Raw genomic sequence first — 520677 nt, forward strand, 5'->3', positions numbered from 1 at the left:
TTCCATTCAACTCAGTGATGTGAAAAGCACTGAAATGTTAAAAGTTTAGAAGCTTTATAAAACACATTTAGTGTAATAGTCATTAGTACTGTCAGCTTTGTAATATACAGACTGCCCTTTACAAAGTCGAGGGAACAGAAATAATTCATAGAAGCTGCCAAAAGCAAATGTGCCCCCATGCATCATAAGTAAACCCTTTCACTTCTCCTAAAGGGTGACTCTGGGGGTCCTTTTGCCTGCACGGCTGCTGGAACAGACACCTGGGAGGTCCATAGCATCGTCAGCTTTGGACCTATGGGTTGTATAAAAGACAAGAAACCATCCACCAACCAAACCAACCATGTTTACACGAGTGTCTGCCTTCAGTGACTGGATCAATGACAACATCAAGAAGTTTGTTTATGAAAGTGGTAAAACAACAACACTTTGAATTAAAGATGATAACAGGGTGATTTTCTTCTGCTGCTGTAACTTTTCATTTGGCTTCACCATTCAGTATTTCTCTATAACAGAATCCCATTTAAAAGGTCTTAATTTGATGTTCTGTATACTGATGATGTGAACATTATGTGACAACCTCCCCAGGAAAAAAAAGAAACATTATTAACTGTTGCTACAACATACAGTGTAGAACTGGTGCTGAAATAAACATTTGCAAAACCCCCAAGTTCAATTCTGAAGTGTACATGAAGATTACTCTGATTCTGATCTTTCTAATAATGATAATGTTCATTATAATGTAATTTGTGAGACTTTATTGATTAAATGTTTTATTTACAAAAATGTGTTAATTATACAAATGTATGTATTTGTTTATACACAGACGCATGTTTAAAGGATTTATGAATAATTAGGTTTATTATAAAAAAAAGGTTTGTTTCTGTTACTGTGTGTTGGTTTAAACCTGCTACACACATCATATTCAACCTTCTGTGGAGGTATAATCACCCCCCGAACAAATAAGCTCTATCCTCTTTCATCCGCACACGGATAAACTCTGCAGGACACATTTAAAGTTTTGGGGGGTTTTAGCCCCCTCTGTCACATGACCAGGCAAGTGAGCCAATAGGAGAGCTCAGCTCAGATTTCAGTCTAGGAGGAGAGAGAGGAGCAAAGAGGGAGGAAGAAAAAGAGACTAATCTGTGCTCATGGGCTGGATAGCAGGCAGTTTGCCGGTAGTGACAGCACTTCTATAAACTCTCTCGCTCTCTGGATTAGCTGTTTTTTTTGAGTGGAATGGTGCATTTTAAGGCGAAAGAGGGTCCCAGCAGCGGGAAACACACAGGAGTGTGTCCTGGAACAGAGTGAAGAGAGGAGGAGGGAAGACAGCAGCCAAATTTTCCTTTTCTTCTGTGGGAGAATGGGGGCAGGAGCTATGACCATCTGTGTGAGTAGAAGCTACCACGTCTCAGCTGGCTTTAAGACTTCCCATTCAACCTGTGATTAAGGGCTAAAGAATGCAGAACTGTGTGGAGAGCCTTTTATGTTTCAGGGAGAGACAAATCTACTTTTCCGACAAGCAGCAGGGTCAAAAATTACAAATCAAACCCAAAGCTTCATGTTTTCTGTCCACAGCTGTAATTTTTTTACAGTTGATGATCTAACACCTCAGTAAAGTCACTTTCATAGATTTTCCTTCATGGAAACTGACTTCATGCACATTACAGTGCTTTAACTGTCTGCTTTTTTTAAACTTCTCGCCTTTAGCAGAAGTTTCCTTGCAGCTGTTGCCTGTAGAGCCTGTGGTGCTCATGCTACCAGTTGCTTCTATGGCCACCCACAGAGGGAGAGGGAAAGAGAGAGGCTGAGGGAAAAGAGGAGGAGGAGGGGTGGAGAGGAGGATAGGAAAAAGAGGGCACATGCTTGGGCTTGCTTATTCCCTTCATGAGTATTTGAAAGCTATGGGTAGATGGCACATCCTGTTAGCAGTCATAAAGTTTGATCATTCACTTAAACAGCACAACGTGTTTTTAGAAAAGTCTCTTCCAGACACATGAGAAAATATTTTAATATATTACAGACACTTTTGTTGAAGGAACCCTCATTGTTTAGCTTCAGTCACTTCACAATAGGTTTCTCTTTCACTGTCAGAAGTTGGAGTGAGAAAACATTTTAAAGTTGGGGGAGGGAGGGGATGAAGGTCGTTGGGTGAATCACAGCAGACTATCTTCTTAAACAATAGATGCAATTGGGTGCTAATAGCATGCGTTTCTCTTCATCTGAGACTTGTCATTCACAGAGGGCTTTAAAATTCTTCCCCACAAACTGACTGGAAACACTAGCATTTTAGGGAGGACTCACATGGCGTGCTTAGTTTATGGTTTCTTTGACATCAAACTACTAACAAAAGCATTAGTTTGCATGTGGTAGTACTTGTAACCTGTGTCTGCTGTGGTGTGAAGGTGGGAAATTGCTGCAAATTGGCTATTGTGTTTTATAATGGGATTTAAGTAGGTTGCCGCTGTAGTATTTTGGTACTATAAGCTTATATGATAGTTTTAGGTTGTATGTACTCTAAGAAAGTGTGTGTGTGTGTGTGTGTGTGCATAGAGACAGATTTAGGGGACATCTGTTCAGTAATGACTGTCACAGTCAGACCTAGCTGAGATCAGCTTACTCTTTTAACACCTGCAGCAGTAGCACTATGGGAGCCCAATCTGTGGCACAGAAATGTGCAACCATTGCTACAATTCATATATATATAGAAGATGTTCACTGTTAAAAATGTACCCTAACAATTGTAGGCAGTACACTTCAAATGTACTTAATCAGAGATCAGAGTTTATGGCTGAGCAGTATTAGCATACAGTGTATCACTAATTTTGATGTGAATGTGTGTTGTATGTTGTACTAACTGCCAGAACATGAGGTAAAAATCTTCCTTCATCAGCCATCTTAGCATCATCTGTCAGGTGCATTACAGTCATGACAGTGGCACACATGCCCACCCGTTTTATCTTAACAATCTCAAATGTTATAAACTCAGTGGTACTTCCTTACCCTCCACTTCTTAACATCCTATAGCTTAGTGTGCTGCTGTAGACCTCACTGCAGCTAAGCTACAGCTGAGGTCTCTCATTTCACTTTGTGGGTCAGTTCACTTGTTTGAAGTGAACTCTGGAATGACAACATGTCACATGGTGTAGTTGTAGCTATGGCTACGACAGTAAAACTCACTCTAATTCTGTGTTGCTCAGAAGTACAGGAAGTACTCCTCACCCTGTCTGCTTTTGGTTGGTGCTGGTACTGACTAAACAAAGGCAGACATGCATTACACTGTAGTTAGATGTAGTTAGGCCTACCCTGCTCTGTTGGGTGGAGCCTCATTGAATGAAATGATGCTTCTCCAGGTGATGCAATATGTGTAGTCAGTGTTACTACCCGAAAAAGACAGCAAGTTATTGTGTTCTAGGGCTGCAACTAATGACTATTTCAATAGTCGACTAGCCATCGACTACCTTAATGACTAGTCCATTAGTCATTATGAAGCGCACAAAAAATATGGCTTTGTATCTTTTGTATATTTAATATATTTTGTTTTTAGCATTTTCCTTCCATTAAAAAGATGAAACAAAAAATTAGAAGACGTAACTTTTATTGCTTCCAAGTGCATTTTCTGCATAGCAAATATGAACTAAAAGTTTGCAGTATTGTAGTAAACAACAATAGATTTACAATCAGCAATACTATAAACATTGTTCCATAAATTAAAGTGCATGGCATTTAAAGTTTGCTAAACAAAAATCTCTGGTCCATCAGTGTCAGAATATAACTAAATGAAGGAAAAGGTCATTCACAGTTCATACTGAGGAAAGTCAGCATCTCTACGTGGTCTTGAGTGAGGCTTGCTCTCTTTTGAGAGCAGATGTTACCAGCTGCAGAAAAGATGCGTTCTGCCGGAGTGGATGTTGCAGGAATGCACAGAAGAGACCTTGCAAGCTTTGTCTTTCAAGGCTGTGCGGCAACCATGCTGTGATTGGTCGGAATTTATTGTGGGCGTGATGAATGTGGAGAAGCGCAAGAGCCTCTCCAGGTATATAGGTAGGTGTATAAACAGCGCTGATTCAACAGATTTAGATAAGACCATACTGGTTTGCATGATGAGCAATAAAAGAAAGAAAGAAAGGCAAGTCAGGGTGATTTGTCACCAATAACTCCAGACAGCCATTCACACATACCAGATGGTGACTGTTATTACCATTCTATATACTCCTACATACCCGGGCATAACAGGCTCGTTAACAATGTCTGTATATCTTTGCTATTGTTACTTTTAATGTCGCATCTTCACAGCTCATCACCGGACAGTTTGAAGTATCGCAGGCACATTGGAACACAGTAGATGTGCAAATGTGGTCATAAAGGCACAAACACTGAATCTTTGCTATTGTTACTTTTAATGTCGCATTTTCACAACTCATCGCCGGACATCTCACGCTGTTGCAGGCACCCTCTCTGTATAATGCCCTCTTGCCATGGCACAAGTCCTTGTGGTGTGTTAAAAAACTCAGTAAAGTCTTTCCTTATAGTTTAGTGGGCGGGCCGTATGAGGAGTTCTGCACACACGCGTCTCGCGGAGTATGGTACCTCAGTGCGGAAAAGACCTTTTTTTTGTATCTCTTACCACCCGTGGAGTGCGTTCTCCGCTCTTTGTCTCGCGGAGTATGGATCCAGCTTTAGGCAGGGTTGGAAAACAGCCCTCATTTTCCCTCCACCATGTAAGAGGGTCTTCCATTTTGGGTGTTGCTGGTTCTGCAAAGTATACCTAAACTTCATTTCGGATCATTTGGATCTTTTGCTCTTGCCTGGGTGCTTGTATCCTCATCACTCAAACTGTCCAAGTCAGAGAGAAGGCCACTAAGTTCCGACTTCCCTCCTGAAACATTGAGCTGTCTCTGTTCGGTCTCTGTGTTCTGTTGTGTTAAGTCAGCATCATGAATTTCAATCCCCTTCACTTCTTTGATGGCAAGGACTTCAATCATGCCTTTCACTCATTTGCCATCTTCTGGAACTATATATTTAATTTTTCTAAACCCTGGGTCAATGGCAGCTGCGAGAACAAGTGGGTTGTCTTTCTCTACTGTGTTGAGACTCCCCCACCTTTCTGTAATCCCTTTGTGCACGTTGGCCAGAAAGGTTTTTCCTGAGTTTGCCTCAAAGTTAGTTAATTGCTATACCTTTGCAGCCCTTTAACCAGCTGAGGAAGGCTTGAAGCCGTTACATACTCTTGTCCACTGAGGAAAACTGTAGCACGTTCAAAATGCTGCAACCCTTGCACCAGCTCTTCGAGCAGCACCCACTGATCAGGCTTTAAATCAAAGTAATGTTTTCCCCTGGAGTAACCTCTGGATCTGACAGGGTTGCAGTGACTGGCCAGCGCTGTTCCAGGAGTCTGTCTACAGTATCATGTAATATGTCCTCTTCCATCGTGCACTAACATCCTAGATCAGCTTGTGCTGAGCTGTGTTCATCTGCTCCTGTTTCAACTTCAATTTTGCATTTGCCAGTTCACTTCTCTTGAAGCGTTCAACCAAGCTTCTTGCAGCACCAACGGCTCTGCAGATATTGGACTTTCTCAGAGCACTGTTAACTATGAGCTGCAGTGTGCCCAGCACAACAAACAGAAACCCAAGCATGTTCTTCTTCCAGCAGATGCATTGCTGCAACGATATTGGAACCGTTGTCATGCACTACTGCTTTGACTTTGTATCATCTCCTCTATCCATGCCTTAATGTTTAGAGCAGTATGTCTCTCATTCAGAGGCATGGGGGCCAGGTTAAAAGTCTTCATTTGCCAATCTTGGGTGATTAAATGTCAAGACACACCAAGGTATGAATCTATAGCATTGCTGGTCCATATATCAGCTGTCAGTGTGCGGTGGCTGTTGACTTCTTTTATTATTTCCTTTACCTGTGAAAAGAAAGTGATTTTGTTACAAATAGGCTAGTAGCACAAAAGTGTAGACATTTAACAAATGTACAAGTTTAACAAATAAGTTTACTTTTTGAAATATTAACATTATTGTAGTCGTGTTATTATTTAAATCAGAATTGAATTACCTTACCTAATTACCTAATTTTTGATATAGTTATAAAAACATTACATTTGTCATGATGTTTATGTACACTTTAACCAGACTACACGTATGAAAAGAACCATATTAACGACAATCGTATGTTGGCAGAGCTTAAACTGATATACCAACTTTAATGTGTGTGTGTCTCCTCAAGAACTCGAGATAAAGAGAAATTTGCTTGCCTCGTATTTCTTCTCCATCTTCAGTCAGGGTTAAACTGCTAAATCATCCGTCAACTATGGAAAGCGGCCTCATGTCTTTGACCCTCATGTTTAGAATGGACTCCGTCAGGGCAGTGGCTTGTTGCGGAGTACACGTCCACGGCTCCTGTACTCTTCTTTGCGCTGCATAAATATTAGCATACTACCACTGACACTACTCGGTCAACTAAACGGTCCTTAACACTGACATACAGGGTATATTTCAGCGACTGCATACGGTCAATAGACCGTATGAAATGTTCGTGAATCGCTGAAGTGGACCCATAGTGCGCAAGGCTCAGCTTGCAGTAACTGCATATGACAGCTTTCCTGGATGATACATACATAATGTTCCCAGACTTTGAATAAGCTCTGCTTATTCACTGCTTGTGCTTCAGTGTATGTACCTGGCGACCATGTGCTGTTACTGCATCCAAGGAACTGACACAAAAACTAATGCTAATTTTTTTTTTTTTTTAATTTTTCATGCCAACCGTCTTGGTGATATTCTCCATTTAGTTTAAAACAACGTTATTCAGGTGACAAAATATTAATTAATGTCATCTTAATTCAGAGCTTAAAGAGAACGCAGTAAATGAGAACACGTGGGTTTGTTTACTATCGCCATAGCAACGCTATCTGCTGGATTGGAATTTGTCAGAGAGCTCATTTTTTGAAAGCATACCGGGTCCACAGCAATGTTTTTTGTTACACCTGTTCAAATTCTCCCGCAGAAAATGAATTGGTGGTGAAACATTGTTTAGCAAAGGACTGTCACTAATGACCCGTCGACTACTAAATTGGTTTTTTTGCCATCGACTAATACTCGACTAGTCGTTGCAGCCCTAATGTGTTCTACAATCTGAGCAGCTACACGATGACACACAGAGCATGTGGCACTGTTTGACTTGAAAACAGGTAGGGTGGCTGGCAATTTAACACATCATGACTTTGGCTCTGCTTGAAACACTGCAAATACTGACTTGTATTCTTGAATAGGAGATGCTGTATATTTAAATCCAGGATCTAAATCAGACCTGGGCAAAGTACGGCCCGCGGGCCACATCCGGCCCTTGCGTCTTCAATGCGGCCCGCGGACTCCTACACACAATAGAAAAAAAAAAGAAGGCATCAAAAGTCAGCTGTCAGCACGGCATTACCGGTAACGTCTTTCCAACCCTCCTTGTCTCTTCCACGCTGGTGTACTGCTTCATCCCATCTACTCTTTGGAGAGACACGGTCGCGCTGTGTACACTTTAAAAATGCTGCGCGACTATGCTGAAATGTACGGTAAAGCGAGAAGAAACGCCACAGCGCATTCAGATGTTACCGCGGTGCTGCAGCCGACATCGTCATCTGCTCTTAAAAAGCTCAGACCTTGTCCAACTTTCAGAGCTTTGGGATTGTTTTTAAAATTAGTTTTAACTCTAATGGTTTTCTTCTGTAAAAATATCTTTACATCATCTGTGCTGCTCTGCACTGTGCGGGAGTGTTTTTCAACATACAACCAGCAACACTCAGTGGACCTGGACACACACAGAGGACAGAGGAGAGAGCAGTAAACACACAGACCAGTTCACATCATCAACACCCTCCGCCACACATTGATTCTGAGCCTTTTTTCCGCCAATGCGACTTTATAATATCGCTATCTTTCCATTCATTCAACTCCGCGCAACTCTCTCTCTCCCTCCCGTCCGCGTTCACACACACGTACACACATAAGCGCGGATATGTTCACAGAGAAGACGACCAACGTTCTTGATAATGGAACATCGCACCCTAACTCAGCGCAGACAGAGCTGGTAACGCAGCAAACATTATAGGTGATTTAAGGTGAAACGCGGTTGCGGTTGAGATAAACTACGTCATCAATATCGACAATAGTCAACTCAACTCAACTTTATTTATAGAGCACTTTAAAATCAACCAAGTTGGCCAAAGTGCTGTCCACAAATACAAAAGCATATAAAGCACATGAAGATAAAAAGAACAATAAAAACATAGTAAAAACATAAAACAGTAAAAGTCAACATCTCAGACTGAGTTAAAAGCCAAAGAGAAAAGGTATGTTTTCAAAGAGGATTTAAAAGCTACAAGAGAGTCAGCCTGCCTAATGTGCAGGGGCAGATTGTTCCATAGTTTGGGGGCAGTGACTGCGAAAGCACGATCCCCTCTAGATTTCCTCTTTGTTTGTGGGACTATTAAAAGAGACTGATCTGCCGACCTAAGAGAGCGTGAGGGAGTGTATGGCTGAAGCAGGTCAGACAGATACTGTGGGGCGAGGCCATTAAGACATTTAAAAACAAATAAAAGAATTTTAAAATCAATCCTAAAATGCACTGGGAGCCAATGAATGGAAGCTAAAACCGGAGTGATGTGCTCAAATTTTTTGGTACCTGTTAAAAGACGGGCTGCAGCGTTTTGAATTAATTGCAGACGAGACAGCAGCGTCTGGCTGAGCCCAACATAAAGTGCATTACAGTAGTCAAGTCTACAAGAGATAAAAGCATGGATTAAAATCTCAAAGTGATGTCTTGATAAAAATGGCTTGACTTTGGCTAGTTGTCGTAAATGATAAAAATAGTCACATAGTCACATATAGTCACATATGAATAATAACATCAAAAGCTGTTTTATTAATCAGTTAGTTGCCTTTAGTAGTTCCATATATCTGATTATAGTATTTATGCTGTTAATGTATTTATGTGGTTATATCACATTATTTATTTTAACCTTTATTTTACCAGAAAATGTCATTTTACAAAACAAGAACAGGCTGATATATGAGGTCAGTGTTGACTTCATATAGTGAAATAAAAACCTTCAGCTTCAGATGTTTTTGTATGTTTTTGTGGCCCTTTGCTTTTCTAATGGAAGTCTATGTGGCCCTCGCAAAAAAATAATTGCCCACCCCTGATCTAAATGTAAGAAAAAAATAAAAACCCTGTTGATAGTGACACATGTGGTCATTAAGTGAACTGCAGTCAGCATCCTGTTGATCATGCCTGTGTAAGAGCGAGTTCCTACTCAAGAGTGTTCCTACTCAATACTTAATATGCACTGTTGTATGTTCTGTATACTGTATGATTCTATAGTTTGATATCAGACTACTGTACTCAACTCTGTGGATTAGACTGATTCAAGGTTCACAGTCTGGCCCCAGGCAAGCAGAGCATAGGTAAAGAGATCCGTTACATTATTTATTGTTGGGTAAAATTCATGTGTATATCCTTAACAAGAACATTAGCCAGGTAGCTATTTTAGAGGGTGGATCAGCTTGGTTTAGCCCCATCATAACCTCACTTTAAGCCTAACAGTTTCCTCATGTTAAACCCTTAATGTATGATTTGGATTCTGCCCCTGGAAGGATGCTGTGTCTGACTGCATAAAGACTTTATTAGTGTCTGTATGTTTGTGCATAAACACAAAGATACTCACCACACTTTAATCTATTCTTCTTTCTATCCATTCAAATAAATAGTGATGATAGCTGAACATATATCATCTCCCATTAGGATACTGTGTGTGTGCACAGGTGTGTGCGTCACTCTGACAATGCCTTAAAGGTGTTGCATGGTAACTTGATATTTGTCGTAGCAACACATGCACAGCCAGCCCTCCCCTTCTGATGTCCTTTTAGCTCTTAGCACACATCGTCCTCTAAAAGCATGATACAGTGCCTGCTGGAGGTGTGCATGCGTTGCCTCCATGGAGTCACCCTCACTCCTTCCATGCACACCTTTTAGTCTGTAGAGTGTCTAACCTGATGCTGCCTCCAGTGCTGCTCTCTGTGCTCCAGATAGTCAGTGGCTCACTGCTGCTCTCTTCTCTTCCTGCAGCACAACATGACAGCAGTGAAGGTTAAAGAAGACATGAAGAAGATGGTCCAGATACCTATGCTGAGAACCAGAACAGTGGCAGCCAAGCACACCAAGGTGTTTGGGGCATCCCTGCTTGAGCTGCAAGAGAAGGGCCTGGTGAAGGACGGAGTGCCTCTGGTGGTGCGGAGGATGGTGGAGCACCTCAGTAAGCATGGTGAGACCAAATTTATTAAAAGAGAATAAAGCAGTTTTTGTTTTTTACTGTTTCCACATTGTAATAGTGTTTGACCTGTATGAGTTCCAGGTATGGTAACACTATATATTATCTTTATCTACTTTACCACTGTATGAGCACAAATGATATATTATCTTTTGGGTTTGTGTATTATTGTCTGAACTTACTGTATCTAAGAATATCAAAATTAACAATTACACAAGAAACGTTATCATCATAATCTATGCTCAGCATGTTTACAACAACTTTTTCTTTTGACAGTTACATATATTCTTTCTGACACCTTACAACATTTTAAACAATCTAAACAATTTATAATTTAACGCTGTACAGAAATCAATGTGTGTCTTCAATGGAAGCAAAAAATGCAGGTTAAATAAATAATAAGAATCTATACAACACAAACAACCCACCGTCCTCTTATTGACCTACTTTACCATATTCTGTAGTTCTCTGTTTGACCACTAGATGGCGGTGTGCGAAAGGTGAACTCGGTCTCAAGGACTATACTGACAACAAATGCCTCATTCACAGGATCCATTATACTCAATATAATGCCAGTGGTACAAGAAATATAATACAGTTTTAATAGATTAGTTTATTAGATGTCTGTCTGTCCTAATATCATGTAGGTGGTTTTTTGTTGCGTTAAAATCAAATCAATAGAAAGACGTTGTCGAATGTTTTTATGGAGATATTTTCTACAGTAGAAAGTAGCTCCACATAACTATGAAGATTTGTTGTGCAGTTTAGTCGACTGGAGACGCACACTGTAAAAGATTAGTGAAATATTAATAAAGTAAGTGCTTTAAATGATTTGGTGATTAAGTGGGAAACAGTCTCTAGTTGCGTAGTGATTTCCTCTCAACATTGTGCTCACAACTAAAGAGGTTATTTGCTGGATGTTACCATCTTTGCCGTGTCAACACAGCAGAGGTAAGCAAACATCTGCAAAGCCATTCTTTGTCAATTTTACCTCTAATAGGTTTTTTCATCAACATCCATCTTGTCTGAGGCAGGTACAAGCTGCAGCTAGCTAACAAACACACACACAGCTAACAGTAGCGTTAGCAAGAACGCCTGAAACTTCTGTGGCTAACCCAAGATAAGTTACACTTCAGGAGCAACTAAACATACACGTTTAGTGATGTATACATTAGTCTTAGGGTCATAAGTGTGTGCACGAAATAACTCAGAGGCCTTACCAGTTTAAACTGCAGACTTTGTAGCATGTAGCTAGAACCAGCTTCAAACTGTAGCTAGTGGTGAGCTGGTCAGGTTGGTGGGCTACCTGTTCCAGCTGGCTGGTACACCAGCTCTGAGGTAGTAGATTCAGAAAATTAAAATTAAATATTTTATTACTGAAAAACGATATAGTTAGTGCTGCAAAGAAGAGGTCCCAATAAAACATATACATTTGAATAGGAACTGAAAACTGGTGTGGGGACATGTTTACATCATCCTCTGGTGAAAGTAAACATCTGCATCATACTTTGTTGGGAGTATTCCTTTTTAATGCTTTGAAGTACTTAATGTTGCTCTAAGGATGTTGTGACATTACCAACAAAAACATTACATGATCACTTTTAAGTTTACAAGTAACGTAAGCGACCGTACTGAATAACTGAAGTCCAGCTTGTGTTAACATAACCTAAATGATATTTTTGTGCCTTTCTTCCAGCACTGCATCAGGAGGGTCTGTTCAGAGTCAATGGGAACGTCCGTGCAGTGGAGACCCTGAAACAGCAGCTGGAGAGCGGCAGTGAGGATGTGGACCTTCTCTCTGGATCTGACTGGTGCACTGTGGCCAGCCTGCTCAAACAGTACCTCAGAGATCTGCCAGAGGGTCTGGTAGACTCAGCAGTACAGCAGGCACTGATACAGCACTACCAAGGTAAATCACCAAGGTTTTAAATGTAATGATTTTGTAAATGCTGTTTGCTTATTTATTTTTCTAGAAATAACTGAACAGCTGGAGATTGGGTTCATGTGACACATCTCCACAATAATATTAATACCCAGTGAATATCTAGACCATGATCTGACTGGATGATGAGCAAAGCTATTTTAGATGCTGAAATATACTATTAGCAGTGTGTGTGTGTGTGTGTGTGTGACTGATATGAAAAGGGATGGACCTCATATTTCAGGACATAATCTTGGAGGTCATAAAAGGTAAAGTGAGTCGTTTGGCAGGAGAAGTGTCTGTGCTCACGCTCAGCTCTCTCCCACCGCTGGGTTTAATCTGTTGGATTGGAGAAGAGTGCACACTTTGGCTGCAGTGTTCGTTTTGCTTTCGTTGACCCCATAAATAACGGCCTGATTTTTCAGGGCCTACGGCCAAATGCTGCATTAGAAGGCTGCTCTTGGCTGCTGAATAAAATTATTTTGGTGTACTTTGTGGAATTGTTTTGGCATCTGTGGTAGATTTGACGTGAGTGGAATAGATTCTGATTCATTTGATCTAATGATTAGCTGTAGACTCGGGTTCATAAGTTGGCCATGATATGATGTGTAATGGCTTCAAAGCATGGTTGCATCTCAAGTGAGGCTGTTATCTAAACCAAAGAAGTAGCAATGAGTTTTATATAGTTTTATATTGTGATGGCTGAATGTTTGGGGATGTTTTTGACTTTTTAGGTTTATGTTTACTTATAGGAAAAGAGTGTAGATGACACCCTTGTCTCTTACATACTGATAATTATCACAAAAATAAATGGACATCAAATGTCATGGCTGTATCCACTCATTAGGATTTTAATGGAACATCACATGAGAAGCTGTTTATGCCGGGTATATGTGACAGGTAACTTGGAACTGGAAGAAGTTTCAGAAGTTCATTTTTTTCATGTAGAGAGTTAAGCATGCATGGCCTCTCTCCTAAAGCCATAACTTTAGGAGAGAGTCTCCAGAATATCTTGGAAGACCGTGGAAAGTGGCCAATGTGTTATTGTATAACCATAACTTTGAAACACTAACTAACTAACTAACGATGGAAAAAGTGAAGCGACACCCTGTATCTCCCTTGTTTATTTATTTGGCAATAATGTCCTGAAACATAAACAAACTAGCACTGATGACACAGCCTTGATGGTACACCGTTTTGTACAGAGTGCCACATCCTCTTGCACATTCTTAAACATTAGGTCATGTATGCACAACCAGAACCGGAGCTTTACTCAGCTGAAACAGGAGCAGCTGTGAGCCCCTCTACATACACACATACACACGTATTCACATTCATTCGCATGCATGCACACTTACCCACTCACAACGTTTGCGTCACTCAGTCATTCAGGATCAGTAGTCACATCCGTTTATCCAACACTGACCCAATTATGTACCCCAAGTAATAGCATCAACATATTTTCAGGCTCTTTGCTGTAATGCTCACGTATTGCTAGTCACCACAAATTATGTTCAGATATTTCTGAGGGCAGGTGCTGATGTGCAGAAAATGGAGTTCAAATACAGTGTTTTACAATTTGTGACTTGTTTCAGAGCAGGTCGCATAGCCTGTATCACTCCTCACTTGTCGTTTAGGTGTCATTCTTGACTGAGAAAATAGAATTGAGCAGTGAGACATTTTTAGAAGCCTGTTAGGAATAAAATCCAAGATAACATCTGTTATTCACTCTCAAGTGCTTTTATTCTGGCAAGAAGCAGCAGTCACATACACAGACAGACGTCTCTGAAGGAATGCTCAAGGTCTTCTCTAAGCAGCTTGCATATTTTTTATCTGACAGTCATAACAGTGCCATACACGGTTAATGAAAAATCACAGGAGCAAAGGCATGGTCAAGAGTAATCCCTTTAGGATAAGGTTCAAAGTTTATACATTATACATAAGTACATTATACCTCACATGTATAGGAATTAGGAATCTCCAGGAATCTCCAACAAAGTCACGTGTGAGTTATGACTGAAATTTGTTGGGTCTTAAGAAACTACATAGACTGAAGTATAAAATAATAGCAACCCCCCTTTAATCTGTGCCGTGTGTCTGCAGAGTGTGGTGATGATGGCTCCTGGTCGGACATTAGAGACCTGCTCCAACAGCTGCCAGAGGTCCATCACAGCCTCCTGCGTTACCTCTGCCGTTTCCTCACACTTGTGGAGAGCAACCACAAGGACAACCGCATGACTGCCCCCAACCTGGCCACTGTGTTTGGACCCAGTGTCTTTCAGTGAGTTGATTATTTTTTTATAGCAGGAAAGAAGAACAGTTAACACTTCAATTCACTTACTGAAATGTGCTGTGCAGCTGTGGAGAAACTGATGATTAACAGCAGTAGCAGTAATAGAAAATAGGTATGCACAATGATATTTTTATATATTTTCATCAGAAAACAGCTTTAAAAAAATTGACATTGGCTTAAAGTGAACAACGGAGCAGGTTAAGAGTTAAAACATTACAACAAACATGTATTTGTGTAGACTATAAGAGTAGGCATGTTAATTCAGCTTATACTGGATACCAGCACAATCCTATATCTTAGATTCTTATGACAATAAGAATTCAAACACCACTCAAATAACAAAAATTGGCTTAAGTGTAGTGTAGGCAGTCATTCGTTTCCTGTTTCTATTCAGAATTATTTAAAAGTTAGTAGGAGGAATGAATGTTAATGAACCCGTTTCCACTGTTTGCACAGTTTTCAGTTGTTGTCAGTATGTTTGGCCAGCAGGTGGTGCTGCAGCGTATTTAGAGAGCATGAAGGTTTCAGCATTGAAAGGTCTGCCTGGATACTGGAATCCTGAGCCTGCTCTTAAATGTCCCTTTTAATAAATAGCTTGTTAAGCATTTGTGTTAAAATAGCTGTGTGGTTATTTTTATATATTTTATAGGATGTTTTCCTTTGTTTAAAATTACAACAAAGTGCAGACAAGTGCAAGCAAAAAAACTGAAGTCCTTCTTTATTAGTCATTGGTGTGGTTTGCTCTGTGACCTTGATGTCTTGTTGTTCCTCTGGATAAAGGCTGATTTTATGACTAGCGGCACAGTCTGTTGGTACCATTGCTGCAAAATTAGGCTGGGACTGATCACGTTTCTGATGCTATAAAAATCTAAACATCCATGCTCTGTAACACTGTTCTGCAGCCATACCTGAGTCAGCTTTAGACGTTTTAGCCTGATGCTCAGAAAAAAAATGATGCCTCTCTGCAGCTGCTGAGCTCAGTCTCTGTTCTCACTTTGTCTGTTAACTAATGGCTTGCTGGGCAGTCAGTTTCAAGCCGCACTTCTACCTTTCTCAACCTGTAATGGCACTCTTCTTCAGGCTTGTGACTGGTGGGCATTTTCATTGATACACTGGAAACTTGGGCTCCATGGAAACAAGATAAAATCTCACTGGGAAGAACACTGTACAGGTTACTCTACTGTACAGTGTGTTCTCCTCTGTGAGAGTGTTGTATGTAATTATTCCTACAGCTTGGCCAATAGCTCATATAGATGTACATCTCACACAGCTGTTCAGTAGCATCAGACATTGGACTAAATAGGGACTTGATTACAGTGTAAATGTTTAGCTTTCTTTCTACTGTTTGAAGCATTTGATTGAATTTGAACTGTTTTCATCTTTTGTCATTTTTAGCGTGGCTCCTACTTTTGAAGCACTGAAGGACCAAAATATCTGCAATAAGATCATGGTGAAACTCATCCAGAACTACAGCGACATCTTTGAGAACAGCGCTGACAATGAAGGCTGCACAGAAGAACAGTCCACGCTTATCATTGTCAAGGTGGTGTATACTCACCAGATCTTGGTGTTTATATAAAACAGATCACTGCTGGTGGTCAATACAATGAAGCACAGCTTGTAAGACAGTCAGTCACATGTTGTTCATGATCTTTGAGTTCCTCTCTGACCTCACCTTATGCCCATCCACTTAAAGAAGTGATTGTTTATTAAAACAGGCTTATATAATGTCAGGGTAAAATTGATTTAAGTATTGATCTTATATGACAGCCTAGCAGGAAGGACTCCACAGGTAGCTGCTTTTAAGTCTTTGCTTGTTGATTTTTAGCTGTTGCTGTGATGGATGATGTCTGTATTGATTAGCTGGTTTGTCTGGTCTGCTGGCTTTCTTAGATGCATCTTGTCGAGAGATGATGCAAAAACAAAGTGCTGCATAACACAAGAAGAGTACAGTGTCGTGTCACACACACAGGAAAATCACATCACAAGCAGTTTTTGAAAACCTTGTCTGCAGTTCTACTTTTGGAACGGCATTTTTTTCACCTCAGTATTTCAACATCCACAATGTCTTGATTGTTGATTGATGTGACATTAGCCATCTGATGACCGGGCAGTGACCACAGGAGCTCCCTGTGGATTTGACCCCTCACCTCTACTCTCCTTCTATTTTTAAAGGCATCAAACACCCACATGGCGCAAAAGAAACCCTCTGACAGAGGAACTATTTCACAAATTAAGTGATCACTGCTCTTTTTTATTGAAGTTTAAGAAGCATTTTTCTACTCACAGTAAAATTGAATCTGTAAAGACTGTACAATATAGTCTCAGTTATTATCAAAGCATTTACAGTCACAGATGTGTCTGTGCTGTGTTGTAATTGCCTTTAAGGGCACTGCCACATGAGACCGCGCTGACCATTGGGAAACCCCTTCTTAAGAAAAAGATCTTCGTACACACAAACATGCCCACACACACAGAAACACTAGCGCATACACAGACGCACACATGGCCTGTAGAGGCCTCCTCATGTCCTGACCCTACATGTAATGGCTTTGAACACATGATCACCAATTTTGCCTTTAGCTTTGCTCATAAAATGCTGACGAGCAGGAGGCATGCATGGCGGTGTTTATGTCAGTATATGTGTTTGAGGATGCAGCCTGTTTAAGTCTATTCATGACCCTGTTGTTGGGGGCTCTCAGAAGTAAAGCTGGAAACACTCAGCCAGCCAATAGTTAATACATGGGACATATCATAGGAACTATATGTGAAACTTCTATTTCAACAAGAAGAACCAGAGAACAAAGCTTTGTCGCCTCTATTAGACATGATATGTTGCCTCTTTTGTTCCTCTACTGTATGTAAGATGTGGATTACTAATGCGCCTGTCTCTTTTGTCCTCTTTCTGGTCCCAGGAGGCACACGTGACAGATGCAGACACAAAGAAGTCACCCAGCCATCTCAATGCAAAGACACCCACACCAGCTCCCAGGATGAAAGTGAGTGCTGAGCTTTTCACTAGCAAGCCTGCATGTGTGCGTCTTTGTTTATGCTTTAATGCTCTGCACTGTTACCTGTTATGGAAGCTTTGGTCTGAGTCTGCCCACAGTGAAATGAACTACAGTGTTGTTTATGCCTGACATTCCCAGGTCAAACTTGCATGAACCCTTCAAATTCCCTTACATAGTCCTTTTTAACACCAACCATGTGATCTGTGTGACGTGATTAACGTGGGCATGTTTTGGAAAAGCTGTTTTCTAACAGCAAAGCCATTTCTCTGTGCGTCTGTGTGGGTTTCAGCGAGATTTAAAGATGTTATCAGTGTCAGCTGACTTGTGTATACTGCATGGCATGGAATTACAGGTCACTCAGTGCAAAGAGTGGCAAACTTTTTTATAAGTTTGAACACAACATTACCGAAAGGTTATCACTTGTTTCTTGGATAGAAATGTTTAACAGCAATAACAATAATTTATTTACTTTCTCTGGCCGATAAATATATGAAGCAAGCTACAGAAATGATGAATGACACCACTAGTAAATATACTACATTACTACTACAACACAAAACTGTAGCATCGCCAACACATACAATGCATACACAGATGTAGAAATAACTTTTTTCATTTTGTGAATTTTGTTTACTTAATTGTCCGTCATTGGTAAACTATTTATTGCCTTTTAGGTGTATGTGATCTTGGTACTGTTGTGTGGTTTTAGCAATGTACATAATTATTCAAATATTTTATTTTAATCCATACATTTTACTACTTTTTTGTCAGATCCTAGACCTAAATTCACCAGGAAATGCAGAACCTTTGAACAGATCTTCCTCTAACACTCCAAAGCCAAAGCCAAGGAAGAAGGTAAGGTTTGTTCCTGTCAGTGTGATTAGTTGTTGGCGGTTTATTACAGTTTACTTTTCACCGTTTCCACTAAACACTTACTTCTTTCTTATCTGCTGCATTGCCTTGGTGCTGATTAGCCTGACTTCATCCCTCAGACAGCCTCTGATGCTGGTGGCCTCACTGCTGTGTCACATGATGTGATTTGATAAAGGCAATCTGGTGCAGGAAACAACAACACACTTATTTGCTGAGAGACAAACAGCAGCTCTGGTATGCTCTGTGCTGTGTTAATACAGATGAGCCCTGTCACAAAAACACATCATTTGGTCATTGATTTTAGGGCTAATAAAGCCTGGAAGTTTACTGTTTGTGTACATGCTTTACAGACTGTGCTCAGGATCATTACTTTGCAGCATTCATTTAAATCAAACTGGTCGCTAGGAGCGCTGCATTGTTAAAGTAGGTTTAGTTTTTTAAGAGCAGTCTTAAACAAAGACCTGCTGCCATACATGGGTCATTCATATCAAGACCGAGTCTGTCATTAAAGAGATAAAAGAAATGCTGACTGATAGTAAGATAACTCCAGTAAGGTAAAGACGTGCTGATGGAGTATGTTTCCTTCCTTCAGCAGTCAGTGGGAAAAAAAATGCAGCAAGTAAAACAGCAAACGTTACGTCAGCAGATTGACTTTATTTGATATAATAAGAAGAGACCTGCAATCAATGTCAAACCACTGGCCATCATTACAAAAGAGAAAACACAAAAGTATGAAGGTTAATTTATAAACTGGATTTACAAAACAAACTTGTCCAATTTAAAAAAAAAAAAAAAAAAAAAAAAACATTCTGGTGTCACAATATTTAGAGAACGTGTGGGTTGTGAAAGATGGGTACATTATTAAATTCAGTGGCTATAGAGAGCAAAAAATCACAGATGTGTGATTCCTGATAGGAATCACACATCCATTTAAAAGATATGTCACAAGTCAAACCACTGGTAACAGCGGTGCAACCATTTTAGTGGTTGCTATTAGCAACAGCATGTCTGACCACTAGTCATGAATTTTTGAAACACTAAGCCCATCAGCTTCTGATGTTAATACGTTTAACTCAGGCAGAAACCAGCAGAGTCATTAAAGTCTCTTTCTTCCCTTAGAAATTGATTTCCATTCACAGGGCATTTATAGGAGGTGTATTGAACTGATCAAGTGAATCATCGTGATAAAAAATCTTAGCTTTTATCACTACAAGTAAAGTCTTAAAGTAAAATTTGGCTTCGGCTCTCTCACTGCTGAAGATAAATATAGTTGAAGATGTATTTTCACCACCAGAGCTGCACCACTTGCTGTAGTCTATAAGTCTATAAATGAAAGTATTCTTCAGTATCAGTTCTGGCCTGGCAGTAATACACACAAATGACACACCCAATCACTTTAATTACCTCTTTATTGTTTGTTTGATTTATGCTGTGTGTGATCAAAGGGGCAGTGTTTATGTCCATGTTTGAGCTTTGGACTGTTGTTACTGGAAAAGTGTTATAAATGTGTAATTTAAATCTTCTGTTGCTTTGGTGAATGTCAGCAACATTTTAGAACATTTTAAACAACCAGATGTCATCAAAAGTTTTTATACTAACAGCTAATATTTAAAAACATCTACTGTAAGAACTGGTATGGATCAGACTGTGATGAAAAACTAGACATCTGAGAAATACACTTTCAGTGAATAGAGACCAGTCACTGCAGATTAATGGAGGTAAAGCACATCAAAGTAAAAGTCCTAAATATTTTATTTGGCTTTCGTTGCGATCTTCTGAGATTTTAGTCCCCAAACCTTCAAATTATAAGTTAATCCACGATTTAGAAACCAGGTCATATCCTCATTCTTTGCCATCTGGCCTATTTCAGTCCTGCTTGCTGTTGCGCTGTTCGAGCTAGGGTTCATGCACAGGCAGAAACCAGAGGCACCGACAGAGAAAAGAGGACGGGTCAGTGGTTAACACTGCTCAGACTGACCTGGAGTTTAATTTTTAGCTCTGTTAGAGGTTCCATGACTGTCTAGTGAGAATTGTAACACTCTAAAAGTAGAGTCAGATTTTCCATTAAACTGTGTTCCGACACGCACAAATGCAGTGAAAGAACCCAGATAAATCTGAATCTGTATTTTGATCATTTAATTTGATAGTTCCACGATGCAGAATGTGGTACTAACTGTTCTATCAATATTTGCATTGATTGGCAAAGTCAACCTTTAGTGCAATACTTATAGTTTAACAGACTTGAGACCATGTGATGCAGCAACAGCTGTGATACCATGATATTCTGTTAGAATGAGAGCTCATTGCAGAGAATTATATACATTTATTAAGTATTCTCTGGGTCAGATTTAACTATATTCTGACCCGATTCATTGTGGAGGGAAAATGTTCCAGCATATTCTGACTAAGACAGCAGCCTCTCACCAGCACTGACGTCTGATATCACCTTTTTTTTGTGCCATCGCTCCTTCTCCATGACGTCTTCTCACAGTGTGATGACAGAGGCCTCCTGTCCTCGTGCTAAAAACAAGCCGATGACCATGCTGATGAGCACATTTTCCCTGCAGCTTTCTGAGAATGACATATGTAGTTAAATCAACCACAAAGCTCAGAGGGGCAAAATCCATGACCAGGTCTGGATAAAGAAGTTTGTGCCACTCATTATGTTGCCAAAGATTCACCCATTAAGTGCACTGCTGAGTGAATGTCTAAATGGAGGCTGCAGCCATAGATTTTCAGAGCATCCCATTAAGTTGGACCCAAAATGGAAATGTTCCACTGATAATTGGTGTAAAGACAAAAGTAAGCCTTTTAATTCAATTGACAGACATTTATCTACAGACAAGCTGCTTTTAGCCTTGGATGTTACCAACTGTTATCAATACTTAAGCCTCTGGTGTCAGACTCATTTTGTGTTCCCTGCAGCCAGCCAGCTATTAGGCTTTAGCGAACAGTAGCAGTGATGCAGGTGCTCTCCATATAGACAAGAACAAAGCTCTTAGATACATTCTTCAGCTTTTCTCTCTCGTTTCCCTGGTGGTGAAAATGCAAAAAGGTACCGTTCACAATGTGGCTGTAATTAGGTTAAGGTTCTATTCCTACACAACAGTTGGCGGTTCTCGCTCTCTATACCCTCTCCGGGTCAGTACGGTAAGACAAACATCAGTCTAACCTTACGGTTTTACAAGCTAACCTCCTTTTTTTCCTTCCCCCCTCCTTTATTGCTCTCTGCCTCACCTCAGATCCTTGAATGCATGTTTTATAGCAACCTGAGCAAAGGCTGAAAGCTCCACTGTGTGTGTCTCTGTGTGTAAAGTTGCATGAGGTTGACTGTAGGAGGAATGCTACCAGTGATCAGTATCATTTACCTCCATTGCTCTCTCATATTTCCCGTCACGGGACTCTGTTTTGTCAAACAGGTGAGGAAGGGAAAGAGTGACAGCATGATTCAAGTCATCCCCCAGCCTCGTCTCTCTTCTGGGGTGTCCCATGCAAGGCCGCTGTCCATACCAATTGTGTTGCCCCTGACCTCAGGGCTGAGGAGTCCCAGCCCAGATGTGATGGAAACGATACCTCACCAAGACACCTCAGACTCTAGCTCCCAGGTTGTCCACCTGGATATCAGCCTCTCTGGCAGCACGGACGGTCTCAGCAGGTCAGTGTGTTTGTGCTCCTGATTTTGAGCGAAATCTTTTTACATTTACAGATTTTTTTTAAATATGTGAAGTATTGTTTGTGAAGCCTAATTTAAAAAAAAAATAATAACAATCGGTATGAAGGTCTAAAAAGAAATTGGAATTCAGTAATCAGCCACACCTGTTGTTTTATGATTTTATTAGGATCACAGTCTCATCTGTGAGCACGATTGTTTATGACTGCTGTAAAATAAAAACCCAAGGTCATACAGCACAAAATTAAAATTCACTGATACATGCCCAATTAAAATTATATAATATCTGTTGTTGTTTTATGGTTCCATCTTGAAGGGGACTCTGTGAACAGTAAATGGGTTATGACCACTGTTTGCATAGATGATGTGCTGTCAGCCGAGGGTAAGGGTGAAGATTCTTGCATGTCTGACAGCGATCACAGACTGGATAGAGCCTGAGCCCTGTGGCAATGTGCCTTCGGCATGCAAACAAGCCTATTATAAGAAGCTGAAACTAGAACCTCTTGGTGTCGAGTGTCCTCAGTCCTGGAATAGCCAGGCTACAGCTGTGGCTGTTGTTAGGGTACCGGCTGCTTTAAATGGGGGCTTTTACAACATACTGCACTTGACCGCACTCTTGCACTGATAATCACTTTTGCTCATTTAAACCGTTTTAACAAACACAAAAACAGTGTGTATGTTTCAATAGTTTTTTAACATGAAGACATAAATATACATAAATGTATAAAGGATTTCTTCCAATAGTAAAACTACTTGATAGGGAATAAAGCATTAAACTTCTGTTAGATGAGAATGATGACACAATTTTTGGCTTCTACTACAGCTTAATGCACACACTGGTGACCTTTAGAAGGACATCAATCATAGTTTAAAACCATGTCAGCACCAGATCCATTAACGCATTACATAAACGTTTAATATGACACACACACAGTCACACATCATATCCATGTAAGTTATTTTTATCACACATAACTGTATGTATTTTTTTAACCATACAATATGTAGTTTGAATTTGTTTTGCTTGTTTATTGGCAATAATTGCCATAATATCATACATTATTAGGTTTTTGATAAAGCAATCTTTTTTTTTTTTAGCATTTGTATTATTATGTGTCCTAACATGGGTATAACATCAGCTCAGCCAACCAGCTGGAACAGAAATGTCCTAGATTAAGCAGCAAATATAACACTTCAAAGGTGGCAATAGCTTTCCTCGCCATGTCAGGGTACCAGTAAATCTTCAGGTGGATTCTCCCCCAGTCCCTGTAATGTTCCTTGCCAAGCCGTATTAGGTGGCTGATCCACAGACAGCATGACAGGGGACCCCAGTAACATGCCTCAGTGATCTGAACTCACTGGTATTTACTAATAGACACATGCAGTATGAGGAAAATAAAACACACTTCAGTGTTCATCTTCAGTTCAAAAACACTTTTCACACTCCATGTTGATTAAGATGATTATGGTGAAAAAAAGTTGTTCTGATTTTGTTACATAAAACCCAAAGCCTATAGATGATCATTTTCCACAGGTGGAAATCTGTGTTTTCATATCTATAGCAGCCCTCATGACCACTTGTCAGCTTGCTCTCACTTTCCATAGCTATGTGTCAGACAAATAGTGCAGCACTCAGAGCAGCACAACAAACCCGGCCAGACCTGTAAGGTGTAACATCTAAACTCAAGAATGTAAAAAGTCTTCGCCATGCAGTTTTGTTTTGTTTTTTTTTGTTTTGTTTTTCATTTGATCGCCTGTATTATTTTTGTATCACATTAAATTTGATCCATGCACAGTCCTTTCCTGGAACTGCCCCCATCCTGAATCTTTCAGGTTGTTCAGCACACTGGAAATCAAATCACCCTTCTCAGGCTTTTCTATTACTGGCTCCACTATTAGATCCACTCTGTGACTGTATCCGAGCATGAGTCTCTCTCTCTCTGTCAAATAAATGAAGTGAGTAATCTCAACTGTACCTTGCTTGCCTTGTTCACATGAGCCAACATATCAGCGTCATGTGAATGTGTTATGATCTTAGCATGGCATAGTGGCACATAAGGGATGCATGCGGGCTTTTGTGTGGCGTTGCCATGGTTCACTAAATCTTGTGATGTAACCATTGGGTTTCTTAGAAGCCCTTTGGAAATAGGTGGGAGTGAGGAACGTTGCAGTGTGGTGTGAGTACAGGTTCCCTGCGGGTACCACAGTATTGTTGGCCGCCTGTCAGGAAGTCTCATCCATCAGCCTGGACAGCTCATATTTGCAGCAATAACCTGCTGGCCGGATCAAACTGGTTTTTTCTGCAAATTTAATGTCTCGTGGTGCCGTTTTATAATTTTCGCATGAGGCAATGTTCCTTAGTTATTCTCAGTCATGTCTTATAATGTGGACAGTCAGCAAGTCAAAAAGATCTGTTTCTTTTTGATGTTGCAACATGTGTTAATGATCTCATGCCTGATGCTGTTACAGCTAGGAGAGCTGACCCTTAACCCATTTTAAAAGACAGATAAATAAATAAATGTTTTATAATTTTATAATTGTGATATTAGTGTTTAACTTTTCAGTAGCTTTTCCATTGTGGTGATTTGCTCATTTTGTCTGGTTATGTTTAGAAAGTGAAGATGTTCATCTTCGGGTCTTCCATAACTCAATATCGAAACCTAATGCTCTGTATTGCTCAGCAATGTCGGTTCTTTGTGTGGGAGATGTGGGAGATATATTTATTTTCTAATATTGGTTTCATGTTCATATCTGAGATTTTTAAGCATTCTTCAGCCAGCATTATTATTGTGGCGTGCTGTAGAGAGATTTTGGAAAAGGCAAGGCAGAACAAGGAGAAAGGAGAGACACTGCCAAAAATACTTGGAGCCAATTGAAGGATTGTTCAAGTGACCAGCATCTGCTCTGCCAGACTACCTTTGTCTACATTTTTAAAAAAAAAAATGTTGAAAAACTGGAGCTTGTCCAGATTGACTAGCTTGTCATTAGTAGTTTTCCGTTCGCCCCGGAGGGATAAGGCCTTTTCCGAGTATGACTACAAAGCTTCTTTTTATCGCCTCAGTAAGGTAGTGGGTAAGCAGGATTTCCGCTTTTGCAATTCATGGCGGCAGTGACGGCACACATTATTTTAATAAGCTTGCCAGACTGTGTAACACCAGTTAAGAACCTGGGTGTGAGGGGTGAAAACATTCAACACCAACGCTCTAGAGGAATTTAGGCTCTAGAGTTCAATCCCACAACTACAGCACGGCTGTTGAAACACATGTAAATTTGCTTTACACTTTGTAATTCAGAAGTCCTTTTGAAGTTCAGCAAACTTTGGCCCATTTTGATTCTTGGATGACTTGAAACCTAAATCCTTTGTTTTGAACATGCTGAGGTGCTGCTTGAATGGCCAAAGTGGTTCACCCTCCCCTCCACACACCTGCCTCTTACCGTAAGCCCCATGCCGGCAGGTCACGTACCAAAACACAGCAGGGTACCAAACATTCAGTCACCTTTTACAAAAACAGCTCTGAGTTACAGAACATCTGAGTGAAAATGTGAACACGTGAAGTGTGCTTTCTCCTTTTAGCATCTCTTTAGCTGTAAATAGGACAAAGTAAATGCAAATTACGCAGCACTGAATTTCAGTAAATAAATACCCTTTACATGAAGGTCATAACAAATGGTTTAGTGAAAATGCAAAAGTGTCCTTCACACTGTTCAAGGTCGAGTGTTGTCAGCAGAACAGCAGGGTATTGTTGCACAGCAGAATTAGTCCCAGTTCTTTTCACATACCATACTATACTATTACCCCAATTACACTTGCTTTGTTTGTTTGTTTGTTTGTTGAAAAATCAAAGTTAACAAATTACCGAATAATAAAATTAAGTTTTTAGCATGATAACCACTGAACTGTCAAACTGTTAAAGTTTTTTTTTCCAAATAAGTTCCAGTTGCTGAATTGAAATGTTCTGTAGATTTGCACCAATGCATTTAGTGAAATAGGTTTAAAACACAACCTAAAACATGCACTTTATTTAGCCACTGAGTGACAAACACCGTCCTGAGCAACTGAAATCTCAAAAGTAGACTGTCAACATTTTTTAACTGGTGCTTCTGTCCTTTCTTCTACATATCTATGTGCTGCTAAGACACATGTTGCCCTCTCAGGTAACCAGCCAAATAATTCCAATAGGGTAGGATTGACTAAAATATTCATTTTTGTCTCCAATTGGATTTATAATTAATGAACTTAACCTGCTGCAAAGCTCACAAAAAGCTGATTCTGGTTCATTTGCATCATAGCAGTTTTATTAGAAAAGACTGCACCATAGTAAATGAAATAACCTTTAAGCCTAATTCAAATCCTCCAACATGTCTTTATTCTTAAAGGTTTGGTTGCAGTGTTTTTCTTCCTGCTTTGACTTTAGCGAAGATAATACAGAACTGAGCTCTGCTTAGGCAAACAACACTGGGAGATTATGAAATTTTCATCCTGTAAGTGCCAGGATATGAAAATGTTAAGCAACTTCAACATTTAGTGCCAGCACCGAGTTCCTCTTTGTGTTGCATAATTCCATCATGTGTCGTTGGCATACATTCAGTGGCAGCAGACAGCCTATATTCTAGAGCAGCACTCATTTCTCTGTTGGTTCATAATAATTACCACTGACAAGTCACAAAGGCACTGATCTGTGCCTATTATTCTGCAGACAAAAGCCAGCCTTATGTGCCTATTTTCAGCCACACTAACATGTAGTGATGAGGAGGGAGGGTGTTTCAGGTTTTTATGCCTTTGTACTTCATATCCACATGCTGCAAACTAATTAACTATGTCTGTTTGCTTTTATATTGCAGCTCCCAAGAAGAAGACAGACCAATATCTCCTTTCTACATGAGGTAGGCCCACTGTGTTTGTGTTACAAAGCTGGCAGAGTGTGTTGAGAGCATGTTGTTTTGAACTGGAGGTGTGGGGGAAGTGGCTGAGTGTGCTGCCTCAGTGCATTATCATCAGAAACAATGGAACCACCGGTTAGAGGGAAAAGCAGAGCTGCATGCACATGCAACAGTTTGCTCAACACAGTTTGGTTATTGTGGCAGAGAGCACATGTTTCAGACGCACCACCTAAGCACAAGGCACATGTGGGTGAAGACACATATTCAGAATGATGTGGTGATTATTAATGTATAACAGCAGGGGCGGATGAAGAGAGTTTTGTCAGTTAGTTCACATTTTAAGTAAACTATGGTTAATCATTTCAGTCATTTTCAAAACTAGTGAGACTTTCCTTTATACCACAGACATCTGAATGTCACCTTACAAGACACCCTCTTTACTCGTCACAAACAAAGCTGGCACATGGCATACTGGAAATTTGTAATCTGAGGTGTATTAGTGTTCCTTGGCAATATAAATCCTAACCATTCTGCCTCTGTACCTTTCACACAGAGAGTTAAATATATCAAAGCAATAAATGTGTTGCACATGCAGGTGATAATCCTGCCTCCAGGTTCGACCTGACCATACCTCTAGATAATCACTTGTTAACCATTAATGATCCTTCTGCCATAATTTCCTATTAGCCTTCAGCGTTATGTACATTAACCTAAAGCAGTTTTTTCAGTATCTGCGGCCAGCTGCCTCTTCAGTTTGGAGCTGTAGGCTATTTATTGTTCACTGAGATGGCAATAGAGCTGACAAGGATCCATGGTTGGCTATTTTGTGTGATCAAGGATTTAAAAAAAAATGAGATGACCCAGAACAAACGACACAAACATACAATACAGTTCAGCTTTAATATGCTCCACTGAAAATGTTCTTAGAACAGGGACACATTCTCTTTGTTGTGAAATATTTCAACACAAATCCTTTATATCCATGATGGTGCATTAATCCAGGCATGGGCATCTGATTGGTCACAGAGTCAGCTATGTACAGTATGTGTAGCACAGTATGTAGAACATACCACCTGTTTTCTGTGGCGTAATCTCCTAATATGTAATTACATAATGTACTTTCAGATTCTTTTCGCATTCAGCCATTTGCACCTCAAATACATCGATGTAAAACAGAACACCATTGATCGCCACTCAGTTCATTTTAAACTGTGAGGGTGACACAGAGGCTGTGCTGTTGGCTTTGTTGAGAAAAATGTAAATATTATGGATCAAAGAGATGTCACAGTGGGGTTATGAGAATAATTAACAGTTTTTAACACACTTGGATGAACCAGAGGTCCCCACTTACTGTTTACATTCACTGCTCATGTTTATCAGTGAATAACTCCATGGCCAGCTTGTACTTTGTCTCACACATCCATACACACTCTGTCTCTCTGCTGAGGTCCGACTGCATTCCTTCAAATACACGCAGACTGTCATGGCTTAACCTTAGCCCAGTCAAAGTGGATCATAGATCAGCATATTTTTACTGTGTGTGTGTGTGTGTGTGTGTCGTTTACAAAGGCTCTGAAAGTCCTGGCCAATATCTGACTGTGGTGTAATACTGGATTACCTGAGCAGACGTCCCTTGGTACACGGTGCTGGGGATTTAACTGGCGTAAGCTTTTGCTGTGTGAAGCTTTGGAGTTGTTTCCTCCACACTTTTTTTATGCCATAAAGAGCGGTTAACTTTAAAACACCACCAACACAGCAGCGGAAACTACACAAGCTTATCATTTACTTCTTACTTTTATTTACAAAGCAGTTGTAGTTAGATGGTCCAGACTTAAGCATATGAACTCAGCAATTTTGAAGCTTTTGTAAAACAAAGACTTGCACTGCTGGCTTTTTAAACACAGACACAGCAGGAAAAAAACAGTATGACGAGTGCAGAAATAAAACCTGTTTAAGTGTTCAGCAGATCTTACAGACCGTCAGTGTTTATTAAGGTATGAAATGTTATTTGGAGTCTGTCAAACAAGCCTGACAGAGAGTCAGCTTTTAGGAAAGAATTTGTGTTTTCATGCAGATCATTGATTTGATATGTATGTAACTGCAGATATTGATTAAATTAATTAGTCTTTTGTCTTCATGCTTCTGGCAATACTTCTCCCACTATCAGAGTGGCTTCAGTTTCAGCACTAAGTTGGCAGATATGTAAATGATTTTTAAAATATGTGTAACTCGGCAGTAGAAAGATCAATGACTTTAAAAGGTGCTCTCTTCTTGTGCATGTATGATTTTAGTTACATAAACCTTAAGGTTCATGTTTGCTCTTTCACAACTGGAGCAGACCTTGACCAAACAACTGTTGATCTTATAAAACTTAGGTAAATAGTATCTGTCACCATTGTAGTGTATCTTAAACAAACAGTAACAAGTTTGTTTGAAGATCAAACACACACAGTTATACAATAACATCAGAAAGGCAGGTAATGACTCCAGAGGTATGTGAGGTCTGTATAGCTCATGTATTCTATTTTAAAACTGGGGCAGTGAACTTGCACAATCCTTCTACTGCGAAATTAGCTGTTTGAATATCCAAATCCAAAATCATTTTATATTTTTAGAGTGACTGTAAGAGAGGATCTTTAACTTGGCTTGTTCACATTCTGGTGGTGATGTTCTCGTTCTCGTTCTGATGCAGTGACTCATCCCTCTGACCGTACACCGTCTTTGGCCGACAGTTCATGACTCAAACATTCTCCATTACACCTCAGGCAACAATCCTGTCTCATGACACAGCCATTTCACACAGTTGCATATGTTAAAACTAAGTCAGTGGAACAAAGTTCTCTTCAGGCACTTAAACTACCCTTCTTATATCTTATGTCCTGTACCAATTAGGGACTGTCTGGACAGATGATAAGATATTTAATAACCAGATATCTCTCACATGTACAGGCAGTGCCACTCAGCTGTTTATTTATTCAGAAGGAAAAACATGGCTAATTTAAATTTGTAGACTGCTGTAGATTAAAATTAGCCATTAGCCTTTGACAAAACATACAAGGAATAGTACTTAATATACATGGAGCAATGTCTCACACCAGCTGTTCCTCTATATTCAAACACGAATAACATTTAATGATGAAAGTTTGCTTTTCTCATGAGAAAACACATGACATCATCAAATATAGCCGTGACCATGTTTTAAGTGCCATAATTAACAGTTAGTTGTATGTGGTCAAAAGTCAAAAATAATGTTTAGCTACTGTTTTAAACCTTTGCAACATCAGCACTAAGACTGAAACACAGAGCACCATGAGCTTGATTTGTTAGAGTGGGCGCTATAAATGTTTGTCGAGGTATCATAAGCATCTTCTCCTCTCATCACGTTCATATAAGGAATGGCCTGTAGCACCAGGAGTCACACTAGAAAGTTCTAAAAAGTCATTTTACAGTCGTAGAGATTAAAATCCCATGTCTGTAGTGTCCTCTTGATGGATGTATGCCTCTGACATTTGCGGGCATTATGGTCTAAGGTTAAATCAACATTGGTAAGCCATTAAACCGTTTTGTGTTGCTTTAACCTGTTGCATTCAGAGCCAGAGTCTATTATTAGGTAGCAGGCTAATATTTTTCCTGCTGTGAGGTAATCGGGCAGTTTAGACTGCTGTTGCTGGAGTTACTTTTGCCCTTCCGTCGACCTTTTTTTTTCTTTTAACTTACACAAATGAAACTGCTCTTGAAGTACAGCTGCTTTTTTATTGGACTCTAAAATTGCTCCCAATAATAATTAGAATTTCTTGAAATCATTAACGTGATAATCAGCACATTCCTTTATTTTTATATGTTTGGTGCCTAGATAAGACAACCAGTGAACAGGTTTCACCTTGGATTGAGAACAGGCTGCCTGTAGCTTTCTCTAACATTTTACAGACTACAAGATAAGTCACTTATAGCTGAAACAAGTACTCAGTTTAACTACCAGTTTAGATATACAGGGTCCATAAACTTTGTGAAAATGTCTTCACAGCTTTGACCAACTGACTGAAGTCACATCTGCCTTTCCTGGAGTATGTGTACGGTACTTCACTCTGTATAATAAGGGTGACCTGAAAAAAAGTCTTCTATAAACAGTGATGTTGACAGTGAAAGCACAGCTTGGCAGTGGGCCACGAACAGCGGGACACTGATAAAGGGAGAGATAATGATCAAGTCATGGTACACTGTGAAGGTGACTCCAGTGTACAATGGCACAGACATCCATTGACATTACATAAGCTGTCACCACAGACAGTAAACTCTGATTTACATTAAAAAAAAACTACAACCAAACCATCATTGAGATTTTAGAGTGATAATGAAATGGATGGTTCTGTTATCATGTGAAATGAAGCCTGTATACATGTTTAGTTGTAGGAACTTTTGATTTCGCGCGATAGAATCAGTGTTCATTCGTTTTTTTCCCTGCAGGTTATGCACCCATTTGCTTTACGGTAGAAAGAAAGATACAGATGAGGTCATACGTCAGGGTAAAGATCTATGACCATAGACTCTGCTGCTGGACTTACTGGTAGCCATAGAAGCCAGCCACTTTGCTCTCAGAGGACCCATTTAAGCTCATCCATGCACATAGATGCCTTGATCTCCCAGGGCCAGGAGCAGAGCCCCGTGGGATTTTCGGCGTTGCTCAGTGACCTGCTGTGACCACTTGTTTATGTCACATTAACCTCCTATGCTTGTTTTTCTTGCAGTAACCATCTCTCCCCTGTCCAATGCAGACCAGATGTAGCAAAGTAAGTGGGCACTCACACTGTTACATGAAATACATGTGGCTGTAGTGATCAATGAGTTTAAAGAACAATACCTCCTAACGTTTCTCATTTTCTCCCTAAAGTATTTTAGACAGGACCATACATGCAGCAGTGGAGCAGCACCTCTTTGGCGTAAACCCTGTGGAGGATTGTGACACAATCACATGTCCTTCAAGCCCGATGGTGACGCTGACTGCGCGACAGAGACGGCGACACCAGAGAGAGCAGCAGGAGGAGGGCCCGAGACACAGAGAAAGAAGCAGGTATACTCTGTTCGCATTTTCAGAAAGCAGGAAGTTGATAGTACCAGCAAAAACATCAGTGTGTTTTCAGTGGCAACACTGCAGGGCAAAATCTTACAGCTTAAATCATCTCCCTAATGTAAGCGATTTTAATATATAATAAATAAATAAAAATGTAATATATATATTTTACATACATAAGTACATTTTTGTGAGAAACGTACACACACTGATATAGTAAGAAACCATCGATTATTTTCTTTTCTTTTGCCGATTGACATGCTGAAAAATCAGAAAACCAGACTGACAAGACACATTTTGAGCCCATATTTTCGGAGATGGGTTGCTCTTGTCATCATGACTCTTTTAATTACTTTTATGATGTCAGTTGAAATATTACATTGGTATATCTTCTGATAATTGCTGGAAACAGCTTGTGAAAATAAATATTTTTTGTGCTTTGGGGTTGACATCAATAATCCTATTATCACTAAAGCCTGAAAACAATGCATCATCTCAGTGAGGCTACTTCCAGTTGGTGTTTTGGTCGTAATCAGCGCTTCATACTATGTGGCTTGCTTGTCCCCTGAGACGTAGCACAGACATAACAACTGGAGTCATCCCAGTAAGAAGCTAATCCTTGTTGATGGAGATCTGGTGGAGTCTGAGAGATCAGTGACAATGGATTAGAGGAGTGTCTTTGTCCAGAGATGGCAGAAAATGTCAGTAAGAGCATCGACAGTAAATAGACAGCAAGTTGAATTACCACAACAGCTAAACAACACATTAGCTCATGGAGAATGTATAAATAAGGCGTCAGGTCATCCTTGGCATTTGGTTTCCTCCAGCATTTCATCTAATGTCAAGGTGGTAAAGACAGAGAGAGTCAGATGGTCGGCAAATGTCTTGTTTCCTCACTCTCTTTTCCTTCTTCGTCTGAGAGCAGAGCTGCATCCATCAGGGCAGACACCAACAAGGAGAACATCCCATCGAGCACTGGCAGCAGCTCAGGCAGCGTGGGGGAGGACACAGGCAGCAGCGTGGACTCACAGGGAGGCCGGAGTGGTCACGCTGAGCGAACCCCGAAACCCAGGAAGTCAAAACGCAACCCGTCTCTTGTGCAGCTTACTGACAACCAGGCTGCCCGCTCAGTGAGTCACTACACCTTTTCTCCTCATCTCTGTTCGTCATTGTGTCATTTTCTCCAGTCTTCCTCATAGTCGTGTTATTATTTCTGCCAAAACCTTAATTGTAGGTCAGCATATGATGTCACAAAAGCTGGTAGCATTTATTTATTTATTTCAGGGAATATGAATGTGACCATAGGCGAAACTGTCAATTTTATGTCCCAGAAAACACGACACATTTCAGGGCTCTCTGCATAGTCAGTAAATCGTCTCCTGATCCACCTGCACCAGTGATAAACGTAGCGTTCATCTCCACTCCCTCTCATCCTTTTTTCTGAGTCACTGCAGTTGCACTTAGGAAGACTACTAAATAAAGGCAAGTTGGAAAATGACAGGAAGCTGAGCAGCTGCTTAATGGTTCCCTGCCATTGTACAGCAGCTTCTAATATGCAGTATGCCACACTAATTGTTACCCACTCCTTTTTTCAGAAGTAGTCCCCATGTAAAGGGCAGTTATGAGTGCAGCTTTTATCCACTGTAATGAAGAAGCAGAGAGCAACTTGCCCTTTTACTGCTGTTATGTGGGTTCTAGAGATCATATTGTTTTTACTGAAATAACTTGCTTCATGTAGTTTATAGTATTTTATGTTGCTAATTTATTTTATTTATTTACCCTATTATTTTGGGTAAAAGTAGTATTTGGAAGTTATTTTCTTACATTTTGTAATCTACATTACTTCAAAAGCTAAGTAACAATTTATTAACTAGTGGTATGTTTTATTTGTCAACTGAGCTGCAGACTCAGACCCAGCAGTGCTATGGCACAGTTCTATAGAAGGCGTATGTGAAATGAGTAAAAGTCACTACGAGGACATGGTGTGAAGCATGGAGCTGTAGTAACAGGATCTCTGTAGACTCCTCTTACCATTCCACAGCATGTAAGCATGTCAAATGATTAGTCACTCTTGGCCTATAATTGATGACTAATATAAAGATAAGCCGCATGGCATGGTGTCGCACTGGCTGACTGATGGAAATAGATTTAGTGACTTTATACACTAACACTCAAGGAAGCGAACCTGAGTCTGACCAACTGGTTTATTTTCTTGACCCTTCATGCCAACCCCTTATGTAACTGTACAGATGACACACGATACCTTGACACACATATGGTACATATGTGATAGCTGGCACAATCGTGATTGGCTGTGCAGGTGGTGTGCTGCGGGGTTGATGCTGATGAGGATCTGTGCCTCGCCTGGTATGAGCAGCTGTCTCTGTGACTGTAAGCTCTTTAGGTCAAGTGTCATTGAGGGTAATCACAACGTTTCTTTACCTGTCTTTTAGATGCTTTATGGAGCATGTTTTGTTTAATTGATCATCACTGACTTTGAAGTGCTAGACACTGCAGCTCCTTCAGTGGCCACTTGAAGCTTCCTCCAAGCTTTATCCATAATGTCTAAGTGTGTGACTGTATATATTTACAGAAACACACAACATTAACACAAAGAGCTGTGAGAGAGGTTTAAAAGTGATAAATTAAATAATCATGGTTTCTCATTAACACAACAGATGCAACTTGTTCCATATAGATATAAATGATCATAAGACTGCTGTTTAATAAAAGTTGGAAATCTGTGTGTGTTTTCACAGTACAAAAAATGTGTTGAGGAAAGACCTGGAGAAATCAACATGGACACATTTCACAAAGGGTGAGCTCTTCCAAAACCTCATCTATAAACACCTGTTGCTTAAATACTGCACTTACATTAGCAAACAACTGGCTGCCACTCACTGCTCTGTCTGTTAAGGGAACCGTCTGGTATGTTGTGGTTTTTATAACTCACACGTTATCTGATAAGAACAAGCATCACAGATATGTGTGTGTGAGAATGTATATCTGTATCTGAGGCATCTGACTTTAAACTGTAAGATAAACTCCATTGGGTTGATTAGTCACACGCTGGTGTTAAAGCTTCTCTGTTTTAAATTTTCCAGGAATGAGAGGTCGAGAAAGGATGGTCTTATGTCTGCTTCACAGGTAGGTTCAATTTCACCGTTCTTTCTTAGTGTAACAGCAACACAGGGGCTCACCTTTAATAAAGGTAATGCAGTGAAGACAGCAGGCAGTCTACAACATACAACATTTACAGTGTCAGTAAATGTGGGAAAGCCCGGGCTTTTACTGCAGGGCACTGACTGGATTTAAATGTGAGACATTTGTAGACCACAAAGGTCAAACCAAGTGATTTGTTCTGGCATAGAGAACATTTTGGTCACAAGCTGTCACGATATGCCGCGCTTGTTAAACATTCCATTTTCTGATTCCACCAAAATACTCGTGGGGTTCCCCATGTTAAATTGCCCCTTTAACAGTATAGCTAGTAGTTACTGATCACATAGAACAGTGCACACTATGTGTTTTGCCCATTGGATTAAAAAATAATTTAGGAGTATAGAAGAATACTACCCACACAAAAACACAGAGAATATAAATATAAAAGGGAACTCACTAAAAATCCCTGAATTCAAAAGGAAAGTCTAAAATGAAAGCATGAACACTTGGAAGGACTCAAATGTTTGTTTTGACCAGTGTGTTACTCATTTGTGACACCAGAACGTAACAACTTTTGCTGAACAGAAACTCGTCTGCACTTCCACATAAATGCAAACCTTTACCTTTTTTACTGTTCCTGTGAAAAGGGATTTTTTCACCGTTTTTTGAGACACACACAGTTGCTCTTGCATTAGCAATTTAAAACATTATAACATTTGATTTTAAGTTAAGTGTTGCTGTGGGTGTGAGCAGAGGGAAACAAGCCGCCACCTCCATCTGCCCATCTCCAGTTTTAATCTGGAGAATCTGGAGTCATGCTGCAGAACCAATATGGTGAATCTTTTGCTAAGACGCGCAGATGGACGTTAGTAGCAGCTCAGGCTGCAGCTCCACACTGTGCTGCTGAGCAGCCATCTGGAGCCGGCATGTTGCAGTTCTCTAAGTGGAGGCTGGTGCAGCAGCCGCTCAGCTGGTTGCTCATGTCCGGGTTATAACATGAGCATCAGTCAGACATGATCATTAGCATCCAGCCTGCTTTTTATCCTCTGTCAGATCAATGAATAGACTGATTCTGTCTACGCTGTTTGGTGACCTCAGAGTTTTCAAACAATGTATTATTCACTGACTACATGTTTGTTTTTGTGTTTCTTGTACCTTGCACTTCCTTTTTACGGACACAACAATTTACATGCAAAATAGTCAGCAGATAGAGAAAAAAAATATTTCAAGACAAACTCACTGTGTCTACACACTGTTCGTAAACACACCGTCAGTGTGTTGCAGTATTGTGTTCCTTATGTCAGTGTGTATGAAGCTTTAGTCTCTGTAAACTGATACTCCTCTGTCAAAACATGTTGTACATACATAAATACAATGAAAGCGACAGTGGGAAGCGAGAGTGTTTTTCACCAGCGCATGTGTGCACAGATGAATTGGGCTGTTTTTTTAAAACACACAACAATGATCACATCATATTCCACATAGCACGCACAATATTAGGGATGTTTTTTTGTTTTTGTTTTTGTTTTACCACTATGCAAGACAGAAGTTATCAGACACACACAAGACAACAGACGGTAATGTTGTCAGTGTGCAAGCAGAAAAGCACACACAATCTAAGCAAAAAATCTTGTAGGATCCAACATGTGTTTGTTTGTACACTCTGTGTGTGTCAACCCCTAAACATGGATTAATCATTGTCTAATATATCCCGCTTGTCTATCCACATACACACATATTCACACTCAGACACACCCACAGCAGCTCTGTCTGTCTCACCCCTCCTTTACGCCAGCTGGACCGCTCATGATGATGTAATCATGGCTCAAGTGAATGGCTGATGTTCCAGGGAACAATGTCTGTGTCTGTGTGTGTATGTGTGAATTTGAGCATGTCAGGATGATGGTGAGCTTTAACATCTGTGCTAGAGCTAACCCATGGTGACTGTCCTTGGAGCATCTTGAACTGATTTGTATTCACTGGTTCCTGCACCTTTTCTGTAAATGGATTAATGACATTTTTGAATGATTGATCAATCTGCTTTAACAATGGGGAACAACTATTAATCAGCAGCTCGTTCATCACTTTAATGAGTCATTTGCATATACAAACACAAAAGTTTGAGTTGCTGCAGAAACTTTTTGGCCCCTTTAGGGTTGATAGTGTAGCTGCATTATATGGTGAGCTGTTGTTGACCTGCTCCCCTCTGAGACTCATAACATTACATAACATTCACCCAGTAGACTCTTCTATTTCACTAATGAGTGCATACTTGATTACATGTCTGCCTTTAGCTGAGCTGGTAACACTTTAAAAGAAAGAACACAAAGTACAGTGGTTTACAACAAATGCTCCCCACCTTCTGATGAATAAACATGTTTTTCTTGCATCAAGGACTTCACAGATCAAATAAGAAGTTACATGTGAGGAGAGTACTGCTCTGTTAAATAACAGCATATTAGGGTGAGACTTGAGACGTCGGTAAATAGCAGAATAGAATAGAAGTCATTTATTCATCAAAAGCTGGGGAATTACTGTTACAGCAGTAATATACAGGCACTCAGCATACTAAACTTGGTTCCTTAAAGGTACAGAAAACAGTATTTACAAGAAGAAAAAGATATAGGATATATGTACAAATAAACAAATATAAGCGTGCATTGAAGAGCTAAACTGTGTGAAAATCTGTCAGTTACAATATTCAGTCAGAGTGTTATCTATGACACAGAGATGAGGAGTTATACAGACTTATGGCATGAGGCAGGAAAGATTTAGTGTAACTGCCCCTAAGACATCAGAGCTGTCTGAGCCTTTTGGAAAAGTCACTCCGTTGTCTGTCTGGTACAGGGAGGAGAGGGTGATCAGGGTTATCCATGATAGCAGTTTGTTCAGCGTCCTCCTCTCCACCACTCCACCACAAATATGATGTTTTTGTAAAGAAAATCATATCAGTCATTTGAGTAACAACATGAGACATGTGAGTAAAGCACAGCGTGATCCTGCCAAACTGATCCGTGTCTGTTTACACCAACCAGAGACACTAAAAAAAACAAACTGGAATAATCATATTCAGAGAACATGTATTAATATTCACTTCCATATGTTATTCTCCTCATACATACACACAGACCTTTCTAATGTGTTTCTCACAGAGTTTTACAGTGTAACAAGGTGAACACATACAATTGTATATTTTGTATTTAATGTGTTTGTCTTTAGTTAAAAGGCATTATAATTTACAATCAAATTCTGAATAGAATGCATTCTTTCACATAAAAGCACCCTAATGTATATAATACATAGATTCTCAGGGATAAAGTGCAGGGATTTGGTTACTGTAGCCACATCACTCGCAGTGTCCTGTTATACAGCTAGTTACTAAAGAAATCAATAACCCAGAAAATGACCTAAAATGAAATTTACTGGATTTCTTGAGTGGATTACTGACATCATCCGTAGTGATTAGAACTGCTTCCATAGCAACAGTTTGTCATACTGATGAGAGCCAAGTATTCAATAAAGCCTTGTTTGTAAATGTAGAAAGCCTCACTTGGAATGAAGTGTTTTGTCTGTTGCAGGATTACTATTTAGCGTTTTAGCTGTTGGATTGTGTGGATGCCTCGTGTTCTGGATGTTGTTTAAAGGATCATATGTGTGCATGGGTCTGTGATACTGAATGTTGACTGACTGAGTACAGTATGTACTTGTCCACGGTGGGAGGTTTCTGGAAAACAGTGAGGGTAAGTGCTACTGAGGGAAAATTTCTCCTGATAGGTGGTGTTCATGTTCTCATAAGGCTGCAGTGCCACTCTGTATCCTCTTTGTGGTTCACACCACATCCGAGTTCTTTCCCATGAAACAGCTGAGGAGATTTGATAACTCCCTGTTTTTGGCCCTATGCCCACCACAGCACCAAAACACACGTAAACACCTGAGACTAATTATGCTGCTCTGCCATAATCTCTAATAATTCAGCCAACAACAACAACAACTCTTTAATGAAGAAAAACCAAAACAAGGCCTGTTGTAACCAGATTCAAGCGCACCCCTTCCTGTAAGCTGTCTGTGGCACTTATGAGGTCTAGTAGCAGTGTGTCTTGATCTGTTTTCCCTAAAAATAGCTTGGTCCCACGCCCAGGCAGAGGAAATGGGACCCCATGGGCTTAGCAATAAGTGATCCATGGACACGTTCTAAATGCATGACCAGCTGAGTGTGTTTCCCAAATTATTTACAAAGCACCAGAATTCCATGACTGCCATCATGGAAATGCAATGCCTGTGACATTTATAGAAAGAAGTGGGTAAAATGTGAAGTAAATGGGGGCTGGTGCTTTCATGTAGAGTCCCTGTCTTCAGCTGAAGTCAGATAGAAATAGGAAAAAAAAAATCACCCAGTCAGCCTACGTGTGCTGGCTCACAATCTGTCTGTTTTTTTTTTTTTTTTTTTGTCCTCACCTCCTACTTCCCCCGCCCTCCCTCTCTCTAACCCTCCTCCACCCCTCCCTCCTGCTCTTGCTGCTGTGAAACAAACAAGTCTAGAGCTGCGCTCGGGTGGGGAATATATGTATGTCAGGCAAGAGAGAAAGCAAAGAGAACTACTCTAGAGAGAAAATAAGAGAGGGAGGGAGGGAGGGAAGGGAGGGGTGAGGGATTCCTGTGGGTTAAAGAAAAGGCGGAGCAAAGCCACTCCTGCTCTCTCACACACAGCTAAAGACAGATGGGCGGATGTTTTGGCCAGCTAAGTCAGCCAATCACAAGTCGGGAACAACCCCCTCTGTTAGGGCAGGGCCAGACTGAGGGAGTGTGTGGCTCAACTTAAAGAGTGTGTTCACAGGCTGGTCGTTGTTGTTGAGCGCTCTTTTCTTTTCTCTCATGGTTGTGCAGACGTTAAGGATGAAGATCCAGGAGTCGCCCGTCACTTGTGACACGGGGAGGGTCGGCGGCGGAGAGGTGCGTGGCTCGGACCCAGACTGTGAGAAGACGAGCTGTGAGGACGTGCCCCGTCTGGACCTGACAGCACTGACCGAGGACAACAACTGGGGAGGTAAGGCTGCAGGCCCAGCTGCTGTTGAATAGATTTCTGTTTAGAATAAATGTTGAATCTTGTTGTGACTATCTACAACCCCATGCTCAATGTTCTCCACCCAGTTTTGCACATGGGTGTATGGGTAGCAGCTGCACACCTTCTGCTGCCTCCTCTGCTCCGCCTCCCCCTTCTGATGCAGCTCTTGCTTCCTCTCCTGCAGAATTTAATTGCAAAAGATCCTCTTACGATCTGTAGCCACCTAGAGCGACTCACAAGATGTTGTTATCATCTCAACCACTGATTTTATTGCTCCACCCGTGTTTTATTTAAAGAATAAATTTTTTTTTTTTTTACTTAATTTATGTGGTGGAACTGTTTGGAGGCTTTGCTGCAAGCCAGCTGCAATGTTCAGTCAGAATCAATGTTTAAAGAAGAGGTCGAATTGTGATAACAGTGTACCAATCAGCTGGCTGTAGGAACTTGGCAAGCATTTGGAGAGCTGATTGATCCTGTTTGAAAGATCCAGGCTTGTGCTCCATTTAAAAACTCACCCGTGTCGGCTCTGTCACTCCAGGAATATTGATGTTGATGTCTGTGTGCTGTCTGTGTCGACTGTGCACAGGATCACTTCTGAATGCAGCTAATGAAGTATGGCTTCCTAATTTATTGATGATGACTCTTCAAGTTTCATTACTAAGCTGCATTATTCATATGCTGTAATATCACCTTTTCTTGAGTTTATTATAATGGCAGTGACGCTGATTGTTTTGTTAGGATGTTGCAACACATCCGAGCTGGGCGGAGGTTTTTGTACTGAACAGTGAAAACCTTTTAGCTGAACTGCAATGATGACCAACAGGTTCATTTTGTACATTTAAATGTACTGTAATGTAGTTAAAGGGCATGTTGCAGCATGTCTTGACATGTTTTCACTGCAGTGGTTTGTCTCCACTCCCGCCACCACCACCCCTGTGTTTCCTGTTTGAAGCGAGAATCGGAGCAAAATTGTTCCATGCAATAAATCTGTCAGCCTCATGGCTGGAGCAGTGTTGATGATGATTGCATGTTTGTGGAGCTCCCTAGTGGCCAAACTTTATACACAAAAATCACAGAGCTCTGTGAGAGATGGTTGTTGCTGTGCAGCATTCTCTGCATGCTCACAGTCACGTATGAAATAATGACACATTCAGTTGAGTGTGTATGTCGCAGTTTGATGCTTGTTGTTAAATATTTGTGTTGAGGAGGATAACTCTTCTGGTTTTGGCCTCATCTTGTTATTTTTTTTACTCTTGGCTGCTTCCTCAACCTCCTTCTTGAACATTCTGTCCTGAATATATAACTGAGCTCATGGCAGCAAAGACACCACAGGGAGTCTGGATGATTGGCTGTGACAGGCCACTCAAACACACAGGAGTGTGAGATCAAGCAGGGCTTGCCATAGCACGAACTGCAACTGTGTACAGTACATGCATTGTGCAGAGTTTCCTTCTGTGTAGCTGGCACAGTTATTCCTCAGCAAGGAGAGCCAAAGAGGGATTTATACTGTGGCACACACGCGCTGAGCTGAATAATCACTTAATAGAACAGTATAAGGGTTGTAAGCATGCAGTACAGAAGGAGTAATACTGTACCCATAGGCATGTGGGTGGGTGAGTGCATTAGGCAGAAGCGTGTGAGACCTTTGTCCCAGTACAGTTTGTGCCAATGCCTGTCATGGTGACCTGATATTTGGTGCTGCTCTGTCCTTGCCTGTCTGCCAGCAGTGGTGGAAAGATAGCAGCAGACATTCCAAATAGAAGAGACATACTTCTCAACCTCATGTCTGGCTAAGTTAATTAAAGTGTAGACATATGGTGTGTTATTTTGACAACAAAAATATGCTTTCTGCTCCAAGTTTTCATTCCTTCATCTTGTCTTTCTCCTTTTCTTTTCTCCTCCTTCCTCTGTTCCTCCAGATTCCCCGTTTTTTAACCCCCCTTTCCTTGATTTCAAAAGTATTTTCCATTCAAGTTGTTGTGATGGTAAGTCTACATCACTGTCAGTACTGACTTCTTGTCTGTGAATAACGTACGTCAGTGAGAAAGAAAGAAAGGCTGTCTGAATGACCTTTTCCACTGCATGGCAACATGCTTGAATGGTCTGGAACAGTGTGGCAGACCCTCACAAACACACACAACAACCTTTAGTGAAATGGCACACTGGCGTTTTTTTTGTTTCATTAGTCCAGTTAATCCTGAACCATCAGCAAGCAGTTGATTTAAAGGATTAATTTCAAATGCCATGGAGCCTTACTGACCAGCCATGGTCCTAAGCTAGATAATAAGCCTTAAAGGAAGACACTGGGTGTGATTGAGAGGTTAACCTGCTGCTGGGAGCGAGCTCTGACATGCTGGAGAGGTACTACTTGATGAACTGCACGTACCTAGAAGTAAAGGAGGACCCCCGGGACTCCAAAGCTGGAATTTGAGCTAAAACGCTTCTCGTACATCTGAACTCACCCCAGCTAAGAAAAATATGCATGTGCAGTTTTAGACTGGGCCTGAATATTTTCACGGTTGTACACTGACACCTTGGATGTTTACACTGACAGCTGGTTTCCTTCAGAGCTTGTTTTTTCTCCTCACATCTATTCTGCTCGGTATATTTCCAGCCTCCTTATGACACCTGATGTGACCAGTTTCCATGAAGTCAACATCATAACTCCGTCTGTGTCTCGTGCACACGTGCTTGGACAGACACAGTTTTTACCGCCTGCCGTGCAGAGCGTAAACTAAAACACAAATTCATCACAGTACCTCTCCACAGAGGGGTCGTGCCCTGACATTATCCCACAGAGAGGGGCTTTATTAATAGCCCGAGGATTGTCAGGGGTATCTGCATAGCTATTTTAACCAGACATAATTATTGCCAGAGTGGAGACTGTAACTGGGGGATGAACAGAGAGAGAGAGAGAGAGAGAGAGAGAGAGAGTGTCACAACATCTGTGACTGTGAAGCCCCAAAGGAAGTCTTTTTCCCAGCAGTGTTAGAGGGAGTATCTTTATTATACCCAGTGCAGAGAAAAGTCTTGCAAACAAACTCTTTGCATTTCCCACATCATCTTGTATATTACTTGCTCTTTGCCTTAGGAAAACAAACATGCCACAACAGGAGATTAATGGAGTTAACAAACCGAGCTACACTGATTAGTCCAAACAGTCGATTAAGGGCCAATCAGTGATGAGAGGATTTTGCTCCTTTTCTTTTGTCCTGAGAGAAATTGAAAATGTGATAGTAATCAGCTTTTTTACATAAAGAGAACTAATTAGGCATGGATAAATGGTGAATTACTCTAACCCACCTGTGTGAGTTATTTTGTGGCTGCAAAGGTCTTGATCAGCATCAGTATGTGTTCTCTGCTGGCCAGCGCTTACAGCATTGCCACACTAACTGACTAATCCTTCTTTGTTTGCATTGCCTCTTATGTCTTGAACAATCAGTGTCTCATTGTAATATCTCTGTTGTTGTGTCACTCAGAGCCAGTTCCAGCGTATTCACTGCAGAGGGAGAGCATGGACCGCGAAGAAGCTCGGCTGTCCCCTCACGCAGGAGGACGCCTGATCCGCCAGCTGCTGGAGGAGGACAGCGACCCCATGGTGTCCCCTCGCTTCTATGCCTATGGACAGTGCCAGCAATACCTGGACGACACAGAAGTGCCTCCATCTCCGCCAAACGCACACTCATTTGTCAGGTGAGCAGACAGCGGTGGGACCGTATTGCACTGTGGACATATGTAGCCAGGCTGTGGTAACAACTTTATTTGTCCTTATAGTCGCAGGCGGAGTTCATCTCTCGGCTCCTGTGATGATGAAAAAGAGGAGCTGACATCTGCCCAGCTCACAAAGAGGATCCATGTCCTGAAGAAGAAGATCCACAGGTTCGAGGAAAGGTTTGAAGAGGAGCGAAAATACAGGGTAAATACAGACAAACTCATATCCTACATGTCATGCAGACTCAAAACACACTTTGACAAACCACAAACAAGGTTATTGACTGTTCAAAGGGAGTGTATTCTGCCCTATAAAAAGAGCTGCTCACGTGAAGAGTAATAGAAAGATGCAGCTGCTTCATGTTGTAAAAACTGTCTTCATGTTTTATTGCTGTTTATTTCCTGCAGCCTTCCCACAGTGATAAAGTTGCAAACCCAGAAGTGCTGAGATGGGTAAATGAGCTGGCCAAGCTACGCAAAGAGCTAAAAGGTAAAACACAGAAATGAAAAGATTAGCGAGATAATTCCAGCTAAAATGAGTCACACTCATGTATTTTCTTGTCTCTGTCTGAACAGAACATAAGCTGATGAAGTCTGAGGAAGACCTGCCTCCTCAGACCCGTCAGCGCAGCAACACACTGCCCAAAAGCTTCGGCTCTCAGCTGGAAAAGAAACCTCAGCAGGAGAAGGTGCCAAAGCCGCCTGTGGAAAGTACCCTGGAGACCATTTCGAAGAAGCTGCAGGAGAAGAGGGAGGAGGTGAACCGCCCCGAGGACATCAAGGTAAACACAACAAAAGAATGAAATATGAGACAAACACCAGCAAACCGATGAATAAGTTGTGTTGCAACAGTGAGCGACCTGAGGTCACTTATAAAATGTGTTGACTTACTTCCTGTCCCCCTTCCCCCGACAGGATATGACTCGAGAGCAGATTGGAGCAGAGAAGGTTGCCCTGCAGAAAGCTCTTCTCTACTACGAAAGCATACACGGCCGACCAGTAAGTCCTCCACCGCCTCCACAAGTCAAGTAAACAAACACAGGCTTACAGATTCACACAGCCTCCATCTCATATATCAGATCTCCTGCCAGCCATGTTAGCCCAAACAGAGAAAATCTTGTTTACCACATCATTGTGACCTAAAATGCAAGTGAAGAGTGAATAATGTCTGCAGTGAGTGTGTGTGTGTCTTGTTAGCCTCAGAGTGTGTGCTTGTTATAAGTGTATTTCTGGAGATTTGAAATGCCAACATTTGTAGCAATAAAAGGGCAACTCAGCTTTGTTTGATGTTCGTTCACATATCAGGAAGTGCTGCCGACCTTTCTGTCCCCTCGTTTCTCTTCACATCATGTGACTCATGTTTAATGACCTCTAAGGGGCGGCCTGCAGAGTCGTAATGGGGCAAAGTGGGTTAGCTGTCATTTTGCTTTATGTTAGTACTGTAGCAAAGGGCCGCAGAGAACGTCACAAAGTAGTTACGACTGTTCTAACAGGATGCCTTTGATTCCTCAGGTGACCAAGAACGAGAGGCAGATCATGAAGCCGCTGTACGATAGATACCGGCTGGTGAAGCAGATCCTGTGCAGAGCCTCCACCATCCCTGTCATAGTAAGTGTCACATCTTAACCTCCTCACAGCTGCCCGGTTTAAAAGCCAACAAGGCAGATCACCCCACTGTCAAACTGTCTGCAGACACTTAATCCCGGCTCATGCTGGCTTTAGTGCCTGCTGTGGGAACAAGTGGCAGCCGTGCCACAGACGAGTGATCCACCTTTCTGGGCTCTAAGTGCAGCGTCTGGCCAATCTGTGGATCCGCCCTACACTCATTAAAAAAGACAGGCTGAGGTCACACTGAAAAAACATTCAGCTTTAATAAAATGCGAGGATTAGTTCGCTCTGTACACTTCATTATGTAAGATATGATCTGCCTCATGGACACACAGGACACCCATTATGTAAGACTCTACCTCCAATCCTCATCATGCAAATTGGGTCTTGTGTCATCAAATTTACAGAGGCGAAAATATCATAAATATTTCAGATTTTGAAATGAATTTGATGCGGCGTTTCTTTTTTGTGGCCGTGCTGTGAACACGTCTCAGGGTGGTTAACTCCTCCTCCTTCTTAACCGTCACCACAGGGGTCTCCCTCCAGCAAGCGCAGAGGTCCCCTCCTTCAGCCCATTATCGAGGGTGAAACTGCACTTTTCTTCGATGATATCAAGGTGAAGAGCTGCTGCTGCTTCAGTAATCAGAGAACCAGCTCCCCACCTCCTCCTCCTCCTCCTCCCCCCACCCAACCCACCCCACCACACCCCACCACCACCACCCGCCTCCTCCCCTCTTCCTCCTGCCAGCCCTGCTACCCCATTATTTACTACTCTGTACCCTCTCATGATCGCTGACTGGTGATTTGGCAGCTGCCTGTTTTCTGCCGCCAGCATCTGTAGAAAGCATCTGTAGAAGTGTTGAATCAGTAGCGTCTGATGCTGGAATCATTGTGATTTGTGATGCAAATGTGTGACACAGGCTCAAATGCTGAATTTATTTAACCCATAAGGTTGAATCAGTTTATCTTCTGAGATCTGACTACAGGTGTGTAGAAAGCATCTTTCATGTGCGTGTAAAGTTACGAGGACTCATACATCGCATTAAGCCTGCCTCCATTAACTCCATCTTTATATACTAATGGGTGTAGAATGTGAATCAAGGACCATCAACGCATCTGATTGGTCAACTAACACATGCACGATCCTCCTGCACTACAGTGTTCCAGCCCGGAGGCCGAGTGGAGCGGTCTCAGTTCTAATGTCGTTCACAGCATGACGCTGTCCCCCCCTTTTTTCTGCACGCTCTCACCCCTCTCTCTCTCTCTCTCTCTGTCTTTGCAGGAGGAGGAGGACGGCTCGGAGGACGATGGAGACTCAAAGACTCAGTTCACCATGACCGTCAGACCTGACCTCAGCGTGTTGGGTTTCCTGGACCACATGGATGAAGAAGTGGACGGTTTCATCTCACCCGTGGATGAACTTTCACCGTCCAAGAACACGACAGACATGAGGCTGTCCAACCTGCACTCAGCCACCACGTAAGTCCTAAAAAACAATAGGTCTGTTGTAGGGTACAGTAAGAAGATACTGCACTACATTTAAGAGGCAAGCATTCAGGTTATCAACCAATGCTTTGCAGTATTGAAACAAATTGGCATCCAAGTATAATAAGAGGCAATTATTAGTAGTGGCTACACAGTAATAAAAAATAAAGATTATACTTGTTTTTCTTGCACCTTCTTAATCACAATAATGTTTATATATTTCTACTTTGTCACAGTCAGGAACTTGTCGTGCAGCTGCAGGAGACAAGAGAGGAGAAGAAGAGAATCCGCAAGAACTTAAAAGAGTTCGAGGACCAGTTCTTCAGACAGAACGGGAGGTAAGAAGGAGAAGAGAGGCAGTATAATTATCTCACATGATGTATCCTGTTCTGTTTGTTTAATATGTGCTGTCTCGCTTCCACAGGAATGTGCAGAAGGAGGACCGCTCACCGCTGGCAGTGGAGTACAACGAATACAAGCATGTCAAAGCCAAACTGCGGCTGCTGGAAGTCCTCATCAGCAAAAGAGACTCCGCTAAGTTCATATGAGACACACAACACTGAAGGACTGAAGGTGCTTCATCTCCAGTGATACAAACACATCTCAGAAAAAGATTTTCCTTCCTCTTTGTCACCCGTGCTGCTCTGGAAACGGCTCACCTGACTGTAGGGCACAGTGGAGGGGTTCACCTTGGGCGCCCGCAGAGAGCCGCCGACCCACGACTGATCAGAGCGACACACAGTCTCCTGCTTCAACCTGACAACTTCAGGGACGTTCCGCCACACAAGACGCACAAATAAACTGAATCACACCTGTATTTCTAATAATTTATTTCTATCCTTGTGAATGTTTTTATTGTAACAGAAAAGTTATTTTCTCACGCTAAACTGTAGAAGTCTTAAAAGAAACCCTAATAATTAAAAAAAAACATAGAAAATGATTGCTATTTTCAAGAAGGATGAAGATTTTTCGTGTATTTTTCTAAGGGAGATGTTACTATTTGTATCGGCTTAACAGTATTCACAATGAATAGCTTTCTCTATTTCAGTTCTGACCATCGTATATTGTCTGAAATGATCTTGTGTTGCTTCTGTAGAAGTTAAATTGAGTACTTGCTCACTAAAAGAAGTTTTCTCATTCACTACAACCCAAAGACAGCGAACCAAAATCAGATTCATTAACAGCTTGTTTTTTGTGACCACTGGTACTTTAGCGCTTGACTGTACACAGTATGCAACAACATGCCTCCCTTTTTCGCACATTTACTTCATGTCAAATAAGCTATTGTGGTCTTTGAGTCACTGGTATGTGTTAGCTCACGCTGATAAACACGGAGAAGGCCATTGGTCGCGGTGTGTGTGTTTCCTTCTCCTTTGGTCTTCTGTAAATATGGATCATTGTGTATGTTTACATTTCTGTGAGCGAGTACTTTCTCTCCTTTCTTTCTCCAAAGTGGATGATGATCAGTGTGAATTTTGTTTTTACTGAATGTAAACACTGGCCAGGCTTAATGAATTTTGAGTGTGTACATTTTAGTACATAAATTGTATTTTGTACATAACATGAATGAAATCATATTTTTACTGACATTGTTGGGCTCCGTGTTTTTTTTTTCTTTGTCTGAGGACGTTCACTCAGTCATCACAACACAGTCACACTGTGTTTATGGCAACTTTTATACAAGCTACAAGCATGAAAAAAACAGGCTTAATTAATAATCACAGAGAACCACAAAAATATAAAACATGAATTATAAAACATGTAATAAAATAGTTCAAAATAAATATTTATTAGAATTAAGTTTAAGTTTAGCTAACATAATTAATATAGTTAGAGTAACTCATTTTAAATAGATATAATAATAATGAATAACCTTTAAATATACAAACAAAAGATAAATGATGACACTGAAACCCTTAATGTTTCACCTATGATAATATTTCATTTATTACTAATTAATGGATGCAATGGTGGGGTAGAATTTGGTACAAGTTAAAGATCAAAGATATTTGAGGTTATTTGCTTAATTTCATTAAAATGTAATAAAATATTAGTAAGTGCTGTGACCGTACAGTCCTGTAGCTGTTCTGGAGGCTTCAGTCATTCTACAGGATCTTCTAAGCAGATAATTGACTTGTTTTACGTCTGCTTCTAAGAAGATCACCAATGAACTTTTATTGCCATCACTTCAACTTCAATGTGATCGTAATAAAAGCTATTCTTTTTACCCCCTCTAGGCTTCCTGTCGAATCAATAGCTTGAACTCTATACTTTTAGTGTCTCATACAACACACACTGCTGCAGTCAAACAGTCTAAACAATATCAATGAATCATCGGACAAACTGCTCTGATATGTAATCACAAATCAAGCAGAAATTCTGACTTATAATTGCATTTTATTTAAAACCTTGGCTGGAACAGAGAGCTGTGTGTAGATATCAGATGAAAAAAAAAATCACATTTTCTATAGCACATTAAAAGGTGCAGTAAAGTCAAGGGCTGCTCATATCGTTGCATAGGACTAAACTCTGCAGGAGAAATCAGCCTTAATCAGACAAATGTTGACTGAACATGTGGGACCTGTGTGTTCATACATGCAGTACAGAACCAAGCAATAAGATGTCCTAAGAAACATGTCAGAGGAGTCCAGCGCTGAAGACTTTTCTCTCTGTCTGATCCAGAGCTGTCAGTACGTTACTGGGCTGCTTCAGTTTGTTATTGCTGAATGGATTTGTCAAGTCATTTTTACTGTCGCTAACACCACCATCATGTATGAAGAATAGAAAAAATAGATATATATGCAAGACCATTTCACACATTTCACACCGGTGCACGACCTCATTACACATCATTTTGGATTCTGCAGGAATAAATACAGTATGAGGGCAAGTTTATCATCAAATGACTATATATGCAGAGAGTTTAATAAGTCAACTGCCCACACTTAAGAATATGCACTTATTCAAATATCACAATTTGATTATCAATTACAATAATTACTTTGAAAGTCTGTATATATAGTTTTCAATGACATTTTGAGACAAATGTTACTCACTCTTTGGTGGATTGGACCGTCCTCACACATAGCAACAGGTTAGCTAGCTCAGCCTGGCAAAACAGAAAAACTCCAAATATGCAATTTGTTTTACAAAAAGCACCCATGTAACCTGTGATGTTTTAAGCTTTGCAGGTACAGGAGCCTGAGCTGAGCTGAGGCTGCTAGTCATGGCCTCACAGACTCAGAGGACAGCCGGTTCAATCCACCTTCCAGAGGAGTAACTGTATATCCAAAAACTGTTAAGTGTCAATCCGGTTTTTCCTTCCACGCAACAACATGCACACAGACAACATCCAGTAAAAATCATCTCTAACCGTCAGCTTAGCGTCCGTACAGTAGGTTCTGCTGTCGAAGGCAACACTGTTGAATGCAGGTTCAAGACAAAGCCAGCTGCTCTGTGATCCGCAGCTGAACAGGAATAAGTAATTTGCAAATAATAATCAGCATGTTTCACCCTGCTGCCTCCCGCCTGCCAGACAGTCTTCATTCATCCTTTTTAGAACCAGGCAGGGAGGACGTACTGGTGTCCAGATTTAAAAGGATCAGCGGGGCAAACACTCCTCCCAACATCAGGGCTAAAGATTATATTCAAAGTGCTATTTACATACATATACAGCTTTGTATTGTCAAAAATAATCACTCTATTTAATAAATTAAAAGTAACAAAAACCATTATATTGGCTCAAGGTATATTTTACTTCTTTAAAAGTGAAAAATAGAATTTAAGGAATATAAAATACAGTTTTGCAAAAAAAAGACAAAAATAAAACAATGCAAACACCCAAAAGTCAGATTCTCAACCCTCCCTGGTCCCTGTTCCAAACTCTAAGTGATTCCTGGTCATCATGCAAATTTCAGTCCTGTCTTTCCTGTGCTGTGATACATTTTATATATCAGCTGTTTAAATGGCCCCAAAAGGTTGAGAAACTTTACCCAAAGCAATAAAAACAATAATACTCTGCATTCACATACACAAAGACCTTTCAGATTCAAGAAGCCTAACAATCTCGTAACAGCGTATAAAGAGAGTGACCTTCCTGTGTCCCACTTCCATTGCTTTGACACTCACATGGGGTGTATTGCGTTAAATCTCCTCTGGGAATCCCCTCAGACCAGGCTGAAGCCCTCGTACTGCTCCACAGCCTGAGTGAGGCGGCGGCGCAGGATCTCTTTGGTCTGGTAGCGGGGCATGTCCAGCAGGTTGTAGCAGGTGTGGGCCACGGGCAGGTAGTGCTCCTCTGCTGTGGTGGACTGGATGACAATACGCAAGCTCTCCATGCCGTGGATGGGAATGCGGTCGCTACCCGTCAGGAATACTGCAGGCAGGAGACACAAAAGCCACTGCTGAAACAACTGAGATCTTATCTTAGTGCCCAAAATCCCAAGAAAAAAACAACTAATGTCTCTATCCTGTCTGAGACACAAGATATAAACCTCCGATTACAATCTTTTAGCTGGAAAAAATAAAAAATAAAAAATTTCCCAGAGGAGCTGTATTTCTTGAGTACACCCATGGTGCTGTAGACTTTCAGACAGCAGACGCTGGCAGGATTTACACAAAAAACCTTTTTTTTTTTAATTATCTAAAAAAATTAAATGTAAAGTTACATTTTATGTTGCTGTGAATTATTTTAAAACATTAGCTGTAACCACAGAGACCACATCCCAAAAACACAAAACAAAAGTGTGAACACGTGTGATACGCACAATGACCTCTGATGGACCAGGCGTGACCAGACTGACACAAAACACTGTCATATTTCCATTTAGTTATCATGGAAGGAACAAAGACTTGATTTCTGTAGGTAGTTGATTTTCAGTAGGCAGGTTATCAGGTAGAAACAACCAATGGGAATGTTGTGAGCATATACAGTATTTGAATGTAAAGCGAGGCACTGAGATTATCAGGTGTGTGTCATCAGCCAAGCTGCTAATGAACAGCAGTGTGAACAGAGCCGTGTTTTCTTGCTGAGTGAATATGCAAATTCAGTCTGTGCACCAGGTGAATAAGAAAACGGAGTGGTACTGTTTAAAAACACATGAAACTATTTATATTGATTTCATTTTGCTAAAGTTGAAGTTTTGACCTAACGTTGTTTCATGGAGACTGCTGCTGTAGACATACAGACCTGAAGAGGTGACTGCATCACACACACTGAAACATCATTATTAATGAAATGTTCTGACCCTAGTAAGACAGAGAACAGGAACAGTAATACATGATCTGTAAAATGTATAACAATTAGACTGTCGTGCAGAGGGAGCAAAGAGGCAATTAAACGCTTACATAAGAACTGCTTCTTCTTCTCCAGGGGGAACTCGTGGAAAACCTCCCAGAACAGTCTGACTGTTGGATGAGTGGCTGTATACTCCCCTTTGTAAACAGCATTCTGCAAAGATAGGAGAGATGATTAAAAGCTTTTTCCTATTGTGTCATCTATAAACCACTTCTTGTCATTCACTCATAGGAACTCTTTAGAGCCTGATAAACTGACGTCCAGAGTCCATCTCCACATGCAGGTGAAACTAAGAACAGTTCAATCTGTGCCAATCTTTCATAGAAATTTAAACTACCCACAACATTCCACTGAATACAACCACAGTAATAATAACAAAAATGATTTATTTTAAGGGCAAAGGTCAAAAGGCCGTTGTTGGTGAGACAGCTCAGCTCAGAGCTTTAATTGTTGTACGGCTGTGAACAATAATAGTGTGTAAACCCGAAAAAGGAAAGTGGATGGTGACCATGGTTTCGGGAGTTTAGTGGAAACACACCTGCCTGAAGTGCAAAGAAAAAGCTGCCATCCTAAAGGAAAATAATCTCAAGCATGATTACTCGACTAAACACAGAGAACAGAAGGATCAGAGAGACGAGAGGAAAAATGAGGCACACAGCTACAGAGAAGGCTAACATCTTAGCAACATATTTCTTCATACAGTCAGCTTCGTGGTGAGCACCAATGATAGTGAGTGATAGGTGCAACTTCATCGTGTTTAGGGCTAGGTCAGGTCACATTCCTCTCCACCTTCTCTCAGGGGTCTGCTGCACTTACTGCCGTGTTTCAAACAGAGCAAATGTCCTAGGCTTGAAAGTCGCCTCAGTGAGGCCTATGAGAGTTACAAAACCGCACATTCCTCAGAGGGCTGAGCAAGAAGCACTGACAGGCCTGCAGAAGTCATGAGTCACATATGCTGTCCTTTTTGTCCTGTGTGTTGGCACAGTGAGACATGATCTTTGTCACATCCACAAATATGCCAGGGAACTAACTTTTCAGATGTCTGAATCCAACTATGAGTTTTTCTTGAGTTTGCAAAACTGCACAGCTGAGAGAGACCACGCTGACCACGAGCAGGAAGTGGTTTGTGAGAGAGCACCCAGAAAATTAAAAAAAAAGTGTACACAGTGTACAGTAAGTCAGAACTGGCTCCATGTTCAGAGCTTCAAACCACACACTGACCTTCTCCATCTCCTCCCAGTTGTAGTTATTGTTGCCAACCACCATGGCCATCAGCTCGGACGGCTGGAACAGCAATAGGATCTCTCCTCCACACACCTTCAGGAAACCAGAGGAGAAGGCCGAGTACTGCTCGCTCACTGAGTCAGAGAACACGTAGCGCAGGTAGGCCTCCACAAACTCCTTCCTGAAACACACACATTCAGATTGTTAATTTATTCTGTTCCACAGCTGCATCCTGACAATCACTGTAAGACTGTAAACACTGGCTTCCTCCCTCATTGTGTCTGTGTTTATGCTTTATTTGTGTCCAGCACTATTAAATGTTTTTCAGTCAATTTCAGTTCTATTTATACAGCATCTCTTACAATCAAAATGGTCTCTAAATCTAATATTAGTTCATCAACCCATTCAGCCATCTGAAATTGTTCACATGAGGTCCTAATGCACAAGTTGCTTAGGTGGATGAAATCGATAATCTCTTCAGCAGAGCTCCATCCACCTCTGAGGGCCTCATAACGCTCTGTTTACCTGCAACACCACAGTTTATTTACACTACAGCCGACAGGAGAGGTGAAGCACAGAAAAGGTCCTCAAAATACTAAAGAAAAGACTGTTATTTGAAACAGTGACATTATGCTGCTTTGAATAATAGCTTCATAACAAACATTTATATCATTCTTGTATTGTGTAGGGGAAATGTGCAGCTTCATTTTCATGAACAATCTGAGCATCAGAGTACAGAGGAAACCCACAACCACACACAAACCATCTTTGGAAGGAAAATGATTACACTGTTAAATGTTTAAATTCACATGAAAGAGGCAGCAGTGTTTTAGAGCTGAACTGACTAATGTGATCTAAACACAAACTGCACTACAGGCGAGGGACACCAGCAGGAGCTCTGTGTGACATCATTGTGTTTACACAATCTCTCCACAGACACACAAATAAACATCTGCCAAAGTACTCAGAACTTGTGCTGCTTCCTTCTTCACTCCAGAAACACACACAAACAAGCGTGCGCACGCACACAAAATCTATTCAGGTCATCACTGATCTGTCAGGGATCCCACAAACTGTTATCCTGGCTGGGCATCCTAATTCTCTCCTCTAGTCTACACAAAGACCTTTTTTTTGTTTAAAAATAATGACTGTATATTTCTAGTGCTGCCTCAAAAAGGAATATCCTCATTATAAGGAGGCAAGATGCTCTTAAAATATTATTTATTGAGTTTTACTAAGCTAACAGATGGAGACAAACTCCACACCTTAAGAAAAAAAGGATTCTGTCCACAGACCCACAGAGGTCACACAGGCCTGCAGCACCAGCACAAAGCCCGGAATCACCTGTCTTAAGAGTTAACCCTCACTCTTACTAACTGCTGTAGGGACGTCTGTGGGGCCGATTCACACCACAGCCACCGCAACGTGTTCCATCATATCTGTTATTACAGTTTAATATCTGAGTGTTGAAGGGATTTTGCACAACAACTTGGGTCACTGCTGCTCTCGCCATCTGTTGAGCACCAGCAGCCAGACATGTTAACACCGCCCATCCCGCAGCTCTCTTGAGGACTCCCACACATAACACTGTAATCAGTGCCACTGGTACAAGGACGACATTAAGCGGAGTGAGGCTGAGCAATAACAAAGAGTGTTGTCAACGCACATCATGGCCTTCAGTTTAAACAATAGGACACGAGCTGCCAGCTGCACAGGAACATGATAATCTCAACAAATACATGAAAAAACCCCACAGTCTTCTGTTTGTCTTTCAGAGAGTGCAGAACATTAAAACAAAACAAAATGATTTTAAACACATCATCGAGTGAGGCAGGTCATTCCTACAAAAATACTCTTTTCTTAAAAAGCGTTGTATATTTAGTTAGTTGAGCTGCCCAACCTGTTGTTTTTATCCACAGCAACGCTCTCTCCTCCAGGAATCAGCTCCTTAACTTCTGTCATCCCGTAATTCTCCCTGGTGATCTGAGATGTGAACACAATGCACAAGTGTTAGCTCCATGTTTTCTAGAATGGAAAAAGCAGCTGTGGCCTATTTATTCACTTAAAACATAAAGGTCTTTGCACACAAGCCTGTATGAGACTCTGTGACCTGTGTTTAAAGACTTTGATGACTCATAACTAAAACTGAAAAAATGACATTACTGTAGACAACAGGTATAATTTAGAGAACAAATTAGAGATGAAAAGTTGCACTCACAGCAAAGGTGAGAAGAAATGTCTCCTCCACATCACCTCCTTCATAGTCTAGAAGCTGCTGCAGACTCCTGCAGGAAAAAAGAAGCGCTGTTTTAAAAAAAAGTGATTATGAATCTATCAGTCTATCAAAAAGTGAACGTCTGTAGCTTTAGATTTTAGAAAAAGGTAGTGAGGAAATAGCTCTGCATCTTTACATTCAGTCACTTATTTTCATGCTGGATATTTACCACCAAACACAGGAAACATGGAGAGAAGGCAAACAGTGAGGCAAAGGAAATGCTAATTAGTTAAAGAGGATGTGTTCTGACTGACCCCAGCTACTTAGCTAAGGTCACAGAACAAAGGATGCTCGAGTCAGTGTAATTTCTTGTCTGTGTATAATTGCTGCATTTTGTCTGTTGTTCCTGAGTGTTTAAAAAATACAACAAACAAATAAATTACTATTCTAAGTCATGGTGTCCTTTAACATTGTGTGGTCTCAGTAGCAGACAGGATGTGCAGCCTCACTTCCAGGAGATCTGTGATTGTATTTAGAGGCTAATCTGAAAATCAATAGTCAACTGGAGACAATTAGCGCTGCAGAAAACGCTGTCTGTTCCTGCTCTAAATTCAACGAAGGGGCAGTCAATTTCACTGCTCCCTAAAAACAACACTGCTTATGTAAGCCCACCAAGAAACAACTGGTACATATTTGAGAACAGCAGGGGGGGAAGTGAGGAGTCTTCCAGGCTCTGTTGCTTTCTCACACTAACAACTCATGTAGATATGATCAGACAGATTGTGTGGAACAATTAAAGATTTCCACTATGTTAAGGAAAAAGCTGCTGTCAGCCCAGCAGGACTCATAGTTTACCTGCCCTCAGTGGGCGAGAGCTCCGTGAAGTCCTCCAGTGTGGGTAATACATCAAGCAGTTTCTTGTAGAGGGCCAGGGGGAAGTGGAGGTCCACCACTGTGGAGTTATAGATGGCCAGACCGCAGATGATCCCGATCAGGTGGAACCAGTTCTGCTCCACAAAACACTGGAGATACATATAGGAGAACTTCTTAGCTGTCACTGCATATTACAATGAGGCACAGTTCTCTGTACTGTTGGCACAATAAACTTTAGTCTGTGCGAGAGAGGAACTTTTGTCCTCTTCTGTTACGTTTTCACAGCAGAGACCCTGGTGTATTGATTTGTAATGATAGATAATAGATAGATAATAATAGACCCTTGTATGTGACCCTTGATTTAAACACACATTTAAACCAATTAATCATCGCACATGTGGCCTCTTAGTTAGTGTTAGTGCCTCTCTTAGAGGCATTTACCTTGACATCTATGTGCAACAAAGAAGACCTAAATAAATCCACCACAAAGAAAAACAGACTGTCTGCAGCTGCAGTTGTGTCTACAAGGATCTACATTTTGTTTCAATTTGAAGCTCATATGCTAAAGTTCAACTAACAACTACACAATTTTTTTTTTGTCAAACTGTTTCTGTTCATAAAGCAAGATGAAGTCATACTGTTTAATGATCACTTACTTTGTCTGAGAACCACAGCAGGTTGGACTCTTTATAAGGAGTGAACATCCCATACACAGGATCCATCAGCTCCTTCAGGAGCAGCAGGAAGAACTCTTTAGTTACTCCGCCTGCATCCACTGCCTCCTCGCCATCAAAGATCACCTGCAGTGAGTGAGAAGCATATGATCAGAGCGACAAATATCACAAAAGCAGAGCAGACATATTTTCTTTGAACTCTCATTCTCACCTTTAGTGGTTTTTTGAGGTCCACGTCAGAGTACATGGTGAGCTCACGCAGTGTGTCACTCACTAAATGGTTCCTGCGCACGTGGAGCACCAGGTATGGGTTCCTAGCTAGGTGGGGTTCAAGTGTGAGCAGCATGAAGACGTTGTGTAGGTTTGCACCACTAACTGCCATCTTGGTAGAGATGGGAAAGACACACATATTAAAGCAAATGAATCATATTATTATTTCATATTGCATAAAAACATCAGCAGTCAAAACTACATTCCTGTGAGCAGCCGGTACCTGCATTTGCAGTTCAGCATCTGTTTGCAGCATGGTTGTCTTGGCTTTGGCGTTCAGAATGAACGGGTAGGCACATAGGGTCACTGAGGAAAAGTCACTCTGCAGTAACGGCAGAAACAACGACGACATTAAAGGTTGGGTAGGAGATTTGATTCTGATGCACTTTTTGTTAAATTAATGTAACTTCTCTTTACAATCCAATAGCAACCAATTAGTTCAGCAGTTTCACATTAAAACGAAGAATATGAATCATCTGTGAAGCTATAAAACGCTAAAAACATCAGCCAATCCTGCAGGTGGACCCTGCGCAGAGTATTGGCTGGTTGTCACTCTCCTTCTGCTCTGCGCGTGGCAGAGAGGTACGTGCATGATGGCCATGGTCACAGACTGCAGCTCGTCTTCAGGTAATGTGATTGGGAGGCGTGGCTTCGGGGTGAGCTCCGAGAGAAAAGGGGCGTGTGTTTACTTTCGAAATCTGGCTGAATCTCACTGAGTTTTAAAAATCTCCTACCCTACCTTTAAAATGAATCAAATAAATGTGGTATGCTTAATATTCAAAGGATTGAAGTTGAATCAGTTAAATGTGTACCTGTGAAGGGGAGGATCCCATTTTCTAAAAAAAAAATAGAGAGAGAAAAGTCATTTAACCCAACATAAAATGACAATTAACAGAATGAAAATACTGCCTCACAGTTGTCTGTTCCAACTCCATATGATAGGCATGGAGAAGACATTTAATAAAACAGCGGTCAATCAAAGCTCCCCTAGCAGCAGAGCGCCTGTGCCTACTAGACTACTACCTACTACTTATGGTCAAAAACATGTTTTGTAAGGTCATAGTGAAGCTTGTAAAAGCTTGTTTATGAATGGACACTATGACTGCACTGACGTGCATATCCCACATGTCCTAATCCAAAGAGGCTATCTTCAACACATAAGTGTGTAAATACCAAGAACTGACAGAGACACACCTGCCCTGGACAATTATTTATGAATAAAGCGAACACTCATCTTAAATCAAGAGTAACACTGTCAGTACTCACAGTCTCTGCTTTACTCAGAAACCATTTGAGGTAGTCTTCCTGGATATCCACCAGGCTGGTGATGTCTGGGATGTAGAAGCGGTTGTACTCCACGTGGTGGGCCTTTAAGTTTACCTGTTAACACAGAACAAACAGCCTCAGCTCCAGGAAACGTCGCAGTTTACAGGGGGCCACAGAATACCGAGAAGCATCTGAGCAGGACAAACAGTTCCTCCTCAGATTGTAGTGAAGGAACAAAGGTTCTTTACGAAGGCAGCAGGTGATCTTTGTGCATACCTTGTGGAGTTTGTCCAGCAGCCTCAACGTAGCCAGAAAATAGTTCTCATAAAAGACAGGCCCAAGCAGCGTCTTGCCCTCCGTCAGCATGAACACAACAATGCTCTTGTACATGTTGACCATTCTGGTGAACACGTTGCCGTCCACAAAACACCACCAGTTATCTGCAGCACAGAAGAGAAAAATATATATTTTGCCTCGCCTAAATTTAACATACTGACATTTCACACTCAATGGAAGATTTCATGTTTTGTTCTGAAGTGGTGTGTCTTCATTTGCCGTTATGAAAAGAGGCTTATTGTAGAGGTCAACTTAAGAGGCCAGGCTAACACACTGGCATATATTTGGCATATAGATTGAGTTAAGACTCCATCTACCTCCCATTTGCCAAGATGGTGACAGCCAGAGCCTCACGCACTGAGCTTCAAAGCCGCTCATCATAACATACAACAGTTTATCCACCTTTTATTTATAGCCTCTGGCTCTGTGTCATTGGGTCCCAAAGGCCATTTTAAATGGAAACATTGCAAAGAAAATCAAGTGTGCGTGTGTGCATGCAAATATGATACCCAATACTTTGCTGGGGTTGGCATCTAGCCGCAGAATGGCCATTGCCAGGGGTATAGTGAGGCGGATGTAGTTCTTGGAGTCCTGCAGCGCTGGGTACTCAGACAAAATGAGGTAGATCCTCATGGCCTCGACATCAGGAGGAGAGCGCTGCAGCTGAGGGATCAACAGGCTCTCAAAACTCTTGCTGGCCTACACACAGAAAGAGGACAGGTTTTAAACTGCTACAGAGAAAAGTATTCGAGTGATTGACTGTTTTATCGTATGTTGGAAAGCATAAAATAGTCAGCAATGAAGCAGAGAAATTTATGAGATTATTATTCTCCAATTTCAAAACAACTTTGTCCCAGCACAAGAAAAATATCAGGCACTAAATTTTTGGGAGAGGCTTTAAGTGGTTGAGAAAATGGCCTCAGTGTGCACACACAGATTACAATTCAGTCTGGATTTATTTAAACAGAACCAAAACCTAACATTACTGAGGCACCGTTAAAGGTTACGATTCAGCCCTGCATTTTCTGCCATCTGTGGCAGAACTTGATGTACTTTCAAAACACACACGACTTACACATATGAAAGATATTCATGGTTACAAATAGCTCCCAAAGCGACTATGAATGTAGGAGTTGGAGATTTAGATATGAAGTGAATGTGAAGTGCATGCTAGATTTCTCACAGTAGCTTTTTAACTCCTGAGTACTTTCTGAGAATCTTAAGTCATTTTTATTTATCTATTATATAGATAGTGTAGTAGTGTAATTCCTGCAGCACCACATGTACATGAAACTGGATTTAGAAGTAACGTCTGAATGATACCCTACTCAAGAAGAAAGTAGTAAAAATGTTCATCTTGAGGAGATAAAGACTTCAGTAAAGAAATTTGAATGCACATACATGCATGAACTCTCAGTACCTTGTCCAGAAGTTCAGAAAAGGCCGGTTTGCTGAGAGTCTCAAACAGCATCCTGACAGAGTTGAGATCAATGCCCGGGATCTTTGGGTTGGTTTTGAAGTGGGTATCATCACTGAGGGGAAAAACACGTAGGTGTCAGTGATCAACAACAGAGCAAAAATAGGATACAGCTCAGATTCAGGGACTTGGTGGTAAAGCCGAGGTGTAAAAGGCACATGCTTAGGATTAAAGTTGAATCTTTTCCAGCCTGTCATTTGGCTAGTCAGCTGTGAGTCAAGTACAGTGAAAGGTGCTGCAGGCATGTGTGCTAATTCGGTGGCTAGGTGCTCATACATAGCCTAAAGGTATTTAAGTCAATCCCTAAGCTGCCTATGAGTACTAACTGGTAAACACACACACAGCATCATCTCAGTGAGAGGAACTATTTACAGAGTAAGCCTTCACATTCTTATAGTGCAGGGTTTATTTAGTCATTACACACACACATCAGATCTGATCCTTTGGAGACTGTTTGGCAAACAGAGAACAATGATGCAGATAATGCAGTCATAATGCTGCAATATAGAGAACTGTGAGTCAGAGCGTTGACCTGCTAAGTACTCCCTCAGCAGTGCCACATATCACACAGTTATTTTTTGTTTTTTCACTTAAAAATGAAGATAAACATATCCATATAACATCCATGATAGGCCATCCATGAGAGTGGATGTCTGCAATCAGTCAAGGAGACACTGTTTTTAACACGTGAAACATTCAGACAGCCCTGCTGACCTTCATGGCTCATTCCCAGGACACCATAAGTATCTGCTGAGTATGGTGCGCTGAAATGCCATGAAATCCAGGTTGATGTAGCTGCACAGATTGCAGCTAACACACAGATAGCTTGTTTCTCAGCCCTGACATCTCCTATAATGTGACGTACATTGAGTGAGATGTATATGACATGCAGAGTAAATGGATGCTGGGAGGTCAGAGATGAATTCCCAGGAGTTCCCAGGAGTCCTGTATTCTCACATGATTTTTCTTAACCATTTTATTATGTGTTTATTATATGTCTGAAAGGCAAGACAGCTACACTACAATGACACAGCAATGATAAATATCCTACTGATCAGCTCTGAACATTTTTTGTTTCTTGTGCAGGCTCGTTGGAGAGTTGGAGAGTGGGGCAAATCAGCAGCGTGTTGCCTTCTGATGTGGAGGATGACTGCAGTTTGTGCCATCTGTCACCTGCCTGAACCAAATCCAAAGATCATGCGCTGTGCCCTTTTTGGCAGAACACAGTGGAGGCGCAGTATATGTGCACCTCCACTCTAAAATTACTCAGTACTTCTATTTCCTGACTATCATTACAAGCTGCCCTGATGTGAACCTGTACATAAAATAATAAAATGTAAGTGCGCTTTAGAGAGTGAGGTTTTAGTGCTGTGAGGTGCTTTGTCAATGACGTTCGTACCTTTGGTCCAAGAAGCTGGCGTTCCAACAGGCTGTCGAGGAGAGGTGAATTATGATGTCACTGTGAATAAAAATTAAAGTAAATTATAACTCTTCACTTGTTTATGTTATATTTGAATATGTTTCAGATCATATGTTTTTAGTGTTGACTTACTTTGTGACACTGGCATCTGTGTTGTACATCAGTTTTAACCTCCATGAATTTAACATTTCATGAGTGATCGGGGAGAGGCATTTACTGATGTTAATCATTCTGAAGTCCTCTGGAGGGACAGAACTCTGCAGGGACAGACAGAGGCCACGCTGTCACAAACATGGAGGATTGTTTGCACCAGCACTTCCACTGTGTGTGGCACAGTTCAGTCTGGGTTGTGTCTACTTCCTCAGTGAAGATAAAATAAATAGGCTCCGCCTGAGGTCTAAATATTTTGAAAGGGTGTGTGTCTGGGACTGAATGCATTACATCTTTATCAAGAGTACATTCCTGACAATTTGTTTGAAATTTGCTCCAGACAAATGCTCCGTGTACAGTGTAGCTCTCATATATGAAGCGGTGAAAGCTTTGTCATTAATGCCCCCCTGTGGTGAAACACCAGATCAGATCAGAACAGTTTGACATTTGTTAAAATAAATAAAATTTAAAAAGTCACATACCTGCTCATTTGTGTACAATAAGAAACTATGGTCTCCTCCACAAGTGATGTTTATCACTGAATATTGTTTGGATTCTAATAAAACAAGAAGAAAAGCAGTGAATTTTTTGCTTATCTATAATTGTTAAATGTGTATCTTTACTTCACATTATAAAGCCACTGTAGATGCTATTATAAGGGAGATGTATGGTAACTCCAATACAATCTGGTTTGTGTAGTAACTATCCTCCTCACAGGTTGTTTTGCCAACAGTATGCACACACTTATTTATAGACCACCCACATCAGAACTGTTACAGAACCAGTAAAACAGGAGAGCCCAGCTGGCCACTGCTGTGTGACTCTAAAGCACTCTAAATGTGTGGTCATTGTTAATGTTACAACACAATGTTCCCCTTTTAAATGATGCTAGTTGATAGCATAAACATACAGTAGTTACAGTCCATTCATTATCATTTCTCTCTGCATCGATACGTCATAAATGTTTTTAAAAAGGCATTTCAGTCATAGTCACCAAGCAGCCAGTCTTCAGCTCACCTCTTCTATGGAAATTTCCAGTCAGGAAACTTGTCTTGACAGGAAATGGGCTTCTGGCATCTCCCAGTATTCCTGTTCCCAGCTGGCCATGGCTGTTACAACCAAATGCATACACCATGCCAGAGGAAGGCACAAACGCCAACGTGTGGTGTCTGAGGAAAAGAAAAATCAAGATTTAGCATGCAGAGGGACAAATAAACCTCTTCAAACAGTCCAATCTGTTACAATCATGTGACAAGTTACAACTTTTGTCTTAATTCCAGCTGTGACTTGTGATCCATTTGTTGACAGAGGTGTGTAATTATAAATAATCAAGAGGACAGGAAATAATAAAAAAGCAAACAGCCCTGACTGGATAAAACAAAGGGTGACATTAAGGGTGTTAAAGTAAACTTCTAACAACATAGCACCATCTCTGAACAAACACAGCGCTGACAGTATTCACAAGGTTTGAGCTCAAATATGTTGTTTAAGGGTAAAGAAGTGCACCTAATACAAAAACATAGGATCAAAACAGACCATACCTGCCACAGGTGATCTGAGACACCTCAGTTCCCATGAGCTCCAGCACTCGTCTTGGTAAAAGTTCATTATTGGTAGAGCCATGACCGAGCTGACCCCACGAACCATCACCAAACGTAAACAAGCCGCCATCCTGCCAGAAAGAAAACATTGGATTGTGGAAGAGAAGTTAAATACACAATACATACTGGTACATGCAGATTTCAGATTAGAAAAGGGTTGTGGCTAGAAGAGCTATTTTCTTTGGTAAAATGATTTACCAAGAATAAGATGGCTGAAGTGTAAAACTTTGCTGAGCACATGTTAATCTGTTCAGGACAGTTTTCATACCTTTGTGAGGGCCGCTGTGTGCTCATCTCCACAGCTGATGTAAACAACCTTTTGAGATCTCAAGAATTTGATGTGGCACGGGACAGCACGATCTAAGGAGGGAAAAAAGGAACAGCCCAACAGAGATGATTCCTTTTCCATCACTGCCACGAGCTACTGGTAACTTAAAGAACATTTTTCCAGACGTTAAGCTAAAATCATTTTCTTACTTCTCACTGTTACTTACTTCTCTGTAAATTTCCCATATCTGACCACTTGCAGAAAAAAACCCACTTCTCTATTCTTTTATCTCTTTCAGCTGTCTGTGTACCCATTCTCTGCATCTACGGTACCTTGTTTATCATTGAGACCCAGTTGTCCAGCTCTGTTTTTGCCCCATCCAAATACTGCTCCAGACAAAGAGAGTGCAAAACTGTGGTCTCCCCCAGTGGTTATTTGTGCCAGAGGAATTCCTGCCAGAGACTTCAGAGGATGAGGGAAAAGCTTGCTGGGTTCTCCTTTCCCCAGCCCGAGCTGGCCGCTGGTATTCAGGCCCCACGTGAACAGCTGGCCATCTAAGTGGGAAGGAACACACAGAATTCACACATCGACTACTGTACTGTATTACTGGGCGTGGCAGATCAAATTTCTTCTAAAACAAAAACACTGAATCTTAAACTGCCCACAATGCAAAAGTACTTTTCAGTGTGCTATTCAGACTGTCTTCTCATGAGAATAGAATAGAAATAATTTATTCATCCCAAGCTGGAAAATTTAGTGCGTGCACTTTGGTACAGGCCTGCATCAGAGTGAGTCACCTTGATTTGTTTTGTTTTTGTTTTTTTGTTCCATCAACTTAACCCAGACATCACAGCATTCCACAGAAATAAAAAACAATCAAACATGAGTGGGGATGTTTGGAAAAAAAAAACCCACACAGCCTGCCTGCCACTTGATCTGGTTGGGCTCAGATAATGCATTGTGTGTGAAAACATGATTCATGAACACTGCTGCTGTGTTATGAAGAGATTGTCTTTCACACCTCTAGAAAGTGCGATGCAGTGCTGGTTTCCACACATTACTTGGGAGATGTGATGGTCACACAGTCTTTTCACCAACCTAAGAAAAACATAAAACATAAAAAAAACATTTATTTACAAAGGAAAAAATACATATAACCACATTTGTCTCTAGTGTGTTAAAAACCTGAGATTAACTATGTTTTGGATTTAATAAATAATCTCGATTAGCTTCAAATACAATATAGATAAATATATGGATCTTATACTTGTGTATGTGAGGAAACCTAAAAATATCCCAGAACAGACCTGATCTGCAGGGAAGAGTGAATGTTCCTAAATTATTAATACAAAGAGTCCTAGCTCATTAAAAAAGAAGAAGTATGCAATTCCTTTTCTCCATATTTGGATATGTTTAAAGAGATATTTATTACTGATAGCATTCATTTTAAGCTTCCTCTAATGTTGTTACCTTGTTTAAAGTTGCAAAATATATATGTAACAAAATAAACTATTCTAGAACATTTAGAATTTAGATTTTTTATGGATTGTTTTATTACACTACTGTCTATTTAATTTAATAAAGTTGACGCAGACCTTTTGTGTTTGCAGCCCTTGCTGGATGTCCACGTGTATCACATAAACTTCCACACTTAAAGGCACTCTTTCCTACTTGTAAATAAGTGTTTTTGTTTTTTTTTATTTCTTCTGTGGTGCACTGCACATTCACCTTGGGATTCGAACAGCTGCCTCTATGGTCCCCAGGCCAAGCTGCCCCCCTTCACCTGCTCCCCATGCAAACACTTGACCTTGCTCATTCACTGCCATCGAATGGGCCCGACCACATGATAACATTGTTATCTTCTGCGTATCCAGGGCATCTACCAGCTCTGTGAAAGGAAGATAGATCCAGTGAGCATGCAGGAGCAGTACCACTATGACAAAAAAATGATGAGAACGTACCTTATGTACAGCACTGATTTGAGAGTTGGGACATTTGCATATGCAGTGTCAGGCCACTTTGCATTTAGTAACCCTTACTTGGGCTTTGTTTCTCATTGAAAATTCAACATTTTGTTACCCACTATACCAGCTACAGACAATATACCACTTTCATTCTCTCATCTGCTCTAGTAGATGCCATTTATAGTGCCGTCATGGACCCAAACCATGTAAGGCACTTAGCACTGGTACTCTATCGCATCAACCTTTTCCAAACAGGCGTCTCTTGTATGTAACACAATAATACAAGTGATTCAGCTGCAGGGAACTTATGGTATGACACAACGATTCAAAAACAGAAAATTAAGGAGAATTATCATATGTAAAAGAAATGACAAGCAAATGATCCCAAACTGTAGGTTGAAAGTCATGTCTTGCTAAGTGTATTAACATTTGTTGTTAAACAATAAAGGTTGAATATGTTCATTTTTACATTTTACATATTACATAAGCAACATACATTTTTGTAGGCCTACTAATATACTGCCTATAGTCAGGTATACATTCCTGATGAAGACCTGCCAGCCAAATCATCGCTCATATTTACTCAAGGTCTTGTAAGTCTTGCATTGTTTTCATTGTTGCACCCACATGTCTAAACAATATAACGCAGACCCACCGCTGTCTGCCTGCAATCGCTACGCTTTTCACACAATGTGCATATACTAAAATATCAACATTTAGGACAAATTTACCCAATGCTGTGGCTACATATAAAACTTACATCATATAATGAAATGTATGATATTATCTCTGTCTACTGTATGATCTTCAGCGGTGTGGCTTAAATAAGAGATGTTAAAACACAGCAGCGACTGGACACAGGTTGAAATCTGGAGTTTTCTTACACTTCAGTCAGTATGTTGAAAACCATTTGATACTGACATGTTGTCATTTCTATTTTTAAACTCCACAGCAAACCAGCGTTATTAGCTCCTTCCCTTAATTCAATCTCAGGATTGTTCGACCACCAGAGAAGAGAGGCCAGCACAGCAATCGACAAATCTACAACAAGATGTTTGAGATTTGAACAACGAAAGTAAAACTAATTCACAGCACTGACGTTTTGCAGAAACAAATGCTGATTTGTGGCCTAATGCCACAATTTAACAAAGCTAAACATACCTAAGCATCTTTGCAATGTTCCATAATTACCAGAAGTTAATTAGGCAGATGTCATTGGATATGGGGTTCACACTGATAGCTTACCTGGGGATGTCCCTGCTTTGTTGTGGCCCAGCTGTCCACAGCTGTTAGATCCACATGTGTACACACTACCATCATGCAGCAGGAACAGCGAATGTTGCCCTCCACAGGCAACCTCTTTCAGTCCTCTGCCACTAAACACATGAGAGTTTCTTGGCTCAAACACAGGGTTCCTCTCCACACCAATACCCAGCTGCCCATCCTTGGCATTTCCCCAACACAGCATGTTGGTGAAGGAAGAGGAAATGAGGACCAATCTGAAGAGGCAGAGACAGTGACGGCCAGATGGAGGAAGACAATACTGTTCAAGCCTGAGAGCAGTCCCGCTTTCTCCTCTTCATGTAAATTCCAACCCTGGCAGAGACAAAACCACCATAATTATGTCATCTTTCTTGATTAGCACTGCACGCTGATCACTGTGTTCCATGTGTAATATCTGACAATGTTTTACGAATGAAGAATGGCTTTATAGGTAGGTGTGAGAATGATGTAAGCACTATGACAGAAGAACAGGCAGTGTGTTTAAATAAACCCTGTCAGTGTAATCCTGGATTAACAGCTTCAAGCAGTCCCGCCTCAATGTTCATCCACTCCCAGTACATACACATGACATACTAATAAAACATCTCTAGCTTCTATAGCTTCAAGAAAGAATTGTTAGAGCTGAGGCATATAATATATTATATATTATAAAATCAATCAATTAGTTACCAGACAAAAAATATTTTTTTAGTCCAACCCAACAATAAATTAAACAGTTTTCTGAGAAGGACATACACATCCTGATTACTTTCAGCAATTATTTCTACAGTTTTCATGAAATTTAATTATTTTCTTTAGTTATGTGATGTGCATTCACTATTATTTTCTATGTATTTATTTCGAATATATTCGAAATATTTCGATAATAACGTGTTTATAATCTGTAGATTGTGATCTTTAACAAACTGTGAAATCTGAATTAGCCTAATATGAAGGTTCACCTAGAAGCCAACTTTAGCTGTATCAGGAGTGTAAACGGTCCTGTCATCTCAGGACCAGCGGGCTAATGTAACGCAAGGTTACATCTCTCACACCTTGGCTGTGTGGACATTATAAACAAAGTCTGTAGCTGCATCTACATCTGTACTAGCCAAAGGAACTGATGACCCAACCAAGCAATTATAGTTAATGGCTAACTAACCTTAGCAGGCGAAAGCAACGCTCATGTCAAACTAATGGCTAAAAACAGAAATCGCTAGTTAACCATAGTCTACAGTATACGTAACATGTTTTTGCTGTATAGCTGGTTTGTGCAAAATCAAAATAGAGTCTTTACCTTGACAGATGCATTGTGAAATTGGGCGTCTGCTTTCGTTTCAGCAGCTCAGAAAACAAACGAGGAAGTGGCACAGCTTCTTCTTCTTCTTCTTCTTCGTCTCATGAAATGTACGGCAGACTACATACAGCGATGCTGCCCTCTACAGGTCAGCAGTAAAACTCTCTCTCTATAGCTCTGGCGTTAAACCATCAGCGCAGTACGAAGGAAAGAGTTAACTAAAGCTCTTGTGACAGTAACGCTTAATGAGTCTTCTCATTGCTGCATTTTACTTCTACATGTGTATTTTCCAGGATTATGCCAAACACTGCCAGACCATAACAACGACGATTGCATTATTGCAGAGATAGACCAGTTTCTCTCAATTGTCCCTTGGTGCTTTATGGTCAAAGTAGGACACTCTTAAATTGGATGTTACACACATATTTTTCTTGAGGACTATAGTCATCTCGTCGCTGCAGACTCTGGATATGTAAAACAGCACAGGGCAATATTACAGTGCCAGGATTGAGTTCAACTCCCAGACCTTAAATTCCAGTAAGTTACAAGAATTCAGTCCTCAAAATACCTAAGTAGTGCAGCAGCCATACAGAAGGAATGACGATGAAGCATGGATAAAATGACGTCTGTCAAAACTGTGAAATTCCCCATGCTGCACTTTCCAAGCATCAACATGACAATCCTGCTCTGACTGGCTGCTGGAAGCCAAAGTTGCCACTTAATGATTGGTGCACAAGGCTGCCATTAATCCCAACATCGACCAATCATGGGCGCCGCTCATGGGGCGTCAATGGAGGGGTAAACTTTTCCAGCATGCCGATTGGCGCAGTGACGTCGAGGACCTTTTTGATAACACTGACAACCAGACGAGGGCGGCGGTTTACATTCAGTCAATTCAGTCAAGCTACTCTTTCTCACCTCTAGAAGACAGCGAGTATAAGAACAAACCTGAAAGACTTGAGGTATGATATTTAGCTAGTGCACTGTTAAGAGAAGAGTGGAGTATTGACTACATATTTGGACGAAGAGCGAACTTCTTGCTGCGGCTTGCAAACCAGATAGCTCGTCAGCTAAAGGTAGCTATCGTGATGCCGTTAGCTAGGTAATGCTAACACGATAAGCTGTTTACCTTTATTGCTACTTCATGCGAGGGGTGTTTTTCATTATTGCACTAGTTTATTCATATGAGTATGTTCATATTCTTTTAAAAGAGGCGACACAAGCTTTGCTTTTAATGTATTTGGATAGCGCCATCTTCTTAGCGCACATAGCTACGATAGTTGCATCATTCTTCAGCCTTAATGTCATCTGTCGTTTTGCAGGTACAATATTAACGTTTCTGCGACGTGCTGAAATGTTAGGATGTAAAGAAGAGTGTACATTTTTAGCCACGGCCAGTTAACAAACACAAACTGTGCCGTTATGAGTTTAGTTTTAATTTCATCCACCTTAATACTTATTTTAATTGGCTTAAATATTAGTTGAACATAGTTATATGGTAACAGCTTTGTAACACTCGCTGTGAATACCCCAGGATGTTATGTTTATATTGAGCCAAGAATAGAAAGGTTCATGGAGATAAAGATGTATTCAAAACATTAGTATCCACAGATAATACTGTCCTACTATGAATGATATTGGTGTCAGATTCAGAAATGCTTTAACCTGTGAATATTTGGCATACTATAGTTTACTACTGATTAGTGTATATTTAATGGATTTCCATAAGATACTTTTATTCGCTCACATTTGCACACAACAACTGTCTTAGCTCAAAGTCAAAGGTCTTGTATAAACATACATAAGCCAATCATATATTTAAATAACATGACAATAACACCAGTAAATCTGTTCAAAGAGCAATATATGTGTTTTCTAAGGAATAGTAAGATTAAGAGTTACATGATTAATTCCCTTAGGGAAATTAGGTTGTAGTAGCAGCAGCGTATTTTAAAGATAGACAATACATACAGTATATAAATTAGGCTTGTGCAAAATCGTATCGTGTGCAATTAATCGTCAGAAAAACTCACCGATTAATATTTGGTTAGTGTGCGACGTACTCACCATCACCTGCAGGCGCACACATGTGAGCCCACAATAACAATAATGGCGGAAGGCAGTGGTATTCAAGTAAATGATGCGGAGCAGCACGTTCCTAACAGAGGTTCAACGTCTGTCACCGTAAGCCGGAGTACGAAGAAAGCGCAGGAGGCCACATCGCCGGCTACAGCTGTGGTATTTAGTGCCGTGATGCATACGCGACATGCATTAGGTGGGAAGCGTGGAGCTTTGGTTGTTACCATAGTAACCGGATGTTTGCTCGTATTAAAAGAATGAACTCCGACTGGAGAAGCTGCCTCCCGATCTTTATTTAAGGACTCCACAGCAAGATAGGAAAACAATAAAGTCTCCTCCAGCAGATATTGGAAATAATTCCACTCAGCCGAGAATCCGCGATACGTTTAGTCACTGTGCTCCTTACAACCAAAGTAAGTGCTGGAAGAACGTAGGTTGATCAATACATATTTCAAACATGGCTGGTTTGTGCCTAATCACTACTTACCAGCTTTAACATGTTCGAATGAAGTAGTTAACTTGACTGATGATTTGTCAGTATCATTTTAGAACAATGTGGCGGTTTAGAGTCAAAAACATGTAAGTGCAATTGTCATCAATTAATCGTCAAATCAATCATTATTGGCTAAATGCCACAGTCAACCATGATTAAATTTTTTTGCCAATATCGCCCAACCCTAATATAAATGTTTTTCTGCATATTTTATGTTTATTTGGCTTAGGCACAGAAAACAAATTTAAATGTACATCTCAGTGTGTGATCTAAAAAGTGTTTTTGTTTTTTTGTGTTTTTAACAGCACTCCTCTTCATCTGCATCCAGTGCTTCCTCTGTGTTTGTGCTGTCAGGGGGATGTCATTAGCCTGCCTTGTGCACCTGGCAAGGTGCAGTGGTCCAAATGTGGTTCGTAGCGGTCTCTTTCGGATGACCCCTTCATTTCAGCACGACTGTCATCTCCAGTTTCCAGACATCCGCAGACACCTCTACAGCCCTTCAGACAAACGACACAGCAACACACGTTTTGATGCAGACAGCAGTGGCCGTCCCACTACTTGGGATTCATTTGGTATCTGGGATAATCGTATTGATGAGCCTATCCTGCTGCCTCCCAGCATTCGATATGGCAAGCCCATTCCCAAAGTTAGCCTATCAAAAGTAGGCTGTGCCTCACTCATTGGTCAACGCAAAGACAATGAAGATCGCTTCCAGGTCTCTCAGATAACCGACAACATACTCTACTTTGCTGTGTTTGATGGGCATGGTGGACCAGAAGCAGCTGACTTTTGTGAAAAATACATGCAGAAATTCATCTTGTAAGGAAAAAAGATCATTTATCAATATCAGTTGTTCTACTTGAAATTTATTCAGTGTTTTTAATATAAAATGTGACATTTTTGGGGATTTTTCTTTTGTTCTTGTTTCAGGGACCTTGTGGCAGAAGAAGAAAATCTGGAGTTAGTTTTAACAAAAGCCTTCCTTGAAGTTGACAAAGCTCTTGTAAAGCACTTACACTTCTATCCAAATGGTAGGTTCTTTCATGTTACTTTCACATTTGACTGTTTTTACACTTGAGCATATGTAATGGCACTTTTTTCTCTCTTCAAACCTAATTTACTTATCCTACTCAGGCTGTGAAGCCTTGACCTGAGCACTTCTGGTTAGAGGTCTGTCATTTAACCCCAAGTTACTTAATAACTTTTAACCGATAAACAAGTTACAGGTAGAGCAATCACTAGTGCTTCACTGCTGCCAGCACAGCATCAACACATACAGACAGGCAACAAATTAAAGGAAAAAGCTAAACAAATAATGAATGAAGATCTTTTCATACAACAGCATCTTATGCTGTGTTCGTCAGATCATAATCCTGCATAAGATCTTTTATTATTGTGTTACTTTAGACCGGATCGTTTTAGTGCTAATCCACCACTACTAGATTATGTCCATTGCCTTTAAACACTGGCTGCTGTAGAGACCTTTGGCAAACCACCAAAGCTTCATGTTGTTTTTCCTTTAATTTGTTACCCATCTGTTTCTACTTTTGCAGTTTATAAAGTATATTGTTTAGTACAAACGGTAAAATTGTAATTAAGGGTAATTTGAGCATCCCATGAAACAATTATAAAAAATAATATAAAAACTTATAGTCCATTATTGTCTGACTAAATCATGTTTACATGTTTTCCCTAGTTATGTGGAATCTTCAAACTAGCTCAACTCGTTAAGGTTAACTGTTGATATAAAAGCTAGTGTTCCTGTTATATGGCCATGCAATGGCCATTTGTGTGTGAAATGTCCCAATATGCCTGTATGTGTGTGTGCATGTTATCTACGGCAGCTGCTGACCCAGCTAAGAGCTGGAGGCCCTTGGCACCAATGTGGATGACGAGAGGCTAGATATTGAAGGAGAGTCCAGCGGGTCCTATATCCTGGACTACTGGAAGGTTCCCTATCTTTCTCTCACTCCTCTCTCTCTTTCTCTCTCTTTTCTCTTCTTACCAAGTGTATGCAACGCTTCTTGTGAGACAATGCTTCAGTTTAACAAGTTGTATGAGATGTGTGTTGTCAGTGACAGATCTTGTCCATGAGATGCAGCATGTTTCATTTTTATAATAGGCTAAATATTGATTTCAAAGACTTCCCCTCCCCCCTCAGAACCCCAAGCAGTTACAAGATGTTGTTCACTCCTGTCATATAGTCCAGACAGCCCCTTTTTACTGCAATATAAAGTTCTGCACATCCATGGAACATCACAGAAGTAGGAAAAGGTCAAACATGACTATATAGCACCGTTTTTCAGATAGAAATAATAAAAAGATGGAAAAAATATTTCACTTTAATTTTAAATAAAAATCTGTATTATGTTTATTTCTTTCAATGGATAATAGCTAGAATGCAGGCACATATATGTCATTCCTCAAAGAACTAAAGCATCTGCTGCTCAAATGTTCTTTGCCATACTCAATAAATGAATATATATACACCAGACACTGTTAAGTGTTGTGTACCAGAATATTTCTTGGTTCCGCTTTTCACTTAACTGCTGTAAACATTGCTCTGGACCTCAACTCTATGCTGTTCCACAGTTCAACTGCATGTGCGACTGCCTCCTCTACTGTTTACTGTGTAATCTGTAGTTCGCTGTAAGTCTACTATGACTTCCCACCCATGTTTTTATGTTGCAGTGTATGGATGTGTGAATGTGAGACACACCATGTGGTTGTTGTGAACAGTGACTTTATGTGTGGCTCATCATAGCTTGTTCCAGCTCTGATGTTTGTTTTTATGTCTCTGTAGTACCCGGGATGAATGCAGGAACCACAGCCACAGTGGCCCTACTGAGAGACGGCATTGAGCTGGTGGTCGCAAGTGTGGGTGACAGCCGCGCCATGCTGTGCCGCAAGGGCAAGGCCCTCAGACTCACTGTTGACCACACTCCTGAGAGGAAGGATGAAAAAGAGAGGTACATATCATGATGTTGTGAATAATGCAAAGTTTGAAAACACACAGAAACACTAATTTCTTTCAGAAGAAGAATCTCTTTTCAGCAGTTATTTACAAATTTGGGTTCAAAACTTCTTGACCTGAACTCAGATTTCTTTTCGTTTGCACCTGCCTCAAGGATAAAGAAGAGTGGAGGGTTTATTACATGGAATAGTCTGGGACAACCAAATGTCAATGGCAGGTTAGCAATGACACGCAGCATTGGAGACTTTGATCTGAAGAACATGGGAGTCATCGCCGAGCCTGAGACCAAAAGAGTATCGGTAGGTTTGTAAATGAATTACAACAAAAAATGTGTTTCAATAAAAACCAACATTTTCATGGCAGTGTTTAAGGGATGGTACAGTGGAAAAAAACTGCTTAATGGAAAATAATATTTTTCAAAATTTCTGGATCTATTCTATTTTATTTTTCGTTTAATAATCCATATCATCCAAAACATCATCCATAGTAATCTAAATAAAAGTTACAAGTCTGTAAGACACTGTTTTATTATGTCTTTCTACTGCTTTCTTACTGGTTTTAAAATCTTAGTAATCTTAGTATTGCTTATTGTTTCCTCAGTTGCACCATGCGCATGACTCCTTCCTGGCCCTGACTACAGATGGCGTTAACTTCATTATGAACAGCCAGGAGATTTGCAATGTTATCAACCAGTGTAATGACCCCAAAGAGGCCGCTCAGAGAATATCTGATCAGGTAACGCATGCATGCTCAACGTTTAACACCTACACCCACAGTGTGTGTGAAGGAAGAGAGCTTTGACTGGCTGTTGTTTATGCCGTTTGTTTATTTATTTATTGTTTGTTTATCAATCAGTCAAATTAATTATTATTAATACATTCAAACATTCACACTCACTGTTTCAGTTCTAATCATTCTCTCATAAATGGTAGTTCCCTGCAGAAAGGCAGTGTTAAGCACACAGAGAAAATGAGAATGTTACATTTTTTAAATACAAGTATTAGTATTTTAAATACAAGTTAATACAATGAACATATGAACGTTGTCTTTCTCTTCTCTCTCAGGCTCTTCAGTATGGTTCAGAGGACAACAGCACAATCATTGTGGTGCCATTTGGCGCCTGGGGGAAGGCCAAGAGTTCAGACACAAGTTTCTCCTTCAGCAGAAGCTTTGTGTCCAGTGGTCGGTGGGCGTAGACAGCAGGATTTAAAGGTGTGGTCTGTGGACCTAACTAATGTGTGCAATATATGTGCCCTTGAAGAAATAAAGAGTGGTTGTCCTGAACAATGATATCTAGTAGCTCCAATATGGCATTTACACTAGCCAAATACTTACTAGCCTCTGTAATAAGAGGCACTAAATAATACTGGTGCACTAAATTTAAAAAAAAAAGTCCATCTACAGGTCTATCGAATAGAAGACAATACACCCCATTGATGCTAAAAGATAGTTTAGCAGTTTGATAGTTAAATTTAAGTATATGGCAGGCCAGTAAGACTATTTTTTCAGACAGTCTTGTTTCCAGGTCGCTTTTTATTTGTTTAGCTTTTTATTTTTATTTCCAAGGGTTAACTAGGATACAGTTTTAATATCGCATCAGAATTGGACACAATAATTTGTCACTAATTTGAAACTATTTAATCTCAGTTCGACTAAAATATAAAGGTCATGAGTAAGTAATTGAATAAGTCACTGTCTGGGTCTTAATAATTGTGCACCACTTCCCTACAAAGAGCTACAACACTATTTCTTTGTATAGTAAATACTAGAGCGCCACTGAAAAGCGTTGATGCCCATTTTCACGGTTGGGGTGGGGGTGAGTGAAGCATTTCAGTGGCTGAACTGTAAACATGAGACATTCATGTTTTTGCGATTTAAACATTGTTCAGCTTGTGTGAGTGTTAATATCTGTATAAATTTGAAACAGGTCTTGCTAGTGCAGTAAGAGGTGTTCAGGGTACAGATGTGTACAGTTTATATTTTGTAAATAATAATAATATTTATGTACACCTGGAAAACTGATAGTTCTCTGTTACGTTTGCCTAATATTTCTGCTAAATCTCTGATCAGAATACATGTGTGGAGCGTTGGCCTTGCTGCTTGTTTTGTGTAAATCCACATGATTTTGACTGTAACACAGCTGTAAGAAGTAATTCCTCATTTCCACCATGTCTGTCACTCAGACAGACCAAAGCACACTTAATGCAATGTTAGACACCCGTTCAGCTAAGAGCCATGTATGACAATGTGAATGTTTGCTTAAATGCCCTCCATGACTAAAATATACAATAAACCCCTGTATGGTGTAGGAGTAAATAAGCTGTATACGGTGTCTTGGCTGGCCTAATGTGAGTGGATACATTCTCCAATGTAAAGCAAACTGTAATCATTACATGTACTCTACAGTTTTTGTTCACTGTTAGCGTTATCTTTTGCCTTGTCGTCGTTAAAGCTAAACACATATTTATTAGCATTTTATCTGTGAAAACATTGTTTGTCATACCAGTTTTTCCTTTCTAAATGTTTTCTTCTTCGTTCACATTCTGAATGAAACCTTTATTATAAAGACTTTGAATCTATGTTCTGTAAGTCCTCTTATGCTTTATAGCCCATCTGTATCTTCCACTGTGTGTCCAGTCCAGTATTTTATCATATTATGTTTTACTGCCAATTCAAGCATTGTAGCTGCTGCCGTGTACGTGGGACCTAAATGTGACTGTTTCAACAACATTGTTTTCTGGTCTAAATATGTTGTGACATGGCAATTAAATTGTAAATCAAAAACTTTTGTTGCACCTTTGTGGTGTTCATTGACAAACAGCAGTTGTATAAGTGCAATTTTAGGTTTGGCTACAACAATTGGGGGGAAAAAGTAACAGGCTGGTTGAGAAGTTTGTGTTGTAATGCATGTTTTAACTTTTATATAAACCTCTCTATTCAAGTTGTTTATTAGTGGCCATGTAGAGGGGTTAAATTAGCTTAATTTTCCATATTCCACATTCACTGCTGTTCTCTATAGCATCCAGCTATATTGAGTTTTACCTTTGTTACATGTTGAGGTTTAAGACTGGTAAATGTCTGGTCTGTGTATCACAATGATTATTTACAAATCATGGCCCACTGTGATAAATTACACGACCCGTGGAAGTGGAATTTGTAAGTCAACTCATTTTTATACTGGGGGAAAAGAAGGAAAGACAGGAAAGGGTTAATCCCCTGTGGACTATGGTGGGGTGTAGTTGAGTGTGCGGCTGTGGTGAGGTACCTGTCCCTGCTGTCATGAGCTGATGTTAGTCAGCCTGCCCTGTTTCTCTGCTCACAGTCTGTAGAGCTCCTTGGGAACCAGCAGCCTTCTCATATCCTGATATTCTGGTAAGTCACACAAACAGCGCTTTTATTTACTGTGATTTATGGTGCTGATCATGTCCTGAAAATGTCAGCAACTCCTTAATTCCATTTCTGTAACAGGTCACATGCTTTAGTGGTCACTTGCCTTTATGGGAGAAGTCCAGAGAGGTCCTTTCAAATACAGAATGAAGAGTTATCCACCTGATTTTATGCATTTAGCTGACTCAATTTACGTCTTTAATGACTGACCTTATGTGTCTCATGCGCAGGTTGGGTTTTTGTAATATGCACATTAGTCACACAAACCCTAGTTTGTGTATACAGTAATAGTGACTTTCGGTGGATTTGAAGAAATGTTGGTCATCTGTGCTTATTTAATTTAAACAACAAACAAAAACATTAGGGCACCATGTGCCACAGGGCAATGTCCTCACATTTTAAAATATGTGTAGTAGTTGTAGCAATTTGTGCAGTAAATCTGAAACATGAACCGATATGATCACTGTGAACCTGATGTTACATGAAAGATGGCAGAACAGGATGAAGGATAATATAAAGCACTGAATAATGTTTATACCTCAAGATTTTTTTATTCTTAAAAATTAAATAACTTAGTTTTTTTTTTTAAATGGCATCATAACTTCTCTGACAAAGACCGTAAGCTGTCTGTATTTGATTTCACACCATCCTGAAACCACTTAATATTTATACATGTTCATTTATAGAAAATTGATTCTAGAACAAATTGTTTGTGTGAAACGTCAACAAACTCAAACCTGAACACCACTGAAAGTGCGTTGTTCCTTCTCAGATTGACTTTGTGTGTTCAGTGAAATATCAGCTAGTACCACTGACTGTGTAACAGAAATTATCTAAAGTAATGTAAAGTTTGCTGCTGTGTGTTCCCTTTACACAGTTTATTTTTATTCTTTTATTCATGTTTTATGTGGTGTTGTAACACCCAGCTCTTAATGCGTCTGTCAGCGTGTTTCATTGGTGCCTAACATCCTACTCAACAAGAAGAGACTTATTCCAGTAGTGCATTTCATTATTTTTGGGGTACCTGTTCATCATTTAACAGTCACCACTGCATTTTAAAAGAGAACTGTTTTTTATTTTTATTCCACTATTTTTATTGGATAACAAAAGAGCTCTATATAACTGTAATTCTTATTGTAGACTTATTACTTCTACTTACTAAGTGTTTAAAAACAATGAAATGCTATAATTGTAACTCTGTGTTATGGGAGGCTGGAATCATATCAACATATATTATAAATATATATATTATATATATTGCCATATATTATATTATATTATATTATATTATATTATATTATATTATATTATATTATATTATATTATATTATATTTCTGAGCTACTTTTTTAAGTGCTGTTATTTTTTCTTTTAAGTTTGATTTTTTTTTTTTTGCATTATTTTCACTTATAATGAGTTGTTATGTGTGCACAAATATGATTTTAGAAAACTCACTTATATATGTACACTTATGTATTTCACTCTGTGGTCCCAACAGTGCGGCGGCTGCAGAGGATGATGGAGAGAGCCAATCACATCAACATTGCCATGACAGAGGACACTGGTACAAATGGGATCAAACGGTCAAAGGTTGGCACAGCCATGGATCAGAACAAGCAGCCGCGTGGGTCCACTGTGAGCTTCCACAACATCCAGTACAAAGTGCACCTGAAGAGCGGCATCTTATGCAAAAGGAAGGTCACTCCCAGAGAAATACTGATGGACCTCAAGTGAGTGTTCTAAAACACATACAATGTGTCATTGATCATTTTGGGTTATTTATTTATTTACATGTAAATCCACACGTCACTGTGGCTTACTTACTTAAAATTAAACTGTCAGATATTACAAACAAAAATGTACTTTTATTGGCTCAATATAGACATTCTTACAATCCTTTTGAGTCCCTTAATTTGGGGAGGTCTCGTTAAAGACAGATACTTTAACCCATTTTCTTACCTTATAAAACAGGGCAGCACTGAACAGACTCTTATAATGGCTTCTTTCAATGGTGTTAAATACAACTGACATTTCCCATGGAAGAATGAATCATTTCACACAAGTTTTTGGGCCCTTTCCTGCTGCAGTGTTAATTATATGATATTAAGCATGGTTTCCTGCATATAATCTCTCTGATGCACTAAAGAGCGGTCTGCCAGGGAAACGAATTAAACAGCATCACGTGATCTACCACCAGTCTTTTAATTGTAGTGCTGTTGTGTAACTGTTTTATCTGTCAAAAGGACTTTGTTTCAATCATGGTCATGATATCTGTAATAGATGCAAAACAAGAAGAACATTTAAAGGGCTGTAAGAGTTTGATCAGCTTGTCCAAGAACCACATTAATGCATTCTGTCTCACACCTTCTATTAACACTGTGGTATTGTCTTGTAGCGGGATTATGAGGCCTGGCCTGAACGCTATTCTTGGACCTACTGGAAGTGGAAAATCTTCGTGAGTGCCGCATCAACCTGTGAAAAAAGGAAAAGAACAGAAAGAAATCCGAATTTGATGCATGTAATATATGTTTCTGTTTTCACCGAAGATTCTTGGATATTCTGGCTGCAAGAAAGGATCCTGTGGGTCTCTCGGGGGAAGTTCTTATTGATGGAGCACCGCAGCCTCCAAACTTCAAGTGTCTCTCTGGCTATGTGGTTCAGGTGAGTTTGAGTTGAAGCCCATACTTGTTTTGGACAGAAGTTGCAAACTAAACACTGACACTGTCTTTAAAATGATAACTTGGCACAGATGCTTATTTACACACTGAATAGTTTACTGTACTGTGTGTGTGTGTGTCTGAAGACTGAAGATCATTCTCTTGTTTGGTCTTCACAAGCCCCTGAGATAAATACCTGTAAATGGAGCATTATGATCAACAGCTAGTGACGTGAGGTGTTGTTGATGAGAACAAAGCTAATGTAAGACTGAAACAATGAGCTGAAAGAGATCCAGTAATAAAACCTTTAAATGAAAGTGTGAAACTGCACAGTTGGGCAGGATGTCTCTGACCTCACCCTCCTGTGTCCCTCTTAGGAAGACGTGGTCATGGGCACTCTGACTGTGAGGGAGAATCTACGTTTCTCTGCAGCTCTGCGGCTGCCCAGCTCTGTGCCGCAGAGTGAGAAGGAGGCACGAGTCAACCACCTCATCAAAGAACTGGGCCTCACCAAAGTGGCTGACTCCAAGGTAGCTCTACTCACCTGTCCTCTCAGCCGCTGCCAGTCAGATTCATTTATCTGTCTGTTGGTTTTCTCTCTCTCTCTCTCTCTCTCTCTCTCTCTCTCTCTCTCTCGAGGTGGGCACACAGATGACCAGAGGAATCTCTGGAGGAGAGAGGAAGAGGACAAACATCGGTATGGAGCTGATTATTGATCCTGCAGTTCTCTTCCTGGATGAACCAACCACAGGCCTGGATGCTAGCATGGCCAACTCTGTCCTGCTGTTATTGAAAAGGTCTTTTTCTTAAAGAATATTATATTTTTAAGACTTTTAATTTTCCTATTTTAAGTTCAAATATAGTAACTTGACCATTGCATATATGAAGGTTATGCTATAATTACCACAACTGTTTGACACATCTTAACACATGCTATAACATATCCCACACCATTTCTCTTTGCCTGTTTACTCCACTGGACTTAATACACTAAAATGTAAAGGAAATGTCTGTTTCTAATATCTTTAATTGTATTATTAATTGTTTTCAGAATGGCCAGTCATGGACGAACCATAATCATGTCCATCCACCAACCTCGCTACTCCATCTACAGACTGTTTGACACTCTGACTCTGCTGGTTAGTGGTAAAATGGTGTACCATGGACCAGCGCCAAATGCTTTAGACTACTTCGCCAACATTGGTAATAATGTGCTGTTAAACCTTTACCACTAAATACACCTGTGTCGTTTTCTATGTTTTAACATTGTGCTCTGCGCTCCAGGCTATCCCTGTGAGCCTCACAACAACCCAGCTGACTTTTTTCTGGATGTCATTAATGGAGACTTCACCACCACAACCAAGGTGCACAGCTCTGAAGGTAACAGCATGTAGAAAACTACCCAAAATAACTGGGAATAAGATCTGAGTTACTTCTGCCTCCATATTAGGATGGACTCACACACATCACAAATGTCATGATCATTTAATCTTTGTAGCATTTATCCAGTTGTCAATAGACATATATAAGAATTGATTTAAACTTTGTCATTAAATAATAACCACAAAACCCATTTACCTTGTGTGTGCATGACAGATTTGGACTTTGAGGAGATCAGTAGCTCCCGGCAGAGCATTGAAGAGCGCCTTGTGGAGGAGTACAGGAACAGCAGCTACTCCAGTGACACACGGGCCGAACTGGAACACATCGTGCAGGATAAAGAATGTATATCCCGTCCAAGGTCCCGCACCATCACCTACAACAGCTCCTTTTTCCACCAACTACGATGGGTTCTCAAGAGGACCTTTCAGAACCTCATGCTGAACCCACAGACGTCTGTAGCCCAGGTAAACATCTTCATCAGCCGTTTGAGAAACACATTGACATGGTCTGCTTCTCCTCCTCCTCCTCTCCAGCAGGGGAATTTACTAATAGACCTTTAAAGCTCACTGACAAATATACTGTCTCATTTGCCTAAAGTTGGTGTAAACAGATTTAGAATTTGTTGAAGTAGTTTTCCAGAATCTCCTTTGTTTTAGCTGCTTTAAGCAGTAATTTATCTTCTCCAATCAATGCAGGAAGTCTTAAGGCAGGTATGTCTGTGGTGAGGTGCAAGCCCTGGAGTACAAATCAAGTTATACATATGTAGATAATCTGTAATTGAATTGATTATTTCATTTTAAGTCACAGGTTTGGACAGCATGTTGTACCATTGTCACCTTCTAAAGAACAGGGTGCACGTTCATCTGTGTCATCATAAACAGGATACACAGAGGTCAACCTAACGCTCTCATTAAAGTCTCCTCACTTTAAGAATTATTAACAGCTAATTGGCCCTAAATAAGTCAAAATAATCCTTGGGGGTGGGGGGATCTAGGTGGCGTGGGTGCAGTAATCGGCTTTGGTGACTGTTGTGACCCCACTCTTGCCTCTTTGGGCCAGGATCTGAACTGATATCATATCTGGCCAAAGCCCCTTGGCCCCGGTCTGGGACTCATCACATGATGGCATCATGACCTATCCCTCCACTGCCCCGCTTCCACATGAGGGGCTGAGGGGAATGAGGTGAAAAAACCTTATTGGCTTATCCCTTCACCCTGGGAACCGCTTAGTCCTGTCATAATCTGTAAATTGTTAGGCTTAAAACTTGTGTCGCTTGTCTCTGTCATCTTCCCCCTCCAGCGGTTGAGGAGGAGGAGCACGGCGTTAACTTGACCTCTGATCCTCTGAGAGATGATGAGAACCCCTGCACTGATTTGTCTTTATATTCATCCACACTAACCTCTGGTTTCTGGACTTTCATTCTGTATTATAATAGGGCTTTATAAACATTGTTACAGCCTCTGATCCTACACCTCTTTGTTTGACATGTGCAGCTGGGAGTCAACATTTTCCTCGCTCTCATCGTAGGAGCCATTTTCTTCGGAGTCAAAGACGATCAGAGTGGAATTCAGAACAGGTGACAAGACACACATAACCAGACAACTGCTAGCTGAAGGCTAACGTATTAAAAAGTATTAATGCCACTTTTCTACTAACTTTCAAGAGAGAAAACAGAAAAACTTTTATTTCTATATATTCTAAAGGTTTATTCCTGACAAATGACCCTTCCCAGAGAGCAAAATTGGTGTGGCACAAATCTGGCTCACTTCAACTCTCTTATCTGGCACACTTATGACGTGGAATGACAGCACTCTGTTAATCCACATCGATTTGTCCTTTCTGAGCCACAAGCAGGCCAGACCAATAGCCACATCTCCACCAAAACTGAACCAAATACACTGTAGCTGGCCTAAATCAGGGCCACTACAGACTCACAGGCAGATTACCCAGTGCTTACTGTGCTATATTTGGTTTATCGTAGGTGGGCCACTATTATATTGATAAAGAACAATCTCTGCCAACTGTGCCACCTTCTTACCAAATATGGGCAGCTGTTGGTGTGTGACTTTTGGGCCATGTAGAGAATACAGTGTAAAGAAAAACACATCTTAGCCAATAGAGGCCCACATAAAATTTGGGGATTTTGAGCCACATTTTTTATTTTACATGTGGGCCACTAGAGGCTCACATCCATTTCGTCAGGGCCAGATGAAGGCCACCAGTGCCGTATCAATGCCTGGAGTGGACTACATTCTCTTGCTATCTGGGTTACTTCAACTAATAAAAGGCAACAGTAGGAAATATATTTCACAGTTAGCAATGTTAGCATGTCATGTATAAAGGCAGTTTATGTTTGTACGATATTCCTAATGAGCTGCCACACAGGATAGCAAGATGAAAGAGCCGGCAAACAACACGAGCAAAGCGCCATGCTTTAGGAGGATTTTTCACAATCTGTGTCGTATAAATAAGATTAAGTCAATGACTTTTGACAAAGAGGTGTGAAAAGAGTCATTCCTTCGCAGCTAATCCTCTTACCATACATTATTCGGCACAACCTGGTACTTACAAGTCCAGTCAAGTACAACAGAAACCTCTTTTCTTTCTGTGTTTGCTTCAGTGGAATATAAGGACCTAATGGCATTATGTTCAAGGTCAGTGCATACATGGGCAGCATGGCAGGCTTGTGGCTTAAATGTTTCAAGTTGCCACCCCTCCATCCCCCTCAGTATTAAAGGGTTAAGAAGATCAGAAATAACATAGGAACGACAGAGTGGAAGGATTGTTTTGAACCTGCACCTCAAGCTTTATATTTGTACTCAGATCTGTGTACAAGGCGTGAAAATGTCTATCAGATTAACCGCTGCACTGCTGTTTGGGTAAATTGGGTTCAAGTGAAACTAAAAGTGCTGCAAAGACTGAATGTAAATGTTGTTATGTGTATTCCCCCTCAGGATGGGCGCCCTCTTCTTCATCACTACCAACCAGTGTTTCAGCACTGTGTCTGCAGCTGAGCTCTTCATCATTGAGAGGAAGCTGTTTGTGTGAGTACTGAAAAAGGACTGAGAAGAAGCTAGGAGTAGGTTAACTGAAGCTCAATGTGTTTCTCTTGTGACAGGCATGAGTACATCAGTGGCTACTACAGAGTGTCTGTGTACTTCCTGTCGAAGATCCTGTCTGACATCACACTGCGCACCATCACCTCTGTCATCTTCAGCTGCGTCGTCTATTTTTTGATTGGTAAGTATACACTGAGAGTGAGAGTGAATACTGTTTAAATATTCACTCTCTGTGACACGTGTGTGTGTGTCCATCCGCAGGGCTCAAGTCCACAGTAGCAGCCTTTTTTGTCTTCACACTGACTGTGACTTTGGTGGCGTACACGGCTACAGCCATGACCATGGCTATCTCAGCTGATCAGACCGTCGTGGCTCTCGCCAACATCTTCATGACCATCACCTTTGTCTTCATGATGGTGAGTGACACAAAAAACATGTTGGCACCTTAATAAGTTACAGTCATGCCAGTGCAGCTGTCAGTTGGGGAAAAAAGAGCAGAGACTGAGTTGGTGCTGTTTCCAGATTTTTTCAGGCCTCCTGGTGAACCTGCCCAGCATCATGGACTGGCTGGCTTGGCTGAAGTACTTCAGTATTCCTCGTTATGGTCTTGCAGTAAGTCAACAAATTACATTCCTGACTAAATGTGACAAATGTCAACATTTATATATAGTTCCTAAAAAATGATACTTAATTACATACACTGTTCATAGCACATATGCTATATACACCATTACACCCATTTCTTTTTTTCTTACTAAAGCTCTTACAGATCCAGACTTTTGCTGTGTAGCTATTGACTTACAGCATGCTTAACTTAACAACAACCCATTCTGTCTGTGTAGTGTTCAGGTCACAGAGTGTACTGAAATGCTCTCATACTAAAGATCCTGTACAGAACAGGGTGACCTCTAACTCTCATGTCTTGTTACTAATTGGCCAAAATACACATATTCTAACATACTGGTCACAGTGTAGGATTATGCAAATATGATGTCTTAATAGTTTTTGATATCAAAGCGGTACATAATTATGGTATTGTATAAGGGGTGAACACATGCAAAATGAAAATGGATAGACACACCCCTGCATTTATATTTACTATTAAATATTATATTTACTACACTCAACAAAAATATAAACGCAACACTTTTGTTTTTGCTCCCATGTTTCATGAGATGGACTTGAAGATCTAAACTTCATTCCAGATACACAATATTACCATTCCTCTCAAACATTGTTCACAAATCTGTCTAAATGTGTGATAGTGAGCACTTCTGCTTTGCTGAGATAATCCATCCCACCTCACAGGTGTGCCACATCAAGATGCTGATCTGACATCATGATTAGTGCACAGGTGTACCTTAAACTGCCCACAATAAAAGGCCACCCTGAAATGTGCAGTTTTGTCTCACAGCAAAATGCCACAGATGCCACAAGCATTGAGGGAGCGTGCAATTGGCATGCTGACAGCAGGAATGTCAACCAGATCTGTTGCTCGTGCATTGAATGTTCATTTCTCCACCATAAGCCGTCTCCAAAGGCGTTTCAGAGAATATGGCAGTACATCCAACCGGCCTCACAACCGCAGACCACGAGTAACCACACCAGCCCAGGACCTCCACATCCAGCAGGTTCACCTCCGAGATCGTCTGAGACCAGCCACTCAGACAGCTGCTGAAACAATTGGTTTGCATAACCAAACAATTTCTGCACAAACTGTCAGAAACCGTCTCAGGGAAGCTCAACTGCATGCTCGTCGTCCTCATCGGGGTCTTAACCTGACTCCAGATCGTCGCCGTAACAGACTTGAGTGGGCAAATGCTCACATTCGATGGCGTCTAGCACGTTGGAGAGGTGTTCTCTTCACGGATGAATCTCGGTTTACATTGTTCAGGGCAGATGGCAGACAGCGTGTGTGGCGTCGTGTGGGTGAGCGCTTTGCTGATGTCAATGTTGTGGATCGAGTGGCCCATGGTGGTGGTGGGGTCATGGTATGGGCAGGCATCTGTTATGGACGAAGAACACAGGTGCATTTTATTGATGGCATTTTGAATGCACAGAGATACCGTGATGAAATCCTGAGGCCCATTGTTGTGCCATACATCCATGAACATCACCTCATGTTTCAGCAAGATAATGCACGGCCCCATGTTGCAAGGATCTGTACACAATTCTTGGAAGCTGAAAATGTCCCAGTTCTTGCATGGCCAGCATACTCACCGGACATGTCACCCATTGAACATTTTTGGGATGTGCTTGACCGGCGTATACGACAGCGTGCACCAGTTCCCACTAATATCCAGCAACTTCGCACAGCCATTGAAGAGGAGTGGACCAACATTCCACAGGCCACAATAGACAATCTGATAAACTCTATGCGAAGAAGATGTGTTGCACTGCATGAGGCAAATGGTGGTCACACCAGATACTGACTGGTTCTGAGTCCCCAGACCGCCAATAAAGCAGAAACAAAATGCACATTTCAGGGTGGCCTTTTATTGTGGGCAGTTTGAGGTACACCTGTGCACTAATCATGATGTCAGATCAGCATCTGGATGTGGCACACCTGTGAGGTGGGATGGATTATCTCAGCAAAGCAGAAGTGCTCACTATCACACATTTAGACAGATTTGTGAACAATGTTTGAGAGGAATGGTAATATTGTGTATCTGGAATGAAGTTTAGATCTTCAAGTCCATCTCATGAAACATGGGAGCAAAAACAAAAGTGTTGCGTTTATATTTTTGTTGAGTGTATTTGTACACTTTGTGTTGTTGACACTGCTCTGCTGTGTATCTTCAGGCCTTGAAGATCAATGAGTTTGTGGGTTTGACGTTCTGTGAGGAGGCTGTAATCCAAAACACCAATGTGACAGCTGGGATGACCAACTGCAGCATGCAGACACCAGGCCTGGTGTGAGTAGACCTGTGCTCATGCTTCCATGGTACAACACGTCTCCTTCCTCCTCTGAATAACTTGTTTAAACTTGTCTCACTCCAGATGTACAGGCGAGCAGTATCTGGACTACCTGGGGATTGAGTACACTTCCTGGGGCCTGTGGGAGAATCATTTCGCCTTGACTGTTATGACAATCATGTTCTTCATCATTGCCTACCTGAAGCTCCGCTATATCAAAAAGTTCACTTAGCGTGTAATTCTGCAATTTTCATTTTTGTCTTTGAGAAACCAAGCTGACATGTTCTACACGAAAGCCCTATTAATACACACCTAAGACATTTTGGAAAACACACTTATCTTATCTTATTTCACTGTTATTTGCATAACAAAAAGACTGGAAAATACCTCAATTGGCTCTGTAAAAATGCACAACTTTCCTAAACCTCATCACTCAAATAGACAGTGGGCTGGATAACTAGCAGTTAGCTACTAAATAATCATGCTGAAAAAACTGTTGTTGTTGGTATTCTGTCAGGTAGGCACAGTTTTCTATACTTTTAAAATAAAAGGTTTACTGTGGTTTACAGGTTTAATGTGCAGACATGAAACGATCGATCCTTTATTGACAAAAAGGACAGTAAGGGTATTTCCTTAAATGTCTTTGATTAATGGTGTCTTTAGTTTACAGTTACTGATTTGGATATTTTCATTCGTTTACTTAAACTTGTGTTAGCAAAATGTTTCCATGGTGTTTCAGGAACTAATTGGTGAATGTTTTTTTTCAAGCCAGTCTCCATGATAAAATGTGAGGAAACCATAGATCCTCAATATTTCTGAGCCTAAAATATACATCGTACCAACACTTCCTGAGAGATTAGGAAAACAGATGAAGTTCCATCATGTTATAATAAGTGGATAATGGCAGCTGATGGAAGAATTCTTTTCATGGCATGGCTCATGTTTGCCCTTTATGGCTGTGTAATCTTGTCTCTCTGTGTTACAACATGACATTAATTTCATGGAAATATATCATATTTATGGAGACTGGGTTGATTTTTCACATTACTGAAGCAGATTTTCTCAAGTGAAAATCCTTATCTGTGGTTATTTATGAAAATTTGTTGCATTTTTTAACTATGCCTTTTTCTTTTATAGCCTTGATTATTCAGCTTTTGCACAATTTCTAAATTACACTGAAGTGAGATTCTTTTGATTTTTACCTCAAAACTAATGCTTTGAATTGTTAAGAGTTGTTACAGAATTAGATGTTAAGTCTCTGTGGTTCATTATATTTTGAAATTGCTGGTTAGGGCATATATAAACATTTTCATGCAGCCTTGGTCTTTGCCTTTTTTGTTCTAGTCCCCTAAAACTATCCTTGTCATTTTTATCCCAAAAAATTGATAAGGACATACAATAATTATGGTGGCTTTGGCACTAAAATACATTGTTGGGGAAATAAGTAATTTTGATTTTGACCACACATTTCTTTCTGTTTTATCCAAATAAATATGAATAATTCCGGTGCAACTACAAATCCACTGTATTCTAGGGAAGATGTTGCTCTCATAGTGTCTTTCATATTATATTTAATATGCTGTTTCATGTAAAACAAAAAAACTAGTCTTTGTATTTCATTAAAACTTTATTTGATGCAACAAATTACAAAAATACAAAGATAGAAATAGATTGTAAAAAAGAGTAAGGCACAAGAAAAAAACAATAATGCATGGGTTTCCCATGAACACTAGATGCACTCCAAATCGAAGTTTGTTTCAAGTTACAATATGTATCATAAATTGATAAGCTAATTAATTTGAAGCTTAATTAACATACAGAATATGACAGAATGTGCCATGCTTGTACCTATTGTATGTTAAAACGATGGAAAAATAATCAGCAAAATTAACATTCATCGAGAGCCCTTCTGAGTATTTGTCTAAAAGCTAAGATGTATGGATACAGTGATCAGAAGCAGGTGAGCATCATGTGATATTAAAATCATATGCCAAGTAACACTGAATATGTTTGCAGGCTGGTACATGTATTTAATACTGTGATGTAGTGTAATAGACAGATTAAAGAACACTTTCAGGCGAGAACATTACTCACTTTCAGTGCATTTAAGTATCAGATGTGCATTTGATGATAGCACAAACTGTCCCACATCTTAACTTACTTGCTGCAGTGAATTTTCCAATAGAGTTTATGTCCAGAGTGGAATATTACTCAGCGGGACACGTCTTCACACATGGCTGCTCACGTTTGTGCTCGTGTCGAGGCCGTCGGCAGACAGTGAGGAGGAAGGACGAGGCCGTGGTCCGACAGGAGTGGCCGGCTGCGGGTGGCTGACCTGTGAAACCATATCATCGGACTCCCAGCGTTCAAGTTCCTCCCTCACAAGTCTCTCCATCTGGTCCCTGTGGGCGTCCATGTCCCGTCCCATACGCTCATCCTGACAAACAGAAACAAGTAGCGCACAATAAAAACATGCACACAACAAACAAAGATGTCTGACAACAGCATGAACACATTCAAGGGAAGTGCAGGCTGTACTTTACCCAGCTCTGCTCTACATAGATAACCGTGTTTCTTGTGTTGTTTAAAAAGCACAACATTGACACAATCAGCTTACAAACTCGCATGTTGAACTTCATAATATTCTACAAAAAGGCGCTTCAAAAGACTGCATTCAAAATGAATGTGCAAGACTTTCCAAAATGGACTTCTTCTAACTTAGGCTGCAGTAAAGTTGTAAAAAAAACTTGGCCTTTTCTGGTATGTGATCGTGGACTAGAGCCTCTTTACGTGATTGTGTATGTTGTGCCTCTCACCTCCATGACTCCATCCAGCAGCCTGCCTAGCACATCTCTTCTTTTAAGTTTAGCTCTCTCCATGGCTTCCAGCTTCACAATCACAGCATCTATCTTAGACACTATACTGCCGATCGAGTGCTCCATCCTGTCTACACGTCTTACCAACCTGAAAGAGACAGAACAATAACCATCATGCAATTTTGATTATTCGTGCTCTGCAGGTATCGTGACAATGAATATAATATCCAAATGTAAAGTGTTTTTACACAAACATCAATTTAAGTATTAGCTGTAATAATCTACTACGGTAGAAAAGTGGACACCATTGTTGTCCACTTTTACACTTTTTGTAGTTAGTTTTATGGATTCAGTCTTTCCTGACAGGTACCAGACTGCTTTTATTGATTGTCCAGATTGCTAAAAGACACTAAAAATAAAAAGCTGCATACACTTGAAACTCCTCGTAAGAAACACCCCCTGAGCTGCTGCCACGGCGACGAGAACTGTGACCACTGTCCTCATCATCATCCTCCTCTGAGTCATCCTGGGTACGAGGGAAGCTCCGCCCACTGCTGGGTCGAGTTAGCGAGTTGCGCTCCAGTTCCAAGTCCTCCTAGCATACGAGCAGAAACACACTGAGCATCTGCATTGCATGTGTATTTCTGATCCGTCAGTAAAATCAAAGGCACAGACACAGAACAAACTGTTGGTATCACAACTCACTCTCTCTTTTTCCAGGTCGTCTCTCATTTGCTGGTGTTCATGCTCTGTGAGCTCCTGATCGCCGTCCTGATCGTACTTGGCAAAGATGGCCTGAATCTCTGCATCTGTGTGGCCCTTTCTAAATAAGATAAAAACAGAACACGCTAAAGCAGGATGTATACATTTTATAGTCAGAAACACAAGAAGGCTTTGGTCACCCTTTAAGATCCTGACGGAGTTCATCAAAATTTAGTTTCCCCCCAGCTTGACGCAAACTGTCAGAGATGTCATCTACAGCAGTTTTCTTCAGTCTAAGCTTCAGTAAAGCTTTGTTACATCCCTGTGAGAAGGGAATTAGACACATCAAACTTTATAAACACTTTATGTCAAAAATGTTGTTTGATAACAGGAGAAAAACAGACATTGTGAAGGTGTAAGAATCAGACAGCATGGATCCACCAAATCTAACGTACGGATGCTACAAAGTAGTTTTACCATTTCTTCTAAAAAGATATGATGTTTAAAAAAAAACTTAGCTGTACAAAGAATCACAATATTTCCTGGCACATTTATATCCAAATACGCAAAACTGGGAGTAGTCATTTTTGTTGTGCCAGCTACCACTGATTAAATAAAAATCTTCTTTATAAAAATAAATGACAAATGTAGTACAATACCTTCTTAATGAGGTCAGTCATTTCCATCTCAGACCTCTGCTGAGACATGTCTGCCTTCACTTCCGAGTATGTGTCATTGATGATAGCCAGGAACATGTTCTATGGAAAAAAGAAAGAGAAATATTTTAACATCAACAACAAAAATAAGGCAGCATGACAAGTGAACCTTTTACTCACCATGAGAATAAAGAAGATGAAGAAGACAAATGTTGTAAAGTAGATCGGTCCAAACACTGGGTTTGCCTCCTCAATCTCTGAGAAGTTAAAGTCTCCCAGAATGATGCGGAATTGTGTAAATCTGCACATACAGCAAAACATATTTAACATCATTATTAGTCAGAACTTGTCTCTACTTCGAACTAGTTTCTTGTGCTTTCTTACATGCTGGCCTGGAAAGTGCTGAAGTCGTTGACTTGAGTTCCAAATACCAAGTAGGCCAGCTGAGCATATGCCAGGAAGATGATGAAGAACATGATGGAGAAACCCACAAGGTCCTTGGCACAGCGAGACATGGTGCTGGACAGCTGACTCATGGTCTTATTGAAGTTGATGAACTTAAAGAGCTGTGAGGAAAAGAGAAAATAAGTGTTACTCCACTGCAGTGGTATTGTATAGACTGAAATGTAACGTGTAAAACAATTATACCTTGAGCCAGGAGAAAAAGACAATAACTGCTGCCAGGTTATTAAACTGGACCTGCAGGTTGGCCAACGGCTCAAAGCTGGGATGAGCCCTGTGATTCTCCAACAGGCCTCTGAGCAGATTTCCAACCATGGCTGTTCTGGTTATGTTCATGATTATAGCAACAACACTCAACTGAAAAACACAAAGTCAGTCAGTGAATGGAAACATGTGATCAAACTGAAATTGTTCAAAATGTGACCTTGATACACACCGCAACGATGAGAACATCGAGGCAGTTCCACAGGCTCTTGAAGTAATGCAGGCGGTGGATGCGTATCTCCAACACTTCCTCCACCACGTAGTACAAGATGAACAGACAAAATGCCACTTCACACACGGCCACAAAGTAGTCCCAGCTTGACACATATCTTATCAGCCGCACTGTTTGAAATTGCCAAGAGGTCACCACCCCACCAGTAGCAGGGAACTCCACCAACAACCTGAAAAACATATCACATTATGTTAACTTGTAAAGTGGATATAATGGTAGCTGGGGTGGGCCGGTGCTGCTCATTCTGGACAGACAAAACAAAGTGTGTAGCACATGCACATCCCTTTGCTAAGAATATCAAACTTCTTGAAGTCAGTCTTTGTTGACAGTCATAAGCCAACTTAAGGGGCTGTGCAATATTCAGTCACAGCTGTACTGTACCTGTTCTTGTGATGACTCTTACCTGACGATACAGAAAAGGTTAATGTTCCCGTTATAAACAGAGAAGTCTAGGAAGACCGCTCTAGTGCCTCTGTCCAGCCACAAGTGGTCTTTGAGAAACTGCAGTTGGATGGCTGACTCCTCTTTGGTTCGGGATAAGTCTTGGTAGTATCCTCCGCCTCCATATTTAGACACCTGACCGGAATAACTGCTGCTATTCATCTCGCTCTCTGTAGTATACACCCACCTGGTGGACACCAAGAGATTTATGATGTAAAAAATACACATGTAACTTTTCTGAAAAAGACAGATACATTATTTTTTGTACTTATTTCTAAATCAAATGCTTGGACTTACGCAGTTCCATTCTTAGGGCCAAAGGAGGTGGTGTCCTCATTGGTTGGGGTGTATATGTTGTAGCAGTCCTGGACCTCGTCCCTCAGATCTTCATGGATGGAACAGGACTCATTCCCCACTTTGACCTGCCGAAGCCGTGGCACCCCAAGAAGGAGGTTCTCATAGTAGATGAGACTCTGATTCTCTGGAAGGCCCTTGTTGTTGTACCATACCTCCCAGTACATGCCGCCGAGAAAAGGCCCCTCTGTGAACTACATGTGGACACAGTTTGGGTTATGGGACAAAGGTGGCTGGGCATCAGGAACACTTTAAGAGGCTAATTAGCTATTTGCTAAAAGGATAATTTTACCTGAAACAGCGATTATATTGTTTTTTACCTTCCAGAAGTCCTCCATAGTCGAAAGGCTCCTAAAAGTAGTAGTGTCCCCAGCAGCCAGCGGTGTGTCCAGGAAAAGCTGAGACATGACTTTGGTGTAGTAGTACATATTAGCACTCACCATCCCATAAGTCACTGCAGAATAAGACAACATTACCAGATTAAAACAGCACACTTAAGAGGGAGTGAACGCTTTCTGTATACATAAAGGCGGTCCTGTTCAAATCCACAGAGACCCTGCAAAGATGTGGTGAAACACTAAAATCTAAACACAAAGTAGTTTTGCTTCAACTGTGCATTGCTAGGTCTGGAAAGTGCATTTAATGGTTCAGCTCTGCCTGGCAAAAATGCCCTAATGGTGTCTGCCAGGAAATCATTTCCTGATCCACCCTAAACCACACTTTGGCGTTTTTTATTGCAGCAAATGGAGAGGAGAAAAACTTCCCTGTTACCTCTGTCATCCCACAGTTTTAATTCTTTTTGCCATCCCAAACTGTGGTCCTAAAAAGTGTGCTCTCATTACAATTAAATCCTAGTCACAAATGTTGGAAATCAGCAGCTGCCCAACTCTTTAAGATTCCACTGAGAGTGTGGAAACACTGGTTTGGGTTGGGAAAAAGTGCCACAATTTATTTTGTTTTCTATAACTGACTTGGTTTAGATCATTTCAGTCCAATCCAGAACGACCATATTTGGTACAAGCAGCTACTTTATATTTCTTCTAACCATCCATTGTCTGAGGCTAAACACCACACATCATAATGTCCACCTTAAAATGTTGACAATAATTTGTTTTGCAATATTGAATATTTTTTACACTACATAAGAAATGAACAGTAAATGACACCGTGAGTGATAATTTGTGACAATATTACTGCAAATACAACTTCTGGTCCACAATTCTTAACTGATTTTCTGCCATATTGTTTCTGCACAGTTTACATTCACTACTTGTTTTTGTATATATTCCTGTTCCGTTTTTATCTCAAATGTAACACTGACAAATTTCCGGATGACACACTGAATCTACATTCTGTGAGATGTGTGTGTTAACTTACAGATGCAAATAGTGATGAGGAATGCGACATATGTGAGCATCTCTCTCAGAACGTTTCTGAGGTACCTCTCTCGACTGCTGTCACTGTCCTCCATCAGCTCCGTACCCCACAGAACTGCACAGAAAAAACAATTTGGCATGTAGTAAATGCATATAGAGAGAGATATTTCAGACAAATTTACAGTAGGCAAGTTTGTTTTTTTTTATTTACAACTCTGAACACATTTTTATCAGAAAATTGGATTTTTAAAAAGGATTGTAGTTTTATTTATTTATTCTAGTCGTGTCTTCTACTAAATATATGTTTTTTGTATTTATTTTAATTGATTTTTTTGTTTTTTATATCAAATTTAATAATAGTTTATTGACACCTTCTTGTTTAAAGTCATATAAATTGGATTTTCAAAAGTGAATGTATATATAATTAATAAGAGCATTAAAAATTGTAAGTGTGTTGACACTGTGTATATTTTATAGGTTAATAAAATTAAATACAGTGACTTAAAAATGTAGATTAAGTTTTTAAGTTTTTAAAACAATCCTTTCTGTAGGAAAGTGTTGTGTTTTATAGGACATGAATCATCAATCTAAAGCTTGATCGTGACAGTAAAAGAATAAAAGAATTAAAGAATACCTTACCTCTGATTTTTTGGAGGATCTGCTTCAAACAGCTGGGGTGCTCATGCCTGTCTTGCTGCTGAGCATCTATAGTCGGGGTCGGATAGAGTCCTCCTCGGGGGATGTGGGTGCTGCTGCCCCCGCGGTTGTAGCTGCCCAGGCCGCTGCTGCAGCTGCTGCTGGAGGCCGTGGACACCGACCTCCTCCCGGGACTCGCTTGAGGCCAGTCGGCCTCCATGATCTCGTCTTCGGGTTCAAAGCCCGGGTTATCCCTGCTCCATGCTTGTCTGGACGGTGGGGACGGGGTGCCAATGGCTCCTCCGAGCCCCAGGTCTTGATGCTGGATGTTCTCCATTTCTATCCCCTCACTGGAGTCGAGTCTGTTCGGCGACCTGGCAGCCTGGCTCTGCGGTAGCTGCTGCTGCTGGGGTCTGACTCGGGATGAACTCATGGTCCACTTGGTTTGAAGTTTTATCTCCTTTGGGGCATTTGAATATTAGAAAAACAAAAAAGAAACGTATACAAATCGTTTATAGTGGCTGACGCTTCCCGAGCATCTCGCTTCAGAGATATCGATTCAGCTATTAAAAAAAGCATAAAAACCTCAAGAAGCAGCTTTTAAAGTTACTCAAATGACGACAAACACATTGACAGGCTGTAAAAGTCGCATCAGAACGCTTTTTACTAGTTATCCTCCTCCTCACAGCAGCTGCGGTCCCCAGAATTTCAAAAACTTTCCTTCAGAAAACATCCAGCGAGATCCGACTGTGTCTGAAAAACGATGCCTTCTGTTATAAAGCGATGCCTTTAAAGCGCGTTAAAGTTGTTAGCTAATCAGCTACTTACACTACCAGCGACCAGCGCAGTAAAATGCCGTGTTTATGTGAAGAAGAAGGATAATTTTCCTGTCCCAGGACAGCCATCTTGTTCTTGAACTGTTCCTCCAAAAACTCCTTCTCGGTTGTCCGGGACTCGGGTTACATCAGGAGTCATGGCGTCGCAGCAAAGGATGGAAAACACCTCGGTGCAAAATAAACATCACTCGGTCAAACTGTCCGTTTGATCTAGTTAACATCTTAAAACATTAATTGTTATAAAGTACAACAAACTGTGTAAAGCTGTGTTTTTGATAAGTGGTTACATTTTGCCAAATGTTATTATAATCTCACTTAAAGGACTTTTTTAAAAACATTTTAGACGACTACTAAGCCTCTGATTAAACTTTGCACAATCAAAAAATGAAGTAGAAAGTTATATAAGTACTGCATGTTTGGGTCTGTGGTTGCTTTGACAACCAGGCGCCTGGTGAGGAGGAGCATAGAGGCCACTGATTCATCTCATCCTGACCTCAATATACAAAACCAAGTAAACTACAAGAACTGCTGCAAAAGTATGTTTACTGCAGTAAAATATGTTTCACATGTTCATGTTGTGTCTGTTTGTTTGAGTTATATCCAGCTCCATAATAACAAGCAGCTCTTATGGCATTGTTATTCAGGAGGTTGAAGCAAGGCGCCTGGATTTGTAGTTTTCTTGAAGATGTTTCTCTGCTCATCCAAGCAGCTTCATCAGTTCGGTGGGAAAACGTGGTTTATATGTGGCGGCAGACCTCAGTGGGTGGGTCTGTGTGAAACTTATAAACAATAGCTCTAAATGTTTCCATACTTACCTGTGATGGTCTGACTGTGTCTGGAGTGTCTGGTGGGGCAGGGTGACACCTCATTGTTCTCGCTGTGAGCATGTGACTTGGTGTGAAACTTCCTGGGAATGGATGGAAGCTGCATTGTATGTGGTAGTAAGATGATGATGTCTGAGGCCACCACCTCTGTTAAGGGAAGGTTTTTCCAGCTTAACATAGATGGCTTCCTTGACTCCTCTTTCAAACCATCTGTCCTCTCTGTCTAGGATGTGGACATTGTTGTCCTCAAAGGAGTGTCCTTTCTCTTTGAGGTGGAGGTGAACAGCTGAGGTGGCTCTCCTGTGCTGAGCCATTCTTCTGTGGAGTGGCTGTTTAGTTTCTCCAATGTACAAATCAGATGTTGCTCCTTCTTCTTCCCCTCTGAGCTGGTTGGTACAGTGTGTGCTCGGTGCTGCAGGGTCCTGATGACTCCTAGTTTGTGCTCCAGTGGGTGGTGGGAATCAAACAGCCGGTACTGGTCTGTGTGTGTGAGTTTCCTGTACACTTTCACATTGAGGCTCCTGTCCTCCTCAATGTGGACTGTGCAGTCCAAGAAGGCCAGATTGTTGTCCCTGATGTCCTCCCGAGTGAACTTGATGGTGTCGTCCACAGCGTCGATGTGTTCTGTGAACTGCTCCACTTCATGGGACTTGATTTTGACCCAGGTGTTGGTGGGGGTGGTTCCAGGAAAAGAACTCAGGAACAATATACTTCCTAAATGTTACAAATTTCACATTAAAAGAAACGTTATGTGGTAAGAGACAAGTATTAATTGCTGATGCTGAAGTACGATTTTCCCGATACACACCGTGTACACTAGATGTTTAATTTATATCATAACACACAAAAAAGTCTTGACAGCTTTAACCCACATGCAAGACCGAAGGCTTGTTTGACCACAAGGTGGTGCTTTATAATCAGACATGCTGAGGCCAATGCATCAAAAAATAAACTATTACAATTTCAGCATCCATGTGTAGTTATTTAACCCCCCCCCCCCCCCACACACACACACACACACACATATATCTGAATCAGAATATAATGCAACTAATGCCGTGTGCAGTAAAGTCTTACAGTACAGTACAGGATATAGTATCCAGACAAGGAAAATAATGCTGAGACACTGAGATATCCTTACCTTGCAGAACATAAAACATTTAATGGTAAGTATGCTGCAGTATGAAAGTGAAAGGCCTATGTTTTTGGAGGGGGGGTAACATGAATATGCAAATGTATGCAAATTGCATGAAAATGCAGAGCACAGCACTCAATTACCCCTGTGTTAGTACACAGTCTGTGGTACAAATGGCTTCTCAGCTAAAAAGACAGAAGCTAAAAGTAAATCTACCACCTGATGGTCATTTCCCGCTCTGCGTGTGTGCTGCTTTTTGGATAACATTGAAGAAAAGTTTGTGGGGGGCGTGACTGTTTACCTGACGTCATACGTATGCTGCCTAGTGTAATCACTCCATTGGCTGGGTCGACGTTATGGGGGTTCCCTGCCCCAGATTGCAGGGGTAAAACAATAAATCGAAGCTATCACTTTAAATCTTCAATCTCTGGTACAGCAGAGATCACAAACTGTTAGTGGAGCGTGAGAAATATTACGATATTTCACGTGGGAATACTCTATATTTACAAACAGTTTACTAGCGGGTACACGTAGTTATTTATTACAAACAAGTCTGTCTACATAGATAGGTCTTTAAAAGGTAAGTTAGCCACCTTCCCAGCTAAGTAACTATGAGACAAATGGCAAGCTAACGTTAGCCTATTAGCTAGCCTGATGTTAGCAGCATTGTCTAGTCAAAACCACGACTGTTCGATTACTGGCAGCACGTAAAGTTGTCCGTTAGGTTTGTCGCCGTTGTACAAATAAGTCAAAGTTGCTACCAGATCAGATCAAATCTCGGAAGTACAAACTCGTTTGGCCAAGTATGCTTTCCTTTGTTGTCTTTGAGCTAGCATAGCACTCTACTTGTTTCATTGATAATGGTTCGACAGTTGGTGCAAGTTGTAGGTATTGAATATTTCTTTTAAAGTTTAAGAAAGATTTATATTGACCGGGGTTTGAACCAGTTTTGTACTATACTTATAAAAAGTAAGTTGATAATGTCAAATATGAACCTCAATAGAATCGGGTGGACAGGTTTTGGTGGTGCAGTGTAAATGATATTGCCGGTTCTAACCTCTTGGTTTGGTTTCCCTGTTTGGATTTGATGTTGTCACTTCAAGCACAGTGTTCGTTGGCAGCTTTAAGCGTTGACTTAAAGCATTAGTATGTTTGTCGAAATATAATATTTTCATTAACTGTAAAAGAGGCCACTGGTGAAGGAAAAACGACGACGCCACAAGTTAGCCAGAGCTAGTGTTAGCTAGCTAGCAGCAGTGTCGCAAGCTTTTAGTTGCTTTCCTGTTTGCTGTGCTAACGTTAGCCTTTTAGGGTGACAGCGAAGAGGCAGGCAGATTAATATTTACTTAGATGTTTTTACAGTATAGAAAATTATTTTAGATGACAGTGTAGCCAAACTGTTCCCGAATTATCTTATTATCATTCAGTACTGTATAAATGTGTCACATCAAATTGCCAACGAGCATGCGACAAATGTGAGAGATGGCAAAATGTTGTTAGCATAGACATGAAAGGCCTCGTAGAGAAGGCCACTTATGTACAAAGGGTTACGCAGATGTATGTAACCAATGTCTGTGATCTATAGTGCTAAAACGGGTCTTAACCGTTATAACTTTGTCTTTTCTCTGCTTCTCAATGTGATCGCCTGCTTTAATCGCTTTTATTTTTAACATAACCCGGTTTCCCTCTTTGTTTCATTGGCTGAACGTGATGGCGCAGTTGAATGTTGGTTAGTGTGTTAGCCAGCCAGATGGCTAATTGCAGAACAAATGTTATGTCCGGATGAAACATGGGCCTTACGACACAAAGAAAGTGAAACGTTGTTCTGTTAAAAGGAAACCTATTGTCACTGTTTCTATTTCTTGTAGTTTCTGCTCAAACACATCTAGATTATTTACCTGAGAAACTAAAATGGTGAACCTACTTTAGCTGATTTTGCACTTTCAAAGATCTCCTACACTAATTTGCCAATTTATTATAAATGTCCAAGTTGAACTATTAATGCCAGCTACCTCACACCTGCAACAAATTTACTCCCATTCCTTCAAAATTACCTCAATGGTTATACTATAAACTTTGCAAGTGTGTCTGCGTTGTGTGTGTGTCTGTAGAAATGCATATTAGAGACAGCAGAATTATAACAAAAATCCGGATCTTTCCTTTGTTTCAGCACTTAATATTGTTTACCAAAGAAATGGTGATGGAGAAGCCAAGTCCCCTGCTTGTAGGGCGGGAGTTTGTGAGGCAGTATTACACACTCTTAAACAAGGCACCAGATTTCCTGCACAGGTAACAGCAGAAATGTGATGTTTTAGTCTGGTAGACAATAAATGTGCAGGTAATATTTTTAACTGTTACTGTTGTGCTAATCAGGTTTTATGGGAGAAATTCTTCCTATGTTCATGGAGGACTTGACCCAAATGGGAAGCTGGCAGAAGCAGTGTATGGACAAGCGGTAGGTACATTTGCGGAAAATGAAGATTCCCTTATAAACTGTGCAGTAAAATGCGGTTCAGTATTCACAGTGCTTGTTGAATATTTATGGTTTAAAGTAGTTTTTATATGATTTAATAAATGGAGTGGAGACCAATGCTGACGTGACAATTAAATTTCTTTGTTTTTGTTTCCTCTTCTCTCTCCTTTTTCTTCTTTTTTTTAGGAAATCCACAAAAAGGTCATGTCTCTGCAGTTCAGTGAATGCCACACAAAGATCAGACATGTGGATGCTCATGCCACGCTAAGTGATGGAGTGGTCGTGCAGGTCCTTGGAGAACTCTCAAATAATGGTCAACCAATGAGGAAGTTCATGCAAACCTTTGTGCTTGCTCCAGAGGTGAAAACTCCTTTATTGTAGAATTGTTCAATATCAAGAATCAGTAGTAGCAACAGTAAACAATATTATTTCTGTGATTTATGGTGTAGAAATTAATTGTAAAACAAAACAAATCAATATTAGTTTAACAGATAAGTTTGTGTTAAATTTGCATAGTGGGGGGGTGTAGTCACTCTGAGCCAATCAAATGGCCATGAACAACAGTGCCATGGTTTTCCACAACAAGCAGGATAATGTTGTTTACCCAAGCCACTAACAAAGTCTTGCTAAACACACTCTTACTGCAATCTCTTCATAATAATAAAAGCCGTTGCCAGTTCAAAGAGCTTTTAATGAGAAACATCAACAGTATGATGCTGCCGTTTCTCCGGCACAACAATGGCTAATCTAGGGCTTATGAATAAAACATAAATGTTAAAAATAGATCATGAAAGGTACACCTGTTTATGAATCTTGAACCTTGAAAAGGGATTTATCTTGTGTTTGACAAATGTTCATAGGGTTCTGTGGCAAACAAGTTCTATGTCCACAATGACATCTTCCGATATGAGGACGAGGTTTTTGGTGACTCTGAAGCTGAGCTTGATGAAGGTAAAATGTTCACAGATGTCCCATACACACCGTGATTTCTTTAGATCGTCTTTATTTGTTTTGTTTACTGCAAGTGTGTTGAAGGTTTTCCTTTTCTCACTTAGAATCAGAGGAGGAAGTTGAAGAGGAAGCAGAAGAGAGGCAGCCATCCCCTGAGCCACTTCAAGAAAGCCCCAACAGCACCACTTATTACGAACCTCACCCTGTCACGTATGCAAAAGTGTATCATGACTGAGCCTAGGGGTGTGCCCGATTAATCTATTCATAGATTGATCGCCATGCGACGATTCAGCATCGATTAATAAATGTTCAAACATCGATTATTTTAATAGCCGAACAAAAGAAGCGCTGTGCTAGGTATAACCTAAAAGTAGCTCATGCTGTCCGGACATTTCAGGAGCGGCCGCTAAATTGATGCGCTCGTAGGGTTTAAAAGTTGCAGAGTAGAAGCAGTTTCTACTCAGCAACTAGAACTATGACTGTTTCTACAGTACTGCTGTGCTAAAACGCCCCAGAGGATTCTATCCTGTGGCGCGTCACATTAGTGTGCTATTAGAGATCAACAGGTGTGTTGTGGAATTGGTTTGTCCTGAAAATGATAATTCATTTACTGTGAATAATTTGTCTTTGTTCGCCTATGCCAGTGACCAGTACCCCTTAGAAAAAGTGGGGTTTTTGTGTCAGTGCACGCATCCTCTTGGTCTGGCACCATGATAGCTTAACATAGTCAATGTGTGTGTGCTCATGTGTATATCTGTGTGTCAGTGCATGCACTAGGTTGAACTCTGCCACACGTGATACAGAGAGCAAATTCTAACTGTGCGATGATGTAGAGACAGAAATGACACGCGACATAGGGCTGTTTAGTTTGTTTAATAACAGAATTAAGTTATCGACCTGTTCTATAGGAAAGGTAACTTTAAATTACTTGTTGTAGTCTGGTGCTATATAGAAATGTTACAAGAAATTAAGAAAAATTACAGAAATGTGTGTTAAAGATTTTGATTAAAAGAAGTTTTATATTTTCTAAAGGCAGGGAAAGTCACATTTATGTTGAAAAATGTCAGCTGTGTTGTATAATAATACAGAAAAGATGGTGCTAACTGTATTTTACTATAATTAATGGTATTTACAAATATACATTGCTTTAAAAGTACCTACAGAGTGAGGAAAAAACATCCAATATGAAAAGATTTATCCAGATGCATCGATAATCATTATAATTGCTGAATCGTCGAAACTTAGGACACTGACTCGTAATCGAATCGTGAGGTGCCTTAGATGGCACACCCCTAACGGCCACTAATTACAGTAGGGGTTAGACATTTTAACTTATCTCTGTGAAAGTGACATTTTAATTTGTAATCTGCAGCAATGGAGTAGAGGAGCCCATGGAGGAGCCAGCTGCGGAACCAGAACCAGAGCCTGAACCAGAGCCCAAAGCAGAGGAGATAAAGCCTGAAGCAGATGAAAAGGTTCTGGAAGAAATGGAGGAGAAGGCACCATCACCAGTCCCTGTGGAGTCTCCACCAAACACTCAGGAGCCTCCCAAGGTGATGATGGTTTGGTTCTCAGTAGTTTCATTAAATTAGCTAAACTACTAGTGGCCACATCAATCTGAATTCTCTGAATCTCCCCTTAAGTTCTGTACAGCTTGATGCCAGCCTCTGCTACATGTAAAAATAGTCCATAAAAAGCTGTGCCGCTTTATATCACAGAATAGATGCAGAACATAATGTCTACAGCCCAAGTGATGTATTATTACATTCCCCACAGGCTTTCTCCTGGGCTTTGGTGACCAGTAAAAACCTGCCACCCTCTGGCACCTCCTCTGGAATCTCACCCCATGTTGTCAAAGGTCCAAGTTCACAGGTAAATCACTAATACTTAGTTATAAAGTAAATGTAAACATCAAACACATGCTGTATACAGTATGTTAGAAAAACTCACTCTTAATGGTTGCCTCTGTAGTCCTTCCTAAACCTGTGATTTTAGCGATGGTATTTACTTTCTCATTGAACACCCTCCCTTCATATAGCCCAGAGTTGAAGCCAAACCAGAGGCACAAACGGCACCTCTTCGCCCCAGAGACCAGCGGACTCGCGACAGACCGTCCTTCACTCCACGGGGTCCCCGACCCGGTAAGGCTGACACTAGTCTTCTCCAGGCTAACGGTTCTCCACTTGGTTTATTCTTACATCTGCATGTCTCTGTCACTGTTAGATGGTGCTGTATCTTCAGAGTCACAAACAGGAAAACCGCACTTAAGTTTTGTCAACAAAGGTGAATACAATGGTTTAAATCACATTTTTTTCTTCTTTGACTTCTTAGCAAGAATGCTAGTCAGTTGTCATTTTGATGATTTTCTGATTTGATCTGCAGTACTCCTTGTTCTCACCTGCAGGTGGCAGAGATGCTGAATCTGGTGATGGGGACAGCAGGCGGATTGTCCGGTACCCAGACAGCCACCAGCTCTTTGTTGGCAACCTTCCACATGACATTGATGAGAGCGAGCTCAAAGAGTTCTTTATGAGTATGTTCTTTTTTTCCCCTTTCTTTTTATAATAAAAAGCACTTGTCACTTTTCCCTGTAATCTCCTTCAGAGCGGTTAAAAGGATGTTTCTGTTCTTTCTTCTAACAGCGTATGGAAATGTGGTGGAACTGCGGATCAATACAAAGGGCGTCGGCGGGAAGTTGCCTAACTTTGGCTTTGTGGTATTCGACGACTCTGATCCTGTTCAAAGAATCCTGGGGGCCAAGGTAGAAGGGGCATGTATTGACATTTCATTACCCACTTCATTCATTTGGTGGTGGATTGGTGACACACTTTTCTATAATTAAACTTGCACTGAGTTTCATCAAAGCAACATCAAATTGCTAAATGGGTTGTTTTCTCTTATACTTGTTTGCAACCCTTGTCCTGTCAGTAACAAATTCAAGCTTACTAATGTGAAAATCTATTGCTGCAATAATTTATTCTTATGATACTTGAACACTGCAATTGGAGGTGATAGTACTTGGATACAAATCCAATACGTCATCATTGTTTTTCTTGCATTGACTGTATTTTTGTTCACACAAGGCAGTCTGTCTGATTAAATTCCTTCACTGTCAGGAACCCAGGCTTGTCAGGACAGACTGGAGGGCATGGCACTTTGTTTCCAGTATGTTGGATTTAAATAGGCCGACAAATGTGTAAACCAGTGAATGACATGGGTGGTGAAACGGACAGGGGAAGATGCCATGTCCTACTTCTCCCATAGTGACCTTGTTCTTCTCCCTTTAGCCCATCATGTTCCGGGGTGAGGTGCGTCTGAATGTAGAGGAGAAGAAGACCAGGGCAGTGCGTGAACGGGAGACCCGTGGTGGAGATGAACGCCGGGACATGAGGCGCAACGATCGGGGTCCTGGAGGTTCACGAGGCATTGTGGGAAGTGGAATGATGCGTGAGCGCGACGGGAGGGGACCACCGCCTAGAGGTGGTATGGCCCCCAAACCTGGCACTGGCTCTGGAAGAGGCTCTGGGGGTCAGGGCGAGGGCCGCTTCACCACCCAGCGCCGCTGAGAAGAGCACCACTTGCAGTGTGGAAATAGTATCGTGTTCATCTTCAGTCGTTCTCGTTAACGAAAAGAAATCTTATGTATAAAAGTATATATTTGTTTTTTTTGTTTTTTTTTTGTTCCCTCTTTGCTTTGGAATGTGACACAGCCTGTCAACCATTTGTATGTGAAATAGACAAAAGAAAATAAGCAAACAAAAGAATTCGCTTATTAGTTGTGAGTTGAGCATCCGTTTTGGGTTTCTCAAGAATTCACACACTTTAATTTCTCAGTTCATTAAAAAAAAAAGGCACCAACCAGGAGTAATCTGCCACATTAGGAGGGACTGATGAGACTTGTAACTCCAATAGTACAGCCCATCATTTGGAAAAGAGATTATATGCCTTGAGTAAACAGGGGCGCTGCTTCACGAAATCCTTCTATTGCACATTTTATATGGTAGTTTTCTGCCCGTTACTGTTGGAAAAGAGTGAGATGCAAGATTCGTGCAGTTCCAAGGGAAAGGCTTGCCTTTTTCTTTTTTTCCTTTCGAGAGACCACTGCTTCAGAATTGCATAATGCGCTCATCAAAATGCACTAATGGGTACTTTTGTCATGTTACATTGACATCCATGTTTGGAACGCAGCTGGAGAGACCCGTTTTGTCTCAAAGCGATACGACTTACTGGGGCAGGCCTCGCATACCCACAGCCTGTCAGCTGTGACCAATGTACTCTTCACACGTTTGACCCAAAACTACGCTTCAATTACTGCTGGATGGACAAGATGACAAGCAAATCTACCTTATTTTTTTCCGCATTTATAAAAGTCAAATAAGAAAGCTAAAATCCTGGAGCTCATTTCACCAAATGAGTGGGGGCGGGGGGCAAAGGATAAACAAGAAACAAAGTTGAACAATAGAAGAGTGGCGATAATGATGCCGGCTCATTCTCTCTTCCTTTTTTTTTTTGTTTCCCTGCCAGCTAGACTGCGAACTGGGATGGACAACATCTCTCTCCCTCTTCCCTCCCTTCCTCTGTTAAGTGCGGAGTAACCGAATAAATGTACAGCAAAAATCATAGTTTACTGTATGTTTTGCTTTTCTGTGTATATTTTTTCATTTCTTTGTTGATAAAAAGCATGATGGTGCCTTCTATTTCACCTTTTCCAGTCTTATTAAAGGGTAAAGCGGTTCGAGGCTTGCCGCCTTCTTTACAGAGCTGCTCATTTTGAACTATTGTCTGCTGGGAGCAGATTGCAAAATACTTGCAGTATTCATAAAATTTATGTTTTTCAGGTGCATTTTTTTCCATACTGTGTTACTACCTAAGATGATCTGCTGTGAGTTTTGTACATTTGTGTTCTAACCGTCTGTTCTGGGTTTTGTTGAGACAACTAGGTGCCTCAAGTTTTGTTCAATGTTAAATGGCTAAAGAGGTGCATCTGAAGAACTTCTCCCCCCCCAAAAAAGGGGGATACAACAACAAAGGTACATTAAAGATGGTGACAGTTAAACGTTTGGTCCTTAAGTTAAGCAGTCATGGCTCCACTCGACCATGATACAGTGCGTCTCAGAATATGATTCGGACACTCTTGATCCTTACTTTTCAGTCTGACTGTAGGTTTTTTGTGACTCGTGGCAGCGCTTGGACTGGACTCACAACTTGTCAGACTGTTCTTTTTCTCTGCAACAATTTTGTAATGATATAAATGGGCGGGCTGGCGAAAAGTCCAGCCTGCAGACAAGCAAATAATTGTGCTCACTTTTCTAGCGTTAATGCATTTGTATTTTCATATGCTGATTATTCACTGTGCTTTTTTTTATTATTTTTTTTTTCATTCAAGGCAAGTCGAACCTGAACGCCATACTAGTTGGCTCTTTCTTGTCCACTTTTTTTTACCACTCGGTAGGGAGGGAAGACCTTTAGGTTTCAGCTGGAAAGGAAAACTTGATATTTTTTTTGTTGTTATCTTGCACTGAAATGGGAAGTGAAATGATGATGTAGCATTTTTCTTGACAAATATAATAATGAGGTCTTCCTTGTCTGGTGGCATTGCACTATTTCCAAAATTACTGGGACAATCTCAGTTTAAACACAGCCTCCCTAAATTTCCCATCTGGCAATGAACAATTAGATGGTCATGCTCATCTGATAATGAAGCATGAAGTAATGTTTGCTCTCACAACGCAAATAAAACAAGGTGTGATGTATAGTTGTGGCATATTTAAGGTAAAGCTCCACAGTAATTCTTGGCTACTCTTCCTTGTGGTTGAGTTTAAATATTTTCAGATAGTTTCTTAAACTGGGATGGTTTCCATCAACTTTTCAGCTGGTATTACAGGAAAAGTGAGTGTAAACAGTTTTCATGGGTGCCTCAGCCCCACCAAATGTTTATTTGTCGGGCAATTGCTTAATGTGAGCATTTGACTGCAACTACTTTTTACAGCAATGGTCAATGAAGAGAGTGGTGAAGAAGAGCCATCATGCTTTCAGACCAATCTCATGCTTTTACATGTTGGTGGTAAATTGCAAGCATATAAAATTATAGTTGGTTAATGATTCTCCTTCACTGACATTTCCATCCCTTTCCAAACTCTAAAGGATCCTTTATAAAAGAAATGTAAATTTATTTTCATGTGGTTCAAAGTGCAGTTAGTGGATCCTGTTTGTGAATCATTCCAGTTTTTTTTCTGAATGGATATGAAAGTACCTTCTTGGCTTTAGCAGGTGTGGTAAACAGTTGGCTGCCATCTTCATTTTACTGTGTTTACCCTTTAATTGTTACTAGTACAGGTGGAGAATCTTTTTTTTATAGTTTAGGTTTTTTTCCTTTCCATTTTGAATGTGTTGGACTTAACATACAATAAACTACTGATAACAGCACTGCTCATACCATTTGTCTGGTTTACATGAAAAGCCTAGAAGAGGTTCAGTGTGGAGGTAGGCTGCAGGTACAAAAGTTTCATTTACCTCATACACACAGGCTTGTGGTGTGGCTATGTGGTCAAAGTTTAGAACTAGACCCATAGGAGGTAGTACGCTGAAATACGTTTTTCCCTTTAAATGACCGGTATCAGGAAGTTTTAAATATGTATCCTCTTGTATTGTTGATATTTTTATGTGGTCATGGGCTGACTGGAGACATTTGACATTTGTCAACTTTCACATAAATATTAACGCTTTAAATATTTGTTAATTGTTTCAGCCATTCACCAATTTTCTGCTACTTATCAGAGTCTGTCACAGTCGCTAATCCTATTAGGTAACTCAGAATTACTAAAAAGTGTCAAAAATCAATGCACTCACATGTATCTACAGTTTTTCCTCGTTCCCCCTAAAAGTATGAGTTTGTGAACACTTGAATTTCCTATATTTCTGCATAAAGATGACACAAAACAGCTGATTTCTCACAAGTTCTGACAGTAGACACAGAGAAGCCAATAAAAAATTGAATGTCATTAATTTAGTCAAGAAAAATATACAGTATTACGTATATGTAAATGATAAAAGTATGTGAACCTTTGCTTTCAGTATCATCTGTGTAACCTTATTAGCTGCTGATCAGTTGTCCCCAACTGCTTGAAGGAATTTTAGCCCATTCTCCAGTATAGAGCAGACACAATCTGAGATGTAGGCGGGGTTCCTCACACAGACTGCCTGCTTCAGATCCTTCCTCTACATTTCAATTAGAATAAGGTCAGAACACTTAAGCTGGTTCTTCTTTAACCTCTCCTTTGTGTAATGACCCACTATTTCTTTCTTTAGATTCAGCTGAAAGACAGATGGCCAGACAGTTCCCTTTAGAATTCATGGTTCCATCAATGATTGTAAGTCATCCTGGCTCAGATGCAGCAGACCATGATGCCACCGCCCTGTTTAACACACAGTATATATCCTTACATTAGGCTTGCCATTTAAACCAAATAATTCTACTCCAAAATATCTTGCCAGCTGCACTCTCACTGCCCACATGAGCTTTTAGCAAACCGCAGATGGGCAGCAGTGTTCTTCTTGGAGAGCAGTGATTTCCTCCTTATAGCGCTGCCATGCATGCCGTGGTTGTTCAGTACTCTGCTGCTGGTGGTGGATTCATGAACATAGTGATAAGTAGCCAATGTGTGAGAGGCTTTTAGCTGCTTACAGGTTACTGTGGATTCTTTAGAGACCTCATGTCTTGTTTTTGAAGTGATATTTGTTGATCAACCCTCCTGGGAAAGGTAACAATGGTCTCGAAGTTCCACCTGTTGTACACACTGTTGTTTGTAGGGGCCTTGTAGGGGCCTGCAGCGATGGTTTTCAAACCTTTACCAACAGCTCTTCTGTTGTCAAAAATCTCCTTTGACTGGGCTGTGATACACACGCACTGATACCTCCAATTTACCCAAAACACCTGAAAAGGACTCCAATGTGGCCTTCCAATGAACTGCTTTGCATAGAGCTTTGCATACTTTTGCCGCTCACAGACAGGTAATATTGGATCATTTTCCTGCAAAAAAGAAAATGCAGAAAATAAAGCATTTCATTTGTGTTTTATTGGCTCTCTTTGTCTACCTTTAGGTTCTTAATGTTCAGTTTCATACTTTTTGTTTTTTTTTCCTTTTATTTGTGTTTTACATGAAGTCACATGTGAAAGGTAATTTAATTTAATTGAAATTTGGTTAAGCATGTCATGTATACAAAACACAAACTGACTTGAAGCATAGGCACAGATCCCTCTATGACACATAACCTTTGAATACGAAAGCAGAAATCATTTAGTTGCTTTTGAGTTTTAGTAGTTCACAACATAAAAACACCCCCTGATAAATAATGAATTTAGAAGCTTATATGTAGCAATTAGCCATAAATCCAAAAACATTCAAAACTATTCCAAGTTTCTAAATATACAATAATCCAATAAAAAGTACATTTAAACTTCCACATTGTTCGTTTTCCACATTTGTAGTTTTCTTATGAAGTATGTATAATTAATGTGTTGTGTTCCCCTTTAAATAACTGGCTCAATCGTCTGCTGATCGGCCACGTATCGCCACGTTTGCGCGCATGCGCACTGCTCACATTTCTGTTCCGGGGTAGGTCAGTGTACACAGTGAAAAATTATCATTGTGCACTGTTCTCTTCGGTCCTTCATTTTTTTTATAACACAGAGCACGGATTTTATTTCTGAAGGGAAAGACGTTTTAAATACGACCCCAAGAGGACGTCTGTAAAGATGAACTTCTTCAGAGGAGTGATGGGTGGACAGGCAGCCGGGCCGCAGCCGTCCGGAGCGGAGACGGTAAGTAACAAGCAATGCTAGCTGCGGCTAGCTAACACATCCCCACCGCACAAACGGAGAACACACACATCTCTAAGAAAACGTTTGCATTTATTCCTCGAGTTATTATTTTTTCCTGAAAAATCATCAGAATTACATATTAAGATACCTGGAAGACACCTAAATTGGTGACAATGAGCTCGTGAGAAGGCTAATTAGCTAACGTAGCAAATCTGTCAGCAGTCACCTGCTGTCTTTGGTGCTGCTGCTATGAATGGGCCATTTAACGAAAGGAAACGGACACTGAGGACTCAGCTGTCACTCGTCCAGTCATTATGATTTTTATATCTTATCTTCATAAGAAACCAAACAATATTCATCACGCGTGATTGATCAGCTAAATACTACAGAAACAGGTCTTCACCATTATTCTTATTATTCCACAGGGCTGCTGCTAACGATGTAGTTAGTACAAGATAACGACTATTTAAATGTGTATTACCACATGCGTACAATTAGTGTTTTGGACTCCTGGCACATAGCAAATTATTTACAACCACCTAAACAAATCTTTGTCTAAGGAATTCTTGTTCTGGTTGTGTAGGGAGACAGCTTGTTACTCCTGCAGAATGCACAAAAGAAAGTGTGCGCTTTTCACTTTGTCACTGTTAGATGTTCTCACTATTAGACTGGATTTAAATATAAACCCAAGTACCACACATCTGTACTGAGTATTTAGAGGTTTTACAGTAATGTAGTCAATGCTGTGGCTGTTTTCCAGAGAAAAAATTGATCACTGCTGTCTTTGCTATTTGTTCAAAGCCTGTTTTTCCTCTTGCTGTAGATCTATGTCACTGTTGACACCTATACCTATAATATTTGACACCTGTTGTCATCATGATAAGACGATATTTAGTTTTTCTAGTAGAATTATCCATATTTTTTCCATGTATGAGGCTTCAAGAAAATTGTAAAATGTGCAAACCTTTATGTGGCAGAAGTGTTTTCTGTGCTTTAGTTTCTGTTCATATCTCCACAACTCGTATGTGTTTTGAGAACATCATTGAGAATATCCCTTGCCTTTATGCATTTTGCATCTTACAAAGAATGTATACAGATATCTCAGCCTACAAACGCTGGCCCATATGTGGATATAATAAGAAATAACAATTCTCCATCAACAGATCCAGAAGTTATGTGACCGTGTTGCCTCTTCAACGCTCCTAGAAGATCGCAGAGATGCTGTGCGGGCTCTTAAATCCCTCTCTAAGGTAAAGCATGATGACAAAGCCATTAAAAACATTTGCAGCCGACATAAACATAGGTTCTGATTTAGAGGGTATACGATGTGTATATGATGTAAACTATAATATTCTTAAACTTAGTATTCAAGGACTGTCCACATTAGCTTTAGCCACTGAGGATATTGCACTGGGGTTTATCTGTCTGTAGACACTGTGACACATTAATGTTTTCAAATATTAAGTGCATTGACCTGTTTTTTTTTAATTAATGGGAACTCCTTACCTTTTTTCTATCCTGTGTTTATGTCATGTAAACAAATGTGGAAGTTTGACTTTTTTTCACCTCGCTCTAATAAGAGTGCGATAAACGGTCACAGATAAGTCTTGCTGTTGTTTAATTCTGCAGACTAATCACTAAATTAGACGTCTACCATGTCGCCTTTTAGTTCTGTACATAGACAGTTTTGTTACCAGCTGACCTGTCAACCATGAGTAATGAGTTTTATTAGGTTTGAATGACGGGCTTAGGAGGCACAGGCTTGCACATTATTACATAGCAGGGCCATGGCTGGGCTGACACACACCCAGATAGATCTGTAGACTTTCTGTATGTTATACAAAGATACCTTGCAAAGGGCATAATAGTTTTTCCGTTACATCTAGACTGAAATCTCTTTATTTCATATTTTCACTGTCTAATGTGTTTCATTTTGTAGAAATACCGTATGGAAGTCGGCACACAGGCAATGGATCACTTGATCAACATACTGCAGACTGACAGGTACAGTATATTGATAATGTAAATGAAATTTCAGCTTTTGTTTTTATAAATTGTAGACATTTTAACAGTGTGGGTTGACGGGTAAAAATTGCAACTTCATTAAATTTAGGTTCTTTAAACACTAAAACACCTTTTGCTAATGTTCCAATTTTCTTCTAAATGCAACAGATCTGACTCTGAAATCCTCGGCTATGCTTTGGACACCCTTTACAACATCATCTGCAATGATGAAGAGGAAGAACAAGGTATGATACAACAGTCATAACTGACTTGAATTTGCACGTGTAAATGAGTCAATTGGACAGCAGTCTGTTTGCATTCCCTTCATCTATACACCTGATTATGACTACTTTATATAAAGAATCTCGTGTCTCTCTTCTCTTCCATGTTTAACCCTACAGATGAATCAGAAGGTAAAACTCTTTGTGCATGATTCCAGCCCCTCAACCCCCAGCAGCCCTCACAAGTCATGTCTTTGGATGGGATGTGGGAAAGGAGTACATTAATTTCGCGCACACAAATTGTTAGAATCTGACAAACTATGAGCCTTTATTGTGCTTGTTGTCATGGCATGTTTTATATCAGATCCACTCAGCTGAAGCTGCACTTCTTCAGAGTGTTTGGATGAATGCTAGGTTTTGAGTGAGGCTTATACTTCCTCTTCCCCCTGCCCTCGCAGATGCAGTAACCCCTCTCCCTGTCTCAGGGAAGCATAAGAATGTGTCTATGCCTGGTCAGTACTGAAAACAAGCTCTGTGTTGCTACAGAATAACTAGATGACTAACTTCACTTAAGGCAGTTAAGCACCAGAAAAGCAAGGGAAAGGTTGGGTGGTAACAAAGATGCTTCACTAATATCATCATGGCGCTGTCTGTTAATTTGTCATTCCTCCTTTCTGTCATTGTTTCCCTTACATATTAATATGTAATTATTGTTGTTGTAAATGTGCACTTACACTATGTATATATTGAGTTTAGGCTGCCACTTCACCTATGTTGTAAGACATTTGTTATGTTCATTTATTATTTGTAACAGATCTGTACACACAAACACAAAGAAATGGTCTGACTACAATACCCAGGCTTTATCCCGCTGTCTGTATGCCATTATTACTATGAATTCTTATTAGTGGAGCAAATATGCAAACAAAAAAAGCTCATGAAAGTTTACCCAAACCATTTGGTCCAAAAGCAGTTAGTTATATTTCAGTTCTTTCACATAACACTGACACGTCCAGCTCATCCCAAATTAAATGATTATAACCTTGTATATGGAGTAGAAGTGGTAGTTTGAGTTTACCCTCTAATTTAGTTTTTTGTCTGTCTGTCTGTATCTGTGTGTATTCTTTTTATTTTTCCCACAAAGTTTGTTCACAAGCATCACCCTGAGCATGTTGGTCACAAGTCACCAGTGACTTCACCCCATGAGAAGTTCAGTTTTTATTGTCATTGCTGTGTAACTCGGGTTGATGCTATGAACACACTTCTTTGTTCCCCAGATAAAAAGCTGTTCTTTTGTAGTATATGAATAAGAAACTAATTTCAGCTTTCAATTTCTTTTCGTAGATGAAAATGCTCAGAAGCTGTCGGATGACCTGGGTGCCCAGTTTACAGAAACGTTCATCCAGGACCCGGAGCATATAACGCTGCTTCTCACTCTGTTGGAGGTGCTGAACTGTTTATCAGTTTATTTAGTCTGTGTTACAATATTTGTGTCAACTGCTGCTTGAATTGTTAATGCGTTGGTATGATTTTAGGAGTTTGATTTCCACGTACGCTGGCCTGGGGTGAAGTTGCTCACAGCTCTCCTGAAGAACCAAGGAGTCCAGCTCCAGGGTATCATTCTGGTCAGCCCCATGGGTGAGATTCTTCTCTACATTAAATTAAACATGTTTTGGCATGTCAGCATTTTTAAGCTTTATTTGCATGGACCCTAATGCACCATCATCTTATACAGGTGTGTCCAGATTGATGGATCTTTTAGCTGACTCAAGAGAAGTAATTCGCAATGATGTGAGTATATTTCTCTGCTGTTATGGAATAAACAATGTTTAAAATCCCCTGAAATGATGTTGTATTCAGGTCTTTGTAACATCCTACTTAATCTTTCTGCTACCAACAGGGATTGCTGTTGCTTCAGCAACTAACTAAAGGCAACGCAGCAATTCAGAAAATTGTGGCATTTGAAAACGCATTTGAGCGTCTTTTAGACATCATCACAGAAGAGGGCAGCAGTGATGGAGGTAAAATGTTTAGCGATGCCTATGTCTTATGAAGCACTTATGTTAATGTATTTTCCTGTTCCAAAATATATGAATAAGATTATTTTCCTGTGTGCAGGTATTGTGGTGGAGGATTGTTTGCTGCTGCTGCTCAACTTGTTAAAGAATAACAGCTCCAACCAGAACTTCTTCAAGGAGGGCTCCTACATCCAGAGAATGAAGCCCTGGTTTGAAGTTGGAGATGATAATTCTGGCTGGTCTGCACAGAAAGTCACCAATCTCCACCTCATGCTGCAGGTAACACATGGCAGCAATGCTAGATTGTTGAATGAATGCAATGTCTTCACTAATGTTGAAAAAAAAAAACCAATATGAACTTGTTTCAAATTTTAAACACTGTTTCTCTCCTAGCTGGTGCGTGTGATGGTGTCTCCAGTGAACTCACCCGGAGCTACAGCCAGCTGTCAAAAGTCCATGTACCAGTGTGGCCTGCTTCAGCAACTGTGTACCATTCTCATGGCCACTGGTGTTCCTGCTGACATTCTCACTGAGGTAACTGCAAGAAGACCCAGAAGTAGTCTGGCATTAGGGTTAATGTACCGAAGCCAAAGAAACTCTGCATCGAACATCCAGGGTTCAGCTCTGACTCAAATCTGTCTGCTATTTTTCAGACCATTAACACTGTTTCAGAGGTTATCAGGGGCTCGCAGATCAATCAGGACTATTTTGCTTCGGTCAATGCCCCTTCAAACCCACCAAGGTAAGACATCTCCGGTCAACCTAGATGACAAAACAGCCACAATTATCCGAGAGTAAATCTTATTCTTTGTTTCCCCACAGACCAGCCATCGTAGTGCTGCTCATGTCCATGGTGAATGAAAGACAACCCTTTGTGCTGCGCTGTGCAGTCCTGTATTGCTTCCAGTGTTTCCTCTACAAAAACCAGAAAGGCCAGGGGGAGATCGTGGCTACACTGCTGCCCTCCACGATTGATGGTCTGTTACAATCAATATTTCCAATGATTCAGATGAAAGAGATAAATTGCACTTCATGTGTGTTTTGGTAAGTGGCGTTTTAATAGCTTGCTCTTTCTTCCTCAGCCAATTCAATCTCAGCAGGCCAGCTGCTGTGTGGAGGCCTGTTCTCAGCAGACTCTCTCTCCAATTGGTGCGCTGCTGTGGCATTAGCTCACGCCCTGCAGGACAATCTCAACCAGAAGGAGCAGCTGCTGAGGGTTCAGCTTGCCACGAGCCTAGGCAAGCCTCCTGTCTCCCTGCTGCAGCAGTGCACCAACATCCTGTCCCAGGTAGGACAACAACTGTTAAATGCACGGACATGCTGGGTAGTATAGGTTTAGGTGTAACAACGGGAGTGTTTTTAGGTGGACAAGGGTAAACTCTGAATTGTCAACCACGGTGAAGAAAACAGTGTTACAATATTGTGGTTTTTTTAGGGTGATAAGATCGTCCGGCGGGTGAGTAAAGAGTGTGTGTATGGTGTCTCTGTTTTGAGTGTTTGGGTGGCACCTGTTATGGTTATGTTTGCTTTGGCATTGGTAGTAGGGGTCTCGATGGCCCACTTGTTGGGGATCTTGCTTCCCTTTAACCATTTACTACCCCTTCCTTGTCCCTAACTGAATCCCATGAGTTGTTTCTCATTAAGGTGACACACAGGTGCACTCCTCCTCACATATCCAGGTACTATCCACTAGTGGATTGTGGAGGAAGTACACAAGTGGACACCTGAAACAGGCTGAGCGAAAGGGTCACAAAAATGTTTTTAGTTGTTTAATATTTACTGATATCATCTAACACCTGCTTTAAACTTTGAGCCCTTATCTGTCTGTTCAGGAAGTGTGTGCTGCAGCAGTTTCGGGCCTTTTTCTCTGCGTTTTTCACTGTTGTTTGTCTTGTTCTGTTTTTTTTACATGTACTTGTGTACAAATACAGACTTGCAGATGTTTTTCTCTTTGGGTTCAGGGTTTTTCTGAAATAATAGTTTAGCATAGTTTTAGACTTTATCCAATCTTACCAGTGTTCTCTATTCAAATATCTTTTCAGAGGCTGTGCATGTTTTTTTGTTTCATTGGAGTTTCTGGAAGTCTATGACAGTTAAATAAATTGAGCAAAAAGGCTCCATACTGAATGCAGGTCAGACAAAAAAGCATCTAAACAAACTCAAAAACAACCAAACCCAAACAGAAATGTTATGCAAAGTGTTAACATTGCCCTAATTTTGCCACGAAACCCTTGGATCTTGCTAGTTAACAATGAGACTGCACATATATATGATGTGGATTCATTTCCATCAGTAAGTGATGGATCACCTGAGGAAACTGGGTGAGGAGCTCAGAGGGCGGGCTGTTGTTCAGGCTTCTGAACGAGTTGTTTTTAGTCTTGTCTGTAGATGTACTTCAAGCATGTGTTCCTGGTAGGAGACCGGATTCAGTCACTTGCTCTTTGGCTTGACAAGTCCACCAGCTGGTCGGTTAGGTTGTTTATAATTACCGTATTTTTTTTTTTTTTTGGGGGGGGGGGGGGGGATTTGATGGGTTTCATTCATGAAGATATATAATAGGAGTATTTTGAGTTAAGAAATAAAGGGTGGGTGGTCTTGCAGTACTTTTTTTTTTTTATATATATACCGTATACACGAGTCCATTCCACAGTCACACATGCAGGTACTTGTACGTCCCAGAGGACAGGCCAGTGTTAAATTAACACCTGTGGTCATTTCTTTTCTTTTTTTCCTCCTCATTTTTGCATTCTGTCACAATTGGAGACTAAAGCCGAAAAGGTGATTTTGTAAGTTTTTGTAGTTTGGAATGCTAATGAATTTTTTTACCCATGCCTTCATTGCTCAGACCTCAATTATTACTCATGATCGAGGACTCCTCCTCCTAAAGCATGTTGTGCATTAAGTGTTAATGCACCTGCTGTTCAGCAGCCTTCCGCAATGCTTCAGATGATACAAACTTTATTCACCTTTGCACTTTGGCTATCGCTGTTTTACTTTTTGTTATCATCATCATGCATTTCAACTCCATGAAAATCATGTTTACTTTTCTACAGCTGATTAAGATAAATTAACTTTTGGCTATAGTTAGTTAAATATATCATTTGAAAGCTCTTTCTTATGGAAAAAAAAATCAGGTTGGGTTCTGTTTCTCAAAGCTGTTTTCATGGAAATATACATTTTTTTTTCTTTTTTTGTTTCCTAAAGCATATTTAGCGTGTTCTGCTTTGCATGTGCTGCTGATCACTGGAAATATAGCTTTAGTTGTAATTTCATGGTATTTACTCAAATATTGTAAACTGGTCCCAGAATGTAAAGATGCTTTTTAGAACATTGATATCTTATCACATGATTGCATGTTCTGGTCAGTCTAACATGTTGAAATGTCTGAATGTTTTGGCTTTGACCTGGATTTTTGTTAACATATTAACTTCTAATAGTACTAATGGTTGATGTGATGCAAAGTGCTTTGCATTGATCGATTGTCATCTGAATATCTATTGGAAAACCAAATGCATTATTTTTTTATTCCGATAGTTAAATTAGATTAATTCTAGGAGGTATTACTGTTGACATTTTTTAAGTCACAAACTATAATTTTTAAAAACTTCTTATTATCCTTTGTTACAGTCAACACATGTGAGTTGTTGTTGACTAAGGAATGATATCTTTAATAACCCTGGGTAAATTCGTTCTAAAGTCTTCTTCAGAAGTAGTCTACAGTATTCCACAATTACCATCTGCCTTTGTTACTGTTCCTCCTGTCATTGTTACTCTTCAGATGTTGATGTTTCTGTGATTTGTTTTTTTTTTTTTAATTCTTTAGGGCAGTAAAGTCCAGACCCGAGTAGGACTCCTCATGCTGCTGTGTACATGGATCAGTAACTGTCCCATTGCTGTCACACACTTTCTACACAATCAGGAAAATGTTCCATTTGTATCCTTAAAACAGTTTGAGCCATGTGTTCACCTGACTCTTCATTAGTCCCTCTGCTTCCTTCCATCATACTATACTTTGATTGCAGCTAAATTCAACTACTATTAGTAAAATAGGCTAATAGACTATACAAGTTTTCTGTGGGAACTTTATAATTAATATTAATATAATTAATATTCACCACTTTGAGATTAAAAGGCGTTTGAGTCTGAAGCCTGACTGTTGCTGATGATGATTCCTTGACCCTGCTCCTCCCGCAGCTGACTGCTCAGATCTCAGAGAACCTGGGTGAGGATGAAAGGCTGGTGCAGGGCCTGTGTGCGCTGCTACTCGGCATCTGTATCTATTACAATGATAATTCACTGGAAAACTACACCAAGTAAGTAACACAGAAAACAGGTCAGCACGATAAGACTTTAAAACCCCCGTGTACAGGCTGCTGTCATGCTGAAAAATCTGTCCTCTGCAGAGAAAAGCTAAAGCAGCTGATTGAGAAGCGCATTGGAAAAGAAAACTTTGTTGAGAAGCTGGGGTTCATCACCAAACACGAGCTGTATTCACGGGCAGCTCAGAAGCCGCAGCCCATATTCCCTTCTCCAGAACAGATGCTCTTTGACCATGAGTTCACCAAGCTGGTCAAAGAACTGGAAGGTCAGTCACAGACCTCAGTAATTGGTCAGATTATCCTAACTTTCAATGGATTTTTGATCCATGGATATTGCTCTGTCTGCTGCACACAGGTGTGATTACAAAAGCAGTTCACAAGTCCAGTGAGGAGGAGAAGAAGGAAGAGGAGGTGAAGAAGACGTTAGAGCAACACGACAACATTGTAACGCAGTACAAAGAGCTCATCAGAGAGCAGGTAGATGGACCCAACAAACTGACACGGTACACACAAGTGGGGCCATTTTCACTCTTCGTCTGTATGTGATGTTTTATTTTGTCTGTGATTTTCAGGACGCTCAGATCCAGGAGCTGAAAGAACAGGTAGCATCCATGACATCTCAGAACGAACAGCTGCAGACTACAATCACCCAGCAGCTGTCCCAGATCCAGCAGCACAAAGACCAGTATAACATCCTTAAGCTGAAACTAGGTGGGTTCAACTGTTGATATAGAATTTATTTATTTGTGCTGTGGTGACTACATGCACATTTCAATCCTATGTTAATGTTTTCGTAGTTTGTGACATCACTCCAGCTGTTGTGACAGTGTTTTACTGCTTCATTGCTCAGATATGGATCAACTGTGTTATGGAGCGATGTCCCTAGATAGAGTTTTACAACAGCTTGTATGAGATATCACATGCACAACAGGTTTTGAAGCACTAGTTCATTTTTAACACAGCTGGAAAAGTGACAGTTCTGAAATATGTGACACTTTCTTGCGAGATTTCAGGATTTAATGTGTTGAGTGAGATTTCGACCGGCCATTAAAAAGCAGAAAAACTAATTTGTTGTAAGCAAATCCACACTAAATTCTGGATAAAGCCAGATTAGTGGCTCTTTTTGCTAAAGGTGTCCCATCAATGGCTCTCTACTCTAATTTCAGAAGTCATTTTTTGAATATGAGTCTGACACACTGAATCAGTGTCTACAATGCCATATCTGAGAGTTGTAGCTAGTGGATAAAATGTTATTCTTAACTACATGAATGGCCAAGATTAAACTGAAACCAAGTGCAAACAAAGCATTTACCCGTAAAATGATAAATGATGTGTATGTGCTTGTGTTGTGGTTGTTAATTTAGGTAAGGAGAACCAGAGTCAGTCCAACAGCCAGGGAGACACCTCTCAGGTGAACGGGCTCCAGACAGAAGAGCTTTCCCAGCTCAGAGAGGAGGTGGAGGAGCTCCGCAAGCAACACACACTTCTGCAGACTCAACTCGGTGACAAAGACGCACTTATCAACACCCTGGTTAGTAGATTTTGTGTGTGTGGTTGTTGGTATGTGTCGGCATGATTGAATTCAAATCACAATGACCCTTCAAGTACAACAAGGAAAAAGGAGTGATCTGAAGCTGTTTTGGCAAATGTTGACTCTGATGATGTCTGTGCATCAGTTAATGTCTCGGTCTTACACTTTGTTTAACTTCAGAGGTCTGCACCTGTACAGTCAGCAGAGGCTCCAGCTGGAGGACCAGACCACACAGAACTGCTTCAGGTTGGATAAAAAATACATCTAACATCGCCTCACCTGCCTTTAAATCTTTAATCAAAAGAGTGTTTGTTGTTTTCAAATTTGAATTGTGTGTTTTTATTTTTTAATAAATGTATACTCTGTTTCAGGAGCTGGAGGCTTTAAGAGGTCAAGTTCAGTCCCAGTCAGACGAAATCACCCAGCTAAAAACAGAGAGACAGGACCTGCTCAGAAGAGCTGAAGCTGGGGTAACAAATAATCAGAAAAATATGACATCAGTGTAGCATACATGAATAAGTATTAAATTAATGATCCTCTTTATGCTTTCCCTCAGTCCTCTGACACAGTATCCAGCAGTGATGGTTCATTAGACTCCACCAAGATGGCAGAACTAGAGAGCAGATTGTCTCAGTCGTCTGTGCTGACAGAGAGATTGAAGGTGTGTGAAAATATCTGTGTGTGACTCTAAACACTGTACCTCCATTCTTATTTAAGTGTTTTCCCCCTAAGTTTATCATTTGTTTTGAAGAATCCTAGTATCCATCATCTGCACTTATTATTTTTTCTTATTATTGTCTGTCCCTTCTTCCTCCTCTGTGGCTCAGGAGGAGGCAAAGAGCCTGTCACAAAGGCGGGCGGAGCTGGAGCAGCAGCTGGCTTCAGCCACAAGCACAGTGGCCATTCTGCAGGCAGAGAAGACAAAGCTCCAGGGTGAGGTCCAAGAATCCAAGAAGGAGCAGGACGATTTGCTGATGTTGCTGGCTGACCAGGACCATAAGATCCACAGTCTGAAACAGAGACTCAAAGACCTTGGAGAGACGGTAAGAAAACTAATTATGGTGAAGTGCTTTCCACAGAGAGAAGACACACGTGTCGGTATATTTTGTGAACCATCTGAACATTTATTGATCTGTTTCTCCACAATTTCTGTGGAGAAACAATCAAAACATCTCAGTGGTGAAAACGGCTTCTCGGGCTTCTCATTAGAATCTGTCTGGAGTCCACAGGTTTTGAGCAAACATGTAATGGGGTAGTACAGTAGTTTACAGCAGTATTGCTGCAAGGCCAGTGTTTGCTCTCTTAATTTAGATATTGTGGAAGCAGCAAGAGAGGGCCATGGATTTCCTTTTTGAACTAAAACATTATATTGTTTAATTTGATGGCATTGTGCACTCAGATTTTCCCTGTTGAAACTACAGATTCTGACTTTGTTGTGGGTGCTTTAAGCCAAATTCACCGGGACTGTCCAGCCTTCGCCAAGGAAATACAGACATCATGGGTTGAGATGTCATTTAAAAAGAAATTAATATCCTTAAAAAAATCTCAGATTGAAAGGGACGCTGATGTAGGAGTAGCCAGGACATGACAAATGAGGAGTTGTGATTTTCAGTGCTGTTCAACTGCACTATATCAAGTACAAGGTCAGAAGAGGTTGATTTAGGAGTTGCCTGGACCCAGCATTAGGTAGTGGTCTGTAGTGGTTCATAGTAGTAGACGTAGCAGTGGTTTTCATATTGGATAAGCTACAAAGTCATGTTCTCGATGCTGACCACTCAGCTCTGTTCCATCTGTTTGCCTTAGTTAGACTGTGACCCTTTCCTTACAGGTGGAAGATGAAGATGACCTTGATGCCAGAGACCAGACAGATGATGATGAAGAGGAGGATGATGAAGATGAGGACTAGAGAAAAACACTGAAAGAAGACAGATTGGAATTTTTCTGCCAGCAAAGAAGAAAAGACTTTTCAGAAACGGCTGAGAAACGGAGGAATAGGACTAATGTGGAAGCAGTTTCTCTTCCTAGCTGCTGCGCTGTCTCCATTTTTCTTTACGCCCCTCTTTACATGTTCATGTTAGTTTCTGGACATGTTTTCGTTCAGTTTTTCATGACAGCTAAGAGATTTAAACCTGTCAGTGCATTCATCTCTGCTGCGTTCACCATCAGTTTGCGATGGATTTTACCAGTCTTGTGTTCATGGTCATGTATTGTTATATAGTTTCTAATCACACACAAAAAAGTTTGGAATTTAAAATGTAGCAATCATGCCATAGGTTGTGTCTGTGAGCTTGTCAGGCCTCCTTTCCCCCCTTGCACTGGTGCTCTCACCACTATAATGCACCTGCAGCATGTCACTGTGCTTCGCTGTGAGTCTGTCCGCCTTCACGCCCCATCATCAGTTCAGCGTTACAGCATTTAACACTCACTATAACGACTGCTCTACAATATGCTGCAAAACACTGACAAGACAAAAAACATGTAAAGACAAAAAAATATTTTTGCAACTTTTTGTCCAGTACTGGCATCCAGCTTCTGTATGATATTGTGTAACTTATCAATTTAAGAGCCACATTCAAATGAATAAAGAATCTATCTGTATGCTTGTATGGAGGAATAATTGTAGATATATTAAATTTTACTAAATCCACAATGAGACTTGTGTTTGTATTGTAACAGACCTGCCAACATGTACGCTTTTCTCAAACTCTGAACACAGTTAGTGTAGTTAGTGGAGTTCAGTCTAACTGAGCAACAGTGACAACAGGAGCTCTGGATCACATACAGGTGAGCACCAGTAGCTTTATAAAGCCAAGGTCACCAAAGTGCTTTACAATAAAACACAAAAGAGAATAAAACACAGATTTAAAGGGCAGTAACATGGCCCAGAGCAGTACTGGAAGTCAGCCGTGTAGGTGGTGAAAAAAAGGGAGACAGCACAGTTCCTTGAGGAACCCCAGTGTTGCTGGTCAGGGTGTCAGACACACAGCTCTGCAGTCTCACAAACTGTGGTCAGCCTGTCGGCTAGTCCTCAATCCACGAGACCAGGGGAGCATCCACCTGCATCTTCTCTAACTTAGTCCTCAACAGTCTCAGGTGGATGCTGTTGAAGTCAGAAGAGAAGTCAAAGAACATGACCCCCGCTGTGTAGTTCAGTGTGTTCAGGGCAGAGTATGCCCTCTGCATTATCTTGTAATGCTTGTATTTTAACACATGGGGGCAGAAAACACCTTGAAATAAAGATGTGCACCAAACCTCACACACAAAATACTTAAAATTATAACGTTACAAACATAAGTGTATCACCGCAACTGAAATAATACTGCACAGCTGAATTTATCTGCATGTAAAGAACACCTGGAACATATAGGATCTATGCAGATTCTATGATATATATATATCATACAGTGGGTGTACAACAACAACACATCTGTCACTGTGATGAAGTCATTTCAACAGTCACACTTGCTTCAAGGCCCCCTTCAAGGCAGAACTGATCTGTGGCCTGTGTTGATGCCTGTTTCTGTGCATCGTGATCACTTTCAATGTTAACTGCACATGATACCTTCATTATAGTTTGTCTATACGACCATCTGGTGGTCCTGGTTTGCACGTCAGGAACCATGACAGGATTATTTTGGATATAAAACACTACCAAAGTATGACGCACTGATGTGAATTATACTCAGATACTCCAGCATGAGCAGTTAATGAGAGTTTACCTGATATGTACGTATCTTCTAATCTTAATCTGCAAAGTACCTGCATGCAGAGAAATAACACATACAGCTGAGGACAAGGTGCCTCCCCTCAGACTTTGACTGTTAAACATGGCTGCAGGCCACAGGAGAGATTTGGGGTGAACTGTCCCTTTAAGTAGACCTGAGCTGACTTTGTGCGCTCTGTTTTCCGGTGTTGTTGCACTTTATGGGATTATTTTTATCATCCTTAATTGATACGGTCCTGGATTGCCTCGCCCCTCCCTCATCCTCTCCTGCCTCCTCCTCTCTCGTCGCATCCAGTGCTCGCATCTCTCCCCATCCTCCCCCTCCTCCCCCCTCCTCCACCGGCTCCTGTTTTCTTTTTCCTCCTGCTGGCTGCAGTTTGTGAGGGAGGGAAATGTGCTGTCTGTGAGCTTTTATTTTTTTTAATGGAAGTTTCAAGGTTAAGCCGGGCATCATGACTTTTAAGTGACCACTATGCAACAACAACTGGTGATATAACACGAAAACAGCGAGTCCTGCACCACCACCGCCACCACCACCAGCAGCAGCTTCTCCACCACCGCCGCCGCTGAACCCTCCTCCTCTTCAGGGAAACTACCACCTGCCACCGCCGCCGCCGCCGCACCTCGCCCCATATGACCGTCTCAAAGGTAGGCTCCAGTTTCATTTCGGGCTGCACACTTTGCAGCGTGTGTCCCAGCTGCAGCAGCTCCTGTGACTGTGGTCCGTGTGGAGGTGCTCGGCTGGAGGCTCGGTGGCAGCCACGCGGTCCGCCTGCACGCCCGCAAAGGCTCCACGGAGCTTCATGATGCAGCTGGTGGCACTGACTGGGCACAAGTCCTTGTCCTGTGTAATAATTATCTCTACAACTCTCTTTAAAGAGGTCAGAACTGTGGCTGTGGACCATTAGACTAGGTTTTTGCTCTAGAAAGGGTGACAGGACACTCAGCTTACTCTTATTTTAGCACAGAAAGCTCTGACTTAAGAAGCAGAAACTGTTTAGTTTTCTATATAATATAAATATATGACCTATCAAACCATTTTTCTTCTGAAATCTCTATGTTAATCTCTAAACAAAATGTCTTCATGCATCAGCTCAGGAATCCTGATCATCTGATCAAGAGAACTGTGAACATTTTAGTTCAGCTTTATACTGTGTACCCATATTTCCACAGTAGTTTCACAGGATGCTGTGTCACTTCTGTAACCCTGATCCTAATCATCTAGTGTTTTATTTAAGGGTGTAAAATGACCCACAGAAATGTCAAAATTGTAGATCTAGCTCACAAAATGTGCCCCTAGTGTGAAGCTACGTATTCATGCCAGTGCCATGGTGGCATGGATGTGGTCAGAATATGCTGCACTGTACACGTGCTGTTAATGTCATCCTCATGTCTGCAAACAAACACTCAGAAGCTGACTGTTGTGCTGCTGCTGCTCGGTGGGTGGTTGTTGGGCCACTGGTTCAGCAGATGGTTCAGATCCATTGTTTTCACTCACTTCTGTCTGGATGGACGTAAACAAACTTAAGACAAAAGAGAAAGCAGTTTGTTCGCTCTGTGCTTAATGACCTGGGTCTAATGCTCACCACATGTGGAGCAGTGGGGCACATTTAGGATGGTGTGCCAGTTGGCTCTTCTACTGTGGCAACACTTTGACAGCGTGCAGTGGGATCGGACTGGGAACTCCTCCGTGTTGTTTTATTATTGTACTCTGCCGTCCCAGTGATCATGGTGTGATGGAAAATGCTCTTTTGCTGTTGTCATGTGTCAGCCATGTTTGTCAGACTGAGCTTGTTGTTTGGTGAATACACTGAGTGTTTTTTGAGCTTTTGATGTGTGTTAACTTCTTCCTGTATCTGTGCTAAGTGAACCTAAACACATTGCTTTGCCGGTTGTTTAATGGTAAGAAGCTAAATGAACCCACAGAGTTCAAAATGTGACTCATTCTTAACAACTGTCCACTTGTCTGTTATCAGAGTCATGAATGATCTGCCTGCTGTGATATACTCTGAAATGATCAGCTTATCATTCACAGGCCTGTGGACACTTTTATTGGGGTTGCTGTACGAGGCAGTGATGTGTTGAGTCTAAGTAGAAAGTGTGACATTGTGAGTCATGACTCTTGTTGCCGTGTTGTGTGGAGAAGTGTGATGCCAGCACTAGTAGGCCTATCATCTACCTAATGGGCAAACTGCTGCCAAAATAAACATCAGACTAATGAGTTTGAAACACATCTTCACACACGTGGGGGAAACAAAGACCAGAAATAAACCTCCACTGTTGTATCTGGCTTTGAACTGCGATGCTAAAAAAAAACATGTCTTGACAGCAGCAGATAGAGTTTAACCAGGAGTTGGTGTTTTTTTTTTTTTGAAGATACTGAACTGTCTTTAATTCTTAATCTGTTCTGCACTGTTATGCATCATAAGGTTTCACACAGACTGTCACAGTCTGGCACTGTTACTTGTGCAGTTTTCTACAGAAGAAGCTATCGTTGTTTATCTCTTTCCCATTAAAGGAAGTTGCTGTCTGTTTACCTTGTACTAGATCATATCTCACATATCCATGTCAAAAGGTAACTGGAGGCGAGTTCAGGATTGTGAGATGGCACACTTACTGCTGCTGACAGGTATCAAAGTCCAACCTGCTGTAATAACTGCTGTGAAATGAAGGCGTGCTTTTGAGTAAATACGTCCTTGAACCAGAGTTCAGGCCTGTGTGGCAGAAAATTCCCTTCAGGAAATATGCAGCTGTCGAGCTGCTTTTGCTCAATAATATGAGGGCAAACAGAACGTATAAGCTGTATTTTAGACAAACATCGCACCCCGTACACTACGCCTGATGACGCTTACTCTAATATTTGCTGTTCTCTGCAAATGTCTTCAGCAGAATAAGATGTATGAATCCCTCAAAGTGTCGATGAATAGGTAACTTTATAAGCAAATAAAATGTTCTAGTTCAGCAAATATCAATAGGTGCACTCACAGTGACAGTTTATTGACTCCTGCTCATCATTAATCTGCCAATGAAGATTGTGTACAGTTCTAAACTTCAGTAAAGCTGCGGGCTGACCTTAGAATTGTCTAAACCAAAAGAATATAATCCCCAGAATAATCCAGAACAGAAGAAATGGATTCTTGCAGCTTTGTGTGATTTCAGATGCACAGATTACGTACTGTGTTTGGTGTGTAGAATGTGTCACGTTTGTGGCACTTTGATGGATCATTATGTGTTAATCCACACAGAGGTGAAGAAACCAATTAAAATGTGATAAGTCGTTATGTAACCAGGACTGGGTCAGGCTGAGAGGGCTGTATGTAAAGGGACGAAGACAGGCTGTTATTAGAAATCAGAGCAGTGATCACACGTTACTGTTTCTCTGAGTGCTCTAATGACTGCTAGGCTAGCATGTTTCTGCTAGCCTTTTTGCTAAAAAACACAGCACTTGGAGAAGTTAGAGAAATATTCCCAATAACTAAACTGTGCACCAATATCCGAGGTGCCCAATGAAAGGATCCTATAGATTTATGTAATTCCTGATTGTGCCACCACGATGTTGAAACTGAAGTCGGCCCGACATGATTGGTCAGTATTTGGATACAAACAGGAAGTACAGTTTTCAGTACCAATGTCTTGTCTCTTGCCTATAGATGGTTAGTATTTAGCCCGAAGCACCAGTGTGTTTGTGTTTGAGTGCTGCTAACATGGCAGCATCTGTCCTCGTGTGTGTGCGTGCTGCATTTCTGATTTCCTCACAGTGGATTACGTCACATCCAACTTGTTAGAAACTGCCTGACACTGAATGAGCTCATCTCTGCTGTGTTGCCATCAAACGCATGACTCTGTGCCTGCAGGTTGTTGTGGAGGCGAGCCTGATGTTGCCAATAAATAATGCCTCATACATAACTATACCTTCAGAACAAAGCCCTCAGGGGCCAGTCAGCCACCACCGCTCCCCCTGTGGTTCAGTCTTCATGTAACCAAATGAATCCCTGCCTCCCTGCACAGCAGGGCCGAGCTGCTTCTGTCCTCCGTCAGTTAATCTCCCAATAAAACATCTGGTTCTGCCTCTGTCAGGATCCTTTGACAATATCACCTCAGTAATGTGTTTGTCAGGTTTATATTTATATCTTTTAGCTCTAATCTGAGATCACTGTGGTGTTTTTATTGCTGTTTTTGTAGAATGAAGTTGGGTAATTAAATGTCTGCTTTGTAGCTGTGGTTGAACAGAGACCGCTGTGGCCCAAGTGACAGTTAACAGGATAATGGTAAATACTTAAACATGGTGTGACAGCAGCACACAGAGAAGAGAGTCATGCAGTCATCAAAGTCCCAGCAACATCAGAAAGGTCTGTTATCTGTTCCCTCTGTAGCCAGGTCAGACCAGACCAAGTCAGGCTGCAGCAGCAGCAGAACCCCTGTGTGTATTGAACCAAGTAAAGGTTTAGTCTTTGTGTTGTTTATTACACCGACACTTGATTGAGTGGATTGATCGTTCAGCACTTGTGGATCATCATTTGGTGCTCTATGTGTGCACACCGGCTTTAGGAAACAATCTGCTGGTGGATGTTAAGGATGATTACTGTATTTGTCCTGACAATGGGTTGGAAATCCTAAAATGCTCTTATGTAACTGTAGAATCTGCACGTGACCACAGAACCTCTCTGTTATTGTGCTGAAGACCTCCAGCTCCCCTTAACAAACGGTCGCCTGCTGCTTCTGGTCACTGCAGGGTGGGGCCATTTACACAGGCGGCAATAATGACTTTTTAAACAATGGTTTTAAAGGGCCTGTTTGTCTTTTCAGTCTGAGCTCCTTGTCTCTGCTGTTACGTCACTGTCACTTGGCTCAGCAGTGACAGGCTGCCCTGCACGTTTCTGACATGACAGCTGTCCGACTGTTGGAGGATTATCTGGTGCTGTGCCCACGTGGGGCGAATGGGGAGGGGATTACTCTGATAAATAGAAAGAGAGAAAGGGTGATTCGCACAGTGCTTTTGTGCAACTTTTTCAGGCTGTAGCAAAGTGACACAGTGAAGGAAAAAAACACAGTCCTCTGGTGGGACACCTACACTAGGTTTTAAATGGCATTAAAACCTGCTAAATACAGACAAATTACTACTGTAACCTTTTTCTTGTCTATTTTTTTAACATCACAAACATGAAGTTAACAAAGCAGTCTGAGCTCTGCTTAAAGCTTGGCACTGTAATTTAGAGTCATTTGATAAATGCAGATGAAACCATAAAGTCACTGACAACAGTTTATTGTGTTTATTTTGAACTGGACTGCACCAAACATGACAGTTTGTCTGTGCTGACTATTCACGTAAGTTCTGTCTTTAAAGCTCAATGTCAAGCATGCCCATTAATCAAAATACTTAATTACTTTTTTGTCATTACTAAGTTTAACAACTCATATAAAAAAGCCAAAACTAACAATGCATGCAGCTCTTATGTTCTCAGCTCCAGGCACACTGCTCTGTTCTGACGACAAGTTAACAAATGAATACCAATTTAACAGTATCTAAAGGATGCATGTTGTTTTTACTCTTGTGATGATCAGTCACATGATTTTACTGTTTGGTGACAGTAGTTTGATTCCATGTGTTTCTGCAGTCAGCAGGTCTTAACTGTGAAGCAGATGGGTCAGCAGAGTCTGATTCATTATTCATGAGGCCAAGTGGATGGACTGCCTGTGTCTGTTTGTGTATGTGTGTGTGTGTGTGTGTGTGTGTGTGTCACCATATTGATCCTTGAGGTCTACAGTAGCTCTAATGGTTGTACCTCATGAAAAATGCTGTCAGACCAAATGTTGACTTGCTCTCTGACAGGCTCAGTGGTAACGGACTCAACAAGTGCTCTTCACAGATAGATTTACCAGTTGATTAGAGTAAGTGCTTCAACCCACAGTGTATGGGTGGCGCTGTGTAAAGAGTGTGTATATAATGTACATGTTATTGTTAATTTTAATCACCATCAACTCAGCATTTAACGTGTGACGTGCATATGTTAGTACCCTAACCATCAGCAACCACTGGGGCATGGGAGTGCAAAAAGCTGCACTTCCTCTAATGACCACTCGAGGCTGTCAATTCCACAGAAGAATTAATCATGTTTATAGTAACTTGTACTTGATTGTATGATATTGAGGCTTAAGTTTATACACAATTAAGGGCATGTTTTCTTTACATATGCAGCATATTTCATACATAAAGGCCACTTTTATTCACAGTCTATGATGCATGGTCAGCATGGTATTGTAGCACTATCAGCGTGTTAGCGTTGCCACTGTGAAGATGCAAGCATTTAGCTCTACTTTATGCTAAATGCTAAACAGAACAGATGTGTGGCCACAGACTCTTGTCATAACATAAGTCGATGAGTTTATATTTTAACTAATTTATCAGACGCTTTTAACGTATTCCTGTCTTTGTTTTTTGCTATGAGCTACGCTCTCTGTGCGTCGGCTATCACAACACGCTAATGCAATGAGCTAATGGCTGTGATCTGATTAGCAGCTGCCTCCCTCAGCCGAGTGCACCGCAGCAGGCAGAGGCCCTGAGCCTATGTAAAGGCGAGCTAATCCTCTGGAGTGACCGAAAGTGAAACTCACCTTGGCTACAGTTTCTATGCATAGAGAGCAACGATGGCCTTTAGCTGCCGGGCTCATTGACACTGTATTTATTGAAAAGAGAATCCCTGTAAGCTGTTAGCTCTGAGGGGGCGAGCTCAATTCTCTGCTGAATTATTAATCACCCACAGCCATTTTGTCATTTAATATTTATTCACAAATTCTGTGATTAAAAAGCGCCTCCTGATGTGTGTTCAGATCATCAAATGTTCATCCTCGTGTTTTTTGCCGTTGCATACCCCCCCCCCCCTCCTTGATGCAGAATATTTGATCAGGACCTCTCACTGCAGAGGTTGTATGCATGGCAGCGCTGCTCAGTTGTAATTAATACAAAATAACAAGAAACTCTCCTGAGGCTACGACCTGAGGCACACACACTGCTCTCTGCGCTGCTGTGATCTATACTTATAATTACCTCATATGATGTGGGGGAGGTTTTTTCCTTCTTCCTCCTATTTCACAATAAATCCGTTCCACATACAACTGAAATCTATGTGCCTCCTTTTATTTTTTCAGACATGGAAACATTCAAATTTAGAAAGAAAAGAGGAGAACGACACCAGCAGATTTCTGTAACTATTTACAACTATTGACAGAATATAGTGTGTCTTATCTGATTTTTCTCAGCTTCACATACAGATGTCACAGTCACTGTCTGTTGTATTGTGAATGAATGAACGGAGGTTTGAACTAAAATAGACTGGTATCAAATGACACACACTCTTTCCTAGGAAACTTCCCAAGAAATTACAGATGCCCATCAGTGTTGCTTTGAAACACATGAACCTGTGTGTGTCTGCTTTTCATCTCTGTCTGAACTAAACACAATGAAGACACTTTGTGCATTAGACTGTCTTTGTTGTCTGTCATGTAATCACTACCTGGACCCTTGTAGCTGGTGATTGCTCTGTGTCTTCCTGTATGTCTGTTTGTGATGTTTGTGTGTACACTGTGTGTTTGATAGGTTGCATTCTTCTGGTCTTGAATCATCGTCCTGTATGTGTGAAAATGAGAGCCGCACATAAACGATTCAGTGTACAGCAGATTTGAGTTTACGTGTGATTCTGGATCTTTAAAGTGAATCCAGGCTGCATTGGCTTTACAGAGCCTGATTGGCTGCCAAAGTTGATGTAAGCAGGTGAGTAAAGCTGTGATATCACTGAATGGGAATGGTTTCAAACAGCTGTGTTAAAGCAGATATTGGAATGAATTAGACGAGAAAGAACGAGGTGCGCTGCACTGGCATGCAAACATGTGAGTCATGCAACATTTCAGCCAACTGCAGGTGAGATCACCATCAAACATCAGCAAGCAAGTTTCGAAACAAACAGTGAGCATCTTATCAAATACTTTGTCCCTCTCATCACTTCCTGCCTGCTGATGACATCTCCTGTTGTCCTACACATGCTCCGATGGATCTTAATTCAGCAGGTGGTGACCTCTGACCTGCCCGGCATGTATGCTCACAAGAAGAAACATTCCTCCACACAGTGAATAAAGAATAAAGAATAGCTGAGCTGCTGTGATGGTGAACTGGAGCTGGAAATCCACTCGCAGACACGTTCCTCAGGTTTAGACTAGTGCAGGCAAAGATTCATTATCCAGTGATGTTATCAGTTCTTAGACACACCTCAGGCTGTTGAGACAGGAGCAGATTCTGATCAGATGCTCGATTGTACTGATCGGACTGTATCATGCGTGGATCTTTATGTAATCTTATTCCCACAGTTCAGAGTTTATTTTTAGCTTAGTTTAGTCTTGTAGCGATAGAAAGAGGAAGAGCACAGGTGGGCTGCTGTACTGACTTGTATTTGACTTGTATTATTCAAGACATTCCAGCAACTCCTCAGATTATCAGATAATCTGGGTTGAATATGGAAACTAAGCAAGGTGCTTTGTGAACCACTGACCTAACACCAAACTGATAATAAGGGTCTGATAGTGCTGGGGAGATGCACATTTTCTCCCAAGCAGTGTTAAAAATGCAGTTTTTCCTCAACATAAACTTCACATCAGAACACTAGTAGCTTGTTTGTGCTCCTCATGGGCAGGTGTGGCTCCTGATTTGCATATTAAAACAACAAAACCAGAGCGTAACACAACTTGCAAACTGAATTAAACATTTTTCTGCCATGCTGTGAATGCTCACCGCTCACAGAGAGTGAAGCGTGGCCCTGTCTGCTCCCTGTGTTTGCTCTCTGACGGACTCGTGTAAATGAATCTGTCTTTGATAAAGGATTTTGTGTACACTGGGCTTCAATAGCTCCCCATCACCTATTCAGTTATTGACTGCACCTGGTCAGTTTAGTGTATGTTTGAATGGGACGGCACTACTTGTTCACTTGAGCTTTTATAGTCTAAAGAAACAAAAAAGCCAAGACACAGGATGGCACTGAAAACAGGTGTTTTGCAGCCACAACACAGTCAGACAGCTAATCAGCAATGACAATGTGAAGAAGGTAAAGTCACCGTGTCTTTGTAATGTTAGGGACTCAGGCCTGTTTTCTCACAGGAGCTACCTATTAGGCAGCAACTGTGTGATCTGTGATTAGAGAGCAGGACCGTGCTTTACGCGCTTTGGAAAGAGTCACAAGCTGTACCCTGTCCTTATTGATAACACACACACACACACACACACACACACAATAAGGTGTAATCCAGAGCCAAACGCTAAATGAAAGGTAATACATCAGGCAACATCAGTGGATCCTCTGCCTACTGTGTGTGCCATAAATCAGATAAGACATACTTGGGGACATTGGCTGCTCTCCCGGCTGTCTGTCTCTACTGTTAGACACACCTTTTGGCAGCAGCCCAGTGTTGCAGACACTTGTTTAATACCTATGTTGTTCAACAGCACCAAACGTAAAGCTTTTTTTTTTAACCTGCCATTGTGGTGGTGAGACTCGAGGCCCTGCTCACCTCGAAGATTATTGATGGTCATTGTCCGCTGATGTTTGGGTTCACAGTTTATTGGATGTTTCTGCTGATTGAAAATGATTATTGGGTCATCAAACTGCAGTGTCTGATGCACCGACAGCTTCCCATCCCAACTGCTTAACCAGCGTGTGTGTGTGTGTTCTGTCTCTTATCTCAGAGACACTGTGTGACCGTTGGACTTTAGTGTGTATTTGGGGGAGCTAGATTGATATAACTTTATCAGTGGTGTTGCATGTGGTTACTATACTTTGCTTATCATTTTTTCAATTCCTTTTCTTCACTATATATTACATTATACTTCTTGATGTCAGTCTACTGCCACTGAGCAGGCTGGAACTAACTGTAATGTTGCTGGAAACATAAAAGATAGAGATAAAACTCAGAGTCAAGTAAAAAGTGGGTCTGAACCTTCTTTAAATAGGATACTCAGCAGAACAGGTTTAAATAAATCTGACGGTTTGTGATGCCTCACTACTGCAGGTACAGGAATGTAATCTGAATACTCCACAGCTGGTGTGCAGCAGCTCACGTTTATGCAGTAACAATGATTGATTGTCCTCTCTGTTTGACCGCGTGAAGGCCAGCTGTGTATTGACCTGTTAGCCTAGCTTCTATTGCTAATTCGCTTTTACATAACAGCTCAGTTTGACTTGGGAGTGACGCCATTGCTGTCCAGCTGCAAGCATGTGGAGGGTTGGATGGTCATGGACGTAGTGCTAGAAGCTTGGCGCTCTGCCAGGCTGCAGCCACTCTAATTTTCTGTCCAGGTTTCATCTTCATGCTTTTTACTTGAAGGTTGTTAGTCTGAGGAGTCGGATCACAAAGGACAGACAGTTTGAGTGGGACTGTCAGAGATTATGTGTAAAATATTAGTTTGGTGTCAACACTCACAATCAGGAAAATCAGTGGTTGCAATCTGCAAACAGCTTCTCAGCACGTTTCCCAGCTTCATCGTGTTTTTGTAAATCTTAATTTTCTTCACAGTATGCAAGCGATTAAATGAGAGTGGGGAGTTAATGCAGCGTTTAATGAAAGATGTTTTTAGTTGCAGAAGTTGTGACTTGCTCTGGACTTCAAATTTGGATACCTTTCTTTTATATTTTTTATGCATAGGTTCCCTGGATTAATTGATCATTTACAGAAAAGAATACATTTTTATTTACGCCAGTGCCAAACACTTATGGGTGCCATTTCATCATAGTTTGACTTTAAATCAAATTCTATTCAGTTTGCTACCTGCATGTGCGCTTTGTGCTTACATATCAAGAAGTAACTCCCATTAGCAGTAGTTGGCACTTGTCTATGTTCGTAATTTAAAATACAGTTTTGAATTTTTATCCCGGAGCCCCCTTGATGTTATTTTTTCCATCTTGTATGCCTCATCTTTAAGCTCTCAGACTCTAGTAAAGCACACTGATGAATCTAAAGCACTTAATGTAAATGCGCAACATGTATGTCAAGTAGGCCATTCTATATTGAGCAACAAGATTATCTGCAGTTTTCTTCTCCTCCATAAAGATCTGAGTGAGAAATCCTGATTGAGCAAACACACTGTGGAGGAGTAACGAGAGGGAGCGGCACTCAGGGAAGAGGGAGAGGGAGTGTGATTACCTGCTCTCTCTCTCTCTCTCTCTCTCCTTGCAGTCACCTCCCTCTCGGGGAGTGTACACACTCCTGCACTCACCCACTGCTTGTTCACACACGCACTCGGCTTCATGCTGCACACACACACCCACTGTCTCCTCTGACTGCCTGCCTGTGTTGTACTGTGCACATCAAAGAGGAAGAGCTCGGACAGGACAGTAAGGTTGTGCACGTGCGAGGAAGAACCACTAAAGAAGCATTGATCAATGAGATACAGCAAAACAAGCGACTGAAGGGGAGATTCTTTTTTTCCTTCAACGTGCCTCTCGAGACAGAAAGAGAAAACTTTTTCTCACTGAAGGACCTGCTTCTGCTGCTTCTTCTGCCAGTGACTAGTCCGTCGACAGGGTGAGTGTTGTTGAACTCCCTTATTGCCTCTTCACACCTCCTCTTGCTCAATCGGAACGTCTTTCTCTTCTGTGTTGTGTGTTACATGACCTGCAGTTTGACATTCTGTTATTGATCCTTTACTCTTTACACCTGTGTGTGTGTGTGTCTGCGTTGGGCAGGCTTGAACAAGATGAAACAAAAATCTTCCTACTAGCCTGAATCGTTGCATATTCACTAGCAGACTGGACTCTTTTACTCAATGATCCTACATGGGCTGAAACTTGGACAAGTAGCCTCTCATTCGCTGCCATGAGCGTGGAACTATTTTCTATTTTTTGCTGATGACATAAAAAAAAAGTCAATATGAAATTGAAGCAGTTCCACAACAGTGAAAATGACATCATCATCATGCAACGTCCCAGTCAAGTCATCTTCAACCACAGATGGCTATTTATGGTGGCTTCCACCCTTCAGAACACCAGCATTCACTGAAGTATGCTCCTTGTGGTTTGACTACAGTCTGAGGTCTTTTTTATTAAGCCTGGTATCCTGCTTCTCATGTCAAAGTCTATACACTGTTTTCTCCGAGTGGGATGTGAAACTGAAGTATCGACTAACAAAAAGGTGTGTGCAGCAGTATATATGAGTGTTATCTCACAACACTGTCAGCTTACCGCTTCCTGTTTTGTCTGTGCACCTATGATTTGTATCTTATTGTTTTGCAAATTACATACGGACGTCCTTCAGCAGCTAATGGACTCACAGTGGTGGAGCGGTGTCCACTCTCCAGTGAGGAACTAATGGAAACTCAAGGGCAGAGCTGTGTTAATGGGGAGCACTTCCACTAAAAAGTCTTGATACTACTGAGATGCCGATACTGAGATAACATTTGTTTTAGTTTCTGCACCAGCATTGGACCATGTCACAAATAATATTCTAAGTTCTCTTGTTTTAACCAACATAAATGCAGACTAAATTCAGACATGACTTACTGAAGTTGTGCTAGTTGTCATCACCAGGAAAATCAAATCAGCCTGCTGCAAGGAACAACCAGCATGCATGCTTTAAGTCTGGACAGAGGAGTGATCTGTACAAGAAACTAATCCTAGTTCTGAAAGTGCCAGTTTTGTCCAGTGTGTAGGAATGACTTTCCCGATGACAAACCATGAGGTGGGTCAGGGCAAAGCTTGTCACCATGGTGACAAAGATGGTGGAGAAGCTTGGTGTGTAGATCCAGTCATTTTGCTTGGAACATGCTGAAACCCAAAACCATGATATTTTGTGTAGTTTGGATGTTGAAAAAAAGTAAACATGGGACACATTGGACTTCTGTTGATTGTGTATTGAAGATGTTCGATGAGTTTGAGATGTTAATATAATAAGAAGAGAGACAAAGAGAATGTTTGATTTCTACCTCCTGTCTGTCAGTACTGTGTCTGTAAATACTGAAGTTGTCATTTCCATCCTCGAGTCCTTGTTCTCTGCCCACCAGACTGCTGTATACGTTAATCATTGATTCTCTTTTGTCTCCTTGTGAATTCATACACACATAAAAACGGACGGCACCTCTTTGTGCTGAACTGAAGATATGAATGTGCAAACATGGAGGGCAAAGCTACCTGAACACACATAAAATCCGTGTTTACAGACGTGCCAGGCGGGTTTGTGAGAACTCTTGACAGTCTCTGGATAGTTTCTCCAAGTAAACCCTAATGACACACACACACAAACACATGCAGGCCATATCTTGCCTTATCCTTTCATACTTATTCACATGTGCACTCTATAACACTGAAGGGGCTATTGGATTACCAGTGTGGCTGTTATCCTATTACCAGACAGAGGTTGTTGGCTGTCATCTGTGTATGATATCAGACAGTCTAAACAAAGGGATATGTCTTTCAGACACTCAGATGAACACAATGAATCTGTGTACATGCACGCTGCAATGACATGTGTTCACACCTGTACATTCCTTGTCTTGAATTTCACTCTGAGCGTTTACAAAACATCACATCTACAGTGCAAGCACGCAGGGATTGTGCGTTTTAGGATTATGTTCGGTGTCATATAGGGAGGTCACTGTGGTGGGGATAAGGATTCTTGCAGACAGCCCTGTTGGAAGGATTGATTAATGCATTGATGAGACCCTTAGCAGATGTTGAGCATGAAATGCCTACAGGTCATAGCTGTAAGCGTTTCTCAGGGCCCTTGCTGCTTAAGTAATTGATATGTTGATGCCAATAAGTAAACTGTGAATTGCCCCCCCCCCCTCCCCCAGCTCAGAGTTTTTGCAAGCCAGTGTAGGGAGAGGCTGCTGGTGTTGGTGATTCTGAGTTATGAGGTGCTTAAAAGACAGCCTGTAGGTGAGAAATAGGTGAATATGTACGCAATGCAAGTACAGACACACACAAGACCTCTGCCCGAGCAAACCAGATGTACAATATATCTTTTTTTAAAGTCATATCTGTGTTTTCAGTTTAGTTTTATGACTGTTTTTACAGCCCCCTTAATGCGGTCGCCTCTGTGACTCACTGGTCACGGACTAAAATAAATTTCCCTCTGACACAAACGGCTGCATCTCTTTGTTTTATTTTGTTCAAAGAAGTTCTTGTGACTATTTTCTGCTGTCAGTGAACATGCATGACTGTCCTTTGATCAGCAAGAAGCCAGTGTAAAAATAGCAGGAGTAGTGTTTTCGTCATCACTTCTGTGAGGAGCCAAGACAGGCCGCCCACCACGCAGCCTGCTGTGTACCTGCTGCAAGACACTGCCGAGGGGAAGCTGCCAGTGGCCTGATTACAACCTGCTTTAGATGTGACAAGACGTCTTAGCTGTCGGGCCCTGCAAGCTTCTTCCCCTCTGGTCTTGTAAGCCTCAGCAGTACATGAGTGCTGATTATAGCAGACCAGATGTGCTCCAGTGTGTAATTGCACAAAACTTCCTGAACGTCAGGCCTGTAACGAAAACGAGCACGTACGGGTTCATCCATCCAAAACTTCTGTTAAATACATGGAGCAGGTAGCAGTTAAACCCTCTGTGTGAGCCCGCTCATACCTTTATGGGTGTCAGCCTTATTTGCACTGTGATGTATTAAAGTTACAATGAGGAAGTTACGTTTACTGTTGTTTTGGTAGAGCAGAACAAGCAGTCAGGAGTGGTTATGAAGCAGGCACATACATGATGAATGTGCTGTGGATGGTTTGCTTTGTAACCCAAATAGTTTTAAGTCTTTGTAGTTTGAGTTTACATAACTGGATTACCTTAAATGATCGCTGTGTGAGGTTGAGCAAAAAATACATAATAATAATATATAATATACCATTTGTATAGCACATATTAAGTGTTTATGTCTACTTATGACACCTTCAGGTCTATGTGTTCCATAGTCTGGAAATTGCTTGGTAAAATTTTATACCAATTATGTAATAATAATAATAGTATTACTATTATTAATATTAATATAATAAATCATAATTTAATATTCAGCTGGTTGTGATTTGTTAGCTTACCACTAGATGTGGCTAAATCCCACACAGAGCTCCTTTAAAGCTCTGCTACTATACTCACCTTAAAGTCATGTGACATAGTGTGGCCCTCACTTTCAATGTGTGTGTACTATTGTTGGTTTCTTTGGTACAATACAACCTAACAGGCCTCACAGCCCATGTATAAACAAAAACTGTCTCGTTCACATTCTCTGTGACTTTGTGTGAATAATAAATATTCATTAAATAAAACATTCAGCTGCTGATAAAGGAGGCACACAGTGTCATTAGAAATCGCTATAAAATCATTTTGTCATTGTTGGGACAGGTACTGGTGCACCTGTGTATTGGGTGAGATATCTTTAAAAGCTCAATTTATGGATATTTTAACCATTGCAGTGGCTCACATAGAAAAACATGAAGTCCATGTACAGGGTATGTATTCCTGGATCAAACTGAAACAAGTGCTGTCACGAGCCAATGAAATCTGACAGCTTATTTGACAGATGTTAAATAATTTGAGGACTTCTTTTTGGCTTTCTGTTTTTAGGAGCTGGAAATATCCCCAGAGCTGCTGCTCTCAGAGCATTTACTTATCCAGTGAAATATCGGAGCAGCTACTGAATAGACCGGCACAAAATGTGGTGGGCGTTCATGACTGTAGTGCCACCACAAGGTTCATATTTGTGGTTTCAGTGACGGCTGGTTGGATCTCAGTGAGAGCGGGTACAGATGTTTACTGAAACATGGAGATGGATGTGTGTAAGCATTTTGTATTTATCTGTTTATAAAGAATTTAAACGTTAAAACAGTGGTGGTAAATCTTCTTGTTGCTACTATCCTACTCATTACATGCAAAAATCGAGAACATTGTGCTAAAGAACATTGTTTTCATTGTTTCTATTATCACGTGGCTGTGGGTGGAGGACAGCGTTACAAAGCTGCCTGCATACATACACAGTCTTTTTTTAAATTTGAGGATGTCATGCTCGTCATGGCCCACCAACAAATGCTGAGGCGTCAGTTATGTGAACACAGCTTGCTGAGTGGGCCATCTGGATGTGACTGATGGTGTCTGAGCGGCCTCTTAAACACCTGAAGAGTTAAATGAAGCTCTATGTCAGGTAGGGAAACATTCCAGAGTGACAGCACATGGCGGCCTGTGATGTCCTCAGGGCAGAAGGTGAGAGCTAGAAGAGTCAACTGAGACATGAAGTCATGATCCCCGCCCGTCCATCTCTGTAGTCCTTTCTATGTTTTTTTTCTGTACTAGAGGTTTCCTCCTTGTGTTGATTTAACTTCTTGCTCAGCTCTCCAGCCCCACCTGCATCATGCTGACCATGTATTTATTTAGCCATCATTGTGATGCCATTGTTTTCAGTGACTTTTTATGTGATGTGTGAGTTCTAGGAAAACCTTGTGATGGGTTTATACTCCTTTGTGCCGCTCTGCATTCTCTTTGTGTTTACTGTATGTTATTGTTGGGTCCTCTTTTTTTTGCGTGCTTGTCCGTCAAACCTCCTCCACCCCTAATTCATAAGTAATGACCATGCAGCAGGCAGGCAGAGAGCCAGGCAGAGTAGTAGTGCAGACATGCTGGCTGGCCAGGCCTGGTCCCAGTGGACCAGAGCCACTTATCTCTCACAATAATGACATATTCATCGACTGGCTTAAGGGAAGTGGCTAAAAAGAGACCCAGGATTTGGGAAGTGCTCCCAGTTTTCCTCTGCTTGTACATTAAATGTCATGCACTCGATTGAATGATTGATTAATCTGCAAACACAATTATGACTTTGAATATCATCATTTACAACACAAACAAATGATCTTATATGGAACTGTTCATGTATAAACACACTGGCCCCATCCTTTTCCTAGACCATAAACATGCTTTAGTTTCCACTCCTATTTTTGTGATGCCCACTAGAAATTTAACCAAACAGAGTATTATACTTTAAACTAGCCTCACATCACCTTGTAAATCTCTTTTTAAAATCTAGCAGTAGGCTAAAAATAAAAACGATGATCAAAAAAGATCTTTTCTCCTCCTTTAGGCTTTTCATTCACTTTGACTCACTCCTCGTGGATTAATGATTCTAATTTTAGATTATGTAAATCTGTGGATGCTTTGAATTACTGCTCCTTGTTATAATGATACAAGATGATGACTGCCACTTGTGCTCTCATGTAGCAGTTTAGATTATCATCAGACATGACGACCAAAAATACAGCCAGTAGAAAAATGGATCTGCTTAAAGGTTTGTTCCATGATATGAGGCGTTTCAACATACACTTTGTTTGAATTTCCCCTCGGGGATCAATAAAGTATCTATCAATCTATCTTATTTCTTAATGAAGCGATAAGTTATGTAGCAGGAGTGTCTTCAGTGATTGTTTTACCACATCTCTTCTCTGACACAGGAAAGCAGGATAATTGTCAAATGACAAAAAATATAGGTATAAGTAACAGTGAACAAAAGAGGCACTTGAATACTACCATGTGGAACGCCCGTACAATATGCAATGACATTTGCCTAGTGTTTTTGATCAGGTTTACTTTACCTATAGTCAGTGTACCTTTTTAATGCAGATCAAAGCAACCAGATCTAATGGTAAAACCTGTTATTTTTCCTCACAGCTTACCGAGCTTGCTGCCGCTGTGCGCTGCCAGTTATGGCAACATTGTGATAAAAGTAATCTAATAAGATGTGCTTTCAAACACTGGTTTTCTCCACTTGCCTCTCTGTAACTTTTACCTGACAACCCAGCTGCAGTGTTTTTGAAGAAACACTTAACATTTACAATCCATCACATTTTAATGAACTTGTTAAGAGCTCAGTGCAACAGCCTAGACACACTTTACTTCACTAGGATTTGTAGCGCACCTTTCTTCCAAACAGACTGTCCAAAATGATTCAAATGATGCGTTTAAACATCAGTAGTCAAATGCTGAGTAACATTGTAAACTGCTGCTTATATTAGGCATTGAATAGTGGCATGTTCATTGTATGAACTTCTGATTTGACATATTTGTAGCCTGTGCTCTGCCAGTGATTGGTGTGTGATAGAGACCTTTGCTATGCTTAATGAGTAACATGTTTTGCATGTAAACAAATCATAGATGTCACTGTGTACACACTGCAAACAGGGATTAAGGAGAAGAACCACATAGCCTGCAACCGGACAGTATGTTAGCATAGTCTAAATCAAGTAATCCCCTATGATGCTTTCAACAGTACTGAAATGGATCCCTAATCTACAATACCGTGTATAGTGCAGCCGTGTGTTCTTTTGGGTGAATTGATGTCAAAGCTGTTTTGCTGAATTTATAAACACCACCTATGAAAAGCTCTGTCACTACATCTGTACAGAATGGATGACTCTCCTTCACTGACCTCTGCCTTCCCCTCTCTTCTCTCAGATGACATGGCGCCCTCAGTACCGCAGCTCCAAGTTCCGTCACGTGTTTGGAAAGGCCGCCACCAAGGAGAGCTGCTATGATGGCGTGCCAATCACACGCAGCGTCCAGGACAACAACTTCTGTGCTGTCAACCCACGCTTCCTGGCCGTCATCACAGAGTGTGCTGGGGGAGGGGCCTTCCTGGTGCTGTCTGTCCATCATGTGAGTATCTGCACCTCATGACAGACACGCTGTGTTTTTTTTTTTTTTTTATTTGAGTTCACCTTCAGTTTGTGGGACATTTGAGCTGATTGTTCAGCATCTCTTGTGGCTTCATGCAGAGCACACCTGGAAACGACAGCTCTGCTCTCAGGTTATAAATAGCACAGCACCAGTATCTGAGTATAGGAGGAGACTCCGTTCAGCTCCTTCACTACAGACGTTGCATGTGGTCTTTATTTGAACATTATTCTGTCTTATCTTTCTCACTAACCTCAGATTAAATAAGCTTCATCAAACACTCTCACAGATATTATTTATGTGTATTATCACATCTACTGGTGTGCACGTTGGATTTACAGTTCTTCTGTGTATCTCACTCCAGAGTGATTCATCAAACTGAACACTTCTCTCTGTCTCATCCCTCTCTCCCTCTGTCTGAGTTATCACCATCCTCCTGGCATGGGTCGCATTGCATATGAGCTCAGGAATGACATAACTCATCGTGCGACCCCCCCCCCCCCCCCCCTTCCTTTTACTGCCTTGTGGAGGTGAAACATCAGCACTCCCCACTCCACCGCTTTCACCTCCTACCTTGGTGCGAGTGTGAGTGTGTGGACTCAAAGAAAGACTATTGTTCTGCGGAGAAAGTAGTTAACACACATGAATACAAGTTGCACATCCATGTGTGGTGACATCACTCCCCTGTTACCTGCACAGTAATCCCGCCTGCGGGTATGTTAAATGAAGGTCCTGTTGGTACAAACAGTGTGATTAGCAGTCTTGTCGAGGCAGAAAATTTTAAGTGACTTTTCCCTCGTAACCGGATCATCGAAGAAGTGTGTCATAAACATTTTTGTGTAGTTGTGCTGTCAGTTTGAGTCGTTTGATGTTAGTTAGTGTCATGCACGGCTAAGTTGCTTGAACCTGCCCTAACCTGCACGGATCAACGTGTCCTCTTCAGATCCTCAGAAACTTTGCCTCGCCCTCTGCATCTGGCTGTCTTGACTCTCAAGCTTCACTAATCAATCTGTTTACATTAAAGGTGAACTCCAATCATTTGAAACAAGTCTTGTGGTGTACATGATGAGATGGAAACACATGATTATCTTAGTTTGAGTCTCCTTCTTTGGTCCCAAAGTTTGCAGAGAACTAAACCTGAAATTCATCAGGTGACCAGAAATAAAAGCCAGGTTATTTGCTAATGTGTGCTGTAATCTAACAGGAAACTGTTTGCTTGATAATCTCATGATGTCTTCATGTGCATTTAAGTGGCAAAAAGATTCATTGTTTCTTCTGTGAGATAACAGACCACCACAGTCGTGGTGCTCCCTAATGCTCTCCTTTATGCCCACATACAGAGGTCAGGTCAGCAACAGAGCTTTCATGTGGGCACCTGCTCCACTCAGACTGAACTACATAAAAATAATACATTACAGACACTAAAATGACTTCTGAGGGCATAACCTTAAATATCATTCAGAGGACTTCTTTTAGTGCATTACTATATTTTTACTTATTAATGGAGAGTCACTGCTCTTTAGGATCAATGTTAGCCGTTGCTAGCAGAGACTAGACTCATGACAGAATTTTGTTGTTACATGTTAAACATGGATTTTGTGATTGTGATTTGAGTTGATGTTTTTTGTCTCTTTCCAGTCTTTACACCAAGCTAATATATGACTAGCCAGTGTTTTTGTGTTGTTGCATTTATCCTCTGTGTTTCTGCCTTCGTGTCAGACGGGTAAAATTGACCCTCACCACCCACGAGTATCGGGCCACAGAGGCAACGTACTAGACATCAAATGGAACCCCTTTAATGACTACTGCATCGCCTCCTGCTCCGAGGACGCCACGGTCTGTACACACAAACACACATTTTCAAATGGTTTAAGTGTCGTTATTTTCCTAGCATGTTGCAGCAGGGAGATCATTTTATTACCTCCCTGTGTAGCCTTCAAGAAGAAGTAGAAGTCATTCCTCACATTCCTCAGGTCTGATCTGGCAGACTGACTCACTGCAAATGCCTGCAGACAGAAAAAAAAAGAAAAGTCCTTCCTCTTCTTTGAACTATTTAAATAAATGAATATTTCACATACTGATTTATTTGTGTGTCTGCAGGTGAAAGTGTGGGAAATCCCTCCTCATGGTGTGCTGAAAAACATTACAGTACCATGGAAGGAGCTCCAGGGTCACAGCCGCAGAGTGGGCCTCATTGAATGGCACCCAACTGCTAATAACATCCTCTTCAGTACCGCCTACGACTACCAGGTAACACACACAAACACACACAAGCGCCACTAACTAAACTCAGTGAGTCTTTCATGGAAAGCAAAGGAAACTTGTTCTGTAACTTAAACTGTTTTACAATGCAACCCGACAGGTTGCATTGACCTATAATGTTTTCAAAAAAGCACTCCAAACGTAACAAGCAAAGTCTACCTGTATTTCGGAATACCAGGTCCTGCAGCAGCAGCAGCAGACCCTCATTATGAAGTAGTTGGTCAGGAGCTGAGAAAGTATCGATGCTGCCTGATGGTAGAGCAGCATGCTTGAAGCCCACTTTGATCCAGCTTCTGATCCAAGTCGTTTCTGTGCTCTGTGTGCCATTTTGTTTCTGTGCCCATTACTCTTAATACACTGCATCTGTACACACTCCCTCCTCCCTCTATTCGGTGTGAGAATGTAAACTTGGTGCTCTAAACCTCTGTCTCTTTTCATACAAACAAGTGACGAGTGCAACAGCATAAATTCCTTTGAGATAAGAAAAGTATGCACTGCTCATTTGTGCAACTATAGTGTACCAGTTGCTGTTATAACATGAATGTGTGAACAGCTGGAAAAAGATGTCTTAATTCTTCCCACAAAATGCTCTTCTTGTCATACACGGCAGCTTTGAATGTAGAGCAAAAAAAATGCAAAAACGTATGAAAGATTCATATTTTAATCAGAATCAGAAATAATTTAATAATACCAGGGGGAAATTGCTTGAATTAGACATTTTGTGCCTTTACACATGCAGGTAATGATCTGGAACCTGGACTGTCCAGAGCAAGTGATAAAGAACCCTGTGCGGACCATCAGCCACCACACAGACGTGGTCCTGTCCATGTCATTCAACACAGATGGCAGCCTCTTCGCTACCACCTGCAAGGACAGGAAGGTGCGACTGATGGAGCCACGCTCAGGAAACCTGCTGCAGGTACTGCTGGAGTCTTTTTATTACTTTAGTGGTCTGTAACCACAGAATTATCTGTATCAGGGCATTTATTAAAAACCAATATATCAACCAATAAAATATTCTGAAAATCTAATTCAACAGCACAAACAACATGTAACCAAAGTGTTGAAAGTATTTTCTGCCATAACATTGTTTACACGAAAGGAAACAAAATTCACTACAACATGAAATCTGTGTGAAAATTAAAAAAGAAACTGATTGAGCTTCAGCTCTTCTGTGCAGCAGCTTCACAGCCAGCATGCGTAAGTGGGAGTTCCCGACTCTTTTTACCCTTTCACAGCCCCAGCTCCCAGGCGCTCCTCCAGCACCACACAGCCAAAACTGACACCTTCGGCCTGGTCTGGCCCACAGCATAGCTCCACAGACCTCAGGGTCACCGGCCTGAGACTCACGCCCTTTACAAGCCTGCTCTCCCTTCCTTTGACTGTCAAACATGCTCATAGAGACCTATATATGAGAAACATTACAGCACAGTGCTCTAAACACTGAGCTGTGGTTTGTTAGCAAATCATTTTATATCAGTTGTGCTGCCTTCACTTTACATTCAGGGTATGTCTTGACAGTCAGTGAAACACCTTCTGTAGGCCAGAAGTCAGATGTCTCTGTCTCTCACACATACAGTTCTCATGTATTTGATCTTAATCACTTTCTATATTTTCCATCATGTGACCAGCTTCCTATGTCCTCTTAAAGGAGGATCAGTTAACAATGTTATAATGTATATTTTATCTACAGGAAGCCAACTGCAAGACGCACAAAGCCAGTAAGGTGTTGATCCTGGGAAACATGAAGATGCTTCTCACAGCGGGCACCTCACGCTGGAATGATCGACAGATAGCTCTGTGGGATCAGGTGAGAGACGACAGTGTCCTCTGTAAAGTTGTGTGTAAACAATGTCATTATACAACTGAATAACGCCCAGGTCAAACTGATGATCTGTTTAAATAATGTAGCTCCATGTATGATGCCACAAACACATAAATCAGACTGTAAATGTATAAATAAATATAAACATGAAGGCACACTGTGGGAAGACTGTTTAACACTGCTCTATATATTTCCACTGGACTGTGAGTGCAAAGCTGTTACATGATACATAATGGAATAGTTATTATATAATGGCTCTGCAGATGCTGTTTAACGCCTCTCAGCCTCTGTGTCAAAGACAACTCTGCCATCTAGTGGTGAAAACCTACCAGCTGCACCTCGCAGCAGGTGACTTACAGCATTCTCTGTCAAACTAGAGCTAAAGTCTTTCTCCTTGTGGTTATGTCATCACACAGTACTCACACCTGTTGGTCTGTAGTAATAGTCGGCGTGGCAGGCCGGTGTGTTTTGACGTGTGAGTGTGTGTCGTGGGTGGAGGATTAAGGCAAAGCACGGATTAGGGATTGAGCACTCGTTGGAGAGTGCTTCTTATGTGGCAGTGGATTTAAATGATAGTATTTTGATGTGCTGGGTTTATATGTTATTTATTTATTTATTTTATTTTGTGATGTTTGTGTTTGTGTGTGTGTGTTGGCAGGACGATCTGTCAGTGCCTTTGTTGGAGGAAAACCTGGATGGCTCATCAGGGGTCCTCTTTCCTTTCTATGACCCAGACACACACATGCTGTACCTCGCTGGGAAGGTGTGTGATAGAATTACATCAACATTATACAGATATATCACAGCATGTATACAGAAAATTTAAACAGAAATTAACAAAAATTTGACCTCGTCTAGGGTGATGGAAATATCAGGTACTATGAGATCAGCTCAGAAAAACCATACATCCACTTCTTAACTGAGTACCGCTCGCACATGCCTCAGAAGGGAATGGGTAAGGACACACACACACACACACACGTCTGTTTTAGATGTCATTATCTGTAGCTGATTGTGAAAAAGATGTAGCTGTTGATCTTTGTTTGGAAACTCCACCTGGCTCCCGGTTGTGCTAACTCTCTTTCACCTGTAAGCAAAGCTGCTGTGTGCAAATAAGCCTGTAATATTTGAATAGCCAAACCTGCCTAGTGATGTTGTACATCATCACGATGCACTGAAGCTGACAGACAGACTGATGTGCACTTTAACTCGGATGCAAACTTGTTTTTCAAACTACATGTAAGTGTGGGTGAAGCTTCTCTCATGTCACACTAAAGAGAGCTTTGAAACTCAGGCTGCTGGTGCCAGCCATTTTGACACTGACTCCATTAATGCAGGCTGAAAACTTGTTTATTAAATATAGAGGTGACAATTTTGCCATTTAAAGTCCATGGAGACTTTATTAATTGACTGATTGATTATTTAAAAAGTAACTAGTTAAAATCTCTATATAATGATATTATCACTTTTTTTTACTTTTTTGATTATCTTTGCTGTGTATGGCTGTCAGTATGATCATATAACGGTACATCTGATTGTCACTGTTTATGTGGTCAGCAGATAAGTGCATTAGGGTCTGTGTTGTGTTGTCCCACAGGTGTGATGCCAAAGAGAGGGCTGGATGTGAGCTCCTGTGAGGTTTTCAGGTTCTACAAACTGGTGACAATCAAGAGTCTCATTGAGCCTCTGTCTATGATTGTTCCCCGCAGGGTAAGAGTGCACAGACTCACACAAACACAGGACACCACCCACACCTTTTTTGGTTTTGATAAATGTAACAGACATATTTTTCTTTGGGTGTGAATGTGTGTTGTTTTTGTGTGTTGGCAGTCGGAGTCGTACCAAGAAGACATCTATCCAATGACAGCTGGAAACAGGTCTGCTCTGACGGCAGAGGAGTGGCTCAGCGGCATCGACAAAGGTGCTCTGTTTTTATTTAGTGGACACACAGACATCTATCATGTTTTCTGTGTCAAAATTGCAAAATAAGAGCATTTAGTTTAGAAAGCAGTCCTTCCTAGCCCTTCTTCTGTCTTCTAGGACCAGTGCTGATGTCTCTGAAGCCGGGCAGTCAAATAGCAGATTCCTGTTCAGAGATGAAGGGGCTGAGTAGCTCCCTGGACGCTCGCAGGTCTCAGAGCAGACCAGGCCTGCTACAGCTCGCTTACATTCAGGACAAACTGGAAACCAAAGAGGACGGAGGCTGCACTGACGATGGCAGGAGTCGGACACCCATGAGCAATGGAGAGGACCTCGCACTTTGCTCTCCCCCCCGGACAGAGAATGAGGTGCTGAATGAGTTTGTTGTCACTAATATTTGTTACTATATTTGTGTACTGTTCTTACGCTTGCTGTATTGGTGTTAAGAGTCAAGGATCCCTCAGTTGCCCTAAGAATTTTGTGTGATGTGACGACTTGTCACAAGAGGGCTGGTTAGTTGCATAGAGGAGGGTAGAAGTTTGTTGTTTTTTACACAATTTAGTTAGTGCCTGTAGCTTTTTTCTTAAAATTAAATTGAGACATGTAGAAGAAATTTCACAATTTTAAGCTTAGATTCGGACTCTGTGGCACGTCACATGACACATTCAGAGTCTATCGGGCATTTGACATTCCTTCTGTTTTTACATTTTCTAGCCATGATAAGTAGTTTTCAGGGCAAAGGTTAATGTTAGGAAATGGCCAGTCAGCATGTTTGTTCACTCAAAACTGCAGACTTAAGAGGTGATAGAAACACAGTCTGGCATTTTATCCTTCGTTCATTCCTCCACACTGTTTGTCCACAGCTGCGCCTGAAGTTTCACAAGCAGCAGGAGGAAATCCGACGGCTCAGGGAGCTCCTGAACCAGAGGGACGTTCGCATCAAACAGCTGGAGCTGGAGATCAAGAACATCAAAAACTCCCAGTCGTCTCAGAGCTCACTTTAAGACTTCCCCCTGAGTCACCCTCACCGCCTCACAGGACACACACTTTACTGTACAAACCCATGTTCAGAACACTCTTCATGAACTGGTTCACCTGTTTCCCTCTAATGAGCCCCACATACTCACTGCACAGGGGTGACCGACGTCTCAAATACGTGTTGTCAGTCTGTTGTTTTTGTCACACGGCGCACATATTCTTTGTTCATGTACATACACTTTTAAAGATTCTCTGCACCTTCTGACCTTTCCCTGTTTCTTTTGTACGCTTCACAACTATGCAAAGTTTATTGTAATTTTTAGCTTTTTTTATGCTCTTTGTAGCAGAGCGAGAGATGTCTGTGCCTGTTTTGACTGAATGATGTGGAGCGCTGTCTGCGTGCTGTGTGAAAGTTGTTGCAGGGCAGCAGTAGCCTGTGTGATTGTAAGATAGCGCTGAATTTCCTTTTTTTATGCTCAGTGATTGTTTTGTTTCCCCCAAATTATTTAAACTACTGTAAGACGGAGAGGGCTGCGGTGTTTAATGACAGTGACGATGAACTACATGAATGATCCCAGCCGTGTTCTGCCGTTCCATTAAGCTGCATTTGTTTCTATTCTCTTATTTCTGAATGACTGGAACGTTGGTGGATTCATTTTTGCAGCTCTCCATGTGGAAGCCAATTCTGATGTAACTAATGCCATGTAGCTGTTTTGATCTTAATTGTTTTATATTTATTTTAAAATGCTCTCAAAGAAAAAAAAAAATTTAATCAAGTACTTGAATTGCAGTTGTAATTTGGGCAAATACAGCATGCAATATGTTTAAAACTGACAATCCTGTTTGCATTTTACTGATGTGGAGTCACTGTGAAGACTTTCACTTTTAATGTATTCTCCCATAAAACAGGTTTACTAATACTGGATGTTTTCTAGTGCTTATGCTTTGATGGTGTGACAACCCAGCCACAGGGCAGTATGATTATATAAATGTGTTACACACTGGTAGCCTTTTCCCTTATTACAGTTTTTTTGCATCATCATGTTGATGACTAGATTTTACACAAACATGTTCGGTTTTCAATAAATTTGTTCCATTTTCATCAATATAAGCTTATCATGTATGACCAAACAGAAAAAACAAAGGTTAGAGCCCTGTGTAAATTATCAATAAATTCACGTTATTAGTTTTACACAATTTCAAATAATGAATTGTTTTTTTGTTAAAAATACATGCTGAGCTTGACCAGAGGAAGAGGAGACTGAAGACATTGTGTAATGCTGGTGGGACGGCTCACAGCTAATTATGTTATAGCTGCCAACAGGTCAGTAAAATGTGTGATATGAGTATGATTGAACCCAAAGAATGAATGTTTGAATATCTACACAACACCACCTGAAACCCTCATTAAAAGTGTCCATTATACTACTTAAACTCAACAAGCATGTGACAGCTTAGAACACTGTAAAATAGATGCCACGCCTGTCCAACTGGCTTCTAACAGCTGTGCACCGTGCACACATTTGCACTGAGCAGTCCGCCCTGATGGAAGCTTCTGAAGCTTCTACCACGCTGTCAGACTGATTTTGTTAAAAATGTCAGCTGAGCTTGATTTAGTATTTTTTGGACAAACATTTTTTCTGCAGAAACTAACATGTGAAAATGCCTCTGACCTGCAGTGTAGTATGATCGCAATGTGACCAGTCAGATAAATAGCCCATGTGTGCACTACAATGATCTTCTAGATCAGGTTTTACACACACACACACACACAGTGGCTTTAATACAATTGTTATGTGTGTGTGTGTGTGTGTGTGTGTGTGTGTGCGTGTGCGTGTGCGTGTGTGTGTGTGTGTGTGTGTGTGTGTGTGTGTGTGTGTGTGTGTGAGAGAGACCCTGTTGACCTCTGACAGGACAGTTCTAGCACAGCAGTGCCTGGTCAGTGCAAACTCCAGCCATGGCTGCTGGCTGACAAGTCTCAACACATTCCCAGCATGCACTGCTGTATTTACAGTTAGCCAGTGAAGTTGCTCAAGCGTTTGTGTGTTAACATTTAACTGTCAGAGGTAATAGGTTTTTAACCTCCATTTTGCTTCTTCAAACTGCTTGTCCACTTTCCTTCATAGTTTTAAATGTCTGTGTGGAGACATTTTAGAATGAAACATATTTTGGAGCAGCTGAACTGTCTTCATCAAACAGGCACTTCTTGGTGTGGTTCTTTTTATTTGGACTCATTTATTGAGTAAAACACTGGTTGTGTTGTATATTTTTGTATATTTTACTTTATTCCTCTGAGATTATTTGCTCTGATCTTGTTCTTCTTTCATTTTTTTTCCCACTGGATAAAGTGCTCATGCTTTTGGACTATAAAATGTCATCACATGCAAACATTTGAGATTTGATCTCTCTCTGTTATCAAGTTCTGTACAGCTGCACAGGTCTATTTAAGATTAAGACTATCCCCAGTGCTGCTGGCAGGAGCCAAAACAATTGTTTTTGTTTGATTTAAAGATTTTGTCTATAAATAACTTGCAAAAAGAGGAAAAAACGGGCACACACTCAAATTCCAGTGGGCCAAATCGCTGTACGAGCATAGCCCCCCAGGTTCAGCAGCTCTGCTATGGAGTCAAACAACATAGTCCAACTACAAGTTCCAAGTGATAGCATCAAGGGGCCACTAGAGACCCAAGTCAGACTACCTCTGCTGCACTGTGTTGTAGTACTCCTTTAAATTTGGTGAGCAAAAACACACACTGATGTCCTGAGTGGCAGTGGCTCACACAGAGAATCATTTTAAAGTACAAAGGTAAAGGATAACATGAATGTTTTTCAAAATACAATACAAACATGTCCACTGCTACATTTAAAGTCCTGTGTGTGATAGAAAAAAAACGCACACCATCCTCAGAAGTACAGGTATATGAGGCTGAGTCAGTCAAATACAGTAGAAAGGTTCAAATGTTAGTATTAAATTATCTGTGCGTTATAAAGAGCAGCAGCACATGGTTAGATAAGAATAATCTTTCACCTTCACAGTACTGGGAACAAAAAGCACAATTTCATTCCTCTATGTCAATTTTGGTAAGCCAGAAAAAAAAACAAGGCAGGAAAAGAGAAAAGCACCAAATGTTAACATTTTATTTACAAAGTTGTTTTTTGTCATACAGAAAGTAAAAATGTAGCTACAACCATGATTTGTGCAACAGGCGGCCACACTAAAAACAATGGCTCGCTGGTTGCACAGCTGCTATAGCAATAATTTTATTGGGAAAAAAATTAGGAACAGAAAAAAAAATAAAGACAAAAAAGAGAAATAATAAACCCAACAACAAAAAATAATTCATCCAACAAAATATTAAAAGCACAGACCCAAAAACTAGATACCAGTCCCAAAGTCCTCACACGGGAATACATAAAGAGGGGTCGACAGTGAAATTGTGGAATGCTGAGTGGTGGGCTGCCTGAGAACCTCGGGGGCCGTGGGCGGGGTGAGGTGGAGGGTGTTGGGTGGCTCTCAGTTCTATGTTGAGGGTTTGGGGGTAGGAGGGTGGGGGGAATAAAGGGTGTTGGGGTGGGGAGGGATGAAGGGGGGGCAGCTCCACTCGGCCCACCCATCCGGTACAGTCTTGCCCCATAAAAAGAGCTGGGGAGAGGGAGGGAGGGGGTAGACGTGGATTACAAAGGCGGTGCGAGTCGTAGGAGGGCGGACGTTTGGGTTTGTGGGGGTGTAAGGGTAACTCGGTATGCTCTCGTTTTCAGTTTTGCTCCTAATCGTCGTCTTCGTCGTCATCATCCTCATCTTCATCCTCTGGATCTCGCTTTCTCTTCTCGCCTTTGCCAGTTTCTGCTTCTGGGGGTAAAAAAAACCAAAAAAAAACCCTGTCACGGTAATATCCATCAGCACATCCTCGGTTGTATCGCCGCACAGTTATGAATGGTCAATATCATGTTTTGCTATCCTTAGATATTATAATGTCACATGATTACAAGCTCAAAATAAACAGTGGCAGACATGTTATCTTCCGTCCATGCCCTCTACATTTCTGCAACACACTGCTTCTGAATGCTGTGGTTAACATTTTCCCACAAGGCTGTGCTTCTGTCTTCATGACTTTTACTATAATTTAACAGTAATGTAATTAACTGCTTTAAATTGGACTCTGCTTCATTCTCCACCAAGTGTATTATTGCCGATCACTTGTTTTATATACATGGTTAGAACTGCACCGGCATGTGCACGTTTCACACACTTTATTTTACATTTTTCCCTGATCTAACCATGAGGCAATGAGCTGATATTCTTTGGAATTTTGGAGGAATTCACAAACTCACATGAGTTTACCGTGTTGAAGAAACAGCCTTTAAATACATGAAACTTCTTTTCAAAAGAGATACGTACCATCTTCATCCTCGTCCTCGTCCTCATCTTCTTCATCTACCTCTCCATCGTGACCAAAGTCTTCCTCCTCGGGAAAAGAAAAAAACTGTTAGGAAACGGGATGAATCTAAACTGCTTTAACAACCACAGGGATCTCGCGCTGAGTTTACCTCGTCTTCACCACTGGCTTCCTCATCGTCCTCTTCTCCTTCTGCCTCCTCTTCATCTTCTTCATCCTCCTCTTCCTCATCAAAGTCCTCCTCCTCTCCATCTTCATCTTCCTCCTCCTCTCCCTCTGTAAGGCAATCAGATAAGGATAAAGCCTACATGGACTGATAAAATAATGACACCTTTCACTCTAGAGATGTTAAAGTCTGCAGTTTCTAAATAAACATATATTGCATATTTGTGTGTGCATAGTGCATATTTTTGCATAATGAAACATGTCACCTAGTGCAACAGTGTGACTAACTGATGCGTATTTATCCTTTAAAAGTGACAGACAGAGCTTTAAGTACATGCCAGGCTGTTTTCTCTCTCTGCTTACATTACTCTCTTACAGAAGAAAAACTTGATTCATTCGAGATAGTGAATGTAACTTCATACCTTCATCTTCATCATCGTCTACACCGTCTCCGTCCACCTCTCCATCAGAGTCGGAAGCTTCCCTGTCCTCCATGTCGTAACCGTCCAGGTAGGTGAGCTGTGGCAGCAGCTTGAACACGCTCTCTCTGTAGTCGTTAAGGTTTGTCACTTCACAGTTGAACAGGTCCAAACTCTTCAGGTTGTCCAGCTTTTTCTGTCAATCAAATGCAGCGAGAGTGCAAGGATGAGAGGTTGCTCCCAAAACGCTGTCTCTGGTGTTAACAGTACCTGATCATCTCGTCAATATCTTAGACTTAAAAACATTCCCAACATAAAATGGGACATTTCATCCCTTAAAAAAAATAATAATATAGTTATTAAAATTAAAACATTTTCAGTGCAACTAGAAAGCCACGGCTGTGAGACAAGCAGGCAAGTGTAAATATGTATACAGTTAAATATTTTTAGCATGTGGAGTTATTAATTATCCTTCTATTAGGAAATGACTGTGTGTATGTGCTGCATCTGAATGGCTCAGGCACATCTGGATGCATACCAATGGTTCCAATGTGCTGATGTCTTTCAATTTGTTGCCACTCAGGTTTAGATGTGTGAGGTTGGGAAGTTTCTCTGCTAAAACGTCAAGGCCGCCGCTGATTCTGTTGTCGCTCAACTCCAGCTGAAAGACAAGCAGGAAGGAGACATGACCACCAGCTGACACCGGTCACATTACACAGACGCTCAGTGTGAAGGTGAAACATCTTGCTTACCTTTTTCAGTTTTCCTAGTTTAGGCAGGTTGGAGACTGAGATTAGGCCGACATTTATCAAACTGAGGAACTCCAGGTTGACAAACTCAGCTGTGAGGCCTTCGATTTTTCCTTCAACTGATCGACAATTGTCAAGGACGAGTTCTCGTACCTAAAACGTAGAAAAACACAAAAAACACACAAAAAAAAACGTGTCACTTTTTTGTGCAATTATTGATTATTCTTTCATTTGAGCACTAATAAGCATTCAGTCAAGAGTTGTAAAACAAAATACATAAACAAATGTAACTGTTTAATTTGAATTTTTATAATCAAAATAATTAATTTAAAAACAGTCATCAAACAACAAAATCATAACGTGTTAAACAAGGGGTTTGTCATTGATTAAAAAAGTACCCTTTACTTTATGAAAAGTGATTAAAAGACATTTTGTAGTTGCTTAAATATAAGAAAAACAAGTCTGAAGGCGGAGTTAGATTCAGCTTAAAGCCAACACTGGTTGCGCAATTCACTGTTGGACAAAACGTTGCAAAAAAAAGTTGTTGTCAGCCGTCAAAGATCACGATTTCTCCAGTAAAACAGCTAAATGGGTACAGTGTCTGCGTCTAAAAACACTTTGAAACAGTGTGTGCTTTCTTTATCCCGCCGCGACAGCAAATCTATCGATTTCTTTGAAACGAGGAAGAGCTCGGCAGCAGCTTCCCATGGCCTGCTGATGCAGTCACTAATGACAAATGCAATGATTTTGTGAGCTAGCTCGCTACAGGCTAGCCATTGCCCCTTTTAAACGCTGCCGTGCAGTAGAGGAGCAGCTAGAGGTCTGTCTGCCCGCCATTAGCCAACCCAACAGCAACGGAAAGGATTGCGAATACACCCTATAGTAAAGCTTTTCTTTTTTCGATAAACCAGCTTTCATGGGGGAAGTGGAATATTTCTTGTCGTCGAGCGAACGTCCGACATTGGCAGTTTGTTACAGGGTGTGCTTACATGGCTTTCAGGTCGAAGTGGCGAAGGAAATATATTGAGAACGGAAATTTAGTAAAAACAAAGATGGAGACAGTTCCTTTCTCCCAGAGCTTCAAAGACGACAGAATGACAACATGGCGATTCCTGAGATACAGTATGCAGTTCTCTGAACACTTCAATGGCGGAAAGGGCTGCTTAGAACGAACTATTATCGTTACGTACACGTTACATAAACCATTTTTGCGATGTTTAATCGGTTTTATGTCGTGCATGGGTCGAGGGGAAACCGCCGACCGTCGAGTTTCTGCTGCCCACGCATGAAGCGCGGTGCGCCGGATCTCTTGTGTCATACAAGCAGGCTGACTCGGTGAAGAAGCCGCCGGCCAACAAATCGATCATGTGTAGTTGAAAACGTTCACGTTTAGCTTTTGTGAGGATTTGTGGAGAACACAATCCTTGTGTTGAACATTTTAGGTGTATATGTGGACACATTTTTGTTGTCTTTGATCGGCGTGCAGAAAGGGGGTAATATGGCGGGAACCAAATATTAAGTTAGCTGGCTGCTGGCTGAATGATTGTGAATCATTGGACGATCAGGTTTTAATAAGCATGTACTATTAAGGATGAGTACAGAATGCAAAGATATGAAAGGGCAGCGTTACTGCTGTACAAGTTTGCACGCTATTTGGAGGAATTAAGTGCTGTACACCCCCCTTTAAAAACTAATTGCAAGAGCTTCAACATGCCTTTAAAACAAATCGCGACCCCATGAATGGATGTGTAATTGTTATTATTTGTGTCTCCTGGCTCATGTTTCAGAGACATCTCGTTAAGTGGTGTGGGTATATGGATGACTCGTGAACCAAGTGACTGTTTTTTTGTTGTCGCTGCTGAATATGGCCATTTGATGGTAACGTGAACGTACTCTATAGATATGTCAGGACATGAATGATGATCGGCGACAGACAGTTTGCCATTTACATTACTCGTTTTTAAAAAGCATGAACGTCTCGGAGTTGTAGAGTGCATTTGTAATAAAAAAGCGCCCCATTTTTAGCAGTTATGCTAGCAGCAAACATGGCTTCCAAGGTCTGTATAAAATATACCGCTCTGTGAATGCCAAACGCGGCGCAGGAAGCAGCTCTCCTAATATATCAGCGTAAAAAGAAGTTTACTAATTGTGCTACCACGATGGAGTCGAGCCGAATCGTGTGTGCACCACTGACCAAGGAGGCTGCGAAACGGTTAAAGCACTGCAATAATGCCAGCAAGCTAGGGAATCGCCGTTTCAAAGTAACGATTGAATATAGCTTTTCTCGTCTCGTTGCCCCTATACGCCCAATCTAGAACCATATAAAGGATTAAGCGTGTTCTGCGAGTGTTTTCCGTCCTATTATAAACGAGAAACATAATATAAAGCCCATGTGGTCACCATTACGTTAGCCACACAGGTCACTCGCAAAGCAAAAAAGTAGCAAGCTAGCTAGCAAAGGCTAGCCAGAAAACTAAGGGTTGGTTTTAAAAAGCACGACTCACATCAGACGGTGTCCTGTTTCTTAGCTCCAAGTGGATCCTCTTTTTCATGTCCATCTTCCCCTGTGAAAGTTAAACTTTTCTCTCTTGGGTTTTGGTGGGATCTTCAGTCCAAAGGCAGAGATGCCCTAATGGAGGGAGAATATAGGACTGTATAATGAACTGAGCCAAACGCTAAGTTAGTCGGAGAGAGGGGAAACCATGGAGGGAAACGGGACTGAAACAAAATATATGCTCAACAGCGCCATCTGCGTCCAGAAACGCCCATCGCCTCTGAAAAAGGCATTGCAGTCACAAAACATGACGCTGCCTCGACACACTGCTATGGTGCAATTTATTTCTACAAGACACACTGTACAGTTTAGCAAAGACATAACCTTCTTTTTAAATTACGAAGAAGTTAAGGAACTATATTTACTGTAAAACCAAAACAGCTTTCAGACAATTAGACGTAATAAAAGTAGGTCAAAGGGGGAACTTTGTTTATGCTTAGCTTAATATGCTGAAAATATACATTTGTACTTGAAATGTTTGTTAAATAAAACCCAATGCACAGATTGTGTTGTTGTGTTGGCTTGTAAATTCTCCTCCACCATTTGGACACATTGCTAGAAAGGAGGGGTGTATTTGGTTAGCAGTAAAGCAGTAAAGAGAGCATTGTAGGCCTATATGCACATGGAGGGCAGGGCACCCCCTCCAACCCCTCCCCTTTACTTCCTGAGACACCGGAGCCCAGAAACACTGAGTGTGGTTGTTGCATTTCTCCCCACATCTAAAACAGAAGCACTCATTTTTTTTTGTCAAATAATTTTTAATGATTAGAAATATAGTAAGGATTAAAAAATAGATGTGGACAATAAAGAGGTATATCCACTATATCTACTGTTGAGTGCACACTGCATAATTACCCTGTCTCCTGCCCTGTATTGATTACATGTACAGTATGTGTCCATCAAAAGAGCTTTTAAAATCCAATGTTTGGTAGTTGATAAGGTGCACCAGAAGATGGCGTCATAATATCTTACACTGACATTCCACTAACTTGAGTTTCATGTTGCAACAGTGTGTGTGTGTGTGTGTGTGTGTGAGACAGCCTTTCCTGCTTTTGGCAGATAGCAATCAGTCATTTGGAAAGACATGCATACTTGGAAGGAGTCCACTACTGTGTCTGCTGGGCTTTTATCAGCTGAAGAGCGAGCTGTGTGCAGTCTGTGATCTTTTGACCAGCTGGAATTCAACTGGAGGGTTTATTTTGCATTTGGTTTACATAGAATATCTGTATGATTTAAGCCGTGCATTCTTTATGCTTGTTTCTAACTGCTTGTTTGTGACAACTTTTCCCAGTAAATTTTGTTAATATTGGCATAATATAAGTGTTAAAATGTGAAAAAAGAAAAAAAAAATTAGATTATTAATGTTGTTACTGATTGCCAGTAATGTTTGAGTGTTAAATTAATCAGGATATTTGTTAGTTACCATCAATCAGACCAAAAAAATGTACTCTACCTAAAAACACTTAAAACAGAGGCATGCATTCAGATGGTACATATTATATTACATGTTGTCAATAATTTAACTTCATTATTGATGCATTACAACATAGGTTGCATTGCAGTTTTGCAGCATGTGACATGGAGCCAGTTGCAAATACTTGATATTTGGTCTGTAACATTAGATGAAAACTCATAATCTGGATTTGAAACCATTAAAAAATGTTTTTCCATCTGTGTCCATTGGACAAAAAATATTTTGCTTTTAAAAGTGAGAGCTGCTTTGCCTGCACACCATGACCACTACTTTTTAAAGCGTGTGTGGATTGGACAAACCTTATTTCCACACAGATGTCAAAGAATTTAACAAAAAAAAAGACTGTCCACATTTTCTTGCAGTGCTGGAGGCAATTGGCAGTTGAGTGTTATTTACTCTGCTGGATAGCTTGTTTCTGAGAGTGGCTCAAACACACACATCAGGGCTCAATGTGTTGTGAGAAGATTGAGAACACACCCCAAACTGAGCTGCTCTCCATGTGAGAGATAAGACCAGTCTGCCCCTGCTGTACTGACAGCGGGATCCTTGCTTGGTTTCAGGCTAATAGGTTTCTAGGTAATGTAGTTTATGCTGAGAAAAGACACATTTGCACATGTTTAGTGATCATTATTACACAGAGCCACATAAAGGACCTGGGATGTCACATTTAAATTGAATAGAATCCTACCTGAAGAGCCCTCCAGGACAATGAACCACTCTAGTGCAATTAAGATATTTTCAGTTTTATTTTAGAGCAGCAGTCTTAATATTTCCCCCCTATCACACACTGCCCACACACACACACACACACACACTTTCTCCAGTCTGTCAGTAAAGAGCCAACTCCTCCAGCTTTCCAAATATGATAAGACCAGAGCTGCAAGAACTCTCCCAGCACTATGGTAATGGTTAACCAGATAATTCATTTAGGGGTGGGAATAGAAAACAGTCAGGACTTATTTTATCTTCTTTCGTTGCTCTCCCGCCATCAATGAGTTGAATTCATTGAAAGCAGGACTCAGAATGGAGGAGACAGCTCAACAACAAGAAAAACAGGAGTCGGAGTATAAGGATCCAGATGAGGAGCAAGGTAACTTTTATGACGTGTGTTTTTATTTGTTTTGAATGTGCGTCAGTGTTATTTTTACACAAATATGCCAACTGTGTGTTTAGATCTCTCACACTCAACACAAGTCCTTTAATCAAAACTAAGCAGTCCTAATTTTTTGTCAACTGTAATTGTATTAAATGTGTAGGAGTGTGAAGCTGGAAGAAAATATCTCTATAAAGACAGTCTTTGTGTGCCATGACTCACTCACATCAGCTAAACGCTGTCCTGTAAATGTTTGTGTTAATACTGCACAATACAAACATATGGTTTCTTTGCATGGGTTTCTGTTTTAAAGGTGGGATCCGGCGCAGACTGCGGGACAGGGAACTTCTCAGGAAGAGAAAAGCAGAGGCAGAGGAGAAGGAGACTAACCAGTGGGTTTATGGGTAAATTTGTGGAAATCACAGTCAATGTTATTAGTGACTTTACACCTGAAGGTAGACAAATATATAAACAGCGTAAGCATACACCGAACAATTCCTTCCAATTTTGCAACACAGAGCGGGACTGTGAGACTTACAGAGGTTTTGCAGCCTGCATTAAACAATATTCTTTACAGTACACAGTGAAAACGCTATCAGGTCTGGAGCTGCTTATCACTCCTCTGGTTTATATTCATTATGAAGCAAGAGGAAACCAAAGGTTGCTCTGCTCTTTCTATTGACGCCACAGATCTCAGTCAGGGACTTTGTACTATTTACAAAAGTATCACAAAGAACTGTATGCCCACTGTTGTTGAGCTTAATTACAATTGTTAAAATCTTCCAGACTGGAGAGCCAAAGGAAAAGATCAAGAGCTGATGACACGAGGGGTATGAAGAAGAGAGGGAGGCCCAGAAAGACTGAACCCATGCTGCAGACAGCAGCTGTTCAGGAAGAGGCAGCAGCGTCTCAGAAAGCTCCAGCACTACTGGTTGTACCTGAAACTGCAGAGGTCATCCCAGGTCAAATACCAGGATCTCTGACCACATTCCTCCCTGTGCAATTACAACCAGCTTCTGCCCCAGTTGCCCCTGTTCCTGCAGTGCTTATGCCTGTTCAAAGTCCTGTCTTTGCTCCTAGTCTGACCTCTCCTGCTCCAATTGAACCAACTCTAGATACAGCTCAAGCTCCTGTCCAAGACATGGCACCGGCTCCTGTCCAAGACATGGCTCCAGCTTTTGTCCAAGACATGGCTCCAGCTTTTGTCCAAGACGTAGCTCCGGCTCCTGTCCAAGACATGGCTCCGTCTTTTGTCCAAGACATGGCTCCGGCTCCTGTCGAATTTATGGCTCCAACTTTAGAGTCTAATTCAGTCCCAGATATGTTCCAAGACACTGTTCCAGATGCAGCTCCTGATCCTCCTGCACCTTGCCCCACGCAGGTGGGGACCATCTACACGGAACCTCAAAGCAGAGAGGGCTTTGATCAGGTCCTGATTGAAGACTTGGGCCCAGATGAGGAGGAAGACATTTCTCCATCACAAGACAAAAGAGCAGAAGAAGGTATGTTGTTGATACAACAGCATAAGAAATTCTGTTGTATATTAACCTCTCTCTAACAGTGAATATGTCTGTTTTTTGTAGATGTGAGTGAGACACTGTCCATCAACGTGCCTGAACAAAATAGAATGTACTCATTTCCAGCCTTGTCCTCTCCTCAGCCTCTGCCACAAGAATATCTTCCAGGAAATTAACTTAATAATTTAATTTGAAAACATTGCAAAGCCAGATGACAAAGTTTGTATTTTGTGGTCAAAGAGAACAAGCATGTTGATCCCATGCATTACTCATAGAAAAAAGGTATGAATTCAATCCAGCCTGTTTGCTTATTTATTCTGGTTTGTGCTTCAATGTGGAGCTTTGGAATTGTATTTTTGTACCTTGGATTTAGTTTGAAGCCAGTTTTGCTTCTATTTAAGTAATTGATGAAAATGGATTTATTTGAAATGACTTTTGTAAAAGGATTGTTTCATGAAATAAATTTCACTGCTTATATAATTTAACTGTGGTCACTGTTACCTGTGTCATCAGTAAATATTATTAATACATTATGATAAGAATGAGTTCACACTGTGTGATTGATCAATGCATGCCTTTTGTTCTCCCACTGGGCTCCACCTATTTCTTTCTAAAACAGTAATTATTGCTGATTTTATTATAATACATAACATATTGTGCTGCACTAGTCATTTAAATGACCACTCATTCTACAGAAAAGCAATCCACAAATATTTTGATAGACAGTTTTATCCTTAAATTAACCGATAATGAAGTCAATGTAAAAACATTTTTTGACTTAATAAAAGTACAATGTATTGCACATTGCATAATGTTTAAGTGTCAGTTACATTCTACCAGTGTTATAAACTGCTGTTGTGTTTATTGTCTTGTTAAAATAAAGATTTAAAAAAAAAACAAAAAGCTCGGCTGCCCCCTGCTGGCAGAAATCAGGCAGTGCTGTTTAATACTAGTGCAAATGTGTCGGTGCATTCTGTACACATTACACGTAAATGCCTTTAAAGCACGTGTTTACTACTCAGTAGTCGGGATATGACAAATTGACCGTGTTTGCTGCTTCAGATGAGCTGTCAGTCACTGGTCACATGGAACACTTCTGGTTGGCCAACAAATAATCACACTTCCGCATCTAGGAGCTCCCACGTTTCTTCAGCGTGTGGTTTGTTTCTGTTGTAACAGCAGCTAACAGCTAACGGCTAGCTGTGTCTTGTTGTTTTGTTTTTGTCGTAGAGAGCGATGAGTCCGCTGTGTGACTGCTGTGCTGAACACATTACTAAACTGAACCAGCAGGTTTCAGTGATGCGGAAAGAAATCAAAAACCTGAGGTATGTTAAACACACCACAAACTGGCGAATACAGACGTGCTAATGACCCGTTTAAAAGTGTGTACCTGATGTTGAACAGATGCTACATTAAGTCCTTTGAATGGCATTCGTTTGTCCTTCATTTAACATATCCAGTATAGCTACCCAGTGATTTGTCCCCACTGTCCTCCTACAGGCAGATGTTGGACAGTGCAGTCAGAGCTCACCGCAAACAGGTCATGTCTGTCCAGGCTGCTGTGTCAAAGATTGGACCCTGTGAAGATGATAAGGACCGCGCACCTTCGCCATCACCTTCACCACAGGCAGTCTTAGAGAAAGGTGAGTACAAGCCTCATTAGAGTTTATATTCATCTTTTGTTTTCATTTTGATTCATTTAATTTGCTGTTTAGTTTTTTACTACAAAACATGCAGAACTGTTTCCAGATTGTTGTTTAACACTTTCTGTGTTACCATGTTGTAAGTTAAAGCTATGTTATTTACTGTTTATATAACCAGGAAACATCCAGACAGTCCCAATTGGTTACATTAGTTCCTGTTTTTCCATGAAAAATGGGACACCCAGACAACCCACTATATGTGGCCCTTCAAGGGCAGAACTGAGAATCCAGCAGAGCGTCTTCAACAACCCGGAGCACGCACTGGTCGGCCTGGAGCAATACTCCCATGTCTGGTAGGTTATAAAGTTTTAGGTGCAGGGTTATTATTTTTTTTATTTATTACACATGAAGCAAATGTGTTTTCTATGGAAATGTTAGTATTTCATTCATTTTAACAAGTGTTTTTTAATCAGTGGTCTGAGTATCTTAATCTTGTTTTTACAGAAGTATCTAGCACTCATGGATAAATTGAGCTCTGTGTATTCACTGTTAATTTCATGCATTTGTTACACCATCATTTGTGGCCTCTACAGGATCATCTTTCTCTTTCACAAAAACGGACACCTGAGTTACAAAGCCAAGGTGAAACCTCCCAGACTGAATGGTCAGAGGGTCGGTGTTTACTCCACACGCAGTCCTCACCGACCAAATGCTTTGGGCCTTACACTGGCAAAGCTTGACAAAATTGAGGGTAAGTTTCCCTGTTAGTCCTTTACCTCACTGATCCTCCTATATTTAAATTTTGTCTTAAGAGACAGAAAATTGATCTCTAGGTTCAAGATTAATTTCTAGGTTCTAGGTTCGAGATTAGGTTCATTCAGATTAATTTCAGTTGTGGCTGCTGTGCCCAGTGCATGGCTTTTTATCATCACCCAGATGCCAGCTTATGAGGTCGTATGGAGGGCATTGGTGCACTTGGCCCAATTAATGTACAACAACAGGTGATATTCTGTCGTCAAGGAAGGCCAAATTACAACAACATGGATCTGTCAGACCTGTTGCCTGTTTAGCAGTTAACATCCTGTATCCAGCATGTTAGAAAACATTTCAGTTCTATATCTATCTATCTATATCTAAATTGTAAGTGTTATCTCAAATAAATGACTCTTGAAAAACCTCTTCTTTATTTTCTAGGTGACACAATTCATCTGTCAGACATCGACATGATTGATGGCACCCCGGTCCTTGACATTAAACCCTACATACCAGAGTATGACTCACCTCAAACCAGGATACACCAAGACCTTTCTGACTCGAACATAGGCCATATAGGAGCAGCTGTTCTCTCACCAAATGAGGATAAATCTGTTTTTAGTGTCCAGGAGGACTCAGACACAGATGCTGACAGCAATCTTGTGGGGAGTCTCCTGCCACAAAACATATCTGAATCTGAGAAGTCACACAATGTCGGTGCTCAGTTTTACCTACCCAAAGACCTTCAGAGTGTGCTTAAGGAGGTCAAAGCCTTTGTGACTCAAGATGACTTATGCCAGCCAGCTCCAGACTCTTTTAAGACCAAGCCACCCCTTTTGATGGTGGACCACCCCTGTTATGGAGAGGAAGCCCTCACTACCATTGCTGGCTGGATTAGAGAGCCTCCTGTTTCCAGTCTGGATGTTCGCTTCACCCCTCACGCTGAGAGGCAGCTGTCAGAATTCCTGCCTACACACCTGCCAGGTAAGAGATAATGCGGAGGAGTGTTATATTTTTCTCCACAAGAGGGTGCTGTTGTGATGTATATGAGCACAAAAGTGTGACTGAAAAACAAACTTTTCTGCCACACAGGATCCTCTGACAGTGACAGCCCTCGGTTCAAGTTTCTGCAGAGTCCAGAGGAAGCAGCTGCAGCCATCAGAGGTGTGCTGTCAGCAGACCCCAGGTCAGTCTACAGGAGGACACGCTGTCGAGACAGACTCTTCTTCTTCACACTTGACACGGCCGACATCACCTGCTGGTTTGGACAAGGCTTTGCTGAGGTACTGCAGGTCCGACCTGCTGTGCATCACATCGCCTCAATGTGAGAACTGATTTCAGTGAAGGATGTTTTACATGAATCAGACCATCACATGTTCTTAAATTCAATATTTCTGCCTAATGCTGATATATGATCGTCAGGATGTAAGAAGATAAGGTGAAGTTAATGAAATAAAATATTTCTGAAACAGATATAAATGTGTTTGTTTTAATTTTTTGTCCTTAATGTGCTCTGTCTGTGAGAAGAAGTTTTGTAAACTAGACATTAGATATTTAGTACAAATGATTCAAAATAAATTTTATGAGTGTTGTAGATTTACTATCATAAATAGGTTGCGATTCCTTTGAAAGAATCTCCAAAGTGGAAGGGGTTAAATTAACAGTTTTCACATTCTTCATTAATTCATTATTCAGAAATAAAATTATAAAGTACTAGTAAAGTAAATAATTAATTGCATAGTAATTTCCAAGAACTACATAAATTTCCTTGCGGCATTTCTTACTACGTGTTGGAGTAATGACATTTGGTTCCTGTAGGGTGCAGCAGTATGAGTCTTTCCGGTGCGTCACATAACTGCCGAAGAAGAAAAACGGACCAATAGCAGCACTGACATTTGTGTTTTGAATGAAACGCGGTTGATGGCAGCTTGAACACAAGATTTGTTTTTCCACATTCGTCACATTTGTAACGTTGGTGGAAGTTATCTGGTCACCTTAGAAAGGTAATGTACTTTTTACACAATATAACAACCTACCACGGACAATTAAAACGTGTAGTTCCTGTGTAACACAACTTACGTTTCGTAACTGTTGACGCTCTATTTTTCTAAGCGGACAACCATAGAGGCTTGCTAAAATCATTTCAGCAGGACACTGCTCAAAATGTGTGTGTGACTTACAAGCAGTTTTTATAGACAGTGTATAGAATATGCTCACTTTTTTTACAGGTTTTCTTTATGTAATAATTACTTATTTGGCCCGGTTCTCAATCCGTATAAGTAATGTAGGACAGAATCAGCAGCAGTGTTACTAGTTTTTGCGTCATTTAGCTGTAGCTTAGCAATAAAACACATTAGACATCATTGTTAAAAAATATTTGTACTTAGAAGTTCATTTTTATGTCTAAAATGGTTGGCAATAATTGATTTGTCTTGAATTTGTCTTAGACTGCTGAGGATTTGTTTGACTCTAATATCAGTACACTTCACCTGTTTTAGCATCCAGATATTCCTTATTGTGGAGTCACACAACACGCATAAAGATTTTAATAGAAAAATCTGCTGTCATCTTTTGCAGTTACCTAGTTTCCAAGGAAGAAAGATGACTTCCAGGAAGTCAGGTTCCAGTGGGAAATGTTTGGTGAGACTACTTTTACTTTTATTGTATACAATGTTGGCTTGTCATTGAGCCTGCTAACTTTTGTCTTTATTCAACCTCCCCTCTTGCTAGCATATGCCCCTGAGAAGCCTGGAGAATGAAATTCTGCCCTTGTCCAGTCCAACATCAAGGTTCAAATCAAAATCACAAATCAGTGCTGACACCCTGACAAAGGTCAGTTTAAACAAGTATTTGCAAATACTCTTTACGTTTTTGATGTATTTGTGAGTTTTTTAACCCCACATCTATTCTTTTCACCAGGGTGGGAATCCTCTTAGTGACCCAGAGCCTCAGACTGCAGGTGGACTTGGAGATGTTACATTTAAATCCTTCATCTGTGCAGGTGGTGAGGTTGAGATTTTAGGCTCTTCCTTGTGTGCAGAGGAGACTGTTGTTTTGCCGAAAGACCAGCCCACATATTACTATAAAACAGAAGATACCATCAGCTCTCACAGTGAGGTACATTTCTGTGATCACATGGAACACCCTTATCACCTCCCTGAGATGAAAGATCCTGATGCTGTTGACCTCACTGCAGCATGTGAAGTTTCCAACACTGCGCTGGTCTCTATTGACATAAATGGTAAACAAATCACACAAGATCCAAGAGCTTATCAGGAGGACTGCAGTGGAGCGGAGCATGTCACTTGGAAATCATTTGTCTGTGATGGAGTTGAGGTGGAGGTCTCAGATGCCACTAAACTAAAAGATGAAACCATTCCTTTGCCCAAGGCAGAGCACAGTGAACCTTTACAAGACAACAGTGTAAATTCAACTGTCCACTCTGACAGTGGCGAGCTATGTGAAGTGGAACATGCAGATCATCCATACTGTAGCAGTGGTAATGTTCCTGTCATCGCCACCTCCGACAGCAAAATGGCAAATGATCCTGAGAAGTCTGTACCTGGACTGAGTGATGTTACCTTTAAACCATTTAACTGCACTGGAGGCGAGATTGAACTTTCTGAGGACACTAGGCTTCCAGATGAGACTGTGCCTCTCCCAACCAACAACACTTTGACCAACAGTGACTCAATATGGTATCATGTGGGCCAAAGCATGTTGGCGGGAGACCATGATTTAGAGAACGATGACAGTCATTTAGATCACCCATACTGTAATATTCTAAGTTATCCGTCACCTTCACATGGCAGTCTTTCTACCCAAGAGTCATTGCAGTGCAGCGCAGAGAATGAAGAGGTTAAAAAGATAAGCTCGGTGGTAGCTGATTGCAAAGATGGTGGACAAGAAGGGGATACGTTCAGCTCTGTCATTACAGCTGGAGAAGGGGTGAGGAAATCAGAAGACAATTGGAGGACCCTGCCTGAAGACAAAGTTATATCCAGTCAACCCCGAGATAAAAACAATGTATCTACTTTAGATGACAAAGGCAACCCTAACTGCTACTTGGAAAATAGTGTAGATGTTGTAGATACTGACCCGCACAGGACTAAGATCTCTGACTCCAGCCTTGTTGCAGTATCACCTGAAAGTCCTGCACCAGTGGAAGCGCAGCAGTATCTGGAATATGTGTCTCAAGTCAATTCCATCCGGGGGACCCCTGAAGCCAGTAGTGAGGCCAAAGACAGCGCCATTGGTTCATCAGAAAATGGACCTGTTCTTTGTAACTCTGCTGAAAGACCTCTGGCCAAACACCTGTCTGATGTTGTGAACATCCTGTCAGAGAGTTCTCCACTTGCCTTATTATCGCATCTGGGAATTTCCAGCCCTATTGTCAGGAGAGCCTCTTTGCTAAAGGCTCATGGAGATCCTGCTGAAGACCAGTTTTTGGCAGATGATTCTGCTTTTGAAGGTGAGAAAAGCTTGTTGGCTCCTGGTAATGTCAGCCCTGCTGGTTTATGGGCAGACCACTTGGAAAGTCCCATGCCTCGTCCCCTGTTCAACTCCACAGCACTTGGTTACAAGGCACAGTCAGTCTTAGTAAAAGATCCTGTTGAAAATTTGGGTGAGAACGTTTGTGCAGCACCTCAGTCTCAAGTTGAGAAACCGGTTCTGGATATTCCATTGATTCCTGATGGTCCTCTTCAGCAGCAGCTTCGACAGATGGCAGAGTTCCTCATCTTTGCATCTGGAAAGATGGGGCCCTCTGTCTGTGCTTCAGCTCCACCCTCCACTGCCTTCAAGGCTCCATCAGCTCCCGCAGAATCCCACAGTGTTTGTGTGGGCACAAGTCCTTTAAAACTGGTAGACCACAGCCTCAATACATCTGGCCTTTTTGAGAGGAAGAGGGAATTCTCTGTAGTTGATTCCTGCACGCTGACTGACCCTCTTCTTTGGAAGTGAGTTTCCTTTTTGAATTTGTTTATTATTTAAACTTTTAATTATTGTCACGATTAATTTTGCTTTCTTCTGTGGTCTCAGTTTACCCCCTGGCAGCTTAGAGAGTCTCCCTAGACATGAGCTGGAGCAGAGGTTAAGGTCTAGCATGATCATGACTGAGGCTCTGGTGCAACAGTTGGCTGCAGCTAGGGCACAAGGAAGTTCATCTACAGGCCCTGCTCCTTCAGAACTCAGAGAGAAACTAGTACAGACAGACCACACTGAACTCAGCCAGGTAAGGACACATGATGCCACCAGTGATAGCAGGAAATGGTTGGAGGATCTTAGCTTCATTTTCAAAGTTCCTTTGACTGTTATTTTTAATGAATGGTTTTCTTGTTTTTTTTATACAGACTACAATGTACAGAGACCTTTATATGGGGGCTCTTAGTAGGATTGGGGAGTTGGAGCTCAGTGGAAGTTCCTTACAGAACCTCATGCAATACATGCAAGGCACGAGGGTCACCATGGTGAGTCACAATGACATGGTGTCTGTTTACCGTTTTAAGGCTTTGTGCTACATCCATTGTAAAAAAATGTATGTACAATAATGACTTACGCTGTTGTGTGTCTGTTTTAACAGACCTCTTTAAGATGTGACGTGGATGCTGCTCTCGGTAAAATGAAAGAAATGGGTGATGTTGTCAGAGAGGATCATCAAAGCCTTGTTTCACATGTATGTAATCACCTCATTTCATCTTCCTCACATGACATCAGCAACATGTTTATATATGTCTATTATTCCTATGTTTCCTTCTTCTGTTGTATAGTATGGACACATGAAGTCTGTCTTTGAGAAATCAAAGGAGACACAGACAAGAGCGATGCAGAAGGTGAAAGAAGCTCTTCACCAAAGAAACAACATGAGGACTCAGATGGAAGAGGCCCTCACAGCCAAGGAGGCCGTAAGTCTTGATCATTTGCTTATTGGTCGGTTTAATGATCATCAACCAGCTGCCTATGATCTCTTTCAAAATGCCTTTAAATGTCTCAGAACATTATGTGTGGTTGCTACTAGGTCCTCAGAGCAATGGAAGAGCTGAGGACGCACTGTGCATCAGAAATTTCAGCACTAGAAAGGAGTGCAGGTTCTCAGCAAGAACTCTTGGCTGCCCTGCAGCAGACCTATCCAGAACAGGTATACAAATGGTCCACACAAAAACAGCTCTGTGATATATTCAGCTTACCCCGTGTGTGTAATTTTATTTTTCTCTCTAATAATAAAGGTTGTAGCGAACAAGGCCTACACTGAAACACTGAAGTCAGCCTCTGATCTTTTGTCCCAAACCATGGAGGAGCAGTCCAGTCTGACGAGAGAGGTATATTAAACAGGCTGCACTGGGCACACACGATCTGTGTACTGTATGTTGCAACAGTCAGACAAGTGTATGTAGTTTAATCCTTGCACACAGCAGTTACTACATCCCCCTACATTTCAGTAGATACTGCCTTTAGAGCATATATTACTGATGCCTTCATCTTTTCACAGCTCTTCACAGTCAGGAACCTTCTGGAAAAAACGGCTCCCATCCTCCTTAAGCTGAACGAAAAGGCAGCTGCAGCTTTGAGGGAGCGGGATGAGCACATTTCTGCAAGAGACCAAGCTATTCAGGAGCGAGAGCAGGTCAGATTTTTCCTGGGCATTCACTTTGTGATGCTTTAGTATTTACCTAATAAACTGTAAATTAGTCTCATACTATAAACATGTACTCAACAGACTGAAGAAGAATTGAATGAAACTCATTCTAATCTCCAAACTGCCAGAGAACAAATCAGGGATTTAAATCTGCAAGTGACAATTCTGACATCAGGTAAAAGCTGATATAAATATATTTGAATGTTCCTTTCCTTCTCAGCCTTTGCAGACCTCATGTTTTTTATGTAAATTTCAGAGATGGGTGTGATTCGACAGAAGCTAACTGAAAAAACAGAAGAGACAGGTCAGCTAGAGAGGAAAGTGACAGAGCTGTCTGCCACAGTTTCTTCCACATTGGCCTCCCACACCTTCTTGGAGCAGGCACTTGCTGCTGAGACTTCAAAGTATGATCCCCAAAACACTTCCGAAAAGTCCACAGTGGGTTCAGTTTTATTTAGGAAATGCTTGTTTTTTCAGGTTGCAGCAGTCATGGAAGGAAGCAGAGCAAGCCAATGAGAGAGCAAATGAGTGAGTGTTGACAATCCCATGTTAATTTATTAGCTCATTTTGTAAATTGGTGATTAAAAACTAGAATCCTTTCAATGCCTTGAAACAATGAAGGATGACTGATGCCAATACGAAGCCTTGCTCTCTTCTAGCAAGACAAGGTCCTGGCAACATTATCTATACAGAAAACACTGCCGCCAATGCTGCTGTGTCTTTTGTGTTCAGGTTGGAGGCATCACTGGAGGAGTCAGAGCAGCATGTGTCTGAGCTTACTGAGGCCTTGGCTCTGAGTGAGGAGCAGGTCAGCCAGCTGCACACCCTCTCACAGTCTCAGAGTCTGGAGATCCAACACCTCCAGGATGTTTGTAGACAGCTTGGCGGTGTGCGGGAGATGAACGAGGTTAGTTGAGAGCATTGACAGTTTAAAACTAGGTTGAGAGAAGAATTTTAATGTTATGAGTTCTTGGCTTTGAATGTTCTGTGAGTTAGTGGGCTTGAGGGAAAAGCATTTGTACTGTAAAATGCTGGTTTAACTAAGAACAGATACTAAAGCAAAGCTGTAACGTGTCAGCACATAGTTAACCATAAAATGTAGCCAAACATAGTCATCCATCACAGAAATAGTAGGTGACTTCAGTTTTGAGCTTCAATGTTGTCTCATCCTGTGTGTTTCAGTTCTTGCAGACTGAGAATGAGTTGGCAAGAGAGCAGGTGGCTGAAAGTGAGCGTATGTTGAAAACAAACCTGCAGGCACTTCGGGAGAGAAACATCCAGTGTGAGGACCTGAAAACAGAAGTCTGTCACCTTCAGTGAGTTTAAGATATCAACACTTTTCTAATTTGCCTTTTTTTTTCTAAATCATTCCATTTGTTATAACCCCTGGATAAATAACTGGTTTTATCTCTTTGCCATGTTTTTCACAATATGTTTTCTATATTGTATTGGATGCCTTTATTTTATCCGTTTGCATTTTTGTGAAAAACCTTTAACAATCATTTGTTTTACAATAAATCGCTCAGCAAGTCCCTCTGTGTATATGTGATGCAGGTCTGAGAACAGGACTTTGCAGGAGGAGCTGGAATCCACACAGTCCAGAGCCAGTGAAACACAGCTGGAATTTGGAGAGAAGATGGCAGAGGCCGTCACTGAAGTCACTTTATTACATCACACACTAAGAGGACTGACCAACGACCTACATGCTGCACTCGGTGAACAGGTAACAGTTCATTTTCACTTACCTTTAATGTCTTACTGGTTTGTATTAAGGAACTGAACTTTATTATTAGAACCGTTTCTTCTCTTTTTTTCTAGAAACCACAATCACAAATGGATCAGCCAGTCGATGATGTGAATCGCCAACATTTCTCTAGTTCTTTTGTCGGCAGCATCATGGTAGCATTAGCTGCTGAGAAGGAGGAAGACGTCAGAACAGACACACCAGACGGATCAGGTACTGAGGCTTTTTTTTGGTATATGTATGCATGTGCCAGAACAGTAGAAGGGCATATGCCGACATAAAGTTGTTGTTTTTTAGCTGTGTGTTTTTTTTACTTTGGACACAAGTTATCAACATTCAGTGACACACAGATGCTGGTAAATCTGTCTAAATGGGCAAGATGTTATTTATGATGTAATTTAATGTCACTGTGGTGCTTTAAGGTTTCATGGCATCTGTTGATGTGACAGCATTTTTTTCAAAGTTATGGCATGTTATGTGACATTATTCTATAATTGGGTCATTGGTCCTCTTCTTGAAAAGAGCTCAGTGTTCCTCCTTATGTGGGAGGTAACGGTAACATGTTTACCTGTATTTTCCCACTGCATTTTTGAGTTGAATTTTTGTAGAATAGGATCAAATTTCATTTGCTCTCATTGTACATAATATGACCAAATTTAAATGTTTTGAATTAACACAGAGCTCTTAGTAATTTGCGGTAGTTAAGGATGTAAAGAAACGCACCTAAAACCTAAGCTTAAAACCCAGCTCAGACACCACCTAATGATTTGATCAGTTGAATAACTTAGTTGCTCTTGTCTCTTCAGTGCCTTCGGACACACCTGACCCACAGTGTGACACTTTGTTCAGTGAGACGAGCGCCTTCACTCGTATCACAGCCATTACTCCTAAAAAGGATTTAAATGGAGCAGAGTCTGATTCAGACGTAGAGGAGCAGAAAGGTGTGGCGGAGATGCTCGCTGATCTGAGCGGCACGGTTACAGAACTCGTCAGCACCCTGAAGATGGTGCAGCAGCTCAAAGAATCTCAGCGGGAAGAGCTGCACAAAACCATGTAAGTTCTAAATAACCATTATTAATTATTGATTCACTAATTTATTAGTTAGTTGCTTGATAAACAGATATCTAGAAGGACAGATGAGACCAATTAGGAAATAAGTAGTGTTCACAAAATCACAAAATCGTACAATTCAAGGCAACGCATGTCATGCTCCTTTTTCACCAAAATCTAAATGTATTGTTCCAGCTGTGCCCTGCAGGTGGAGCATCAGGCTGCAAACAACAGACATGAGGCCGAAGTGTTTGAGCTTAAGCATCAGCTCAACCGTATGAGCAACCTGGTTGAGAGGGGAAATCAGGCTCTGCAGCAGAAGGCTGAGGTAAGAACGTCTGTTAGTGCACGTCTCAGTAAAGATTTCATCTGTCGTTCCTGACTAAATTAATTAGAATGCTGAGTGGTGGGAAAGATCTTTTCCAGCAGGTATAAGCTCTGATATTTTAAGTTTTTCTTTTTCATAGGATGAGAAAACCGTGTCAATGCTGATGGCAGAAGTAAAAGAGGCGCAGGAATTTCTAAACAAACTCAAGGCTGACAATAATGTGAGGACACCAAATAAAACATTTGCTTAAAAACCCCACGCAGGCAAATATTTAAATATAAACATGTTATGTTTTTTGTTTGTTTGTTTTTTTTTTTTACAGGAATTGCGAAAGGAAGTGTTTGAACTTCGCCGCGCTCTCCAGCAGTCGACTACAGAGTCTCAGTTTCTGCGGGAGGAGCTGAGGAAAGCTGGTGGCCATTCGGCTAACCCGGCACACTTCATGGATGAGAAGATTCAGTTATTGAGAGAGGTGTGATTCAGGCACTCTGTCCATCAGTGTGCTTTAATTTATTATAATCATTTGCATCTATAGTTTTCAGCATTACTTAAGAATCAGTGTAGCTTTTAAAGGCCGTTCTCTCTTGAATTTGATCTCAAGGTGGAGAGGCTGAAGGCAAGTCTGCAGGAACTGGAGCATGCCAGAGCGAAACTCCTTGAAAGAGCAAAAAGACATGTACGTATAATCATTTCTTCATTTTCTCATAAGATGGTGTGATCAAAATGTTGATGATGTTCTGTCTTTCACAGCAAATGATCCATCAGTCCAACCAGCAAAAAAGTGAGAATGAGCTCCAGATATTAAACCACATGATCAATAAAGTCAGAGAGGTGAGGGATGATTTCCTTTTTGCTGCTTTTATTTTTTTTTTAACACCTGTGAACATCACTGTATGGTCGGATGCTAATAGATGCCTTTATTTTTGTCACACAGACGCTGCTGTCTTTGCCAGATGTCGTAAAGAATTGTGAGCAGCTCCAGCAGCTCATTGAATACATTGGCTGACATGTTTGGGATTGTCCGCTGGGCTTGTTGTATATATGTTACACTGTTAAATTAAATGTTTGAATTTTGAGTATGAATTAAATATTTTGATAAAGCTGATGAGGTGTCTTTATCAATATTTGTATTTTGTAGGCTCTTTGTGTATTTGCATCTCTAATAGATCCTGTTTGAAATTCAACTCTGTATATGCACCTAAACCATGTGTGTGATGCCAGACCATACAATTTATATGTTCAGCTAATTAAAGGTTTGCTCCAGCAGACCAGTTATAACCTATAACTGCAGATAATAATTATAATAAAATTATTTTTAAACATTGGTCCCGTCTACATTTACATGATCCAGTAGTCGTGGACCTTATTTACAGAGCCCAGCTGCTTTCTCTGTAGAACTTTGTAATTTTCGTCCATTCAATCTGTATTTATTTAAGACAAGTGTTGTTTTCTCAGACAGTTGTAATCTTAACAGAAAAGCTATAAAAAAATCCTGTACAATGTTTTTGCCATGCATGCAACCAAGCTGTCTCATTCTAGTGTAATTAAAGAAAATGAAGTACACACAGAAGACTTTTTTTCCCTACATTTCGACTGAACCTAGCTGCTTTCTGTTAAATTTTTGCACTGTGGCATTGGTTGTTATCTTCATTTAATCTGCATCATTTATTTAAATCCAGCAACACTCAAACGAAATGAAGGCCTTTTCAAAAGAAAAAAAAACCGTCATCTGTCGTTAGAGCTTTTTTTGGTAGATAAGTGTCTTAACTATAATGAAGTGCTTCTTCACGGGTCTCATCTTGTCAGACATGCAGACTTTGTTTGGAATCATGTCTCCGGTGTCCTCACCTCCTGGGATGAAATATCGAGTTACAAGACAATTCATTTGCTTGAATTAGAGGGATTCGTTTAGTTTGTAGATGTGTCTGAGTGTGGTGCTGATGTCTCGACATGTTAATTGAGGCCAGTCACAGTGACTGCTAATGCTGTGGCTCCAGACAACACTTGAAACCAGCTGAGCTGAAACATGGCAGAAAGTAACAAGCACAAAAGAAAAAGAAATATTTTATGTTCCTATTGAATATTACAGCCAATCACCTGGCAGTAAATCCAAACCCCCTTTAAGGATAATAAAAAAACATTTAGCACCATTGTTTAAATTGTAACATCAATGATTCATCAATAATTTAAATATTTTATTCTCATATTTTATTCTACAGTAGAAGTGCTATGACATTGTGTTTATTTAAAAAAAAGGCAAACTAAATTTTTCAACAAAATACATGCAGATGTACTGAAACAGATGTTCTTCATACAAGCCGCTCTTTGCAAAGCCTATGATCACAAAGCACAATAATTTAATATTTCAATTTTATAACAACTTGCAACCACACACACACACAATTCACTATTTTACATGTCTGTGCTCTTATTGTGAAGAGGCTTTACCGTTTAAATTCAAACTATGTGTCTAAAAAGTAAATTACCATCAGAAGAGAAAATGAGATTCATGTGGAAAATCACAGTTGTGTTGGGAGAGGTCGGTCTGTTTGTTCCCAAATAAAAAGAATCATGTCTGGCTCACTTTGTGCCGTCTCAGGTCTCTTAATGTTTATTTTTAAGGGTAAGTGAGATGCTGGGATTTTTTTCTCATCAGCTTAAATTGCAGACACAAACCTGTCCATATTTCCAGGGTATGAAGGGTGTCTCAGGTATCCACCACTGTTGGCGATGGGACCCGCAGCACTGTTATACTGAGAGAAAGAGCCCAGCTGCACCGGGGACACTCTGCCGTAATGGTCCCCTGTTTCTGTGTGGATCCGTCCTGCTGCTGCATAACCTTGGGCGTGACTCTGTCCATACGAGCTCTGGTGTACATGGTGGTGCTGATTTGGTCCAGAGTAAGTGAACGCTGGATGTGCAGAGGAGCGGGGCGGCACTGCTCCTCCACATGTTTGACTCTGAAAACCCGGGCCCCCGAAGCCGCAGGGACTGGATCCATTTGGAAGCCCCTCAGGACTGAAGCTCCGGTTTGGCTGCTGCATCACTTCTGACCCTTGACCTGTCAGCATGCTGGCTGATCCTATTATGTTATTGATGCTGAACATGCGGGTCTGGCCATGTCCGAACCCAGGAGGTGATGAGGACGGATAATAGGCAGGGGGCAGCTGCTGGCCATAGGTTGGACTGACGGTCATGTTGGGGTAGACTGAGTTGGTGTATGCAGCTGATCTGGTAATCTGGACAGGAGAAAAGACTGGAGTCTCGTGCACATATGAAGCGTAGGTGCTCAGGTCGCAGCGCTTGAACCTCTTCCTGCGCCTCAGAAAGCTGCCGCTCTCAAACATGTCCTCTGCATTTGGGTCCAGTGCCCAGTAGTTGCCCTTCCCTGGTCGTCCTGGCTCTCGTGGGATCTTGATGAAACAGTCATTGAGAGTCAAGTTGTGGCGAATGGAGTTTTGCCATTTCTTTGAATTGTCTCTGTAGAAGGGGAAGCGCTCTGTGATGAATTTGTAGATGCCCCCCAGTGTCAGTTTGCGATCAGGGGAGTTGGCAATAGCCATGGAGATGAGTGCAATGTAGCTGTAAGGTGGTTTTCCCCTCTGGAGAGGTCTCTTCCTCCTACGACCTCTGGGCTGCTCCTCTGTCTGTTGAGGAGGTTTGGAGGCAGACAGTGTGCTGTCTGCAGGAGACTCCTTCTCCACTTTAACTACTGGCATTGTCATGGACAGTTCAAAAGCAGATTATAAAGGGAATTTATGCCACAGCTGTACTTCCACAGCTGTGAGGAAGCAGATTAGATCCTGGACAGCACAAATAAAAACAATAGCTCTTCCCCACGGACAGCCCTGTTGGAAAAAAACTCACTATCTTTGAGTCCAGATCCAGCAATTCTTCAGATGCAGTGGACGTAGGTTACTCTTCAACAGAATCCTCTGTCATTAAATGCAGCTTATTCCCTGCGGTTTGCTGTCAGGTTAGGTTGAAGTATAAAGGCGTGAGCACGCAGTTTGCAGCGAGTTAAGGTGTGTGTGAGAATGAATCACTCAGTCTTACCTGAAGAGTGTAGTACCTTTACAGAGCACCTCCAGGGCCACACCCCCCTTAGCATCACATGCTCTTAACATACCTCTGTTTTATGAGGGACTATTGTTCAAAAAAGTCGTCTGCTCTGTGGTGCAAATTTCTATCTCAGTTTCTCTTTAAATGTGGTTTTAATGCAAACACAGATGATGTCATAAAAAAACAAAACAAAAAAATAAATAAATATGTACCCAAATCATTTGTAATTATACATTTAAAGGTTCTAATTGTTGGTCAGAAAAAACCAAACAATTCCTTGAGTTCTTCGCATTATATAATAACTTTTATATAATAACTTTTATCTGTCACATTGCTTCTGTGCAGGGCATGTTTTAGTTCAATAAAAAGTACTGTCCAAACAGATATTGTTTCCTCTTAATATTCAAATCTTCTTTTAAAGCTAACCTCAGTTTATTTTTAAAAGTCCAAAATGGTCCACATTGTTTTGACGTTTAACACTAAAACACCTCTTTAGTGGTAACTTAACCTGCGGGTTGTTTTTCTACTCTGCTTCCTTGTTTGTTTTGTGCCAGTGGTTGGACAAGCCAGCTGTGTTAAGAGATGTAAATGTTTTCCAGACAAAAGGCCCTCCTGTGATTTCAGCATGCAAAATATAGGCCATCATCATGAAGCCTGGACACAGCCTGAGAGGCAGGAATAAAATGTTCATGACATTGTGAGTTGTGAGAATTCTTACTCTGTAAAGCCTTAATTTTTCTGGTAAAGATAATTAAATTAACACCATTGTCTCTGAGGATGGAGACCGGTGGACCACCAAAGTCTACTGACTTGCAGTGCTGGGGTTCACCTCCCAATCTCTTAAACAAACACCAGAGCACACTCCCACTGCTCAACAGCAGACGGGGTGAACACCGCAGGCATGTGTCAGAGCTGCAGCACGGCTCTGAGGGAGCGTGGGTTTGCTTAGACAAACAGCCCGATGAAAGGTTCAGTCCTGTGGGGAGAGCCGCAGATGTGGCTGTCATGAGCTGGAGGGGTAGCACCCTGCTATCTGAGGGGTGGGCGTAGCATGTGATGAGATGAGGAGCTTATTTAGCTTAAACTAAGTGAATAGGAAAATCCAGGATGGTTGTTAAAATTTAACATTGTTTACAAAACACACCACAGTTGAAGTTCAACGTCAACTCTTCTAAAACAGGATGATTTTAATTTTAAATAAAATTTAATCTCTTGAAATCTTTGCAATTGCATTTTTAAAGTTAAATCAATATTAAATTATTACCACGATTATTATTATTAGATGAAGAGGAAATTACTGTGCAATAATTGATTATAGTAATACTGAGAAGTGTTTATATATTATAACTCATCAAACGTCTCCTTGTTGTGTGCAGTTGACAGTTTGATCTTTTTTTTTCACTCAGGGTAAAGCTCACATGCTTCTTTTAGGTGTGATGAGTATGTAATCATAACTTTATAGATAGGCACGTACATCGCTCACGTGTTGTTCAGTGTTGTTCAGTGATCCCAAGCCAGCAATCCAGTTAGAAAATCAATACTGAGTAAAAAAATAGACAGTTTTTGCCAATTGATAGGATTTATGAAATTCTTTTGACAGTATATAAATACATTTTTTATTATTTTGAGTGAAATGTTGTAGCCCCAATACCATTGCTGTTAAATAATCACATTTTTACACAATACTGCAAAGGGTTAATGTAGCTAATATAGAAAATCAGGGAATAGATCAGTGATTTTTATAAATTTATAATTCAGTTATCCATCAAATAAGATACAAATTAAAAAAGCCATGCTTAAATAATTTGAATGTATTGCCACAGTGTAAACAGAGGTAGAATGACATCAGGTTTAACTGTTAGGATAATTCACTTTCATCCTTGTGTCCATGATAACGTGTTTGGTCGTTGGCTTCCTCACCACAGCCTGTGACAGATGTGATGGACATTTAATATAGTTTGCAGAAGACCTCACCCTTTGCTTAAGACAGCTTGTTATATGCTTGATGGCTTTGAACAATTAGCGGTGAGTCGCTTCTCGGGTGCTGCGTGTTATTGGACCTTAGCTTCATAGTTATATAGTTTGCTTTAGCATCTTCACTTGGAACTGATACAACATTCACTGTCTAATATTTGTTCACGATCCTTTTATCTGTGTGTTTGTGCTGGTGGATTAAACAAGTGCTGCTTTTGCTGCTATAAGCTGACTCACTGTCAACATTTGTGATCATGGAGGTTCTTAAGGTGTGGATGTGCTCCAGTGACTTCAATGCTTTGCAATGTGTGCCAAATGGATCATAAGACTGCTCCCATTTCAAAGGATAACAACTTTTAATTTAGTGAGGAAACAATAAACACAGTTCTTTAAAATTCATTTCCTTTGAAAGCTGCAGTTACCACCTGCCTCTGCACGAGTCTCATATAGCATTAGCTGCAAATCCTTCCTGAAGTGTACTTGGGTTTAGCCTCGCTGAGGACACCTTGGGGCCCCCACAGCTAAGGGCCCTGGAGCTATGCACCGATGCAGCTGTGAGATGCTCGAATGAGGCAGCTGCACAGGAGAGCAGGGCTGCAGCCAAGGCAAATGAAGAGCTCTTCACTTTGTGTCCCACCTATACTTCTGGCTGTGCCAGCAAGAAAAACGGCTCTCTCCAAACAAAGACAAACAAATGAGATATTTGAATTTGAACACTTGACTTTAACCATTCAGTGTCTGCAGCTATGCAGGTGGCAGCTGGTGGCTTTCAGTCATGATGGGGTGAAATGAGAACACGGTTAATAAGATGTGGTGAAAATATGTCAACAACAAACAACATGTACGTTATGACAAAAGAAACATAACGTAGTATAATTTAGTTCATAAATATAGTCTATAGACAAGTGCAGTGACTTTATATTAATTTGTTTGTACCTTTATTAGTTAGTTTGTAAAATTGTTAAGAATATATTATTTTTTTATACACTTCTTAAGTTGGATGTTCACAAAGTTTCTGTGGCCAAACAGAAAATAACATCAGATTATGAATTTATATGATTTTAACATGAGTTTAACATACAAGCACATTATGTTCCTAGATTGCCACCAAAAGTTTTTATTTTTGAAAAAGCTTTTTGGTTCTGTTTGTGTGTGTTTGTGTGTGTGCACTCTGGCCACTGTTTAGAAAGTGAAGGCATCTTGTTTGCATTAGCAGCTGCAGGAGCTTGGTGGGGATGCAAAGTCCTGACGGTTGAGTTGCTCCAAACCCGGGCCAGTTTACATAACTGAAGCACTACACTGGCCAGGGAGCCCGCCGTTAAATCACTATGTGTGAGTTTGTGTGTGGCTCACATATACGTGTGGATTTATAGGTCAATAAAAGTGTATATAATATCAGGAGGAGTGAAAATTCTAGACCAGGTAAATCTGTGTGGGTTCTTGACATAAAAAGTGTCACATGGCCATCATTTAATTTTTATTTTATTCAGTACACACTGCCTGGAGAGGGCTGTGTGGGCCTAAAGGTTTTATTCAATGGAGTGAAATGAGAAAACTGTATAAAAAACATTATCTCTACACAACATGGCAGCGTAAACATGATAATCATATATTTACTGTGCTATAACAAGCATTCTGACTCCTGTCAATGCCTCACTGGTGTCTCTGGTGTATACTGCATATACATATACATATATATATATATATATATATACACACACACACACACACACACACATATGTATGCATTGGTTGCACCTGCAGTTATGTAGCTTTAAATGCAGGTGAGCCACCCACATCTCGTCCCATTCAATCAAACCGGCAAAGGCATTTTGGTCTGCATCCATTGATAACGCCCTGTGCAAATCAAATATTAGCTGATCGTACGCATCTACACATTTGTTTAGGAGTGCACAGGCATAAGATGTATCCTGTTATTGTTTTACTGGATTTATTACAAATACACAATATATGAAGAATTACCAGCTTCACTGTTGAAGTAAAGTTGGTCCTGGTGTCCAACATGTTTTATTGTTTGGCACCTTGCCATGCCACCCCCCCCCCCCCCCCCCTTTCAAACCATGTGCCTACAGTATTGTAACATCTACACCCAGCAGTGTCAATTAAACATGTTTTGATCATTTTGAAGTGCCATCAGAGCTGGACTGACACATTGAATCAAGCATCTTTACATATACAGATTATTGATAGGTTGAATATGATTAATATTAAAGTAATGTATTAGGCTGTATAATATATTCAATTAATTTTATTTATTGGAAGAGACTACAAACTAATTTGCATGTTGTTATCACTGAGTTGTGGATCAGGTTTTCTTTAAATGACTCACACACAGTCTGACTCATCTCTTACCTGACTGTATCTCCTTCACTGTAACCAAGCTCAGAATAAAAGTCATGCCTGGTTGCGTATGTCAGTGCATCTGTGTCAGTTGGGCTCTGTTAGGATCTATGTGTCAACACCTCATAGATGTTTCAGCCTGCACAGAGCCCGGGCAGCCGCACATGAACATTTTTACCCATGTCTGCACCTGAAAGGAACCTCAGTAGTTGCACAATAGGATTGCAGGTTAGGATGGTTATAGAAGTCTTTATTTTGTTCTACTTCATTAACACGGATTCTTTTCTCTCTGTGTGTGTCTGCTGCCTAACACCGAGGCAGAGAGGCGAGAGAAGGAGAGCCGTGTTGTTGCTACACACAGAGATCCTGTGGCTTTGGCAAAGTGTTTCCCATGAACTGAGGCTTCTGCTGTCTTGTCTCTTAGGGTATGGTGCATACTGTGTGTGCAAGCAGCACAGAATGGCACGCAACACAGCCTTCAAAGTGATCATTTGAAAAACCGGTTAATTTGAATTTATGGATGCCTTTAATGAAACTCTCTTCCTTGATGAGAGTTAGATGAGATAAATTGTAGTAGATTGTTGTAGACTGATAACTGGGGCAAATACATGTATACCATGACAGCAAAAAAGATATATCAACCTGTCCTCACCGGGTAAATATAGCTAAGTGCCCTGCAGCCATGTGAATATGTCACAATCTGTAGGCCCACAAGGGATTTGTCATTGTGGTCATCAAGAAACTACATGACAGATGAGAATAACTATGATAATTTTTCTAAATCTAACTACACAGCAACCCGATGTGAAGCTGTTCCCCATGATTGTCACTGGATCTGTTACATGACCTCTGCTGTCTGTGTGAGATGGGCACCTTGCCATAACCCTATCTCCATTATTACAACATTAATGGGCAGCCCATTCTTTAACTCTTATATCTTCACTATGCTTGTTCAGTGGTGCACAACAAGGCTTTTGTGTGCCTCTGCTGACAAGCTTTCACCGCCACCTAAATCCTCTGATTCCTAAGCAGGAAGATACAGGCATTCACCCAGCTTCCACTCATATCCCTGAGCACAGCCTTGTGTTTTCTCAGCTGTCAAACTGCTGACATGTCTTTTTAAGCTTGGCAGATGAAGCACTTGTGAAAAGGGCTTTGGCTCCGTAAATGCATGTTTGTCATTATATGATGTTCAACCTGTTGATTTCTTTGAATGTGAAGAGATGATAGACTTTTATATAAATGAATCATATACGGTGGACATGAGACAGAAGAACAGGGAAAACAAATGAAATGTCTCCAGAGGCAGTTGATTCTTTGGCAGTTAGTAGAAAAATAGAAAAGAAATTAGGATGGACAACACGCACGCACACAGGCACGCACACACACACACACACACACACACACACACACACACAGTTAAACAGTTTTTGTCTTGGTGGTGTTGCTTTAATTTGGGTGACTTACACTGACTCCATTAAATGATTGTATTTAGATTAGCATATGGACCAACAGATGACCTGATGCATGATGATCTGCTACCTGATCTCAAATAGAATTTGGGCCACAAGACCTTTGCTGCCTTCTCTAACCCTCAGTCAGGAACCAAACGTGTGCTGCGTTCATCCACTTCGCACAAAGTTCTTTAGTTTCTTTGTGATTTGCGGTCAAAACACATGTTCTACCTGGTGTGAATGAGTTTGTCACTGCAGGTTATTAGCTATAGATTACACTGTGATATGTGACATTTGAGCCAGAATAATTAAAGTTGTTTCTGCCTGGGAGAGAGGACACATATAACCATAATGGTGCCATCACATCTTCATGCATGACTGGACTGAGAGAGTTAAGCGTGACCACTCAAACAGGATGCGGTGCACAACACTCCACTCGAGTTGTGTGTGTCTGTGGGACAGAAAGAGCCGGTCTGCAGCAGCAGATATTGGGCGGTGTAAATCTCATGCATACCTTGTCGCTGGGCTGTGCAGTGGTTAGATTGCCCTTCTGACTCAGCCTGGTAATTGGCCAAGTACGACAGAGAGAAATCTAGACTGGTATGCTGTTTCTTTCCAGCGCCACCTGTGTGTCTGTTACTGTGGGATTTGTACCTCCTCAATCACTGACACATGTGGATTATCTGTACTTAAGGCAAAAAGCCAATACAAGCCATATCTTGTGTGCAAGCAATCAGGCACTCAAACACCACATATCTTCCCCTTTGTGGGTAGAATCTTCTAAAGATCTGCCACAAGTTTAATTGCTGTAATTACCTGAAAAAATAATGTTTTTTTTAATGTAACCCTGGAGTAAGGGGCAAATTTATAACATTTATAAACACACATGTAACCACTGAAATGGGTTTGTTTAAAAGACTGTTTATATGTGACTGTATCGTGAATGTGCCCTCCTGGCACTTGGCAGGTTGTGGTGGTTTTGTCACGAGGCGCTCTGAGCTTGTGCTTGGCAAATACAGCCAAACTCACAGGTTACAGGTGGGTCAGGTGCAGAGGAAAGAAGCCAGTGAAAGAGACAGAGAGACGAGAAAACACTGCCGAACAATAAAGATAATCTCCCTCATCAGAAACTGACTCACCCGCATTTCAGTCAGTATGTAGGTGCAGGTGGATGTCTGCCCCAAAGGGAACAGACTTCCCCTTTCTTTGTTTAGATTTCACAGGTCGATGTTGTTGTTGGTCTGTTCACCATTGGTGGGGTTTAGATCGCTGTTCTGTGTGTATTTTATTATCTCTTTAAAGCAGCACATGGAGAGGAAGTGGGAGGTCATCAAGGGTTCATAGATTTAAAGACTCATTGATAATCCATATCCAAATACATAAAGCTGATGTGATACAGTTATGAACACATGAATGCATGGAGAGCGATTAACTGCTTGTTTTGGTGGATTTAAAGATAAGTAAAGTAACATTTTGCTCTCCGGGTTAGTTGCTAATTGCTGGGAACACCTAATGATAATATAAGTGTTAATAGATTGTTGTTTTGTTTTGCAGGGCACGGGCCAGATAACAGAGAGAAACAGAGAGTCACTTTATCAGAGCTGAAAAGTTGGGGTCTGCTTCAAAATAACACATCCTGTGTGACTCTCATTTCGAGCATGTAAAGCTACTCCCAAACTGTTTTGTTCAGCAACATGAATCTTTGCTGCTTGACGAGTTATTCTGGATGCTTCTGGAACTGAATTTATTTTTATGCCAGGGTGCCTCAACTCTCAGCGGAGACAGAAGGCCATATGAACCCCTCACAAAGGCAGTCCAGACTGAGCGGTCTCCAGTGAGGCAGACTCTGATACAGTGTCAGTGAATTTACATTCTTTGGTGCACATATACCTGATTGTGTGTGATTTGGGAAGTGCTTACAAGCTAATAAAGTCAAGCAGTCACACTCTGTCATGCATAGAGAGGTTTCAGCTGCACAATGGCAGTGTGATGGGTGTGACTGTCTCTGGGATTAAAGAAGGAGAATAGATCCAGAAACAGACAGGCAGGTTTCACAGCTCGGCTCACTCAGACTCCTCCTCAACACCAGTTGGGGAAATCATGTCACTCTTTAATGTCGCAGTATCTGCAGCAGTGTGTGTAATATCACATGTAATGCAGTGTGTGTGACACCTGACGACAGACACATGACCTTTTTTCTTTCATTTAATCCTGGTTTGCTGCCCACTCTCCTTCACTGGTTAATTGATTTGTTTGTGTATCAACTTTTTGTTAGGGACACCATTTGAATGGACTGATGGATTTGCACACCAAATGTTGTCCCATTGTGCTGTTTTGCATGCTGTGCGGCTGGCCCTTAACCTGGCACCACTTGTCATGAAAGCCCTTCCCCTCCACTTCACTGTTGGCTCACACTTTAAAAGCCTTTTACAAGCTAAAACAGTGAGGAGATTTTTATGAGCTGTGCTGTAGTTAATGTGCTCATGTTGCCAAATAGCTCTGGCTAAAGTCCCAGTTTTTAAAAATAGCCTGCTGGAGTGTAAGCTTATTGTTTTGTGAAATAAAATGTTATCATTTTTCCAAGAATACCAGCCTTCTGTCCTCCTGTTATTATTATTATTAGACTTTTTTAGATATAAGCTCATCTTTTAATCTTGTCAAAAATGTAATGGTTTTATTTTATTATGCTTTTTTATTATTATTATTACTTCCTGTGTGCTCCCAAATAAACCTATGAGCTCAAATTATGCTGACAAATGCATCCTGATCTTCCTGGTAGTAGAGGATGGAACTGGACTGGGGGCCCACATTCTGTGCTGTTGTCAGATTATATCATAAAGACATACAGTACATTGACCAAGCGATACTACAGTTACTGAGAAATGTTCCAGGAAAAAAGATTGTTTTGCTCATTTATTTAGTTTCACTGATGCTCTAAGAGGAATAAACCTTAAACAAGAGAGATGTATTAGTATGCTACGGTAAATGTTTCCAAAGAAAACTTTAGTTAAGCTTAGTTGTTTATTTGATATAATTTTGACTAGGTAGAACAATTTGAAAGGTGAGATTAGTTGTTGAATTTAACCCGTCTAAAAGAAGGTGTAAACTCAGTGGGTTGGGTTGCACAGCTGGCAGAGCAGAGCGCACATATGTAGCTTGGAGAGTTGTCTGTGCTTGTTGTTTCTTTGCATTTGAGTGATGATTTTATTCACCCACATGACCTGCCTGCCCTTTATCTTGATGTGTGAATGTGGATAACAGAAGCATGAAATGACCGGTGCCGTCAGGTTTTTGTGTGTGTTTACCTGATAAAAAGTTATCCTGTTCCTATACCCTGATGTTTTTAGGTTTACTGAGGCGTCTCCTCACAACCTCTTAATCCTGTTTAATTCATCATCAGTAGGTATGACAGTAGGTAGGACAGTATTATGGTGAGTTTGTTTGTCATAAATGTGTGGAATTTATTTATTTATTCATTTAATTGAGGTACATTTTCTCTTCTTGTAAAATTCCAGTGTGTAAGCCTGAGTGACAGACAGCCTCAGCTGGGGACAGACCTGGTGCTGGAAGTGGATCCATAGCCGGAAACAAAGTCAGACCTGACAGACAGTCGTGGCGTCAGACCACCAGAGACCCTCACAGTGTGATTAACAAATATGCAAGAACACACACTACCTGCTCCTGGTGAGCACTCACACGCTCCTTTGAGTCCTGCCTCCTCTCTTCTCCCCTCTCTCTCTGTCTCCATATAGCTGCCTGACCTGTCTTACTGCCTCGTTTGTCATCTCCAATCACTTGCTCTTTGAGCGCCTCTGACAGACAGGGGTATTAGCTGCCTCAGTCTGGTGTTGAGAGCTGGGCTTCTCTGCTGAATAGAGAAACTATGTATGAACACCACAGGAAAACATGTAGTGACACACAATGGCACACTCCCACTAACAGCTGCTCCTCAGAAATGACTGTGTGTGTGTGTGGTTCTCCTTTTTAATTTGACTTTTTACCTTCTTACTGCATGGTTTCACTTTTTTCCCCCATGCTATTTAATTTTTGTGGTAAAAAAAGTAATGTAGCTGCATATTTGAGTGAATGCAATTATCAAACTATAACAATTCTAAGTTCTAATTCTAATTCTATTCTTAAAGGTAAATACCATCCTCATATAGAAACAGACACAAGTTGAAGCACATGCAACATGTTAATGAAGAGCCTATTTGAACGGCATATTTACAACTTTTTTGTACTTTATTAAGCATATTAAGCATTCAAATACATTTCAAATAAGTTTCCTATACTTGTAATTTTCTGCAGCAACTATAATCAAACTAATTTTGGGCATTGTATTGATGCACATATGTATGCCTTTTAGTCATGGTCCAGACGAGACGTCGGTACCACTCAAGGTTTGGCAAAGCTACATGTCTGTAGTCAACATTTTAGTATGATAACCCCATTGAAGTCTAAATTATTGTTGTCAGCTGAGTTACCCCCTATTGGCCCTTGTTAAGGACACATTTCAATAATTTATAGTATTATGTTTAGTATCATTTTAAAGATTTAATTCAAGCTCTTTTATGAATAATTTTGACAAGTACAGAGGACACTGCAGCTCTTTAAACTTTTAATCACACACATTTTCCTGCCGTTTTTGCCTAAATCATCTTTTGTCTTTTAGTCCTGGGGCTTCAGGAAGCATGAGAGATACAAAATGCAAACACTGCAATACTGGCATGGTTCTAAGGATTCAGGAAATGCAAAGTTTACCCACATTATCTCATTCTGAGGTGATTTACTGCCTAGACCAGGCTGACAGTTATTCTAAGAAAGCAGACCATCACTCATCATTTTATGCATTTGTTCTAATCAATGGCAATATGGGAAAATTATTTATCTCACAGTGAGGTTACTATGATACAACTTGAATACATGATTGTTTTTATATATCTGATATATTACTACATTGGGTAGTCTGTTTATTCTGTATTAGGTACATTAACTGCACTGGCAATATTGTTGCAATACCACCTCTTTGCACTAAAGCAGGGTGGACTTTCCCTGTTACAACAGACTCATTAACAACTAAACAACACAAATGTCCTGTTTTAAGCATTTTGAATCTATTTCAGGTAGTTGAACATAGTCTGCTTCTGTATTATGGGCTATTGGTTTAGGGTTAAAATTATTTGATTTACGGTAGCGTTTGATGCATTCGGCTCACTGAGACCATTATGAAAAAGTAACCCTTGCTCTGCATTAGGGTTAGGGTTAGGAAGTATAAGCAAAGTTTAAGCAACCTTTGCCACCTTGGGTGGTACCAACATCTCGTCTGGCCCATGGACTATTTGTACTTAGAACACTTTCGTTATTTGAATAGTTACAGTTGTTAAGTATAGCTTTGTCTAAACTCATGCTGTTGTCATTTACAACCTGCCTTACCCATCAATAGGTGTTGTTTTGGAAGTTGATGCAAATCATGATTGTGTTCTTTATATGTGTGACATGGGGCACAATTTATGGGTATTAGAGACATTTATCATCTGTACAATGTGTCTTTTATACATGTTTTTTAGTTGTTTTTTAGTTAGACTACATGGCACTATAATTATAGCTTTCTTTTTTTGAGATGAAGTTCAGTTTTAGTGTAATGAACCACTCGGCTGCTAAAGACCTGTGTTGTTTATAAAGTTTAAAGACTAAATTTCATAGTACCTTTTTTCTTTCTAAATGATATAATAAATGATATAAATAAATAATGAAAATACAGCAATAAATCCAACTTTTACATTAATGAAGGTACCTAATCAATCATTGTATTACATCCAGTCCAATTAGACGGCATTAGATCAATTCTAATCTATTTTATTTGTACAGTGTTTTTAACGATGAAAATTATTTTCTCATGCTGGGTTACAGAAGCCCAGAGTCTGAGCTGAGTTTGCCTAACAAACACCTTTTTATGTGCGGAGGTCTTTGATGTTGATTATATATCGTTGCTGTTGTGGATCCTCAGTGGGGAAGCGGTGTAGTGGGTGTTTGTGTGTGTTTGTGTGGTTTTGGGGTAATTGCTTTGCAAAGAAACACACAACAGTGTATACAGTATCTTTTACACATGAAAGGAGGCTGTAGAACCAGTTTTGATGCACTGTAGGTTGTGGGTGGTGCCTGAGTTTGACACTTATTGTTCATTGAGTGTGTGTCACAAGTCTATGATTGGTGTGGGTGCCTTGTGGACTGCTGCGGTTTGTGACACAGAACACAGATGCAGCCTGCCATTCATGCATTACGAGCTGCGGCTGATTTAAGTGTCAAATATGATGGAGTGGTTGGCTACTCTGCCAGTTTAAGCTTGCCATGGCTGGCTAGCTGAGCGGCTGCTTCAGTGAGCAGCATGGCTCATCTTTACACGCAAACTAAGTGAAGCATTGAACCTGGCTCAGACTGAGGGGCCAGTTTAAGTAGATTTTTTTATAAAAGGAAAAAACATTTTTGAACCATCAAACACAAATCACAGTTTAATCAAGGCAGTAAAATCTTCATCCAGTGCCAAGTGGGCAAGGACAGAATGACTGGTTTGTTGGAAACTGTCAGTGGCCAAATGCTTGTAAGGCTGGCCAGTGACTGCAAAGACGTTTAAAACAGGCTTTAAAAAAAAAGAAAAAAAGAAGGAGCTGCTGTCTCAACGGTGCAGCATCCAAGCAGGCCACCCACCAGGAGAGCAGGCCTGAGGAATGCTTTTTACTGGATTGCTTTTATCATCTCCCCCTTTTCCTCCTCCTCCTCCTCCTCCTCCTCCTCCTCATCACGGTCCTCCTCAGACCTGCATTCTGTGTGTGTGTGGGCATTTGTCACAAGTGACATACATTACCTGAATGAGAGCAGTGTCTGTATGTTTGCCTGGACATGGATTTTCCTCATGCACTGTGACCACCGGTGTTGTGACTCAGTGGAGTTGTGAATCAGTGGAGGCCATTTTTCCCACCATGCTGAAAGATTATTTAGAAAAAGAAGGAAGAAAGGTTGTTTTTTACACACAGAACTGAAATAATTAGTTTCAGATAGAACCATTTGTGGCAGCAATGTTTCTTTTTCATTTTATTTTATTAGAAAGAATGAATCTGTTTGTTGTGTGTTGTTGTGTTTTGACCTTTTGGGCCACCGTAGTTTGGGGATGCAGGAGAGAAGCAAAATTGAGCAGGCAGGTGCTTCAGTGCTGTGGCTGACTAACGAAAGCAAAAAGTTTCATCTTCAATGTTTGTTGGTCTTTTTCAGTGTTTTTTGTTATTTTATGGCTAAAATAATAAGAATTAAAACATTACACAAAGAAATACCTTAATAATAATAATAAAAATGTTAGTTGCATCCATCCAGACAGGAAATCCTGAAAAAAGTTTAAAAATATCAATTTTTGATTGATTTGAGCTTTGATTGAGCAGCTAGGTTAAGTATTGATCAGCTCAGAATGTTCAAAGTAAAGTGAGACTTAAAGATGTATGTAAATAATAATAATAATAATAATAATAATTCCTAAAAGTAAAACCAGCACCTTCATGTAGCTGCCAGTAGGGGGTGCTTCACTTCTAGTTTACCTAAAGACTTAGACAGACAGCTGGCACGGTTTTATAAACAACATTTAATAGGAGACGCCCTGGATCCACAATATCCACCTGTCCACATATGACAATGCCTGATACTTTATCATTTGATTTGCATAAATGCCTGTACAATTATCTCACAGTCACATGTCAAACAGAGTGAAGGCTGAGTCTATATTTGCTGTGATCAGCGGCGCGACAGGCCGCAGGGTGTGTGACAGTCAGGGTTACATGCTCTGATGCTTTTCTAAAGACCTGGCTGACCTGGTGTGCAGCAGGACGGTGCTGCAGGGCTCCAGTGTGCCTGCAGTGCAGCATGTGTGTGTGTGTGTGTGTGTGCAGCAGCAGTGTAAGGGGAGAGCAGGGGTTAAACTGTGCAGGAAGACAGGGTGTAGCCAGATTGACTGGTGGTGAGAGATAATGGGTGGAGACCCAAAGGTTCCACTGATGTTAACTGTCATACAGTTATACCCTGAGCTCACTTATCAGATGCAAGAAGGGATAATATTTCTAAGCCTCACATTTCCTACAATAAATAATATTAGGCTTTCTTAGCACGCTGTTTAAAAACAGATGTAACAAAATAAGAGCTGCTGGATCAGAGCATCATAACATGGTTCTCCGTCACTTTAAAGGACCAGAATGTATAATTAGGAGGACCATTCAGCACATGAAACTCAATTCAGGATGTGATCCTAAATTATATATATATCTGAACAACAATGTAGTTGGTGATGTGAATGTAGCCATGTGTTTCCATCTAACAGCAGCCTTTACTCTGGCCTAATCACCATAGGAAGCTGTAAAGAATCTAGACATGCTGGAAGCATGCAGTTAGCTGGGATCCAGCTTCCAGCCACAGGGAGGCAGCTTCCTTCCCTTAGAGTCCACAGTGACCGTGCTCATTTGTTCTGTTGCAGGATGTCACCATCAATGACATTTCTTTATTTGCAAGAGACTGAACCTGTTATAAATACAGGGTGATGTTTGTGTAGCTGCGACACTGATCAGATGAAAATTTTATTAATAAATAAACGTTTATTTTATTTCTTTATTTAGAGTTTTTAGAATTTGAAACTTTGCGTTATCTTGATAACACCTAACAGTAAATACTGTAAAGAGGGATGAAGGTGTCAAATTAATGTTAAAGCAAGAAAAAAAATGTTTTTGCCCCAATTTAAAAAAATGTTTTGCAGTAAGTGTATTCAAGTGTTACTACTGTAATACTGTGCACAGTGTGTTTTATGTTATTTAGAGCCTTAAAGATGCTGGAAGCTGCAGTCACAAGCTTATTAATGTTGCACTAACAGGGTTATAGAGACATTTCAGTTGTCTTGGAGGTACAAAAGAGATGTTCTTAGCCGACCTATTTTTTGGATGAAGGAATCCACCAGGAAAATGAATAATGCATCAACATTCTACTTCTGTTTGCTAAGCCATGTCCTCGCTGTGCCTTCTACATGTGATGAAAACAACTGCTAAAGCCTACTGTCATTTAAAAAGTGTTTCTAATAACACATTTCTACCCAAGAAAGTCCAGGTGTGTACATGTAAATGGAGACCCGCCGGGGTAGTCACCCTTTCTTGGATTTATTTGAATAAATTACATTGACTCATCACATGTTTTCTTAACATCAAGCACACAGTTTAGAATCCAGTGCAAGAAGAAAATGAAACAAAATCAAAAGAAAAACAAAAAAACGAAACAATCCAAAGACAATCATGTGCAGCACAGAGAATCCCTCCTGTCACATTACTTCTGGGTAATATACTGTAGTATATATATATACATCTATACTGTATGTGTATACTTTTGTCACACTTACAAAAATAAGATACGTTACTGTAGATGGCGACTATACACACAAGGTGAAAACAAAACACAAAAAGCTGTACAGTCCTCATTGAGGGCAAAGATACACACGATTGTTAAAAAAAAAGTGAAAGAGAAAAAGAGGAAATAATTAAAAAATAAATACATGACCTCTTTAAACTGTATCGTACAGAGCCCCGGAAGGGACATAAAGAAAAAAAAATAGTTTTTATTTTGTGAGAGCTCACAAAACTGTCTTGGGATCGAGCTCACATTTTTTTTTTTAAATGTCCCTTCCGGGGCGCCGTAGTATCACTAACCGTCCCCAGCCAACACACCGTACACTGTGCTTCCTTTGAAAATAAAACATTATATGGGTCATCAGCTGATTTTGCATCACTTATTGTAATTCTACTGACTATAATGAGTTGGTCCTTTCATTAAAGAGACATCCATGTTTGTTTTAATGTTGAACACTGTCAGAGACAGTATATCTTAAATACCTCAGCATCAGAGGTCTTCTGAAGCCCCATCCCTAAATAAACCCAAACACACACACAACACCCCTACCCCCCAAAATACACACAACATTACCACAAGATGGCTGAAAAAGAACAACAGTGCTGCTGCTGATGATTGATACATCGTCAACATAGCAGAGGATCGAACCTCAGAGATAACTGCTCGTCTGACTAAAACATACAGTATAACCAGGGGGATTTGAAACAGAAACCAGTCCCACATAATACTGCACACACGCATGTAGCAGGTCAGAGAAATTGTGTAACAGTTTCTGAGGTCAGACATGACACAGGAAACAGTTTTGTCTGTATTACCATGAAGAAACAGGTTGCCACTGTAAGTTGCATCATTTCAAACAATAAAAAAAAAGTTCACACACAAAAATAAAGTCGAAGCTAAGAACGTCTGTGCTTGAAATCTTTTTTCCATGCTGTAACTTAGAGATAACAGTTCATGATACAGTTGAGTGGTTTCCTTATAAGGTGGGATGGGCTCAGGCAACCTTAACTATGACTGTACTCTTCATCAGCTGCTATGAGCAGCCATTTTCTTGTGATAAATTATTTTGTTGTTATCTCAAGAAATCTGCATTTTCTTAATTGGAAGATAACAAGATAAATGAACTAGTTATCACAGGACAACAGCTTTGTTATCTTGAAATAAGAGCATTGGGAAAAAAGCTGAAGCACGGCCAGTCTAAGCTGATGTAAAAATCACTCCTCATTCCTCCCATCGCCATTTGTGCACTCTTCGTCCTCTTTGGAAAGGATTCACATCTATTAACCTGTTGTTTATAGACAGCTAAACTACAGAACACTAATTGAACTAGTAGTAATGCAGCATAAAGGAGCCACACCTCCAGCTGCAGAAAAAAACGGTTGTCCCCACAAGTGGTTTATGTCCTATTTTCAGTTGTTATATCACAACACATCCACCATGTTTCACACTGCTGATAAAGTACATGTTGGAGGACTGTAACATACGCACCATAGTTTTCTTCACATCACTTCAGACAGTTCACAACTCATAGTTCAAGCCATCACTACACTAATCACTGGCTCAGATATGTAATGTACTTAAGAATACAGCTTCTCCCCCCCCCCCCCCCCCTCACAAAGTACCAAAGAACTAGAGGTTGTAAGCTTCATCCTGTACCATCACACAGATTTGCTGACACCTTCTGCTGGAGTTATTTTGCAGGTTAACTTTGGTATCTAAATCATGCACACGTTGATGTGTAAAAAATCAAAAATACTGTGGGTAAGCTTAATGAATATCTATCAAAATCTTTTCTTAAAACTTCTTCGGACAGAATGTTTAGGGCAGAAAACTGCCCCGATCACGTTTAGACGCTTAAAATATATCAAACAAAACCTCGGAGATCAACATTTTTTTCCTTATAAGATAAAACATTAAAACACTTTGAAATCATGCTGTACTTACAGTCTCTAACAAACATGAAGCACGTGAACCATTAACGTTTTTGTAGCATGTGAGAGAGAAAAGTTTCTATCTACTGCAGCGGTTTCCACAAAATACAGTGAATGAAAGATAAAGTGTGATTTTAGCAAATCTGCTCTGATAAACTCAAGACGGCCTGACAGTCGACTTAAACTGAGACAGAAGCTGGGACGGAAATGGATAAAATGACTACAGAAGCCTGAAGGTACCTCCTGGGATAAAAGGGAGAAGCAACGAGAACAATGCAGATATTTCCTCACTTTCTGTTGAAGGGTTTTTTTTTACACTCATTTGGTGCATACTTGCTTTTATTCATCATCAATCTTGTTTACATCATCTCACTCATTACTGTGTTGTTGCTGCTTTGACTCCTATAAAGCGGAGTACAGGTGGTTAGTAGGAATGTCTAGGAAAAAGGTTCCTGGAAAGACTTGGGGGAAGGGGGGAGGAACTGGAGGCCAGGATTAATTGCAGACACAGCTGGTAGTGGTGATGTCCTAGTGTGGCAGCGGCACCAGGGTATCCACGTAGTTGATGGGAAAAAAGCCCGAGTTGCCATGCAGCATCCCCTCAAACCAGTTGTCATCGATCTTGTTGGTCAGGGTGATGATGTCGCCTTCCTTGAAGCCTAGCTCGCCTTCATTTTCAGGGTCAAAGTCGTACAGTGCACGACAGCAGGGCTGGTCCATCGGGGCTGGAGAAAAGGAAGCCAGAGAGTTAGAAGGGACGAGAGGACGCAGTGCCGAGCTGCATATAGATTAGGAGCATTATGATCACAAGAAAAGCTTGTGAAGGCTCACCTGGAGACCGAGCTGAAAGAGGGAAAGAGAGGCGGAGACAAAGCAGGAGAGAAAGAACATGACTTTCAGTAACCGCAAATTATAATTAGGCAAACAGAATTTAAAGGAGTAGTTCAACATTTTGGATAATGCGTTTATATGCTTTCTTACATCTGAGGAGTTTAAATGTTTGTGAGCTGCCCCTAGCAGCATTTTAGCCGTTTAATGATGCTCTCTAACATGTTACATTTGTAAAGCTGCAGGAAGCAATATGTAATTTGTAAAGGTTGTCTATTACTTGCAGGTGGTTTGATTTCCTGCACATGCAGCCTTCCTGGTGTGTAACTGCTGTATGAGTGCATGAGTGCAGAATCCTGGCTTTTATGTGATCGTAATAGGACTCATTTCAGCAGTAGTCAAAAAAAGCTAAAAAAAAACCTCACTGTAGATGTGCTGTGAAAAGGTCTGTTTTCATCTAAATGACAATGTTGTTTAAATCCGATCAAGCAATTTTGATGCCTTCAGCCAAAAACAAGTAAGTCTAGAATTGGATTAACGCTGCCCTCTGTTTCATGTTCTGCTGTTTATGTATGAGGACATGTAGGTTCAAATGTGTGCCGAATTACTCCAGTATCACAACATGTCAATGTGTGGAGAAGAAAAGTTTGAGGGCATGCTCAGGCTGAGGGGCAAACAGCAGAGTGCTGAGTAGATATGGAAGTGAGGACACACCTGCATATTCATAGATCCATGCATAATAAATGAGGCTAGATGTGGAGATTCTTCTAAGCACTTTTTAAGGCATGAAAGGATTTTTCTATTAAAAAAAAGTAATTATATAATTCTGAGCCAAGCTAACGGTTATATGAGTCTCTTGACTATGAATTCATATTTAGCATCCAGATGGTGCTTAATAGTGAGATCAAGCGCATATCCAAAAATGTCTGACTAGTCCTTTAACAATAGAGAAAATGGGTTAGACAGAAACAGCACTGCAGACATGCTGCACTGGAAATAAAAACATAAAAAAACAAATACTCTTTTTCAGAAGTCCATTTTAAGAAGAAAGAGGTAGAAGAAAAGAGTGATCGAGAGATTTTGCATCTCTTCCCATGTCACTCTTGCTCACCTGGAGATCTTGCTGCAAAGGGGAAAGAAGAAAATAATGGTGAAACCAGAATCTTAGCAGAGTTTTTTTTTTTTAGATGGAAATGAAGTGATGGACACGCACAGGACGCGCAGCAATGATGAGATCAGTGAACGGCAAAGCGAGAGGAAACATGAGTTGAGTAACAAATCCAAACAGAAGCAGACAGACAAAGAAACAGGAGGAAAATAACGAGAGAAGAAGGCAGAAACAGCAAATGCTCATCCGCTCGTACACTTTTTATTGTCATTGTCGATTTTGTGAGGCAAGCGGACAGCACTTGATTTTCTGCTGTTTGTGTCAATAAACAATTTTTACAACAAAAGTATCAAAAAGAGGTGGATGACATAAGGATGAAGAGATATTGTTGTATCTCTCCAGAATTCAGCTTTATCTCACCTGGAGACCTGGCTGCAAATAGGGAAGAGGACGCGACATAAAGGCAGAGAGGGGGAAAGAAGTAGAAGTAGCTCTGAGTTTTTAGATGAAACGATGTAATTGAAGAAATGAAGTGGTGAGCGCGCGCACACACACACACATAAAGACAAAGAAGCAGAAGATTGACCTGGCTCACCTGGAGACCTCGCACCTAAAGCAACAAACACAAATCATAGTGGGAAAGAGAAGAGTGCAGAGTTATATTTATTTCTGATAATCAGCTCAGAGCAGGTCAATACTGTTAACACATGTGACGAGAGCTGAGAAAAAGAAAGATCATCATCAATCACAATGGATGACCTGTAAATTCTCAAACACACTGTACTGCTCCAATTCAAAACAGCCCTCACAGACACTGTTAAATATAAAACTGCTTAGATGAGCATTTATCTTTTTTGCTCATGCACACTTCCATGTTACCTACTGATGTGTGTTCAAAAGAAAGTGAAGGCATCACCACTCACTATTGATTAAATAAGAGCTGTAATGCACTATAATAACTTTTTAGCTCTTATAATATAGTTTGGCTTTTACTTGAGAATTTACAGTAAAAAATGAAAACAGAACAAAGAGTTAAAAAATGAAACGAATGTATAAATGGAAACTAGTCCAGAAACCATCCTTTGAAAACAACTACAATAAATTAGATTATTGTGTCTCTACATGAACTTATATTTGAGATTCCTTAATGACAGTATATGTGCAGGTATTTCCTGTATAAACAGTGTATATAAAAGCACAGGGATAGTTTCTGCACATGCTTCCTGAACAGGGATTTGTACTGCTGGCCTCACCTGGGGAACGAGCACTATGGATGCCTCCATTGTGGTTCTCGCTGATGGAGAAGTCCAGAGATGTACGCGGTTTAGGGACATACTCTTTCCTCGGTTTGCCAGAAGCATCTCTTATCCTGAACAGAGGAAGATAATAAAATCCTCAGAGCACAGATAACACGATCACCTTTGTTTGTGCAGTTTTATTTCATCAGTGCATAATAGTTGTAAGTACAGTGTGTCCACTGACCGTTCATCGATCTTACTGGAGAGCTGTGTGAGGATCTCAGCAGCCCGGCTGTGATACTCCACCTGAGCCTGGACCAGTGCGGCCAGCTGGCTCACCTGTTCAATCTGTTAACACCCACAGACACAGCACAGGATCTACCACACATCCACGCAGCAGGGTGACCACTTCCTACTTAAAACTTTAAGACTCATCTCAGTGCAAATGCCATGAAACAGTGAAAATGCACTTTTCCAACCTAACGGTGATATGTTGAGTTAATTTGTTTTGTCTGTCGTACAGATGTCAACAAAAAATATGTTCCCACATATGTTTTTTTAAAAAAAAAAACAGGTGGGAAAAGCAGCTAAGCCACTTCTTTTGGCACTCCAAAAGGCTTCTAATATGTGAAGTGTGTCATAATGGATGCATGTAAGGGTAATTATGAGAAGATCGACTTGGGTGTGAGTGTGAAGTTAAGATGGCAGCAGCTCTTACATCACTCTCTAACAGGTTGAACATGCTCTGCTCAGCGATCTCCTTGGAGTCATCAAATTTCTCAAGTGCTTGTTTGATCTCGTCATCCATCACTTTGCCCTGACGCTTCTTCTTATAGTCAAAGTCCAGACGACGACCCTCCATCTTCTTCAGGTGATGCTGTATGAGACAAGCAGAAGGTCAATCTGTGCTCTTGACCTGAAGGTGACTTCTATTCATTTGTGTAGGAAACAAATCTGTGCACGTACCTGTATCTCCTTCAGATCCTTTTCATGGAGGTTCTGCATAGGATCGATGAAGTTCTGCTTCACCTCCATGTCCAGAGCATCTTTAACCTCTGCTAGCTCACGCATGGCGTCTCCAACATCAATGAGAGCAATGCCTGAAAAAACACATGCAAATACTAAAAACATGTACATTTACTTCATGGACAGTGCATGGGTAAAATGATGTAAGTTCAGTAACATCATATTAGAATCTCTGGGGTTTTTTTCTTCACTGGTGGGGGCGCCAGAGATCACACAGGGTGCACACACTTTTATCTGTGCTGAGGTTGTGAGGTTAGCAATATTATATTTGTGTACATTACATTCATAACACAAGGATAATCAAAACTGTATAATCCAATATGACCTCTGAATTTGCATAGGCGACCTTGAGGTCAGCTAGCAGATTACGCTAGGCTAGACCTGGGTAGGACCGAACTAAATAACAAAGCACACCGCTGGCATCTTGTCTGGAAAACAGGCTCATTCATTTTTCATGACATTGTTACTGCGTCCTTGAGGGAATAGAATGCCATTTTGTTCTTGTGAAGCCTGTGAAAAAGCGTTTGTGTTTGTCAGACTTTCTGTGCTGCAGCTCACCAAAGTGAGACTCCTCTCCGAGCTCCCTGCCGAACCTCTGCATGGACTCCCCCAGATTTGCCTCAGTCTGTGTGTAGCCTGGTCCCTTCTCCTGGCCTCGCATACGTGACATGGAGTTCATCATGCTCATCTTGGCTCTGGTGGCTGTGAAGACAGAGTGAAGCATGAAAAACATCTCTAGGCTAAACATCTGAACATGCTGCAATCCAAAGAAGGGGCATGTCTGAAAAATGTGTAAATCAGGATAAGAAAGGGAGGGAAAAGGGAAGGAGATCTAAATATATACGTCTACAGCTGGTGTACTGGTGTGTTACCTGGGTTTGGCTGCAGATACTCGGTGGTCTTGGTGATGATTTCCATCACTGCTCGAGTGGTGGTGTCCACCTTCTGTTATCACAAAACGTGAGGCAGGAAACAAAATATAACAGGTGAGAACTCATGGATTTACTAATCTTTATAAAAAAATCTAAACAAAAGTATTCTTTGATGAGTAAGACAAGCCTTTAATAACTTTGTGTCCTTTTTCAGAATGGTGCGTTCACTGCTACATTGAAAAACCATGATAAACCTTACTGTGGGGAGAAACTGTGGGTTTTATCTGGGTGTAAAGAGAATCTACAGTGCATGTATGGAACAAATTAAATCTGTCTAAAAATGTAGATAGATCTAATAATAATGTGAGGTGATAAATAAAAGAAATAAAGGGTTCCAACGTGCCTTTTCCATTTCAGTGAAGTCCTCATCGAGCTTTGTTCCCTCAGCTCCTCCAACCTTCTCACTCACTTTCTGCAAAAACAAAGAAAGAAAACATTTTGTCAATGATGAAAATATGCTCCAAATATTAAGAAACCAGTCATTTCAACAGTTCTCAATGCAGAAAATTCGTTCAGGATCAGCATAATAGCTGCAAAATAGCAAAAATAGTAATGCTGAAAAATGATGTATTGTATTAAACATGGTGAAAACACACCAATGAGGAAAGTCTTCATTAAAACTAAAATTATTTGTATGCACGGTCCCTGACATGATGTTGTGTAGGGGCTTCAAAAAGGATCCAAACATGGACTCAAAGGATAAGGAGTTCAACAAAGGGTGAGCTTTAATAAGCCACTAAAAATAACAAGGTACAAAAAGAGAAAGAGTCTAAGGGAGTCACAGAAACAATCCAAACCAAAGCAGAAAGCATAACACACAGGAGGTACAGGAACACCGGGGAACACAGCATGAACCGACAAGGACAAGGGGGATCACAAGACTCAAATACACAAGGGGTCGTGAGACACAAGTGAACACAATCAGGGCAGGTAATCACACTGACACACAAGGGAACGGACCTTTCACAATAAAACAGGAAACTGTTTTGAGATCATAATAATGATAATTCACAAATATTAGTTTATCTTTGTGCTTTAACCAACATCATTGTAAGCCTCTTACAATAACAGTTTCGGTGTTACAAGGCTTCCTTTCCTTTAAATGACTTTTTGTTGTTGCGGATCAAAACAACACAAATGTAAACACAAAAACCTATTTAACTGTTTTTGATGTTCAGCATCACATCAGCCTTGAACACTGAGATGCTCCATCGTGTTTTATGTGGAGAGTTCTGTTATACAGTCATCCAATAAGCTGCAAGTGTTGACCCTCGAAGCATCCTCTCACTCTCTGTCTGCTGATCATATTCCCAGCTTTGCCACCATCCAGCTCCGCCCTGTGATATAACCAGACGCCTTGAGGGGGCAGCAATCTGACACAACGAGGCCAGACGCAGCCCTCACAGGGTGGACTGAGGGAGGACAAAAAAGGCTTTTGGGAAACGTCACAATGCGTGACTAAAGGAACCATGAAGGCTAAGGTCAGGGGAAGAAGTCTGTCCCCAAGTGAAGGACAGAAGAACCACACTGTACATGTACTTCTTGGATAGAGTCTTTAATATCTGGTTCCTGAATGTTTTTTGCTTATCTGACATTTTTTCCTAAATAATTGTGAAAGTGAGATATATTTTTGCAGAAGGATGATCTGTGACAAACAGCAGGGAGGTTTATAAGACTAAGCCTGTGACAGAAGTTTATGCAGTGTAAGACTTTCTGAGGATTGGTGCTCTATGAGTCATCATAGCAAAGTCTCTTCTGATCCAACTTGTGAAACACTGAATATTCTGGCACACACACACACACACACTGGCACACACACACACACAGAAAGCTGCTTTTCCCATCATTAAATTTCATCTAGGCATCACTACAGCATCTACAAATCTTCCTCAGCTGGTTGCCATGGAGACAGACACCTGCCCATGCCTGGCGTATCAGGTGTATCCAGATGTTTTATCTGTAACTTCCTGTTGATCAAACACTAATAGGGATGTGGGATTCATGCAGCATCGCTGTGGGGGAAACACTGAGATGGAGGTGTGTGGTTGCATAGTACCTACAGGTATGCCACAGATGTAGTGCTATCTAATTATACACTGATCTGTTTTAAACCAGGTATATTATGTCAAGGCAGCTGTGTGTAACTCACATGTAAATCTGACCAATTATTTATAAAAACTAAAGCTGAAAAGAACCCACCTGCATCTCCACAGTCTTAACAGTGACCTGTATGAGTCATATGAGCAGACACTTTTATCACACTGACACATGCAGTTCATGATGTCTACCTGTGAAGAACAGTTGGTAATACTAATAATAATGCACTCACTATAACTGTGCTTCTGCAGGATGTTGCCAATTAGACTAATGTTCTGAACCAAGACGTCATGTTGACGTCAGCATGAAGCTTAACATGTGCAAGAGAAGTGGTGAGAATTCATAAAATGAAAGAGTTCCTGGTGTTTAGAAGCCAAAGGCGTCCATGTTTGGACTCAGGGACGGCAAACTAGGAGACACTAGCATGTCCATATTGCAGAAACCTGTGTGTCAGTGAAGATACAACCTTAATTACTTAAATACAGCGTGTGTTTATGGGCAGTGCCTGAAATGTTTTTCTCATTCACCTGAGTAAGCAATAAATAAAGATTTAAGTGTTTATTGAAAAGTGTTTACTACACACTGCCTCTCTTAAGTGCTGCTGCTTCTTCATCTCATGTAGTAATAACAGCAGGTTTGATTCTACATAGAGTCCTTACTACATGTTATGGTGGCCTGCAGCTAGCAGGTTGGCACGCAAGGAAATCCAAGCTCTGGGTTACATCTGATCCTTAATGCAACATAATATTATTGAAGAGATGATTGTTACCAATCACACTAGATTTAGCTTTTCATCCTTATCTTGTGTTAATATAGTCCTACGTCAAATTCAATGTGCAGAAAATTCAGCTGCTCTTGTGAGGAGACAGCAATGTACTACAGTGATAGAGGGAAGATGCATGCCAAGATGTCCTTACACTAAATTACTTTATATAGCCCGTCACAGCAGAGCAGGAGCAAGACTTGATCCTGCTTCTCCCAGCGATTTACTACACACACACACTCGCCATGTAAATGTGACACAATCACATAATGGCCAGAGAACCAGTGATCTAAAACCACCCCGAGGGGAACCACCAATGTCATCGTGTTTTCACACAGAACTGATCTTGTTTTTTTTTTCCATGCAGCAGCTAACCTCTCCCTTTTCGCTCCCTTTTCTGTCTCTCTTAGCCCACCTACTCCTCTTTCTTCATCTCCCTGCAGGGGAAGGACATGACAAGGTGAACTGAGCAGCAGTGGGAAGCGGACCTTAAAGAGATCTTTAGAGTGCACAGTTGGCTGCTGGGAAACAGTAGTGGCGTAGATGGTATGTAAGCGGTGATGTCACAATTTGCAGCCTCACGCACACACGTAGTTAGGAAGACTGTCCTGAACAGGGATGATACATGAGGAGGATGCTGCTCTGCAAGCTGCACAAAGAGCAGCTCTGCAGGTTTACTTCACTGCTGGACCTGCTGTATTCTACGCTGCTTCAATATATTTATAAAATATGTGCTTTGAATAATACTTATATAAGCACGAACACCAAGAGCAGGTAAATGAACGTAGTCTTCTTACCATGTTCATTATCTTGGTTTAGTGTGCTCTCACTAATCAGCATTAACATTTTTGCAGATAACTTAAATGTTAGAGAGAAATTTGACCTGAGTGTGGTGCAGTACGGAAAAGACTCTAAAGGAAGTTATTGCATCCTGAGGGTGAGCTGTTATCTCTGTGCCTAAAGGCATCCAAGACCTCCTGAGATTTACAACCATACCAACAGTCACAACTGATATTAGACCACATTTTGATCCTCCATTTTTACCTCCGTCTGGCACCCTGCGCACCAAATCAGACCGGATTACATTTTCTAAGCAGGGTAGAGGTAGAATAGCCCGAATGTCTTGCCAAAGGCTGCAGGCTGCTTTTCCTCCCTCTCCTAAAATCTCTTGCATCATCATTGGGCCAGACAGCAGTGTGTGTCCTGACAGTGGATGAGTTAGGATTTCACACAGCCTCAGGTGACAGCATCAGAGGATAGTAAAGGTGAGGACCAGCATGATGTAACAGGTTAACTTGTCAACAATTACTGCTGGAGATTAAACCTCTGATCTCTGATGAAAAGTCTGTGCTGCTCTAAATGTGCCGTCTTTCTTTTATTCACTGCTGACTGACTGTGCATATGCATGAATAGCTGACTAATTTTGCCTAGACTGTCCCTCAAAATAACACTAATACCAGGTACTGGATTCCACACCGCTTTATTTAATCAGCAGAGACAATTGACCTGCGAGGCGTCTGTATCTTTTCTTCAAGAGTTGCTCACACTGATTAATAAAGACACTCTTGGCAGTATAAACAGCAGGATTTTACACCTGTGTAAGACACCCTCAGCTAATACTATTAAAAGGCTAACGAGGAATCCAACCTGCGACACAGAAAGACTCTTTTGGGACTTTTCAATAGAAGTCCAGGATTAGATTTCACTACTCGCTGCAAAGTGCAGTGCGTTCGATAACTACAGCGACGTATCTGCACATACATAAAATAACATGATGATGGCTTCTCATATATCTACAAATGCATCAGACAAATACACTCCCTCACTCCCGTCCCGATCACCTCAGCAACAATGAACAATACAGAACTAAAGCAGAAAAATGTGGGTATTCATTCATGGATTCTCTTTGTTGTCTTTAATCCTTCATACCTTACCATGTGTAACTGTAACATTAACACTGACATGCAACTGCAAAATGCTGGTAATATTGTTAGTGTTTGCCACGGTCCTTATTTAGTATCACTAAACTAAAAATAAGTTTTGCAGTTTCGTTTTAAAGTTGGAGTTATATTTCCTTCTGTCTGCGTGACATAAATTTCAAATGCACCCACTGAAAGATATGTTTGTATAGAGACTGTGTGCACATCTGTAAGAACAATAAGATAAATGACCCAGATTTTCAGTGCAGAACACACATTCCTGCAGATGCTGAATTAGTGAACATGTATGGAACACCAACAAGAACATATGTGGTGCAGCTTTCCATGAGCAGAATCATTACCTGCCTAACAGACAAATCAAAGAGGCACAGTAATTCATCTCCACTACAGATGTTGCAAAATTTCAGTCTGGACTGACACTGGAATTATAAAACGAGCTCTACACTAACCCATGTACATCTGCTGTATATTAATGCACATCATTCATTTGTTTCACAAACACTTAGCCTATCATCATCTTTGTACTGGCCTATATAACAAAATGTTCTGTTAGCATTAGCATCAGTCACATGGCGCCCAATGTGAGTCACAGTAGGAGTGTGCTGCTGCTGCTGTGCTGCTGCTACTCTCCTCCCCCATGCCTCCCATGCCTCACCTCCTCCTCCTCCTCTCTTGCTCACTAGTCTAATCCTATCCGGGCACATGGAGGCCCCTGCTTTAAATACGCCCAGGGTGGAAGAGGGAGATTAAAAATGACAAGAGTGATTAGTGAGGCTATTAGGAGGACAGCCCCTGCTGCTGGACAATACCAGGAGGATCTGACTCTTCCTGACAGCTTTGAAACGTCCCCCCCACTCCTGCTGCACCTACCTGCTCCCTTACTGCCCTTTTCCCCCTCTGTGGGGACATGTCAACAGACATTTCTCTGTGTTCTCTTTAACTGAGGTGTTTGTCACCCTTTTTCCTTGTGAATCTCAATTTTCACCTTGTATGTCCTGAGAGAAAAAAAGGATGTTAAAAGAGGACAGAAGCAGGGAAAACAGGAAGGCTCGGGTCAGCTGGGGGGATATGACAAAGAACTGCAAATCCTTGAAAAGCCAAAAAATAAATTGCATAACAATGCCCAGAAGATGTTTGTTCCATGTCCTCTTTCCTCATTTTCACATTGTTTTCTTCTTCTCTTGCCTGTATCACACCCGTTTCATTCCTCACACCTCCAGATGACATAAAGGCCTCACAGTTCTTGTTCATGCAACACAGCTCTGACTATATTCACTGCTGGTCCATGACTCAACAGTATGTTTGACTGCATTCCCCTAAACTGAAATCTACACTGCTGCAGTTAAACCAGAGGGAAAGCCAACGAGTAGCCCTGGATAGCAACTCAGTCACGCACACATACTCTTAAACACCAGTGATGGCAGGAGCAACTGCAGCTGGTGGAAAGCAGCGATTAGCAGACAGCCTGTTGTACCTGTTCTGTCCTTTCCTGACAGTAATCTCTTGGAAACCCTGTTGGGTTTTAGAAATGAAGGACTGATGATTTCAGGTAGATTGAGAAGGTACAGACAGACAGACATTTCGGTCTATAAATCATACTTCCAATGCACTTCTCTAGTATGGAGACTTTTTCTATAATAAATAATTGAATAATTAAAAACAACCTGACTTTACTGTCACTGAAACGTGAGCTGGCAGTAAAAAAAAAAAATCCACATTTTGAATTCCAAACCCACTAATGAAAATTTAAACTTGCAGATATTTGTGTTAAAGCTAGAATCCCCCATAGCACTGTACTGACCCATTGCATCATAGCTTTTTACCCTCAGTCCAATATGACTGACCAGAGACGTCACCAGCCTCACAGTGAATCCAAAGAAAGGGGACATGATCTATCATGACCAAAACCAGGCTGTAAGCCTGTTTACTTTTGCAGTAACATTAGGCATTTTAACATCAAGGTCTGTGAGGTCTGATTTTTTTTTTTTGGAACCAGCCTCAAGTGGCCATTTAAAGAACTGCAGTTATTGGCACCTCCTCTTTGGTTTCACTTCTTTAGCCCTTGACTTCAGATCACCTAGATCTAGACTATAAAAACCAGCTAATCCTAACTGTGAATACATCTAACCCCTTTCTTTAGACTCACACCTATAAATGTCCTGACTGTTCTGAGAATAGAACCGTGCTCTCGTAGAATCAAGGAAAATCCCTTTGTCATTCTCATGTTGTGCTCTCCAGTCAGTGTGGGGATGGCTGGGTCTCGCTCCAGCTGTTTCAGGTTGATATTAATCCATCAAGGCCTGAGGTGACACTAGTGGAAAGGAACAAAAATACACTGCTGGTTGTGATTTTTACAAGAAAAAAACAACTGTAGTTCTGTTTGGTGCCAGAAGTGTTGCTTTAACTAGCTGCTCAGTTCAATCCTTTCAATACCTGTAAGGCAGGCAGACAGACTGATCGGACAAACACCCAGACAAGACAGAGTGCCAGCTGTTTCTCTGTCCAAACTCATGCCAGCGTCAGTCCGCTGGTTGGCCATGTTGCTTCACTAACCTCTATCCTCCCTGAGTGTGTGGCCTGTGGCTATTGTAATCTGATTTGTAAGCCTTTGCATGGCTCTTATGTAACAGCAGGGATGAGTCTGTAGCTGGGGAGATATATGTGTGTACACACGCATGGTAAATGGGGGAGGAAGGGGAAGAGGGAGGGGGAGTGGTGGGTGAGAACCAGCTGGCATTGTGTGTGAGGAAAGCGTGCCAGAGTTTGTGAGCGTTGGGATACGTGACAATGATGATGATCAGACAAAGATGGAGGATGAGCGGACGCACAAGCGACACAAATGATGACATGCTGAGGAAAGCGTGTGTGCACTATTTTCACAATTTGTGATGAGATACTGATCTGTGGTCCAGGAGTAGACAAATTCTTCCTTTATGATAAAACCACATCTATTATGAAGTTTACATGGTGATCAAGTATTTCATTTGGTTATTGTCCTGTGCCTGTCCTGTACAGTATGTGCCTTAAACTATTATAGTTGTTGCGATAAACTTTTATAGCTGTTATCATAAAACATAAGCTCCGGCATTATTACTCATTTAAGTCAGTCACCAACAGACAGACAGAGAAAGACATGACCCTGAAACAATGATTCTATAAATGATACTTCACCCTCACATGGAGTGACTCACTTCTCTAAGACACACACACAGACATGTGAAATGTAGAACATAAACGACACACTTGGGTTCTCTCTTTCCGATTGCTGCTCTGCAATTTCCATTTCAAACGCGAAGTGTGTCTCTCGGCAGAGATAATGACAGAGCTTTGAGAGCTGCAGAGGACCAAACAACAAAACATCTTACATGTAGGTTTATAGTAATATCACTTTAATGTTTACCCAGCAGAGCTCTGAGTTAAATCTGCGTGGGTGTAATGATGGCACTGACAGAGATAATGAACACTGAAAATCAGTATTGATGATAGTTATTACAGCTCAGATCCAGACTGCTGCCTGTGCTGTATGTGTGCGTAACAGCTGAAATCCTCAGATTTATGGTTACATCAGTTAACCTTAAGATTACTGCTGCCTGTCAGTGTAAAGGTCTCCATGACTGTCGGTTTATTAAGCAGAGATGACATTAGAGTATCTTTAATTAGCACTCTTTTCATGATTAAAGTGTTCCTTATGTCAGTTTTTGAACAACATCCAATCATCTATGAGTGTTGGTCCTCTTGCGTTCGCCTCTTGACGCCTGCAGGTGTTTCAGAGCAGGAAAGGCCCTCTCTGCTCTGTGTCTCTGAGGAGGTGTTTGACCTTTTACACAAATCTCTCTCACACACAGACACACATGTACTCACATGGGCAAACTGCTGCTCTTGCTTTAGTAAAATAACAAAAATTCATCACTCAACTTCCCGATGTAGCCACCCACCATCAGTCCATGCCAAAAACAGCCTTCCTACAGTGCACCGTGGCCATTAATCGATAATGAAGCTCAATAAAAAGGTGTGAAACTCACTGACATACACACTGTGTGACAGATGGAATTACAATCCTCTGCAGCCCCTGTTTAACCTTCAAATCTAGCTACACTAACGCTGTAGCTTTCAGCAGCAGCTCTGGGCAATCATTAGAGTGCAATCACCAGCATGCATGGAGGCTGTGAGTCTATCTGCTGTTGCTGTTGCAAAGAATAGGTGTGAATACATTTGGTGTTATGCCAGGAAACCAACAACGTATCATATAATGTGTAAGATTTAAAGAGGAACTGGAACCTTATGATGGACTCTGGAGCACTTGTATGAGCGGAGGACAAAGCCACAGAGTCACGCACCACCAGCTGGTGAGGTCAGAGGTGCAGAGCTGCCCCGAACTGGAAGTGACTGCAGGTGGAGTCGATGTGAGTAGAAGTCAGTTTAACTGGCAGCTGCACAATCATTTGCAATGTTACAAGTATTTTGAAGCAACAAGCTAAGCCTGGTGCATTCTGGGTGTGTTTGCTTGCATTAAGGTTTCTGGTGCTGTTGCACAAATGTTTAGCCTCAGACTGGCTGGGGGAAAAAGATTTAAATATACCTACATGACTTTTGTTTCTTCCTGGAAACTACACCACAAGGCATGCATGGAAAACACGAGTGTGTTCTTTTGTATATCAAACAATTATTGATAAGCTTAAAGCACCACACTGCTGTATAATAGTTTATCATTAACAGAATAAAATATGGGTCAGGATTAGACATTAACTGACAGCCAAGGAGACGTTATAACAGAGAGATGATGAGAAACAATGTGAGCTACAAAGAATCAGGAGCAACAGCAGAACATGTAAGTGGAAAGGACAGTATGTCAGCCTGTGTATGCTGTGACAGCACGCCTGCAGAAAAACAGAGAAAACAAGGCTCTGTTGTTATCGGTGAAGAGTGTACAGACTGTACACAAAAAGGTTCCTGAACACAACACGACGTCAAACTGGGTTTGAACAAAACGCTGCCGGCCGTGTAGAATATTTATTATTATCAGTGATGTCACTCACGCTATTTTTCAGAAACAACAAAATTATGAATGAAACAAGTATTTACACTAAAATCAATAAAACTGATTCCACAAACACATCACACCTTCACAACATGCACAGAATGCACAGAATGATTAAAACCAGAAGCTGCTATGACCCAAAGCGAGCAGGGAAAGCTGACAGGCTACAGCACACAGACATCACGTATATGTGATATTGACTATCTGCTATTCAACACTAGTCTGCTTTGATTAGATTTCCTGCTCATAAAGAAGGTCATGACAGGAGGCGACAAGGAATGGAACAACAGAATATTGATGGCTCCGTCTGAACCTCCAATTTTTTATGTAATTATTTTTTATTACTTTTTTTTCTAGCAAAAGCTATTATCTGCTGTCCTTTAAAATCAGCAGTGAGAACAGGTTTAAATGAAAATCTCAAACAGCCACCAAGTGTTCTTTGAATGCTGTGACCTCGTCTTCAGGTGTGAAACCAAAGCTTGACTATAAGAATTCTCACAAAAATTGCTAAAGGCTGTGCAGCCTTAATAAACCCGCACACACACTCAGTTTAATAATCACACCCAGGTAGTCCTGCTGAATTAATACAGGTTCAGTGGTGCTGTGTTTGTGCCAATGCAAGTAGGTTAAATCAATAATGTATGAAGTGCAGCTCAGACAAACGCACTGCTGTAAGTGTCTTTACATGGCTTCTGCATTCAGTGCATCAAGCTTACATTTATTTTTTTTATCCACGATGACTGGAAAGCTCTGCAGAAAATAAATCCTCCATAAAATCTGTAGAAATGTTGTCTGCAGATACAAATGCTGGTTCTACATACATTATATAAGAGCACTGAGGGAAACAAGTATTAGAATAGAATAGAAATACTTCATTCTTAACCCAGTTCAGTTATCATCTGTGTGTAATCATCTATTTAACTGCTTTACTTCAACAAAACAAAACACACATTAGAAGAATTCACTCACAGTGTTGCTCAGGTGTCACAGCCATGTTTGGAGAAATAAATCCATATCTGGGTTTTGTGTGGAGCATTTGCACAGGATGGGCATCATACTCACATTTACTGCTTCATGACATTAAATAAAATGCAACTAAGGATGAAGTGTTAATACATATCAATCTCAATATCCTTTGAGATTTTTAATGAGTAGAGTTGAGCTTCTTTTTCTATTTTATAGTTAATTATTTAAAAAAAATAATTTCCTCACATGAATTTACACCAAAAATTCCATTTTGAGGCAAAACAAAAATTGGAGAAATATACTCGGTTATTCGTGGTTGAATCTTTATTTGACATAAAGGATCTGCTGAGGATTCAACTCACAGGGAGTCTGCACATGACTTCCAATTACATAAGAACCCACAGGTACAACTAGTCCTATGAATGCAATTTAAGAAAGGGGAACTGAACTGTATTGGTATCCAAGGTGGCACGTTGTGTTATCAGTATGGGTTTCATACATGATTTGAAGAAGCAGTAATGAGTTTATTCCATTCTTAATACACTTCCTGGGAAATGCACACAATCATCTACTTAAACTAATTTATCTCCATATCCTCTGCACCTGATTACACAGCTGTGAACGCCACACACCTACAAATATGGCTGCAAACTCCTCCTAATTAAAAAGCTCTCCTTCATTTGTATTTAATTTAAGGTGTCTAATCTGTGGCTCAGTGTGTGTAGGTGGTGTTTGTCATATAAAGTATGAACGGTGGAAAAATAACTCAGCCTGTGGCATGTTTTCAGAAGCAGAGTTTATATGTATAGAAGGTGATGAAGGCTTGTTTATGCAGAGCACGGATTAAATAATTACCGAGCTGCACAACAAACAATAACACGGGGGAAAATTACATCATAGTCAATGTGTGATTATGATTAATTACTACATATTAAGCAAAAACAAAAGCAGATTTATATCACATTCGTATATTAAAGAGAAGGCCATGTATGAAAATCAGTATGAGCACTAAAATCCCCAGAGAAAATCACCTAAAAATAAAACTCATAAAAAATCATGACTGTCACATGGTGCATGTGGTGGTCTCATCCAGTACATGCAGCACGTTTCCCAGATTACCGCTGCAGTGTTCTGACTGACTCACACACAGCTCCAATATGATGCAAAGTCACTGTGCTCTGATTAATCTGAGTATAATCCCTGACAAGCCATTCAGTCTCAGCTCTGCAGCTGGTGGGAGGAAGCTGGCTGTGCACAGGCCAAGCAAGTCTAATGTGTGTGTGTGTGTGTGTGTGTGTGTATGTGTGACATCAAATAACAGCTTTTCCACTGAGGGAACATCCTCAAATGAAAATACACACTGCCCTTCTGAAACACTGCAGGAAAGTTGCTTTAGCAGACGTGTATGTACAATAAGGCACATTGTGTTCCTTCCCTCCACTCATTACTGTCCCCTCATGAGCCAAATCAGGCATCAGACCGAGGACGTGATGCACTGCTTTCTCCCTTCTGTTCCCAACATCCCCCTCTTCTCACCACTTAGCTCCATTACTTCCTCCTCTCATCTCTTCCAGCTCGCTCTTACATTTCACAGTTCTTTCCTCTCATTCGTTCTGTTTCACTCTTTCCCCTCTTTCTCCCTAAACCTCAAACACCTGTCCCATTAATGAGTCCAGTACTGTGGAAGGCAGAGTCTCATATTTCTTCAGATGGAGCATGTGCAGAACAGATTCATGTATGTATCGTGAGGTTTGTCGCAATAAGCGTGAATGAGAGATGAAAACAGGAAATACATCTCTGCAGGGTCGCACAGAGTCACAACCTAACACTTATAATACTAATGTAGCACTAACACTGCATTGCTCCTCAGCATCTTCAGCTCATGTCAGTCATGTAGACAGACAATAAATGAAACAGTAAATGACAGCTGAAGTGACCTTTGGTTGCTGCGTCCAAAACACTGAGAGCAAAACACTCTGGACAAAGCTTCTATGACGTCAACCATTGGTTTCTCCCTGTGGGACTGCTGGCAGCATCACAGTCTGCCAAAACTACAAATACAGACGCAGCCTCTACAGGCTGCTGAGGGAACTGCAATTTCTAACACTTCCACATCATCCTACTCCCTAAGACCACTACATTATCTGTTTTGTGATACTGTCCAAATGGGTAGCAAAAATCATGAAACCTTATTATAGTGGACTCAACGTATCCCACAATGCATCACAAAGAGCAGTCTCATATGTACATTCATATGCTGTGCTCAATATTTATGCAGAGGGCTGGCACGTTTTAACTGTGCAACAGGCAGCAACAATGTAATTAATGGTACTGAAGAGATGATGCAAACAGTCAATGAACTGACCACACAGAACAGACCTACAGCAGGCTGTAGTGAGCAGGCAGTAGGGGATTGTGGGTACATAGGTTCATTAAAGTGTAAAGTTAAAGACTGACTCAGGTTGGCTCGTTACAGGCCTTCTGTTGCTGTTCGGGGGGGATTTCTGTCCATTTGTGGATTGTTGTGATGCTCAAACAATCCTACGCAAACAGTGTCTGACTTCAGAACACGACCTCACTTCATGACCTCACTTTAGACATTGACCTTTAACCCCAAGTGAATGCATTACACATCATTACATAAGGCCTGGCTGTAAACACATCCCTATCTGCAAATTATGTTGTGGTGCCCTGCATCATGTCCACGCCACACTGGCAGCTAAACAAAAGCCAGTAATCAGTGCAGTGAAAGCACGGTGTGCTGCAGCTGTCTGGGTTATAGATTCAGCTAATAATGACGTGACCTGGATGTCCCTAAAGCAGCAGGGTGTGTGTGTGGGTGTGTGCACGCATTTGGGACAATATTAGGAGTTAATTTAGTCTTATCATAGTTTGTGTTATTTCCATTTGTTGAAGTAAATTGCTTTGCTCTGTGCAAGAATATTAAGTGTGAAATTATCACACACAATCTGCGGTGCTGTTATAATTCAATGTTCAACAAGCATAACAAATGGTTACTATCTTTAATAGGGGTGCATGATGTTTAATTTTTGCAACAGCCAATACTGCTCTTTTAGCAGATTGTCGACATGGATATATTGACATATTTTTCCACATTAAGCCTTTCTTATAGTAAAAATTAACTTCTTAAATAGATCATTAAAGTGTCATGTTAATGGAATGCTAATGCTAAGCTATCACGAGCAGACGGCAGGTATGCTAGCAGTTTGTGACACTAACAGCCTCCACACTGCAGACATACAGACCCTTTTACACACTCACTGATGTAACAACATCATTTTTGATGCATTCACTGAGGTGAAATCTTAGTCAATGTTGACCTATCCACTAAAATCTCAGTCTCATCGGGCGATGGATGATTTTAATGCTGATGTTACTATGCATTCCTAGTCTTTAATTACATCTAATGCGGCTGATAATTTCTCTTTTCCAGCCTCAAGTTATCTCTCATCTCTCCTGCAGTGGTTGATGCCTAGAATTTATAATATACAAGCCCTGAATAAAACATCAACCACAGCCTGAATACCGATGCTGGGAGAGAAACAGAGAGAGAAAAGAGAGAGAGAGAGGATGAGAGAGGATGAGAGAGGACGAGAAAAAACCCCACAACAAGCAGCGCCTCATTTTCTAGAGGCCAGAAACACCTCTGACTGTCACAGTAAGAAATCTGCAGGCAGCGCCGTCTTTACTGAGCAGTGTTCCTTCTCTGACTGCTAATCACTGTTCATTCAAATTTGCTCTGGATAAAGGAGGTTTAATGAGTTTACCTGGCCAGTGCTCTTATTCACAGCGTTTACACTGTTTAACCACAGGACAGGCTAATAATAGGACAGGACAAGCTGCCTGTCTTTAACCCCCAGAACAAAGCTGACGTCAGAGCACTGAGAAGTCTGACTGCTGCAAATGCACTACAATCAAAACTGATACCACAGACCACAAATCCTCTGTTCTAGTCCTTATAAATGACTTCTTACTATTAATGAGAACATTTGTTGAATGTGTTCTGATGGAGGTGACTCTCACACTACTCAAAAGGCTGTTACTGCAGCAATAATATGTGGAAAAACATCTCTGACAGCCACTGAAAGAGTCCCTCAGGAAGGGAGCAGCCATCATCAATCTGAGGAAAACACACAGCATGCTGTCAGATGGAGGACAAAGAACGTATGGCAGTTTAAAAAGTTCACGCAAACACACAGTGAAGGAAAAGGGCTCCAACTCTCTACTGCAGTAACTAGATTTTTGAGTATCTGTAGAGGGAAGCACATAATTTAAGATAAAAGGATGGGGGGTAGATTGCTGCAGGTTCAGTACTGTTGGACCTGATCCAGTGCAGCATTACTTTTACTGCATTGCTGATCCACAGTGGGCCAAATCTGGATGTGTTGAGATAGCATGCAATCATCAGGAGACATTAAAATCATCACAGCTACCTCTGACGCTTCCTAAGACACACATCCTTATTTTATTCAGAAGTAATGTGTGCCAATGTGTAACAGTTTTATCTTTTTACAATTTTATCTAACATAACAAGAGCTGCAGCAACCAGCTTCTCTGCCATTTTGTTTTCCCAGAATTGGAGCTTGAAATAGTTAATTGATGAATATTTTGACAAATAATTAATCAACATTAATCAGTGTATGATGTGTGATATTTTCCAGGTTACTCTGTCTTGTTTTTTATATATATATTAACCGAATAAAAGAGTAGCTCATTACACATCCAAAAAAGAAAGGAAAAAAAACTCCATTTGACACTAATATCATCTGCGTGCTGAAATGTCTCCTGCAGCCTACAGAACAGTAAATCCCTGTAGATCTATTTTCCACATGCTCTCGGCTGATTTCTCCCTATCTCCCTCTCTGCCACTCCCTACCTGCTCAAGGGTGCGTTCTCTCTCTCTCGCTCTCTTTCTCTCTGTCTTGTTCTTCTCTTAACTCTTTTTCCTCACTCCACACTTTTTGTCCCTCCCGCCCCATCTGTTATCTCCCAGCTGGATCTGTTTTTACGCTGCACTGCAGTCGGCATAGTGAAGATCCAGGCTGGATGAGTCACCCACTCACAATCTGCTGCCCTTAAAACCCTGCAGGCGTCGACCACATCAACGGACCCCACTGCTGTCCCCCAGGCAGCCGGATGGATGTATATCTATGCATGGTCACATAAGTGTTTGCACATTATATACAGGCACGATACAATGCTGCAAACGTCTGTTTGTGCAAACACATAGCATTAAATCTGAATAGAGCATAAACGGTGTTCAATTATTAACCTTATAGCTACAAACTAAAACAACAAAGGTGACACTGGCATCAGTATGCGGCACACATAGAGGGAAATCTGTAGTGGAACCAGGACTGACTACAAAATAAAGTATTGCTCTCTATTATGGGCTGCAAGAAATATATGCTATCAGATCTGATACCTGCTTCCTGGCACTATGACATCTAACAGGCCAGGATTACAAATACACACTGTTCACACACAATTACATTTACAGTAGTTTTGAGTGTTTGGCTTCCAAACAGAACAGCTTTGTTTTCCAGCTTTCCTCATGACGCCGACACATCACAGGCATCACTGTGTTAAAACAACAGCTGAAATACAGCATATCACTGAGATAGTTATTGTGCATTATGTTACTGTTGATACACATTGCTGCTCTGCAGCCAGGAACACACCAGAAAGCATCTTAAGTAGGTGGTACATGTAAAAAATAAACACAACCATGCATATTAATCAGATATTATCTGACACACTTAGGTGCCTACAGACTCTGCATTTAAACATGAACATCCGTGGGAAGCTACAACCAGTTAAAGAAACTTGTCAGCTTCTTTCTGACGTTGACAGGAAGCAAAGACAACATTTTATCTGAAAAAGCTGCAGGAGCGAGACCCCCAGAGACTCCTCTTTTTGTTTTCCTCTCTCACTCTGGCACACTTTGCCAAACACTCTCACTTTCATCTTCCTCCTCTCTCTCTCCTGCAGTTTCTATTTAATGAACACATTTTTTTCCTCCTTGTTTGCAGCATGCCATTGAGATAAAAAGGTGCTCTCTGCAGCCGCAGAAACACCAAAATGTGTTCATTAAACCTCGATTAACAACAAACCTCATTTTATGAACCATTACCAGACAGTCACAAATAAAAAGGCTCACCGCACTAACACGTTCGTCACATGCGTTTATGCACATGTGATTAGCTGACGGTGAAATGGTGAAAGTAGCATCTGTTCTAAGCATGACTCATTTGACTCTGAGGTGGAGATAATGTGATGTAATAAGCAGGCAATCACCTAAAAATATGACGGATAAAAACACTGTTGTTTCAACAACAAGGTTTTGTCGTTTCTAATTACATACAGTTTATACTGTAAGCTACTGTATTGTTACTTAACATGAGAACGACAAATGAATGGCTCGGTGAACTAATAAATAAAAGTAATCTCTATTGAACCGGCGGGGTTTTGCCCTTCATGCCCCATGCTTCCCTTCTTTTTAAAATGGCCACCATTATTAATGCACCACACTCCATGTCCTTGGGTAAGAGAGAGAAGGAGAGAGAGACACACACAGAGAGAGAGAGAGAGAGAGAGAGATGTGTTCTGTCAGAGAAGATGTGATTGTGTGAAATAAATTACTCAGTGATGTATGTGAGAAGGTGAAACTGAGGTTGTATGTGTGTGTGAATCCCATAAAATCCCAGTTACTTCATGGCATCCTGCCTTTTATGAGCCGTTCCACTCAGCAGAATCCATACAGGCTGTAATGAAGAAATGCAGCAAACCAGCTCCACTAATATGAGGATTTAACAAAACAGGTGCCGAAGAGTTAACTTCACACTAAGCAGCACAGCTAATTAGCACTTAGTGACAGGTTGGGCTGTAGAGTTTAATGCAGCATTTCAGCACATGAGGTCTGTTCCTATATACGCAGATTTTTGAATTGGAGTGATGCTTGCATGCTTATTTTTATTCTTAAACATTCCTTGGATTTATACATAAAATTTACAAATAAAATTTAGAACGCCACAATTCAATTCATTTTAAGAAGCTGCAACCAGTATTTTCTTATTTTGCTTCCATGATTGATGAAAATCTGCACTGCCCCCTCCTACTCCTGCTATAGCTGCACTGAGTCATAATAACAAGAAAACAGCAAAGGACTGTGTAAAATAAAACCATCGATACCGATTCCCCCAAAGTCCTGTCTGATTATTCTAAATCCTCCGGGCCCAACCCTTAATCTCCTGATGCCCTCATGTTGTTTGGGCAGGGGGGGGGTTTCAAAGTATGGCCGGACAGCGTGTGTGTGTGTGTGTCTGTGTGGAAGTAGCCAGATTGCTTGGGTTCTTGCTATGAGTCTGGGTCTGGATTACAGAGCTGTGGCACAGGACCAGCGGGGTTGAGGGGCGCCTTCTGCTACTGGGAGTCTGAGGAATAAGACTGTGTGTGCGTGTTGTGGTGCAGACAGCAGGAGACCACAGAGACAGTTCACTGTAAGCCTAGAGCTGATTGAATCACAGTGGGAATAAAACCCAGTAATGAAAACAGTTATGCGTTAAAAAAAAAATTCAATCTTGCTGCACGTTCACACACTTGACAGCACCTCATTATGCATGCACACTGAGAGCCACATAACTGAATGCATATTTACAGATATCAATGTTCATATATGCACCTGCCACCTCTCACACACACTGACAGACACACACACACACAGGATGGATTTGGAGCAGTAGAGGAACATCTGCAGGCAAATAAGTGACAATAGACTCATCAAACAGATTTATCACAATCTGTGCAGTCATCTAATGCTCCGTGTGGACCGCTGTCTACCTCCAATCTGAAAAAATGAGCTCTTGATTAAAACTGAGAAATGTGTTAACAGCTCTTCCTCTTTTTCAGGAACGTTTTACAGACACTGGAGGTCTGCTATTCAGGAATGTGTGCTGTGTGTGTCGGTGCTGTGTAAGACAGTGATCATCTAGAACATGAAACGTAATATGTTAGTAGTATAAATCAAATAAAAATATGGCACTAGAGTCTATTGTTTCACCACAGGCAGTGACCTTCAGCAGATATGGCTTTATTAGTGTCATGGTGGAGAGCCTTCCACCTCACAGCTGTGACAGCTGCTCATAAATAGTAAAGAATCAAGAATAATGCAGAGAGAGGTGGAACTATAAAGCTGATGGAAGCTGGTTGAAGTGCAATACGAAGCGTGTGTGTGTGTGTGTGTGTGTGTGTGTGTGTGTGTGTGTGTGTGTGTGTGTGACTCAGTCGAGCTCCAGGTGTCCTGCTGCGTTGGGCCTGAAGCTGACTGTCAGTGTCACTGTGACTCACTCCTACAAACGGACAACCTCTCCATCACAGCTTCCAGCTAAAACCGGAAATAAAACTCACTCAAAGCCCTGGTGAGCTGCAGGGACAGTCCATGCCTTTCACCATAAAGGCCCCTACGGACATCAGCACCCCCACCTCACTCTGATAGGCTCTACAGTTACTGGACATCTCTAAATGAGTAAAAAACACAAGACAGTCAGGATGGGTTGAGGGCCGCCTAACCTTAAACTATGCATTCATGTGGAACGGGCTTACACCTATTGATACAAGGATGATTCAGCATCAGATGAACAGGACGTGATTTAATTTATCACTGGCATCCAGCGATAGGCGATGAGTGCGTTTAGAGGGCGCAGAGGTCATGGTGCGCCGCTGCTGGTAGGAGCGGATTTCCGCCAAGGCGCACTTAACGATTGCATAACATGGTGCGCGTCGGAGTTCCCACTGCGTGGGCTGAAAAAAAAACCCGCTGATTTACAGCGTCCTGCGTTGAAGGATACAACGTGCGCATTCCAAGAGAGAAAGGGCTGCCATGAGGCGCACGATGCTTTCCTGTGCGGAATGTCATCTGAAGGGTACTGAGAGGAACTGACGGCATCACCACCATCACACTGCTGTGCCTCCCCGGACCAGCACACACAACCTGCCCATACATGACCGTGTCCTCCCGTCACGCATTAAATAAGCATAGTAAACTGAAGCGGAGGCTGCAGACTACTACATAAGTGATGAATTATTCTGTTAGTGCAGTGCTGCAGCACACTCAGCACCAGGACAGCCATGAGCAAAGGGGAGCAGCAGGTAGAAGATGGAGCACAGCTACAGCACAAAGACGTCGATATTACACCAACAGTATGAGTGAATCAGGCCTGTCTAACACTGCTCCTCACAGCGTGACACTTCCACACGAAAGGCGCACAGGACACGGCGTCCTCTTACCTGAGTGGCTTTGTGGAATTGCTTCTTCAGCCCCGCTACAGACATGGTTGCTACACGGTGGTTTCTAAGCTGAGGAGAGATGAGCTGGTGGCGCTGCAGCTGTGAGCAGGAAACCTCGGTCCTATCTGTATCTGGTGGCAGCCGCGACTACGCTGGTCTTCACCAGAGAGGGATCTCCTGTGAGAAAGGGGCTGACTCAAACCCTGCTCAGGCTATTGGATGCCGAACCCACATGTCTTAAACGGCGTTGACGTCCGAGCCTGCTCCTTTTAAAGAGACCGCCTCCTCACCGCGGCTGAACCCGGCACGCAGGCTGCAAAAAAAGGCTGAGGTGTTTCTAATCTAAGCTTGATTAGCAGAACGGGGGAGGAACGGTTGGTTTTTCATAGAATGTAGCTCCATGCTAACACTAGCATGGCACGACACCGCAGGGAAAGGAAACCTCAGAATAAGCACAGAGTCGTGCTGTGAGGCGCTGCAGCTTTAGAGCTGCACTGTAACCAGAACACATGAAGAGGGGCGCCTCAGCTCCAGCACCTCGGACAGCGCACATCACCAACAGACACACGTCCTGCTGCACAACCAGCTGCTCACTACTGTCCCATTTCACAGAATCACACCGGAGGCAACAATGTTACACAAACATGTGTGAGAGCATACAAGCATTCAGAATACAGAGGAGATACAGCACGAGTTAAAATGACCCCAAAGTTTGTCCCAGAAGAGTCTTTGATTCTACTGAACATAAACTGAACTCTCATGTAACTTTGACGTAAAGCCCCACAGTGGAGGATTAGGCCACTTAACAAAAACCCTCAAAATTCAGATATCTCAGGTGGACATGCAGAGGCTGGGTGGTCACAGGTGTATGTTGCTGTTGCAGACTTAACCTTGAAGACCTGCAAGTCTGCACTCACCTACTGTGCGATTAAGCTGTGTGTAGTAGAAACCATGGATGCATGCGGCTTCTGCATGGTGTCGCCCTGAGGACAGTCTTCAGGTCAGACCTCTCAGACAGTCCAGCCAGCTCTATGGTAGCGTCTGATCAGAAATTTTTTCAACTACTTTCCATGCTTTCTTTGTTGGGGTCAATCTACAGTAATTGTGGACTAACTGAAGTTGACAGACATTGACAGACATCACGGACACTGATATAGTGATCTTTTCATCACACTTATTCTCTCCTCCTCATGTATTTATTGGCTGCAATGATCCAATGTTTGCATGAACGGCAGAATGAATGCTGCTAATAGGTTTGAATTAAAGCTAAGAAGTCACCTGCACACATTTGTCAGCTCAGCAGCAGCCACACGGCTGCAGATGGCAGGCTGACAGTCATAAGACCAGTTGGACAAACAGTCAGAAATGCTTGCAACACAGCCACTGTTACAACCCTGCAAGAACACACAAAACAGACCTTCAAATACTTAATGTGTCTATAATGAGACTACAAATAATTACATTCATTTTCGCCCTTAAACACAGCTCCTTTGTTGCTGAAAAGTAACTGCTAGGTGATAAAATGTGTCCATTTGTGTGTGGTGTGTGTGTGGTGAGAAACACACCTCCCGGTGTGTTTCTCACCATCAGAACACTGACTCAGTGTAAGGAATGTGAAAGCACAGGCGTCCCTGAAATAACAACTGAAGTATACACATAAGACCTAACAAGAATAAACATAAGCACTACATTCAGGGGGTTGAAGCGAGGCTTCTGGACTTGTAGAGTTTTCTTTGAAGACGTTTCGCTGCTCCTCCAGGCAGCTTCATCAGTTTTAACTGTTTGGTGGGGAAACATGGTTTATATGTGGGTGTGAGGACCTCAGTGGGTGGGTCTGTGTGAAACTCAAGAATTACATGTTTTCATGAGTTTAGCAGTCACCTTTACTACACTTCTAGTGTTTTAACTCATTCTGTTTCTCGTTCTGTTTGAATGAAGTAAGGGAAAGCATTTACTGTGTTAGTGGCGCCACCCAGTGGGTTTTTTTTGAACACATGATGATAACCAGAATGATCGTTATCTCATGCACATACTCAGTCACAAACAAAAATGAAAACAACATTTGATTTTAGAGTGTGATACTAAAAACTGGCAGCAGAATAATAAGAGCATGTGCAGTAAGTCAGGATAAGGTCATCAATAAAAGTTGTCACAAAAATGTCAGTGATGATTTAAGTGATGACATTTTAAATCTATTTTTGTTGTTTGTTTATATAATTGTCCTTTGTTTGTATTATAATACAATATAAATATATATATATTAACAAACTTACACTAAGTGTCCTGTAAACGCACTATCACTATCTATGGTGCTCTGCCTCCACCTAGTGGTATAAAATGATGCAGCAGCAGTGATGCATAAGAAACAGTCAAACAGCCCTTATGTGACTCCATCAAAGAAGAGCAGCTTCACAGTAAAAGCTACATACACAGGAGGACATATATAAGATATCCTGAAGGACAAACTATCGTCTGAGTCTTAACACAGAAAGGTGACATGAGTGCAGTCCTTTGTTCAGTTTTCTTGCTCGGTGGCCTCGACAGGCCGCTCTGATAAAGTGCTTGGTCCCACGGCTCAGTGATCTGTGTGTGAGTGCATGTGGCCTGAGGTGAGTGATGTTCCAATTGTCTGAACTCACCAGACAATAAATCTCAGCTGTACAGATGGAGGCCAAGCAGAAGTCAGATATAACACTGTTGACATTAACTTTATTATACTGACCACTTGTCTTATTTATCAATCAATATCAACACTGAGAGCTGGGAAATACTGTGGCAAGAAAAAGTATGATTGGAATTATCTGGTTTTAGTTGGTCTTAAACTTTGATCTGATCATTGTTGTTGTATAGACAAACACAGTGTGCTTAAGTCAGAAACACACATTATATGTCTTTTTTAGTGTTGACCTCAATAACCATTTACTTTTGCTGCAGTAAAATGCTCAGCTTTATCACAGCTCTCTAAAGGGTTAAAATGTGGACTTTTAAAGGGCCATGCCAACAGGTGGAGCTTCTGTTGTAGAAGCCACTGACCTCAGTGTTTAGTATCATTGTCCCTCTCTCTCTTCACTGACAAACAGCCACCAAATTACATAAATGAGAAGGCAAGCTGTCCAGACCCAGATGTATCAGAGCTGAACCACATCCTGCTGCCTCCTCCACTGTAAATCCTCTATGGAATGTGGTTCTTTACCAACTTTATGTTAACAGGTGTCAAAAATGTCAATCAGAATTAATTATATTATTAGTTATATTATTATTTTATTTTATTATTACCATTGCTGTTTGATTTTTCTCAGTTTATACTGAAGCAAGCCACATTTACACCAACACCACTATAAAGTGTACAAAGAGAGGACAGGGTTACGGGATTTTACAAAACATACACTTCATACATTCAATAGTTTTTCAAAAGTGGACCACTGAGCTATCTGATACACCACCTCAGATGTGTGATGGTGTTCAGGAAGATGCAGGATGTGGCCACCCAGGTGCTTACACCACCTCACAACCATTTTAAATAGCATTAACTGCATTAAGACCTGCACTTCTGCAGCCACTTACAGTGTAATTATAGGCTCTGCAGGGTGAAAGCATGGATGCATGTGGCCTTTTCATGGTGTCACCATAGAGGATAGCCCTTCCATGACTAGAAGCTGGAGAGTTCTTCCAGTCCAGCTGGCTGTGTGTGTAGCATCTGATCAGAAATCCTGTGTGTGTATCCATTTGTGTGGGGAGGTGTACAGTAGACCACCTGAACTGAGTGTGTGTGTGTGCTTATTAATTACCTGGGTGAGTTTCAAGTAATGCTCATGACCAACCTGCTCTACATCCATTGTCTCCATCTGTCAAACTAAACACACAAATCACTGTTCATCTTTCAGGCAACATCCCACCAGAAACTGACTCTGCTTTTTTATGTTAATCTTTAAAACATTAACAAATGGTTCTGTTTTTATTTTAGCAAAGATAAAGCCCTGAACAACTTCTGCATCTCAGGAAAAGTGCACCTGCAGATCTTTTTGTTACCCTGTGTGTTCAGGTGTACAGGTGGACAGCAGACCGGGGGTCATTTGTCACACATATGCCAGTCATGTCACCAGAGACAAACAGCTAACACACACCAGGTTGTAGTCATGTGTTTGTGTGTTTCGTAAAGTCCACCAATCCCCACGCCATCCCGCTCCACTCAAACATGCTAATGTACCTGTGCTCTGCTCTAATTGGTCCCAGTGATGCTCGCCCTGCTCCACCTGTGTTCATGGGAAGCCTCCAGTTAGTCCTGCAGTCAGGCCCCCGCCACTGTGTGCGAATGTGCAGTGCTAATATTATGCAAACAAACACTTTGTTGTTTGGCACTTCTTGCACCGACCCGCCACTGTGGAAGAAGGGGAAACAGTAAGTGAAGGGAAATGGAGAAAGGAACAAGGGGTGGATGGGTGGAGGTGGGGTGCTTGAATTCATTAGTGTGATTACCTGAGGTGTGCTACTTTACAGGGGGTAATCTGCCGGCCTGCTTCATACCCTCCAAACTTCAGCCAGTCCGCTAATGAGCGCTTGGAAAAGTTAGTCAAGGTGGAGAGGTGCTTTGAGGAGCTGTACACCCCAGACAAAGGTGTTATTATTATACATGTTGGAGCAGAAAACAAAGGATGGCTGCTTATTCAGAGGGAGGACAAAATAATACTGATTCTGTTTAAGCTGTTAGTTTAAATTCTGAACATTCATAACCAAGCGATAACATGTCAATCAATAAAGTTGGAGCACAGAGACTGACATGTTTAAAGCATGCCTTCTCTGACGACTACATATGACGCATGGACTAATCTGTAATATAAAGAGCCACATTTCATACATCATTTGAGACAACATCCCAGATTGATCACAAGTACACCAGAGGATCCACTGAAGAGTCACTCCTCTCTGAGGTAATGTCAAGGACTGCAGCCTCCATCCTATGCTGTAAGAATAGGTGGATTAGAGACCAGATCAAACCCTTTCTCAGTCTCTCTTTCTCCCCTTTTTTCCCTCCCCAGGAGCTCAGGCCATGGCTTTAGCAAGACAGCTGCCATGAGCAAGGCTTAGGACAGTCCATGGGGACGGAGAAAGTGTGAGTGTCAAAGAACAATAAAAGTGCAGGATGGAGTTTGATTACGATATATAAGACAAGTGAAGAAAACCCCGAAAAGGATATCTATATAAATACAGCATATATGGACAGACAGACCCTGTAGCTTTCCTCTTCCTCTAGCCCTATGCCTTTGCTTTATCACACAGCATCAAAACATAGCTTCAGTCCCCTGAGTGAGTTGCCTTTTTATCTGCTCCCTAGCTTCCCACGGCGGGCCGCATCCACCCATAATCTGCTGCTGTTTCATGTCTGGAGCACTGTAGAGGAGGATAAGGGACTTGTTCAAGTGAAGATCAATGAGGTTGTATACATAGCATATGTGCATCAGGACAGAGGGATTCCTTTTTTCTTTTTTAATGTGCCATCTGATCAAATAAAAAAGATGGATGTATAGAGAAGCACTTTATAAGGGTTTCATTATTTTTTTTAATAATTACCTCAGCTTCTACCTTTTGTTACCATCTCTCTATGAAGCTAAGATGGAGGACAGACACAATAAACAGAGCAAACATGTTGCATTATACATTTGTCAAAAACACATTTGGCTTTATGTCACAAGTGCCTTGTTATTTAACACAGTGCCAAGTGTCTGTGCCTGCAATATCAAAGCAGACTGATGTATTGGCAGCCATAGCTGGGGTGTGAAACTGTGTCAGTGAAGGAAGGGAAATCACTAGAGGCGGTTTTCTGTTCGCTCCATAGCCAGCAAGGACTAATTGTGTATCAGTTGGAGGCTGAAGAAATTCTCCGTTTGCGCTCTGAGTGTTCTTTGTACTGTGGACTACCCGCCTTCCCACCCAAGTGGCACACACTCACACCAGACAAAGGCAACTTAAAAGTACAACAAAAAAAGCCTTGGGACACACATACACAAATCATCGATCAACCCCAAAGTCAACCCGTGACCCTGACCTTCTCTCCCCCTACAGGAAAAATGTCCTGCAGGAGAAAAAAAAGAAACTGGAAAGTTGGAATTAAAAAGAAGTCTGGGTGAGAGACAAAGATAAAGAAGGAGGGGAAAACATGACACTGCGTTGATTGTGTTGGAATGAATGAAAAGAGGAAGCAAGAAAAACTTTGAATTTGGAACTACTGATCAAAGTAATTCCCACTGGAAATCTCTCTTAATGAGAGCTGTACAAGAAAAGAAGGGTGGAAGACAAGGAGAGAGTGAAAGAGAAGAAAAGAAGGGTATGGCATGCCATTCCTACACAGGAAAAAAAGAGATGAATCATATACAGCGCCTAGTGGAATGAGTGTGTGTTGTATAGTGGTGAGGAGGGAGGGGAGGGGGGGATTGTTTGAAGGGTGTTTTCAAGATCGTTTTAACGTCTTCACTGAGGGAGCGTCGGAGGCAAGGCCAGGTTAATTAAACCCAAGGGAGTACCAGCTGAGGGGGCCCGCATTTGAATATGTCACAGGAATAGCATGAGTGTGTCAGCCGAGGCCGGATGGCAGGGAGAGCAAATATGTTGACTGTGCATTACACGCTTAGAGGAAGAGAAAGAACCTCAGACAGTCAGACAGTCAGAACGGGTGGGGGCTCCCACATAATTTGTGTGGCACCAATGTTTTGCTCTTCTTTACCCACTGTGCCACCGGATTTCTCCAAGTTATTAATGTTTGTCATTAGCCGCATTACGCTGGAGGACAGCGACTGGAAAAAAAAAAAACACTGAAGAAATTTATATGGGACAAATATTGACAATAGCTGGCTCTTGGGTATTGGAGAAGAAGAAAAGATGCAAACTATGTTAATGAATGGTAATTAACCACAAGGGTTTGTCTCTCCTGGATCCCAGCTAAATTGGTCCCCGAGTTGCAGACAGTCCTGGCCTAATCCTTTATTATAAAAAGATAAAGGAAAACGACATCATTAGCATATATTTGAGAAGGGAGGGGGGGGATTAAAAAGTGGAATTATTTCTTTTTAATTCCTGAACGGAGGATTCTGCACACCATTGTTAATTATACATAATAAAAAGAAAGGAGGAAAGTGGCAAAGAGGAAAACAAAAGCCAAGAGAGGTAAAGAACGGAGTAAAAAAATAATAAAAAGGAGGAGTGCGGGGTCTCTTGTGTAGGATGCCAACTCAAGGACAGAGGAGACCGGGATCAGGGTTTAATAATTAAAATGAATAATAAGAGAGGGAGGTAAAAGGGAAACAGATAAAAGGAATTGGAGGTAGCGATGTCAAGGATGGAAACGCTCCTCTAACACACCTCTGCTCGGTATGTGTGTGCTCGTCCGGACTGGTATTAATGATGTCAACAGCAGGGGTCACTTGTTACAGGCAGGAACCATGCTAACAGGCAGCTGTCAATCATGAGAGAGGTGTGAGAACCCTGCTGTCCACCAGAGCATCCTCAGTCACCATCACTCCCTAACTGACAGTCCTTTGAACTCCTGGAAAAATACAAGAGAATGTTTAGACAAGAGCGGTCTTTGAATGAGAAGTACACACGGAAAAAGGTTAGATTTGTTTTTATTTCAAAATTAGGAAAGGGTTTTACACATAATAACCTATTAAATTCAAATAATGAACATGTGCAACTATAAACAATGGTCACTCAAAAATAAATACTTGCAATGCATATGAAGCAGCAGGCTTTAATCATTGACCAGGATCACAGAGAGCTCTGTACTAAAGTTTGCTAACCTCTTCCAGTGAATATTCTGCTCCCTGCTGCATTGAACTTTCACAAACTGTCGACTTTGCTAGGTCAAGTCCCTGCACCTCAAGGTCCTCAAGGTGCCAAATAAATTAGGAGTAGAGGTAAAAGAAAGTGTAACTTAAACATTAGCGTAAGCATTTGCCTTATCACCCCAGGTCTGCATTACGAGTATAGGAAAGTGGCTGTACTGTAAATTAGCTTGGCACTGAAGGGCCCTGTCTGATAGACATAGTGCAGTGAGTGCTAACACAGATGTCGAGGGCTCATTTACAAAAGCCCGGGTGCTGTGTTGAGCCAGTGGCCCAGAGTGAGTCGACAGCGCTTTTCTCACAAATATTGGTTCTGCTGCCCCGGCTCAGCTTGGCTCAGCCTGGCTCCCACTGAGTAGGAACTGGGGAGGGGGAGAAGAAGGGAGGGAGAAAAAGAAGAGGATGACAGTTTTCCCAGCCTCAGCCCAGGGAGTCAGGCTTTTTCGCTGACTGGTGTTGCGAGCATGGCCAGCTCTTCTGTCAGCACTTTCCTCTCCTTCATCTTCACGCGCACAGCCTCCATTAGCTGGCCGGCAGAGGGGATCTGCAGGGGAGGGAAAGGATAGAAAACGGGTGAGGGGGTGGTGGTAAAACGGGGTTAGAGAAAATGAGGAAAACACACAAACCACTATTAAAGAAAAGTCAGATTTTTGACACCTGGCAGCTTTTCATAGAGCCTGTTTGCTGTTTTGTGAAACAAGAGAACCCCAGATGGGGCCTGAGGACTTGTGAAACTTCTGAGGGACCATCCACGTTTAGTGTTTTGACAAAGAAATTCACTAAGTAGGCTACACAGCAGCAGTTTCAATCTTACAGCATTTTTACATTTCCATTTTTTAACATTTTAACCATATTTTTTCAGGTCCGTCGAAGGGGAGAAAACATGAAATGAAACGATGATTTAAAGTTTGTGAAGCCTTCAAATGTCAAGACAAAGAGAACCGAGTTACACAAACTAATAAATAAAAATATTACGTATTTATTTACTGCAAAAAAAATCATCAAATAATGTATCAATGAGTGGCAAACTTCCAGGATTAGAAATTGCTTTAGTGATCATTGATTTGTCACATTCAATGTGATGAATATGGCAAACAAAAAGCAGCATGGAGGACAGTGACTGCACAGCAGTTACTGTAGTTCTATTATATTTTGACACCTTTGACTTCAGTCCCCTAAACATAAATTTGATAAAACAATTTAGAAGTTGATGTTATACAATTGATTGATTTGTAATGATAAATTATAAAGGGTTAAGAAACTTTAAATGATGAATTTTAACTGTGTCAGAAAGAGATCCCTACATGTCTGTTCTGGACAGACAGGAGGACTGGACAGCAGAGAGAGAGAGAGAGAGAGAGAGAGAGAGAGAGAGAGAGAGAGAAATCACCCTTTTAATTATATTATGCATGTTGCATTGTTTTTATGGGGCTAGAGGAACACACCCATGTTCCCTAGAAGCTTACCTTTTTAACAAAAGTGTGCCAAGGCATAATTAGCATCACTAGGAACATAAACAGTACAGTATCTATACTGGGAAGGTAAGCGGCTGAGAACTGCTGTCTAGTTAATCATATAGGAATGCAAGGGTTAAATATGTAGGCGCCTCCTATTTGTGTTTTGTGAGTTGTTGTCATGGAACTGCCAGAAAAGTGAAAATAAAGAGGGCACAGGCCTCTCCTTAGAGTTCTGGCTAATTTTGTTTTTCTTCTGAATCAACACAAGGATTTTATGGTCATTAGGATGCCTGATCAAAGGGTGGAACACCCATAAATATTCCCTCTCCGACTTATGTGCTGCCTTTTACAAGCACCTTTTTTTTGACCAAGGGAAACAAATTATTTCCCTGAGCAATTTTCCAAAGTCACATAGCACAAGATGAAAAGTGGACAGGCTGATCAGAAAATAGTGGCTTCAATATTATAGCTTCAGCTGCTTTTATAAGATGTAATATGAAAACAAAAAAAGAACAAGCAGAACACTGGGGATCTAAAATTACATGATTGTGATAAACACAGACTTAGAATACATGCTGGAATTAGGTGACATGTTCTAAGGACACATAACAGGACTATCTTGTGATATGAGACCGTCATTTATCAATTTCCAATACATCTGGAGAGTGAGAATCTGAGGATACTCTCACACTCACACACACAGTCCCCTTGACACCTTCTCTTCTTCATTAAAGGTAACAGGAGCAGGAAATACAAGGCCGTGTGTGCCGGGAAGTATGTGTGAAAGTGTGCGCGAGTGAGCACTTGAGCATGTGTGCAGTGGGGAGTCAGTTCCAGCAGCACTGGATGCATCAAACACACAGCGCTATTCCTCAGAGAGCCACTACACTGAAGTAACTGCTGAGACATCTCCCTCTGCCTTGCTCCTCCAGGGAGAATTCACTCTCTCCGTTTCACGCACACACTCACACAAGGCAGACACACACATACACACTCTTCCCAATCAGCTAATTGCACTTAGAGCCACTAACTATGCAAACAAACCCACTAAAATAGAGACACAGCCTCAACGTGAGGCTCAAAGGGACAGAAAAGTGGGAGACAGGATCATTAAAAGTCCCGATATGGGATTTTGGTTAAAAACAGCACAAGCAGGTAAACATGATCTAGATAGACTAGTGAGATTTAGGGTTAAACCAGATGTCAAAACTATGAGAGTAACTTAATCTACTTTCTACTCTAAGTATTTTGGGGAAATTGGTAAACAACTGGTAACCTAAACATCCCACTACATTAAAAAAAAAAAATTATTCAGCATGTTTTGATTTTTCCATCAACAGACTCTAGCAAAAGTAAAAACTCACACCCACAAACAGGACAAACAGGACTCTCATTCCCTTTCATCTAACTGCCACATTGGCTGGGGACTGATACCCTGCAGGATGGTTGGAGGTAAGCTATGATGCAGCTGCTCTACTGCATCCCCTGGGCTGCTTAAGGCAGTGTTAAGAACTGGCACTAATGTTATGCTACAGTTGATTTAGCTGGGCCCCTGTCCCCTTTGGCAGAGCCGGCTAGTACCAGCGCTAAGCAACACAACCGCTGTTTTGCAAGACGCCCTGTCCCCTTTGGCAACACCAAAATAGCTACTGCAGCATTAAGCCATGCTAACTCACACCCATTACTATTCAACAGGCCCTGCAGAGCAGACCTTTTGTCTAGGTATGATTTCATGAACATGTTTCAGAAGTGAACTGACGTGTAAAGCCACTGACACTGACAAGTGTGCGTGTGTGTAGACAAGGACAGTGGCTGCAAGCAAAAGGTGTTTTTATGAGCCAATTAAATGACATTGCTATTCTATAGCCCGGGGCACACCTCAAGGCAAGGAGCAGCTCAAAGTTGTAGCACTCCAGTGACCATTGTCTGGTAGTGGCAATACACACAAGAACTTTTTTTTCCATAAAAGATCGATCATTCCAGCTCTTTTGTCTTCTCCCCCGGAACGGGTTAACACAATTATTTCCAAGGGCCCAATCTGTGAGCAGCTGTAGAGATTGTGTCAGTCTGTTGGATATCTAAATGAGTTAGAATGAGGAGAGAGAGAGGGATCACAGAGCCTAAAAGAGATGTAAGTGAAGTGGGCAGTCTTTTTTTGTTATTCTGTATTTCAATATCACTGGAATTGTCCTGTATAATTAGGGACGTACTGCAACTGAACATCAGTCCTTTTCTGTAAAAGCAACATATCTATCCTTCACACGTGTGTCCATGTATACCTGTAACACCGAATTGAGTTTTATATTCATACTGTGATATCCAGTGTGTGCAATGCTGCATATTGAAAATGTCTTTGACTAGCATGATCAGAGTACCTTCCAAGTGGTTAAGGATACCTACTTTAAATCTATGTCCCTGGCTAGTGAGACATCTCCAATCTAGGCCACTAGTCAAGGTAAGGGGGAAGTAGTTGCAGTAGTTTTATCACAGAAAAAACAGCTCTTTGATCTTTGATCTGCTCACTTTTGTTTGAAAATCAAATTTATCAAGCGAGGGAATAACAACAACAACATGATAAATAGATTAAAAAAAGCACAAAGGCACCACACTAAAAAGTCTTGCATTTGATTATCTCCAATAATGAATATGTCACATTTGCAAAAGAGGGGCTCAGGTAAGAAAATCACTAAGCACCGACAACCCTATTCTCTTGCTCTTCTTCGTAATTACCTACCCCTACAGCAGAGCGGATCCCTCTCTTTTCTCCCCGTTAGCCACTAGAGACTGATATGAAAGGGAATTGGACACTTGGGGCCACAAATACTGTAATTAAAAATCTCTCATTTTCTTGATACGTTGTTTGGAAACATCATTTCAGTGCGCAACATGCATTTGTTAGGGATCTGACCTAAATACACCCTAGATTAAACACAGGAAAGCACCGGGTCTTTGTTTCAGGTTCCTACTCATTAGGTGTGAAAATGAGGTGATTCAGGCATGATTGGGGTATAAATATAGAAAGGTGATATCCATACAAAAGAGAAGCAACCTTTAGGCAGAATTCAGCAATCAAGAACATCACAACTTAACAGTATGGCTCATTGGCCAAGGTAATGTACTGGGAAAGTAGTTACAATTAACAAAAGCGGCTGTACTGACAGCTGTCACATACAAAAAGAAAAAAAGACTTATTGTCTTTCCATGGCTGTTCAATCACATGAGGGAATTCTGTGCATCTAGCCATTTATTCAGTAAGCAATATCCACATTTACCATTAATTTTCTTTCTGTGTCCACTGTGTTCGGGAGCACCTCCCCTTGGGTGCAATCACACCATCAGTAACCTTAAAGCTGCAAAAAAAGCTACATGCCTAAAGAATACTGAAAAGATTAAGCACCCAGCCCACCATTCTCAACCAAGATAATCTCAAGGAACGGCGATGTGCAGTACTGTAGTGTGCCTGCAAACCCCCAAACCTTTTGATAGGAGCACCGGCACTCTGTAGCTGCCCTTTCTGTTGATCTGAAATGTACGCTGAACAGAAAAAGTGACTCTAATATTAACATCCATCTTCCCTAGGGAACCTTCCGCTAGTCTCCGCCACTGTTCCAATGACATATTTACAATACCAAGAATCAGCTCAAGTCCCCTACACACACACACACACACACACAAACACAAACACAGAGAGACAAAAAAGAGTGGCTGATTTAATTAGTTCAATCATTAAATGAGGCTTAATTAGAGTCACTTTCCTTCAGAGAGAAGTGTGGGACTCAAAGCTGTTCCTTGTCATTACAGAAGCATAATGAGGCACACAACACAACACAGCAACCCAGTGCCCCTCACCCTCGACACAGCACACACAATCGAAAAGTTTCTCGGTGCAATAACACTGTAAGGGTACAGACACATCTATATGTTTGAAGCAGATTAATGATGTAAATGCCCTATGGAAGCAGCAATATGGTAAAAGGCACCGTCACAAAGTCAATGAAGTCAATTATTTAACACCATTCCCTGCTGCACAAATGAATAAAGTTTGACAAGGGTTTGGAATTACATAAATTATTCCAGCTGTAGAGACATCCATTAATGCTTTTCATGTTTTAATACAAGTCCAGTGCAGAATGGTCTGGACTGTCTCTGCCACTGCCTTAATGTAATGTTCACCTGCTTGTTATAGCTTGGAGGCTGATAAGAAGTGATGCTTGTACGTCTCCCCCGGGTGTGATTGGGAGGTAAATATTAGCAGGCCCTCAGCGCCACCCCATACCAGTAAACCAAACCACTGTCCTCTCATAAAGAAATCAACAGAGTCAATGACTTTTTAAATGTTATTATGCTGTCATGAGGCCTGAGATAGGTGTGTGTGTGTACAAAATGAGTCTGAAAAATGATCTGGAGGGAACGTGTATGTTTGTGTGCATGTGCACACACTTGCATGCATATGCTCCTCGTGTTCATTATTGGCCAGCAGCAGAAGCCAGTCATTTCCCTGTCTTCATAAAGACTTGGCCCATTAAACTCTACCTCCAGTCAATAATTAGGACTCCACAAATAAACCAAAGGCAATTAAATCAATGCTTCCCCGGGCCAGTGCCTGGACCCCACGGCCCACATGGACACTCCATCTTCACTGCTGGCCTTATTCATGGTAGGTTGCGGTGGAGCCATACAGTACACCCCCTGGCCTGCTCATGATTATTAGAAAGCGGCGTCCCTTGATCCTGGCTATGGAGTGCTGTTCATGGTGACTCTCTACTGAGAGGTGTAGGGTTTGATTTCATTAACTCACTGGTGGAGGTGAGACACAAGAAAATGATTGCAATGTTTCATTTGATTTTGAGTGGACATGTGGGGCAGCGTTGAGGCGCTCCAGAAATCTATGGCACTTCATTGGGTACAAAGGGAGCAGCAAAAATACAGTCACATCTCTGTGAATACTGCTACTGTGCTGCAAATGTCTTTCCTTCTTGTTATGTTGACATGTGGCAGTGACATATGACAGTGATTACAAACAATGACCCACACATAGACAGAGATACGCACATAGACACCTCTCTTGAGCTCGTTCACATCTGCAAGCATACACACCCTCACATGGACACACAGAGTGAGTGATGGGTTTGCTATTGACAGGGCCACTGAGATAATAAAGTGCTGTCCCACTGGCAGCTCCATTAGGCACTGACAGTGACAAGATGAGGCTGTCGTGAGCGTGCACATGCACACACGAATATGAACACATACTGAGACATACACACACAGATGGACACATCCTCATCCTCTTTCAGTGACAGCCAGCCAGTTAAGGACATGGATCTCTCTCATCTTCCCTTTCACAGGGTCTATTTTTGTCTCTATGTCTTTTTATCTGAAGAAGTGTGTGCGTGTGACAGAGAGAGAGTGCAGCTCTGGGTACGATCATATCACTATTAGGGGAGTATGTTATTAGTGTCACATGCAGGGTGACAGGCTGGGCCATTCCACTTCATGTTCTGCTTGGTGAGCCTTTCATAAGCTATATAACAGAGTGCACAGAAACCAAGTGGGTACAGTAGTACAGAGTTCTTGAGGTGTGTGTTGGCACATTATCATAGTGGTTTTAAAAACCAAAAGGAGATCTGTCTAACTAACCAACAACTGTCACCAAAAGCAACTTCATGTATGTTTTTTTCTAATTTCTTGGAATACAAGATGTCCCAATAGCTCCCAGAAATAAGACAGATAAAAAGAGACAGAGCTAGAGTCCATCTATGTGACAATAAGGTTTTAAAAACAGTGAGATGAAATTGTAGCACAGAGAGGAAAGGGAAATTATAAATAAATAAACTGAACAAAAAAACAGAACAAGATGGACTTGAAAGGGGATAGAAAAAGTCTGTTTCAGTGAAGGGGGATGACTGCGGTGGTCCCAGTGGTCCCCACAGGGACCTGGGGGCGAGTCTCAGCCTTGTCATAGTCCGCTCTTCTCCTCCTCCACTCTGCACACCAGCTCCAGCCCCCCTCCACCACCCCTGTTCTGCCCACGGAAAACGTCGATAGCAGGCTGCCGGTGCCGAGGTCTCTGGTGGACACTAGCTCATTCTCCCGGCATCGACAGGCCCGCCAAATCAATATTTAGTTCCCCACTAACAAGCTGCCTCGGGGTCTGAGCCAGAGAGAGAGAGAGAGAGAGAGAGAGAGAGAGTGAAAGAGTGTGTGTGTGAGGGGGAGAGAGACACAGAGAGAAAGAGAGAGAGAGAGAGAGAGGAATGCGGGACAGTGGAGGATGGCAGAGAGAGACAGAACAGGGACTGAGAGCTGTCCAGCTAGAAGGGAAAAACATGGATTCAGTAGAGTGTTGTGTGTGCGTTAGTGTGGGAGGGGGAGAGGAAGGTGGAAAGGTCAGAAGAAGATCTGGGGAACAAGAGAACAGTGTCTGGTGTGTGTCGTGGTGCGGAGGCGACGCATGAGTGCCTGCGGCAGCCGCTGACAAGAGCGCAGACAAGACACACACACATGCTCGACACTCTCAATCATACACATATCACAGTAAGCAGACATTGACAGCACTTGAGCAAGGCTCCAGCAGAGCACTCACAGATGAGTGGCTGTGCGCACACAAAGACTCCAACACATGGTAAGGATCTAGTGTCTTGTCTTTGTTGTATCTTTTGCATCACTGTTTTAAGAGCCTGAAGCAGGATCAATGGGGTGGGAACTAAAACTCTTCCTCCATTTATTGTATTTGGATGAAACTGGTGCAAATATTTTGTCTTCACTAAAGTCTGATAAAGCGTTATATCACTCAGATTTGACTAAGGATAATGAAAAGATAAATATCTAGAGATAATGTTTCGAATTGTGGCTTACTTCAGGCGCAGGGAAATATCTTAACATTAATATTTCAGTCTGAAAATTGATAAATGTGAAATATTAAATACATTATTATTAAAAATCACATAAAATCTTTGGTGAAAATAAGTAAGTACTGTACAAAGTTCTTCTTGCAATTACTACTGTAAGTGCAATAAAATAAGTGCATGTTACTGTGCATTTTAAACCACATTTCTATATCTACTCCTGAGTGGGAATGAGTAACTTATGTGATCATTACTGCAGGAGGGTGAATCTGACCTTTTGCTGGAGGATGTGGCTTAAGTGGTCCAGCCACTCCTGGTCTCTGGAACTGTCCGAGCAGGCTGTTGTCCCCTGCAAGCACAAGAGTACATGCATGTCAATGAATACACAGAGCGATGAAGAGTCGTGATGATGTTTAATGAGGATATTTTCAATAAATTGTAGGAATATTAACATCTTCTTTTTGGATACATTGTGCAAAGTCAGTTTTTAAAATGGGCTGTTTTTATAGAGAACGGCCAGAGAATCTTAACATTGGCCTGTTTCGAGTCTGCTGCTGAAGGGCATACATGTGGCACCACACCAACCAGGACCTTGAAGAAGCTCTCTGGAGACTCAGTGGCAGGATACACCACTATATCTTTGCATACTACTCATGTATAAAAACCGAACAGAGCTAGCCTTGTTACTGCTAATGAATAGGGTGAAGAATAACTGTGTGGCCATGTACACCTCAGCAATAATGTGCTACCTCTTCACTTAAAACCCCAAGTGTTGCCATTGGAATTGATGTGACTGGCCTTGTACTGCCTCACAGGGACACAGGAAGTGGAACAAACCAGTAGTATTTGAGATGGCTATTGTGACAAGCCTGCAAAAGAAGCTCATACAGGCCTTACATAAACAGTAATAATAAACTTACATAATTACATAATAAGCTTTCGTGCCAAGAAAGAAAAAACAAATCAGACCTTTGAGAATCTTTAGCTCTTAATAAGTAAGCCTGCAATTTATATATCATCCATTGCTACTACTTTGTCTATAGCAGCTGACTGCACACATTTAATACTTTTATTTTATTGATTGATTTTTTTAGGTATTAGGGCTTAAAGTAAAATAATTAAGGGCAGTGTCTTGTAAGTAAGGTGGATGGTGTAGTTTTAGCAGTCCGGGTTCATTTGGCTTGCCGTTCACTCACCACCTCTTTGCCCATTTAAGGATTAGTCAAGAACAAAGGGCCTAGTTCACAGGTATGTCATTCTTAATATATGTGCCTCTGCCTGTGTTCCCCAGCAATTAGCAAGGTCTAAATACATATCCTGGTGATACTGGTCATGGTACTGGATACTGATGAGAGAAAAGGAAAAATGCAAGAAAAAGTCTGTTATGTGACTGTAGCCTTCAAACTTCTCACAGTGAGAGTCAACACAGTTTGTGTGCTTAAGAGTGAGGGTGCTTATCCACCGTTGGTAGATTTATAATAAAGCACTGACCTCCATCTACCATTACGTACAAAACAAACTGGCCTGGCAATTATATCCTTATTGCATCTGGATCATTAACTCAACAACGTGTTACCCAGGGAGCCTGGAGCTGTCCAAGTCTTTCTAGTGCTCTGGATGAATAGATGCAACATCCAGCATGATACAAGTAAGCGAATGTGGGTGGAGTAGGCATGTTTGAGCAATTCCATAATCTTCTGCACATCTATAGATGCATATGATTAGTTGTGTTTGTAAATGAAATTGTGTGTATTGGAGCAGCTGGTTTTTAAAATCTATAAAAATCAGTCAATAACAAAAAAGGGGGCTCAAATGTTTTGCCAGAATAAATGAACAATGTTTTGGAGAAATAAATCAACACACAAATGTTAAGTAGCCTTTAGAAAAGAAATCTAATCCCAAAATTTTCCAAATTCATCATGCAAGAATACCGTAAATTATTTTAATTTTGCAGATAAGCTAACATTTACTTTATTTTGAGCTACTCGGACTCTGACTTTCTGTAAAGATCTACCATTCACTTCATGATAACGTCTAGTAAACTTTTTACACAGTGTATAACAATTTGTTGTGACTCTAGAATATCTACTTGTGAGTATTCTGCTGACATTCTGTATTATTCCCTAGTACTTCTTCTAAATCTTTTTTCAACAGATGGACAGAAGTAATAAATACATCCAGGTTGAGGCACTAAGTATTGCGTCATCAACCAGCATTACTATGATGGCAGAACTGGGTGGTGAGTGATTTAACCCACAAAGGTTTCAGCTCTGATGAGGGGAACTTTTTGTCAAGTGAATAACTGTTCCCTGTCATCTCCTGGGTGGAGCTGTGCTGTAAAGGGCTAAAATTGGTTTCAAGTGTGAGTAAGTGCCTGGTGCGCCCTCTCTCATCTAGTGATAGATGGGAGGAAGTCCCCTGGGATGTGAGGCTGATTGTAACATGGAGTTGCTAATTGATGACATGGCTGGCTATGATCTATTAAGGACCAGTTGAGTTGGAAAAGAGTGTGAAATTCAGACTCTTGCAAGTGGTCAACAGTCAATAGCAAGGATTTTCAGTTCAATGACTGCTTTCACCTGAGAGGTGAAAAAGTTGTACACACGGCTTGTGCCATATTAAATCTTAGATCAAACTGAAGAGTGCTGCAGGTTTTGACAGGTTTTTGATCTTGTCTATATCGTGACCATTGGATTTAAACATTGTGCCCCATCCTTCTCTGTTGGACTGCAACTTCCAAACTTATAAGTGACACATCTTGGGTGTGTGTTTTACCTTCAGAGAAGTTGGCACTCAGCCTTGCTTATTTTCCCAGATCTATCCATCCATCAATAAGAGAAGGTCAAATGAAGGCAGAGATTGCCATCAAGGCTAAACACAGTTAGACACAGGTAAAATGAACGAAGAAGTTTCTCCTTATTTCCTTTTTACACCAGTGCCAATCTACAGTATCTGTTCCCAGACGACAGGGCAAAAAGCCGCTTGCAACCAATTTAGTTTTAATGGATAAAGAAGAAATCCATACCTACAGGTTGATATTGAAGATATAATGTTTTTTCCAGTTCTATCTGAAATCACTACTCACAATCCCAACAAAAACTTATAGGCTGGTTCAAAATTTTACTATACAGAAAATCTATCATAGGTATGCTGCTTGCTCTGGGCATAATCTAAAGTTAATATAGATCTTTAAGTTAGCATTTGTATGAAATGTTGGACTAGTGTCCCTTGGCCTTACCTGATCAGTTTCCATTATATCTGCAAGATCATTCTCTGACATATTGAGGATGGAGGCAGCTATGGACTTGGCTTTGATCATAGACTTGGCTGAGAGGCCGCCCTTTGCTGCCACAGAGTTGGCCTGCCTCAACCTCCTCCTCTTCATCAACTGCTGCTTGACCTCTTGAACGTCTAAAAGTATTTCACTGGCCAGGGCCTGAAGGGGAGGAGAAAAAGGAATAAAAAAAGAAGATGATGAAATGGATATAGAAAAAAACAAGAGGGATAGCACTGCCTGGCAGATGAATAAATGAAATTGATCAAGCATGCGCCAGAGAGGCCTAGTACATTATGGAGGAATATTGAGTTTGACACACTCAGATTCTCTTCAGTTTCGCCTCACGCTCCCCTGTAGGAATGTGGACCTGAGGGTTTGTTGCCCTGTCGATTGAAAGCTGAGGGAACATAGCTTTGATATCAAACGCACCCCAAGTTTTGCTAAATTCTCCACAGACAGAGAATCATGCATCAGAGAGAGAAAGACAGAGAGCTACTGAAGATACAGCCATTCATTTATTTATTTGCTTTCTGAATGTCTCACAGTACAACAGGGCAGCATAACACTGTTAATAATTAAGCTACAAGGGGCTGTTTCAAATGGTGCCCGAGCGAAAAGCAAGCGAGACGAGGAAGGCCTGGGATGGCACAGTTGTCGGGCACTAAATGGGAGTTTGCTCTAAATACAGAGAGACAATTAAATGTTAAAACTGCCACTGTACACGAGAAAGTCAATAAAGTAAACTCCCCTTTGCTTCATTTTGAGCTTATTGATTGAAGCAATAATCTTCTGTATCATTCCCTTGTAAGCCTGCTGAAAAGCTGACCTTGGAATAGATGGTCAGATGAGGGAAAGCTAGAGACATGAGAACTTGCAGTACACAATAATGAAAATAAAAAAAAAACAAATAAACAAAAAAACAAAGTACAACTTGCTTGTGGACAGTAGACAAGCAAACAAGAAGTACAGTGTGATTGCACATACACAAGCACACAAAAACACTCTGGGGCATTAGAGTAACGAACACAATCACACATGAACAATGTCGAATGGCGGCAAACATCTTCACTTTTCTCTTAATTTTACACAGTTGTTCCGCTTTTCAGAACCAGCAATGGTTCCCAGTGGAGAGTGCTTAGTGAGCGGTCGAAAGCTCGCTGTTATCAGCATGTGCTATCGGTCTATTAGCAACATTAAAGCTCAAATGTTTAGATACTTAAAGTAGATGTTGCAAAGACAAGTCAACATTATCCAAGATAATCCAAAAAACATTTGTCTGCAGGCCCAGTTTCCTTTAAATTACTATTTCCAGATAACGCCATGACCACATTGAGTTAAATTACAATATGCAGCACAGCAGAGCTTTTTCCAGTGGCCTGATGTAAAGAATTAGGTCGATGAACAGAAATCATACACCTGATCCATTTTTTTGGTACAGAAAAGCAAATTTAATTAATTAATTTTGGTAATCTAAGAATGTTAATTCTATTTGTATATTTACAACATATAAGTATTCACGGTCACGAGTCAAGGGTTACACATTCAGTTGCTGTGAATTTTGCATGTGAAAAAGAGTGAGATTAGGGGTGAGTTTATCACTCATTCTTGGCCCTTGGAGAGTCTGTGGGACGGGTAAAAATAAGCAACCGTTTGCACCCACAAGCTCTTACATACATGAAAAATGTTTGTGTGTACGTGTATGCTAAGCGCTCTTAGCCTGGCAAGTACCACAAACACTATAGCCAGAGGGCCAATTTAGACAGAATGAGGATTAGGGTATGGAGATGGGGATCAAATGAGCAGCTAAGAGATACCCTCTTTAATAACAAGCTACCACTGAAATGGTCTTCACACACATGAGGACACAAAGGGCCATTCGCAAAAAATAAAAAGAGCAGAGCGAGATGAGAAAATGGCTTCATTTTGTTGGATTATTCAGGCACTGGTACGAAAAACTGCTGCTTAGTAAATATCATATTGCCAATAAATTTAATGAGCTCTTTTCAAATCAGCTTTGAATAGTTGTTAATGGCTCTCACAGTAAACCTTTTGTCAAATAATTGAGTCTTTTTAAGTAATTAAAAAACATATACATTCACCTGATGGAAAAATTACACTACCCATCCTTTTTTAGTAAGGATGACAAGCCAAAAAATTATTTGTAAAAGAATAATTTGTGTGCCTGTGCATTGCGCACTAGTCACTTCATGCAGGGCCACTGTTTAGCAGTTCAAGAACAGTGCTTACAGCCTGGGGCATGTGCAGGGGCCAAAAGGGTTTGCTGGCACACAATGAAAAAATATCCACACACAAATACACACAGCACAAACAGGCACAAAGAACAAAAAAAACAAGCTCATAAAGACACAAACATCTACACACACGCACGCACACACACCCCTCCGGTCCTGATCAATACATGACAAGAGTAAATCTCCTCCGGACGTCAGGCAGTCCAATCAAAGGGCTTGGTGTTCTTATAGGGGATCACAAGAGCCAGGGGGAGACAAACAATGATGTGAATCCTCAACAACAACACAATGGCCCCAGCACAGCTTAGGGTTATGGGAATGTAGGGGAAGAGTAATATGAGAATGAACTGCTGCTTCTATGCTTAGGTTACATGTAGATTTGCATCCATTTGGGTATTATATACTATACGAATTGGTAGAAAGCAAATTTAAAAAAAGAAAGGCCAGAGGTTTAGTTGTGTGAAAGAAATCCGAGGTCAAGAAAGGAAGCAGAAGATAAAATTAAATCCTGTCTATATCTATTTTTTTCAGATTCTAGCGAGCCCTAAAAGGCAACAACTGCTTTAATAACTAATATTTGTGACTTGCAAAACAAAAGCAGTAGAAGACTGCCACTGAACTGTGTCCATAATCTACCACCTGATTTATGTGTGTGTGCAAAAAGACTCTCAATGCTATCCATCTCAGCCAAGCTCTTTCCTCCCACTTTCCTTTGATAGACACGTGTCAGCTGAACAGAGGTGATGGACAGTCTTTATCAGTCTCTGGCAGACACACACATAGATTGACACTGACACACAAACACACTTCAAGGTGATGGATTAGGCTTAGACACAGACAATAGTACTTGGTCCCAATTGGCACATACATATTTTCAGTGGTGGCCTGTCTCATTGGACGAAGGCAGACATGCACAATGACACATGCAAACATTACTTATTGTTACATTACATTACTTATTCCATCTGTTTCATGCCATCCGTCTTCTGACACTAACACAGTGCCTGGTGGCGATAATGTTGTGACCCCCTAGTTACCTTTCTCCAGCTACTGCAGGGAAACCCTGGGGCTTTTCCAGGCCAGACAGGGTCTACAATTCCTGCAGTGTATTCTGTGTTTTCTTCCAACTCAACTTGCCCAGAATACATGAAAGTAATGGAGGCATCAGCACACATCCTGATAGGACAGGTTTGGGTCAATGTGAAGGGGTAAAACCTCTACTGACTTCTATTTGGTAATGAAATAACAAGCTGTTAAGTCTAAGGCTAAGTTGTTGATGACAAGGTAACTTAAGAGGTTTTCTCTGAGGCGAACTTTCCTCTACACTACAATAGTATGGTGCAATGCTTGTATCATTGATGACAATCTTAAACTTGGACAGCTGCTGCTCAGGAGCGATCCTGTTGTAGTAAAATCAATACATGTCTTCCTTGGAATATGGACTGAGCTGGCACCTAAAATTCCAGAGGATGTCATACCAGAAATATAAAGTGACACACTTCCTATGTTGTTAGTTTCCTGATTTGGCTTCTGGGTGATTTCTTATGAAGGAATTTTTGGTACAGATGATCTTTGAATATCAACTTTGAGAATTGTCTCCAGAACCCACGCTTCCCCTATTTTTAGGATCAGTGGACATCCTGGGCTTGAAATCCAAAAGGTGTAAGTTCAACTGTCACAATTGTACTGGGTAAGACACTATATTTCTTCAGAAACTGCCTGGACGACCTGCACATTATCAACTTCTCCTTCTCCTTGCTAATTGTTTAGCTATCTCTTCAGGATGCCCACTAAAGTAGTGTGTACTAGCATAGGATGTTAACTGAGCTAGTATCAAACTAAGTCTGTTAAGTATCATATAGGTTGCCATTGTAAGCTTGTAAATTACTTAGATTTCTGGAAAAAACCAAGCTTAGTTTCAGACACCTTTCCCTGCACAGTGCTACAAACGGGATCCATTTGGTATCTAAATTTTCATTCCCTACTACTAGCTAAATCAGTCTCTAGCTTCAACATAGGCCTAGAGTAGGCCAGTGTCTCATTAGTTTCACTTTAGCCACATCTCCTGCACATTAATTCTGTAAGAAAAATAACAGGAAAATCACATTCTATGGGGACCAACTAGCCAAGGAAAAAAAAGTCTGGATCCTGCAAGGTGGCAATAATTGCTATGCAATATATCACTAGCATAGCTTAACACTGGGATGTTGGTAGGATGTGTGAGTTTTCATTTATAGAGACCACCGTGGACCCTAAAATCATCTGATTCCCAGTTAATGGCATATGGCATTTTTCAAAAAATATCATTGTAATTTGTAGGTGAAAAAGCTGCAGAAAACATTGCTGCCCAAGACTTATGACCTTCCCTTGCACCTTTTCTAGGGTACCTTGATGAAAGAATGAAGTTGCTCCAGTTGGGAACAGGCCTGGCCAAGCTGTCTCTGAAGCCTGTCCAAAGCATGGGTGCTCTGCTGGGTCAATCCCTCCATTTGCTGAGTGGCTGTCTGTTCCAGTGCAGCCAAAGCCTGCTCACTGGCTCCCAAACGAGCCTGTAAGGCATGCACGCGCTGCTCCTGCAAAGAAAAATACCAAGCAGAACTGGTCAGCTGAAAGCAAGGAATCTTCTTTTGTTGCAGAAAAAAAAGAGTACAGATTCTACATGGGTCTGAGCGACACAGTAGAAATTTCTTTAAAGTCTTTGTATATACTGTAGGACTTCAGCCTTTCTCCTAAACTCCTAGAAACTCCTACTTATCTGAGGACACTTAGAAGAAAATTTTACAGACTATTCTATATATTCTCACTCTAAATATACTTGGACTACATATTTTAGTGTAAGTGTATAGTGTAATTACTATAAAAAGTGATTTCAAGCTGTGTAAAAATGTAACAATTCCAAACATTTTTATATTTACCTGATTACACACTGCTTAACTGTGTTTGACAAGAACCGCTAAATACTGTGATAGCAATCAGGTAGAAACAAATTACGCCATTGCAATTCTACCAAGAACTGAAAGTCCAACCTTTTTTTCTAGTTCCTCCTTCATTTTTGCCAAGGACGCCTCATTCCGGTTCTTCTCTGATGTTGCCACATTCAGTCTTCTCTTTAGAGATTCAATGAGGGCCTTCCTGTTGGTAGCCTCCTCTGACAAAGACTTCACCTGCACAAAAATAAGCGCAAAGACAATAAACAATAAACAATCAAAAAATATTTAATTTAACAAAAAGTGAATTGTAAAAATGGATTTCCCTTCGTTTCCCTTTTGTCCCCAGGAGAAATACTTTCCAGGTTATGAGAAATGGCAGGGAGGTACCAAAATGCATGATTTACATGATTTGTCATTCTACAAAAGAGCCTCTGAATTAAATGCAATGATGATTAGCTGTATGGCCTTGTGTGTACCTTGTTCTCTAGCTCCTCCATCTGTCCCCTGTAACTTTTCTCCATCTCCTGCAGGAACTTTAGTCTTGTCTTTAGGTCCTCAACCAGCTGCCTTTTCATACTCACATCTCGCTCTGTGTGGCTCAATCTAGATACATACATAAACCAATGAACATACATATATATGACATCAGCATATATGAGGAAACATATGGTCACAACCTCACATAAAACATCTACTTATCAAACCAACACAGACACCTGCAGACACACACACACACACACACACACACACACGTAAGCTGGCAGGCACACTGTCCCCGTGCAGTACATCAGGCATGACAGCTCATTATGACAACTAAATACACTGGCATGCCGCTTGGGTAAGTGGAGGGAGGGGGTGGAAATAAGGATGCATATATAATTCTAACTGGCATATATTAGAACAAGTGCTCTGGCAGGGAATGTGACTAAGTGTGACTGGGGAGTCGTTTTTGACAAACGGCATTTTGAATCAGCAGTGACACTGCTTGAATGTCTGTAATCAAGCATTTAAATGTTTATTATTCTCAGCTCAGCATAAAAAAAACACATCAGCAAGGAGACACGGGTTGGAAAATACACGGTATAAATGTTGTTTGGGTACTGCACTGTTGACTGTAATTCCCAAACTTCCTCACTAATGTCTCTGTATGCATGCAACATGTGTCACTTCAATGATCTGCTGTATTGACATGTTCAATATTCCTGCATTCTGCAGGGAGGCCTAGTTTTAAATGATCTCAGTATGTTAGCATGTTTAATTCTGTTTTCATAAAAGGCAATTTTTTTCATGGTTGTCTATACCTTGAGGAATTGTAACAAATAGAATAAAGATCATAAGGATGCAGTTAATTAAAATGGTTTTTTAAATTTCAAAGACGTAGTAGATCTCTTAGCTCCTACACGCATCATGGTTTGTGTGTATTAAATAAACAGATGACGCAATCCTAGAGCAAATGCTTTCGTGTAAGTAAATGTCCCTGCCTCCCTAGGTGGATGAATGCCTGAGGGCAGACTGGTTAAATAAATGTGAGCTTGTCCTATTGGAGTGACATTAAATTAAATGAGAGAGGAGTCTAGCCTGGGGACCTTGGGGGGGGAAGTAACGCTGGCTGGTTACCCCATGGATTTGGCCATTAATGAGAAAACCCATATTGAACCTTTCAGATGACTGTCTGGTGTTGACTTAAAGACGGAGAGCAGCAATAAGAGCCCCAGCAGCTCCCTCTGCCCCAATGCTAATGGCAATTAGATCGACAACATTTATTTTAGATGTTCTCTTCTTCTACACCCCAAAAAGAATAGAGGATAAAAAAGAATGGAGGATATATGGAGCTTCTGCTGGAGCGTGTGATCTCTATTTATGAGTGTTAGTGGAAAGTGAGAAAGAGAGCCTCAAACTATATCCCGATCATTCACACGTTTGTTCCCTTTGTTCTGTGCTTGTTGGCAATATTGTTCATCAAACATGCGTGTATTGTAATGATAACAGTCAGTGGTCTGAAGTACGTGTGTGTAAGAGAATGAGAGCGGATATTTCTGTGTGTTGTTAAGAATGAAGTGCGGGTGGACGTTTCATGTGGCTGATAGACAACAGGGCTAAAGATGAAAGAAGCAGCTTCATAAATAAGGCAGGGCCATAGTGCCGGATATTGACTGAGGACATGCCGGTGTACTTTGAAATTCATTTCTTTTTTTCCCCCTTCTCTTCTTTAAGGCGAAGCAGCCTTGCTCCCCGTGTGTGTGCTGAGATGTATATTTCAGAGACGTCTAGACATGTCTTTCATTCTGAGAAGGGGTCCCTCCATGGAGGCAAATGGAGTGGTAGGCTAGAAGAGATGGCAAGTTGCATGTGTGTGTATGTGCCTGAGTGAGTGTGTGACAAGAGCCTGAGGAGAGGCTGCGGCTGTCGCAGAAGCACAGTTGAGCGATGCTCACTCTGTCTAGCTGTGATCCTACACGCTTTAGTCACACACAAACACATATCCACTGTGATTGTACACATGCCCTGGATGCATTATTGAGAATGGCAGGCATAGGACACAGCATACTAGACAAAGAAAACAAGAGGGAGAAAAGCCAAGTTGTTCTTTGTAGCCTTCTCCCAGTTCAAACATGAGATCCTAATCCAGATTGATGATATGCACCTTGCACAATTCAAATCTCTACGCTTTTTTAAAAGTGAATTCTTTAAGCTATACATTATGACTATGTAATGCGGGGATTGCAACAGCAGTTGAACCATGAAACTCATTAGGGCGTGCAACGTGTTGCTGTGTGGGTTTGAGTGTCATGAGTTAAAATGGTCCCTCCTGCGGCACACAAACAATCAATACACTGCTTTGATCCGCACTGCACATCAGCTACCCACGTAAACAACACCACACCATCACACAAAACACGCCCACATGCATACATGTGCAAAAGCACTAATTTAGTTGTTGTACTTGCCCATAAGAACATGCATAATTCCACAAATGATTACCAGAGATGCATGCATAAGTGGAGTGCAGCCGACAGAATGCCGCCACATGGTGGAATCAAACACTACAGATGAGAGCAGTACAGTGTGCAAAACATGCAGAGAGAGGGGGTGGGGGTGGGGGGGGGGGTTAAAAAGAAGAGGCAAAAAAGGGTGAGAAGAGAAGATAGAAAAAAAGAAGAAACACAGAGAGGAAGATATAGCACTAATGAAGACAAAGGTGTGAAACTAACTTGTCCTGTAGCTGGCTGAGCTTGTCCTCCTTCTCTTGGAGCTGGCCTCGCAGGGCTTTGTTAGCTGCCACCTGCCTTGTGACCTCTGCACTTGCACTCTGGGGGGAGGGCACACAGTGTGTGTATTTGTTAATGTGTACGAGCATGTCCAATAGGGGGTAGGGAAGCTTTTCATGACACAGCTGATGACAGGTCAAGCCCAGCATGAGTCCTCATTATAGCTACAGTAGGAGGGTGGACGGTGCTAAAAGAGGTTAAGAGAAAAACTGTATTTTTCAAAGTAGATAAAATAAGGGGGTAATTAGTAAAACTAATAACCTATAAACCCCTATCATTAATCTATTTTAATGGGGGTTGTGTACACAGAAGAGTAATGCTTAATAAATGCAAAACAGTTTAAAAATTAAACTGCATTGAAATTGTAAATGTTCTGTACAATATTTGCTTTGTAGTCTTAAAATTACTGACTTTTGTTAACTATAACACCTGTGCGCTTTACTCCTTCCTGTATGAGACAGAGAGAAACAGAGACGTACAGTATGGCTCATGATGACAGGTCGGCCTCTGATTATAAAGAATGATGGATATTTGAATGTGCACGTTCACTTTGGTTTAAAGGGCCCCCGTCTCTTGTGGGAACTGTACCAGTAGAAGCTTTTGACAATGTGCTCATTCCATGTGTGCACCCCCACAGCGTACCCTGCACCTCTCCCTTTTGCTGTCACCTGACATGACTTCCTTGGCTGTGTGTAACGACAGCAGCAATCTGCTCGGTGACACTGATGAGCTGGCTGCTGAGACGGTGATAATACTGTGGTACCACTCACACCTCATTCCCTATGATGTAGGGCACGTCTCTACTGTTATTCCCCATTTCTCATCTTTTTGACAGGCACTGCAAAATGTGATCAAATGATAAGGAATGCTAATTCATGTTGAAATCAAATCCAATTTCAGGTGATGTTAAGTGTAAACTGAGAGGCTCAAGAATTTGTTTTTAAATCCGCATGATTTGAAAGAAAAACCTTGAAAGAGTTTCTAAAGTCCTCAAGGACTGCAAGCTCTTCAAACCAGTGAAATGTTTCAGTGACTCAGAAATATTGATGTTTAATAAAATACCAGTGAAATGCTTTTCTAACTAAAAACAAAGTAAGAGAATGGAAACAAAAAGAATAAACAAATAAAATGTGAATCATGTTTCATGTTTTGTATGCTGTTGCCCACAAACTTTCCTGATCTAATACTTTAACATAAAAAGATGTAGCATCTCACTAGGAACATTTTTTTGAGCCAGATAGCATTAATAATTGTAAAATTGTCCTTGTTATTGAGGGTATAATCCACTCAAGCTTCATAGTGCACAAAATTGGAAATGAACAGTCTTTAATACCATCATCCTATTAAGAGATTTACCTCATAAGGCATGCACAATAGGACAAAGCATGAGGGCAATTCATTAACTCTATCACCACTAACCTTAACTTTGGATTGAAGTTGTTTGACCTCAGCCTCCAGGGCCTGGGGAGCAGGGTTAGCTGGGGCAGGCATGGTTCTGCCCTGGCAGGAGCACTCTGTGCTCACTGGTGCTGTTGGTGCAGCTGGTAATGGTGCAGTTTGCGGGGGGAACGTGATCTGCTTCCACTGCTCCAGCTCCATCTCCAAAACCTTTTTCTGCTGCTCTACACCAGCCAGGTCAGAGGTCAGCTTCTGCAGATTGACCGACAGATAGAATTGGTGAGCTAGGCTACTGGTGATTATACCACAACTAAAAGCAAAAGTTTTGTCTAGCGTCATTAAACCAAGAAAACATACAGTAAGTCTATTTGTGTTATAGGCTGGTGAGAGTTAAAAAGTAATGTCAGATATAATATACTTCTGCATGACCTGTCATTCAACTAAAGTTTAAGTCGAACCAAACCCCAGCTTCTTCTGCCTTACAATGCAAGAATAATTACTGCTGTATGAAATATTCCCTTGACTTTCACAAGACTATATTTTAAATTCTTAAAATATGATAAATATGACAAATGCACAGGCAAAGTAAACATAATATGTCTGAAATATTGTATGTGTTCAGCATGGGAGAGCTGTGGGCTCTGCTTTTATATTTCCTCTGATAAAACTTCTTTTTAATGTTAATTAGGAGAAGGATGATGCTGTTGCCCGGTCAAAAGGACCTAATTCTCTCTGTGACTGGCATGTATAATAAAGCCATCTAGCAGAATCAGAGAGCACTATGGGACATTGGGAGTTCAGTGTTGGTGAGCGGTTGGGTTTAGATTGATGGATGATAATGGCACTAACTGATCATGAGTGTATCAAAGCTTCTACACATACAAATCTCAGATAAACACTTTTGACCACATGTGAGTAGTGAAGACTCTTTTTCTTAAGAAAAAATGGACAAGAATCACATTAGTGTGAATTTGGTTCAATATTGCCACAATTAGCTGATCTGATACCATATCAAACATGAAGAAGCTTTAACAGCACAAATATGAGATATGATACATGAAGATAGAATCTGCACACATAGGGTAAATGCTGAAACACGCATACAGCCACACATACACCCAAGTGAAACCACAGATTCCCAGGGGTTTGCTCTCAGCTCCGCATACATGGAGGTTATTGATATCTGGTTGCTGGCTGACACCTTTTAATAGAATCCCTCTTGTTTTAGGTTTCCTCTGCTCTGTTGAAGACACACATGCCATGTCCACAGGGAGGCCAGAAGAGAAGGGGTGGGGAGGGGTGAGAGAAAGAGAGAGAGAGAGAGAGAGAGAGAGAGAAGCAGAGAAGCTATGGCCCCAGTGACAGTGGTGCACGAATTAAGAGAGGCATTGATGACACTTCCTGTAAGACTGGGCTTTGATTTCACAGACCATTTTCAGCCTGGATGAGAGATGACACTGACATGGACTGATATACTGGTAGTTCCATTAAGCCAGGGGAGAGGACAAAGGTGTCTCACCCTCTATCTCTCTCTCTCTCCCTCTTTTGTCTAAATTGTGGTCTTGCTGACGGCTTTCAAAGTCATCATTAAAGTAAATTAGAAAATGCAGCCTGCTTAAAAAAATTAAGTTGTCATACAAATATTTGCAATCACACCTGCATGGACCACATAGACAAACTTAAATTGTATGCCTAAACAAACTTTATTAGTGTCCTAACTCCTCAATAACAATAGCACGACCAATATTAATTCAGAAGGAACATATGGATCTTTTATGTTTGTGGCTCTAAAGCTGGTGACAACATATTGGTAAAGCTTAAGGTACGGCTGGTAGCGATGTCACAGTGCACTACAGAGTGAAGCAAATGTGGAATTTATGACATGATATGTGTGTCAAGCATGCTTTGCCAAGAGCTACACTTGCCTAGAACATGCTTCACCTTATATTACCTCAATGGAAAATTATGTTCATTATCACATGGATCTCATTTATGCAGTTTTGGTCATCTTCTATAATCTGTAATGATAACACTACACTCAACAGTTAAGTTTTAGGAGATTTTTCATGAAAGTATAATAAAGTATAATAAAACTACTGGCTTTACTTAAATGTACATTTCCAACCTGTTTTGTCTGACCGTGTGACCCACTGAACACTGCTGTAAAGATGTTGCCAAAATGCCAGATAGGAGCAGTGTTTAAAAACTAATTACTATGTAATTGTGTTTCAGGTTGCATGTAATAGGAAAAAGGTACGCTTGGTTTAGCTGTTGAGAAGGCAAACAGGAATGGAAGAAATAAGAAAAAATGACTTAATGATGGAAGGAGTCACGGAAGGAGGCACAAGGAAAGGACAGAATGGCAGAAGGAATCAGGAGACAGAGCAACACAAACAAGTTGCTGTGAAACTGCCATGCTACTTTTCACATGATGGCCCCTGTGGAGGCTGTCCTAAGCCAATTACAAGTAGAGAGTTTTAGTAGGAGTTGGGCAGGACCGGCTGGAACAAGCCCAAAGTCCATCACCTCTTGCCCTTTCCAGAGAGGGCAACAAGACCTAGCTTTGGCCAACTTTCTCTGGTGGAGTGGCATTAATACTGCAAGAGCAAAGAGGAAACAAACAGGAAGACAACAATTCCCTCTCTGTCCTCTCATTCATACAACAATGTGTGTATGTATACTTGTGTACCTTTACTGCTGTGTCTGAGTCTAAGGTCTCACCGGGCTCCAAGCAATCAGATGCCTGAGTGAGTGCACTTGGGCCACTTCCTATGTAGCAACACCATGACGGCTGCACATGTCCAATACAGCACATCTGTACAGATTCACACAGTAAACATATAGACAACAGAACACCTAATAATGTGCCCAGTGGCCTTTGCTGGCTGCCGCAATGACTGATTTCTCCAAAAGAATCTGTCAGATTAAAGTCTGTCAAGGTAGTAGTGCGTGTATGTGTGTGTATGTTGATGTGTACAAGACAGTACTGACAGGAAAGATACTGTTTAGGGGCCAAAGTGCTTGGTGTTTTATTTATACTCTATACCAAGCATAAGAGTTTCCTACCTGGAGGCAGGTATAAATAACTGAATGCATATGTGGCACTGGACCAATAAAAAAAAAACTGCTACTCCGTGTGTTTCTGTGAACACGAGTGCACATATTTGGAGAAAAATAACTGCTGGTGACAGAGATTGGAGAGCTAGCTTACTGAAACATTCAGCAGGAAGAGACAACAGCAGTCAGAGAGACAAAGAGAGTAAGAGATTCTCCTCCTCTCTTCTGCTCTCTGGTTCTGACCTCCACAGATGAGGGTAGGCCTGTCAGCCACCCTTATTAAGCATGATAAGGGCATGCTACTGCTGCACTTTCAGCCCCCAGAAAATACAAAAGAACCACAAAAAGAAAGACAAAGACAGAAAAATATCAAACTTCCTAGCAGTTACAAGTGGTTTTCCCTTTTATTCATCTCCCTGTTTTTCCCAGGTTACCTGTGTGAGCTGCTTGCTGCTGCTGAGTTTCTCAGTGAGGGAGTTGAGCTGTGCCATGATTATCTCATTGGCCCTTCGCAGGTCTCTGGCTGAAAGCACAGCATCTTTTCTGGCACCTCGCAGTATGTTGATGTGACGCTGTAGAGACTCAACGCGCTGCTGCAGAGAAGAGGAGGAGCAGCACTGGGCCTTCTTAGGTATCTTCTTCCTCCACCTCCTTTTCTCTCCTCTTGTCCCTTGTTCCCAGGGCTCATGCTGTTTATCGTCTAACAGGAGGAAGTACATGCAGCTGTTTCACAGTTGACAAGTGCACAGAAAACCTCAAAATCCCTATTTAGAAGCTACTGCTGGGAGTTAACAGTTAACATGTGCACAAGTGAAAACTGTGATATATTTAACAACATGAATGATCAAGATTTTCCATTTATAACCATGCCAGAGTGGAAAAAAATCTTGTTAACTTCTTATGTATTTCTTTCTGCTTTAGTTAACAGGTGATTTTGTTTTTGTAGTTTAGCAAAAAATGATAACTTGTGCTACCTTGGGTCAAAACATTAGGTTGTTTTCGGTTAGATTTTGCTGCAGCTGCCTCTTTGTTTGAGATGGGTAGACACCTGTAAGACTAAAAGAACAGCAAAGTCAGAGACAATCACAAAAACAACAGTTTAATGTAACACAACAGTTGACGTGCTTCCTGTAAAATGGCTCATAATGACACTATGATTACAGAGCGCCCTCAGTTTAATGCGACAAGACAAATCACCCTGTGCTTTAATAATTCACCTGAGCATGTTCAACCAACTCCAACTTGAATGCCTCTCAGCATGGGTATTACGTCTGACAGATGCTTGCAAATGCTGCCTTTGTTCAATCACTGCCTGAAAGCCTTATTCACTTTTACAGCCTGACAGCTGTGTGAGTGTACAGCCATTTGCACATATACGTATGTAAGCATGTCTGTTTGGGACACCTCCCAACTGCACCATCGTTTGTAGTGACATCAAAGACAAAACCCCCCTACAACACCCCTCCTTCCACTCAGCCTACATCCTTTGTATGGGGGTCAGGAAGGATTTGATCAGTGCCAGGTCTGATCACACATGCAAGGAGGAGAAGAGAGGTGAACCCTTTGGTTTGTGACACAGTACATCATAAAGGGCTAGGTCTGACATAGTGATGAGTCTAGGGAGTTGATAGGCACATTTAGTGGACCTGGAATGGGGTAACTAAAGGGGTATCCGAGATAAGGCTCCTGACAGCTCCCTGGTTGCTACCTTCTCTTCCCCACTTTCCAAAAGAGATGAAAAGAGAAAGATAGAACTACTTTAAAAGGTCCCCCTCTCTATTTCTCTTCTTGATGGACTTCTCCTTGGGGTTTGGAGCTGTCATTTCCTGCTGTGAACTTGTTTGATGTGGACAGGTGTATGGGTCCAGGCTTATTGACTTCTGAAGTGGAGAACAATGTGTAACAATTACATGCAGGCCAATTAAACCATGCAATAAATTGATATGGATAAATTGATTATTCACATTGGAGATTCAGCAAAGGCCCTGATAAAGGAAAAAAAACACTATCCAGCAAAGCCAGTTAATTTTTAATGTACACATTTAACCTCCATTTAAAGATATTTAACTACTGGGCAAAATGCATGAGTTAATTAGCCTAGAGTTAATTCACCAAACAGTAAAAATGCTAAAATGTACAGATGTTTGGTTATTTAAGAGAGACAGGTGTGTCTGGTTTGACTGTATTTTTGTAAATACTACTAATTTTTTAACTCAGCATATAGTAAATTATGATGTAATAGTATATCTACAGATTCTTTTCATTCAACAGTTACACTGAAATTTCTATTGCAGCACTTACTTATGAACCTTTTTCTTGCAGAAATTACTAGGAGGGTAATACATATAGTACTGCCCTATAATAACATCTGACTGTAGATGTTTATTCTTTTTTATGACTTAAAATAATTAAATGATGATGAGGGCAGACCAACCTTTCTTTTAGTGTGTCTTCTGTAAGGCGCTGTCCCTAAGGGCACACTGTTGAGGCTGTCAGAGTACTCCTCGCCACTGTCACTGCGGAGAAAGGTGAAGTTTATTACAGACCAGAAGTTGAACCCACAACCCTGGTTCTGAAAGTACCACCCTTGGACAAAAATCCAATTTACCTTTTATGGTTGATTTAGTTGACATCAAGCAAAAATATGTGCATTTCACCCCCCTCCTTCCAACAGAAAATCAATGTCCCATCCAATTTCTGAGCTGGAAGTGTAAATGTGGGTGTAAATTAAGTGAAAAGCTGCAATGTCTGGTGCTGTTGGTGAATGCATCAACATGTATGAGAGCGGCTGTGGCCTTCATTAGCCCTCGGTGTGTGACAGACATGTGTGAGAGGCACGGCTGAGCGGAGCCAAGCAAAGTTGCATCTGATGGACACACGGTAAGGGCTTCCTGAGACAGACACACACACATACACACACTTGCGCACACACAGGTTTATTGACAGTGACCTTTGACGTGAAGGTGGAAGCCAGTGACATTTACGCTGGCGGGTTTATTAAGGTGGGGCCTGAGAGAAGCAGCTGAGGTAAAGACCACAGAGAGAGGAGCTAACTGGAACATGACAGGGCTGAGGGCTAGTTAGGGTTAAAACTGGTCTAGAAGGGGCACAAGGACCTGCTGGGGATTGCTAATCACCCCTACAAAGAGTATGGTTACAGGTGATAAAAAAGCTACCCACTTCATCCTTAACTACACAAGTCTGACTTAAATCAAACATGAGCAAGCTTTGTTAACTACTAGTAACTTCAACTATAACCACAGGCACTGAAAGTAGTGTCATGATGGGCTTTGACAAGAATTCTATGCTAGCATGTTACAGTAATATTTCTGTTATTGTTGTTGGGGTATCTATAGCAGTAAACAGCCTTCTAAAATATAGGATCATATATTGGTGAATATACCAGTGTTGCACTGATGTGATGCCAACATTTTTCCGAAATATACATAAATAAATGACATATACATAAACACAAAGCCAACAGCCTGGGTCCAAAACTATGTGGGTCAAATACAAATAGGTTATAAATTCACATCCCGCCATAAATAGCACGTGAAACACATAAAGCTGTATCCTGTATTCTGTATAACAGTACATTTGAGTACAAAATTCTTCATGGCCACCTGATTTTATTCTATCTTGTTCACCAGAAAGAAATGCTGACCAGCTCAAAATGGTCAGCTGCCTCCAGCATCTTAAAACTTGTGAGGAAGCCAGAGGCAGCACGAAAAATAAGGGGGGGGGGGGGGACAAAGACTTGTCAGTAGCCTTAACGAGTCTGACATCTTTATTTGACGCTATTTAGGCCAAGGCTCCTTAGGCAGAAATACTGTATTTCCAGGAGCGTCCATCAGACATAGTTGTGTAGAGGACCTCTGCAAGATAGGAGGCACAGAGGGCTTTATAGTAGCAAATGAGCTGACAGGTGCCTTAAATAAGACAACATCTCAGTTTAGACTCCTTCACAAATCCACTTAGATCCTCCTCTCAGGTAAAGCGTTTATTAGACTGCTCCTTATTAGCCACATGGAGAGGTATTAGGAAAGCAGGGCATAGCTGCACCCAGTCCCCGTTAAACGGCCTCATGCGGATAGAGCTGGGGTGGATTACAGTCTGATGAATTAGTTGGTGAAGAGACAGTAAGTTAGCAGGACTGAGCTAAAGAGAGAGGGATAAAGACAGGCATGCAGGTAGAAAAAGAGAAGGAAATAAACTATCAATGAGTGTTTGAAACCAAATCATCCCAACCATCACTCAATAGACGGCTCATTGGCTTTTTTGCATAAAACATACATGAAATAATTACTGTCGATGGTTCTTAATTTAGAGGGTGTTAAACAGCTTGTAGACATCTGGTACTGATCCGAGTAGGGTCATTCAAAATTTATCTAACCAAATTATGGTGAGGAGAGAGGAGAGGAGTGTGGGGTGGAAAGGAAGTGAATGTGTGTTGGGAGGGGACTAAGGGCTGGCTAGAGGAAATAAGAGAGGCATCTCTCTCACACACACACACACACACACACACAAATTGACAAGATAACCAACATAACTAGACGCAAGGTGGAGTAAGCTTCCGAGCATATATGGTTGTGTGTGTATGAGTATGGGGGGGTGGGTCCTTGCAGGGGGATTCTTAGTGCTGCTGGGGGAGGGGGCTAGTAAATATGCAAAGAACCAGTAAATTAAATCAAACTGCCAAACTGTCAATTTCGAGGTAGCGTGACTAGTGCATGAAAATGGCATCACTGGAAGGTATCAAGGCTTTGGCGGCCCCCTTATCCCATGGCTTTTCTGGCATTGGTTCAACTTTGTGCAGAGAGGTGGCTAATTTTGCATGCAAATTTCAGTCAATAAGCTCCAAGCAAGGCGTCCCAGGATATTTCAAAGGATCTGACAGTAGTTTCCCCCTCCTCTCTCCTTCTCTCTCTATCATTCTAGTTCACATTCTTCTTTTGGCTTCTGAATACCAACTAGACAGACAATGAAATTCAATCACCCATTTGCTTACACTTTGCATATGCACATTGTCCCCTCGATGCTGCATGCCCCCCCCGCACAATTCAGCCAGCCGACCCTCTCCACTTCAACAAGCTAAAAATAATGAGGGGGAAGGCAGTGAGAATAAGTGTGTCTGTGTGTGTGTATCATTACCTATCTACGCTCATGTCCTCCCACTCGTCCTTAGCAGGGCTGGGGCTGCGGCCTTGCCAGCTGATGGCTTGATTGGGGCTGACTGTTTGGTGGCTGCGCTGGCGCACCAGACCTCTGTGCCTAGTTGTTTTGAATTTGACCTTGCTGCTAATGTTGTTAGCAATCCCACCTGCCCGCGCTGGTCCTGCTGCACGATTTCTGTAGAAGTCCCTGGCTGCTCTGAGAATTCCCAGTTCCTGCCTAAGTTTCAGCAATTGATGATGAAGCTTGGAAGTCTCTTTCTGAGATTCCACCAGTTGGGCTTCGAGAGCCATTATCTCACTACGATGTTTCTCCCCCTGAGCCAAGGCCTGGGCATGGACCGCCTCTTCACGGACAGCTTCCTGGGTTTGCAAATGATCCACAGAGGCTTGGAGTCTGCGGCACTTGCGGGCCAAGTCTTCATTGGCCTCAAGTAGCTGCTCTTTCTCTTCCCTCAGCCTTTCTGTCTGCTCCTCAAGGGAAATCATCCTCTGCTCCAGCTGCTCAATCTGAAAGAATCCGATGTGGGTCTTCATTAGTACAAAATAGTCAGGTTTTGTCCATTGAATATCTGTTAAGTTTAGTATGAATACTCCTGAACATGATGCTTTCACATTGCTAGAAAAAACAGCATATAAAAAATGACTCCATCCTGTTTTGTTGTTTCACAATACTTTACTGAAATTCTATAAGAGCCTTCCTTATTTAACTTATCTGATAGCACAGAGCATACAATGGCTTTTTTTTCCACTGACATTTTTGCAAGAGTGTCATTAGTTTATATGCTATACAATAGGGGGAAAAGGAGCAAGGTGCAATGAGGGATGTAAAATCCTCATCTCCAGCCAGGCACGGCTATGGACATCTAACTGGCACCCCCTTACCCTGATCACCTTTAACTAGACAGCAACCAGGAGCACTTAGGGTATTTGTTAGATCTTTGGTGGAGACTGTTTAAGAGAACAGTGGATGCCTGCTGGGTTTGTGCCTCCAGGCAATTTTTCCCTTTTATTTGGTTCTCATTCTGCCTGCTGGTGAAGCCTGGTTCCTTTCAAACAAAATTAGATAGCTATCCCCGCTCCTGATGATTCACTGATTCACTGCCATGAAGGCAAAAAAAGGGGGGGGGGGGGGGGGGGGGGGGCTGCAATATATAAACTCGTGCAAGAAGGTTATTTTTAAACACATGTGCAACCTACTAGCGTTGGAAAAATACATTAAACTAAGTAGCATTATTTGTGGTATGCATATTATTTGTGGCCAATTTGTCTAACTGTGAGGAAAAACAAACCACTATCTAGCTGACACTTACAGAGAGTGAGAATACCTTTAAAGAAAAAAAACATTTATTTCCAATAGACATTGAGCCATACTTGGCTCCGGATCTGTCGAGTTTCTTTTATTGGCGATGACAAAGACCACTTAGTGATGGCATGGCGCTGTACCTTTTTAAATGACTGTTCCATTCGGCCCGAAGAAAGAGAAGGCTTTTTCGGAGTGCTGCTTTTGACCTGGTGCTCCTCTACCATTTTGTGAAGCAATTCTGCAAAAAGGAACAAAGCTCATTATTGTGACACGCTGTGTCAAATTTGTGCTGCTCAATCAAAAGAATAATAATAAAAGGGTACATTAAATCAATTAGCATTAGTAAGGTCTAATTTCCTTTCCCATGTCCAGTTCCTTTTTTCTTCTTTTGTCAATCAAATCAAAAGTAATGCAAAATCACTAATGCTGTTTTCATATGGTCACGAAATTTTCCTTGCTTAAATCTATCTTCACATCCTATAAAGATGGCCTTTTTTATAACTGATTAACAAAAAAGGTGTTTTATTTTGTAGTACATAAGAAAATAAGGAAAACAGTGTTCAAAAGCACACACTAGTAAATACTATGTGCAACCTCTCTCAAGGGATCTTAAACAAACGAAGAGAAGTGCTTGATTCCCTTGTGAACACATAGCCCCAGGCTGCACTGCTTTGTAGTCCACTGTGTTTTCCCATAGGACATCTAATCTCCACAGACAAACACACTGCTTTATTCTGGGAACTTCAATAGTGGCCTTGGCAAACACACGATTTAGGCTGTATGATAACAGAAAGCCTGAAAGAGTCCAAGTACTCAGGGATTTTATATACAATTATGTATGCACACATAGACAATTCAACAGGCCCCTATGCCACTGTTTGACATACCTATTGGCTAAAGCAAAAGTACTTTCCTCACTCACCTATATGCAAAGGGCAACACAAAACAATATAAAACTTTGTCTTTTTTTTCTCTCTTGTTAAACATTTATGGCAGGATGACCAAAATAATTTGTACAATGAGGCTGAAAACATTAAATATTCACAACCTTGACTTATCAGGTCAGTTGATCTTTTAGAGAGTGACTTGGAAAAAGAGGCCATAGAAGGAGAAAGTAAAAAGAGAGAGAGCTGTATTGCAAAGAGCTGCTGCTGCTTCCTTGCTTTGCATTGACGTCTTGCCCAGGGAAGTTTGTTACTTTGAATTAGCCTGCCCTTTTGTCTTCCCAACATGTCACATTCAATCAGACAGAGCACCAAATAGGACAGGAGGGCTGCTGTGTTTGCTGGGTACATAACCAGGTTGGGAGACAATTATCCAGCTCCAGCTCTGGTGGCATGGGAGTTGGCACCTCAGCACTACCTTGATAAGAAGACGTGGTGGCTCCCTAGTCACCTACTGTTGAAGGAGGTTCTGGCACTGCGGCATACATTAACGTCCCTCCCATGTCTCCTCATAGCATGCAGCACAAAGGCTCTGTTCCTTTCATCTGCTGCCTTTCGTTAGTGTGATCTTGGTGTGAGCTCTTCAGTGCTCTATCCTTTTGATCGGGTCACAGGGGTTGCTCAGGAGTAAATGATGTAGCCATTGAGAATGTTTTTTTTAAATGTTGACTTTACATATGGATTTTAGGGCAAATGATGTAAATATCACTGCAAAGAAAAAGCTTTTTTTATGTAACTAATTATAAAAAGCACAAAAATACACAGACTGTTTAACATTTATTGAGAGATTATGTCAGACAAGATGTTAAACCATGTATATCCTTTAAAGGAGCTTAATTCCTAGTATTCCCGACTAGACAGTCAATAGAAGATCCACTATTTTAATTAGTGCCATCCATTAAATTACAAGCTTGCATCTTCAACAGACAACATCATTGGTTGTGAAGAAAATTAAAGTGATCTAGAACAGATGTGTTATCGAGCTAGTTAATTAAAGCTACTGGTTGCATTGCTCAGCATCTGACAAGTTTTAGATTGGATTAAAAGCGATGGGCCTTTTTTGGACACTGAAATAATACAGACAGACAAGATGGACACTACTTGATCTCCCAATCAATATGCCAGGAGTTGATCAAGTCCTAATTGAGTTGTCCTGTTAAATCCACTGGGGAGTAGTGTTATTAATTCTGCTCATTAAGACACATGGCCCAGAGGCAAAAGGACAGCTTACAGGTGATGTCGTGTTAAATATGCACATTTTTAGACCAATAAGGTTAAACTTCAACTGTGATGTTTACTTTTTTTTCTGTTTTTTTTTTTTTTTTGCAAATCTTAAATTGCATTAAGGAAAACAAATGCAGTAAATGAGCAAAAAGCATTTACATGAAATTCCTCTAGTGAAATATGCCCAAAACTGAACATGACTAAATAAAAAAAAACAATGTCACTTGCTTATTTTGAAGCATCGTCACACTTTCCAAAATTCTAATAATACAAAAAAGGGTTTACCTTGGTGCTTATTAGAGAGACACAGGTGGAGCTCCTTTACTGTAGCCCGGTCCATGGCTGCCTGGACTCGCAGCATGTCCAGCTCCTCTTCCAGGCCAGCTCTGAACACACACACACACATTATAAACTTTTGTTAACACCACAGTTATTTCAAATATAATCTTCTTAACCTGTAACTAAATCTGTAACCTGTAACGAAATCCCTAAACATTTAACCTCATTTTTCACCGCTCTGGCCCTCTTTCCCAGCACAAAGATGACACGGTGAAGAAATTTACTAATTAAAATGCTTTTTAATTCATCTGGAAATCAAAGTGACAAGCAACATGAAACACCAAGGTAGGAAAGTGCAGTGCGTGAGTGTGTGTATCATAACAGACAAACAGTAATGTGTGCCCAATTACCACTCTGCAATTAGTTTGATTTCTGCTAAAGGCTAATTATGTGGAGCCATACTCAAGACTTTGCACTTTCAAGTTATTATTAGGACCCCAACTGAAGTCTACTGAGGATATACACAAGCCCACTGAGACAACCACACCTGAAACACACACCAAATTTCCCTCCCCTTTGCTCCACAGAGTGAGAGGAATGCTAGAAACACGCTACTGTAGTGGCATTCTTCCCTAAGTTAACCTCATTACAAAGGTAGGTCTTCCTTCTGGCTTTAGGCATTTGGTGAATACAACATACATGTTTCATTATGAAGTATCGACAGAGCATGAGGGCCTGTGTGGCTATGGTGATCCTTAATGAGCATAATGGCAATTAATTTAATTGTGTTAAATCAACATACATCCTCATACATATGCTAAGAAAATGACATTGCAAAGGTTAACGCCATAACATAGAGCAGTAATTAGCACTCAGATGAGGTCTAGACTAATGGCTGATTGAAGTTTAAATAAGTACACAAATGACTTCCCCCAGGGGAAAGTAAGGAAGTAGATGGATATGTGTCCCTCATCTATAGATTTTCCTCCATAAATGAGCTCAAGTCGTTGAGGCACCAGCATTGCCCTATGTTTCCATGCTGTTAATGGGATAAACGAGATGATATATGCAGCATGTGTTCCATCTCATGTTTCTCTTTTATGCCTTTTTGGACACTGATGGTATCGATGTTAAACCAAAGTTCATATGCAAAACATTCTGTTTGGTGAAGGATGAGCATAGTTTCTTAGATGAAGTAGAGATTGGATTTCAGGTGTCGTTCTTTGGACATTCTGGAGATGGAAAACTATTGCACAGCTGCTCCAGTGCCCGCCTGCGCAAGAAAGGTTCTAAGCTGGGAAACATTACAGGAACAAGAATACAAAATCTGTGACTCATCTTAAATATTCAAGCTAAGCAATTTTGTTAAAAAAAATATTGAATACATTACACAAATAACCATAACCCTAACCTAAACCTTTTTGGTCTTCGCCTCCATTGTGCATCATAGTCATCCATTACAAATTACTGGTTCCAGTTCTATTTGTTAGCTTTATGTTTAAACAACAGAGCATTATGACTGCCAATGCTTGGTCAATGGAAGTACAGAGCCATCTTCCATCCATCCATCCATCATCTGAAGCCGCTTTGTCCTGCAGTGCAGGTTCGATGTGGCTGGAGCCTATCCCAGCTCACAGAGCCACCTTCTTTAATCCACTTTTTCAAACTACCTGAATTTGTTTTCATCCACAACAACAAAAAATGGTTTCCTTGGAAGCAAAAGGTGTGTTTTTTCTTGCCTCTTGGCTTCTTTGTGTGTGTATATTCTATATATCATTTGATAAACACATACTACTGTCAACCTTTTTGGGTTCTAAAACAGAAAAAGAGCAGCTTATAAACTCACAAATATGTTTAGACAACTAAGGATGTGGTAGCAGCAAGGCTTTCTAACTCCAAGGAGCTATGTTTTAGATCTGCATCACATTATACCCACCATCCCAAAACAAATTCCTCTATCTTTTACCTATGTTAAGACAACCTCCAGTAACCTGCAATTTATCTGAAATGAAACCATGTTTTCCTGTCATACCCTACATATCACCAAGGAGAACAGATTTCTCTACAGCCGTACCTCCTGCAGAGCATCTGGATGATAAATCAAATGAAGCTAGCCGGACAATTTTCAATTCCCTCTCAACTTGCAGTTTCACCTAAGGTAGAAAAACACTCAGCAGACATAAAAGCCAAAGAAAAACTAAACTAAAGGCAACATACAGGTGTTATGTTTGGTAATGATGTGGTCTACAATACAAGTCTGTGTCTCATGCCGCACTATTGGCTCTGTTTTAAAAAATATTTTGTCTTCATGCAGTGCTAGAACTTCAGCCCTGAGCCATCCACTCTGTCATTTGATCTCATTTCTACTTGTGCTGCACTGAACATAGCTTAGAGCACAAACTGCCTGCCTTCATTCACACAGGTGTGCTATACAGTACCTGTAGTCATTGTGTTTTTACACACCAGCCTCCCTATGGTTTCTTGTTCAGCACATAAAATACACAAGAAGAACAGGGAATATGGTGAAAATATGAATATACCATTGGTATTTTTTTTCACTGGTGACAGAATCTTGTTTTCGAGTGTGAAGGGGGATTCCCCCATGATTTAAGACTAGAAGGATGTTCAATCATAGAGGGAGTTTGGGAGGTTAAGCCACTGCAGTCAGCAGAAATGGCAACTGATTGAGTTCACATTCCTTGACAATGTACATAAGCTGTGGGCAATGCGACAGCAACAGTGAGCTTATGGGCCACAGATATAGTAGGTAAATGAGAATTCACAATATAATCACGGTGGAAACAACCTTCTCTGGGTATGCTAGGTATCATACCTATAGGTGTCCAAACTGAGCTAAAACAATAACAACAGTGTTACGTTAAATATTGAAAAGATAAGAATTTGTCTTAATTTGTCGGTGCTAATTTTGCCCAGCATCATCTTCAGTATGTGTGTGTGTGTGTTGCATCATAATGCAATTACTAGCTAAGGGTAAATATGTGTTTTTAACACAATAACTTAAACACCAAATAATTCATGAAGAAAATCCATAGTTGTCTCATTTAGTAACATGCATAAAACATTCTGTTTGTGTGTACAAACGTGTCCCTCCTCTAACTAAGCCTCGGTCCGGAGGGCAAAAGGCTCTCATTACTTCTAATACCTTTTAGCAAATGTAGATGAAACGAAAATAAAATAAGGGAATATGAGGAACATCAGGGTAAACTTTATTAAACTTAATTAGAGTCAACGTCGCTTATTGGGGAGGTTCACGTCCATAATGGTCACTCTCTACAGAGGAGCAGCAAATGATCTCAAAGGCTTTTTCCCCTCTAATCGCTAGCTAATTTATGCTTTGATGTCGTGTGAGTATAGCATCTTAAGTCTGAGGGTGCACTGTGTGTGTTTATTCTGTTTATAGAGCCTAAATAATCCCTGCCTCTTTTTAGCAACAGACCTTTAACAACAATTAACAAGCACGGACATGTAGTGCCGCAGACAGATGCATAATGAGGCAGATAAAATGATCCCACAGAGAATTTTCAGGCCCACCCTGCCCATAGTTGCTTTCCAGCCATGCAGCAGAGGGAACTTATCCTTGGTGTCAATTAGTTTGTATATCTGTGTCTTTTGCCTTAAAACAGAGAAAAGTAAAATCATATTCTAAACAGTTTAAATGTTGAAAATGTAGATAGGTAGAAGATAGAATTTGCCGCATGCACAATCAAAGCAAGACACCTGTCCCATGTGGGACAAGATGTTGGCAGAATGCGTTAGCTAGCTATAGCTATGCTTTATACAAACTCAACACACAAGGAACTGTGATGTGATCCTGGTGAGTGAGAAAGGGGAACAACTCCATGTCATCTTACAATGTTCAAAAGCCATATGGTCACTCCAAAAAACAAAAATATATTCGCACCCTCTCTGTAACCCAGTAACTTTTCAAATGATATTGCTACATAAGTAGTTATCCAGGGAGTGGTTTGGCTGAATGTGCATGAAATAATTTTCAAGTAAAAAGCTGTCAAAAAGTTATTTGTTAGTGATTTGAGTCATTAAATCAAGTCAAAGGGTGCCTGTAAATCAGCTACAGTAGTAGATCTGTTTCACCTTTCTCCACAACCTTTTGATTCAGCGATATTATTCTGCCGGGTTTGATAACCTTCTCTTAACACTGTTGGGACCCACTGTGCTGAAGTTATCTCAGCAATATTCATTGTGGGAAATGGTCATCTGAGTCTCAAGACAGTGATTTAAGACTGTGTGTTTTGAGAAGGTGAGTGGAGCATCTGTGGATTATATCATGACAATGAGGGAAGCAAATGATAGACAAATGGAGTTTAAACAGAGCTGCTTCTCTAATGCCTGCCACTAGTCATTTAACGCTGTATAAGGGGCCTTAATTTGGCCCTAAATTTTTCAGCTGCCACGAGTTAATTAGCCATTAGTGCATCATTGCTAACACTTATCTAGCATAACCTTCACAAGCACAATCATTACAATACGGTCGATGGAACAACAAGCTTTAACTACTTGCCACAAGAGTTTCCTGCCAGCCTGTTTGCTTATAGGCTCTCTTGCTGTAGTTGGATTAGAATGGACCCACTTTTGCCCCCAGTCCTTTGCCACTTCTGTATTGAGATCTGTATTGTGTGTTGCAGTAAAGTAAAGCTGTTTGCTTAGTAAAGCTGATGGTTCCCAGGGCCAGGAACATAGGAAATGAGGTGAAGATGGTCAGGGGCACATGAAGGGGATCAACACTGACCCCAAAGGACAGAGCAGTTACACAGATAGGAAAGAGGCCAGCCACTGTCCATCCCATGTGGTTTTTCCTCGCAGGTCAGTACCAAGGACCCTACGTGTTCACTGTGGTCTGTTCACCCCCACATGCCCCGCCTATAGACTATCCAACGCTCATCTTTGCTCAGTTCTAGTCGTGGCCAGGCAGGCAGGCGGATGGACATCCCTTAACAGGCAGCATCGGCGGCACTAAGGCTGCTAGCCTGTAATTAGCTCGGACAGCTCAGGCTTGGAGAGAGGCAGCCGGGCTATATCATAATGAGCTCAGCTGGGATTAGGAGGACAGGGCAGGGGGGTGAGCAGAGGGGAAAGCAGGCGGGTGGGGGAGTGGGGGGCAAGTACCAGAATTCTGGCCTCAGCCTACTGCTGCATCACAGAGGGCCAGAGGGAGGCAACTGGGAAGACAAGCGAGAAGAGGAGGGCACAGAGGCACAGGATAGAAAAGGAAAGAGGTGAAGAGGGGTGAAGGCTAGGGAGGACAGGAGAGAGGTAGACTGTGGCTTTAGGCCAAGCTTTGTGTAGCATCATAGATGGTCAGTGTTACAGGGTTTCTGTAGATCAAACAAGACAATGGCTATACTAGATTCAAAGACAGACAGAAAGATTGAAGAACAATGAAGTAATAAGGAAAAGAATTAAATGAAAAGACCCTCTGTCACACTATCACTAAACTTGTGAGCCCTGCTACAACAAATGTTATGTCAAATATTGTATTGACATTCACCTAGAGGTGTTGGCAAAAGAACTACATTTTGGCATAAATCTTCTATTAAAAAGCTATTTCACAACAACAACTGCCAGCGATTCTAATAATGTAATTTTACTTCCTGCACATTTATGTGTGAGTTTTTGGACATCCAATTTTACAAATGAGCAGAGTCTAATGATCTGGCTTTTGCCCCTGCTGGCTTGTAATGATGTGGAGGGCTATGTGGATGCTGTGAAGTTGGGAAGGGCACGCTCACATTTTACCACTCACAAACAAGAAAGGGACAGTGGGAGTGATTCAGTATGTGTTAGAATGTGTGCAGTTATACAAAACTTCCAGTGTCGCTGTATGTCAATCTGGCAGGTGTTCACAGAAGGTGCCTTACTTTTCAGTGGAGAGCTTCCTGTTAAGATTTTTCAAGTAGGCCAGCTCATTCCACACAGCATCACTATTCTCTTGTCGTAGCTGCCATGATGCTGCACGCTGTGTCCTTCCACCTGCCCTGAACACACAAACACAGAAGATATACACAATAAGAAGACAAAAGCGGAAACGCAACACATAAAGTGAACAAACAGTCCCACTTGGGAAATACATGTAGAAAACATACTGACAAGGGAAAAATAGTTGGTACTGTAGGGGTAACGAAGCCCCTTAGTCTCACGCACTTTTTGTTATTCAGCCATCTTTAGCAGTATTCAAATGAGCAGCCTTGACTTTGACATTTCTGTGGCAAATCATGTACACACATGTGCATGTTTGTTAAAGCCCAGGGCACTGCCCGTGTGGCAGGGCAGCGGAGCATTCCCTGTGTGCCATGCAAATGTAAATAATGGCAAAAACACACTTGCAAACGAGGTCATTCAAATGTCTGCACCTCACTTATGAATACTTAATGACACTTTGTGCTCACTAGCTGCTGCTTCCATTGAACTTCCCCTTCATATCACACACACAATCCCTACTGCCCCCAACTGCATCCCTGCACACATCCAACTCATCAATCAGCCTCAACACATTCAATTCCAATTAGCCTTTCATTTGCAAACTAAAACAGGTTTTAGTGAGAAATCCACAGATTACAAAAACAGCAGATGAGAAGAGAACACCGTTATTGTCACACGCGCACACACACACACACTCACTACAGTTTCTCATTTTCACTCAATCAATGTGGCAGAGGTGTGGAAATAGATTGTGAGGGTCACAGCTATAGCAGAGGGCTCCTTTCCAGTGGCCATTATTGGCTATGTAGATGCCGCCACACACCGCTAATACTAACACTCTTACTAATACTAATACCCTGGTACCTGGAATTAGAGGGTACTCAGAAAAGGCAAATAATTTCATTTATTACTGCTAATGCCCCTGTGAGCCATTTAAAGCTGTTTAACGTTTTTGTAGTGTGTATGTGAGTGACTGTACATGTGTGCCATATGTGGACTTTTGTAAGTATCTCAGAGAGCAAAGATATTTAATGGATAATCTCACTGTACTACATATCTATCTGGGTAATTTGAAATGCATATGGAGCTTTATTAAGTCATAGTAAAGCTTTATACATATTAATTTGTTTACAGTGGACGAAAAACTGTTGAACATGGAGCCATGTGAGAGATCTTCCTCAGGTCTCAGTGCACCCTCCCCTATGGTATGCTAGTTTCCATTATTAAGCAGGAGGAAATAGAGAGAACTTTTCCACGCTGCTGCGGCTAATTGCTCTGAATCAAGGGGAATCTGTTTATGGGCGCAACTTTGATCAGAGTACGGATGCTTTAATAACCTTTAATTTTATTTGCTCACCCCTATCATCTCTAGTCTGATTAAAAAACTTTTTCCCCTTCTTTAATATAAATAAGAAGTTAGCTTTTTCCCTCTCTCCTTCCTGCCATTTTGGGAAAATATGGTGTTACAGTAATGGTGAATGGCAGGGTGGTATCGCTGGGACTGGCCAACTGTGCACTGCCTGCACACTGATGAGCAGATGGACAAGATAGACTCTGTGATTGGCTCGTAGATCTACCCAGGGCAGGACTGGTTATTACAGACACTGTTGACATCATGCAGCAGCTGGCTATTCACCAACCAATTGTCTAATTCAATGTTTTGCTTATGAGAGATAGAGATTATTATGAGTGAAACAAATCTCTTAAGTGTAGAAAACGTGTCCAATACTACATATTCTTTAGCTTATAAACTGTGGATGTGTGTATGTATAAGAATTTTAAAGTCTAGGTATGTGTGTGGCAGGTAAGGAAAGATGCACATACTGTCTCATTTTTTGGCCGTGCACACAAAAGGGGAACAAATCCGACCCCCCGCATCTCTCCAAAAAGGCAACAACACAGCATGGAAGCAACTGGGAAATCCCTAACAAGCTTGAAATGCAATGAGACTCGACGCCTATCCCTACTGACTTGTTAAGGCCTTGATTTCCGAGCACTAATGGGAGTATTTAAGTCATTTTCTATTGTCTCTCATTCAGGCTGCCATTACCCCAGCGGGTTTTACAGCTATTTAAGGATGTGGCTTAATGCCAAATGAATGCCAAGATCATAACATTGAGTGACTGGCTGATGCCATCGAAGGCTCTGGCTGAAAAGGGCAGAGCTGCCTATTGCATCAATTTCATGTCAAATCAGTCATGAAATACTGATACACTGACAGTAACACAGCAAAACCTAGCTTTAAGCCTTCTAAACCTACACAGTGTAAAAAAAGCCTTGTTTGTCTTATACATTATTTTATCGTGCATATCTTGACAAAGGTATACCACTTCACTAAACAGGACATTTCTTTGATAACCTGGTAAAATGTATAACAGTGACACAACTGGTGTTGAAGCTCTCTATATCTCTGTCTTTGTTCCCACTGTTTCAGACACATGCTGCTGAGCCACAGTGAGCTAACATGAGCCGAGTCGAGCCTAGGACTGAACGCGCTCTCTCACTCACACCACTTTCACACGGGCTCACATTGCACTGCTGTTTTCTTTAATTAACCCAGTGAGAAAACAGCTGACGGGGTCAACACTTTGCTCCCAAAAGGCCACCAAGCATATGCACCTTTAGCTACACTTTAAATGGCCTGAATGATGCTGGTGGAGAGAAGAAACAGACAGAGAAGTGGGAAAAGACTGGGGGAGACAACAGAACAAGACCCTTATGTTAATGACATTTTCCAGCACATTTTTCACGTTGTGTAAAAAATCCTGTGGTTTCTGGTGAAGATTACAGGTCGAAGCAGGAAATGGCCCTCTTCCCTCCTCCCTTCTTCATCCTCCCTCCACAGGCCTTCTCAAACACCTTGCACCCCCAGGACCAGACACCTCCAGCCTCTGGCTCTCACATCTTAATGAACGCTGAGGGAGAAGAGACGCAGCAGCACATACACTTGGCACAAAGCGGCCCAAATTGACTAGGCTTAAAACCTCTGAGCTTTTCAAAGGCGAAGAGAGGAATTTCTCCCACTTTCCCAAATCCAGCACTCAAGTCTTGTCAGACTACATGCAGAGAGCAATGGGGCCGTAAGACTATTTGTGAGTGGTTTCAGGGGGCTGTAGTGTTTCACATGGGCTTTTAACATAAGGAAAGGTAAGTTATGTGGTTTCAAACATCTCTTACTCACTACTGCTGCAGTAGACCTGGAAGTCAAGTCATGTTAGGTATGCATAGGTTTAGTGTTTGAAGGATGTACTGTTTGGAAGTACACTGTTTAGTCCCATTCTTTCTGATGCATGTGTGACAATAGTCTTCTGCTGAATTAAACAATAAAATGTGTACTCACAAGCCACTTGCTTTCTCCATCTCTTTCAGCTGATCTCTGACCATCTTGTAGTTGGTCTGAATCAAACAGAGGCGTTCCCGGCGTTTATTGTGAGCCTTTCTCAGCTCTTCATTTTCTTTTATCTACATGAAGAAGCACACAACAAAAGTTCTCAAAAGTTGGGAATGTCAAATAAAACATAACTAAACTAAAAAAGGACTAGGAAGGATCCATGTGCAAATTCATACAGCAGAGGGTAAGAAAAGTTAAAAAGTTATATTTAAAACATACATACATACATATATTAAAATATCATATTTAAACTAGTGTATTGCCTAAATATCTCTGTCTCACAGAAACCAGAAAATTCAGAATACTTTGTCTTTTATCACAGACACATGTGCTTTAACTCTTAGTGGGCAGCAAAAACATCATTAAGGTGGCCATTTACATGCCACGTCAGGTGGTGTTACCACAGAACACAAAGCAGGTGCACAAAAATACACTCTTCAACCCGCAAAGAAAATCAGCTGATAACCAGCATGTGTTGTGATGTAAAGGTTGTAGCGGTGGATTTGTTGCTGACACTTTTGTTGACAGCTATTAAAACACAGCAAGATTAGGCGCTTGCTTGAAAGAACGAGTAAGGGAAGACAACATATAGATTTTTCTTGTCAGGGGCACCCCTCCTCCTGATCACATTGACCTTAACAGTGAGGGAGATGGGAGAAAATACTTTCAACAGACAGGACAAACAAAGGTGCAAAGAGACTAAGGATAGAGAGAAAGTCAGCACATGAAAGTAGAGGGAAAAGAAAGACGGAAAACAGAGAAATTAGAAGGAGACAAAAGGGAGGGAGTGCGAAGCAAAAGGAAAAGCGAAAGGAAGAGTGCAGGACAGGTTTCTGCTTGAGTGGCCAGGGCTAGGGAGAGTTGTTGAACGCTTTCTGAAGGGAAGGAGCTTGTTTACTGCTGATATGACATGGCTACCCTGCAGAGAGGGAAATGCGAGCCCTCAGCCCTGTTATTATTAACAAGGACAAAGAGAACGCAGAAAGCACACAAACATGCACTTGACACACAATGGGTGTGCGCACACACACATTGCACATCCACACTGCCGATTGTGACAAGTATGGATTTTCCCTAGTGCGGATTACTCACAGAGGACATCTGCAAGACATCTGTGGCCCCTTCCAGCAGCCCCCAACCTCTCAAAAACAAGGCTCTAATAAAGGGGCTAGACAAGAGCCATATTAACTGGTGGAACTAGGAGCTGAGGGAGGACAGAGAAGAGTTGTGGCTGACTGATGCAGGGGTAGGGGGGTGAGATTGAGCAAGTGGCAGGGCATTAGCCACATCATGGCTTCCCAGGCTCCTTATAGAGCTTCCCTTGGGCAGCACAGCTCTGGTCATCAGGCCACAGACCCTTGCTCACCGATCAATACACCCCCCCCCCCCACCTCAGCCAGCATACACATCTGTGGAAGTTCTCAAGCTGAAAAATAATTACACAGCAACAGCTACTTTTTACTTGAAAAAAAAGTGCTGAAGAAAAAAGGAGGCCATTATTAAGAGAATTGTTTGTTTGTCTGCAGTTAGCTGCTAAGGTCAACATGTCAATGGTATAGCTGCCGTACCCAATTTGAAAGGCATTCTATTGGAAAGAACTGGATAGGATCAACTGTAGAACAATGGACTGCACAGAGCAAAGTACTGAACTATAAGAGGCTGAAGGTAAGGTTTTAGGTGCAGCCAATAGAGGGCATGTTTTTTTTACTCATGAAACCAAGCAAAGGACAAAACTGGGAAACCATGCGCTGAACTTATGCCCTCATTAATGTGGTCGCATTGTTCTGTGCATACCATTGGTAAATGCTCCTCAACTGGCAGACAAGTAAATGGCACCATTAACTAAGACAGTCATGCGTGTTGTCTGAATCTATGTTGAGCATTACTGTCTAGGTGTCTGCCAGTGATGTAATTCAGACAATTCCGATCTGACAAGGAAATAGTGCTTAATCTTTTCCTGGGATTGTGTTCAAAGGGAGATGACCTTTGAATAATCACTCATTCACTGGTCAGCCACAAAGATGGAAAGAATAAAGAAAGGCATTAAAGAGGACAGCTTTAGGTGAAAGTCCAAATAAAAAAGGGGAAATGCATACACAGCTGGCATTAAATAAAAGACTGTGTGTCTATTTTTAAGACCCTTAAAAAAACAGAGGTTAGAGGTAATAATTAACTGTATTTTTGCTTGAGGTCAATCTAAAAGAGCGAAAAGAAGACATGGGAATGAAGAATACTGCGAAAAGTACATCATAGAGCACATGAAGGTTAAAAGACCAATAAAGCTGATTCGTTTAAGGAAAAAAACACCCTGCTGCATCCACTTTCACCAGAGCAGCTCCTCTCCTGCTGCTTCACTGCCTACGCACTCTGTGGACACGTGTGTGTGTGTGTGCATGTGTGCGAAAGACACTGTAAGAGAAGGTCATGGAGGAGGCAGTGGCAGAAGTAGTGCAATTGAACCCTTTGGAAACAGTGTTGTGGACCTTTCTACAACCCAGCAGCTGATAGCAGCAATCATATGTAAGATAGTGGCCACAGTACCAGGCTGCTCCATTAAGCCTGTCTGGAACCCTACACTATCAGATAGACACCAATGGATTATTAAGCAAACAATACTTTAAGTACTTCAATGCCACTGATAGTCAGTGGAAAGTGGTATGTAGGGGGGGATGAATAGAAAAGGTGAAGAGAATAATATGGACTGCAAAAACAATAGAGGCTTACATTTAGCTTGAGATCTGGCATAAAATAAACTTTACATGGTATACCAGCATACATGCTGGTATACCATGTAAAAAATAAAAGAGTATAAATATCTATTTGCAACTGGGTACCTTTAGTTGCAGCAACTCCTCAAGGTCTTGTATCCTCCGTTCTGCTCCTTTTCTCCTCTCACTTTCCAACCCCACACTGCTGGCTGGGGACAGAGACCTGGACCGTTGCACAGGTGCACCCTGGGACACGTGAAGAGAAGCACTGGGGTGAGAACTTGCTTGAACACACTTTGCTTACACCGACAGGCACAGACGCATGCAGCAATTAACATCTGTAGAAACACTGAGTGAATGCCAATAATGGAATTATCTATGTTCATTTCATTCCCTTTTCACCTTGGGTAAAACATGAACACCGTCTTTGGTACACACATATGTACACACAAACAAACATGCTGCCAGAGGAATAAAGCAAGTCGAAGCAGAAGTCCACGGAAGCTGAAGAGAGGAGGTTTACTTTGGTGTGTGTGTGTGTATATGTTTGTTTGGAAGCAGGAGTTGCAAGCTGAGAGCAGCAAAGGTTTCTCCCTGCGACTGGCTAATGAGTATGTTCATTTCCATTTACATTGTTTCTTTGACAATAATGATGTCCCATTAGGGGAGACTAAAGGGGCTATAGATTCCAGAATGTGCTGGGCTTCATTACAAGAGGTGGGCAGGGAGGCCGCTCTAATTGCTCTACTAGGGGCCTCCAGGTTACACTTGATAGGACAACTGGAAGAGCTGCCGATTAGGAGGGGGTGCCGTTTGCAAGCCAGCCTCTTCTGAAGAAATAAATAAAGAAATGGAGAAGTACTGGTGCCGCTCTGTAGAAAAGCAGTGGGAACAATATGCTTGTGGAATATAAATATGAAAGGATACGAAGCCCCCTGTGGTGACAGGCAGGGCTGACCAGATGGCAGGCTAAAATATGCAATGCGACTAAATGCACACCAGTCCTTGTGCAGCAGATAAGTAGTACAAGAGGAGGTGATAGAGTGAGGAAGTTAATAATAGCTCAGTGGTGTTTTTGTTGACAAGAGTTTGTTGTTTGTAAAGTTATAACTAAAGACACCTGTTGTTGTTGTTGTTACTTCAAGTTCCTGTTAATCATTGTGCCAGTGTTGTAATCAAGACCATACACATTAAAAACTATTACTACTAAACTCAAAAGATAAATCTGATAGTATCAAAATTCACCTTTGTCACTAAAATAATGATGACATTAAACCCCATTTTGGCCTTGAGTGTGACAATAATATATGCATATAAGTGCACTGAGGATTGTGCCCTGGGGCTATAGTTGACTCCAGTGACCTGGTGCGCCAGGTTCTGCTAACATGCCTGCATGGGTGCCAACCATGTGTTCTAACTCAGACTTAATGACTCTATGTAACTAATTAGCAGATTGATCTGCATATTCCTGATGAGTGGCGGGCCAACTGGCTTAGTCTGTATGTACAAGAGGGAAACACTGAGGCCAAGAGGGGAATCCAAACCAACTAAAAGCCCTAAACTTGAAAGTAAAGATGACCAATTATAAAGTATGACTTATTGAGAAGGAACTCAAACTCAGGTAAAAATGTGAAAAAATGTTTTACATTGAGCTAAGTAAAAGTCCATATTGCCCTCTGCAGTGAGAACCATAGGAGATAAATTGCTATGTGTTTTGTCTAATGGAGAGCACAGGACAATGACATGACAACATTGACTAATGTCTGAGATTTTGTGCAGATGCTCTTCCTGGTCCAGTTGGACGCCTGTCTGCTGCAGAACCAGAAGATATATGAATGCCTTTGTTTGTGTGGGAAGCTCTATGTTATGACATTAATGGTAATGTCCGACTGGCATGGGAGATAAAAAGCTGAGAGCATGAGGCAAAGAAATTTGTCCCCGCTGTCTACTTCAGCTTAGCAGCTGGTCGGTGGTCATGCCCTGACCTGTCCATAACACCCTGTAATGGCTCTGTAAACATGAGAGTGCAATGCAGAAGGAGGAGGAAGACATACAGTAAAAAGGAAATGAGGATAAAGGCCTCAGATTATAATGCAAGTAAAACACTTATTTACTGAGGGGTCAATGGAGCAAAGAAGAAACATTTCATCCATTGCCTCCCTTCTTTATTCACCTCTCCTACACTCGCCAGCTCTACCTCTCAGAGAGAGGGGTCACTGTCATCATCAATGGGTTTCTTTATGATTGCAGCAGCAGCCCTTAATGTTAAAGTTGTTGTAGTTCCTTGCTGAATACAAATAATGTCTTGAATACACAAGACATAATGTGTACATAGACACAAAAACAGATAAAGCACAAAAATAGCAAATGTAAAAGCCTGTACCAGGAGAACTTGAATTTGTAGGTAAAAAAAATGGTGTGGAGCTGTTCCTATAAGGGTTCTGGCTCAGAACTGCAAAGGCTGGATGAAGGTGACACTGTGCAGACTTCATCAATCTGATTTTCCAGAACAAAGCTGGGACCTAAAGAAGTTGTTTTCCAAAATGGCCAACATCACTAACACTTTGTGGTTTGGTAGTAGTAGTGTAGCAAATTGTAAGCCGTATACTACTGTAAGCTACTCCTTGTCTTAGTCAATAATTACATTTCACTTTGGGCACTAAGAGCAGCAAATTGTGTCCGGTGCGGCCGGAGGGGGCTGCACAGAAGGCTTGTTTCATCAGCTTTTGACCTTGCAGTTTGGTATAACTGTTGTAATGGGGGCAATGAAGCATTACAAGTTTATGGCTTCTTTGGACCATCATCATATTTGTGTATTAAGCAGCAAAAGAATAAAACTCATTTGTGAAAATTAAATGCAGAACTGTATCTATTCAATTAAACTATAGCTTTGTCATGCCTACTTCCATTTTCACTTGAAATCTTTTTTTCCCCATATACTTTAAGTTGGCTGTGCAGCCATAATATGATCATGTGCCAGCATTAAAATTATATTTGTAAATGTATGCAGGAAACCTGTATGTGTGGTCAGGGGCAGGAATAACTACAGTATTTAATCAATAAATGCTTGGGACTGTCTTTTTCATAGATCAAGTTGAGTTATTGAGTTACAGAGCTATTAATAAGTACAGCTGATTTACACTTCTGTAAATCCAATTATGATTCATGTTTTTTTATTCAATGTAATAAAGTATAAAAAATGTATAGTGTCAAAACTGCATTACAGTCCTATTCTGATTAAAAGTATCAGCAACAGGATCAGAAATGGCACATTTCTTAATAATAAATTGTAAGCGCATAACAACAGATTCATTACATGTGTGAGTGGTGTGTCCTCGGGCAAACAGCAGAATTTCTAGAAAATGAAAGGACATCAAATGATGTCAATACTATTTATTTATTTTGTACAATATAATTACATTACATGTATAAACTGCCAGAACAGAAGTGCTTTGATTGTAGATATAATGAGGACAGCAGTATAAATCAAACAATGTGTCTTCAGGCCAGCTTTAGAGTGAGTGAGGCCATCTAGAAACATGTCCTGCCAAACTTACGAGTGGAATACTGAGAAGATCAAAAGCTTCTTTCTTGTTCATAATGTACTGCTGAAGCGGTAAATTAGCCAGTGCCTGAGCCCAAGGCATGCGTGAAACCAGCAGCACACGCCGGCCTGGTCACAGTAGGAGGGGCATCTGTGTGAGTGTATGTGTGTGGGGAAGTTCAGGACAAAGGTTGTCAGAGACTGGGTCTGATAAATCACATGATTCTCAACAGACCGTTTCCTTTATATCCCTTCTCTATGGCTTTGATCTAATCTGAGCATAATGGTAATTGATAAGTGTGGGCATGTTAGCTGCTTTGGCCACGTGCTGTCTTTGACATAATTGCCAGTAGTGTGTGCTGACCTACCTGCTGTCTTCTGACAGAACCGGTTGATCTGTGATGGAAATTTTTGTCCTCTGGTCTGGGATCTGAACTCCGAGTAAAGGCCTGATCAGAGTGAGGGCTAGAACTCTGAGCTGCAGCATCAGTCTGCTCAGACACCACTGCCTGAAAAAGAAGAGACAGTGGATGTTCTTATGAGACACAAAATATCTTACAATAGGTACAACCAAACAGACCTGTCATATGACAAAACTGTCAGAGGCATGTTTTAATTTGGAGTGTTTGTGTGAAACGTAAATGTAACTCAAACCTTTCAAAGAGTATATAGTATCTTGTATTGTGAGCTATGACAGTTTTCCATATTTAGGTAAGTAAACACAGGTTATCAACAACCCATAAACTCCTAAACTACTGTTTTCTAGACCTAAATAAGTGAAGCAGAGAATGTAACTTGTATTTAAGTCCATAACTAGTGTATACTAATTAATATTAGTATCAATTAATAATTGCCAACAGACATTTTATAATTAATTAATTATAAAATGCAAGTATTATCCACAACTCACACTGTGGTTACAATCTACAACAGGTGATGTCAGAAAGATTTGTAGCAGCAATATGCAAACTTTTCCTCTGTTATTATTAACAGCTCATATGGTTCATCACAAGAAAATATGATAAAGACAAGTTAAGACATGATAGCTTTAAATACCTTGATGCATTCATTTTTACAGACAGTTATGTCAAAACATTGGATCTATATAGTTTTAATACACATACTTGATGCCCTGTATTGTGACATTAACATTCATACACCCTCATACGGTTTGACTCACCTGCATTTATTCTCACCTTTCTTTTCTTAAACCCTTAATAAAAAAAAAGGTGTGACTCACTAAAAGAAAAACAGTCTCACCTGCTGCTGTCAACAACACTTCCACTCTACATATCAAATCCTTTTGACAAACAAAGACCTTCACACTATGTTGTACTGGGAGACCACATCTTACAAAAAAAAAACCACACAGGATGTCATCACCTTTTTTTCCCGACAAGTCCTGATTGCATTATCAGAAACCTGGCATCTGGGCGTGACCTTGTTAACTGCCAGGGTAATCAACTTTAACCAAAGGGGAGGAGAGGGGATGATAAATTATTAGTGAGGAAGATTTTGTTCATGTTTTATTAAATTGGCCTGTCAAAGGGGGTTGGTCAAATTATCTGGGGCCTCGTTTATTGGAGGCCGGCCATATTGGCGCATCTGTTACAATTATTTATAATTTCCAGGCAGGCAGGAGGATGGAGTGCATTTTTCGGCATCAGCCACATAAAGCAATTTAGAAATTAACTGATGTGGGAGTGTCTACTTTTTTCCTCTTACGATCTCTCTTGTTGCTATTCCTTCATTAAGCAGGATACAGAAAGGCAAGGAAAGTATACATAAGCAAAGATCCAAAAAGAAAGAAAAAAGAAGGGGAAAAATACATTACAAGCAACACAGTGAAAGAAATTAAGGCCTGAGATGGAAAAGGAAGTAGAGAGAATGCAGGTGTTGGGAAAAAGAGCAAGAGATTGGGAGGAGGCTGAGGGAGGGAGGGGAAAAAAAGAGAAAGCTGGTCTTGGTAATTACTGAACACGATTAGGTTCTTGGGGGAACTTGTCTGGCACTCACGGCCCTCGCTGGTGAGGATGCGGCAGGCAGGACCATATGGAGCGAGGCTTGCAATTGTGCTCCCTGAAGCTCGTGACCCGTCTGCTGCCGAGCCCTTGAGCTGAATTTGAAATGAGACTTGCCAGGCCTAATGTTCTACACATGCACCATTTATGCCACAAAACAAATCTGATCACTGTTAATTATAGAGTAGCTATAATCAGGTGGGGCCGCCATCACACACAACCACACACCCGACTGCATGCATTCTCAATCACATTCACATACATCTGTGGAGCGACAGCATATGTGAAAGTGATTGGACAGGCCTGAGAAGTGAGGGCTATTAGGTGCTCCCCACCAGGCCAGGAGCACTTTGTATTCAAGATGGTGATTTTTCAAAGGATGTGTGTGCATGGGGTTTATGTATAAAATGGGTAGTGCAGTGGAAAGGGACATTATAGAAGGACAGCACAGTGAGTAAGATGCAGGTGCGTGTATGTTTTCGCTGTGTGTGTGCACAACCCTGAGTCCTCCCACACAGTCTGTTTGACCCGTGTGTATGTGCTCGAATGAGCGAGTGTACGTCTCTGCAGCGGCACATGGCTGTGCTTCATTAATGAGGCGAGCTGTGCTACACAGAGGTTCTCATCTAATGAGAGCAGTTGAGCTTGTAAAACACACCACTGGTGTCTATGTCATTAGTATGTCTATGGCCCTGGACATGGCCTAGCTCCAAACACACATTCATATCGAAAAACTCTTGTGGACAATACTATTTATAAGTAACACTCACTATGTATGATCTATAGAAAAAGAATAATAACTTAATACATATTTATCAGTCTATAATCATTACGCACTACTTGAATCTGGATATTTTTATTTCCAGAGGTCAAGTTGAAGAGGAAACGTAAACAGAGATAGCAGGTTGCCCTGAATGTTTAAACTACTTTAGAAAGGTCCAGGCACTTTAGTTAAAGAAAAGGCAAAAAAGACACATTAGCAGGAGAACGCATTGAAGCCTTTCAATTTCATCTTTCTCCTTTCTATTGTAATTTCCACTAACTGTATACTGATCTACAGAACTCCAAAAAGTCATTCAAAAACCTGGAGTCAGAACAGTGCATAAAGGCATAAAAATATTAAGAAAAGCTGCGTAGCTCTCTTCTATTTCTTCAAATTTCTGATGAAACATTATTTTGCATGTGTCTTTGTAGTACTGGGGTTTTATCATTTTCACTAGACGTTTGCTGTTAATGATGGTGATGATCAAAGACACGACTCCCCAAAGCCAAAGGTGACATGGCAAAATGGTGGGTGTATTTATGTGTTCATGTGTGTAATGAGCGCTTTAATTATACATCAAAAACGTTTAAAAGGGCCAATAAAAATAACAAGCAAGGAGCTAAGGAGGACACAACATGTGTGGTGTTATTGAAAAAGTGGGGGGGGGGGGGGCTGCGTGAGTTTGTGTCACAATTGCAGTTGTCATGTTTTGTTGGTCTATTGCTATTGCTAGATTAAAGTCCCAATTGAACACTATTTTCACGCTATCACATGCTGGCATTAAGAGTGGCTCTGCTTTGATATGTGTGTAAGAGGATGAGGCAATACAACCAAACCAGGTAAATGGAATTTTGTCTCTTTTACTGCTGTGACATCTCACAATTCTATTGTAAAATAATTTTGTTGCAAATTAAAAAGTTTAAATTAACATGTAAATTCACAAGTGCTGCTTTCCACCACATTTACAGTAGATAAAACTTTTCTGGAGTGAATGTTGATGAGACAATAACCCAGGCTTTGAATGACTGCCCATGCAATTAACACCTTACCACTCATTTAGTGTGGTGATGATTCCAGAAAGCCTGAGGTTTGCAAAGGATTCTAATGTTGGTCTTTAATCACCACTCAGCTCTTATAGTGGCCAAGCACTACACCACCGTAAATACAATGATGCAGTTAGGGAGAGAGTTGAAAATTATTAGATTTTGCTCTAGCTATTTTTTGTCCACTAATGAGTGATCTCACTGCTTTTCGATTGTAATAGTGTCAGCCCAAGTCTCCTTAACCTGGCAGTTTGTTTAGACTCAATGTGCGTGCAGGGGTCATCCTGATGCCTGATGATCAACCAGGTCCTGCAGCTAGAAGATCAGGGCATTCGGCCCTTTTCTAGCCCGACATTATAGAGACATTTCACAATTTTCAGAATGCAAATGCAGACACATACAAATACTGATATGCTGTACTACATTACTGAAATTATTTTTCTAGGAAGGTTTGAACTTTGAGAGTGTTTAAACAAGAGAGAAAATTGTGAGAATGTTGATGCCTGTCTGAGAAAGGTGTATAAAGTGTGTATAGCTGACTAAGCTGGCGGATTTCGCCTATTGCGGGTTATTTTTTAAACGTAACTCCTGTGATTAACTGTATTTGTAAAACACAATTTATTGATTATAGTGTAAATACAATGATACAAAATAAACAAAAAATGTTTGTGTTTCTTATGTTGACCGATATTCAGCTTCTTTCACACATTTGTACCACATTTGCACTTTTGCTTTTGGTCATCTATCATGAAACAAAGCCATAACACTGCAACTGAGCCCTTTCAGAGCGTTTGCAGACAATAATCAGAGGTGCGATGTAGTATCAGTGCTTAGTGTTATGTGTCAACAGCTGTCGATTCTTTGTCATAATAAGCTTTAGTAATGGCTTAAAGGTGCAATATGCCATGCTGTTCTGTCACCAGAAGCAACAGTGAGACGAAATAACAGTTCCACCTTGAACAGCTGTGTGGAAGTGACAACAGAGGTTGACTTTGTCTACTAGAAACAGCTTGATTGCCATCAACTGATAGCTAGGTAGAAGGAGTTTGGTTACTGCAAACATTGTTCATATTTAAGCCTTTGTAAAGTCTTGTTAAATGTCCTGCAAAGAGTTAACTTGTTATAAGACAGGAGAGAAAAGACAATCTAGGTGCACAGCATGGAAGTATAACACAATGGGTGTTATTTCTCTCACTCCTATACCCCCACCCCGACCAAAACCACGGCGGGAGGGGTGTTCAAAGCCGTCGCTCTTGTCCATATTCAAATGAGCACTGCGTCTCTCCCCTGTGCTCCTGTTGCGATCAGCACTTTGATCACCTCCACTGGTAACTTCCACCAAAACATTTAAAATTAAAATCAAATCTGCCTTAACAACCTGAGCATTTGAATTTAACAGGTGTTCGGGAGGAAGTTGTTACAGAATTTGCGATTATGTGCTCGAATACACACACCTTTAGTCAAAAACGCACCCACACAGACGTACACATATACGCACAACCTGTCAGTGAAATTACAGAGTGGGAAACAGAAAGCCCTCCTGACTGAGTGCTATACCTTGGGATACCAGATCTGTTCACTTTGATGTCAGTAGGTAAGAAAGTTAAAGAAACAAATCAGCCAGACAGGAGCTACATGTGTTCAGTAAACAAAAGGTATTATTTATTCTTAGTTTTGGTTATATACATGATATGTTTGTAACTATTTTCTCAGCAATGGAAATGCATGATCCGATTTACAGTCTGACCTGGGTGGCAAGCAGATAAGGAGTGGAGTGCATCTCACACATTCACATTCGCATGCATACACACAGCACTAACTACATCTCCTCTAAATGTAGTATTAATTACTGGGGGAACACTGCAGTACTGTATTTAATTACTGGCTAAATGATCCATTTATACTTTACCGCTAGTTAAATTAACAGGGTTAAGTGAGATAGGGTGATTGTAACTCACTTAACATTTGAGTTGGTATCTGTTAACTTCCAAAGTCTGGGGGCAGCGCTTTTAGAAAAGAATCAACCAATCAAATTACAAGAATTAATTTCAGCGGAGGCACAGACAATACTTATGGCTGCAAAAATGTTTTCTTATGCTACATCTGCAAGGGAGATATATGAAATTGGATGCAGTTAAAGAGGTAATGCAAAACTGACTGAAGCGCAGACTTGCCATAGCAAGATGGTAGGGCTCAAAAAAGGGAGATGTAGATACCTTTTACTTTTCCTAACCAAGTGTTTGACACTGTGTGGTCCAACACTTATCACCATATCATTAGGATTTATTAAAGGGCTCTATTGCCTTGGGGACATGGTTCAAAGGTAACAAGCTAAAGCCAAACCCATGCTGACTGACAGACGTAGAACTGTAACTCTAACATCATCTTCAAGAACATTACTGCCTCCAATTAAATCACCTCTCTCAACCTCTTATCTGCTTTTGCTATCTGACTGTGAGTGTGTTAAAAGGATTTCCAGTTACTTGGGTGGGAGGAGAGACAGAAGATTGATAAAGTAAGTCAGTGAAAGCACATCTGCCTTAGACTGAGAGTGAGAGAAGATCAGATAGCTGACATAAAAGACACTGGTGCTAAGAGAGATGGATAGATCAAGTGTGAACTAGAGTAATATCAAAAAATTGATACTGAGTTAAAGACCACCACCACAGGCCATGTTGGGGCTTGTCATTTATTACTGTGCCTGCTGATCCACCTACACATTGCTGTCTCTGTACCTCACATTGTGTTATCCATACCCACACAAACACAACACAAACTAATGTGGAAAATAAGTCTTAGTCTCTCGTTTTTATGCACTTTTTAAACTTATTAAAGAGAAGGACTTTGTAGGGGTAGAGTAAAATAAATAAAATAAAATGAATAAAATGCTTACCTTAAAGTTGGTCTGCCTGTTTGGTGAGGGATGAAGGACTGTCTGCTGAACCTGCTGCTGTTGGGACTGTTGTTGCTGCTGAAGTTGTATTTGTTCCTGCTGTTGATGTAGCTGTGCCTGGAGTTCTAAGATGTTTTGGTCTCTCTGAGCCAGCTGGCTACTGAGCTCTTGGTGACTCTGGCGAAGCTTGGCCTCGCTAGACACAAGCGCCTGGTAACACTGACTCAACTCCTTGTATAGCTGTCAACAAACACAAACAAGATAAGAGGTTGGAATAACAGGCAAAAAGGGAGGTGAAGAGGAAAGGGAATAGGTCAAGTCAACTACAAATGGGATAATAAATGCAGGGAAATGAGAAAAAACACACGATACAGGAAGGGATTTAATTTAGGACAGTTTTCTTATTGACAGTATGAACAAATGCAGAGCTCACATTAATGGCAAAAAGGATAAAAAGAGCACAACAAGAAGATAATATGTTTTATGGTTGATTATTGCAATATTCATTCAGTAACACAATAGTTTAAGAAAAGCACTTTTCTGGCACTAAAATAATTGTAGGTTACTGCTCGTCTGGAAATAAATTATCACAGCAAGCGAGCCTCTAAGTATATTGACACAAAATTGGTAAAGCAGTGATGAGTTTGAGGTTTGGCATGTTTGTGTGCATGTTTGAGTACCTGCTGATAGGAGGTGGTGTCAGCAGAATGTGCTTCTTCTTGGTTCCTCAGGACTCTCTGTGTGTCCAAGTTGAGTTCTTCCAGTTGCTTGATTAGGTGGCTCTGCTCTGCTGCATGGTCTGTGCTTTGTCTGTACAGAGTCTGCACTTCTGCAAAGTCACGACTACACACACACACACACACACAGTGTATCTACAGTATTGTAGTCAAAAATATATCTCTCTCTTTTAAATGTTGTTGCAATGTCAAAAGACTTGAACCAGCATTAGTTTATAATTATTTATAAATTTAAAGTCTAGAAATATCTGTCAGTTAAATTATTTTGTTTTCATTTAGTATTATTGCCACAAAAAGACATGCTAATGATATTCCTACTAGAAATAATAATGGCATATTATATCGATTTGTCATTTTAACTCTTCTCAACATTGGCTTAATTTCTCAAAAAGGCAACATTCATGTGCATTCATTTGTGGAATGCCTCCCATGGAATTAGCTCAAAGAGATCCTCTAACTTTTAAGGACATCTTTAATCACCTAGCTAAAGCCTTAAGTATAGTCTATAGCCTTGTTGTGACTGACATGTCAGAGTGCCTCTGGCATTAAAACAGAAAAGTAGTTAAAAAAGGTTGAGATTACCACTAAGGCTCCTACAGTTCTCACAGTTTTTATCATATCGACTAAAGCTTAGCCAAAGCCTGCCCTGTTTCCCTTTTCTCCCTCTTTTAAAGCGCATCCGCTATGCAGGGCTTATCAAATGGCTTTAGGTGAGCCAGAGCGAAAGAGATCTGTGTCACCCCCAAGATTCACAATGAAAAGAGCAATGTACTCACTCTTCTTCTATGCAGCAAACCATGTAGAGTGTTGTATACATACATGACTACATAGAACTAATTTATATTTTCATTAACCAATGACTTTATCCATAAGCATCATCACATATCAGTGTGTAGTGTACAAGACAAAACAGCTCACCGAAGTCGTTCAAGGAGCTCCTCTTTTATTGCTTGTTCCTTGTCTTTAGAAGAAAGCTGGGCTGCTAAACTGATATTGTGGCTCTGCAAAGCTGACAACTCCTGCCATGTATTGTGCAATTTTTCCTCCAGGTCCTGATGTAGAAGAGTGACAATAGATACTTCATATTATTACCACATTAACAAGCTTATTTTAAGTTGCTTTTATATCTGTGAAACTGTCAAAAACAGTAAACACATCAAAATAAACCAACAAAACTTAGATGGCTCTTAGATGTTTCTTGTACACACTATGTATGCAAGGCTTGATTAAATGACAAATTTCTAAATATATCTTTTCAATGTCAAACAAATTGGCATGATCCACTGCTATATTCTCCATCTCCATCTTTCAGATCGATGTATGATACAGAGAAAAAAGAGGAACAGGTGAGTGTCTTAGGCTGTAATAGATGTGCATATACTAGTCACTGGGCTCCATCCCATCCAAGTGTAATTACTTGGCAGCTCTGACTTATTCAAGATTTTCTGTCCGACTCCATTTGACTAGTGGAGCAATAGGTTTCATAACAATTAGTCTATAAGGACAGAGAAGTATGTGATTCTGTTATGGCTCCTATGCCTATGACTCAAATATTGAAAGAAGCTGGTTTCTGTTAAGAAGGAACAGACAAACACTAAAAACCTCCTCAAGAACTTTGAGATTTAATGGGTTCACACAAAACTGTCACTGTCTAATCACTGTATTTCATATATTCATGGAGATGCTCCATAATGATGAATGTAGCAATATACAGCTTCTAAAAAATAATATGCTTGTGTTGTGAGAGAATTAATAACAACCACAAAGTCTCCAACCCACATATGCTAACAACTACACAGAGGTTCCTTTCAGTTGTGGTCAGCCCAATTCATTTTTTACCCCAACCCAGGAAGATTTGTCTCCCCCATGTTAAATCAGAATTTTTCTTTCCTTTGAATGCAGTCACTGCATATTTAATTCTATGTTTTGTTACAGAGATCTTTTGATATTCATAACCTGAGGAGAAAAGGGTGTGAGAGATCATAGAGTTCAAGGTGTGTGTGTGTTTGAATGGTCTTGTCCCTGTGTTCATACCTTTAATCTGGCCTGGGCAGCATCCCTCTGGTCTTGTTGGCTGTTGGCCTGCCTCTGTTTCTCCTCCAGGTCAGCTTGCAGGGCGGCACAGCGGGAAGTTAATCCCTCTTTCTCCTCCTCTAGAGCCTGCACCACCTGCTGCTCCTCCTTCTCCTTTCTCCTACACTCTGTCTTCATTTCCTGGATATGAGAAATGTATGTGGAAGAAAAGCGAGGGTCAATAGGGCCAAATAAACAATGGTGACGAAAGGAGAGAAATCAAAAAAAAGCAGCAATTCATACTGAGAAAATGAAATAAGCAAAGCTGGAGAGACACAGAAAGAGAAGCAACCCATGGGGTTGAGGCTCAAATGAATATGTAAACAGTGGACCAGTTTTTCTGCAGGAGCCCCCTGCATGGGCAGCTGATTGGCCAAGGTCGTCTGTGTTCTATGACTGGGCCCTCGTGGCCAGATGCTAGCGATTGTGGGCAAGGCTGTGGTGCAAGAACTGGGCTCATGTAGGTACAGGGGCCAGTCCGTCGGCTTTAATGACAGGCTCCTAATGAGAATGGTGCTTGCTACAGGACCCATTAGACTCAACCTAGGTCTCCTTTGATGCTGTCCCCCACAATTTCTCGCCATGAGACCCCAACCAAGACTATTTAAGCACCATTCCTTTATCAATTAATCATAGCTGTGTCCCATCTAGCCATAATTAGACAGAAGCCACACCATCACATGCACACTTTTCACTTTACCCCACTGAAACAGGCATTAAGTATTTATCAACTAGTTAACAACATGCTTTCTCTTGACGCCCTCTTTCTATCTCACACACACAGTCTTTCCAGCTGGTAAGAATTCTCTGCAAGAAAGGGTGATACAAAGTAAGGGTGAACACAAGAGAAGAAAACACAGAGACTGTGTTCAAGTGCTCTGAACAGTCCTCTTTCTCCACTAAATGATTTAAATGCCTAGGGGCGTTAGCCACAGAGGACTTGTCGTGTCCACACAGAAGAGACTTTTTGATTCTAAAGCCCAGCATGCCACAGAAAATTTGTTCCACCCACCTGAAGTTCCTGACTCTTATTGACCAGTTGTTCATGCAGAGCTGTCAACTCCTTCTTCATTAGAGTACTCTCCTCCACTACAGTCGTCCTTCTCTCTCCCAAATTGTTAATCTCCTGCTGCAGACCTGTCACCTTCTGTGGCAGATAAAGCAAAGCACAACACAGTAAGACAAAGTTAGAGGGGAAAAAAAGACACAGGCTACTTAGGAAAAGGAATAATGCAGCAACTACTTTTATACTAATTAAGTACTTTTATAATACAATTCATTGTACAACAAAACGTTTTACATTAATCATCAAGTCTATAGCACACATGCAGATGTTATTACTATGCATTGTTTGATTTCATGTGTTGTTTCACAGCATGTAGTCTTGGAGCCCTGCACTGACCCTGCATAAAGTTCACAGACATGACACACAAAATGTGCTACGAATTTGCAGCATGCTACAGTATTTTAATGATATCATGTTACTATAAAGCATTAGAAATAATCCTTTCAGTTTTGCTAGTTTTCAAGGCAATGTCGTTTTTTATTTTTCAGTTTACAAAGGAAGGCAGCAGAGTACTCGCATGTTTAGGTTTAAATGTTACATAATATTACAAGCCATTATCAAAACAATTGCCAATTAATTCTATATCAGCTACACTAAAGAATCATCTTTAAGTGTTTTCAATTTAAACAGTGCAAAGAGAAAACATGATAAAGCCCCTCAACGATAAATCAAATCATTTTCAGGATTTACCAAAAGATCACAAATAGTACAACAATTTAATGACTGCCCACTTATGATGTCCATATATGTTCACTTCATGACTCTTTGGCAGTCTTTATGGCTCGAGTAGGAGGAGGCTGGCTTTTTAACACTACATCAGCTGGGGTTTGGCATTGGCTGGTAATCCACAGCCTTCTGTGGGTACACCCTCCTCTCAAATAACACTGTGCTTTGGGATGCAATTAATTGCCATGTTGAGGGAAATCGCTCAGATATATCCAGATAGTGGATTTAGCGTTACTTGCTACTTCTAGCTTGCCGTGCAAAGAACAGAGGGGCTTTAATAGAGATTTATACTGGAGAGAAGAAAATAAATTCAAACGTTGATAATGAGATAGGCAAGAACAATTTGAACCCCAGTAGCGCTCAATTGATAGACGAAAAAAAAAAAAAACAGGGTTCCGGCAAGTTAAGAGGTCTAGGACAGAAAGATTAGTATTTCAAAATTCCCAGTGCAGCTCAAAAATGAAAGCTAATTATGTTACAAAAGTAAAGAGAGAAAGTAGAGGCAAAAAAGACTGGGAAGAAAAAAAACACCATCAAAGTAGAAGAGCCAATACATTAAGAAAAAAAGTGAGCTTCTGTGCGGACTCAGTGGACCATCACTTTTCCAAAAAAATGGAAAACCAATTAATCACAATGTATGCATGGCTCAAGACTGTAGATAAGATGATGACTGTCAGTGGGCCAGATGACGCTGCACACTAATGAGTTTTTCAAATAACCTGTTATTTGAAAATTATGTACAAAAAAATGGAGAAAAGGTTTTTTTTTATAAAAGCAAATATGGAATTTCTTAGATACATTGGTTAAACATACACACATTTATACATAATTAAGAGTAATAAAAAAACTCTTAGTGCAGCAAATGCAATAGTGAATTAAGAATTTGTGGCTAGTTATATAATTAGCTAACTGTCTGTTATTAATTTAGGCGATTTCTAAAAGCTATATTATAGTAAAATAATAACGTCTACCCAAGCCTTCTTTAAATTAAAGAGACTTCATGGAGAAATAAAGTTTTTTGAGTAAATACATACTATGTAAATTATGATGCAACAATGTTTCTATTCTTATCACCACCAGGTCTCTGCTATAGTTCTTGTGAGTACTTAGTGACACACTGCACGTTGGCTGCTTGCTCTGCTGTACCGCATTAAAATTAAGTTTACCATAATTACCTTGTAGTTCTTTAAGCTACTATTATGATTGCTGGGGAGGGTAATATCAAAAAGCACCAGCAAGCTGATGACTCCATTACAGTCAGCCTCATTAAGAATGAACATGACTCTGAATGAGGGATGCTAATGAAGTAGACTGACAGATGCGTCAGTGACAGAATGACTAAATTGACTAAATTACCTTAGTGATGTCATTATCATTAGCCATCACATCACTTAGAAATATTACTCGAGCAGTAATACATAGCAACATAACAGGTAGAGAGGAGAACAAAAACAATACAGTTACACACTGATGGACATTGCAGAATAATATTTGACACCTACTGCAAAAAATTACTTATTTTGAACCTTTAACAATGGTGTTTGTAGAAAAGGTAATTTTCAGTTGCACTGGTGGAGCTGAGTTTAGTCCAGGGAGTAAATGTGGCAAGTTTATAAACTGTGTATACTTTGTATAGTTTTAAGCATAAGCATGACACCCCACCTCTACCCCACACTTCCATTAACATGTCTGAGATCTAACACAGACATTGGACAAACAGAAATGTACAGTCTGTTTCATCATAGTATACTGTACCTGTTCCAACTCTTGTATCATGTAGTCTTTGGACTGTAGGATCTCCAAAACTTTTTTGTCCCTAATCTCAGTTTTGTGCTTCTCACTAGAGGAAAGAGAAAAAAACATGAATATGATGGATCCTGTCCTTTGTATAGTAGATTGACAACTATCACAATTTGCTGCACATTGAAATAAAAAAAACATGCCTTGTACCCACTAACATGTTGCAAATGTTATTTTTTAATTCTTTCATATTTATTAAAGCTAAACTTACTACTGAAGCTGAACAACAGTAGTGCTGCACCAAACCCTTAGCTGCTCATGCCCACTGGCACCTTCTTTTATCATAATGAACTTTTAGGGAGACAAAAACAAGGCTTCAATTTGGGACCTGTTTGTTTTTCAACTCCTTTAGACCATCAGGGACCGCCCATTCCCTTAACTCATCATGTTCCTTCTACACCTCCCATCTTTGGGGCCTTTCTATCGTCTTTTTGCCTCTTCTGATCATCTCTCTCCCCTGGTAGACACTGAAATAAGTATCTGGTGTCTCTTGAGGGGCAGGAACGCAGGCAGGCCTTGCTGCATCTCCCTGTATATTACTCTGTGTTCACTATGTCCTGAGCAACCAACCAATCACTCTACAAGATCCACACAGGAAGGGGAGGGAGGGATGAATGGTGGTTCCCAGTGGGCACCAGTGCTTGACTGGAGTCGACACAATTACCATGTCAATATCCTCCTGCGCATCAGGTGATACAATACATATACACTCTCTGGGTGCATGTTCCCCTACAGGTCTCAGTGGACCAAAATACTTTGATGGGTTTCCTAAGGGGATATCAAAAACTCAAGAGGGTGTGGAGAAGAAATTGGAGGCACAGGTACTGAGGAACTCTCTGCATGCTTCTACACTGTTTTACCTCTATTAAGGTCTACTGACAAGTAACTGACAGGCCTCAGAAAGTAGGCGATTATGAATATGATATGCCTCTAATGCATCCACCAAAGAAAAAAAAGGTCTCCTTCAAAAAAGTGAAAACTTAAGTAGAGGAAAAAACTTATTTTAAAGGCAGCTGGATCGAGTTTAAAAGAAAGAGTTCAAACTTCAGTGATAAATCAAAGCCAATTTTAAGTTGCAATTTCTCTAAATTATCCAAATGTATACCGGCAGGAAAAAGCCTGAACCTGTGTCTCTTCTGAAAGTTCCCATGCCACTGTTTTTTATGTAGCTTAGCCATCCTGCAAAAGAGGTTATATTCAATATCACAATTTATCCGATAAAGACAAGTATTTGGCAGGACTGTTTCAACTGTCCGGCAAGTGAGCAGCAGAGGAAGCAGTGTTTTCATTAAAACGGTTTCCAATGTTTGAACTGCTAGACCGGGGATAACAGGGCTTAAATCAGCATCTGCACCAGATTCCGTCATAACCCCAGTAGAACGGGCAAGGTGCTTTAAACACCCCTTGAACGACTTTCACACATTTTTCTCTTCTCCTGTGAGATAAAGGAATGTTCAGCTGTTGAGCCTGGAAGGTAGCAATGTTAAAGATGAATCTACTCACCGTTCAACCACCAAACTGACAACCTGGGTCAAGTCTGGATTTGCCACTTGCAGGCGTTTCCATAGGGACCAAACAAAGTCCTTGTCTGCCTGTAAGAACAAAAGGATTCAGCATGTCAAGAAGTGTGATTCTTAACTAAGATAAATTATTTTTGATGAGTTTGATAATACATTTGATTTTGATCAATCCCTAAAAAGGAGAAGCAGCAACACTTCACAGCTCCTCACTAAAAAACAAAAAAATAAATGCATGACGAGTGACATTAGCATACGACAGTAAGGGTAGTCAATCAATTATTTAAACATCATGTACAAAATAGTTTCTTATCTGGTCTGCCTTTACTAATCATGAGCTTATCTAAGCAGTAATCTCCATTGCTGAGATGTGACCTTCGACTCAAGGGGAGGCAACATTGACACTTGTCATTATGAACTATTTATGACTGGGGAGAGCTGGGATCCAAATCAAAACACAGCAGTCAAGCTTGCATTTTCTTTATTAATCAATTGCTCTCCGGATGTGTTTTCCACTACAACTCTAAAGTAACTAGCCCCAAAGAAACTCAAAACTGATGACAGAGAGAGTCATCTTCAAGTGGAAAAACCCAGCCAGCCCCTGACACATTTCCAATTCAAATTGTCTCGCTAGTTTCTCAAACATTTTTAAGCTACATTACATTTAATGAGGGACATCTAAAAACTACATTTTCTGACATTAAAAGACAGAATTATACCAAATCGACTTAATATAAAATTATCTGATAAATTATGTTCACATCATCATAAGATAAAAGTCATCCCTCCCACTGGAATCTACTGGTCTCCAATTAGTACATGAATTTTAACCCCCTTTTCAAAAGTGTCTAATCAATTATTTACTAAAATGGCAGAAGCAGACCTTGATAAGGCCATGAGCTGAACATATAAAGTGGAAGAACTGTAGATCTGTGTCTATATGCATCTGTGTGTTGGTGTGTGTGTATACAGAGAAAGAAGGATGAAGGGCGACAGAGATCTCACCAATTCAACCCAGCAACAGTTAACGAAATTAAGCAGCATGGCTTGCTAGAAATACGTGGTCTGGCCTTTGGCTGCCATTAGCCAGTCCACAGAAAATGTTCAGTGAGGACCCTCATCAAGAGCTCTCCTCTGCCGTATTTGTACTTAAAGATGCACTGAATGTGTGTTTGATGATCAATGAATTATTCATTCTGAATCCAGACACTGAAACACCATGGGCTAAACATACTAGAGAGAGCCACTGGAATTCAGCACATATTAGTAAAATTAGCATGGTCTGGTAGGAACATTTGCTGCTTGACAGAAAAGACTCTTTGTAGTTAATGGCTGTCCTGAAGTACATCATGCCAAAGACTTAAGACATCAGTAGTATTCAAATGCCACTATTTAAATTGTACACAGTACAACTTAAGGTCCTGATTAGACACACAGAATCACTGATGTTATACTCTAGAGCAGACCACCAAGGACGGTTTCCATCAGTTTAATCTATGGCAGTAGGGACTATCAGTCTGAAGTGAATATGGTAAACTTGTCATACTATAAACAGTGCAATTCAACTCGAATAAACATTTTAATATATAAATATTATACAAATTTAAGGTGATCTTATTTGACTGGCAATAACTTGCAGGACAAATGCCAACTCAGTGATTTTACTATGTTAATTAAAACAGCTCAATACAGCTTGCAAAATTGTAAAAAGTGTTAAAAAAGTAAGACATAAAAGTAGTGCTGTGCATGACATGGATTTAAAGGTAGGGTAGGAGATTTTGAAAACTCAGTGAGAGTCAGCCAGATTTTGAAAGTAAACACACACCCCTTTCTCTCAGAGCTCACCCCGAAGCCACACCTCCCAACCAGTCTGTGACTTCGGCCATCATGCACGTACCTCTCTGGTGCGCGCAGAGCAGGAAGAGAGTGACAACCAGCTAATACTCCGCGCAGGTGCGCCTCATAGGATTGGTTGATGTTTTAAGCATTTTATAGCTTCCACAGATGATTAATATTCTTTGTTTTAAAACGAAACTGCCGAACTAATCGGTTGCTATTGGATTGTAAAGAGAAGTTACCCCTATTTAACAAAATGTGCATCAGAATGAAATCTCCTACCCTACCTTTAAATGTGTTTACAATATACTATATAAACAAACCCTTTTAACCTTTAATTTCCAAATAAAATGTAAAAGGGTTCAAAATATGTGGACTTTGTTGCAACAAATTTATACTGAATATATTTAAATTATCAGCAAATACATTCATTGTTTTCTTATCCATCCATCTTCAAACTGCTTATCCGGGGCAGGGTTGTAGTGTTTTCTTATTTCATTTCATATTTGTAACACAATGTAAATCATTGAGGCCAAATTATGGAATTAACATTTCAAAAGTTCACCCACTAGGTAAACTTTAGAAAGTTTACTTCAAAAGTCAAACCAATATTTATACACCAGGCACACATGTGGTTACAGTCAAACAGCACCACAACAAATGTTCCTGCCTAATGTGTTAGGTGGTATCTATAGTCTAATAAAAACTCAATGTAACACCTCATCTGCTGAACCCCACAGCTGTCTACCTGTCTGTTTAGCAAGGTAGTGTGGATATGCAAAGAGAGAAGTGCTGAGACCAATTCACTCATGTTATTAGACACCACCTGGTGGTGAGTATGCAAGGACTCCTTCAATCACTGACTCTGAAAATGAAGATGAAAGCTTCTCTGATCTGCCTGTGAGCATGTTGTGTCTGGGTTTATATATACCTCGAGGAAAATTTGAGTGGGGCTGCACACTATTGTACCAGCAAAGACTACTGTCTTTTCTGGTTAGTATGACATAGGTCACCCATGTAACATGTAACTTATAACTATTTGTGTAATTAATTAAAAACCCATATGTAAATAAATACATCATTTAGATAGATAGATAGATAGATAGATAGATAGATAGATAGATAGATAGATAGATAGATAGATAGATAGATAGATAGATAGATAGATAGATAGATAGATAGATTCGTGGTAAAAAAGGAGTGCACTCCTCAGATAGCAGATATTGACAGTCAAGCGACAGTCTGCACTGATTCATACATACCTGGCACTGTACTAGCTCATCTGATAAAGTCTTCACCTGCTCCTCCAGATCCAGGATGCGAGCGTCGTCTTTTGAGCACATTTTCGGACTTACGGAGAAGCACAACAAAGAGTGATTGTTTTAACTTGGTTCAGCGTGTACAGATTAACACTTGTGGAAGTGGATAGAAAAACTGCACAGATGACATGGTCGGAGACAATTCAGAGTTCCTGCTTCTGATGCAGGCGATTCGTTGCATACTTCTAGCAATGATTAGAGCTCACTGGAGCACCGGTCTGGTAAAATGTGCAGTTTGCTCCTTACCTGTTTCTATAGCTTGTCAGACAGGCAGATATGAACACTGCAACACCGCCAGCAACGCCAGTACTGCGTTATTATGTTTATACGTGGTAGTGTTATTATTGCTAACGTAGCTAACGCTAGCCACTAACGCTAAACGTGCATATTTCTCCCATTTCTGTCGACTGTGAACAACTTTCTGCGAGACGTCAATGCTCCGAACCAGGTCACGACATGCTCAAATGGCTGTGTATTTAACCGTGAACGAAAAGGTGACAGCGTTTACAAACCAAACTAACTCTTACTGTGAACGACACCGCTGCCAGTAACCACGGAGATCTTCTTCCTTTCAAACAAGCCCGCTGTTTTCCGGCCGAAAATGACCCTCAGCGTCGTTTCAGTTTCAGTCATTTTACGACGGTGGCAGTTCACGTACGGCAGCATGATTTGTTTGCGTGGTTGTTGAGATTTCAAGCAGCCTTAGGAAATAATTGGCAGGTTTATTGACGGCTTTGAAAGTTTCTCATTGAAAAACTTGCTAACACGCGTTGACATGTGACGTTCATTTTAGTTGTCACAAACTAAAAAATCTCAGTCCATAGGCCAGACTGTTCATACTGTATCCAGCATAAAAGTGTCTGAGTTGTGACTCCTTGAATCAGCACGTCTCCCACTGGGCTCTCATCAAAAGCACATTTTAGCTGAGTATAATGTAAGATCTGTCCAGAGATCCAGACCACCATGGGTCAAGTTCAGGGGATCTAAATTATAAATAACATATGAAAGAATTACTAATCATCAAATAGACAACTCTGATGAGGATAAGGAGTTCATTAGCTGTTTTCTATACACTTAATTAATTTTTTTATGTTTTTATATATATGTTTAATGCATTAAATAAGTGCATACACTGTCATTCTGTATAAAATATGTTAAACCAATATACTGTGATCAGTACATACTTTAAATGTAAGTGCATCATGCTTGTATAGCAAAGTAAGACAACAAATGTCTTTATTAGCTATTAACTTTGCACAAACTGTTTTGTAATTTGCTATATTTGCTACTACTATTTACTTAACTATTCCCAGACAATGTTTGTTATTCTAGGTCAACTTCCTACTGAAGATAATTTCTGGCTGCATGTCTGTGATCAGTGAATGAATCTGCGACCAATCAGACACTTCACCTTGTGTATTGTGTGATGTTTAAAATGTAAACATCTGTTGCCATAACTTAGATAGGCTGACAATACAAAATTCTGAATCTACATTAAATTGTTTGTTCTGATGTTTTTGTCCTGGTGCCACAGTGCATTTTGCTGTACTGCTGCTTTCCGTATACAATAAAATTGAATCCATTTTCTCTTCAGGCCTATCTTAGCATGATCTATTTAAGAGCAGGCAATACTTAATCAGCGAGACCCATTATTTGAAAAAGTGAGACTAATTTATTTTGTTCAACAGGAAATAGACATAAGAAGAAGAAAAAATATCCGCAAAAACATCCATCCGTCCTGTATATAAAAAATGTGAAATTATGGGAAAATGAATCTGAGGCTGAGATCAAGCACAGCCTCATCTCCTCAATTTTCAGAACATATATAAGGTGTCATAATAGTGTGTATCATAGTGGGACATGTGTCAGCAATGTAAACACTTGTCATTCTATAATCCACATTTTAGGAGAAATGCTATTTAAATTTGTGTCATCTTCACTATAACAATTAAATGTACAGATTTACGTCAGTGGTCTGCATATGCTTAAAAATAAATCCAATCTAATGACTAGAAGAGCAAAAAAAATTAAAGCTGTCATCCTCATACTTATGAACTTTTCACAAATGTGTACCTGTAACAACAAGAGCAAGATTATCAATGGTTATTATATTTTATCTATATTTGACCTGAATAACACTTGTGCAATAATAAATTATCAGAGAGCTACTACAGTGTGTGTGAAAACAGCAGTAACATTCATGGAAAATGTCAGTATTTCAAGGGTCAGGAGATATGTTGTGTAACTATTTTGATATTACACACACATGCACTACATAGCATAAAGGTTCCCCTGTGTGTGTAAGCACTGTTTTACAAGGCTATAAATCCATGTTGTTTTATCACAGCTCAACAGCCGTATGCATGACGGTGAAGAGAAATGACATATGATATTAATCTTTATTTGGCACCTGATGATTTAAATGCTTTTAAATCAACTTTTTCTTTTAATGGATACACCATATTTATTGATATTTGCCCACATATGACATTTTTAATGATTTGGTGTAAGATCTGAGTCATCACACACAATGAATCTTGAAACTCCCCCTTTGGACGCAAGCAAGGAAACGTCAACGCAGACGTGCGTTTGACATCTGTTTTGCTGCTGAGACAAGACAACTCCATATTGTGTGGCTAATGTACTTAAGTGTCCAACCAGATTTGGAGCACAGGGTGAGAGAGGAAAATGAAGAAATATGACAACTGGCACTCTGCTTGAGTCAGACAAATGTTGGTTCATCTGCTCACTGCTCCACACACACACACACACACACACACAATGAGAAAAGATGCAATTGACTTAGCATGATTAGGCTGTTCCTTGACCCACAAACACTGCCTCTCATTAGGATCCTCATTTGCAGAACAATTTTAGAGGCAGTAGACTGGTACATAATGCGCAACATCTGCCTGCCCCCTGTTACATGTTCAGACACACAAACTGACACATGGTATCCATGAACAAGCATCTCTCTCCCTCTTTTACTCATCATGAGAAAACCAGACAGTTCGAAAACATTATAAAAGGTTTTATCTCACAGGAAACTTTGGAACTGATTAAGTAAGAGGTGACTCAAATATTAAGTAAGAGGTGACTGTAATGGCAAAATATCAACAATTAGGATTTAGATTGCCTTTAGAAGGCCCCTAACTGAAAGTGATCATCCACTAACTGTACGCTCTTTCATCATCAAATGCATATAATTTGGGCCCAGGCACTTGCTTACATGTTTTACAAAGACATGTTCCACCATGTTTTGGCAGAGCCTGCTGCTGCTCTCGCCTACGTTTGAAGCAGCCAATGTCTCCCTCTTTTAAGTGTTTGTTGTCTGTCCCACTAATGACAGATTAATGTACTTCTATTTGAGACACATAAAAGGCCGATTTGAGCAGAAACGCTTTCATATTACCAATAACGTGCTTCCTGCACTCACAATGACAAAGAGATTTATTTTTAACACTCTTCAACCTCTGTCATTATTTGATTCTTTAATCAAGATGTTTTTACTGAATGAATGAAGCTGCTTCCACAAAGGGAACTAAAGCCTTACATGAAGCATGTGCGCTGATACTGTAAAATGAGGGATGGTCAGTAGTCTGTTTCTTATTACGTTCAATTAGATTTTAAATGGAAAAGGATAATTTCTGTTTAGTGTTTATTTGTGTGTTTGTCTTTAAGAATTTATTTGTGTACTGTAACTTCAAAATTACTGTATGTAAGCACCACTAAAATCAACATTTTGAACTTGAAGGTCTCTTTCTTGAAGGTTTTTCTTTTACAGAAGAAAAATGCATCCCAGCAGAAACAACACAACAAACATGAGCAAAACTATGGCAGCAGAGATGGACAGCAGAAGTGAAACAGACCAACAAGTAAGGACTGTACTATCTTAAGCCACATATGAAATCAATAAATGTTTTTATTGCTCAGGTTCTGTGACCTACCACATCAGGTATTAACTCTTACTACACAGTGTTAGTTGGCATTTAAAGTGACTCAGCAAATGTAAATAATACAACAACAAATGTAAACTAACTCCTGCTTTAAGTCGTCTTTGTGAGCCTCTTGTGTCTAATTGCCGAACTGTGAAGAGCCACCCCTTGAAGCAAGATGGCTCTTGCACTGACAATCCCAATAAGCATGCTTGTCTCACTTCTGTTCTGCCTCAGCGGAGTCACATAGAACTTCAAGTGCAAGGCAGCATTTAATCTACCAGGGGAAGAAGTGACATAGGATTGTGATCATGCAAATGCACCTGCATGAAAAATTCAAGAACCAAATGACAAGCCAGCGCTGACAGAGGAAGGAAGAGAGGCACGTCCCGGGGAAAAAAACATGACACTCCGTGGAGAATTGTGAAAGCACAGTCTCCGCCTGCTGCCTCAGGTAAGTGGGGATATTGTCTGCATTAATGTGGCCTAGCTTTGATGCTGAGGGAGGAAAGAACCACAGAACTGCAGGAGATGACAATAGATACTAAACAGTCACAAGTCCCCAGCTTTAAAGGAACACTGATTGTACAAATGCCACCTGGGATGTCAAACCTGAACAGTGTTTAGTAGAACATCACTCCCACTGCATGGAAATGAGACAGGCTCCAACATGTGAGAATTTACTGTACGGCTTTGAACACAGTCACTTTGTAGCCTGGCTGATGACTCTATTTGTTTAATTTCTGGTTGAATAGGATTAGATAACACATAATGAGCTGTTATCATATTGGGTGCCTTTTCAAATTGGCCATCACAAATCTTTAAAACTGCTCACTCAGTTCATACTCAACCGCTGACATTTTAAGTCTTGTTTGTACACATTTATGTTCAAGTGATGCCCTGAAGAGGGTTATTATTTCTCTCGGTGGAGTCTGTGGGAGAACTATCAGCCACTCTTGACCGCAACCATGAGCTATCCTCATGCTGAATCCTGTGAGACCCTGGACTGCCTTACAAAACCCCAGGACAGAGAAACCATTGATTACCAATTTCTTCCCCCTTTTCAGCTTTCAGACATACAATACTGTGCACCTAAATCAGCTCAAAACCTTCCCTCGTCATCAACGTTACACTCTGTCTTTGCTATTATGTGCATTCCTATTTGCATGTGATGTCGATGACCTCCCACAACCAAATCTCCCCACATACTGTGTGCACAAGCCCCCTCGTTCATGTCTTAACCCCAGCTCCAATGAGATGACGTGGACCTCTGTTTGACTCCCATCTGATGACCTTCTGGTCACAGACAAGAGCCCTCATAAAGGAGGGATTGATCCACTCAAGAGGCAGCAGCAGCAGATATGTCTGTTTGCGTGTGTGTATCTATGGTGCCACTAACAGCTCACCCAACTACTGTGCCATCCCAGCCCCGGTCAGGATGTGTGGGAACAAGGAGTCAGACTATTTCCCTTGGGCTCCTGCTGCAGAGAGCTTGTCCTTTGCTTGGTGAAAGGGTAAATTAAGGTGGTGAGGTTGTATTTAAGTTCATATTTCCCTGGAGTACAAGAGAAGAGACCAAGGACATGGGACATTGATCGCAATGAGTAAATGTTGTCCGGCTGAAAAACAGCGTTTAGATGAGGAAAGTGTTTGTCTTCTCTCCAGCACTTGTTCCTTCATCTGTGTGAGTTAGGTGAGATCACACTACAGAACCGTCTCTTTAGTGATTTTGGTATCATGCTCGAGTTTGATTTAACATAAGGGTACCAAATAAAAAAAAAATAAGCATGACATTTTCGGTGTAAAAAAAAAATAGGTGATAAACTTTCTCCTGAAGAAGAGAACTTTGTGTGAGCCATTCCTTTGAAAACTCTTGAGGCTTCTGAGGGGTGGTTTAAATGACCTTTGCGCACCTTCCTGTGCTTCAGTAGTGACTGGAACTTAATGAACAGGAGCGACTCTGTGGATTTGATGGATCCACAAATACGATGCAGCGGCAGCTGATGGCCATCCCAGGAGGTGGCACACTTCAGCAGCAGGTTCAATAGCTCATTATCAGTGGTCCCACTGGGTAATTAGTGAACAGTGGGATCCTGTCACTGTGACAAATAAACATATACTCCCCCTCACAATCAAACTGCCTGATAATGGTACAGTACAATTCAATTGTGTGGCATTTACACTGACATACAATACAGCTCATCTATGACCACAAAATGTACACAATAGGACGATATAAAAAAGCTACACAAACTATCAAATGTAAGTTGTTTTTTGCCCTTGTTTACAAAGGCTTAGCTACACATGTAAAACAGAAGACAAAAAGACCTGAAGGTAAGCATTCCTTTTGTCATCTTTATGTACATAAACCACAATGCACTGCATTGTGTGACACGTCTGATAAACTTATACAGTACATTACAGTCAAAGTCCATCTGTTCTGTTAAAAGCATGAAACCAGTGATTTGACAAAGCAGTGTAAACATAGTATAAATGACCTCAAACACACAGAGACAAGTCCGCTCTGCAATTTCTTGTCAGTTATTGAACATCAGCAATGAGCCAATATCACTCAATAACTGTCCCAGCTATTTCAGCACACTTGGTATATAGACCGATTAAGTCCCATACTTGGTATAAGAAGCAGACTACAGACTCATCCGACTGAGATCAGTGAAATTTAGAATCTGCTCACTGGTGTTTCTCTTTTTTCAAAGTCAATGCAAAATTGCCAAAAGGTTCTGCAAACGACCATTTGAGTCCGGATCCAAAATTGAATCAATCCTTATAGACTTACAGGTTAAATGTGCAACCTGGGCCAAAAACAGTTTGGGTCCTCTATCGACAAATTTGCAGGTCTGTGTGTCAGCATGGTCGTATCCACTGTGCATCTATGAAACATATTATATTGCATTAGGAATGTCCACGTGTCTATGATGTTCACAGCTGCCTTGAGAACTTGGACAGCATTAATAAGGCCACGTAGTGAGCTACTGTCATGCTGTCGATGAACTGCATTGAGCTTCAGACAGGTCTTTATGTAGAATCTATGAAGAACTCCACCCACTCTGTGCAGAACTCAGCTAGTAAAAACACAACTATGTGTCCAAGATTTAAAATTGAGGCCTTGATTTTTAACTCGGATTTTAAACGGATTTAACATGACCTGGATAAATAAGAGCTTTCACAAGCACACAACAAAAAATATTTCAAAGCAATTAAACGCTAATGATTTATTTATTATTCCGTTATTATTTCATATCTGTTGAAGAAAACCTCACTAACGTCATTAAAATGATGAAACCTAATCATACAAAACATATAATGCATTTGTTGTGATGGACATACGTTGTGTTATCAGGTTGATCTAACATCTGTATTTCCATAGACCAGTTACTTAAGTAAACTTTTGTTTCAGCTGTAACAAACTAACAGGGTGACTGAACCTGCTCATGCAACGCAGCCCACCCGGCAACACAGAAGCACAGCCGTACCAACAATTGTAGCAAGAAAGATAAAAAGCTATCCACACACCCACTATGGTAACTATTCCATCTCATCTTGCATTTGTCATAACATAGATTTTTCATCAGCATGATAACAACAAAGAAAAAAAAGGTCATGTTTTGCTTTGATGTGCAGTACATGTCATATTACTCATCCACAGCTCCTGGAATGTATATGGTTAATCAACACTGCTGAATACAAAAGGCAAATTAAAGCAACTTCAAAGCACCTGCAGTCAACACAAAATAGATTCAAACACTGTTTTTTTTCCTCTTTTGGACAATCCTTTAAAGGCTTTTTGTTTTGTTGCTCACATAAGTATGTAATATCTCATTTAATTAGCAATCTAAGCCCTCTGACAAACAGGCATATGGTCCTCGCTCTCCCACGGCCTTGGCCAAGGAATGAATATGCATATCCTGGGACCTCAGTAGCTTGTTACCCTGGAATGAATTCTACACAAGCCTAATCCCTGATCTATTATTTACCCCTTGACCAAACATGCAAGTGGGGCTTCCAGACGCTTGACTTGATAGAAATGACTGCCCTGGGATTCGGCTGCTTCACTCACCCCAGCGGAGGAGCCAGGCTGAGGCAGGCAGGCAGTCACTCTGAGGAGCACAGAATGTTTCTCTTTCTGTTCCTCTCCATCCTCAAACACACACACACACATCCCTCACTTCTTCAACTCTTCACTCTTGAGATGTCTTACTCAAATGTTGAGCAAATCCTCATAAAAACAAGTGCACAATGAAAGTTTAATGAGCTCGCCCACTTCTGAGGGATCTGAGGGACAGCTTAGGAAATCAGTGTCACATCCATGTTGCACACACACACACCATATAAACCATCACCAAGTGCCTGAAAGACTTGTGTGTGTTTGTTTATGTGCGTAAAGTACTCAAAAGTGCAGAATGAGTGAGAAAGTGAAAAAGGTAAAATGTCAGTTAACCAAAGAGTAACCCATTTAAAAGAGAGTTCAAATCAAATGTGTTTATTTATTGTGCTGTCTTCTCGGCCTCAAGTGACAGTTTTTCTTTTTAGTTATATCGTTAAAACATATATCTGGTGTAAATGCGCGCAGAGGGGAAATTTCACTGAGTCCTTTCAAGTGTTTCCTCAAGCTGTAAAGCGCCTCTGTCTGCGGATTTCTTATCTCGGGGCTAAGGGTTTTGGACACATTTTTGTTGCGGGGAGATGTGGCTCTTCATGCTGACACAACGTCGTAAATCAACTCAACGGGCACAGAAACTCTCTGGACCCACAGTCACTTGGGTTTCAGTCACACACTGTGCTGAATTCACCCAACATAACACATTAGCCACCTTCTCCTCAGCCCGGACCGTCCGCAGCTCTCCTCGGCGCACTGTGCTGACTCTGCACAAGGAAATCAGCGGGGAAAGTGGTTGCTTTTCGTTTTTCAACAAGGTATAACAAGCTATTACAACACAGCGTCTTGTCAGTGGTCCCTTCTGTTTCCTTGATTTCTTCAGTTCATGGTTTAGGTAAAGGAGCGGCGACAGCGTGTCGTGGTGGCGCGTTCCTCTCCGAGAGACCGACGCGTATCCAGCCGACGCGCGTTTTTTTCCCCCAGCGAAGCGGCGAGGACTCTGTGAATCACGGGGATAAAAAAGACTGACGGTTACCCCGGGTGTTTGACTTAAAACTCTGATAAACATCGATGCTAACTTTGTGAACAGTCAAACCAACCGCGAGTCCCCGCGTACAGCGCGCAGGACTGAAGAGGAGAAAGTTCCCCACTTGAGGGCGAAATCAGACTTTTTTGAGGACGCCAAGTTTGAAAAGTGCCAGGAGCTCCGGGGTCTGTCAGATACAACATGCAGCAATGGTAAATATGATTTTTCTGCTTGTAGCCTACATCCACTAAAGTTGTTATATACCGCAATCCACTGTGAATAGTTTTTTGAGAATGGGAACTTTCCCCCCCACAACTTCTGTGCTGATGAGTCATGTGAACTCTGAGGACACAAAAATAAAACAAGTCATTTGTTTCCTAACTTTATTTGGATTCAAATGACTCACCTGAGAGATTTTTCAATGCTTTTAAAATGCCCCTTTGTTTTTTTCTTTTTCTCCACTTTTGCCATAAAAGTGAAAACTCTGTGAGCATAAAGGTTCCACAAGGAAGTCACCAGAATACATCCAGATATCTTAAAATAAATGTACACTGTTAGTCTGAAGGTGTTACCTAATTCTGTGCTTATAAAGACAAAAACCTTTAGCTGCTATCTGAAGAAGAACATCCCAGATACACAGTAAACTGTGTAACTGTTTACATGATATTTATTTGCTAATCTAATGGGCCTTCACATCACAGTTGAGTGCAGTTTATAATTTACTTTAGACAGCAAGCCTATTTTATATAAATGGGACTGATAAAAAATATGTGATGTGACTCCACTTAAATAATTGTGAGCTGAGTTAATTTTATTGCTCAGGGTGAGTTTTACAAAATTATTTTTCAGGCCTCAAATTTCCCTCTGCTGATTCAATTTTCTGCAGAATGCTGCTGTTTTACTGCGGCGCTGTATTGATTTATAGAAATATTCTGTTTTGTTTCAGATTATGTTTGGTGGGGTGGTTTGTCTTTGCTTGTCAGTACAAGCAAAACCTTTGGGGCAATTTCATTTTTTGGTTCACATAAAGGCACAAAATAGTAATACAATGATATTTTATTTTTGTTTGTGCTAAAGATGCTTATCTCCTTACCTGTACGTGTGTCGCTTCACTGTTTATAGCAGACTTAGGGAACTCATGGTCAACCTGGGACAAGCAGAAGGACACAAAGGCATCACATGTCAGCCTCTGTGTGGACATATCTGTATACTCCAGGAGACAGAAAGAAGGAGAGATAGGGAGAGCGCCAGAAAAAGAGAAACAAAGAGAGAGAAACTGAGATGAATAGTCCCACTTTAGAGCAGCATAAAAGCCCTGTCACACTTTCATCAATGATGTGTGTGTGAGATTAATGTCGAACACAGCATTTTGGCCTACTCTGAGTGTGTGTGATGTTTCATGAGCTGGTGCTGTTACTACAGTGAAGAATGCCAATTTACATTCCTGGAGTGTCATTTCATTACTTTTATCTCCATGCTGCTGTCTCTCTGTCAGACTGGCCAGCGATGTGAGCATTCACATCTCCTCTGCCACACCGGTCGCACAAGTTACCAGATAATTATACACTTAATACACTGAATGAATGAAAACACAGTTTAAACAATACCATATTTATAAAAAAATCGGGAGAAAACATTGAGATAATGTCTGTGTTATACCGAACGCTAGGCTATATATGTTGCTACGTGAGGTTAAAGAAAAAAGTTATAGTTGTCAGTGAGGCTGGAGTGAGGTCGTGATTCCTCTGGGTCTGTGAGAATCAGAGAGGGGAGAGTGTGTGAGTGTGTGTGTGTGCCGGGTGGGAGCCACTGGTTAGTCGGTTCAATAATCTGCTGGACAGGTAGGCCTGTGACGCCCTCCTTAGAGAGGCTGCTAATGAAGAGAAAGGCTGCTTAGTGGTGCTCTGCTCTGACCCCACCAACCCTCCCTGTCCCCCCTGCTGGCTTCCTCTGATTACTGCTCACATCGAGAACTACCTAACCCCCCCCCCCCCCGCTCCCTCCCTCTACTCCATCCTCTCTGTTTCCCCTGGTTTTCTTCTCACTCCATGCTTCTTTCTTTCTGTTTAGAAAGAAGAGGTGCTAAGTGCATAAAAACTATGCTGGTATGTCGTTTCTGCACTTGCTCCTAAGTTTGTTATTTTCTATATTTTATTTGACTAATTTAGAGCAATAATTGCTGCTTGACCTTCATGTGCTGTGCAGTTTAGCAAAAGGCTGTACAGTGCTTAACCTCAGTGATGCACAGGTGAAAGGAAATATGTGTAAGTGTAGGGCAGGAAGGAAAAACATTTATTTTGGACTAAAGGAAATATGTGCATTCAGCCTTACTAACAGGTTATATTCAGTAAAAAGCTGAAGGGGCACGAATGCATCTGTGATTTCCCCACAACGTATATATGCAGAGGTGGGCCATTTGGGTGTCCTCTCCATCTGTCCTCAGCCCCACTAATATCTCCAGTGACTGATAGTGTGTCTTGGCAGTGACAGAAAAGGTAATATTTTGAAACGGGGGAGCAGGGGTCATACACCTAGTGGCTGCTTGAGATGAAAATCTTTGAACACGACACCGTAACCAAAGCTGCGACTAAACAGAGACACAGTGAAATCTTAAAACAAATTGGATCGCAGGATTCCTAATTTAATAAAGAGCACAGTGTGAAACATACTTGATTTAAAACAATACACATATGAGAGACGTAATTACATTTTTTGGTGTCTCTGCACACAAAGTAAGAAACTAAATCTTCACACACTTACACCCATGAAAACATTATGAAATTCAGCCTGAGTGTGTGATTCTTAACGGGGGGAAAAAAAGACGACATAAATAGCAGAGGTAATGATTTGGGTTAACAGCTGTTATGACAGGAGCATTTAAAGTGTGTTTAGTCTTGTACTGTCACACAGATTGATATCTCTGAGAGTTTTTAATCTGCTAACTGATAGTATTGTCTCTGCGGTGAGAGGACAGATCACACGTGAAAATGGCGAGCTAATCAGATTAAAATCAGCCTCTGTGCTACAACCTGTGTTTAAACTGTAAGTTGATACTTGTACTTACATGCATTCAGTTCTTTTCGTACAGGCTTCATTTCACATGTTAATCCAAACACTAAGGAACCATCAGGAAACCGTCCTTCTCTCTGTGTTTGTAATGTAGGACACATTTTGCACTGCTCAGCCTTTAGAAATACATGCCTCATGCCTTTCTCTGCCCTCTGTGACACTCTCATGACTCTTTCTGCTGTAATTTGGGGTGGCCTTAATTGATTCTGTCCAGAACTAATTACCAGCAAGTGTGTAAAATAAACACCTCAGTGTCACTGGGTGGCAACCGTCCAGTCGGTAGGGAAATTACTTTTCACTTGTAATCTATACGTTCTCGAGCAGGGCTAGAATATAATTCATGTCGACGCTATAGAAATACCAGAGACGCTGGACCCGTGTAACGAACAGGAGTATAGTTGTAACCAAATGGCTCAGTTGGGAGGTATAGGGTTATGTGGTATAATTTATATTTTATAGCTCCCTCCTGCACCGACTGCACTCCAGAATAAAGTTGTTCGATTTTGTTCCATGAACAGGGAGTGAGAAAATCTGGGATTTCACTTGTGATGGAAACTCCAGACGCCACTTTGTTCCTCAGTTCCTTCTTGTATTTTTTATTTTACTGTTGAATTTCATTTCTTGAGTTGAGATAATAATAATAATAAAAAAGACACCAAACTGCTGTTTTTGAGCACCGTAAACATGTGGATATTTGTTTGTTTGACTGCATGCACCCATGCCCCAGTCACTCGAAAGCAATGGGAAGATCTCCTCAGGCCATACAGAGTGATTTGATTAAAAGAGAATAATTTGCCCTAAAGGTGTCTTTTCTCTTCCTTCCAAAAAAGCTGGTGGAAGAAATCTGATATGACAAGATAAGTGGTGGCTCATGAAAAATTCCTGAGGACTGAGACTTAGTATGTTGACTTTGGAATTATTGCTAGTGTCTACTTCTTTGCGAGTAACTCTGCCTGACAATGTTATTTTTTCACCTGAATAGCTTTTGAAAAGATTTCTCTGCTTTTCGACCCAGAATTCTTTCATTTAGAATCTGTTTATGTTCTGACCAAAGAATGGACAAAGTAAACTCTTCAAGTCATTCCAGGCATTTTCTTCTTCGGGGTTCTTTGACCTCACATCTAAGTACTCTTTAATGCTATTGACTCACTTTATACTGTGTTGTAAATGACTATATAATTTACAATTGCTGGCAAAAAAAAAATAAACAAAAAAACCCATACTCCAAGCATGCATGCCTTGGATCCATTTTGCTGGACAGCGGAGAGGAGATCCATGTGTGGCACTCTTGTTTACATTGTTGACTTTTGTTCTCTTCTAATTGCATGCCATCTTTGGATCCTGAACCAGCTATGTACTGGGGACTTACATTACATATATTTAACAGAATTTGTTGTGGGTTTTAGGCTTCTAAAGTTTGCTGTGCAAATATGCTGACAAACAAAAGCCCCTTTTCACATATTTCATTGGTACAGAAATTTACAGCAGGTCTCACAGACAATAAAGCACAGTGTGGATTCAAAACACACAGACTATGGCAATGAATTGAATTGCAGAACATATTGCTGTCTTGATACAAAACCTGTCCCTTTAACTTGAAGCTAAAGATCCATCTCACAGAACCTTTTTTTTGCTCTAATTTTATTAAAAATGTACAGGTAAAAATTACATTTGCAAGTATTTTATATTGTTCTCTGGAAAATCTACCTTGGGCTGGAGAGCCACATCAACTAGAGCTGCTGATATCAAACTCCCTGGACACACAGGCCGCCGGTGATGAGATACTGTTGCGAACTGCGGTCCAAGATAGCTGAGATTGTTCGCAGGACTTAGGTGGGCAGTGGTGGATGAGGTGCTGAAACTTGGTACTTAAGTAAAAGTACAATCACCCAGCATCATATATCCTTAAGTAAAAGTAAAAGATCACAGAATGGGTTTTCTTTCAGCCCTTGCTTTACAGCTAGTTGCATGTTGTTGTTATCTCACCTTGTAAAACCGAGGTCAAAGTTGAAATAGTTTAAGGTTTAAGAACTAAGATTTCAGTTGGTGTCCCACTAAAAAAGTAAAATACCAAGTCAGTCGCCATGTTCTGGATACAGGGAAACAGTGGCACAGCCAGCAATTTCACTGGTGTCAGCTGTGTCTTTCACATCTGGATCTTGTTTGGTTTTCAGGTTGGGGATGGTGGGTGTAGTCGGTGTGTTCATGTCAGTGTATCCTAACCTATGCGCAAATCCATATATGCTGTGTCAAGACGGAGCAGTAATTTGGCAGCTTTTTTCCCTCTAACAGTGATTCTCACCTGAACATATTGATAATGTTTCAGACACTGTAACCTTGCGGGCTGAATGTATAATCTTGCCTCCATTGGTTGGTGTTAATGCAGAGTTTGGTCTCTTTATCCTTGTATGAATTGTGTCTTTGATTTTGGATAAAAATCAGTGAAGGATGTCAGTGCATCGTGTATGCATTCAATTATATTCTGAATGTTTTCACGTATTCATGTGGCCAGTGGAATGTGTGCATGTATCAAAGACGCTGTTGATTATTATTGTAACCATGAACCCTAACCCTAATGAAAAAGCAATTTTAATCCAGACTAGGATGCTTTCAATTTTTTGTGTTTTTTGTGTTTTTTTTTTTTTTTAACCAAAACCACGTCATCCAAATCTTTACTCTCGTCACATCATTAAACAGATTTGATAGTGATTTGCAAGGATATTCGGAAGGCAGAAATACGTTGTCTGGGTGACTGGGGGTTGGATCAGAAAATATGTCATTCTTAGTGAATTACTAATTAATTTATCTAAGAAAGTAAAGAATCTTTGTGACTGTGTCTGCCTGCTTCACTTTTCTGGAGAACCACTTATTAACAGGGACCTAAGACATCACAATGCCAGGGCTGGAATGGTTGCTGTAGCTCTGTGTTGCATTTTCACAGCAGTGCTCTCCCTCTGAAGTACTTAAAAATAGTTTGACAACTGGAGACAACCTTCAGTCTCTTGAATGAAAGACAGCATGTTTGACAGTCTTTAGTGTCAGCCTTCATACTTGGCAATCAACTGCTGTTTATGCGTGATAGTGTATTGGTCTATATAGTTTTAATTGACTATGTTGCACTCCATTGAAGTGTACTGTGCCATGCAATGCATCACCACAAACCTGGATGACATGTTAGAAGTCCTAACATGTGATTGTTGGTGACAAAGCTGCTATTTATGGTGATAATCATAGTAATTAAGCAGTCTCAGGATGATGGGATTCTGTGTGTTTGTGTGTGTCTTAGATCACTTTTCCTGTTTGAGGGAAACTTAACAGTCATAAACTGTGTGTGAAGGGCACAACTGTACGGGTGTGTGTACTGTACCGCCGGCATGTACTGTTTATGATTGTGTGTTTTCACATGCGTTTGTGGCTGTGGGTGTTTTTGCAGCAGAGGAGAAATCTGCTGACAGGTAGTGTGTCGGGAGGGGGACAGTGGCGCTTTTGAGATAGACACAAGAGACGAGTCTCATAGAGAGGCAGAGAGAAAGAAGGCCTCTTTCATGTGACTCTGCATTCCACCAAGGCACAGGCAGGGAGAGGCACAAGACGAGACATGCGTCCCCCTCGTCATTCCCTCTGCCTCTTCCCCCACCCCAGCAGCTCTCCCGCCCTCTCCACTCCATCCAGCCTCCATCCCTCCCCTCTGCCAGTGACCTTAACATTTATCAAAGAACCCCATGCTGGAATTCCTCTTCAGCATCTGTGTCCTGGTGGGAGAATGAGACACACACACACACAAACACTGTCACAAACCAATCTGTTTTGAATATTGTGGCGCTGTGGAGGGGCTGTCCTTGTTGTTCCATGCTTACAAGGCTAGCCTGGAGACACACACAGAGACATGGACACATGCATGCACACACATTCTCTGCTCCTTCTTGTTTCTTTATTGTACCTCCTGTCACTTTGTCCTATTCATTTAACCTTTCATTAGAGCCAGCAGACAGCCCTGTGTGTGTCTGCACAGCTTCAGGAACAATGCCAAAAAAGCCCCACTGTCACAGTTATTAGATTCCTCTGGTCCCCTTTTACCCTGGCAACTCAATATTAAGAGAGGGAGAGCGAAAGAGGGAGAACAAGGGGAAAAGGGAGACACAGGGGGTGCATGGTTGACACTGCTGCCCAACTCCTATGGTGAGGGGTCCTCTTGACTTGTCAAGGACATGTGCCACATGTTGATAGTAGACAAGACTCCAGCGGAATGGGGAGGGGAATGTTAGCTACAATGGAGAGGCAGACAGACAGAGCAAAAGAGATGACACTCATCTTTTGCTGTGTAGCAAGCAGCACCCTGGAGGAATTTCACTGAAAACACAAACAGTTTGTGGAGAAATCCAGTTTTTAATGGGCATGCAGGAGGGGCAGTCTGGTCCCAGAGGAAGACAGAGCAGTGCCCACTTCTTCCGGTCCTGTCTCCTTCTCTCTGTTCTCTTTTCTCCACTTTTTGACTCAAGATCATGACCACTTGGACTTCTGTAATAAATGATGTCTGAGTTATTGATTATTTGTTCTTTTTAGTTAAGGTTGATTTGTTTTTAGCACACTTTTAGCCATCATGAGCTTTTGGAAGGTCATGCAAGTCATGATAAAATTAAAGAAACCAAAAACATGCAAACAAAAAAAAAATCACCAGTCTCTTAATTATTATCCAATAGTTTACTGTATGAGCAATAATTTAAAGTCAGGCATCATTATTATCAACTAGACGCAAAGAGGAAGTGCTGATTACCAGTACACTCAAAACCCTCCATCATCCATCTTTGGACACACACATGCCAAAAAGGTGACTGAGCCAGTGCCTGACTATTAAATTGTGTCACAAACTGCACTTATAGCGTCAAACATTTAAACTGCGGCACACAGGCTTAACTGTAAACTGCACTTTTGTTCGCCAAAGTGAGATGTTTGTGATTGCTATACCGCTTTCTCTTTTCAAAACCAGACAGAAGAAAAAGTCTTGTTTCTTTTAGACACACAACTATGGTGTAACCTTAACTGTGTTTGTTATTGTAATAATTTCAACCAAGTGGTTATTTTAATCCAAGCCATGTTTTTCCCCTAAATCTAACCAAAATGTTTTAATAACAAAGAACAATCAAACGCCACCATTACCCTCCCTAAGACACTTTATTTGCAACACAAAGTCCTGAAGAAATATCCTTTATTGAAAATGACTCAATAGTTGAAGCAGGAATGTCAATTGTGTTGAATTATTCTGAAACAACCTTTGATGTATTATGCATTTGAAAAACAATTTTCCAGTTAGACTGTGCCATTTTTGTGGCTGATTTTGATATGTTGGGAATAATCATGAGCATTGTGTGTTAGGCTGATTTCATTGTTCAGTAACACCTATCTTCCACCTCAAGACTCTTGAGTTCCTACATTTTTTTAGGCCTACAGCTTTGGATGAAGTTCATGAAGCAGCAGAAGTGACTACACTTCTTGTAAAAGCAGTTTGCAATTTACATAAGGCTATAAAAGTATGGTAATACCAGGTTCATGTAGAGCTTCACATGTGTAACCTGAACACAGCCTCTAGTAGTTGTCAGGAAAGCCCCCTGTGGTTCAGTAAAGCATGGTAAAGCTGTGTTTAGGTCAGTCCAGCTCAGTCAGCAGTGGACAGTGATGCTTCTCCAGTAATACATTAGCTGGAATGGATCAGAGCCTGCAGTGGAAAAAAAGCATTGGTCACTGTAGTGGGGGGCAATGAATCGCTCACCTGTCATTGGAGATTGAGCCAGTACACACACACACACACACACACATGCACCTAAAGAAAGGGGGGCAGAAAGGGAGCAACAGTGTGAACCCTGACTATCAGGCAGCAGCCTTGATGAAGCCCATCTCTCACTTCTGTCACCCCCATTGCCCCCATGCTCCCCCTCTCTCCCACACCCCCTTCTAAGGCCACCTCTTGCTCTGTGTGACTGCAGTCTGTCTCTTCTGTCCTTACTGTCATCACTTCTTCCACCCTCTCCCTCTGCCTTGAGGCTGTCCTCCTGTCCGCCCCATATCTCTCTAATTCTCTGATTGGACTCTCTCTTCCCCCTCTCAGGGCTGTAATTGATGGTGGTGTTATTGTGTCCACTTCTCTGGCCTTAAAGTGGTTCCTCCAGGTCAGCACTACTCCACCATTTAGAACACACTAAAAGTGGGGCACACAGTGAAGAGCTTTTTTCATGCTGTATGTGATTTTTTTTTTTTTGCAAAAGTGCTAAAGCTAGGGTTACCAATTTGCTTTGGCTGCTTAAGCAATCAAAGTGTACCTGATTGGATTTCAGACTGTTCTTCAAAATTCAAAACAATCTTGGCATTCACACTTGAACTCGATTTTGTCATTTTGAATAAGGGACAATATTTCCCTCAGAACTCCATGTTCCTTCTTAAGTGAAGTGTTTGCCCTTGGACGCAATAGAAAGGCACACAGTGGCTTTGATTGTGTTCTTTGTTTGGTGGTCCTTTCTTGTAGCACATTTCAACTGAATGCTAAACTATTTTGCAAAGCAATTACAAAGTGTGGTGTGAAGTAGTTTTCAAAGTTTCCTGGAAGGGAAAAAAAAATCTGCTAAGAAGTTTTTTTTATTTCTAATTCTGAATGATTTTCTTGCTCGTCCCCTGCATAGTCATCAAGGTCCTCATACGTAAAAATTCATTTGTGTTTTATTAATTTATTTATTTTGCACTTAAAAAAAATCATTTCGATTGAAGCTGTCTTCATTTTGTAGTTCCTGAAAGATTTGCAGAGTTGAATATGAATTATTATACCTGCAGCAGGAGGTTTTATCGTAGCTTATGTCATGTAAAACTGTATACCCACTGAGGTCTTTCTTTCTCTTTATGTCTTTCTTGTCCCTGTCTCTGTGTCTCTCTCTTTCTCTCTCTCTCTCTCACTCCGGGCTCCAGTCCCTCCCCAGCATGGACCTTGTATTTATTACCCTCTAAGTAATCACTTTGCTTTCTCTTTTGATAGACTGTTATTGCTCTAACTAGCTGAGGTCCCTATAGGTATTTGGAGGCTTTCCAGTTTTATTAGACAAAGGCCTCATTATTCAAGGCCAGCATTAAGACTACCATTAGATCCATTTGCCCCCTAGTCACATGTATCCAGTTGCAGCCAATTCATATTATAGCCCCTGCACACTTAGTATTTACAACACAAACATACTCATTCTCTCTTGTCAAAGTTAAATATAGAAAATATTCGGAAAGCAACCTTGCCAGCTTGCGAAGTAGCTGTGACGTCTCTTTGCTTGTCTCCACTTTACAGAATTTGCACATTAAAAAGTGACTTTTTGTCCTCATGCATATGTCATCACTGTATTGTAATGCCACTCCAGCTATTAGTATTTTTCCAGTTTTTAAAAAGGATAATAGGAACTTTTATTGGTTGTAAATTGCTTTAGTCTCTCAGTGAGCGTTTTCCAAAGCAGCTATTGGCTAACATTTGAGGGCTGGCATTAAAAGTGAATCACTAATTTCAGCTCGTCATAATTGGCTGAAAAAGCTAGCCTTGAAAAGCGGAAGCAGCAAACCAAAACATATACAAAGAACAGATAAATCACTGCAGCGGAAGATTTATGAATGTGATTGAAACTATACCTCTGCTGTCTGCTGTAGTCATGTGAATTCTATCGTCACCATGGTAGCCAAGAAAATGTCAGAGAAGCCTGTTACAGATGGGAGGTGTTTGTCTTCTAACATGTTTACATTGTAAAAGGGTCCTAATCTTAGTAGTTTTGAAGCCTAAAGCAAACCTATCATCCAATCAGCTCATCCAGCTCCATCCTCCACCACACTGTTAACACCACTGGTGATCAACTGTTGAATCTCAAACACCACAGATGGTAGAAATATAGAATAAGAAGATAGTTCTGTTTATATACAGAATAAATTACTGACCAGTCCAACACACTGTGAACACATTTCTTGGCTGTTCTTTGGTGGTAGACACAAGTTTACTCTGATGACTTCCTCGTCACACCGTTCATGCACTCCCCACCCACAAAGAGATTTACGGTGTCCCAGTTTTGATTCTTTCCACTTGTTTGTTGCAGCTTTTTAATTTCTTTGTAGCCACCTGTGTGTCCAATATGATGCTCATCCCTCCTAATCGATGGCCCCTTATTGGGTTTCTGCGTCTGGTCAAATATCTCATCGCTTTCTCCCCCCCCGAAGGCAACAGGATCCAAACTAATAAGAAATCTCCTCAGTCTCCTGGGCTGGGTCTACAGATGAAAAAAATGATTAGTGTAGAGATGGTACGTATCTGTGACCAAAATCAGATTTTCAACAAGTTGAAAGTAAAGCCTCTGACAAAGAAGTTAACACTCTTAAAGTGGATGTTAGTTCATGTACACCGGTTTAATTTAAAAGAGTGTACTGCCTGCTCAGCTTTTTTTACACTCAAACACTGAGCTTATTTAGTTGCTCATAGATATAATGCCAAGTTTTTTTTCTCATCTTAGTGACCACAAAACAAGTGTTGTCATTGTGTTCTCTCCACGTTTATGTTGTCATATGCTCTGCCTGCCTGATATAATGATTTTATAGTCTTTATGCAGCGGTGCAAGTGCTGCCACAGAGCATCTACGGTTTACAGAGAAATCACAATTTTATTTATGACAAAAAGAAGAGGCCGAGTGTGCTCAAAATGATTAGAGCTAAGAAAAGAACATGTTCTTCAGACTCTTATGCAAAACAAGTTGAGGAGATGTGAGTTCAGACAAATATATAACACAGTCTAGTGCACACCTCCTGTTTACACCTCTTTAGAAGAGAATGACAATAGAAAAATAAACAAGATATAATACTCAACTACAGAGATAAAAACCCATGCACTAATGTACCACGATGACTTGATGATATACTTTGTGTGTCCTGTGTGTATGCAGAGTGAAGAGAGCGAGAGGGAGAGTGTGCCACTTTGGAGTAAAGCTGTCATTACTCCGGCTGGTGCACTCCCTCATAAATACTGATAATGAGATGCTTTCAGCAGCCTAATCATTTGCCAATGTAGCAGTAGGTAATGTGAGAGGAACACTCTTTCTTCTACTTCTGTCTTGAGATGACACTTTAGATTCTGTGTAGTCATTACCACAGCTACCCCTACAGAGAAGAGAGAAGGTTTGACTTTATTTTTACTGTACTGCTCTTTAGCTATTGGAAAAAAAATTAGTTCTGTTGATTATTTTTCTGCATCTGTTTTTGCCTGGAGCCATGAAAACAAAACAAAAAAAAAACATGAAAAAGAATAAAAAACGCAGTCTTATATGTGTAAAACAGTTTTCATTGCATTTGTTTTTCAGTATAAGTTGCTTTTACACACCTAAACAAATGACAGCTCTGATAATTTTTTTCAGCATATAATAAATAACTAAAGTGTATTTATTTAGAGAGGTTTTTCTCAGGAACACCCCGACAGCAGTGCAACAGTTTGGCCAGTTTCTGGTCATTTATAATATGTATGTTTATATTACAAATGGCTTCATGTGTGACACTTTTCATCACTGACTAAAGAGTAATCCCGGTTTACTTTGGAATTTGCAATTTGGCCTCTGATCTGATGGCAAAGATGCAATTCAAGCACTTAAGCACAAATGCAAAACCTGCACTTGTTAGAACACACAGCCATGCACTGGCAGTCTGCGGACAGCTGGCTATCCTGTGGCTGCAGAGCCTGGTAAAGACAGACTAAATAAAACACAGTCCAAGTGCTGTTCACTTGACTTCTACGTCACCACAAAATGGGCTATGAGGTGGAACATGAGTGGAGCTGAGATGAGCAAGTAGCTCGTGGCCTGTGATGGTAGCCACCCGTCACTTTGTAGAGGTGTCTATATCCAGTTGGAAATGGATTTGAATTTGTTATTTTCACCTCAGATGTCCTCCACTTTGCCTTCTGTGTGCTCTAAGTAAGTTTAAAAGTCCGGTGAATTTTGCCACAGAGGAAAATGTTTCCAAGGTGTGGTTGTTTGTGTGTATTTGGAGCTTCTCTCAAATCGTTTGTACCAACAGGTTCACTGTGTGATGTCCTGAAATCACACACAGATGTCCCCTTCCAGGGCAGCCCCATGAAGAGGCTCAGACAGCCCGCCTGGCCCTGTCTCCCGATTCTTAAAGAACTGAGAACCCCTGGAGGCATTTCCAAGATAAAATAAACAAGAAAATGCCTTTGAGCTGGCACTAACACTCCATATATATACATATAGCTATATATATAAATATATATGTGCATTATCATGAGCCATCACTCTTAATGGGTGTTACTGAAGAAGCTCTATGAAAGCTGTGTATGGCATGTCATCTTCCACTGGCCATTAAACAGCATCCTTGATCGTTTTAATAGTCCCTCCATACTGCCTCTCTCTGACTCCTCAGTGATTGGACAAACACTGGTGTCCCTAGTGATATGAGAGGAATACATTGAGGAGCTATTGTGGTTTTCCAGGGCCTGGCTGTGTATTGTTTACTGGGTCTGCTTGATTGCCCTCTGTCCAAATCAGAGGGTACAGGCAGGCAGGGCAGAGGTCTACAGGGATGCGCTGTGTTGTGGACTGTCCCATCGTGCTAAGAATATTCACTCAGCCTGTGGCTCTGAGGTGGGAACCCATCCATAGCTCAGTAAACACACACATGCTGGAAGTCATACATTGGTGCACCAGGGACCATATGGCCGTGCGTAAATGTTGGGGTGGGTTTTTGAGCATGTGTGTGGTAGGAGGCCATGTCTGTCTCCACGTCACAAATAATTACCCCCTGTGTGACTTAGCTTTTCACAGTGGGAAAACACAGATGACCCTTCTCGCTGACAGTGGCACATACAACTCCAAAATAATACCCACCGTATGCCTCTGGAAATGACACAAGAGCTAAGTTTGGACTAATCAGTGCAATTTTTCCTCTCAGATCATAGCTCTAGGTTACCGAGCTCAGTGCTCAAAACAGCCCAATTCAATGGAAAGAGAAAAGAAAGCAGCTCTTCTGATTTTTTTTATCTGTTAATCCCATACTTAAAACTCATAATAAACCTAATTAAACCCTCTATCTTTGTGCGATTGCACCTCATTGACAGTGGGAATATTCAAACAGCAAGGTTGCAGTTTGATAAATGCTAAAGGCCAAAAGTCATTCAAACTTTAAATACTTTACTAGATCTCTCTCTAATCTCTCATGCAGTTATTTTGAGAGGGTTGTGTGCTTTTCGAAGCTTCATGGAATTCATGTTTCATGGTCACAGTTTCAGAGCAGGTCTGGTCCTCAAGGCTACATTGGCTAACCTTGCTTACCAGCAAGGTAACATTAGCATATCTTATCAGAGCAAAGCACAGTAAGCAAAAATATGGCGCTTTTTCATCTCATAAAATGAGGAGAAAATAATAATCTTCAAGATTGTGACTGCATGATCACCCATGGGAGCAAAAAAATGTGCAACGCAATCAAAAGGTTTGTGTTAGTTAGACACTGCATGACTGTAATGAGAAGAGCAGAGTGACACCTTTGGCCACCTCACTGACCTAACCCACAACACCACAACAGACTTAACAAACTTTTTTCTTCTAGTCCCACCCTAACTAATTATCACAGTTCTGAATTATACTTCCAAATCAGGGCCTCTTTACCTCAGCAGCTGCTTAAAGTTTTAAAAGTAACAATGCAGAAAAGGTCCCTTGTTACAGACTGCTAAAGATTTTGCTTTGATGGGTGTGATATCAGTTTATATTTTTTCAACACAGGAAGTTTAAATTTCAGCTCAATTTTAAAGTGTGAGTAGAAACGACACACAGCAGTGACACTTTAGTTTGTTTTTTTCCTTTTTAAAAACTCATTTTACCAAATGGCCTCCTTCCATCTGGTCCTGACACAGAATCTGAGTGAAATAAGATTTGATTATCACAGAAACACGGTGGTAGAATTGAATCTGTGTGTTTGTGTTGTGTGCGTGTAAAAGTTTTGACCCTGTCTCTCTGAGGGTTGTGGTGACTTGATGTTGTTTAGACTCATCTCCCTGCCTTCTCCCCCTGGAGAGCTGTCTTTGTAGCAATCCCAGCATCCTGTTCACTGCTCCGCTGCATCCATATCGCACTAATGATCATGGGAGTGGACAGCTGCTTAATGCAGTAGTGTCATCAGTGCTGCTTTCTGATAGCGGCTCCATTGCACTTGACGGGACTCAAATGTATCTGCTGCACACAAGCCCCCCACATTTAGCAGATCGACTAATGTGGTTTTGGAACACCTCGGTAAAGGTGTATTAGTCGTGTGCCATATCACATTTACAGTGTATGATTACAAGACATATCACATTTGGAGTGGATGATTACAGACATTTTTCACTGCTCAGGACACCGTCACATTTCAAAGTATAGCTCTCAATGACTAATTATGGAAATGTCAGAAATAATTATTAGGGAGGAAGAAATAATCTGATCCCCTATTAGGAAAAGAAGTAAAGTTTACATTTTAAAGTGTACTACAATCAAATTTTACTTGCTGTTTTACATTTTAGATTCAGGAAGGCCTTAATTTAAGGTAGGTATTTTGATGCTAATGGCACCTTGTCACAGTCAACTAATAGAGTTGAAAAGAGTCTTTAGGAATTCACTCAGGAGTTTGGGGTTCGACTCCTGCTGCTCCCTTCTCATTTTTAGATTTAGTTTTGGTGCAGGTAATTTTTAAGTTTTGTTTTCGTGTGGTTATGTTTTGTTTTTAACTACAGCTGGCTTTATTATTAAAATGACTGGTTAAGGTTAGGCAGGAAAATAAGGTAAGGGGTCGGTAAATAGACAAATTTAAAACACATTTTGAGAGGAAAACTGGTGGAAGTAAAGACAGGTCAGTGTGGATACAACAGACTGATGCATATGTGGAAATTTGCGTGAAAAGCTAACATTCGCTTCCTGGCAATGGAATTTAGTGTAAATGTGTAATAGTTGTATCACAATCATCACCATGGTAACACACCAGCGCTACCATGGATAAGGTCATCTTTAATGACGACCTATAGGTACAAGATTTGACTAGTGTTTGTACATTCTGTAAAATACAAACAGCTTTATCACATATTTTTCATGTTCTTACTTAATATATGATTTAGAATACAAAACAAAACGACAAAAAGTGCAGTTGCACACACATCATACTGATACTATAGTGGGAGCAGCCATAGTTTGTTACCTCCATCCGTGACTGCAGTATTAATGCACTCTCTCTCACACTCAGCTGGAGCGCTCCTCTCCGGCGCAGCTAAAATAACAGGAGAGCAGTTGGAATAATACCGCACAGTACAAGTTTCATAGGAGTGTGAAAGGAAAGGTACAGCTGCTCAAGGTGATGTGGGATCTTAACATGCGGCTGTTTGCGCTCATACGTGTGTGGGTATCTGTTTGCCAAAATTTATTTTCGAAGACTACCTTGGATCACATCAATCACAAAAACACATTGGGCATTGGCTCGCCATAAAACACCACAGGTCGCAGGAATAAACAGACCAACCTTACTGACCGATTTAACTATCCTGCTTTTATTTACTGAGGCAGCAACATCAAACAACATAGAACATAACATAGAACATAAAAACAGTTCCAAGCAACCAATGATTAACTAAATCTTTCATTTAATTCATTAGCACAGGGACGCAGTTTTTCCGCCACTGACTATTTTCAATTCATGTCCATTGTCCTGAGCTGAAACCTCAGAGGCAAATCTTAAAATTCTGTTTAGCATAGCTTCAGATCAGAAGGTACATATGTAGCAATAGGTAGAAATTACATGTACTTGTGTGAGGACATCAAGGAATGGACCACCACCACTCCTCAGTCATCTTAGAGCCCTGTCTGTTCCCTTCCTTCCTCTCTCCTCTCCTTTCACTCTGTCCCTCCTTGCAGTTCATATTTCAGTTTGCTCCCAGGAGCTCGCAGGTCTGTGCCAGACGGAAATTCGCTGAGGCTGCAGGAGCCCCCTTGGAGGCCACATGGAGGAGGGACAGGAGGGGAACAATCAGCCCCAGTCCTCCCTCGCTATCCCTCCCTCGTGTTCTCTCCCATGTACTTTTTTCTTTTTCTCCCTTCCTCTCGTTTCCTCACTCCTGTCTCTCTGTCTCCTCTGTATCCAGCCTGCCAGGCTACACAGGTCCTCAGGGTGACTTGCTTTTGGCTGCGGTCCCTCAGCACAGAACCCTCTCCTCACCTCCTTCACCCACCGCTTCCCCCAACTCCTCCTCCTTTGGCTCCTGCCCCCCACCCCTGTACTTCTCTCCCTCCTTCTACAGAACTCTCCCCAGGGGGAAGACGGTGAGGCCATCCAGTCCTGAGCTGTCCATCAGCGAGGGTGTTTACTTGCAGCGTGACAGGCCGACACATCTGGAGCGCATATTCACTAGTGTTCACACTCTTTCTCCCGCTCACTCCTTGCTGGCTCTCGATATATATATATATATATTTATATATATTTCTGTGCTGCCACCAGACGCATTCCTTCAGCTCATTTCAGGGCCCTTTGTCGTTATGGCGAGCCCACCTCTAACTCACATGCACTCACTTAAAGCTCACACAAACACACACAGAAACATGCACACGCAAAGATTTGTTTTCATCCATTTTCCCTTTTTCTTTCACCCCTCCAGTGGTTTTTCAGTTGCATGACAGAAATTGGAGTTAACCACCGGCAGGGGTGGGCCAATGAGGGGAGTGATGGGGATGGGGCAAAAGTCAGACTTCTCTCATCCACTTCTCTGTCTCTTTCTCTCCCTCCTCCCTCCTCAATCTGTATCTGTATCTCTTTCAGTAAGTGCAAACTAATTACAGCAGCTCCTCCGCTCCGTCTTGGAAACCCATGACTACTGGTCTAATAAAGTGACACCTTTTCTTCATGTTGTGTCTCCTACCCCCGACTTCTTCCAAACTCATCCTCCCACTCTGCATCACACCCACCCGCCCACCCTGACTGTTTTCCCAACATTCCTGTGCTGTGTGTGACTGTGATGGCTTGTCATCTCGCAGGAATGTCCTGCTCTCCCACCTCGTCCCCCCCGATTTGGCGTGAAGCATTTGCTCCTGGTTTCCGACTCTGCACATGTACACACACACGCAGGCACACACTTGAAATGCTAGCTTTTAAAAAAAAAAAAAAATGTGTTCATGCAGATGGTGTCCATTGGGCTGCATACCTACCCTTGGCGTGTGGCCACAACAAGCACAGCCATTCTCAGATAGTCCCCAGCTTGTTTTTCAACTGTAGAAAGTGTGCACAAAGTTATTTTATCTTACGTTGCCTGTGGTAAAAAGAGCCATTTACTCTGTAAACCTGAGGAATTCTCTTGATTACACTTCCAAATATGACCTGGGTGGTTTTTAAGCAAAACACTTTCAATCTCTGTATTAAGAAAACACAATTTGCAGCTCACAAACCGAGGTCAGGTAACATTACTGTGCAACTTACACTCCACACACAGGCAAATGGAGGAGATTGTATAATATGAAGCACATGTGACATTAAGACACAATTTAGCAGAGAGGGACACATAATGACTTTCCCTGAGTATAGGCATGTCTTATATTCTACCGTCTACATGTGGTGAGGACTTATCAGAGGCCTAATGGCACACAGGAACATGCTACAGTCAATGACCCGCGGGAGCACTTTCAATGGGAGACAATAAGGGGGGATATTGTGTGTATGTTTGCATTTTCGGTGTGTGTGTGTGTGTGTGTGTGTGAGTGCACAAAACGTGGTCTCCTCATTGGCATCATCCTCTGGAACAAGTCTGGCTTCTTCTAGATCTGGTTGACGTGTGATTATGTGTGTGTGTGTGTGTGTGATTATTTGTGTATGTGTGTGTGTGAATGTGTTGGAGATATCACCAGGCTCTCATGTTTATTCAGCTCAACGCCTGGATGACCAGGACTTATCCGCTGTCCTGATTACCCTGCCTGGGCTGCCACCATTAATCCTTCAGAGACCCCAGGCCCCTTAAACAGCCCTATGTTATACACACATGTAGGAACACACATACACGCATGCATTTTTGGTGTATATGTATATGCACTGCATACATATCAAGGACAGTGCTTTTCATTTTACTCTGTCTGTTTACTCTCCCTGTTTGATTCTGGTTGTTGTACTAAGGCCAGAGTATCTATGTCTGTATGTGTGTGTGTCCTATACGTGATTTAGGCCCCTATGATCCTTATGGGCATATCTTTAGGTCCCTGGTCTCCTAATTCCCATGTAGTGAGATCTCTCTCCCTCTCTCTCTCTTTCTGTGTGTGTGTGTGTGTGAGAGAGAGAGAATTTGTGCTGCAGTATTTTTCAGTATCATCTCTTGTAGGTCTCTGTGAAGGTTTACATAATTACAATATATGTTGGGTAAAAATTATTATATCGTAGCTCTTTTTCCCATAACAGCTATATTTTTCTTAGGAGACACAGGATTTTTCTGGTGAAGGGAGCAAACCGAACGTGTGAGCATGTGGCGGCTAGTGTGCGTGTGTGAGCATGCATACATGTGTATTCAGGACACTGGGGTTCTTTTCAGCAATAGTCGCTGTGCCAAGACATAATATTGACCATGGCTGTGTTCCCTATTCTGGTTTTGCCCATAATAAATGATGCAGATTAGAAAAGTAGAAACACATTGGGTTGATAAGTAGCCTTTGGAGCTCACTTGCCATGCCATTGAGGAGGAGGAAGGTTTTTTTCTCACTTCAGCTCCATTCTTTAGTATTACAGTGACTCAAGGGCTATGTGTATGTTTGTGTGTGTGAGGTTTAAACTGCAGCCTGTGTATGTTTAAAGTGAGCGGATGGTGAGGGTGTTTGCACTCTGAAGGAACTACAATTGTGTGTGTTGCCATTTGAATATATACGCAGCAGGCAACCCTCTCATCATAAACAGAAGCTCATATAGTCTTGACTAGAATTTTTACAGCTGGAACATGAACAGGAGAGTTCATATCTCGAGGCGTAGGAAAACAAACCTAAAGTTGAAATCTGTGTGTGTCTGTTGGGAGGATGCTTTTGAAACTATGAATCCCCTTAATGGGGATTCAAATGGTCTCTGTGACATGAAGTGGCTGTTAACACACTTTTTGTTTGGGTCCTCTGTCACCTTTGGCTTTTCCACTTCATTTCCTTCTTTCTCTCTTTATTTTATATGAGGGATCACTTGAGCACCTGAGCAGACATACAGACTACACACAAACACACACACACATACACTCTGAGTCGCCCCCCGAACCTCTTCCCCTCCTCTGGCATGGCTGCTTCTCTCCCCTCCTGTCCCTGTCTTCTCCTTTTTCCCATAACAAATAACATTGGAGAATTCCCCTCGCCTCTCTCCTGGGGAATTTTCATTACCGCCCAGTCCCCCTGCCCAGAAGGACTCTCCGCCTTGAACTATTCAACAGCTGTGGTGTGGACACTCTCTTCCAAAACAGGCCCACTGTTCACAAACACCCGCTGGACTTAGGGTGGGGACTCTGTGTCAACCTCCTCAGCTATAGAGACCAAGCTTCTCTAGCATGTGGCGCACCTCAGGGCTCCACCTCCTGCTGAGAGCTAGAGGGCTGATGCTGGGCCCTCAGTTCTACTGGTTGTAGTCTGAGAACAGTGTAACCTGTATCTCATTTAGACGCTTAGAAACCACCTTTTTAGGATTTGTTAAAGCATAAATCTCTAAAATCACTAAAGCTTGCGTTTAAATGTAGACATATTTCCAACACCAACAACTCGTTCAGGAATGGGAAGCAACATACTGGAACATGAACAGGATTTATTTCTGCAGCATACTATGGAGCAAAGATGTAGGATAGATAGATAGATAGATAGATAGATAGATAGATAGATAGATAGATAGATAGATAGATAGATAGATAGATAGATAGATAGATAGATAGATAGATAGATAGATAGATAACAGAGTCTCATGCCCTCAGCATGAGCAAGGCGAGGTGCTGTTATCAAAGGCGATTACTCATCGCATGCTGTGACGCCCCACAGTCAAATGCAAAGCAGCTTAAATTAAAACACACTTCATTTGAATAGATGAAAACTACACGGGAGATGAGTCGCCATGTATCCCCGCCTGGCGACATTTATTTCCGTCAGATCAGCAGAATCTGATTTGCTGGCTGGAGGGGTTTTCATAGAGGTGGCAGTGTAGTGTGTTTGTTGGCTTCTTTTAGAAGTCTACATGTATGTGTGTGAGAGGCTAAAAGTGAGCAACACTTGGCAGCTCTGACAGTGGAAGTCCCCAGCACTTGGCCACAGCCCTGTGCGTACATGTGTGTGTCTGTGTGTATTAGTGTGTCTGTTCACATAGGAAACGGCCCATTTGAGTGTACTGGAGCAAGGATGGGATCAGTGTGTGTGTGGGAGGTATTTTGTTCATATACCAAAAATGAGATTATTAAGGAGCAGACAATACTCGACCACAAGAACACAGCCTGTTCCCATCTCAGTGTCACAGTTCACTTGTGTACTTAAAGGCATAGTTCACTGCAAAATGAAACTTCTGTCATGGTTCCACACATCACGTTCATTTCAGCAAAAACTAACTGAAGCTTGCACGGTACCCCCCAATGTTCCATTTAAGCTCTCTGAAACACACACTTTAACAGCTCAACAACATTCAAAGCAACACAAAGATGAACACAATACTGTGGAGAAATACATGCAGTAAGCTGGATGCTGTATGCACCGAAAGTGCTAAACAATGCATGTTTTCTATGGACTACTACGGTATACAAACAGGAGATGAGACAAAACTTTCAGTTACGTGTCTTTAGATGATTGCAGGACAGGCAGTGCAACATGATGACACAGCTTCCAACCAGCAGTGTTTTGTAAAAATTGTCCTCAGTGTCAATCGCTTTCTTTTCCTCTGAACGCTGTTTCTGTCACAACCTGGTTGTTGTGTAATGTGCACAATGAGAGAACACTCCATGAGAAACAATCGACAAAAGACACACATCTCCTTGCACAACTCTGGCATGTCGTTTGAAAGGCTGTGTAAAGGTGAGGAAAGGCAGAACGAAGGGGTGGTCTTCAGGGCAGTTTTACACTCCGATCTCTGTGTGAAAGTGGCTTAACTGAGATGTTGAGTGATGATAAGATCAATTATCTTTGTATGCACTTGCCTGGGCTCGAATATAAACTTAAATGTAAAACAGTTTAGGTGTGCCCCTTTCCCGTTAGACAGCTCTGTTTCTGTTCTTTGCTCAATGATCAGTTCAAAGAATAAAATATATAGTTGAAGTTCTCTGTGCAGGCTTCCTTCAGAAGTCAGTGGGAGGTACAGCCACGTAGTGAAGTGGTTTATTTGGTTGAGAGACACCTGGCCTGAGTGGAGGAGCCTGAAACACTATAAGCCTGCTGCTTCTGACCTCTGCCCCCTCTCCTCCCACCCCCTCCCTCTGCACTCTTCCCTCCAGTGGACTGTTTTGCTGCTGTCCCCCTGTCTGTCCACATTCCATTCTCTAGGATACCTCTCCATCCTGTCCCAGAGGAGTGTATCTGTGTGAGTGTGTGTGGGTTTCTGTGTGTGCGTGTGTTGAAGGAGGTGGCCCACAGGCCTTGCCTCTGGTCACTTTATTAAAGTGTGTTTTAATTTACTCCTGTGCTCCTGTGAGCCCCTGCATCCTGACTCACACACACATCCACACACACACACACAGAGCAGTCCCTCCTGAGACATGGCTTATTAACTCCACTCCTGTCTGTCACAGAGTCGGTGAGGGGGTGGGGGTGGCGGGGGCAATACTTAAAAACCACATGCTTCAATATGATCTGGTCACAGTGAATTGTGAGTGAGACGCTGTCATACAGATTAACAACACCTGCATGCGTCCTCGGTGTGACGCACTTAAACCATAAACTCACAGACATGTATGGTTGCGTGGTCTTGCATGGAGACCTGCAGCAGCAGGACCCTGTTTGTTTCCCTAACAATTAACATGGTGATAATTGGTCAAATACCAAGTGGCAATAATCACTTTGTTTTCTTGCACATTTCAGCACACATTTACTTAGCAACAGAGACATGGTCTCAGAGGATTTATAGAAATGTGGATATTTTTTTTTGTAATTGACAGACTCACTATGACCCACATATGTACAATATTGTATATCTCTATTGCCCATCTCTTTCATAAATTATGAGGCTCGTCCTGTACATTATTCCCAGAGTTTCCCCTCTGTCGCGGTATTAAATATGGAGGGAGGAGCTGTCTCTAAGGAAGGTACAGAAGTCATGTTGGGCTATCCTTAGGTCCTGGCGTGTGATGCTGGGGCCTCAGGCCCTCAACCTAGTCTCACAAAAGAGGCTTCAGGGCACAGCCAGAGGGGATTTTCTGTATACATTTGCAGCCTGGTGTTTGAGTGTGTGTGTGTGTGTGTGTGTGTGTGTGACACTCTTGTTTCTGTCCTAAGCAGCACATATGTGGTGTATGGGTTTTTGTGTATATTTTGTGTATGCGAGTGCGTCACCATAGCCTTGTATGTGTGACTTTTGTTGAATGTAGTGACTGCGTTGGCCTTCTTTACACGTGTCACTTGTGAGTTGCTTGTGAAAAATGTATTAGAGACTGTGGAAGGGCCAGCTGGGGTGAGAAAGGACCGGAGGACTGAGATAGAGGAGGGAGGGAGTTAGAGAGTAAGGGGCACAGCTGTAGGGGATTAATGCCCAGAGTGGAGGAGCTGGAGCCCAGGAATGTTCCCCAGCGCCCCCTCAAGAGGGAGGTGAAGAGGGAGGGAGCGCAAAGGAAGACAAGGAAGGGCAAGGGGCTCAGATGTGTCCCATGCTATATAATCTTTATGTATGTTTGTTAGAAAAGACAACAAGGTGGTATTTCATCCTTGTCAGTCTGATGCACTTTCTCAATCTACTCCTGCTCCCTCCACCCCACCCTCTCCTCCTCAGACTTAGGTGCATGAGACTTCTCTCCGCGCTGCCTCTCCCTGCCGGCTTTCTGTGTCACATTCTTTGTCTTGTGAGTGTTGTGATTTATGGACGGACACAGGAAGTGGTGTGTGTGTGTGTAATTGCATGGTTACAGTCAGGAGTGGGGGGGAGGCATCTATCAGATGTCTATCTATCAGACAAGGCTGTTGCTAAAATATTGATTGAATTTTTTTTTTCCTCTCATGATCACTTACTGTGTTCACCCCACCCTGAATGGCAGCCTAAAGCTCTGATGAGGGCTGTATGAAATAATAAACAGAAACCTAACATGGAAAGGCTTCCAGCTGAACAGTCAGAGGGCTTTAGTTATTAGTTAGTTTGTGAACTTGACTTCTTTCTGTGGGAGTTGGAGTTAGTGTTGCAGGAGAAATGGTTTCTTCCAGCTATCTGTGTTCCCCCCGGTAGTCCCTTCTTTGTTTCTTTGCCGACCCCGAAGCTTTCGCCTCCTGTCACTCCATCCAACACCCGGTGTTGACTGTTGTCAGGGGCAACCCGTTCATTTCCCCATGACAGGTTCAATGGGGCTGCACTGATCCCCTCTGACGACTCTGAAGAGGTGACTGCAGCGATGGAAAGGAGCGCCTGTCGTCGTGACGATAAACCTGTCCGTCCATCTGCTTGCTTGTTCACCCGTGTCTCTCTTTTTCCCATTTGGAAACCACTCCACCTGGTTCGGACAATTACCTCATGTCCACTCGTCTTCCCGTCGCCGCCTTAACTCTTCTTCCAGCCACTTAAGTTGTGATCGACTAAAAGGGATGCTTCAGCCACCGGCTGGCCCCAGCACTATTATTAGATGCTCAGAGTTTTGTTGACAGCCCATAAAAAGCTGTACCCTCTCATTGTGTGTCTGTGTGTTAAAGTGTTCTAAAAACCATACTCCGCCTCAATGGAATTTACCACAACGGCTGGGTGTCCGTCCATTAATGTGTCTGCATGTGTTTAAACCCTTTCAGATCTGTCCTTTCCTGTTGAAATTATTTACACAATTGAAAGAGAAAGGGAAGCCATCCTACACACCCCGTCCTGCCACCAAGTACATGCTCAAACACTCTTCCCTGTCTGTGGCAGGGTGCGGTGAAACAGCAGACCAACCAACCAGCCAAAAAGGAGCCTGGTCTTCCAGAGGTGCAGGTCTCAACACATCACCTCTCAGTCACTGACGCTAATACTAGCAATCAATCCTCTTGGCCTCCCAAAACACTGATACACTTCAGGTGCAGAACACACATTTAAATTTACACATGCACATTTACGTCAAAGAATATTTTTCTTTTCCAATGCACATACACAAACACAAAGTTATGCTTCCTTTCACTGTCATTAACCGTGAGAAGGACTTCAAACACCAGGTGATATCATAGCAGCCTGGTAACAAACAGTGCAGTTTCCTTAATCTTTACATGAGTTCTCAGCACTTAGCCGGATCTTAATTGTCAGGGAAAGTTCTAACATCTGCTTTTATTCAATAGCCTTTATTGGCATGACTCACCCTCTATGCTGCTGCCAACCGCTTTCTACATCCAACATCGTATATTTAAAAAAACAGGAAAACAGAATTTAGGCAAATTCCTGCATACACAATGACAGAATGACAATGATAAATAAACTGTACAAATTATAAGCCTGGATTTCATGGCCACTATGTTCTCAGAGGAGTGCAGTTTCATAATACCAACCCATGACAAAATATACACTAATGAAGGATGTTTAAAAGGCAGTGCTGCTAAATATGCTGGGCTAGTCACTAGGGGGTGAATTCAGTTTTAACTACAGAGAGAGGGCAGTGATGGTCCTTCACATAGTTTTTAAATCAGAAATGACTGTATACTGTATAAGCACCACAGTTCTACAAAATGTCTGGACCTGACTTTCAGAGTGCTTGGGCTGACAAACTCTTAATGGGCTGAACAGAAATCAGTAATTACTGTATTAACTGAAGACAGGAGCAGCTGCATTATTTCCTTTAGTGACAGTTTAGGGGCGTCTGTGGACATTGATATGCTGATGATACAGGACAGCTTCTCCAAAGTCACTACAGTCAAACCCGTGGTTATCACAAGTGTAGCTTTTTGTCTTTATGTTTTTCTATGTGTTTGTGTGTATGTGTGTAACAGCGGTCAAAGCAGAGCCAGGATGTCACCATGACCTAGTGCATGTGGAGGATAATGACTGAAGAAGGGAGGGTACATAGAGACAGAGGTGATTGAGTCAGAGTGGTTTAGTTAAAGGGCTGATGCAAACACAAAAAAAGTGCAAGTGCAAGTCTGGAGACTAGTATCTTTTTAACTAGGTTATTACAGCTGTAGGCTTGCTATGTCTCATTTTTGCACCTTCCTCACATGTAGTACTGTGTAAGCTATACATATTTTAATGGTACAAGCATTACCATTTCTAAAGTAACACCTGCAGCTTCCTTGGCAGCTTCCCTGTAAAAAAGAAAAGAAAAAAAGTTTTGGACCATTACATACAACATGTGGGTTAATAGTGCACAGATTTATACACATTTTAGGTTAAGAACTCAGTTTCAGACTGCGTTTGTATGCATAATACAAATGCGTTTGTATGCATAATAAAGACAGTGAATGCAATTCTCAGTCTTTAATCTCTAAAGGGAAATCCATCTTGGTCAAAAATATCACATACATCTGGCAAACCTATGACCTGATACTAAGCCAAGGAATTTGCACAGTAAAAAAACCTAATAAACAAACACACAAAACAAAAACAGGGAGAAACTGATAAAAGTGAAATGATTTTGAGAGAAAGGTTGAAACATAAAGGAGTGCTAGTGACAAAGTGTAAGAGGTGAATGTGTGCAGAAAGAGGCAAAAAGAATAAGGAACATATGAAGAAGAGAAGAAAAAAAGAGCGAACCAGCCAGAGAGGAGCTGGAAGCAGGGTGGAGTGTTTTTAGGTGTCTGGCTGTAACAGCATGGGTCTCTCCCCTGACACCTCCACAACTTATCATTCCTCTGCATTCCTGCACAGGGACACTCCCCTGCCCACTGACACTACACTATGTGTGTGTGCTGTTTTAAGTGAAAGGGCACGTTGGCCTCCCTCTCCCAGGACATCTGGCTGCAGAAAGAGGGTTTGTGTTAGACATGTTTATGTATGTTTGTGTGTGTTTGTGAGGGAGGAAGAACTGAAAGAAAAGTGCAACAGAAAAGTGTTGGCTAAAGTAATAAAGAACCAAAGAGATTGTGTTGTTGTGTGCGTGTCACAAACAGTTTCCCTCCACCACCTTAGCACGGCCTTAGGTTGTGGCAGAGAGTACAGAAAACATCTCAGGGATTTCCTGCCATTCAAAGCAGTCCCTGAGTCCCCTCTCCTCTGTAACCTCACATTCTGTCCTCCTCCTCAGAAGCTCTTGAAGTGAGAGGTGTGGCAACAGACCTCGTTAATTCATTAAGGCATTCAGTCTGTGTGTGTGCGTGTGTATGTGTTTGGACAGTGGAAGCTCATTGTGAACCCCTACTGATTGCAGCAAAGGGGATGTGTGTTATTACAGCAGCTCTGTGGACAATGTGAAGTTTCTACCGTGACAAAGGTGGAAGCATGGTTGTAGTCTCCATGATACTTTGTACTGTTTACTAACCTTGCTTTCTGCTACTGCCTACTGCCTTATTTTTAAGGTTCACCTGTGTTTAAATAATCCAACATGTGGATGGAAAAAACTTACTTTTGCAATATAGCTACTGTAAAAAAAACAATAAAAGTATGTGCATTAATGCATTAATCTTATTTCACAGACAAGGAGGTACTGTACAGTCTACAGAAACCATTAGAATAACTTTACATATTCTTATACTAATGAATGGCTATGTAAACCCCTTGGACTCTCTGTTGGGTGACTTTTACAGGAGGGCTCGCCTTTTCAATAAGCTGCCACACAGCCCTGTGGCATCAGTCATCCTCCCCTCAGTGATCTACCCCGCTGGGCAGGTACCGCTGGCAAAGAGAGGAGGTGGGGCTGCCTGGGCTCAGATTTAATCATATTACTATATTAGAATAGTATTATTTTCTTACTCATCAGCTTATAATACATCAGCCACAGACATATTGTATATCTGGGTTAATATCCTCTCTGCATGATTTTGTCTGTACATTCACTCTTTAAAAATGGGTTCTATATCATATCTGATGTTGAAAGAATGCTTTTTAACAATGTTTGTTTGATAAATCAAATGTGACAATGTATGGAGACATGTAGCTGCATAAAAATAAATGCATCATTTTAGTCTCAGGTCTGCAGGACCGCCCCGCCGCTCCAGTGTTTTACACTGACTAAGGACTGCGGTGTTTCTTTGAGTCACTGGTTGGCTGCTGTCAACATGTGGTTGGTACAGTCACCAGAGCCGGAGGGCACAAAAGCTCTAATGGAGCTGCTGCTGGCACAACAGTACACTGGAGGAGTGGGTGGCTCTCCAAAGTTATCACTTTGAAAGGAAAGTGTGTGTGTGCGTCAGGGAGTGTGTGTTGTGTTTTATGAGCGCGCCTTCCTATCTCTGCAGCCTATAGCTTTGCTTTTACACTGTGATTAATAGAAGCTTGAGGAGGCCATCAGAGAAATGCAACTTTGCACAACTATTAAATGTTTGCTGTGCTCTGCAAGCGCAAGCACAAAAAAAACTAATGTGATCAGTTTGTGTAAAACACACACAGAAGTGTGTTTAAGCAAAGAGGCTTAAATTAATAATAGGCCTATTGAAATTGTTTTCTTTACAAGAGCAAGAAGGTAATATAGCTACATGTTAGACTGGTACAAATGAATATATGCAAACAGAGTGGAAGTTGCAGTGAAGCTGACCAATTTGTGGACATTGTCTTTTCTTTCTTAGCCCTGCTTGACATGCTGGTCCCATGGTCCATCCTGTGTGTCTCTGTGAAGGAATGTGTATTTGCAAATGTGTGTATGTGAGTGCATATAAGAGTTTAGGAGTGTGTGTGTGTGTGTGTGTGTGTGCCAAGCCCCTGTGCCCTCCCCTGTGCCCTCCCCTGTTTCCACGCCTGGATGCTAACCGCTAGTGAAGGCTAGCCAATTATCCCCAATCAAGCTACCCTCTCTGGAACTGGCGCGAGAGGAAGCTCCCACTAGAGCTTATACTAGTCATTATGGGGCACATCCTGACATTAACTTTCTTCTTTTCCTCCCTGACTTTCTTTCTTTCTTCTTTTCATTTCTTCCTTTCATTCTGCCCTTGTTCCTTTTTTGCTTTCTCTCTCTTTCTTTCTTACTTTGTCTCTCTCTCTCTTTCTTTCTTTCTCTCTTTCTTAAGTGAAAGTCTGATGGAGCCATGGCTGAGGCGAAGGAGCAATCAAACACACAAACTAAAAGCACATGGGTGCTAATTCATGCCTTCCTAATAATGCATTAAGGAAATTTGGGGTTGATGATGGAGGGGAGAAGCGTAGGCCATGCGTGAAGTCATTTGCAAGGGAAGAATGTGTGTTTTTCTGTGTCAACTACAGATGCACAAACCCTTGTATAACTTGAAGGACTGTGTGTGTGCATGCCTACAGAGAATAGGGCAGGGAGGCAGTGTATTCTGGGAAATGTCACAACACACACACACACACTTCTCCCCACCTCTAGAGACAAGCAGACAGATTGAACTAAAATCAAGTCAGGTAATTTACCCACATAGAGACAGTGATTACTTCCCTCTCTGACTGGATTTCTACTTTTTCTCACTCTTAAACTTTCTAAAAATCTTTGTTCAGGGAATAACCAGACCTTGATGCCCTGCTCTGTCAGAGAATATCACAAATACAGTGTGTACTGTACAGCGTCATTGCCAGTTCAGCGAGCAGTGAGAGAGGCAGACCGAGCGGCGAGGTGTGGTGCCTAGAGGTGATCCACTTCATTCTGCTCCTGTCTTGTTGTGACAGGACCGGCATTAAATGGAAGGAGTCACTGATGGAGCAGTGACAGGCCCAACCCTCCACCCTCCCTCTGGGTGTGTGAGTGTTTGTATGTGTGTGTACAGGCCAATCTGCAAACTTCCATATGCATTTTTTTTATTCTCTCAGTGGGACCTGACAACTGAATGGCACTTGAATGCCACTTTTTCCCACTGCTCATCAAGCGGTGGCTGTGTTCATTAATGATGCAGCTGCATGCGATATAATGCACTTTCATTTAATTTCCATATATAGTACTTATGCATCAACAAGCAAGGGTGTGTGCATGAAGCTACACACTTGAGATCAGCTTATCAATCAAGCCAACTATCACAAAATTTCACCCCATGTAAATGTCACAGAGGGTTACATTCCCACTACTCAGTCTTTACATGTGAGATCAGTGAAAAGGTGAGATCAATCAAAGCTGATGACAGGTGAGGAAAAATACTTCATAGAGTAAGTGTATATGAGTGTGTGTGTGTGTGTGTGTTTCTGTGTGCAGCAGATGTTTGAAGATCAGTTCATACTCTCTGCCTATTTGATTCAAGCCAATTAGGTGTGTCTTTTAGCAGAGATTTGGGGGCATAACTTATAACATCAGCATGATTCATTGTTGAAAGGCACATCTCAAATTAGTGAGCAGCCCCTCCTCCTCCCCTGCTGCCCAGCCTATCACCATCTTTCCTTCCTATGCTCCTGTGAAGAGGCACAGAGGCCCCTGAGGCCCTGAAATGTCTCCACACGCTGAAAATTGAATCAAACGGCATCAATCAGGACACTCTTTTTTTTCCTCCCCCCTCTTTCACTCTTTTGTGCTCTCACCTTTTTTGTTGGTGTGTGTGTGTGTGTGTGTGTGTGTGTCTGCCAGGTTTTATAAACAGTACCACTAGGCAGCACAATTGGATATGAGGTGAAAGAGAAGTACTAAGTAGGATTTTTTTCAGAGTTGCTGATGCTTTGAATTAGTGTTTGTTCATTAAAGTCAGATTACCAGTGACACTTTTTTATATTTGTGCACATTATAAAGTATTCTATTGGACACCAACCTGCTCACAACACACACACACACACACACCTAGTGATATTATTATCCCCCTCTTCTGTGGCCCTCTGCTGTAAAATGAGTTTGCCCCAACTCCATTAAAACCCGCGCCAGCCTCTCCCCTGACGCTGCTGCCCTATTTGCATGTGCTAGTGAGCCACTCCACGGAATGAAGGATCTCCTCTCTTCCTCCTCTCCTCCTTCGCTCTGTCCCACTGGAATGCGCGATAAGTGGGCAGATGACATTCACGGAGAAAGACTGCAATAAAGTGACTCTCCTTCCATCTTTTGCTCTATCGCTTCCTGGCTCTCTGTGCCACTGCATCAGAGGCAGAAAGGGGATATTGCAAATGACACGGGCAAATCAGCTGTAAATGGGCGCTAATTTGATTGACATCTGGGCCGCTGTCACCGAGGCGGGCGAGGACAGGCCCCAGCCAGCCAGACAGCAAGCGCCGTTTACCCACTGCAACAAAAAGCCAGCTTTCAACTAAATCACTTCTTGTCCGGTGGGCCCTCCCTCCTTGTCCCTCTCTCCTTCACTCCTCCTGTATCTCCCTCCCCTGCCTCCCGCCACCCACCACCGACTGACTCGCCAGATTCTAATTGCGTGTGTCCTTCCTCTCAGTGCAATTTTCCCATTACCGCCACAAGAGCAGCCGCACAGCTCATCAGAAGCGAGGTTGTCTCCGAAATATGTACCTAGAGCTTAACCCTTTGCTACCCACACTCCCGTGAACACAGGATGACAGTTATGTTATCTGAGCTTTGAAAAAGAGATGGCGAGGCAGGAGTAGAATTCTACAACTGTTATATGAAATTGATTTTTATAGCTGTTCCAAACTGACTTAGTTTTTCTTTTCTTTTTTTCCATGTACTCCTGCTGCTGTCTCTCAATTCCTAAGGTAAGTTTCTTTCTTTTTTTTGTTCTCCCAACAGACACGTAAGTGATAGGGCCTCAAAGCTCACTACTGTTAGCTCTCATGCTAAGTTAAGCATGGCTAAAAGGCACCAACGTGCACGTGGGCACACAGGCCATACACACACACTCATCTCCACTCACAATCAAAGCATGTTTAATTCAGAGCATCATGTCTCTTTCTCCTTTTTCATTCTCTCTTTTCCCCCTCCACTTCTTTATTTATGTGTGTGATGTTGGATTGTGCCAACAGCATTGCCATGGGCAAACAGCAGAGTACCCATGGCAATGAAATGCTAATCTGTGCTGTATCACTTCAACACACACCAGTCATACAGAGGTTGGGTTAAATGTTATTGTTCAAATAGGGTAAAACACTATCAAATATATTGTTATATATTGTTAATTAGAAGGTGCAAACACAGCTGACACAGATGCCACTGATTCACTGTTCCCAGCCCTGAGTTTTATAAGTGATTGAAATAGACAGTTTACATTGCTGTCTGCCTCTGTGTGATTATGTGAATAACTGCATGCAAAATCTCTGGGGTGGAGCTTGTCAGCCGGGCAGCCAGGAAAATAACAGAGAAGCTTGTTACAGACAGGTCAATGTGCGTTGTCTAAGGGTCCTTTTGTAGGTTAGGGTTGGTGCACCTGAAAATGAAAGAAACTTAAAAAAAGAACTAGGAACATAAGGCATAATGCTCTTAAAGTAAATACTGTTCAATAGTACACAAACCCCATCTCCTGTGCTAAAACCTGGAGGTGGGGTAGTACAACCATCCAATTCAGCTCTTCTCTTTATGGTCATTTTCTTGTACCCAAACAAACACATCTGCCTTCCTACAAACAATCATGTGTCATTTTCAGAAACATTATGAACATTACAATGAACCTAGTCCATCTTCTTTTCATGTGTGAAGATGTGTTGTTTTGGTCAGGACTTTCTTCCATGTGGCTTCCTGTGGCAATTTGGTACCTTTCTCTAAAAGCACAGGAAGAAACAGGACACATGTTAGTGTTAATATTTGTTTGTTCAGCCTCTAAAGTCAGTGTAACCACGGTGCACTGTGCACACTTTGTGACGTCTATCCAACAAATCTGCACACACTCCTTTGTTTCACTTTAACCAGTATATTGATTGCCATTTGATTGGCATTAATGAATCATACATTCACTACCTGTACTCATCTATACCTGCCATTTAAAAGCAGTTATCTGTAAGAAGGCTCTATTCCCTCTGTTCTTTAACACCTTACAGAACAGCTATATGAGTGCTGTACATGCCACCATAAATATCACACGCACCAGCTCCATTAATAAAGGATTATTAATACACCATATAGCCCATTGTACAGCCAAAAATGATTAAAAGCTTTCACCTACTTGAATTGTCTGTCAGAAAGGAAAGTGAAAAACAACAGTGTTTAGACTTTCTTCCAGTCTGTACATCAACACTGGATGTAAAATACACAAAGAAATAGAAAAACTTGAGAAACAAGAGGATTGTGGATCTAGGCAGGACAATAGTGCGAGTCTCTCTTTTCCGGCTAGCAGACAGGCCTATTTGTGTTTCAATAATTTTATTAGCACTATCAATTCTTGCCACACTTGTCTACAGTGTGCAGATGTTACCTAATACAATGGCACAGAAACTCAACTGCTGACAAGAGTACAGTGGCATAGTGTCGACATAGTGTTGGCCACCTGTGTGTATAAAGCTTTATCTTATAAAACTTATACCTTCTTTGACTGTGTACTAGTTTCCTAACATACTTTCAATCATTCAGTAATGCAGTACATGTTCTGTGTGCTTGCTGGATAAAAAAAGATGGGGGTGGCAATAGAGAGTCATTGCCCTGGGACACTAGAAGGAAAAAACTCTACACACTCATATGCACACAGACACACACACACACTAAACCATGTTTTAGCTCTGCTCAGTATATTCAATACTCTTTTTTTAAAGACAGCTGGAGGAGATAGATCTGTGATGTGTGTGAAAGAGGAAACAGGGTTATCCATTAGTCAGCTGCTGTGGTAGTCTAAAGAAGCCACCCCTGGACCTTAATGGCTTCTCTGTAATAATTGCTACACTATCTCCTCTGTTCCCATTCACTAGTACATGACATGCTTTTGCTGGAGCCACTGCTGAACATGTCCACATCCTGATTCTAGTCAAAGCATCTCTGAGGATCATTGTGTTTCACATGTGTTGCTCTAATAGAGAGGGTCCAGTAAAGATGGGATTCTGAAAAGAAAGGGCTTCTTTTTTTTTGCTGCCTCAGTCTCTTTTCTGCCCTCTGCCACATTTCTTTAGCCCACTCCTCTACACTCTAGGCTGCAAGCTTTATTGATGTGGAACGTAAGCTGTATTCATGTACACAAGTTAGAGCCTCTCAACGTGTGAAGGGCCACATTTCTCTTCACATAACACAGAAGAACATCTAATGGTTTGAGTAAGCTAAATGTTTTGGAGACTCTTCAGGTTTCTTGATAAAGTTCTGACCCTTTTGCCCGTTGTCACACAATGAAATAGCCTACTTCTACTTGTGTCACTGTAAGGGTCCTTATACTTATGTGTGTGTGTGTGTGTTTGTGTGTATGCGTGACAGAAAGGGAGAGAGAGTGAGTGAGAGACAGGAAGAGAAAATGAGAGAGGGATGAATAGAGAGTCTCACAGGTCCTCCAACTCAGCCCAGGTTAATGGAAACCATTATCACACACAGCCACTCTGTCTCTACAATCAGAGCCTCTCTCTCTGAGGGAGGCACTTTGTCACACACACACACACAAACACACACTCCGAATATATTTGCGCCATATTCTTCATGCCTTTCTTGCTTGTTTAGTCTCCTACTGTACAAGCTGTTCCTCAGCCTGTGCAAGTAAGGCTAATCATTTTAGCATGTAGCTGCCTGTCTTATTCCGGACACAAAGAAACACCAGTGGTCAGTTTACATTGATGAGATGGAACCTGTTAGCTAGCAGGCCTGAATCGAATACCTGCACTTTGTATATTGTGTTTTTTTCTTGCATCCAGAACCTGAAAATGCTTTCATATCAGACCACATATAGGGCCCAGGAACCAGATATTGTTTTAAAAAAGCAAAGTAACAGACACTGCCGTGACATACAGGTATGTTGATCTGTCTGCTACATTTGCTGCAAAACACAAGGCAGCATTAAAGATTTAGTGATACATGAAACAGACTTTTAAGGCTAGCAGCTATTTGCAGGAAACAAATTTAGGTACTTAAAAGAACTTAAAAAGTGTAGTGAAAAATTGTATGTAGCGTGATTGCTTAACAGAATGAAGATTAACATGTCACAATCAATCTTTGCTCATTATGTGTTTTTAAAGTAAATGAAATGAATGAAGAAAAGCTGGAAAACTGAACACTGTGTGTGTGTGTGCATTGTTACATTATATAAATGTATGAATACATTGTAATCTTTTTTGTGCATGTGTATGGACACATGGCTAGATCTTTGTTGATCCTATCCCAATCACAGAAGAGTTGACCCATCACCAAAGCCACAACACTGCATTGTAAACACACATCTATGCACACACATACAGACACGCACCCAGAGCAGTAACCCTGCATTCCCCTGTAAACAGTTTACAGTGCCTTCTTTCTCCCTTATGCAGACACAGGCCAAAGCGTCAGTGTTGTGTTCAGCTAATCCCACTGTTTAGGCTTTGTTGGCGGCCTCTACAAGGGACTATATAGCATGTGTCCTGAGGGGGAAAACTCTTCCACTTGTATGCATGTCTGAGTTTGTCACACACATTAAAGACCTCCTCTTCACCTCACCGCACCGCACTAATCTTCATCCGTATCAATCGTAAAGTTTGTTTGGGTTCTGTCTCTCCTCCGTGAACCCCCTCTGCCTCATTTGTTTAGCTGAGCTCGTTCTCTGGTCGTCCTCCCCTTGATTGAGACTGACCCAACCATCTTCATAGCCACACAAAAATACACACAGCTCCTGACTCTGTGTGAGTACAGACACTGTGTGGTTTTGGCTTGCTTTTTTTAAGCAAAGGCCCAAGGTAGGAAATGCTGTTCAGATTAAGTGTGTTGTGATGTCCTTTCAGGCCTTGTTCCTGCTGGATCACAGTCCGTTTGTACCACAAACCTCTCTAACACTACACGCGGAAACACCAGTGGTTTAGGGTTAGGCATAGGACAGTGGAAGCTGCTGTTATAGGATTTTACTAACATTTTACCACATCCTTTTTGTGATTCTTGTTCTGATAGTATGTAGATTCACACGTCTGGTTTAATGTTTGCTCATCTTTCATGCTTAGCTCAAATTAAATCAATTTTTAGTATGCGTGTGGGTTCTAAACCTGATATTTCATTAGCTTTCCTGAGAGGTGCTTATGACTGCCAAACACTGAAGTCCAGCCAACTGGGGCACCTAAATAACAGCTATCAGAAGAAAAAAGCTGACATCTGATGCCTGCTCTACGTTTTAATAGTGGAGAAAAGGAAAGATTTTTGTCTATAAAGTCAGTGTGGTCTCCCTATTTTCTCTCAAATAGGCAGTCCTTAGCTGTGAATTTTTCCACATAACCAAAAAAGAATCAAACACCTTGGAGTAAAGGCTCACAGGCCTCAGCGTGTGTGTGTGTGGGAAGGGGCACTGCTCAGAAATGAAATAAATGCAGGGATCTGTTGTATGAAGCCATATTCTTGTTTTTTCATTGTTTGATCTCAGACTTAATGAAAGACCTATCCCTGATCTCTGAACTTTTACTCTTGTCTCCAGTCACTGTCATATTGGCTTTTGTTTTAACATTACGTTCTATTTTTCAATCAAATATTTGTATGAAAATAAGTCACACAATTAAATGTAATGCAGACTGACACGTGTTTTTTGTAATGGTACAATCTTTACCTACACTGTCTCTGTTCTAACACCTAGAAGGATGCAGTTTATTGTTAATAGTCAAGCTGAAAAAACTGTTAGTGATGTAGTTATAGTACAGCATGAGTTATTTTCTTCCCCCAATAACACAAGTTAAATGAATTCATTTACAAAAGATGGACAGCTGTAGACAGTAAACACTAGGCAAGCCACAGTGCATGGTAACAAACGTACTGGTCATACTAGTAAGTAGAAGTGTCTATATGTATGAAACAAGGTGCTATGATAATGCCTATTAAAACCAATTCACACATTACTATTTACTGATAATTCTTTGTAAGGTTTGGCAGGAAATAGAACCAGTGAGAGTATCAATAAGTATTTGGATGCATCAGCGACATCAACAAGAGTATATGCATAATCAGCAAAACTAAAATGAACTCAAAGCAGCTTCTGTGCGCTCTGTTGTCAACACCATCATCATAATCACAACTCACAGTGACCCCAGGACAGTTACCTGTTGTATTCACACAGCAGTGATGGTAAAAAAAAGTGAACAAAATATTTATAGAACACAAGTTGCCACATTTGTTGATACACACTGTTTTTGTGCGTATGTGAGCATGTTGAAAAGTGTGAGATATGTGATCTGAGACACCTACACTTGTCTCAGTGGTCCCCAGCATCATTACCAGCAGCACTGCGGTACACTGTCTTATCTACTGCAGCAACTGATACAGTGACAGCCACTCTTATAGGACACACACACAGAACTCACCAATCTGCAAAAGTGTTCCCCGTGGACCCTCTGCATTGAGGCTGAAGTGTACACAGCATGTGTGTGAGGTGGCAGAAGGATGGAAGGGAGCATAGCTGTTCTGTGGTGTTTAATGTTCACACTGTGATAACCAAATATTCACATCTGAGTTTCCCTAAAGATCAAATCAAGTCAGGAGAGGGCAGTCAAGTCCTTCTCTCTGTTGTTTTGTAGTTTAAACACACACACGCACACACACACAAACCTTGTTGTGCCACCTCACTGGAAAGCTTCAACTAACCCCACATGCCTTTGATTTGTGAGTTCATCTGATTCATTCACACACAGGCTCATGATCATTTAATGTTACTGCTCAGGTGGGAAGTATGGATACATGTGTGTGTGTGTGAGACTCAGTGATTTCATTTGCTTTAGCGGCTGAAAACTTAACCCACACCTGTTCAGCTTGCCATGTTAACATTCTCAAGTGGTCTTAGTCACATTAACGCTTTGAACCTCAAACACACACACTCACACTCCATCTGCTGTTTAAACTCTAGCAGAACCCAGTTAAGATTCATTTTTATATAGTTGGCTCTCTTGCTGTCCAAGTTCAAGGCTCTGAGCTGCTTTGGACTTTTGCACCTGGTAAAGTGGCTGTAACTGGTTTAAATGGCAAAGCTGATTTCCTCTTTAAATATCTCAGATTCAAAATGTCTCCTCTCGTCTTACTGTACCTGCTCCTTCCATCTGAACCATACCATTAAATTATTACATTTTGTTTCCATCTTCTCTGACTTCCTGTCAGCCACTCTCTCTCCCTCTCTTCTCTGTTTGCGTATAAATGATGTAAGTGGATTTATGATATGTATGGAGAAATGGGAAAGAAGATTTTATTTTTTGCTTTATTGTTGACACGAGAGGCAGTGCATGACAGTCTAATGTAGCCACAACCACATGTGGTTACATATGCCTAATACTGTATGTTTTCTTTTGGCAGCAAAGCAGAGGATGACTATTGTTGCCCCTTTCAGACCCGCTGCTATTAATCATGAGTGTGCGTGTGTGTGGGTGTGCATGTGTCACCGAGAAAGAGAGCACATAATATTCAGTGTATGGTAAAGGAATCAAAATATACCTCAAACCAGAGCCTACGCTGTTCATGCACTGAAATAAACAGTGAGGACAAAACAAGGAGGTTGGGTGCCTAGCGTATTCTCTCTGTAAAGCTCAATTGAAATTAATTGTAACTGTAAATTTAAATCCTCTGTGGCTAAGATTATATTAAATACATGAACTCAAAGCTCTTTTCATTTACTTATCATCTTATTGTTTTAACCACAGAATAATCTCATCTTATATTATAAAATATATTTTTTTTAGGGTCAGTTGGCATCAACTGTTGCCTAGTAACAGTTAGCGTAAGCAACATAAGACAGATGAGCACTGGAGAGACAGATGTTGGAAAGAATTTCTCTAAAAAAAAAGTAATAGATTTATGACTGGCAGAGGATACTAGTGGTTATGTGAGACTGGGAAAAGATAGTGTCATCAGTTTGAATGTACTTCACAGAAAGATCATCAGGGATGGATCAATCTGTCCATTAGCTTTGCCCGCTTGGAGGCAGAGGCAGCACGGTGCAGCCAGGACAGCATTCTAGTCCATCCAAGAACCAACACAGAGACCAACCAACAACCACTGACGCACAATTTTATACACCCAAAAAAACCCCCCAAAAAACGCATTATTGGAATGATCAGTTTATGTAATGTGGGTTGCTACACGAACACCAGGGCACCCCGGGGAGAAGTTAGACATGGCACTAGGAGAACATCCCCCACACAGAAAGGCCCCAGATCACCAGCAGGGAAACACTACACGATGTAAGTTATGAGCATTCACACATATATGCATTCTGCATATTTCTAAAAAGACTGACAACAACAGACACTACAGCACTGCTGTCCAGATTCACCAAAGTCTATCAACCACAACAGCACAGTGTGGTATCAGGTCATGTCTTGTGTCATTTTTGGCATGTTATATCAGCATGTCCTGACTCTGACTTCAACCCCAAACCTTAACTATCCTGTGTGACATTTAATGCCCTAAAATGACACAACAAGGCGGAAAATGCAAACACATATTAACCAAAATGTGCAGTAAAGTGGTGAGATATTCACATGTATTATGATGGGAGGAGTATTATCCTGTTATGGCTGAATCGTTCAGGTGTGCATACGCTGAAGGGATTAATCAGTTTGTTTGTGTGGCCTCTTCTTTTTCATACAGCTATTCTTATAGAGACATTTTCTTTTCAGATGATTCAAATGGTGCCTTATGCATCAATCAACAGAATTACCTGATTTGCAGGCCCACACAATACACTGTTGAGCTTTGGCAGGTATGCCAGCTTCTTTGTATTACCCAAAACACCCTTCTCTGTGTAGGTTTTGGCAAAAAGGGAAAGAATAATTCCAGCATTAAAGAGATTCAGTCCATAATACTGCACTAACTGAAGATCATTTCCTCATATTTGGTGACTTTCTAAGCTCTGAGAGGTAAGCCGTCAGTGTGAGCTGCTGTGCATGGTGCAAACCTCTTGAAAACTGAGTTCAGCGGTTAAATAAATTGACACTTTTAGTGCAAATTTACGTATCGTTATTTTTTTTAATGGCAGATTTTTACGATTAAACATCTGCTTTTACATTGCAAACTGTGTGCATGCACGAGCATGTGTGTGTGACCATGGACAAGTCCTATATGGAAACAATTACTGGCAGCGAGGGCCCTCAGACACCCACAGTACCTCTCACTCTGGGCCAAACGGAATGTATCTCCCTCCCCTTTCTTTCTCTTTCTGTCTCTCTATCCCTCTGTCTTTTTTTTTTACTGCTTCTCTCCTTCTGTACCTCTCTCTCTGTCTTTCCGCCTTTTCTCTCTCTGGACTAAATTACTTTCGTATGAGCCCCAACAAAGGAGCAAGGTGAAACCCCTCTGTATTTTTTTATTGGGAACAAAAACCCCCACCATATTTTAATTCAAATCACACATTTCCAATTTGCGCAAACAAGCCCTGAAAATACCAGCACTAATTAGACCAAACCTAATGTGTGTGTTCCTGTGTGTGTGTGTGTGCGCGCCCATGTGTGCTCAATGAAAAGAAAGGCCATCTCCAGTTGCAGTACTGTGCTAGTTAGTATGCACAGCCAGAGCCATGTAGGATATGAGGTTTTGGGGGGTCCCTGCATCATGTGGTTTGGGTGGAGGCCATTGTCCTCTGCTTCCACCCGTGTGTGTGTATGTTTGTGGGACTTTTTGTAAAGGTAAAGAAGATCCTAATTCAAAATTTAATGCTTGAAACACAAGAAGAAATTAAATTAGGGATAAAGCATCCACTGAAAACAGTGAGCCACAGATAAACTGGCAGCGAGCAGTGACAGGATTGCAGTTGTCAGGGTTTGGCAAACTGTTGTCACCCCCTCTCTTGTTACAGTAAAGTAAAGCTCAATGGAGGAATATAGTCAGCCCTGCCAGCGGTCTCTCTTCCTCTGTCTGTGGGAACTGAGAAGTCGGTATTTGCCATGTGTATATCCCTCCAAACTGATTCTAAATGAGATAAATAAGTTCAGACTAAATTGGCAGCATACGTCCAAAGCGATTATTCTCCTCTTAATGCCTCTTCATTGGAATGGGAGAAGACTTGGCCTGCGCGGGAATACCGCGGGGTGTGGCATGGCGGTCTCTTCCAACACAAAGAAGTGACGAGTGATGGCAGCCAGAGTTTACTTGTCAAGGTTTTTAAACACACACACATGCACATGCAACGTTCTCGTGCTAACCCCGTCCTCTTCAAACAGTTTGTCTCTCACTCCACACTCCTCCAAACTTGGCCTGTGTCAGGGCCTTACATTCCCTTCCCATGAGTCCTAGTGTGGCTAGTCAGCAGAAGGACCCCAGATTGTGCTGGCCGCGTCGCCGCCTGCCTCGTTTGGGAGCGTGCCTGGGCCCTCCGTCTCAGTAACCTTGGTTTGCCCCCTTCTGTTTGTGAATTCCTGTCGCTCCAATAGGACCACACTGTCCCCAGCAAAATGCTTTCTGGCAGTGGGCAGCTGGACAGACCGGTGGGAAAGTGAAGGGAAAGCTCAGATTGTCTTTCAGGCAGCTAAATAAGGCAGGGTGGTGTTCAATGACATTATTGGAGAAAAAAGCAGAGAGAGAGGAGAGTGTGTAAGGTCAAAGAGTCAAAAATAAGTGACATTTACTGGTGAATACTGCTCATCTTATCAGATCACCAGTACCCACTGCCATGCTCTGAAATGATCCAGGTCATGATTGGTCCCTGAAATTGAGCTAAGGGATCCGATTGGTCACAATAGGTCTCTTAGCACATTTCTTCCTGTGGTGATGTTTTGTGTCTGCCAACACCCAGACTCTGGAGTGTTTAGCCTTCACTGCTAGATCTGCAGTCTAAGGAATTTCATGGTCTTGGTAATTTTTAGTTTTGTCTCTGTCTGTCTGTTTCTTTACACTCTTTTCCTCCTTCTTGTTTTAAATCATGGATATTTGTGGTGTGATGCTGGGTAGTTTGTGGTTTTCGGACCGCCTGTATTATTCCAGTATTAAGTATCTAGTCTTTCACCATAATGTTATAAGAAGCTTCCCTGGCTTAAAATCTCAGATTACCTTAAATGGTTTAAATACTAGTGTCCTCCAAAAAATTTTTTCTACTTACACTTTCACTGAAGTTGCAGTTGTAATTATTCTACTGCTATTTAAAGAGAATTTAATCTATTTTACACATTAGGCAGCATATAATAAAAAACAGTTACATCAGCTGTAAAAACATATTTGTAGATTTAACATGGAGGCCAATAGAGATTGACTTGCTTTTGGAGCCACCCTCAAATGGCCATTCAAGGAACTACAGTTTTTGGCAATTGTGCTTTATTTATTTTCTTACTTACTTACTCAGTAAGCTGCAAGCTTATGACAGCCACAGTCAGAAAACAATATCACACATACATAATCATGGTAAGGCTGATAAAGTTATTCATCAAAGACAAATTTGCAATGGTAAGCTAAAAAGTGAGGTTTTCCTGCTTTTCTATGTATGATATCATTGGGGAAATTGTAATGAGTATTTATTTTTGTGATTTGTCTTTTAAATCCAAATCATCAGATATGTAATTATAGCAATCATTTGCTGATTAGTTGTTGGAAAAATTATCAGTGGTTGCTGCCCTGGTTCATTTCATACCTGTTTATCTGCTCTGTCTGCCTGTCTACTCACATCCATGCTGCTTCTCTCTCCTGTCTATCTGTTTGCTTGACGGTCCACTGTGTCACAGCGCTACTAATGGCCATTGCTGAGCCAGCCACTTTCTAAATGACACCCTCCTCCGCTCAATACAGCTGCCCTGCAGTTACACACTCACCCCTCTCTTTTCTTCCACCACTTCCTCTCTTGTCAACACAGTGGTTCCCCTCTCTCTTGTGTAGAAGAAAAGCAGTTTCTTGTCAATTTTCTCTCAATATTTCCCACTCAACAAGCCTCTTGATAAAACATTCTCTTATTGTCTGACACATACACCCTTTCATACATCACATATTGCTGGCTGTATGACTGACTGACAGTGTATGACTGGAGCATCGTCTTCCTGCTGATAGCAGCGCTCTCACCAACACCATGATTTGTTCATTCATCATTCAGTCCTCTCCCACTTTTCTCTATCTCTACCTTCTTTTATCTCATTTTCCCACTTCACACCACATCCCTTTCTCTCCTTTTAATCATCTTTATCTCGTGGTGTTTGTGTGTTAGCAGCAGAGGGTGGTTGCACATTTCCTCCACTGCAAGACAGAGCTATTCTAAAGATGTATGGAAGCCAAATTGAGTTTGGCCTTAGTTTGACTACAGCAACCCTGCCAGACTAAATCCTGGATCAAAACACACACATGATCGCTCTCATTCTCTCCACATAGATCTCTCTCCAACCTCCGCACACTCCAGGTGCCACTTAGATTTCAATGTACTTCAAATGGCTATATTAACTCTCAAAGGAAAAACAGTAGCACATGTGATGACTGAAGCATTCATCTCAAATTTCTGTATGCAGGGACCACACACACAAACATCCCCACTAAAAGTTCACTGGTTTATCAGCCAGGGGTTCCAGCATCCTAAAAGATGGTGGTGGCAACATTTTGGCACTGGCAGCTCATAACTGGATTGCTGTAATTATTCATTGAGAGAGTGATGCCTTCCAGGGGCTGAAGATTGATTAGGGTTGATATGCGACTTGGTGTAATCTGTCTTTGACCAGGGCTCCTGTCCAAATTGGCAGGAATAATAAAAAGAGAGGAAGTTATTTTTAAAAAGGAAGGAGAAACACAAATGAAGATGGAGGTGGGTGGATAAAGGGAAGAGAGCAAGACGGTAGCATAGCCTTTCATGTCTCTTGTGGCGCCCTTTGCCATACACAAACCATTAATCTGCAAACAACAACAGCACAGCAACCACCTTGTTTAGAACTTAACAACTTAAATAAAGCCATCACATCCTTAATATACAGTGTTCATTTGTAAAGCGAGTTTGTGGTATTTTTACTTTTTTAAATTCTTTTCTTGTTTTGTCAGCCAGACCAGCGTGATCCTCGGTTGTCTCATTTTCCACGACTAAAGTGTGTCTTCAGTTAATCCTCCAGTGTAAGCATGGCAGAACTTAAAAGGCTCTGATTAGGCTGTTGTGTCCCACAGGTTGGCTAGATATAAACTCGTGACACACTCACAGTGCCCATGCATCCCCCAAAGACCTCTCTTTGTGTTAATTAAAGGAGTCTCAACTGCAATTAGCAGGCTTTACAATGAGCGTTAGCCACAGATAAACACCCACATGCATACGTACACATAGACACAGTGATACAGATACAACCAAACTGTGAGCACATTTATGAGCCCGCAAACACTCTTCACAGCTGCTAAAGTATCACTGCACCATTGCATTTATTAACTGTACCAGTTAGTGTCCAGCTGTAATTGTTGACATCAAGCGCAACAAGGGCTGTGACCAGGGTAATATCTGCTGACTAGGTCACATCACTGCTTTCACATTATATGAAATAATGTGGATTTTTGTATAACAAAAAAAATGTATTTCTTGAAAAGTATTAAAAATGAATTGTATTCACTTGAGTTAGAAAAAATTTTTTTTCACACTTCCAGAGACCAGTACATCTTTCTTAGAAAACAATGTGCTGATTTCATCCTCAGACCTTACTTTGAATATTTTCTATTGGAAGTACTTTTACTAAAGAATCTCATTGAATACATTTGACAATGTATTTATGCTCTCTGCTACAACAGTGAAATTCCTCTCACCTTCATTATGCTGCCTCAGAGGAAAAAAAACCCTACCAAGATTAGATACAGAAGACATGAGTGAGAAATTATTTAAATGTTTTGTTTCTTTTTATATCAAAGGTGTAGATCACAAGTGACCTTTCAATGCAGGTCGAGGTGTGCCTCCATCTCTCTGGCACCCATGGTGACTGGGTGGGCTGCTCAGTTCTCTGTGTATCACAAGATACATAACACAGACCATTGATTATAAACACAATTTGACTGTAATAAGCAATAAAATATGCATCTTATGCTTGCTGAGCATTTGAATCTTCATGCCCCCCCCCCCCCCCCCCCCACACACACACACACACACATACACATGCACGATAAACTTTCATAATCTACCCATGCACTAGAAAAGGCTTCACTGCTGTTTATGATTGTTATGACTTAATTTCTAACTTAATAAACATCCTTGTCAGTTGTTTCGAAACAGAAGTATGAAAGCGACAATCTGCCACACTAAATTTACCCTTGTGGACTTAAATGTGAAGTTGTTTATTAAGGTCTCCTATAAATCTATAAAGTTCTTTGACAATAATAAGCAGAGGAGCAGGGTTGGCTGTTGCTAAGAAAACTCCATGCTTTGTGACGATTCAGCTTCCTCCCTGAACAGAGTGCCAGAATATATTTGGTAAAGAACAGTCTCACACTGTAACAGAAACGCTGGTCAACAGCACAAAATGGAAAAATTTCACAATTAAGATGTCGTAACATGATAAATTATTTATTTTTCTATTCTTTGACACTCTTATGTGTATTTTTAACAAAACCACAATCTTCTCCTGAACTTGACCAAGCAATCACTGAAATAATTGGAGCAGCACAAAATGAAAGCAAACAGCGGGCAAAAAAGACATTTGTGTGTTTCATGTCTTACACATTATACGTTTGTGTAAGGACTTACAGAGTGAACCTGAAACACACCCAGGAACTGTGGCTCTGCTCCTCTCCCTGTTAGACCTTAAACACAGAGGTTGGGTCCATGGTGGCCAAATGGCCCATCATCCTGTCTCCTTATGTACCAAATTAGACCTGAGCTTTCCAGTGTGCTCAGGCCTTGTCCACAGGAAATCAAGGCCAGGTGGAACTTAAGTGAACGAAGCCCCACTTTGGCACATTCTAGCTGACGAGATGGTGGCAAGACCAAGGCCCCCCTAGAGCGTGTCAGAGGTTGGGAGAGGAAGCACACACACACAGGACCAGGTGTGAATACCCTGCTCACACAGGGGCACAAACTCACTGTAGGATAAGGTGCTGTCAAGTCTGTGGCAATGCCGCTTAGCCACTCCACTCGCGTTTTTACTTATTTATTGGCAGCGATGGCTGTGATGACAGGGCCATTCACTCTCAGAAAGCCTCACAGGCTCCACGACGTCCCTGCGAGTGGTAGCGTAAAAATTTTAAGAGCCCCAGGCCTGGTTTGATGATTTTGACGCGAGTTAGCGTGTACTCGAGTTGTCGGGTGCATTCATGGGGCTAACTGTTCTAATGCGTTTACCCTCCTGCCTTATGAGTGTGTTTGTGTGTGTGCGTGTGGGTCTCAGAGCGAAGTGTCACTTAATAATTTAGTCGCTGGTTGCGTCCCTTCTCGCCATCCATCCATCCATTCACAGCCCTTTATGTCTTGCCTCTGGGAATGTGGGGGCCATTCCTCTGCCTCTCTGGGAGTGATTGAACAAGCAGAGACAGGTGACAGAATCTGGCGGGCTGGTGGTAGTGGTGTGTAACGACAAAGTGAGAAAGACTGAGTGCATGAGGAAGACAGGCCGACAGCAGTCTGAACATAAATGCTATGAGGCAAGAATTAAAGGGCTGAAGTTGATTTGTGTGTAACTGGAAGATAATAACCAGCAGATAGTTTTTGAAAGAAAAATCTCAACTCAAGTGTGTATGCTTGTAATTGTTACAATGCAGGCTCATTACACATGTCTATACTGTCATTAATTCTGTCCTATGTGTCTCATGTTTTAAAGCAATGCAACACAGACATGCAAGCTTGAATATACATGCTCATAGTGCACACAACACACACACAGACACAGCTGGGTTTCTGGCCTCTGTGCTTGCCAGATGTAGACGGGACATCTTTTTCACTCTCTCTCTCTTGCTCTTTCATCAGTGTTTTCAGACTAATAAGTTCTTGTTCTCTTGTGAAAGTGGTTCTAAGCAAAAGCGGGAACTGAAAGCTCACATGCCAAACCTGTGGCTATGGTTGTAATAATCAAATAATGTTACTTGGCCACGTGTAAGAATGTCTGTTAATACACGAGAGCTTTCAACAAAGTCTCCTAATGCCAGTGGCCTCCTATATACTTTAATATGACTTGATGTTCACTTAACCCCCCCTCTGCCTGGTAATTGAAACCTGATGGTGAAATAACAATCCTTTCTTCATTTTTTTTATCTTTCTGCATTCACTAAGCTAATTTTTGCGTGAGCTATGGGATAGGATTCAATTACAAGACATTTGGAACAGGGGAGGGCAGCCATGGCCATTACTGTTAGAACTTCTCCACAGGTTTCCTGGAAGTAAAGATGAAACTGACTTTTCAACATGCTAGTTGTTTGGTTGGGGCAGGGATAATGAACAACTTTGTAATTAAGAAATCAATTCTATATACACACAGCCAGGAGAGTGAAGGGACATGTACAGAGGGAAAATAGAACGTTTTTTTTTTACTGAATTAGTTTGTTTGTTGAATGACTTCGCTACCAGAGGAAGATTTGTGTGACATTTATTTGGGAGTTTTTGTTGGCGAGAAAAATCACAAGTGTTTGTGTGTTTGTCGTGGTGTTAGTGGTTATGTTCCTTGTCATGTGTACGCCATAAATAAAGGCTCTCCTGGCTAATGTAACCCACATGTTTTTTGTTCCCACCTCCCTTCCTCCCAGCTCAGCATTTGTTTTTGAGGAGTTTTCAGATGGTACACAGCCCTTTTGGACCACATCTCAGCTTTTGTGAGGTCATTTAAACTTTTTTTTTGTTAACATCAAAAGCAGGAGTGGACTTCCCTGTTACTCACAAAGGTTATACCAGTTTAATGCGTGATTCCCATTATTTCACTGCATCATCGCTGAGCAGATGCGCAGCTGGTCACTGAGAACTTTTCTCAAAAGACATTTGCACACACAATCACAGGCAGACAAAGCCTCTGCAATGATACGCGTCTGTTTGGTTGGCTTTTTGACTGATCTGAGATTTATTTGAAATTGTTGTCGCGTCAAAATACATCACTATTAGAACATGACGAGGCTAAATATGCCATTTTATTTGGTTTGTTGTGTTTGTTAAACAACAGATAAGATGAAGTTAAGTGGACACACACACACACACACTGACAGCTCTGGGTAGATACTTTTCTCAAGTTTGGGCAATTTCCTGTGCATTTTCATTTGCCTTTATACAAAGGCCCAAACAAACAACAAAGAACTAGTGGTGATGACGGCCAATATGAGGTGTCGGCCAAAAACATGCACACCATAAAAACAACAGCCAAGAGCCAATTACCATGTGTATTCTGCACGTGCAGGAGAGGAAATAAGTCTCCATACCAGCAGGTGGCAGTAGTCTGTATTCATCATTTTAAAAAAAATAAATTTTACACAGCCATTTGATTATTAAACTTTTAGTGAGAAAGATTGGAATACCTCACTGCTGATTTATTGCCACAGAGAGGAACAAGACGTACCAAGGTGGATAACACACCCCAAAATGTAAGGCCGTGAATGCTTTCCAAACATCAGTTTGATGTATCAGGCAAATTGGACAATTTGTTTTTCAGCACATTTTTATCAGAAATTACTGTCATGTTTTCAGGCCTCTGCGGCAAATTAATCTGTTGATGTGCTTCCTGTTAGTGTGTTCTTCCACCACAACAAACAGCCATCCTCAAGTGAAGAGTGATGAAGGTCATGGTAACAAACACTGAAATTAAACTCTCTTTTATCTGGGCAGAAGGAGAAAGTGCTTCAGTGACTGTCAAAGGAGCAAAAAGAGCTAAAAGAGGTAAGAACCTAATGGTCAGGTCAGAGGAGCAAAAAATCTTTGTGTTATGACGGCAGGAGGAAAACAGAATGATGAGAGATGGTGAGATAGAAAGTTAGCATAGAGGAGATAAGAGAAGGAAGACACTGCAGAGAAGGACTTTGTCAAACTCTCAGTGTTGGGTTCGGTGGAGATCGGGTTGGTGGAGGGGTGGGGGTGGGGGAGTGGGGTGCTGGCAGGGTTGCCACGGCAGCGTTACGGATGGGCAGGCGGGCTCCTCTCATGGGGTGAGGGGGGACGTGGGGCTGTCAGGGAGCCTGGCAGGTAGAGACACATCGCCCTGTGACTGGGGGGAGCACGGGTCAGTGAGAGAGGACAGGACTGAGGGGATGGAGGCAGCAGAGGGGTGAGGCGGAGGCCTGTCTGATGAGGTGAGGAGAGAGCAGAAGGGGAGGGAGACATGAGGGAAGTAAATGAGGGTGGTGGAGGAGAAGGAGGAGATGATTAGAGGAGAATTATCCAAGTGTGAGTATGGATGAATGTGGAGTGAGGAGAGGGAAAGAAGCAGGAGCAAATCTAGAAGGACTAGCCCAGGGTGCCCCAGTTTACACCCTGAAGCTGCTCCACTTATTAAGGAAATGATGGGATCTCACGCAATATATCCACATTTTGTGACATGTGACACTTAATTTGATTCAACACAAACATAATTACATTGTTAATTTCCTTAATTCAGAGATTCACAAGTTAACTTTTCCACTTTCTCCCTCTTTGAATTATAACTCCTGCCTCTCAGCAATCCCACTGGACAGAGGTCAGGCAGTGACGTTAAGGTCAAATTTAGCTGAACTTAACGCTCCATAGAACACTTAACAATGGATAATAGATCCAAGAATGGAGGCAAGAGGTTCTCCAAATTTGAGCCCATCCTCACCAGAAAAATGACAGCAGTGGACGAACTTTTTTTTTAAACCAACCAGTGTTTTACCATGAATAATGTGGTAACCAAACAGCCACGACAACTAACATAAACAAACACAAGGGTCTGATACAACAAAGAAATCCCTGTTCTGTAAGTGAGAATCTCATGTGGGGCTTTTGAAAACAGCAGCAACAAGATCAATATGAATAAATAAAGAGAAATATAAATAGTTTTATCAGTCACTCACAGATATAAAAGCGATAGATAGCTGGTTCCTGTTTTCTTCTTTTTGACTGTGAATAATATTCACCAGGTCATGATACATCTAAGTGTAAAAGCAAAGGCCACTGGATTCACTTGAAGACATATAACCTCTCATTTGACAGGCTTCTTAAGTTTTAACTTCTTAACTCAGATAGAAGTGCAGAAACCTGTGTGTTGTTTTAGCGCCAAGTGTGTGTGTAGCTGGGTTAAAGAAGGGTGCAGAAAGGGGAAGCAGAAGGCTGGCAGGTTGCTGTAGGACTGGCTGTAGGTCAGTGAGAAGAACAATGATCTGGTCAGCTCAGAGCCTGCTGGGCCAAAGGTGAAAATGTGCATGAGCACTGCCCATGTGTATGTATGTGTGTGTGTGTGTGTGTGTGTGTATGTGTGTGTGCTGCTGCTGATAAAAAATTTGTTTTGTCTCCTGACCTCATGAGTGCAGTGGAAAAACAAAACGAGCATGTGGAGTGCTTTTATGCTGAACATATGTCATTAGGTCATGAAGCAGATTACGCTCTCAGCAATTAACCTTGTGTCATTTCATGTTAACACAAATACAGTAGAAAACTGTAAATAACTCATAAGACTAGATGAAGATGCTCTGCAACCATCTGTTCCCTCTTGTTTTTCCACAAAGGTGCACTTATTAGCTGAGCGCAGAACGCGGTGATCAGTGACACAGGCAATCATGTGGCTCTGTCTCGTTTCTCTCAGACCTTTCGGTGCCCCCGTCTGCCTTTTTTTTCTGCATCTTTCCCTCTCCAATGCTATCACAAGTGGAGAGCTGTTCCCGCCGGTGTCATATGATGTCTTGTGGCCCTGTAGTGGTAGCAGAACAGTGACAGTTCTATCCCTGTGCCATCTGATCGACACGCCGCTCCTTGTCACATGCATACACACTACGACCATAAATCAGGTCACCAACAGTACCAGCCCTCAACCATGTGCTCCTGCTTATGTCTCCACTGTGCTCCACAAAGGCTGCCCTCACTTTGTTTTTGTTTTTTTGAAATGCCACTTCCTATAAGTGTTATCATGATTGTTTAGCTTTGTTGACTTTGAATGAATTGAGCTGAAATGAAGGAAAACCATTAGACAAGTTTGGGATGACTGGACAGCTAACCTGATAAACTCTAGATGTAGCTTTAATGTGACAAACTTAAAAACAAAAGTATGATCCTCCTTAAGCAGAGAGATGCTCATGAAGTTCTGTCTGCTGGTGCTGAACCCTTGTTTCTGAGGCATATAAACATAATCAAATTATGTTGTTCCACTTTCCCTTTCTGTCCGTACATTTGACCTCTTTTTAGTTCTCAGTTTTGTTGTCACTCCATTAAAAACTACGACTCTGTTACAAAATAAAATAACTCAAATCACAGAAAAGTAACACAACAGCTAAACATCATAATTGATGTTTATGTCTGTTTGATGGCCCTGTGTTTGTTTCATTCTCACTGTTGTTTGCTTGAACAGGTTTTCTCACTGCACAGAAAATGAAAAGCAAGGTACTTTTCCTCTCAAGACTCAAGAGGAGAATTGGTTCTCTTGGGGCTCTTGAGGCTGTTCTAACAACTCAGTGCTGTCGCACCCAATTTCTGGGCTATTTGACCCATTAGATGTCAGTGTTCGGGAAACAAACAGGCAGTGCTGAGAGGTTTGATGGGTATAATAATGCGAGCTCAGTGATGGAGGGTAGCTTCTTCTTGTACGAGAAAGTTTTAAATCTCACTCTGTGTGCACTACTTCTTCTTTTCTTTTCAAATAATTAAATACATAGCTAGGGGGAAACAGCATTAACATGAATGTGAATACATGCATTTATGTTATTATCTGAAATTCTATCTGGATGACCCGCGGGACCTGGCCCCTTGTGGGGAAAGGCAGAGGACAAGAATGCAGACTTTTACAGTCTCCTGATATATTCCGATCATCTGATAACTAAGTAGACAAGCACTGGTCTAACCCCATTATTATCAGATAGTTCATATTTACCTCAGGCTATGCGTGAGCCTCGCACCAAATAAACTGAATTAACCAAAAACAGGTTTTAACATCACAAGATGTGACCCAAAAAATGACATGATTTGACAACATAAGCCCCTTTCACAAAGCCTGTTTAACACAGCACCTCTGTGGCTCTGTGTTCTGTGTATAAGGTACAGATGCAGATGAGCGGGGTATTTTGTTGAGCCTCTGAGTTGCCAGTAGGGATTCGACAATTAGCAAGCCAGGGTGGCAGAACACAGCTGCTGTGACAGCGTGCACTAAGGCAGCATTCTGTCACAGTATGGTCATCATCTCTGTGTGTAAGGGGCCATAACAGAGAGATGGTGTATGCTTAAAGCAAAGTGGCAAAAATGTTTTGACAAATCCATAACCCATGTGGTCATAAAATATACATAATAGAAACTGTCCCATCAGATTCTGAGCTTATGTCTGTGCCTTATGTTTTGGTGTTAAAAATACTAGTGAACTTAAGGTAAACTACAGTGTAATTTATGCTTTTGGCTTGCATCTCTATAAATGTATAGATCATATATATATATATATAGACATTGGTGGTATAATCTTGTGGGTTCAGTTTTACCCATTTGAAAAGTATCCTTTTTTGTTGTTGACAGTCCTTCTTTGACTGCTCAGATTGTAGAATTGTACCCCTGACTGCGGGTGTGAGTCGCCGGGGAATAAGGATACTATGGCAAAGCTTTAACCTCACACACTCACAGACACACACACTCACACACGTATTGATCGATACAAGCCTGAGTGACTGTTGTTACTGAGCAGGCTGCACTCATCACAGGGGCTCCCCCTGTCACCAGCCAGTGGCAGCTGTAGAGGAACATCACACCAGTATACCACACACACACGCACATATACACACACACACACGTGTCTGCCACAGGGCTAACACACTGCCACCAGGCCTGCCCTCTCCTCCACCCTCGGTCTCCATCTTCACCCCCTCCTCTCTCTTCTGCCTCTTTCTCTACCTCACTTTTCCTCTAATGAGTTGCAACACTGATAACGAGCCTGATGATCTTCCATTGATTCGGCTATCACTTGCTTGTCTGGTAATTGATCCGTAGCTGAGCCTCTAGTTAATTATATGGGCTTCGACATGGACCCCTGCCCCGGGGGGAATTCTCAAGTCCTGCACAATAATAGTTTTAATAAAGGAGCCTGAGGATCTCCAGTATCCCCTTTTTCTCCCCTTTCCTGCTTCATCTTTCTATTTCCTCTTCCCTCCCTGTTTCCCCACCAAATTTCTTCATCTCTATATTTTCGCCACTATTTCTCTTTTTTTTCTCTCATACTGCCATCACAGCCATTACTGCACGCAGAATCAAGGGAAGAGGAGGAGAGGGGAGGGGAAGGGAGAGAAATGTGGAGGAAGAGTGAGCAATATTGGCAGAGTCCACTCCTCCCTCCCACAAATAACAGCCATTAACCAGCCAGGTCAGAAGCTGAGCCACCAGCTTGACTTGAAACACTGAGTGCCACTCGAAAAACCCACAGACTAGCACATTTAGAGACGAGAGGGAGGGAGAAAAAAAAAATTCTGGAAAGCAAAAAGGAACCTTGGCGGGTAAATTGTCACTTAATATAATTAGCCCAAGCCTCGTGCATTACCTTTTCAATAAGTTGTTAAGAGCAGAGCTGCTGGTACATAGACAAGAGGTGACACATTATGCCTTTTTACAACCGTGCTGCTTGTGGCTACTGACAAGGCAGAGGCCACTATGCAAAAGATGAATGAAGAATAGAAAGGCAAGGAGGTGTAGCAAGAAGAAAGGATGAAAGAAGGGGAAAATCACAAAGGATAAAGAAGAAGGCAGGCAGGGAGAAAAGGACTGAAGATGTAAATTGAGCTTGAGACAAAAGGCACAATTGCACATTTTCAGAGTGGAAAGACGCACACTGTACACTTTTCTTTCTACTGGCAGAAATCCCTTGTACATAACAGTAACGACCGGTGTGATAATCTCAGCAAAGGTTAACAGTGTACTGCCATTAGTACATGGTACAAAAGGCTTTTAACAGGCAACCAAGCAGCTGTCTACAGCAATTTACCACAAAATTTGAAGTGACTTTATATATCAGAAGCCATTTAATGTAGCCGAGCAAAGAAGTTCTCTGTCTGTCTCTTTCTCTTTTGTTCCTTTGCGCTGGAAAGATCACTGTGACATCTCCCTCTCACTGTGGACCCAGGCACCTGCTCTGTCATTTCTCTAATGATAGTGGGGAGAAAAGACGGGGTGGAGAAAGACAAGATGGGAGATTTAAAGTAAAGAGGAAGAGGAGGAGAAGGGGAGGGGGTGTCTTCATTGTTTGAGATGTGTCCTAAGCTGTGTCAAAGGAAGCATAGATCTCCTTCCTTTTTTTTTTGTTCTATCCTCCTGTGTGTCTTTTTCTCGTGTCTTGCCTCCCTTCACTCCTCCATCCCTCATTTTATTCCCTCACCTTCACTGCTGTAGGGACCAATTTGGCTAAAATGGAACCTCTTCCTCATTTTTTTCTTAATTAAAATCTGAGAGCCTCCGCGGAGCAGGAGAGGGGAGAGGAGGTGTTCATGTGCATGCTGGTGGCAGATTGCTTGCGTTCCATTAGTCCTTCATTAGAGTGGCTGAAAATCAAACAAAGGCGCAGGAGTTCATGTTTTTTTTGTTGTTGTTTTTAGATATCGCATTGATATTTTTTGTTTGTTTCTTTTCTAATGATTGTCAGAGAGATGTTGATCAAAGTGTCTTTTTTGGAATACAAACGTGGGTTTTCATTTTTTTTAAGGAAAGAGATAAATACTTGATAACTATGCAACAGTGGTGCTTTTTTAAAAGCATGTAATGTAAGGTAGAAACTGAGATGAGCAGTGTGCATGTGTGTGCGTTTGCGTGTGTGTGGCAGGACGGTCCCACAGGAGAACTAAGTTGCTCTGAGACGAGCCGGCCGCTTGCAGCGCAAATGGTAATAAGGCAGGGGGACAAACGCTCCCCCCTCCCTTCTTTCTCCTGCTCAGTGATGGCCCCCACCTTTCTGCCCCTAGCAGAGGAGGGGTATGTGTGTGTGTGTGTGTGTGTGTGTGTGTGTGTGTGAAGGAGTGTGCAACGCGATGTCATTGAGCATCTCAGAGTGGAGCAGCACAGTTGACTCAGTTGAGCCTGCACTGGCCTGACACACACTCTCTCTCACACACACACACAGACACTCAGTGAGCCACCGTCTCTCTCCCTCGCTCGCTCTTGCATGCTCTCGCACACACACGCTCAGGCGCTCAGTTCAGTTCCTCCGTGGCTGCAGCAGAGTACAGAGGAGTCAGAGAGAGAGAGATAGAGAGAGACAGAGAGAGAGAGAGAGAGAGAGAGAGAAGCAAGGGGAGAGGAAAAGAGAGAGGACAGGCGGCGGTACGGACGTCGAGAGAGGGACACAATCACAGAGAGAGAGAGAGAGAAAGGGAGAGAGAAAAGGAGAGAGAGGAGCGGGAGGCAAGGAGAGCTGGATAGCTGGTGGCTCACTCCCACACCTCATCTTCACTTTGCTGGGACAGGCACAGAATTGATGGTAAGAGACATTCATGCAGTTTACTGACTCAATTGTTTGTTTTTATAGGGTATTATTTTTATTTTGCTTTTTGAATTTTTGGTTGTTTGAGATATTTTTATATAAACTTTTTTACATTAGATGTACATTTGTTGTGTTTGATCTGCAGAGTAGAAATTTTTTTTAAAAAACATTTTTTTATCTTTGATTTTAGGATTTTGAAGAATATCTTTTTATTGTTCTGTGTGCATGCAATGTGAGTGTTGATAACCAGTTTATTTAACTTTTTCTTCCCTTTTAAACAGTACATTTACTTACTGTTAAAAAGGTACATGTGTGTGTGAGTGTGTTTGTGTTGTGAATCCATGTCCAAGTGACTGACAGATGGATTATTGCAAAAACCAGAGGCCATGGGCAACAACATGCACCCCTCCTCACTAATTCCCATAACCCCCCTGTTTTTTGTTTTACTCCATTGTTGCTCACCTTCTCATCAGAGCCCCCCCTCCCCAAAACCCCCACCACCCTTCCTCACCTCCATCCTTTTCCCCATCCCTCCTCACCTTCAGTGCTTCGCTCATCTTCCACCGTCCATGACGAGGCCCCCGAGGAAATTCACCACGAGCCCTTTTTCTTTCTCTTCATGAGAATTAACTCCACACACACACACACTGCTCTGCCACCAGAGCTGCCAAGAAACCTCATACACTACTCCCTCATCTCCCCTTTCAGTGTTATCCTCCTTGAGAAGCAAGACGAAAAAAGGCAACACAACCCCGAAAGAACCCACCTTCACTGACTTCTTTTTCTTCTCTCCTCCTTTACACTCCCTCATCCTGCCCTCCCTCTCTGTCTCTTCCCCTCTCTCTGTCTAAGTCCAAGGAGGCAGAGTTGGATGTGAGAGGCAGTGAGTGTGACACAGTCCCACCAGAGCCCAGCAGAGACCCGGAGCCGCCCAGGCCACCTCCAGCTAAGGCTAACGGACCCACCGGCACAGCTGGCGTTTGCACGAGCATCCCCTCCAGTAGCCACAGTAGCAGCAACAGAAGCAGCAGAAGTGGTCTGGGTGGCATTAGCATCGTTAGCAGCAGCGCTGAGGGAGCAGGCGAAAGCTCCATGCAGTTCAGCACCAGACCGCCTAGTGCTGAGCAGCCGGGCTTCATGGGGACATGGCAGCAGCAGAGCACTGACAGCAACCTCCTCTACAGAATGTCCCAGCAGGTACGTCAGTTCAGCATCAGCCTCTCCATCTCTGCCTCTTTCCACATTTTCATTCTGCACAGCCAAACTTTCATTTTTCCTTTTTAATTGTGTGCTGACATGTTTGTTGTAATATGTACTACCCCTTGATCCAGCTGAATGTTTCTGTGTGTTTGTGTCAGTGGGTGAATGTATGTGTGTAATTAGGGGTTGTGTTTTGGTGTTGTGATTTTTCAAATTAAGACACCTTGTCTGCAACAGAAGTTTTTGCAACTTTCCCTCCTCTGCACAGTATAAGGTGTGACGTTGTGTGTGTATCTCATTGTGTTATTCTTTAACACACACCATGCTTTTAAAATATCTCCCATCTGTGTGTGTGTGTTCCTTGTAATTGTACGATGCATGACTTATTTTCCTTTGCAAAAAATAGGCCAAAAATCTGCATGTTTTCTTTATCTACAAAACACACATTTTAACACAGAATTTGCACAATATCAGAAAATTAATTTTGACTATATGATGGGTTACCCCTTGTCCGGACTCGTTACATACATGCTTAAGTCTCCGTAATTGGTCTATGAGCGGTGTGGAGTTTAAAAGCAAGCAATAGCCGTGTTTTGGTAACCTCAGTGCCGATAAAGACTCGGGAAGGGGCTCCCCTCTGGGACCGGCTAATTGACTTCATGTGGCCGAAGCAGGAAGCCTATTGCGCGGCTACAGAACAGCAGAGGAGCCGTGAATGAACACAGGCTCGGCTGGAAAAGTTATGACGATAACGGATAGCCTGAACCGGCTGAGGTCCACATTTCCTCCCGACATTTCTCGCCTGTTATCGCATGTGTTCTCCCTTGTTCTGTAGTCTTTTAAGGTTCACCCCGAGTTAAAACAAGATAGATATTTTTATGGGATTAAGTGGTTTCATTGGACAAATACCAGGTACGGACAGGGATGAGGACTGGGAGTCCCGTTACGTGTGTGTGTGTGTATGTGTGCAAGTGAGAGTGTGTGTGCGTGCGTGTGTGTGTGTGTGCGTCCGTTCGCGCGCACGTGTGTGAGGGGGAGACAGTAAAGATAGAGGATGGTTGTTAGGTTGCAGTTAATCATAGCGGGACCTGCAGGCTCCCCGTACCATGCGCACGCTGTTACGCACTCAGGCCACAGCGGCTCTTGCGCAACAGCCACGCCGCGGCTCTGTGTTGGAAATGATGAGAAACTTATTCTGCTACCTTGACGGTACTTAACAGCACACATTGTTCAGGGTTTTCTTTGTGTGTGTGTTTGTGTGTGTGTGTGTGTGTGTTCTCGGAGATGTAACAGTGAAGATGGTGTGAAGAGTTACAAACTTCTGGGAATAGCACATTTTTCAAGTTTCACTCCAATGTCTTAATGCTTCTTATAACAGACACTCTGCTGTTGTTTCTCCACATCATTCCACCCAAAATATGTCATGCATGACATTTTTACATCCTCCTTTAAGCAAAATTTTTATAAACGACGACACAAACCAGCCCAGTGACAGATGAATTAGAAGCGATGGTCGCAGAGGCCACTTCTCCCCTCCTCTCCCGGCATGAGCAGGTGGATGGGCCCCTGCGCTCAGCATCTGCTGGGAGCCCACGTTTGCATCCCCAGTCCTTTTTACAAATGCGCACCGTTGTTTCAATATAATCAGCTGTGGGACTCGCTGTTATTTATCCTTCCTCGCACCACTTAGAAGACATCTTCCCATGTTTAGTAGGCATGACATAAATTCTCCGAAGGAAGCCTGTTCCTTGACAGACTCGCCTTATTGGAATCTAACCGATAATGACTTTGTGTTTGCCGAGGCTGGCGCACCCTGGGGTGTTGGGAGAGAAATGCGTTATGGGCTTGTGTTTCAAAAAAAAAAAAAAAAACTCCCCTCTCTCCCGCAAAAGATCAACTAGGTGAGGCGGGAGATGCGGTGTTTTATCGCCGTGTGGGTAAATTATATCTCCATCTGATCGTTGGAGACGCAAAAAGAAGTGTGCGCAGTGTAGGAGAGGATGCGGCTGAGCTGAGGTGCAGAGCATCACCGAGCCAAAACAACTGCCAGTAGCCTACTTTTGAAATTCCTTCTAAATTACACACAGAAGACAAGACTTTAGAAAAGAGAAATTATTACTCTGACATTTTCTCACTTTAAATTCACTCCTAAATTAAACTCCATAAATAAACTGAGTGGGATTACAGCAGGTGTCTGATCATCACGGTGCCTAAGCATCAGAGTTCAGATGGAAGACAGTAAAATAACATTATGTTTTTAACATAAAATTATGAATACACAGGTAAAGGGTTTTATAGCACAATCAATCAACACGTACGTTAGGGAAATGTACAAAATCGACTTTAAAACGATCTATCAATTCATTTCTAACCGGCTGCTGCATTTAAAACATTTTTAATACATTGTATATTTCGGATGTAATTAATAAATTAATTTGTTTAGACGCTTTTAATACAATAAAACATTTCTCCTCAAAATATTTGGCTTGAGGCGATGCTGTTACAAATGAGACAAACAGATGCAAAATAAAAAGAGAATCTAATCATTTTTCTCATGTTTTATTATGTTAAGATTTCATATTGACAACCAGTCTACATGCAGAAGCTTTTTATTGTTGCGTGTTCCTCGAAAACAAACGAAAATTAACAAGACTGGCGATTAGGGCACTTGTGCAAGCGAATAATTCACATAAAAGGCCTGAGCAGGTTTTTAATCTTCGAAGAAATAATTTTTTTTCTTCTCCTTCTTCTTCTGAGCCACGCAGCCTCCATAATCCTCGCATGTGTCAACAGAAGAGGGCATAAACAGCATGCAATTTAAATGAAATCAATGAAATAGATTCGGTAAATACTACCTATTTTCTGAGCTTCCCAATAATCAGAAATATGTGCACATTTTTTTTACAAAACACCGCAAGAGGGAACTTTCATAATTGCTTCTATGGAGGAATAAAAAAAAAATATACAAACATTAGTTCGGAGTTTAATTATTTCCCAGGCATTACGCAGGGATAGATCATATTTGGAGCCTTTAATTGACCTGCTGCTGTACATGCGTGGCTATGAATATCGACCCTTGCAAGTTAAAACTCCGGAGTTAAGTGATACTACGAGCCTAATTGGCTCATCAGGGATATTTCCTGCACAATACAGCAGCCGGAGGCCGCGTTTTTTTTTCTTTTTTTTATTGTCTTCTGTGCTTCAAGTCGGAGGAACGTGGGAACAACTCAAGGATTAGAAAAGCTCGTAAAATTGTGCCTTCACCTCCACCTGAGGATCTCATGCTGCCACCCAGGCTCAGGAAGGGAAAAACAAATGACAACCAGTGTTTGTCTCCAGTCTAAAAAATCCATCTCTAAAACAGCCTCTTCCTTTTCTTTTTGCAAGGGTGCTGTAACGCGGCTTCCTTTGAAGTGCGACAGGTCGACTATGGGCCGAGACCTGGAAGAGGTACAGTGGCATTACAGCTTCTGTCTGCTCTCAGTACTGCACCTCACACGGAGACTCCTGTATCCAAGGGCTCATAATGTAGAAATCATAATCACAATCACAACCATAATGCATAATTTTCATTGTAGTTGTTTCTCAGAATTTAATAATAATAATAATAAATCTACATCTGCAGTTTTAAGATATAAAAAGAAATATTTGTAATAAGGATATATTAATGTGTATTTTTCCCTTTCTAAATATAAATGGTGTCATTATTATTCCTAGTGGCTGTTTGATACTTTCATCATATAAATTAAAAACATACTTTTGGTTATGTTTTATTATATAATTTATTTCCTCCATTTTCATTTTTTACTTGTCGTTTGTCCAACTCTTTAAGTCAGATTTTCGCCCTTTTCCATATATATTTTGTTAATGGACTGCAGCCATCTGACGTTAAACAGCTGGGGTTGAATGGTGTTAGCTCTGAGGACATGGTGACAGACATATTTGTGGAATAACATGCTCTGCTTTGTTTTGTCTGTGTGAAGAAATGGAGTGGATATTATCCTTTATCTGTGTAGATCACAGTACATGCTAATCTGCCTATTAACACACTTACAGCAGTGTGTGTCTGTGTGTGTGCAAATGTTGTTTTACACAGTGGAGGTACAGGCGTGTTGCATGTTGCATATGTGGTGCATATGCACGGCATACTTACAATTGTGTGGGGCTGGTGAGGCAGTGATTTGATGCATATGTGTGGAATTATCCACAGTCAGTGAATGTGTGTGTCTGTGTGTGTCTGTATGTGTGTGGTTGCGCTCAACTGTTATTATTTCCATGTCTGTCTTTGATGGGTCGTTGCACATAGAGCATATGGAGGTCTATACATACGTGTATCTGGTGCCTTGTGTGTGTTCTGACACTGACGTTTATGTGTGTGTTGAAGTGATCATGTCTGTGCTTTTGCCATTTATTTTTTCTGAGTGGGTGGCTAAACAGTCATATGCCAGTTGTGTGAGTTTGTGTGAGCGAGAGAGAGAGAGAGAGAGTGAGAGAGCATGCAAGTGTGTGTGCGTCCTGTCTTTTTCGCCTGGTGTGTGTGTGTGCATGTGTGTTGGCTCTGGCTCCATGTGTGTGCGGGTGCGAGGTGAAGTGTCTCTTGGCTGGCCCTGGCTGGAGAGCTGGAGGAGAGCAGAGGTGAAAGAGGAGATTTGCAGAAAAGACACGCACCACTTCCCCCATTACTACTTTTCTTTTTCTTCTACTTCTACGTCTCTGTCTTTCACTGCTTCCTCCTTTTTCTTCACTCTTTTCACTCCTCTATTTCTCCCACCTTCACCTTTTCAGCCCTGTCTCTTCCTCACAACTGTCTTTCCTAGTTTCCACCAGCAGCCCTCACATGTTAAATCAGATCGTTTCATGCAGCTACTGTCTGTGTAGAAAGGCTCTTGAGATTGAATCTGTGTAACAGAGAAGTACTTCGGGCGTGTTCAGTGCATTTGCTTAAGACACAAGGACAAGTGTGCACAATGATTCTTCAATGAGGGGAAGTGACTGGGTGTGTCTCTGTATCAGTGTTTGGTTTAAAGCTTCACCAGACAGTCCAATTGTAAAGTTGTGGTTAGCTCCTAATGCAATTATTACAAGGCTACAGGCTTTGGAATATCAGATAGTGGGAATCAGCTTTTGTGCTTGACGATGTGATGGCCTCCTGAAATACAGTAGAGAAATGTATGAGAGTGGGAAGGTGGCTGCAGTTTCTTGTGTGTTTACCGTATGCATGCTCTCTATTAAGAGTCCATCTAGTTTGACGAAGTGAGAGGATGCACAAGGTCCCATTCATGCTGTGGTCCCCTCTGTATTTACCCAAGCAGCACAGGGGAAGATATGACGTCCACAACATTTTTACTTTATAAATTAGTTTGCTCAATACCTGCATCACTAAACATGTTCTTTCATTTTAACGGATTGCTGAATGTACATTAATCTAATCTGTTCTCCCAGTTGTGATGGTTAATAATTACTTTAATTTTTATGAACCATCATTTTCCCTCAACTTGTGTGAGGAAATCCGTCAATACAACTCCACATAAAAGACATCTGTTCCTCTTTCTTAGACTCGTCACTTACTTTTACAGCCTTTAAATAATTTATTTTCTTCTTTTTACTGATATAGAGATTTTGAAAAAAAAAAAACAACAAAAAACGAAACAACAACAAAAAAAACTATTGCACCCTGGTTATGTCTCAGGTCATCCAGCAACCTCTGTAGCTGTGCAATAATGCCCTGCAGGACCAGTGTTACGGGTAAACACTGACCCCGACTCTGTGTGCGAGACCCGGGGCAAACAGCGATCAATAAGCATCATGTGAGCATCACTCACGGGCTCCATGTCAGCTGTTTCCTGTTTGTCCTGAGGAGACGGCCGCCTCACCACCATGGTGAATGCCCGAATAATGTGGACGATACAGAACGATGTGCTATCATGGTCTCTTTATCATATGGCAGAGTACAGTGCAGAGTGTGTGTGTGTGTGTGTTGAGGAACGAGAGAAATGCAGAGACATCTGCTCTCCTCTTATCAGAGGGGCTGAGTGTTGAAATCCACTGGAGCTGAGTCTTTCCCAGGGACCAGTTTAACTCCTGTGTGGGCATGTAAAAGCAGAGAATCAGTATATTTATATCTTTTTGTTGCTCCTTATTTATTGCCCGTTGCTTTTGACAAAGTAATCAATAATATACTGGTAATCTGAATGGAAAATGCCAGCGCGTAACATTGAAGAGATTCATGTGGTATTTCAGGCTATTGTGCTGTGACCAAAAAGATTTATGTAGGTTTGCTTCATTTAAAATAAATCTATTGAATCTGTGACCTAAACTCAGCCATCTGCGCGGCATGTGATTACATCCTGACCGAGAAAACACAGTTTAAAATTCTAAATAGAAGAAATACATTTTAAATAGTTGCTTTTAGTTAACGTTTTGCTTTTTTCTTTCTCCTTCTTTGTGCTGATGTCAGTTTAAACAGCAGAACACCACACTGTTTTTCCTTCTTTCATTTTCTACATTTCTTTTCAAAACACGGCTTAGTTATTTGTCTTCGGGCAGTTTCCTGCAGTGTGGAGAAGTCGCCGGTGTGGAGAGGAAGTGTGTGTTTGATGGGCCAGTCGTTCAGGATGTCACCACCCCGCCAGTGGCTAATGAGGGGGACATAAGCACAGAGCCAGGGCACTAACACACACACACACACAGCCATGGTAGGAATGCAGCAGCTGTCACCAAGGTCCAGGCAGATATGAAAAGGTTGAAGTATAGTTGTGTCTTATGTGTGTGTGTGTGTGTGTGTGTGTGTGTGGGTGTGTGTGTGTGTGTGTGTGTGTGTGTGTGTGTGTGTGTGTGTGTGTGTGCGTGTGTTTGTGTATGGGTGTGAAGTGGCAGGTCCAGGGGTCATGAGGCTACTGGGAGGTGGTGGGGAGCTGGTGTTGGCTTCGGTGACCCAGGCCACCAGCAGAGCAGATCATCACACACAACAGAAAAGAGAGGAGGAAATATACATATATTTTAAGACATGAGCATATGGCAGAGACATTGTTGTGAGAAGCTGTTCTTTCCCTATTCAGAGGAAGGTGACATTAGGTGTGACCTGCGCTAAGTGACAGGAACTTGGGCATACTTTCACCACGGCTTCTCCCTTTTCCTGTTATTCCTCAACTCCTGTTATTTTGTTTTCCTTGGAGCTGCGCCAGCGCAGCGGGCAAATCGACAGCCTACTATTTTTACATCCGTCTTTAAGGACCCCTGTCTGCTCGCTCTGCCTGCCAATTTGCCCCATCAGCAGTGGCAACGAAGGAGAGCTCTCAAGGCACAGAGCCTTTCATTTTTCTGTTGGCGATGTGGCTAATGCTGTCACTGTTATTTGAAAAAGCACTCACGCTGAATTGCTATTATTATTGTTAAAACCATCATCATCATCAGGCTTATTTATGGTTATGGATAATGATGGTAATTTTGTTCAGGGCTTGCAGTTGACTCTTTCTCCTGCTAATCCGACATGTACTGCTGTGTGAGTGAGTGAGTGTGTTTGTGTGTGTGTTCGTGTGTTTGTTTGCACTGTACATTTTTGCTGGCAAATTACCAAAGTAGTTGTTCAAAGAAAATGGTCTTCCAACACAGACTTCATGTCCACAGTTCACATGTGAGGTGAGGAGAACCTGTGTGCACTCAGGCAAGAATAAATATGTTTCATCTCTTAATGCATACACTGTCTGCGCAAAGGGAGGAGGAGGAGGAGGAGGAGGAGAATGAGGAGAAGGAGGATTAGGATTTTTCCCACTATTTTCTGTTTCACTTCTTTTTCACTCCCATGTTTTATTCTCTGTCTATCTCTCTGTTCTGTTCTGTCTCCAGCTTACCATGGAGATTTGATTGCTAGAGGCCCAGGGAGGATTTTAGGGAGGTTCTGGAGAAGGGAGGCTAGTGGTACAGGCTGTGGTAGGCTTGTAGCCAATGTACACACACACACACGCACACACACACACGAAAAAATATTCAGTCCTACAGGCACAGATAGACTCGGACACACTTTTGCCTTTCCTTTATGCATGCTGTCATTTCGACTCTCCAAACTCTCGTCTAAAACCATTAGCTACTTTGTGTTGTGAGCAAAGTGTTAAAGCAACATGTGTAAGCATTTGTTTGTGCTCTTTGCTGACTTTGTAAAGATGTTTGCGCTGTTGGATTAATAACATTTAATGGCCACTGTTAAATGCAGCTGCCTTGGCATCCCACAGCTCGTGTTTTTTTCTGGCAAACCGAGACTCTGGGTGGCTTTTTTGTTTTTGTGAGTGTGTGTTGTGAGTGTGTATGCAGTGCCGCTGTGTGTGTGTGTGTGTGTGTGTGCGCCTGTATATGTGTGTGTGTGTGTGTGGGCTAGCTGAGAGACACATTGTGTATTGTCACCTGTTCATCCATACAGACTGAATGTTGGTCGACCACATATTGAGCAGTGCTAGAATTCACTTTTTAACAATCTATAATGTCACTTAAGGCACAAATGCTCTAATTAGCTTAGATTTCAATTGGTCTGACCCTGTATCCGCATCAGGCAAGGAGTTAGGCCACCATACGTGACCTCTGGCATCACACGTTGTTGACCTTACGTGACATTTATTTTGCATTTAAAATGATGGCAGCACAAGGACAAAGTGAGAATTCTTGTAGCTTTTGTGTGTGTTAAAAGTGGGAGATGTATTGTTGTTGTTTTCTCAGCGCTGATGTTTTCTCTGTAAATGGCCTTAGCTGCCTCTTCCTTTGTCGGGAAACACACTCAGCGATAAGTGCTTTGTTGGAGCTATGTGTGCCTCATGATGTGTGTGACTCTGACTGGCATTTAATATTTCATGGCATTTAATCCATTTGATATGTTACCTCCAAAACTGCAGCTTTTGTTTCTTTTATCAGGGGCATTACTTCACAGCTTGTTGATCACTTTAGATTTGTAAAGGGTTGCAACAAATGATTCATCACCCAGATTTAACACTATTTTCTGTGTGACTGTTAAAGGCATAAATTCAGCATCTTCACTGCTAAAATGTGGCCTTGTGAGGGCAGAGCTTAGCTTTTCAGCCTCCTCAAAAGGTGACCAGATATAACTTGATAGCATAAATAATATAAATATCATTAGTTGAAGGAAAAAAGGAAGAAAAAAAGGAAATAAGTGCACTTAAAGAGCAGTCAAGTTCACAGGACGCAGCAGCAAAGAAAGATAGCGCATTATGACAAAGAGGAAAAGCAGCCGACAGGCTTGTGCATCAGTCAGAAGGTGAGGAGGAGGCTCTCTTTGAGATCAATTGGTAATAGGCTGAAGTCACAGAGGCGATTAGAGGCGTCGACTTGCCTATGTTGTAAATGCTGTCAGATCTGTTAAAGGAAGCCTAATACCTCTCAGGTTGAAAGCTGTAATAACATCAACTGTAACTGAATCCGCGGGGAAGTGCAAGTGAGTCTGCGTGTGTGAGTGAGTGGAAAAGGAACGGGAGGAAGGAGAAAGTGTTTCATTTTGTGTAGATTACATAGGTGTGTGTTGTTTGTGTGTATGTGCGCGGTATAAAGCAGCAGCATGCATAAAGGCGAGAGCCGCGGGGTTGCTCCTGGCATTTTTTCGGCCACCAGATGCCTGTCACTGCTTTAAGAAAAAAAGAGCAGGGGATGAGAAGGGGGGAAGGACAAAGACGAGGGGAGGGAGAGGAGGGGGGCCACCGCTGTTCAAATCATGTCACGTAGCGCTAATTCATCCAGCCTCATTAGAGAGAGGGAAGGGACCAGAGGGCCTCTCTCAGGACAGGGCCCAGGCTCAAACACACAACCACACACAGTTAGATGCATACGCTTAGTTTTTCTCTGGCACATACTTACACACAGCTACAATTTCTCTCTTCCTCACACACACACACACACACACATTTGCAGAGACACGCAGACATACATACACAGATGACACTGGCACATGGCGCAGTGCGGGGGCAGTTTGGGGAATAGAAAATTGCCTTCTCAGGAAGGCCCTGGCCAATTAAGGACCTGACCGTATTGAATGTCAAGTGTTAATTTAGGCTCCCCCTCCCACCAAATACCCCCACCCTCACCCCTCAATTTCCCAGCAGTGGTGGTGGTGGTGGTGGTGCAGGGTGGTAGGTGTGTGTGTGTCCCAGAGATGAGCAAATACATGTCAAGCCAAAGTTGATTGCCTTCTCCGTATTATGTGTCGCAGGCAAGTGGCAAATGTGCTCCCTCCTTTAGCCTTTCACGTACCCCCTGAGGGACTCTGTGATGGAAGGAGGAGGAGGAGAGAGGGAGGATTAACTGTACCGCCGTGATAAGAATGGGGGGTTTTACACTAGGGAAGGAGGAAGAGAGAGGAGGGGGTGACGGGGACAGAAAGAGAGAGAGAGAGAGGGCAGCGGGTTGGTTTGATCTCATAGGACTGGGTGGTGACTTTGATAGTCTTTTAATTGCCTTCATCTTACAGAGGTGATGTCTGGCAGACGTCTGTAGAGTAAATACAGAGTGGGTAAAGTTTACAGAGACAGTTGGATTTTTTTCTTAACTTTATAAGAAACTCAAAATGTACACTGTGCTCACCCTCTGGCCAATCCAGGGGCTGACAACTTGGACTGATGGTAAATGTCCACCTCCTTACCTCCATGATCTAATAGACATCCACTTAGTCTTAATGGGCAGATTCCCTTTCTCCACTCGTGATGACTGTTGCACTCTTTAAAGGTGGAATTGCCAGCTTGTCTTTCTTATATCAAGCCTCGCCCAACATGCCTCCTTTAGCCTCTGTATCTCATGTTCAGAACCTCTCTCCTAGGACAGAGGGGAGTATTTCTGAGAAAATAAATATTAATGTTTTGCTCAGATTCACCACAGAGCCCGTCCTCCTGTGTTAGCCAGCCCTCTGGCTACGGCCTCTTTGTTTTTACAGTTTAACGTTGCCGCATTTACATGAACATGTGCACTGGAGCTTGTGTTTGTGCTTGTGATAGTAGTCATGTTGTGAAATTGAATAGAGAGGCCCAGTATTGATCATTTACCCCTGTGTGTTATTAGTGCCTGCTGTTCCTGACAAAGAGAGTATGAGCCACCTGCGCAAACACAAACTGATACTCACACACACATACACAAAAATGCTGAAGAAGTATTGTATGTTGTTTGCATGTTTTGACAACCATAATAGATTGCAACAAGAGGAAAAAGGTATACTTTCCTGCTACATAATATTTTATGGAAACATCAACATTATTGCCCAGAACCGTGGTGGTGGAAGCCTGTAAAAATTACAGCTCCAGTAGTGTGGTGACGGACTGGGTTATGTGTCAGCGACTTATATGCGTCAGGGGTCTTTTCAAATACAGCCAGTTTTTTTCAATCTTACATGCAGCCACGCACACATTTATTATTACAATCTGTTTTGTCAATCTCCTGTAAGCGATAACGTGATTTGGGTTCACAAGGGTTAGGCTGAAGTGTAATTCAGTCTCTGATCACTGATATAACAGCCACCGCGCAAACCTCCAGGGCCAGGGGCAAGAAGGAGGGAGTTAAAGCTAAGTGTATGTGCTCTGTCTTTGGGCAGACGCTGATGTCGGCGGGGACTCTGGAGCTCCAGTGGTCAGACAGGACCGAGAAGTCTGTCAAGTCTTAATTGATCACCCTGACCTAAGGAACTGAGGACAAAAAGAGCGGTGTGGAAGGATGCAATAGATAAGGCTAAAGGGAAAAGAAAGAGAAGAAATTGTGTGACCAGTGGCTTAATCTCTCTGGACTGGCCATTTTTCGCCTCTGGATGATAGATATAGTAGGCCTAGCGTGTGACACAGATGGATAATGCAGGCGTCTGGGGTGATAGAGTTATAAATTAACACATTACTGGACCTTAATGTGAACTACCGTGGACGACCCCACACCAACATCATCAACCCTCCAGGCGCACACACACACACACACACAAACATGCCTACAGTCTCACTGATGCATCTAGCTGAGCTCAGGGTGCAGATTGTACTCCTCAAGTGGCATTGATTTGTTAAAGTGCTGAATTAGCACGAGCAGTCCAGCTGCCGGCCATTCTCTACTTTTTTTTTCTTTTTTTTCTGTGTCTTACAATTTTGTTCTCTTAAACTTCTTTTCCTCCCTTCCTGCTTCAGTTTTTCTTGCAAGCTAACAAGCACACTCTTGTCTCCCGTCAAAGTAGTGCAAGAGGTCTTCACACATCCCTTTCTCTAACACTTTTGCTCCATATTTGCTCCACAGTACTCAGTTGTCCTGGCAAACCTTACATTTCCCCCTTTTCTGTCTCCAGCTGGAAGGTTTCACCAAGAAGAACAGTTGTTTTTTCTCTCCTTCTTTTTGTGGCCCACACAATAATCACCAGCCAAAACTGTTATGTCCCTGACTTTGAGACTAAAGGGGAAGTGGTATGTGCATGTGTGGCTGGGGATTGGTATTTAATAGCTAGACATACAGACGAACTAATATCCAGAGCAGCAGTAGCCTGCACATTGTAAGGCCACACACAGTGACAAGGTTCTGAACAGCTCACTGTATTTAAAACTCGCCCGACTCCCGTAGAGCGAGTCGATGGCTTATACATCTACAAGCTAACCGCAGTGAATTCCACTGGTGTAAATGTCATTTAACAACAAATGATTGCCTCTGGAAACTGAGCGGTGTACAGTAAGGGTCACTGGTCCCTCTGTCTGCTGAGTGTGTAGCGCTGTGTTATACTTGGGCTTATGAGTCGGACAGACTGTCTGCTTTCTGAGTCCGAGTCAAGGCTGCTAGCCAAGAGGTGCCGATTTGTTAGTGTCTGCTCCATTATCACCCATCACTCTCATGGTTTGTTGTATGTGTGTGAGTGCATGGGTGGGGAGAGAAAGAGAGGTGAGTAAAGAGACTGTCCCCCTCTTTCTTTCTTTCTTTCTGTGGTTCAGCCCATACAGTTAACATCTGGTGACCAGTGACTGACCTTCTTCTGGTCCCCCCCACACACATGCATATACACACACTGAGAGCCGGACTGCATCCAAGTGATGAGTGAGTGACCACCCGTCTCCCCACTCCTCCTTCTCCTCCTCCTCCTCCTCCCCTAGTGAGTGTCCATCTCTGCCAAACCTCCCCTCAGGTCCCTCCCCTTGCTTGGACAGGATTGGTCGATGAAAGGTTGATGGGCGACTGATCTGTCTACAGTTCCAATAAAATGCTCAATAATGCTCCAATCCAGCCTCTGACAGGGCTAATAGAAAAACAGCTAAGAGGAAACAACACATACAGCACACATGGGTGCACCATTGTGGCCCAAAATAAGCACATACCTCCTTGCTAGTTTAAACCACATCGCTGTTTTTCTTGTATCTGCTTGATTCAGCTAGCGCCCCTCTGTGTGCACCTAGCAGGATGATTATTTTATGTTATTTTAATTTCATCCTATTGAATATTTTATCATTTTTTATTTGTGCATAGTATAGATTGGAGAGGATTTATGAGAAAGAGGGGAGGTTTGCTTTAGTTTTATTGTATTATATGACTCATATTCAAGAACATATTTCATGACACATGTAATAGATTTTTCTGACATGGTGAATTGAGATTTAAATAGCTAAATAAATAAATAACCAACAAAATATCTAATGCAATGGTCTTAGAAAAACAAGCCTTGAATAGAGAGTCTATGTGATCATTGGAAAAGTCCCTATTAATGTGTGTAGTGAGACACGAGAAAAAGATCGTGTGTGTCTTGTCTGCTGGTGACAGAGGCATGAACAACAAGGTCAGCAGCACAGGAGAAGTGACACATGCATCACACGGCTGTGACATGCCAGGGTCACAACCTTTGTCACCCTGTAGCTCCTCTCTGTTTCACGTTTTTGTGTGTGAAAGGGTGTCAAGGAGTGACCATCCCTTCAAAGGAAACAGGAAGCACACGTCCCGGTTGATGCAGTCCAGGGGAACAAGGATTGTGCGGAGAGCAGGTCATAGGCAAGGCCTAAATGGCAGTGTGAGGTTGTCCCTAAATGGTTCATCCCCTCAGGTTAAATGCTGAGGTGGGGACAGACGTAAAGAGAGAGTGAAAGGGGGAGGATGTGGAGAGTGTGTCGGGGGAAAAAAAGAGAGACAGAGTGACAGAGAGCAACGGAGTGAAAGCGCAAGTGGAGCATCTCAGCAAAAAAAAACACTTAAAGTGAGGCATAGTGAGCAGCGATGGAGGGAGGCAGCCAGGGGACTGAGGAGGAGGGGAGGTGGTGCGTCCCACATCTGAAGCTGATGCATTGTGACAGTCACTTAGAAGGATTTCACTTCCCCTAAACTGTGGCTTGCAGGAAGAAACACCATAAGTTGGGACAATTATGGGCAGAAGGAGATATGACAGGACGCATGCAGAGCCGCACAGGGAGGAAGAAGGGAGGGAGGAAGGAAGTGCAGTGGAGAGTGTGTGTGTGAACACAATCATATCATCTGCTTGCATTTGGTGTATTGGCCTGTATATGTAAAGCATACTGTGTCCAAATGCTGTGTGTGTGTGTCTGCTTGCCTGTGGGGGCCAGGGAGGGGTTGTGCTTGGTGCACGCCATGTCAGGGAGGGCCGGCGTCTCGCTCCTCATGGTACAGTGTGTTACCACATAACCTCCCTCATTCCTTCACCTCATGTCTGTAACTTAACCTGGTGACGAAGGGCAGGAGGGAGAGAAAGAGAGAGAAAAAAAAACACAAGAAGTTGGAGTGAAATGCTGCCAAGAAAGCAGGCCTTCATTTTTCCTTTTCTTTGGTTGATTTGATTTCTTCCTGTCTTTTCCTTTTTGCATGTTAATAGTTTGGTCTTTTGTGTCATAGCCCTGATAAGTGTCCCAAATGTTCTTTTTCGCTACAGTACATTGTGTAACCCCTGTGGTGCAAGCACTGCCAAGAATGTCACTGTAATTTGAGTGTAAGTGGATTCCAAGAAATACACTTTTCCTGTTTCATTGAGTCGTTTTGCTTTCAGCGCTATTATGTCCTTCGTGCGAGTGAGGTGCTGCTGAAATTGTCTCTTTTTTTCCCCTTTCTGGCTTGTGTCTTTCCACATGGCACCTACTGTTACAGCTCACCGACACTCCTGTTAATTTCCAGACAAAAAAGGGAGCTTTGATTTAGAAAAATGCACCAATCTCGACTGCCCTGTGATAAAATCTATTCAAACACAGATAGAGCTGTTAAATATTTTTTTATTCCTTTGTAGTAATGTGCGTTTAACAGACAAATGTCCTTGAGCCTAGCTGTGATTCATGAAAATTCACCAAAGTCAGGCTCATTTTATTCTATTTATTCTATTCCACATTTTAAATTCCAGGCATGTTAGGCAGAGAGACATGAGGTGGAGTGAAAACTTTATTAGCAGGTACTAACAGATTTTATTGTACTAAAATTCCACATAATACCCACACACAGATTTTTATTATATTATTTCAGATAACATTGTTTTATTTTAACATTTTGAAGAGTTTAACTAATAGCAGTCAAGAAGACACACTTCTTCTGTGAAGTATTGCATAAACTGAGCTTTAGTTTTCCACCTTCCCTTCCTGTGCATTACTCTCCCCTCATCAGTATGGCGGTTGTGTTTGCTGAGCCAGCTTCTGATAGACTTTCGTTTGGTTCGGTCATCTGAGATTTGGTATTAGCTCTCTCTCTTCTTTCCCTGTTTTCACTCTCGCTCCTGCGGGTTTTTATTCAGATGCACCTCCAGACTGGCAACATGAGGGAGGGAGGGAGGAGGAAGAGGGGCGGGAGGAGCAAGCTGCATGGGACAGAGGCTGACGGGGTATTAGACCCTTGAACACAGCTGGGACCTCTAATATGAAAGAGATGGTAATGACCGTCTGCTAGCATTAGAGAAGCTGGGAAAATAGAATGGCCAACAAACCCACCGAGAGTGGAGACTTTGCCACTGTGCTGAGCCTGAGCCACAACTACTGCTGCCACCTTTGTCTGCTGTCCAGAGGGATAAAGACTAAAGATGCAATTTAGGTGATCTTTCCTAACAAACATGAGAAAAAAATCAATTCATTACTTAAAAATTAACATGTAGTCTCTTCAGTCTTATTACAACTGCAGACTGGAACACAGATCGTGGATTCATAGTACACTGTCTGTATATGCAATAACCATGAATACTGTGCTGTCACCAACTAACTGTTGTTGGTTTTTACCACTTGTTACTGCAACACAGTCAGCTCGTGTGTGACATCCTTTCCGGCTTTAATTTCTGAGGTAAATGGAAAACAGCAATTTTTTTTGTCATGACAGCAAATGGAGTAATTGTCAAGGTGATTATCATCTTACATCTGAAAATACTTTCCAATCACCACCGCCCATAGTAAAACATCCACACCGTCACAGCACGCAGAGCTATTTTTGGCCTAAACCCCCATGCTAGAACAACTTGCTAAAGCAAACAAACAGACTGGTAGGAGTTGTGCAAGTATTCTGTTTATGTTTAATCATTTTACTATGACCCACCTCTGGTGATCTGAACCCACGTCTCGGTGGATTTTTGCCTATAGGTTTAAATGGAAAAAATGGCTGGTTCCTTCTCCTTAGTGAATATTACCAATACCCCCTTGCAGCAGTCATTACCAGTGACAGGGGTCAAGAGAGGTTGTGGCCTAAGCACTCCATCGACTAAAGAGTCAATAAAGGCCTCGTGCCTGTCCACAGTGACCCTTATAGTGATCTATTTAAGTGAGAAAGCAATAATGCATTTGTATGTTTCTGGTGTTTGTGAGGAGATTACAAGTCAGCAGATTATCATCCATGTTGTGACTGGTTCCAAAAAAAACCAGTAAGATTTCTTCACAGCGTGTCTGTACTGGGAGGAAAAAAGTCAGTATTTGTGAATGTAAAACCCATGAATTGAAGAGCAAACATTTTTCTGGCCATTTTTTTTGCCACGGGTAGTAGCAGCAGCAGCAGCTCTCCACACAGTCCACGCAGGCTTAAATAATTTATCTCTTCTTGCTCTCCCTCGATCTTGTGTTCTCTCTCGCGCTCTCTCTCTCTCCATGTTGCCCCCCCCTCCTCCATTCCTCTTAGCACTTGCTTCATTTGTTTGCTTTGAGGAGCTAAATCTTGTTTGCGCGTATTAATAAGTCAAGGCGGATTATGCCCCCACCGCCGCGGCCCCTGAAGCGTCGTAGCCCCTCTCTGCTTACACTGTATTTGTGGCTGGGTGGCTCTGTTTGCAGAATGCTTTTCTCCGATCCACTACCACCCCCCACCACCCCCCTCCCCATACCAGAGAGGCAGAGTGCGCTAGGCTAATTAGATTAATTCCGATGCCTGTAATGATTGCTCGCCATCTATTTTTAATGACTGGTGCATATCAAAGAATAGTAAAGCATGCTACCAGCAAAGCCTGCTCCCAGTCCCCCCAGCGTGTCAGACACAGTCAGGGGCACTGGCTTAGAGTTGGAGTCTTGGCAATATTGCCATTATGTGTGTGTGCATACATTTGTGTCACTGTGGGCTAAGAAGGAACATGTGTTCAGCTTGGCCTCTGCCTGGCCTCCTAAGAAAAGAAAACAAATCGACAAATATGTAAATTACCATCCAATCTGTGATGTGACATGTGATTCCAGCTTGTTGCAGAACTGCATCACGTAAACAGCCTTATTACCTTTATTTTGCCTCATCTTGTTTTCCCTGTTTTGCATCTTTTTGGCTTGAAGAAAATCAAAAAGATAAACAAAGCCTTATATTGTCATGAGCATTAAGTCATGGCTTACACCTTAGCCATCCCGGAGCAAGTGTGTTCATCACCCCTCTTTATGCATTTGAGATGTTGCTCATCTTTAATAGATAGATCTAAGTCTCTTCCCTCTTTCTTCACCCCTCTGTCTCTTGGCCCTGTAAAAAGGGAGTATAAATATTTGAGAGGCGAACAGTTCAAAAGTGGGGAAAAAGAGGGCGTTTAGCGTAGTTATTTGGAAACACAAACGTGAAATGAGAGAAGAGGAAAGGAGGGATAAAAGGAAAAAAAGGCGCAAGATCATGAAGCAAAGAACCAGAAGTCATTCAGAAGTAACTCTTTTTTAAATATCTCTTCTTCTTCTTCTTCTGTTCCTCTAACACACTGAATAAATAGGTGTGACTTACAGCTCACATACACACGCAGGGTAGATTTCCATAAAATATTAAAGGAGGTGTTTCCTGTAATTATAGCACTGTTTGCCTCTGCCTCAAAGCCTGATCTGTAATTAAACAGGATTGCACACGCATATGCCAAGGTAAAGCACGCACAAACACCTCCCACACACAGACACACACACCCTCACACACTCACAAACTAAGCATGGTGCAGACGTAACCACTGTAATTCATCCTCTACATAACACATGCTCAAATTTGTACACACACACACATGCGCACACTCAATGGACTCATTCATAGACAAGTGGTCAAACTCATTGAGCCTTGAGCAAACACACACCTTCCACTTCATCACACACATTTTTATCTCACTCCCACAAGGAAGAAACCAGGAGTCTGTAAAATGGTATCTTTCCCAGACACCCTATTGTGATGTTATCTCCATAACTATCCATATATTGATCCGCCTCCCTCTTCTCTCCTCTTTAAATCTTTCTTCATCTGCCCCCCTTCCTCTCCCCTACTCACCCACCTAGCCCTTATCTAATCTGGCTCTGCCACTAATGGCAGCCATTCCCAGCCATGAACAAGTGCCATAATGTGCTCTGGTAAGCCGTTATGATGTGAAATGACCCTATTGATTGGCTTGCATCCCCACTGACAAAAAAGAAGTGGCGGCAGTCACTTATTACTGTTAATGAGCTGTGGGATGGGCCCTAAGTAGCATGTCGTACGTGCACGCACTCACAACGGCATACGTGTGAATTCAGATGCACACATGCATGCTTTGCATAATTGTACAGGCATTACTCCTACCTGTCTGTGTCCCGCCACATTTTGGCTCGTTAGCGATGGGAGGTCCCACAGTGTGGGCCGGTGACGAGCTTTTAATGGCTGCCACTTGGCATTGTCATGTCGCGTTTTCGATGACTGTTGCATCTGTTTCTTTTTTTGCATCTGTTGTACACACCTGGTGTCTCTGTAATGAACAAAGCAAAACAGTGCCACTTAGTCTGACAAATGATACAAGCGTTAGCGTTCTGAGTAAAGCATGTCGAAGCACGGGGGCCCAGATGTGAGCTGATGTAGGCAGGAGCTGTAGCAGCGGTAAGTGTAATAATGGGCAAAAACAAAACTGGGAGGTTTGGTTAGACAGCAGTGTGTCAAGGCCACAGGCATAGATCTGTGCTGCACAGACAGAGGCAGGGTGTGTACGCCAAGCTGCTTTATGAATGAGGAATCTTCTTCTTGCTTATGTGTGCATATGTACGCGGCATGTTTTCCAAGCTGGCAGCGCCTCCCGGGAATAATCCATGGGACACATCCAATCAGACACAGTGCATGTGCGACACATGTTTTTTTATTCAATCTTCTTGTCTTTTCATCTTCCGCCACCACCAGAACGCTTCCTGCTATTTTCTTCCCAGCTCAGTACAAACGAATAACAGATGTGAAGGCTGGAACATATACTCCCCCCCTACCCTTCCCCTCGTCCTGTGCTGTGACTAGTCTGTGACAACCTTTGCACTCTCACTCTCTCCCTCTTTCCCAATCTTTTGTTTCCCTGCCCATCCCTTGTCCGCTATGTGGGGACAAGAAGCTGCACCCATCTCCCACCCGCTGTCTGTGGGACCTGGATAACTTATGTGCAGCAGGGTGTTGTTACGCAGTGAATCAGAGACTCATTTATGGGAATGACAAGACAAGATGGCTGTGTCATCCAGTGAGACACATCACTTATTTCCATGGAAGTTAGAGGAGGAACAGCTGAACTGAATTTAGAGTAATAGCTTCAAATTCTTATTACTAAGGCTTTGTTAAAATCAAGATGTGTGGTTTGTTAAAAATAATTTTTGTATGATATGTTGGATAAAATGCAAAATATATTTTTTTTAATAAATAGGAAGTTTATTAATCACGTGGCTTTTTTAAAAAAATCAAATCTTCACTTCAATAAATCAATGGCATATCAATGTGGCACACCTGGGAAAAAAAATGCATTTATGCAAGGCTGCAGCTAGAGCTGAGGATATAGTGGGGTGTCTGGGAAGAGTCAATATTTTCATATGTAAGCCTGTGAAATTAATGACCTAATATCTGCAATGAGAAAGCTTGTTTTACAGGCATAATCCTCTCCCTGTTTCTTGGGAAGACAGGAGCAACAGAATCAATGAAGGTTTAGGCTCTGGGAAATTATAACAGTGTACGCAAACACATACATGGACACACACGAAGGACAACAAGCATGTATAGATGTATAATGCTATTGCAAGTATGTACATATTTTTTTATTTGATTGCACAAAACTATAAATTAATTAATAATTTACTTTACTTTACTTACTTTACATAGTGAAAACACATGTTGAAGGGATGATCATTGATTCTTTTGTAATATGTTCCAGGTCACAAACTTTGAGAATTCGTTCTCAAATTATGGAGCAGGCTCATTTATTTAGAGATTGTGCGACCTGTGCACATGTAACCCTTACCAAAGTTTATTGGTCACAATACCAGGAAAGACAGAGGCTTTTTTGCATTGAGCGCAGCACACTAGTTTCCTGCACACACACACATAAAAGACACACTCACACAGTTAAGAATTAAAATGTCATTACTTAGCTGGAACGGAGGAGCTCAACAAGACAGAGGAGACAGGGAAAAAAGGAGAATAAGGGAGACCAAAATGGTACTTAATCCTTTCATTATCCAAATGAGTGAAAATCACGTCAATGAATCACGACAAAGCAGTACATCTGTCTCAAAATTAGCTCAACAATTACAGCAGGAATCTCATGAAAGCAGGGGCTGAGTGTGGCAATGGCTCACAGCCGTCAGAAGCCTTTTGATTCCATTTGGAGGAAAGACCTCAAAGGGCAGTTTGCTCTAGTGCCACCTGACCTTCTTTATCTGGCCTCTGACCTCTGAAGTAACTCGGGAACTGGACTGATAGCTGATTTGTTGGCTCGCCCAGCAGCCCAGAGACAGAGGGAAAAAGAGTATGTGTGTCTGAACTTCTCAGTATTTTGTATAGATCTTCATGACAATTACACACCCCTTCAATGACTTGTTGAACAGAGTTACGGCCTTGCAGCTTGCTGACCCTGCACTCGTGCAGTATGAATGCCAACACTATATCTGCACACCATGCTTTGGTATCCATTGAAGGACACAGTGGCAGAGGAAAATGGGAAGAATAGAGTGGTAGGGGGCATGTAGAGGACAATCATTAGGCTGCACAGAAGGAGGGTTGAGGGAAGACTGCTGGGTGTTCGAAGAAGCGAGCGGGAAGCTCAGCAGTCCCCGAGCATCTGGCAACGCGTCGCAGGGAGCCACGGTCCCTGTCATTAATAGTGATGAAATCATTTAAGCCATCAGGACTAAACGAGCCAGTTAAGAGACACTCAGCCCTACACTTCTGTCTGGAGACGGAGAGTCATTGCCCATGTGTGCCGCTGGCACTCACACAGAGAGAGGGAAAAAAGATGTGTGGCAGCTGAACATGTATTAAGACAGACTTTGTTATGTTATTTTTACACAGCTGTGATAGAATCTGAGGGTATTGGCCAATGATTATGTGGTGTAAACATATCTTAAACTGCATGCTCTTTAAAAAAGCGATCACATTTACTGTTACATGTTACTGTAGGAGAGAGTACAACAAAAGCCACAATTTCAAATTCAGCTTTCAGAAAGCATTTAGTTTGTGGCAACATCTGGCAACCATGAATGGCAGCAAACAGAAGGCAGATAAAATAACTGCAAAACCAAACATAGATGAAGAGCAAGTTAAACGACTGAGTATTAACTCAAAGTTACGAGTTAATACTTGCCATGTTTTTCTGTTTGTTTTAGTTAAACCCAAAGACCCTGAAAGAGCATCAGAAGCTCAGCACTAAATGAATAGACAGAGGCAAATGTCCCTGAAACAGCCGGAACAACAAATAGGTCAATTATCTAGTCCATGCATTACCTGTTCTGTACATTAACTCCGTGTTCTCCGCTGTTCTGTATGTGCATTAGTGCAGTGACTATGCTGCATTTGGTGCCACAGTTGGTGAAATCGAGCAACAAACTGTTGTTGATTGTTGGTGTGCCACAATTTACAAGAGATGTGCCACCGCCATTAGAGCTGTAGCGAGTGGAGAACCAAACCACTGGCTAAATCTGCCATGAAATGCTAGACTGCTGCAATAAAACCTGAGCATCTGCACCAAACTGGAAACAGATGAACCCCGTCAAGGATACATTGTGCTCTTTTCCCCTCCTTGTTTCCTACGGGGCTGCTGCTTTTCTCTGGGTGAGTGGTGAGAATTTTTTTTTTCTGCATAATTATGTTATGTTGATGTGCATACAGTGTGTGCAGCATATGCCTATCACGTGTGTGCGTGTGAGAGTGTGCAGACCGGCTTGTTGGTCTTTGTGTGTATCATGTTATGGCCTACACAAGTACTGAGGCCACAAAGGAAATCCATTGCCAACAACAGCACAGCTACTGGCAAGGAGCCATACCACCCCAGAGGCTTATGGGATAGGGTTTACAACCAGAGACGGCGTGTAGGAGGGTGAAATCTGTAAGGGTCACCCTGTGTTATGCTGCGTGTCCAGTTATTCTTCAGAAAACTGTCCTACAATTCCAAGTTTCTCGCATTTCTCAGTGAGTTTCATCTTGTACATGTGGAGATAAAAAGCTCGGCCTATAGCCTGCTCCACACTCCTTGTACAAATCAGGCTATTAATACCGAGCATTACACTGATGTAGAGCAGAGTGCCACAGATTTATAGACTACATTATAAGTCAGATGAGAACATTACAGTGCTTATTGTGAATTAGGGCAGGGACTCTCTGCCTTGTTTGCTCCCGCGGAGAGGGTGCGATATCCTCTTACTTGCTCAGACCCCTCACTCAGAAGGGACAAGTGTGCTTTTTCCATCTCAGTCCCAGACAACTTCTTTCCAGTATGTTGGCTTTTCGTTATATAATGACATCTGATCACTGCAAGGCCGTGCCGGATGGCTGGTTACACTATACAGACGTACAATGCTGATTGGTTTATTAGCCTTATAAACATAATGATGTGCTGTGTTTGCCTTTTTGGCAAAGCAGGCTAAAGTTGCTGTAAGAAGGCAGGATTATTATTCCTCTTTCTTATTCTCCTGGCGGCTCAGCTAGATGATGTGTTATGTTCATGGTAATTCATCCGAGTCAGTGTTAATAGTCGACATACATTTTCTGGTGGCAGAATGTAGAATTTGAACCCAAAGCTAGAAACAACCTCTGCTCACCGCCAACACCGCTCTTTCTCCCTCTCTCCTTTGTCTTGTCATCCTTTTCTTTCTCTTCTCTCCAGCGAGCTCCTGCGCTGCCTTCCGTCAGTGGCGGTGCCATTTATTGACAGGGCAGTACATTCTAGACATATCTTGGGGATTAAGTTGCAAATTTAAGCAATGGGAAAATCAATGGGTTCCTCTTTTAATTCATGAGAAAGGCTGTCACTGTGAAAAAACAGTAGGGAGATGTGGCTGTTTAGATCACATTCATCTAGGGAGAAGCAGACGAAGAAGGAGGAGGAGAGAGTGAGGACAGCATCCTTTAAATCTCTTCATCCAATGAGGGCATGGTTCATAGAGGCTTGCCAAAGATTAAACCACTAAAGAAGAAAAAAGATCCTTTGTTTTCACCTTTATCAGTGCAGTTTGTTAAACTGGTCTTTAAGAGGCTGATGACTGATTATTTGAATGTGACTGAGTGTTCATTTTTCTTTATCGGAAAACAATGTGCTCTGGTTTCTTCCGAGATTGTGTTTCTTGTCATTTAAGTTCATGTCGAAACACTAGTAGTCAGCAGTGTCGGGAGAGACTGCTGCAAAAGGTTGTACCTGGCCTGTCAGCCAATAAAAACAAGTATCTGCCTAAACAGATGTGTAACTTTACTCTTGCCAGGATTTTTTTTCACATAAGAAGTCATCTGGCACTTTTTGTTAAAATTAAACTTTTGCCACCAGAAAACAAGACCAGCGACTTTATAAGATGGGTGATGGAAGAGACGTCGCCACACAAGTCACCAACTTCCTGAACATTCTGGCAAACATTCAGTAAAGTCATCAGATCCCCGTGCTTTATGACTCCTCTAAACCAGTGGCATCCATCCCCAGGTTACACTGTGATACTGTGTATCCCCTGCTGACTTGGGGGAATTTGATTTTTTTTAATGAACGGCTCAATATCTAATTCATTAAAGTGGCTGTTTTATTTGATGCATTTTCCTTACTCCAGCTGAAGAGAGAAAGCCTGGGGATAAGGGAGATGGTCCTGTTGATGAATGTCCAGTTGAGCACTGCATATACACACACAGACACACACACAAGCCAACGAGTCTGTGCCTGCATGTGCCCCTCGCAGAGACTCAGGGGGCTTTGGCTGATTGTGACTCCTCTCTGCAGGGGCTGAGAGTTTTACTCTGTTTGACTGCTGAAAGACGGGCACTGTAATTGGCCTTGTGCGCATTTTCTTTCTCCCTCATCATTAGAGGCAGGCCAAAAGGCAAGCTTAACAATTGGTGTGGGGCACACTGCCAGTGCTGTCTCTAAATCTCTGAGCATCTATCTGACAGTAAAAAAGCATAAGGAGACACGTTAGGCCTTAGTGCCGTATTAAAAATATGGCCCATGGCTCTGCTTTGTATGTGTATGTATCCTCTGCTACTCTGTAATTAGCATGTCTCTTATGTACAGCTCTGTGGTCTCCTCTGATCAACTGTCTGATCAGAGATCACACTCTTTTGACACACTAGTAGCAACAGATAGAGGAGACACAGCAACCTGAGATTTAAGAGAAACATACATTGCATAATATAAAAAACAGTGAATCTGATATACAGTAGTTTGGAGGCCCCGAGGAGAAAAAGCATAGAGAGGAAAGGTGTAGCAAAGTGAAACAGAGCGCCTTGGTGAAATTTGAAGGGGTCAGAGAAGGAGTGGAAGAGGCTCCCTGGCGGAGCCCTGGAGGGGGGGGGCAGCTGGGAATGTGTCAGGTGCCTGAGCTGCGCTCTGCGCTGGGCAGTGTTGTTGTTACACCGAGGGCAGCGCCACAAGTCCGAAAGTATTGATTTCCCGCCTTGTCAAGAGGCAGAGAACTGTCATGTGGAGAGCACTGACCTTGGTACACACACTAAGACAACTATTCCCCCCGGCCCCCCATGGCACAGAGAGGAGAGAAGAGAGAGGAGCAGATGCAAGACACAGCAGCAGCATCAAGCAACAAACAACAACGAGCTACCAAGTCTCCTGCGAGGGGGGCGGAGGAGGAGGAAGAAGAGAGAGAGGAGGTGAGCTTGAGAGGAAGAAAAGAAAGAAAAGGAGAGAATAAAAGTAGGTACAGGAAGCAAGAGAGAGAGAGAGAGAGAGGAGCTAACAGTCAAAGCCAGGGCCAGTTCCCCTGAGTTGTCAGTGGGCAGCCCAGTGTCTGGTTATCACGCTGTTTGAAATGACAATGGCTTGACTTGTATTTTCCTCCTGAGACCTAACTCAGATCTATAAACCAGAGGGAGGGGAGGGAAGGGAGGAAGGAGGGGTGGGTTAGAAGACCCAAGAAAAGAAAAAGCTGGTCAGAAAAGAAGAGTCTGGCAGAAGGAAAAGCCTGACATGAAGAAAAGTGAGTGAGAAAAGGAGTTGGAGACGGGCTCCTTCTGTCTCTGTATCGCTGCTGTACTTGTAGCCTTTGAGATCTACAGAGAGAGACGGAGAGGAAGGAAGAGAAATAAGGCAGCAGCTCAAGTGAAATGTTTTTCATGTGGAAGCTCCGTCAGGATTTGACAACAAAAAGGGCTCCCTGTCACCTGCAGCTACACGGCGGGGCTCATCCCCAGTTGCAGCGCAGCGAGACAGACAGAGAAAACACAGCCTACAAAGAGCTCTCTCCCTGGGTTAGATCAGGGTGACAGACACTTAAGAGACACAGCTTTAGTCACACATCTCTTCCCTCAGATCAGGGCATTTTGCTAACAAGCTCAGCAGCAAGTTCCCTCTCTCTCTCTCTCTCTCTCTCTCTTCTACACTGAGGCTCATGAAAAAAGGCCACTTTTTCATGATGAAGAGTTATGCACAGAGTTGCAAGGGAATCTATTCACAAAGTCTCGCTTTTAGTGAAACTGAGAGGAGCCGGGCCCTAATTGAATTAGCTGGCTTATTAGTGTTTGACATTGTAAGCTTGGCTATAAGTAAGGAAGTGGGGACTTTGGGAAGTGGATTTTAAAGAGCAAGTGTTGGTTTTGGTTCTAATTTTACACTCTCCTGACACACATTATTCCCCTTAGCTGCAGTTAGGCCCAGATATGGTAATGCTAATAATACGTGTGCACGAGTGGCTTGATTACCAAGCCTGGGAAGCATGGTCGGTCGTCTCTGTAAACCCAGTGGCTACAGCCTTGTCCAGCCCCGTCAGGGGTGGAGATGATCATTTATGGATGAAGCAGAAAGTTTTGATAAGAAAAAATACATCAGAAGGACAAAGGGTGTCAGACAAAAGGATGTTTGATGACAACTGCGATCCATTGTTCCAGAGAATATAACAACATGCAGCCTTCTCTATCTGTCTGCCCTTGTATCGCATCATATCTTTTAGGGCAAAAACAGATTAAGCACACCTTTTGGCCATAACACTGTAGCAGCCTTGATACTGATTTTTGCCTCTGTTAGTCTGCCTTAATTTAGTCAAATCTAATTGCTAATTACTTGCTTTCATTATCTCAGTGTGTTAAATCCAAGGGCTTTAGCAGTATTATCTTTAGAAAGAAAGAAAGAATCTTTGATCAAGATTAACAACATATACTCTCATTCTCTCTGTGGAAAGATACACAGACACACGCACACACACATCCACCGGCCTGCATGCACAAACTTAATGAATCTGTTTCATCTGTCTTCTTCACTTTCTCTCTCTGTGCGGTCGATATTCACCTCCCTGTATCACGAAAATACAATTTCTAAAAAGTACTACGACTCCGTGCTTTTGGGGAAGTGTATTAACCGTTAAGACTTTACAAGCAAAAGTTCTGATACGCATCTGGCCAGGAAAGTGTTAAAAATTACTGGGGCTGCACTTAACATCTTAATCTTGCCTCATGTTGATTGTCGGCTTCCTCTGGGAGCAGCCATGCGGTTTTTGCCACATTACTCAGTGCTCTAAACATTTTTAAAAAAACACAAACATTAGCATTCATTGCACCTCCCCAAAAATACAGAACGACAACTGGCGGCAAACAAATTAATAAGCCTCTACAATTAGCTCTTGTTCTCAGTGGAACCATTATGGATGTTGCTACGCAAAACGTGCCACTTGAGGTAATGACAGATTGAGCTAAAAGGAGCTACTTCACCACTCAGTCAGCTCTCTGTGGGGGTATCACACCGTTTGTGTCAGTAAGGCCAGTGGACCCCCTTCAGCCTGTCCGGGTGCCAGAGGGCCTGATGCCAAGCAAGTGCCCCAGCTGACACATGATAAACTTGGCGACAGGTGACCAAAGTGAAGCGGGGAGTTCTTCACATTCCAGACGTGCTTGCAAGTAATGACATGCCAACAGGGCATAAATCCAGCAGGAAAGAAATAACAGGTCAACACTCTGGTGTCAACAGGTATGATGAAATATGGGAGCATTAAGGTTAGACGGTTTGATCTTTGCTTCGGTGAAAATGCCAGTGTGTTCAGTCTGACTGCAGGGAGGGAAGTCAGAAACATCAAGAGTATTATACAGCTAACATTTGACTAGAATAAAATATTATTACCAATATTAACAATATACTATATAGACCCACTCAGCCAGAGACTGCAGGAGCACACATCCTCTATTCATTTCCATCCTCGCTCTTCTCTGCACATTTTTCCCCTCCTTTCTTGTATTTATCCCATGTATTCCCCACAGCCCATGATATACTGGAAATGCCTGGTTAAGTGCTGTTCTGACATTAGCAGAGTGTAGTCACAGCATTTGGCCTGGGGACAAATGCTAGAAAGGCCCTATAAATATGGATGCCACCCTCCCCCTTCGGCTCCCTGATGAGTTTGCATGTGTCTGTGTGTGTTTGTGTCTGGGTGGCATGCCGTTTCCTCTGTCACACCATGTCCCCACTGTTTATTTACTCACACTGACAGAGATATACCCGCTCGCTGATGTTGCTCTCCACCTACGCCTGCTAACCAAGTGCCAAAGAGCTTGCTAATGCCCCGGCTCCTCCTGTAAATAATGCATCCGCCAGTGCCAGGCAGCCAGCTAGCGCCACAGCCCCAGCTGTCTGAGCGATTTTATAGTCTGATAAATCTGTTAGTCTGTGTGTCACTCTCATTCTGCTTGTGTGTATATGTGCGTGTGATAGCAAGGGTCATTGTCACCTGCTAATACATCCCAGTGCGTCACACAAGGAGAGCTCAGCACTGCGTGAACATGTTGCCGGCCAAGTCAGGCGTCCTGTGCACCCGCCGCTGCCACCAGCGCTGCAGAGGCCCTGTGAGTGCCCCGTGGCAGCACTGATGCCAGCACGTGCAGAGCTGCAGGGAGGGTCCCTGTGGGGAGGAAGTGGGCCATTAGTACAGTCCTTGCCCCACCGTTTTACTCCACTTCAGTACACATCACACAGGGCCGCCCTCTACTAACTATCTAACACATGCTAATTAGACTAGCGACAGAGCCTGTTTCTCCTTGCGTTGGGAGCACATGTGTAACTGTAGAGCAGAGCTGGCTGAGAGGACACAGCCAGGGACTGATGCTTCATTAAGTTTTCTTTTATGGACTTCAAATAAATGTGGAATGTAGCACAGTAGCTTTCTCATAGAGTAGCCTGAAAAATATGACTGATGGGACCAGAGTGAGTCTTTTAAGTAGTGAAAAGGAGGTCAGAGTTCAGTCTTATCGCACTCACTTTTTTGTGTGCTCTTTACCTTCTTAGTAGTGTGTCGTCTGCACTCCAGACCAACTCGCCTTTCCTACGTCTTCATTTTCTGGAAACAAGAACAACCACAGCCTTAATGAAACTTAATGATGATAGTCATAACACAACAATAATCCAGTGGTCTGGAAAACTAATCAATGCGTCTTCTCTCCTTCCCCCTAATGACCTGTGAAAACAAAGCAATAAAAAGGCGGCGCGTGTTTATTTTGGCCAAAGCAACAGGCTGATAAGGCAGGCTGGTTGATTAGTGCAGAGCAACGCCAAGACGGTCACAAAGATCAGGACACACACACAAAGCTAATGTCACTACACGAGGTGAAGATATGTGAGTGTGTGTCAGTCTGAAAGCAGTTTTTTTTCAAAGTGTGTTTAGTAAAATGCAGTCATACAGCTGGCTTCAGATCATTTCCCGGTCAGAACCCACACATTGTCTTCCTCCAGTCAGTGGTACAAGTTTGTCATCCCAGCAGTACAATGACAAACACATGTTGTTTCCCCTGACGTCTTTGTGAAGTGGCTGACTAACATAAGCTTTCTTTTTTTAATCATTCTTCTGGTCTTTTGGTCTCAGGTTCAGTCCTCCCAGACTCTGGCCCTGTACCACAAATCATTGTGGTATGCTGCGTGCAGCTTTAAAAGACAAGTGTGCCTCAAACGTAGTACAAAAAATTACTTTTCCTAAAATTTCAGGAAGAAATACAAAACCTGGGAAACATTTGATTTTAACAATCTTTTTTTTCAGTATGTAGGAAAGTGTGGTTCTTTTAATTAGTTAAGCACAGCTAGAAAAAATAATATTTTGCTTCCATGGTATAAAAGGGAAAAAAAATCTCTATGCTTGTGGAAACTAGATAGTGTCACATGTGCTCATGTGTCTCACCCTTCTATAAGGGGGTTTACTTTATCTGCATCCTGCTTCCCTTCAACATACACGATTTAACAGTGTAAATCATGATGTGTACATGAGGAGAAGACCACCTTCACATCATTCTCCAGGGTCCAAACCAAATACATGTCATGCATACGATATGAGGACACACATCATGTCTGAAATTCCCCGAATTAAAATTATTTAACAACCGCTGTAATGAATGTATTTCTTATTCCCTGGTCAGATCCTACAAATACCCAAACACACAACACACTTCACATGACAACATGGGAGATCACTGTCAGGTGGATTACATGAAATGATGGGGGTGATGTGTCTTTTTTTTTTTTTTTTTTTTTTCTCGCGCTTGCTGGAGAGCCTGGTGTCCTGATTAAAAATTTCAGCTCCACTGCCTTTCTAATTAATTAGCGAGGCCACTCAGAGGAGCGCTGTGGACCAATTAGTCTCTAGCAAGCCGATGATGCCTATCGCTACAACATCACTGTACAGCTGTCGCTCCTTGCTCTGAGGATGGCTGGGGATGGACCCTCAGGTGCTCGCACAGGTTCAAACAGCAGCATGCATGCATAGAGCACCAGATGCATAATAGTAATGACAGAGAAAAAAGAAAGAGGAAAAATATAATATAAAGAATATAATCAGTAGCAACAATATGTCACTAAATGTTGGAATCGAAACAGTTCTTGTAAACAGTGACCGAGGCCGCTGGTTTGAAAGGAGACTCAATATGTTTGCTAGAGGACTCTTCATTAGTCTATCTTTATCTATATTTGAGTATTTAGTTAAAGACAAATTAAATAATATAAACTAATAAATCCAGTCCTACTAAATATTCAGTGGAATTGACTTTTTTTTAAACAATGAATTCTGTTCAAAATATCTGATTTGAAATTTTAAAGTGTTAAAAAAATGCACAGCAATAATGTGGAGTGCAGTGAAAGAAAAACAATAAAAGTTAAACATCAGATTACAAAAAGTTAAAAACACCCAAATTTAAAAACTAAATTGTAGCTGTCAATATTTAGGCTTATCTTTTCATTCTGATTACAAGCTGAACACAAAAGCAGTTGAAGTACGATGGAAGTCTGTCAGTGAATTGAGCCTGTGTGCTGACCACAGGGCTGGGCGGGGAGGTGTCTGCATTTCTTTAGAGGGGCGGCAGAGTTTGCTGACTTTGTGAGAACGGACTAGTTATAAGACCAAGGAAGCTCATTTCCACTTCAAGGGGTCACGTCTGAAACATGGCATCAGCAGGGCTCTCTGTTAGTTCTTGCGCTCGCTTGCTGTACAGTGCACTCTCGTGTCTGTGTGTGTGTGTGTGTATGCTAATAGATGTACATGCACACGATCTGATCATCTCACTGATGCTGTTAATGTCTCCACATCGCTTCTTTGCCAAAGTCTAATGTTTATTCGTAGTTGAGGAAAATGCGCTGATACTGTTTTTCTTCAAGACTGAAAAACAGCCAAAAGCTAAAGAAAAAAAAAATGTCAAACTTCAAAGATCCCTGTGGTGGTGGTGGTGGGTACACACTAATGAACACATCACACACACACACTTAACGTCCTGCAAATTTCTACTACAACTTTCATTACAAAGTGGATTCTAGATTGGCATGTTTAAGAATAAAAAAAAAATGTGCGTGGGTGTGTTTGTCTCAGCACACACACACACACACACACACGAGTCACTTTGCAAGCACAAACAGTCAATACCTTAGTGGCTGATTAGTATGAGAAGAGGGGATGAATATTGGAGAAGGACTCTCAAGAGCCGCCCATGAAACATGGAGTGGATGTCAAAGCATTTTGTTCCCATCTCGTTCATTAGCCCCAACTCAGGCTGCTGGACGCTCGCAGTTCATTCACAATCACACAAAGACAAAAGAAAAAAAAAGGCACACGCTGCAAACAACACCGCTGGAAACAGTTGTAGTTATTAGATCGGCATGTCTGACATTTTGTCGACATAAGTAATTAATTTAGCCTTTCTATTGGGAAAGTCCAAAGAGCCCAATTAACATGGTTAATATTGCTGCATCGTGTAAAAACACTTTTTTAATACAGAGGGAATATTCAAATGACTCGCCTTCATTATTCAAATGTATAAGCAGAGTCATCACTGGGGAAAGAGATAAGATGGGATTCAAACTCACAGGAACAAGAAAATGATAATCAATCTTTTATTTCTGCCAAGCAATCAGATAAAAAGCATATGTACTTTTTCCATTGTTGTGTTTGTGTCATCTCACATCTGACCACTAGAAAGTCCAATTACTGATAATTATTTAATTGGTTTTTTTTTGTCGTCTGCAAAAAGGGGTTGATGTTTAAATGTAGGTTGAGACAAAGAGGATTGTTTTGCACTTGGTCCAGTGCACATGCTCAGACAGGAGGCCAGGCCAAGACTCTCTCTGACTTGCCAAATCCCACAGCTTTGTAAGCAACGTACTGCTAACCAGACAAATAATATTCTTAATTTAGGGAGTGAAAATGTAAAGGCTGGGAGCAGGAGTGAGGGACATTTTATAGTTTATTTGAATGTGTTTTTTATAGATTGCTATTGTGGGTGCTGTGTTTTCTATTTTCACGCTCGTTGGGGTGTTTGTTTTCGAGTGAATTCAGAGGGCCCCACTACTGCAAGGCCCCGGCTCTTGGCTCTACTCTCCCACTCGTATAGCTATAACAAAGTCAATATTACAAAGAGGTAACACATGTCGAGGTATGCTTCAGCCCTGCCCCGGTGCTGTGATCCTGGTTTAGGACACACACACACACTCACACTGAACACACATACACTGTGTAAAAGAATGCATGCCTCCAATGATAGACTGCCTACCTCCATGAAGAAAATGTATCACACTTTCTTTTTTTATCTCTTTGCAAATTTGTTCTCTGGTTGAAGCTGGTATTTTCTCACATGTGAAATTGTTCACGGTATTAAAGTGTAAAATGAAAGGTAAAATGTAAAGTACTTGTTGGTGTTTGTGCGCTCACATAAATTTGGAGTGTGTGTGAGTGTGTGTGTGTGTGCATGTGAGGGCCAGTTTGTTTTGTTTTTCCCTTACTTCAGCACATCTGAGAGAGCTTTTCTGGAACTCCTGAGCCCTGTCCAAACAAAGATGGCTGAAAGTGAGGGATGGAAGGGGAGGTGGATCAGGGTGTGCATGTGTGTGTGTGTCTATGTGTGTGATTTTTCAAGTAAGCTGGGACCAGAAGGGCCTTGCGAAAAACCAAGAGGAGGGAGAGAAAACCGAGCTCCTGAGAAAGGCAGCTGGAAACACGGAGACTTGTGGTCTCCCCCCCTCAACACACACACACGCATGCACCCCCACCCCCCCCATTTTCTCTCCCTCCTGGTCCAGCTGCACTCAGATGTGTCTGCATGCCCCCCCCACCCCAAAAATTTCCTCCCCACCATCGTCCCTGCACTCCAAAACTCAATGCCACTGCCAAGGGGAGAGAGAAAGAACGAGAGTGTCGCAGCTGGTAATACTTACAGCGGTAAAGGCATGAGATTCATTAGGCCAGGGCCCGCGTGTTTTGTGCTGAGTGCCGACCGTGTTATTGTTAGGATGTGGTAAAATTATAAATATGGACGGGGTGAGGGGGATTTAGGGAGGGGGGGGGGTTGCAGGAATCTAAGTGGTAGGGTTGGAGAGGAGAGGGTGCGAGGAGAAACACGCCACTCATTAACTCCTCTGCCACACTCTTGTTTCTCGTGATTGGGTGGCAATAAAAAAGTCTGTCACAATTTGTCAAAGTTAATGACTCAATGGCACACGAGCACTCAAGGGCTGGAAGACACGCTAACATATGTCAAATTAGTCAATAGCTTTATAATTGCAGAAATAAGGATCCTGGATTTTGCCAAATGAAGTGGACCTAGAGGGTCCTGGGAGGGAATTTGCAATTTGTCAGGTTGATTGTGAAATGGCAATCACTGAGGTTTGGCGCTGCATTCCTTGTACAATTATGAGTTTCTTTCTTCCCTTTGCTTTCTTTCCTTCCCCTCCTTCCACCTGTTTAAGCTGTGTCTTCTCTGTGACCTGGAACAGTGTCTAGCCTCCACTTCAGCCCCTCTATCTGTGAACTTTGTAAGACTGATAAAGACTAAGACATCCAGATGGACTTTCCTTTGGTCTACCGGCCCCCTTTCACACACACACACACACAGAGAGAGAGACTCTTCACTCCCTAACTGTGTGGCTTTGGGAGTGACACACTTGTCATTGCAGTAATGTAGCTATTGGTTAAGTCCTCCTTCCCTCCCCTCTCCTTCTGTCTGTATCTCTGTCTCGTGTCCCGTTCCTCTGTGTCATTTGAGACTGTTAATACTAATGGAAGTTTCAGCTTTTTCTTGGAGAGTTGTATTTAAAGCAGGAACTACACATCTGAATCAGGAGCAGTCTTCTTGCTATGCTGGCTGAGGTAAAAGATTGCACAAATCTTTAACAACTGATATTTTTGTTTTCTAGTTGCTGTTCTTATCGCTTTTGGTGATATTTTTAATTTGAGTTGCAAATAATCAGAAAAGTTCATTTCTGTCCTGTTCAGCATAGATTTGCATTTCCACAGCTGCTGCGTGTGCAGGCCCAGGTGTTTACAAGTAAACCACTGCTGCTGACACACTGTTTGAAGAAAAATCTGAGGAAAGAAACAAATATTATTGCCCAGTCGTGTGTCTTGAAAACCAGCCAATCCGTCTACAGTAGTGTTCCGTTTAAAAAACATATACATAATTTGGAGATTGCTTACACACAATTAGTGCATGCTTTTTTACATTAAAAATGGTCAAAGAAAATAAAGAGCTATTGGCAAGATTAAATCTAGGAGCTCTTCCAAGATTTCTCTGGCTGGGAGCGAGTTTGAGTAGGGGAATTCACTGCATGGGTGCGTGAGAGTGTGTGTGTGTGTGCGAGTGTACACATGGTTTCATGAGAGGGAATGTGGGAGTGTGTGTGGGCGCCTGGATGTGTGTAGTTCAGGAGGTAGTTCTGGAGGTAGTCCCACCCTGTAGACTAGTGTGATGACTAAATGTCAATTTGGGGGAGTCTCTGCAGTGCTGGCCTCTTGTCGTCACACTGCTGTGTGTGTGTGTGTGTGTGTCCGGTCGCCCCCACCAACCAGTGATCACCATGGAGATGTCCACTCACAGAGAGGGGTCAGTAATATGTCTGGGCTCTGACTAATACTTTCTGTTTGTGTTAGGGTGTTGATGGGGAGGAAAGTAAAGAGCAAACAGTGTTGGTCATCTTATCTCCCCTCTATTTTCACCAGCCAGACCCCCCTCTGCAGTCCTACTTTTTCTCTCTCACTCGAACACGTGTCTTCATGGCCGCAATGTGTGGTCACTCCCTCAAGTCTCTAGACAGAAATGATGTTTCCGTCACTGTGAGATTTGCATTCTGCGAGGGGCAATCAGTGGGCCAGGAAGTGCAGGTGTCAAGTCAGACGGAGTTGTCCTTGTCTGTCGCACGTCGCTCCCTCTGATAGGCTAAAGGTCAGAGCAGATCTTGTGTATATTGACGACAACTGCCTCTATTTCTTTTCCTTTCCTGCCCACACAATAGCCAATGATAAGGAATGTGTGTTTGAACTATAGAAAGCCTGGTAGGTAGGTAGCACAGTCATTTTAGATTTGTATGTTATTGCTTAAACAACAGTAAATTTGAATTATCATTATTATTATAAATGAATGTGGATTACTAAATTATCTTATAAATCAGTTCTGAAGATTTTATATCACTGTTATAACTGCTTGGAAACATACACCAATGTTTTACCTTTACCAGTACTGAATGTCATCAACTAGTACTTAATATTATTTTAAAAAAAGCATAATAAATAACAATCTGAATTTTTTAGTAAACATATGGACATTTGCTTGCTAAAGATCTTTCATATTTGGTTCCTAAAAACATTAAAAACATCAACAGAGCTGAACAATATATGGAAAATATAACCATACTTATTTTTGCAATGCAATGACAGACTGTATGTTCTCTGTTGATTACACTGATTGTCAGGTTTATTAGAAATCAAAAAAGCAAGTTCAGTATGTTTCTCTATTTTGCCGTATTAGGCTTTTTACATACATTGTGATACTGACACAGTACTTGACATAATATTTGTACATTTAAGTTGTCTTTCAGAAGAACGCTGGAGTAGCACCATCTTTTGCAGAGTAATTTCTTAGTTCCCTGCCTCTCCTCATTAGCTTTCCTCTGCCGACTCCACCTTTGCTGCAACAACTCTTGCTCACCTTCCCAGTACACCAGCTTGCCTGACCCCCTCCAAACGGATCCTCCTGTTCCCCTGCTATCTCACTTCTCTACCTTTTTGCCAACTTTCCATTCGCCTTCTCCCTCTCCCTGCCTCCCCGTGCACCCTTCTTTGAACCTGGCCTTGTGTCTGTGGACCCAGAGGTCTGTCACTGGGCAGATGGTTTGATCTCTGGCTGGGGAAATGCTTTGAGGAGAGCTGAGAGGGGGCCAGGGGCCTGGACTGAGGGGGCCTCTGCATGGACCTGCTGTCTACACAAAAGATGGGAGAAACTGCTGCTCCCTTGATGCTTAGGTATTTGAACTGACAGTGTACAGTAGTCCAGTGTTAACAGTGTGGTACCTCTCCACCTCCATCCATACAGGCTACACTAACTGAGAGCATGCCATATGATAGCGAGATCACAGGGGTTGTTTCTCTGGTCCACTATTGTGTTATTACACTCTCTCTTCCTCTCTGTTTCACAATATCAAAGCCAGCTGGGGTCCTTTATCCGTCCACTCCATAAACAAGCACGACCGTGCAGAAGTACAATCACGACTGTTTATCATGCAAGTGAGTCAGACTGAAGGTTTCATCATCTATCTGATTTGACCGTTTTGGGGTGGTGCTCATCACATGTAGGCTCACTTTGTGTGACTGTGTCAGTCCACAAATGTTTTTACTCCACTGGGTGCGTGCTTGACTCTGCAGTAATCACGTGGGTGTTGTGTCAGTGTATGTGAAGGAATGCAGAGCTCTGGTCAAAGCTGAGACTGGACATCATCTGGAATGACAGTGGCTGACAGATGTCATTAGTCAGAATTCAGCTGTTCAGACTGTGGAACCACTGACTGATGATTCTTACCAATAACAACTACATTATATTTTTAGACAGCTGTACCACATTTTGTTAATGTGTTCACAACCTGTGAGCCACAGATACTTATTTCCTCTACCCCTGTCACTTCTACAGCCAAAGTTTAACCAAAGTGTAAACTTTTCATTCTCTGGTACAGCAAACTCTAATGCTGCAACAGCAAGACAAATTTTGCTGCAGTGAAAGCAGGTGACGGCAAAGTGCAGCATAACTGCGAGGCCCTGCCAAACATCTGAAAGTTATGCCTCCCAGACACAATATGTTTCCAGAACAATGAGGTTCAGATGCACTGCATTGTTCACTTGTCTTTGTTAAATGTTTATTTACCTCGCTCACTTCATTTCCAAACTTCAATTTCAAATTTGGCCTCTTTTTAACTTCAGACTAAGTAGTTTACAGTATGTCACATAGACACCTTTAAAAAGGGCTAAATCCAAACATTATAATGGCTTTTTGTATATATTTGATCAGATTTGAGGTACACATACTGATTGACAATAAAATCTGTCAGGTGCATGCAAACAACAGGCATGGCTGCTTCCATGTGTTTGACTTAAAGACAGGACAGAAAAGAAAGGAAGAAAAAAACAGTGCTGAGGTCCCAGGTCTTTACATGAATACATGAAAACACATGCTTCTCTTCTCCTTCTGTAATCCACCAGGGACTCACGCCCCATTTGGTTCCCATTAGCATAGCTCTGGTCGCTCTGCCCCGTGTCAAAGCCCAGACGCACAGCTGCACAAAGGACAGGGACCTCTGGCTGTATGACTGCCAGTCGCTGAGCTCTGAACGAGAACTGACATGGAGGACGGGGCTTATGCTGTGGGGATTTCAGCGGGAAAACACTCTTCTCTGTGGAGTACAGTGTGTCCCTGTATAGTATAGTGGTGTTTTAAACATAAGTCAGAACACAAGTGATTAATCGTTGTTTATTTTGTTCCACTTTGTAAGGCAAGAAAGCCCTGTTTCAAGTCAAATCCAATGTATAAAATCAAACAAGCAGAGATTAGCTTTGGCATGAGATATTTGCTCCCTTGTATTTTGTGGCATGCTGTGTCTTGACTACAAAGACTTTCTTTATTCGGCGTGTTTTATTTGTCACCTGTTTCCAATATGGACATTGTGAAGTCCTGATCTATCTGACAGAGTCAGGGCCTCGCTTTATGACACGCAAAGCTGCTGTGCCTCTTTTCCTCCACACGTTGGCTGCACATTTCTGGCAGGAAATTGACAGCATTTCAGCAGCTAACTCATGGATGAGATAATATCTTGTGGGTGGAATAGAGGACAAGATGCTCCCAGTGTTTTACAGTGACCCTAAGCAGAGACAAATTTAAATCTGAAGCTGCTGCTGCAAAGTCTCACACACATGCACACAGATGCGCACGTACACACAGGGTTTTCATTTAAATCTCGGCTTTGCTTAACTCACCAAACAAGAAATGTGGTCTGTGGCTGTGTGTTGAACATGGTAAAGGTTTCAATTAAAGTAGGAGGAACAATACCCACCCCAGCATCCAACAGCTGTCTGGGTTGGCTCTATTGTATGCTGTCTAGGAGAGGATACGGAGAGGCTGAAACAGATGAGGCAACTGGTGTTTTAGTGGTGTTTTTTGGTGGCGTATAGTTACAGTGCGGGTCTTAAAAAATGACAGGGTAGTAATACAGTTGTACAGGATATTAGTTTAGGATCACCAACACTTCTATGGTTTCACAGAGGCCAAAGCAGCGTCTTTGTTGACCTCTAAATGCATTGACAATGTAGCCTTTCTCCCCCACACTCTCTGTTTAACATTATCTTGGATCTGACTACAAAAGTCCGAGCTGAAGCCATCAGCTCCTCTTTCCTGCAGCTCCTCAGTCCATCTGTCCCACTAACAGTCTTTTAATTGAGAGTCCTCCCCTGTCTGATGCTGGCCATTGCTGACTGTCAGTGTTTATACAATTGGGCTGGGACAGGGACTGTGAGCCAAGCAAAACATCCATGAAACATCAAGCCTCCAGCTAAACAAAACCCAGCAGTGAGACACACACACACACACACAAGCCAGATAAGGGCTTAAAAAAAGATGCTTTTCAAATGCAGCTAGGTTAAGTTGTTGACTATGACGGTAACGTGGCAGCTGTGAGAGAGGCTTGGCTGTGGTCTAATTGTTACAGTATTGTGGGATTTTCTTAACATGATTTTCTAGTAATTTGAAAAGTCTCTTCCTATCCTTTTACTCACCATCGTCCTCTTTAGTTGTGAGCCAAAGAGGAAACCCTGGCGAGACACTAGCACAGTGACTAATGTTGTGTATCTGGCCGGAGCCTCAGATAACACAACCTCCTCCCCCGGCCTGCTGTGACAAATATGTGCGAGTGTGACGGTGGGATCCGGGCCCAAGCCTGTCCCCGACCCAGCCCAGGCCAGACACAGGTTAAACCACGGCCAAATGCAACCCAGAAGCAGAAATCTGAGTACGTGAGAATCCTGAGAAGTCTTGGTAATTTTGTCTTTCTTGTTTCCTCTGACACGCCGCACACACAGACACTCACATCTTTGATGGAGCTGTGTTTGATGGCCATCTTTGACACATCCGTCTACTGCCTCTCTTTAGTCTGTAACCTTTTATCTCATAGCGTATCATCAACTTTGATGCTGTCATATCACAAACACTTGTTCTTCCCTTTCTGACTGAATGTGGAACAATGCACAAATTAATACTAAGAAATAACAGGCACAGACTGTCTCCTCCCTTCCCCTTTCTCCCGTCAGTTGCTGCTTTAATGCTTCTTAATGCTGTTGTCTGCTTAATGGGCCAGATATGAGAGGTGCTGCTAGCCAGCGTATTAAGGCAGTGATTAGAGGGCGCCTTGTCACAGCAGCAGCCCTGCAGACAGTGGCACGCTCTAATTGCCGTATTAGACGCCCCTTAACTATCTTGTCAGCTGTCAGACCCCAGTCCGTAAACAGCAGAGGTGCATTTGATATTTCCATTTGTTTATTTCCGTCTTTTGCTGTTAGCGCTGCTGCACAGAGAGGTAATTAGAAAGGGCCTGTGTTGTGTGACATCACTGTGCTAAATTTGGGTGTGTTTCTTTATGATATGAGAGCTACATAGTGTTTTAAAAGAACTCTTCTGTGACAAAACAAAATCTGAAATCTAGATAGATAGCGTGTATAACATGACCAGGGCCATCACACCATTCACAGGAAGAGATCAGTAAAAATGTTTTGAATTTTGAAAATGGCAAAACAATGTCATTGTGTTGTTGTGTTTAATATGCAATAAAAACGATGGGAATGGGATAACAATATATTACATGGGTATCTGTGTCCATGAATTAAGACTGCTGACTGCATGTGAAAGTAAAGAGCAGACGTCCAAACTGACTTTTATCACAGATGTTGTTTCCAAGACCTAAGTTAGAAAAATACATTTTATCTAAATTAATTGTTTTATGTGCTTATTTCATGGCTCAGGACAGCAGGGTAGACTGTCCTTGCCATAATTTTGTATGAATATCCATGAAAAGCAAGTGCCCTTGAGGTGGAAAGAACACTAAACTCATTTACTGTACGTTGCTGGATTAGAACGTCAGCTAAGTTCATAACGGACGTACACTTCGGCTGACACATGGCATGTAATCCTCACACACTGTGAGGATTGCTGTTCCCGCACCTGGAGAGCTTAAAAATGGTGTAAAGTAAAAATAATCTCTGTCTTCTGTCAAACTGTGAGGTGACATGGTTAGAAGTGGTGTAATTTTGTGTTTAATCTTGGATTAGCCCATGTTCACTTTGACACCTCCAGTAGCTAATCAGGTTTACAACACCTTAGGGTGAGCAAAAGGGGGGATTTCTGATAGATTTTATGGTCCCTTAGTAGATTATGTGTGAGCTTAGTTTTTACATCTTAAAATACAGGATATTGGTCTAATCCACTAGGTAAAGGTTACACAACCAGAAGAAAAAACCTTAATATATTCTGTCACTGCTGCCAGTGCATTGACCTGTGATGTAAAAGCTGATCAGGATTCTTTCTCATATTGTGAAATATGTGTTGTTGGCACGGACATGGACTCCAACCTACGAACCTTGTGTGCACGTCTGTGTCACACCATTATTGTCACATTGCTAAAAAGAAAAGCGGCAAGACAATGTGAGATAACAGTGCAGACTATAAATTCATAAATCTTCCTGAGCTGATAAGAGAGGCTTTAGTGTGGAATCAAGCAGTTCCTTTGTCAGTGTGGTGATCGTCATGCATCTCTCTCACAACATGATTCCTGCCTTAAAGCTAACCGAAATATTTCCTTTGTAATTTTATTGATCATATGATGCAATTTAACACATAGGAAAAACACCACTGTCTCAACCACATACTGTATATGTACACAAGCCCATGTTCAGATTACATGTTAATGTTAAGAACGTATATTATTCCCGTACAGTCCATGTGCAGCTGTAGGGTTTAGGTCGCAGTGCTATTATCCTTATTCATCGATTTATCTTGATAATGTTAAAAAAACGTCTGATAAACAAAGAGCTGCCGATGCTTATTAAGATTCATGCTTCAAATTTCTTTTGACTCCTTTTTTGTCTCTTGCCGTCAGTGTGAAATTTACAGCCTGCAGCTGCAGTGCTCATTCAGATGATTAAACTGTATTCATTTGTGTATATTTCTTTGTAAAGCGCACACTTTTCTTACACTGTACGACCTTTGTATTGTTTGAAGAATGAAAAACAATGTAGGAGATCAAGTGAACGCCGGCAAAATACACCTGGACGTTATGAGGGAGCAAGCTGCTGCAGACGATGCATTGTGTTGTACTCAGTTGCCCTCGTCAAGTCTGGACACTTAACCTCTGACTACTAAAAGCTTTCCGGGGTCAGACTAAGTGCAGCTCCAGTGTTGAGTAATGCAGCCTCCGTCAAAACAAGTTACACTTTCAGGAAGGGAAGGGAAGTCCTTTGTTAGTTCACATGAACTCAGCAATATTACAGAACGTGTTACAATACATATATAGACAGTAATGCAGCCTTTTTGACGGTGAATGTTTTGTTTTATTTTAAAGAGGCAGTTTTAGGTATTCACATTGCTACAGTCTGTGTTTTTTTCCCTGGCATTCACAGCTTAAACAGCTCTCCTGCTTTATCACATCTCCATCATTCTGTAACTAATGTAGTGTTCTTTCTTTTTTGTATCTTCTGTATCTACAGACTATCCGCTGCACACTGGTGAACTGCACATGTGAGTGTTTCCAGCCAGGGAAAATTCACCTACGAACATGTGACCAGTGCAAACATGGCTGGGTAGCTCATGGTAAGAAAATAAAACTGTTTGGGCAGCTGATATTTCTGGATAGAAAAAGTTTTTGTTCTCTCTGTGGATTAAAAAAAAAACTACCTACACCTGTAATGCCTATATCGAACTCTCCCATCTCATGATTCTGGAAGGTTTTGTACTATTTTTTATTTATAGCAGAAATGTTTTTTTTTTGATGGGAAAAAGTAACTTTACTTGCTTCTTGTTTGCTTGTGTATTTGTCTGCTGCTTTCAAAGTCTTGTTTTTGCATCTTAGATCAAAAAAGAGAGAAACACAAGCACAAGAGAGATAGCGAAGTGAGAGACCACACCTTATAAGTTTTTCACGCGGGTATAAGAAAAAGGGAGAGGAGGCAAGAAAGTACAAAGAGAAGGAGGAGGGGGAGAAGATAAAAGAAAACACCTGTTTGGCTTGCGTCCGCACAAGAGCGGGCCATGGGCCCTTCAGCAGATCGCACAGGACCCCATTGACTATTTTTTAATCTCTCCCTCTGAACTGTCAGGCACCCATCTCTCCTCTCCCCCACTTTTCATTTCATGTCGGCATTGGCAGGGACTCTGACAAGTAGTTCTTCATTTTTTATTATGTTCGTGTCTGGCTGCGCTGTGTTGTCAGGCAAAGCCCTCGTCAGCAGGAAAAAGCCGTCCCAGGATCAGAGAGAGACCCAACCAGGTGTCACCCAGACAGGCAGGGAGGAAGCGAAGGAAGGGGGGGGGGGTATAGGGAGAGCAAGAGAGAGAGAGAGAGAGAGAGAGAGAGAGAGAGAGAGGGAGAAGGAGAGTGAGAAAGAAAGAAAAAGAGAGACGTATGATGGATCTTAGATAGAGAGGAGATAAAAGTCGACCAGGTGTCGCCCAGAGAGCAGAGCGAGGTGACTGAGGGTGCAATGGACGGGTGAAAAAACACCTGATTAGAATTTTTATGTCCTGATTTTTTCCTTTGTATATATATTTTGCTGTCTCTAATTTAATAATGTTAGTAGTGTGGAATTTGTGTGACAAATAAAGGGTTTCTTAATCTTAACCTTAATTTTAAATTTAGGTGCTTGTAATCTGATAATCACATACAGTAATTAATGTATTGGCTACTTGATTAGTACAGACAGAATATGTATAATAGTGGTGAAACTATTTATTTTTTGGGTCATTTTGGTCCTAAATTTTTAACCTGAGAGTGTGGGACATTTACTCTCATGTGATTATACGTAAGTATAGACAAAGGTCCAGACATTAGTCAGAAGGTAAACATCAAAGTGAAAAGCTCTGATCTGGACTAAGATGGAGACAAGAGGCAAATAAATATAAGGTGATGCAAAGGCAGCGTAATGTGAAAGAGCATGAGATTAGATTAAATGTAAACTACGGCAGCTAATAACATTAGTGCAGCTGCTGTTACTGTATCTGATATGTTTTTGTCAGCTAGTGCTGACTGTGCATTAACCTATGAGGGAAGAAACCTGATAGTCATTAACACTGCCCATCTGTGTGTGTGTATTTTTTCTTTCTTTCTCCACTTGTCACCTGGGTCATTTGTGCAGCTCTGGACAAGCTCAGCACCCAGCACCTCTACCACCCGACCCAGGTGGAGATTGTTCAGTCCAATGTGGTGTTCGACATCAGCAGCCTGATGCTTTACGGCACCCAGGCGGTACCCGTCAGGCTTAAGATCCTTCTGGACCGCCTCTTCTCTGTGCTCAAGCAAGAAGAGGTGCTGCACATCCTGCACGGTCTGGGCTGGACCCTCCGAGACTACGTTAGGGGCTACATACTGCAGGTCAGTGAGCAACACGCAAGATGTGAGAGACATGTACAAACATCTAGTGATAAATGTCACGATCAAATACCAGCAATACATACTTAGGAACAAATCCAGTCCCTACGGACTTTTTTATTTGCCTACAATTTTCTGTGATTTTTGTTGAAAGTGGGGATTACAGTGATCACTATCATCACTCTCAGACCAAGCGTATCTACAAATTTCTCTGACATGGCATTCAGCTTGAGAGGTATTGATCAAAACCACAACATTGACAGTCTAGGCCACTTCAGTCCCATTGGCCATCCATTTTCATGATATTTTCCCTGCTGTTCTCCTTCACTCTGCCCCCTTTTCCTGCCCTGTCAACACTTTGCCCCTCTGCTGGAAAAAAAAAGGAATATAAAAAAATAGAGAAAAATGTCACGCCAGCAAACTATAAAAGCGCTGTAGCCTGTTTCCTCTTTCTATCCATCCCTCCCTCCATCCTCCCATATAATTGCAGTCAGACACATTTCCCAATCAAAGGTACAGAGGTTTTGGTGTTGAAACCTAAACCAAAGTGTTCCTGAATAAATTAGTTAAGAGTGAGTGAACATGTGCATGTGGTTAGCTTTGTATGTGCACACATGTGCTGCTTATCTATATGCACATATATGGTTTAGTCCTCCAAGAGTGTAAGTGGAACAACATGGTGAGGAGAGGGTGGTTTGTACGTGGAAATAGCTTCTGTGTTAAATGTTCACCCATCAAGTCATTCTCACACACACCAAACAATAATAATCCAGACGTTATATAAAATATGTATAATCCGTAATATTATAATATCTAAAGTGAAATCAAGGAAAAAAATGCATGAAAGGTATGTACTTCTGAAAACATAATATATAATCAGTTACATTATAAGTTGAAAATATATAATGATATGATTATATGAAGCTGAGACCAGTGAATATTTACTTGAACAACGATGTTACCATTAAATAATCAGACTTGATGCTGATCAATTTTCTGTCAATCACCAGCTGTTTCAGCTTTACAAAAAAAAAACATTTCCTAAGAGTCCTATCTAAATTCTCTAGATCTGCAGTGTGAGAAAGCCTCGTATTGAGTAACCATTGGAGCACTCTTGTTCCCATAGTTGAAGCCTCTGTGTTTTTATCAGCTGGTTCTAATAGTCAGCTGGTGGGAGCACCGTTGCTCAACTGCTCAGCCTCATGTCACGCTACTGGCTAAATCCTCTAGATCTCCTCAGAAGGGCTTCAAAGGGGCCGCGGCCGCAGAGAAGCAGCCAGTCACTTAAGGACAGTAAGCAGTCATTGTACGGCCCTATTAGCCTGTAAGTAGCTATGAAATTCAATCATCTTTCCCGAGCCTCCGGGCAACGCTTTATGTCAGGGGGTGTGTTCCCCACCACTACGCCGCACTAAATGAGAGATAAAATGAGGAGAACAGTATTGCAGATGATAGATAATAAGTTGTCTTTTTTATACCCATGTCAGGGGACATTATTTGATGATAAATTACTTTACCGTAATCCTAGCAGTCAGGCTTTGAAATAGGCTTGCTTGTACTGAATTAGGATTTGAACAAAAGTGTTTAGGCCACAGGAGTAATCATGTTAATTTCTATTTTAATGAGATATGTTACAAATCAGCATAATTATCCAGCAGATACATTCACTATTTCTGAACTAAAATATACTAATGAAGCCTTTTGTTGTGTTTTTTTTGACCGTTCTGGCTGAGCACAGTATGTATGTGTTATTGCTCTTAGTTATTTTCACACCTCTTCCTTTATTTCTAGCATTAAATGTTTATCACACACAGCTTTGCTTCAGTATCCAGCATCCTTCTCTCTCTTTTTGTGGCACTAATTCTATTTGGGCCACTTCTCTAGCAGACCTACAGAGTCAGACTTGGCTCTTTGCTGAGGCTACAACACTCACCCATAATCACTCCCTAGACTGCTCCTTATCATCCTTTATGTTCCTCAAGTCTAAATCATACAGCTCACACACAAACCAGGTTTGTCTATGGGCCTGTGAGGAGTGTGTGTGTGTTTACGTCCATAAAAGCTTTTTTCCTCTATGGATGTTGAGTTATGTGCTCTCAGATGGAGACCTACAGCTTCACTGAGACTCAGCTGATTTGATCAGTATATACTCAGTCAGTGAGCCAAACACCTACATACAGTACCTTACTGTACGTACAGTATATACTGATGTACAAGAATAGAAATCACTACTGTTCATTCATGACAGAAGCATCAATGCTGTCTCAGCAGCATCCTGCTTAGGCTCACAGCGCCGCTAACAACCAGCCTTTTAGTTCAAATGAGGTACAGATTAACCCAAGATAAAAGGTGAGACTAAAGAAATGAATCAATCCTATTAAAAGTTCCATGTATATTCAAGGGGCTGTAATCCAGATTAATACAAAAATATAGTACCAATAACCATTAACACAGCACCAAGTATAAAGGTAAAACAATAAATATTAAGAAGCATTTTGCTGTTGACAGCCCATAATATTAACATTAAAATGTCTCTGGAATCATAAAAATTTAGAGCTTAGACAGTATGTGTGTGTCTCTGTGTGTGTGTGTGTGTGTGTACCCTTTACACTGTTTTATTTCTATGTCTCCCACACGCCCCTGACTTCAAGCTCAATCCAAGACAATATGTGGACAACACAGACACATTTATTCGCTGCCAGAATTCCTTGCCCTTCACTTTGGCAGGACTTTTACCTTCTCCACTCCTCAGCCCTTCATCCTTTCCCCCCTCCCCTCCTCCCCCATGGTTGTTTCCAGACACAGCCACGGCCAATGTGCACCAGATGCCCCCCCTCACTCCACCCCAACCCGCAGCCTGTCACTGCTCACTCCTCTGTTCAATACCGACAGATGGAATTGCTATCAGTACTGGCTTCTCTCTGTCTCGGCCTCTGTCTCCCACACTTCACGCTGTCTATTTTGTCTTCCTCTTTCTTATCCCTTACCAAGTGAAAAAATAAGTAGAGAGAATGAGTGGAAAGAGAGAGAGAGAGAGAGATACAAGCTTTGCAGCCAACATGTGGGCCGAAGCCCAGGGTTTTCCTGAGCGACAATCTCAGTAATGTTCTGTCCTTGTAGAACATTGGGCTGCCTCCGCTTTTATGAGATGTGGTTTTCCTGACTCCACATGGCTTCCAGGAGACCCAGATGGAACCGCTAACAACCCCCACCACCGCCACGCAACCACACACACACACACACACACTCACATATATATATATATATATATATATACTGTACACACACAAACAGTCTTAACTCTAATTGCACACACACACATAGGAATGCTTATTCAAACTATCAGGCACACAGAGCCACAAACAGCTCTCCAACATTAGGCTTGGTTTCAGTGGCAGATGTCTGTACATAAGGATGTGTTTAAACTTAATAATACATTGAAACATTCTCCATTTTTGGACATTGTTTCTCTGATGAGTATGAACATTGAAGGTGTAGGTGTAGTTTTTTTAGGAGTGTTTAAGTGCTGCAGGGGAGCTGTGTTCTTATTTAAAAAATCTTGTGACTGTAATGTTGTACATGTGTACTTACACATGTGGAATATGGGATGTAATTACATGGATTAGGGTGCAACAGTGTTTGTGTAAGACAGGAAACCACTTCCAGTTGCAGGTGGGTCCTGGGGCCTTAGTAAAGGTACCACTCGACTTCTCTATAGTGGTTTAGAAAGGTATTTATTGAGTTAGAGTCACATTTCAAAATTTCTGTCTTCTTTTTTTCCTTCCCTTTCCTCCCTCACAGCACTGACCCCCCCTCCTCTCTATTCTCTGTCTCTCACTCTGTCAACTGTGAAGGTCACCATATCTCTTGATCCTCGCCTGAGAAACTTCCATTTTAGGTAGTCAGGCTCTGTGCAACAACATTTTTTGGACACAATCCCCTTCTCCAATCTCCTCCATACGGCACACTTGTAACCCCTATTTTCCTGCTGTCCTCCTGTCCTCCTCTCCACCCTCCATCACCTCCCCTTCTCTCAGAACCTGTTTTCTGTTATCACTACTTAATGCCTCACCCTGGGAGATGGACGAGGGAGAAAGCATTCTCCTAAGGTGGAAATTCTTATGTTCATATGGTTATGATTTGGTGGGGAGGTCAGGCTCGATTTTTGCTGGAAGGCTTACGGTATGCTCTGTGCTGGCCGTGCTGGGCTCCAAACACTTCAAAGACGGCCGGTGTACTGAATCAAGGTGATTCTTACCCCCATCCCCCCCTGCATACACACACACACGCACATACACTTGTCCTCCCTAGTGCTCTTAAGGGTGTCTTCTTCCTTCTTATTCTCAATCGCTCACCTCCTAGTAAGCTGAAGATAAAAGGATGTGATTTCAGATAAGAGGATCAGTCAGTGAAAGGTAGAATAGCATTACCAGGAAGGCATTTGACTGCATTTGATAATTTTATATTACAAAGAGGTTGTTTTTTTAATAAAAAAAGGACACCAAATCCAGAATGCATTACTTCATAACTAACGATCATGTAAAATCATGCAATGTTTGCAGGAAGTGTAAACATCTTCACTGTCACTTTTTCTCACAGCCTGCAGAGCTCACAGCCAGCTCCTGCCCATGCCAAATCCTCAGTCCCTCGCTCTTGAATCCTGAACCCGAGCCTCAAATGAATTCAAGCTGGAGAAGCAAGGTTATGAGCAGGTTACATTGTATGCAGGAATTTGGGAAATAATTCCCCTTATATTGGATTTGGAAGGTACTCTCAATTTTACCATAGATTCAACAAGGCCTCACAGGCTGCTGTACAAAAAAGAAAAGAAATAATAATGGTGATCAATAAAACCAGGTTTTCTATTTTGGTTTTACACAGTTTGAACACATTTTATATGATAAGTACAGGTTGAGAAAAATAATATGCAGCAACATTTACTTCTTTGTATTTGGGGGTCACTGAATGTCTTCCCTTAAATAAGCAGTCCATTTATTTTTCTCTGTATTTGTATGTTTTTTGGCAGAACTGAGGCCTGGGGTGATTTGGCTATAATATATAAGGTATTATCAGGGCCACAAGGACAGGACAGAAGTGTGTGAAGATTGTGTTTTTACACCCTTTTTTAATGGGTTACCATTTCCACCCTCTCATCTTTCCCTCTTTAGCTCTTGTTGTGCATGCTTTAGTCTTACTTGCATGGCTGTTATTATTTATCTTTACATTACTGTTTCAAAGTTAAACCATCACTAGCAATAACATCCAAGACAGGGATGTACTCTTCTCTTACTCTCTGATCCTCAATCTCTGTCCCACTTGTCCCATAAATGTTTATTATCACCTGCCTTTTTACTAACTGCATCTACACACACAGCTGCACACACAAGTTACAAATTAAAAGCAAGTTTTACTTTTGATATTATTATATGCATAGCGCCCTATAGAAATGTGCTTGCATAGTGTGGGCTAGAATCACAGATGATGTATCACAGAATATCAAAAAGAGCCAATATGATTTGCAATCTCTTCTCTAGAGACTCTTGAGTAATTACAGCAAGTTTAGAAATCCCTTAAATGTATCAATTACATGCTTGGTGGCCACATGTATATTTCAAAACCTTATCTTAACTTAGTGAGGGTGACACAGTAGGTGTTTAAAATCAAAAATCATGAATATTCTATGTAGAAACATATGGTAGTGACAGGCCTGTGCGAGTGTGTGCGGTGGGGTGGCTCTAATAAATAGATAAAATTAATACTGATTGGGGAGCTACCATGCTGTGCAGGGCAAACACTGAAAGTCAAAATGATATGTTAAAAATACATGTTCAGGTCTGGGGGCTCCCGTGGGATCCCGGTAGGGGTTTTATCAAACTACACTTAACTAAGCAAGATGGTATACGAGTGCCACCTTCTTACCCATTTCCCTCTCAAAGCCCCAAGATAAGGCCAACTTCAAAGCCCAGTGCCCAATCCTACAGCTTTATTCGAGATGCTGGTTTGATTCCCTGGCTGCATCTCTTCCCATGGCCCTGACTACACTGCACCCCAACACACATACCTTCCCTTTTATTCACTTTCATTCTGAAAAAAGCAGCTACCACTGTCCACTTCATGATGTCTCCAAATCTAAGAGAAGAAAAAAGGGCCACCAGTGCTTTCCTCTCCTCCCTTTAAGTTCCCCTGGCATGTCATAATTAGAATAAAAAGGAATATTCTGCCTGTATTAATGGGGCGCCCTCTTTCTCCTCATCCCCCCCTTCTGCTTCGTGTGATATGCGCTACACTGATCAGTGTAATGGGATCTCTGGTTCTCTCGCTGCACATTTGCCTTTCTCTTTTTACCCAGTGTCCATGCCCCAGGAAACTTCCCACAACAGGTCCTCGCTGCCGCCCCCAGTGCAGCTGGAGCTCCCCAGGAGAGGATCCCATAGTCATCCAAACGCCCTAATTGAAACTGGGGATCTGCCAGCCTGTTACCAGGAATTTTTATTTACCTCAGCTAGGCTATGTCCTATTTACTTTTCAAAGAAGTCCATGTTATAATTACCTCCTCAAACAGAATCCCTCTCTTTCTGTCAGCATCCCTTGCTCCATATATCCTTTTCATAAGTTATAATATCCTGTCTCACCCGCGCTGCAAGGAGGAAATGGCCTCCATTCTGAAGCAGCTTTTCAGGGGGCCGAGGGTGGGTTGTTGTTGCAAAGGGAAATTGAATTTTACTTCAAGGTCAGCGACACTAATGACGGTGTGGGAAGGTGTTGATCTCATGTAGCACTGGTTTGTCTAGCAGCATCCCACCGTATCGATCTGCACGAGAGATTCTAGTCCTGCATTGATTGTCACACTGAATTGTTTAGAAGTGCTGTGGAAATTACTAGTGTAGTATAAGGAGTGATTTGGGACTGCACACACTCTCTGGGGTCAGTATTTGTAGACAGAAAAAAGTGAGTAGAAATACGATACCAGGGTAAAAGCATAGATATTTGGAAAAAAAAAAAAAAAAAAACACTCACACATCCATAAGGATCTCCTACAGCAGACTTTAAACCAATCATTTCACTGCTGCTCATATGCAAGATGGTTAGTTATGAGTAGATGCCCTGCGGTGTGAGTGAATGTGTGTCACTTCCCCCACAAATGGAAACATTTAGACACTGAAGTGTGTCCTGAGGTGAGAGCTGTAGAAGCTCTCACTCATAAAGTAGCAGGGAGGCAGCCTGTGGAGGAAATGAGCTAGGCAGACTGGTGGAGGGAGAGGAGTGTGACACACACTGAAGGACCTCACACACACACACACACTGGTGTACCACACACTGGCAACTACTGTGGTTGTACTTTGCATCATGTCTTTCACTGTCTCATTTTTCACCAATGGCTCCAGCTGTGTTTGACTTCCTGTGTTTCTACGTGATGCGGTGGTGTTACCGGTAGAAATGAGGACACAGCCTTTACTGTACCTCCATGTTGTGTGGTAGTGGTTAAAAGGTTAACTGACCCCATCATGAACCAGCACCAGTGCTGAGGCACCTGTGAAAGTCCACCGCAGAATACAAAATAATGTGGGATGGACTCATACACATAATGGAGCCTTCTGAGGTTCAGCTCCTCATTTTAAACTGGAGATGTGTGGCAATTTTAAGATAACACCTTACCAGCTCAGTAGCTTGTTGTGAAGCCGTATATCTTTTATGCCTATCCTAGTTTCCTCTTTCTCTCCTATTTCGTAATCCTCTCCTTCTGACGTGTTGTGCTTGAGTGCCTTTATTAAGCAGGATGACCTGTCATGCAGGTGTGAGGAGAAGGTGATGACTACCCCCGCCCTCCTCATTCTTCCTCTGCACCCCTCTCTGTGCTACTGGTCTAAGGAAAGACACTGCCTCTCCAATACCAATTGGTCTGGCTTCACTTCCCCTGAGACAGGAGAGGAGAGGTGGACAGAGGGGCTGAGGAGTGGAGGAGGCGGAGGAGGTGGTGAAGGGGAAGTAAAGTGAAGCTTCAGTGTGGAAGCAAAGCTGTGCACTTCACTATGGAGGACTCAAGAAACTTCAAAGTTGAATTCCATCATAGGTCAGCCCGTTCTTAATGGTGATTAGTATTAGCAAGCTTAGAGACGTTTTTAAGTTTGTTTATTTGTTTTTATTCCTACCCATGCCAATAAACAATCAGTGCATTAAGTGGCGAGCAAATGGAATCAATTCATTCAGTTTTGCGCAGATGAGCACAGAAAACGAGGCGTGAAGCAGCCGCTTTCTGTGTTTGGAGTGGCTAATTAGGAGCCCATTACAAAGCATCTCAGCATGGTGCTACCCTGATTGTTTATTAGAATTTCACTAAGGTGAAGGAGAGTGAGCGAGAAAGGGACTAATAGTAGTAATAAATGGATAATAAATGGATACCTAACAGACACACACACACATACAGCCATGGTGAATGCCAGCCCCTGGGCCGCCTACAAAACGGCTCTTGTTAAAGAGAGGAAAAAAAATAAAACTCTCTACCAGCACCGTGCATATGCTTGGCTCCGTCCTCTTAAAGACTGTCTTATTAAATGGGTAAGTGGCTGAGTGCTGGGACCACCAAGTGAGTTGTGCTGTCACTGGCACACTGCTCTCTGTGGGCTGAGAGCCGCAGGCACACACAGGATATGATATAGGGTCACCAGAAATGATGGTTTAACACTCGATGATACATCAGTTCCTAGCACTCACTGCAAAAGCCGCCAGTGGCCTTTCTGAGACTTTTTGTAGCTTTGATTTTTGTGTTGTAAAAGGTGCAGATCTAAGTTAGTGCCTCCCACTACTTGAAAGTGTGTGTGTTGGAAGGCAAAGGCAATAATCAACAAAGACAACAGGGCCTTCTGAAGAGAAAGGATCAATAGACTGCTACAGGTGACTGACCCCCGTGAGCACAGACACATGCATGCAAGATAACCACAAAATCACACACATTCAGGCGTAGGCACCAGTAAGTACTTGTGGTATGCTCTCCTCTGTGTTGTCTCCCCCTAACCCTGTGTGTTTGTGTGTGTGCACGTTCACTAACAACCAAGTATTACTCTCTCTCATCTTCAGGATCTAAGGCTCAGTGCCAGCTGGTGTTTGGTGCCAGGCACTGCCTTATCACCTCCCTGGTACACACACACTGTACACACACACACACACACACTTGCATTCTTACATGTGCACTTTAAACAACCTTGTTGCAAGAGTTTGTGCACAGGCATTCACACAATTGTGCATGAGGATCTGCCCTCCACATAAACAAAGATAAGAGCAGGAACGCTCAGCACAAGGCCCCAAGAGGTACAAAACTATTACTGGGAGACCACAGTCGCGTGGCTGTGTGTATGTGTGTGCAGTGGTGTGTGTGTTTATGTAGCGCCATTTGCTAAGCAGAAAGGTCTTTTGTGTGTCCCTGCCATCGCTAACTGTAGCTAACATTGTAACAGGAGACAATGGAAGGTGTTAAACTGATCTCTGACTTACTGTCAAGATCTTTGCCACCAGCCGTCACAGCATACCCGCTCTGTGATCTGACAATATAATCACAGCAAGGAACAATGTGCCAAAGGGCCCTGACAATTCGACAATGACTTTGTCAGCGCCCGTGCTTCACATTGAGCCCTGAATCACACCTTTGTCAAGCAGTGAGGCCTGCTTAGGTATGGTGTGTGCTGTCTGCGCCTTGATCCCTGACAAAAATCCAGCCTGTTGAGGTGACACAGTACAAAGCGTTTTCCCACTTTGCCAAGCTGACAAACCTAATTCCTGTGGTGAAATTCCAGGGATCAGTCTTAGATCAAGTCTCCTTAGTACTGTGAGCTGTGTCCCCCAGGAAAGGTATATATCCAGATTCCACTGACTATCCAGACTTCTGAGTTTGATCACTAACATGTCACTAAAGTTCCCATAGTTTCAGCACTTATTACATGGGGGGAAAAAGAGGTGAACACCTTTCCATTCAGTAAACACTTTAACAGCAGTGACATCTATGACTCGCTTTTAAAAATCTTTACAGTTCCAAAACACAGTGTAATATAAATGCTAAAAATAGACAGTTTCAGGCACTTTTCTCTGGCTGAGTGACAGAACTCACCCCTTGTGTGGCAGCAGAATGAATTCCTCTGCATTATGACCACATCACTTGCTTCATCTCTTTGAAATAAACGGAGTTCACTTTTTTCTGTTATTATCAGAGCGTCAGCCCAGCCACCTTCTCCCTTTATGGGCATGTTTTGCTAATCTTGCTACTGGCCTGTACGTTTTTAAGTTGAAACAGGTGTTGCAGCAGAACACAATCTCGTATTAGTGCAAGCACCTCAGCTTGTACTCCTCGGAGGTTCTGTTTTCTTTGCAGATTCCTTTCTTGGCTTTAAGGCCTACACCTTGTTTCATCTGAGAAAAAGAGACTTGAAGAAAAGGAGATGTGGGTGACACTTTAAGATTGACATGCGAGAGGTCAGATACACTTGTTATAAGCCTTGTCAATGCTCCAGAAAGCAATCTATGTACTCACACTGGATCAGGCAAGACAAAAATCAGGTTTACTGTGAGTAACAGCTTATCATTCCTGTGTTTTCCATCCACCGTGTGTGTGTGTTTAGTAGGTAGGTGAGTGTTATTGTCTGCCTTAAAATAAAAGCAATATAAAGTAAAAATCAATCTGGCACAAGACCCAGCGAAGGTTTCTGCTTTGGTCCCCTCAGCCACCCTCCTCTCCGCCTTTTTCTTCCATTTTTATGTCTAAGGATAGAGAGATTAAAGGGAGGCCGTGTCTCAACCCTGAAGAACTGCCATCACTCAAAGATGAGCAGTGCCAAGCTCCCCTCTCTCTCCTGCTCTCCTTCTCTGTCTCTCTATCTGTTGAATACACAGCATCCCCTGGTGCTCTTTGGCCCTTCTCTTCATCCACTACCCACTCACACACATCACACCCATGATTTACGGTCATAAACTCTTGTCCGTGTGCCTGCCTGCATGTATGGATGTGAGTAATGTGTGCGCACATATGTGATCTGTGTGTGCATGGCAGCAGCCACATCAAATACACTTAAAGAAGCACTCCTTTGAGACATTACCCCATCTATTCTCATCCCCCCATAGTGATTCCAATACAGAAAAAAGTCAACATTTCAAAACCTGAAAAAATAATAAATAAAAGTAAAGGCAGACTACATCTGGCACAATGTCTGTACCTAAGGTTTCCAAGTATGTGTCTGGGGAGGAGATCTGGGGGGACGGAGTCGGCTTGGAAGCAGTAGAAACGGATGTCACACTGGAAATTTATACGGTGCGGTTCAGGGAGCAACGGCTGTAAATTGACAAGTGATGCTTGTGAGCAGCGTTATCCGTCTGTTTCCCTTTCTCTCATCTTCTATCTTTTTCCGCTCATTTTTTTTTCTTCTCTTGGTGTAGCTGTTACTTTTTACATCTGTGCACGCCCCGAGCATTATTGTTAACGGGTGAGAGATACAAAAACAAGCCAGAAGACTAAAAGGGGTTGAATAGGTAGCTCTTCACAGAAGGCAGAAAGTTATTCTCTATGTGACATGAAATAGTGACATTTGAAGCCAACATCTTTAATCTCTGAATAACAGCAATGTTTTGCTTGGATGAATGTGGCCCTTAAGTCTTTTGGCAGCATGTGAGAGTATGAAATGAAGTGGGAGTGTGATATAACAATACATACAGTATCACCAGCTGAATCTGAAATAGGTTGAAAACAGTGCATTAGCTATAATTCATGAGATTTCATTGTGGAAAGTGTTTCAAATGACCTAAGCTGTGATGCACAATGTTGTGTGTGCTCAGGTTCACAGCTGTGCACACACAAGTGTGTGTGTATTTCTGTAGTTTGATCGAGTCATTCTACTGTATAAATGTCTCTAATGGCAGCACTCATCTTTAATAATGCATTATGGCCTTTTTCTCTGTCCCTCCTCACATCTCATCATGTTTCAAGTGACAGCCACATGAGCCACCTGTCCTCTTACCCTGTCACACACACACACACACACACACACCAGGGAGGAGAAGCTGCGTGTGCAAAGGTTATGGGATGAGAATACGATGCTGAAAAAGATACACACAGGAGGAGAAGGAGAAAAAACAATTGACTACTTGCAGTAATTTAGTACAATCAGAGGCAATTTGGTGGATTTGACTGTTCACAGACCAACCTAACCTTACCTACATCATATCTTAAATTAAAAGAGTCAGTTTTTACTCGCCTTTATAAAAAGTAATGCTTTTTATCTGAAAATCTTGTGTTGAAAACCCACTAATAAAATCAATCTCAGCCTCTTCTCTGCAACAAATACAAAACATCTATAATTATTTAAAAATGCCAGCTGTCAATTAAGAAAAGAAAATGAATTAAGTTTATGTAAAACAATGGCCATTCATGTGCAGAGCATGTGTTACAGAACCTTATTTGAGAACGACCACAGAACGTGAGCCAGCCAAGTACTTCACAATCTGACCGAGAAATGATAGATCCATGTAGTTATTTTTATTAACTGAAAATCATTTTAGTTTATAAAAATCCAAATCATTCCTCTCTTAAGTGACTCCTTCAAACAGGAGAGGTTTGTGCTGGGGATAATGCCTCACTCAACTCTGCCTGGTCAGTGTTCAGCAATGACATCTGGTAGACTATGTTTTCCTCCCACCACCTCCGCCACACACCAATTGAGAACAGACAGATGCCAAGACCACTGTGGCAGCTCTGTTTTGCTATGGGAAACATGCTGTCACATCTGGGCCTTCCAGTGAGAAATAGATGTGAAGGAAGAGATAATGCGAGGCCAAAAAAAAAAACAAAGGCAGAAGGATCGCATACACATGTCACAGGCCTGAACATCAATGTGGGTGCCGTGAGGATGATGCCCCTGCAGGGTGACAGCGTGATAAGAGGGGTGAATTTAACTGTAGCACCAGTGCAGTATGGTACGCGCTCCTTGCCACCCCTACCTTGTCTTTTTCCGCTCTCTCCCCCCTTCTCATTAACCTCAAGTCAGATTGCCCCCAGGACTCCCTTGTGCTAATTAGAGGGGGAAATATGTCTACGATGCACACACAAACACACACACACAATTTTGCGCAGCTGACAGAAAAGCTGCTGTAACTGTAGGTGTGAGAATGAAAGGCTTATGTGATATTGTGTTTCATCTAAATTCTGAATGTGTTGGCAACCGCAGGGTTAATCCCAGCAGGTGACAGTTAGCAACCCTGTTGATTCCTTTTACACAGACAGCCTTCATCTGTGCGGTGCTAAATCAAGAAGTGAGCATTTTGTCTCAACAATTAGCGGTGAACAAAATATGGTGGCCGTTGCTGCAATACACAAAATATATTACTAAAACACTGAAGAATAACACACCTCAATGAAAAAATCCAAATGAAATAAGTGAATTAGAAGGAAATATATAATTGATGTAATTCCTTCACGTTTTAATGAGGATTGACCTGTTGTGGTGAGATGCTCAGAGGGATGCAGATTAACTTGATTGCCAAAGTGAATCACTTTACACACACACACACACACACAATCACACAATGACTGCTACTTGTTCCTAGGTGAATTAAAGCCTATTGACAGAGAAGCACTGTGGCCTCTTCCAGTGCAGACATTTCTAATAGCACTTTGACATCTCCATTCAGCAGGCTTTTGTGTTCCAGGGAGCAATTTGTGAATAAAGGAAGGGTCCTATTCTCTTCTTTTGTTTTACATGCTGTAAAGCAACACGAGCAGACACAAACATGTTGTGGGAGTTGTACAGCAAATAGCCATTTGTACCTGGACTGGATCAGGGGACAACAGGGGAAGAAAGGGGGGGGGGGTGGTGATATGGTGTAACTTCTGGAGGGGGGAGCAAGAGAGAGAGTATTTAAGAGCACTTGAGTGCCAGCATAGATGTAGTCACTTCTCCCAGTGGACAAAACCAGGCCCCTCTGCACCATGGCATGATTTTTCACTTTAGCAAGCAGCACTCAGCGGTACTCCTCCTTCAGTCTTCTTCTTTTTCCTCTTTTCTCAGTCACTGTGTGCTTCAATGATTCCATCATTCCCTTTCATTCACTCTTGACAACCAGGAACACACTTATACACACACACACACAAACAATTTGACCCATTTGGCCCTTCTGCCATAGGTAGTAAATAATTCCTTTGTGAGGGCCATTAGCGAGTATCTCAAGGGTTAAGAGGGGAAATGCACAAGCAGTCAGATGGGCGATTAGACAATAAGAAGATGAAATGTCTACTATTGTTTGGTTGCTTATTGTTCCACAGAGCTCACATTAGACCCGTGTCTAATTTATAAGCTTAATGCTATTTTTTTTAATAAAGCTGATATATACTGCAGAGGTAAAGAGGTTTACACACACATATGCACAGACACATTACACATTATTTGTACTGCTACCTCTCTCACATGTGGCCGCAGGTTCCACTGCCAGAATCTAATGATCAACAGACCTGGTTCCCATCACTGTTTAGGATTTAACATCCCTTCAGACTAAAGGAAATGTAAGACGCAATTATGCAAACTATAGAGGCGACACAGCCAATTTTTTTCATCTGTCCTGATGCATTCCAAGAAAACCAAACTATTTGTGTTAATGCACTGCCCTGTGTGTGTGTGACTCCGTATGGCCTTGAGCAATGCAGCTTGCCATTTTAGTAGAGCACTGCACCTTACAAGGCTACACCACAAGTCCTGCCAGTGACATAACTATTCAGGAATTAGTGTCACCAAGCCAGAAACCTCACTGATTGACTGTGAACACTGCAATGCATCTTAATGTGTGTGTGTGTAGTGTGCGTTCATGTGTCTGGATTGCCATGCTGCCTATATACATGAACCTGCATACACACTAACTGGTCCTCTGAGCCTTTAGTTCAGCCACTGTCAGAGGGATCCTTGTATTTTTCCACAGGCATGTCAGAGGATTACACAGTCCCTCTGCTGTTTCACTGACCTCCCTCTACACACACACACTTCAAAGCAGCTCAGCATAGTGCCCCACACTGACTTAGGGGCACACTTGCCTACTCACTCAACAGGCCTCTGGCACATACTCCACATCTGCCTGCAGGGATTGCCAATGGCAAATATGGTCTCTGTGTGTGCACATGTGCATGAGTGTGTTTGTGCATGAGGAAAAACAACAACATATGTTGTTAAATGTTAAAGTGTGTTCAGTAAATTTAATATCAGTTCAATTTCAACTAAAAACTGAAATTTACAATTGTTTCATTCAGCCACAAATGTAGCACTCAGAGGTAAAAAAAAAACATTTTATTTCTGCATTCTATCACAAAGACTTTAGGATCAGGTTTTAATATAATAGAACACAACTACACAAATCACCTGTCTATTAGTGGACACCCATGTGATAATTTGTAGCACAAACAAAATACTAGAGTTATACACAACATAAATTATTAAAGCAGCTCAGCAAACTGGTGGAGGGGTAGATATGGTGCATGTGAATTATCCCTGATCAATATATAGAGTTTAATAATAACGTGGCTACTAATTACGCCCCCATTTGACCACACACTCACCTTTTCTCCCACCTTTTTGTTTTCTTCTCTTTTGCTTTCTGCTCCCATCCCACTCTTCCCCTGTCAAACACCGTGGCCTACACACAGGGCAACTTTCCTAGCAATACAAATCAATGTTTTCACACGTTAGGACACACAGTAGACTAGGTAAGGGCTGCAAGACCTCTAACCCTCTACCCCTCCAGGCTGATCAATAGTCAGAAAAAAACATTAACAGCCCATTGCATTCTTTCTATCTCTCTCATTCAACACTAATCATGTTCTCAATGTTACCTCTCTCACCACCCCCCTTTCTTCTGCAGTAGAGAAGAAAGTTTATTTCCCAGGGCTCCTTAGAAATCCCAGAAGCCTGCACGCCCCATCTCACCTCCAGGCCACAGCCAGACACCCAGTTAGAGGCTATTACTATCGTCAGCTCCCTCCTCCATCTCAACAAGATGCAGACAGAATCTGAACATTAGCTAATCCATACTTATTGCATCTGGGTTCCTCTCACAGCCTTGTAATTCATATGGAGAGACATATTAGTGCGACATATTAGGCTGGCACAGGTCTACGAGGTGAGATGCTACACTGACACTAAATCGACTTAGCAGAGGCCTCATGGGACGTTGTAGGGCACTACTGCTAGCTGATGACTACGGCCCAGTCTGCCTGTATTGAGTTTCGGTGATGCTGTTTAGCTTGTAGTGCTACACAGGGCAGAGAGGGGAATGGAAGGTGCTTCGGCTCATTGCGTTTACTGACAGGAACCCTGCAGACCGCAAGGCTAAAGGAATCAATAGCATTGCACTGCACAGCACTACCAGACCAGGGCAGACCCAAACACAGGAAGATTGCGTTACACATATGCTTAAGTTAGAAGCCGACATTGTTATCAACACATTCAATTTGCACTCAAATTCAGATAAGTATTTCATTGTCTGGTACATTATCATATCCCATTTCTAGACAAATTATACACAAACACATTTGTGCAAATATAAACACATAATCTGTCCTAACTATCACAGACAGGTTATTCTTTGTCTGGTAAAACCTGGACCTGAGCCTCCAGGTGGCCCTGCATCCCCTCTCTGAACAAACAGAGCAGCAGTCTGCTCCATTTCCCTCATGTCACCAGGGCCAAGCACAGACATTGTGTGGCCGACCGGCCTGCTGACATGGCCACCCAGCCTGCCAGGGATTTGTGGCTGGGTCACAGAGTTGACATTTATTAAAGGAAGTTGCATGGAGAGTTACAGGGAGTTGACAGTCCACTCGTCACGTTGCACTCAAGAATTTAGAAACGTATGCCGTACACACCCGTCTCCGCTTCCAACAATAAAAGAAACAATGAAGCTGTTAAGCACTGTATGACCCCCCCAGGGCCCACTACAATGAGACTGACAGCTTTCCTTTTCGTGACTAGTGCCACTGGGTTTGAAGTTCCTTGCTGGGAAATACAATCTATTTCTCCGTGCAGCTATGTGGGTATAAAACACGTTTGATAGGGGACAAAAATTTTAATTTTAAAAATACAAATTACATCTAAAAATAAAAATAAAGTGGCTAGTATGAATGATGGTGAATGATATTTGTGGGCCGCAAGGGGAACTGCAGAGTTTAGTGGACCGTGAGGAACAATGAAAATCTAAAAAGGAGAAGTCGAGTGAAATGGATTGAGTGTGTTGAGGACCAGATGTGCCGTGGATGGATCAAACATCTGCTGGCTCTGCATGGCCGCAACAGTCTTCAATGACCCCCATCATCCGACCCATCTCACCGTGCGTCCAAGTAAACCTTTTGTTCTCCACAACCCCCTTTCATACAGGAGTATTTTTAAACTGTTTTATGTCATCCTGAACAATCAAAATAAGAGGTCTTCGTTTAAAGTGTTATATAGCGTACATTCACAGACATGTGCAGGAATACAAAAGCAGCGAACTGGAATCTTACAGTGCATATGTGAGTTTTTCTGGTATTGTTTTCTATTCTGTGTGTTTTGATGGTCTACAGCTTTTTCTTGGTGTATAAGTTACAGTACAAAGAGGCAGCACCAGATGGTAATGGTGTTTATTTTTGCAGTAAGTAATCACCATTCTGGAACTTATGACAGTAGACAGGCCCAGGGACCTGGAAGCATGCCCCGAGAGACCTGAGCACCACTTCCTGTTGTACCCACATGATCATAGACACGTGCGTGTGCGCGCACACACACACACAGACAGCCTCTGGGGGACTGGCGATGTGAGCCCCTGGGCCACAGGGATAGATGTGTTCTGGCACATAGGCTGGGGTGGTGTAAATTACGCTGTAGCCACACTGGCACCATCCACATCCAAGATGAATGAGCCAACTTACATGCCAGGCAACAATTCCAGCAAGGGAGCTTTAAAACATGGAGACTTCACTGTTGAAGTTGGGACCATTTTAGCTATTCAGAGCCTCTTTTAAATCAATAAAACAACATTCTTAACACAATAATACACAAGGCTTCAAAAGTGCAGTGCACCTGACTTATAGATAAAAACATTTTTGATCCAAAATTACACACAAATCCTTTAATTTGTGCATAAAACTTAAGTTTATATTTGATGTTTTGACAAAATGCAACAGTACACAAAATATATGATAAAATGACAGATTTGAAATAAATATCATGTAGAATAGAAGGGCAGTTGAATTTGCATGTTCCATTAAATACTGTCCAGCATGATATTCCCCTATTTTCTGAAGGGAAAAGCTACAGTAACATGCTGCCATAATAAGTGAGTCCTCAGCAACACTTTGTTGCCAATTCCAAACAGTCTGTATCATAGATTTCTAGTTAACATGACAGACACAGATTCATTTGGGGCACCCAGACCCCCTAGTGGCCTGTCCTCTGAATGCAATTCAGTCTGGCAGTGAAATGCTCTCAAGGAGAGGAGTGGGGTGGAGGGAACACACAGAGAGGGAGAGAGGGAAAGAGACGGGCTCGAGTTAATGGTCTTGCATCTTCCTGGCAGCATGTCAATAATGGCTGTGATCACATTAAATAAAGAGTCCATTAGCTTATTCTCTTTCCTCCTGCATGCTCCACAGCAAAAGCACAGGAGAAGGCTGAAAAGCTCTTCTAATGCAGTGTGTCTGCATGTTACAGACACCTCTATCTGTTCCCAGCTACACCAAAACAAAATGACTTGGGAGGTGTATGCATACGACAATCCATTATCCATTCACATCTTTTTCCGTTTACACAGTAACAATGTGCAGATTATGACAGATCAATATGACAGATCGATATTGGAAATTCGGAGAAACAAATTTGGTGAAAAGGGATGCTCATATTTATACTTTGTACACACCATACAATCAGGTAAAACTTGTACATGTGCAGCAAGTCTACATTTATTTAGTGCAGCTACAGACCACGGGCTGCATAAATATGTAATAATAGGTAATACACAAAAGAGAAAGAAATGACACAACATCAAGACACAGTACAACCATGTAACTGTGCAGCCAAAGAGCAAATTGTGAGCATATGTTAATGCACCTTTTCTGTTCCGGCCTCCTGCCAAAATAGTAATCAAGATAAAGGAGATGTGATATAAGAGGGAGAGAAAAGCGTCTCTACCAACGCACACACACATTGGACAGACAGACCATTTCTCAGCCGCCTCACTGCTCTCCATTGGCCCTGGAGGGAGCACAGAGGCCCCCACATCTGTCTCCCAGGCCTACGACAGACCTGGCTGCTGTATCCAGACCCAGGAGATCACACGAATCATCCTCAATTAATGTGAACCATCAGGCATTCCCTCACTGCTTCTCTTCTCTGAGGCATCCCCTCCAGCTCAGTGCCGGGTCGGCTGAGTTTTACACATTGACCACGGCCACGGTTTCTTAGCACAGTTGGGTGAGGCAAGCCGCGGTTATTGTGTTACTGAGTGCTTTGTGTGAAGAGACAGGGAATCAATACATCAGTCCAGACCCAAATGCTGCTCACATGTAAGTGCTGCGAGGCGGTTCTTCAGAGGTTCTGAACTCTGAGAACAGCCGACTTTGCTCAGCAGCGCACCGGGGCCTGAAATGGCTTCCATGTGCCGCCCCATCTGCACCTCTGCTGGGCTATGGCCAAAGGACTGTCCTTTCCGTTTTTTAAAGATACTGAGGGACAGATTTTAAACAAAAACAGCGCTGAAGGTGGATATGAGGAGAGTCAGATGAACCCAAGGTTAGCAACCCTAAAATGACGGATTTGTTTTCAAAAACAGATAATGAGAAAAGACAAGTCAGTGGGGAAAGAAATGGAAACTGTTTACTAAAGGCCACCTGGAATCTAGTTTGTGCCAGGTTGTGACTCACCCGTCTGTGGTAAAGTCTTCTATAATAACCCCCCTGACCCCCCCTCGATCCTCACAGACTGCAACTGCACTATAAATCTCACTCCAGTCGATTAGTGTGCCCTTAGCAACAACTAACACACAGTCATGAATTTTTAAACAAAACCGTGAGTTAAATCAGGTTGAGAGGTGAAGGCAGGGTATCTTGTGGCCAGTTGGTTGATCAGTGTGTCTTAAACAGCAAAATAAGCCCTGTGGCCTCTTCACATTTACTCACACCCGAGTCTAGTGTATGGCCCTCTTTGGCATTGATGAGCATAATATTGACTAAATCGATGCCTTTTTTCACGGTTTTTAATTAAATGATACAGCAGGAATTAAACTTGAATGGATCTGTTCTAAGTCCTACTCAGTGATGTGAGGAGGTGCACATCACTGTCTTTTAAAAGGGGGTAACAGTAAGATGTTGCGTTTCTGCAGTTTAGAAACCTCTAAAGTGCATATGGTCACATCCAGAAGAAGTTCTTCTAATGTGCAGAGCATAAAAGAGGAGTTTACCAAGATCACAGTGTAAATTTCAGTCTCTATGATTCTTACAAATGTCTTCCACCCACGTCTGGACGCAGCTACTGATTTCCCTGTGGTCCATCACAGGGGAAGAAGCAGAGCTGGTGTTCACACATGACCTTCGACCTGCCAGTGGGGAACCAATGGGGGAGCAGCCTGTGTCATCGGGCTCTTGCCCTCTGATGTGATGGCTCCAGGCAGTAAGCTTTGCGTGAACCCATCCCCCATGGCACCCCTCGCCACTAGATCCCCTGCATTATTCATAAAGCCCAATATGGGGTGGGGAGAGAAACAGAATATGGAAAAAAAGCATCAAGGTTCAAGACCTTCTCAGATCACAAGGAACTTCTGCTTAACCTCCCTTGAAGTGGCGAACACAGGAATAGAGCAGTTTTTTTAAGGAACAGGATCTGAAAGCAGGACTGGAGATCAATGGGGGTTCCCTCGAGGCTTAGGGGAGATCGCATTCACTGCAAGGTGATTGGTGAATCAATGTGGTTCCCATGGTTTGCTTTGCCATTGTGAGAACTGATCCTTCCTATTGCAAGTGAACTCTGTGTAATGATCTGATTCACATGGAACCAATGAAGTCATCATCCCGCACAGATAACACAACATGCTCTTATGAGATCTAGCATTTGAAGTGCACAAGCACAGATCATTTCTGTGTTTGTGTGATCATAGTATCTCTCTCTCCTACTTGCCAAAAACACTCAGTCACTGAGTGTGATAGGTGATGATTAGTGAAAAGCATACACGTGTTAAGCTGCTAATCCCTAATGCACACTGTGCAATCTAACATTGCTGCTCACCGCTCTTAATACAGCCCAGCACATAACCCGCTAATTGTATAATTGCCTTATTTATTTTAACTGACAGTGGCACCCTGGCCCATGACAAGGCCATCATTTGCTCATCCTCATTGTCAGCAATCTGCAAGGTGGATACCCCAAATACACACCCACTACACAACACCCAGCACAGCCATATTAAGAGAAAGCCATGAATTAAGAATGCATTGCAGCAGCAAAGAGATGAATAAATACAACCATTGCTTGATTAATTCTGTGAGACGTGGAGGCAGGCAGATAAAATAAACTAACAGCGGAAGCTGTCCACCAGATAAAGTGGGTACCCCATCGTCTCTCTGCTGTAATTATTGGCTAATAGTCATTAACCTGGCAAACAGAGGTTTAGCTGCATTGTTTAAAGGACTCTGGGATGCATAATGACAGACTAATATGTCATAGCACTAGGGGAGATGGGGGAGGGGTGGATTAATGAGATTTTACTGAAGGGAGTGTACAAGAAGAGGTGGGGCAGGCCTGGCAAATATAGGGGGGAGAGGGCCACATTAAGCTAATTGGAAGATGAGTGCCTACTTGTAAAAGTGCTTCTAATGGCATATTTGTTTCTCTCACAGCATCACAAAGCTAATGCAGGGGAGTGGAGTTGTGAGACTGACTGTAGTAAGGACTACAAGGGCAATTGTATGTCACAAAGGATACTCATTTTTTTTAATAACACAAGAAAATCATTTTTTTTATCCTATGTGTGTTTATTATATTATTCTATTCTGTGTGTAATTTTACATTGCTACTATAAAGTTTATTTTGCAAATTTTAATAATTATAAATGGCTGGCTGAATAAGAAAAAAAAAGTACTGAAAGGATTCTTGGCTAAATAAAGCAGTTAGCAATTAGCAGTTACCACATCTAGTGAACTATAATCAAGTTTGTCCCCTCACATACTTTTCTGCTCCACTTTTGACTCCCTGCTCTGAGCCCGACCCCAGCCCCAATGCTTGTTGACTGGCTTCCAGAACTCAATTGACCAGTAAACAAAGAGTGCTTGGATAGCCTTCTTTCAGACAGGGTCCAGTGCATAGCAGAACTGCTGACCTGTTCTGACAGCTGGCTGGCCCTTCCTAACACTAATGGGTTGCAGTTTGGCTTGTGTCATTGTGTTTTGGCTTTTGTTTGACTTCATGAGTGAGGAAGTGAAGCCAAAGGCTGGACAAACAGACGATTTAAAAGAAAATCCTAAACCCTGGGACAAAGTTGGTTAATTGCATCTTGCATCTTATGGTTTTATTTAATGATATAGTTTTATTCAATTAATCTATAGTGTATAGTGTGTAGTGTATAGTGTAATATAGTGCATATTCAGTAGCATTTATGAACATGACCTTATTAGGAGTTTATTAATCTTACTTTATTAATATTTAACATCAAAGTAAGATAGGTGGGAAACTGATAATAAAGTCTAAAATTTAATTTAATTTAATTAGGCATTGACAACCAGTTACGCAAGATGCAATCTCTCTTTTGCTACAAAACAGGGAACAACTATTCCTAGGTATAAAACACTGAAGCTGTATGTAGAATCTTTCCTCCCCCAGTCAGTCTGGGCTACCTTCCCGTGTTTAAATGTGTAACACAAATTAATCTTTTTTGGTCACTGGAAAATGTAAAAAGATGGCTGAACTTCTTAGAGCTAAAATTTCTTAAGAAATATTCTGGTTGTGGAACTATTTAAAGATTCACTTTCTAATTTGCTTTCATTTTTGTTTCAATTAAATCAAATGAAAGTACTAATGCCCAGATGGCCGCGCAGTATGAAATAATAGTGTCCAGGCTAGAATTTAAAGTCATACCTCCAGGCTAAAACTCCAGAGCGCACACAGAATGAAAGTGTAAAATGTTTTTTAATGTATATTTAACAACAAATACCCCAGTGACTATTGATGTTTCGTCTCAGAAGAATCTATTTCTCGAGTATATCTGAGGGCATGATATGAAACCACTCACACTTTTATTTTCTCTGTGTTGCCGCTCTTCTTCCTCTGTGCCTCTCCCGTACTATCTCTCCTTTTGCTGTCTCTCTTTAAACATTTATCTTCTGTTTTCTCCTTACAGGCCCTTTGTGCTTTGTGATGTTGGTTTTTACAGCTTTTTACTCACCAGAGTTCCCATTTATCTTTTATAGATGCCAGCAGCTAGGAGCACATAAGAAATGTTACCATTTCACTGCGACTAATTGTCATAGCTTGTGTTACTCCCTTGATGTCACTTGCGCCTGTTCCCCCAGGATCCCGTGTGAACAGAAGTATTTACACTTTATCTCTCTGTCTACATCTCTCTACTTGATTTCCTTCTTGTTTACACAAATACCGATGAATATTATATGATAATATGGTGACACAGTCACTGTCATCACCACTAAGAAGCAAGGCTCATACAAGAGGACAAAAGTACCAGGTCAAAAGTTCATTGCTTAAACCACAGTAGCTAAACCACAGAGTCAAATTGGTGGATTTGCCAAGACTCTTTTCTCAGAATCCCCTGCCATTGCTTGAAGTTTGCACAATGTGCACATTTACATGGAGTCTGACTTTCTTATTTTTTTAGCCGCTAATAACACATCTCCAAAAGACACAAGCCAAGTAAAGTGCTCTATTTGGAATAATGCCAGAGTCCCAGAAGAGTAGTTCTGGTATCTTAAGATGGAAACATGTTTCTCATCACTCCAGTCTCCAAACACACAGGAACTAGAAACACAACTCAAACACAACCTTCCGTAAACATACATTTTCCTCTTTGAATGTCCAAAGCCATTCTCGGCATACATAGGGAGTCCCTTCATAGTGTTCTACCTTGAGGATTTTACTGCCTTAGAGAACACAAAGGCATGCCAACCAGTGTGTGATTACTGGCTTATATTAATTATTCTATTATTTCTTTTAGCCATTTTTCTCTGGCTCACAGTGTTTTGTAAATATCCCTTGGTATCATTTATGTACAGAGGGAGTCCCAAAAAGAGTTCACATCTTTTACAAAGCTCTTTTTGTCAGTCTTGGGATTAACGCCCCCACAATGCTTGAAGTCACAGAGACCTGCCAATAGCTCCATCTCAAGGGTTTTGATTTGTTTGCTTGACACTCAAATCATACTACTCATGTGATTAATGGTTACACATATATGACTTACATGTAGAAAAGAATGAATGGGTGGAAAAGAAGGACAATGGAGGGGGCTGATTTTCGACAAAGCTTTTACTTGTCGCTCCAGGGGTGTCTGAATTTCATGAGCAGAAAAGCTTGCCCTTCCAAACTAACCCAGGCTCTGTCTTCTCCTGTAACCACTAATTATGCAAGATCAATAAAGGTTCGTGTTTTGTCTTCTCTCTTGTGTCTTCTGGGGCCTGTAGGATGCTGCAGGCAAGGTGCTGGACCGCTGGACCATCATGTCCCGAGAAGAGGAGATCATCACCCTGCAGCAGTTCCTGCGCTTTGGTGAGACCAAGTCCATTGTGGAGCTGATGGCCATTCAGGAGAAGGAAGGTCAGGCAGTTACAGTTCCCTCTTCCAAGACAGACTCCGGAATTAGGACATTCATTGAAAGTAACAACAGAACCCGCAGCCCAGGGCTCCTGACACATCTGGAAAACAGTAGCCCATCCAGCATTCACCATTTTGAGAACATCCCTAACAGCTTAGCCTTCCTCCTGCCCTTCCAGTATATCAACCCAGTCTCTGCTCCCATGCTTGGCTTGCCCCCTAATGGCCTCCCAATGGAGCAGTCTGCTCTCAGGCTCCGAGAGCCCAGCCTGCCAAATCAAGGAGAACAGGTAGAGACCAGTGAATCAGAGGTGTCCCTATCACCCTTCCGCACCAGTCAGAGCCCTAGTCGCGGAGCGCTAGGAACCATTAACAACAACACTGAACCCAAGACAGAACCCAGCAACCGGGCATCACCAATCTCACCAACCCCTTCCACCCAGCAAGCTCAACAGCAGCAGCAGCAGCAGCAACAGCAGCAGCAGGGCCAGCAGCAGTCAGAAAATCGACCTCAACCCAACAGCTTGAGTGACCATCAGGTCCATCACCACTTTGTCAAGGACGAACAGTCTAAAACCATCACGCATCCTTCCTTTTCCTCCAAGATGCATCGCATGCGCCGCATGGGAGCCACCTCACGGAAGGGCCGGGTGTGCTGCAATGCTTGTGGGAAAACCTTTTATGATAAAGGCACACTTAAGATACATTATAATGCTGTACATTTAAAGATTAAACATCGATGCACCATTGAGGGCTGCAATATGGTCTTTAGCTCACTACGCAGCCGCAACAGACACAGTGCCAATCCCAACCCACGGTTGCATATGCCCATGCTGCGCAATAACCGTGATAAGGACCTCATCCGTGCCAACTCAAATACTGGTACACCTGTTATCTCAAGTACCAAGAATGGTGGTTTCACACTCACCAGCCCTGGAAGGCCACCGCTGGGCTTCACTACTCCACCAGTTGATCCCATGCTTCAGTCACCCCTGCAAAGTCCACTGGTGTTCCCCTCCCTAAAGTCCGTTCAGCCAGTCCAGCCAGTGCCCCCCTTCTACCGAACACTACTGTCTCCTGCCGACCTTGTCAGTCCACCAGTGTCACTGCCCACTAGCCCTATCATGCCCACAAACACCAACAGCACCACCCTGATGGACCAGCAACAGCAGATCCTGGCTGCTGCAGCTGCGGCTTCACACAATAACAATATTCATATGTCAGAGGCAGGGCCCATGTCCAACCGCTTATCTACACCTAGTGCCAATCATGAACTCATCACTGGCAGCAGTGACCCAACTCCCAAAAAGAAACCTCGTAAATCTAGCATGCCAGTTAAGATTGAGAAGGAGGTGATTGATGTGGCAGATGAATATGAAGACAAAGATGATGATGATGATGATAACATTCATCATAATCACCACCATCATCAATCTCTGCTTCACAACAATGTAAAAATTAATGGAAATTGTAACAGCAACAACAACACTGGCACCGGAAACCACAGTGGGGGCAGTGGGCAGCAGTCCCCTTCCCAGGATGAGATGAGCCCTGGCTTAGCTCTGAGAGGAATGATGAGACAAAGTGAAGATGAATGCCGGGAAGGGACTGGCAGTGACAGCAGAGGTGGAGCTTCTGAGTTACGCTGCATGGACAGTTTTACTTCTGAGGATCAGGACCACGAGAGAGACTTTGAGAATGAGTCTGAAACCTCGGATTCCAAGATGTTCTACCGAGATGATCTGATGGATGTGGAGGAACAGCCAAAGCACAGCAGGCTTGGAAGGGGTCTGGATAAGGACAATGATCATAGTGAGGAAGCCCAATTAAGAAAAGAAATGGAAGGAAAGGGCCATCCTTCGCCCTCCTCTCACCAACCCCCTATCAAGATCAAGGAAGAACTCAATGATCCAACCTACGACACCTTCTGCATGAGCCAGTATGGCCTCTATAATGGAGGCATGGCAGTAGCTGCTGCCGCTGCTGCAAGCATGGCTGCGCTGCATGAAAGCTTCATCTCTTCGATGGGCTATGGTGCCAGCCCACCTAAATTCCCTTCTTCTCAATCACCAGAGGGAGATCCATGTTCAAGTCCTGACCCCAAGATCTGTTATGTGTGTAAGAAGAGCTTCAAGAGCTCCTATAGCATGAAACTGCACTACAAGAATGTGCACCTCAAAGAGATGCATGTGTGCACTGTGGCCGGCTGCAACGCTGCTTTCCCATCCCGGCGGAGCAGAGACAGGTTAGTACAAGAACTTCATGTCTTTTTTTAATGTAACTGCAAAAGGCACAGGTAGGTTTGGTTCCATTTTTTATCATGTGATTTAGATCCCGTTACTTAGGTCTACCTAAAACATTTCTGTTTTACAAGGGTTTAGCAGTTTTTCTAAAAGTCACGTAAAAACAAAGTTCTGTGATAGGAGTCTCTTTTCCTTTCATGTCATAAAATAAGGTTTACCTGCCTGCACATTTCACAAGCATACAAATTTTATCTGGATCGGCTATCGCTTAACATCTGTTAGCTAATTGGAAGCTAAAAACAGGATCCAGGGACATCTGCTCTGTGTCAAGTCAAAGTTCAGAAGAGAAGGGTGTCGCGATGCAACACACACACACATACACAAACTCAGGCACACAAGCACTAGACCATACCCATCAACCCTCCAGCTGTAGTGTGTTGTTTACCTGCCCTCACTACCTCACCTTGTCACACTGAGATGAAGGCGCATACATTAACATAGACAGCGGTTTGTCAAACCACTGCATTTATTAGCGCATTAAGAGGTGAGGTGAGCCATGCTCACCTGGGCTTGTTAGCACATATCAGTCCAACACACGCCACAGAATATATATGCTGTAGCAGCACTGGCAGCAGGTTGCTATTGGTACATGACATTACCAATGCCCTGGGTTGACACAAGCTTCCTAAGGGATTAGAGACAACTGTTATTTACATTATTTTGTTTTTTTTGTTATTGACCTAAATTTTAAATTGGCCAGTGTTTAGTAATGCTGAGTTAGTAGTATTTTTGGTCACATTATTTTATTTACAATCTAGACAGAGTAATATCTGTAACCATGGCCACACTAATAATTGTTGTTTTTTTACCGTCCTTTCTTGGAGTCCAACAAATATTGTACGCAGAGCTAACCTGCTTTACATTACAATTTGATTTGCTCTGTTCTTTAAAGGAAATACAGATGAAAAAAACTTTATCTTGTAACAGCTGCGGCTTAATTTAAATAATGGGCAAGTTGCAATTTATTGTAATTAGATTGAGTTTTATATTTTTCTTCAGTCTAGTACTGCACACCCCCTCATCTCTTCTTCTACCTTCCTCTGCTGAAATGCGCTGCTCTTTTTTTTTTTTTTTTACCTCAATTACATTTGCTGTTTCTGTGGCATCTGCTCCTGACACTGTTTGTTCATTAAGCAGCGTGTAAATAGAGCAGAGTGATACTGGGGCTCCATTAGAATGGATGTGAGAAAGGAACAGGGGGGGAGCAGAACAGGAGACAAGTTAGTGTCCGTGAAGGTGCAACTCTGCTGCTCACCTGACACAGCTGTGCCGACGGCAGCAAGATGTGTGTTATTATAGCATGTATTGCCTCAGTGTGGTGTACTGCCACAAGCGAGGGTGTTAGTTCTGTTCTTCTGACAAGGACAGTCTACAGTGCAACATGTGTATGCACACACCCTTTTATACATTCACACACACACACACACATACACACACACACATACAGGGATATGTACAAATACATAACAAGAAAAACAAGAAAAGTATATTTTCTGATAACAGATTTTATCACAGGGTAATTTAACGAAAGAAAATATTTGAATGTAAACGAATTAAAGACTGAGAGAAGAAAACATCTCAGAAAGGGTTCATACAGAGTTAAGTGTTGGTGATCTGCAGATATTCTTTAGTTGCTATGAATTCTGTGAATCGGAAAGTTCAACTTCCTTCAGCTGCCATTATTTTTTTTCTGATTTAATTCTTTCATGCTGGGATTTTTAACCTTATAATGGCTCAGAGAAAACATTTGAACACACTACCACAAATGAGGTAAAACAATGTAAGGTTATTATGTGCAAGCCAGATTTTAACAAATATATGCACCATGACATATAGTAAGAAAGCCAGGGGCAAACAGCTCAAATATAAGCCCATATTGCACAGACAAAAGGGAACAACTCAACATGACCTCTTTCTCTGCCTGCTCTCTTTCTGTGTCAGCAAACACATAACTATAATGATGAGAAACACTAGCATATAAATGTCATTCAGACTCCTTCCATATTCCTGATAGTATATTTGACACATTACCCTGTAGCAGGTTCAAATGGGAACAAAACAACAGAAAGAAGAGCAGTGCATAGCTGGAGAAATCCTGGGGCTTTGGGATGAGTCAATACACAAGCCATGCTCTCATCAAATCTGTCCCTGGATAATCCTCTAATGGCATAATGTATGTTTGAGTGTAATGGTAGCAATAAACCAGGAACATAATTTAGTTGTTTTCATCATAGCGTTTGCCCTGATAAGATTAAGAAACTGCAAGTACAAATTTATTTGGACAAAATAATGTTTCAAATGTTTATTAGTCATAAATTTGATAAGTCAGACTACATTCTTTCTCCTAATTTGATTTTTGTGCCGACAGTGTTGGCAGAAACGATTAATAAGCAGCTCCTTCCAGTGGTTCCCTGCAGACATAACAGATTGATAAAACAATACCTTAACACAATGTAATAATCTTTAAAACATAAAAAGAAACCATTAAAACAATAGCCACTGTGAATTTTATTAAGAGGACAGTAAATCAGTGGTTATTTGTTGTTGTTTTTACAGCTGATTAATACATGGTAACACAGCATTATAACTTGCAGCCCTGCCTGGTTTCCTTTTCTATCAAACAGCTGTTGACATCAAGCAACAGGAAAGTCCCCTGCATATGTCATTAGTCCACTGACCAAGGGAAAAGCAAATGGATCGCAAACACATCATCAGACACAAGCATCAAACGCTTGCATATCAAAGTAAAGAAGAAAACAGGGGAGAGGTCATTTGATCTACAGAGAAAATAAAATACCAAGGGCCGATGACACAATCAGAGTCAGACACACTGCAGAGGAGAACGTACCATAGCTGAAGAACACACAGCCATCTCTCTCTATTGCACATACTTACATACAGAAGAGGATAATTTAATGTGCCCTTGAGCAGGCGTGTAATGCGTGTGTTTTTGAGTGTAAAACAGAGAGCAAGATAAGTGTGTGTGTTACAGTGGGGTGTTTTCCCCAAGCCTCCTGGCTGCCTGCTGCACGGAGGTAAATGATTGCATATTTATTGTGGGGAGTGAGCAGCGTCGGCACAAGTGCTTGAAGGAGCCGCATGATTAACTGCTGGAGAGCCGCGTACCAGTAATCATCGCAATTATTAGCCTTCTTCATCATTATAGCTTAACTGGTGACAAGTCTTGGCTTACTTGTCTAATTTTTTAGCAACCTTTCCTACTTTTATATTTAGCATTCACACTAACATTATAACCTGCTCCTTCTGTGTCACCGCAGCAAGCAGGTGTCCTCCCTCTCCTACATTCCCATGGAGCAGCCGTGCACAGCCCTGTGGTCCCTGCATGGGCCACTGCAAACGGAGAGAGTGAAGGTTAATTATGTTGGAGAGTCTCTTTCCTCCCCTCTCCTTCCTTTCTCCTGTCTCTCTCCTTTTCCCTCGGTCCCCTCACGGCATGTGGGCCTGGCTCTACTGCTCCACAATCAGCTCTCTGTTTGTCTCTTATAAACAAAGGGCATGCTGCTCATAGAGAGAATATGTTAACAAAAGCCACTCAACCTCGGTTTAAAATATATGCTGAATAAAAGAAACTAGAGATGTTGCATCCCTTTGGTTTATCACTGAGAGCTTAATTGTGATTCATTTTGAGGAGAATAAAGGAAGCTCTTTTAATTTTCAACGAATAACACAAATACAAGCAGGATGTCATCTAAAGAATACGGTAATTCTGTATTTTTTTAAATTCACATTTAACTTTAATGTGCTTATTTGTTCAAGGCTATTCACAAATTAATGTTTTCAAAGGAGATGTAGCACTGGCAGAGAGTGATAAATGTTCCTAAAACTCTTGTCCTCCCACTTACACCCAAAACCTCATAACACACACCCAAATGACAGGAAAGACAAAGGACCACCGGTGTCAGTTTAATACCACTCAGCCTTCCATCTCATTTGCACATTATGAGTCATTTAGACAACACACACACACACGTATACACACATACGCACGCTGACACAAAAAAGGGCAAGGGCCATCACATGAACCTAAAGATGATTAACGCCGATTGGGACAAGCATGCTCTCGCTCTGCCTCCTCTGCACAGTCAAAAATGGGCCCTCTGGAGGCCTCCCCCATCTTTTGGGCGAAGATGAGACTGTCAAATTGGTTTGCCAGCCACATTACTGGCCAACAGGGAGGTAGAGATGGGAGGAACAGGGGGAGGTGGGGGAGGCTGAGGAGTTTGGTTTGGGGGAGGAAAGAGAGAGTAATACTGAAGAGGAGTGATGGAGGGGAGTGGGGCAGAAAGTCTAAATCAGATAAATGAAGGAGTAAGGGCGTTCACAGTGTGGGATTCAGTGGACTAATTTTGATTATTTAGGGCAAAGAGGCACTCCTTATCTCTTCTTTAATTCTCTCCTCTATCATTTCTGAATATTACAAATAATAATAAAGTGTACTTTTTTACATTTATTTTACCTCATATTTCTGTAAAAGGGATTCAATACATTTAAGTAGTATAAATATGAATATATAAATACTATAACTTTCTATTCTGCAAACTACTTACTGCATGATGTTTAGCATGTTTGACTAGATAGCCATGGTTAAATTAGAGCTTATTAGCAGTGAGAAGGTGTTGTTATAGAGATGGAGACATGTTGCAGAGGACCTGCCTACCTGAGCATCAACAACAGCATCTTGTTGGCTTATCTGAGAAACCTGTGCCCTAAGCCCCCCCTTCCAAATCTCAAGCCAGACACTGTGTCCATTTTCGGAAATAATGATAATGGCATACCTGAGACTGCCTCAAACCCCTCTGGTTTCTTAGAGCCAGCAGTCCACACATGCATTTGACACAGCACCACAGACCCTGAATCATGACTCTCATATTTTATCCATAAGTTAAGACCATATGGGTGCAACTGTACTATCAAAGGATAAAAACGAACAAAGGATTTATATAGTCTTTTTGATCGAAGTTTCACTATACTGAAGTAGTATATTTTGTTTTTCACATATACACACAAACAGACATAAGCACACACAAACACACACTTGCAGTGACAGCCACAGCCAATCGATTTGCCACGCTCTCTCTCTCTCCACAATGCTGACGATGCTCGAGTGGACGGGCTCCTGGTTGCTTGGTTCACAGAAAAGGGTCCCTCAAATGAATGTATTTTTACCTCTTGCAGGACAATGTCGGATAGGGAAGTAAATAATTAAAGGAAAGGGACCCTTTTTGACTGCATCAACCCTGCCACTGCTGGTAAGCTCTACTATCCATTGTGACTCCATTTTTGCCCGTCCTGCTAAGGATGATCTTTTTTTTCACTTTCTTTTTTTTTTTCTTTCACACATGTGCCCTCCCTGCATGGAAACCCTTCACATTAAAAGGCACTGAGTGTTTTGCTTATTTTCCTTATTTGATTTAAGTGCTGACCTGATAATGAGAGGAGCAGGCCTTGTGTTTGTCACAGCTGACACCGGTCATTTGGTTGCTTAAGTTTTCTGTCTGTGTCATGTAGTTTTATTGTGATGTGTACTGTGGGTCTTACTTGGCAACTTTGAGACTGGGGTGAAAAAAAGGCATTGAATTTGATTTCCAAGCCCATTTCACTTTGCATCTTTTAGCATGGCTTTGTGTGCTAGCTGAAATCCTCGCTAATTGTATCCTGGCTTAAGCATGGCACTTGTTACTTAGTTTCTTTCATCAGCTGTAGCACATTGTGTGATACAGTTTGCATTGTGTTTGGGAAAAACGCCCATCTTAATTAAAACCAGGGCTACATAAAGACATGTTCATTGAGGTGCTCGATTAAGCCACCTCCAATAGGGAACAAATGCGATAATGCTGTCAGTGCCTAGTGCTAATATGCTATCCAGTTCCCCTCGATTATCACATTACCACAGCTCGAATCAATTGATAAACTCCCATTCAATATGGTGGAGTATTTAATTGAGTCAGAGTCTATTGGATTTGAGGGCTGTGCAGTGCAGACATGCTGACAGTGGTAAACACCAGCAGGATGCTCTCTCTCTCTCTCTCTCTGCTATGTTAGTGCACTTATTCTGAGGAGTACAGGGTGGACTTCTCTGTGTGCGAGTGTTTTTGTATGTGGAGTGATAGTTACAATGACACATAGATATTTAAACTTTAAATCTTGGTACCTATTCACATAAGTAAGATGAGTTGTTTCAACAAACACATAATATTGTTGCTATCTGAGAGGTAATCAATATTTTCCATATGCAGCATTTTGAATTACAACTGTGACTGTTTCTCCACTTTAGGCACAGCTCAAACATCAACCTGCACCGCAAACTGCTGACCAAAGAGCTGGACGACATTGTCCTGGACCCCCAACTCACGCCACTGCCCAAGGACCTGCGAGCAGAGTTACTGGCCAAGATCTACGCTGGGCACCACATGGGCTTGGACCCTATGGCTGGGATGGGCATCGGAGGAGCTAGCCTCGGCCCCACTGGCCTAAACCACAATGCCCATTCCCCCATGAGCTATGAGTATCCCCACCATCTTGTCAACCAAAACTTTAAACACCACCACACTAATGGCTTCTCCCGCGGCCAGCCAGACGACTACAATGTGTTGGACCTGAGCACCACATCCAGTGTTCAATCTAGCAGCAGTGTTCACTCCTCACATGAGTCAGATGAGGGTAGCGATGAAGGTATCCTATTGGATGACCTGGAGGAGGAGGGAGAAGAGGAAGAGGAGGAGGGCAACAGTGAGGGAGAGGACTACTCCCAGCGCGCTGAGGGGCGGGATGAAGGGGGAGATCAAGATGAGACTGGAGAATTAATCGAAGGACGAGGAGAAGGCTCAGACCCTTCCTCCTCACCATTCCTCCTTTCATCCACTGGAGGCAGTCACGGCAGCAGCAGTGGAATCCTCTGTAACATCTGTCACAAAATGTACAGCAACAAAGGGACCCTGCGTGTGCACTACAAGACTGTACATCTGCGCGAGATGCACAAGTGCAAAATCCCTGGTTGCAACATGGTGTTCAACTCTGTGCGCAGCCGTAACCGACACTCTCAAAATCCCAACCTCCATAAAAACATGCCCTTCTCGACGATAATAGACTAAAGAATGACTTGCTACTCTACCCTCCTGTCAGTCTGCCCGCGCCTCCCTTCATTCCTCATCCCTATTCCTCCCCAAATTAGCTTTTAACCCCAGCTCAAGGCCATCAAATACAAGCTAAATACTTGTGTGGCTCCTGCCCGTCCTCTGTAAGTCACCATCTCCATCTATAAAATAACTGACTCTAAATACAGTTTATTATCCTTTGACTTTTCCTTCTTTGGAAGAACAGGATGACACTCTTGAACATGGGGTTTGCTTTATAACTAAACTCCAGTTATTGTTTTCTTTTTTCATAAACCCCTCCATCCTTTCCTTTCTAACTGCTCCCCACTTTGTGTTTTTGTCCACCTCCAAAGAATCCATTGAAACTCTTATTTGTGACTTTGCCTGCAGAAACAATAGTATTGAGAAAAAAGAAAAGAAAATCTTCTTGTTGTATTTGTGTAATGATAGCTTTTAAATGAACCCCCTTACAAAAAGCATGACAGCTTCATTTGTAAATAATGTCCCAAGAGGCTTTTTGGTGTAAAAGAGTTGTGTTGATGGTTGTTTGCTTCTTTTTCTCCTCTCTTTATGGTTTTATGTTACAGTCCAGTACAATACTTCCAGCTATAGGCAAGAAAGAGGTAGCATCTTACTAGCTTGACTCATTTATGTTAGCTTCAAAGACATGTCCTAGGGAAAAAAAAATATCATGTGACTTGTTTTATCTACTTGTTGGATATTCAGAGGTTGCCGGCATGCTTTTTTAGGCTCCTACACTGATATCATTCTCTGTATTTCTATTGATTTTTTGTCTGTTATGTTTATGAGCTTTAGGATACCAATTCAGTTTTTTTGCACTTTGCATCTATACAAAGGGGATGTGTAATATTATTATAATAAGGATTTTTTGCAATGGTGAGTTTAGGTGTTGTTTGGGGTCATTGATGGCTACAGTGCCAAGGGAAGTGACATACTTTCAACAAACCAGTTTCTTTTTTGCACATGCTCAGTTTCAAACAAAGATTCACAACATCTTGCCGCCCTTAACGAGACCTGAAATCTTTCCCCATCTCTAAACAACCTACTCGCACAGTGTCTCTCAAGTGTCTTGCTTCAAATCAAATCCAGGTCTGAGAAAATATGAACTGCTGTTTCACAAATATTGGAGTCGATATTGAGAAGTCTTGTTATGATCACAATAATATCATCCAGAGTTTAGTGGGTTAATCTGTCTAAAGCATGCGATTATTATTATTATTATTATTAGATACAAAGTTATCAGTGCAAGAACTGGTGTTTGTTCTCCCTAAAGGAATCTTAATGAAAACCGCCCCATGAGATCTGAAAAGAAGATGAAAATAGTCCTTAACGTGGGACCAAATCATGTTTGCTTAAGAACAGCTCTTTCACAGTGTGACATAAATCATGCCCCATCTGATTAATATGATGCACTTGAGTCTTAAAACTTTTGCTGTGATGTTTCCATTGCTGAGTGTCTGCTTCAATTATACTCTAGAAAAAAATGTTGCCATTTGTCGGCTGTTAGCGATTTTTTAACATGTCCACAGTTGTCTTACGGTACAAATATTTCCAGTAATTGGGCAAAGTAGCCAGGGGAAGGGGTATTTATTAGTGGGTGATGTATCTTCAAGATGTTTTTGTCCAGTATAAGAATATTTTTTTGTAAAAAGACAAAAAATCGCGATTGTTCCTCAGTTTGACTTGTTTATCAATGTATTAGCAATGCCATGTGTTACTATACAAGGAGATCTACTCTTACTTGACTGGTGCTACACACAGTGGGAATATATGCAGTGTTATGTGGTGTGCTGTACAGTATTCACAACACCTTACATCCATAACAGTGTTGAGTTCCACTTATTTTACACTTAGGCCATTTTGTAATACAGGCATGGCCTATTGTAATGAAATATTTCATGTCTTTTTTTAAGGCTCCTTCTGTATGACACAGGCAGTTTTCAGTCCTCTCTTCTCTGAGATAGTGTGAGACAGAGAGCACAGGCTGATGGAAAGGTTGCGGAGGTGGAAGGCTGACTAGGGAGGAAAGGATGACAGAAACGATCATTAAAAATGTGCTTCTCTGTTACCTGGAGGCGTCCCGCCATTCCAGCTTCTTCTGTCTAATAACTCACTTGTCACTTCGTTACACTGCCAGACATCGAGGTTGCTGACAGGACTGTGACACTGACAGAAGGAGAAAAGAAGAAAAGAGAGTGTGTGTGCTCTGAACAATTTAATTTGACTCATTGAATTAAGATGAATTCAGTTCATCTTTTCATTTTCTCTACGTGCTTATTCTCATTCAGGGTCACTGGTGATTCAATTCAACTCCTTTCTCTCAGTCTGTTTTTCTCTTTGTCTGTCAAAGCACAGTCACTTAACAACCGCCTTACCCATTTCTTCAAGCCACCACTCACTTACCACCTCCACACGCCACAGCGCAGATCCTACAGGGACACACGCTAATAGTGTATGCTTAAGTTCACCGGACGGCCATGGCATAGGAAAAAGGGATGGGTAATTGCCTGTTTATCCCAAGTGAAGGGAAAATTGAGTACAGGAACCCCTGCCTTCTCCCAGGAGTCGGTTTCGCTGAGGCGCTTGCTGCCTCATTCACTCATTCAATCCCCCCGGCCCTCACTCTGGCAGAAATAAAAAAGTGCTACTCCAGGAACCCTGCTGACAGCTGTCTCTCTAACACACAACCATGTGGGGCACACACACACACACACACACAGAGGAGAGTGGCACACACTCAGAAGGATGACAAGACCTAGATGACTTGTTAACCTCTAGTGATGGAGGAGACAGGGGCCAGAGAGGAATTTTCTCACCACAGGAAATGAAACTCTCCTTCTAGCATTAACATTATAGAAGCAGCCACTGCACAGAAAATCAACATTCCATTAAAACGCATCGTAACAAATTTAGAGATGAAACATCCAAAGCTCTTAATTATTATTATTTTTATTTCACATTCATGTCAGTGTGCTCTGATAACCTTCATTTTCAGACTATTCCTCAGACTAACACATTCCTTATTCTCTGTGCTTTACTAACAAGTTCTCAAGTAGCAGCTGTAAAACAACAGAAAACTGACTATCACTGCAGAGGTTCTCTACTTCTACACCTCCGTCAGTCTCCTGGATGGTGCTGGTCATGCCGGCAGTTCAGAACAGCATGAGGCCAGAAGGAGACCTGAAAAAAACATGGAAGAGGCTGTCTGTAAGTAGAGAGGAAGTCAAAAGAGAGAGAGAAGGCTGGAAAGGCTTAGAAAGTGGTCAGTCTGAAACCTTGCAGCATCACTTAACATGAAAAGAAAGCAGCAGGGCTACGACTCCCCAGGACTCTTCTTCTTGATTGCCTGTTGGAGAGCGATCGTGCCACCCCTCACATTTCCACCTCTCTGCTCTCCTCTGAGAAATGACCGCCAATTTCCCCTCTCTTCTGAGAGAGAGAGACCTCCACAATCTAATCTTTGTATTTCCTAATTCTTCGACCTCATCGGTCCAGGTGCATTCTGCTATACCTCGTGACCATGCTTTTGGAAAGACAGGAAGCACGTCGCTTAGTGCGCCTCGTTGGCCCAGATCACTGGAGTGAATCTTAAATATTTGATTAGAGCATCGTCAGGCATCAATTATTCTGCAATCCGACAAAGCACACTGAGAGGTGGAAAGAGATGGCAAACGGCTGAAACGCCTGACCTGTTAATCACTGTCCATTTTGTTCACGTCACACATTGAGTGAGTACACTAAGTGTAAGCAGACGAGTGGTGACACTGCATGCAAACTGTCCAGTTAATGTAGCTAATGGAACAATATGGTTGAAATGTTTGATGGGACATTATTAAAAATATGCAGATAGAAGAAAAGGACACACGTGGGTTTGTATAGATGCTTCAGTCTCATGTCTTATGTTCTAAAATAATGCCCTCATTAATTTGAACTGGAACCTGTGAAATGTCAATGATCCTGAAAAAAATGCTGTAAATTCATAAGATGTTTTCCAATGTATTTTCAAATATATTTTACAGTCTTAAAATATAAATAGCTTGAAGAGCTGGAGGATTTTTTTTGTTTTTATTATTTTTTTTTTATTTTCACTTGTGTTTTTGTGTATCCAATGCATTTGTGTCCGTGTCCTAAAAAGCCTGTGTTACAGCACTGGCACTCGACCACGTTTGCATGGCTACAAAGTCGCACTGCAAAGAACAAACAGAGCAAAGGAGCTTGTATCACTTTGGTGTCAAAATGGTGATTTAAAAAGCCTCATGAATACTGTATGTTACCTAAAGAGGTGTTTCCCCATTTGCAGACAGAAGGAAAAAAAATGATCCTTTTTAAGAGACTCTTTTTTTCTTTCTTTTTAGCCTTTCTTGTATTTGTTTCTGTATCATAACTGTCTATGGTTTTTGCATAAAATGCATAAGGGTTTTGGGATGTAAATGGAATTTTATTCATATTTTGTCCAAATACCTCTTGTAATTTGTATCAGAATTCTTGTACAATTTTTATATTAAAGATTTATCAGTCACTGGCATTTTGTCATGGTGTTTCATTGGAAGTTGTTTAAAAGAAGGAGAAACAACAAAAAAACCCTCCACTAAAATAACAGCACAGAAACAATATGTCAATCAAGGCATTTTAACAAGACACTGTGATTTCAGCAGGTTTTACTGGGCTCTTTAATTACCCTATGATAAAAATCACCAGGGAAAAGGCTATCTTGACCAATTAGTGGACGATTAGATTAATAGAGTTATTAAAAGATGTACTGGCATGAAGAGAAGGTGCTGCTGTGTTAGCAAATTACTAAGATGGTCACTGAAAGAGGGAAATAAAGGACATACAGTGCCTTGTCTGATCATATGCTCAAATTAAATTAAAAGGGACGGGTGAGGGATAATGAGGTATAATTCATACTGAAAAAAAAGCTTGTTGGAGCAGAAAGTTTTTAGTGATAACAACAAGAAGAAAACTAGCATGGCTGGTATGGAATTAATAAAACATTGTTGACCCAAAATAAAAATAACAACATGACACTGAAGACACTGTGATGACGCCATTAGACAAATGCAGTGTCATTTTGCAACCCGTGCTGACATCTTTTGCTGTGACTGGCGGTCAAATTACAAACTGATACGAGCTCCAGCAGGGATGTCATGTTTGCTCTGGTAACCAACAGGAACATAATGCCTGCCTCCTCCCTCCCCTCGGTGAAAGTCAAGCAGCCACACACAGGCCTTATTGACCTTGAATTATAGACCAATCCTCTTTTGTCACACACCAGTTCTTTGATCCTGTCATAGTTAATAACGACACAACACACGCACCCACAACTTTTCAGAATAAGAGCTGTGTACAGTATTGATTATATACAGGGTCAGTAAGAGATACTCCCCCACTTCAAACAACTAGCCACCTGTCTTAAACACACATACACGCACGCTCCCTTGCTTGACAGTGAGCGCCATCCCTCACTTGCTTTACATCCTTGCTACATAACTAAACATATATCTGACAGCGGAAAGTCATTGATTGGCCTGACAAACTCACCGGCCCTCCACTGACCTTTGAGAGGCAGAGATTTCTGCTTCAAGATATGGCCAGCTTTGTTGTGTCTGCACTGGAGATGGGTGGAGCAGTTAACATGGTAAGAATTCATCTGTCTGAACGTAACAGTTTCTGGAAGAAAATATGAATTCATTCAATCAGTCCACCATTATAATAATGAATCAAGATTCTATCTATGTATATTTAGAAAATATTTCAAAGCAACCAGTCAAACACTTCATCAGGGTTGATCATGGCTGACCTCACTCAAGCAGTAACAATCCAGTGCAGACCAGGAAAACTGCAGTGACATTTTCTTTCCAAACTCAAGATAGCTGAGGAACAACTAAAGACAGAAAGAGACAGACTCTGAGCTGCCATTTTAAAAGGAACATCTGGGCCACAAATGACAGCTGAAGAAGACAGTTGAGTTGAGACAACTCAGCTGGGTTTAATAGCAAGCAGAAATCCCGCCCATATATGGTTTATTTTTGTTCTATTCACCATGTGAATATAATTTTAAAATGTACTAACACACACTCAATCACCAAAACACCATTCATTCATGCTGAAATAAGAAATCAATTTTCATTGGGATCTAATTGATTGTAATTGCACACTATAATTAAAAAGTAAATTACCAGAATTTAGAAGGTATGAACAGAAAAAAGATTTTATACATCACTGAAGGGCTTCAAAAATATTTAACATGACAATAAAAACCAACATTTTCCTTCAACTTTTTGAAGGGTAAAATACAGAGTCATACTAGGCTGGATGATTTTTAAGTGAATTGTTAAGGAAATATGGAATGAATAGGTGGTGACTGTTGATTTCTTATAAAAACTCATGTGTGGCAACATGAGCATTGGCTGAAATGGACTGCATGCACGTTTAAGACTTTTTACTGGGCCTTATTGATTTGGTTCTACACCAGTGAGGCCTGCAATGCTGGCTAATGCTATTGACGAGCCATCAGTCTTGTCCAGAAGTGTGGAGGCATGCAGCTCTTTTTCCAAGACCAACCAAGGAAGGAGAGAGGACGAGGAGAAAAGAAAGAGAGGGAAAAAACATCAATGGACAGTGATGGAGAGTGGGGAGGAGGGCGAAGATGCAAGCACAGCAGACAGACTCAGACCCCTGTCCATGGTTTGGGAACACTAAATTAGAAAAAAGACAAAAGGGATGAGAGAGGGAGAAACTGTAAACAGCCGCATCGATCCAACTAGTGTTGGGCAAATCAAACCATTACAGCCAGAATCTCATGCCCTAGAGCTGAGGGAGTCTGAATATATATACACTTCCCCAGTGAAGAGAAAAGTTTGCACCAGCACACACTGGATCTCTTAAAATTGTTCAACTCACTAACGCTTGAGTCTGCTTCACTCACTAAATAACAAGGTGGAGGACATGAAGGGGTTAACAGAGAAGAGGGTGGAAGGGAGGATGAAAAAAGCCCTCTGGCAACCTAGGGACAGAGGGAAAGCTGAACTCATCACAAACCCCTCTCCTGGCGTCCGCCAGCACATAATGACCCCAACAAGACGGGAATCCCTTTTAATTAAAGTGAAGGGAGATCAGTTAAGCAGATGGTTGCCGACAAATATTAGGGGAAATAGAATGTTTAATGGTCTGTGCACTTATCGCAGGCTATTTTCCACACCCAGCCCCAAACTGATAAACAGGACAGGACCTTGTTAATCAACCTTACAACCTTTAAAGCCCAAGATAAGAGAATAATTCGGGATCTTTGTAAATTAGCTTGAGATGTGGCTAAGACTCTGGCCCCTTGCGTGCTCAGGGCCAGACAGTCGAGGAGGGAGAAGAATTTCTATCAGTGTAATAGCCCTGTGCCATGGTGAAGAAGTTTGGGGGGAAAGTACTTTTTCCAGGGGATAAAAGATATTTTTTCCAGTTTTTTTCCTGAGTTTTTATTCCCCTTGTGGTTTGACCCTCTTGCCACCACCCTACTGCGCTCTTATCAGTGACACGGGAGAGTCACCCGCCTCCATGGAAATAATCTAAACAGAGAGGTGGGGAATTGGCTTCCCCAGCCGGTGGCCTGTGTGAGCAGGTTAACGGGTCCTTGCCCCTCTAAGTCTGACACAGGTGGGGGTGTCTTGTGTTTATTTTGCAGATGATGGATGGAAGAGAAAGGGATTATCGACAATAGCAGCACTGCAACAGTAGCAAGTAGTATTTTGCTATAAAAAAAACTTTTTCTTTAGACTACATACTCTAGGTATTTGAAAAAATTTGTGTTACAGGAACCGTATGACGTTAATTTATTGTTTACATTTACTTGCAACCGATTAAGCATTTATTTTAAACTGTCTGTTAAAATACATCACATCTCATTTAAGAAACTTCCTTTTTTCTATATCCATTTTTGGGCTTCTAGAGTAAAATCCTGTTTGATAAAACCAGCTACAACAAATACAAGAACGCACACATGTACTACATTAGTACTGTCTGATATCTGTTTTTACTTAAAAAATGCAATACTCTTCAGAGGTCTAATATATATTGTCCTGCAACTAATTGAAAAATAGTGAATTCGTGTTAGGATAATGAAAAACCGACCGTTTCACAAAGGCATTTCAGCATTGTTTATTTTGTTCATCTTCTATTTTTCATGAATACAATGAAAATAATAAGCTTAGACTACTGATAACTTTCAGTGCTCCTCAGTGATCTGTGAGTTGTTTGTCAATGGAACATAGGAACATTTCCTATAGAGTGTATTACACCTTTTCTTAAATGCAAAACATATTGGCTGAACTCAGGTCCACCTCTTTCCACCTCCTCCCGTCTTCTTCTTTTTAATCGCTTACAGCAGAACCATCATTTAGCCAGCGTTCAGACCTTTTTTGTAGTAAGCTTTTTTGCTGTTCTGTTGTTTCCTTCCTGGCCTCTTGGAAAAGCGACACCGGATTAAAGGTAATTACACAGAGAAATGCAGACATTTATCAGTGCTTGTGGTTTGGGACCTTAAATGTTCCTGCTGACAATTTTCCCTTATAGCAGGCCACTGTGGAGCTGGCAGGTTCTGTTCAGAGCCCCAACGCCGGGCTGAAGGCTCAGAGTGCTGCCATATGTTGGACCTCAGCAGTGCCAGCAGCAAATGTGCTGAACAGTGCGACTCAAACCATGAACTCCGTGCCTTGGCAAAGGGTGTGCACATGGGCTACTTACATGAATGAGGAAGTCGAGAGTTAACAAAAAAATGATTGTATTGAGAATAGTTTGTGTGTCCACAATTATAAGTACCTGTGCATGCTATTTTTTCAACACACACACATACACATGCATATACTCATATCAGCCTGAATATCCATGGAGAACATCCCAGATTGCAATGGGTCACACCTGGTTATGCTTCTTTCCCCATCTCCCCTCTCACTCTGCTCCCCGGTTCCCACACCGGAGGCATCTGGAACCTATTGGCAGCAGAGTCACACCGAGCCATAAAGCCCTCAAAGGCTCACAAACGCACTAGGGGTAGAACGTCAAACAATGTTGGCCCAACAAGCTGCCAACAGACACAATGCATCTTGAACCTGAACAAACCCCACTGCTCATTTTTTATCCTCTCCGTCTCTCTGTATGTCTCTCTAAACTATTGCTCTCCTTTTCTCTCCCTCACAAACACCACCTGGGAATGAGTCGAGGAAGAATTTTACATTTTTACCCCTAAATGGAATTGGTACTGATACTAAAGGAGCTAAAAGCAGCTCAGGCGACTGAGACCATGGAGAAACAGATACTGATGAGGCCAGAATCTAGCTGTCAAAATAGCTTGTGATAGAAACAGAACTCTCACGCATTCAGATCTCTTACTTGCTGAATGTATTTAGGTTTTAATCGAATGTTCTTTGCAGTCATGGTGCTCCGTCTACACTGTCAGCAAAGGGTTAACAACCACTTATGCCACCCAACAGATAATGTGACCTGTCCTGGATAGGATCTCCCGAGCGTGAGTGAGACCCGCTGTCACACAGCCACCCTTTTAGACACAAGAGGAGGGGCGGTGAGGGCAAGTCTGTCACAGCCTTGTAATGCTCTTATCGATTCTCCATATCTGTTACGGAGGCTTGGAAGCACGTCCCAAATTCGATATGCTTTTAATAGGGGCCAAGTTCTCCAAACAATACGGTGCCGATCAAAATGGAAAAATAACTAAAGAGATGACAGCAGCAAGAACAAAGCCTCTACAATTGAGCAATTAAATAAAACTGAAGCGTGTTACGTGTAGTTTGTCTGGCAGTTCCCTTACATGCATTATATATTGCCTTCTTTCTCCCAGCCATTTCTCCCCTTTTCTGTGGCATAAAAAATGTTGGCCGGTGTTTGAGCACAAAAATCTGTGTTGGAGCCATTTCAAACCAACATTTTATTGTTAACAAATGCTGCCTTTGATACTGGCTGCAATAAGCGATACTTCACTGTTTGTTTGTGCTGGAGGTGAAAATGAGTTGCTAACATTTGGAAGGGAAGGCTTGTGAAATATAACGCAGCAACAACACACACACACACAAATGGCACTCTTTAATGTCGTGCAGGCAAAATGTTTTTCCACTCATTAGAGGGACTTTGAAGTGTGTGTCTGAAACTTAAGCTTGGGAAATCTGACAGAGACAAAATTGTGGTGTGCAGTTTCTCCTCCAAGAACACCGCGATTCAAGGTAACATATCCACATCCTATTAGTTCGTGGTAAACTTAGCAATGGGATGCAGACAGACGGTGTTATTAAGCAGTGCAGAATCTGATCATGCTGCCTGCACTGTAAAATACAGTAGGTTTACATGGAAGGATAAATACAGATCTGTCAAATGTAATTTCACCTCACGACTATGAACACAACAGCATTATTAAAGGGAAAAATGGTGGATAAGTGCTTTACTGGGCCGAAGGAATCCGGTGAGGGGCGTTGCGAAGCGTCTTCACTGTCAGACCCTAGGGTGCTGTCTAAATTAACTGGGACGAGTGGATTGTTACACGGATGACCCTTTCCCTATTCACCCGGTTCCTCCTTCACATACACACACACACACTTCATCACACATACACATTCAACGTCAACTGCTAAGCCTCAATAAATCTGATAAGCCACCCTGGTGGCTTCTGTGGCCAATCCACACACAGAACAACATGGCCGGTATCAGGCAGCTGCAAAGCCCTCGTCAAGCGGGACTTCAAAGTGCTCTGAAGGGCCGTGCTCGCACCCCTGAAAACTGTCCAGTCTCCCAGCTCTCCTTTACCCTACCCCCTACCCCCGTGGCTGGGTGATGTCATTATTGAAGTCTTTGGCGTGCTATCCGTGGAGTAAGTTACCATTGACAGGTTCAGAGCCTGGCTGGCTCACCCATGAGGATTCATGACTTTGAAGCTATTGGCCTTAAGCTGCAAATTATTCTTTTCAGGCTCTCTCTGCGCTACCTACAGCTTTAATCCACATCCTCCTTTTCCTCAGTACACTAGAGCTCCACCAGACAGCACCCACCAGCCTGCACACAGGCACATATTACAGATAGAGGTAAAGAGAGAGCAAATGCAAACACATGCTCACTGACGTTCCTAAATATCAGGAAACAACATACTTTATAGGATAGCCTCATTGCCCCACTCCTCAGCACAGTAAAGTTAATAACACCAGCAGGGCAGAGCAGTACCAGGCTCCAGCAGCACCAGCAAAGATCCTCTTAGCCCCAGCCTATCCATTCCTCACTCCCTTCATCAGCACTTAGTGGACATCTGTGCAGTGCCAGCCCTCTCCATATGCCATGGCAGTCAGAAGACAAACGACCATGTCAGTGCAGTGGCTCGCTGTATGTCTGATGCCACATAGGGAGAGCAGGGTGGGTGTGGTGAGGGAAAGAGACAGGAAGAAGGCCAGAGCAGGTTAGAAATGGGTGTGTACAGCTGCCAGCAAGGAGCAATAATTATCTGAACCATGGGCACATTAAGAAAACAGCTACAGACAAGGCCTTTATAGAAAACAAAGGCAAGAGAAAGTTCAGGAGAATGGCATTGACAGTGGCACCTGTCGAGATAAAGGATTTATTGGTCAGCAAGTGAACAGTTAGTTCTTGAGGCTGGAGTGATGAGAAGCAGGAAAAAAGCAAGAGTTACAAGATGACTTCCTGAATAGGAGGTCTTGTGAGGTGTTCCAGGTATGTAGTAGTGCCTCCCAAAGGTTCAAGGAAAGACAAGCAGGATGCATTATACGGGAAGAAGGTATGGTGCTCTGGATAATGTTCTGCTTGGAATCTTTGGGTTCTGGCATTCACATAGCATAGATGTTACTTTGACAGTTACCACCTACCTAAACATTGTTAGGCAGGGGGTTTTAATGTGGCAGCTGATCACGTACATCACTGCATGTGGATGAGTTTTTTCCTGATTATGCATGGAGTGACTGAATGAATTTGCTCACTGTTTGATCTGTTAATGACAGCACTTTGATTTTCTGAGAACGTATCACATGCATGTAATGCATCAACATATCTCTGAAATACCTGGAGGATGGAGCATCAGTGAAAACCGCACAAAAAGCCGCTTTCATCTACATAAAGATAACTTTGTTAGGCCAAATAAATAAAATAAATCCACAAATCCACAGTTGGCAGTTGCTGCATACAGGTTTCTACAACTTCATCATTAGATATGTGTATCACAGTGAATTGAAAGCATACAATTAAATATGAAATCAGAGTCATACAAAAGATAATGTCACTGGCAAGTTTCTTCAGCATCAGAATTACAGTAATGATGACCCTGAGATGAGACCAGTGGTATACAGCAGCATACTCCAACCATATATCAGCAAAGCTGTCTGAATGATTTCAAAGCAGAAAGAGCAATCCACATTCTTTCCACAGCTAATTAGACGTGATGGAATGAATGTGACTGAAAGGTGACTATAATAATTCAGGAACACATGAGGTTGAACTTGTCATACTTGAAACTCAGGGCTTGAGTTTCAAGCGTAAGGCTATGACTCACATATCACCCTCACGCTCCAAAAACAAAAATCTGTGTCCAGCTGAGGCTGAGGAGAGAAGTATTGGAGCTGGAGTGGGGGGGTGAGAGATGAGAGAAGGTGTGTGTAGAAAAAAGTAGGGGAGGAATAGCAGTATTCCCTGGGTAGCGGGCTCTGGCGAAGGAACTGAGAGGTGTTTTGGCTTGTGTTGCATTCAGGGAGAGCTCAACGTCTCCCAGAAGGAGGCTATAAAAAGACAAAAGAGGCAGGAGGCCATGTGCAGAGACTGTTTAAAGGGAGCAAACACCCACTCCATAATCCCAACAATGCCACCATCACCACCACTGGGGAAGAGGAAGAAACGACGCAGCGATCCAGATCACACAAATTACATACTCATTATTACAGAACAGGCTGTCATGCAAGTTTAGAGTGTATGGGCCATAGTGGCTGGTTGGTATTGTCTAAGGATAAAACACAGCATTACATCAAGAACATAACACAGACAGCCCTGACACACAGACAGCCTCTAATGCAAAGTGCTGATGGAGAGCTTCAGGCAAGCAGCATTAAACAATGAGTTTTATATTATATACAATTCAAGCAGCTGTCAATAGTTCAAATTACATACAAGGAAATTAAAAAGGGAGATCAGTATCTCATAAAGGGGCTGAACATGTGACTACATACAAACGTCTCAAAAGGCATCAAAAGGCTTACACACACATTCACATGCACAGAATAAAACAAGCCCTCAGGGTTTAAGTCACAACTGACAGCTCGATGGACATATGCACAAACATACAAAAACAAATCCACAAAAACACATGGCGCTGAACATGCTCTCCTCCTGCATACCCGCAAATATCTGAACCATGAGGTAAAGCTCGTTGTCCTTTGTGAACATGTAAGTCTGAATTTCTGATGCAATACGAATCAAAATCAAATAAATCCTAAAGCCCTTCCCTGCTTTGGTTTTACTTCTGTCTTGGCCACTGTGGCCAACATCAGTCAGTCAAAAACGTGGAAGACTGATTTGAGTGAAGGGGATGAGACGTGTGAGAAACTGAGGAGAAAAGAGGACAAAGGGAAAAAAGGGGGTATGTGCCACATTCAATTCTGAATATTTACGTGTAAAATGTGTTCTGCAGTTCTTTCCCCTAGCAGGTCCATGGGAATGCAATGCACTGGCCCTTTGCCTGGGTAAATGTGTTCCCTATGTGTGGGCTCTCAACCCTTCTATGTTGTCTTCACCAGAAAGCAAGGTGCAAGAGAAAGGTGCCTCTGGTTAAAGAGGTTTTTTTCTACACTTCGACACATATGGTAGGGGGAAGGAAAAAGAGAGAAAGGCAGAGTTGGGGAGGGGCAAAACAGAAAAGCCATGGCTCTGTGGTTGAACCTGAATGTGGGAGGTCCAGAAATCCCCCCACCCTCCTCCACCACCACTACTATTAAATACCTTTGGAACATCCCGACTGGCTTTTAAACAGAGCTGCAGAGGGTAACTGGTGGATATGGAGGAAACTAAGCATGCCCAGAAGGGGGGGATGTTGTGAATCGCTGGGTGTCCATGACCTGGCACTGCTCTAGCCCTCCAGCTCATTGTTCTAGGCCCAAGAAATCCTTTATAAGCCCATTACAGTGTGAATTTTACCAATCAAATTGGAGTGTCTAGTACTAACAAATGCTAGCATTGGATTTTATTGCAGCTCAAGCTCTCGCGGTGCAAGCCTTATGGACTATGTGGTCAAGCTGTTAGCCATTACATTGACAGGCAAGCACACGTTTCTACATCTGGCTCTCTGCAGCTCTAACACACCAAGCCAATTACGTGTTGTTGTTCTTTTTGACATATAATGTTTTTCGTAATCAGATAATTGCTCAACCCTTCAAAATCCCCCTAAACTGTTTTTTTCCTCTCTGCACTTGTGTGTTGCTGCTGAAATGTGCCAAAACTGCTTCATTAAAACATGCTATGAAAAGAGGGATTATTTCTTTTAACATGAGTGTGCTGCAAGAACCATGGCTTGCAGGACGACCTCAAGACTACAGCATGGAGTACAAGTAAATAGATGATAGATGTGGAGAAAAAAAATATGGGAAAACCACAAATCAAAGTTTTACACAAACGCATGCACACATGCAGAGGAGATTTCCTGAAACACATTCTCCATGACAAGAATCTGTCAGTTTCTAAATACTTGCATGTGAAAATGGCCACAAGGTATGCTGAGTGTGTCAAAAAGCTTGATGAAGGGAGGAGATCTCCTGATTGAGTCATGTGGTTGCATATTATCCCTCAAATCAGCATATGCTCTGCACTCACATCTGCCCAGAACACTCGAATCTACGCCACACCACATCCCTGCCATTTAACCTAAAATACTTCACACCCTCTTAAGGACATAAACATTATTGTTGGAAGACATATAAATGAAATAGAATCTAATGGTCAGGGTGAAACCATGATCTGTCTTTAACAACAGCCCTTCTTTCTAAGAAATTTTACTGTCTGAAATATTATGCATTTACTGGGAATATTTACAGAAACCTCAGGAATCTTGGTGATTAAGACATTTCCCTAAAACTACATGCAGTCATGCCATATCTGAGCAGAGGAACATGCAATGTAATATGTATAAAATTTTATATGGAAACATACAACAGCAATACAACAGATCAGTGTGTATCTTGTGCTTTAGACTATATTAGTTCTCTCATTAGCAGCAACTGCAGTCTGCATATAAAGCTACCCAGTGGCTGGGATAATTGTACAGCTAATTGTCATGTGGTGTCTGCCGGCTGCCAAGAATAGACAGTGCCATGTGGCCTGGGTGTCTTGGGGTTTGTTTCTGGCCTTGATAAACTTGATAGGGAGGATGGGAGGGCATTGGCCTCTTAGAATTGAATTAAACAGTAAATACTGTTTGTGTTTTTGTCACAATTTCCTGTTTGTTAGTAGTCCCATTAGGGGGGGTTATCTTGGAGCGTTTTCTTTCTTACACACACCCTGCCTTAGTGTCTCTTAGCGTTCCCTCTCTCTCAGACACACACACAGGATGGAAATACACACGGTTTATTTTATGCTCTACAGATGAAACGCATTAGCAAATGCATGGCAAGGGACACTGAGGGAGGGGCAAAAAAACCCTCTTCAGTTCCAACGACATCAGCATTTTTTTTTGCAAATTTGCAATTAGTCTTAAGGGCCAGTGTAAATTAGGTCTCCTGACAAATGAGCTATCGGGACAGGACATGAAGTTTCAATAAATCTGAGAGGCTGCTCAGGGCATTGGTGTCCTCTTACTCTACGGCATCAAGAGAGAGTCCCAACAGGCAGCAGGGGAAGATCCATGGAATAAGCCCAGAGAGGAGTGTTTACCACAGGGATTCACACCATCAAGCTCCTGCCTCTCCCATCTCAATGTTCAATGAGCGAGACCGCTCCATAGAAAAGTATTTCATAATGGAGATGTGAGAATTTAATGTGGGTAAACTAGCACCAGTGTCTGTGTCTACACTCATAACTTCATAGATGAGACCACTTTACACCAAGACACTGAGATGGAGAGTGACGTGGTCTCATTCAGGGGAGTCTAGGGTTGCGTCTCATCAGTGTTTAAACATATTAGAGCGGGGCCTGTGCTGTTGCTGATTTGATCTGCTGCCTCAGTGGAAAGTCATAAAATATAAGGTTTTACTTTTTAAAGACTGCGCAGTTCTCTCTGTACGGTTATTGACAATGCATCAACTTACACATTTGGCCATTGCACAGGACGGCTTCTGGGCAAGAATGACAGTTAATGGAGTTGGCTGAGGAAGCCTGGGCAAGGATCAGGTTCAAATGGATTCCTAGTTACTGTCCATTTAATCCAATTCGACAAATAACACGCCACAATAAAGTGCTGCTTAAGGTCGAGAAATGCGTTTAAAGGAGATGCAAACTGATGACAAAGCGGGGGAATGTAGGATGGGACTGTGAATAGCATTAACGCTCCATTTGTCTGCATTACCTGTGTGGAAAGAAGCTGAAACTTCTATGAGAAGGAACAGTGATAGGAGAAAACAATAATGTGGTGGCAGGAGGGACTGCTTACTAAGTTACACACAGATGTAGCCCAGGATTGAATTGCCAACAATTGGGATACTTGGACAGTACAGACTGAGACATCTGCCTCATGTTACAGCGTGATATGTACAGTATCCCAATATGTGACCATGTACTGGCTATTAGATCAGTTTCAAGGTGCATGCTTAGGTATGTTAAGCACTGGAGCAACTGAACAACAACATTTTAATAACACCAAATCTGCTTCTGCCAAGAGTAGTCAAGGATGATGACCGTGAAATTTAAACAATCAATATTGATACTAGGTAAAATACATATGCAATAACATTGTACATAATACAGCACCAGTGTTGACACTCCTGTGTTGGCACCAATTGCACCTCAGCTGTAAATTATAAAAGAAAGCAGCACTGTTACAATTACATAATCTGATCCCATATTTATATTCTTGGTCTAAAATATTCAAAAATATTTGTGACATCCCTGATTGAAGTCACTGTACTGTACTGTTATTTGATAGGCAGCGAACAGCAGAATTTTAGGTTGGCGTCACATGCTGCTCCTGTGGGTATGGGCATTATCAGCTGTACTCAATATGGTAACTGTGGCTCTTATGACCCTTTTGTAGCTGTGAGAAGGTGCATGTATATAAAAGGAAATAATGACCTTTTCCTAACCTAACCTAGTATAAAGGGCGGGGGGGGGGGGGGGGGGGCATTACAAACCTACAAAAAGCAATTCTTTGATACATGCATGCATTGCAGAATTAAAGCATAGTTACCATGCATATCTTTGTACCAGGTTGCTTCTAGCTTTGGAGATGGTTCCAAGAATGACTTTAAGGTTTCCTCTCTATGCCTTATCTGCTACACCACAATAACGGGGCTGGAACACAACAAAGTGTGACCATGCAGCAGCAGATTCAAACGTATCACAGGGCAAAACTGGGACACGTTAAGATCAGTATCTGCACAAAGGGAAGCTGAGAGGGAGCCAGGTAATGGGAAGAGAGGAAACACGGGGACAATATGTTGAATCAAAGATAAGTATGCTCTTCCTCTCCAGAGAAAACTATCTGCAGCCCTGGCTTCTTGGCTGCTGCTGAGCTGGTTGTGTTTTGTAGCCACTATTGACACAAAGTAAAGCTGATAATTAAATTACATGTGTTGTGTCAGTCCTGAGATACCCTGAATCATTAGCACATGCAGAGGAAGGAAGTCGTGAGAGACAGTGTGCATGCTCCGATCAAGTTTAAGTTTTCCGTGTTCCTACTGTGGAATACGTAATAACGACAAACAAACCATTAATGACGGTGGAGTATAGAGGAAAGGAAGCCAGTGATTCCAGTAAACCTGGCCACTGATTCACTGACATGCTTTCTGGACATAGTCCCAAACATCATTTTCATGAGGGAGAAATAAAAGAGGGAAGGGAAAACATCAAGAGTTTTCCAGTTTGGCATCTGCCCATCCATTATAACTATAAAGGCTTTCACACAATTCCTTTGATGCGCATCACTGATACATGCTTCAGGGGCTTGTACTGCTTGCATGGGAACAGTTTATCCAAGTGACAGCTGCACAAGCTCTCTAAAAACACACATACCCACACATGTGTGTGCATATAGACTGAAGTATCTGGTCAAAACCATTACATCTTATTTGGCGTGCAGATATAAAAATGTTTCCAGAGAGTGGATCTGTGTGATGCCATGTCCCCTTAACTTATAACCGAGATTTAAATGCAGCTAACAGTGCATCTCTGCAGCACATTAACCTCCAGTTTAGGGATGATATCTCCTTTTCTGACTCCGGGCTCACCAGTCCAGTCGCTGTCCTAATTGAGTCAGCTCTCTTCTGCTGCTTGGACCTTATCGTATCACGCTTTCTAATTGACCTGTGCTGCTTCGTGAGACAATGCACCAGGAGCTTGACAAAAGTTATTAATTTTCACTTTGTCCAAGGCTCTGTCCCAATTAGGTCCCCTGGCTGGGGCCGACAGGGCGGCTAACGTGATTACAGGACAAGCTTATTAGTCTGCAGCAGCATGGACAACATAGTGGGTGATTACAAGGAGTCAGCAGCATTCATGTACTGTTTCTGATCTAAAACACACACACCAAACACACCATATTCGATAATGGTATACTGCAGGATTACCTTGCAAAGCAGCTGGATTCACAAGATCACATGCGCATGCTTTTGAACTGCAGTTTAGACGGTTAAGGTTTGGTGAAGAGAATCTGAAGCTATCTAGCCACAAACAAGTAAACTGACAATATACAGGAATTTTCTATCCATTTGTAAATTTGGTCAATTTTTTCAAAATATGGTTAGCAGTACATGATTGGTACATGTTTGAAATCTATTTGAATAGAGAAAAACTTAAAAGTTGCCCTTGACAAAAAACCTCTAAAAGAAAACAAAACTGGACCAAAAATAAACTAATGACAGAACTAGAGAAACCAGCTAAAATAACTGTAGTGAGAGATATTGTGAGCACATCTTAAATTTCTAAGAAGGACCAGAAACTTTATCCCTCTAAGCTCTACTGTGCTTTTTTTAAGACACTGACATTTATGTTCAGAGAATATTTCTCCTTACTTTTCTTCAACAGCTTTCCACCTTACAAGCTCTGTTCATTGTTAAGATGCTTTGTACATAAATATAAAAGAGCAGCCTGGACACTTCATCTAATAATCTGCTAAGTATTTTTCCATTCAAAAGGTTTCTAAGGACAACTTCACAGCTGGTTCTGTGTAAGAACCCATTTGTCAGGTATATACATTAGCTTGTAATGTGACCATAAAGCTTCAATTCTCTCTCCAAATGTATTGCTTTAAATACATCACACATTTACTGTAATTCATGCTTCTTATTCCAGCCTGTCATTTCCAAAGGTAGGCAGCTGTTACAGTGAACTTGGAGGCATAAAGGCAGCATTCGCAGTGACTCTGAGGGTTGGTTAAGAAGAAGCCATGCGAGTGAAAAGTGCTCAGTGAAAGTTCACCAGATGCCAGGAGCAATGGCATCACTCCAGTCCTGACTCCCAGCCAAGTCACTCTCAACTGGGAAGCGAGTGGACAAGCTTTAAGGGAACCAGTCAGACCCAATTACGTATAATTGCCCCAAGTCCATCACAGTTTGGTGTGAAGCCTTAACTTTTGTTTTCGCCACCTTGTTTTTTTTTAATCAATGCTCACAGCCTACTGGTATTCTGAGAGTCATAAAATACAACCTATAACATAATAATATTGAGGACTTTGATGTGATACAGTAAAATAAATTTAAAAAAAAAACGCAAAAAGTGGTGGCCCATGCTGTTCCGCAGGTCTAAAAAAGACGATGTAGGACATCAAGCATTTCAGCAAATTTTGGTTTCTTAGACTTCCTGAAAAGTAGCTGATGATACTTCCAAAGAAAGCCACACCAGCATGTATTGCGAGGCCCCTTTCAAGTTTAGTTACAGTGCTGTCATGTTCAATCAAACACTGTTCCGAGGATTATGATGGGAGAGATTTGAAGCCAGCTTGTTGAGAAAGAAAAAAAGGAGTGATTCTTTAGATGGCGACTTCAATAGCCCTGAGTGCAAAATTACTACTGCACTACCATGCCCGTGGGGGCCGTTTTAATGACAGCTCACAAAGATTGGCTTCACACTCTGCGATATTAAGGTTACCCTTCATGATCAGAGGCAGAGCAATACAAACAGTTAGTCCAGGAAAACAAGTGAGAGCTTTGACACAGAGACACCTGCCCACTCAGCATCTCCTCGTACAGCTTCAGCCATGGGGTCTCGCCTGTAGCTACCTGGCTAACAAGTCCAAAGTCCTGTAGATGATAGGAGAGTGACAGCGGCCTGGCAAGCTACCTCTCTCTGATTAATATTTCATCTTGTAACTTTGGCCCTAAGATGAATCAAGATGTCTAAGTCTTAGATGACTTAGTGCTGAGACTACAAAACTAGGGACTTCATCCCTATTTAAAGTCTCGTGCAAGTGGTTTTTTTTTTTTTTGCCAGCATGTCAAATAAGTTCACCAACAAAAGTTCTGATGTATACAAAATAGCAGTATATTCAATTAACATATTATTAAAAATCACACACACTGTAGACAGATTGCAGAGAGTTACAACATTTTGACTGCGTGTTTGTGGGCTCAAAATTGTAACGTCTGGCAAATTAATGTTGCATTCTGTCTTTTGTTCATCCATCATTGGAGGGTTCACTGGCAGAACTCGGAGGTAAATATTTCTCTTATCAGATTTCCCTGGCAAGCATGCCTGGCATGTACTGCAATTTATCATATGCACTTACAGCACTATATTATAAGGGATTAAAAATAAGGCACATCTTCATTTGATTATTTTCACTGTGTGGGAAAATTTTGAAAATGTCCTTTTTCAGGGACCTGATGGTGAAAGACGTATGTCTGTTTAGTATCCTGGCTTGACTCAAATGTAATACAATTAAATATGAGAAAGAAAACGGACACATATCTGCACTGCTTATGCCATCACCTGGAGGTCTCTCATTGCGTTTCTTGCTCTGAGACTTGGAACAAGTGGTTTAAAACCCCAATGGTTTATTAAAATATTTACCCACACTGCTCTGTCACTTGGAGAAAATGAGAAGACGAGGATGCACAATCAATAAGCAGCAAAGGCAAAGTCCAATTATGTAAAAGTGTAAATTATAGATTTGGTGTGATGCCAAGGACACTCTATTGCTTCTTGCTTATACACACACACACACACACGCGCGCTTTGTTTCTCTCTCTCTCTTTCCCATGCACACACAGAAGCAACCAAGAAGAAAATATGAAATTCTAATGTTTTGAGCCACAAGCTATTTCAAGTGCAGTGTGACTACATAGTGTACATGTGAGACCATATTCAAATTTGGACTCTTTAGCATCAGGGAGCACATTTTCGTGGAAGGTTTATGAAAAATGCATCTATTAATTCATTATTTCGATTGAACCTGTATTATAAAACCCGACACTGAAACACAACAGTGATTCTGTCTGCCTCAAGTTTCTATTTCCATAATTTAATTGAGGTCACAAAAGCAGCTTTGAAGAAAGTCAAAAGTTATGGGGCACCAGCTTCGCCATATGTTTGCATTGACCTTTAATTTTGTAAAATGTGTGTTACACAATCTGCAGCTTCCATGGGTCAACCTTAGTGATTATTCACAGCAAAAAACTAGCAGCTGTTGACTCTGACAGCCACATTCCTCTCTAGCCTCCTGCGTTTCAATTTGTCTTACAGCAAAAAGCCCTTCCGTTTTTAAATACCAAGCAGGGCTTTTTCCCACACAGGTCCTGCTGAGGTGAAGAATCCCACTCCTGCCACCACAACAGCAGATACGCCAAGGTCTTGTGAGAGGTTAAAACATTCTGCCGATGTTGGAGGAGGAGAGATGAAGAGAAGGGGGAGGCAGGAGAAGAGGGTCTCTCTGACAGTCAGAAAACAGTCCCTCACAGCGTTCGCCCCAGCCTCTGCTGCAAAAACAACACTCGAATTCCTAACAGCGAGTGCCAGGTGGTCACAAGATGAATTCATCAGGGCAATGCATAACGCAAAAGGCAGAGATTATCACATTGCAGCAGCCCTAGGGCAATGGTAGCGCAGGCTGATTGGAGACATAGAAGGAGGCCCAAGAGAAGCGCTGGTCTTCCCTCTGGCCAGCGGAGAGGTGTCGGTCCACTCCTGGGAGAGATGGAGGAGTAAGGGAGAGAGGAGGGAGGGGGTGGGTGGTTCAGAGTGATGGTTCACCTCGCTACAGGCAGCCCTCCCATTGGGGCAAGAGCAGGCTAGGAGAGGCCTGAAGGCCACACACACACACAGAAATACGCACTTGCATTTTGCCTTTTAAAAGACACAAATACACAGATCCTTCTACCAGATCTTTGGCAACATTTTTCTTGTCATGGGACTTGCAGTCCCAACAAGATAAGGGTTAATATCAAACAAGAGTGCTTGTATGATTTGCCACTGTAACCCCGCATTGTTGAATAGTTAAGTCTAAGCAGCTTCACTGGTAACTGTATGTGTGTGTTCTTTTCAAAGGTGATGGAAATCACAAATCATTTACGCTGTCCAACACAACACAGTGTAAAAACAGATACTACTGTCATTCAAGAGCTCATCAAAATGCCATATGGGAGATGTGTAAAATCTAAGGGGCATAAACGCCAAATATTTGTATAAACTATGTCAGACTGAGGGTAATATATTCAGTTATGTGCAAGAAATAAGCTTTATGTGTGAGAAGTCAAACTGGTCCACAGTCATTTTAAATCTTATGAAGGAAAGTCTGTAGCCAGTGACTGTGTTTCAGGCAAAGTTTTACTAATTTTGTATGATTTGTAGTTTTAACATTTGTCTGTCAGCATTACACTACCTACATGGTGGATGAATACAAGCAAACAAAACAAGAACCTGTATCTGACAGCACACAGATGCATATACATATTGCTTAATTATTGCTAATTCTATCAATGTAATATCTGTGATTTTTAATATCAAAAAGAATTCTGTCAGCCATGATGGAGCCTGAAAACAAGGAGGGATAAAAAATACTATTTTCTTTCCTTTAAAATACCAAAAGAAGGCAACAAACAAAAAGAAACATGTAAATAAAAACAAAATGCAAGCAGACATATCTGAGTGACATGATAACAGAAAGTAGTGCAGGTTGCCGCTAGCACTGGCTCCCTCTGTCGCCATTGGCTGTATTTGAGTAAGACATTTATACCAATGCGGAGACTTAGAAATATTACATTTATGTTTATGTTTGTGTCCTGGTTCTTCAAAACAATGTGACGAAATACTGTTTTAAATAGTACAATGATTTAAAATCAAGGGTGTTACTTGAAAACATAACCGTACTTTGTTGATTTTTGATGTTATATTTTTATACGAGAGTACAATGAACAGTGTTTTTATATAAAGCTATATTGTGGTTATGATTTACAATGATATGATGATGATATGATGTGTTAAATGTCATCAGTGTCACCTGCGTCAGTCCTCGATGTGTGTCCTCACCCGTCCCTTATCACAAACATGAAAACACACTCTACACTGCAGACTGCATGATCAGGACTGAAACAAGGAAAATGCAAAATTCATTGCAGTGAAAAAGTAGAATTTAGACAGCTTCATCACCCAAAAAATAGGCCTATCCTAAGACTTTTTTTATATGTATTTTAAGATTAAATCAAACCAGATGTGTACATGCACAATGTGCTGCCAACAAATTGAATCTCTTACCTGTGCAGTATAATATCACACAGGAAGGTGTGTCTTTTCTGATCAAAGTTATTTGTACGTCTCTGCCATTTTCACCCAGTGTTCAGTTTTCTGTCTGTTTCTCTTTGCTTATTCTACATAAATTATTGACCGGCTAATTTGGTCTGCAAGCCCGGTGAGACACTGCAGCATCGGCATGACAGCTTTATCTATTAGACTGAGCCCAATGACAGCTTTGTTCCGGCAGTGTGTGTTTGTCTCTGTGTGTGCAACTGTTCATGCATGTACGTGTGTGTGTGTGTGATTTTGTGATGTGTCTGTGTGTCAGTGTTGGTGTGCAAGAGAGGATGGTGGGGTGGTGGGGTCAGGCTCATTCTCAGTTGCATTAGCACAGGAGCAGGACTGGGACACATCAACATCTTAATCAATACGTGAGAGTCAATTACTGAGGAAGCGCGTGCTTAAGCAAGATCTGATTATTGGGTTCATGTTCAGTCCACCAAATGGACCGAATCAATGTGATGCGATATGTGCTATATACACCCCCCTCTCTCTCATCTCTCCTCCGCTCGCCTCCTGTCACCTCACCCCGGTGCTCCCTCTCCGTCGACTGTCCCCCACCCTCTCACATTCCTCACGGACACTTGAGGAAAGGAAGGGAGGCTGATCAAAGTGACAAAGAGAAAGGATTTATGCTCCGCTGCGGCAAATAACAGGACTGCGCTGAACTTGTCCAGACAGCGTGAGTGTATCAAGATGAAAAGCCTGGAGGAGCTTCAAGCTCTCAACGAACCTTTAAATAAGTCATATTTGGGCATGATTTATGAAAACAGTGAATATCATCTGAATGTGCTCACTCCGCTCTCCTAAACCAAAACATACTTTACAGAGAATCTGTGTTTCACCACTCAGAGATTGGCTTTGATAATCCCTTTTTTTGTTCGTGGAGATACAATGCAAACTTAATAACACTTTTTTGTGTATTGTTTCAGCTGTACGAATATGTGCATGTCTGATGCTTGCTGCTGATTTAAGGGCAGCGCAGCGGGTTGTATTGCATTTCATCATGTCATTGCAGGGCTTTCTAATGGTATCTAGCATTCTGCGCGTCTTCTCAACTCACCCAATTCAATAACAAGTGAAACACTAGTGTTGGGATCATCCTTTGACTCTGGTGTTTGAGTTTTAGATATCGGTGGGTGTGTTTTTTTTTCCGTCTTTGCAACATTTGGCTGTCATATTTGCTTTTATTGAAGATTTCGTTTGCTGTGCTGCTCCTGTCTATCGCCCGTCATCTTATCTAGATAGATCACACAGCGGGTTGCCTTGCTTTCTTACAGAGAACCCTCGGCAAATATTGGGCCACTCCTCAGCCCAGAACCCCACCTCACTGTCGAACCACTTCTTTATTCACCTGACTGAAAAATTACTCTTGGAACATGGAGGACACAACAAAAGAAGGGAGGGAGGGAAAACAGGGCGATGAGAAGCCGGGTGGTAGGTAGAGGACCAACAAGGCAAGAAATCAATAGCCGAGAGATTTTTAACTAAGGGTTTTTTTTCCTCTCACTCTCTGTCTTTTTTTATCTCATAAGCTGCCAAACATCACCAGTGAAACTTGCACGAGGCAGTTGTTGCCAGAGGGTGAATCATAGCAATATTGATTTGATTATGTAAAAGCTCAGTGGAACCTCAAGCCAGATGCAGAAATAACTCCTCACCTAGGTCCTGCGGGAGAGTGCACACACTGGTTTGGAGGAGAAAAAGAGACAGAGGGGATACAATGAGAAAAATAGAAAAATATATTGTTGTGGATAAAAGCATAATTACATCCCTCACAGCAAAAATACATTTTTCCTATTTTCTCAATAGCTCTTCCTTTTGTGGCTCTCCACTTCCCTCTGCTCCTGGATGATAATTAACACGGCTCCACTCTGCTGAATTAGGAGCTGACAGTTATGAACTCTGCAGAAGAACAGGCAGCTACACAGAAGCGTGCTACACTCCATGATCAGATCTGTGTTGTGTGTGTGTGTGTGCGTATTGCCCGACAGCAGCGTGGCTGATAGAGTAGCAGGCAAAAGGAAAGGCAGAGCGTGCTTGGATTCTGATCTATGGCACCCTCTTCTGGACCCACAATCTCTGGTTACCCTGTCCTCAGAGAGCACATCACGACTTGTGCAAACCGTTGTGGTGTGATGGTTTGCAGTGTTTTACCTGTGAGCAATATAAAGATGTCTAATATAAGAAAATGTGTAAGAGAAAATTATGACAGGGGAAGCTTTGCAATTCCAGATATGTTGAAATTTAGACACACATTGCTTAGTGTGTTTCTGTAAAAAGGGACATGGTGATTTCTTTTGATAAAATTTGATAGATTTGCAATAATCTGGAATTTTAAAACAGTTGTGAAGCCAAAGATTTAGGGGTTTTGAGAGATTAAAAAACATAATCCCTCCACGGTTTGGTGACTAATCATTTTGCAGAAGCAGCGCGAAGCCAGGTTAGACTTAAAATTGCTCCTGGGCAGGCACTAATTGGGCCACCTTCTTTTTTCTTTTTTCTTTTTTTTTACAGGGCATTAGGGGAGCCACTGATCCAGGGGTCTGTCTTTAACTGCCCTAAATTATGATTCCACCTCAGTGAATCTCCACCCCATCAAATGACTGGAACATTCTGGTCAGCTCTCATAATTGGCCTGGGCTGGTATCTCATGTAAAATACTAATCACATCACATGAGTGGTGGGAGTGTCTTCAAAGGGAGATGGGGTTTCACAGAATCTATTTGAGCATGTGATTAGGTGGGTATAAAATGGGCCAGAATAACAGATCTCATTAGACCGGACTGTATCTTTTTTTTTTTCCTGGGCATTTTTGCTCATCTGGAGTTCCTGTGTTAAAAATGTTAAAAGGGATGTGCGTTCGCGGCTCCAGTAATGCAAAGCAGATAGGTCTGAAATGCTGGTGTACTCGTTTTCCTCTGTGCTCTCCACATGACTCGAAGAGTGCAACATAAAAACAGGGCTCAGACAATAGAGATGCGCTTTTGTTTTCACTGTGAGAAGAATAACTGTGTGTTGGCTCAATTTAATTTAATTTTTAAACCTTGATAAATAAATCATTTTTCTTTCTTTTGAACAAATTGTACTGAATTTTATGAAATTATACATATTTTTTCACTGTTATTCTGCACAATCTTAACCAGCGCAACTTAAATTTTGCTTTTTACTTTTACCATTTCTGCTGCCAACACTGGCAGGTGAATTTCCTAAATTATATAAAAATGTAAAATCACAAATGGAAAAGTCTGATCAAGATGGGAAATCAGCACTAAGAAACGTTTGTGTCATTTGCCTTACTATTAATAAGCAGTTAAAACAAAACAATATATATTTTTAACTACTAAAACAACCCACATTGCATTTGGTTTTAAAGGAAACTGTAAAACCCAACCAGTATTTTAATCTTTGTCACCAATTGAATTTCTCCCTCATTCTGCATGATTAGGTATTAATGTGATTTAGTGTGAAAGAATGCATGGTTTCATACCTAACTGGCATTGACTGGTTTAAGAGCAAACGTCAATTCCAGATGCACATAATCATATTAGCAGGCTAATCAGCATTGATTTTTACCAACATCAAGACAATAGAAAGGGTTGCATGCAAATAAAATAAAAAAGGCATTTTAAGCATGAAAAGCAGCGTACACAGAGAATCTGAAGGACAGGCTGCACTTGAGGTATGAAGTTCGTATTAAAAAATGTTCCTTATTTGAAACTGATAATAAGACCCTGACTGCCTTCCTACCTTCTGAAATACTTATCTATCCATTACTGTATCCAGGTAACTTCACTCAGAAAGCAGCTGTTAGCAGCAGAGACCCTTCAGATGATAACACCGGAGATTTTAATTAAGGTCTGTTTCAGTGCTAAAACCCTCGTTCCTGTAAGCCCCCTCTCCAAAATAAGGATAATTCCCATTCATTTGGAGGATCTCTTAATGATCACTCCCACACTGGACTCAACCTCCAAATAATACTGTGCTTCAATCAGCATATTCCACAATCAATTCTGAATAGATTTCCTTTGCTGCTGATTACTTTAATAACTTCAACATATCTATTAGCAAATGGGCATGTGAATCTTTGCGATGATTATCATTTAGCTATGAAAAGGGAGGGGTATAATTTAATTAGCATCCAATACTGCTTTGCTCAATTATGCTCCAGCAAGTTATGTTCCTTTTTATTATCTAAATTGTTGTTTCAAATCAGCCAAATGTTGTGATGTTTTAAAAATAAATAAATAAATAAATTGGGAGTAGAATTGCTCAGATTAGAATGTCAGATGAAGTCGTTCTTGCTGCTTTGCTCACAAAGGCAAGGCCGTCATAATTCGCTGTGAACCCATTTCTGATTGCATCAGTGGTGCTCCGAAGACTTGCTCTGTGAAGGCAGGCACACTCCAGTGGGTACACACTCTCCTAATGAGTTCCAAGCACAGGATATAGACATATTTTACAGGGATCCGAAACCTCGGAGGGAGGAATTTCTTGGATATAATCCCACAAAGCTTAGATTTGTTTCCAACTCGGAATACCTGTGTGTCATATCAACAGGAAAAAACAGGTCCTAGTTTTCAAAAGTCAGTGCTTAAAAATCAGAGTTTAGTGAAGTATCTTTAGAGGGAGAAAGTGATCTGTAAAAAATATTGTGAATATTATGTATGTTTATTTTTGTTTTTGTTTTTATGCTGCTTTACACAGATTGAATTATTTCAAGCACTGAATGTTCCAAGTGGCCAAATAAGTGTATTCGATTTTGTGCAACTTTACATAAATGTTTGCAATGATATTGCAAAGATCTATAGAAATGTGCAAACTGCATAATATCATACATCAGAATCAGAAATCATATCTTTCCTATATGAGGTGACCCACTGGAATATTCATAAAAGAAGAAACAATCATTACATTTCTGCGTAAAACTGACATTGATATTGTATATTACTGTTACTGCTCTGGCAGTAAATTGTAATATATGAAGAAATTACCAAATTACCAGGTACTAAGGGTGTCACTCAACATTTCAACCCCCCAACATACAAACACAGCAGCTATATTTGTCATCCATGCTGACAGAAGCAACTGGAGAGTGTGTAAAAATGCACATTTGTCATGGCACATGCTGATTTGTCATGAGACCATCATTCATAGTTCATAATGCACTCCCTCTCTCTGCCTATCCAGCAACGTTAATGTTGTTTAAATGCCCAACGGAGCTGCACTACACCAGATAACATCCATCTCCAACAATCAGTCAGTCTGTTACCTGGGGGAAAGCCCTTGAGAGCCTCTGGATTAGGCCAGTTAGGGTGTCCTCTGGTCTAGTTAGTGGATTAAGACCCTCTCTCTAAAGGCTCAATCGAGTAAGCCACACAAGAAAGGTAGCGCAGCTGAAAAGTAGTATTTCCTCTGAAACGTATTTGTGGCTTGTGGTCTCAAATGTGTTCTTAATTCCTGGGACAGATGTAATTGTTGTACTGTTGGTTGAGTGTGGTCTGGTCCTGTGTGCAGCAGGTCTGTGTTATATTACATTTCATCACAGAAAAGCTGGGAGAAATGAGCTGTATTTAAAACATACTGCTGCTGCTCTGAGATGTGATCACACTAGAGAAATGTGTGGAATTCCAATTATTCTGCATAAATCATACAGATAAACAATAAAAAGTTCAAATATTCTGGACTGACCCCACGCATCCATCCAGTCTCTTAACCTGCTTTATCCTGTACAGGGCGCCGGGGTTGGGACCCTTGGACCTGAGACTAAAATAATTTCGGATCCAAAGATTATAATTCATTCAACAGTGGAAGAAACAAATTATCGTCAAGTGGGACTCAAAAATACACAGATTTGTTTTCTAGGAGTCAGCAAGTAAACACTTACAGACTAATAGTCTGTCCCCCAATGAAATTAGCACCGGTTATGAGTATAATATTTTGAGGAGCCTCACATTCTCATCATGAGCTTTGTGGAGAATCCCTGGACTTTTTTTTCCGAAAGGACACACTTTCTGGGCTCATGGGGTCATTGAAGGTACACAGTTTTTCCCCCCTGACGCAAACAAGCATTCAGAAATTAAAAACACTGCAAGGAAAAACAAGCAAATGCTGCAATTAAAGGCCAATCCTTCTCATATAAAGCAAAATAAAAGCACTGTACGAATGGCAATAAACTGTGGATAATGACCTCAGGATGCCAAAGTAATATTTTTTCCCCCCTTTTAATTGTAGTTGTATTCGCCCTCACCGTTTCATGTTATGGGGTCGGGCTTTTTAAACTTTTCACAGCTGTGTGAAGGGAAGGGGACAGCATCCTGAGGCGCTTTCAGGCCCTGGTAAGGGGAGTCGCTGTGCCAGCTCCCAGGACTTGGATTCATTAGCCGCTTTAGCAGCGCAAACATTACCTTAAATGGTGAGGCCATGTGCTGGCAAGAAACCACTCTCGCCTTGTTTCAATTACATGGAATCAAACATTGCAGGTATGCTAGGCACAGGGTCTTTATTGAAAGAGGGGAAGGGAGGGAGAAAGTGGTTTACAAAGTCCTTGCCCTCCCTCGCCCGTGAAAGCCGGCCTTGTTTTATTTGAGAACTATTGTAAAACAAAAGAAAGTGGTAGTTTGGCAAACACTTGTGTTTTCAGTAACAATGTGATTCCTTCTCTTTTTTTCTCTTTAATATAGCTGTTCTAACTATTATGTGCTGTTTTTTATGGTGAAGTTGCTTTGATTTTATGTGACTTGTCAGCCTTGTTAAAACGTCTAAAAAGATTAGAGTAGGATTATACGTGTCACTCCCCACATGTATGTGTTTCATTATGAACATTGGCCGGATCTTCAATATGCAGAGCAGCATTCCGGCTTTCGGCATTGTTGCTGGGACTCCTGGAGTGCCCGTGGCTGGTGCCAAAATAAGACCTTGTACCTCAGCACCCCCGACCACTAAACAGCTCTAATGTGCTCACACATCTACCAGGAGTCTAATGAGGTCACTGCATTGGAAAAGGATCATGTGCATATTTCTATAATGTAACCCAACTGGAGAGATTTAGATGGTACAGCAAGTCGGTTCACCGAAAAACAAGAAAACCTCACACTCACATACAGGCGTAAGGTGCAAACTGAGGGCTTCATAAAATATAAACATGGCAGCCAGTTTGTGATAAAGCGGTGAGACCTGTGCAATGCATGCACATGGAATATTATGTGTCTGCACAGCCAATATTATCAATGTGTTAAACAATGCCTTAGCTAGGCTGAAATAACCTGAGGTGAAGTGTTCTGTATTAATTCTTAAAACCTTAGACGAGTTTAGAAATGAATCATTCTAAACCAATGCAAAGACAGGAATACACTTTACTGTGCAAGCTCGACTACAAGGAGACAGAAGCCTCTTTTGTCATGTTGTGCTGTAAAATATTAAAAATATGGAAACCTCAGTGACAGAGCTTGATGGAAGGCTGGACTGCCATTTGTTCAGATAGGTGGGTGATTAGATTGGGGAAAAAAGTGTGTATGTGTATGTTTATCACTAAATTTCGAGCTGCCTTCTGACACTATTATATTATATTGCTATTTTAGAGCTTTTTGCAGTGGATTCAGCCACCAGCAGTGCAACAAAAATGGTAAAAGACAAATCTGGCACAACTACCTGCCTGCAATGCAGTTATTCTCTCTTCTACGTTACATTTAAATGTGCTAATTTTATGTGAGTAACGTACAGCTATGACATTATTATACAAGTTTATAGAGTGTCTTGTCAGCTCTTTAGCAACCTCACTTATACCTCACCATACCATCCAAAATCAATACAATATTTTTCTCCCAATAAATAATGTAGGCCTGAAAAAGGTCCAAATGCACGCATCGACAGTTGGCTGCAATTAGGGGGCGGCGGCAGCAGTAACTGATGACTGTCCCTCCCTCCCTCCGGCTCACTCGGGATCAGCAGAAAATGAAGACGCGGAGACCACTTTGTCACCGGCTGAGGGTGGACCTGGAAATGACTCCTAATGGAAAAAGGGCTCCCTGAGCCACCACTGCATCTGCTGCTCCAAGCACTTTCTCCGGGCCGATGGGCCAGCCCCAACCAGTTTCCAGCTCCCTTTATCTAAGCCTTTAATATGCTCTGGGCAGCCAGCAGTGACCACAAGCTGAGGTCAGGAGGCACTGGTGACTGAGTGCATGTGTGTGTCTCGTCTCCATGAATTTGTGTGCGTGTGTGTGCGTGTGTGTGCATGTGTGTGCTGTGAGTGGACGCCAGCACAAACAGCTATAGATACCAGCTTAGCAGATTGAAAGAAATTACAAAGGTATACTGTTCATTTTTGTGTTCAACACAAAACAACAAGAGATTAAAAAAGGCAAACACACACACACACACACACTAAAAGACCATGCCTCAGTCCCTCTGAGGCTGTTATGCACATCAGAACACAAAATGTAAGATAGTTGAAAAGTAGGAAGAGAAACTATGCTTTTCTTTTATCCTTACTACAAGTAACTTTGGAATGAGTACCACAAAAAATACCATGTTACACAGACCAAAGGGGTGTTTCCTCTGTACAGTGAGAATTCTGTCAGGCTCAGCTCCACATTCAGACTAGTCAACTTTTTGTGGTAACACACCAACATAGGTATGCATCACAAGTTAGCAACAAATGAAAGTTTGTTATGACATGTAATTTAGATGTGTACTTTTATGATGGAATACAGCAGATGATGGCACAGCTGTGGACATTTTGTTTTAGGTACCCATGGCGAACAGACACAGAATACACAGGTAGAGTAATGTAACACTTTGACCTACAGCCCCACAGACATTCTTTTTTTTTCTGAGCTTCTTTCTTATTCCAAGAGCCATGACACATATGCGTACCTAAAAACAAGAAGGTAATGCTGCATGGAACTGCAGCCTTGTTTTTATCTAAGCTCCAGCGTCTCCAAGGCATATTAGTCTCAAAGGAGCTTTTTTATTCGGTGAAGAAATTTAGTGACAGATAAAAGTAAGCATCAAGGCCATGAGAGATTATGTACCGTATGTGTAGCAAGCTACATTTTAGGGCTAACTTCTTGAACAGGCAGCTCTGAGCTGGTGACAGAGATAGCAGAACAGAGCCTCCCTTTGTGTCACAGTCCACCAGCCTGCAGGTGTCTTGAAGTGATGGAGAGGGCTTTGGGAAACATTTATATCTCAAATCCACTTTATCGACCGTTCCCCTGCCAGAGCAGAGCTAGCACTGGAAGGGATGGGTTGGGGGGGGGCAAGTGCCTCTTAGCACACACGCTGACACTGGAGGAGCCTTCAGCACTCGCTCTTTAGCTGTGAGTCTGGAACCTCTTTATGGTGATTGTTTTATCAGCATTCCTGTCCGTCCCCCGGGAGGCTGGGGCCCAAGGAGGATGACCCTCATTTTCTGAAAGCAAAGTGTTCAGTATTGATCAGTAGGAATGAGCAGCCCGTGACATGGGTTAATTTACTGGACCTGGGAAGGTTCATTGTTTCCTGTCATTCTTGAACTCATCGCACTGACCTTTACTGCACTGTCGTGCCGTGCGCCGTGTGTGTATGTGCACCATGTGGATGTGTGCACACACACAGACAGGACTACGAATACATACTGCTCAAATGACTTCACTGCTCACTGCCTGGCCACACAAAGAAGAAAAAGTGAGAGCGACACATTGACAGACAGACAGATAAAGACAAACAGCAACCACAGCAGAGAATTATGTCATTATCACTCAAGTTTTTCATTGTTTAATAAAATATAAATTATCACAATAAAAAGCGGAAACATAATCACAGACAGTATATCTCTCTACCCCTCTACCATGTATATGGTTTATACAGTGAAGTTATGAGGCTCAGAAATATAGAGCTGATGTTATAAAATATACGCAACTTAATCTATTATTCCCCATGCAACTACAAACTGAAAACAGCTCAATAGCTGAACATCTTTAAGACAGCAATAATCAATACTAAATTCATAACCTGTGTTCAGAGGATTGAGAATGACACAGGTCAAAGGTGAATGTCTGTGGGTGAAAAGGCCAGTTTAGTTACATCGAAAGGTCAAAGCCTTAATGTGAGGCGCAATTACAAAACTTATTAGGGGCATGGCCTGACAACCAAACTACACAGTGCGGGGTTATATCATTCAGGATAACTCATACTAAATATAAACAGGAACAGAAAAAATTATCTCATCAGGAGCTCTAAATTAAAAACTCCCTATCTGATATTATACATTTTAAAAATTGCTGAATGTTTTTGTCAGGTAGATTTTAGATGTTTTATCCTATTTTTGTTACTTTGTTCAAAAACTTTACTAAATGTATATATAAAATGACTAAACTGCACTGTATCAGTGTCTGTATATTGTTTTGATCTCTGATACCTAGTATCGAGCAGACAATGAGATTCTGATAATAATTCATGTATGCAAAGCAGCTAAATACAAACAGCATCAGCACAAAGACAAACCAGTACTCAGGGAGCTTCTCCTGATTCAGACTGCTCTGGTTCACATTTGCCATGTTTGGTTAACATGGTGGTTAGCTTTATTTATTTTGCCAATTTTATGCAGGATTCAAGTAGCTCAGGATGGAGATGGGGAGGTAATAAATCCATGAGGTGTCATCTCACTCCCCTCCCCTTTCCCTGGCATCAGCGAGTGCTACGCCACTTCTGATTAGTGCCGCCTTTCCCTCCCAGAAAGCCAGCAGACAGGAACAAACTGATTACTGCCCATCTTCAGGGGATTGGAGACACCTAACAGGAGGATTACATTAACATATTAACGGACTCTCCTCACCTGCAGCCCTCTTAATATCACTTCTATGCTCCTTTATTTTTTGGGGGCGCGGGTGCGGCGTGTGATGTATTTCATCTTCAGATGGAGAGCAAATAAATAAAGAAAGATACTGATTCACTCCCTCTCCCAGGGTGCGCTATCTGTCACTGATGATAGGTGAAGAGGAGAGGGGCGCCTTTGAAGTTTTTCGACATAAAAGGCGCAAATAAACGCAAACACATCCTTTCAGCTACTCACATGAAATTAGGACCTGCTGAAGATGGGGGTAGGAAGCTGGCCTCCGCAGCCACACCTAATCACTCAGACGGCAGAAAAGACGGCAGCCTCTGCTCCACTGGGAACATCGGAATTAAGAATGAGGAAAAAAAAAAGTTTTTAAAAAAGGAGTGCTTTAATCTGCCTCAGCTACTTTTCCACTGTTTTAACAATGTTCTGTTGAAACAAAACAACAAACAACGAGCAGAAAAAGAAAAGTTTTGCCTCCCTCTGAAATCAATATGAGGAAACTTTGAGTCTGCTGACAGAAGTGTGGATGAAGTTGACTCTGGCTGTGATATCTTTAGTCTTTGATATTTTCAGTGGAAAAATCATGCCATGATCCTATGAATCAATTACAAGGGTGGACGGGATAGTCCCTCCTATGAACTACCTCAGAGTACAGAGTAACCGTGCAGACAGTGATAGTTATCAGAACTGTAAGTGTGAGGGGGCTCCTCACATTACTATTTGAAGCACTGCTCCAGACAAAATGAGCTAACTGCCAAAGGAGCTAAAGGGATTTAGAGATTCAAAAGAATAGAGATTTAAAAATTAATGTTGGAAAGGATTTGCCTTCATGTTTCTACAACTTGTAAGCAGAACATGACTTATAAAGAGTCGTGGAGACAAATTGCTTTTTAGAATAAAGTGATGGTGAAAGGGAAAAAACAAGCTGTGAATATTTAATAGGCACCACAGCCTCTTCACAAACAAATCAATATGGTGATAGTAAACATAAGGAGACTCACACTGTGGCATGTAGGCTAAGAAAGGAGGGAGGACAGGTGTCAGTGGGCCTGGCCACAGAGTTTAGCTTTATCTTGACATTTCTGAAGGTTAAAAGATTGTAACTGTCTATCCTTGTCAATCACTTTGCTCAAAGGTCACAGCTAGTCTATTTTTCATTAATTATATCCTCAGATGTCTTCAGAATGCACAGGCACCTAACAACCCAACTCCCTAAACAATGGCCGCTGAAAGGTAACAGAGGAATACATACATAAATTTATAATTTAGCATTTACACTGAAGGCTTGGTCATATCCATTTTCTATATATATATAAGATACGGTGCATAGGGTGTTTTCAAAGCTGCGGTTTGATTCTTGTGATCCAGACAAAGGATGAATAAATAACTCTGTGTGGCATTCTGTTGGCATCATTTATGTTCACACTGACTTGTAACAAAAGATTCAGGAGCAAACATAGTAAAAAAGTCATCAAAGCCTGCATCAGACATTCAAGCACATAAAGAAGGAAATCAGACATCTGTAACTAAAAGGTGAAATAGGTCTTCATTTTCTCTACTGCCGCAAAGAGCTCAAGAGGAAACAACAGATCATGACATTTTTTTAGTAATGCCATACTAATCAGAGGTCAGACTAGTTTGTGAGATGACACACCTTTATGTGATGTTGCTTCTGAGGAGTATCCACACCTAAAAATGCCCAATTTTTAGACCTGATTGGATTCTTATTTGAACAAAGCCGACGATATCTGCAAACTGCAACACAATGACAGAGCTATCATAACACCAACCTCCACCCACATGGAGTCATTAGTCCTGATAATTGGTTTGCAATGTCATACAAAAGAACTTTGGAATCATTTTACACCATCAGTTACACCTCACAATGCCATTTCCCTCATACTGTCCATGTATTCCAGGAATTCAATTACAGGGATGGCCTAATGAACAGAATGCCTTCCATAGTCTCCCAAGTAATCCCATGTAAACATCATTAAACTTTTATCAGACGCTGTGGAGCATTGGCAGTGTATAAAAGGACGACTTCTGAAAGCACACAGCAGTCCTTTTGCAATTACAGTATTTAATAATCACACAGTTTAGGTTTTGTATAGTGTTTACAATATATAGTATTATTCAAGCATAACAGTACTCTAAAGCACTTGGTGACAGCATCTGCAAAAATGTATTACTTGCAACATGCAGGCTCTAATGAAACGTACAGTGACATATTCATTAATGAAGGCTGCATTCCCTTTATAGTAGGTTGTCAGCTGGTACTCCTCCTATAGTACTGTGCCAAATCTTTTAGTCACTTAAAGAATGAACTCAAATCAACATTCTGTGTGACAAAGCCTTTGCCTTTAAAACACCACAGTAGGTAGGTTGTTGTGAACATCTTGGAAAATTGACTAAGTGATGCTGAGATCTGGGGTCTGTGGAGTAAACACAAAGTGCAGCAGAGCCCTGTGTTGTCCTTAATGCTAAACACGTTATTTTAGCTCTTTGGTTGCTGAATAGGTGAGGATAGGAATGTAAAAAGGGGACTTTCTCAGTAAGAAACAACTATTTCACCACCTCTTACATTTTATTCAATCATTGCTTACCTATGTGTGAACCGACCCCACAGTCTTAACACAGGTTTAGGTTTCCTGGTTTTTATGTGACACGTTCAGGATCAGTCAAATCAACATCATCTATGTCAGACAGACTGTCACCATCGAAATGTTTAGTTTAGGCTAAGCACACATCACCTGTTTCTGTAAGTCCCTTTCACTGTTTTTGCAAACAGACTTTGGACTCTGGAGCTCATGAACATTCCTGTAAAATCAAAAATCACATTTTTACACTTACAACACCTGCAGCAAAAGTAGATTGTATTTGTGGGTCAGCCTTGTAAACAGGACTTAATAGTTTGGTTGTCCATTATTCTGAGAATCACCTCTGACCTGCTCTGCACTAAATGCTTTTCTTGTCTTACCATGCCAAACAAGGCTGAAATAACAACGGTTCTCTTCCGCTCAGGGGGCATGTAAGAAAATGGCACACAACCTGAAGTGAACAATGTCTGTGCACTCAGAGCACCTCTCAGAGCATTCCCTGAGCAGGATGCTCCACTGCTGTGACCAAGCCCTAAAGTGAGCACCGGACTCTTCTGAGGCATGAAATAATAATAACATCCCACTTCCGTCTCCCTGCTAGAGAGATGGGGAGGAAAGTATATGAGGGCCTTCTATTGTCACCGTTCACTAGAGAGACACCAGTATCCCCGAGACTTTAATGGGAAAGACAATAGGGTCGGCCTAAAAAGGATTCCTATTAAAATTTAATCAGACTTTTGTCTCTCACTATATGTGACCATGTGTGTAGTAGTGTGTCTGCCTATGTGTGTGTGTGAGAGTGCAAATGACTAGAGGGACAGGTAACAGCACTCACGGTCCATCTTCATCCCCTCTTGTGTTGTTTGTTTCAACTTCATCCCTCTCCTGTACCTTGGGAGAATTATTTCATTTTCTCCCAGGTGTGTCACTATCCTCCTTTAACCACCCAACCACACGGCAACTGCTCAAAAAATGTTAAGGGCAAATTGGATTAACACCACAGTCTATGGTCTGGGCACTTAACAAACACAGATGCACTTAAGGGAGCCCACAGAATGATTTGTGACTGAACAAAGAACTGGAGAGATGGAGCCTGGGCATGACCACAGGACTGGTGTAATATGTCATCTACCGGAAGAGCTATCAGCTCAGTCTACTGGAAAAGGAGTAAACTCCCAAGGTAAATTATATAGTGTCAAATGTGTCTGTCCTACTTTTGTGGCCATAACAACAACAACAACAGTTTTAGCTATAAAAAACTTGAGGCTTTGCCCTTTTGAGGACCTGCTGTTTTGTTTACAGTATTATTTCGTTGTAAAAATACATCTCAGCATAATTTTTAAAGTAGACTGCTGTATCCATTTGTTACAGATTTATTTTTAACCTCTGTGTATCTAGTACTAGAGTGTGAACGTGGCTAATATGGCTAATGATGCACAATAAACATACATCTCTATAAAAAAAAAAAAAAAGTTGAAGCAGCAGTGGGCCTGCATTTGAGGTTCAGTTGCATCACATGGGCAGGACAAGCCTGTCCCACTTAAAGGGTTCCTTCAAACACAGCAGAGAAATACAGAACACAAAAGGTTTAGTCAAGATTCACTACCATACAGGATAAACTTTGCATGCAACAAAGGCAGCTCCCTGGCCTACAAAGGCTGCAACTCCATAGAATCTACAAACTGAGACACAGCTTAAGTCTTTCAGGGCATGTGCACATTTTTTGTGTCTTAAGTATCTTAAGATACTCACTGACTTAATACTATTTTCATTTTTTAAGTAGTATCCACTTGTTTCTGGGGCTGCCAGTGCTACAAATCAATAGTGGAGGTTAACATATTATGATTATGAAAGTGCTGACTTACAGTGGGGAGACCTGACCCCAATAAACCTTGAATAAATTGTAACATTATTCAGCTGAGGCCTGTTTCATTGGAAGTATTCAGGAAAAAAGCAAGCTCATTACTCTTGCTCGCTTTACCGTCTTTGTCAATCTATCAAGTTGGAGCAGTGTTTGGAGAATGCATAATTGTGTACAAGTGTGTCAGGAGGTTCAATGTCAAACCATTGCTTTACATGTATTAATAAAATATCTAAAATAGAAAAATAACATAAGTGGGTAAAAAAAAGAATAACCCTTATTTAAGGAAATTGTTTGCCAAGTATCCTCTGGACACAATACAAATATATCAACTGATAATTGCTCCTCAGGCCATTTAAATGTCTGAAAAATGCTAATGCTACAGGGCCATATCAGTTTCATATGGTGACATTTCAAGGAAAGGCTTAGCCATTGATTACCTCTCTATGGTTTGTAATTGTTTCTTCAAGGTACTGTGATTCTTGCAAGTTCCATGTATGGATTTCTTTCCAATTAAGGCTGGAATTATTCACAGGAGGCTCACCCTTGACAATCTGCAAACAATGACATAACATTGGAAAAACATTTTTGAACCAATCGATGGGAAACAACCAAATGATGTTGGCTGAATGATAAACAGCTCTTCCTCAGAACCTACACCATCAGGCTCTTAAGAGGTCTAATGTCAGGTAGAGTGACGTGCATGCACAGCCACACACACGTTCACACATTTCCAACAGGCTTGCTCTTGTCTCACAGACAGCTCGTTCTGCAAGGATTCTGCACCACCTGCAGATGGAGAATAAGCAGGTAGGGAGTTGAGGCCTGTGGGGAACACTGTTCCAAAGGAATGGCTTTATGGAAATGAGGGTTAAAGGGAGCATTGTCCGTCCTCTGATATGGAGTCTATGAATCACTGACACATGCCCCCCGCCACTCTCCAACATGAAACCATGTTATATGAGAGGGGGTCACCGTTCACCCTAATCACGGCCGTGACATGACATGCTGTAGGTTGCCCCTTAGTGTTAAATATTTATGTCAGCACTGCCGTATTGCCTTGATGGCTGTCAAGGTTCTGACACATCCTTTCTCTCTTTCTCTATCTCTTTCTCACTCCTTCTCCTTTCTGTTTCCATTAAAATTCAACAATAAACAGGAAAAACAGCAGAAAAACACAAAGGCATAAGTTAAAGGTAGACGCTTGTGTGTATTTATAGCAGCACATGGCTGTTAGCTATGCCCCTGTACTCTGTGTGTACAAGTATGCACTGTTTTCAGATGCATTCATTCAAAACTTCTATATATTAGTGTGCATTGGTCAGAGTCACAAAAAGTCAGATTAGGATATGATGATTTGGACAAAACTTACATCAAAACACACACATAATTAATCACCAAACTCTGTGAATCTCCTCAAATTAACACAGTTATATTAACTGCACAGACTAACCACATGCAAAGCTAACACATGGCTCTATGCCCCATCTTATAAACTTCCATTGTTTAGCAGTGAGTGATTTGACTCACATGACCCAATCTACAACATTTGTGTGGTGACTGAGATCACTGGAGACAGTGCTCTCCTCCTCTAGCCTTGCTGGCTCCCCCATGATAGGTGTCAAAGATATTCTAATGAATGTCAGAGTACATTTCAGGGGGCCATGCTCCGTACAAACCACTGGAGTGGCCCATCTTATGGGGCTGCCAAATCCCCGCCACTCTAAGCGCCCCACCCCTCTCTTCATGTTCAAGAGGGTTAAGAAGATTAATCAATGTCAATGTCTTTTCCCTTTTGAAGCCAATAAGGTGCACACTGTCTGGCCATGCCCAACAGAACATCACTTTGTTCCGTCGCACAGCCGCCCCTTCGCTGGCCTCACTGACCCCCCAGCAGTCCCACTTGTCAAAGTCAAGGGGGCGTTTGGCGTTTGGTAGAGACTGGCCTTCCGGATAGCACTCAGCTCCGCCCTGCTTGACCTATTCTCTGATATTTGACCACTCGGTTGCAAGACACTTGCTCTTTCGAGCTGAAATGTCACTGGGGCATCTTGTCAGCTCACAGACACCTCGGCCTGACAAGCGATTTTACTTTGGTGTGCTACAAGGCAGAAAATATAGGGCCGTGGCCTTGATGCACCCAAACTGTCAGCTAGCCAGCAGGGCTACTTGATACCAACTTACTGGCCCAATGTTAATACACAGACACAGTTCAAAAAATGTGTGGCTCAGACATTATATCAATATCTGGAACCTGATTCTGGCCACAGATGAGAAATGAAAGCTGCTGTCCATTTTTCTCATCATGTACCACAGGTAAAATCAGCTTAATTAATCAGATGATGACAAATTTAACACCCCTGGTGTCCAGGGCACCACACGTATCACACAAAAGGTCACCCTGATAACCTTTGACTTCTCCTTTCCCAACCCCTTTCTGTCTTTTACCTCTCATCCTTTTACTCTGTCCTTCCTATTCGTTTATTCCTTGTCATCTCGACCCCCCACTTGTCTGTTCGCCTATAAGGTTTTTACTAAATCAGCATGTTCTTCAGTTAAATGAGGGAAAGCACATTCCTCTCCCCTTTCTTTGACCGCCAGTGGCATTGCAGCATGAAAGAGAAGGATGGGGATTGGAAGTAGCAGTCACATCATTTCTGGTTTGCGCAACCTGCTCAAAGTTTGCAACTAAATGCTTGTCTTCAGTCGAGCTGACAGGGGAGAAGTGGGCGCTCAGTGAACCATGGCCGGGCTGCCATGAAATGACAGGAATCATTGGCATACATTTCAAACAGCCTCGCGCTATCCTATTAAAGTGCCACATCCCCACTTTAAAACAGACAAGAAGGAATCCGCTTTGATAGATAGAGACTAAAATGGCTTATTGATTTTCTCACCCCTTTTTTCTTTGTTAGGAACTTTTTAAAATTAGACCCCAAACTTATCTTTTTTTTTTGTTAATTACAATAGATTGGAAAAATGAGACAAGTGCTCTCTAGTGACCTCAAAGTGCCGGTAATTACAAAACTATAATGCATTTATTAGGGAAACCCCCAATTGTAGCAAAGCAATGCCATCTAATTAAAACATAAATAAAAAAATTAATTTGTGGGCAGCAGGATGAAAAAACATCACACAAACTCATTATTACTAACGATGCTGTGGGGAAAAGTAACATAACAAGAAACCTATTTATGATTGTTTAAGTTATATATATTTATTTGTATGGTAGTGGTACTTTACTACTCCCTTTTAATGATAGTTCTATATTAGCTTAAATTATTATTTCATAATAAGAACAATTGTACAAAATATTTAGGTTTTTATGATAAGAATAATAACGCAATAAATATCTATAGCATTATTAGATATTATACACGCTAACATGTATTTGTCATCTGTGGATTTATAGTTTCTATTAGTGTCTGGACCATGAAAGTTAAGCAGAACAATGAATGATAACAATGAAAACACATTTTATCACAGTGGCACTGCTTGAGACTTGACTGCTTATAGCCTTTTAACTTAACTGCTTACCGTACATTTAACCCATAATGACAGAGGAAGTAAGGAGAAGTAATGGTCCTTTAAGCAGTTTACAAAGCTGTTAGTAGAGGAGTGGGGAGTCATGAAGTAAAATCAGACAGGGGGTGAACATTTGGACAATGGTAGAAATGTTTGAGGAATTAGATTTAAAAGTGAATCTGATTGCATTAACCCGATGCTCGGGTTTTAGGTGATACTCAAGAGGTTAGGAATGTAAGGATAACTGCGTGGTTTATATGAAACGCTCAGTAAGTGCTAAAGACCAATTAGAGAACTTCTCAAATGAAGCTTGTTCAGCCATCTTACCTTTAGAACTGAGCAAAAGGGCTTTAGTGCGATGTGTTCATAAATATTATACTGATAGCAAGATAATTAAATTAACATAATTATTTAATCGCTGCCGGAGGCATTTGATTCATTGAGTGTCAAAGGGCTGGTGTCTAGCTTCAGGGTTGGATTTGATCAGTTATATTCCAAACATCCCCATACTGAAGTCACTTGCTTAACCTAATTTTTTTTCATACTAAATTGATAACACCTTAATGCCAAAAATGTGAATATAACTGTGGATGCAGAGACACAAATGCATATTCTATGCTTTACATGAACACAAAACCATAGAATTAGCCTAATCGGTGACTGTGGCTGGACAAAGTCCTAACAACCTTGTCAAATGCTTTGTGCCTTTCAGAATAGAGACTGTGTTCTGGCCCATCAGTTTCATAAGGCCTACATTATGGATCGTTGAGTATGTTGAGACACCCATAGCAGGGGATCTGCTGCCATGCCTGATTCTCACACTGCTCAGCACAAATATTACAGCCATAGACATAACATGGTGTAAAGCGAAATGATCTGGGGGCCATGGCCATCCTGTTCTTTTACAACCCTTCAATCCTCTCTCATTAGGGTCTTTTTGTCATACTGAAAGAGGGGCACTGAGTAGCACTTCTAGGGTGTGAATGGTACAAAGAGAGGGTCTCATTTCCATCTGACAGTGTGATGGAAATTGAATGTGAGCTTTAGGAAGATAAATGGGCATCCCACAAACCTCTGCACTATCTGCAAAGCTGCTGTATAACCGTCCCTGGGGAATCACTTAAAGCTGAGTATTTGGGGTGTCTTTTGTCAAGTTCTGCTTAGGTTTGTCGATATGTTGTCAGCGCGCCTGCTTATCGCCATTAAATTTGTGAATTCATTAATGGGAAGAAAGCAATCAAACCACTGAAAATGGGCTAGTAACTTTAAATTGTGTTTTTTTAGAGAACATTTTTAAGAATATCATTTTAAATCAACTTTTGTTTGTGAACCCTTTATTTAGATATAACTACTGTTACAATTATCTGAAATAAATAATAAGTGTAATAAGAGCAGCATTAAAAAAAATATTTTTTACCCAATATTTCTGTGCCTTATTTAATGTTATATCAATTTGCAAGAAATCAGTGTTCAACTTGAAATAAGGTGATTTATTACTTTCTTAAAAATAATCTGTGTGATGGTGCACCAGCAGGAATGAATGAATGAATGTAATTGGGTGTACACCTCAATGTGTGTGCTAGTGTATATGCATGTGCATGTATGTGTGTGTGGGTGTGTGCAGGGAGGAGTTGGTCTCTCTCCCTAACAGCCCCAGCGGCCCTGCTTTAGGCCCGGTGACAGGGCTCTGTCTCTCAGCCACACTTGACTGGGTCCCGCTGACACTCAACTGTCAAGCCGGCAAGCCCTCAACCACTGCCCTAACATGCTCTACAGCTTCACCCAATTAACTTGCTTTCACTTGACATCGCGGCAAAGAGCTTCATAATAGGTGGTCAAGGTGCAGTGTGTCTGCTTTCGCCCCTTCTCTGACGACTAGCAGCACGCATACACACACACACACACATTCAACCCCCCCCCCTTTTCTTTTAATGCTTTTGTGCCTCTGTAGGTCTAGCAGGCCTCTCTTGGCTGCCTCTGCCTGTTCATTGCTCTGTGACAGCAGGAGAGCATTGATCCGGGAGAGGGGGGTGCAGTGAGGTACAAACAGTCTTGCATGGAAAACTACGTACACTAATCCTACCGGACAAGACTCACTGTTCTCACTATAGAATACAAAACTATATATGCAGATATGCACATATTTGTGTATCAGTGCTTGCATGAAAGCGTGCGAGCATGTGTTAACATGCTTCCATGCATGCTTTGTAGTTAAGTATGTGCATGATATCAGTGTTTTTTTGTTTTGTTTTTTGTTTTTTTGTTTTTTAAATGTGACTGTGTGCGTTTATACAGCCTGGTGTGGCTATCTCCAGCTCTCTCACTCTCTATTAGACATTCAGTAAGTTGGACACCAAGCCAGACTGGGCGAAGGAAGGAAAGCGATTTGACCCCCGACTGCGCGTTTAGGGAAGAGGGTCTTGAAGCATGTCAGCTCCACTCAGGCTCCACTTCCCCTCTGTGTCCTTCCTATTTTTTCCCTAGTGCCAGGCCCAAACTTTGAAAACATCCACCTTAATAGGACCTAGTCAGCGAGAGATACTCTTCCGTCTATCAAACTGTGATCCAAGGTGTCAGCCTGGGCCGGCTTTGACAGAATGTCTCCAAACGAACAGTACAATGGTGTTTCCATCCCTAGCACTCGGCTACTCTAGTGTAGCCTCCTGGCTGCTCGGCCTCTCCATCTCACTACACTACCTCTCCCCTAGTTCGCCTGCTTGATTTCACCTCATAGAACACCCTGCAACAGTGGGTTGACTGACAGACACAAGCCAGCCTAATTGTCTTCCAATTTGGAGCACATTGGAACGCTTCAGACTTATTTCCCTTCTTAAGGAGATGAAGTTTTTTTTTCCCAGAAAACTAAGGAAATATGAAGGAACTCATTATTATTTAATCACAAAGCCTTATTCAAAACATGGACTGTAGTTCTGTCAGAAGCTGCTGTGATAAAACCCTTATGCAGCAGGCTCTGTGTATTTCTAAATTATATGTGGAGTTGTTACAGAATTTAGGAGCTAAAGTTTTTTGAGCCTCAGGTGATTTCACTGAAAACAAAAGCCTCGTACAATACCCCAAACTCAAAAATGTGTAGGTACAGAATATAAATATTGGGATTAAATTCCCACAACATAACAATTCCAGTTCATCCATTTTTCTCCCTGCCCAAAATAATATAATTCATAGCTGTCAGGCCCTATGGCATCCCAAATTTTGAAGCATCGATCGAGGATATTGACCATTCACCAGATGCAACTCCCTGTGTTTTAATACAGTGTGCTGAAATTACATCTGCCCTTCCTATTAAACAGCATGCTCCCCAGTGGTCCACATTAGCTCACGATAAGTAAAAACAAATATAAGAGGTGAAAATGAACATCAGTAATTATTAGATGCATAAATTTGTATTGTTTGCAATACCCAAATGAAACATGTTAATGAAGATAACTTTTCCATGTGTTCACACCACCCCATTTTGTTTGGGTTTTGTAATACTTATTACTTCTGAAATTTAACATCTTCAGTGCTGCACCTCTAGGCATTCTGTTCACTGTAGACATCTACCAAAAAGACAGAGCAGAGAGAGTAAAGCAATAGACTCCGAGAGCTAGCTGTTACTGAGGCCTTAGCATTGTTTGGTTTGGTGCTCTGATTGTGCTGTTGAGTTTTAACTATTAATACACAGTCCAAGCTGCATTAGAGTATGCTTGAACCCTAGAATATCTCTGATGACTTCCACAGCTGAGGCTTTGTCCAATAAATTAAAAATAACACAGCCAGCTATGTGTGTATCAGAGCTTCTTTTGCACCCCAGACCATTTTAGGTAAGGGAAAATAAAGTCCTTTCTCAAGGCCCAGAGTCCAGGAGTGCAACTGGAGAATAGGCATGTGGTTTCATCCAGAGCTTCGTAGAACACCTGAGCTGCAGTGTTAGTGCTAGTCCCACGGTCTCTCTTCACTCAACAACCAAATGCACCTCTTTGGCCCTTTGGCCGCCTTTGTTTGTCATTCAAATTGTATGAAACTATTGTGGATTACCATGAGGAGGGTACTGCAATCCAGCTACACACTGTAGTAGCCTCAGCCCCTTGAAAGCACTAAAGCACTGCTTGATGTTGTTTTCTTAGACTGTGTGTGTGTGTCTCCCAGTCGGCTGTGTTGGTGTTAAGATGGCAACACTTGCCCCTCTAACCATCACTGAGTCAACAAATGAGTCCACACTAGGTACTACTGGAGCAGCTCCCAGTGGTTTCCCAAGTTCCTGCCAGAGCTGGTGGAGACACACATATTTATGCAAGCACACACACATCCAGACAAACACTCAGACGAACCAGCTAGTCCCAAGGACACTCATGCGGTTTCACATCTAGTCAACCACCCAAACAGACCATTTTGGATTTCCAGTTCATTTTAACAACCATATCCACAAAAAGAGCACTGGCACAATATTAATAACACTTAATCATTTCCTCTGACCTAAATGATTTCTTTATGGGGCAGTGGAAACGGCAGCCAGAGTCATGAATTTGGTCTCAATCTGGCTTAATGTCAGAACTGTCTTCAGCACGCATGCATGCACACACACAACACAGATATACACAAGCAATGCCACACACACTAGTCATATAATAAAACATGCTCCTGACAGGATATGCATTTTTGACAGCATTTACCTTCAATCTTTTTCCTCAGACTCCAACTTGTAATGTGAGCAAACCTTGCTCATGCATGTATTAATTATACACCTGGAACTTAGTGTAAATATATCTGCATTGCCCCTCAAGTATTACGCCCCCTTTTTTATGTTTTATGCTTCACATTTCTTGCCATGGCTGCTTCCTTTGGTGAATTTTTTAATTCATATCAGGATAAGCGGTCTGTTCTCAAGAGTACCATTAGAATAAGATAAGTATTTAGCTCCAAGGAAAAAGCCTTTGAAATGAAGCCTTCGCTGTATTAGTAGAACCAGCAACATGTCAGGGAGGGGGAAAGTCTCATTATTTGTTGGAGTATTATTTCAGGAAAGACAATGTATGTTCATGATCCCTGTGTTCACCCTGTGTTCAGTTCATCCACTGCATTAAATGTCATTCCAGTCCAGCTGAATTATTCATTTCATTTTACATCTACAGTATATGGCTTAACTGCAACTTGGCTGTAACCTTTCTTTGCAAAAAAAAAGAAATAGCAGTCTGGAAAAGACTTAAGCAAGAGACAGACTAAGGAAGAGAGACAGACGGGTGTGAATGGGAAAAAAGGAGGAGGGGGCAGTATTTTAATGCCTGTTGTCACCACGTAACGTCCTCGCTACGACAAAATGCTGAAGCAGAGAAACCGGAGAAGACTTTTATAAAATCCCCCTGCTGCCTCCAACATATCTCTGGGATATTCCAAGAGCAAAACGTATAAATCTGGGTCTTTTCACATCCAAGTCCCTCTCCTGAGCACTGAATTCACACACACACACACACACACACACACACACACACACACACAAGTCCCTCTGGGCCCATGACTGCAGTTTGAATACATACTGAACACTGCCGGGCCCTTGTCGGAGCCAGCCCTGGCTGGGATATACTAAGACTATAATAACATGCTCTCAGGAAGACAAGGTGTTGGTCCTTTCAAAACTGTCCTGTTACTATGTTGCTAAGCTAAATTAGCTGTCATGTGTGTCATATTTACTACTGTACCACTGTGAAAAATGAGTCACATCACAAAGTTATTTGCAGCAGGGTAATTCAGACCTATTCTTGATTATTGTTTAACACAGATGAGGGAGCCAGAGAATCTTGTTGCCGTTGTTTAGTTAGTTGTCTCCGCCATTCGCCAGTTGTATTCCATAGTCGTGCCATGATTTGTTTTTAATTTACTTTCTCTTCCCACAGCTTACATTTTCTCCCCATCTCTCATCTTGTTATTTGCTTGTGTGGTGTGCACAGGCTGTTTGTGAATGAATGTGTGTGTCCTCATGAATTTATTTATTTGTTTCGGTGAACCACAACCCGGCAAGCTGAGGGGAAACCGTAAACAGTCGTGAAACACGAGGGAGGGGAGTAGATAGAACAGAAAAACGTGGGGAGGGAGACAAAAAACATTTGGGGGAACAAAGGGAAGACAAAGGTGTAGCATTTCTGGGAAAGACAGTAAGTTGCCTGCACGGCCTGGAGGCACAGAGATGGCAAACGTGGCTCATTCCCCACCTGGTGCTTGTCGACAAGAATTTAAAGCTGACTCCAATGTCTGAGCCGCACAGCAGAAAAAGGGAATGGCTGGGCAGGAAATACTCTCCACACCTTCTTCATGTCAAACACAAGTCTGTGTGACTGTACTATAGCTGCCACCGGAGGGACACATTAACATCCTCCCTGCTCCCTACCCCCAACCCCCCACAAGTCATACTTATACACACAATTACACAAATATAAACATTCTCCCTTTCAAATACTCTCTGCCCTTCTTAGTTGCTGACCCCTTGGGGTGAGTTAGGACCAGGCCTGTCCCCATATGGAGGCTTTTGGTTCCACGCCCAGTTTGATTTCCCCTTCAGCCTTCTTGATTAAATCAAGCTGGACATTTCTGTGGAGGTGGGAGAGTATCAAGGGAGTCACAGTGTAACTACTGCCAAACTTCAGGCACACTGTTCCAGTCACACAAACTTGTCTCTCTAGCTCTCCGTCCATCTTTCCTTTTCCCCATTTCTTCAAAGCCTTCCAGGTTTGAAAAATGAATCAATGTATGTACTATATGACTTGGGGAAGTAGGAACGTCATCTGTCGAGGAGAGGAATGGCCAAGTCTTTAAAAAAGATATAAATCTAAATTAGGCTGAAGGACGTGGTGAGAGGACTCAGTAGTTGCTAACACATTGATGGTCACCAAGCTGAGCAATGCAGCAGGGGTGCAAGAATGTGGGACAAAATCTGCCAGCTGGCTGCAGGCTGCAGAATGTTCAGTAAACTATAGAGGATCCTGAGTCCAGTGGCAGACCATTTATACATACAATATGTAACAACCACAGATTTCTCAGTGACAATCAAAAGGACCCATCTCCATCCATCTTTGTTTCAGTGTACAGACCATCCAACAAGCCCAGTCAGTGTGCATCAGTCAGTGCAATGTCAGTGAGTAATGAGTCAGAAAACAGTGGTTTTTGTGGGGATGTATGAAACAACAAGCTAGGCTAGCCAACTATTGTATGTCTCAAGATGATGACATCATGACACAGTGAGTAGGAGGTAAAGAGCAGAACAATAATCATTTATCCCCATCAACCTCTGACTCTGTTACACAAACCTCTCATTGATCTTCCTTCCCACTTTCTAACACACAACAGAATAATAATCCTAGGAAATGGCATGTGCACATACCTGGACATGGTGAAATATCACACAGGGTCCTCATTACACAGAAAAAAGCATGGATGAGTCCTAAACTGATAGTTGCAAGTGTATGAGTGGGTATGTATGTACAAAAACTAAAATGCCGAAAACATCTGTGGGTCTCTGTGTGTACCTGCATAGATAAAATGAAACTCTAAACAGCCTCCATTGTCTAGCTTTTTTTTTCTTTTTTTTACTCTTGAGGCCTTAAACCAATTTGCACACCAACTCCTTCCACCTCCTCACATACAGCACCATGATGTTTAAATTAAAGAGAGGGGGATGGAGTGGGGAGCAGTGTAAAGGAGAGAAAGAAAAAAAAGTTTCCTGAACATAGTAGAAAATTATTTTCTCTGGACAGTTTTAAGAGTCGACATCCTGTGCTGGAGTTCTCTAATCATCACCAGCGCAATTTACAATCAGAACACACAGCGAGCCAGTTCAGACCAGCTCATCTGTTGACTTTGGCCCCAGCTGAGCTCTGCGTCCTGCTCTGTATGTGTGTGTCTGTGTGCTGTTTGCCATTTGAGACTTGGGTGACTCGGCACTGGGCCCTGACAGGGGTGGGGTGAACCTCTGTGGGGATGAGGCGACCGCACACATGCACATGTTCCCACTTTTTTTTTTTTTCATATACACATTTACACACTGTTCTTTTTTGCACACAGGCACATGCCATAAAACATCCACTGAACAAACATGGAAATGCACTTGAGCACACATGCGTGCATGTGTAAGATTTGGGCATAATTGTGCACATGATAAACACGGATATGCCTGCCACTAGGAGTTTACTCCAACACACAAAGCTTCAACACTATTAAGACAGATACATTACTACAACAATTTTGTTGTACACATACTTATATACATAGTTCTATAGATATACACAGAAGTGTGTAAATTTATATATCCACCCCAATATCTAAAATCATTCAGTGTGGCCTTGATTCACAATGCACAGCCCTTGTACATATGTGTGTATGTGTGTCACACTCAGGATGCTCTCCCACCCACAGTTAACTTGGCTGGCCTCCACCTAGCCCAAGCCCAGTGCGGTGCTGCTGCCTTGCCGCAGGGCTGAACACAGCTCACTGTGTGTCTGCCCCCTTACAGCCCCAGACTGTCCCAACCAATGTGCTTCTGATTAGGTGGCTTAATTACAGCTGTAAAAACAATGTTGATATAAGCCTCAAAATTGCAGTGTGTCAGATACTATTAGCCAACCTTGGACTCCAGCCATTGTTATCCAACTCCTCCGAACGACCCCCACCTCCCCACCCCTCACTCCTTGTGACTCCTCCCATACTTTTTCTCACCATTTAAGATTTTTCCTCTCCCCTCAACATTTTTTTTTCATGTCACAAGCTGCAAAACAGACATAATCCAAGAGGTCAAATGATCCACAAATAAACAGCAATGGCATGCAGATTGACTTTAACACAGCCAAGACTTTTAGGCTAAAATAACAGCATGTTAGAAACACATGACAATAAAATAAAAACAGAAAGGAAATCTTTATAGCTGATGAGTGTGAATTACACTTCATTCGTTTAATTGGTTCTTTGGCCTCGATAGTTGACCTTTCAGTGGTTTGTGGTTGTTCAAAATAAGAGTTCTGGCTCAACAGCAGAGTAACAGGATATTCTATCAGCAAATATTGTAAGGTGGTGAAGGCTTCCAGAGAGTGGAGGTCAGACAGTCTGGAATGGGACACACTGCTGTGTGTTGGGTTCTTTGTGTGTCAGTGACAGTGACTAAGGAGCGGGAGTGCAAGGAGTGCCAGAAGTCTGTTCCAGGGAAAACGTGGCAACACCGTTGAGTAGAGGCAAGGAAGAAAAGCAAAGTATAAACCTCAAGTATGCAAATCCTGGGTGGTCCCATCTTTAGAGAAAGTCCCCTTTTTTCATCTGTCTCTATCCTTGGTGCAGCTTTAACCTCCAGTCTCCTGAGAACCAGGTGCTGTGGATGAACGGTGGACATTCATCAGACTCACTTACAGCTAATCAGACGAGTTAAGACAACAGATACTAGAAAGACCAAAGAGAGTAGGCAGAGTTTGACAAAAAGACTGTGGGGTGGACTGAGGGACATGCCAAGGGCATGTTTCCAAATCCTGCAGGCCTCCATGGTGGCCGGACTTACTCCTGTGGCTGGCTCAGCAGCTGGCACTTCAAGGTTTCCCAAATGTGTAATGCCAGGGGCCCAGACTCACATTGGTATGAAGAGCAAACCAAAATGAAATGAAGGAAGCCAACTCCTGAGCTTGGTATTGATTCTGGTGGACCAGGCAGGGTGTGTCTCTCCACTTCCCAGCCTTGAAAAGCCGTCTTGTCACAAAAGGTGGAGGCAAAACAGTATGCTGTTGGTTGAATAATTGATGACCGATTCCTAAGTAATCAGTGTCCTCACAAGACAATGCATTCTCTCTCTCCCTGGTGGAGAGAAAGAGCTAGGCCTGTTTTTGTCCCGATGCCTTTAGAAGCAAAAGGTAAAAGCTTTAATGCACTGAAGCCACTGGAAGTGCTGTCTCTGAAGGACTCCCCCTGGAATCAGCTGGGATGGTGTGTCTCTCCTTATGAGGGGGCCTATCAGAGTGGCCTTCCAGTAAAAGGAGTTAGAGAGAAAGAGAGTGAGACAAAGTAGGGGAGGAAGATAGCGTCATTGAGTGAGAAGTGTGTCAATGTACAAAGGAAGTGTGTATGTGCTGTAAAATGTATACTAAGTATAAAGTTTGTTTAGGTGGTGCACATAGAAGTGTTTGTGTTCATGCGCATGTGTTTTCATAAGTGCTAATGTTTGAGTGTGTCAGTCAGTGTGTGTAGCTCCTGGAATGTACAGCCCCTTCCTCTAAACAGGAAAGGAGTACAGTTAATAGCATCACCGCCCTTTCCCCTCATAGAGGACCATGGTCAGACCAACAAACCTTAACCATGGGCCAATATAACCCCTGTCCTAAACCCTTTTCACAATAATATCCACCACAACAAGTGATTTCCTCACATTTCCCCCTAACTATGCTGTCTACAAAGCACCTGACGCAAGATGTGAAAACATCCCTGTCAACCTGTTTGAAAGATATTCGCCTGCTATCTACAAGATATGTGAACAACAAAAAACAGAAGAAGCAGACAGTTGTGGGAAGAATAAGCCAAACACTGTATCAGGGCTTATCTACACAGTAGCACATAATTAGTGAGTTGGTGTGTTTCTTTAGGAGAGCCATGCTGTGCATGCTGCATTGGGATCCTCACCGGGCCTGTGTGCATTTTCCATGCAGGCTCTTTATAATACAAAGACAATGTGTGTGCAATCCACACACTTCTCCGTCCTGTTATCACCACCATCGAAGGGTGGCTCCACAGTATCCAGTACAGACAACAAGAGTGTAAAAATATTCAGGGCTTTGACTACTGGGAACACAAATGCTTTTTCTACGTGAACAACGAATTTGCTGTTGGAACCTTTTACGCACATATCTGTCAAAGACATATCATTGAATTTATCCCTTCCCAAACCACTTCATAAAATAAGTACCGTAGATTCAACTAGGTTGATCATGTCCTCTTTAACCTGAGGACTTTAACCTGAAAGAATATCTTTAAAGGCATGGATCAGATATTAATCAACTGGTTTATGAAGAGATTAGCTGCATAACAGAAACTAAACCGATAGACATCCTCCACCATTTACTAATTATTAAAACACAACAAAATAATAAAATAATCAATAATTTCAGCCTCACATTGTTTCAGTTCCAAAAACTCCATAATCACCAGTTTTGATGAAATGTGACTAAGCTAGTTTTAAAAATGTTGCACTTTCTGACATAAAAATAATAATAATGAATAATAATACTGTTTTTAGATTATTTTAATCTATAACACATTTATTTATAATGCAAGTCATTTTAAAGGCCGTTTTTTTTATTTCAAAAATATTTCAACAACTAGCAGGTCCCACTGAAGCTTATGGCTGTGGTGAGGTATATGTAGCTTACAGTGAGAAAATGCAAACACAGTTCCATTTCATCTGCTGAAATGTTTGTAGGGAAGCGGTAAGATCATTTCAATATCAAAGGCACATGTTTGCTTCATTTGCATAAACCAGGGGAGGGTGGAGGCACATTTGGAGCTAAGAGGAGGTCCTTATCCCAATCAATCAAGACATGTTCATATAATTAAAAAATGCACAAATATCATAACTTCTCAAAAATATCCAATTATGATTTCTTTTTATCCCTGAGCACATGCCTCTCCTCTTTTCATTATGTTGTGACAGTAAAGTGAAACATTATTTAATATTTAGTGATGAAACAGGCAAGAAACTCTCTCCTCTAACTCAGGCTGCAGAAATTAAATTGAAGAGACAGTGAGACTCTGAAAAATATGCTGAAAGTGTCAATGCTGTTGCTTGAATATGGCAAAATTGCTTATTTTCAGATTCAGCCACATCAAGCAGTTTTTTTCTTGGCTGTTTGTGGAGGAGCTTGCATATTCATGGCCAGCATGTTTTGAGAACCTGTCACTGAGCCTGTTATATAGCTCTCCCTGCCTTTCTGCTCAGGATGGCTTCAGAAGCAAAAACACTCCATCAGACTTAACACTGGCCAGCTGACACAGTCAGGCAGTTAAACTGACAGCCAATGGAGTCTGGCCTAGCAAATGAAGCGGACATAATACACCACTGACACAGAGGTCAACTTCTGTCACTGCCTGTGCATCTGCACATTCATTTATACACATGGAAAAGTGCATATGCACATCAAAAGGACAATGCACCCCACATCCTATTGCTATCACATACTCATACGCTTACACAGGCACAGACCATCACTTGCATCCTCCCACTTCTCTCCTTTGGCTGGGTTAAATCCAGCAAACACCCTAGCCTTGTATTTGACCTGCCTCCCACCTCTGCTGTAAAAGAGAGAGTGCACGAAGGAGGAGTTGGTGCAGCATCGGGCGGCCCACTTCTCAGACAAGAGCAACTATGGATTTATGACTTAAACTTTGCTAGTTATAAGGTCAATATAATATTGAAATGCATGGGAATAATTCCCCTTCTGCACGGACAACTACCTTCATAAGTCTGAAGGATTAATAAAACAACAGGGTGAGTGTTTTTGCTGCTATGAATGTTCTCATTGACAGTATATCCCCCTGTGCCTCTGTGGAACAGAATAGGTGTTCGATGGTAGATTAATCAGCATGGCTAACACACAGGTCAGGAGCCCTTCTTGTTGAAAGCAGCCACTGACGACCTTGTGTGTTTGCATTTTTGTGCGTGCAGTTGTACGTATATTTGCTTTCCACTTGAAGATAGTATTGTGTAGGCAATACATGTTATCAATCCAGCTTCCTCCTCCCACACTATATGACTGCTGTGTTCCCCCTCCTCCCAACCCTTCCCTCTGCCGCACAGCCTCTGTACACAGTGAGTTCTGCACAGTCCCTGTGGAATCTCCCGTGTCAGTACATTACCTTATAAGTGGAGGTATTGACTGTGGGGACTCTTTGATACACATTCACATACAGTACAAACACAATTGATCTTCAGCGCAGCATTGGAGGGGGGTCACTGTGGGGAGAGGGGGTTGCTGAAGAAAGATCTACACACATATAACAGATCACAGGCCTTCTTGTGGAATCAGAACTGTGTGTGCAAGAAGGAACAAAACGCTCTTTTGATAAGGATGTGACATGGAGCGATCTTTCCCCAGAGCCTAAGCACCAAACACTATCAGTGATGTGGGAAAGGCTCAGTGCGCCACTGTAAAAATGGAATATTATCTCTGTTCAGCCTCACATTGGGCAGAATGTGACTGGCTGTATTAATCGTACATTTCTTTTTCTTTTTGCCTGAGCAGATTCTTCCCTCAGGGGTGCTAAAATAATGACTCTATTTTATGACAACATTTGCAGCTCAATTAAACATTGTTTACGTCAATCTTCTCCTGTGTGTAGGCGCTGCCGGTTCACCATGTACACAGCAGTAGGAGGATGCTGTCATCTGCTCGCCATGAAGCATCAGAGATCATAGGTTGTCATGACGATACGCAGGGGTCAAACTTCAGCACTGACTTTCTCTCAAGGCAAAATAAATATTCCATGCAATCTCCGCACTTATTGGTAAAAAGAATTATTTACTCGTTTTATGTTTTTTTGAGAGATGGGTAAAACATACAAAAATCAGCGAGTGACTGATCGATTTCTCCTCCATTTATATTTAAAATTGTTGAATAAAGGGGCGTTAGTTACGTTCAAATAAATACTTTTCTCTTAGATGTGGATGCAAGCTCAGACAGCAGTCAATGATATGTTTGAAATAAAAATAAATGAATTGGAGTGTTTTCTCTCTCAGCGTGAGGAGAGCCCTAATGAGAGTGATCAGACTGATGCCAAGACCAAGCACTTCAAACAAAGGCAGCTTGTTCTTTCATACATGAACAGAAGAAAGGCCTTTAAAGATATTCTCTTTAAACAAAAGCGAAACAAAGAGTGTGACAGAAAGAAACATAGTGGTATTATATTTTTTGATAAAGTAAGTCCGAATTACCCCATTGGCTAAATCAATGTGAAAACATTTATAATCACATTATTTAAGGTATTTAGAAAACACAAACAATAATTTACTATAATTAAAGCTCTCCCTTTGTAATACTTGCTGCATGCAATGCAAGCTATATTCTAAATGCTTAAGCTGTCCATATTTAGATGAGTTGTGAATATAAACAAGTAAGTGAGTGAAAAGTCCTTCTTGGTCTATTTAAACCCTCCCCCGCAGGCAACAGTATTTACAAGGAAACGGTTATCATTTAGTCTCTGTTGCAGATCAAAATGTCAAGCTCCACAGAGAATCTGAGCAGTGCTGTTAGGGCCAAAAGTGCAGTTTTAGAGCCCCAGGATCTGAGAGGGAAAAAAATGATTTGCAAATGCCCAAATATGTCTAATTGACCTGAAATATAGCCTGTGTGCAGGAACTGTTTGAAATCAATAAGAGAAGTGAAAAGAAAATCCTTGAAGGAACATTTCTGAGGATCACACCGGCATGTCTTTTGGAGCAGAATGATGAAGTATGCAAGAATTATGAAAACAATCAAGAAGTCATGAAAGGTCATGTGAATTAAAATTACAGTGGTTGCAGCCAATTAAGAGAGTGTGAGGAACAGCTGTTTTTCCACCTAACAGTCCAGTATAATAGGGGTGCAGTGAGAGCTAATATGGTTTATATGAATATTCCGTGGACGTGAAAGCCATTTATGAGTGAATTTACACATAATGTATTCCCTCTGTATTTGTTTATTGTGTGTGTTTAGTGGGGTAAATCAATAGGCAGTATTCCCAGCCTTGATTGGATTCACAATTAGCTCTAGTGAGAAACTCCCTGACAGTGGGTATGTTAGATTCAGTCTGACAGTCTTTACCTCACATCAACCGCCTCCTACACAAACGCCATCTCCTTTGCTGTCCAGGTGCCTTGTGGGTAACTGTGAGGACTGGAGGGAAGTTCCTTCTGTGTGGCAGGCAGGCAGGCCATGACAGCTCCGAGATGCTCTTTGACCTGAGAGGAAGGGAAAACAACATCAATGGTAATTCCCCTTCAAACACATTAACTGGGATGAACTGGGTCCCACTGAGCCCCTCTGAGTGGACTTGCATTGATCGCAGAAATCCATGAATAAATTTAGCACTAATTGATTTTTTTTTCCCTCCTCAGAAAATAAATATCTAATTCTGAGTAGAGCCGTTGAATGTAACAGATTGTGCAACCACCTTTTCTTTCTTAAAAAATATTCAGTGCTCTTATGTGATGCAGGAAGTTTGTCATGTTCCTCGCACCCACAAAGTTTCACATTTTCACAACTTGACAGGAGTCAATAAAAAACCTACACCTTGAGGTCAGTTAAGAAACAAAAAAAGAAATTCATTGTGCCAAAGCAACAGACTCAGAAATTAACCCATTACATCCTGAGGATTTCTTCTACTGTTTAATTGCTTTCAGTGGGGATTGGAGTTATAGTTGGATGGGAAATGGTGTCACAAATACATTCACAAAAGCTCTCCCTGCCATCCCACTGCCAGCTGGAAGAGTGATACTGTCAACAGAAGAAAGAATTTATAATAATTCCAAATATTAGATTTAAATATTGTTTCACAGAGCCCAAAATAAAACAAAAAAAAAACTAAATATGTTTGTACAACATATTTTTTGTCTGTGTGTTTGTTTACAAATTAAAACATATCTTAAAGAAACAGACAATATCCTTTCTATAAAGCTGAATGAAAACACGAGTATGAGTAGACTCTAAAGATCAGATTGATTTTTAGGTAGCACTAAAGTAATTTTACGCAATAGGCTATTTTGTTTCAATAGCACAGACAAAAAAATGTTCATACCTTCAGTTCTGAATAGATTGTATTTTCACATTTTGCATTTAAGTGTTTGATCTGTAATAGTATATAGTAATAATAATAATAATGAATAAATATACCACTTTGTTTATAATAACCGGAGTAGATTTCATTGTATACTTTAATCTGTCAGCAGCAGAAGTAGTCCTGGTGCTTATTCCTAAAATGACTGAGGAGTCTTGGAGGTAGAAAGTTGTACACTCAGGTATCATACTGCCACCTACTGGTTAACACTGTCCACAGATATTCAATCAGCAAGAGTGCACTCAAATGAGTTCCTTATGATTAAAATGATTAGGATTTCCTCCACTTCAAAGAAGCCCCTCGGAATAAAATATTACTTTTTACTTTGTTTCAAATGATAGATAACATCCTCTGACGTGTGCATTAACTGGGAGAGGAAAAAGTCCTGTGTGTACCTTGACTAAACATCATGTCCCAGGTCCTTTAAAGCACATGTAGCTGAAGATGTGGTTATGGTCTATCAAGAATCCCTTTACTGACAAACCTCAATTGCTCAGTCGTGCAAAGAAAAAAGCATTCTTGAAATGTTCCTTTTTTGTTTGATGGATGAGTTGTACATATAATGGCTGGGCATTACCTCTACAAATAAACCAGACTTGACATTGCCCTGTGCTGGAACATCTGGGACGCCCCAGAGACAGGATCAAAGGCCCTGTGCGTCCTTGGACTCTATCTGTGCCAAACATGCGCAGCAAGCGCATGAACAGCAATCGAATGCATTTCAGTCATCATCATCTGCACTGGCTGTGTTTGTTAGTCATCAGCTATTTCTGCTTAATATGTTACAGTCATATTCCTCTGTGATTTCGTCATGGTAACAGCAGGGTTGAGAGCAGTGCAGCTAGACAATACAGTAAATCAATTTATGAGCTTATTACCACAACAAAATTATACATTTAGCTAAATGGAAACAGGAACATGATGTTGAAAATTAAGTGCCAGACTGATTGATCTTTCCAGCATTTTTCCGACTGACACGTCAGCCTCTCATCTGCACAATGCTGTGGGAGCAGTGCTACAACACAATCTACATTTCTTGGGCTTTGTTTGGAGAGAGCCAGCCAACTGCATAACCTTAATTAGTCAAGCTGTATTCATTCAAGTGATTACAATGCCCCGCACAGTAGTGAAGAGAAGCATCTGTCACTTAGGCTCAAATGATTTCTCAATCTTTCCATTCAGTGGAATAAATCTATTGTAGGCCCAGACTCTAACATGCCTTTTCTTACCGCAGACTGAGAACTGAACACATCCCACATGTAAATAACACAGAATATTTTTGATGCTTACAGTCTGAGCCAAAATTTAACACAATTTGGTCTGGGGCTGCAACTAACAATTATTCTCTTCATTGATGAAACTGTTGATTTTTTTTATTACTATAAAAGAATATAAACAAAAGTCCTGAAAATTTCCATAAAACATGAATCACACTGATGACAGCAGCAAATCTTTGTTGGAGCCACTATAATGACATGAACATTAACTTTTTTGACAATGTAATCTATATATTCTAATGTTTTTCCTACAGAATAAAAAAGAGAAGGTTCACCATTGTCTTAATTCTGCTCTGGTAATAATAAAAAGGACAAAATGAGGTTATTCTTTTTTTTCTTTCATTCTTGAGTTTCATTGTGTTTGCCATTTCTAAATCTCCTCAAGGCTATGCATCTGCTGCTCTTCAGCGTGCACAACTGGGGAAAAAAGCAGAATGTCACTTTTGTGAACTAGCCGCATGCAGAGGAGGAAAAATGACGCAATCATCAGAAAAGTGATTTGGGTGGTGAAGCTGGGGGCCGTAAGAGGGGCAGGTTGCAGGGATCGCCCACACCTCAGCAGATGTGCCTTGGTGTCACTCCACATCCACAGCCGAATGAATCACCCAACAGATGTTTAACGTCAAGGCCAGGCTGTCACGCCAGCCAAACACGCACATACCAGCCATGCAAAGACATGTACGCACACAATTTATTATGAGGACCGTGTCGCTCCGCAAGGGGTCAGACTAATACTCACCTTGACATGACTTTAACCAAAAATAACAAAACAAGTTTTACCTAATATATACAGAGGTGTTTTTGTTGAATATAAAAAGGAACTCCAGTGTTGTGCACTAAATATACACAACCCACTGACAGAAATGTAGTTGTGCTCAAACTCACTGAGCCTCTTGAAATGTTTCTTGAGCATAATGTATTTTCAGAACCTCTTTTTGATCTCTGGCTTGTACCAGCTGAAAGCAACCCGTCAATATTGAAGGGTATAAGGTAATTTAGATAACTCTACACCGGCATCCTTGCTGCTTCCTTTTTTTTTTTTTTAGTGGGCCCATACATGGCAGCCGAAACGTGTTTTGTTAAAACTCATTTTGTAAAAAAACAAATTTTGCATCTTAACACAGATGATTGTTTTGTTTTGTTTTGTTTTAGTACCTCTTTGTTTTAAGGCTTTGTTAAGGGGTGGGTAAGTGCCAACGCTATAAACCACATGCTCTCAACCTATGTTGTTGGTGGATTTTACTATGAATTGAATGAAATCAGTGTTATTGACAATTAGATTTTTTGGAACAGCTCCTGTGATTGAAATTAAACAATCAGCCTGAGATTTGTCTGATCTTCTCACTGAATCAATCATTTTATTCACTTTTTTAAGTGTGCCTTGGTGCCAAGCTGCTGAATGTGTTAGAGAAGAGCAATTGAAGGTAAGGAGCTTTTAAGAAAGAGTTGCTGGATCTTTGAGAACATTCTTGAGGCCCTTTTTCCCCTCTTTTGGAGAAACCCAGGCAGATAAAAGGAAACACTCGGGTGGATTAAAGTGTTCAGAATGTATCAGCATCAAACCACTAGAGTTTTTGCCCTCTACATTTTTCAAACACAGTCAATAGATCTAAATATTTTACTGTGCCCTGGCCGATTTATTGTTTGATGTTTAAAAACTTGTGTGGAATGAAAGAAAATTCATTAAAGAAGGCCCCAGAACGAGGCCCTACGATCAGCTTTGAAAGTCTAGTTTAACTGGGATATTGATCATTCTCTTTCTTCTGTGACAAAGGCCACCAGGGACGCTGGAGGTGTCGGTGGATGAAGGCTCGCTGCCAATAACACCAGACGGGTGTGTATACACTGTAGGTGAAGCTGGGAATTACACTACTGACACCAAAAAAAATTCAATAACTCAAAAATGACCAAACAAACATCACATTCTTGATTTCTTTCTGGTCAAAAGAACATTCTATGCGGACTCTGGGTTAGATGCAGCAATGTTTACTTTTTGGATTTTTAAATACCTGACTGATTAAACTAAAATATTTGTGAATTTTAAAAAGTGTTTTTAAACTTCATTGAGCATCTCGCTAAATTTATACAGGGTATATAATGGCAGGGCTTTTAGCTATCATCAGAAATGGTCCTGTCAATAAAACCACAAACATTCAGTCTGTGTTTAAACACAAACATTTATACCAGGTATACTGCAAGTAATGCTATACCAAAATTCTAGCAACACTAAGCAGATGTTGTGATGGAGGTGACACTTTTTATCCAGCAAGATAAATGCACTCACAGAAATCCTTTTGGAGGTATAGAACAAGTAAAACCCAATCCACTTTGAAGATACATCTACGAAACTTTTTTGACACCGGGATACAGTCTAACCCCGGTATTAGTAGTAATTAACTAAATCTTCTAGAGTATGTAAAGCAAAGGGTTTTTTCCCCCGAGCTGCAAAACATGAGACAAGCAGAACTTGACAACTGTCAGCTGTACTTTGGAGATTACTTTAAGAGACAGACAACTAGATATAATCAATGTGTAATGTATCAAATGGAAAACATCTGCAAGTTAGGACACTTGTAGAATTTAAATAACTAATTCTAATAAATGTATCTGCCTTTAGAGATATTTGTCCAGTCACTGAAGGCCACTAATAATTGAAACTGAGCCATCACTGGTCACTTACAGTAATGGATATATATTTATTGATGTTTGCTAATTACCAGGCTCTGTGGTGCCTGTTTAAAACTCTCTGCTATTTGTTTTTCATGTATATCATCTCTCACAAAGATATCAGCTTGAGGTAAATTCTACAAGGCAGAGGTCTGTACTTACAAACAGCAGCAGGAAGGCTGATCAGCTAGCAGACCAGTTGGACCATCATCTCTCAAGATGCTGATTTCTTCCAGGGGGACGTGTAGAAGCTGAATAAAGAGAAGCATGTCAGTATGTAAAGTCACTAAGAAGCATATAAAATGAGCCTCTACTGAGCTGCCAGCAGTTTGTTGTTTCCTAAGGGGAAATAAATAGTGGTAAAACTTCTTTTCACATCACAAAAACACTTTGACATCTTTTACCTTTAAGAAAAACATCTGAAACAGAGCTACAGTTTACTGGCCACTCCAAACTGAGGGTTTCTACGTAACAAACAGATTTTCTGTGGATGTCTATTTTCTACATTCTTCCTGGGGATAAACCAGGAAAGGAAGCCGTCTGCACTGCAGCTTGACTGAAACCTGTCAAAAAGCCTTGGTTTTTGATAAATTAGGGGCTTGTTTCCATGGCTATGAATACACCAAATGGTAGTTCATCAGCACTTGTGCCTTTTATATCTATTTTTGATGCAGCAGCCAACCACACCTAAGAGTTGACAATTTTTAATAATACCTGTTAGTGGTCAACTCGCATACCTATGTCACATCCTAGGGTCTGTTTTAAGGTTGTAAATGACAGTCAGCAGGGACAGAATCAAACAACAAATTGAAATCATATAATCACACATTTGCATACAGAAACAATCTACAGTACAGTAAATGCATTTATCAAACAAGACTTAACAATTTCACTGTTTGTGAATGTACTTTTGTTTCCTCAGAAAATGAGTATGTCTGGCAGCACACTCTCCTTTCCAAGTGTGTAACTCTCTTTTGAAAAGACACACAGGACACAGCAGGAGGGGAGGTGTGATGTGCTCTCTTTTTATTGACTGACACGGCTGATGAGGGCCCATCCTGCACTTTGGCAGGAGGGTAGGCAAGCATGCGGAGGTGGCGCCCACCAGGGTGCAAGGAGGGGACGACATGGTCGTCCTTCATAGATATTCCATGCGTGGCTTTACCCTCAGCTGCCCTGTCAAGGTCTGTGTATGCCCCTCTGAGGGGGCTGAGACAGGGTCATGGATGACACCCGCCTCTATGCCAGACGTGACAGCACAGCTGGGCCGCTTAATGACAGAGGGGCCTGGCCCAGCACACACCTGCCCATCCTGGGCAGGGCAGGCGACCTCATGGGGGGAAAAAGGAGCTGCTGCCACGTTCGATGGGCAGATGTTCTGGAGAGAAGACAGCAGAGACAGCGGCACTACAGGGACCTCTCTGTTTCTCTCCTCTCTCCAGTAATTGAAAATCATGTAAAAGGTCAATTGTGTGATACTGCCTGTCCCTCTCTGCAAGTTGTTCCTTTCAGCCAGAACATGACAAAAACAACACAGACTGGATGACAGCCTTTGCCTCAATTACTGTCTATTTTGGCTATGTCCATGTAATGACAATATCTGTAAACATTCCCAGTGAATGAATCTGCATTTACAAAACAGGAACAGGCCATCTGTTGGAGGCCATAAATAGGGGTCCCTGAGAGAAACCTAATCATTGGGTACATTATCCAGACACTGTTATGACATTTGGACTCCAAATGAATGCGGACTGTAAAAAAAGGGGGGGGGGGAGTAACATTAGTCCAAACTTTGCTGAATAGCAAACCAACAACCTCTGTGTAACAAGTCCACTGTGGTACAAGGGTCAGAGTCTCCCCTGAACACTGGCAGTGAACCCCTCTCTGGGTTTCAATCTGATGAGAAGAGGCAGGGTTCTAACCTCCACACAATTGCTCTCTGTCTGTGGTTGTCTTAACCAGAACCAGCTACAGGACTGTCACACACTATCAACCTCGCTGGAATTCAGTGGAGGTTTATGGACAGAGTAAAGATCAAAATAGACAACAAGGACTCATCAAGTAACACCAAAGAGGGAAATGAGATAAACTTTGGCCACCTTTGCGTGAAATTTGGTTGTTGACTTGCCAATGTGTTTAATGTGTTTTTTTGTTTGTTTTTTTTACTTGACCTAGATACGGTTTATGGGAACTGGAAGTGGTACAATGTGTTTAGATGCTCAGACTGTGAACTACAGTATTTAAAGACAATGTGTCAGTCTTGGACGAGAAACGGGCTACAAAGATGTGACATCACATTGTACATCTATTTCAATGAGCTAAAAGTTTGAAAAAGTTGTTACTTTTAATGAGGAACACGTTGGGGCTCACCCACAAACATGTGGTTTCAGGAAGGGAGAATACTTTAAAATTTTAACAAAAACAAGTGCTGTGACTTGGGTACCAGCACAAACAGGAAGGAAATAATATATTCCATAAACTCCCCCAAATGAGAATGTTATCAATAACACTTGTGCGAGGGGAAAAAACAAAATGAAGCTCTTCAAGTCGCATGTTTCTGTTTGGCTGACCGTAGACCTTTGCCAATAACAATGTTACCCGCAATCACGATCCAAACCACACACCCTTGGCACAGCTCGCTGTCACAAATTATGTTTTGATTCTGACCAAATGTAACAGCTTCCTGTCTGGTGCTGTTTTCTCTTACTGTCTGTTTTATTATCTTGAACCACTTTCAAACTAAAAGATGTTGTTTTGTTGTGGGAAGGACCTTTTGCAACATATCAAAAGCAGTGGAGGCTACTGATGACAAACTTGGAGAACACGTATCTGCATCGAGGAAACAACGGCTGTAACTTCAAAGAAACCAACACTATCTGCACTCATTAAACACAATAAAAATCACTGTTGTTTCATTCTGGACTTTTCTAAATTGCCTCTTGTGTCAAGAAAACAAGTGTATAACAGCTATTTAAAATCACTCCTAAAACCACTGTGCCATTCATTACGCATGATGTGATGTGATTGCGTGTCTATGCCACTTGTATGAGAGTGCAACTGTACAGCTGTGCGTAGCACACCAGAATGCACATTTCAAAGGCAAGACAGCTTCTAGGCTTGCTGAACTTTTGCTTGTTATCAGGAGCTGAGAGTGAAATGGAGAGAATTGATCTTTTGTCTACTGGAGGTGCACTCCCTAGGGCTGGGCCGCTCACTTGCTCACTCGCTTGGCTGCCATGCAGTGGGCTCTCTTTCTCAGTCCACCCCACCTTCTCCCACCACAGCCGCCGCCATCCCCTCAATCTCTCTCCTTATTCACTCACTTTCTCTCTCTCTCTCTCTCTCTCCATCTCTGCGTGGCGGCTGCCTCTCCTCCAGCTGACACTTGTCCTGCAGTTACTGGGTGAGATGTGCGCTGAGCTGCTGACACCAGGATTGATCTTCCTCCTTTTCCCCATAAGCTCCATATCAAGCTCCTGGAGACTTTGGAGGAGACAAAGAATGAGCAGAGGGTGGGGATAAGAGGTAAGGGAGACAACTGGAAAGGGAAGGGAGAATATTTTCAACTCACATCAACCCTTCAAACTAACAATGTTTGGTGCAGCGAAGGAACAGAGAAGACAAAGATGACAGTTTTATTGCAGTGCAAGACAGAAGTAGACTATTTTGGCGAAACTGTGTAAAGTGACACCACAGCACTACATTTCCTAGCCTAACATACTTTATATATATATATATATATATCAAATTGTTTACTAATGTGACAGCTGCATGAGTCTGTAAATAACCTCATAATTAAAGGAACTGCCATCACACCACTTACATGTGCTCTCAGCAGTGTCCAGTCCTTTTTACCATGTTGTCACACAGCAGTGACAGTGCTTGGTGCAACAAATGATGGTAGTGGTAGGGAAACTAATTAAATGTTAAAATAAAAAGTTAAAAATTATCTTATCCTTACTTGTGCAACTTAAAATATGCCACCGTTTCCTACATTACCTATTAAAACACACAAGGTTATTTTTCAAATATGCGCCGTTTCCATCTGTGACATAGCTCAAAGCAAACACATACAGAAAAAACAGCAACACTACGTCTTACAAAGTCAGCAAGCCCTTTAACAGATTGCATCTGGATTTCCACCCAAAACTGACCACCTCTTCTATGGTCCAAAATTCCCTTAAATTTCACTGATGTGTTGACAGATGTTTCCAGTACCATTTCAACAGACCAAACAAACCACTCCCCCTTGGCAGATATAATATTTATAATATCTACAAATGAAAGGTTTAAAATTAATTTAGAATCGTCATTAGACTGAAATTAAAAACAGTTCAGTCTTAAATAACACAATCAAACATAAAACACTTTTATCCAATGCAGCGTGCAGTCTTACAGTAAAGGCTGTGTTCACAGTGGCTCTTGAGGACTTCCATTGTGATTGTAAGTCCAGGCATTTGAGTGGATTTGACTGGGGATCTTTACAGTTATTACTGTATGTTATTGGCATCATGAGGAGACCAGACCTGGGTGGAAGCGTTTGGGGGAGGAGGGGAGTCTAGCAACAAACGTGATAATTTGCAGGTTAGCCAATTTCAAGAAGCTGGATGGCCCGATACCCTTGGTAAGCATCTGAGAGCAGCGGAGACCAGAGCAGAGCAGGGCAGAGCTGTACGGAAAGAAGATGAATCAAGTTTAATAACAAAGGGTTCTAATTGCCCCCCACAACCTCACACCCCCACCTCACAGCTGAACTCTAATTACGGTGAGAACACAGTGCACTGTCACCCAGTATTAAGTTGTTGAAGAGCGGGCCGAGATAATCGATAAACACTTTAGTTGTGGTGGGGGAGAGGCGGGGAAGAGGGAGAAAGGAGAATGAAAAAAGTAAGATGCCCCTTCCACTCAGTGGGAACCAGCAGCACCCAAAGCCCTCCTAGGCTCATGAGAACGCCGTTGGGATGGTCCAGGAATGATTGCAGAGCAATAATCCTGAGCACACCTCCCCAACACCCCCACACAAATACACACACACATCCCAAACACTAATTCACACACGTTCATGTGAGCGTACAGCACAATGCAGAGCCCCTCCATCCCAATGGGCTGCCTGAGCACCCGTGCGTCTGAGAGGAAAGGTGAACACGGTCACCCTAATTACAGGGGCCCCAGCTCTCTCACACACACTCACCAGGCATAACTAAAGACAGGCCAATTAGGGCGAAAGGGAGATAAGGGAAGTTTTATTTGTATACTAATTAAGCCCCTGATGAAATTCAAAAGGAAGGTGGTGAAGGGGAGTGGGGGAGGAAGCGGACGGGTAATTGTGTGCTCCAGAAAAGGTTGCTTTAGGTGCGGTTATCTGAGAAGCACAGCCTTGAGATAGTTGCCCCCTAATCCCGTGCTGAGCCCTGGCACTGCACTGCAAGGTCTCTCATAATTTGATCTGTTACACATGAAATGGCCAGCTCTGACAGCACCATCAGCAGCAGCACTTATTGGCTACTTGGTCCTTGTTCAATCTAAACATAAAAGAAGTTTTTTTTTTTTTTAAACTTTCTGCAATCTCAAGACATTGTGAAATGTATTTCAGGAGTATTTGGCAATTTGTTTGCAAGTAATAATATTTAAGATTTGATTATCCTAAAACAACACTTCAGAACACACGTGATGTAACTAATATAATGAATGATCATGCACTTCAACAACACAAGGATGCTGCAATTGTTTCACCTACATGGAATGCATGTTTGTTGATATTTAGATTATCATTCATGCCGTTCATTGGCAACAAACAACTTTTACCAAGCAGACAGTGCTCACCAATGACAATTTTAAATACACAAAACATTCCAGCTTCCATAAAGAACAATGATGAATTGTAATGGAAATTATTAAAAGTCTTTCAAAATCATTAAAAGTAAGTGTGTTTCTTTTTCCAACCAGAGATGACCATCCACAGCCAAAAGGCCATACATCACACTGTCAAAAGATTCCATCCACAAGTCCTTTCCTTAATGCTGTTCTTAGACTTCTGTGCAAATTATCGGGGACCAAACAAGATAAGATTGAGAGTTTTGAAGCACCTTTCATTGGTACTTGGAGAATACAACTAACTCTTATTGTGGCTGATTTGGGGTCTTGCAACTACCATCCCCTAAAAACAGTGAAACAATGGTAGAAACTGATTCTTAAAATCCAGCATAATTCCACACATACAATACTACATTTAGGCCTCAATATATCCAATAGTGGGCCCTTACTTCAACTCCCAAGGCCTGTAGAGGGAATATTGAAACATTTCACACTAACAAACACAAGTTTAAAACTTCATCACACACCCACACCTGTATAAAAAACACTGACAGTCTAATCAGTGTTTATTATGTCTAACAATGCAAGTCAACCTGACCACCTGTTCGCTAACTGATGCAGCAGGTCTTCTGTGCTTTTGGTCACGCACATGTTAGCAAGCTTACTGTATCAACATTAGCTGCAACGTTACTACACACACAGGCTGCTCACCTGTCAATATATATGATGTCAACTCCGTGTCACTGCACAGGTCAGAGCTCCCTCCGCCCTGTAAAGTACTCCCTTTTTTGGTGCTTTCTCTGCGTGACTTCGGTAGGAGAGCTGAAATTCACGGTCAGTTTTTACGTTAGCACGCTGTACGTAAGCTGCCAAAAGCCCGGATGTAATATCCTTCTTTTACATCCGGGTAGGAGGGCTGAAGTGTGTAATGTTGAATCATAAAAGGACTAAAATATAACCCTAAACAGTGAGTGAGTGTGTGTGTGTGTGCGTTAGTATTTTCTCTTTTAAATATTTATTTTAATCACGCATAGATAGATAGATAGATAGATAGATAGATAGATAGATAGATAGATAGATAGATAGATAGATAGATAGATAGATAGATAGATAGAGTAGGTTTGGCAATTCCAGCAATACAAAAAAATACACAAACAATAAACAAGTGGCAAAAAAGAGTGGGGGGTCTGTCATTAATGTTTCTACTTTAACCATCATCATAAACAGTCAATATTAAGATTGGTTAGTAAAGATCAACCAGGCATTCAGCATTCAGAGTTTCATGCCTTATTAGAGATTAGCTTCACACAGACCCCCTGTGACGTGTTGTCACAGTAAGCCATGTTGGGTTGGGTATCAAAGCAGGTACCCCACAGAGCTTTAGCAGCACTCCCTCTTTATTGGCTGCGTGAAGCAGACTGCATGTGGCAGGATCTTCAAAAAGTCAAGCGATCTGGATGATTTGACAGTTCACAGCAGGCGTGTGTGCGTTGCTCATTTCTGAGACCAATTCTTTGCTGATCCTCCATCATTTCTGCAAAGTTCTCTTCTTCAGATTGAATTTGCCAGCAAGCAGATAAAAATATTAATGATGTAATAATTCAAACCCAAATTCTTAGTATGTGCTATAGTGTGTGATGTTGAGTGATAAAGGGAATAAAATTAAACCCTAATCAGTGAGATGAGGACACATGCATTCATATCAATGCACTTTTACACTGGTGGCTGCTATAGCTGAGTGAACCGCAAGTGTAAACTGGAAAGTTTTAAGATTTTGTCTCAACACAGATTAAAATTCAAACAGTGAGTGTGTTTTTTTTAGACAGACTTCTGACTGCAATATTCCCACTGTCACAACATAACCATCAGATGATGTACAGTACTAACTTTAGACATCATTTAGATTTCATATCACAGTCCAGTGAGGAAAGATTGTATGCAGCAGTCTGGATTTCAATGGACTCTCAACAGTCCAATTAGTTATAAAAAATTTGGATCAATTTTCACAAGATAGATAGGGCGTAGAGTGATCACATTAAGCTGTATGACCATTTGTGTGTTGTGTGTGGATTTACTAGAGCGAGGCATCGGGGGGGGGGGGGGGGGTTGAATTATTCATCCAAGTTAAACCCATTAAAAATATCCATGTGGACACTTTTTGATGTTAAAGACAGTGTATGATCCTAGGATGCTTTCAAACTATATCTGGCTTCACTTATGGTCTCTGTTTTCCCCTGAAGGGACAAAGACCAACCAGCTCATGCTAATTTCATACAGCACACAGGTCTCTGCTACGAACTCTATACAGGTCTGTATGAGGTCTGCAAAATCTATAGAATGACAATTTATTTCCAGTAATATGCTTGAAAAACAAAACATTGAGAAGATTTTACTGTCAATGACTGAGACATTTGTTGAAACTTTATTTGATATGTCTCCTTCAAAAACTTTATCAGCTCAATAAGAGCATCACAAGAGCATCAAATACCCTGAGAATTGCCACTTCCGACATTCTTATTAATTCATATGAAATTAATGTTGTTTACTGATTTTCTGCAAACACATCAGTCCAATCTTCATCCATCTGATAGGTCCCCCCTCTTGAATTTCACAAAAATATTTGGAGGTGATGCAAACTCCAGCAACAACCACAGGGTCAAAACAGGGTTGGGAGAGCTCAGGAAAACATAAATCATCAAAAACCTCTCAGCGTACTCCACTTTGAGTACCACGGTAAAAGTGTGCATGTGAGTATTTGAATGAAAGGTAATTCAACAGAGTGCTTGTCATGGATCACAAAGAAAAGACAACATCCAGCTATTGAATCCTACAGCACAAGAGCTGTCAGAGCCCTTTGTTTTTTTGCCCAGTGGTCACTTCACTTTTCACAGCAGAGGGCTCGTCTAAGCCCCCCCACAGTGAGAGTGAGAGTAGGAGGTTTGGAGTGTGAAGCAGGTGAGGCAGAGTCTCATCTTTGGGGCATAACTACGTCTGAAACATAACGTTTTCCTCTCAGGCAGGACTTCTTGCACGTGGCATATCTGATAGTGGACATTTTTGGTGTCCAGCTGCCAGTGTGATCCACCACAAACTCCCAAAAAGCCTGTGACCTACAAATTACTTCTAGTCGAGTGTGCAGCACAGCAGTAGAAGCGGTCCTTGTTCACAAATTCTTGGCTGTGCTGCATGAATCCAGCAGGGATTAAAACACAACAGAGCCAAGCCGTGTGACCTCGTAGTGATTCCTTCAGCAGTTATTAGCCGGGGGCCACTGAGGAGGACTCTGGAGAGCTTTCCACACAAGAGCCAGCGACAGGCCCGGTGCAGGAAAACTGCCGCGGAAGCACAATAAAGATAATTAGCAATGAGACCGCTAGCCTCACTACCACCACCGGCCCCATATTCCCTGGATATCTCAGCCCTTCCTCCTGAACTTGTGCTCAGTGCATCACCTCCATCCCTCCCCTCCGCTCGAACATGCTTTGTACTGCGTGTATGAGAGAAAAATAGTGCAGTTTGACAGTTTTAGAGACGACAAATTTACATTTTATCAAGAGCGTTTTTATGAATGTGATACAAATGTATATATTTTTGTTTTTATACATGTTGTTCATGTGTCCATCATGGAAATTGTTGAAATCCTGATCTAGAATCATACATCATCATTTTTTTAGTTGTAGCTTCTCCAATGTGCAACAAGCTTTTCTGCCATTTTTGTCTGCAATGGTCACAGCTCCCAACCCAAAAATCGGATTTTACATGCACAACATCTACACAACCACAGGATGGCACTATATATTTGAGCTACTAATTTGAATTTCTGTCAAATTTTGTCTGTTTCTGCTTCAGGACCAGCTTGTTAAACCTGAAGCCATAGCATCTTGTTATTTTAGCAGGAAGAAGTTGTCTTAATTTTCATTAACGAGCCGACCGACTTAGCAAACACACTGTTGACCCGTTGCTTTTGGAACATACAGCATTACACGTGTTAAATTTTAACACTCAGATTCAGCATGAATCCTGAGCCTTTTAACAAGCACAAATTAGAAAAAAAAATCAAAGCAAAAGCAAGGTAGTCTGGTGTTTAGCAGCCTATTACTGGACCCACGACACTCCACCATTATCCCGGCCCTTTAGCCATGTTACTTCTGTCTGAAAACAAGGTAGTGTAATTTAGAATGCATTTCAGGGCAATTAAAATTTCTCAGGCGCAATTACTTATTCCCCCAGTGGGGCTGCCTCAATCAGTCTCTCCGTGTTATGGGTTTACGGCCTTGATGCGGCAAACATGTCCTGCCTATCTGCCTCACGCTCTTCTCAAGGCTGTGGTTATTAATTGTGGCTAAAGTTGATAAATAAAATCACCAGTGCTCTTAATGCTAATTAGTGTTTGAGATAATATTTATGATTTCATAAGCGCATATTTCTCCAAAGGCTAAGGCATTGTGCCCCCTATCCATCGGTCATAGGCTGTCTTGGATGTAATCTATCTTTGGGGAGAGGAGAGGCCAAAAGAGGGGCCAGAGGAAACACAGGCTGTAAATACTAATAGTACTTAGTGGGTACTTTGGGAACTGGAGTATTTCAGGCTATTTATTGAGCTGGGTTACTAAAGCAAAGAAACAGATTTTTTCATAGAGAGGACTGTGATAAATAAAGTGTCCTTCATAAATGGAAAACACACACTATACTGCCACATGTGATCTTCTAGCACAGCACAGGGACCTCATCTCCTCCTTACAGCACTCAGTAGAAAATGTTGATCTTCTCATCATTGCTTTGTCCATTATGTTATTTGTTGTTGTATTCATATATGTTTATTTCACAGATGTGGTTTGTTTCAAGGTCAAAGACCAACCAGTTCTTGGGAAACTCTCCAATGGTTGGTACACACTGGGCAGCTCTGCAATAACATACATACATTCAAGGGTTTTTGTTGGCTTGCATTTGCACCAGGAACTTAGGACCAGTTCTAATCTCGAGCTGATAAATTAAACCAATGGAGAACTGGCAAAAACTGCAGTTTCACAAATGAGAATAAATCTTCATTTACAAGCACATTTACAGCAGAAAACAAGGGAAAACTTGCAGGTTTTTGTATATAATCTACCTGCATACATTTTATTCAGGTTCTAGGTCCTGCATAATAAAAAGCATAACTGCTCAACTGCTTTGAGTAAGTTAGGTGCTGTCTCACTACAGAGTTATGCAGAATGAGGCACTGCCAAGATGGGAACAGTCAGAGAGACGGGTGTGGAAATTTAAAACTTTTTTGCTTTGTTCGTCCCTACGTGGCCACAAGCAAGGGCATGAGCTGTGCAGGAGCCGAAGAAAAACATGGTACATAACAACCTACATCTGACCTATAAGACAAATGAAAGTGTAAGGGACACTGTTCCAGCAGCACTAAAATAATATAGCTCTGTAGATAACAGAACTACAGCAGACTTTCAAACATTTGGAAAGAGAAACCATTTAGTACTAATCTTAGCTAAGTTAGTTTTGTGTTGCGTGTACATAAACACCTGTCTTCATTGACACAAGCAGTCTTAAGAAATGTGTGTGTTCAAAAAAGCAAATGCAGAAATGAAGGGGAAAAAGAGTTTGTTGCTGGTTTCTCACTACAAGTGACAACATTCTTATGATTCCATACATACAGTTATTCTCATGTTTTGCTTCCATTTCTCTGTCATTTTCCTCCTTTTACCGAACTTCTTTTTATAGCTTGATCCGCTGCGGTTTTCCACACACTTTGTTGCCTGCAGTGTGTTGCTGAGATGATCTTGACAGGAACCACTTCCTCTCGCTCGCCCGGTGCACAGGCATTGAGAAGCACTTCAGCTACTTTTTAACATCACAACATGCTGGTGCCAGTGGCTCACTGGTCTGACTATTGATCCAAGTCACCACATCAAGGTGAGCATCAGTGCTGCAGAGTCCATTGTGGGACCTCATCCTGAAAGAGCAGAGCTGTCCACAGCTCTAGGCGATGCCCGAAAGAGTGACAAGTGCTGAAACCACTTCAAGGGGGCTAACAGTGCCCTCAGCCCTTTCTAGTCCCCGCTTCAAAGCCGAGCGCAGCCTCTGGCAGTTCGCCCCCTCCCACCACACTCACTCTCTTCGCGGTCCTCTGGGGTAGCTGGTCCTATTCTACTCTCACAGGGCCGTCAATGTCAAAGCATGAGTGAGTCCAGTCAAAGCTAGTCCCCCCCACCCCCCATCCACCCCACCCACTCCAACACACACACACACACACTTGTTTTTTCCTTTCTTCCTTTAAGTTTTCTCTCTCCCTCTGATGCACAGGTCCCATCCCCACTGCATGACTGGCCCTCACTGACAAGTGGAAATCACAGACATCCTACTGGTAAAAGATGGAGAACGAAGAAGACTTCAGAAACGTGTACCCTACAGCTATCGGTGTCCTGAACTCAAGAATGAAGACACCAAGCACATCTCCTATATACTATAAAAACTAGTGAGAACATGTTCACAAAAAATTTAAAGGGGGTTAGAAAAAAGGAATTGCTGCATGGTGATTTTTTTTTTTACTTTCTAAGATAAATAAGTGATAGAAAAGAAGGAAGAGAGGGAGCTTTACTTTGCCAAAAGGGACCTTGGGTTTTGCCCTGTGGGCATGGCAGCTTTCATTTTCCTCTTTCCTCCTTTCATATTCCCAGCCGGTTTCCGGATTTATGATTGAGTTTCACATATTGGAGTTATATCTGGCAGCCAGACTTGTTTATCTGCTGGGGCTGATAACTGTACTGGCCTGAGTATGAAGCAGAAAGTGAGGGGAGGGAGAATGAGAGTGGGAGGGAGATACAGAGAGACAGACCACTCATCATCTCCTCCAGTCTTTTCTCATTGATTTAGCATGTCTTCATCAACAGTCTGACCCAGGTATGACTTTTTTTCTTTATCTCACACTCCAGCTTAGACCTCTGGTATGGACCTGACAGAAGTACCTTCCAAGCATGTGTCAGTCAAGGCAACTGAAAGTACACTAAACAAGACCAAGGACAGAGTTTGTGAGGACATGTGGAGGTCTTATTAAAATGTTTTGATACATTTTTAATCAAATGTGCTGCACATCATGTTTTTAGCGTGTGTCAGATCATTCTTAATGCAGATTCTCATTAGTACAACCTCCTTTAGTTACAAACTGTCTGGTGACAGAGATAAAGTCAGGGATAAAGTAAAGAATGTTTATTATGATGGCATTAACTGTGAGTAAGAGGTGATGGAGTTTGAGTTATAATTTTACTAAATGCCACAAAATTTTTTTAGACAAAGTCTGACAGGAAAGTGAGACAAAGAGACTTAGGGAAGGTCGAGAGAGGGGGAGAAACAAAAGGAGGACTGAGGGAAAGCAGGGAAGAGAGAGAGAGCAAGCAGTGCTTGCTGGACCCTGACTGTGTGCGAGGCCTCAATTATTCATGCGGCAGTGCACATGTCAAGAGCTCACAGACAAGCACAACAGCAAGGCCGAGCGCAAATCAAACAGCGCATCCGTGGGCAATGCCCACAATGCACCTGGAGGAACACACCTCGGCCCATTTCTCTGTTGTTCTCGGATAAACAGAGAACAAGGCTACCTGAGCGCTGCCTGATTCTCCTCAAGAGCCAGGAGCTGCTGGAATAGTCTTTGTTTGTTTGTCCCCCCCCCCTCTTTATTTACTTGCCTCTTTTTTTTGGCAGTGATGCTGGTGCCAGTGGGTTCCATCTTTTCATGGCTCATTAGCCTGCTGTATCAATCACTTTATTTCTCTGAACTAGCCATCATGCCCTCAGTGTAGCCCACTTTAGTTCACTGCCTCTTTTTTGCTGGTCCCCAACACGTCTACATTAACTACAGCTGAAGATTGTCTCCTCGAGTGCTGGAGGTTAACGGATGGCTACAGCCTTCCATTCTCATTTTGTTTAAGTTTATCGACTACTGCCTCGCTGTCTAGTCTATTTCTTCTCTCCACATACTCCCTGGCCTGCTCCCAGTTATGCAGACTTTTTCAGTATTATTATTGTATTGTTCAAGGCTCCAAAAACATGCAGCACCAGAATTGTTGCTAATTGTCCAAGGAGCCTCACTGGCTTGGTTGCACTGCAGTGCCTATACTCTCTAATCAGACTTGCAGACATTTTTCTCCTGTAATTTATTGTCATCACAAATGTTGCAGCAGTATTTCAGCGATTACCTTAAAAAGTTATTGCAGATTTATTATTTCACATTAGAGTATTAATGTGATGAATTAATTAGGTTTTTTTTATTAGTGGTTTTGGTTTATTTACTAGACTTTAGTTTTATGCTTTGGCATATTGTTTGTGGCTGATGTTTGATGTTTAACTGCTTTTTTTCCTGGCAAAATAGAATTCAATTAATTTCCAGAAAGGCTTTTCAGGTTAAAGAAAGGTCAAATAAACATGATTTAGGCCTGTGGCAATACTAACACTATACTAACACAATACTAAGACTAATCCTAATACAGAGGGACTACTAGTGCAAATAAAGACACAGTTTTTAACAGCTTTCACTATGCAAATCAAATATTCTCTTCACGTTGGTTATGAGGGGTCTTGGCAACCACAGAGCCATGATCCACTGCTATGCTCACCCAGGGGTCAGCCTCTCAGTGCCCTGTTTGATTGGCTCCCTGCTGTCAATGACGGCGAGCACTGATGGGTCACCTTTGGTCTGCCCCAGGCGCAGTGCATTCTGGGACAGCTGCCTGCATCCTTGGGAAGATTATGAAGCCACACCAGCAGCAGTTTTTAAAAGCAGAGCCGGACCATTCTGCACGAATAGCTTTCAAGTAGTTTCTCATATTTCTCCTTTGTATAAAACAGATTACCTTATCTGTGGCTTATTTTTCAAGTTCAACGATAAGATGCAGCCAATCCTATCCAGAACAAAAGAAAAAGAAAGAAGGTTCATTCTACAGTGTGATGCAGAGAAGTACAGAGCCATGGTTAAACAGAGCCCATTGTCAATAGATATTATTGAACTTGACAGAGCAAAACTTTAGTAAAACAGTATTTACAAACACTTCAGGAATAATAATATTGTATGTTTACAGAATTGATAATGTATCTCAATACCCCTTGTTCTTAGAAGAAAGAGTTGAAAGCCTGTGTATTAAATCAACAAAGAAGAAGACAACTGCTCTGTTATCAACCAGATCCCTCAGAGGCTACTCAGCACACTCTTATTCAGTATGTGAATTACATTGTGGGCCCAATCCCTCTGTGTTGTATTCTGCACTGATTTCATACTGGCCTGACAGACATGAAAAGTGCATGACACAGTTTTAACTGTTGAGTGGCTCAGGGAAAGAAAGAATTCACTTTCTTGAGAATGAATTTTACCGGTCAGTGAATCCCATTTCTTCCTTCAGAGGGAATTCTAACCTGCAGTAATGCAATAATCTAACATGTTTCCTTTGGAGCCGAACATCAATTTAGAAGTAGTTCCCAGGGAGGGCACACAGGCTGCTTGGGCCATTCTGATTTTACTGTCAATTCCGTTCCCTCCCTGTGTGCCATGCTTTATCATGCAACATTAATATATTTTTGAAGGCGAAATGGCCTTTTATTCATTGTGTTTTTTTCCTTTTGTCAGGATAAAGCAGCATCACAAGCCATGAGGACTATGATGATGGAAAGTACAACACACACCACAAGGGATTTTTCTTTCTATTACATGTTCAACAAGCTTCACAAAGATCACAAGGAACAATTGTGGGTGTACGATGAACCCATGGAGGAACACTGTCACTGTGTTTCTAGTACATAGTACGTTCTTTAATGATACAGCACACAAACAGATTGACAGAAGACTTTGTATTGGCTGAGGACACTGTTGTGACAAAGAGTATGATTTAACCTCTACCTCATCCTCAGCTATCTCCAGGAAAAAAGTGATAATAGAAAATGGACAATAGCTATGAGGGGTCCCACAAATAGATGCATCTTTTCCCTGGTAACAAAGGATGGGTGTTTTGTGGCTCAGTATATTATATGATTTATTTATATAAGTAAAAGCCTGTTAACACTGATATATTTAGCCTCTTCCCTTAGTGCCCAGCACTGTATGAGAGTGTTTTATTTGTATCAATCATTTCTATTAACTAAAAAAAAAATGGCAAATATTTTTATGAAAAAATCTGTGGGATTAAATGCTGCTTTTCTTATTGTTTATTAAGAACAAATGCCTTAAACCTTTATAAATCTAATGAAAGAAGGACTGTCTGGTCTGAAATTATGAAAATGTGTGGGGCAGCAATTAGCACAATCTCAGTGAACTGCCAGGCTACAGTTAATCACACCCTCACTGAGGTGGCATTGGCCAGATAATTGACTCAGGCAAATACACGCACACACACACACACACACACACATCTCTTCCCTACATCTCTGCGTGCAAGCAAAACAGGCTCGCTCTACCAAGTAAACACAGTCAGCCACACTGGTCTGTTGTATGGACAGTGAAAGTCTGTGCTGTGTTGTGCATCCCCACGAAGGCACCAGTGACTGCTTTATCAGCATGCCATAATTTATGTTGTGTTAATTAGGTCCCTGTGGCTGTGGCTGGCTGGTAGCAGTGGCTCATCCCGCAAAGGGGCAAAAGGATGGAGAGAGAAAGGAAAGCAATGGGGTAGTCTTCACAGACACAGTCGCATTAACATGCCCTCAGCAATGGCACCAAACTGAGATACAGGCATGTCATAATTAATGTTGGTGAATTATTAATGTGGCTGTCCTCAATATGTTTGCATGCTGTGTGTGTGCCTGTGCAAGCCCTTGTGATTTTGCATGTTTACCTGCAGCCTCTTGTGATTTTTAGAGTAAAACATTCAATCTGTGCTGCTTCCTTCACATTTTTTTTTTAGTCGACGAATGTCATCATCAAGAATCTGGAGGAAAACTCAGCTGCTGGAGGGCCCCCAGCTCAGCCGTCCTGCCTGCTCATTAGCTCGGGCCGGGGTCAGGGGGTCAGGCAGGGGAGAGCTGTGGCATGCTGGCACCGCGGTGCACAGGGGCCGACACACAGGCGGTCCTGCGGGCTCCGCTGCTGTGTTATTAGCTCACAGTTGGCTGCCGAGGGCTGGTGCAGGTCGCACACTATGGTCCACTGCAGCTCCAGTGAGGATCCTGTATACACATGAAGCCATGAACACACGCTAAACTGTGAACAGTAGAATACAAAATAGAGTACACTTGTGGAGAGTGCTTCCCAGAAAGAAGGAAAAGCTTGCACACACATTGAGCCTACATAAAATGGAAAAGCTGAGTGGTATTAAGATCCATATTGACAGACTAAAATCCCATAAGCACCTCGGTTCTCTCCGTGTGTCAAATATTCCTCTAGGTGCGGATCATTCAGTTTTATTACCTCGCCTTAAAATTCAATTGCGCAAGAGATTTAAGTCTTTTGGTGGAATACACACACACACACAAAAACGCACATGCACACTAACATTTGCTTGAGGTGCCAAAGTGAAAAACTATTTCAAAGGAAAAATCCTTAATTTTTGCATATTACTCTTAATTTCCTCCTACAATATTATACTTCACTACACGTCCATTTGGTGTAGTTATTTTTTTTTTAATCCTTGTATTAAAAGACATGTTTGCATTATTTATGTAAACAATGCGTAAAAGTGCTGGGATGGGGGTTAAGAAAAGCTTTTTTTTTTTAATCATATAAAAACTTTTTAAAATCTGTCCAGTTCATACAGCCTTATGGAAGTACTTTAATTACCACTGTTGAGAACTCATGCTCCTTTAACTTATGTAATTTCATTTGATCTTGCATTGAGTGTTGCAGTGCTGGTGATGCATTTCAGAAAATAAAGCCGTTTCGCACCCGGTCTAATACATCATTTATGCATCTGAGGCAACAAGGGAATAAATACGCTTTTTGAACACACATTACAGAGGCTATGGCCTGACAAGTAGCAGTTTTATTTTTCCTTTCACATTCTGTGTATGGAACGTAATAAAACTCCCCCTCAAGACATTTAAATTGGTAATCAGCACATAGCTTTAATATCATACAGACAATAAATTATTTAGACAAATGTCCATTTGGCATAATTCATTAACTCACTCTCAAATCCCTCTTTATTTCCAATCTGTCCAACCTTGAAACACTTTAATCCAGTGATGTTAAATGAGATAAAATCATAATTATGGCAGCACAGGCTGTTATTTAAACCAGATCAAGGACGAGAAGGACTTTGGGGATCAGGGGATGGAGCATGGATAACCATGTAGTAGGAAGAGAAAGGCTGTAAATGGGCCAAA

General features: G+C 41.5%; 16 protein-coding genes and 1 long non-coding RNA gene across 40 annotated transcripts; 10 read left to right on the forward strand and 7 right to left on the reverse strand.

The window, feature by feature from the left end:
• Window positions 1–1285: 1285 nt before the first annotated feature.
• fam13a (family with sequence similarity 13 member A) lies at window positions 1286–48655 on the forward strand. The gene is made up of 26 exons (XM_028403556.1): window positions 1286–1387; window positions 10120–10315; window positions 12018–12230; window positions 14346–14523; window positions 15931–16078; window positions 17451–17534; window positions 18318–18401; window positions 21839–22074; window positions 26932–26973; window positions 31716–31757; window positions 31859–32038; window positions 32964–33168; window positions 34798–34856; window positions 35143–35185; window positions 40085–40244; window positions 42182–42247; window positions 43742–43955; window positions 44037–44178; window positions 44382–44463; window positions 44550–44755; window positions 44889–44972; window positions 45486–45581; window positions 46114–46197; window positions 46864–47060; window positions 47303–47404; window positions 47491–48655. Exons 1-26 carry the CDS (start codon window positions 1361–1363, stop codon window positions 47612–47614), a joined length of 3294 nt encoding a protein of 1097 aa, XP_028259357.1. The 5' UTR covers window positions 1286–1360; the 3' UTR covers window positions 47615–48655.
• Window positions 48656–49443: 788 nt separating this feature from the next.
• On the reverse strand, window positions 49444–68773 carry herc3 (HECT and RLD domain containing E3 ubiquitin protein ligase 3). Of its 3 annotated transcripts, XM_028417933.1 has the most exons (26): window positions 68661–68773; window positions 67346–67696; window positions 65865–66024; window positions 65158–65234; window positions 64469–64690; window positions 64137–64228; window positions 63809–63939; window positions 63285–63436; window positions 62750–62823; window positions 62250–62374; window positions 62097–62156; window positions 60641–60752; window positions 59730–59919; window positions 59161–59324; window positions 58885–58998; window positions 58431–58454; window positions 57842–57940; window positions 57560–57730; window positions 57331–57474; window positions 56657–56823; window positions 55805–55871; window positions 55487–55569; window positions 53584–53767; window positions 52413–52515; window positions 52255–52313; window positions 51308–51441 (listed from the first exon to the last, which is right to left on the reverse strand). In XM_028417933.1, the coding sequence occupies exons 2-26, from the start codon at window positions 67566–67568 to the stop codon at window positions 51433–51435; spliced, it is 3006 nt and encodes a 1001-aa protein (XP_028273734.1). In that variant the 5' UTR covers window positions 67569–67696; window positions 68661–68773; the 3' UTR covers window positions 51308–51432. The 3 variants fall into 3 exon arrangements, with proteins under 3 accessions (XP_028273717.1, XP_028273726.1, XP_028273734.1); XM_028417925.1 differs by lacking the exon at window positions 52255–52313 and having other exon boundaries at window positions 51233–51441; XM_028417916.1 differs by lacking the exons at window positions 52255–52313; window positions 68661–68773 and having other exon boundaries at window positions 49444–51441; window positions 67346–67568.
• A 719-nt stretch (window positions 68774–69492) lies between these two features.
• Window positions 69493–75457, forward strand: ppm1kb (protein phosphatase, Mg2+/Mn2+ dependent 1Kb). 3 transcript variants are annotated; one of them, XM_028417959.1, is made up of 7 exons: window positions 69493–69622; window positions 71538–72051; window positions 72163–72263; window positions 74036–74201; window positions 74361–74505; window positions 74807–74941; window positions 75271–75457. In XM_028417959.1, exons 2-7 carry the CDS (start codon window positions 71591–71593, stop codon window positions 75400–75402), a joined length of 1140 nt encoding a protein of 379 aa, XP_028273760.1. In that variant the 5' UTR covers window positions 69493–69622; window positions 71538–71590; the 3' UTR covers window positions 75403–75457. The 3 variants fall into 3 exon arrangements, with proteins under 3 accessions (XP_028273760.1, XP_028273769.1, XP_028273778.1); XM_028417968.1 differs by having other exon boundaries at window positions 69607–69736; XM_028417977.1 differs by lacking the exon at window positions 69493–69622 and adding an exon at window positions 69640–69762.
• Window positions 75458–79110: 3653 nt separating this feature from the next.
• Window positions 79111–87839, forward strand: LOC114443686 (ATP-binding cassette sub-family G member 2-like). The gene is made up of 15 exons (XM_028417945.1): window positions 79111–79322; window positions 79988–80047; window positions 80139–80253; window positions 80627–80779; window positions 80889–81046; window positions 81301–81452; window positions 81534–81629; window positions 81846–82096; window positions 83126–83208; window positions 84587–84676; window positions 84751–84872; window positions 84953–85107; window positions 85214–85303; window positions 87494–87606; window positions 87692–87839. The coding sequence occupies exons 1-15, from the start codon at window positions 79111–79113 to the stop codon at window positions 87837–87839; spliced, it is 1998 nt and encodes a 665-aa protein (XP_028273746.1).
• A 1376-nt stretch (window positions 87840–89215) lies between these two features.
• On the reverse strand, window positions 89216–96746 carry pkd2 (polycystic kidney disease 2). 2 transcript variants are annotated; one of them, XM_028413577.1, is made up of 15 exons: window positions 95550–96746; window positions 94912–95025; window positions 93855–93988; window positions 93478–93728; window positions 93143–93367; window positions 92680–92908; window positions 92430–92600; window positions 92166–92347; window positions 91962–92082; window positions 91785–91883; window positions 91326–91447; window positions 91129–91246; window positions 90855–91015; window positions 90424–90571; window positions 89216–90044 (listed from the first exon to the last, which is right to left on the reverse strand). In XM_028413577.1, exons 1-15 carry the CDS (start codon window positions 95977–95979, stop codon window positions 89835–89837), a joined length of 2715 nt encoding a protein of 904 aa, XP_028269378.1. In that variant the 5' UTR covers window positions 95980–96746; the 3' UTR covers window positions 89216–89834. The 2 variants fall into 2 exon arrangements, with proteins under 2 accessions (XP_028269378.1, XP_028269368.1); XM_028413567.1 differs by having other exon boundaries at window positions 90855–91018; window positions 95550–95979.
• Window positions 96747–98740: 1994 nt separating this feature from the next.
• On the forward strand, window positions 98741–108191 carry g3bp2a (G3BP stress granule assembly factor 2a). Of its 2 annotated transcripts, none has more exons than XM_028401853.1 (13): window positions 98741–98921; window positions 100512–100630; window positions 100715–100796; window positions 101001–101174; window positions 101675–101765; window positions 101870–101975; window positions 103138–103318; window positions 103542–103637; window positions 103804–103906; window positions 103989–104048; window positions 104170–104298; window positions 104408–104535; window positions 105053–108191. In XM_028401853.1, exons 2-13 carry the CDS (start codon window positions 100536–100538, stop codon window positions 105329–105331), a joined length of 1524 nt encoding a protein of 507 aa, XP_028257654.1. In that variant the 5' UTR covers window positions 98741–98921; window positions 100512–100535; the 3' UTR covers window positions 105332–108191. The 2 variants fall into 2 exon arrangements, with proteins under 2 accessions (XP_028257654.1, XP_028257662.1); XM_028401861.1 differs by having other exon boundaries at window positions 104408–104526.
• Window positions 108192–110364: 2173 nt separating this feature from the next.
• On the forward strand, window positions 110365–123311 carry uso1 (USO1 vesicle transport factor). 5 transcript variants are annotated; one of them, XM_028413297.1, is made up of 27 exons: window positions 110365–110586; window positions 111750–111836; window positions 112526–112590; window positions 112759–112835; window positions 112992–113003; window positions 113270–113323; window positions 114156–114256; window positions 114347–114449; window positions 114547–114602; window positions 114712–114832; window positions 114930–115108; window positions 115223–115363; window positions 115483–115571; window positions 115652–115806; window positions 115912–116117; window positions 116265–116285; window positions 118653–118763; window positions 119024–119142; window positions 119233–119414; window positions 119504–119625; window positions 119721–119859; window positions 120513–120679; window positions 120860–120925; window positions 121051–121149; window positions 121236–121340; window positions 121507–121722; window positions 122508–123311. In XM_028413297.1, the coding sequence occupies exons 1-27, from the start codon at window positions 110521–110523 to the stop codon at window positions 122583–122585; spliced, it is 2937 nt and encodes a 978-aa protein (XP_028269098.1). In that variant the 5' UTR covers window positions 110365–110520; the 3' UTR covers window positions 122586–123311. The 5 variants fall into 5 exon arrangements, with proteins under 5 accessions (XP_028269098.1, XP_028269106.1, XP_028269115.1 ...); XM_028413305.1 differs by lacking the exon at window positions 116265–116285 and having other exon boundaries at window positions 122508–123310; XM_028413314.1 differs by lacking the exon at window positions 113270–113323 and having other exon boundaries at window positions 122508–123310.
• A 1442-nt stretch (window positions 123312–124753) lies between these two features.
• Window positions 124754–151257, forward strand: coro2aa (coronin 2Aa). 2 transcript variants are annotated; one of them, XM_028413346.1, is made up of 12 exons: window positions 124754–125051; window positions 142857–143057; window positions 144795–144911; window positions 145176–145325; window positions 146077–146256; window positions 147031–147147; window positions 147821–147925; window positions 148021–148117; window positions 148760–148872; window positions 148993–149083; window positions 149203–149450; window positions 149946–151257. In XM_028413346.1, the coding sequence occupies exons 1-12, from the start codon at window positions 125037–125039 to the stop codon at window positions 150084–150086; spliced, it is 1575 nt and encodes a 524-aa protein (XP_028269147.1). In that variant the 5' UTR covers window positions 124754–125036; the 3' UTR covers window positions 150087–151257. The 2 variants fall into 2 exon arrangements, with proteins under 2 accessions (XP_028269147.1, XP_028269155.1); XM_028413354.1 differs by lacking the exon at window positions 124754–125051 and adding an exon at window positions 135662–135965.
• Window positions 151258–153184: 1927 nt separating this feature from the next.
• anp32b (acidic (leucine-rich) nuclear phosphoprotein 32 family, member B) lies at window positions 153185–158526 on the reverse strand. 4 transcript variants are annotated; one of them, XM_028404158.1, is made up of 7 exons: window positions 158295–158526; window positions 155794–155943; window positions 155580–155702; window positions 155045–155237; window positions 154609–154733; window positions 154460–154523; window positions 153185–153907 (listed from the first exon to the last, which is right to left on the reverse strand). In XM_028404158.1, exons 1-7 carry the CDS (start codon window positions 158346–158348, stop codon window positions 153828–153830), a joined length of 789 nt encoding a protein of 262 aa, XP_028259959.1. In that variant the 5' UTR covers window positions 158349–158526; the 3' UTR covers window positions 153185–153827. The 4 variants fall into 4 exon arrangements, with proteins under 4 accessions (XP_028259959.1, XP_028259951.1, XP_028259942.1 ...); XM_028404150.1 differs by having other exon boundaries at window positions 154460–154526; window positions 158295–158525; XM_028404141.1 differs by having other exon boundaries at window positions 153185–153910; window positions 158295–158523.
• A 1834-nt stretch (window positions 158527–160360) lies between these two features.
• Window positions 160361–162913, forward strand: hemgn (hemogen). 2 transcript variants are annotated; one of them, XM_028404965.1, is made up of 4 exons: window positions 160361–160908; window positions 161225–161303; window positions 161698–162413; window positions 162495–162913. In XM_028404965.1, the coding sequence occupies exons 1-4, from the start codon at window positions 160842–160844 to the stop codon at window positions 162602–162604; spliced, it is 972 nt and encodes a 323-aa protein (XP_028260766.1). In that variant the 5' UTR covers window positions 160361–160841; the 3' UTR covers window positions 162605–162913. The 2 variants fall into 2 exon arrangements, with proteins under 2 accessions (XP_028260766.1, XP_028260756.1); XM_028404955.1 differs by having other exon boundaries at window positions 160369–160908; window positions 161225–161315.
• A 483-nt stretch (window positions 162914–163396) lies between these two features.
• trmo (tRNA methyltransferase O) lies at window positions 163397–166226 on the forward strand. The gene is made up of 7 exons (XM_028406758.1): window positions 163397–163527; window positions 163659–163753; window positions 163929–164071; window positions 164250–164424; window positions 164665–164822; window positions 165266–165808; window positions 165917–166226. Exons 2-7 carry the CDS (start codon window positions 163665–163667, stop codon window positions 166150–166152), a joined length of 1344 nt encoding a protein of 447 aa, XP_028262559.1. The 5' UTR covers window positions 163397–163527; window positions 163659–163664; the 3' UTR covers window positions 166153–166226.
• A 499-nt stretch (window positions 166227–166725) lies between these two features.
• On the forward strand, window positions 166726–175987 carry spag5 (sperm associated antigen 5). The gene is made up of 25 exons (XM_028418156.1): window positions 166726–166827; window positions 167402–167464; window positions 167555–167656; window positions 167744–169782; window positions 169865–170057; window positions 170176–170292; window positions 170406–170498; window positions 170593–170727; window positions 170841–170960; window positions 171049–171141; window positions 171312–171446; window positions 171540–171633; window positions 171715–171862; window positions 171936–171986; window positions 172191–172365; window positions 172641–172774; window positions 173013–173181; window positions 173277–173415; window positions 174009–174255; window positions 174448–174580; window positions 174720–174800; window positions 174903–175052; window positions 175182–175256; window positions 175331–175411; window positions 175515–175987. The coding sequence occupies exons 2-25, from the start codon at window positions 167426–167428 to the stop codon at window positions 175584–175586; spliced, it is 4815 nt and encodes a 1604-aa protein (XP_028273957.1). The 5' UTR covers window positions 166726–166827; window positions 167402–167425; the 3' UTR covers window positions 175587–175987.
• A 916-nt stretch (window positions 175988–176903) lies between these two features.
• foxe1 (forkhead box E1) lies at window positions 176904–178589 on the reverse strand. The gene has a single exon (XM_028408867.1). It carries the CDS (start codon window positions 178303–178305, stop codon window positions 177238–177240), a length of 1068 nt encoding a protein of 355 aa, XP_028264668.1. The 5' UTR covers window positions 178306–178589; the 3' UTR covers window positions 176904–177237.
• A 17501-nt stretch (window positions 178590–196090) lies between these two features.
• On the reverse strand, window positions 196091–221223 carry sh3gl2a (SH3 domain containing GRB2 like 2a, endophilin A1). Of its 3 annotated transcripts, XM_028402855.1 has the most exons (12): window positions 221028–221223; window positions 201261–201329; window positions 200858–200930; window positions 200544–200687; window positions 199926–200059; window positions 199678–199836; window positions 199204–199307; window positions 198975–199090; window positions 198317–198331; window positions 197725–197736; window positions 196617–196628; window positions 196091–196510 (listed from the first exon to the last, which is right to left on the reverse strand). In XM_028402855.1, exons 1-12 carry the CDS (start codon window positions 221070–221072, stop codon window positions 196314–196316), a joined length of 1080 nt encoding a protein of 359 aa, XP_028258656.1. In that variant the 5' UTR covers window positions 221073–221223; the 3' UTR covers window positions 196091–196313. The 3 variants fall into 3 exon arrangements, with proteins under 3 accessions (XP_028258656.1, XP_028258659.1, XP_028258667.1); XM_028402858.1 differs by lacking the exons at window positions 197725–197736; window positions 198317–198331; XM_028402866.1 differs by lacking the exons at window positions 196617–196628; window positions 197725–197736; window positions 198317–198331.
• Window positions 221224–228737: 7514 nt separating this feature from the next.
• Window positions 228738–296260, reverse strand: cntln (centlein, centrosomal protein). Of its 2 annotated transcripts, none has more exons than XM_028404090.1 (27): window positions 296197–296260; window positions 295613–295700; window positions 292501–292589; window positions 290953–291037; window positions 288418–288552; window positions 287367–287546; window positions 286251–286384; window positions 285276–285438; window positions 284596–284835; window positions 278244–278384; window positions 274458–274577; window positions 271573–271694; window positions 268172–268288; window positions 262281–262381; window positions 259968–260065; window positions 258502–259031; window positions 255785–255866; window positions 254325–254406; window positions 253785–254050; window positions 250315–250545; window positions 248839–248936; window positions 246103–246229; window positions 245723–245860; window positions 245084–245269; window positions 240406–240603; window positions 237442–237516; window positions 228738–229406 (listed from the first exon to the last, which is right to left on the reverse strand). In XM_028404090.1, exons 2-27 carry the CDS (start codon window positions 295691–295693, stop codon window positions 229296–229298), a joined length of 3930 nt encoding a protein of 1309 aa, XP_028259891.1. In that variant the 5' UTR covers window positions 295694–295700; window positions 296197–296260; the 3' UTR covers window positions 228738–229295. The 2 variants fall into 2 exon arrangements, with proteins under 2 accessions (XP_028259891.1, XP_028259898.1); XM_028404097.1 differs by having other exon boundaries at window positions 295916–296226.
• Window positions 296261–304430: 8170 nt separating this feature from the next.
• Window positions 304431–444373, forward strand: bnc2 (basonuclin zinc finger protein 2). Of its 6 annotated transcripts, XM_028401788.1 has the most exons (8): window positions 360114–360461; window positions 361317–361661; window positions 365052–365114; window positions 403970–404072; window positions 405614–405849; window positions 430508–432882; window positions 438137–438210; window positions 439236–439370. In XM_028401788.1, exons 1-7 carry the CDS (start codon window positions 360459–360461, stop codon window positions 438165–438167), a joined length of 3156 nt encoding a protein of 1051 aa, XP_028257589.1. In that variant the 5' UTR covers window positions 360114–360458; the 3' UTR covers window positions 438168–438210; window positions 439236–439370. The 6 variants fall into 6 exon arrangements, with proteins under 6 accessions (XP_028257574.1, XP_028257558.1, XP_028257589.1 ...); XM_028401773.1 differs by lacking the exons at window positions 360114–360461; window positions 438137–438210 and adding an exon at window positions 304431–304539 and having other exon boundaries at window positions 439236–444373; XM_028401757.1 differs by lacking the exons at window positions 360114–360461; window positions 438137–438210 and adding an exon at window positions 304443–304960 and having other exon boundaries at window positions 439236–444373.
• A 53245-nt stretch (window positions 444374–497618) lies between these two features.
• LOC114443304 (uncharacterized) lies at window positions 497619–505937 on the reverse strand. The gene is made up of 3 exons (XR_003671430.1): window positions 505884–505937; window positions 502723–502811; window positions 497619–497741 (listed from the first exon to the last, which is right to left on the reverse strand). It is a non-coding gene; the product is annotated as an uncharacterized LOC114443304 (long non-coding RNA).
• Between the last annotated feature and the right edge of the window lie 14740 nt (window positions 505938–520677).

The sequence above is a fragment of the Parambassis ranga genome, chromosome 1, assembly GCF_900634625.1.
Source record: "Parambassis ranga chromosome 1, fParRan2.1, whole genome shotgun sequence".
Taxonomy (NCBI): Eukaryota; Metazoa; Chordata; class Actinopteri; family Ambassidae; genus Parambassis; species Parambassis ranga.

Bases quoted from the DNA above. Each gene is read 5' to 3' on its own strand.
- fam13a (XM_028403556.1), top strand. From the start codon at position 1,361: ATGGGGGCAGGAGCTATGACCATCTGT. The intron at 42,248-43,741 runs GTAAGTCTACAT...TGTGTCACTCAG, and splicing joins CCATTCAAGTTGTTGTGATG to AGCCAGTTCCAGCGTATTCA. The intron at 44,464-44,549 runs GTAAAACACAGA...CTGTCTGAACAG, and splicing joins GCTACGCAAAGAGCTAAAAG to AACATAAGCTGATGAAGTCT.
- herc3 (XM_028417916.1), bottom strand. From the start codon at position 67,568: ATGCTGTGTTGGGGAAATGCCAAGGATGGGCAGCTGGGTATTGGTGTG. The intron at 58,999-59,160 runs GTATGCACAAAG...CTGTGTTAACAG, and splicing joins TGCTGGACAAACTCCACAAG to GTAAACTTAAAGGCCCACCA. The intron at 57,731-57,841 runs GTACCGGCTGCT...ATCTCTACCAAG, and splicing joins ATGCTGAACTGCAAATGCAG to ATGGCAGTTAGTGGTGCAAA.
- ppm1kb (XM_028417959.1), top strand. From the start codon at position 71,591: ATGTCATTAGCCTGCCTTGTGCACCTGGCAAGGTGCAGTGGTCCAAAT. The intron at 72,264-74,035 runs GTAGGTTCTTTC...ATGTCTCTGTAG, and splicing joins CTTACACTTCTATCCAAATG to TACCCGGGATGAATGCAGGA. The intron at 74,942-75,270 runs GTAACGCATGCA...CTTCTCTCTCAG, and splicing joins CTCAGAGAATATCTGATCAG to GCTCTTCAGTATGGTTCAGA.
- LOC114443686 (XM_028417945.1), top strand. From the start codon at position 79,111: ATGGAGAGAGCCAATCACATCAACATTGCCATGACAGAGGACACTGGT. The intron at 81,047-81,300 runs GTCTTTTTCTTA...AATTGTTTTCAG, and splicing joins GTCCTGCTGTTATTGAAAAG to AATGGCCAGTCATGGACGAA. The intron at 82,097-83,125 runs GTAAACATCTTC...TGACATGTGCAG, and splicing joins CACAGACGTCTGTAGCCCAG to CTGGGAGTCAACATTTTCCT.
- pkd2 (XM_028413567.1), bottom strand. From the start codon at position 95,979: ATGAGTTCATCCCGAGTCAGACCCCAGCAGCAGCAGCTACCGCAGAGC. The intron at 95,026-95,549 runs GTAAGGTATTCT...TTTTCTGTGCAG, and splicing joins GATCCTCCAAAAAATCAGAG to TTCTGTGGGGTACGGAGCTG. The intron at 93,729-93,854 runs GTAAAAAACAAT...GTCCACATGTAG, and splicing joins CTATGGAGGACTTCTGGAAG to TTCACAGAGGGGCCTTTTCT.
- g3bp2a (XM_028401853.1), top strand. From the start codon at position 100,536: ATGGTGATGGAGAAGCCAAGTCCCCTGCTTGTAGGGCGGGAGTTTGTG. The intron at 100,631-100,714 runs GTAACAGCAGAA...TGTGCTAATCAG, and splicing joins GCACCAGATTTCCTGCACAG to GTTTTATGGGAGAAATTCTT. The intron at 103,638-103,803 runs GTAAATCACTAA...CCCTTCATATAG, and splicing joins TCAAAGGTCCAAGTTCACAG to CCCAGAGTTGAAGCCAAACC.
- uso1 (XM_028413297.1), top strand. From the start codon at position 110,521: ATGAACTTCTTCAGAGGAGTGATGGGTGGACAGGCAGCCGGGCCGCAG. The intron at 121,150-121,235 runs GTAACAAATAAT...GCTTTCCCTCAG, and splicing joins TCAGAAGAGCTGAAGCTGGG to TCCTCTGACACAGTATCCAG. The intron at 121,341-121,506 runs GTGTGTGAAAAT...TCTGTGGCTCAG, and splicing joins TGCTGACAGAGAGATTGAAG to GAGGAGGCAAAGAGCCTGTC.
- coro2aa (XM_028413346.1), top strand. The intron at 146,257-147,030 runs GTACTGCTGGAG...TTTTATCTACAG, and splicing joins GCTCAGGAAACCTGCTGCAG to GAAGCCAACTGCAAGACGCA. The intron at 148,118-148,759 runs GTAAGGACACAC...GTTGTCCCACAG, and splicing joins CATGCCTCAGAAGGGAATGG to GTGTGATGCCAAAGAGAGGG.
- anp32b (XM_028404133.1), bottom strand. From the start codon at position 158,348: ATGGACATGAAAAAGAGGATCCACTTGGAGCTAAGAAACAGGACACCG. The intron at 155,703-155,793 runs GTAAGCAAGATG...CTTGTCTTTCAG, and splicing joins AACTAGGAAAACTGAAAAAG to CTGGAGTTGAGCGACAACAG. The intron at 155,238-155,579 runs GTATGCATCCAG...TTTGATTGACAG, and splicing joins TCAGCACATTGGAACCATTG to AAAAAGCTGGACAACCTGAA.
- hemgn (XM_028404955.1), top strand. From the start codon at position 160,842: ATGGAGGAGACAGCTCAACAACAAGAAAAACAGGAGTCGGAGTATAAG. The intron at 160,909-161,224 runs GTAACTTTTATG...TCTGTTTTAAAG, and splicing joins GGATCCAGATGAGGAGCAAG to GTGGGATCCGGCGCAGACTG. The intron at 162,414-162,494 runs GTATGTTGTTGA...TGTTTTTTGTAG, and splicing joins AGACAAAAGAGCAGAAGAAG to ATGTGAGTGAGACACTGTCC.
- trmo (XM_028406758.1), top strand. From the start codon at position 163,665: ATGAGTCCGCTGTGTGACTGCTGTGCTGAACACATTACTAAACTGAAC. The intron at 164,072-164,249 runs GTGAGTACAAGC...TTATATAACCAG, and splicing joins ACAGGCAGTCTTAGAGAAAG to GAAACATCCAGACAGTCCCA. The intron at 165,809-165,916 runs GTAAGAGATAAT...TCTGCCACACAG, and splicing joins CCTGCCTACACACCTGCCAG to GATCCTCTGACAGTGACAGC.
- spag5 (XM_028418156.1), top strand. From the start codon at position 167,426: ATGACTTCCAGGAAGTCAGGTTCCAGTGGGAAATGTTTG. The intron at 170,058-170,175 runs GTAAGGACACAT...TTTTTTATACAG, and splicing joins ACCACACTGAACTCAGCCAG to ACTACAATGTACAGAGACCT. The intron at 171,447-171,539 runs GTCAGATTTTTC...TGTACTCAACAG, and splicing joins CTATTCAGGAGCGAGAGCAG to ACTGAAGAAGAATTGAATGA.
- foxe1 (XM_028408867.1), bottom strand. From the start codon at position 178,305: ATGACAATGCCAGTAGTTAAAGTGGAGAAGGAGTCTCCTGCAGACAGC.
- sh3gl2a (XM_028402855.1), bottom strand. From the start codon at position 221,072: ATGTCTGTAGCGGGGCTGAAGAAGCAATTCCACAAAGCCACTCAG. The intron at 200,688-200,857 runs GTAACACACCAG...CTGTCTTCACAG, and splicing joins GTATCTGCAGCCAAACCCAG to CCACCAGAGCCAAGATGAGC. The intron at 199,091-199,203 runs GTCAGTGGACAC...TCCTCTGTTCAG, and splicing joins TCCAGTAAGATCGATGAACG to GATAAGAGATGCTTCTGGCA.
- cntln (XM_028404090.1), bottom strand. From the start codon at position 295,693: ATGTGCTCAAAAGACGACGCTCGCATCCTGGATCTGGAGGAGCAGGTG. The intron at 284,836-285,275 runs GTACTCAAACAT...GTTTGTTGACAG, and splicing joins ACACCACCTCCTATCAGCAG to CTATACAAGGAGTTGAGTCA. The intron at 245,270-245,722 runs GTTGGACTTTCA...TTTTCTTTGCAG, and splicing joins AGGAGGAACTAGAAAAAAAG to GAGCAGCGCGTGCATGCCTT.
- bnc2 (XM_028401757.1), top strand. The intron at 361,662-365,051 runs GTACGTCAGTTC...TCTTTTTGCAAG, and splicing joins TCTACAGAATGTCCCAGCAG to GGTGCTGTAACGCGGCTTCC. The intron at 365,115-403,969 runs GTACAGTGGCAT...CTGTATCTACAG, and splicing joins TGGGCCGAGACCTGGAAGAG to ACTATCCGCTGCACACTGGT.